Source organism: Corvus cornix, chromosome 4, assembly GCF_000738735.6.
Source record: "Corvus cornix cornix isolate S_Up_H32 chromosome 4, ASM73873v5, whole genome shotgun sequence".
In the NCBI taxonomy this organism is placed as follows: domain Eukaryota; kingdom Metazoa; phylum Chordata; class Aves; order Passeriformes; family Corvidae; genus Corvus; species Corvus cornix.
The window spans coordinates 22,314,730-22,891,445 of record NC_046334.1 but is presented as its reverse complement, the minus strand read 5'-3'; the positions used below and the strand labels follow the sequence as shown (position 1 = coordinate 22,891,445).

Here is a 576,716-nt window from a genome sequence, read left to right as displayed (position 1 = left end):
TTTTCCACTGTATTTTTTTTCCTGCAGTGCATGAGGAAAACAGAAAAATAAGCAAGCATGACTGTACCTTTCTAGGAGAAACTCTACTTGCTTAACAGAGCACAAGGAAATGCATCTTTTGTGGTAAAAAAAAAAAAAAGAAAAAAAGAAAAGGTCCTAAGTAGGTTCAGAGGCATGATTTATAAAACAATAAAAAATCTTTTGGAAATACCTATGCCAGAATTTGGGTAAACATGCTAAAGAACAAAGTAAAAACTACTCTCAGCTATAAAGCATAAATACTTCCTACTATTAATTTTGACAGCTTCATATTTACCAAAGAAGTAAATATGTATGCAATATTGTTTTAAAATGTTTTTTCTCACATGATTATGCAAAGTGTACTAAGGGACTGGAGACTCTCTTGTAAAAGGAGAGGCTGAGACCTGGGACTGTTTAGCCCTAAGAAGAGAAGGTTCAGGGGGATCTTATCCATGTGTACAAATGCCTAACAGGGCCAGAGAGTAAAGGAGCCAGATCCAGACTCTTCTCAGTTATGTCCACATGAAAGGATGAGAGGCACAGATTGAAATGTAGGAAATTTTATTTAAACAAAGGAAAAAAACTTACTTTCTGTAAGGGCATTTGAACACTGGAATGGCTGGTTTTGGACTCTCCATCCTCAGACCTGTTAAATACCTGACTGGACGTGATCCAGAGCAACCTGCATTTGGGCACATTGACCTTTCTCTGAGCAGAAGGATGAAGTAGAAAACAATTCTTCCAAACTCAGTGATTCCAAGACACATTTTATATTACTGTGTATGAATAAGCATTCTAAAAAAGAAATTGTTCTGGAAGAAAAATATAGAATTGACTAGTCTCCGTTTGTCATACTTGCCAGTTAGATGAGTTGCTTGTATTCTTTTTTTATCTCTTGCCTGAAACTGGCCTTGCCCTGCCAGTGATTACCATGACAATGAATTTGACATATCATTTGATTTACTCTGGCAATAAGCATACACAAAATATTGTACTCTCTGCACAATAAACTTTGTCTCTTTTGGCAGTTTTGCATAGCTAAAACATTATGGGCTAAGTTAGCAAAGGACCTTGAACTGTCAGAAAAAAGCGTTGTACTGGAGGACTTAGTTTTCTTCTGGACAAAATCCTCCTGTGAACAAATGGTCTGTTCAACAAAACCATAGCTTCATACATATATGAAAAATATATATATTTCTCCTGCCAAGAAAGATCTGCATCTTATCTAGATTTTGATTGGAAGAAAGGAGTGGTTATCCTGACACAATCTGCTAAACTATGATCAAAGATAGGGATTCATTGACTATCAGGAATAGCATCCTACATATAAAATAAGATGTAAGAATGCTTTTTAAATACCTGAGGTTGACTTTGTGTTCAATGTTTATGCACTCTGGTTTTTATCACTGTTCAGTCTTAATTCAAGAACACATTTGTATTCAGGAAGGCATTTATAAATGTTGAGTAAGTTTGGCCCTAAAGCAGCAGAAAAGTAAGTTATAAGATAGAGTGAATATAAGCTACTAGGCTAGAAGAGGAAAACGTGATATTTAGATTAAAGAAATGCTTCTGTTTGACACAGACTGAGAAAGAATGAAAGCAGACATTCTAGTCATCCTGGACACATAAACCTGATTTAGATTTTCTAGCAGACCTGGATTCTTATGTGTGTATGTGATTGGTAGGAAATCTCACATTCCTTCACACAGCATTTTGCCTGGTACGTCTCTTTTCCGTTGTTTTACAGGTCAATGCGGGACCTCAGTGTCATCTATCAAGAGAAGTACTTATATAAAGTAAATGGTTACAATTCAAGGTAATGTTTAGTAGAAAAGGCTACTTTATCCAAGCAAATGTGACAAGGCCATGACATATCCCCAGCATGTAAATGTTTGTTCTGTTGCATTTTTAGAGTAATGGCTGGTGCAGGTCAGCTAAGACAAACAATTCCTGTTTTCTGCCACTGGAGATATATCTTAAGGTAGAGAATGCTACCACTGAGCAGTATGGCCAAAGCCATGTAATTTTTCTAAGCTGCCCCTCTCTTCCCCACACAGGTCTCAGCATTGGCTGCCCCACCACGCACTGCTGCAGCCTTCATGCCTTCATCACTCTGGACACACACCATGGTGTTCTACTATGAAAAAGCCCTACTCTCGAGAACTCCAGAACCTCACGCTCCTGATCTGGACGAGTTGCCTCAAGTGTTTCAAATTGAGAAAGAGGCCCATCTATGTGGTAGAAGCCTCCGATTGTTCATGACCTTGCAGTGGCTCCCATTCTTGATGCTCCCTCTTATCAGATTAATATTGTCCTGAAGAAGCACATCACCTTTGAAGGATGAAACAGAAGGTGTTGGGGAACAGTCGTCTTCTACACTGTGGCTATCATCACCCATACTGGTGAGCCTTCCAGTGGTGTCAGCCCACAAGGCCAGCTCTGGTAAGAAAAAAGTGCCTTAAAACATGCTTCTGGGAAAGTTCTGGGTTAAAGCAAAACTATAAGGATACCTGCAAGATCTCCTCACAAAGTCATGCCTTTTAAAGACAAATTTAATTCTAAAGCAGTTTAAATTGTAGCAATGGAATTGCATTAAAGATTGATTTATTATAGTTTAAATTCTGGCTGCCAGAGGATGGAAGAGCTACTTTTCACTGAAAAAGCAAGAATTTGCTTTTATATTTTACCTGAATGATGTAATAAGAATGACTTAATAACTACAGATTGAGAAAATGATATATGTTGGCTATGACCCAGGTAGGTTATTCTCTGTTAACTGAATTAAACAATGTGTTAAAATAGATCCCTTTTCAGTTGGTTTTACATTATAGAAGTATACTGAGCATTCTATAAGTGCCCATTCATTACATTTACTGTCAATTGTTTCATGTGAATAATTTACAGCAAATGATCTCCAAAAAATCAATACCAGACTTCTGAATTTACAGAGCTATTGGATATGCAGGAGCAAAGCTTTTATATTAACTAGAAATAGATCTAACTTTTCCCCTGCACCTTAGAAAAGAAACCCCAAAGATAAATCTTTCTGAGTCTAAGTAATTGTAAGTACTTACCAGTTACTTACTAAAATTCAGTGTGCTGTCCTAGCATTGCCATTGGCATTGATGTCCTTAAGAGGATGGTGAGGTCTGGTGCGTAGCTGTTTCCAGGGTCCTTTGTTACATTCTTATGATGTTTCCTAATGGGAACACAGTTAAAAATGTATGAATAAAATGGGGAAATACAATGCTTCTGTTCCTTAGTGATATGCAAAATAATGCCTTAGTGTGCAAATAAGCACTTACGGCCATGGTCTGGAATGCAGGAGAGCTATGTCTTGTAACTGTCTTGCTTATGGGGAGTCACTCAGTAGCACCACAGCAGTTTGTAATTATTTAAAGAAAAAAAGTTGATCATATTACCTCTTTTCTCAATTTTATATGTTTAAACAATACTTTTGAGTAAGTACTCCCTTTTTTCTTCCCTGTGCTTGAAGCATTCCTAGTATTATTAGCCCCAGCTACTGCTGGTGTTACCTCAAAGATTTTGTGCACAAGACCTCTGAAGTCTTCCCTGCTCGATGGTTAGCAAGGCATGAGATTTTTGGTCCATGTCAACTAGCAGTTCTCTGGCCTTGGGTGGGAGCTATAGCACAGGCCAAGGAAGTCCCACAGTAGACATCAGGGATGATCTTGTACCAGGGTTGTCTTTTTCTCTGTCAGACAGAAATCTCCAGCACTAGCTGAGGAGGCCTTGTGTTCTCCCCCCTCCTTCTGGGCATGGCCTGTGGTGTGACACACCCATCAGCTTCATGACACTCTTTTCAGAAACTGCCTGTACTGCCCTTCCATTATATCATATAACTTGAATTGAGCACAGACACATACACACACACAAGTGATTATCATGTCTGAAGAGCACTGCAGAAAATCAGGTACTAGATAGGTGATATGCAGCCAAGTCTCCACAATTTGTCCTCAGAGCTAGAGGCTCCCAGCCACGTGTGGTCTACCAGCTTTTTCTTGTAACATAATTCATGCTTTCATTAGCCTGTTCTGGCACTTGTGTAAAAAAGTTTTTTTTCACCCTTATGCTTAAGGTCTTGCAGAAAATGCTCCCCTGAGGAAGACCTTTCAGTTTAGAGAATGGCATCCAGCTCTTATACAGCACTTACAAGCAAGCCCTTCGACATTGGCGTACCAAAACCAGCATCGTGCTGCTAAGCTCACTTCACTGAATTTACCAAGGGAGGGAGGCCAGGGCATGGAGAAATTTACACACACACCCACACACACACACACACACCCACCCACCCCTTGTTTGTGCTCAGTCACTGCTCAGTTACATGCTTACCAGTGTTGTACCTACCACCCAACTGGTTAATGAGTCACTGCCATTTTGGAATGGGGGGAAAGGGGAAGAGTTCAGTGGAAAACTAAGATTGATATTCAGCCCTTAGATGCAGAGACCATATTATATACTGGTTATGGTAAACAACACCTTAAGTAAGGCCATTCCTTAGTACTTAGAATACCTAGAAAAAGGGGAGAACTGTTCATCTGCTACTTTGAGTCTCTTATGCCAGCCTTAATGATTTGTTTTATAAATATGTATTCATCCACCCGTACACTACTGTTTAAATATATGTTAAAGAAAAGGAAAAAAAATCTCTCAATCTCTCAAAAATGACTCACAACCATAAAGATGAATACCCATTTAATTTGATTAGTGATAGGGACCTTAGCCCCAGCATCCCCTTCCCCCAAGCTCTTTGTTTCTACATTGTGTTTGAAGGCTTTTTGATTTAGAATATAAGTTTCTGCAGAAATTAACTGTAACGTCTTGCGTATTGTAAGAAGAAAAGTGTGGATTTTCTCATCTTTGCTTCTACCTTGAGACAATAACAACATAAACTTCAATTTAGCTAAGGGTCCAGATATCCCACTGCTTAGAAGGCTATTAGATATTTTGTAATATGGAGCCTCCAACATAATTTTGGATGTTTTAAGGGGTAAAATTTGTTCTGCTCACCATTTCAGAAGCTACATCAACATATTATGATAGCTAAGAAGTAGCTGAGTAGCTGCCAGTATTTCTGAAGTCATAATTAAACTGTAACAAGTGATTCAGACACTGCTATACTTAATATTTTGCACTAGCCAACTCTTTTCTTAATCCTTAACTGAAATTTGCTGCCCGGGCAATAGTTCCCAGCTGTGTAACTGATTCCTAGGAATCAGATACAGACAAAAGTAACTCTGTCTTCAAAAAATCACTTTGGCCATTATAAAATACCTAATATATTGATTATATCTTTTATCTCTATCTCTCTATCTAAAATTATATATCTACTTAATTCCTACCAAAAAGTTAAGGAATTAGAAAGAGAAGCTGAGCTCTATCCCTCATAAGGATAGGACAAACATTACACCAACACTAGCACATACAAAGAATTACTTCTACTTCCATAGTTATAACCTTCACAAGCTTTCCTGAGAACTTTAAAAAAAAAGAAAATTAAATATAGGAGAAGTCTTAATCTACTACTTTTACTCTGCCTGTCAGATACTAGGCAGATTAAGAATTTTGTATAGCAACTGCAGTTAAATAGTTTATTTTTTTGTATGTGAATGGGCTCTTTCTTAGAAAAGCAGCTTTTTCTTTCAAGCCAACAGAATGAAGGAACATATTATGCAAGCATGTAATGAAATGACTTTATCATCTAAGGCTATTCATGTTAGAACAAATAAAATATTGCAGTTGTCTTCAGTGGAAACTCAGCTGACCCTTTGCTAGCATAGCATCTATTATGCAGCTCCCAATTATGTTTCTGTAGACTTGATTAGGCTTTTTTTTTCAAATAATAGGGATAAAAACTTAGCTTTCACATGTGAAAATCCTTCATTAATCAACTCTTTTTTTTAATAATTCATTTGCTACTTACATAAGCATTTACAGACTAAAAAGCAATGTTTTGGTTGATGGCATTATTTCACCCTTTGTGGAGGACCATTCCCCTGAGTCATGCAGTATTAATTCTGATATGCGTGAATGCAACAATATAAAAAATGATGTAACAAGAAAAATAATTAGTACTTTATGCCCCATTTGAATTGTTGGGGTGCAAAAATTTAACCAGGGAATGGAAAAAAACTCCCATTAATGAGGCAATTTTTACAAGCAACAGTGAGCCAGAGTCACTGTTCTTCTTTATGTATCAGTTTCCAGTACTAGAAAAGAGAGATTTACCAGTATAAATTAATTAATTAAAATGTCTATAAAGGTATTAGTAATAGAGAAAAATGTATGTATTTAGAGAAGATTTTAAAAAATAGAAGATGTGTGTGTGTAGTAGGACATATAAGAAGATAGATTCTTATAGAAGAACTTGATAGTGAAGATGAGTATCCAGTACAGTATAATAAATGTAATTAATCTATAGCCATAAGAAACTGGAAAGAAACAGTCACAGCAATATTTAAGAAACTTAAAGGCAGCATTTGAAAGCAACTAAATGGCAATAGTCTGTCGAATTATCTTAAAGTGTAAAACAAATGTACTTAAGCAGGGGGTGTGAAAATATTAGAAAGAAGGAAAACAAAACACATATTTGAACTGAATTAGGAGCCAATTATTAACTAAATCAAGATCCATGTTCAGAAAAATGTAATCCTTGCACAACAGAAAAGGAGGTGGTCCTGATGGGAAGATACTGGATGTTTTAGGTGACATGATTACAAATGATCTCAAAAAGAGCTGAATGAGCACAAATGCAGAATCAATAGTCAGATTGACAGATAAATGGTTACTCCCAGGCATGCTAAGAAATGTGGAAAACCAAATCTAAAATGGCAAATTTCCTCTTCCCTCCTCCCTTACATAATATCCTCTACACTACTTTCATCAATTGCACAAATGTTAGCAGATGTGTTAATAAGTGTTAATGGATAAGTGTCAATATTCTCTCACTGGGAACTCAGATCTCTGAAAGGTGGAGGGACACCACCAGCCAGCAGGTTGAGGGAAGTGATTCTGCACCTCTGCTCCACTCTGGTGAACTGCACATGGATTGCTGCCATCTAGTTCTGTCATGCCCAGTGCAGGAAAGACATGGACCAACCTGTTAGAGTGAGTCCAGAGCAGGGCCACAGAAACAATCAGAGGGCTGGAACACTTCTCCCATGAGAAAAGGCTGAGAGAGCTGGAGTTGCTCAACCTGGAGAAGAGAAAGCTCTGGGGTGACATTATAGCAGCCTTCCAGTATTTAAATGGAGCTTATAAGAAAGATGGAGACAGATTTTTTAGCAGGGCCTCCAGCAACAGGACAAGGGGTAATGGTTTTAAACTAACGGAGGGTAGGCTCAGACTAGATATAATGAAAAAATGTTTCACAATGTTGGTAGTGAAGCACTAGCAGAGGTTGCCCAGAGAGGTCATACATGCCTCATCCCTGGAAACCTTCAAAGTCAGGTTAGATGGGGCTCTGAGCAACCTGATCTAGCTGAAGATATCCCTGGTCATTGCAGAGAACTTGTTCTAGATGACCTTTAAAAGTCCCTTCCATCCCAAATCATTCTATGATTTTATGACGGAGTGCCTGGAAAGTGAGTAATAACTTTTATTCCAGTCCAAGAAACTGTTCTTAATATTCTGCCTATCACTGGTATTATATACATGGGAATAATAATTTTAATCGCCAAAATCCTCCTATTATTTTTTTATTGACTACACTGTCTTCTATGTGGGGTTTTTTAGTGGATAATAGTTTAACTTTTTTATTTTGGTGAGATTTTTTTTGGTCATTTTTTACTTAATTTCTTCTCTATATTGTTTCCAAGGACTGGGATACTCTGATAATATCTGAATGGTAACTGTAGCTAATAGTTGTATCTTTAAGCAGAAACCTGAATTAAGCATTGTCTAATTTCAAAGCTATTTATAACTTTTTGTGATCTGCTACGTGTAAGTTTACAGGGGAAAAAATGACATGTTACAGACTGGATCACCTAAAGTTTCCATGCAGTCACATTGTCTCACATTATATTTTATTTGTAAATGAAAGTGGTTTTGCACAATGATTACCTTCTTTGAATAATTTCAGCAAAAGAAAAATAGGCATTGGGTTGATACAACTCCACTGAAGCATGCAATGATTTGAGACATTTGAAGGTTCAACTGGGAGACTGCATTTAAATTCACTTGAATACAGTCCAATGTAGCCTTCAGGCTGATGATTATGGGCAGTATTATATATAGCCCACAGAACACAGTAAATTTGCATCGTTTAACTGCCTACTGAATCCTGACTACATATAATTCAGTCATTACTGAGTTGCAAAAAGACCTGTTTATATTCAAGTATTAGGAGCAATTACACAAAACCTCAACAACCAGGATATTATGTTGACATCCACTTCATTGTGTCACTGCCTTAACACTGCTTTAAATACAGTCTGATTGAACTTCTATTTTACAGTATCAATGACTCTTTCATTTCAGCATGACTTTGTATTGCTGATAAATTTTCATATTATATTGAAGTTACCTTTTTAAAAGCTGGATAAATAGATGCAATCACCTCTACTAGACTGAATGGGGAATGATTGCAATTAGCTTCACATTCCTACTACTCCAAAAACTGTGCATTTCTAAATTCATGGGGGGCTATACTCGACAGGAAGATTGAAGCAACAACTGTTCATGTATGTTCTACCACCTTGTTTATGTTCTCAATAGAAAACAATTGATATATTTGGGCTTTTAGGGAACACAAAGCAGCCAAGAATACATAGGCGGGGAAATGCAAGAAGAGCTCCTTTCTTTCACCTCCTCTGCCCCCCAGTAGCTGGCTAAACCAGTACAGTTATGATCTCAAGTAAGCCAGCACAGCTCAGGTCTATGCTAATACATGACCAAACAGCAAAACCATGAGGCTGAGCTGTATTCCAGAGTAAATTTCTCTTCTGTGGAAAATGCTGCTTTTCAATTAAGAGGCTTTAGTGTTCATTGGAGCAAGAACTAAACCCTGCACATGAATCAACCTTTTGTTTCTTCCCTCTCCTTTCTCTTTGTCCCAGTGACTATTTCATTACTTTCTGCTAGGGTAATTAATTGAATACCTTCAGCTGGAGAAATTCAGAGCAAGAGAGATATGTCCCTGACTATCTGGTAACACTGCAATTAGGGCACTCTGCTGAGATGGAAAATACTTTCATCAAAATGCAATCAGATATGGAAGAGACATTAACTGTGTCCCAGCTGAGCACCCTGTCAGCTCTGCAGCTGTGCTCTATGGCAGGCGTGGACCCTTCTCCATGTTTTGGGGTTTTTTTCCGCAAAGGTTTCAGATTGCTTTGAGCTCGTCTGCAAGGTCCTACCCTGGAGGTCTAATCTCTGAATCCCACTGTCACTGAGATGCATCATAGACAAAGGGCATCTTTACTGTACACATTTCTGTCATCTTGAGCAGCAGAAATGTAGGCACTTTGGAGCTTTGCTGGGTGTTTTGATGCTATAAATTCTGGTGAGTTCATCTGGGGTGTGCCAGTGCATCTTGCTGAGCTAGAGGAGGAGCTGCAGCAGTATTCTCTCTCACAGTATGCTGCAATGTGCTGGGCATCATCCTCCTCCCCATACAGAGCAGAAACTCAATGCTCTCTCTGAGATTCCAAGGTTTACCACACAGCATACCACTGTAGACAGCCATTTCCTATTTCATTTAACAAGTTAACAGCTGTGTGGCCAAGTTCAATGGGTAGTCCTACACTTTGGGTTCCCGTTAGATTTGCCATTACTTACCTGTTTTGGGGAAAACGATTCATTCTGTATCTCAGTAGGACACCAGGCAGAGATGTATATGAGAGATCTGTAATTCAGAAAAAATTATGCTGCCAGAAAATTCGAAACAACTCCTGTTCAGTCTGTATCAAACAGACTTATCAAGTATCTTATTATTTTTTTAAAGGGAAAGAAAGAAAATTTAGGTCAGAAACTATGATACCTAGTCAGAACAATCAGCAGATTCACTGTAAAATGCATATGTGAAAAGCATAAGCAAAGCATGGCCTGGGGAGCAGAAACTGATTAAGCTTGTGTAAGTCTGTTTAATGCACTAGTGACCTGATAGTTTGTAGATCCTCCATTTTCCTTGATGTTTAACACCTCTGTATTTTAAAAAATCTGAAAAAAATACAATAAACCTTTCCAGAAAGGACCAGCTCATAAGATTGCTTTTTCAGTTTCTCCCTTAAGTAATCTTTCCACGTCAGTGTTCTTTCATGCTTGTCAGTACATGACTATCTGAAGGGCTCCTGCAATGCTGAAAGTGACAAACATACATCTCCATAACTAAACCTCATTGCTGGTCAGAATATATCATTCCTTTTCCTGTCAATCATTTTTGTGCCCTACACCTTAGAAAGACTTTGAAAACCACACCTCAGCTCTCTGCACTGAGGGGCTTCCAAGAGGTTTCTTGTGAAATTACATCACTCAAGTGAAACGGGAATGAGCCTATTAACAACTGAGATTATACACCAATAAATTATAATTTTCTATAGATCTTGTTCCAGATATTTTCCTATAGATATTGTCAGCCAGGCTTAGACAGCATCTGGCTACATAATGGAGACCTGTATCAAGATAAGAAGTAAATAAGAAGCAGATTGGTCAGCTGTGAGTTTTTCTAATTTGTCCTTCACACCTGACAAGAGTGCATTTTTCTTGGAGGCTATAAAACCCACCACCAAAAGGAAATCTGTTCAATGTTACCAGAAGCCTGTAATGTCTGCTGAAAGTTTTTATTTCTCTAGTTGTCTTTAACTTCTCTTTGTGTTTTATCTTTCCCATAGACTTACAGAAAGCAGACCAGAACCTTCCATGGGAGAACTTTCTATATTTTTCATTTAATTTAGTCTAATATAATTGGCTTAGAGATGATAATTTTTTTTTTTACTTTACAGAGAAACAATGGCTCCAAACATTTCTGAGCCTAAATTGCCCACAGAATCCTGTCCTGGATAGGTGAGTAATTGCATAATCCTATGTTTCACAAAATATACAATTTTAGACAGTGATGAAGAGCACTAAATACTATTTGAAGATCAAGAAAAGCAAGGCAGAGTTGAAGGCAAAAACACTGTTTTGAACATTTTTCAGATCCTAGGTACCTACCAGACAAGATCACAAGGAAAATTGATCACAAAGAAGATTAACTATTTATATAATTCCTAAATGTCCTTATGTAGGTGTTACATATTTGCATTTGAACTACATTAAATATCTATAAACGCATGCAGCTAAACCTTTTAGGTTTAAAAATTCAATATATTAGAACCCTTTGAAAGATGTAAACCCCAAACTTTGTTAATAGGATAAACAACATGTGTGTAAGCTCATGCTGTTGCATACATTACTGAGCATTTAGATATGACAATATTGAAAAAAAGAATAATTTTTGAAATTTTTTTTCTTTCTGTAAGGTTCTAATAATCATAACATCTTTTGTCTAAGGACTGTATCTCTAAATATGAATATGCCAAGTAGTAATATACACTAGGACTGACAATTTGACTAGTTACTATTAGTGGAGTGGAAAGAGCATTAATACAGTAGTTAATAGCCTTTAAGGAAAAGTACTAGACCATTAATCTCTTCAATAATTCACTCTAATCTACTCTATACTTATCAATAGCTAGGAATAATTGTCCCATGTTAACAGGTCTTACTGAAAGCCATGCCTTTGACTAAGGAAAGCTTTCCTACCAGTTCAATACTTAAACATTGTTTTCAAGCATTTCATTAATATTTTAATTTCCTATATTTTAGAGGTGTTTCAAAAGCAACATGAACACATTTAAATACAAAGTAGTTTCAAGACGGTTTCACAGAACTGACACACACTTAATGCATGAGGTGTCAGTTTGATAAAGAACCTGAAGTGTTTCAAACTGCTGCCTTAACCCTTAGTTAGACCAATTTTATGTGTATTATATTATTCTAGTAAATCTTCTGATAGTCTTTTGTAATACATTTCTTATTCACAGAGAAACCTTGTTTTCTATGATTTTTGTTTTTCAGGAAGAACAATTTATGCTTAAAACAACTAAGGATAATGAAGATGCAAGTTTAAAAAGGGAAAAAATATTTCTGTGAAAGTTGAATTCTTTTACCATCTGCTCTTGAAATGCTTTGAGACTAGAGAAGTTAAGAAGCACTGGCGAAGTCTGTCCTGAAAGTGACTACATCAACACTATGAATAAAACAGTGCTGAAGCAACAGGTAGAAGCAGCTGCAGGCCCTAAAGAAGGAGGTAATGGAAACTTCTGTGGCATTGCACTTGTGTAACTGAACCACAGACCTGATCTATATTTCTGAATAGAAGTAAAAAGTTATTTTTTATCATTAAAAATTTTTATCTCATTAAAAAAGAACAGTACTTCTAATGTGGTATTATAACTCCATGTGTCTCTTGTGAGAGGGAATGGTGACCACACCAGGAACTGGTTAATGATTTCCTTCCTTTAGGACAGCTGCTTAAAGTTGCTAATTACTTTCAGGAAATCCATTTAGGACAGATGTTTCTTGTTAAGAAGCACCAAGCACAATTCTACAACAGAAATTAAACATTAACAGTAGAATCCTTTTTAATACCTGCTCATACTGAAAAAAAAGCAAGTTGACACAAATGTTTTCAGTCAGAAAAATTATTTCCTGTCCATGGCTCTAAAGTACTTTATCAGAAAAGCAGTCTGACAGATGACATACAAGACAAGAAGAAGCCCTACTCCATAATCCAGTCTAGCTTGAAAAAGATGATTCTCTGGGCAAGGAATTGTGTAGTTACACCTGAGATATAGCAGGCCAATTCCTGTCCGGAGCCATACAAAAGGGGCTGGAGACCAGTCCTGCCATCCTTCCACCCAGTGGCCTTTTTCATCTCACATCCCTTAACAGAGAGTTCTTTTGTACAACTGAGGATGTTCTTGCAAACTATTCAAAGGGAAAAAATGTCCCTTTATGTGTAAGTCCTAAATGTGAGGCTCAGAATGAGTCCACATTAGTATATAAAATCCTAGGTATTATTTACAAATCACATGCAATGAAATAGAGTTGGTAATCAGACCATTAAATACTTTGGAATATTTGCAATATTTGTGATTCTTTTGCTGCAGTTGCTTTGGTTTTTTTCCCTGACACTGATAAGATTTGAAAAAAATTCCTTTAGTGTCTGAAAAATACCCCATTTTATGATTCACTTACCGTTTCTGCAGACCTGAAATCCCAAGGGACTCCAAGAAATATTATTTCCATTAACTCAGACACACGGTGGCAAAAGGTAAATTTTTTTATGTTATATTTAAAATGATACTAATATACTAAAAAAACCCCAAAACCCAGGGGAATTACTGTGATGGAGACAGCCCTCTGTAGCTGTGTAGTTTTTTTCCAATTCTTTACTGTCACAGTGTGTGTCATTGCTAGATCTACTGATGTGCATTTGAATACTGCAGGAGAAACACTGTATGTCAGCTCAGTTTCAAAGATTTTCCTAAATAGACACATTCCCTGCCCCCTGCTCTGAGACTACTGGGAACAGTATTAAATTGTATAAAATATAAGTGATCTTGTGTTTTTGTTATAGAAATGTCATCCTAACAAAGAAAGAAAAACAAACAGTCCCATTATTTCAGGTGAAAACTTTGTGCTAGAATACCAGAAAATAGATAAAGTACTGTGCACTTACAACAAAGGGGAAATACAAAACAAACAAAACAATAAAGAAGTGAAATACTAAATAAGGCATACAGAAGACAAATGGAGATGAAAGTAGTTTGGTTGATTCCTGATGTGCTATCCTGAAAACTGAAAGAAATAGGATAATGAAGGGAGACCTGTGTGGTAATCTGAGAGGTAATTTCTTGAAAAGAGGCAAATATCCGAAAGAAGAAATTGCTTAAAAATGCAGCATGAAGCAATTGATACCTTGAAAATAGATGTGTCAATCACTATCTGTCAGAAGAAAACAGGGTTTAAGAATACAATTCCTTGACAGACAATAAGAGAAGAAAACCACAGAGTACACAAGAGAGAGGCTACTTCCAAACTAGAGTATCTGTTTGGGAGATCACAAAATTAGAAAACAGAAATGGAAGGCACCTCAAAATGCTGTCTAAGCCATTTCTCCATCAAAAGATATGATCCACTAAATCAAAATTGTTCCTCAGAGATAGGTTCTTAATCTCCTCTTAAAAGTGTCCAAGAATCCTAAGGTCTGAAAAAGCTGTCTTGGAAAATAAAGAGACAAGAATCCCATGCCATTTACAACACAGTCTGCTTAATAATATTCCAATCAATTACAAAAGCTATTTACCAGAGTTAAGGATTAAATTTGAGAAGGACCAAGGGAAACATACCAATGTGCTTTTCACAATAACTTTTCATAGTCGAATTTATTTTCATTTTTTTTCTTTAAGCCTTTTATGTCAAATAAAATTAAATTGTAAGTACACGTGCTTTTTTCTTAGAAGCAGCACAGCAAAAATAATGTTTCTAATAAAGATATTAAGCAAAGATGTTTTTATTTTTTTTCATATATTTTTACAATTTATTTTTTAAAATATATTTGCATACTGGATTTTCACTCAAAGATGATTATTTTTACTATAAGACCCCTTAAATGCCTCTAGTTTATTTGGGATGTTATTGACTTGCCAGACACTCCTCTTCTATTTTTATAACATTATTTATCATTGTGGAGGTGGTTTTGTTATCAAAAAAGGGGTATTTGTATATCATGATCATTATCTGAAGATTGTATTTCTTTTTGTTTATTTACAGACTGTAAAGATATTTTCTGATACCAAACCTGTATTTTGGTATAAAAATGGCAATTTCACATAATAAGCAAACTAGGTTACTTGAGGTTATACCATATCCCTTGTACTATTTAAATTGTGGGTTCAGCTTGAAAGTGTCCTTCTTTCTGTCCTGTGTTGTGAGATTTACCATCTCACTTTCTAGCACTTCAATTTTTCTTTTGTAAACAAACCTACAAATTTGAAGATACAACAATTTGAGTATTACCCGATGTCATAGGTTAGCAAGCATAGTCCTGGAAGGGATATCCTTGCTAAGGGGTGCTTACAGTTTCCTCTAGGAACTGATAGAACCTATCAGCTGGCCAGTTTGAATATGGACAATTCTCTAAGCCACTTAAAGTTGTGGCCACCTCTGTGATCCACACTTAAGAATAGGCAAACTCCCCCTCCAAGCTCTCTCTCGTTTCCGGCGCTGGGACAGGTGGCTGTGGGGCCCCGTGTGGGGGCCAGCGGGCCCAGCCAGGCCCTGCTTGGGCCAGGCCGGGCCGGGCCACGGCCATCCTGGAGCCATGGACCTGTTCCAGCCATGGAACCCCCCCCACTGCCTTGCCGTGGGCAGCCGGAGCGGCTCGGCTCTCCCCCCTCTCCACTGCGATAAGAAAAATTCAACATTCCAGCTGCAAAGCTGCAAGGCCGAGGTGAGATTAACCCTTTTTATTGCTGTGAAGGGCTGAAAACCTGAGGGAAGAGAGAGAGGAGATGCTTAAAGCTGAAAGTCTGTTGTGAAGCTATGATATATCAGAGTATCCCGTTGTAATTTCATGAAGATATGGGGGGTGGAGTGTTCAACTCGTGAGCAAAAGCACCTGCGCTGAGATAGGCAGATGCTGACGCAGCTGTAATTTCATGAGAAGTTTGGACAGGGAGTGATGGAAGAGATGAGGACTTTTACTCCAAACGGGAAAGGAGAAACCTCAGTTCCTAGAGATGGTCCCAGAGATAGCCCTAATGATGATGACGAAGACCCTTTGCTCCCAGGGAAGGAGAAGGGCCTCTGTTTTTGTTTCTGAACCGCTCAGCCTTAAAATTGTACCCCAAAAACTTCAAGAGTGGACCCTCAAAAGCAGTTGCGGGAAAAGCTGCAAGTTGGCGGAAGGGACTCGCAGGCAGAGAGACTCCTCTTCCTAAATGGACTGAACAATATTTGGAAGTGGGCGGCTGTCTCGTTGTGATAATGTTTTCATAGCATGAGCAAGAAGAGACTTCTCTTTCTAAATGGACTGAACAAGGTTATTATGGAAGTGGTAAACAGACTGAACATCTTAAGGGTTGTCTTTCTACATTGTCAGTGGGAGAAGGGAGGAAGGTGGGGGGAGGAGGAGAGTTCTGAAGGTGGTATAATTTTTTTTTCCTTCTTTTAGGTCTGTTAATAAACTTCTTTATATTCTTTCAAGTTTGGTGCCTGCTTTGCATTTCTCCTAATTCTTATCTCACAGCAGATAAACAGTAATGAGTATTTTAGACCAAACCACTACACTAAATTGGTGTTTCTGCCCAGTTACAAACCCAACCCGCCACACCCGATCAAAGCGCAAGGAAAAAGAGTTACTACTTGTTTTCCACAGAAACTATGTATTTTCCCCATTTAATCAAAATGCCATTTCCCCATCTTCCCTTTAAATTCGTTCTAAGTCTCAAACAAACAATCAAAATGGAGAATTTTTCAAGTCAAAATCTCTCAGATGTCTGACTCAAACACTGAGCTTAAATTTTGTTTCTTATTTCTGATTTCAATCTTACACCCCAGTGTTCCAAAACAAAAACAAAGGACAAAACACATATGGATTACTAGTAGGAAGGTGCCTTGGAGATGCATTTGTTTGCAATTTACTGATGCCACCCTGCTTTATCACTGCAGGAATTTTATAACAGAATATATTCTTGTTAAACAATACTGGGACATTTGGTTGCTTGCCTTTAGAAGTAGGCACCAAGCAGCCAATTCCTTGCCCCCATCTTCAAATCACGAATTTGTGGAGAAATTTAGAACTTTCTTTAATTCAATGGAAGACAGGCTAAGAATGAATGTTTGGGTTTTATATGAGTAAAGAATTTCACAGAATGCAAAAACTAGATTATTGTTTTTTCAAATGAAAAAATCAAGTAATAAAACAATGGAGTCTAAAATAAAGCACAACAGCAAGCAATATATGAGAAAAGGACAGAGATATAATAAATAACAACAGGTGGGGTGACAAACTAGAAGACTAATGAAGAAAACCCAGAAACTGAAAGAAGCAATAGATAACCGGAAATTCACAAATAAATGATTAGGCATTACAGATGAAAAGGTGAGTGTACCTGGGGGAAAGCTGACAAAAAACCCCACACTCATCTGCTGCACACATCTCAAAATCTTTGCTGGAGGAAGGTGTCCTGTTAATTATGAGATCTATAGTTATTAATATAATTGAAATAACAAAGCCTAAAGGAAGAACTGTCCTGCTGATGTGCAGATTGCTTGTTGATGCCTTGCAGTTGTTTCTCCCAACATGTAATGCTTGGGAACAGGCAAAAAAGCAAAGTGCTCCTAACATAGAAGTTCAGCAGAAAACCCTGCACTCCAGCTTTTTTTTTTTTTTAGTTTTCCAATCTCCAGATATTAATGTTACAAAATGCCCCCTTCGTCATTTCACTACTGAGCCAAGTAATAAAGTTTCACCTTTCTGCTGATTGGATCAATGCTACAGATCAAGTCTGGAGAAAGTAGGCTGCATGGAAGGAGAAGGAATCAGTCTCTGTGACATCTGAAGCTTTTTCCCTTGTTCTCCACTGCAATACCAATGTTAGGATGAGAACACTGAAGGCCCTAAGGACAACATGGAGATTACGGGAAGGATAAATCCTCTTCATAGATCCTCTTCCCAAGATATAGAGCAGCCATCTGGACAGCTGCAGTGATAGTCTTTATTCAGAGAGGCTATATGCACCTCAGGCTCTGAATAACCATGAGGGTTTACTGATTGTAGAATATTTTCCGATATTAAATACTGTACTTAGAGTGACATAGCAATTAATAACACAATTGAAAATATGGATTTTTTTGGGCATGGGAAGCCATGGTTTTCAAATCGCTGATTTTGTAATAGCTGACTTGAAAGTCCAGCTGTGACATGCAGCTATTGAGCATTATAGTCATTTGAAAGCTATTTGAATACACTGAACACGAAAAGTGAATACTAATGAGCTATTTTTCTCATCAATACATTTTTCTGTCCTTTATATTGGCAGCCTTCACCAGGACTTCTATGGTATATCTTTCAGAATAATAAATACTGTTTTATTTGCTATGTGTGTCAGAGAGAAAGAGCCCCATAAATAAAAAGATCTTACTTGAAACAGAAGGGTGGTTAAGCATTGTGGTATCTCCTTTGCAGCGTGAAAGATAAAATGATAAATTTTATTGGGGAAATAATTGAATTTGATTAAAGAATCTTCTTCAGTTTCAAAATTATTTACTCTCAATTTTCCAAAACACTGCATTACTGTAGGAACAAAAAAAGAAACTTAACCAAATTGCCTTATGCTTCAGATAACCATAGGAAGCAAAATCCAGTGATGTCTGGAATGATCAAGTCTAACTACATATACACAGGAAGAAAAGAATGTTTCTAGTGGGTATTTTAAGAAGCTTTGGGTGATTGGTGTGATTAGAGGTGATTATTTAAACAACCTTAGACAGCTGTCTGAACATAAGAGCATAGTTACTGACTTCTCCCGGAAATCTTGGCATTGAAAGAGAATAGCCATGGGTGATGAGGCATAACAAAGAAAAGCTTTATCATCTTCCCCCACTCTTCTTCCCTCTCTTGTAAGCAGACTGGTTTCAGTGAATGATCTCTGTTCACACCACTGCGGTGAGGCGTGAATCTAGTGTGCTCTTTGAATAAGAGAAGATGTCGAATGCTCCCCGGCAAAGTGCTGCCTTTACTTTTAAGGTGATGGAAAATGATCAGCAATGAGAGCCCAGAACAACTTCATTTTAGTATTAGCGAAAGAATGAAAAATTGTCATTCTTTACTCAATTGTATGATGTTCCTGTATATTTCTAAGGAAATGAGAAGGAAAACACAGTAGGTAACCATGGAGTTTATGACTGTGTTTGAAATATCAGTGAAAAGTCCTTTATTTCTACAAAAAGCTGTTAAAATGTTACCTCAATGTATTTTTGAATATTTGAAAAAGATGGAAGTAGTTATTCTTAACCATTATTTCAAATTTATTGTTCAGTACATACAATTTTCATCTTATATCTATGGAAATAGAGTGGAATCTTATATAAACTGCCTTCTGCTATCTTTTTGTTTGCTGAAAGAGATACACTTTCAGTTTTTGAGGCTAAATTGGGAAATAAGACCAATGTTTTCCTTCACATATTTAGCCTTATATTTATTTTCACTAGTAATAACGTGTATGTTATACATATGTTCTATTTTCTTTTGGAATCATACTTTAAAATTGAGGTTCCATAATTTAAAAGAATGCAGAAAGTATTTTGGTAGGATTTTCATGGAAAGAGATAAGGGTGGTAATAATAATCAGACTTTTTGTAAGGCATTGGTAATGCAGAAGTATCAATTCTCTTTGTAGAATTCTAAGTTTTCCTCAAATTTGTTTTGAACAGTAGTGAACTTTCATTCTGGACTTTCAAACTTCAAGCTGGACACCTTCCAGAAATGTAGATATCATTGTAGCAACAACATCAGCAACAGAGAATATTGCAAGGAAGAGACAACAGGTGATGGTCTGGGTTACATTCACTGCTAAAAGAACTAGCTCCCACCTTCTTTAGAAGAGACAAAACAAGCACTGTCAAAAGAGGTAGTTATTTACCGGGCTAATAATAACCTCATTCTAGATAAATTTAGTTTATCTCATTTATGAAAATGATTTTTTATTTAATTCGCCTCCCTCAATACTGAGAAATGATTTATCAGAAGAAAGGTATGCAAATGTGCTAGTGTTTCCAGGTAGATTTTGTTTGTGTGGGCTTGTGTTTTGTTTTGGTTTTTATTACAACTATCCTGCTTTGCAGAGATGCATATTGAAAACAGAGAGAAGGAAATATAATGATGAAAAAAGTAGACCACTACCCAAAGCTCAAAGGAAACGCTCTAAACCATGAAAAATTCAAGGGTACCATTTCTCTGAGTTAGTCAAATTGAGACCTGAATAAGTCTTGTATAAATCACAGACAAATAAATGTCTGAACCAAGCTATGGAGTGTTCCACCACAGCCATTCTCATTTTTAAAATGGGGTAAAGTCCCAAAAGCTTGGGTTTCATCCTTACAAGTTTTGAGAGTACTATCTTTTTTTCCAAAGTATTTTTATCTTATGAATTCATTTCATTTTAGATGTATTTTTTTTAAAGTAAGTGCATTTTGCAATATTCAAAAAGGGCAATGATTCACATTGCCAGCAAGATGTTAGGGAGGAACTCAGAGAAAGGAAGGAAAAGAAATCCCAATGTTAGGGGTATGTAGGCAGTGTCTTGCAAGGATGATATGCACTGAATTTACTAGATTTCAGTTAAACCTTTTTTGGATATTATTTCTTTTTTTTCCTTTTTATTCTATTCCCTTTATGATACTTTTAACAGTCGGCAGACATGCATAGCACAGTGCATTGGAATAAGCTTTTAGCCTACCTTCCAAAATACATACTCTCCTGTATTTTTCAGACAGTATGCACCATTTTTAATTTTTGTAAAGTCTAGGAAAACTGTCAGCAGATCCGAATGTGGCTTGGCATTCAATAAATTTAAATCTCGTGAAAATTCAGGCCTGCACTACAGTGAATGCCATTTCTGTATATGGAGAACATTCTTGGCCAGATCCACAGAAAAGATCTAGTTTGTCTAATTTAGCTGCTTCATGCATAGATCATAGGTGGTAGGCTCTGGCACACTCATAAGTATCCAATTGAAGGTCTCCCTGTGTAGTTCAAGACTGGATGGATCTAAAACCATCGTGGCCATATTGGCCAGACATGAGCTCTTTCTTTATACTTGAAAAGCTGTTAACAAAGAGTCCAGCATAGTGTACATTGCCTTTCACTGTAGCATTATTTATCAGAAAGATAATGGAATCCTCTTGCTCATCAGTGTACAGCAAGAGGCCAATGGCCCCCTGGAAAGACCTACTGCCTTCTTTCCTGCATATAGTACTTTATGCTCATCTTTAGCCCTTACTGAATTTTATTTTATTGATTTAAATCTGTTTCTCTGGTCTGTCAAGAACATTGTGAATTCTAATGCTATCCTCCAAAGTGCTTCTGAACATTCACATCAGATTTTATAGTGGAACACTTTATTCCATAATGAAAAGCATTAGTGGAGTTATTGACCACTATCTTGCCCACTACAGACCGCTGCAGAACTCCCCTGATGTAGCCTGAGAGTAAGTTGTGAATCAGGAAAGTCAGTGTCAAAAATTAGTGATTAGTCCTAAAAAATTCAATGGTTATTTGACCATATGTCACCTTGTTTTTCTTTTTAATCAGATTCTGGTCTTTCAAAATTGATTCAGCAATTTTGCTTGTAGTACCTCTTTAATTCAAGTAACTTCACAGAAAATAGTATGTTTAAGTAATTTTTCCATCGGCCATTTATTTCTGGAAATTGCAAATGGATATGTTAACTATTTCACTATTTTTAAGGTTTAGAAGCGACCCAAACTATCAGCACAGCTACCCATTTTCAGACTTGCGTCTTAAGTATGTACTGTATACTTTGTTTAACAACATTAATTTTCATTGGTTTAAGACAGACAGATGAAACTATAACCTACTGAATTTCTTTCATAGAAGCAGCCTTCACTGACACATCTCTAGCCTGTTACTTGGCAACCTTGGCACATTAGGTATTAGCTGCCACTGATGTCACTTTCTCACCTTAGGAAAAAAAAAAGAGAAAAGAAAAGAAGAAGACTGAAGCTTTAAACAGAAAAACCAAATCTGGGGTCTGTCTTTTCAAACCAGTGAAACATTTTCTATTTTGACTGATATTGAGTCAATAAATAGAGAATTATCCAGCAGCAGACCCAACAGAGCTTTATATTTCATATTGCAATTAATGTCCAGTAACAACTTTTACTGTTGTCTTTTTCTGTGCTCTCTTTTTCTGTGGAAGGACAAAAGAAAAAGAGGAATCTCCAAAGGTTGTCTCTATCATATTGGTATGAAGAGTAGACCATACATTCAAATTCAAGTAAGTGTCATAACATCTAGGAGACAGGACTATAAAATTTATGCAATAAGGCTGAATTCTTAATGAGGATAATGATTATCTTGTATATACAGAAGGGCCAGAAAGATGCTGAAAGGTTTTATTCATTGAAATGAGCAAATATAGGGGCGATTGTGTCTTTTATCTTTCCCAAGGATGAATTAGATACCAGTAGTCATTTCAAGTGCAATGTATGTCTTTGTAAAAGGTGTGAGAGTTCAGTCTCACATCAGAGTCTCTAAACCATTAGAGAGAGTAAATCCTCACTATAAATCTAATAATCAGTTGAGGAACATCTGATTGAAGATGACATCTGAAGAGAGACAAATCATCAGCTTTAGGTTAACAAAAAGATTTGCTTATGACAATCAGAAACAAAACAAATTATGGATACCTCTTACTTTTATTTGATAAGAACACTTCACTTTTGTTATAGCGTCCAGTCTCACCACAAAACACTTCCTGTATCCATTTGGTTGAAACTCACAAAATATATATGTCACCTTCTTTTCCTTATCTCTCACTTTTGCTGACTTTGAATAAAACCAGATGAATGAAACTGTGCAGAATGTACACAAGACAGTACCTTTAGTTCGATCTCAATTTTGCTGTTTAAATAGTAGCTAGAATGGTTATAAACTTATATGATGACTCAAATGATATTACCATTTCAAGATACCTAACAATGCCAACACATGCTGAAGCTCCAATTTATGTCATCTATTGCCAGGCAATTTACAGCTTCTTCTGTTCAATCCAAGGACCTCAAAGGTAGGCTTTATTTTCTTTTTCCTTGTACTAGAGTCATTAGGAAACCTGTCATTCAAACTTCAGGAGCTGGACTGCAGGAAAGTATTTAATAATCTAAATCTTCTCGTTTGATTTTCCTTATCAAGCCACTAATGATGCCTTGACTTGATATATCTCTCATGTGCCCAGATGAAGATGGTGGGATAGAGAGACCATGCTGCTTTCCTCACCTCCTCACTGGTTCAGCTGAGTGACCTGCTGTAGCTCAGACAATTCCACTGGCATTTATGGCAGTTTTATAAACCTCCCTGAATCTTATAATTGAATTGTGATGTGGCAATTGTTCCTGAGATGAGATGTACACGAGCAGAAGGTAGTATACTAAAAGGTATAGGAAGCTGATATGATGCAAATTTTCAACTAAGGGTGGTATGGTGTGCAGAAAATAAATTACAGATGTGAGGCTTAGAAGAAATATAATGACAGAAGAAAATGTGAGAACATTGAAACAATCAAAATGAAAGCTTTTATGCACTAAATCAACCCAGCTGGGCTTATAAGAGGATACTGCCATGGAGAGTGAGAACAAGGTTGTGTAATTGGTGCACAGGTCAAAGAAGAAATGAAAACCTGAATACGTGGGAAATGATTAAACAGAAAGATCAAGAGCTAGCACAAGTAGTTTTGACAGCAAGAAGTCAAGTTCAAATGATACAAGAAATTATTTTTTTGTCTATGGCAAACATTTTCAGTCCCTTTACCTGGCTTTGTTATCTGCTGAGCCAAATAAGAAAACTGATTTACTTTTGTCTAACATCCATTGTAACATTGAAAAAGTAGATACAAAATCTACCACTATCAAAGCTTCGGTGAATGAAGAAATGCTTGATACAGTAATGTTGGCAGTGTTGAGGGATGGCCTAATATTGCTTCTGCATGTGATACAGAAGCATAAAGCAACATGGAATGAGTAACTGGCTACTGGAAAAATTGTGAGGTGTCAAGATCAAGGATAGATATCTACAGATTTAGTGAAGGACTGGCTGAACAATATTTGGACCAGAAGACAAGGTGTGCTGTTAAGAAAAAGAAGAGTAATTGTCCTAGATGAATTCAGAGGTCGTCTAACGCCAGCTGTGAAGAATACTGCCAAGAAAATGAATATTGATCTTGTAATTATATCAAGAGGAATGACATCAAAACTCTCTATGTAGCAGTGAACATGCCCTTTAAAGACTGGTTAAAATCGTCATGCTCAGAATGTCTGTTGGCAGGGAACATGCTCCAGTTTCTACAGGAAAAATATGGAGTAGTGAAAAACTACCCTGTCATTTTGAGACCAGCAGATAAATCCAGAACTTGTAGCTAATGTTTTTAAGAAATACTGTATCCTAGATTCCATAGATGGAACACACATTGATATGAGTACAAAGAAGAATCTGAAAATAGGGAAGACTTTTAAAGTGAAGAATAGATTGAATATGGTGAAGAGAATAACAGTAATGTTGGAATGTAAAAACTGAGAATTAATATAACATATGAGGAGAGTACAGATTAAATTCAGGCAAACTGTTAGAGAAAATATTTTAATATTAATTATAGCTTTGAAATAAGAACATTTCTGCGCATAAAATTCTTTTGAGGGTCAGTTTAAACTCCATATGCTCCTCCTTTGTGGTTGGCATGGTACAATTACATTTTGATCGTGCGATAGATTTAGATCTTTCCAACCTCTGTCACTTATATCCACTGTTGTGGAGCATCTGTGGTACTGTGGCTTGTGCTGATATAACACTTTGAACTGAATCATTATAAGGAACTGAGCTATAATCAGAAAGAAGACCAAATGGTTCTGATGTTGAATTTGCAAGCAGCCCTATCATCATAGTTGAGAGAGCCTAGGGGCATAATGGAAAAATGGACATCTTGAATCAAAGGAAAGGAATCAGTGAGCCAGTTTAACCACTAGAGCAGCATTACATATACATGTTGCCACTCAGTACTACTTTTTACTTTTTTTGTTTTTCTTTGTTTTAACTTGTTCTTATCATATTCTTATTGCACTTTCAAGTTACACATTAAAACACTGATTATTTACCTCACCAAATATTTCCACCATATATCTTTCACCAAATGCAACACATTTATTTAGAGATCATTCTCTCCAATTCTGAACTCACTGACCATCATCATTCAACCTAGAATGCAAGAGTGACACTGATGTGTGACTGGAGTTACCCTGCATGAGAACTGACCAGTGGACAGAGATACCAGACACAAAGTAAATGATGGAAAGACTTTAGATAGGTGAAAAAGTGAAATGTGTTACAGAGTATTCCACCCCTCTCATCAGATACCTTGATTAGGATTTTAGTTTTATTTTCAGAACATTAACAGTATTTCAAATCTTTTTCTTTGTCCTAAGAAAAAGCGAGAGTCTGACAGCTTTGCCAACCTCATCCCAGAAATACACAACTGACATCACTAAGCCTCAATAACGAGAATCTGTCAGTTCCTGCAGGTCTGAACCACAGTTTTTGCAGTGGTTCAGTCACATCCTGTTAGCTATAGTTCCACAGACTACCTTCTCAAAACACAGGATAAGCCATTCATTAACCAACCAAGTGTAGGGGTTGTGCCCATAGGGGTGAAGAGCTTTTGATTCATTTTCTTGCAGATAAGAAGTAATGGTCTGGAATGCAAGTTTAATTACAGGTAGGTTAAAGAGCTGCAGGAGCTGATAGGATAGCCTTAGTCTGTATTCTTGTAATGATCAAAGTACTCCATCTGACCACTGGTATTTATGTTTACACAATATTTATACTAATTCCATTGTGAGGGGTTAAAAGTCAATACATTCTAAATTATTTTTAACACTTTTGATTTATGTTATTTTGTGGTCTGAAATTTCTTTTTACAGGAATTGGAAAATGAAAATATTTTACTCTTGTGAATGTTGTTTCCTGAAGAGACCTTAACCAGTTTCAATATGAATCAAAATAATAATTTTTAAATCCCTAGTTTGTCATGAAATTTTCTTTGACTGGATGAATGACAGCTATGATATTCTTTGCACATACCTTTTATTTTAATAAAAGCATTCACAGGAAAATAAAATTAATCCATGTTCTTCCAAAGCACACCATCTGTTGAAGGTTTATACTAACATGATAGAAATAGTTCACTGCAATACCTGGTTTTATTGGTAAGATTTATCTCCCCCCTAAGCAAAATAATTCATGAATGGACTAGGATATGCCTTCTGGCAAAAAATGGTCACAGTAACTGTTTGATCTGAAAAGCTTTAAATTCAGGTTCATGCTCTAGAACTCGATATATTTTAAACTGATTCACGCATATTTTTGAAGTTCAAACTAGACTAGTCATCTTCCTTCCATCTAGTACAATAACTTGCTTGTATGAGAGTCCCTGAGAGGGATAATACTACGTATATTTTTGTTCTCATCTAACCATTTTTAAATCAATTTTTTAAAGTCCTGACTATGACAAGAAAATGAAAACTTTTTTCTCTTATGGATCTGATCCAACTGTAAGGAAAGTATTTTTCAGTTCATATTAAATGGATCAGCTACTATACAGTGCAATTAATGCAACAGTTCCATGAAAGCCACCAGTGAGGGAAGACGAGGGATTCAAGCTTTTGGGACAGATAGGTTTCAGTGTAAAGCTTTATATTTGCTAAAAATCAATTATTACACAGTAATTAGTGTGGCAATTCAAATAACAAACTCTTTAGAAAACTAGTTAACTGAAACACTCACCATGGAAAAGGAGAGGATTTGGATTAGAATAGGGTGATCTGGAGAAAGAGAACGTAGGGAGATAATGAAAAAGATCTTCAGTGGAATAAGATTTTTGTCATGAAGAGGGTGGATTGAGATAAAAATCTTCTCAACTCTGTGAAGATCATACTTGCCAGATTCAGAGAGAGACTCATAAAATTTCTAGTCAATTGGAGCCAGGTTAAAAATAGAAAAAGATGTCTTATTTTTTAACAGATTTTTGCTACAGCATGCTCTGGATTTGGTCTGGAATGCTGCTGAGGGTCTCAGGGAGACTGCAGAGAAGATCGAAAGGATGAACTGTGGGTTGCTAAACAGACCTACCATACTTGAGCTGAGAAATTCTTTCTCATGAAAATAGTTTGATCTTCAGAGGAGATCACAGGGCATGGTTATATAAGTTTTTCCTCTTCCTAGTCTTCCTGTCTAGACATTTACTTTGGTTCACTGCTGGAAAAATAATGTTAGGTTAGATTGACTCTTGGTCTCAGCCAGTGAAACCATTCATATATTCTTAAAGCCTACCAAAACTATTAACTTTGAAGGACTGTGGATCATGTGGATCAAATGCTGCAGTGGCAAAAGAAGTACAGATCCTGCAATCAATGGGCATCCTTAAGTTTGTGCTCAATTATGCACCTAAGTACTTTCATCAAACTCTTCGTGAAAGAGTAGAACTACTCTTAAGCTAGACAGATTTCTGTAAGGATTCTGTAAGTTGTGATGTGATAAGGACTATGAAATGAACCCAGTTTTTCACTGGAATATGAACTATGACTAGGTCTACAAGAAATCAGAACCATCATCTCTTCTGGTATATTTCTCACCATATAATCAGTATGCCCTGGCATATTTGCCAATTATTTCAAGAAACACCTGGTTTCACATTATTTTCTGTTGTACCTGACAATACTTATCATATCACAGCTAAAAATAAGGCCAGAATCTCACTGCTTAAAGAATAAAAGATAATCATAAAAGCAAAGGAGCAGTCTTCTGGGTTATGGAAAGGGCCAGACTTCTACTATGTCTACAGTGAACTGAATGAAAGGACAGAAATTTTGCTTTCCAAAGACTTATCCTTCCTGCCCAGTCCTACCAATTCATGAAAGCACATTTGCAGCTGGGATAATGTACTTAAGCCCCAAGATTAGTTTCATACTTAAAGATGTACTGAAGTGCTTTTCTGGACCTGGGCCAGATGCTCAGCATCTTCCAGGATCAAGTTCATATTTATGAGTGCTTCATAAGTGAAGAAAATCATAAAATTGAATGGTTTTGTTCCCATAAAAAGGGAAGTATAAAGCACTCAATGCAAAGTAACCATGTGTTAAGTACTCATATAACATTTTTTCCTTTGTTAATTAAGCAAAAATTTCATATGGGTGGGGCATTTCCTGGCAGCTGATGTTGAGGCGAGAGTCGTGAGTTTTAATTGCCACTTAAATCTAGGGCATTTCATTGAACAAACAGGTGGAGCATATCCACTTTGAATGTATGCAAACAGCTTGCCTTATCATAGAGAGGAGAATGAGTTTTCTGATTGATTAGTTCCTCTTTATTCCAAGCAGGTTGTGGCCAATTGGAGTAACTGCAGATTTTCTGCATTGAATGTTAAAGCAGTTTGCATAGAAAACTAATTCAAAGAGAACACTTAGAGTTTTAAAATCTGTACTAACGTGAAAGAAAAAACAACTAAGCAAGCATATTCAGTTTATAACTCCTGGAAATGGGAATTATTAATTGAATTATGTGGCTGAAAAGGAAAAGAATCTACTTAAATGTGACAAGTCTCACCAGCTCTGAAAAAGCAGCTATTTCTAGGCTGACACTTTGTAGGATATAAGATTTAGCTAGGAATCAGATATTAAAGTACATTAAACCAGTTACCAAGCTACACTGTGTGATCTGGAAAACAACTCAGTGGTTTATATTTTTGTTTTTAACACAGAGAGAAAGTGAAAATGCATTTGTGAAATGTGTTCAATTTTATTCTAATAATAAGTGGTTAGCGTTTAAAAAAGGTTTCTTTCCTCTGAAGAAGCTGCCAAGACAAAGGTAACTCATATAAACACCTCTCAGAGACAACACATTATTTTATTGTATTTTCAGAGGTTTAGATGAGGTGGTAGTAGATAATAAGTAACTTATTTCCCCTATTTAGATGTGTAATGACAAGGCCGAAGAACACTTCAGAGCTAAGTAGCTGTACAGTGGATTTAAGTCTTCATCCTTTTAGCATTAGTTTATACTTTTGATGTTCAGTAATTCCAGTATAAGTATATTAATATATGAAAGGATGCAATCTGACTCTCAACTGACTGGCTTGGTGTTACACTTTGTGACATTCATTACTTTATTCATGTGAACCAGATCTAAATTTGCAGATTAGCTTACAAACGACTGTGTCTTATTTTCTTATTTTTTATGACTAAGGCAAAACAGATTTCCAAAAATTTTTACTACTGTCTACAATTTCTTTTTCTGCATATTTTTTTCTATATTCTGTATTTCTTCAAGAATAAATTTAGAGCTAAAATGGGAAGATGAAATACCTCTTCGTATTACACTAGAATATTCAAGTGATGCTATTTCTTGAGAGGAAAGCAACATGACCTTCAGGTTATTTTGGGTGGTTAAATCTGCACTGGGTTTATTTTCAAGACAATGTTAATCATAAGAACTGATGTGTGAACCAATGCCTAAACTGCAGAGGAAAGGAAATAATAATTTAGGAGGAGCAAAGGGGTTGTGGTTGAAAGCAGGCCAAAGTGTAATAGAAAACTCAGGTGCTGCAACCCAGAGGGCCAAGGCAAGAGCATAGCTGGAGGTCAGATAGATGGCCAGCTAAATGGGGAATCACAGCAATGAGTAGGCTCCTGGGAGATTAAGTAAAAAGGGAGCAAGGAGATGCAAATGGATTTTGAGTACAAATTAATCCTGGAAGGGCATGAAGCATAGAGTGCAAATGATATGGGAACCAAGTATGAGTGAAGAAAGGGCTATTAAGTCTGTAGATTGCAAAAGGTCCTTGCCAAGACATCAACTTAGAAAGTTTGGTTTAGAATGGGGTTGATTTTTATGTGTGAAAAACAAAAGTCAATAATGGATGCTTTACAGACAGCATCTTTTAAAGGGCTTTTATATGTGTAACATGCACGTGCCAAAAACCAGATGTTGATCTAGTCTATCTATCTCAGGTACCACATAGCAGTCAGCTGTCACTGTGATAGGCCCAGCATAACTCGATACAGCCTGCAAAAGTATTCTGACTTACATTCTCTTAAAACCTAACCACACTTTGTAACTGTAGGCTGGGAAACAGAGTAAAAGAATTACAGCAGTATTTTAGAAAGGTGGTCACAGTGATAGAGTAGAATTACCAGTAGAAAACATATCCTTATTTAGTACTGTGGTTCTGAGATGAGCTTTAAAATTATTTTTCTTCCCTAAAGAGTTGTTCAAATAGTTTTGTAGTATATTTTAATAGGATTTTTTTCTCAGTAAGACCTTTTATCTTCAGAGCCCATATTTGAAGGTGACTATGGCAGTTTTCAGTGAGAACAGATAAAAAGAGACAAAGAGGAACTACTCTTAGGACACAGTGACTAAAGTATTTAAAACAAAAAAAGAAAGAAAGAGATAAGCACATCTGCTTATTAATTTTATGCAGAAAGAAAATTAAAATATTGGAAAAGATTCAATCAGTTGCAAGCTTTGAAATCTATATTTTTCACTTTAAAGCATCTGCACTCATTAAGGTAGTGGTTAATTTTTCATTAAGAAAATAAATATTGAGATCTTTAAAACTATTACTATTGCTACTCCTCGGGGCATAAATCTCTTCTCCAGGAAACTGAATATTTATTCTGTTATTTATTGAATATTAAAGAAGCCATTTAGGCCTTTCCTTTTAAGTCATTAATTTTAGCTTAAAATTGTGAAATTGTAAAACATTACATAGGTTTTTAATCTTGGTGCTCTATGCGGATGCACAACACAAGAAACAATTTGAAATGAGTAAAAATATCTCATGATTAAAACCAGCTGGTACTGAAGGCCAGAACTGGTATTTTAAATCATGGGCTTTATTGAAGCTCACGTATTGGTGTTATGATGATTTTGCTGATATCGTATTTGAAGAATGGTTTCCGCAGAATGAGACTGGGATAAAGATGCTACCATAGTGTAGCAAGGCCATGTGACAAAAACATTTTTTGGTGTCTAAAACTCAGCTATTTAAAAGAACATCACTTCCATAAAGACAAGCTGAATTATGTCATGTCTTCACACTAATGGACTACACCTGATATATGTCCTTCCAAAGCTTAAAAGGAAGTGCTGACAATAATTGGGTAGAAAATTTAACAGTAGGAATATGGGACCGAATAATCCAATTCTGCAAAAAGTATTTCATCTCACAGTAAAAGTTTTATAAATCTTTCTTCCTATAAAAGGCTTAGCCTAAGGTGTTAGCTTATGTTAGCTACCTAAAAATTAAATGTTTAAGAAACTGTTTGTCTAGAACATGGGAGAAAAACATACTGGTGAGAAACATAACACTGCCTGTACAGTTTCCAGTGGGATGAAATGGTCTGGCTAACCAGCTGAGATGATTAGAAATGACTTTTAAAAATTATATTTACAATCAATATTTAACAAGATTTCAAAGTTGATGACTTGATCAAATATTTGTCTCTGGATGTGTTCAAGACCAGGCTGGAGGTAGTGATGAACAACCTGGTCTAGTGAAAGGTGTCCCTGCCCACAGAGGGCAGCTGGAACTAGATGATCTTAAAGGTCACTTCCAACCCAAACCATTCAATGATTCAATCTATTATTTCAAGTCAATCTCACCACTATTTTCACCCTTTGTACTTTAAAGTCTTATCTTTATCACATATTTATAGAGATGCTATAATGAGCCTGAATGAGAAGTGAAGATGGCAGACCTGTACCCAGAAAAGTCTCTGCCTGTTTGCTGGCTCACACAGGTGACTACTTCTTTCACTCAAAGTTGCTCCTGTACCTAAATGATATTGCACTCAGTATTTAAATTCTTAAGTTTAAATGATATTGCCCAGTATTTAAGTTCTTTTCATCAAGATAGCTGCTTTTTTCTGCTATGAACTCTTCTGGCAATGGGCCTTTTATTGTTTTTGAACTTTATTTCATTACTGGCAGCACAGAACTCTTGTAACAGGCAAAATATAAGTCGACTACGACCTTCCTTTAATGCTATAGCTTAAGGCTTTAGTCTCTAGCAGGTTTCAAGCATCTGTCTCTTTCTATGACATTAATATCTAATACTTTCATCCAAAATTTATCCTTCTTTAAAGCTTGCCCTTACAGTTCTCTCTACAAGAGCATTAGGTACTTGCAGGTCTACTTACCTTTTTGTATTTTGGATACTTAGAGTGGCTTATCTCTATTGACTATCTAGGAATTAGCTTGAGACAACATGTTTAACTTTTTGATGGTTAACCTTTCCTAGCCTTTCGTTCTGGAAAGTTCAAGCGCTTTTTTTTTTTTTTTTAATTATTTTTTTTATTTCCTTTCCTGTTTATCTTTCTTTTTCCAATGATCTATGCACTTTTTTCTCTACAAGCTCTTTTTGCTACACTGTTCTAGATAATTGATTGTCTTGAAAGGAATTTAGGAGCTTTATTTCCTGATGCTTTCCTGCCAGATATTTGGCATATGTTACCTTATGCTTTTGCAGCACTGCATTTAACAGCTGTCTAAAGAAATATTACCAAGTGCTAGAAGAGAAAGGGCAATAAGATTTTGGAGAACGTTCTTGTAATGATACTGCCATGCAGTTGGATGGATATTACTTTTAACGATAAAGTATTTTGAGAGGAGTTTTTGTAATTTTTTAAAAACATTCAACTCAAATTTATATATGGAGAACTCTTAAAATAATCTAGGTCTTTCAGTAATGGAGGTCTGCTAGGAGATTAAAATGAAAATATTCGTTAAGGAATAAGATATGGTTACATTTGAACCACACCAATATTAATATATACATATCTAAATGTTGGTTTAATGACCCTTTCATATGCTTGTTTAGTTTTAGCACTATGAATTTTTAGGCAAATAAAGTAATTTTAACCCTATTATTTTTATTATTTTTTATTGTTATAGTTTCAAGCATCTGCTTCTGATTATGCTTATTCTTACTATTACTACAAACATATGCCTCACAAATCATGTTTAAAAAAGACAAAATACCTGTGATATAATTAAAAATCTGTCAAAACAAGAACAAAAGTCATTAAACTTGATATCTCATTTCTGAGGCTCTATAAAACAATTTCCTTTTACTGCTTGGTAATTGTCAGCTCTGTGTTTCTTTTTAGATTAGAATAAAGTGAATATGGAAATTGTGATGCTTATAAATATAGCAAATATTATCTATATTATCAGTAGTCTGCAGCATCACCTCTTTATTGGTAAGGTTGTTGAACTATGATATGTAAAAATGAAAATAAAATCATAATGCAATTAAAAAGCAATTGTTTTCTGTGGAATTTCACCTATTATGTTTTTCCTTGGACTAAATTTTTGGAAGATTTCAGTAAAATTAATTCAGTCATTATAAGGCAAAGAAAGGAAAGCTTTAATTCTGCTAAGAAATTCTAGGAATTTCTCTGAGCATAGAATCATTTTGTTATAAGAAAGATATCAGTTGTTTAATAGGATTTGGTCAGGAATATGTTACGTGTTATAGAAGAAGGGAAATGGTAAGACAGAAGTGAGAATTGCAGCTGAGGTAGAGGATATTCATTCAGCTGGGAGACAGATGTATCCATGAGGAGGGGAAGCATAAAGACTGAGAAGTTCCACAGACACTGACAGTGAATGAAGAACTGTGCCCAAATAAACAATGGCTAAACAGCCTGGGGAAGCCCTGGCATGAGCTGCTTTGCTTATATGTTGCATAAAAAGAGAAAATAGAAAACTGGTTTGATGAGAAATGGAGAGCAAGAAGAAATTATTCTGTCTGAGCAAGGAAGGAGGAGTCCGGCAGAGAAACACTAGTAAGGAAAGGTGATCAAGCAAGAAGGTGAAGGAGGTGAGAGAATTAATGGGGAGTGGGTGAATTGGATATGAAATGATAGCCCAAAGAAATTAATACTGTAATACACATTCATATGAGGTAAGATTATAATAAGTAAGATGTAGAATAGTAATGGGGTTTAGTGGCATTTTTGGCAGTGCACTAAAGCAAAGTAAAATACCACTCATTTGGAAAAAAAAGAACAAACTGTGCTCTGTGCTGGAAGCTTCCACTTCAAATAACAGTAGACTGAGATTAAAATGAGGATGAGGATGGGGTGAAAGTTGGAGTATGATTGACTGCAGGGTATGAAGAGAGTGCTGCATTTGGTCAAAGTATTCATCAGAGCTAGTGTTTTTGAAACATTGCAACTGGAGAATAATAGCCATCAGAAAACATGTAGAAACAATATATTTTTTTAAGACAATCTTTGGTAATACATAGTAAATTAGGGGGTGATCAAGATAGAGAAAAAACCCCCCACAGATAAAACTCCCCCAACAACCTATCTAGAAAATTACAGCTCTCTGTGTAGTTTCTTGAGTTTGATTTTCTATCAAGCATTCTAGTTGCATGATACCATGTCATAGCTCACCAATGAGTTCCAGAACTTCCTAATTTTGAAACAATGCTCTGGAAGCACTTCAAATATTATGTTAAAATGTTTTTATATGAGCAGCATTTAAAGCAGACATATTTCTCTAACACTAATAGTAGCCAGAATTGACTAGGCTTTGTTCTGTTACCTAGGAGGATGTAATCTTCTGATGGAACACTCATAATTCAAAGATTTAGTCCTGTGAACAGCTCTTCTGGGATTTATCTAGTTTAAAGACTGAGGGGTCTACTGCCTCCTACAATTTTTAAAGAGCATAAGATATATAGTTAGAGATCACCTTCCTAACAGTCAGCACCAGTCTAAGCCTGTAATAGAGCTATTCTGAAGCAGCAACTTCAGAAACAGTTGGGTCAGCATGGTTCCTTGGGGAATCATATAGCTTTCTGGATGCCCAAAAGAAAACTTGCCAGTGATACTAGCTGGCAGTGCTTAGCAGAGCTAAGCTGTGAAACAATTCAGCTGTACTCAGCCACAGTAATACAGTAAGACTGCCTGACTTTTTCAATTCTCCTAACTATGTTAGTTTGGTCTCTTGAAACCAGAAATTAATTTTTATATTGAAATAATTTAAATGTAAAGAACTTAACATTAAACATTGAGTTCTCTTAATGTATAGCTTTTTGTTTTGTTGTTTTGGTTTTCTTTCCTGAGGAAGTTGTGATCTATTTTAAGGGTGGAGAAAATAGCTTCAGCAATGCCATTTTCTTGTCTATGTCCACATTTCCTTTTCTTAGTGGTATTTGATTAAAAAAAAAGTGAACAACAAAATCTATCCTTCATCCAGGAACAAAAAACAGCTTCTCCCAATGTTCCAAGTCGTCAGAAAAATTTAGGCTGGGATCCTTCTCAGTAGTTAAAATTTATCTAAATCCCAGAAAATATTTGATCTCATATAGATCTCTAAGACCTTGAATTGACTGAAAATTCAGAAATCTCAGGTCCTAACCTGAAATTCTAAGTTCACGTGCACTTTTGTCTTGATTTGCTTTGAAGTGTTTTTTGCTTATAAATGCAGAAAAATAAGTTTTGCCTTTGACTGTTTAAGCAGAATAGTAAGATAAATCAAAATCAACCTTTTCAGCATTAGGTGAGAAAACAAATAAAATCTGCCTCTTAGCATTAAGCCAGATGAGTGCTACATGCCTGTGGAATCCTGTGAGCAGTCCCTACCTGGATAGGGGACTGTCAGTCCAGGACGAAAGGGGGGACAAACACCTCAAGGGTACATGTGGGGCTTCAGAGAGGGGTTTCTTCATGTCAAAGAAAATTATTAAATAAGACTTACAATTTCATTGTGGGGAGACAAGACACAATAAAAAAACCCCAAAAAGAATATGGTAAAAAGGATTTCAGTATGTCTTCTATATAAACATGCAGCAAAAGCAATAGCACAAGCCTTTATGGGTTTCTATTATATCACAGAATATCTGTTCTCATATTTATATTACACTTTTTAATGATTACTTGTCTTTTGAGAAGGAACCTAGGAACCATAATGGCATTTTAAGTGCTATTCATTTACAAAAGTGAGAAATAAAGACAATTAGGGTAGAGACTTCTCACAGTGCTGCACCTATATTTTCTGTGTAGTCAGGTGCAAAATTAAAGCCATAAAAGTACAGACAATCCCACAGCTGTCTTTTAACTGAATACTATGTTATTTTTGAAAAATTCTCTGTTAACCTCTTCTGATGAATCAAATTGCCTTTTGAGTTTGATTATTTGAAAAAGCCCTGAGTTATTCTGAACCCCTAAATCTTTTAAATACTCTCACTAATCTGAAGAGGATCTAAGAGTGATTAGCCAAAGAAAGACCTCTTTTGGAAGCTCCAAGACTTATTTCTTACTAGCCAAGTGCTAAGCACACCAAAAAAGCAAACTGCAATAGTCAAACTCTGCATTAGTCACCTATGTTATCAGGAACATGACTGGTTTCTATCACAAAGCCACTGATTTGATACCACTAGCGTTCATAATTGCAGAGAATGACCTGACTATATTCCTCAGAAGAGGTTTGGGACTGAAACAAGAGTGATACATACTAGACTCAGATAAGTTTTTCAAGTTATCTGGAAGACCACCAATCTAGAAACTTTCAAAGAAACTTCATAATTTTCAGGAAATCGGGAAGCTACAACTATATACAAATATATTATTATTATTGTTATTGTTATTATTTTTTTTTTTTTTTACAACTATTACTTTAGATATCAAAAGTGCCGAAAGAAAATTATCTGTAATTTCTTGGGCTGTTACAATCACCAAAGTCTCCGGTTGCCAACACAACTTCAGTTCCTACCAGCTGACTTAGCTGTTTGACATATTTGTAGGGAAGGCAGATACAGTATTTGATAAGCCTCAAGAACAGTAAGTTTTAAAAGTCTGTGCTACCAACCTAATTAAAACATTGGTTTAGTGGTTTTGAACAGAAATTACGAGTAGGTCAAGGATTTTAATGAACCCACACTAATGAATAGGTTGTTCAGATTATAGTATTTTCCAAAGAGATACTTAAGAAAGTCAATAAGAAGGCAGCCTTTTAAGATTTCTTTTGGCTAAGAGACTACCGAATCATGCTCCTGACTTGAGATACTTCAGCCCATATTCACTGAAGTTCTCAAGTAAGAGAAAAATCTAAAGCTTTCATAATCTGCACTGGACAGAAAGAGAAATAAATATGGAAGTGCACCAAAATGAGCAAATGGGAGAAATTCATGCCATAATTCCGTCTCTCCTGGGTTCACTTGTAGCTATTTTACTTTTATCTCCTTCCTGAGGTTTTACTGAAAGTGGAATACATTTAGTTTCTTCATTCTAGAAGCAGCAAATATTTACTTCTTTACTTTAAAGTAAAACATCCTAAAAAATATTAAGCAGATTTGGGAGTGATGGTTCAGGATAATCCAGGAGATTATGCAGTTTTGCACAAAAATAACCCCCAAACAATCACAGCAACAGCAACTCCAGCCACCCAGTGTTTCCATTTCCTGAGATCTGCAAGGAACGCTAAGCAACACGTACGATAGATTTGTCAGGTTTCATTTAGACTGGTCACAAAATGAATATTTTTGAACATTATACCATCTTAGTAAAGTATTGCATTTGTTCCACTTTTATAAGGAGCAACTAATTTCCTTTTTTTACAGTTATAACCTGCCAGAGTGATCCTGTAAATCAACACAGGACCTTATGCTAAAGTACAACAAACTTCCTCTTTTGAAAGGCTCGGCACTGAAAACAGATGAATTTATTATCTGAGAGTTAATAAATAAAGACTTCTTTTTAAAAGTGAATGGTTACAGGCACATTGAGCTCCACTGTTGATTTCAATGTCATTGCATTTCTACAGTTGAAATGTTGTAGTCTGCATTCTCAGCTAACACTGCCAGAGAGAAACGGAAGGCAATTTCAGATATGCCCTGTCAAAGCTCCTGTGGGCTTTATTACTCGATGCTGCAGAAGAGACCTTGCACATACATTGGTTTCATTAGTTCTTGCTCAGCCATTGCATGAACTAGTTGTTTTCCTCTCTAGGCAAAAAGACTTGTCTGTTATTCTGATTTAAAGTGGACATCTGCAAATAGAAGAACCTGATCTAGAGGGACGTTATAAAATCATTTCAGTACACAACCTATCAAATTCTTAAGCATTCACATTTCAGCTCATCTCCCCTTTGTGCTGTTTTTCATTTAAGCAGGATAAACAGTTTCTTATGATAGTCAGAGAGAAGATTGTGAAAAAAGAGCCCAAAATTCTTAGTTATGACAGCATGGAGGTTGCACTCTTCCATGTCCACTGTTTTTCATGCTTATCAGTATAAACTCAATGGTTTCTTATTTCCCACCATATGTTTTTTTAGTAAATTATTCTCCTTCCATCCATCCTTAGATTACTAACTCCTTAGGACAGCCAAAAACCTTTGAACTTCTTCTTCTGTATTGTTTAATCTATGAGCTATTGCTGAGACCACTGAAATGTGTTGTAGCAGAACTTTTCAGATGAGTTATTCACAACACATTACACTATGTACTAGATGCAATCTCCTCTACAAAAAGAAAAGAAAAAGATATGCTTTCTTTTAAGAAAGAATTTAGAAATCAGTTTCAAGCTTTCTTATGCATCTTGGGGGTTGGGAACAAGAAAGAGGTATTTGTCTAATATAGTTATTAAATATTTTTATACTGATATATAGCTGATTAAAATCTTGGTGATTATAGCAATTACAATATTGGAGCTAAGCAGGCCAGAAAAATCCTTCTTCTTATCCCGCGGTGGCCTCATTTTATGTTCTGGCATGTGTCTTCGTGAAGTGTCAAAATCTCAGCTTGCTGCATACAGGCTGATGGTAGTTTCTACATCTTCAGTCATGTCAAATGTAGAGAAAAAAGAGGAAACAGTTTGAAAATGTCAGCTAGTCATAAGATTAGAACTACAGCAAGACTTTGCAAAGACAGAAGCTTTTTAAATTTCAGCCCAAATCACAAAATCGCAGTACCACTCTGGAAAAAGTACTGTTACTTTGCCTTATCCATACATATGCATTTTTAAGTGTCAGAAGGGCATCTCTTTGTCAGAGTTGATGTTACTACATTCAAACAGATTCTGTCTCGAGGAACATCACTAAGGATATGTCTAACAGACTGCAACACATTGTAAAGACTTGGAACAAAGGAAAAGCACTGTGATGTGATTACTAATCTCTACTACTGAAATACATTTTTATACACATGTATAATAGCCAAGATCAAGATTGTTGGCTGCGGTTTAGATCACCTCATCATTTAATGACAGAAAGACACCTAAAGAAAGCAGATGACTGAGGTGAAAAGTGAGGTGGCTCCCATTCATTTTAGCTAGATTCATTCCAAAACTGTGATACATTCTTTCGGGGACTTCATAAAAACAGCAGTTACAAGACTGAACTGCAGGATACGGTATTTACATGAAATTTGGCCTTTTTATATTTTACTTGTGAAGGTGCAGAAAATACTGCCTTAATCATTATCTCCTATGGTTTTCTGTTTCTTATTAGTTTATGAATTCTTCCCTATGGATTTCCTAAATATAAAGGTTGAGCAGACAAGTCCCCTGAAAACTACAGGTTTTCCTTGCAGAATGTTTCTTCTTTTCCCACAATACTTTCAAGACTTCATCACTGTGGGAAACCTATAGGTGTGTTAGTTAAGCTTCTGTATGCTTAGTTTTCCTCCTTCTACCCTTTATTCAGCTTCAGCTGCCTAATCTTCAGTGTCTTTTCAAAACACTCCTCTTTACTCTCCCCATTACAAATATCACAGTATCAATATGTTTGATTGATAAAAGTGTACGTGAATCTCTAAGCATGCCATCAGAGTGGCCAGCTTTGGGAATACACATTATGAGTTGCTCTAAGGCCAATAGCCAGTAAAGTCTTCTGAGCATTCTCCATCTCAGATTAGAATCAATTTCTTGACTAAATAAATATGCAGCCAAACTGCAGCTGACAGACAGGAGCAGTAAAATGTGAAAGTGAAGGTCAGCACTCTGGAGAAAATCTTTTACATGGTGATCAGACAGACCCTATCAAGAAATAACCAACTATGACAGATAAGGTGGCCTTAGCAGGCACACTGGCAGCGAGTGATCCCTGTGTTGAAGCCTACACCTTCCAGGAGGAGAAAATCAAAGTGAGGTCTCCGCATCATTTTTCTAATTGAAACAGGCATTGGTAAGGAAGAAGCAAAAAACTTGTCCTTTTTGAAATCTAAAGGACAAACAATGAATGCTTGTTAACTATATAACTTGTTTGGAAAACTGGAACAAAATATCCTGCAATAACGTTTAGCAATAATATAAAAGGATGCAGAAAACAGTCAAATTTGAAAACAGAAAAATGTTAAACTTGAAATAAACCTGGCAGGGATAATGCAATTTAATTTTTCTTCATAGACACCAACAATTAGCATACTGAGAGAGAATATCGAGTCCAATGGTTTATCTACTTTCAAACAAGTTTTCTTTCCACCTTAGAAAAATATTTTCTTTAACAATCTTGATCTTATTTAATTTCATTGGCAATTTTACAAACCTTGTAATACACTCCTTCTGGTGGTATAGGAAAGCCTTCTTCTGAGAGTTTTGCCACAAAGCACTTAGTTTTTCTGACACATTAAGAATCAGGGAGCTCCCAGCTCTTGCTTCTGTGGGAACTAGAATAAAAATTTCATCAAAGTGGAATACGATTTCTCAACAAAGCAACCTGTGAAATCCACCAAAAAAAAAAAAAAAAAAAAATCATAACTTTTTATGATCTCAGGCATTTTTTATTAAAAAACTGCTAGTCAAAGGAATAAATACACATTTGTATTTTTAAACAGTGTAGAGGAACAGACAGTAACATTTCCAGCTACAACAGTTCAATCAAAAAAGCATGTTTAACAGAGCAGTCCATTCCATTTTTATCTCTTCCTTCTGTTCTTAGTTAATTAAGATTTTAGGCTGTATAAAAATTATGGGAAAACTATTTAAAAATCAGTAATATAATTGGATTATATTTATATATAAGCATATATATCAGCAGCAGGTTGTTAGACCCCTAAGGTTTTATTTTAGGAAAACACATTCTACCACGGGAGACAGCCCTCCATGAACCTGTCCAAGATGAAAAGTAAATATTTTTCTGTTAAAAACAATGTAATATAAAGGTTATAATTTCTCATCTTTGTCTTATAAATTCCATTACTTAAACTTCTCTTTCTCACTCTGCTTATTTCTCTTTTCTTTCTGATTTCACTTATATGTGGGTATTCACATTTCTTAATATCTTTAATCTTCTTTTTATATCCTTTTAAAATTTACCTCACTGTTTCTTGCATGACTTTCTAATGATTTTTCAAATTACCAGTCCCTTCAAAGTTCATTAGGTGCATCAGGTTGCTTATTTGAATTCATATTAATGAGTATTTAACAGTTTTGCCACTTCAAACCTTTCTTTTTTAAAATTCATTCTTCTCACGCAGAAGAACTTCAGCTTCCTTGCAAATTATCTGTTTTATAACTACAAAAATTAGGTGGAAAATGATGCTGTGGAATTAAAGTTTTTTAAAGCAAACTTCCATACAAGCAATATGTTAGAATTACAATGTAGGAAAGATTCTACTACTTTGCTTTGGATCTCACGGAGATCGACCGTACCTCATAAATCACAGGAAATTTTTTCATGGTGTTTTTTTTTCATTGTGTTTATTTCCAAATGCAGGTCACAGCTGGTTCAGAAGGAAAGACATGATCTGATCATTTAATCATTCTGTGATAGGGAAGACTAATTACATCCCTCTGGACCGTGCTCCAGTCTCTCTTTCAGAGTTATTATTTATAGAGACAGTATAGACACTAGTCAAACTAAAATGTTTTTCACTAGTCAATAAAAATAAAAATGTTTAGAATAAAACCAGAATTGCCTTTGTTTCTCTTTGACTGTGCCTCATCTGGAGATCTTTTCCTAAAGTTACCCCCCATTGGAATGGATTTTCTCAGAAGCATCTTCTGTTTTCACCCTGAAAGAATTCAAAAAGCTTTCTCTTGCAAACCCTGACATCAGACATTACCATATAAAAACCAGTCTCATTTCCCACCCTCCCCCCCCCCCCCCTAAGATGTTTAACTCTTTTGGCACAATTTTCTGTTTATTCTTCCAAACCCTCCTCAGCTTGTCCACACCTTTGCCTGGTCTTCCAAGCCATCCTAAGCACTTGGCTCTCCTGGCTCTTTGTAAATCATTTAGCTGGAACAGTCTGTATCCTGGCTAATCCTCCTAAGATTCTCATCCAAACACATTAATCATAATAATATAGGAGCTAGTCTTGCTCCTTTCTGTTGCTTTGCTTACCAGAAAGGCTATCAAAGGAGTAAGACCCTTCTCTTCCCAGAATCTTTTGCTAGGAGTAATTTGTTCTGGACATGAGAGATCTTGAATTCTTTATAGTTGCATGTTATAAGTGAAGCATGACTAGTATGCATGCGCTTCTTTCATGCTTTTTCCTAGGCCTAGTTTTTAAGGCTACACAGAGGCTGTTTTGTTTGACAGTGACTGGTCTAAATAGCTTAAAACACACAAACACCAAAATATAATAAATAGGACTTTGTCATTTTGGTCCTCAGCACTGTGGGCCCTTAGAGATGGACAACCATCTCTGAGAAAGCCATTGGCAATGCTTATAGGCTTATCTGTGTTACAGAATTATAGAGGCAGAAAAGGTAGTTAACCTGGACTGGTAATCATAGCAATCAGCACTGACTAGGGTCAGTCTGTAGGAAACATCAGTAAAGGATGTGAGTGAAACACTGTTCTTCACTACAAGGGGGTGAATAATTCTGTGTAGATATGAATTTAATATCTAATGAGTCAAAAAAGGAAAAAATCATCATGGCATCCCTTCTTGTTTCTTTTTAGTTCCCATGACTCAGGCAATCTGGGCTACACACCCCTGCATCTTCTTCAAACTGAGGAACAGGATGGCTTACATCTAAGGAACCTCTTAAGCATGATCCTGCTGTGTGGATTTTCGCTGAAAATGCAAAAACAAAGTTTGACAAGATGCTAAAGTTACAAGATCAAGCTTCTTTTATAGAACTTTGAGTCACTTCCTATAGTGCATGTCAATTATGCTTCAAGAACACTGACAATTCAGATTCTGGATATAGGTAAGCATGGAAATGATCTGCTTCTGTTTTTTAAAGAGAATCACACAACCATATTCTGTTTTTTCAACTAGCTATCTCAAGGCAGGAACATTTCTAGCTGAGTATACAAAGCTCTGCTATTGTTCATAAGGAAGTTTCATTGTATTTCCTCACCTTCATAAACATAGATATTTCACAGTATCTCGTGCACCTGAAAGAGCTTAAGAGGAGGTAGGACCTGGGGTTTCTTCCTTTCCTGAATTTATATCTCTAAATTACTCTCCTCGTGAGCTTTGACTTGGGAAAGACAATATCTAGAACTACATTTGGAAAAACAAATCCATTAACAACTAACAGACAAATCTGCAAAATAAAAGAAAACAATGTCCTAGCACTCCTTCCAAAATATAATTGGAATAAATTAGTCAAATAGTCTTCAGTTTATAGACATTCCATGATCATAAGAAAGGAAGGGGAAAAAAAAGGTAAAATATAATATGATTATGCTATCTGAAGGAAATGATATGCTTAGTTACATTAGTGTGTTATTATGCAAACATTTAGGAAAACATGCTTCTGAAATATAAGAAATAGATGTCATCTATGGTAATGCAGATTTGTTATTTTGCAGCATGGTAAAATTGCTTAACAGATCTGGGCGTGTATAACAGATGTTGCTATGCACTGTCCCTGATTAATGTGATGGGCAAACTCCCTAAGCAAGGCACATATGTGTCATGTCCTGTGGAGGGGAAAGTACCCCTGCAGCTTGCTCCAAATAAGGAAGAAAACAGATTTAAAATTGAATTTGCATTTTTGTTTAGCATTACATGCTTGCCAGAAATGCTAATATTATGAGGTCTTGATATTTATTAGAAAAGTGTACCCAAATATATATTGGAATATATATATATTCCTATATATATATAGGAATCTTCTGATGGTATTGCACTATTCTACTGTATTTTTTATTATATTAAGTGCAACTAATCTTCACATAAACTGTTTTGACATATTCTCACTTTTGAAAGTGAGTTGCAAGTTTCTTCTTCCCTGCATTGCTTACATTATTATTTGTTAGTTAGTGGAATTCATAATGTCTATCAAAATTTTAACCTTCCTAATAATTACATTGATATAAAAAATGTCAGTGAAAATAAATTAAACTAAACTAAAGCCATGTTATTTTTAGGTGGCTGTTCAGGTCCTGTTTTCAGATGGTCATTTATTCTCCATTGAGGAGCTCAGAAGAAGAAACCTGTTATTTAATGTATTTTTTTTTATCTCATATATCATGCAATTAGCAATCAAGACAATACATAAAATCACAGAAAATCATAGAATATCTCAAGCTGGAAGGTATACCCATAAGGACAACAGAGTCCAACTCCTTGATTCTCATAGGACTACCTAAAGAATACGCAATAAGATATCATTATGATCAACACAATTTCAGTAGAATAGGTCATATGAAGTAGTAGAAAAAGAAATTGCATTACACATGAAAAATAAAACAACTAGATCTGCATCAAAATTTCCAGGTTCTCTTTCCTTGTCTAACCACCAGGCGCAGTGAAAAAGACAGTTTGCAACACGCACACTCAATTCCAGCACACAGGTGCAACACACAAGACAGTAATAAACTGATAGCCCTTTATGTACTTTTTACATCCCTTTCTGATTATCTAGAATATTTTCAGAGGATAACCCTAAATATTTCAGATGCAATTCTTCTTCAGAATTTCGGTACTTATTTTCAGTCATAACATCAAATATATTTTCTTTTCCTCTTATGCTTTAGAGTCATCGTAGTAATAAAATCCTTTGAAAGGAACTTCATTTTTAAATTTCTTTATGTGGATAAAGTGAAGGCCTTCTTGGTAGACTGTTTTACTGAATCACAAAGTTTATTATACATATATTCTGTCTGACTTCGGGAACTTTAACAGATTTCTAGATATATACTCTATATCTTTACTGGATCTCTAGAAATTGAAAGGTCTGAGGATTGATGTCTTCAAAGCAATGTGCAAGAGGTTATTAACACAACAGCTTTAAAAAGAATGCTTAGGAATACCTCTGGAAAAGGCATTCCTCATCTGTATTTCCTCATGGTAGCCCCATGCAGCTTAAAGGATGCTCAAGACATCTTAAGAGCTCAATTCCAAGCAACCCACAAGCTATGTTAGGCAATATTTTCGGTCTTTAATTTTTTTTTTTTTTTAATTGAAAAACAAATGGGGGGTTTATGAGATCAATTAAACTTAATTTAGCTATAATTTTGGGGATTGCCATATGGTATCAATAAATAATTTCTCAGTAAGATACTGCTATCCCTTAAAATAAACATATGTCAGTGTATTGGGTTTGCATGGCAAGAGTTTGGTAACAGGGGGGCTGCAGGAGGCTTCTTCTGTGAGAAGCTGCCAGAAGCTTCCTCCATGTGTGATGGAGCCAATGCCAGCTGGTGCCAAATCAGACCCACAGCTGGCTGAGCCTGAACTAATCAGTGATGGTGGATAACAGAGTTATGAAGGGCAAAAAACCACTGCACAACAGCAGCTGGGAGGGAGGAGTGAGAACGTGAAACTGCCCTGCACACACCAAGGTCAGTGCAGAAGGAGCAGCGCAAGGTGCTCCAGGGCTGAGATTCCCCTGCAGTCCATGAGGAAGACCATGCTGAGGCAGGATGTGCCTCTGCAGCCCACGGAGGTCTACCAGGGAGCAGAGATACACCTGCAGCCTGTGGCAGAGCCCCACACTCTGCAGGTGGATGCCCACAGGTCACAGGTGGCTGTGACCCTCAGGGAAGCCAATGCTGGAGTATGCTCTTGACAGGGACCTGTGACCCTGTGGAGAGAGGAGCCTAAGCTGGAGCAGTTTTGCTGGCAGGAGTATTCTCCCTGTGGGGGAATCATACAGGAACAGTCTGTTCCTGAAGGACTGCACCCCATGGAAGGACACACACTGGAGCAGTTTGTGAAGAATTTAGCCTGTGGGAAGAACTCACATTGGAGATGTTCCTAAGAGGACAGTCTCCCGTGGGAGTGACCTACTGGATCAAGGGAGCAGTGTGAGAAGTCCTCCCCCTGAGGAGGAAGGAGCAGCAGAGACAATGTGTGACGAACTGACCACAGCCCCCATTCCCCATCCCCTGTGCTGTTGTGGGGAGGAGCTAGAGAAAATTGGGAGTGAAGTTGGGCCTGGGAAGAAAGCAGAGATAGAGGGAAGGTGTTTTTAAAATTTGAGTTTATTTCTTATTATCCTAGTCTGATTTGATTGGGAATAAATTAAATTGACTTGTCCCCAAGTCAAGGTTGTTTTTTCTGTGATAGTAATCCATGAGTGACCTTTTCCTGTCCTTATCTTGACCCACAAGCCTTTCATTACATTTTCTCTTTCCTGTCCATTTGAGGAGGGGAGTGACAGAGCAGCTTTAGTGGGCGACTGTCACCCAGCCAAGGCCAACCCACTACAGTCAGGTACTCATACTTAAATCCATATCATTCCACCCTGAAATATATCCATACCAATTAACTGCCTTGAGCTGACTGGTGATGGCTTCATCACGTGGATGATTATGGTATCTTATGGATATATATGCCATGAGAAACACAGCTATATTCTGCTATAATATTAGTGAAAATTTTCCCGCCTACCTCACAGAGTCCAGCCTTTCAGACGTCATGAGTATTCCTCATTCCAATGAATATCTTTTGGTCACAGCAGGTGTCCACCGCATCATTAGTCCTTCTGAGTGAAAAGGCTCTCAGAAAAAATGAAAACATTTTGCAGTCACTGCTGCTGTTTTTATATAACTATGAAGCCCGTAAAGAATTTCAGTATACCACAGTACAAGAGTCAGGGTTGAGGTAAAATAATAATACAGAAAAACAATTCCTTTAAATAGCATTTTCATTCTTCAAAACTTTTAGAATCTGGGAAAGGGGATGTTATTTTGCTAGAAATGACAACTGAATAATTTTGTCAGGTTATCCTTTTACTTGGATGTATAATCAAGCTGGAGAAGACTTAACACACTTTGAAGAAAGTTCATTTTAGTTTGGAGCCCTTGTAAGTCATCCCTGGCTGAGAAAATTTGAACAAGTGTTGCCAGAGCTTGTTCTCAGAGCTGGATGTAAAGCAAACACAATTTTGGCTTCAGCTGCAGTATCCATCCCATGAAACAATCAACAACAAGGTGAGAGACTGAATTAGAATTCAAGTCCAATTCCAGAGTCTCTTTCCCTGAGCACCAATCTCCAACTCTTTGATGCTATACATAAGCCTCAGCATAGGCTAGCAGCAGTGAACCTGTTTTGGTAGCTTATGACAAATTGAACAGCTTGGATATGATTTCAGAATGGGAACTTCTTTTTATAAATGTGCCTTACTTCTTTTTCACATCTACTGTGGCAACACAGAGTGAACCTTTGCATATAAAATCACATCATTTCAGTAGACCTACAAATTTTTACACAATCTTTATGCTCAATACTTATTTTACTTTTGGTAACTAACATTGTTATTGATTTCTAGGACTGGAAAGCTATTAGTTGTTTTTTGTTTGTTTTGTGGTCTTTTTATCCCCACAGGTCCACTGGGAACACTGTATTTTACCATCTACATTCTGTTCCATGTACTACTATAGCTTATGGCTTTCTAGAGAGAATTACTTTCTGCACTTAAGGGAAGACATAGGTCAGATGCACTTCAGCAAAACAAGAGGTTAGAAAAAGACATTTTGTTGGGCCAGAAAAGAAAATATTGTAATCAGCACACTGCTGCTGTTGCTCTACCTCTGACATCTGCCAAACTTGCGGCATCCAACTGAAAACTCTGCCTCCTAAAATATTTATTCTCCACACTGACTTTTTTTTCAGTTTGACTATTGAATTTTTTTTATTTATTTTTTGTTTTACCAGAAGTGAGAGAAAAGTAATATTTTGTGATTTAATGTGTAACACATTCTAAGTTACACTTTGAAAATGTAAAGCCAGCTAGACTCAAATCTCCCTTTTTTATGAGCTAGCCCATATCAGTAAACTTTATTCAGAACTGTCCAAACTGTGATCATTAAAAAGCCAGCATCAGAGGCAAGGAGATCAGGAATAGAAGCATGCATATGTACCTACAATGCTACAATACAACTGAGCCACTTCTAATCATCGAATCATAGAATCATAGAATTGTAGAAACATAGAATGGTTTGGTTTGGAAGGGGCCTTAAAGATCATCTAGTTCAAACCCCCCTGCAGTGGACAGGGACACCTTCCACTAGACCATGTTGCTCAGAGTTCCATACAGCCTGGCTTTAAAGACTCCCAGTGATGGGTATCTACTCTGGGCAACCTGTTCCAGTATCTCATCACCCTCAGAGTAAAATCTTTTTTTCTAATAGCTAATCTAAACCTACCCTCTTTCATTTTGAAGCCATTCCCCCTTGTCCTGTCACTACATACTCTTGTAAAAAATCTCTCCCCATCTTTCTTGTAGACTCCCTTCAGGTACTGAAAGGTCACAATCTCTTCCCTACTGATGAGGGGTTGCTCTGTTAGCAGTAGTTACGCTATGCAGAAAGCACTTACAAATGCTGGTTAAGGCATTGCTGTACCTTTTACTACAACTGGAACAGTTCTAAGAAGGAGACATCCCTGCAGCTGCCATAATAAATCATCTATTCAAATGGATGAGCTATCAGGACATGTTAGCTATATTTGCATTTATCAGCATCAAATATCTTTTCATTACGTTATGTTCATAGCACCAATCCTAAATTGCATTTTTCATCTGCTATTATATAGACTTAGCTTTGCATCAACATTTAAAATTCTTATAAGTGGAAGAAGGTACTTAAACTGTCATCACCATAAATAAATCTATCATCCAAAAGAAAGCCTGCAGTAAGGGTGAAGTATGACACTATTTCAAGAAAACTCTTCAAAAGAGCCAACATACAGTCTTATCTGAAGGTTATTCCTGTCTCAAAAAAAACTCACCAACTTGGATGAAACTTTGGAACCTTTCTGGACAAGATAAGTCTTCAAGATAATTTAATCTAAAACCTACTTTTTACTACATGAGCTTTCAAAAGGCTGTCAAAATTTATAGCTCACAGAAACAGGATGTAGCAGGACTTCTATTAACATACCCAGCAGAGGAGCAAGTCGAGTTACCCAAATACCATCACAGGGGCAGACTGAAAAATGCTTTCTGGTTCTCTGTATTTTGATAGGGGAAAAAAAAAAATGCTCTCTATCTCTCTTGGTCATCTTCATCTTTCCTGAGGAAAAAGGTATCTATCAGTGACAACTGATTGCATTTATACTTCCTTGGAGAGAAGGAAGAAGAGAGTTAGTGACACCACTGTCATTCCATCCTAATCTCCAGCTTCATGTTAATCGACCTTTTCTGTGGTACAGTAGTTGCCATGGTAAAGCTTATCTGCTACCGAAGCCCCTTCTCTTTCCATTTCTCCTTTCTTTCCCTTTTCTACAAAATGTCAACAATCTCTGATTTTTGCTTTATCTTTGAAAATGGAAAAATGATCATCAATGAAAAAACTCTCAGTTTTGTTCAAAGCTTTGGGCACATGCAAGATGCTACTACTGCAACTTCTGGAGCCACTCTTGTCTAGTCATGAGATGCAGAACAATATCTCCTGTCACATATGTAATTACTTATGGGTAATTTTTTTTAATGAGTTCTTCTGTTTTCCACAAATAAGAGAAGATTTATATAGTGACATGAAAATTGTCATGCAGAATACCTAGCAGGGAGTCTTAGCAAAGAAATTAACAGTAAGATGAACAATATTCAGACTGATAGAAAAAAACCACATTTCATTTATTTCATTTAACTTAATCTGTGTCTACAACAATGGCTTGAGATACTTTTGATAATTGAAGCTCTCTGTAAGCCATTCCCATCAGTGACTGTCCTCCCAAAATGTGCATGACTAGTTATCTCCAAGCCTTCTTTCAAGCTGTAACCACATTTAAATTATTTAAAGGGAGACATATACTAGAAGAGTAATATCTGTTAAATTGCCAAAAAAGAGAAAGTATATTCTTTCCTTCCCAGCATCTTTGTAGCCCTGCTTTGGACGTTTTATAATAGCTTTATGTCTTTCTTATGTTGTGGTGCCCAAACCTGCACAGAATATTGAAGGTGAGGCCACATCAGCACAGAGCAGAGACGGACAATCACCTCCCTCAACCAGCCAGAAGTGCTGTGCATGAAACACCCTAGAAATGAAACTATTTTTGTAAGGAGGACCTTGTGAAATAAGCTTGAGGTATAAGATGAGAAGGCTGTATTTTATAGAGTGCTGCATTGAATTATATAAATAGATATATTGATTTTTGGTCTGCTTAGGAATTTCTGTTTTGAATATCATTATGTATTGTAGAAGATGAACAAATTCGATGAGGCAGGTGGTAAAAACAACTGTGATATTTTAAAATATTGTCTTCCACCACCCTATCTATAACCTGTTACTCTATTTCCAAATTTTAAGGGGAATGGAGTTAGTATGGACAGATAATAAAAGTGTTCTGAAGTAGCTAGGATAACTTTGCATGACAGCAGGTTTATAAACATTCTTCCAGCTGAGTGGTAGTGCCAAAACCGCCAAATGAGGGGCCAAACTGTGATAGTTAACACCTTTAATTGATTCAAGATATTGTGTGGTAGACCAAATTTTTCTGAGATTAAAAAAAATTTACAGATAAATGAAGATGAAAATGTGATTGTTTAATATTTTGATCAAGAAACACCTTTTTCAGAGTATTTTCTGATTTGTGTGAGAAATTCTCCCCCTTTTAAATCATCTAAGAAGTGTACCCTGACTTTATTCACAAAAGACCTTTTGATATGAAAGGCAGGGAAAGGAAGAAAAGTGCAAATACAAAATATGTTTCATAAACAAAACAGTATGGAATCATATTCATTGTTTATTATTTTTAATTAGAAACCACTGTTCCCAGTTAATTAACTTTTAAAATTTTATTTTTATGAATATGTATCCTTTATAAATCTTTCTCATTTCCTCTATTCTCCCTGCATTCTGGTTTTTTTTGGTTGTTTTATTTTCCCCTTGTCTTACTCATGAAATTTGACACTAAAATTAATTTCAATCACCTAAAATCTCTGCTGTTCCAGGCATTGTAACAGCATGGAGAGAAATACTGTGTTTGAATTAGCATAGGGATAAACTATTAAACCCAGAAAACTACTTAAAATATGCAATAAAGATTTTTCCAAGAAGAAAAGGAAAGTAAGATGAAGGAAAATTCTGTTTCATGCCTTAATGTGTCATTTCAACCAGAAAACTTTAATCACTGATCAAAGTAGCTAATGCTATAACACAGGTGGCACAGGTTGCAAGTAGGTATAATAATTTTACAGCTAAGAAACATTCTTTAAAAAACATAATCTTTGAAACATTATACATAATTCTTTCTTTTCTGTTCTTTTCTCTTTCTCCTATGGTATGTTTCCAACACCTCACTTCATTCTAATCTGCCAGGAAAGCAGAGTTATTCTCATAAGAGTAGGAAAAAGAGACTGGAATAAAAAGCAGACTGAGTAGTGGCATAAGAAAATTAAAAAATCAAATTAAGCATTCCAACACAGAGATACTTGTCATCCCCTTAAGTGTTTCTGTTACTCCTGCAAAAGGGGACTAAATCCTTAGAGGATGGATCTGTTCACTACAAGTTTCTTCCAGTCTGAAGAAATGACCATGAGTGCAGCCTGTTGGAATTTTCCGAAGTCAAAGCTCAAGTCCATACAAGAAGCTAAATCTCCACAATCAATCAGATATTTAGTTATATGTTTTTGAGAATATTAATTTGTCTATTTAATCTATATAATAATTAATATATTAGGAAGTAATATATATATACACTTAATACACATATAAAATAATGAATATATTACTATTCATAGAGAGAGTTTGATTTCAAATGAAGTCAAGCCCAAGTTCACAGGTAATAATAGCATCAATGTGAAACCTGCTGCAGTCTATTACTCTGCTTTTTAGGGTTGAATTCCTTGTTGTTATTATTCCACATACATATCTCTTTTAAGTTAAAAGCCCAAGAAGAAATTTTACAGCTGCTTTTTTTGTATATTTTCATCTTTGAGTTTAAAAGTAATTTTAGAAAGATTCAGGAACATTTCTATAGCAGTTGGCATTATCTCTTGGACTAAAATTTACATTATAATTTCTTTTAAACTGTAATATATACTAAGTATGTTGCTCATTGATTTGTCTGGTATTTTCCAAAGCATCTGTTAATATGTAAAAAAGATAGAACACAACATAGATTCTCTAAAGTACTGATTATGAGAGGTTTCTAAGCTTCTCTGGAAGTCTCATCCACACAGTCATGTTTGATAGTCACTGAGAAGATTTCATACCTCCTAGCCCCTATATATTCTGACTTTTACTGCACCCTAAGATAGTAAATCCTGCAACTTGGCTTTGTGTTATATGAAACAATAATTCCATTTGTTTTAACTTTACTGCTTGTTTCATATATTTTACCATGCAAAATTGCATTGCTATCTTCCTTACTCATTGCAGGATTGACACACTTCTGGGAATAAGACTTAAGTGGGAGAAAAATAAATTAGAGGTTTTAAAACAGGAGCATGAATGGGCTTTTTCTATTTCTATAAATATTTGTATAGTATGTATATATATATAAATATCTGTTATGTATAGTAAAAATTATACTTGAAGCTCAAAGATATTGCTTAATGTTTGTTATCAAGCTCACAGTGCAACCTAGAATTTTTAGATATTATTCTTGTCTATAAGATATTGATTTCTGATAAATATTATTTATGTCAGAGACATTAGGAGAATAACATTGGAATTTCTAGGAGTTGTGGCAAAGATTATCAACATAATATTATTTGGACAGATTTCTATTGTTTTGCTTTTCAACAAGAATAAATATCATGAAGAACAAGCACCCACTGTACTTATACCACGGTAAAAATATCATATACATACAGTTTTTAAGGACTGGCTAGAGTCATTGTTTACCACATTCACCTGAACATGTTAAATTAAAGCTATTTTGAAATAAGGATTCTGGGTTACCATAAGTCTTCAAAGTATTTTTATCCCCAGAGGCAGTACCTGTTAAAGTAACATCTGAAAATATTTAAAGGATGCTAAATAAATTATCATTCAAATGAAAATATTCATTTTCAGCCTACACTGACAATATCCTTAGACTTACACCTTACCCAGCCTTTAAAGACATCTACAATGAAGTTTTATTGATTGTATTTCCAGTGCAGCATATTACGTATGATTTTGGGCTAATATAAAATTATTTATTAAAAACCCCACAGAAATAGTCAGTCTTCTATTTTTGTATATGTACATGTGTGTGTGTAGCAAACCAAAGGATGATGCAAGTATTCATCTGAAGTGTTTTTGCATGAATGAATGAATATATTTGTTGACACACAGAGGTATATTTGTCAATTTCTGTGTAGAAATTTTGATGCCTGTGCATATATTATAATGAACTCATATATTTTTAAAGCATCTGCACAGATTTATAACAAGAAATAGAAATATTTCATTCTAGGGAAGTTCACCACCACAAATATTCTTTTATTACCCTGCATGAAATATTCTTTTGTCACAGGAAATAGTGTATACTTGCAGCTGAAAATGATGTTTCTTTAAAAGGAATATAACTTCACTTTTGCAAGGTACAGAATAGTCTAAATACAGGTGAGAATACCCTAAACATTCCCTCCTTCTCCCTTCAACACCCCTCCCCCCACTAGTCCAAACAAAACAGAAACCTGTCATAAAATAAGCACTCAGTAAAACTAAATAAAATCAAAGTGAAATGTGTGCCAGGGATGAAAGAGCCGGTGTAACAGTAGTTAAAGCATAATATGTTTGAGCCCAGGGATAAAGTGAAGTGCAGATGTGTCATTTCTTGAATAAAAAGAAACTAATAGTCCAGCTATACAACCATAGCTGCAAGGTTTTTAGAAGCAGGTAAAAACACATCAGTTTTTATGTGCCATCCAAGGTCTTATATCATAGTCTCTGACTGATCCTTCCTTTGGATTAGGAATCACTTTTATTCACACGTGCTCTTAAGTATTCCAAATGTTCTTCTAATTGAGAAATGTGATTTTTGAAGCTTCTATGGGCTTTTTTTTTTTACATTTGCTTGTGTTTTTAACTCACACAGGGCCTGAAACCACACACAGTGGTATATTTTACATTCTGTAATGTCCCCTCCTGCTTGAAAACATTCATCCTACTCTTGCATAACTGCCCAGCAAACAATATTTTGCATTCTCTCAAACTGTATTATTACCTTTTCAGAAAGCAATAGGATGAGAGAAACCATCATGTTACTCTAGTGTTACAGGTCTCATATGTGAAAGCTCAGATATGGCCATGCCACAGATTTCCTGAGCTATGTGGAACATGTGGATAGAGACAATATTGTATTTATAGGTTTCCCCAGAGCAACTAGCAGCTATTACAGCCTTAGAGTATGGAGCCTTTCACTGCATTTTACCAGCAGTTAGAATCTCCCACCCCAGACTGCTGAAGATAAGAAAAGCACTACCTTTTCTTAAATGAACCAAGCCAGAAGAAACTTTCATAGAAAATTACCCTCTCACTAAAAGCAGCTTGAATACGCTTACACATTTCTCCTGAGTGAGCACAAAAGATGTGTCAGAGCTTGTGAGAGAGGTAACTGTTCTTTCACTCTTTCCAAACATTCACCATCTTATCTACTTTGACCTCTTCTAGATGAAGACTTCATTAAGTCTAAAGTAATGATCCTCTACTTTGTAATATTTTTTCAAGTTAAGTGTTAATAAAACAGGAAAAAGGACTGCATGTGTATTCAGGTAGAATGCTTTTAGTCTGTGCTTGTACCATTTACATTATCTTATGCTGCTATAATAGGCTGTTAGAAACCATCTCAAATACATGAATTTGAATAAAGAGAGAAAGTCTAGGATGAGAAAGACACTGTTTAGTCATAAAATGGATTCTATATTCTAGACATGTTTTAGGTTTTTTTTTACAGAATGAAAAATTACAGTAGAAATCTCTTAGGCATTGTGTGAGAGAGAACAGCATGTTCTGTGAAGAACCTGACAAGGAAAATTTGCAAGAAGAAAATAATATGTTAAAGTGAAATATTTTTTGTTCTATTCTTTTCAAAGTAATACTTATTTTAAATAATTTTATTCTTGTTGTGACATTAACTATAGAAATGAAAAAAAGTATGTTAATCAGGAAGAGCTGGAAACTCAATTTTAATGCTCATAACAAATGCTATTAGATAAAGCTGAAAATCTCTATGATCCAGCAATAATATTATACAACATTCAAGTATTATATGCATGACTTAAAAAGGCAGAAAACTGTAATTTATCAGAATACTTTCACTATTAAAATGCAAATTATGCATTGACAACATATTTAACAGCTCTTATTTTTCTGTTTAGGAAGGAAATTATTATGTTTCTGCTGTTGCGGGGGAAAATCACTGTCTATGATTTTCCTTAAGAATTGAGCTAAGCAAAACATAGCAGCATAGTAAAACATAGTATCTAATGATAGGCTCACATCGTAATTTGTAAACCAGGTTTGATCTTCATTTTTGAATATATGGTGTTATGAATTTTACATGAAAATTACACAGCCACAAACAGAATATGTAAAGTGAAAAATGTGCCCCTTGGCTGCCGTGTTCCAGACCCTCTTGATGGTTTAGAAAGCAATCACAAAGAGATTCTCCTATTCACCCACCTCGTGTACAATTGCATTCACCTTGTCTGCTACTGGCAATTTATTCCCTTTTGCCTCAAGGGAACTCGAGCACCTTGATTCCTAGATAGACACCAACCTTCATTCAGGGTTAGAAGAAAAAAAAGATGATTTTCTCTTCTTTATTATTCCTTTCTCCTCCCTGACTCCTTTTCTTTTGCTTTGTTATATACAGCTTCTGTAGCACTGAAGTCATCCAACTAAAGAGCATCTTCTGATCTACAAGACATGAAACATATTGCTGAGACATATTTATAATTTCTACATGTTTTAGGAAATTAATCTACAAAAAAACCATACTCTGAAGAGCCACTTATTATCAATGGATTGTATCTTAATATATAATGAAATGCAAGCCTTTTAAATGTTTTTACTTTACCAATAAATTTTATCTGCAACAGTTTTAATATCAACGAGAACTCAATTCAGTTTTTTCTTCCTCTATTTTTTATCTCCTATAACTATACTCTGCCAGTCATTTTACGTGAAGATTGTTCTGTGGAGCAACTGAAATTTTCTGTCTTTCACCATTCAACTCAGCTATTCTGTAGAACCATGAAAAAGGGTGATTTATGCCAAATATTTGCAATTCAGCAAATTTACGTATTAAAAATGCCCTAGGGTATATCACCGTGTCCCACAGCCATAGGGAGGAGGAGGAGAGAAGATCCAGCAGGCAGGAATTGTGCAGCAAGATTGATTCATTTAATTATTTTACAAACTCTTTTATAGACTTTTTTCTTCATAGTCTAATTGGACAAGGATCAGCCACCCCTTGGGGTGATTGGCTAAAATCCTAAAACATCCATTGTCAAAATGTTTTTCTACTGTACCATAAACAAGACTTCTCAAGGTTGCAGGTGTTTGGTTGTTTACATAACTCTGCTACCGCTCTGTGAGAGAGAAAAGTCTCTCACGGACTTAGAAAATAGCAAGAAAACCCTTGCTAGCAGCATTTTTGTATCCACACTTACGTAGGTAACAATCTTTAAGAATACATAAAACAAAAATGAAAAGGAAAACTAAAAGAATGTAGTTTATGAATTTATAGCGAGGTTACTTTTCTCAGTCTAGGTGGTGTTAGATCTTTATCCATCTAGTATTGTTTAGTATTGATTAGTATTGTTTGGTTGAATTGGCTACTGTTTCTTTCATTTTGCTTTGTGGGTTTGGGCTGTTGTGTTCGTGTTTTGACAGTGAAATTACATTCTTGCCTGAGATTTTGAGCTTTACAAAATGCTGGTTTTTTTCTGAGTGCTCCCATCACCCTCAGGTACTGCTATCGACTGCTTCTGTGTAAGGGGTTTAATCTGTAGGAGGAGAAGTGGCAAGAGCACAAAACAAGCAAAGCACTCAACACTGCGAAGGACATGTTGGAAAGGGGATTACCAACATAGTATTTGGTAAAAGACTTACAAAATAGCATGGAGAAGGATACAAATGTAAGAGCAAGCCAAAAGAAATAAAAGTGTACAGTATTAATCCTTCATTAGAAAATCTGCCTAGACATCTCAGATTTAATTGTCTGATAAATGTCCTAGAAATTACTTTCACTAAGGATGAAAATGTCAAGGCTAGTGTATGCAAAAATAACACCACCATAAAATTAGGCTTTCTTTAACGAGAAGCTAAAATTATTTTGAAACATTTAACTAACTACACTTTTTTTAATAACACATAGCCTTCCAGGAATTCAAATCAAGCCTTGTCCAATAAGTAAAAGGTATGCTAGTGTAAATTTAAGGCAATTGAAGACAAATAAAAAAAATCAATAAAAATACATCAAGTATCCATCAAGAAATATACAGAGTTTCAATGCATAGTAGACAACTGTACTTGCTCACTTGACCATCTTTGCTAAAATTTATATGTCTGTGTTCCCAAGTGTATGTCTATCCTTGCCTTAAGGAGAGGATGGCTCCAACAGAGCCCTTTGGAAAAGAAGGCCACTCGTGTCATCAGGGAGTTTCTGAGTGTATTCAGGGCAGGAAATGTTGCTGAGCTGGCAAGCAAGATCCAGCCTGAAGGCTGGAGCTCATGCGGAGGTTAAGAGGCAGAGAGAGGATGAGTCTGGTAGCAAGGACAAAAACACCATGGAAAGAGCTTCTCTGGGACAGAGGGGAAAGGATCACATTTTGCTGCTGGTCAGAAAGTATCAAGCTGGTTGAACTGAAACACAAAAATAAGTTCCAGTCTACAGGGAAAAAATGGGAAGTACATTAAACTGTCCAGTTTTGTTCTCTTTTTTCATTGCTTTGACTTCATTTTGAAAGTCAATACACTTAGACTTCTATTTTAAAATAAAACCTATTTTTGAATCTAAAGTCTTTTGGTCTCTTTGGGGAGTTTCTCCAGGAGGAAGTTTAATCACATCTGTTCTGCAGCAGTGGCCAAAACATTTTCATAGTTAATACGTGCACAGGTACAGAGCAAGGCTACAGCTGCAGTGGTGTGCTCACAAAGGATAAAAAAAAAAAAAATCCTATCCCTTATGAAATAATGAAAATGAAGATAGAGAATATCAAAATGCTTCTGTAGGTGATGTGATGCTCAGGTAAAATGACAATTTCACCTCTAGGAGACAGAGTAAAAATCAACTTACTTCTCACTCTCTTCTATGGTTGCCATCACATTTATGTTATTTCCCAGGTAGCTAAATTATATTTTATTATGCTTTCCTACTCACCATACTGGAAATATCACTGTTAACTCTTTACATTGTGCTGCAAATATATTTTTTGCAAATATCACTCTGACATAAATCCTAGAATATTAATTTTTTTACTGCCTTACTAGTTGATTTACACTTTTTAAATAGATATACTTCCTTAGATTTTTTAGGTCTTTTTTGGTTGTTTTTTAGCTTACTAACCTTTCTTTGGTGTTGTTTGATTTCCATTATTTTCCTTCTTATCCTCTTCTAATAACTTCATTTCACATTCAGTGAAGTTACTAAGCCTGGATCACACCTGTTCCCTGCCTTTGGTTTTTCTACACAGTAAAATTCATTTTTATCCATCCATTTTCTGCTGTATTTTTTCATCCTCTCATTTTCACTAATAAACACAGTACCATTTTTACCTGTGTTTCCTCCCTGTGCACAAACATAAATAATGCAGAATTTGGTTTAACAACAAAGATGTAAACAAAACACATTACAAGAAAGTCACTAGCTGCTGTGTACACCCTTATTCTTCAGTCTGCTGTTATATCTATCACTCAAAATTCCTTCTTTTTCTCTCTTAAAAAATTAGAATATGCATGTGTCAACTGAGCTTCCTGCCACTTCCTGTTAGAGAATTAAGGAAAATCCTATCTACTTTTTCTTTTTGAAGAAGAGTTCTTACTTTTGACTCCTGACCTCTGCGGAGAAAAATTTCCCTGTCTGCTTCTTTATTTCTTTTAAAATTTTCAGGAATATTCTACTGAGAACTCAAAACCAAGTCATCCCCAATTAACTGATATAGCTGCATAATCTTTTGGTATTCAATACTGCACTTTCTCCATGTAAATAAAGAAACTGTCATAATTTTGCTAATTAAAATTTATCACATTAGGACTCTAAGAAATTACCATGGCATAATTCTCCAATTGTGTGGTTTACGGTTTTCCTGTGGCAAGACTATGACCATTTGTTCCTTTCGTAAAGGTGAGATAGGGTTATTATTTCCTTGTTGATGACTTGTGGGAAGAACTTCCAATTGCCACCACCCCACCATTGTTCTGTTAGATGAAGTACAGGGAAATGCTAGGAGAGTACGTTGCCCATTAGCTTTTGAAAGTAAAGACAGGGTACACTACAAAGGAGTAGTAAACTGAGCCAACAAATATGTCTATCCTCTTCATACTTCTAACAGTGTCATGCCTTTCTCTAGTTGAGGCTTCTTCGTCTTTCATTTTTGTTTGTGTATTAAAATGACATCTGGCAATCGAGAGCTTAGTAAGCTCCTGTTTTACACATGCTTGTACTCTTCTCGTTTCACTATCCTTAGAATAATTTATCGCCAATCAAATTTTTGCATTCTTACTCAAATACAGCTTTTTCACTAAATGACTTTCTTCATTGGTATCCTTACTTCCATGTTCAGTTGGGTGTAAATGTATTAGCTCTATTCAATCCAGCTAAATGCTTCATTTCTTGATTGGCTTTTAGGTTTATACCTTAAATAACAATATCAAGTGCAGCTGTATTTACCATGATCTACCTTTCTTTTTTCTTTTGTTTGAGATTAATATTTTATATACCTTCACCATAACATCTCAGGACAGCTTCTGTAGTAAGACTTGAACTGAAACTAAACCAGCTGTAACTTGAAATTCCACAAACTTTCAATTTTTTGTAATAGAGTAGCAGACAAAGAGAGCCTTCATTTTAAGTAACACAACTGAAAATCAGAGGGAGAGAAAGTGTATTTAGCAATCTTTTTAGTAAAGACTGTTCAGAGACACAATAATTACGGAGCAGATAAGAGGTTGCATGTGCTGGGAAACATAAAGGTTCTAAACATAAAAATAAAAAAAATAGCAAAAGCAGAGCTAAATTTCTATAATGTTTTTCCAAAGAGAACAAGAGCTAAATGCTGTGCATGAAGGTGTTAGGTATAAGGTTATACCTTGGCCACACAGACAAAAAATAGCTGCAGGTAAACAAGAGTTGTAAAGATCAATTTTAAATGGTTAATTTAAAAATGTTTTGTGGACTTATTCTGCTCTGACTAATGGACTTGCTAATTAAAATCTACTTTTTATTAACAAATAATGAGAGCACAAATTTAATAGAAATTGGTAGCAGAGAGGTGAGTCTATAAACAGCAACTTGAACAAACTGAGAAAAAAAATCAATTGAACTTAAAAAGAGATTTTAAAGTTGTCAGAAATCTGTCCCAGGGAGAAACCCTACTACTTTTATTTCCATGAAATCTGGCAGTTTTTATAACTGTAGTTTCAATTCAAGATTAAATCTAAGTTTCAATCTAAGATTATTATTTTTCTATATGATCCATTATATAAAAAAACCATTTCTCATGCCATTAAGTTAAAAAAAAATTAAATTCTAAATATGCAGAATTTCCTCTGCAGTTTAAAGCATACTGCTGGGCCCAGTATTGAACCTTGAGGCACATCACTTGTGACAGACTTCTAACTAGACCCTGTGTCACTGATTACAACCCTTTGGGATCTCCTGTTCAGCCAGTTCTCAATTTCAATTTTCCTCCAAATTACTAAAAAACTTTTAAAAACAAGAGTAAATATTTAAAGGGTGTGTGTATACCATAATTACACACATATCATAATTAATACACTTTCATGTCTCTGAAGGCTTAGAGATATTTGGTTGCACTTCTGATCTCCACATTCCTGATTTGTCAGTGTTGTTGTGGTTACCTTGTGGTATCTTCCATAAAAATCAGATCTTGATTTTAATTCTGTGGAAGTGTTTGAGGCATTACTTTTTTCAGTGAAGAATATTCCTGCTTTCTATTCACTTTTTGTTCTTTAAACTACAGAAACAATAAACAATTACAAGATTTTTATAGAAACAGTAAAGACATAGAGCACACCTAAGCTATTTTAACACAAACATTATGACACAAAAGGTATCCTTTATACCTTTTAAAAAAATTTACCAGAGAGCACAAAACACCTCTGGTATTCTTGTAATGACTTTTTTTCTAAAATCTCATCCAGTCCAGCAGTGAAATGATCTAAACTCAGGTCTGTTGAGTGCAAAATGTTTTGGGGATTTTTTTAAAAATACAAATCCAAGAGTATGAAAAATGGGAAGAAGAATTTGAACTGATTGCTTAACAAAAAATGCTGCCTACCTAAGTTCACTGATCCGCTGTTGTCTCCAGGCTCACTTTGAGTCCCATTTAGGTTTGGGGCTCACAGACTGCAGTGATGTCATAGGTGTGTTGTTTCTTTCTTCTCAGTTATAAGGAATGTGTTTGCTTTTACCGAGAAAAAAAAGAAACTTTTTTACAGTATTTGAGTAAAACAACCCATTACAGAGTGAAGAGATCAGAGCTTTTGCTTTGGTGCATGTCACTACATTCTACGTTTTATAGCAAGTGTATACTTCTGAACACTTCTGGTGAATAGTGAATGGAGAGAAGTTGCATATGCTGAGGATATAAAATGCAGAAATAAAATTGTTCTTTTTCTTGTTACAAAAGTCAAAGTTTTAAGAAAATAGCAATCTGATCTAAAGTCATGAGTCAGTGTCCATTCACTCCAGTGATACTCTGCAAATAGAACAGACAAGGATGCCACATAGGAACTACAGTGTCTTGTATAATTTTTGCTGAAATTGTATGCCACTAATTATAGAGGATTCTCTTTCTTGTTTAGTGCAGACTAATTTTCTTATGTTATTTTACTTACAACTATCCCCATCACACTGTTGAAAGTGCCAAATAAAGTAAAGTAAATGACAATATCATAGTCACTGCTGATTTCTAGGAAATCTAAGAAGGCTTAAAATTGCAATGCAAAAGCCTAGAAGCAAAGAATATCTAAAAGCCTGGCTGAACATGTAGCGATACAAATAGAAAAATATATTTACATTAATGACACTCGATCAGACTCTGTATCTGACTTCAAGCCTTCAGGAAAAAGAAAAAGAAAAGGGCATTTGATGCTATTTATGTTGATGTAAATTGACCTGAAAAAAAACGGGTTCTGGGCCAAAAAAAAATTCAAAATGCAAGTTAATTGAAAAATACTTATATAAAAGGATTTGAAACAGAAAATAGCCACGATTAGGAAAACTGCTCTATTATTTTTATGTGCAGATTTGGGGTACTAAGAACTAAGCTCATGAGAGAGAAAAAACACCGAAAACCCTTTCAGGAATGGATTAGTAGTTCAGAAATAGGCCTTTGAAAACTCCAAATCCTGCAGGATGATTAATTATTCTGTAGTTCACTATGAAGTATTTTTAGCTATTTTAACAAAGACAGAAAATACTGCCTTGTCTACTGAGTGCTGCAAGAAAATGAAGACTATGAAATGTTTCTGAAGTACATAATTTCAGAAATGCTTGAAGTAACCAGTCATTTCTTTTACTGTGGTACTTGGATTTCTGGACCACGATGAACCTTTTATATACATTACTCCATGGCATTAGGTGTCTCCCTTCTTGACATTATAAATTCAAAAGAAGCTCATCTTCTCTTTGACTTTAATACCTATGGGTTTATGAAGAGGAATAGGATCATTAGGATGGAGTTTTTAATTTTTGCTCACAGACTACCATGGTTATCATGAAAGGTCTGTTTCACAAATAAAAATTCTTTTTAGCTCTCCCTTAAATTCCAAAAATGTACAGACTCAACCTTTCTACACAGTTCAATCCAAACTTAAAGTCACAGAAAATCCACAGAAAAGAGATTTTTTCAAAAATTATTTTTTTCAAACTCTCAGCCTGAATCTTGGCCTAAGGACCTTATTCCTTTAAAATGGTCTTTTAAAAAATAGATTTTTTTCCAGGAACCAGTATGGAACCAGACACAACTATTTCTGTTAAATTCTAGGGAACCAGTTTACTTATTTATAATAACATAGAATAGTTCAGTTGGAAGGGATCTACAATTATCTAGTCCAAACACGTTCATTTAATTATTTTTAAAATGCAAGTAAACCCATCTTATAAAGAGCACAATAGTTGCCTAATATGAAGAGAATACACCAAAATCAGTGGAATTGAATACTACTTGAATGAAGGCAGGTGTAGAAGTTCACACTGCTTGGCTTGTATCAAAAAGAGGAAAAAATTATGTAATTAAGATAGTTTTCATGTAATGTAAAACTGTCATTAAGTGATCTGATAAAAGCTTGAATATGCATGTAATACCAGGTTATAAATGGCAGAAGTATTTTCCAGGGTTTTGAATATACCATAAGAAATGATAATTAGGAAAACAATCTCATGGAGTACAATAAGCTTAAAATAAATACTTGATTCTAACCTCTAAAAATTATACTCAGAAACAGCTGCTCCAGTGTCTTTAGCAAAAGAAAGATTTTGTGATTACATCACCAGAAAAATGTAATGAACCCTGAAAATATTCTGTGCTAACTTCTCAATATTTATTGCTACTTTTATTTTATAATATCTTACATACCAAGAAACATACTACATTCCCTGTAAAACCCGAATAAACGATCTTTTCACAAGGCCCACTCCATTAGTCATGAATTCCACAATGTTCTAAGAATTGATCCACTATACAGAACTATTATAAATAGCTATTTAACAGAAAGAGGGCACTTAAAGAGACTTTTAATGGAACTGGCAATGAACTTCTTTTGTTGAATAGAAAATCTCTCAGATTTTAATATAAGGTGAATATTATGACAGCAATTGCATATGTGGTATGGCAGCGATCCCATTTACAGTCCTATTATTGCCTTGACAATAAGTCATTGGCTATTCAAAGAGAATTCTAAAAATGACATTAAACCAACATATGAAAGCTATTTTAGAAACTGAAAAAAGGAACACACATACCTCAGCTAAAATAAAAATTAGAAAGCAATGTCTTAGTAAAATAACAAACTGTTACTGAAGGAATTAGCTCTGTTACTGCTTAGTGGAAAGGAAGAGATTAAGAGGTCCATGGTGTGGGAAGACTGAGAAGGTCTTAGGAAAGGACAATAGGCAGAAGTAAAATAGAATAAAGAAAAAAAGAAACGCGATAGTAAAAAATATTTAACCTTGAAACAATCTCTTAAGGAAACCAGAAGAAATCATATAATTTGCAACATTTAATTAATACGCTTCAATGAAAGGAAAAGTACTGTTCTTGCCTCCCTCCCCTCAAACGTAAATTGAAGCAAGCCAATCTTCTTTCCTTTCCTTTCTCTAGCAGTTATTATTTTGCTCTGGTAAAATGTCCCAAGGCCTAGTACTAATATCAGAAACTACTAGACTGGAGAAATAAGATGAAAAAAAAAAAAGAGAGAGAGAATGGTAAATTATAAAAAAATGTTGCTGTTACACATTAGATGTCTATTACATTCATCAGAAATGTTTCAGGCCAGAATAAATTCTTCCAATATTTCAGACATACAAATTTCCTGTATAAAAGTTGTTGGTAATTACCAGAGACTCTGAAAAGAGAGAGAATTCCTGCAATATACTATTATTTTTGAGTGCCTGAAGCACACAGGGCAAAGCACAATGAATACGTGCTGATTACTTAACTACCTTTTTCCTCCATTTGTAAGTAAAATCTCTACTGGCATATTGTAATGCAGCTTATTCACTGAAAATCCACAGAAGTGAGCAAAAGGTGTTTGTTCTCACAAACTCCAAAGGACAAAAAAATACAGATGAAGCAGAACTTAGCTTCTTAAGCCTTTCAAGACGTACCTGCAATTATCACACCACCAAGAAAACTAACTTAGAGCAGCAGGAACAGGGGTATTTAGCAGCAGCATAGAACAAATGTCAAATAGAAAACTTATTATGGATGTTCCCAACTCAGTTGTCATCACCAGCCATTAAAGCACCTGTTTACATAAAAAAGTGATAGCAGGAAAGTGTTTTTAGCTGCCTTAGGGGACACAGCAATGAGAAACAGCAGAACCAACATTATACGGCGTGTCAAGACTGCCTGGTGTACCAGCTTGCGTGGTGTCAAACTGCCACCACACTGTTGTTTGAGAACCATTGCTGCAGAAAAAAATGTTTTACTCCAGTTAAAATTGCTTCTTACCTTTTGTCTTTTATCACTGATTTTCAACTACACTTACTGCTAGTGTTTCAGTAACATCTTTGTTTTAGTTGCACTGCAACCAGTCACAGCATCAGTGAGATAGAACTGCTAATTTCAGACCTCTTACAGTTCATTTGATCTTCCCTATTCTAAGTTACCTTCATTTATGATGAAGAATATTTCAGATAATTTTATTTCTCTTTAATGTTCTTATCTCCCCCAAAATATTCTGGCAGTGTTGCCTGTGCTTGCAGAGATGGCCTCTCTTTACTAAACTTTACGGTGATGAGAGTCCTTCTTGATTTGTGAGGGTGGAGAACACAAAAACTTTGTGACCCTCTGTTACATGATATCATGCCCCACGCAACAGTAATGAAGGAAGCTAGGAAATAATAGAAGAATCTATAAACTTACACTAATACTGGACATTTTTACATGATTTGTTTTGTCACTTGGATTGTTTGTGAGATTTCATTGTAATTGTCTAATTATTCCTATACAGATGTTCTTCTATGTTCCTTCTAATTGCGTCCACTAAAATTCAATTTCCGTTTTGTGATCGATTTCCATTTTGATTTAATATCTTCTTAGTAATTAAAAAAACCCCACAGTTCAGGAAGTACTTATAAAGCTCCATATACAACAATAAGCCCTGAGAAAGATCATCACTGACAGGAGTTAAACTACACTTATTTTAACAGTCACACAGGACTGAGTCTTTTAAGACAGTTCTTTTCAAGTAAAGGGATATGCTGCAGGATTATGTGGTAACCCCTACTGCATTGTAATTTAGACTAAGACAAGGCATAGTAGGAGGTAAAAAAAAAAATTATCAGCCATGAAATTTTAATTTTTCTCAAACAGTAAGACAGAAATCTCTGAAATCAATACCAATTTTTCATGTATCAAATGATATTGTCATATCTGCATAGAGCAAAGAATGAAGAAGGGATTACATGGCCATGTGAAAGAGTTGTTTACAACTGTGCATTTTCATAGGCAACAATATTCGAATGTGCTGAATTTGGAAAATGATGAAATCCAAAAAATTCTGGACTTCTGAGGGATATTAGATATAAACTCTTTGAGATGTACTAGAAATGTTGTTGGTTAAAAGTGAATTGATGCACTGGGCATGGAGGCAGGGAAAAGTATTCAGTAAAGCTTAATATTACAAGATCATATGACAGTACATCTTGTTAGGTCAGCATTTTGTACCTGAGTGCTGCCTGATGCATTTCTGCACTTGAAGATTAGTATCTCAAGGAAATTGGAGTGCTTTCTACTTGTGTCTTGAAATCACTAGTTTGCAAATCCCTTGAAAAAGAAATGTTTACCAAAAAAATAGTGTAAACCACAAGTCTTTGTTTAGCTAAAAGTAACAATGTTATTGTTGTGGGTTAGCAAAGCATAGTCCCAGAAGTGATGTTCTTGCAAAGGGGTTCTTACAGCTCCTCTATGACCTGACAGAACCTGTCAGCTGGCCAGTTTGAATATGGACAATTCTCTAAGCCACTTAAAATTGTGACCGCCTCTGTGATCCACACTTAAGAATAGACAAACCCCGGGCAGAGGTCTGTCTTGTTTCCGGTGCTGGGACAGGTGGCTGCGGGGCCCGTGTGGGGGCCGGGCCACAGCCATCCTGGGGCTGATGGGCCCTGTTCCACCTGCGGCCCCCCCACAGCCCTGCTCTGTGCAGACGGAGTGGCCCGGCTCCCCCTTTCCAGTGCTGTCAAGATTCAGCTGAAAGCTGCCCACCGCTGCCCGGCAAAGATTATGTGACCAACAGTGATAAGCCACATTCCAGCTGCAAGGCCTGGGTGAGATTAACGTTTTTAGTGCTGTGAAGAGCTGAAAACCTGAGGGAGGAGAAAGAGGAGGGCTTAAAGCTGAAATTCTGTTGTAAACCTATGATGTATCAGAGTACCCGTTGTAATTTCATGAAGGCATGGGGGGTGGAGCGTTCAACTCATACTTGTGAGCAAAAGCACCTGCACTGAGATAGGCAGATGCTAACACAGCTGTAATTTCATGAGAAGTTTGGACAGGGAGAGATGGAAGCGATGAGGACTCTTACTCCACATGGAAAGGGGAAGACCTCTGTTCCTAGAGATGCTCCCAAAGTCCTAGAGATGAAAATGAGGAGGACCCTTTGCTCCCAGGGAAGGAGGAGGGCCTCTGTTCTTATAGATGAAATGCTCCCAGAGATGGGTGAAGCGAACTTTTATTTCTGAACGGCTCAACCTTAAAATTGTACTCCAAAAAACTTCAAGAGTGGACCCTCGAAAGCAGTTGTGGGAAAAGCCGCAAGTCGTGGGAAGGGACTCACATGCGAGCAGAGAACCAACCTGGGCGGCTGGCTCGTGATGTTTTCATAGCATGGGCAAGAGAGACTCCTCTTCCTAAATGGACTGAACAAGGTTATTATGGAAGTGGTTAACAGACTGAACATCTTAAGGGTTGTCTTTTTACATTGTTAGTGGGAGAAGGGAGGAAGGTGGGAGGAGGAGGAGAGTTCTGAAGGTGGTATAATTTTTTTTTTTTCTTTTTTCCCCTCTTTTAGGTTTGTTAATAAACTTCTTTATATTCTTTCAAGTTTGGTGCCTGCTTTGCTTTTCTCCTAATTCTTATCTCACAGAAGGTAAACAGTAATGAGTATTTTGGACCAAACCACTACACTAAATTGGTGTTTCCGCCCGGTTACAAACTGAACCCGCTACAGTTATAAACAGGTAAAAAACAGCAAATAAGAATATCAGTGTAATACGAACTATTTCTCATGCCAAAATTTTTGGTAGTAACAGTTACTATAAATTGATACAAAGTATTTTCAAGTCTTATGCTAGCTTTAAAATCTAAATCAATAATATTTTGTTCTCTATTATTTTGCCCCAGTAAGGTTCTATGATAGCCTCAAGAGACTCAAAAATGAATGTGCTCTCTTTCAGGTGATACAACTTGTTAGTCCCTTTCTTCACAAAATTGTTTCCTGTACAAAGTGAATCCCCGAAGATATTTCTAATCTCATTTAATCCTTTCACTGCCTTGATAGCCTGCCCTGCAGTATTTTATCTTTATCACAGTCATGGAAGAAAGTGCTTTGGTTTGCAACTTTTCATGGGAACAAAATTGTACCTCAGACTTGTGGTATAAGACATGACACAGTAATGCGTGAACCATGAATTATTGAAAAAGTAAAGGAATCCTGAAACAGAATCCATTTTCCAAAGGCAAAAGTTCAGTCCAGGTTTGCAGGCTGGATACCCTAAACATCAAAGCCAGCCAAAACATGACCTACAGGGAGATGAGTCAGGATATCTCAGGTCACTTTGTGACAATCAGGATTTGTACTGAGTCCAACTGTAACATGAATGTTTCACTGAGATAACAAAACAGATAGTTGCACCTCCATGCCTTTAAATAACTTTTCCTTTCTTACCTCCACTCTAAATATGATCCAAGCTAATGATACAGTAAGTGGGAAAAAAACAAAAGAAAAATGCCCCCCCCCCCCCTCAAAGTACACAAAACTGCATAATCTTACCCTCACACGCTCCCTGTGGAAAAAAAAAGGAAAAAATCTCCTTGGAGAAAATGATCACAGACCCTACATTTTGAAATATTAAGATTAGTAGGTAAACGTAGAGTTTTTAATATACATATAATATACAGTCAAACCCAGTGGATTTAAAGATACAGGCGGTCCATCCCCTCCAGAGTTGACCTAGAGGATCTGCTCAGTCCCATTTCCAGGCCTCACCAGGAATGAAGCAGAACACTACCCTCTCATGGACACAAGATCTCTGCAGACACAGCTGCTTGCAAAGAGATTAACAGACAGAAGAAGAGTATTGGCACAGGCACTCAAAACAGGGACTGCCTGAGTAATCACCCGGTCCTTTCTCAGGATTCTCTGGGAAAAACCCTTCCCAGATCTCACCAGTTTTTGACTCCCAGGTGCTTGATCTCTCTGGGGTCCTCCTATGACATCTAGAGTCTCCAGCTAGCTAGCTCCAAGCCCCTTGGCATCCCCATTAACCCTGACTTCTCCTGCTTGCCAGATAGTCTGCCTTGAAGTTTGCTACTGGGTAACATGTGCAGAATAGAGACTGCACTGAGACAAAAAGAGGTTAAAAACAGAGGTTGACCAGGAAATGATGGGTGATGATCAGCTGCAGGGTTGGTGAGACAAGCACACTGACCAAGAGCTTGTCGTCCCTTGCTTACACATCCCCAGCCTCTTTTAGGCTCCTTTCTCTCTATTTCTCTGCATTTGTTTCATCCCAGTTCATCCCCATCTCTCCACTCTAAAGCTTTTTTCTTCTCAAATATTTGATGATCATTTCTGTGCAATCCTCAAAACCTTCAAAGCCAGAATGCCCCTCTCCACCCCCTTCCAATCTTCCCCTAATACATCCTGTCCATCTTTTTGCAGTCATCCCCTCAGTTTGTGCAGTGCTCCTCTGTGGAACCACCATAGAAAATTTTGCAACAGGGACAAAACTTTAGTTGTTTGAGATAAAGACTGACTGACCTCTATCAATTTGGCTGCTTTTAGCACTTGATTCAGAGGGAATGAGATTCCCAAGTCATTATTGCTTCTCTGACCACTGGCTGCTCTTTGTGTCTATTTTGAGCAGTAATTAGTCAGATATCCCTTCTTTTGTCAGCCTTTCTCCAGTGAACAGCAGAGTGCAGGCAGCCTAATTTCATGGCTTTCTCTCTTACTAAATTCCTTTATATTTTATATAGTGAGGTTTAAAACCAAACTCCCTCAAACTGCACGATTCATTCAGGCTTTCTATAGGCGACCCAAGTGGTAACAAACAGCAGCAAATTAGTGAAAGAAAGAAATATGTAATTCATGTAAATAGTATTAGGGACTTCAAAGACTAAAAATCTATCCTTTTAAGTAGAAACAATCTGACGCAAATAATGGTAACACTTAGCAAAATAATAGTTATTTAATGAACTCAAAACCAGCAAAACTTTCTTGAGATGGTTGTAATTTTAAATTTGTTATACTAACCAACAAAGTTTGATACAAATACTATGTCACATATATCATATATATATATATATAGCATGCAAACAATCAACATAAAGGGATTTTTCCTCCTTTTTGTAATTTTAAACATCTTTTTTACTGACTTCATGCTTCTGAGCTAGAGATAATGGACTTACTTCAGATTTATTACTCCAGATTTGTGTATTTGTGAATAATACAAAAAATAAATCTGTTGTTAAGTGCTTTAATTTGAATGGAAGATACTAAAGGGATTTATACATTCGATCTAAACCCAGAACAAGATCAGAACAAGAAGGAGAAAGAAAATGGTGCTAAAGTAAAATCAAAGATAGACTCAAGCCTTTTTCCTATAACTTCTTTCTTACTTTTACCTTGAGATGGATTTTTTATATATTCCTTCACCTAACAATAAGAATAACTGCTCTTAATACTTTTAAAGAACAAAGTGAGCAGTCTCTTTCAAAAAAAAAAAAAAGAGAAAAAAGGAACCATCTTACAAATGCCATATAAATTCTAGTTTCTTTTTTCCCCCTAAAATTATAATCTTAAATATTTGCTACATCTGTCTTAAAGAAAAAAAATACAATTCTTTTTTAAACATACTGTAAGCATAATTTTTTTTTTTAGTACAACAATACTTTTCTCAAAATTTTAATACCGATTCATGTACATCAGGCTCATAACTTGAAGTGATTTGGGAGTTTTCCAAGGTGAGCCTTGGAAAAGCTGAATGAGTGTCTATACTTGAAAAGAAGACTTCAACTACTATTAACACTGGCTTCCAGCTCTAAAACGATAGAAAATTTGGGGGTTTAGGTAATGTCTTAAGAATTGAAACTGTCTGTATTATCCTTATGAAGTAACATTATAAGATAGGACCAGGTTGGAAAATACATACCAATTCAAAACATACATGCATATCCATACTGTACTTTAACCTCAGTGTTCCTGTTGGACTTCTATGGAATTCTAATCAGATGGCTACAGGAAAAAAAAATGATGTATTTTTGTGATTATAAAAAGTTACTAATTAGCTTGTGTTTTTCAAAACAAGTATTTCTGACATATTTGGGCTTTGTTTACACTTCTAGTTTGCAGAAGGTCATCTTGAGGTTTTTTTTGCCAGAACACTCTGAAATTGAAAGCTATACAGGATTGGAATTTGTAAGTCAGCAACAAAAAGTGTAACAATTTGTATGGAGGTTACAGTCATGAAACCAGTATGAACTTCTCCTACTGTCTTTCTTTCTAGATCTCAGTTGCTGAGACTAGCACAGAGATGCCATTCAGTGAATGCCAGTTTATCCACGTAAGAAGGACAATATAAATTTAAAAAATTATATATATATATATATATATATGGAAGAAGAGTCAAGAATATGAAAATAAGAGAAAGGTCAGAAAATTCCCAAACAGCTGTATTTTTGAAGGAGATGTGAATATTCCTGGTCAGCATTTGAACTCTTTTAGTAAGGTATTGCTCATTACTGTCAAAATATTTTGAGAATTTATTTTTAAGACTTCCATCAAAAGATGTGGAAATAAAAGAAAACAGTCTCTTTAATTAAGGTATGTGCTTTTCTCCAGTAACTACTTAACAAATGCGTAAAAATTCAGAATGCTAATCCTCAAATTCCATCTCTAAATTTAGATTTGTGTTTATATCTTTTTTCTTAGATGGAACCACAGGTTCTGCCATACTGAAGAGATCTCTCGTGTAGATGCCACACCATGGTTTTGTGAACCCAGCACGGACAGTGCCTTCAGATTCTGTGAAATTCTGGCAGCATTTGTTGGCCTGAGTGTTCAGGACTATTTTCACCCACGGAGCACAGTTTGCTACTTTGGCTTCAATGCTGCTGCCTATGGAAGGTGCTTTAAAGAAGATAAAAGAGAAAGGTTTGCTCAAAGCAAGCCTGCCTTCCCCTCTGCACCACCATGGACCTATTTCAACTCAATTTAAAGGGGTCAGGTATACCTGGAGTAACACAGAACTATTTTCAGTCCCTCAAAAAATCTGCTTTGAAGCTAATCCCAGCTCACACAGGAAGAGGTGGAAGGAAGAGAAACCAGAGGGAAAAAAGGAAATTATCTGGTCTGATTAAAAACTTTGCAAAAGAGTGGTCAAAAAGTATTTCAGGGATACTTGATCAGTGTTGAGTCCTTATTTCAAAATGTTAAGGATTTAAAAAAATGATACAACATAACATTAATGGACAATAAGATGTATACAAATAGTATGAATGTAGGTGTACAAAAGTAAATACTAAGTGTGGCCTTTGGCAGAATATCTTATTCAAATAAACATTTGAAGAAAACTTTTAAGGAGTTCCTCAAAATACGTATCCATCACCACAAATTTTCTCACGTCAAAATTGTGTTGAACGTTTGCAATAACCTTCATATCAGCTATTAGTAGTGGTTATGGATTTTTCATGTGGGGTGTTTCAGCTTCTGCTTTTAAAATCAGATCTCAAGTCAATCAAGTAACAGCTTGCTCACATGTAGGGAACAAAAAGGACACAGAATTAGTGTTATTGCTAATGTACAAAGCTATTACCAGGGAATTCAGAAGGTTCACAAACTTTTTATGCAATGCTATCACCTACGAGATTAGTTTATGCCGCGTGACCTTTTAATACAGTTTTAAAAAATCTGCTCTCAACCTTTAAAAAATTAACCAAATTGTAGAAAATACTTTTAAGACATTCATTAATAAATAAACATGAAAAAAGAGACATTATATTTGCACTGATTTTCTTCTACAGTGCATTTTATTGGCTGTGTTTTAAATGTACAAATTCAAGCCTTGGCTGATTTTTTTCCATTTTGCAATTTGTTGAGGTTTTTCCTCCCATTTCTTTTAAAAAAATCTTCCTTTAAAATGGATACACTTGTCCATTGACAACAAGAAAAGCATAGATGCAGTCCTTTTCTCCTGAAGTATTAAACCAGTCCTATGATCTTATAGAATCTTTTCGCCATCTGCACTTCTACTGTTATGCCTCAGTTCCTGGGGGACATTTGTAAAAAAATAGCTGACTGATCTTCTTCCTTAAGTTTTATTTTAGCTGCAAGAAATCTGGTACACTGCTAATAATGCTAACAGGTAGTCTGTTGCCAGAATGTTACACTTGCATCAGCACTTTGCAAGTTTTCTAGCACTGATCCAAACAAGGAAGAAGAATAAATTTAGTTCAAATCCTGATTATAACATGATTTGTCATACCTTAATGTATCCTTGATCTGAATGCCATGAAATTTTGCCAAACACAACTGTGATGATGACGTTTCAGGGTTTCAAGCTTTCCCCATTCTTTTCCCTTTCTAAAAGTAAATAAATAATTCTACTAAATGCTTTGTTGAACACATAAATGAAGCTTTGGGGTCCTCATAACCATTTAGAGAAGTGAATAATTTTATGTAAAAGAGAAAAACCCCAACCAAAACTATTGAGTGACTTAGATTGTCTCAGCTATGGTGGTAATAATGCCAAGGTTGTGTGTTTGATCCCTGCACAAGACATTCACTTAAGAGTTGGACGGGTCCTTGTGGGTCCCTTCCAACTCAGAGTATTCTGTGACTCTGAGTGTGTTCATTTCAGTGTGGTTTTGAGTCTTATATCTAAATGAGGCATCAAACTCACCTGAAATAGAGAGAATAATAAGAACTTGTTAATGATTATTCCTATTGCAGTAACATCTAGGATATGAAATCAGTGACCAAACTGCACAATTCTAAGCTAACTACACCAATGGCAACAGTGGTATTTGTTCCATTTTAAAATCCAGCTTTCTTGAAGACAACAGGGCTACCTATGTAAGGAAAAACATACCTGTAACATAACCGTCACCATGTATAGTTTCTTTGTCAAGAGAGACACTACTTATACTAATTCTGTCCCTTTCTGTTGTGAGTAATCATTTGACAGACAGATTACATAAATATGAGACAGCAGCAACAATTGGCTTTCCTGGTGTGACAGGATTCATGTTGCACAGACCTAATTACTTCGGACTTGTCAAAGGCAGAGACAACTGTGGACGATAGATAGTGTACGGCTAATGATGCATCTCATGTGAACGAATGGACAGGTTAAGCTACGTGTGCCTGCCAAATTTCTATTCCTTCACACAATTAATACAAGATATTCAGGAAACAGATGGCCAGGCATCTAAAAGTCAAATCAGAATATCTTTTATGGTCTGTAGGGAACAGTTACTGGCAGCAGAATTGAAGGTGATTAGCATGTTGTTGACAGTCTATTCAATCTTCTCTATCATTTATTTAAAAGAAGTAATTATTCTCTGCAAGAGACCTGACTTACCTTCCCATCCTACTAGTACAGCTGTGCCTGAGAGAGGACCAAGTGTTTTCTGTCACACTGAGTTTAGACCTCTCTGAAACACAAGAAGTTACCGTAATGGTGTTTTCAGTCTCAGAATAGAAGTAATGTGTATCCAAGCCATTCTCACCATGCCTGTCAGGAGCTGCGATTGTTTTATCTTGCTCTTCAACTTAATTTTAATGTTTAATGTGGAGAATACCATCATATTCCCTTTACTTATAAGCTAGGTAAGCAAATTCAATGGGAAGTTATCGCAGTTATGGGTTTAGCTACATTTTTTTAGTAACCTTTAACTCGTATCTGTCTTTGCAACTCTCAGATTTTTTTCTGTTCCTTTTCTCATGAAGCCTTCCAGTTTGTTTTTTTTTTGGCAGTAGGGCAAACCATACTGTAGTATAGGGGAGGTGTAGTACTATATGAATATTATATTAGAACTTAACTTTTTTCATGTGATGCTTTTGTGCACCTCATAAAAACCTGCCATTTTCTTTGCTGACTCTCTTTTACTTTGTCACAAAAACAGCCTCTGAAAGATGCTGTTAAGCTCAAGAGAAATTTGGACAGCTGAATAAAGTCTGAATTTTTTTTCCTTGATGTATTTCAATAGAAGACCATTCCCTTGTATGTATGCAGTACATATTTCAGAATGTTCTGGTTTTTTGTGCCACACAAATTTAAAAGGATTAGCCTTGACATACACTCATCTCTTTTGATTGCCCAATATGGGTTCATCAACAAAACAGTTCCCTTGTATATCCAAGCTCTTGGCAAATTCAAGACAGGATGAAAAGCTCAGAGCACAAAAATTTTGTGCCCCATTATGTTCAAGTTTTTTTGTCATTGTATTTTGAGAAAGTATAATCAAATAGCGCAATACGATTCACATAAACAGAATTCCCAGTGGAGGTTCCTCCTACCTTGAACTATAACTGCTTTTTTACTCATAATAAAGACATTATTTTTTAGCATTATTCTATATTATATTATTGCATGATCACACATATATGCCAGTCTGTCCACTACACCTCCTGCTAAAGTGACAATTTTAAAGGAGTTATGATCTTTAGAATAAGATTTTATTCTGATGATTTTTGAGGAAGGGCAAAGTTTTGTATGCTGTTGGACAATAGACAGCTGTAAAGCAATGTCAGAAATATATCCTATACTTCATGGAGAGACAAAAAATGTTTCCATTGACTCTAAGGATTTTGAACATTCGACATTTTTTTTGCTTATTAGTAATAGAGAAGTAGACGAGAATTAGAATTAAGCCTAGTCCTGAAACAGTTCTTACCAGGAACACTACAGAATTTAGTGAATAGGCAGAATTTCTTTCTAGGTGAAGTTTCATCCATATATTTTCCATTAATGAATAATTTTTGAATAATATTAGACCACAGAGAAAATCGCCCTACAATATAAATCTGATTAATATTACCAATGGGAAAATATACATTTAGCTCAATCAATATCATCATTCTATACAAATAACTCAATCTTCTATTTCTAATTTACTCACAGTGACCAATCACACTAATGTAATACATTTCAATCAGGTAACAGCTGAGGAAAATTAAACTAAGTTGCTCATACTAACCAATCTTGTAAAAATCTCATTTTTGTAGTACTGATTTTAGTAACTGTGTCAGTTATCATTATAAAGCAATTTTTAAATATTTATGTGGAATAAAGGTAGGTATGGAATGGATTTTTTTTCTCCTTTGATATCTGCAGTAGAGTGATACAGGACTTAACAGAGATTTTTTAAGATTTTTTTCTTTTTCACTTGAATGTTGCTATCTTCTTGAACACATTGCACAGGAAAGCAATTATAAACCAGAACTAATAATGGTAGGCTAATCTCATATTTCTGGCAAGAAGGGCTAAATGCAGAAACAGAAATTCAGAAAGCTCACAGCCCACAGACATCTCAAGAAAAAATTGTAAATAGTTGGACAGGTTATAGAGTAGTCTGTGGATCTCAATTTGATATCTAGTAGTTACACAAAGGAGTCCCATAGTGTAAATAATAGTTTCTAATCGCATCGAGTTTTGGCATAGATTTTTTATTTCCACAGTTGAAAGAAATGTCTATTCTTAGCTTCTGTTCCCAGCTGACAGTCCTAATAGCTTGATGACAATTTACACTATGATTTTAAAAGGTTTTTTCCAACCTAAACGGTTCTGTGATTCTATTAATGATGTTATTTTTAACTTTATTCTAAAAAATGGTATAACTTTAAGGTCACACATAACCATATGAAATGGACTATTGTATGACTATATGACGTGCTGGAGAACAAAGACATAAGCAGCAAAACTGACAGAAAACTTGTGTATGCTTCTTGGTGTTTTTTTTCTTCCAGTAATTATGAATATTCTGACATTTCCTACCACCGATCATACATTAACAGACAGAAATTTTTACTTTTGATACATGCAAAACTGAAGACAAACACAGCCCCAAATAAGCTTTTGAAAGCAGTTGAAAGATATCCAAGTTAGTAGGATATGTCACACAAATTTGTGTTCCTGAGTTCACTGTTGTCTCAAACATCCAAAAAAACCTCTTCAACAACACCAAGCTGGTGATACCTAGATTCTTTATTTCATAATTTTCTGATGTGAACATATTTTGACCCTTTTCCACTATCATTTCCCTCCTTGTTTCTCATCCCTATTCCCTCCATATTTGATGAGGTATGTGATATATATGCCTAGTTAGATACCTACAGGAATTTTTCATGATTCTATAATCTGCATTAGATTTAGCAGTAGTTCTAGAAAATTTTTATGCTCTAAGAGCAATAGATTTAGATTGGAATAAATTTTTTTTTAAAAAAATTGAATATAACTTAAAACTACAAAGCTTAAGAAGAGCACACAATTCAATTAGGCTTGCTATTGTAGTTTAGTTTCTCATTTTATACAGTGTTGCCTCTGTGACTCCAGACTAATTTCTATCTCAGAATATCTGTAAATTACGGATGACTCACAAAAATGTTTCAAGGTAAGTATTCTTATTGAGACCCACATGCTGATTTTAATGATTGACACTAAGAAAGGTCTCAAATCAGTGTGGCATCCTGCAGAGTTTTTCACAGGTATAGCCATCTTTACTATGCAGATCCTCAAGTGACTTCAAAGTTTCTTATAAGTAAGCCTTCACAAATCTTAGCCCTGCTTGCCAGAATATTCATTTTAATCTCCTTAATCTTTTATTTATCAGTAAAACATATGGAACTCATTTGACACTAAATAGAGAATATATAAAGGCAATAATTCCCATCATTTAAAAAGGTGAGGATGAAACAGGGAGACACAAAATTATTCTGAAAGCATGTACTACATTTTATGCTCAATTTATTTCAATACTGATCCTTAACCTTGCTTTTCCTTCTTTCCATATGCAGGCTTACATAAAAGATTTCTGAGTTTGGACCAAAATAAAATTAATAGCAATGATTTATCTATTTAACAAACATAATGACTATTCAAGAAGCACAAACCTGAAAGAACTACTTTAATCTGTCATCAATGCTACAAAATCCTTTTTTAAAACAATCATAATCTGTTTTTAAATTAGGCAATATATTTCTCCCATTCCTTCTGTTGTGGTAAGAAACTGTCTTCCCTTTTCCAGGCTATCTTAATTAGTGAGTTTACTTCCCTGTGTTCTGGTGTTTATATACTTTTAGGGGTTTTTCACCCAGCTGCTGTTAACTATCATATTTTTAAACTATATTTATAGATCACTCAGATTTTTTTTTATGCTATTTCAGCCAAACTTCTCTATTTTCCTCTCATGAAATATATTTCCCATTCCCCTGTTTATCCTGAAAATAAAGATTTTTCTTCCTTGTACATAACAGTCCAGAGGAGGTCTCATGAGTGTTTTCTGTAAGAACAGTAACTCCATCTTAAAAATGCTTGACTGATGTTTTCTAAGGCTGAATAACCATTTTTAAAAACAGCTTTGCTTTGGTGATTTCAAGTAATCATAGAATGTGTTGGGCTGGGAGGTACCTTTAAGATCATTAAGTCCAACATTCCTGCCTTCATCAAGGATACCTTCCACTAGACCAAGTTGCTCAAAGCCCTATTCAACCTGACCGATTCGTAGCTAGCTTGGACATCCCAAATGTTTTCTTAATTTCTACCTGTATTGTTTCCATTTTATAGCCTAAACCATTGATAGAAGTACTTTTTGATTTTCAATTTAGTGAATTTTATTCTACTTCTAGTAAATAATTCTTACTGCATCTGCATCCTTTTCTGTACTGATTGTCAGCTTCATTGCATCAGCAAACTTCCACTGTGCAGGAGAATACATCAGCAAAAAAGTATTAAACAAGATTTTCCCCACTACTTACCTTTGAGTTTTGCTACCAAACTTCAACAAATTCAACAAGTGTCTCACTAACAGAACTTCCTTAAGCATCTTGCATCTCTGTCTTTCTCTGTATGGTATTATATCAAATATTTTACTGAAATTGGATTAAAATTATTGAATTTCCCTGTCTAGACAATCAATCTGTTGTCTTATCAAAGACAGATACAAGGTTAGTCTGACACAATCTACTTTTGATGAACTGATGCATTATTTTCCAACATTTTTTCATTTACAGTCATGATTTGAATACTTACATTCAGTGTTTGTTCATAAATTGTATGCTACTGAGGATAGACTAATCAGCTTGCAGCTGCATGTTTTTCTTTCCTATAAGCTAGATATTATATTTTCCTGTCATATGCTGCCACTCCAACTCGGCAGATTCATTAGAAATTCCTACTAATAACTGCCAATTTCACAGGCCAGCTGTTTTGAACTTCTGGGAATGAAGAACATGCATCTCATACAATATTCAAGCAGACCATTTTTTTATCACCTTTCTCTAAAACTTTTTTTTTAAATCAAACTGTTTCTTTTTATTCACCCCTTACTCATTGTCTACTACTACTATTACTCAATCAGTAGTACTCTTTTAGAGCCATTATGTCCTCCATTATAATTTATTTCTTTGCTGACTGGAGAATCTACTTCATCAGTGAGAAGCACAAGCTTTAAGCACTCTTACGTAATCTGTTGACTGGAAGAATCCTTTCCTCAGTGTTTAAGTACTGCACTCACACAGACTCTACTGCTGACAGGTGGAGGAAAAAGGATAATTTATTGAACTAACATACACCTCCAGTGTTTTAGAAAGAAACCCCCAAAATCTGAGAACACTTTTTTCAGTCAATAGAATTAATCTCTCTTTCTCTTTTTAAAATGTGGTGTTCTTTAAGCACCTTCACAAACCTTCAATATGGCAGTTTTATTTTTCAAAAAAAGTGTAATCCCTACATACAGGAATTTGATACATTTTGATTTTGTTGTATAGTAATAGATTTCACAGCTTTACTTCTCTAATATAAGGCTGAGTTACAATGAGCATATTTCATCTTCCAGAGCGCAAAAAATTTCTCTCTGGGCAGAGTTTATTTTTTAGTCACATGGTAAAGTGCATCTAGGTTGTGTTACTTTCCTCCACTTCTCCCTTCTTCCCCCATAGCTTTTCACAGTGGGTTGATACACTGAAAATAGATACTTTTACCAGTTTTTAAATTTCAGTCGTTATTAATTTTGTGTAATTCCATTGTAATGGTATCTTATATTTTTATTGCAGGTTAGGATGTGCTTTGGCAATCTCAGGAATGAATACAAATTGTGTGATACAAGAATCTTAAAAAAAAAAAAAGCTTTCTTGTTGTTGTTATTAAAGATCCAATGAAACAAATTTCTTTTGGCAGACCACGCTTACCATTCCAATGTTTTCAATTCCATTTTTACATTAAAAACTAAAGGATATCAGTTTGGATAATTTAACCTTTGTACAATTTCCACTTAAGATTCTAGCTTCATGAACACTAAGAAAAGATTATTTTTAAGCTCCATATTTATTGCCAGCAATTCCTGCTCCTGTAATGTCCGAACATACCTGAACTTCAATACTGCCATAGCTAACACATGTAATCTTGTTTCAACAGACTTTACCTCAATAAATATGTCACAAATGTTTTCTTCTTAAGTTTCAATTACTTTAATTGACTTGGCATTTGACTCTGTTAATCAACATTCATCTTATCTCAGTTGAAGTAATTTAACCTGAGTTCAATTAAATTAATTCTCAGTCTCATTCTTAGAAAATTGCATTCACAATTATACTTTGCACAAGATTATTTAAATTGCCCAGAATGAGAAGTGTGATATTTCAATATCTGTATATGGCCCTAAATCAAAGTTACATCTGATTTCCTTAACAATTTCTTTACAATTGAGATTTTCAACCCAGTTATTCGACCTTCTTGACAATTTTTTCTCTGTTGTTGAATTCCCTTTGTTCTGATTTCCTTAGTAACGACTTAGAAGGAATAAATGCTCACTCTCTTTTCTCTTGGAAAAAGAGGAAGCAACAGGTGAAACCATCAGCCAGAAAGTGCAAAAGAAGCAAAGAGAAGGCAGGTGCCTAAGTTACCTATTCCTTCTATGGAGTGATGTTTGCTACAGGATGTTTTGGATGGCCTGAAAAAATAACTTGACAAATACCTGGAGAAAAGACACATTAGTGACAGTTAAATACAGAAATACTACCTCTGACTGAAAAAGATTCTGAACCTTGAACAGTAGGTATTCCTTGGAAGTATCACTTCACATTTAGACTTTTTATGCTCCCTCCTCTGGATATCTATAATTGGATGGTAAGTGCTTCTAGATATCATTATAGTTCAGTATGACCTAAGTATTCAGAAATTCTGTGTTATAATGACGGGTCTGTTTAATGACAGGCAGAGACAGTCATCACTTGTGCAAGATTACTTAAAGGAACATAATAATTTTTCCCATGAGAAAATTGGTATGAGTTCATAGTGTGACTACCAAATATCCTCAATCAATTATGCAGTCACATCTTTTGCTAAATATCACCTCTGGTGGGTTTTGTTGTGGTTATTTTTGTTTCTTTCCTTTGTTTTTTTGGAGGTATTGGTCCGGGATTTTTGAAGAAATTGATCCAAAAGTATACTGAAGCTGACAGCATATTATTACTAAATGTTCCATACTCTTGGGAAAATATATGAAACTATGACCATGCTGTCTACATTTACATATCTGTGCAAATGTTTCATAGAATTTTTGGCAACAGGACACAGACATGCTTGGTTTAATTTTCTGTCTCTCACTCAATGGAATTTTACTTTCTTTATCATGATACATAATATTAGAATATTTTATACTAGCCTCAGATGACTGCTTTGTGACAATATTTACTGATATATACATATTCACTATGCTCTGTATGTTACGTTATATATAATCATGTAACCTTCTGCTTTAGAGATGTGAAGTTATTTTATATTCAGTTCAATGCTTGCTGTCACAGAAGCAACAGAATATTCATTAGGGTTTCTGTAATTTTAACCCTCTTTTCAACAGAACTCACTAATGTTTGTTCCCCACATATGAAAGCAAACCAAAACCTGTAAAATCTTTTTACAAACAGGAACCTTAGCACAAAAGAAAAGCATAGCTCACATTAGTTATTAAGAAAATATGTAGATTTGCCACTTGCTTTGTTTATTCTCTTATATATCATTCCTGAGGTATTAAAAATAATCTTAAATCTTAAAACAACTTTATAATTTAAAATAAAATAATCTTGTTTTATTAAAATAATCTTAATAACTCATTTCACAGGCCACAGCCCAAGATGAGTAAAACTCCTCGTCCCACTAACTGCTCCATTCAAGAATTTTTCCTCTTAAGATGTGAAATGTTTAAAGGAACATTAAAAACAGTTCAAAAAGCACATTTCACTAAAATCTGTCTGTTAATTGCCTGAGCTGCTTTGATAATCTGGTCTCTGGGTTGTGATGGGTTATTCACAAAGAAAAATTTTAAGCTGGTTTCCTAAGGCTCTTTCTACTAGTAGCAAAATGGGAGACATTCTTTTATAGGGCAAATTGGAGCACACAAATCACCCTCTGGTAAGGGCTTTCCACTTCTTGATGTACAGGGTAAACGTCGGGAGACAAATCTCCTGGGCAGATCTGGAGACCACTAAAATCAGAGGGGTTTGGATATTTGAACATTTTTGAATTAAGCAATTTTCTTTCCATACAGTTTAAGTGAGGTAACATGCTATATTACAACGAACGAATATCACTAAATCATATTAATGTAGCACAAAAGATGTTGAGAACTATCACTTCAAATTTAATACCTCTTTTTAAATTAAGTCTATCATCTTCTGAAGGAAAGTAAGAAGATGTTTTAATAATTCAAGAACTCAGTTATTCAGGGAAGCTTGATCTATTTGACTACTAACGCACTGATGACAAGGGTGTCTATACTTCTCTTTTTCATTTCCTGCTTTTTACCACTGCCTTAAGAAGCCCATACATGACTTAGGTCAAAATGATACTGTGAATTTGAAAATTACTGTTCTGATCACAATTTCTTTCCTACTGTCAGAGATAAGTTTGGTTTCTATGACAATTAACTCACAAAAATGAACAACCAATTTTACCTGGTTAATATTCCTAATTGTTACTGCACGTACAGCCAGAGGTTACTGTTCCAAATCGGGCAGGGCAGGGAGGCGGAATTAAAAAATGTATAGTTGCAAATCCTTAAATGACATATACAGGAGCTCACCTCAGTGAATGCACCACCCTGCTACTAAAGCAACCACCAAATTTCTCAAGAAAAAGTGACCTAAAATTCTATATTTATGGCAGTCATAATTTGGATATATATTTATAAACTGTCCCAAATCAGAAACTCCAGACATAAGAATACTTCTATGACATTATTTTGATTGCTTAGTTCAGAAAACAATGACATTAACTATTCAGACTTCTCCAACGCATTCAATACTATTCTTGTAAATGAATTTAATTTTGTGGAAAATCTGAGAAAATTAATGACTAGGAATGGAATGTCTTTTCTGCCATGTGGAAACAGATTTCTCTCAAGAAAATGTCTCCAACAGATATTAATTGTGACAAATGACATTGGGATAAAAAAAAATAAAGTGAGATGTTTAAATTTGAATTAGTAACTATTGTGGTCTATAAGAAAAATACTGGATATTCATGTTCAGTTCTACTTTTATGTTGTTATCAGATGTCAACATTTTGAAGTGAAAATAATTTTCACAGGATTGAGGTATTTGGCCAACTTCCTATTCACTAAGCATAAATCTGTTAAAAGCCTATCTTGAAGAACAGCCATAAATTTTAGACTGCTTGGAAAATCTCCCCTCTGTTAATTAACAACACTGAAGCTCTTAGCTAGACTTTCCCACAGCAAAGCAGATCTGCCTTTAACATTCAATGGCACCAACTGTGATGCAAAGTAATTTTGGTAGTGTCTTCCACACTTTCACTCGGTGTTGGTATATGGCATTATTGTATGTAAAAGCAAAATATTACACTAAATATACCACGGCTTGTAGGGTAGAGCAAGATTAAAAATTCCTTAGGTTTTCAAGTGAGAAAAAGAACTATTTCAGTTTTAGCTAATGTGGTCCACTACTGCTATAAGTCCGTACATCTAAAATAGAACATATATTAAAAAAGATATTTATGGTCTCTTATCCGTCTATTGAGAATGTTAATTGTCCTTTAAAATTATTCTATTCATTTATTAAAATTAAACATTAATATCACTATTAACATTGGTGCCTTTTCTTTTAATGTGTCCAATATTAGCTCCTGAGGAACAGATTCATGCATCTTTCTCTGGATATAGACACTTCTGTCTGGCAAAGATTGTATTCTGATGTAAAGGACAGGTGATAGTAACATTGCCTCATAAACTTTTGCTTCAAAATCAGCGAAAACAGTAACTAGAGGAAAGATTTCTAAAAGTATTTCCAATATTTTCCTCTTTTTTCCAACATTATTTTTAGTGTGGACATTAAAACTAGTTATTCCACTGTAGTGTGGATCTCAGCAGCAGTGCAAATTATTGACCCTAGTACAAGAATTCAAGAATCATATAACCTAATTTTTAGTCAGTGAATTTCTCAGATGTTCTGTATTACTTTTTCATCCACTGGGGTGCCCAAGACATTTAAAATGAAAATATGAATTGCAATCTTCAGATACATTTATGATCCTGATTTTTTAAGATATTGGTTCATACTGTAGAGGGAGCTGTCTGAAACCAGATTACTCTGTAGAACTCATTCTTCTAATTAGCATGCACCCCAACACTTACAAGCATAAGTTTTATGGCTTTTCATTTATTACAGTATGGACTAAGCCACTTAGCCTAGTTCTCATTTTAACCTGGATCAAACTTGGATTAATGTAGTTCTCTGAAATACTTTCTGTCTTCTCGCTACTTCTGGCAACACACAGGCTACCAAACCTTGTATATACTGAAAATACTGGAGTTTCCTAATGAGTTTAAAAAAACTTCTCAAACCAAACAACAACACTGTCTCCCCTGAAAAAATACCCAAAACAACCACAAAGTCAGACTTATGAGAGGAAAAATAAAGTTACTTAGGAAGAAGCGAGGAAAAACTGATTAAAAAAAGGAATTTTAACCTTTGAATCACTGAGGAGAATTGTGATATGTGACTGTGAATCAGTATATAAAAAAAGGATATGTTAATCAAGGGCCAACCAATTGACTTGGAACTTTCAATGTACTACTTGCAATAATGGACCGAATAAAAGAGTTTCAGAAGAGAATATTAAAACATATCTTTAAATATAAATTAAGGTAATATTTTCATTGACTATTCACGGCTTCAGAAGCCCAGAAGAAATTTTCCCTGTGGTTATTATGACCTCATATACAAACAAATTTATGATAGAAACATTAAAAAAAAGGGCTTAACTATCCAAATTAACAATAGGGGAAATGTGATTTGGAATCAAGTGTAACTAATGAGATATCTTATTTAATTGTTAGTCTTAAAATCTAATTTAAGACTATTTTCTTTATTCTCTGAAATTTATCTGTAATTAGAGCATGAAAAGGAGGGGCTGTGGACTCAGTGATCCTTGTGGGGCCCTTACAACTCAGAATATTCTGTGATTTTGTGATTTTGTGAAAAAATAAGTCAAAATTCCTGCACATGACATATGCTGGCAGGGTATGACATCTTGTTTAATATATATTTAATATATGTTAATATATGTTAGGAAAGCAGAGTTAGCAGTAATGAAGGAACAAGGACAACACAGATGTGGAGAAACTGGATAAGTGTAAATATAAAAAATATGAAGCTATGAAGGAAAAGGAGCCATGTCAGGTGAAGGATGAGGAATAAAGATAGATAAACTACTAGATAAAGTAATAATAATTGTTGAGGCAATTATCTTCAGTAAAATAAGTCTACAGCAAATACAGTGCAGTTATTTGGGGTAAAATAGTCATTAAGGATGTAGGCACGTGAAGCTGCACACCTCTGTATGTACCTAAACAGATACATAAACATACCAAGGAATGAGCAATTCCAATTTGATAGTCTGGTTCCTTTTGAATACTACTGCCACATCTATAAAGGCTCATTCATCACCAAGGAAGATCTGCCTCACTACTCAGACTGCTTCTGCAATGTTCCCTCCAAGGCTATACACAGAGCAGCCCACTGCTGAAGGTTTCAAAGTCTGGGAACTGGACACAAACGCTGAGAAGCCTTCAGAAATACTTACAGAGCTGAAAACAGTGAAACAGTCTGTTCATGGCAGTAGTGTTTGAAGATACACAACATATTTGTTGAATAAACTCAGATTCCTGTATCATTTAAATCCACAGGTTTGACTGCACAGCATGATAGGTTTGCATGCATTCCTTTGGAATCAATACTTTAAAATGCCTGATTTGAAACAATGTCTGAATTCAGTGTGCCACAACAACCTGGAGTGAATATTTGGCCCTAGCAATTCCCTAGGAGCTGCCTGCAGTAAATTGACTGCATGAGTAGGACCAAGCTAGCACACTGATGTAAAGAGTCAGACCCTGCGGCTCAAGACACACTTCATATTTCAAGCTTTACAAAGCCAAAGCAAGCAGAGGAAGGAGTGCTTCTGGAAGTTTCTTATTGCCTCAGAGAAAGTATTATGCTGGTCTCTGTCCTGCTACTGTACCACTTTGTGCCCTTGAGCACAGCTCTTATGTTGGCTCTGTTTTTTATGTCCCACATACCCAATCAGTGCTGGGGCCTGTGTACAGCCAAGGCATTCTCATCCAGTGTGAGTGGCCTCTGCTGCTGCTGCTTCTGAGTGCAAGGGAGTGGAAGCCCTTGCCATGGTCCTCAGCTGTCCCTGTGGACAGAAAGGTTTGAGGCACAAGGCATTTACAGGAACAGCTCTGTCCCTGTCTGAAAAATACTCTCAAAGGTATAATGTATTGCAGCAAAGAACAGGTAATTACTCTCTGAAACACACTGGAGAGGTAATTCTTATCTCTGCATGTATTTCCTCTGCACTTATTTCCTCTGCCTCAACAGAAACACTGTGAAAATAAGAGCTTTTATATGTAAAGAGGTCAGGTCTCAGGCACTGACTGCCCCTAGAGCTATTGCCTTATGTGGAAGACTTTCAACAGCCAGATAGACACACTTAAGAGTCAGAGTTGTTTACTAAGAAGCTAAATCAACATAGTTAATTAAAAAAATAATAATAATAATAAAAATTACAACTGTTGGGGAAGTTTGATTTGAAGACTTTTCTATCATTTAGTGTTTGAGATGTAATTTTTTGCACACCAAAATTGTAACTTTTTGTTATCACCAAAAGAAAGATAAACTTTTTAAAATACTTATCTAAAGAAGCATATATTTCAATATAGATGTTCCACTAATTCAATAGCATTGATTTCAAAAAAAGGACTAAACCCTAAAGGAAAACTTTAAGCCACTTCACTACTTTCAAAACCCAAAAGAAATAAATGCAATATTATGCAAACTTCAAGAACTAAAGAACAATGCCATGACATATCCTATAACATTAACTGTTAATGATGTTATGTAAAAGATACTTACATGAGGTTAAATATCTCCACTATTTCATAATAGGGAATTCTGAGATGGGCTAATGGCTTACTTGAGGCAAAAGGATGTCAATGTCAGAAGCACAATTAAAATTTTTTCACAGGTTTACAGATCCTACTCCTACACTATTAGCTCATGCTTATATCTAAGGTGTCAAGAGCAAAATGACATCCTACTGCCATTCATTAACATAAAAGCCTTCCAAAGTAGTGCAGTTGGTTTGTAATGTCTTCTATGTATCAAAGTGACCTAAATCACACTCTAATGCTCAGTTTCTACAGAGAACTGTTAAACTTACCAAGAATGAAGGCTTAAACCTTTGCTGCTGCTTGACTAAGAATAAAACGTCGTGTAAGGAATTAAATCAAAGATCTATTTATATCCTGAAATAGAAACCATAATTTACCACTTCAAAATATTGTAGGGAGCATACACTAAGACAGCAGAATTCGTCACACAACTGCCAAAGTAACTGAAAAGCACCTTCCCCCAAAATGATGCATATAAAGAACATCCATGCATAACAGCAGGATCTAAACACTAAAGAATAATAATGTTGTAGACTTGGGAAAAAAAAATGCATGCTACAGTCTTGTTTTCTGAAGTGTCAAATATGCGTCTTGGAAAGATATCATGAGCATCTTTCCAATTTTTGAGAAGAAAAAGAAAATGAGTTCTTTAGATACCTGAAGGAATTCAGAAGTCTATACACTTAGTTCTGACACCAGTGCCAAGATGCACCTTGCTGAGCTTCAATTTCATGTCTGTGTCCAGACTGAGAAATGAACCAACGAGCTTTAACTTCTACAGATTACATTTATATGCCGTAAATAAGTAATGCAACATGCTCTTGATTGATTACAATTTGAAAAATTGCAATGTGAAAGTGACACTTTCTTCTACTATAATTTTCTGTGTCTGACGCTTGCCAAGTAAACTGACTACTATGCAAATAATAGAGCATCCTTTGTGTTTGCACTTCTATCTCTAGTGTATAACCCCTTAACAGCTATGCCATTCATAGCAAACAGCATATACAGAGGGGTGCTTATGTTTAAGCATGCACATATCCATGTGAATACATATGTATTTAACACATCTGTTCTCTAGTGATTTATCAGTTTCATAGACTTTTTCTTATGGTTCCAAGAAACACCAGAAAAGAGACATCTTCTGTCATTTCCTCTCAACTATCTTGTTCCTACTTTCTATAAATAAGTAATATGGCATAGTTAGTTTAAAAATTGCAAAAGAAACTAGAAGACATAAAAAAAAGAAAAAGGCAAAAAAGAGAAATAATCAGGATTTTTTCTTAATTTACAAATCTATACATTAATACAATAAATAAAAACTAAAGCCCATATATTTTTGGTATTAAACATTAAGGATAGAAGAGGTTGAAAAAATGCCACATGCTCAGAACATATTACCTATTAGCATACATAATAATAGTGATATGAAAACATTGGAACAAGCATATCTGTTTTGCTGTGTTTTCTCAGCTAAATTAAAAGAGAACATGCTCCATGTGGAAAATCTCATGTGATACAAAAAAATATTTTAAGTGGATCTGAGTGATGGTGAGGTTGGAAATGGAGTGCAGATACACATATAGCTTATTCAAAAGAAAATAACTCTGTTAGTATACTGATGATACATCTGTTTTCTTTGGCAATAATATCTTTCCCCTTCTTCTTTATTCATTGAAAGGAACTGGCTTGCCATCAATTAAAAATAAATAGACCATTTGTTCCTACAGTATCTTAAGTGATATAGAGATTCTAAATCCTTTTCAAATCTCAGATAATGCATATACATTAACTTCCTATAATTAAGAAAAAAAAGGAAAATGAGCTATCAGTGCCCTTAACCCAATTAAATAAATGTCCTTTGTCTGTACCTTGTGTTAATTAGGATTTTGATTCACCTTCACATAAAACAGCTTTAATAGATAAAACCAGTTAAGCAAACTAAGAGATAACAGAAAATGTGTTTTTTCAAAAGAACGCTAACTGTGAAGAGTCCTTGTTATCTCAAGCATTATTTCTTTGGTGCATTCATTTTCTTCTCAGCTCTAATAAAATGAGACAAAGTCATACACTTGTTTTCACTTTTGTCTTTTTTCCTGGTACAGAGTTATAGCAGTCAGGACTGCAGAAAAGCCTGTTTGTGTAACTTAGAGGACCCCTTTGCAATGAAGAGATTTTGCACTCTTAGTACATAATTAATGAGCTGCTCATGTCCAGAGTCAATTAATCATGAAGTTCCTGAATTCTAAGACATTCCTGCAAACTTGAGTCAACTAGGTAACTAAGTTTAGTCAACTACCTATATCTCAAGGATTTTCTCTGTATTTTTTATGCACCTCTTTTCTGGTTTTAAATAATAGTAATAATAATAATAATAATAATAATAATAACAACAACAACAACAATATTTTTTTTTAATACCCACTGGGTTCTGTTTACCAGTTTCAGGAAGGCATGTTAGCTCAAAAATTTACTCTCTGAGTTTGCAGCTGCTAAACGGTATACATATCTAATTAAAATAACTCATAAAATAAATAGATCAAAATTAGCCGTGTCTTCTTGTAATCTTCCCTTGCAGCCTTCTCAAATAAAAGCTCTTTGTTCTGTGACTACTTTTACATCCATGTAGAACTCTGAAGACATGATAATAATGTAAATCTGTTATTATCTAACTAGTTAGTTATTTCTGTTCACTACTGATTGGCCTACACAGCTTTTTGGAAGGATATTCAGACATCCCCATCTCCTCCTATACAGGTAAGAATCTTTCAAATAACTCCATGTCCACATGGTTCAAAAATAGTTAAGAAAGAAACCAATGATACCTTTGCCTTGCCCTCTAATGCTGACACCCTAACAGAATACCTTCAATTATCAGAAATTTAACACTGGAATGATCACATTTGACCTGAATTCTGCATGTCATTTTGAAAAATATTAAACTAATTCTATCATTTTTCCATTAATACATTTCCAGAAAATTAGGACTAAACTGCTGTTCAGTCCAAAACTATAGATCAGTTTCCTTTGCTGCTGAGATGCGAACAGAGGTTATACCCAAACAGCATTTTGAAGGCTGCTACTCAGTAAATTAGTTGCTTCAAATCTTGCGAAAAACAAACCAAAAAAAAAAAAAAAAAAAAAATCCTGAACAACCAGCCAACCAACCAACCCAACCAAGAGATAAGATTAAAAAAAACATAGGAGACCTTTCTCAGCTGAAACTCCTAGCTCAGAAAATTCAAACCTGCTCTTCATAGTCCCCTAACCCACTCTGCTCCCTCAGTCCATTTTGTTAACTCAATATACTAATAGTGAGAGAGGAAATATATCACACAACCTTCCAGCACATGGAAAGCAGTCTCAATAAGCACATTTGAATGTGAAAGAGCAGCAGAAGATGGTTCCCAACCCTTTAATATTTCCTGACTTACAATCTGACTTCTCTGTGCAGAAGGAAATGAAGACTCACACACTTTTTCAGGAATTGGTCAAGATCACTGTGTTCTCTATATTTATTGCTACTTACTGCATTTTATTATACAAAAACTAAATTTCATGACTGTGAAATTAACATTGGAACAGTAGATATCTCAACATAAGTTAATCAAGTGACAAGGAGTGCTCTGGCAAAGAATAGACAAAATTATTTTTGCTCTCCAACCACAAAATAATGTGTCAGAGCAATTTTGCTCTCTTATGAAAGCTTACATATTAGAAACATTTGTAGAATGTTGTTTCCTTTTTTTCTACAATGAAAGAAATACTTGAGCAAAGTAAAATTATGATGCTAAAAAAAAGGAAAATAATTCAAATTACATCTCTTCCTGACATTGCAGTCACTGGGTATATCTTTACTACTACTGCAAAAGAGGAAAAAAACCATCAGCTTTCTGAATTGAGGGCTGTTATCAATCTCCTTGTTAGTTAATAGTCACCAGTTCCCTGAGGTCAAATTTATGAATATTTAATACTAAATAGAAGTGCTAATTGTGTTTGAGAACCACAGAATTGGACAAATATATTCTGCACAGCCATTATAGGAACATAAAACATTATTATAATTGTGGAGTTTTAAGTGCTTGAAGGGAGAAAAAGCATAAAAAGGGCCAATTAATTTTATCCAATGCAGGAAAAATACAAACAAGAATGGTGAGTGATTAGGGGAAAAAGCCCATCTTGTACACAAACTGTTTTCTTTGTATCATGTGCCCAGGAGAAAAGGGCTGCTCTAGGAGAGGAAGAGCTTTCATCATCCAGGCCTGGCAGCCACTTATTCTGGAAATGGTCCACAGCTTTTCTGAACCACCTAGGTGTCCAGCCCTTGTCAATAATGATAAAAAGCCATTGAATCATTGCTTGCCCTCTTTATGCTGATGGGAAAATGCATGAGTGAGACGCTTACAACAGAATGACAACTATTTATAAATACCAAAGCACTGATTTTTGACATCATTGCAGATTTACTTCAAAGTAACTGGAAAAATGTCATTCTGCACATAGTTTAATTTTGTAATTGTGAAAACGATTCATAATTTTCTGCTTTATGCTAGAGAATGATTTCAGAAATGCTTTGGCCTTAAATTGATCATTTTTATTTATGTTGAAATTTCAAAATCAGCTCAGTTAATTATTCTTTATTATCACTTATTTATATTTTGCCCACACAATAATGATGGCAGAATTACTAATAAAATTCTTTTCATGTATTCTGTAATAGTATTATATATATTAATATTTATAAGACAAAAAGCACACAAGCATGTGCATATAATACAAGTCTGTCAAGAACCAAGTCAAATAGTAAGATCGAGTACTGTTGTGATTTAAGATAATTTGGGCGTGACATCAGTGGATATTAACTTTTAGAACTTTTCAGTTGGAAGTTTATTTACTTATGGTATTAAAAATAATTATACTGTCTTCAGTCATGCAGGTTTGCAAACAAAACATTGGCTGCAGTCATCATTGTATTTGAGTGCTTTAGCTGAATTTACGTGACTTCAACTCTGAAGATGTCAGACTGATTTAGAGGAGTTTAGCCATGTTCTGCTCTCAGATAAGCACCCTTCCTTCTGCTAATGGAAATCTATAACTGAATTGCTGTGTGCTCCTACAGCTGAAGAAACTTTGGGATCCCCTATTATAATATGCAACATTTTACATAGATCTGGAAACTTGAGCACCTATGCCATTAACTCAGAAAATGAAAACAGAAACCAGAAACATTCTGACTGCAAGCACACTGAGACAAACACTGCAGCTAACACATTAGTCCATAAAAATGATTGAATTCAGAAACAAGTGATATTTAATACTTTACATTTGAACCTGTTTTTCAAAACTCCTAGTTTCTCACATTAAAACTGTCCTTTTACAATATTTTCTGTAAGTTTAAGCTTTACAGAAAAAAAATACTTTTTTTCATATCTTTAAAGAAAACTATTTCACAAGCTCTACATAAAACATACATTTTTAGTAGCCATATTTGATTAAAAAAGAGAAAATGGATCTATTCCACATAAATTTTCTCAAAAAGGGTTACTTATATTTTTAATTCACTCTCTCTGATTTTAATTGAATACCCACATTCTATTATGTAAATTTATGAAACTTACTCTTAAAAACAAAAATTCACTGAACATGGAGAAAAAATTACTTTTAATATAACGAAGTAGCAGAATGGAACCTCGCTCTAAAATGGACAAAGCAATGAATTAAATCTGGCCCTTATAAGAAATACCATGACAAAATACTGGCCACATAGATTAGAGCACCTTGGACACACTGAAAAGTTGAATAAATAAATAGATAAGTTTGAGGCAGTTAGGCAATGTTATATTTTTCTCATTTATTCCATCTTAGTTGCTGCAAGACAACTTCACCTTTGAATCAGCTGGCAAAGTCATTAATTGCTCATGCAGTCAGCACTCAATGTCTTGCACTGAATTGAAAAAAACAGGTACATGTCATGAAAAATAATAACTCAAAATGGCAAAACCATTTGAAACCACAGTCCATATAAACAAGACCACTGGGCAAATACTAATACCAGCAAGAATAGTTAACTCGATATGTAATTGTAGTGAACATCAGAAAGAAATAAAGGAGTACCTAAATTCTTTGTTCATGATTGATTGGAAATGCCAAGTTATTAAAACAGTAATTCCAGGGCAAATGTAGTTTATTGAGGGGATTACCTTTCTTTTGTACTTTTATTCTTCATCATGAGTGACAAGAGTACCAATGCCATCTCCCCAGGCTTGAATAAGATGAAGACATTAGTCTTTAATCTTTTTTAAAGGTTATCTACAGAGATGAATAAAGCTTTTATGTAGAGATAATCATAACCTGCTATGGCTGTACAGGTGCAATCAACTGTGAAGGGATGCCCCAAAGTGGGGCAAAGCAGCTACAGAGTTTCTCTGAGTTAAATGGTTCTGCTGAAGGAGGCAAACTACATTGTTTTTATATCTTCACTGACTTATGGACAAGTTACTGCTGCTTTTATAAATTGTTTGAAAGCATGTCTCACAACATGGTATTTGGCTATTGCTGTGACTAAATCATCACAAGCTCCTCTTCCAGCGACTTGACCATAACAATACTACTGTAGAAACTAGATCTGCAATAAATGTTCAAACAGATGTCATTAGAGACTATTCTTAATGAATTACTTTAATGCAAATGCATGGTTCCTTCCTTGTTTAGAAAGTGAAGAGGTCACATGGAGATACGTAATAAGATAATCAAACTAAATACCTGTGAAGATTAACACAGAAATCTTGAATTTTAACCTTGAAGAAGAGCACAAAACTCTCAGGTGCTGTTTATGGAGGGAAACTAGAGCACAGTGAGATTGTGCAGAGTAGATTACTGCACTTGAAGTGTTTCATAAACTGCATTTCCCTAGCATAAAACCCAAAGACTGGTTCAAAAGGGACTGCATGGGAGGGAGCAAGCAATGAGCAGTAAATTCTCATGTAGTCCTTGCAACATAATCACAGCAAATCCTTCAACTGTTCCTTTTTGAAAAGTTCCTTAAAACTTACTATGTCTGAAAAAATTCTTCCTAAGTAGAAATGGGTATAGTAGCCCATGACATATATGAAAAGTGTGCTCTAGAAATTTTCAGATTACTCCATGAGACAGAATGTAATTTTCTAAGATGTGCTATAGGATGTTTATCATATCCACAAGGGCTTTTTTTCCCAAGAAATGATTACATTTTAAAAATTATGCTTTCAGCAGCAAGTATGGCAAAAAAAAAGGCCCCATTAGTATAAGTGGGAACTGCATGACTGATTCTCAACACACAGCAGCTTGCTCATGGGAGATGTTGATCTACAACAACCTTTATAACTGTTCAGAAGAGCTCTTCTGTAAAGACACAATATCCACTGAAAAGATATAACTCCTTCTTTCATAGCTGCAAATGCTGCAGAACAGCTGGGACCAATATCACTGGTAAGTTATGCAGAATGTTTAAACTAATATCAAATTAACTCAGAAGTTCCTACACAGGCACCTATGAAAGTAAAATAGAAATTAAAAAAAACTGAAAAAGCAGGTAAAACTAGCAAAGAAAGAAATATTATAGAATTCTAAAAATGAGCTAATATGAAGAAAATGCCCAGGAAATAGAAAATTGAAACAATTTGTTGGCATCTTTATGTGGAAGTACAGTGTGCACTTGTCATGTGGATGCATGAGCTACGCGTACCATAGAGCACTAGACTTGGCACCATTTTACAGGACTACAGAGATACAGCTCTGTTTGGTTCAGCAGTTGCAAATCATCTATTACATAATTTCATAGTTTACTGCCATTTAGAAGAGCCAAAATACCCTGCCACACTGAGAATGTTTTTGAAACAACTTGCAACTTTTTTTTTTGTCTCATTCTATCTACCATGTGCATAGCAGACCCAGATCAGCTTTTTGGGCTTTGTACAGTAACACGATTGTGACTTGTGCCAGTATTATCAAAATATTTGCTTTAATTGACTCTTCTACTGCAGTTTAATTCGTCTTTTGTTATCTTAGGGAATTAGTGATAACTTGAGGTAGAAGAACAGCCATCTACTAAAATATTTCCTATTTATCATGTATGACAGAAGCTGAGAAAATTCTGTGGGGAAAAACGAGGAAGAATTGCTTGTTTAATTGCTGGATCATAACTAGCAAAATCTGAATAGAATATTAGTTTAACATATCAGTACAAACACTTTTAATGGGCCTTGAGGGGAGAAAAAAAGAACACTGGAAAAGCTGTCATTTAATACATAAAGCAGGTATAGAGCTGACAATAAAGCTATTCACATTCAGATAAGGAGTTCACTGCAGTGGTATTTCTGTATTACAGAGATACTGAAGAAGAGACTCAAACCCAGATTTTACTGTTGATGTCCTCTTTTTCAGCCTGATGCTTTATTTTCATCTTCAGTAAGGAAAACGGATGATTTTTAAAGGAAGACTTTTGGGAAGCAGAGGTAAATTTTTTTTTAAATAGCAGCAAATGAGGAAAAACTCCTAAATGCAACTCCCTCCCAACCCAAGCCATTCTATCATTTTATACTTGTTTGCTGCAATTGTTATTGGAAGAAATAGTACAAATGGAGCTGCTGATTTCCTTAAAAGAAAAGAAGTGTTTCTCAGCAGGTGGTGGGAGGATAAAGTGACAGAATTTTATGGTCTATAAACTGTCCTTAAAATAGCCAGAACACCTCTTAAAATTCCTCCTCTTTTAGGAATATCTCAAAAGTGTAAAGATGGGTGAAATGGCTCTCTCATCATCAAGCCTTCCCAGTCATTTGTATTGGAGGAAAGGGCAGATACTGAGGCAGAGCCAAAAAAATAATAACTCTTCTTATTTTTTGGATGAACAGTAAAAGTGATCAAAGTGTCTGGGTTTAATAAAAGAAAAAGTTCAATTGAGAAAAATAATAACCTTCTCCCTGCTCTAATAATTTAAAGCATCTGGGTAACCCTTAAATCTTTCTCCAGTTTGAAAAAGCTGAGTTTAGCATGAGGAATAAGTGTGCTATGGTCCCTCTTTTAACATCAGTTCAAAGCTGCACTTCAATAGAAACTAAACTATAATTTCAAAAATAATAAAAATGCACGTCTTCCTCCTTTCAGTTAGAAAAAATACCAAAATCCTCTTCAGTTGAAAAAAGATGGGACTGTCCTAGAAATGTCTGACTGTATGAATTTCCACATTTGATTTGGAAACATAAATTTGCATAACCTCTCTATCATACACACATAAGTCTGGATTCAAAGGCATAGAGACCAGAAATTACTGTAAAAGAAAGAATTTTAAAAAATTAAAAACATTAGGATTTCAAGTATCAAATTTACTCCCATATGAGCATGACTAAAACTCATTTTCTCAAGCCTGCCCCTTCCTCTCTATTTTACAAGATCCTATGTCATTCACTGAACAGAGTCTTGTTTAAACAAATTAAAATGCTTTTTATTTTTTAAGTAAAAAACTTTTTTTTGACTACAAACTGAAAAAAAAGAAATGAATGGAAGTGTGTTAGAATCCAGCACTATGTAAATGGTGAATTTTACCATTGCAGATTTATTACAGTTAGCTACCTTCTTTGTTACATTTCGCTCCTGGAGCCTGCTAATACGTCAAATGATTTTATCACATCATGTCATACAACATATCGATCTAGTAATACTTCCCTTTAGCTGGCCTAACATTAAATATTAGCCATATTTTAGTTAATATATTGCTTCAATCAGCACTGAAAATCACTTTTACAAGCTTAAAAGGAGCCCAGTGACTTTTCAAAAGTTTTTTTTCCCTATGGATGTTCTGCTTGAGATTATTGCTGTGGCACTGTACAAAAATCACATGAACTGAAAGGTTTTTCCATGCATTGTTCTCCTACCAGTTTTACAGATTTCTCTATTTATCCTGCCAGGGAAAAAGATTTGCCTTAAAATTCTACAGGGAAAGACTAGCATTCAGCTAGCCTACAATTCATCAAATGTTGACTGGTTACAGCGTAGATACTTATATGTTTGTGACAGAAGAAACTTCAGACTTTTAGAAAAATTGAATTATAATATCATTCTTATGTTTTTGACAGAATTACTATGTATGAATATAGTTTCATTATTCAACAGATACTTATACCCTAATAAATGTTACCTGAATTGGTTTAGGTAATAAATGGATATTTCAGCATTAAAAAGGGAAAGCTGTTAAGAGTGCTATAAAAGACGTTGTTGCTAATTACACTTGTGAGACAGACCACTATAGGGAAAAAGTGGATACATCACTTCAAAGAAGTCATCAGTGTAGTTCAATATATTGCACTGAAAATAGGTAGCAATTTGGAGGAAAGTTAAAAATTTTCTGAAAGCTCCACTTCTCACAGTAATTTTAGTCCCTGTCACTTTGTACCCAAAATCACTGCACATACCAAAGTAATGGTATGTTCCTTCCTTATTTTAATCAGTTGGTAACATCAAAATTGTCCTTATGTTTGACATAATGGCCTTGTCATGAAAAAAACATAACTGCTTCTTAGAAAAGGGTCTCAAATCCAGACATATTATCCTCCAAGGGTGCATATTCACCATTAAAGTAACACATTTTTAAGGAAATCTGTATCCCATGTAGCTAACACAGAAACCTAATTTTCCCATAGAAGTAGAAGCACACTGTGCAGATTTTAACAATATTTTTTCCTGAACCCAAACATAAGCACACAGACATAGCAAAACTTTTTTATACTTTTTTTTTGGTGTGTGCGTGTCTGTGTGTGTGTGTGTGTCTGTGTACAGGTGCCCTCTGAAAACATTACAGAAACTGCCACCAAGAGGTCAGTAGCTCTACACCGGCATGTTTGCAGCTCACAGTGCAAGGTGCCAACGCTGACAGGTGGGTTTCTCATCAGTTTGTTACGAGACCGGGCTGTGTGAGCCCAAACCTGAAACTGGCTGTGTCTTGTTGTGATGTGCACTTTAACTGCAAGACAACAGCAAAGGCTTTGACAACGTGGGCATGGCTTGGAAGTGGAGGCCCCAGCACAGTGGTCAGTTATGGGTCATTGAAGAAGGCCATCCTTGAGAGCTGGGGCAGGACTGGTGTTGGTTAAAGAAGCAGTAGCTCAGCAAGGGAAATAACAGTTGAGAAAAAGCAAAAAAGAACTGCCCTGACAAAGTAACATCCCTGAAAACACCTCACCCAGGGACACAGGCCAAGAGCTGCAAACTGCAATGAAACTCAGCTGTCTTTCAAACGGCCACATCTTAGATGTTGGGGGAGAAAAAGCAGATGCCTGATTTGAAAGGAGATTTCTGATCATCTGAGCAGAAGCTCTGAAAACTGACTGCCTTGGTAGTTACAATCAGGAAGGACCATTGTTGTCAGAGCTAATCAAGTATTTCTGTGGTATCATATACTAATTTAGGTCCATTTTCCAAATGCTCCTGTCACAGTGATCTCTAATTCATTCTCCTTTATCTTCTCTTTCTTCTTCTACCTCCCCCTATTCTTCCTCCTCTTCCCCCTCTTCTTCTTCCTCTTCTTCTACTTCTACTTCCTCTTGTTCTTTGGGGAGATGGTGGGGAGCTGAGATATTGCTGAGAAATACCTATCAGAGTATTTTTTTCTTGAATAAGCAATCTTAAGTATAGATCCAATGATACTCAAGAACATTTAGAAAATTGCCAGCACTGAGCATTTTTCTACTATGACCAGATTTACATTATATCCATGATCGCACTGGTGACTTCATTCTGCTACATCCTCCTGGTACTTCTTAAATTATTTTTTTTAGTCCTATTATAAATAATCAAAGATTAGCTCATTTAATGTCTTTTCCAAGTCATTATTGCAAAGAGTGCTTTAAACCAGGGTAGTTCTCCTTGAATATCCAAACATCTCACTACATTATACACTTTACAAAATTGAAGAATTATTCAGGATCTTTGTTTTCCAGGTCTCATCCAGCTTTTGACCTGTGAGAGAACATTATCTCTCCCCTTAAGACTGACCATTTTTATGGCTTCTTGTGAAAGACTACAAAAAATTTTTTAAAAAAATTTAGACAAACACGTCTACATAACTCTTTCACTCACCATTTCACTGACATCCTTAAGGAATTACACTATATTAAATTAGAGGCCCATGTTTTCCCTTTATGGAGGCCAATATAGTTGTAAAATTAGGATCCATTAAGTATTTAATTTTATTTTTAATTGATACTTCAACTAAATTATATACTAAAGATCAGTGAATTCTATGATCTCATTTGCTCCTCTCATAAAGGTAGGTAAAATATTTTCCGTTATAGAAGCTCATTGTAATGAATAGCTGAGTTTGAGAGTTTTTGATTGTTTGCTTGTGTGTTTGTTTTATAGGATTTCACTGAGATTTTTGGTATGTCCTGGGAACCTCTGATGTTTAACTGTTAACAGTTTTTAAACTCGAAATCTAAAAACTCTGGTTTTGATACTTTAATCTGTAGTAGTGTCTCATCTTTAACAAATAAGAAACTGGTATCAATTTTCTCAAAATAAACACGAATACTTAGAGAGGACGCATTTAATAGACATTCATTACCAAGTGGTGCTATTCTCTCTGATTGTGTAAAGACATTGCAATTTGCTGGAGAAAAAACAAAGTGACAGCATTTCCTTTTAATCTTTCCCAATTACTCGACAATAGGTCCTCAATTTCCTCTTACAAGGGTTTGACAGAAATGAAGACAAGCATAGTTGTGGGATTTCTCTTGGAAAACATTGGTAGCATACCTCTGAGGACTGCATGTGTTGTTAGAAAACCTGTAAAAATTGCATGTGTCACTGAATACTTGGATCACTGGGGAAAGAATGGTCAGTATTCAGTATTTTAACTGTGTGAGCAGATTCATTTTCTTAAACTATCTTTAAAAACTATTTTTTTTTTTCTCATGGAACTAGTGAAATTAGTTGGAAAGAGGAAAAGCAACTTTCATATTCCTATTGAAAGCAATTCATGAACCCAATTACTGGAGTGACAGAACATATCTACCTTTCAAAATATTTCTTGTCACATGCTGAATATTTCATAACATCCAGACCACCATATCCATACTTATTTCTAGATGGTCTAGGAATATTATGTCCTGTTAAAATTATATTAATTCCAACAATAATTATGCTACATATCATCAAGAAAAAAAATCATATTTTTCAGACTAGGAAAAGAAGAAAGTTTTAAACATGAAAAATTCTTGTTAAGGATTTGCATTTATCCGATCTAACTTGCAAATCATTTAATAATGAATGAACAATTCGTCACTTCTGCTGTCCTAAGTGTACTGGCACAGCAATCTCACCTATGAGCTTTATAGATTACTTTAATGACTACTGTGGAAATGACAGAGCTGAAAGGCTCTTTTGGAAATGTCATATCTGAAATACATTTAAAAAGCTTTTGCAGCATTGAGGAGCCAGAGATCTAACATCTGACTTTGCTAAAACAAAACACTACCATGAAACAAGTAATTTTGCAGTAAAATGGTGCAGATTATGGCAATGATAACAGCATATTTTAAAATGAAAAAAGTGTCTTTCTCTTTCCTTGGACATGCAGAAAGTGTTGCTAGAAGAGAAAGAGATTTATAAAGGCATTTAAAGTAAACATACACAAATGTGCTTCTTAGAAGAGAAAATGCGTTATTGTGATTTGCATTTCCATGCATTTTAATTTATGAGTATTTTTTACAATTTTAGTGCCTGTAATTAAAAATTATTCTGCTTCTTAAAGCAGGATTTTTGACTAAATAATTTTTTGCTATGTTATAGAGAATTCCTATCAGGTTATTATTAAAATTCCAGTAGACTTAAATTTTTTATAAATCAGAATTTAGAATACTGCAGGAAAAGTAGCACAGCTAAGATGAAGGGAAATCAGATGGAAGCAGATATTTGTAGATTTGTAGGAAAGAATCTGTCAACCCTTGCAGAGCAATGGAAAATCTCCTAACACTTACCAATTAAAAGGAAGTGGTAAAGAAGTTTTAAAGGAAGAGAAGTCTTCTATGTATTAAAGATACATGCACAGAATCTCAGCTCCCATCTCTCTAAAGCCTTTCAGTCATACCTGGAGTGGAATGCAACTCTGTTTTTTGACAGGTGTTCCAGAGTTTCCTCTGCTGCTTTTCAAGATGTCAAAGATTCAGTTTTTAAATCTTCTACTCAAGCTCCTTTGTTTTGGTTCAAATTCCTTTCTTTAACAAGAAAACTGCAGTTGCACCTCAAATATTTTAAAATGCTACTTTCTTCTTAGAATAATTTTTTTTAAGTAACACTAATTTACCCTGTTTTTGCATTTAGTTTTAGTGAAGCAGAGAGACTTCTACATGTCTCTTAACTGCTTAAATGAAATATAGTTCATACTCAGACTATGTTAGGCAATATGGCCATAAAAAATTGTATCATAAGTGAACAAAATAAAAATCACTGAAATGTAACTAAAAGCTACACTTCTTTTCAGATGAGGAGACATTGAGCTCTTCTACAGCTCATTTGGATTGTGTCAGCAGGCAGGAAGGGGAGCCAGTCCATCAAGGGTTCTCTGGAGTTCTTGGGATATGAGGTGAGCTAAACAGCAAGGTTCAAATCCTATTTCTGTTTTGAAATCTTCCCCATCTTCCTGATAATTAAAATGCAAACTTTGGTTTTGTATCAGCTCAAGTTACCACAATAAACTCGAGCAAGAACTTGTGTCAACAGCAGTCTGAGAGATCTGGTTTGCCGGAGAGTTACGAGTGAAAGAACAACCAAGTGCCCTGGCACATGTCCAGAAAAGCACTTACATGAATGTCTCAATCAAAACTCCTGAATCATCTCAACCAAGACCTTTATTTTTTTTTAAAGTTTTCTATTACTTTGTGCAGGTTCATAACACTGGGAAGGGTTTAATTTTAACTAGTATTTATTGTCTCTTTACACTCTGAAAAAACCCAACACCACTAAACAAAAACTAAAAAATTCTCTGTGACCTGATAAATAAACCAGCAAATTACACTGTAAATGTGGATACAAGCATAAAAGAAAAATCATGTAGCTTCACAAGTTTTAAAATGAAAAGGATAAATTAATAAAATTGATTCCATTTTTAAATGCCATTTGCTTTATATACATCTACACTTCTGTTCCTTCAAGGACAGTTCCCTTGACAGTCACTTCAATATTCCCTGGTTAGTCAAATTCATTGTTTACATGACTGTTAAATTTTACTTGCATTTGATTTGTAACCATTTAGTTGTGTACTTATGCTTCAAGTCACTTCATCCACCAATCGTTCCTAGAAATGGTGGCTACAAAGATAAATGTTACATGCTTCTGTTGAAATTACATAGGGTATTTTTAATAACTGCGTAAAGTTCTGAAAGGTAGCAGACCAAGAGTTTTTCACATCTTGAGTCTGCACAAATACAAGAACAGAACCACAACAAAAGCAGTAGCATTCTGTTACCCCTCTGCATTTGTTTATATTGAATACATAGCACTTCAGAGGAAAATCAACAAAAAAAGCAAACTGACAGGACATAAATAGTAATTTGGATGTTATTCAAATGCACATTTTCACTAATTTCTTTATTCATTACTTGAAGAATTTCCTTTCTCCTTAATCTTTCAAACAACTCCTTTAACATGCCAATAAGTCAATTACAGAATAAAAAGTTCATACTACTTTTGTTATTCCATGAGTTTCATAAAATAAAGTACTTGCTAGACTGCCAATCACATAAAGTCCATTCAGCAAGTGGAAACTGATCCAAGCCACAAAAATCAGATGTCTGGCAACAAATGTTTTGGCTTGAGCCTACCTGAGGTTCGAGCAGAATTCAAACCCGTAATGGGTAATGAACCAAAACCACAAGGATTCAAAAGATCACAGAAATGTGCTATCCTGATTCAATGGTCCAAAGTATCTTCAAATGTACCCTTTGGATGAGTTTGGGCAGAGTCTGCCCAAACTATTCTCATCTATATGTAATACATACTGTTACTTAACATCATTTTAAACACTGCTTTTGCCGGGAGTCTATCTGTCTGTCTATCTTCAGAAATTCAGGTTTACATTTTGTGTATGGTCCTCAAGGAACCACTTGTTGGAGCCTGCTTCTCTGGGCTACTGAGTAGGGATCTGGTTGTGCTATCAAATGAAGCAAGCAAAGACAAAGAATTTTCTTGTATGTACTCTCAAACACCACCTCTACTGAGCTAGTTGTAAGAAATAACAGATAAATGACAGATACAACAACTCACAAGTGGGTAGTAATATTTCCTGGGCTTCTTTGAAGTGTATGACAGGCTTTTAAAGGAAATGATTGTCAAAGAGGGAAGGGTATATTCCCTTTCAGCTGAGTAGCAGTTCATAGCACCTCAGTGCCTCTTACTGAAGCATCCATTCAACACCTTCTGGAAATTCTGGGCATGCTGGAGAAGAATGCCATTTAGAATAATAAATATTTGAAGCAATTGTATTAAATACCTTGGCAAAAAAAATGTGTTTCTCTGTTCTTATGGGTAAAAAATATTTGTACTTTTCATTTTAAAGAGCTACTTTCAAAAGTGACTACTTGAAATGCTGAAATATCTCTTTATATGAGTATGACTAAGACATTTCAAACCTATCAGTGTGAGAAAAATTGCTGGATGTCTGTCTACGTCCCAAGTACACTGCCTTTCCAATATATTAAGTGAGAAACACGGCAAAAATAGAGAAGTGTATTGTCTCAGTTTGGCAGAGGGATATTTAGAGCTGCCTGATTTCCAACCCTGTAGCTATAGCTTATGGATTCATTGCCTTTGTCCATTGGCAGGGCTTTTTGCCCCACAGGTTTTGGCTTTGTAATAATTCCTAAAATCCCAAATGAGAAATTTAGATTCATACTTAGAAATACTTCATGCTTGTTTTTTTGCATTAGGTTGGACTCTTGGTTTTTAAAAATGCAGTTACAAATAAATTCAGATAGCAAGTAACAAGTAATGCTCTTCAGGTTTTCATATTGAAGCTGATACTGTTTAAAATCTTCATTAATGGCCTGGATAGCGGAACAAAATCATGTTTGCAGATGACATCAGGCTGGATGGACAGGTTTACACTGGAGAGGTGCTGAATACAAAAAAAGTGCACTGAATACAAAAAGGATCCTTATGAAGTTTAACAAAGGCAAATGAAAAGCCTTGCATCTGTGAAGATTTAAACCCTTACAATTGTACAGGCGGAGAACCACATGGTTAGAAAAGTGGCTTTGTACAGAATAATGTGAAAATTTACAGTAGGTGACAAGTTGAGCTCAATCCATCAACACATCCTTTCAGTGATGAAGACTAATCACATCCTGGATTGCACTACTGTCAACTGCAGGGAAGCAACCACTGGAACTGACTGCCATGGAGCATCAAGACCAATACTCCTGCACGCTGGAGGGTAAGCTAGAGGTGACCTTGGCCCAGACTAGGGTAGGGGCTTCAACACGGGTGCACTTCCACAGGACCAAGCAGGATTGGTGGCAGTAACAAACTCAGACCAGTGATCATCAGGCAAATGTGATGTGACAGTCAGGGCTGTACATCCAACAAAAACATCAGCGTGAGCAGGAAATCAGTTTGGGCCCAGGGATACATGTTTCATAGGTCAGGCAAGAGCTAGGGACACAATCTGAGCTTAAATGAAGCTTCTGGACCAAAAGGCAGAGGATAAATTGGTGCACTGCGACTGGTCAGGATAATTAGAGCTTGTGGATGCACTCAGGGCCTTGACACCCTGAGAGCTGAGTTTTGCAGTAGTAACTGCATCTTTAGAGATTTAATCAGTTCTTTTCTAATGCATTTCTAGTCATGTCTCTATCAGTCTGTCTATTCATATTCTCAGATCAGATTAGAACACGTTTTATGTCATGTAAAGTAATTAATTTTATCGTACTTTTCAGTTATATGCTGCTGCTGTAAAACTTTTATGCCTTTATTTATTCTTGCAATAGCTGATTATAAGTTCATTTCAAAATACTTAGGTGTTCATAAATAAAGCATAATTATCTGTCTATTTGTATTTTATCTAATTTAGCTTGTAGTATGTCAGTAATGAAGTCAATGCCTTACTCAAAAAGCTGCACCATAGTCTGCAGCATGCTAAATGGGAAGAAGTGTAGTAGTTTTGACTCATGACAGAAAATGGAGCATTCTGCTATTAAATTTCAGAAAAGAAAGGGTGCTTTTCTTGATGTGTTAAATATTAACTAATAACTGCTTCTCAACTTTATACCCCTTTTCTTTAAAATGATAATCAACCTGTTACAGTTTTGGAAACTACAGAAAAAAAAATTGATGTCACAAAAATTATGGGTTTTTATGCATGAACTTGAGTGAGGAGTAGACATGAAACAAAGTAACTTAGGACGAATTGGGACAAACCACTCTGCATTAACCAGGGATCAATACTCCATCTGAATAAAATACACAACATATTTCTAACTTTTCAGAATAAAGAAACTTTCTCAGATTCACCAACAAAGGCCTTATTTGAAACAGTCAATCAAGTTTTGGACATACCTGTCCATAATATATTCTACATTTTGTGTACCATAATCCTTGGGGTCTTATTTCAGCCATCAACTTTCTTAATTCCTTTTCCCTCTTCATTAGAGTACTTATCCCACCAGCTCTGCTCAGATTTTTTTTTGCATCTTTGATGTCTTAGTAGTTCCCAAGTATAGATCCAGAAACAAATTTGTACATCACAGTAAGAAATGTGGCACAGCAGCATTAATTTTTAGATGACTTGCTCTCCCATATATAACACAGTCCCCCAAACCCAGTGCCAGTCTGCTAGACTCTGTTTATAAGCAATTAGAAAAAAAAAAAGAAGGAATTAGCAGCTAGCCACCAAAGTTAGCCAATGCAGAAAACCAGGCTCTTATAGAAAAGGCCATCCATTAAAAGGGATGCCTTCTAATACAGTGGTCTAACAGTTACCATCTTAAACATTTAAGATCCAGATAGCATCCATTACTCTGCCCAAATACAATGTGAGCTCTTCAGTTTCTACGGCAGTGAAGGTCCTGGAGCCTGGCATCTCCTCCTCTTCAAGCTGTTCCAACGTTATTGGCCAGCCTAGCAATCTTCAGTATCAACATGAGTCCTAATTTAGCAGGAGGGCACTGTTTCTCTAGTAAATATGCATGAAGTTCAACTATTTCCATGAATATTGTTATATTTCATAATCTTTTGTGTTGGGTCTAGAACCCAATTCTCCCCTGTTTGTCAGATGATTTAATCCATTACCAGCTCAGATATCCTATGAAATAAAAAGCTTTAACAGGCTTAATATCAGTATCTCCACCACACAATATCCTAGTTCTTCAGCATCTGCAACAGTCATTATGCATGAACAAAATCTAGAAGAAAGAAACTAATTTGGCAAGCTGCAGGAGGAGATGTGGGTGAGTAGCTTGAAAGGGGAAATAAAGGGAATTAAGAGGCTAGGGGAATAGGAGAGAGAAAAAGAAAATCCTGGAAGATAATGGCCAGATAATGAACAGGTCACCTCAGAGAAATAGCAGAAAAAAGAAAAAATGCAACAACTATCAGTCAGAAAATATCTAAGACTTTGGGGAAAGAAAACTGACAGTACATGAACAAAATTATTTGTGTGAGAAGGAGCAAAGAAATAAAAAGCTCAGGGATTTCTGTGGAATAGATAGGAGAGACATCTTCACTATTAGGTTTGACATTGTTACTAAACAGCAAGAAAGAAAATTAACATTTCTGTTTGTGAAAGAAAGAGATAAGCTAAAAGAGCTTTTTGGACTTTAGCAGCAGAGCCAAAAAAAAAAGCCAGAAGGTAAGATTTTGTATTGGGCATAAGAAAGAGCAGGTTATGTTGAATGTCTGGGAGGGTGGGGCTGAACTTTCACTGCAGCTCTGCTGGGTCAGAAAAAGCTGCATTGCTCCCAAAGCTGCAGTTCCCATTTCCTTGTAGGCTGTCAGCAAAAAGCAGGCAATAAAGGTTCTGTATTAAACTTCCTACTGTTTTCACAAGAAATCAGACCTACATCAATTAAAGTATGAAAAGGAAAAGAAAGACTATGTCTTAGAAATGTCCTGAGGTCCAGAAAATCCTAATACTCTCCCTGTTGCTTTTGACTTGAAGAACAATTCTGGACAAAATACTTGAAAATGCACAATAAAGAACATTTGTGCAGTGGCAGGAGATTAACTCAATGATCTAATAGGTGTCTTTCCCCTCTAGCTTCCATCATTCTGGTTTAAATTGCTCTTTAAATTTAGAGAGTTAAAATTAAATAAAGACAAGCTGTCTCACCAGTATAAGCCTTTGAAAAATCTATTAAATTCATTCATCTGTGTTACAGCTCTCTCCGTGGGCCAAATTCTTCCTTCACTTGTATTTCTGTAGTGCTCTTGAAATCAGTATGAGAAATCTGAGTATTTATTCCCATTCAGGAGACGTAGCTTGTTTGGTAGCTAACTGTCCTAAGTGTTTTAAACTCCAAAAACATCTGAGGGCTTACTGCTGATCATTCTGTATTTGGGTGCCTAGTAAGATAAAATAATGCTGCTTAAAATTGATTTAAAATCTGTGTGGGCCAAATACTGCTTTCAAATCCAGTGGCATAAAATGACAACAGAATTTACTTTGAGCTGTCACTGATATTTAATGGTAAAAGCCATGAAAGACAAGAGTGACCAAAGTCCCCCTGAAAAAAAACCAGACATAATTACCTCTGTGACGTCTCTCTAATCCCTAAGAATGCTATTAGAGCAATGGCTGGTTTCTTAAATGGCTCTGTCAGCTGATCTCACCCCTGAGTTTCATTTAATGTGTGTCTTTATCACAGAATAAGTAAGGTTGGAAGGGACCTTTGGAGATAAGCTAGTCCAACTGCCCTTCTCAAGCAGGGCCACTTAAAGCCAATTGACCAAAACCAATTTTGTTATATCCCCAAGGAGGAAGACTCCACAACCACCCTGGGCAACTGGTGCCAGTGCTCACAATTTAAAAAAAACAGTGTTTCCTGAAGTTCTGATAGAGCCTCCTGTATTTCCTCCTTGTGCCCATTTTCCCTTGTGTCCTGAAAGTGAGCATAACAGGAGATCCTTGTTCCATCCTCTTTGCATCTTCCATTCAGGTGTTTATATACACTGATGAGATACTACCCTGAGCCTTCTCTCTTCCAGGCTGAACAGTACTAGCTCCCTCAGTCTTTGCCCACAGGAGAGATGCTCCAGGCCCCATAATCATTAGCGCTTTGCTGGATTCTGTCCACTATGTCCATGTCTCACTTGTGCTGAGGAACTGTGAATCGTTCTCATTTATAACCATTCTCCCATCTGTGTTAACAGGCTACATGTGCATGGACAACATGCACACAATAATAGTTTTGTGAGTCTTCTGACAAGTTCAAATGAGTTTAGAAAAGGACTATTTTCTAAATAAATGAGCCTTTGATTCTCTGAGTAGACTAAAAAATAAGCCCTATTATCCCTTTATTTATCTATACAGAATGTTTGACTAGAACTTAAATTTGTTGTTACAAGCTTCCTGGTTTCCTCTATTATTTGTATATTTTTTAAAGATTTGATTGAAAAAAGCTCATGAAATAATCACTTGGAACAAATAAAAGCCTTTTATTCCTTGGCTTGCAACTGCAGTGATGTCAATTATGTCCCAGAGAGGGGCATATTATCAACCATAAAAGTATAAGTGACCTCTGCCTCCCACTTATGAACTAAGCAACAATAAGAATGTTAGACAAAAAAATCTCCTTGGCAGAAGATTAAACCATTTTAGCTAGCAGCATGGTTACTCAGTATGGGGACCATTTCTAGTGCAGGACTTACTGTTGTCAATTTCTAATGCATTCACAATGACTAGAATACATAACAGCAGTCACAGCAAGATTTCTTTGATAATTATTTTAGTGGTAGGGAAATAGAGTTCTTGTGTGGTGAACAAGAAACCATTGCTTTCCCTCAAGAGAGGTACACATCTCAATCCAGCATTTTTCTTAGTCAAATAGTTAATCATAAATACATAAGTGACCTCATTGTACTAAACAATAAGTCTGTAGAAAATTTTATAAAATTAGAAAGGCTCTGGCTAATCATGTGCACCCACAAATCAACCCAAACCACACCATCTTTGTCTTGACCAGCATAAAGAATAACTGATTATATAAAAAATGGTATGATAAGATCCTGGCATCAAATCATGCTCTCTTCTTTAACAGTTAAAGGGACCTGGTATTCCTTCCCTTCTTTCATTCAGGCACTAGGAATTTGTCTGTCAGCATGTGATGATACAAAGCCTGATACTAGAGGAACAGATTAACACACATTTTTGCCTAAGCCCTTAAACATATGGCTTCCCACTAGGGCAAAAAATATACCATGTTTACTTAAAGGTACTGTAACTTCCCCTGTAAAGCTGATTCCTTTTTTACTCTGCTTGGCAGTAAGTCTGCAGCTACAGGTAAGTGGGACACTGCCCTGTCTAACAAGTGGTCTTCCACGTCCCCAAATGTAACCTCTGTGCCTCTTCCAGCCATATTTCACCTCCTATCACAACATTGTGCACTGGGTATGCAGTTAACATTAGCTGCAACATAAGCATATGAAGATTGATTTTGTAATACACAGAACAGGCCACAATATGACTGGATTTGCAAGTGTGTGGAGAGAAAAATGCTAAACATGAACCTTTTAGGCAAACCTATACTCATGATAGGTTTGCAGCACTATACTGCTCTCTGTCTCACAACCAGACACAACTTCTCTGTGGAAACACAAAAGTGTGAGGCAACAATCACTACTTTCAAATTCCACACTCTTCTGTAGGAAAGAAATTTCCATGATGCAAAGGAGTCGTCATATACTACAGAATTGAGTATCATGAACAATCTGTCTGAGTCTGGACCACAGAGGGAAGCCATACGCCTTGGTAGAACTCAACTCCTTTCTTTGAGAATGTTGAGTAATTGGGGAAAAGGGACGATAAGGAACCATTTCAAAGGCAGAAATAAAGAGCAATAAAGATGTACCTATGATTAAATTGCTGGTTCAGTGTTCAGCCTCTAATGGAGTCAAATATTGCCGGATTTTTTTTTTTATTGCTTTACTCATATTGTACTCATTCTGTATCTCAGCCTTGTTTTCACCAACCTCAATAATCATGAAATATTCTGCTATGTCATCGACCTTCTAATAAATGAAATAACCAGAAAAGATGATGTGCACTGAAACACAGTAGACATGAAAAATCTATAGCAAAAGAGTGCTGTTAATCAGGAGTGAGTCTTCAAAAAACAGTACTGCAAAAGGCAGGCATATCAAGATGCTTTTTTTGTCTTACTGCATTAGTAGAATGATGAAAATAGAATTAAAGTGAACCTATTATTATGGTCATTGGTGGTCTGAGACAATATGCTCAACAGCTAATCTCACTGGATTAACAGGCTATTCAAAATATATTTGCTGGTTTTGTATGAGGTTCTCTTCTCAGCATTATCATAGCATAGTTAATTTTCAGTGGGATTTTGAATTTAATGAGGTTCTTTTATAAGGAAGCCTATTAACACTCACACTTGGGAATTAAAAGGGCATCCCAGTCTATGAGCAAATGAACCTTTTTGCGTTTGGAAACTATTAGACAACCTGTGTATGCCTTTTTTTGATCATTGCGCCTACACTACAAGAGGTTCAAAAAGTTTGGTGTTTCTGCAAACAAGAATTGCCACAACCTTATGAGGATTTACCTGCTCACTTTTTCTCCTTTGTTTTATCACAAGGAGTGCTGTTTCATCAGCTGTACTGAGAGACTGTGCCTCCAATTCAGTGCCTTTAGCTTTACCCTTTAAACTGGTGGGATCTCAACAAGAAGAAAAGAAAAAGTACCAGATACGTGAATGGGTGTACATGTTAAAGAACACACATGCATATGATACAAGAGGTTTAAGACAAACTTATTACATAAAACACAATCTTCGTAGGTTATTCATTATCATGATGGTTCTAGCAAGATAAGAATATTTAGCTTCTACATGTTGGAAATCAGAAGTGATAGTCATCACTTTGTAAAATGCCTTCTAAATTTCTTTCTCATGCCTTCATTCACATTCAGCTCTCTGAGCTTGGGAATGACCAGCAAAATCCCCACTGAGGACTACTGTGCAGGTACATGTGTGTATTGAAAACTCTTTAATGCATTTACTGAATTTGTTCTTCAATTAAAAAAAAAAAACCCCTAAACACCAGTATTTTGCTCAGGTTTGTTCAAAAAAAGAAGTCTAAAGCATGAAGCTATTGGATAAATTCTCATCATTGTGTGAAAAAAAAGCCAGTACAGGCAGCATGTTGGGACCTTCTAATCTTTTGCACCCGACAGTTGTGCACTCTGCCACAGCTGCTACATGCCAGTTCGTGTGATCTTGGAGCTGCAGAAACTCTTGCAAAGGGCAACTGGACAAGCACAATGTGCATCCTGCTTGAACACGCTACTCATCTTTTGGTTACGCTGCTACAGAATCAGAGAATTTTAAGGTTGCAGAAGACCTTTAAGATCATCAAGTCCAGCCATCAATCAACCACACCACCACACTGATGATTAAACCGTGTCCTCCAGTGCCATATCCACAAGTTTTTCTTTAAAACTTCCAGGGATGGTGACTCCACCATTTCCCTGGGCAGCCTATTCCATTGCTTTACAACCCTCTCCATGAAAAAATTTTACTAAATGCCTTATCTAAACATCCCCTTGCACAACTTGAGGCCATTTCCTCTTGCCCTGTCACTTGTTAGCTGGGAGGACAGGTTGCCCCCCACCTGGCTACAACCTTCTTTCAGGTAGTTGCAGAGAGTAATAAGGTCTCCCCTGAGCCTTTGTTTCTCCAGGCTAAAAAACCCTAGCTCCCCCATCCATTCCTCATAAGAATTTGAAAAATAATTTCCCAATGGGAAGACAGCTAATGGAACCAAAAGTACAGCTGGAGAAACAAAAGAAGCAGCAAGATCTGGGAATAGAACTGGAGAACAGATTGCCTGTAGTCTACTCATCAGAAAGGGATGCCTGATTTCTCCAGAGTTTGCTGCCTACGGTTCTGACCAGTAGTTCTTAACTGTACACATCAAGGTCCTCCAGGCTCAAGACACAGAATCACAGAATATTCTGAGTTGGAAGGGATGCAGAAGGATCATCAAGTCCAACTCTTAAGTGAATGACCCAGAGAGGGATTGAACACACAACTGTGGTGTTTCAGTGTGGGTGAAACCATGGCCAAAGTCCTTAACAGTGAAATAGATGTTAAATTCAAAGATGTAGCTGGATGTGAGGAGGAAAAATTAGAGATTATGGAGTTTGTTAACTTTCTGAAAAATCCCAAACAATATGAGGATTTGGGAGCAAAAATTCCAAAGATGGCAATTCTGACAGGTCCTCAAGGTACTGGGGAAACACTTCTAGCTAAAGCTACAGCCTGAGAAGCTAATGTACCATTTTATCACAATCAATGGTTCAGAGTTCTTAGAGATATTTGTTGATGTGGGTCCAGCTCAAGTTAGAGACTTATTTGCTCTTGCTTGGAAAAATGCCTTGTGCCTTCTCTTCATCGATGAAATAAATGCAGTAGGAAGGAAGAGAGGAAGGGGCAAATTTGCAGGACAAGTTTGCAGTTCCCAGTAGAAATAGATTGATTTAATGCAACCACAAATTTTGGCAGGGCCAGATATATTTGAACATTCTCTAATGAGGGCAGAACACTTTGACAGGCAGATTTAAAATGAATTCCCAGATATAAAAGGAAGTACATCTATTTTCATAGTTCACCGTACGCCTCTGAAATGAGACATTATTCTAAGTAAATATAACCTAGCAAGAAAATACACATTACCAACACCTGGCTTTTCTGGTGCTGTCACGTAAATGCTGGGATAAGCAATTGTGTTGGCTGCAATTAGAAGTTGAAGAAAATGAAATACAAGGGTTTTAATAATGGTTCGAAATTTCTGGTGAGGGAATACTCTATCATACCCAAAGTAAGAACTTCTCATGCTCTAACTGATCCTTTTCCCTCCTAATAATTTTCTTTTTAGTTAGACTGTATATTTTTGTTTACATATGGCTAATGTTTTGTCTGTGTGTTTAGGGGTTTAAATGAGGGGGTTTTGTTGTTCTGGGAAGTTATGTGCTGCCCTTAAGCTTTCCAAAATCCCTTCAGTAATTTTGGCTAAGAAAACAGTGGTTGCTTTTAGGAATAATACAGCTCCCCTTCTTTCCTCAGATTTTTACTAATCAATACCAATGACTTGTAACAATATCTTGCATAACCTTTGCATACAACCTTAAACAATCATAGAATCACAGAATGGTTATGGTTGGAAGGGACCTTAAAGATCATCTGGTTCCAAACCTCCTAACATGGGCAGGAAACCTTGTCTCATTTAAAAACATCATAGATGTTCAGCAGTCCAGAAAGCATTCATGGGTAAAAAAAAAAGCTGAAAAGATTATATAAACAATTCAAGGAATAAACATAGAAAGGGCAGGACACATAGAGAATGAGAGGAAGGTTGGCATAGGAAAAAAAGGGAAAAAGAAAAATGAGCACTACTGGCGCTGAATATTTTAGGATGGTCTGGAGAAAAATAATCAGGATGTCAGCACACCAGCCACATTTTTCTGCTTTCCAAAGCTCAATTTAGAGTCAAATCCATGATCTCTAAGCTCTTTGTAATATTCTTCCCTATGGACTGCTGTACCCTGTCTCCCTGAGGACAGTTGTTTGGTTTTTTTCCATTATCCATACGACTTTCTCTCCACCTTATTTGGTCTGACAGGTTTCTCTTTTCAGTGATCCAGTTTTGCTTTTCTCTCTTTCCTACCTTTGTGCTTTGACTCTAATAGCTTCTCTTTTTGGTATGTGGAAGTCAGACACACTTTGGCTCTCTAAGAGGACTTGCCATATTAATTTAAGCTTTACCTTGACAAATATGCAAATACCATCTTAATTTTAGGTTTGGACTTAAGTGAGATAAAACACATTTAATGACTTCCTTGAAGCAGGACCTCAATTTCATTACTCTAATCTCATGTTCTTTCAAGGTGTGCACAGAGCGATTAATATATTTATAAGTTATTAATCCTGCTGAAATTTTTATGTACACACAAATGCAATAGTTCTGTAAAATGTGATGAGTTAAAAATTACCAGTCTCTGGCAGAATACCTGTTTGAAAATGACTGTGTGCTATTTCTCTCTCTGTGTGTGCTCACTGTCTAAAAGCAAATTGTTACATTGCATCAGGCACTTACATTTTATGTTCTTTTCAAAAAGAAGCAAAAAGAATCCTGAATTTATTTATGTAGCAAAATATTTACTGAACCTTTCCTTGAACTACCACCACCATCCAATGTTTCCATTAAGAAAAGCAGACCATGGAAGATGAAAGATAATTTTAACAGCAGTTCACATTTTGTGCTACTTCTCTCATTATGCAGTGTATACACATTCCTTAATATGTTTTCAGATGCCTTCTTTCCCATTTCAAGAGTTTTGCTATCAAAATTCATGCATGAACTTATGTAAATAAAATAATGTGGGTACTGGTCCAGAGTCTGGGCATCATTTCATTGGTTTAAATCTAGAACAGCTATTATTTTCAGTAGGACTGTTTGTATTTATACCCAGTGTAAGGGAATTTTGATGATGTGTTTCCTAAGAGGAACAGCTATTTTTATTCTCTTCTGAAATGGAATTTTTGCTTATATCTTTAACAGTAAGGTTGAGCCTCTGTACAAAAAGAAAGCATTAGAATTCTAAATCACTAATGATTTAATCAACACATTAAAATTATAAAATTATAGTCTTTTCTAAATTTGCGTATTAACAACCTTTCTTCCTCCTTTTCAGCAAAACACCTGACTTAAAAGAAACTATCACAGTGCTGTGAATTCAACTCATGTGTAGCATCTTTTCAGGCATAGAATCTACAGACACTCGCAGGAAAAAGCAAATCACAGCCTTTGCATTTTTTCACTAAACTAGTTAACCTATTTACCATGCCCCATTTCTGAGACAAAACACATTTCTGAAGCATGCAACATTTTGTTCACTGTACCACATAGAATGCATTTTGCATACAGAGGTCTTCCTTATTAGCATCTGGTAGGTTAGGTTCTAATCATTAAACAGAAATTCATGCTATATATTAGTACATGTAATGCAAGAAGTTTACTTAATACATCCATTCCCTCTCACTTGCCCCAGCTCTGACCCCTCCAAAGATGGCAAAAGCTACTTCAGGATCCCTTTTTTTAAGAAATTAGGTCAGTAGTCTCTTGAAGGTAAATATTGTGTGTGTGAGTGAATGATAATCATGGGGTTTTTTGTTAATATTTATTAAGTAGAGAAGATAAACTAGTAGCAGTAAATATTTAGAAGACTAACCCTTCTGTTACACCTTAACCTGACTAAGGAATGTAATACTGGGAGGTATTTTCTGCAGTTTGTACACGGTAACTTTCTAGGCTGTTACAATATTCACAAATTGAAACATACGTGTATTTTACCTCCTTTGCATAATGAATAAGCATATTAATTATATAACACAGCATGCATCAAAAATGTTAAAAAACACAAATGAAAACAAAACAAATTGAGTCACAAAAAATCTAACTATATATGTTTATCTTTTTGTAATCCCAGAATAGATCTTTAGGCTTAAGAGGGGAAGAAAGTGCAACACAATGAAACAAAGTTACGATTCCTCTAAACTGCTCTTTCCCCCAGCTTATCCTATCTATGCTGAATATTTTAATGAGGAAAAGTATAAATGTAATTTCTATTATTACATCAATGACTTTTACAGTATCTAGAAGCCAGCATAATACAATTTAGTCAGGCTTTTTATATGCTCAATGCATGAAAATTCTTTATATGAGTTTTCACCAATGAAAAGGGAAAAAACATATGTATAAATCAATTCCAAGATGTAGAGAAAAAATGCTACAATCTTAGAAGAAGTTTTGAATCAAATTAATGAAAAAGCTCCTCATAAAGTCATAAATGCATGTGAAAAGTTCTAAACTATAACCTGTATTTATAAATGTATTGCACATGTGTAAATTAGTGTGATGCACTACGCGTGCAATACATATATAACCCAATATATTTTAAATATAAATCATGTGCATGCAATGTATTCTATTCTGAAAGTAAAACTTAATAAAATGTCAAATCAAACACAGTCCAGTGGAAAAAAAACTTCAAAAAAACATAAATACTGAGGGAAGACTATAAATTTTAGTAATTCCACAGACCCAATTTCACCTTTGAAAACATCAACATCTAAAACAGTGTGAATAATTAAAACAGCAGTGGTAGCAGAAATTTCAATGTCAGATATTTTTCTTTAGTGGACATCACTCAGAATAACTCATAAGCAGGATAGCAAAACACATTTAACAGATCTCTTGTGCAATAATACCAATTTTCACTAGTTTCCAAATGTATTTTACTGTATGATATGTAGTAATACTAGAATGTAACAGATGGTATGGGACTGAATTCAAGGAAACAACCCACTGTAGCATTCTGGCATAGTAATAAAACTCATCAATAGAATCAAATCTGGAGTAGAAAGGAAGTGAGAATTTTTTTACAAACAAAAGATTTCTGCAGAGGAATTATATACTTAACTTCATATGTTCAGTGTATTTCATTTAATGAATAATGTGAAAAGTACATAGTAGGTGTCTTTTCCATCATGTTGGGGCAAAACTTTAAAACTCAGATACTTTTTTACTCTTGATTAAAAATGTGACAATTATGACATTGGCATCTCACAAAGTGTGTGACTAACACTGCAAGACAACATTTGTACCAATTTTCCATATTAATTTCTAAACTCAGATCTCATTATAAAATCTTAGTATACTAAACCCAAAGAACAATACACTGGGAAGAAGTAGTTGACTTTTACACTGTTGTACTGATGGAGGTTAAAAGCACAAAAAAAGCCCCAAGCAAGGAAAAGATTTTTTTGGTGTCTTGGTTTTGTCCATGACTCCCAAAACACACTCTCTATGCATTCTTAAATACGTCTACATCTGATTTTTTTTTTTTTTTAATTTTGAGCCAGAAAATCTGGTATGTTTTGAATGAAAACAATCAAAATATTTTCATTCCTCGAATTTAATAAATTAAACACATAATGATCACATAAAATATCTAGTACTAAATCTTGAGAAAAAAATTATTTTAAATACTCATTAGTTGTAAATACTACACATTCACCTACAGGAGTTTTTCTTGACTCTATTTCCTAGGTTACCTCACTTTTCTGCTAATGATACAGAGCTGACTACTGAAGGATATATTAGAGGAAATTCTCATGAGGGGGAGTTAACAGGAATGTTTCTGAAAATGCACTCTCCAGCTATAATTCTCCCCTTTTTTAAGCAATGCACAAGAAATAGGATTTTTATTCAGGATACAGGGGAAACTTCTGAACTCAGTAGCTTTTTGGGTCAATATATGCAACATTAGAACTTGGAATATTCCCTTCACCGTGGCAACAGTAAATAAGCCATACTGTATGTATATTTCATTGTGACAAAAGCCACCTAGAACAATGGACCTGGTTTGTATGTTTTCGCCATTTCATGACTGAAATAGCTCCATTAGGAATACCAGTGCATTGCCTACAACTTCAAATAGCAATAAATGAAGAAGAAGCTTTTAGTCAAGGTTGTTAACAAAGAAGGCAATTTAGAGAACATATATAGTCTTACAGTTTAGTATTTTGGATTTTTTTGGTTTTGTTGGTTTTTTTTGTTTTTTTGTTTTTTTTTAATATGAAAGGAAATATCAGGAACTTTTGCCATATTATAAAAAGGGTCTGTGGGGAACTTCAATTTTCACTTAAGTTTTTCCATGAAAACTTTTCAAAGCTAGCTACAGGCTTCAATGCCCTTCACCTGACATCTAGGATTGCCAGTCAACTAAGGATTACCTTTACTAAGGGTTTATTAATTTCTGTCAATCCTGGTAGTTTCAATTGAATTTTTCAGTATGTTCTTAAGAACTAAAAAACCTCCAGACCTCACCACTCCAAAACCAGCCACACTAATAACTCCTTTGAGACAGAAACCTTTGTCAATCTCTGTGAAAAAATAACAGGGATAATATCACCTTCTTTCAGAGTCTTAAGAACGTTGTGAACTCTTGCATTAATACTACAAGCATGAAAACTTTGGTATTAAGCAACAGATTAGAACAGGCACAATACAAGGCAATCACTATTGCACACTGATGTCCCTAATGTCTACCAACCTTTATAATTTCACTAACATAAGAAAGTAAAACTATGGAAAATTTCATTTTACTCAATTTTGTACTAGGAAGAGGGAAAAAGTAAACGTTGACAGAAATGGTAGAAATGCAAATATCTGCAGTGATCGTTCTGACAAGAAACACAAACTAGTAAGTAGGAGAAACTCACTCCAAATACAAATCTTCAAAAATACGACCTAAGGGCTTGTTTTCACAGATTTCCTTCCTATGTTAAAAAGAAAAACCCCAAAATCACCAACTGTCATATTGTAAAAAGGTCCCACTTTTTTATGTCTGATGTGGAAATTTTTTATTCTCTAAATACACATGAATTCCATCATTCCAGAAATATTCAAAGAATTAAATGGGAAAATCTGTATAAGATCAGTGACACAAAACTACCAAAAAATTAAGCAATTCCTTAGAAAATGAATGTTCTTCCAATTTCGATGCCCCACAACTCAGATCAACTCCTGAACAGTCTGTTAAGAAATTGTGGCAAGATATTTTTATCTGGTGAGATACCCCTCTGTTTTCTATAAATTCCTGCTTTAGCCATTATGAAGAAACTAATGAAGCACAACAGATTATGGCAGCCCTCTGGAAGATGGGAGACAGAGTTTTAATTTTTTTCCCCGATCTCATTTTTTTTGCATTTACCATTATTTCCTTTATTCCCTTAGAAAAGCCTGAAACGTTCTGTATGTAACCCATAGAAGTTTCTGTTCTACTCAAAGACTGGTTTGTTTCAGTGAAAAATAAAAAAAACCCTCTCAAATTCCACTATATTTATTTGGTTTCTCAAACTTGTAGTGATCAGCATGGCCTGATCTGAATTGTTTTAAAAACCGGGCTGGGTTGTGAAGGTATTGTGTAAAGTGTTATCTGGTGGTACTCAAAAGTGATTCAAGATCACCACAGAGCTCGTGACAGAGGCCCACAAAATGCTACTGATTTGTATTTGAGCTGCTCTTTCTGCTATTTATCTTTTCAATAGAGGGAGACCTGATAGCTTTCTGTTAAGCATGTGCATAGGGAGATGGTTCCCAAATACAGAAGGTTCTTTATCTTTTATTATTTAGGTATTGAGTGATATAAGAAGATTTCAAGTTAAATATTAAGAGCTATAAATTAAGAGACTGCTTTTTAGTATGGATTTTGATGTTTGGGAGTTTTCTACCGGTAAGGTTTCATCTGATAAAAGTCTTCTATTACTATAGATTTAAAATAGCAAATCTGGGTTTTCACCTAGCTGTGAATGTTCAAAAAATAGAATCCCGTTTTCATGTGAAATATTCCATTTGAAAAAAATCCCAAATGCTTGAAAAATAAATGTTGTATCTGATTTTTTTTTTTTTTCTTAAAACCAAGTATAGGAAAGGCAGCAAAATGTTGAATCCAGGCTAGAACTGGCAGCCAGGGATAAAGGCAGATATTGATGACGTAATTTGCGACTGTCCTATGTATACATACAAGTGAACAACATGCAAACTGGCTGTGGTTGTCATTTACTTTTGAAACTTACTCTTTAACACAAACCTGAATGAGTTTCTTAGACACACAGAAGTTTAGATTTAGGGTTCTCAGTAATATGAGTTACCTAACGCATCCACTTTTTCATGCAATTGTAGTCTCCCAGCCAACGAACCCAACACTAGCTACCAGTATAGAATTAAGAATTAAACTGCACCTCTCTCTCTCAAATCTTTTCTCCTAAGTACCTTCCCCATCATTCATTTAATTAAGATCTACAGTGAATATTGTGAATATCAAACTCTTAAAGGTCATTGTGACCTATGAAAAACAAGTGCATTTCTCTAGTGGATGAGTAAACACTGATAAAGTTTAGGCCAGCGACAGTGAAATATCCAAGGAAAGCAATACAAGGCAGTCCCAACAGAGACAGACACTGTCAGCTACGCCCTTATCTGCATTTACTAGTGATTAATTGTTGATCCTGTTTTTTTCCCCTTCACCAGCATCTTTTATAATTCACACTAAATTATACAGGATATGAGACAGACTATTCAAGGCACAAGTTTATTATCAGTTTATTCTGTCTGATTAGCCAAAACTTTCATTGTAATACACAGGGGAATTCATTATGCCTCTACTGGAGTCTAATTCACAGATAAAATGCTCAGAATAATGTCTTCAGCCTGAAATTAAACTGCTTTGCTTTCCCTAAAGAGCTCACTTTTATTTCCAGGTCAGTAACATTAAGGATACCTTCAGCTATAGATAAATACATTATTTTAATTTGGAGAAACATTTTCAAGGTTCCAAAAAAAAAAAAAAAAAGGTAGGCATATTTACAAATATTTACCAATACTTTAGAATAGTAAGAAAACCCCATCTCTCTCAATACCTCCAAAAAGAAAGCCATTTTAGACTAAGTAAAAAATTGTGGAACCGTCATACTGCTTTTAACGTTTTCATCTCTAAAATCTATAAATAGGACAGGAGAAGTCAGGAAAGGATTATACTGACATGATCCACTTTCTAAGAATTAATAGCTTTCCTGCATCCTTAGCTCAGGAAAGGCCTTAAATGAAACACTCTGCTACCATTTCTAGAGGCACCAAATACAATTTCTGCACCAAAATATCTTAAAAGATACCTTCATTGCTAGTAACACCATATTCCAATGAGCAACAATATTAAGAGTTCTTACAGAAAACCATTTAGGAGGGCTGAGAAGTTTGCAAGTATATTTAGAATATTTTCAAATGCTTACTTAACACTAATGAATTCAAGCTATTACTGTTAAGCATCATTTTGAAGCTTTATATATTGAATTCAGCATTTATGATGCACAGCCATACAACACTGCAGAAGATAGAAATTTTTTATTAGAAAATATAAAAATCTAGATTCTATCCACTATGAAGTCCTAGTAATTCATATCTCTGAAGCAGCAACAATATGTAGAAAGCAGCAAAATTAATCAGGAGAGCCAGAGTCTTGTGGAACATTGTCTATTATTTTTAATGAATTCTCTTTACCAGTTCAGAGACTCCAGTGCAATTTTTTTTCTGTGGAGACATAATACATTTTATGATGTAATACTTTCTAGACAATTATGGCTACTCAACTGTTTAGATCAATGAACTACTCCTAAAGAGTCACTTCTTTTCTGCTTCACTAAGGGAAAATAAAATAAATTCCCTTGTGTGTTCTACACATCTTCTTTGATAGGTAAATAATCTCTAATAAGGTAAAACATTTTCTTATTTTGGACAAATATGTAAATTAAGCCTGAGGAGATAAATTTTATAAAACAATAAAATTCATGTGTATTTTTGTTGTTGTTGTTTTGGGGTGGTTTTTGTTGTTGTTGTTGTTGTTTTATCTAGATTTTCTTTAATATTGGAAAATATCAAAATACCAGGAGATATAGGAAAGGCAACCTATTGCTAGCTAGAATTAGAACTAAGTGAAAGGCAAAGTAATTCTAGCCTAGTGTTTAAATATCAACCAGACATCCAAAGGAAAACCATAGCTACGAATATCTAAACCCACCTTTGTGTTTCATACACCTGACTGATGCATGCCTGAGGGACATTTGCTGATTGTCACAGGTTATACATGATTGGTACCTGATGCATGAATAGAAGAGCTACTGCTCCTAATCAAATTTGATTCCTAAACAGAAAAGATGTGCACACACAATAACTGTGGAGTGACCAAAGGTATGCCTTAATTTAGTGTAGCTAAGGCAGCTCTAGAAATTTCCTGACCTTCCAATAAGAGACATTTAGAAGGATCCCTGTAGTAACTGTCAAATGAAATCTTGCATGCAACATGTTTTAAGGTGAAAGATTACTCTTACAAAATATTGTTAAGGAAACACAAACTACAACAGCAAATAACCAAACATATATCTGTACTGCTACATTGAAATAGAAATCATGGGTCAATCGACATTATATTTTTTTTCCAAGAACTATAATGAAAAAATGCTTCATGTCAGTAAAGAAACACATACCTTTGTTGACCCCTTAAAATAAGAGGTTACCTTTGCCATATCTACGATTAATTTACAAACCAAACAGTTACAGATGAGCCTCACACAATGCAATCATAAAGAGAAATTCAATAATTCTGTCTTGAATGAGTTTACTTTGCCTAAAATACTTGATTTCTCAGGAGTCATTAAAATTTCCTCCTGGGGGCTAACTCTGTGTAACACCCTATCACATTAATATCTATGAATAATATCAACATATTCCATTATTATAATAATATTAATACACATTCACCAGTTTCAGTTTAGGAGTTTCACATTACATAGGTTTCTTTTTCTCAGGCCAGAAATTACCTCCGAGCTATTGGGAATAACTGTTGTTCTCCATCCAGTATTGTTGTAAAAGGTCTTTGAGCTCCTTTACAGAAACAAGTGGCTGTTGAATGATAGTCTCCAAGTCACAGAAAAGGGAACATACATCTGCCTAAACCAGTAGCTTAGGAGCCTGGCTGCTGTTTTGAGAGGGAAGTGTAGTAATATATTTAATGGAGGAAAAAACAATTACAGTAGTTTCAAAATACAGCCAGATGAAAGAGGAAGGTTTATTTCCTCAAACACACACTGTTTCAGCCAAACTCAAGTAAAAGGAGTTTAAATACTGAATTTGAGCAATCCAATTATTTCAAATTACACACTTTAAAACAGGTAAGGGCATCCATTTTTTAAAGAAATCTACTGCTCCCTTACAGGTAACAGAGAAAAATATTAGTTGTCACTTCTAGATCAAAGAGGTAAATGGTTTATGTAGCTCTTTCTTCATTCTAGACTCAAATCTTTGCAATTTAGCAAATCTAGATCTCATGATGGGTTTCTGCTGAAATTTTGGCTCAAGATTTTCATATATTGACATAACAGTAATAATATTCTCTTACATCTGTCTGATGTTAGTTGTGATAGTTAACAGACGTTAATTTCTCATTTTTAAATAATGAGAGTAAATAGTTTTGAATCCTAGATATAAGAGGTTTTAGAAACAGTTCCCTTTGAATGACTTTGAAAGTCTGGAGTGTCTGATAACCCAGAATTATAAAATCACTGAGAATGGAAATTCTAGTTTGAAATACACAATGTGTTTCCAAAGTTTGTATTACACTAAGGAGAATTCTTTGCCCTTTAATATGGGAAAAATGACAATTTCTTCCTTTCACTAATGTTCAAGCGCCTCACTGAGAATGTTGTCAAAAGCACCAACAAAACATCATTAGTATGTCTACAAGAAAGAAAGCTGATCAAAAAGTGGAGGAGTACCACACAAGTCCAGGGAGAGACAAGTCCTTGGTTGTCTCTCTCCCCCTTAAAGTTGCTGCCTTCCTGGATCAGAACAGTGACCTTGTCTTGCACCTCTCACACTGCAGGCCAAATCCATTTCTTAGGCTGTGAATAACTGGTGTGGGAAGAAGTCACATATTACACTCAAACTTTCTTTCAAGAAAAAAGTTCCCTTTAAACTGAGGCACTCACCATGAACAATTTTTATTTCAATTAGCCACATCATTAGAAATTATTGTGAAAAACTAATCATGATAATCAAACTTATGTTCATAGTCCTCTTTCAAGGCAGGGTGACTTAATGGTACAATATATTTGGATCTCCAAGGTCTTTTGAGAAAACCATATAAACTCCATCTTTCATGAGGCACTGAATGACCTAAGGACTCAATATGTCACCATGGAAATGATTCAAATCATATAAATACCAAGATACTGGCCTGCCTTCTCCGAGAGCTCTCTCCTGTACAGCCCTGGCCACAGCATGGCTGGAGAATGTGAGCAGTGGGGTGGGGGAAGGAAGCTTGGAGGTGAAAGAGCTCACCATTCTGATTTTTGTTAGTTTGAAGGGGGTAAAAATTTAGTCACTATAAAGTTTAGTCCCCTATATTATGATTCCTCCATAACATTTTATTTTTCTTACCACTCACTGCTTTAAAAGAGGGGGATGATCAGAAGTGTGTACATATATATATATATATATATACACACACACACATTCATATATATAGATGAATGTTTCAGTATATATTATATATATATATATATATATATTTATGCACACATATATTCACACATATATGTATACACACACACCCCCCCTATGTATGTGAGTATAAAATAGTTGTTACTTGCAAAGAGCATTTATCCACAGGCACCTCTAGACATACTAAGCTAGAGGAGGTTTACACTGCATTCAGACAGTATGTACAGAAAGAAATTAGATAAATGGGGATGCCTCATAATGAAGCCTGTTTCGTTGATAAGAGAACAAGATATCTGATTGCTGAAATCAGCTTGCTTCCTGTTGTTGCAGAAATGTGCTGTGTGGAGAGATAGCAACGCAACAGTCATTTCAAAATTGAATTTCAAGATGTAGTCACCATGAAACCAGGAATTGATTTGAAAAGCCTACAAATGCCTCCTTCACCTCCTACTTGGATTTAAACCAGAAACACTTTTAGTACAGAGTTACAGAAGGCGTGTGTAATTTGGCATTTCTAATCTTGACACAAAATTCTATAAATATGCATTTAAAAACATAAAAAAGGAAGCTTATATTTAGGATTTATGTTTATATTTTGTGGCTGGATAGGGACTACACCTGGAAAATCACTAGTTTACTTTTTGGAAAGGTTTTTTGGAAAGGAAGTGTTTTTAATGTTGACATCAAACAATCACCTGCCATTTCACAAATTCATTGAACCCAATGGATGAAAAAATAAGCAAACAAATGAGGTAAATATTTTGCCACTTTCAGCACCAAAATAAGAGAAAATCCACCAAAGTGTCTTGCAACTCTTTAGAATGCATGGTTGCTTAAAATACAGTACAATAGAAGTATATAAAATTATAAGATCTATAGCATTATTTGCAAATATTTGTATAATTTCTTGTTTAACAGGTTAATATGTACTCACAATAAAAGCTTTATAATCATTTTGAAACAATGTGGTATAGTATGCCACATTTTCTAAATATTGCCCTATACAAGCATTATTCTTCATGAAAGAGTGGAAGAAATTGGTCTAAATAAATTTTACTCTACAGTTAAAGCAAATGTACGAGAGCTTTGCAAATAACAAGAGCCAAAGAATAAATTGTTTCCTTTCCTGCAGCATTTGTTTAAAGAGTTTGAGCTCATTTCTCCTTTGACATGTCAAAGAAATCTGTAGACATAACCAGTGGAGATATGAAAGTATGCTAATACATTAAAAATTGACAAATTTTTAATTTGAAAGCAAGGAGGGAGGGAGGAAGGAAGGAAAGAAAGAATGAAAGAGGGAGCAATTTAGGAAATCAGCTACCCAAAAGCAGAATTATGTACACATTGAATCCTTAGGGGAATTTTTGAGTTTGTTGAATTGACAAAGTCATTCTTAAAGAAGGTAGCATTTATTCACAAACGAATGAATTTTTTGCCTCCTGCTGCCCCAGTGAGACTCCTCATATCAATAATTTCAGTTTTATGTTCTCTTAATTAAAAAGCTATCAACAATATTAAGATTGTATTTAAATATTTTTGGCTATACTTGGACATTCTGAGACTTTTTTTGCCTCTATACATCCAGATTTCCAATGCAGTAACATACAGCATTAGTAGTAGTCTCACACTCCAATTATTTTTTTAAATCATCAAGAAGGCAGGATTCATTATTGTTTCTTTAGATCTCTTGGAAGCCTTTGATATACAAGATGTCTGAGAATACAGACATGAGAGACAAAGCTTAACTTACTGCATTCTTATCTTTCCTCTGAGTGAAATGAAGACTAGAATTATGCATCATGTGTTCCTGGTCTCGGTCATATAAAAAAATTGAAGTGTTTTACTTTGCTCCTATTCTGAGGAGCATATAAAAACACAGATACAAATATTCAAGATACAGTAGAAAATTGACATCTTAAGAATATATCTGAGAAAGCATAGCCTTTTTTGTCTATAAATTCACATGCAGATAGTACAATCACTCATGTTGGTAAGACTAGATTCATTCTCTGCTTTCCCTACACAGACTCCCCACACACATAGGCAGACAGAGCTATTTTTTCCCATAAAAATAGTGACGGAGTACCCAAAATCCCTTCAGTCTTTCAGAACTCAAAGCATTAAAACTGGGAATCAACCTTTATATTTTCTCTTTCTCTCAGAGAAGAAGCCCTAGCAAATGGGAAGAATGGCTGGAAAGTGCTTGTTCGCTAACTGAAGGTGATATAAAAGCTATTGTGGAGTACTGGATACAATAGACTCTCATCAGAAGGAATAGCTACACCAGTAGTGAGCAAGGTTTATGCTACGAGCATTGTTAGACCACCAACTGTTTTGCATACACGGCTTCAAGCTACTGTTGAGAAATATGGTTCCTCTGTTCCAGGAATGATTATTTATTGCATTACACATGCAACTTAGAGCTGTCTCTATCCACCTGCACAAACTATTCAATCACTTTCTGCTTCACTGTTCTTCTTATTCAATTATTAGAAACAATTCTGACAGTTTCTCACACCAAGAAATACCTACTTATAAATATTCTTCTGCTGATTTTTGGTTTGAAGAACGTACACGACCACAAAAGGCCTAAAGTGATCTTCCAAAGCATGTATGTTTTTGTATGTCATATTAATTACCGTTAATATTCTGCTATGTAAAGCTGAGCATCCTGGAATTTTTGCTCATTGTGCTATAACAACTCTTTTGAAATAACAAACTCTTGAAATAACCATACTCTAGCATAAGCACAGTCCACAAGAATTAACAGTCCATCACATTTGACTGAACTGAACCCCATCCCATAGTGATTTCTCAGCTTTGAACCTTACAGACAGAACTTTCTATATGTATCAGTATTTTGTTATATGCAATCAGATGGGAGTTACCCTCTCAGCTAGGTCCCTCTCTGTCTCCCAGGTTCCATACATCTTTTCCATTGAATACAATACTAATCTTTGTCATGCCCTTGGCTGTCTTTACATCATCCTTTACACTTCACTTTCAACCCTTTTGGCCTAAGGCAAGTCTCATGGAGAACATTACTTGTTTAATCATTCTTGGCTAAAAAATAGATGACAATAAATATTTTTTTATTTCATCTGGAAGATAAACTCTATCATTCGTACTCCAAAATTAATTATACCAACAGACAAAAAAAAAAGCAAATTTCAAATAAAAATTTGTTGTACTCAATAAATAACTGCCTGAAAAAAACCCCAAAGAATCCTCACTGAATTAAAGATATACAAAGTTGTCATAGGACAACTACTTAATTATTATGACTTAGCCAATTATGCAGCTAGTTGTAGTGACCAGGTTTCTGATTTATTTTTTAGGAATGTCACACTATAAAATATCTTGTGGGTCGGATTTTTTTTCCTGAATTATTTTTCCAGAATGAAATTCTTTTCCTAACAGGTCTGTTTAAGCCTACTTCCGTTTCATAAGATCTGCCATAATTGCATAACTTAAGCAATTAAATAAATGCCAACAAACCAATCAATTAATGCCAGTGTATACAGGATAACAGCAGATTGATTTGTATCAGTAGAATTTATGTCACAGTCCCAAATTTTCATTACAATGAGATAAATGAATGAGAGCTTGGTGCACGTTAGATAGTAAAAGTGTGACAGTGATTCAGCAAGGGACATTAAGAACATTAATGAACAAACATAACAGTCTGAAAATGAAACACTTAAGAATGTAGAACAGTTCTCTGTAAAAGTAAAACCAGGAAACCGTAACAGTTCAAAATAAAGGCATTCCCAAAAGATTCATGTAATGAAACTGAAAGCAGAAACTCTTCAAATAGAGTTGTTAATTTAGAGTAGAACTGAGTCCTGCACAAAGAAACTAGCAAGACTATATTGTTAATTGAAGACACAGCTGTGAATTAGTCTCAAACATTTGATGCTGTCAAATTCCATGGAATATACCTTAAATTGTCTAGTTATGGATAAGAGAGATGCTGCATTCATCTTCTCACAGCTGGAAAAGTTTCTCATAGTGGAAGCCTTTTCTGAACCAAATCAGTTTCATCAGCAGTAGTCACCCATTGTTTGGTTGCTTCTGTTCCCAACATTTCCTTCAATACCAGCAAGCTTGCTTGGCATTGTGTCCCCTATAGAAGATGTAAAGGTGACTGTGTCTGCCTACAGTCTGAGGCCATACTGTGACTGCTGTCTGTAGCAGACATTCATTTCTTTTATGTGCGAAGCCAGATGGCAGACAGGGGATGCCTGATATTTTTAGCACTCTATGCCATGTACGACCAGCTGAAGGATTCCCACATTAAAGAATAATCATAAAAAATTCTGAAAGTGTTTAAAATAGCTAAAATCTTTATAGCTGAAGTGCTGGAGTGCTACAGGTCTAGAATAAACCTTTTTCTTCAAGGCAACCTGTGGAGAAAATTTGTTTGCATACCTCTTTTTAGGTAATCAGAAGTAGAGCCTTTTTGATGCTTCAGTAACCACTGCACTTATTCAGAATTTATGCTGTATGTGATATAACCAGCTCAATTCAATGAATAGTACTAAAGCTAATGGCTTTTCTTAGAAGTAAAAATGAGGGCTATGTTTCCCACTGAACGTCTTAATATAAAATGAATTTTTACTTTATTTAAAAGGAGAAAAAAAAGTGATTCCATAACACAACTTGAGCCACTAAATAAACATTTTATGGAGTTCCTAGTGCTTTCCTTAATTCTCACCTTATTTTTTTAAACTTCATCCTCTTTTTTTTAACTTTTATAAAGCTCAAACATAATCTAACAAAAATAAATTGGTAGAGGTCTAAGATTAATAGTGGTTAAAGGGTAATTAACTTTCTGTAATTAGCCTTGTTGTTAACTAGAAACACTTAAAACAATTGGGGGGGAAAAAAAGCAGCAAATTTTAGAGTAATACCTGATGAAGGCTACCACAAGAGGGAGAAGAGATGGAAATTGATTCTTTCCACCAGTTGCTCCTTCACACCATTTTTTAATTGATTCTTTCCACCAGTTGCTCCTTCATGCCGTTTTTAAACTGGCAGAAGAATCTTGGCCTAGGAGTACTGCCAGTCTAACAGATGGCTATAAGTGCTGCTAGCCAGGAGAAATCAAAATGTGCATCAATTTTGAGGACTGGGATTATGTTCTTATCTAGGGGCTATCAAAGCAAAAGCCTGAGCCAGATTTTCTTCTCAACTATAAAGGTGTAAACGTATACAAATGAAAAACTCAATTTCTTTCTCTACAGTCATAATATCAGAGGATGAAAACTGTTGGTCTTTAATAAATGACCACCAGGAACAAACCCCGTTTTAGATCTATTTAGATCTGAATCTTTAGATGTTGCTTCTCAAGTCTGATTTTGTTTGTCTTACAAGATTGACTGTGCACTTATCTTGACCCTGACTTCTGTGAGTAGATCTACACTGGCATTTAACTTGGAGCCTGATGCTATATTCAGGCTCGAAACTCCTAGGTTTTCCACACAACCTTCACCTCACTTTTCTGTCTCAGTTCTTAAAATGAATAATATACGAAAATAAATGGATTGGCAATAACTCGAGTGTTGCTATGACCCAGCCCACTGAGGGGCTGGGGCAGCGAGTTGCCAATCAATCCCGGACCCTCCCGCGGATCGAGTTTCCCCAAGACACAGACTTGGAAGGTGGGTTGATGGGCAGCTCAGAAGCTTAAGCCGCGTCTCCCCGGGGCTGTGCCCCGGTCCAACCTGCCTCCCCCTGTTAGGGAAAAATCCCGGTTACTTGGTTGTTCCTGGGTTCTCCCATTGGTTCTTTTTGAATTGTACCCTCCCCCTGGCTTGTAACTCATTGGTTGTTTTCCCCTTTCCCCACGGTTTTCAAGCCTCCTATAAAACTGAGGAAAAAGCCTCTCAGAGGATCCCTGTCATTGCCATGTTCTGGTTGCCAGACTTCTGACAATAAACCTGTTGGAAGCCAGACCAGAACAGCCTCTTTCTTCCTTTACCTCCGAGCTAAGTGAGCCAATCCCATCGGCTCCTGCCGTGTTCCCTCTGCAAAGAAGCCAGCGAGCGCGCACAGCCAGCAGCACCATTCCTGATGCCGAAGTTGCTCCTGCGACACACGGAAGTAACACAGCTGGACTCTCTCTGATCGAGGGCACGCCAGAGCTCGTGCAGTGAGCACAGAACTGCGTTACTCAAGCTGTTTCCTACAAGCAATCTGGATACAACTCACTAGTCACTTTGAGTACAGTAAATGGAAGATAAAAAGTCACTACAAACACAGGGTTTGGGTTTTATTTATCTGCTCTGACCAATTTTGGTGTTGGTCTTGTACACTGTATTTAATGTATATTATACCAGTAAGATCAGATTTGGGTTTCTTATTTTCTTTTCCTTTAAAGCCTCTACCAGAGTAACTGACTTAAAGCAACATCTTTTATTTGATATTATAATATTAAAAATTATGTGTCTCACTTGATCTAGTATTTCATTGGTGAGACAGACTTTTCTCCAGCCACAAAACTGAACAAATATTATTTTCTGAATTATTTTTTTCTGTTTCCTGCTGATTTAATGTCCTTTGCTTTCTCTGAGAACACTAGTTATTGATGCTACTTAGACATTGTATCTTAATGGCTTTTAGGTCGTAGCACTCATTGGAGAACACACACGTTTTTCTGTCAGCTATGAAAACTGAGAAAGAATTTTTTTTTATTTCTACAGTACAGAAATCACATTGTTAGAGATAGACCTGAAAACAGGTGTTTTCACCAATGTAAAAAACCCCCTAAACCCCGCACTTCTTAAGATACTCTACATATTTTTTGTACAGACCACTTAGAAAATTATGTCTAGGTAAGATTAGAATTGTTACATGAGAGTCAATTAATCATATAAAACCGGGGCAATATATAGGTCATGATCTCAGGACTTGTTCACCTTCTCAAATCCATGGACAAGAGCAATTTTTCATCTGAAGCAGTTCTTCCAAACACTTTATTTTTGTAATAATTATAGACCTAATGCTTTTTCCGCACCTTTAAATGTCAGGAAAAATAAAAGAATTTAGTAGAATTACTTTCAAATAGCAGTTGCTTGAAATACTCAATTTGCTTTCTTTTTATTTGAAAATGTGTACAACTATTGCCATATAGCTTTAAAAATTCCTGTGATATTATTACTGAATCTTTGCATTATCTTCTAATCAAAACAAAACCAGGGGGAAAATATCCAGTGCATGCAGATGTGAGTTATACCTAGGAAAACTGAGCTAGAGGTCAGATCAAACAACTTAGACACCGGTAAGCAATGTTAGAGAAAGAAAATAATTTGAAAGAAAACCATAACCTATATTTATAGCCTGGACACGAGCATACATCTTCTGCCAACTGCCTCCAGCCTCAGCCCAGCTGATTGTTATAACCCTTACATTGCTCCTGGTGGTTTTGCTAGCTATGGGTCTCATATTAAGTCAAAATGATTTAACTTAGCAAAGACCTGATGCTTGCTTTGTTTAAGCTAGTATTTTCTAGTGTATCAAAGTAAATTAGGAATTCTTTTTGGAGAGGGTCGAAAGCTGGTTAAAGGATGTCACACACTTTGATCTTTGTATTGGTTGTGATCAACACATAATCTGTAAAAGGATACTGGTTTTTGTATGTTAATACAGCTCTTTGTACTTACAGTTTCTTCATTTACATTTAGCTAAGAAACTTGGACTGATGCCTTAGTGTTATTTACTTATGGCTGTACTTCCCCAAAACATATAGAATCCGTTTATATGGGTTATGTTATTTCATGAAGTTTTACCACCCACTAAGTACAGTATTAATTTAAAATGTCTGACACTTTACAATCCTGAGTTAACTGCATCTACTCAGGCTCCAGTTCTGAGTCACAATAACTGAAAATGTTGGTTCCAACATCAAGGTTTCAAAGTAAAACCTGGCTCTGACAGTGAAACTCATTATCCCTTTCTATTGCCCTTGGTGCTCTAAAATATGTTAGCTGCTTCACTTGGGGGAGAGCATCTGAAAAAAAGATGTAGATGTACCTCTGTTACCACCTGAAGGGTGATAACATTTGCCTGCAACTCTGACAGAAGAAATGTGCTGACTCTTGCAGTAGAGAAACTAGTAAACTTTAGTTAAAGGACTTTAAAGAACTAATCCTGCAGAAAATTTTAATCCTAAATTTTGACCACTTTATGTTGAAAAATATACATAAAGCACATTTCTAAGTTCAGAATTCAAAGAAAAATCACAATGAAGTATGTTATTTACTTTTCTCACTGTTTTTGATGGTAATTTAAAGACAATATTTTCAATGAGGGACAAAAAATTAAATTTAATTAGCACCTTAAAATTAACTTATTGCCTCATGAATATTAATGGACTTTCCCCACCAATCTGGAGAAAAGCTGTTTCATTATGATAGCATATTGACAAATCCTTCAATTTTAAATTTAAATCAGCATTTTATACACATACTGTTATTTGTTTATATGAACACAGTAATAAAAATACCACTTTAATTTTAATAGGTGATGTATGTAGACATGTAATCAATATTCTCTTGTTAATCTATATTTCACATGTTAAGCTTGAGGAATTGTTGAAAATTATAGTAGTATTGAAAATTAGGGTAGTGGTCTCACTTTGCATTATGTTTCTAATTATCAAAGATAAATTTATATATGTTTAAACTATGAAAGAAGGACTTTTTTCCCCTCAGTTCACTATTGATATAAAGGGAATCAGGCAGTCAAATAACTAGATAGGATGTCTTCAAATATAACCTCTGGAACATAGAAACAATGAAATGTCAATGCACTTTTGTTTAATTAACATTATTATACTATTGTTATTCTGAAGTATAGAATATATCAGGACATAGTAATTGCTGTTATCTTACCATGAAATTCCTGACAAAGCAGAAGTACATCTATGACTCCCCCGGAGATTTTAATTTAATTAATTCTGTGGTGAAGGGGTTACCATTCATTTTCACTTGAATTTCCAGAGAAGTTTCCATTACTTCTCCTCTCTCCACACCCCACCTCCCACCCCCACATCCTAAAAAGAATTTCGGGCTCGTGAACTATATTTTTTCGTCAATGCTCCACTGTGCTCCACCACAAAGAGTGGTAGACGACCACTCTTTGTGTCTGATTTGGATTCAGAGTCAAAACACGTAAGTCTGGCCAGGATAATTGGTCTACTCTGTGTTCAATGCCAAGGATACTCACTGACTCTTTTAATGGAGAATGGCAAAGCAAAAGCCAACTCAAAACTGTATTACCTGATCATGCCATTTAGTCAAATCAAACATAACGATGGATTAATAAAAATCAAAACCATGTCTCTTGCTTTCGACCACCCCTACTTCTTATTCACTGCCTAAAATAGAAGTAGATATGTTATGACCCCATTAATGTTGTGAACACCAAACACCTCTTTTCACTAATGACGGTTTTTACCTACAAATTAAATTTACCATTCCTTTTGTGGTATTTTAATTCATATGCCCAAATCTACAAACTATTTTGTAAGATGCACGGTTATTCCATTTTGTTGTAGTCTTTACAGAAGATAAACAGACAAAGTTTGCAATGGAATCAGTTTATGAAGTGACATTTATGAAGAGGTCGTAGACGCAGGGTTTTTTTTTAATTTGGACTTTTTCTTTATGTTCACAAGCTTCCAAAAACCAAATATACAAAACAAAAATTGAATGAAAGAATATGGATGTTAAAAAAATATCTGAAAACTATTTCAAGCTGTCACCAGCATTTTAAGTATATTTATAATTCATATGCTATGTGATGATCATACACAACAACCTAATCACAACAGTTGTTGCTTTTTATATCTACCTATATACTTTATTTGTAGGGGTGTTCAGAAGAAAAGGAGCTTATAAAAGTGGATAAGAAGACATTTAACCATGTTATCTTCTTAACAAGTGTTCAGACTGAAAGTGAACATACCCTGGAAATTAAAGATTTCAATAACTGCTGCAGATTTTCCCTGCTTTGTTAATGCAATATTAATGAATGACAGTTCATTCCAATTCTGGTCTACATTACCAATTAAATCCTTATTTTGAAGAGTCTGAAAAAACAATTAATTGTACAAATTAATCTGAAGCATGGTCTACATTGCAGGCTCAAATATATATTGCTTTAAGGTCAATAAATAAGTAACTTATGAATTTCTACTGCTCATACCTGACCTGTCCCTACACTAAAATGCACAATACATTTCCAGTTCGGAAAAGAACAAAAGAAGACAGTCCTTTTTAAGTGGATGCACTGGTCCATTAAACATTATGATTGATTTGCTCTCCTGTACCAGCCCAAGAAAAAGAAAACTTTCCTCTCACACAAACAAACCCTTTATGAAAGCTGTGTTAATATTCACCACTGTATTTCTAAGGATTCCAAAACACTGGGCCTCACAAAACTTTCCCCAGAGGAATGAGGAACAGGACAAAAATAGGGTAAAAAAAAAAAAATTACTTCTATTTTTCCCCAATCCTGTCTTATAGTGAATGTAATTCAAAAGACATTTTTTCAGCCATAGGACAGAAACAAAGGCTGTTGCTGCATTGCATGATGAAACACCATGCATCTAAGCAGATATGACAGATTATCCCTAACAGCAGGCTGATAGCACAGCTGTACTCCACTCCTTCTGGTTGCTTCTGCGACAGTACAAATATTCCTGCACACCATAACACATTATGGGCATGCCAAATGTCCTCTCTGTATAATTCATACTGCAAACGATTTCACTTTTAAAACCAAGATAAATCTAAAACTCCATCCAATCACTTGCTAAAAATACTAACGGAAAGTACCCCAATTAAAGCAAATATTGGTAACTGAACTGAAATTATTTTTCAATTATATTTTTCCTGACAGTTACCTACCATGACTTGGTTGAAAGCAGCCCATGCTTAAAGAATACGTATTTTGACCTAAAGTACTTCTTACATATGAACAAGATGACATATTAGACAACAAAAAAAAAATTACAAAGAAACCTCTAAAACCTCCTTAAATGCTCTGGCTTCCAGACAGTGAGATATTGTGTTTTCTTTTGAATGACAAGGAAAAAAAAAAACCACCCAAATCTTCTGATTTGGAGGTGTGGGGAAGCATCCAAATAAAAGTTATATTGGTTGCTTGAGGTATTTATTTTTCAGTGTAAAGTCTATATTATCTGTAGTGATGTGACATGAATCATCCTCAATTTTTGTATGGAGGAATAATCCCATGCACCAGTACATGCTGGCTTCCCAGACAAGTTGTGCTGTCTCCATCTGTGAGTATAATCAAGACCCAGCTGGACATTATCCTGGACACCCAGCTTAGTTGGACCAGATGATCTCAAGAGGTCCCTTCTAACTGAAATCTGTGATGTCAGATGATGTCAGCATGACAGAATAGCGTGCAGAGTGTAGCATTTAATTTACTTAGCTGTGTCTTAATACGTTTATGTGTCTTGACTGACATTTTTAGAATAAGCCCAACAGCTGAACATTATTTTTTGACACTGTTGCCTTTACTGTGCATTTAAATGAAACCACAGACTTTTCTTAGTTTAAGTTTGTGCAAGGGAAAAATGGCTCAAGCAAAGCTAAATGACAGAAACGTTTTTCTTTTTCAGTGCTTACCAACTCTCAGTGGGCAGAGGAAAAACTCTCACAGTGTCAAAAGTTTGCAGTTCACTTGTTTTCTACTAATTGACATTATGCCACAAGAATCCAACTTGCAGCGTTGAATAATTAAAAATTAGTTGCCTGCTACTTAAAGCTCCCAGTGGGAAACGCACAGACATGTCTGTACAATGTACTGAGAAAGGTCAAGGCTTTGGGCTGCATTCAGTGTTTGGATTGTGTTTCAGTGGCTTAAAACACCAAGAAGCCTTAATAGAGTTAAACTTGCTATTGACATAAATGAGGGTAATTGGGACCTCAAAACAGACATCATCATTTTCCCCTTCCCACAAATGAAATAAGGGTGAGCTGAGAACTAAACTCTGAAGCAGAAATAAAGTCAATCTGTCTTCCTTTCTATAGGAGGACATTTTGGTAAGTATAGAAATGATACTGAGAAACCATCCCTAACGCTCGACTTGCCACTCTTTCTAAATGTCATGAAGCATATGATATCTAAAAGCAGTTTTGATTTATTGATTAGGAACTTAAGGTCATATTATCTCATGGGCTTGTGCAGAAAGAATGAGTTAGAAATACCATTATATACAGGAGCTATTTGTCATAGAAGAAGGTTACCTCTTTTACCATAATCTAAAGGAAAAATGTATCTTTTGAGTTTCCAAATCAGTCTGTGAAAATGACTGAAGGCTGGATGCCTAGCTCCAGAAATAGTCCTTTGAAACCTTCTCTTAGAATGTTAAATTATTTGAAACCTCCTCTCAGATACTTTAAGCATGTTAATTTAGACTACATATATGCAGATTAGTCCCATTCAGGAGTAGTCAGGTGGTCAAGAGATTACTGAAGTACATAAAATCTGTGGGAATTGATATTATACAAATGTGTTAGCATTTTGTTCCAAACAGTTTTAAAAGCAGCTATTTAGAATCACAGACTCTCCTGAGCTGGAAGGGACCCACAAGAATCATCAAAATCCTGTGTCTCCTTACTTTACACATGTGGAAAAGTTGAAAGAATTGTGATCTTTACAGTAAATCAAGAACTTTTAAGAAAGCTAACTTTAAAAAAAAAAGTTTTAATTTTTCCCATGTGCCTGTTACTTCCTCAAAACCATATATTCTCAAGAGAAGTTTTTTGAATATATACATTTCTCACAGAAGTAGTTATACTTTAAGCCCAGAAGGACACCTTTCAAGTCTTTTTCCATTTTATGTCAGGTATTTGATATAACAGATTTTTCTTTGTTTTGAAACAGCTTTTAGGAGTCTTGATTTATTTCCTTCTGGGTTTTAAAACTTCGGTATCCATTTCTATCTTTTGACCTGAACTCATCTTGATGTTAGAAGACAAAAAAAAAGCAGATGAGAACAGATTGTGTACGAATAGTTTTCCTCCAAGTCATGAAAGCAGGTTATGAATTAATTATTATTGCAGCTGAGCAGCAAGTGACTGTGACAGTGTATTTTGACATAATGCAATAATATAATAAGAAAAGGTTGAAATGTTTTTTTCCTCAGAAAGCCAAAATCTAAGTGAGATATATAATGTGTAAGTCATGTGACAAATTTGTGTCATCAGAAGTAGGGCCAGATTCAGGAGTCATATGCAAGCCACATATATAAATGGGTATAAACAAAGAGACAGCTCCTGGGTGGGAATACATCCACTATTAGGATGACTACAGTTTGGAGTCTACATATATACTACATGTCTAATTCCTTCTGTTGCCATAAAAATCAAACACCAGTAAGCATTAGGTGCCAGACTTTAGTTCCAGCCAAAAAATGAGATTCCCATTCATTGCCATATGCCCTATTGAGGGGCTCTACCAAGCCACTACGGTGCTCCAGTAGGTCATTTCATGTATGCAAAGAAACACAGGACAATCATGGTTTCAGAGAATGACCCCCATTGCTGGCTTCAGGATTTTTCTTCAAGTTGTACTTCTAATCCTACATAATGTCTAGGGTAGGTCTGTGTGTTTAGAAAAGCTCAACATTGTCTCATATTACTCCCTCAGAAATCAGTTGAAAAGCCTTGCTCTGACAAAAGGAGATGCAGAGATTTTTACCAGAATAAACCCTGAGTATAACTACAGCAATAGACCTGTGACAGTATTGTTGAATTCAGCATAAATCAACACCTGCTAACTGCCAAGTCTCTTCGTTTGTCCATCTGTGCTGTATGGCTAGATAAATATCCTAAGTCACTCTCAATATTTTAGGCTGGCACAATGATTTATGACAATGAAGATTAAGGGCCGGTAGATGGGGGAAGAGCTAGGAAAAAATGTGCATTGCCTTGGTGTAGATCTCTTGTTGAACTTGAAATGTAAGTACAAAAATAAATATATTATCCTTTCCTTATTTTACAACAATTTTGGGGTTTTTTTAATGCTAAGATTTTGCATCATGCTTGAAGACATTGGATCTAATTGGTTTATTCTTTCTTAGAAGCTCTCAGAGAATGTAATTTTGAAGAGATTGTTACACATATATGTTGTTATATATATATATATATATATGTATGATGTTCTTCAGCTAGAAGTTTTACATATTTCTGGAATTCCTCTCCTTCGGAGAGAGGCCAGTGAAGAGGTGATGTGTGAAACCATTGGTACCTGTTGTGAGAGCTAATATACTGAAATACCTCTATTTTTAGCATAGATTTATTTTCTTGTATGAATACAAGTCTAATGCAATTTACTAGGAATTAGTAATTCTAATCTCAGTTTCTTTCTGCCTCCAGATTTACTGGCTAAAAGGGGACTTGGTGGAAAATAAAAGGAACTCAACACAATCTATGAGCCTAGAGGAAATGCCAGAATACCATCAGTATCTTTATATTTTTTCCTTGCATTTAGTTTGTGCCTGAGCTTCTAGTAATTTCCTCATGGGTGGCATTGATCAATAGACAGAAATGAAAAAACATGAAATTCTATCGCAACATGAGAAAAAATATTTTCACTATGAGGATGGTCAAAGACAAAAACAGGTTTGCCCAGAGAAGTCATGAATTCTTCCCTTTTGGAGATATTCAAAGTCTGACTGGACACATCCAAGACAATCTCATCCTCTGACCCTACTTGAGAGGTGGAAGATGTGGGGTGAACCAGGTGATCTCAAGAAGTCACTTGCAAACCCCAAAAATTCTGTAATTCTGTGAATCTCAGTTGTGTCAGTATGAGGGACTTAGAATCCTCAGAATACATATGCTCATTCATGTTTGAATAAAGACAATTGTACATTTTTCTATGGCACAAAAGGTTGAAGTTTCAATACAAAAAATTCAAACGTTAAGTAGATCTCACATTAGATGAAACAGAAAAATTAAAAAACATTAAAAAAACCCAACCCACAAAAGAACTTAACAAAAAATACAACAACAAGGAACTCTGAACTCCTGAACTCCTACAAACTCCTTGCTTCCTCTGCAATCTTGGCTGCACATCACTTCTGTAAAAATGCCAAGATTTAGGAGATGCAATTTTAGTTTTGCTGATTTGGGTGAGTGGCATTTGAGCTTCCACTGTAGATAGCAGTTTTTAAACAAGCTGTAGTGGTTTGGTCCAAAATACTCATTACTGTTTATCTGCTGTGAGATAAGAATTAGGAGAAATGCAAAACAGGCACCAAACTTGAAAGAATATAAAGAAGTTTATTAACAGACCTAAAAGAAGAAAAAAAAAATTATACCACCTTCAGAACTCTCCTCCTCCCCCCACCTTCCTCCCTTCTCCCACTAACAATGTGAAAAGACAACCCTTAAGATGTTCAGTCTGTTTACCACTTCCATAATAACCTTGTTCAGTCCATTTAGAAAGAGAAGTCTCTTCTTGCTCATGCTATGAAAACATTATCACAACGAGACAGCCGCCCACTTCCAAATATTGTTCAGTCCATTTAGGAAGAGGAGTCTCTCTGCCTGCGTGTGAGTCCTTTCCCCCCGACTTGCAGCTTTTCCCGCAACTGCTTTCGAGGGTCCACTCTTGAAGTTTTTTGGGGTACAATTTTAAGGTTGAGCTGTTCAGAAACAAAAAACAGAGGCCCTTCTCCTTCTCTGGGAGCAAAGGGTCTTCCTCATCTTCATCGTTAGGACTATCTCTGGGAGCATCTCTAGGAACTGAGGTTTTCTCCTTTCCCATTTGGAGCAAAAGTCCTCATCTGGTTCATCTCTAGGGACTGAGGTTTTCTCCTTTCCCGTTTGGAGTAAAAGTCCTCATCTGGTTCATCTCTCCCTGTACAAACTTCTCATGAAATTACAGCTGCGTCAGCATCTGCCTATCTCAGCACAGGTGCTTTTGCTCATGAGTTGAACACTCCACCCCCCATATCTTCATGGAATTACAACAGGATACTCTGATATATCATAGCTTCACAACAGAATTTCAGCTTTAAGCATCTCCTCTCTCTCTTCCCTCAGGTTTTCAGCTCTTCACAGCAATAAAAAGGGTTAATCTCACCTCGGCCTTGCAGCTTTGCAGCTGGAATGTTGAATTTTTCTTATCGCAGTGGAGAGGGGGGAGAGCCGAGCCGCTCCGGCTGCCCACGGCAAGGCAGTGGGGGGGGTTCCATGGCTGGAACAGGTCCATGGCTTCAGGATGGCCGTGGCCCGGCCCGGCCTGGCCCAAGCAGGGCCTGGCCGGGCCCACTGGCCCCCACACGGGGCCTGCAGCCACCTGTCCCAGCGCCGGAAACGAGAGAGAGCTTGGAGGGGGAGTTTGCCTATTCTTAAATGTGGATCACAGAGGTGATCACAACTTTAAGTGGCTTAGAGAATTTTCCATATTCAAACTGGCCAGCTGATAGGTTCTATCAGTTCCTAGAGGAAACTGTAAGCACCCCTTAGCAAGGACGTCCCTTCCGGGACTATGCTTGCTAACCTATGACACAAGCATAAGAAATACTTCCTATGTGTGTATGTCTATAACCTAAAAACAAAGTGTCTCTTCTAAATCAACCCAGGCCAGGTTACTAGTTTTGCATTCTATATAACTCTTGGCAATGAACTTTTCTTATGATGAAAATTTTGTTTTTCTTCTTCTATAGAGAGATCCTGACTTTCTAAACAACAAGTGAAATACCAGAACTCATTTAGGTCTCTTGAAACAATTTTACTGATTTTTATGGAAAAAAAGATGCACTGTAACTGCTTAGGACTAACCATATTTTGGGGACGTAGAACCAGTCTAGCCAGATTTCTCCTTTACCCATTGTTGCTATGACCTAGCCCTCTGCGGGGCTGGGGCAGCGAGATGTTAATCAATCCCAAGCTGCCTTCCTCGGTTTGGGAAAATTTCCTCTTACTCAGTTGTTCATTGGTTCTTTGTTGTATCTGCCACCTCCCAGTTTCCTCTGTTGGTTCTTGTTGAATTGTATCCTCCCCCTGGCTTGTAATTCATTGGTTGTTTTCCCCTTTCCCCGCGGTTTTCAAGCCCCCTATAAAATCGAAGAAAAAGCCTCTCGGTGGGATCCCAGATTAAGATTATTGACATTTTCTAGTTGCCAAACTTCTAACAATAAACCTGTTGGAAGCCAGACCAGAACCGCCTCTCTCTTACTTTGTCGCCGAACTAACGTGAGCCAATACCATCGGCTCCTACCACGTCTCCTCTGCAAAGAAGCCAGCGAGCGCGCACAGCCAGCAGCACCATTCCTGATGCCGAAAGTTGCTTCTGCGACGCACAGAAGTAACACAGCTGGACTCTCTCTGATCGAGGGTATGCCAGAGTTCATGCAGTGAGCACAGAACTAAGTTAGACCATCAATGTTGGGATCCTGCCTACTTTTGAGTATTTAAGATCACAGCAAATTATTTTAAGAATAGGGCTTGTTTGAGCTTTCCTATCCAACGTGGCCTGTTACACAGCATACTAATTAACAGAAAAAAACCCCAAAACCATTTTTTCCTATGTGGAGAGAGGGATTCACCACTGTGATGGACTCCATGTATATTTTTAATAAGAACTGATTAAATTAGCATTCTGTGCTACTTTCAAAATTACAAATAATGTTTTAAAACCAATCTTAACTCTTCATTACAAAAAAAACTTAGAGAAAATGCAATAATGAACCATAAATCATCAGCTAAACTAACATCTAAAAATTAGTTGAGAATATTTGTTGCTGATCGATATTTAACATTGGGGACCAGCATTTTACCTTACATGTACAAAAGCAATTCAGAAATGTCATGGAGGTTTCACAGAGTCTAACAACACAGGGGCCAAATGGAATTAATAACACCTGCAATTAATATTTTCCCATATAAGCTGAGCACGTATTACAGAAACTATTGAAGGTGGAAAGGTTAAAATACTAGATTTACAGCTGCATATCAGGAAACACAGAGGATGTACTTTCAGAAGTAGTTTTCAAATTTTGCCTTAAAGCTGTGATTTTACACAATAACGGTAAGTAATAGAACAAGAGAAGAGTATGGATAGCAGTAAATAGGGAACAGTGTAATGAGGAGTCAGCTCTAAGAGTAAAAACCCTGGAAAGTAAAAGGAATTGATGATAACTCATGTATGATATAAAATTGGGAGACAAATAACACTTCTTCTATCAGTACACAACCCATGAGTAATATATACATACTTTAGACCTAATCCCATCTTCTATATATCCTCCAGCTAAAGTAATAAGTAAAAATGCCAAGAACAAAAGGGGAATGATTTTTCAACACACTGCTGTATATAGTATCTATTTTGTTTTAAAAAAAGAAGAAAAATATTATTTCAACTGAAAAGATGAAAATTAGAAAAAAATACAGGTTTTTAGTCTTCATACAAAGACAGAAACCTGCTGGGCAACAGTAAAAAGGATGTACCTGAGACTTCATGAAATGCATCAGAACCAAAGTAAAATTCAGTAGTAATTACTCCAGTTGGAGATCATGAATAAGATGGTAGTAGTTAAGGCCCAGAAAAACAAATTACACAGATGGAAAGAAAAACCCAAAAAATTAAGCACCTAGGAGTCAGCTCAAAAAAAAGCGACTGAAGCAAGATGAGATGTGACAGATATAGATGCGGGTAAAAGAAACAATGTAATTGAGAGAGATGTGAAAGTAATCCCAATGTGAAACTGAAATTGTACTTGAAAACTGAATTAAAATAATAAAAGGGGTGTAGAAAAGCATTTTCTCTAAGATGCCATTTAAGTAACTAAAACGAAAGCAATGGAAGTTGTATTAAAAATAAGATCAGTAATTTCAGTTTCAAAGAGTAATGGAAATTGGGACTATGAACATTTTTACTCATCTCTGTAGGCTCTTAGGTTTGACCTGTAAATCAGCAGATGGTAGTCTGATTCATCACTAGAAACTGGAGCTAATCAGACATTTTCCACATTTCCTTCAGTTGAACCAGGGGCATTCCTACTCCTCCAGATAGGAATGAAGATCTATCAGGCTAGAGAGAAAACACAGAAATGAATGTGGTTTCAGGCCTTCAGTTAAGGTACCTCCATCATAAGTAAGTGAAAGATACATGTTGTGGTCCCTGCCACAAGCAATGTTTGACCTTTGAAACAAATTGCTTTCTAGCAGATGAACAAGAGATCATAGAGAAGCAATTTAATGGCTACAGCTATTCTACCCTCAAAGCTGCACTGTGTAAAGTTTCCCTGGACTTTTTTTCTACACTGGACTCCAAAGGTCTGAGACAGAAAAGTTAAATGGATAAAAGTTAAACTGCCATGGTTTAATGAAATCCAGGAGCTAATATCCATGCAGTGGACCCTCCTCCTCCCCTCCTCTGCCCCACTGGGATAGGGAGCAGAATCATAAAAAGGCAAAATTTGTGTGTTGTGATAAGAACAGTTTCATAATTGGAATAAGGTAAAATCATGATGATGAGAGCAGGAAAGGGGAGAAGGAAGGGATAACATCCTGTAACAATACAGTTGCTGACCACCCACCGACCAATGCCCATCACATCCCCAAGCAACAACTGGCTGCTCCTGGCCAGCTCCCCCAGTTTATACACTGAGCATGATGTCCTATGGTGTGGAATATCCCTTTGGCCAGTTGGGGTCAGCTGTCCCAGCTATGCTCCCTCACAGGTTCTTGTGCACCTCCTCACTGACAGAGCACGAGACAGTGAAAATTCCTTGACTTAAGGTAAGAACTACTGAGCAACAGCTAGAATATCAGTATGTTATCAACAATAGTCTCATAATATATCCAAAAACCACAGCCTTGTTCCAGTTACTGTGAAAAAAATTAACACTTTCACAGCCAAAACCAAAACAGAAACTATATAAACATGAAGCATTAATTTCATTCTGATGGTCAAAATGATCACAGAACATAGTGATAATAACCATGAATTCCCTTCTCTGTCACTTTTCTGAAAATCGTGAATACCGTTTTGAATAATTTTCTCTTTTATTACATAAGTGGCTTTTATGAGTGGCTCAGCATGTACAAGTCACAAATATAATAAGCATTCTCTATGTCTGATGAACCAAACCCATCGGGAAGTTCACCCACTTTTTAAGACCAGATTGATTTATTAAAGGGGACAAAGAGAAAGAGGATCCCATCTAATCTCTGTACATGTGCATCTTCTTAACCCTCTTGATCAGACCTGGAAAACTAGCCTTGAGTTCATTGGTGTGCCCCTTACAGTGTGACAGTTATTTTTAGCAGTTGCCTCATTGCCATAACACACAGGTCTTGAAAAGCTGTGAGGCTGCTCCAAGAAAAAAACTAATCACTTAGATTTACCAGCAGCTTAGTTATGTTTTGGAATCTAATAGTGAGAAAATAATGATTTAAGGAAAAAAAAAAATCTATTTTCTAATTTGTATCCATTTCCTTATTAGTTCCTTTACCTCCTCACTCCATATATATCTCTTTTTCTCCACCTGAGACATGTTTGGGAAAGGATGATCACTTTGTCCTGTGATCCAGAACACTAAGAACAATACCTAGTTATTGTTCTGTGAACCCATTTTGTAATACTGTAATTCAAAGACACATAATTAAAACAGAAAAACAACAACAAAGAAAGGAACAAACTAACCCCTAAAAAACAAATACACAAAACCTCAACCCACTCCCAACATTAATATTAGTGTGGTGTTCGAAAGCATAGTCCTTGCAGCACCAGAATTAGTCCTAGATTAAGAAAGTATACTATAAAAATTTTTTAGGAATTACTGATATATTCTTCGTTCTCTCTCTAAATTCTTTTAGTTTGTTTTTTTTTCACTCATTCTCATATGATTACATTAATACTATTTTATTTCCAATACTTAAAGTGATTTTCTTCTTCTCTATTCAACCAACCTAGATTCAAGCATGATTTTTTTTCGTGTGTATGTTTCTCTGTACCCTTCCATGCATTACTTCAATCTTTTATTACCTGTACTTTTTGTTTATAACCCTAACAGTTTTCTGAGTGTGAAAACCATTTATTTCATCTTTTGAGAAAAGACTTTTATTCATACATCTTTCAGAATGCAATCATTGCTGTCCTCAGCTGTGGGGAATCTTGCTGACAGTGGACTAACTTTTGACCCAGACATATGCTTCCACTTTGCAACAAGAGTTATTTTAAATGCTATTTCTGCTCTTCTATAAAAGGTCACTTAATCCAAAAGGCTGGATTGAGCAGTTTGTATGTGGCTAAAAGATAAATACAGTTTGAATCACCTGGGAATAAAAGTCTTCTCCTGCAGGTTCTCTAGAGCTGAAAGGCTGAATCCAATTTTGTTTTTACATTGCCATAAGATAAATGTGTTGAATGTCATCTAAGTTAAAGAGAAGTAGTTTGTTTTTTTCCTGTAAAAAACCTGTGCTTTTCTTCTGGCAGCAAGTTATTTTCTTAAGAACTCTCACTTCTGAGAATCAACATGTAATAAAGATTCCTCTGTGTTGATGATATTGCTGTAAGCACATTTGAAAAACAATGCAAATTCTTTTTTTAAGCTTTTTTTTTTACTCTTAATTTAACAAATGGTTCTTGCCTCATAAAAAAAAAAACAGTTTCTGTTTCCATTGCCTTTTCTTTCTCTGCTTTTTACTTATTTCCCCATCCTGGAACAGTGAATTTTCTGCAGCAAGAAAGAACCATTTCCTAATAAAAGAAAAAAAGCTTCCTCTAATTTCAACATACAGAATAAGCAATTTTTGTACAAATAGAGATTTATAATTTGTTCTGTGCTATTTAGCAAGAGCCTTATCCTGTCTAGAAGAGCAAATGCATTTCATAGAGGCAAATTCAACATCTGAGATATTATCAACTGAATTTATGGAAATACTAGCATTTAATAAGCTGATTCATTTAATCATGAGTATTCCACAAACTTGTCCTTTTGTTAAGCATGGTACTATAAATATTTTTTTTTTCCATTAATATAACTTCAATCGTCTCACTTCAAAAATAATTTTGCCATCCCGTTTGCGAGGTATTGGTATACAAAGCAAGTGGGTGGGAGGGTGAAGAATCAAAAGGGTAAAAGTGAGAAAACTTGTGGGTTGAGACCAAGATAGTGTAATAATAATACCTATTGCTGTTACAGAATCTTGTAATGAAAAACGATGTCTTGGGGTGACTTTATGATGTGTATCCCATATCGCTGCCCATGCCCAGAAATTAACTTTGTGCCTTTCTATGCCTCTGAACTGAGCCTGAGAGGGGGAAGGAAAAAACTGAGCAAAACTTTCTCAAAGCAGTTTGCAGCTTGTTCAAGGTCACACAGAGATAGCAGGGTTTTTTTTCCCAGCTGCAGCAGGGGAGCGAGGAAGCACCCGGCTTGCTGCTTTCCAGTCAGCTTTTGGCCAGTTGTTTAAGTTTCTTGCTCTCCGGAGAGAGACTGAGAGTTGAACTTTGTTTTTCCTTACCCGGAATTCCGGATTTTCTCCCTTTTCTACTGGACTGCTTTCAACCTCAGAGCACATCGGGAGGACTTTCCACTGGGCACAGAGGGCCTGGCCCTGGGCCAAGCCCCAGCTCTGAGGAGACCAAAGGGAGGACTCTTAACACTTTTTCCCAGGTTTTTCTCCACAGCGAGAGATGATATTATTTAGCATTATTTAGCATTATTATCCTTTTCCCGTGGTTTGTTAAATAAATAGTTTTATCTCCTTCACTTTCCTTCGAGGAAAATTTATTTTTCCCAAACCTGGTGGGGGAGGGGTGGTTGTGCCTTCTCTCAGAGGATATATTTCTAAATTTGGCCAAACCGGATCAAACGAAAATATCAAAGAGAGAGAAAACAAAACCAAGAAAGATAAGTGATGAAAGTGAAAAAATTCCTCATCACCAAGTAACTCATGTCCAGCCAGCCCATGAGAATGAGTCCTGGGGTGATGTTATGAAGCCGCTTTAGTCCTTAACCATCCGCTCAATGCCCAAGGACTCTGTGCCTTTAAGATGGAACCGGGGGTGGGGCCGGAGCCAGGGACTGGAGGGGGCGGTTGAACGGCTCAGCCCAAGGGCTCCAGGGTCTGGGCAGGGCTCGGGAGGGAGTGCGCCGGGAGCACTGTGCTGCTTTTCTGGGTTTCCTTTGTGTTCTGGCTAGCTGGGAAAAGGTTCTGTTTGCTTTTTTCTTGCTCTTTTTCCCTTGCCTTCCCCGTGCCTCACTGCCTCCCTTCCCTCCTCGCTGGTCCGGGGAGCCTGCGGGTGGCCCCAGTGGGCTGGCGGGATGGCCCCAGTGGGCTGGCGGGATGGCCCCGGCTGGTCCAAGCCCACGTGTCTGTTCCCGCTCCAGGAATTTGTTGTATTTTGAGGGTTTTTTTTTATCCTGCTCTACCCTGTTTTGTTTGTGTTTTGGTTTTTTTTCCTACTTTCTCTTCTTGTGACCCACTTGTCTTGCTGGTGGAGGAAAAGGGGAGGCCCTTTCCTCCTGAAGTTTTGTCTCCAAAACCGAGACAGAGCAGCAATACCCCACTAATCTCTCCCTCATTTTATTGCTGAGCATGGCGCCACAGGTATGGAATATCCCTTTGGTCAGTTGGTTTCAGTGGCCCCAGTTGTGCCCCTGACTCCTTGATGGTGGGGTGCGGTGAGGAACAGAAAAGGCCTTGGACCCATGTGAACACTGCTCAGCAATAACAAAAACATCTCTGTATCACCAACAGTTTCCCCCATAGTAGCTACTGTAAATAAAATAAACTCTATCCCAGCCAAAACTAGCACAATACCATTTTTTTACATAGCCTTAATAAGCCGGGCTTCCACATGGACACACTGAAATTCTTTCTACTATTTGACCAAATTGCACCAAGTAATTTCACTGAAGTAAATAAAAGTCATACTAACCAAATCTGACCCCCAATATTTCCATTATTATCATTCTTTGCCCCTCTTGCTTCTCCACTTCATAGGTGACTGTTCTGAAACCACCATGAGTGAATAAGGATTGTGAGGCTGCATTTTCTTGTGAAGGACCTGACTGGGTCAGGGTCAAGATCAAGAAGCTAGTATGAAAAGCAAAGAACACACAGCATGCCATACCCACTTCAAAGTTTAGTGAATGACTTTTAACTCTTGTTCTCAGACAACACAAAGAAAATTAGGAGACAAAGCTGCATGCTGCAAGTTGCTCCCGGCAATTTAAGTCCCAAGTGTCACACTGAGACCAAATTTCAGTACTGTGGCATGCATATCCTGTCTCATCTCTGCATCATATTAATCCTTTTTTTATACATTTAAAGCTGGTTTTATGCAACCAAGCATGTACTTTCTGGCACCTTATCAAATCTGTTTGCAGGCAAAAGTAATTTAGAATGCTTTTCACTTCACATTAGAAGCTTAAAAGTTTATATCTGAGTTTAAGATCCCCAACATAAATTTTTTTGAGAGCTTGATGACAAATATATTTCCATTCTTTAAGGCTCTCTGTTAAGCAAAAACCTCGGAATTATGTGAAGACAGACAGGTTTCTGTCCAACAGAACTGTTGTCCTGGTTTTGCAATCGGATTGTGCAATTTGATCAAGAATTATCAGCACACGGTGACTTTTTGATATATACATTTATGTGGGTTTTTTCTGTGCCTAAAGATTAAAGGGCGCTCTCTGCTCCTCTGTCACCTGTTAAGCACCTGACAGTTAAGATCAGTTGTTCCACAGCTCATTACCTGTTATTGCGACCTACCTCTGATCTATTACAGATTCAGGGTCTATGATTTTGCAGGGCACCCTACCTACCTACAACAGTCCCTCTTGTAAGGCAAATCAATCATTCACATTCTGCTCATTTATTATCTGCAGCTTCAGCTGACAGAAGCTGCAGCTGCACATCTCTTCTAGGACTCCCATATATTTCTTTCTATACTGCTATCTAAAGACATACTTTTGTCATTCTGAGAGCTGTTTTATGTTTGCAAAACACATTTGTCAAAACACTCAGCACTTAAAAATGCATAGTAAAGGTTCAATATATCAGACATAGCCATTTTGTTTTACAGTTGCAAAACTTGCTTGCACAGACACAGAATTTCCAAGTTTGCAATACCAAAATTAATGCTCAATGTCCAATTATTTAGAATTAAGCCTGAAGCATCTGTTTTTCTCAAACATTTCAATGGCATGGAGTTAGATTGTTTATTTCTTACCCACAGACTTTCCTATCCACAATGCACGTACACAATCTGCATAAACTTCAAGAGGAAGAAATGCAAAAGATCTGTTCCACTAGTAAAACTTAAAATTCCTACCAAACAACAACAGAACCAATGATTGAATCACTTAGGCATTGGGAATACTTCAATCACATTAGACAAAAGTTTTAACTGACTTCTTTGTCTAATGCTTCACAACTAATTCTCCTCTATTTGTGCTTTGCAGCATTTAAAATTTCAAGGAGAAAAACAAACAAACCATCCGTTCTATTTCAGTACACAAGATTCAATAACAGAAGATTTATTTGTACGTTTCCTAGAATTAGATAATCTTTGAAGGTACTGCATGTGTAACAAAAGTTATCTGAGTATAACTTCTACAACATGAAAATATTTTAGCAGCCTACCCAAGTCTCAGTGGAAAAGGTTTTACCCTGCTTACCAAGACAACAATAATTGTCCCCACTACACTAGGGAAACTGTAGAGCACAGAGAGAAATTGGAGGCATGGATGGGCAGCTCTGGGGACTGAGCCATCTACATAAGTTGTCCACAGTGACCAAGGGCACCAAATGCAGAGATGAATGAAACAGCAGCTGTCTCATAGTTGTGTATCTTGGTATAAGAAAATAAACAGTAACCACTCAAGATTTTATTTGAATATGTAGGACTATGTTTGTGCTATTTTAGAGAGAACAAGTATTTAATTGTATAATCTCAGACACTTAACAATATTTTTTTGTTCCCAAGAAGCATTTTGCTTAATATTAAAATAACACACATAAGCGCACAACAGGGCTACTCACAGATATTCAAAACTCCCAAACCTCCCTCCAGCTCCATTCAGAATGGCTGAAAATGATAACAATCATAGCCTGTGTTAAATTCATGAGCATATACTGCAAGCAATTTCTTCTTTTCAGAGTTTTTTTTCCTAACATGATGTTACCAATCCTCTACACTATAGAAGAAGTTCAGAATTATAAGAGCAAATACTAACTCTTGATTCCAGAAATGAGTTAATTTTGTTATAGATGTGATCAGGAAAATGACAAGGATTAGCTACATCCTTTTCTGTGTTTACAGAATGACAGTGGCATAAGAAATCAGACAAGATAAACTTTTCAGATTTCACACTGAGCAGATGGAGCATTCTTTCAACTTAATATTGTTTTCTGATAGAGTCAGTTGTTAGCAAAAGATAAGGAAAATGGAAACTTTAGTCCTGATCTAGCAGAAATAAGTAGATGTCAACAAAATACAATATGTTCCTCTTCAATAACACTGTTTTAAAAGTTGCCTTTGCTAAGATACCTGTTTTGCAAGATCCTCTATAGAGTAGAATGGAGTGGAGTAGAGTAGAGTGGAGTGGAGTAGAATAGACTAGAATATTTCAGTTGGAAGGGAAAACTAAAGCATGTTATTATGGGCATTATCTAACACAACAACATTCAAAGCTTTCCTTTCCTTTTTCTGATTATCCAAAATATGATTCATAGGCATTTGAAATACATATATATGTATTTCTACTCATAGCTAGCATATATTTCCACGAATCACCAAACCATCCCTTTACATACAAAAGCAACCCCTTTCTTCAAAGCTATTCTCTTTGCAACTGTTTCTTAAAGGTGGCTGTCCTCCAACCTCCCTGAAACTGGTAGTGGACCATCTCTAACAATATATTTCTCACAGACCCTAGAGATAGTGTTTGCCTTTACAAAGAAAAGGATATACGAGGTAGTGTTAATGATTCTATTTCATATCTGCTTTGACTGATCTGTACGTAGCTTTAATTTCAAAAGGAGTAACAGGGTGTGAAGTGTTTGCAACTGCAATTAAAACCAGGAAAGACTCAGTGTGCTCATGACTGAGAGAATTAGTGTTTGACTGCTGTAAGATTTTTAGTCTTCCAAAGCATTTGTAAAATCACTCAGGAGTGCTGTTATCCCTTCTTTTTCTTCCTTATTTTTGTTCCTAAATAGCAAGCTGGTATTAATGCTGTCCTTGTTAAGATTAACGTGAAAACAGTCCAAGTTTTTTCCTTAGAGGAGAACAGAATCTGTCCCACACAGTACAGGAAGCATGTCAGGGGAGGGCAAGAAAACAAATTTTTTTTTTTGCGGTATTAGAAACAAAATTATTAGATGACTCTTAACTCATACTGACTTAATATATAACTGATAATAATTTCTGAGTGAAAGATGTGAGTTGTTTTCCTCCATTTCATCATTTCCTCTTTTTTTGCCTTTTTTATTTAATGTATTGATGAGCATTCTCCTCTGTATGTCCTCTATCCCCCAAATACAATTTAGTGCTTCTAAAATCTAAATAGATTTATGGAGACTGACTAAAACCTGGGACAACTTCTACTCAACAAACTTAATGGCTAAAACTCACATAACATTCATACAGACAAACTCCAGTTCTATTGAACTGTTTGTATTTGTGAGTTTTTTGTATATAGACAGTATTTTGAAAGCTTAGTTCTCTTCTGAATGCATAAATTTGTTCACAAGAACTTCGCTTATGAACTGGCTAGAAAATTTCTTATTCTTCCTCTGCAGTAGCCTCTGAGTTTGGGAACTTCATAGCACAGCCTGCACAGCATTTATAAGGTTACTAAAAGAAGCTGTGAAGAGACACACACAAAAGATGCATATTTTTCACTTCAGAGAAGGTGTTTAGCTGTAGATCTATCAAATATGCAGCTGTAAGTTTTGCAAAGATGTGACAAAAAGTGTGAAAGTGTAGGAAAGCTTTATTCCAAGCTCTTGCATAGATCCTAAATAAAGTAGAAACAGGATCAATAACTGGGTTCTCTTGACTGCAGTCAATAAATTTGAAGAGTAAGTTAATTATAAAATATTATTTTCATATTAGACAATCACTGTTTATGAAGCTGACTGCAGTTTAGTGCATAGCTCAAATTTTCTTCCCATTATCCACTTCATCACATAAATCAAGTGAAGCCCTCTCAAAGCTTTCCTAGTATTATCTATACATACATCTTTCAATACTAATTTGATACAACATACTACTTTATGGTAAGCCTTCAGCTGGCTGGAAAATTCAGACTTTGTCAGGAGCCAAAGAGTTCTGAGCTGGCAGAAACATTTTTCCCAACAAGGGCTTTCCAAACACAGGAGCCAAGTTACTTTGACTGACTATTGAATCACAACACTTTTGAAGCTCATCACCAGCATTTCAAACATAAATGAGCACGTAAGTCTGCATCTCCCTTAAGAACAGACCTAAATAACTAGTTGAGTTGCATGGCACAGCATTAAGATGCTGCCTTTAAAAAGGCAGAGTCTTAATACTCCAGGACAGCTGTACTGTGTGAACTAGAGACATCAGAGTTTGCTGCTCACAGCAGGGCTCAGATGCCGCCTGGTTAAGTAAAGTCTTAGCTGCACATTCTGCTACAAATCAACCAAATGCTGCTTCTACTGCAGCAGGCATGTAATCTTGCAAATGAGAATGGGATGCTAGTTTTGGAGCACTGTTTATGAGTCTTTTCGCAATAGATGGAGATCATATATCATTTTCTGCATGTCACTCAGATTCTGTTAAACACATAAATTACTACTTATCCGTAAAACAAAAGAAGGAAATCTATTTTATTATTCCCCTGGAAAATCTAAACAAATTATGCAACATCACACTTCCACCTACTAGAAAGCAATAAATTATGTATGTAGAAAGGGGAAATAAGAGTGGAAGTATCAAAGAAGAACAGAATACATCATAAAAATGCTGTTCACACTACAAGACGTAAGGCTTTATCAGATTTTCTATTCTGATCCATTATGCTCTGGGGATCATCTCAGCCTCAGAGCAATTCTTTTCAGTTGATGTATAACTCTAAAGTGGATATAGTGTGGGTTTGTTTTTTTTTTTTTTTTGTCCATCCTGGTAACCAAAAAGGAAATTATAAATGTCACCGTAGAGGTACCCGTATTGGTGAGATACAATGGGCACTTTTCTCATATAAAATCTTCAGCATGAAAGTGTATTTAAACTAAGGCATAATGGCCAGCATCACCAGATACTTAAGGTTTGGAAAAAAACACTAAGTAGAGACTGGGAATTACTTCAGGATTCTCAGTACAGGATATCAACTACATTCCTGAAAATTTCTGAGTGAGGGAATTAACAGACTAAATTACTTTGTCAGGGAAAGAGGTAGCTACTCACAGCTTTCCCATTACTTTTTGATACCCAACCAACTCAAATTCTTCAGTTAGATGTATCAGGAATATAAGCCTGTGGGATTGGGTGTTTGTATTTTCTGGAAGGGAAAAAAAATAAAGGATGTTGCAAAACACTGGTCAATTCTGCATGTCTTTTTAATTTTTTTTTCCTCTTTTGTCTAAAACTGGTTGAGTTGAACCTAACTTTTCACAGGGTACAAGGAATCTTCATTCTTCAGTTTCTTGAGAGGAAGTTCACACACAGTGCCTGCCTCTATAGCTTTTTGGCTGTTCTGAAATCATTTGTTAATGGACATTCAAAGCTGTTTCTCATTCTTCAGAAACATTCCTAGGCTGCATCAGTCACCACAACAAGGGTGTAACTATCAGTTAAGAATTGTACAGCAGCTTATTGCAGTGGTCGACTACAACTGGACTGTTGCAACAAATGACAGGGTAAAAAGTAGATCTGAGTCATTTGGCTCATGCCTATTGTTGCAGTTGCTTTCATCTGCCTTGACTCATCTGTTTCTTGCACAACAATTTTGAAACTCTTCAAGCTTAATTCTATTTACTATTAATTGTGTTATGAGAAAGCAGCAAAAATACCGCATTCTATTTTCACTCTTGGATAATTTGCTGTAATAGGAAAGCAGAATGCAGGCTGTTAATCATGCTAAAACACCTCTAAACTGAGACAGCTATGGTTAATGCAGGCAATGTAGTTTTCTACCTAATGGTGAGCTACACTTTGCAAGAAAGAAGAATGCAGGAGGTTTCTCAGGGTTCAGCATTTAGGGCAATAAAGTCTGTGAACAGAGGGCATTTTTGACTTGGTTACCTTTATATTTATGTTTGTGAGTTTTTTTTCACAGAACATCCAATCACACTTTTCTATAGATTGCGCATTTTCCTCTATACCATTTCAAAAGCAAATTAACATCAAAAAGTATGATCTATGTATTATTTTCCCTTGATTCAAATAACCTTCAATTTTTAATTTATTTACAGAAATTTCTTAATTGAAGACCATGTTGCCTCATCCAGATTTCCCTATAATTCATCATAAACAAGTTATTAAAGGCATTAAAAAATTAGAATCATAAATGCATACCACCATCTCTTTAAGTTCTTTATTTCTGTAATCTGTGTATGCTACCTTGTTCCATCTACCTAGAGGAAATGATACAATAATAGACACAGTATATGTGCTCTCAGTTTGTCCTTTAAGTTTCTTTAAAAAGAGTGACTGGGTTAAAAGGATTTCCTTGAGGCTTGCTCTGGCTTTAGGAAGGAGCTAAGAGTCCAGGGACGGAAGATTCAGAGGGTACAAAGTGTACTAAGTGAACAGGCAGCCTGCAGGGGAGGGAAAAAAAGAAAAAGAAAGAAAAAACAAGTTACAGCCCGCTGTTAGAACAGGACAGAAGGAACGTTCCTATGGGCTGGTGGTGAGGACTGAGTGTGCTGTAATACAGAGAATCAGGGAACTGGTTGAAATCAAGCCCTGAAACAAGTTGCTCTTCTGCTAGCAAACTGTGGGCACACCATCCTGTATATAATTTCTTACAGTTAATACTGAACACACATGGCAAAGCAATCCTCACAGCATGTGGAAATATCTACAAAGAGAGTGATACCAACTGAATAACTGTTAACTGTCGTGCCAAGTACCTATAATAATTCCCTATGCCATTTACTCCAAACTCATAAATGCAATTGGCTGTGATTTTTTTGTTCTTCATTTCTTTTTAATTTCTTTTGTTTCCTCCCTGTATAGTGAGATTAGCTTGGTTTAGAGCGCAGTGCTAACACTGAGGCTCGTGGTTCAATCCGTGTGTGGGCCATTCGCTTAAGAGCTGGACTTGATGATCCTTGTAGGCCCCTTCCAACTCAGAATATTCTGTGATCTGGAAATAAATTCCTGACTGCCATTATTCTGAAGACAGAGAGGACAGCATATAATTTTTATATATATAAATATAAATATTTAATGGAAAAGGCTATCAGTCTTTCCTTTAATACTTTATTTCTTATCATTAATCAGACCAGAGCCATTAAGAAAAAGAAAAATACCAGAAGTCTTAAGGTGTTATGAACTTCTGTTAATCCTTGCATCCATATAAGATGAACAGAGAGGGTAATGAAAGAAATCATGGAAGAAGAGAACTGCTGATCTCATACTACAAAACATTAATGGCTTAGCTACCAAACTATATTTCTGTTTGTTTTTGCAAGAACAGAAGAAAGTACAAAGAGGATTTCTGGTGAAATATGTCTGAAATGAATTGTGTTTGCACTGGGATAAAAATTCATAGCTTGAAGCACACAAAAAAATAAACTAATATTAAATCTAATATTGGGACAGGCTCCTCTGAGCTGTTTGCTTCTCTGTTGACATATAATAGTGTCATATGTTAGCATAACTCCGGAAGTGATTTTCTCGCAAAGAGATGCTTACAGCTTCCTCTATGACCTAACAGAACCTATCAACTGGCTAGTTTGAATATTGACAATTTTTAAAGCCACTTAAAATTTTGACCGCCTCTGTGGTCCACATTTAAGAATGGACAAATCCCGGGGAAGCTCTCTCGCTTCCAGCCTTGGGACAGGTAACTGGCCTGGGCCCGTGCGGCCCAGCAGGCCCGGGCCAGGCCCTGCTCGGCCGGGGCCAGGCCAGGCCACAGCCATCCTGGAGCTGTGCAGCCCTGTTCCACCCGCAGCCCCCAAACAGTCCTGTTACGTGCAGATGGTGAGCCCCCCACCCCTTTCCAGTGCGGTCAAGATTCAGCTGAAGCTGCCCCGCTGCCTGGCAAAGATCATGTGGCCAACAGCGATAAGCGAATTCCAGCTGCAAGGCCGGGGTGAGATTAACCCTTTTAGTGCTGTAAGTTTCCTCCAGAACAGATGAAGCCTGCAGACATTTAGTAAAGAAAGAAGAGCTGAAAGAAACCTGAGGGAGGAGAAAGAGGAGATGCTTAGAAGCTGAAACTCTGTTGTAAAGCTATGGTGGTGATGGACTATGATATATCAGAGTACCTGTTGTAATTTCATGAAAGCATGGGGGGGTGGAGCGTTCAAACTGTACTTGGGAGCAAAAGCACCTGTGCTGGAAGAAGAAAATGCTGAAGCAGCTGTAATTTGATGAGAAGTTTGAATAGGGAGAGATGGAAGTGATGAGGACTCTTGCTCCAAATCAGAAAGAGAAAGACCTCTGTTCCTAGAGATGCTCCCAAAGATAGTCTTAGATATGAAGATGATGAGGACCCATTTGCTCCCAGGGAAGGGGGAGGGCCTCTATTTCTAGAGATGAAGATGCTCCCAGAGATGCGTGAAGAGAACCTTTGTTGTTGAACAGCTCAACCTTAAAATGGTACCCCAGTAGCTCAAGATTGGACCCTCGAAAACAGTTGTGGGAAAAGCTGCAAGTCATGGGTAGGGACTCTCACATGTGAGCAGAGAACCAACTCGGGCAACTGTCTCGCTGTGACATTGAAGCCATGAGAGAATTTCTTGTGGAGATGTCTCCATAGCATGAGCAAGAGAGACTCCTCTTCCTAAATGGACTGAACAAGGTTATTATGGAAGTGGTAAACTGACTGAAAATCTCAAGGGTTGTCTTTTTACGTTGTCAGTGGGAGAAGGGAGAAAGGTGGGAGGAGGAGAAGAGTTCTGAAGGTGTGGTATGATTTTTTTTCTTTCTTTTAGGTCTGTTAATAAACTTCTTTATATTCTTTTAAGTATTGTACCTGCTTTGCTTTCTCCTAATTCTTATCTCACAGAATGTAAATAAGTAAGTAATGAGTATTTTAGACCAAACCACTACACTAAATTGGTGTTTCTGCCTAGTTACAAACTGAACCCGCTACAAATAGTCTGCTCAGAATTACAACTTACATTTTTGTACTACAAAGATGAACACAACTCCTGAGTTAGGTAAGAAAAAATTATTCCAAAATAATAAAAAAAAAATATTTCTTTTCTTTAAATGCCGTGGTGTTTTGTAGCTTAAACCAACAAATCTTGATTGTCATATTGTAAAAAAAATTTCTATCTTTTTGTGTGTTTGATTGTCATCTAGCCCCCTAAACCTGCACATGGAAAATTTTTTGTTAGAGAGAAAAAATTTTAGTATGTACTTAGTTTCTCTACATTTGCAGAATACACAGCTAAGGATAATTACAGGAGCATCTGAAGGTTAGTTACAAAAAAGCATAATGAAAATCTCCAGAACAATTCAATAACTACTATTTGACATAAATTTATACATGCTCCAATGCACTCAAATCAACGTTTTCATCTTTTACTTAGGTTCAAATTAACTTCTCAAATGTATAAAGTAATAGTGTTTACAGAACACAGAAGAGAAAACCTCCTTCTAAAAGGCATTGAACAGAATTAATACTACTGGCTTAGTCTAAGTAAGATAATCACTTTTGAAAAACTGATTGATAAATAAAAATTTCCTTATGTGCGGTGTCTCAGTTGCTGATTGGCTCATATTTGCACAAGTTCTTTATGGTTGCTTGAGGCAATCAGTCAATGGCAAAGGAAGCTCTACAATTAAAATAAATTATTGTGTTCAGGAGACAAAGGCAGAATATTTTATATGAACACAGAAAGTGAGGGGACATCAATTGGTATAAACAATGATGGGGGAAAAAAATAGTTGCTATTGTTCTTGTAACACATTTTGAAATGCACTTTGCTTTCAGAACCTGGCAAGTCGTGCATTTCTTTTTAAAAAAGGAACTGGCTTAAGAAAAACAGGTTGGTTTAAGAAAGCAGGTTGTCACAGACTTTGGAAGTTTTCATGCTGCTTGATGGCACCAAGGGTTCTAAATAAGTCCATGTCATCACATTGGGACATGTTCTGAAAGCCTTCTTTTTGCTTACCAATAGCCCAGAGAATTAGGCAATATTCAACTTATACTTTATTAATCAATTCTTCTACCTATTTTTACTAGGTAGAGTAGATCTGTTAATGTCTTAATCCAACAAAGTAAAGAAGCCTAGTGGCTTCAGAACATATTGGTCATGAGAAGCAATTATATGTAATGCCCTGCAATCATTATTAGCCAGGTATGACATTTAACGTTTGCTCCTGAAACTGAAGTTGATGTGAGGAGAGGGGAGAGTTATAATGCTATTAGTAACTTGACTTCATGAAACCTGGAAACTCCTCTGATTCCTGCCACTAACACCTACAAGCTGCCATAAGTAAATCCAAGCAATATAGCATAACAAGAACATACAGACACTGGTAAATAAATCCTGTCAAAACGCCATCTACAAACAGCTTCATAAAAATACATAAAATTGTCAATTTTGTATTGCTACTATGGGAGAAAATGTCTGCAGTAAATCTTCTGGATTTGATGACATCTCAGACTTAAGAAACTTAGATTAAATATGCCAAATTTCTTGATTTTTAACACTATCTGATTAATTTTATGTTTTATGCCTCACAGTAATAACATGAATATATGTAGCTGGGAAAGTTTATACATATTCTTAAGGAAAAGTAATTGAATACTTCATCGGAGTTCATAGTCATCTAGTCGTCGTCCATACTTCAATACTTCAATAGGTCTTCTATCTTCTATACTTAGCAGGTATCATGAGACATTGTAAAAAGTTTTAAAATTATTTAAGCCATCTTTGGAGCAAGTTGAATAGAGAGAGTGAGAAAGGTTCACCATATGTTTGTGAGACCTGCTCAGGTCTCTGCTGAGACCTGCCACATTGATTCACTTTTCACTTACATGACATTGTCTGTTGAGAACATCTGTATCCTAATAGGTCAAACACCGTGAATGCACTCATTCTGACACTTAGGAGTAGAGAGCTGCTCTTTTCCCTTGAGCAAGTCATTTATGTGAGAACTGGTGACAGACTAAGCTTAGTTTCCTTGCTTTTAACTCTGTACTAGCAACATGGCCCAAACCTCCTCCACAAATTTCTTTTCCAATGAAAGAACATCAGTAATCTCCCTCTTAACTGTGTAACATCCCCTCTCTCTCCAAGCTTTCCCATGTATACATGTTATCATCATTCATTACAAAGCAGAAAAAATAGGATTGGTTTTACCGCCAGGTACTCCAGCTTTTTTCTCATAAAAACTTCAGCTTCAATTTATTTATTAATCTCAAAAGCCAATTTTGTTTTCTGGAAGAAACACTGAACTTAATTACTTTCCAACAGACCATGTCCTTTGCCATAGACAGTTTCTGTGGAACAAAACCAAAAGAATTTGAAATTCATTGGAACTATGGATTATTATTGCTACTTGCAACTCAAGAGCTTATTGTAGTATCTTTCCTCTCAGTCCATTTTAAGAGAACTTAGAGAAATAAACAAATAAAAATCCCAAACAAACAAGCAAAAAACAACAACAAAAAAACCCCACCAAATTTTGATTCTAAAAATCATGATTTAACAGAATCAAAGTTCCTTTTCTCTTCAGTTCTCTCTCTCCAAATATACATACAAGTTCAACCACCTAGCACCCTTCCACCAACCAGGATATCAAATATTACACTTCATGTGTTCTTTAACAATCCATCCTAATCATACCTCAAGGAGCAGTAATACTTTTGCTGCTTGGAATCACATAAAACATACCTTTGGAGGGGACTCAGGATACTACTCAGTGCAACAGCCTTCTCCAAGTAGGGGCAACCTCACAAGTAGACCAGATTTTTTTGAACATTGTCCAGAGGTGTTTTGAAAACCTCCAGAGAATCTCTGGGCTGCATGTCCAAAAAGGTCAGTCAGGATGTTTTTTCCTTGCGCACCTACCTGCTGATACAGTTTGGGACTGCCACCTTCTGCCCTTTAGTTGTTGTCATCTGAGAAGAGGCTGGCTCTATCTGCTTTACAACCCTCCTTTAGGTGATGGCACACTATGATTAGATTTGCCCTGCTCCCATAGCTTGCCCTTTTCCAGACTAAATTAATCAAGCTCCTCTGGCCTCTCTTTGCATGTCTTGTGGTTCAGCACTCCCAGCCATCTTAGAGGCCTTCCACAGCACCTTCTTCAGCTTATCAACATCTCTTTTGCGCTGGTGAGCCCCAAACCATAGACAGATACCATGTAGCTGTTGTCATTCCCTTGATGAAAGGATCAATATTTTAGAAAGAGAGTGGGAGTGGAATTGCTGACAAATAGATGTGTAGGACCTAAAATTAAACTTCACAGAGGATGATTTACAGAGGGGAAAAAGAAGACAAAATTTAAATCTATTTCATACCTACCTCTTCAATCCTACCTCACCCTTCTCTCAAAATTACAAAAGAAAAGACATCTAGTGGTATAATAATTGCCATGGCACACTAACTGCTATCTTTCACTGGTTAAACAAAACTTGAAAAAGAAACTGCACAGAACAACCAAACAGTATAAATCTAGCAAAATAGCCCCATAAAGCAGTTCAGGAAGATGCTACTTCACCTGAGGAAAAGAAATATAGAACTGGCTTTAGATCAACCCCTTAAAAACATCCTTTAGATAAGCAGTGGATAGGGGAGGCCTTATACTGTGTAGCCAGAGTAAGACCTATAGAGATTCACCTCACCCTGACCACATAAGTTTAGGAAAGGTATCAGAAATAGACTGAGAATCTGAAATTGCTAGAATAGTGACATGAAATGATTCAAGCAAGTTCAACAATAGTTGCTTTCTTTATCTTCTGAATCTTCTCCTCCTTTTTGTCTGCTAGCTGCAATTCCTCTCCTTCACTTCTCACACAGTTATTTTCAGTTTTTGTCTTTTCTTGGTTTTTTTTTTTCCTTTTTTCATGTTTGTAGCCCTATAAATGTTACTTTGCTGAGTTTCAGTCAGCTAAACACAAACTTGCTTTTCCTGAATTTTTTTTTAAACTTCAAACTAGAAGCCTTGAGATTTGATACCAAACAGTGAGCTGAAAATCTCTGATTTCCACATAAAATTTTGTCACTCACAAAAGTGATGTACTTATAGTAAAAGTATGCCTCTCACCAGAGCCATGTGGTGGGCCACTCAGAATGCTCTGCTGTCAAGGTCAAACAGTGAAGTCTGACAATGCTCTTCAATGCCCTCTTCCCCATCTCAACCACTCAGGTATTCCCACTGCTTAGTTATGTGCATATGCCTTAACCTGCTTCATTCTCTTAATTTATTTTTCTGCTTATCATGTAGAATTTAAACATAAGTTAATTTTGGGTCATTCATACTGAAGGCTTAATACCCTCTAAATCTAATTTTATTGAATCTCCAGGCTGTTGCAAACCTCAACTCATAACATTACAGCATAACTCACAACTCCAGATCATTTTTTTCTCCCAAAACTGTGAGGAAAGTACAGTTTGTTTCCAACTTGTAGTCAGTCTGTTGTTTACCTGAGCTGGATTTTGTCTTTTATAAACCTATATTGATATATTTTATATCAAGCAAGCCTTGCCAAACTTTTCCTCCATTTCCCCACCACCAAAACCTCCTGCTGCAAAACACATATAGCTTAATCCAGACCTGACTTGAACAATCTGTTTGTATCTCTATGTTTTACAATTTTTTCAAATTTTTATCATTAACATTCCTAAAGAGGGATTTTTCCTAAACTTTAAAAGTTCCTGACATGGTTAAGTTTTAAACATAACCATGCTAATGGTCTAAATAATAATAATAAAATAGAAAAGTTATATCTTTCTGTCCACATCCAAGAGTTCTATAACACGCTGCTGAGAAAAATCTGTGTATGATATATCTTAATCTTTCCACTTAGCTGCCATGTTACATTAGTAAAACTACTGATGTCTGAGATGTGAGATTATAGAAATTCCTTAAAGCTCTCATAAAAAACTTTAAGTGAAAAATGGAAGCCTCTTTCAATCATTCCTTCCAGCTTTTGTTAACATCATTATGAAATAATAGATACATACCTTGGATATGGACAGCATAATAATGATTTTCTATTGGAGAAACAAAAAACCCAAGTACTACAATAGTACTGCAAATAAGCAGAAACCTGGATGCTTCTACAGATTTTTCAACACAGACCTGTAGAGAATACAAAGACTAACAGGCATTGAGTGCAGCTTAGTAGCTGAATTTCATTTATTCTGCAACTTCCCCGTCCTGTTTTCGGAAGGAGATTGGAAGAGATTGGTGGTTCCCTTTGCATGATTCTTTTTCCCATTTAAGATCTACCATTAGCTCCATCATTGTTTCCAATTTTTATAGCGAAATGTAATCAACAACAAGCACTGAGCCCAAAAGGAGCCAAAAACCTAGCTGGAAGATTCTAAAGTCTTTTATAGAAAAAGGGGATCTCTAAGAAGGACATATGATTTCAATAAAAACCTTACTCTGCCGTATTATGCAATATATCTAGTAATAGTAAGAAGTCCTCTCTAATCTATCTAGTGTAATTAAGCCCTGTTTGGAATTCATTCTCACTTTTCAAAGAGGCACCTGAAGCTATTTTGAAGTCTGAAATTACACAGATTCTGTTCCAATGCGAAGTGTATTTTGTACTTAAGATTGTCAGTGGCAGTCACACCATGCTGCGAGAAGATGAGCAGAATTGCCAGTAGGAAAACTGTTGAAATTCCAGCAATAAATCTTATTCCAGAATATTCACCAATATTCTTTAATGAATATTTTTATATGTTTTTTCTCCTTATACAAAGGAAATACTACTTTAATTCTCCTGACAGCTATTTTACTTTGACAGCGCATTTGTAGAAAAAGCTCTAGGGGTAAATTTGCTTCATTATTATATTTTACTGTTTTACAGCCACACATGGTTTTCTTATTTGGAGTCAGCTAGTAGCCTTTTGCTGTCTAAAGTGTGGGTAAAAACAGATAAGAAAAATATATTTTCCTAGAGAAAGAGAAAAAAAATTAAGCGCTTGTCTCTGACTTTTTAGTTGTCAACAAAATTCTAATAAAAACTAGCTTTTAACTTTTGTCTTACTAATAACGTTGAAAAGTTTTCATTAAGAGGCTTACTTTCTTTTAGCCTGCCACTTTGAAAGAAAGACATAAGTTGAATAATTTACTACTCACTATTTAGCACTGAAAAATACACAGAAAAGATGGTTTAAAATAGAGTTGCTCAGCTGCTTCTCTTCATAGTGAAGTAAATTAAATTAAGTGAAGTTGCTGGTTGGCTCTTGTGTATTTGGAGTCTCTTCATCAATATGAGTCATCTAACACTCAATAGGGTTTATCATAGATAGTACATTGCACAAATGACAGTGTAAGGGAAGTTTATAGTAAGATGTGGAAGGAACATCCTTCTGTTTTCTTTCCACAAGATATGCTGGAAGAGTTTTATGAGACAAAAAATGGTATTTTACAGTCAGACATTTCTCCATCCATTAATAAACCCATAGCCCCTGTGAAAAATAAAAAGAAATTGAAAGCATTTGAAATACATCCAGTGCACTTACAGAGCACTATTTAAAGGAAATGGATCTTGTAATCACAGTAATTCAAAATGGTGACATTTCAGCTTTAGACTTCAAGTTTACTTTTCATTTGAAATTTTCAGGTACTGCAACTGCAACGGGATGTCTTATGGTTAACCTCAGGAGCCCAACAGAAGATTTGCAAACATAATGTGGAGGCCACATGCACTCAGTGAAAATTTGGAAACCTGTGTTAGATATCCAGGAACTCCCAGTAGAAAGTGACAAAAATCATCCAGTCAGTAAGGGCCAGAAGGCACCTAAAGACAATATCCTTAAGCACAGAATTACTGTCTGGTCTAAAGAGGTGACTGTCCTGTTCTGCTCTGCACTGGTGTGGCCTTGCCTTGAGCACTGTGTGCAGTTTTGGGCACTACAATATAAAAAATACACTAAAGCTATTTAAAGAACATCCAAGAGATGGCTATGAACGTAATGAAGGCTCTGGAGGGGAAGCCCTGTGAGGAGCTGCTGAGGTAACTTGGTCTGTATAGTCTGGAGTGGGTAACCTCATCGCAGTCTACAACTTCCTTGTGAGGGGAAGAGGGACTGATCTCTTCTTGCTCATGACCAGTGATAAGACTCGAAGAAAAATCATGAAGTTGTGTCAGGGCAGGTTTAGGTTGGATATTAGAAAAAGGTTCCTCACCCAGAGGATGGCTGGGCACTGGAACAGGCTCCTCAGGGAATTAGCCACAGCACCAAGCCTGAGTTCAAGAAACATTTGGGCGATGCTCCATGGTGTGATTCTGCTCAGTGCCAGGAGTTGGAGTTGATGATCCTATGGGTCCCTTCCAACTCAGCATACTCTATGATTCTAAGTGTGCAACTCCTTACTTATTTAGATGGCTAATGGAGGAAGTACAGAAGATGTCATTTATCTTATCTCAAGCAATTTTATCTGTTGAAGAGGATGAAAGTTTGATAAGAAAGTTTCACAGATATGTAGGCTTGGCAGAAAGATCTCTGAATGTAGAAACTGAGGATGAGATAGAAACGAAAGCAAGTTTTGATACAGAGTAAAAGAACGTTTTGCTGAACCAGTGATCACTGAATAACTGAGAAGGCAAAGGGTGGAGATGAGCTGGAAGGAGATTTTTATGATTAGGACAAAGGTATGTGACTACAAACAAAGACATGTTTTTCACCAAGTAAATAAGTCTCAAGAAGAGCATAAGTAAATAGAAAACATGTTTTTACGAAAAAGAGAGATATGGCAGGCAAACAAGAAATGTCGATGTAGCAAGAGGAAGAGAGGTCTGAGAATTTTCCATTTTAAGCTTAAATTGTAACTTACTTACTCTTGTGATTGGGTAATAATGACTATAATATGATAATGGTAGTAGCTATGATAGGCTATAGGCAAATGTGAAGGTATTGTGTATGGTGCTTATTGGTTATTATGTATTAAGATACTCTGCAAAGAAAAGTATAAAATGCTTTGTAACTTGAACAGAAAGGGGCTTCAGGTATCCCTACAGCTGGAGCTGGCAGCTGTAGGGCTGGCTCTGGATACCCACTCCCTGAAATGCTGTAACTTCACCTATGCAATAAACAGCTTTCAAGAGAGCCGCCTGAAGTCCAGACATCCTTCGTGAAACTTTCTCCTATATTTATCAGAATTATTTCATGTCTCTTATCATTAGGTATCTGCATTCAGGGACACTTTCCTAAAAATTAAGATGACAGGCTCACTCCTTTTTTCCTTCCCAATAAGAAAAAGACTACTAACCCTTGTTAATATTAACAGTGGTTAATATAAGGTTTTGCAAGAACAGAGAGAAATTTGAAAGTACTGTATATTTTACCCTCTGCTATAATACATTTGGTTAAAATATACCAGATCAAATAATTATTAAAATAATTTGGGGAAATTGGATGCTAGTCTAACTGAAAACAGATTTATTGCATAGATTGCTATTTTTCAGAGAAAGAAGAGGTAAGGGAGAGTAGATGAGACTTATTTTTTGAGCAATTTTGAGTTTCTTTTGGTTTCCCCAACTAGACTCACTTGTCTCAGTGGAATGAATGACAACCTATAGAGTTGGATAATAACATGAAAGACCAAAGAGGGTCAAGCTACTTAAGATCACCAAGTGCAAGGTTAAGTAGTGAATCAATCCCAGTTTGTGAGTATCTACAGCAGAACAAAACTTTTATAATGAGTTCTTCAGCACACAAAGACACAACAAGGATCTAAGAGCTGGAAAACAAAGCCAAATTCAAACTAGCAACACAGTGCACATTTTTATGATAAAAAACTAATAATAGAAACACTTCAGCAGGGATTGCAATGGATTCTCTGTCACTGGCATTGCTAACATGATCTGATAGGATAGATTTTTTCATTTCTAAAGACCAATACTGCTGCTTAGGGATACACAGAAGTCCTATTTAGTGTGCCATAGAATACCTAGGATCATATTGTTTCTTCCTTGCTTAATCATGTGTGAGTAATTATATCAGATACCACTAAAATTAACACACATTAAGGGTTTCCACCCACAAAATGAGTTTTTCACTTGAAGTATAAGTGATGGCTTATTTTTCCTTGCCTTAAGAGGACAATGAATTCCTAGAAATCTTGAAATTAGTCAGGTTATGATTTGGAAAGAAGCAGATACCCCTAAAGAACCATGGAAACTCTGTGTATATTTATTTTTATTCTTTCTGTTAAGGGACAATACAGCTCCAATGCTTCCCTAAAGAAATATTCCATGTTACTGTTTACTTGTCACCCACAGCCACTACTGTTGTGTAAAATGGCTACTTCAAACAGCAAAATCTGATTCTGTTTTCATGTATAAATCAGCTTCAAGTGGTGGGCTTCAGGTTGGAATTGCAAAGAGAAGTTCTGTACTACCTAATTATTCTGTGTAAACTAGTAATACACCAATAAAAGGGGCAGATATAGAGCCACAAGTATAAAACCCCCTGCTCACCAAATGTATAGAGTTTATGTATTTACTACTTACTTTTTCTCACTGTATAATTTTTTCCCCTTCATTTATATACCCAAAGTTTCTCTTGGGTGTCAAAATACACTGTTATCTAAGGGAAATCAATGTTTATGAAATACTATGATGCCAAAATCAGGTGCACATCAGCAGCAGCTCATCATACTTTCTTGTGCAGCATCATTCCAACATGATGGCAATGACATCTCAATTCCAACAGACTACATAGACTTCGTTTTTAACCTCTCCAGGGTAATTTTTCTTTAGCTGAGAGCTTTATGTCTTTACATTCTTCCTTGAATCCCAGAACTAGCTACATTTCCTATGAGCATAAATTTGGAAAAAAGTGACTGTAAAAGGTGTTAAACAAATGAAAAGTTTTAATACTGATGATTTTTCTGTCATGTATTCTGTCATCCAGCAGACTTGTTCAGCTAGTAGCTGCACATTGCAAGAACTGCCTTTTAATATGGTTTTAAAATGGTTATTGACTGTACCTCCTAAAGGTCAGAGCTGAAGGTATTCTGCTCTTCACTGCTATTTCCCTCCTTCTCTTTTTGGTTGTCAAAACCAGTCAATGAATACAAGTGCATACACCTTAAAAGAAAGGTTAGCTCAGACTGGATTGTATCATGCTAAATTGCCAGGCATTTGTCTGTCATGTATCATGTTTGGTTCAGATAGATCTAATTATAATTTTTTTTTTCTTTCAGTGGGGGGGAAATTCTTATTGAGTATTAGTTGTGAAAATTGTTTTGTCTTTATTGCATGAAGGTCAAGTAAAATAAAGCTAGGTTTTTGTTTGTTGGTTTATGATTGCTACATTTTATTTAAAGCATTTAATTATTTCCACCCCCCCAAAAATAAAAAAAACCCCAATTCTTCTGGCTAGGAAAATAAACTGTACGGGAAGCAATTTCCATAGGAAATAGAAAAAGGTTAGTTTCTCATCTTAAGACTGGAATGAAGAAAAAAACCCCTCCTTTCTGCATAGCAATATCTCCAAACCATTTGATTTTATTTAAAGCTTGTGATACAGGAGAAGTGAGCCATGTTATATCTAGCCCATGAAAAAAGTTCCATTGAAAGATGAAATTCAGGGTGTATTTTTTTATGTGGGACACTCCATACACATTTGATGGAAGTGCAAAAAATGGAAATCAATGCTGATCTTAGCCCAAGAACATTGGTTGAAGTATAATAGCAGATTGGGAGTGGATAAGAAATGAACTGCAGATCAAGTAAGAAAGATTTCCTGCAGACTGTGCTTGTGCAGAGCTTTACCTTTAGCTCAAGAAACAGACAAGGTTCTTGAGCAGTCAAGGGTTTCTCTTTCAGTCCCACAGAGGATTTTTTTATATAAATTACATTTAATTGCCCATTTATTTTTGTATATCACTAGAAGGAGGTATATATGACAGCCTCTGGTCATACTTATATAGAAAATGTTGAACTACAAATGTTTTATTTCATGAGTTCAGGAAGAGTCAATAATTCATATGTAGTGTAACCACAGGCAAAATTTCCAAGTATTTCTACACATACTAACTGAAATCTATCCACAGCATACTCTAGACTGTATTTATGTGGGAGCTTCATTTCACAATTCCTAGTTATTCTGTCTTTTACTGAATATAATTCCTTTGACCTTTCTGTGGTCCCTACGGTTGTAGTTCCTGAGATTCCGATTACATTTGTTGAGAGCCCGCTTCCTGCAACTCATTCTTAGTAGTTCATTGACTGAAAAAAATGCAATTTAAAAAAAAAACCCAAACCCAACATGTTAGTATTGAGGCTACTTTGAAATTCCATTCTGATTAAGAAATACAGCAAAAATACAGAGGCATCTGAGGAAGGCGTGCTCTAAAACATACAATTTACAACACTGATCCTGCAAGCAAATGCATAATTATGAGCAACCACTGACAAACAGTGTTGTCTTTACCAGCTTTGATTGTTTGGGCTGCAGATGTGGTAAAACTTCTGATTTATATATTTTTTTAATTTCCTGAGAAGTAATTTTACAATGATGCCTAGAGCATGTGAGAGGCTCTTTCCTTAGCTTCATCATAAATCTAAATAAATAAATTATAATAGCAATGGTGCTTTCCTCTCGGATAAAACTCTTACATCGTGCCATAAAAAAGGGGTAAAAAGGTAGAGATAATTCCATTTTTCACAGCATCAATTTAGAATCAATTTAACTTATCTACATAATGAAAATTATATGAGAAAATCGTGCACATTTAGGTGTCAACAAGATATACTCATGCTAAAACATTGTCACCTTCAGTTACTATGATGCTTTTCATTTTTATGCTGTTAAATTCTTTAGTTTTTACAATGATCATTTTCATTAGAAAGATAACCTTAGAAATGTTACATAATAACCTCTGCAAACAAATACAGATTCAAACAATGTAAATGTGCAGACAGAAAATAGCACTAAAAATATGTTTAAAGAAAAATGCCCCCAAAATACATCAGAAATTTATACTGCTCATAATTTCAATTCCTATCTAAGTCTCTAGTAATGTGCTTAACAGTATATATACTGAGAAGACTTGGATTTTAGAATGCCACTGAAATTAAGTACCCCAGACATATACTAGATGAAAGAAGTCATGTCAGACTTCATAATATAAAATAATAGGTACAAGGAGCCATATCTGTACAAGAACATAAGGGTATGGCTCATTATAAAGATGAAAATTATACCGAGAAGAACTGAGGTATTACAGATAAATTGAAATAAAAGGAAAAAGTCATGCGTGTTAAAAACTACCTGGAAGTACAATCCAGAAGTAGCTCTGTTCAGTGCCCATCTATTTTTAAAACTTGAAAAAAATATAAAAGTTCCAATTTTGTACATCTCAATGACCCATATTAAGATGTGGGATTGATGGTTCATGCACATCTCTCACAGACTCTTGATTAGATTTCTCCAAATTTCCATTTCATCGATTTTGAGAGTGACACCTTATGAAAATTTCAGGTATCTGTTGGGGTGACTGTTAAGTGGTGATGACAATACATTGGAATCTTTGAATAAAGATTTGTCAACAACAAAAGAATAAACAAATTAATTTTAAAATCCAGCACAGTAAAGAAATGGTCAAAAAGGATACAAATTGTCATTCACTTTTATATGAGAAAAAATAAAACAGACCTAGCAAGCTAAATGTAAAACTGCAGTAAAGCAAACCGGGTGATACTTCAAGATGAAAATTGAAGAAGGCATAAAATAAAATGTTTTCAAGCACAGAAGAAGTAGGATGACTGTAGAGTCAGTGGGGCCAGCAGATTATCAAAGTACAAAAAAGGCGCACTAGAGAAAGGGAAGACCACTGCAGAAAAGACAAGGGAATCCTTTCATCAGTGTTCACTATGGAGAAGGTCAGGAATGTTCCCTTCTTCACAAGGTATGAGATGGAGAAACTGTTTTTTTTTAGAAAAACATCAATAGAAGAGGTTTTAGTACAAATTAATAAATTGAACAGTAACAGTTGTCAGGACCAGGCAATTTGTTCAAGAGGTTCAAGAGTGAAGGAAGTCTAGTATGAAGTTGCTGAGTTACTGACTGTAGCATATAAACTATTGCTCTAATAAGACTCTGTGTCAAGAGGAATAAAAAACAGAATTGAAGAGATAAACCTCTTGAGAAAGGACTCATGCAAAGACTTAGGGAATACAGAAGAGCAAATTGGATAGCCATCAGGAAAACAAGTAAGAATTACTATTCTAGAATTAATAGATGATAGATAAATGTGAAATATTTGCTAAAGCTCCACATGACTTTTATAGATTTTTGGGAGGACTACTGCCTCTCAGATTACACTGAAGGTGTTAATAAGCATAGATTAAGTAATATAACTAATCTGGATCTTCAAAAAGCTTTTAACAAGTTTCCATTCTCCAATATTTGACCCATGTTGTTCTTTTTTTCATTCCTTTTATTACTTCTGTTTTTATTAAATGCGTTCTTTTTAGGTTAATTATGTCAATGTAATTTCATACTCTATTCTTTTTTTCAGCTGCTGTATTTTTAAGTTACTTAAAAAATGAAAATCAGAAAAAGCTTTGATGCACATTGATGGAAAGCTGTCTAGGCTACGGATCAGCCAATTTGCAGAATTTCTTAAGGTCCTTTCACAATGAAATTCTGATATTGCTCCCTGGGCAATAATAAATGCATCTCCTGGGATAATACACAACTCAATTTTCAACCTAGAGTTTATTCTCTTCAAAATGCAGTTAATACCAAGTTAACAAGAAACACTGTCAATTCTCAGAAGCAAATGTCCTGTTCCATACAGAAAAATGCACTGAAGACAGTCAATTTTTATGAAAGCTGGGCAGAACACTCTTTTAATTATCCTGAAGAAAAATTTTGAAAGAGTAAGATAAAAATGTTTTTTTAAGAAATCCAGAGAAGGAACAGTTTCCAAATATTGCATTTTGATGTACTCCTTCTAATAGCATTTCAAATATTTTTTTTAAGTGAAGAGGTATTAGGAGACATATTTGGAATTAGCCACAGATGGTGGTGGTTGTTTGTTTTTTTAATTACCTTTTTCAGAACTGCAGATCTATAAATCAAATAAGAATATAGTTGAGCTAGACAATGTAGCTGTGATTGCAGTTCAGAGTTTCACCTCAGCTGCAAACTCCGTGTCTCAGTCATGCAAAGGATTACATTCTTTCTCTTTATGAAAAAAGGGACAGGTCCCTGTTATCCCTGTTTCAGTCCTCTGTTATTCAATTAGAGTATTTAAATTAAATTTATGTTTTATGCGAGCAAACCCAATTAAACCCTACAAGGAAGTGTCTCCACAGGTTCATTTACTAGAGCTTTGTTTATGAAGGACAGAAATTTACCCTTTGGAGTGGAATCTACAGCATTCAGCAATATCAGATACAGCACAACACCACCCATTTAATTTTATAAAATATTACCAAATTACATCCTTTTATAAATCCTATTTTTTTTTTCAGCCAAAAAGATGAAAAAGCAACTACAGGGAACACAAGGTTTAATAAATACCAAGAGGAAGCTATCCAGCTTTAGATCAATTTGTTGATATCTTTGTTACTACTTCTCACTGTTTTGCTTTAGTAGTTGCATATTTTATCTGTGCTTAATTCCTTTATTGCCTAGTTAGCATCAAAGATTATCATATAAACCAGAGAAAAGGGAGAACAATATGCCTGTCTCCCCCTGCTCCCACAATAAAAAAAAAGCCTTCAAGCCAGCAAAAAACCCACCATATTTTTCAGTATACAAAGATTGTATCAGCTAGAAAATATCTAAAACCTTATAGTAAATGGACTACCTGGCAATATTTTAATTAAAAATATCCTTACCAAGCACATAGTACTGTTTACAAAAAGGATTATCTTGGCCTCTGCAATGGCAGTTTTGTGTATTTGAGTTATAAACTGACATTAGCACTGGACTACACAGCACAGCCTTTGAAAGCAAAAGTAAACACAATGATTTTTTTTTTTATCATCATTAGTCTGAAAAAATGAAAATGAAGACTGTCCAAAAAAATATTTGCTGTAGCCTAATATATCACAGCAAATAAAGAACAAGTGACTAACCACTTGTCTATAATCAACAAAACAAGAGCCACAAAATGAAAAAAGATAATGTTAAATCTTCAATTTAAATAAAAAAGGTAAGTAATCCACAGTGCCATTTGTAGTGGCATTATAGTGCCAAGGAATTGTAGATGTCTAATAAAATGCTCGAGTTTGTGTAATATACCGTATGTGAAAAGCTCCACCCTTACTATAAATCATCACAGTTTTATTGTTCTAGAAGTTCTAAACGGAATGTATTTATTCTTAATGTCAGTGTGAGAGAATTCCAATAAATACATAAAAAAATTTTGGTGAGAGTTCAAGGTTCTTTTGGTTGGTTGGTTGGTTTTTCTTAACCTCAGCACTGTAGTTCTAACGCCACAGAATTTCAAAAACAGTGTTATTCCTGACAGAATTCTTCCATTAGTTTCCAGCCACAAGTGGGATCGGACAAAATTCAAAGTCACATAAAAAGCAGCAACTCAAAAGGCAAGGAATGAGATGCCTTGTTTTTTTTAGGATACACTAAATATTTTCAAGCCACCCTCCCACTGGTGATGACTTTGTGTTAGTGGCTACCAAGACACGTTGCTTAGATCACCAGATGCTGACAGATTTTGCATTTCTTCTTTTTTTATAAAGAAAGTTTGTCAAGAATTTTCGAAAAACTATTTCTGTTTTGGGGCACTCTCTGTCAAACTAGTTGCAAATTTTGCTATTGCATTCATGCTTTTGGTTAGTTCAAACTTAAAAATCTCCTACCAACATTCAGAAATGCGGCTCTTCACATTAATTTGTATCAGATAACTTACATGCTTAGTCAGTACATGTGCAGAATCCAAAACAGTACACTACTGTTTCTAAACATATTTCAAAATTATGTCATTAGTATTTTGAGAGGTTTTTTGGTCTTTATAATAAGTTATGTTATGCAGGAAAACAGTATTAATAAATAGAAACGGAGAAAGAATGTAGGGAAAAAATGGGCAGAGAAAAGCAGAGATACATTAAAAAAAATCAAGGGAGTAGGCAGAAAATTAATCCATGTAGTTTGAAAAAAAAAAAGGGAACACAATAAATGAAAATTCAGAGATAAAAGAACCCAGGAAATGGGATGACATATTTTTAGCAAGTCCAAATATTATCTGCACTAATGAGCACTAGACAGAAAAAAGTTTAACCATCTTTCTTGAAAATGAGAGAAAACTCAGAGAATGGGACTGCAAGGAAACCAACAGAAAAGTTTAGGAATTAAAGACCATAGCCAGTCTAAGTGTTTTTATACAATGTGCTGCACCCCCTGCAGTCACAAGGAAAAGGGATGTAGTTGTAGTGAGTGAAGGATATGAATAATACTTTATATAATTCCTTAAATGATTCTTTTGTACAATGAAGATTTATTTCTGAAGTCAGTAAAACAGTACTTGTAGCTACATTTATATAAAAGGATGGAGCAAATATTTGTCTGCTCAGCTGTTACTCCTAGGTTGAACCATTTTTGGTGTTGCTACTGAATCTGCCTAATAGGGTGAAATATGCTTGCAAGGAGCATGGACATACCATCACTACTCCATAAGAAGCTACTAAAAAATTACTCAATTTGATTGCTGTTAGGATCTGAGATGACATTGGCTAAGATTAGTCCTTTAGGGTGAAAGGAAATTTTGTAAATTAATTCTGATATAACCACTGAAACTAAATTTCAGGAGCTCTGAGGTAGTACAGAATATCATTCTAATGTCAGTTGTAACTCTAAACGCATGTTTTTCATGAGAAGATGGTCAGAAACCATGCATAACCTCTGTCAACATGGAAAGATTTCTTGATCCACTATCTGCTTTCTAGTTGATTGGCAGCACACAATGCAAAACAGCAAAAAGTAATTCCAACCCATTCATGTCAGAGACTTTAAAAGGAACAATTCCTACCTGTTCCTTTCCACAACACACTCATCAATTTTGATAACTATTATGATCATATACAGTTTTAAATATTCAAATTAATTCTGCTAATTATGTGAAATCATTTAGATATGATCAGTTAGCCTTCCACATGCCCTGTACTTCTCTTTAGACCTGTGGATTACCTTGTAATTATCAGCTCTGCTATTTGCTGCTCCCAGACACTGGAAAAAACCACGGCTCCTGATTATAAAACATGTGCAGTGGATCTTTCCTAAGTGGAATATCTTTCAGGAAAAAATAGCACCTCAGTGCTACTGGTTCCTTTTATTGATTCACTCCACATGATTTCTACAACAGATGAAGGATGTTGCGTCCCCGGATTATACACTTTCCTCTTCCACTAACTTTAACAATAGTTTCTAGCACTGCATGTTTCTTGTTTTTCTCTGGAGAAAACTGCCAAGAGATGGAGATCAATACTTCATGCTTCTCAGTACCCCTCCAGTTTAGTTTTCCACCCTTTTCTACCTCATTGCTAGCCTTTCTTCTCCTTGATCATTTTGCATCTAATGTATAACTTTTGCAGTAGTCAAGACATGCTTCTTTTGTGAGCTACTATGAGAAACAACTGATGGAAAAAGCGCCCTCACAGTACTAACACCAAGACATGCTCAAAGTGACTTCCTTCTTTTAGGTGCTAGTCTTACCAACAAAGAGATACCTCTATCCTCTCTAATGGCCAGTAGTAAGAACTACAACACTAACCCACAGCCCAGTTAGACGTAGGAGGAATGACTTATTTGCAAAGATCTGGAAGCTCTAGGGAAGCCAGAGAACACCACAAGTAGATGAAGCCTGATATCATGCTGCCTAGAAACCAATGTATATTTTGTGGAAGAGGAAGACAATTTGAAAAAACTGTTTCAGATCCAAGAATTTCCAATCCAACATTGTCTCTCACAAAAAAAAAAAAAAAAAAAAAAAGTATTAGCAAACACTAACAACTATAAAATAGAAGTTGTTTACTATATTCTATTTAGTAAATATAAAACTCTAAGAGAATTTTCATAGGCATGTAGACTACAGTTACTTCAGTGTAATTGTTACCTGTAGTAAGTGTTAGCCTAGACATTGTTAATGAATGAAATTCTGTTAGTTTACAGAGTGAAATAATCTCACACACTCATCTGATGCCATGATGATTTTTTGCCTTTTCTTTTATATACCTTTTATACCTTTTTATAACTTCTGCATTCTTAGTATTTTTTGCCTACATTCTTGGACTTTTTTGTCAAGATAGGAGACTAAACAATCTTCATCGTTAGGGATCAGAAAGCCCCAGACACCAAGGTCCTCCCGAGAACACATTTTGTAAACTAAGATAGAACCATCCAGGGGAAAGTTCCTTGGGGAGGGCGGCTCACTCGAGCCTCTCATTGGGAAATCTTTGATAGATATGCTAATTAGTACGACCTATAATGTTATACCTGATCTTTTGGGGGTGGGCATTGTGGTGTGCATTGAGGTGCATTCAACCTGGATGTAGTGCACCTAAGGATCCTTAAAATAAATACCGAGATAAAATCCCTTTTTCCCTTCTAACCGTGTTTGACTCTTGATTTTAAGACCAGGAAAAGGCATCACACCCATATTGGTATGTCTAAGCCAGCATCTCAACCAGGTTCTACTGATCAAGACATGAAGGAATATTATTTATATACTTGATATTACATATTTTTATTCTTATTATTCAATAGAATTTTTTCATTAGGTACAAATTCCCTGTAAAATTTGTTATGTTTTAAACCTAAATGGCTGCATCTCATTAACACCTTGTTTGGCTGCTTATTTCTATCCTAAAGGTCTGCAGTACACTATGTACTTACTACGGTACTGTAACTCTGGTTTAATCCTTCCTGTGTGTTGTGTTGCAATGCAGAGATTTCATTTGTGCTACATTACAAATATGTTTTTGTTTAAACAATGACACTGCCTAATGTTTTTCTTGGTCTTGACTAGGTTTCATGTGATGAGTATAATTTTCTGTTTACATTACCTTTACATGTTCTGTGTCACTGTATTACATTTTCTCTGTAATTATATTAATTAGGAGAAATGTAGATTAAAACATTCAAGGTTTTGTTATCAATTAAGTAATAAGGAGATTAACTTTTCTAAGTGATCTAGAAAGAAAGCTTCTCACTATATATACTATGCTGTTATGCAAAACAGTGCATATAAAATCAGTTTCAGTGACTAAAGCAGCATTTAGAACTTTTTGTTTCTGCAGTTGTTACAGTTTTGAGGCTGCTTCTATCATCATAATAAGCTGCAGTAGGCACATTTTCATAGAGTAAATAAAACTATGGGCAAAGTCTGCACTCTTCAGACTCCATTAAATAGGATTTTTATTCTTGTAATGGACTTTGTGGCCCAAAAGCACACTGAGAAGTTCGAAGTCCAATAGAGAGGCCTTATTAATAAAGACTACAAAAGAGAAACAGTTCACATAAAGGTTTCTGAATTCAGATCAAGTAACTTATAAATTATTACTCGATAGTTACTTGGGTTTGACAGAACTGCCCTCTACTTCACCCTCTCCTAAAACACAAGAGATACTTGATTTCAGAGCAGTGAACAAATAGCATGTGATGACTTCTTTCCCCTACAGTATTCCTGTGTTTCATGCTTGTTTTCTCTATGGAAGAAGCACCAGCAAAACATATCTGCTGTAGTTGTAAACTGGCCTTACTATTTCTTTGTAAAATCTGTAAACAACATAGTTTGTACCAGGAGAAACATGATAAACTGTGTTTATGTTCTAGGATGAAAAATTAATCACAGTGTCTAGAAATCAGATAGCTGCATTAGCACAACCATTGTGCTTGAATAAGCCCTGCTTAGAGCCATGACATAGCACCTAAGAAATGTATTTAATATGCATAGAATAATAGAATTATTATGCTTGGAAAAGGCCTCTAAGATTATCTAGGCCTATTGCTAACCTAGTGCCAGCATGTTCACCACTAAACCATATCCCCAGGTGCCACATCTACATGATTTTTAACACTTCCAAGCACAGTGACTCCAATACTTCCATGAGCAGCCTGTTCCAAAGCCTGACCACAATTTAGAGAAAAAAATTTTCCTAATATCCAACCTAAACCTTCAGTAATACAACTTGAGGCCATTTTCTCTTGACCTGGCACTTGATACCTGGGGGAAGAGACCAACCCCCACCTGGTTGAAACCTCCTTTCAGGCAGTTGTAGAGCACAATAAGGTTGCCCCTGAGCCTCCTTTTCTCCAAGCTAAACACCTGCAGCTCCCCCAGCTGCTCCTCATAAAACCTGCACCCCAGACCCTTCACCAGCCCTGTTGCCCTTCTCTGGACAGAAGAAGGGCTCCAGCACCTCAATGTCCTTCTTGTAGTGAGGGGCCCAGAACTGAACACAGGATTCAAGGCGCAGCCTCACCAGAGCTGAGTACAGGGGGACAGTCACTGCCCTGGTGCTGCTGGCCACACTATTGCTGATACAGGCCAGGATACCATTGGCCTTCTTGGCCACCTGGGCACACGCTGTCTCGTTCAGACAGCTGTCAACCAGCAGCCCCAAGTCCTCCTCCATTGGGCAGCTTCCCAGCCCCTCTGCCTGTAGCACTGCATGGGGTTGTTGTGACCCATCACTTGGCCATATTAAACTTCAGACAATTGCCCTCTGCCCATTGATCCAGCCTGTCCAGGTCCCTCTGTAGAACGTTCCTGCTGTTCAACAGATCCACACTGCCACCCAACCTGGCATCACTTATAAACTAAAGATGCATTTGATCCCCTCATCCAAGTAATCAATAAAGGCATTAAATAGAACTGACCCCAAAACTGTGCCCTGGAGAACACTACCAGTGACCAGCTGCCAACTGGAGGTAACTCCATTCATCACCCCTCCCTCAGCCCAGCCATCCAGCCAGTTTTTTTACCTAAGGAAGAGTATACATGTGTCCAAGCCATAACAGTGTCAAAAGCTTTACTAAAGTCCAGACAGACTACATCCCAGCATCCACAGCCCTTCCCTCATACACTAAGGAGATAACCTTTTCATAGGAGGAGATCAGGTCTGTCAAGTAGGACTTGCCTTTCATAAACCCATGCTTGTTGGGCCTGATCTCCTGGTTGTCCTGCACATGCCACATAACGGCACAGAAAATTATCTGCTCCATGACTTTCCTTTGCCCTGAGGTCAGCTGGCAGGCCTGTAGTTCTCTGAACTCTCCTTCCAACCTTTCTCATAGATGGGCTAACCTCCAGTCAACTGGGACCTCCCCAGTTAACCTAGACTGCTAGTAAGTGATGGGAAGTGACTCAACAAGCACTTCCACTAGCTCCCTCAAAATACTTGATTGGATCCTATTCAGCCCCATGGACACACGTGCCTCCAATTGGTGTAGTGGATCCCTAAACATTTCTCCTTGGATTATGGGGGCTTCCATTCTGCTTTCCATACCTGTCTTAAAGCTCATGTCCTGGATACCCTGAGGAAAACTGGGTACTTACTTTGAAGACTGAGGCAAAGAAGTAATTAAATATCTCAGCCTTTTCCTGAGCATCTGTCGCTATGTTTTCTTGTACATGCAGTGAAGGATGAAGATTCTCCTTGGGTTCCTTTTGTTACTGACATATTTGTTACAAGACAATTTTCTTAACTCTTACAGCAGTAGCCAAATTAAGTTCTAGCTACACTTTGGTCCTTCTAATTTTGTCCCTGCATAACCTCACAGTGTCCTTTTAGTACTCCTGAGTTGCCAGCGCCTTCTTCCAAGGGAGATACACTCTCTTTTTTTCCCCTCCCTGAATTCCAATGAAAGATTTACGTTCAGCCAGGCTGGTCTTCTTCCCTGCTGGCTCACCTTTCGACACACGGGGATACTCTGCTTCCGCACCTCTAATATTTCTTTCATAAAATGTCCAGACTTCTTGGACTCCTTTGCCCTTCAGGAATGCCTCCCCAACAGACTCCCTCAACCAGTCCCTTAAACAGGACAAACCCTACCTTCTGAACATTCAAGGTGTATGTTGCGGTGGCTAAGTCCACTTTACACCCCCCAAGTTACCCTAAAAGTGATCTCTCCCTACAACACTATGCTAGAAAGTTCTCACTTTGTCTAGATTCTGCTGGTCACTGGCCCTCTCCCCCCTCCCATCCCTTTTCCCATTGGCCCCTGTTATGTCACTCAACCTTGCCTCTGCCCCCTAGCCCTCAGACTATTGGTTTTGGATGCTCTGCCCACCTTTGGGAGCTCTTGGGATAAAACTGGCGTGGGCATTCAGTTCTTGGTTCTTCATGCTTCTGTTCCCTTTGGGTGTGTTGCCATTAAACACCTTGGAATTGCATGCAGAGAACCCCTCTCACCTCTTTGTCTCCAGTTCATGCACAGACTGTGGGTGTGAGCGGCTGTTCACGACCACCTGTGAAGGTGAGATCGTGTGCATGTGTAGGTGCTGGCAGAGCGCTGCCTGAGCAGCATGAGGGACCCTGTGGAATATACGTGGCATTGGTTCACTGAAGCCCTCTTCCATAGTAGTAGTTCTACTGACCCCTCTCCCTACTTCAAGAGTTGAAAATTATCATTCTGTGATCATTCTGCCCAAGGCTTTCTCCAGCCACCACATCTCACACCAGTCTTTCTCTGTCCACAAACAGCAGGTCCTGTGGGAAAGCTTCCCTAGTTGGCCTCATCATCAGCTGTGTCAGGAAGGTATATTCCTCACACTCCAAGAACCTTCTTAGACTGATTTCTCTGTGCTGTGTTGTATTTCCAGTTTGCAGGTTGAAGTACCTCATGAGAACAAGAGCTGGCGATTGTGAGACTTCCCCCAGCCACTTATAAAATATTTCATCTGTCTCTTCATCCAGAACAGGATATCTGCTGATTGGCCTTCCCCTGATCCTTAACCATAAGTACCCAGCCCTATCGTCACCATCATTAAGGTCTGGACAATCAAAACACATTCTAACACACAGGTCTACCCGATGCCTCTCCTTCCTTTCCTGTCATTTCTGAAGAACTTACAGGCACCCATTGCAGCACTTCAGTTGTGCAAGTCATGCCAACACATTTCTGTGATGGCAACTAAAAAAAAGAACAGTCTGGAATTCTCTGTAATAAACAAAACTGGATCTCCAAATTCACTAATTTGAATTGTGTTCTGTGCTTTATTCCTCCTGAAGAAATGGATATGTTTCTCAAAATTGCTACCCAATTAACATGTAGAAGGGCCCCTGAATATTTAAAAATCTCAGCCAGAGGATTGACAGTCTCTGATGGAAAGGTCAGTTTTCAATTGAGAGATTTTTTTTTTCCCCATTTCTGTGCAATAGCCCATAATGAATGAGCAAACTGTGTTTCAGGATTGTAGCTCAACTGGAACACAGAAATTAATTGTGCCAATCAGTCAGCAAGTAGCAACCTGTCACAAGTGCCTGCACATATTAACTATGAAATGAGTCAAAAGAATAAATATTCAGCATGAAAACCTTCTGAGAGCATAGCACAGTTATGTCTGCTTCCAGTAAAATTCACAGCACAGCTGTATTTGCTCTGCCAAACAGAGATAGAAGTCCAAAGCCAAAATTGGATTAATTAAGCAAGGGTTGTAGGATCACCACAGGCTGATCCCAGCATAACAAATGAGATGATGCTTCCAGTTCTTCCTGTGTGCTGGCCAAAATAATTGTTCTGTAGCAGGCTGTACTTGGAAAGACAGCTCTGAAGGCCATGCTATTTGGGTAACCTTTTACAATTATGCCACAAATTAATCCACTTGTTAATGTTTGTCATCATGGAAAGACACTTTAAAAATCCTAGATACATTATTGCTGCCCATGACAACCATCTGCAACAATCAGCTCCTTGGAATAAATTTCAAACTAGTGCATTTTGAGCTAAGGCCACACTGAAATTAATGGCTTGGAAAGGTTGTGGATTTTATCCATTTTATTATACATGGTATGTTAACCATGTACATATGGTATTATTCATGCATTAAAATAATTCTAACATAGTAAAATTACTGAGATAAATATTGAATTCTCTGTTTCTGTTGATGGAGAATGGCTCAGCTACCACCCCTGTTGATGTACCATTGCTGCTCAGAGGAAACAAACCTAACAAGAAAAATAGAACCACCAGAAGTGCATACCTAAGACCTGAATATAAAAGATGAAAAGCTTGAAACTATGAGACCCATAAATCCCTCTTTGAAGAGGTGGGGAGATATAGCCCAGAATCCATGAGAGAGAACCCCAGGCAGACAGACTCATTCTAAAAGGGAGCTTCTCAACAATTGCCCAGCAAAACCTCAGGGCTCAGTATTGAAGGGCAATAGACATCCCCAAGTTTAAAAATTTGTCTAAGCCAGATCTCAGTAGCATTGGATGAGACATAACAGGGCAACCAAATGAATTCTTCTTGTAAATATTGATAATTTTGCTACTTATTTTTTCTCTTCATCACCCAGTTTGCCACCTGAGAATTAAGACCACAATCTTTTGATTTGCTGAAATAATTCTGTTTTGATTTTAACCGCAGAACACTTTATGACAGTGATGCCTTTTCCTGGTCTTAAAATCAATACTCAAACACAGTTAGAAGGGAAAAAAGGGATTTTACCTTCGCATTTATTTTAAGGATCCTTAGGTGCACTACGTCCAGGTGGAATGCACCTCAATGCACACTGCAATACACGCCCCCAAAAGATCTGGTATAACATTACAGGTCTTACTAATTAGCATATCTATCAATGATTCCCCAATTAGAGGCTCAAGTGAGCCCCCCTCTCCAAGGAACCTTCCCCTGGATGGTCAGTTTACAAAATGTGTTCTGGAGAGGACCTTGGTGTCTGGGGCTTTCTGACCCTTAACTACAAGGCTTGTAAGATGTTTAGTTTCCTATCTTGACAAACAAGTCCAAGAATTTAGGCTAAAAACCACTAAGAATACAAAAAGCTGTGAAAGGGGTATATGAAAGGGGTATATAAAAGGGGTGTAAAAGAAAAGGCAAAAAATCATCATGGCATCAACAGAAAAGCAACTAGGTGAAGGTAATAAACCTGCAGCACATTTCCCCAGAGTCAATAGAGAGAAATCAAATGGTGTATACCTATCACATGTATGTACACCTTTAAAAGATTTAAAGATCTTATCACTCTTTGAGGAATTGCACCATCCTACTAAATCAAACCAAAATTCAGTATAGGGACTGGAAACATCTCTTATTTTCTGGGGAAGAATTTCCATTAGAACCTATAATAGCACTTGTTCTGTAAGGAACAGGAAAAATAACACCCCCTAAATCTTCATGATAATTTGGGAATTGAAAAAGAGATATTGTTAATTTATAATTAAAAGACACTTGTTTGTGTCTATTAACAGCATTTTAATATAACTACTACCATAATATTTATACATCACTATCTATATGGATATTAAATGAAAAAGAGTAATAGAACTAATGCACTTGGTTTAGAAATTTCTTTCCATTGTCTCTCTTTTGCACCTATTTTTCTTGAGTACTGCTGCTTGTACCTAAACAAGAACCCTGATTAAGTCCTAATTCGGCAAAAGCCTTACAGCTTCTTACTCACTACAGAAAATCATAGAATCATATATTATCCTGAGTTGGAAGGGACCCAAAAAGATCATCAAAGTACAGCTCCTGGCCCTGCACAGGATCAACCCAAAAGTCACAGCATGTGCCTGTGAGCATTTTCAATGCAATAGAAATGCGAATGGAAACGAATCTGTATGCACGTGGTCAGAATGCTAGCTGCACTTCAAGCATCCCTTCCTGGGAACATACGCTTTGTTAAAAGAATCATGCAATACTATAAACAAATAGTCTTTTCATGTTTTCACTCACTGAAAGATTCATGAAGCCTAACAACTTCCATTGGGGCAGTGACTACTACTACAACTGCCAAATGTTTAGCAGGGGAAAGAAAAATCTGGAAAACTTGAGCAGAGTGCTGTGGAGGGCTCTGTAATTTTTAGAACAAAGTATTTTGTGAGAGATGTAGAATCAAGCTTCATCTAACACCAAGAGCTGTCACTGAGATTGAAGGAAAAAAAGGTAAGAAAAAGACGGGGTGGGGAAAAAAGAGAGATTATATGGTTTAATATTAATTAGAAATCAACCAGAAATTCCTTATGTAGAAGTTGCTTGAAGCATTATAATATCCATTAAAAGGCTTGAGTGCAATTTTGGATGAAGTGATCTAAAGAGGTAAGAAATATGATTTATTTATTTTCTTTTATAACTGAAACCAAGGGTCAAACAAGTTTGACTCCAACACCCAGTGTCTGAAGCATTAAAAATGGTTTAATGGAAGATAGGTGCTTAGCATTGTACTACATCAGGTTTTCAAAGTTAACACTGAAATATGCCTCTAATTAACAAGGCTAGTGTAACTGTTCAGGCGTAAGTTTGAAATAATGACAATCTCTGGTATAGAAGAATTCAGATTTAAGCTAAAACTTACTGGGACTCAAGACAGAAGACAAGTCAATTACAAGACTTGTGATATTTCCCCATATACAGTGGAAAATATAAAGGCAAAAAGAATGACCCACAGTCACCAATAAAAGGATAGAAGAACGTTATGTTCTGATTCTGTAACTTCTCCAGTAAAAGAAGACAACTCATCTGAAGTTTGTAGTGCTGTTTGTAAATAGACAAAGCTTTGCACTGCAGATCAAAGACAGTAGCTGCGATGTCTTTGACTCCCTTATTCCACCTATGCTAGTAGACAATGTTCTAGCTAGATTGTGAAGTCAGATATAGTGGAATCACTCTCACAATGCTGGGTTCCAGAAATATCAGGCAAGTGCTTAATTTTAATGTCTATTTATAAATACCTATGATAAGCAAGAATTCCAGTGAACAAGAAATACTTGAAATTTAGTTAACACAGAACTCTGCACTTCTAAGAAGTGTAGAACAAGTGCTGTGACTTTTGAGCACAATTATCACCAAGTGAAAGAGCAGGGAAATGACTCTCCATGGACATGGTTTAATATTTATCAAGATATACTTTAAGAAACTAAACATGTAGGAAGATCGTTTGCACTAGAAACATTTTCCCATGTGGAATTCTTTGGGGAATCAAATGCAGAATTCTGTCTCCCAATAGAGAGTCTGCCTCATTATAGCACCTGAGACTGCTTTGAGTACATCTGCAGTCTAGTGTGACAACTCTAAAGTAAATTTGTACTCACAGAATTACTAACGAGTTGTTACTTGGGTTTTACAGGAGGGCAGATGAGAGGAGAATCAAATTATTCTGATTAAAGCATGAAAAAAATTATTTATGGGCATGATCAACTATCTTTCTGAAGTAGGTACATACCGAAGCTTGTGGGCTAACGTGCTGAAGTGTTTGATGAAGAAAACCATAAATAAAACTCCCATCCCTGAATGCTAAAATGATGTAGTGCTCATGCAGTCATTTTGTAAAGCAACATGAGGATAAACACTAGTGCATAGCCAACATTTCTTTGTAGTAATTACTAGAGACAAGACAGAGATAGATAGTGATTATGATCAAGTAAAAATGTACAACTTGCACAGATTTTGGAAGTGAAAAATCTAGTTCTCACCTTTGGAGCAAAACTATATCAGAAGTTACATTGCAAGCCATTTCATCACAAAACTTAGTTGATCAAAACTCTGCAATAATCTCCACATGCTAAGATGAGGATGATAAGGTGGTCAAGAGTACTAGAAGGTGGTCCAAACAGAACAGACTTTACAGTATAGTTATGCACAAAGAATAAACGATCCACACATTGTATTACAGATGTGTGTCTGACAAAGAACTTGAACATACCCAATAAATCACTGAATAAGATGACTTGCCACAGGCTCTTATAAATAAGTCTTATTCCTGGAAAGAGTACTTGTAAGACAAGTTGGAAGTATTATTTTATTTATGGGATGGGGCCCAAGGCCTGATCTCAGGAGTTTTAAACATGACATCAGGTCCTCAGTCCACACTGTAAAAGGCATATTTCAGAGGTGATATGTAACATATGTAGCAGAGACATAACCTTTCAGAGATGAAGCAAAAAGGGCACCTCAACAAATGAGGCATAACTTCAATCTAGAAGAGTTTGGACAAAGTCTCATCTCCAAGGCTGGCTGAAGAGGAAGGCATAAAATGAGAATAAATAGTATAAAGGTATAAACTAGAAGGGGGACTCCGTATTGAGGAATCTGAATTATCATTTTGTTCATAGTGTGATGTCAGAGCCATTTTCCTTTGTAGGTAACACATCTTTTACTAGAGGGATACAAGAAAACAAATCCCCATACAAAAGATGAAGAGCTAAACTCTTAAAAAGAAACAACAAGAAAGGTGCAGTACAGGTTTAAAAAATCAAAAATATAGAAGTTGGACCAAAGCCTTACTCTCTGTAGGTTTATTTGAATGCTATACAATATCACCATATCTCAACAAAACAAAACCAAACCACACTTCCATGATAAAAAGTCCATCTAGTTTCATAAGGGTTGCATCCCTTTGTATTATTACCCAGCATGCAGCACATAAAATCTTTTGAGAAGAGCCTGGCCTTACTGAAGTCAGTGGGAAATTTGAAATTGCCTTTGGTGGAGCCAGGATGAAAGTCAGCAGTCCTATTGATTTCAGCAATACTCTTAATTGTCTGAGGATATACACAAACACGAATCTTCAAAGGAGCAGGGCTTTGAACAATTCGGTTGTGTGTATTTACCAGTTGAGAAGAGAAAAATGTTTTAAATCTGGCTGCAACAATAGCATGAGTTTCAAATGAAATTAAGTGCACTATTTCATTACATATATGCAGTTTAACTGAAATGAGTGCTCTGGATCAGCAGGTGTCAGTCCCCTGCTGTGAAATAAATTTAGATAGCTGAAGGCAAGAGAAGCATCCTGCAGCAGAGCCCAGCAGCCATGTGTGCTCTAGCTCTGCATTAGGGAGCCTGAGCAGAGAGGGAACCATCTTTCAAGCCAAGATTCTGGTTTCAAGGCCTGCAGTTTTCAGTGTCCTCATTTTTTATTGAATAGAAAAGAGGGGACGTGTCCAGACTGAGAGAAGATCTCAAGGTGTCTAGGCTGCTTGCTCCTAGACATGGTATTTCCTTAAATGCTCAGGTTCTTTCTCGCTTACATGGGACAGCCTAATTCCTTCAACTGCACAGGTTTAGAAGTCAAAGGCACCACGGGGAGGTCCCAGAACCAACACACTGCAAGGCACTCTCCAAAGATGGAAGAACTCTACATAACACTTTGCTTCCACATAAAAGAAAAACCACGAAAACATAGGGGTTCAACTTCTACCTTATCTTAGTTGCAAATTTTCTTTTTGTTCTTGTTTGTGTGTGCATAAAAAAAGAGAGAATATTTTTACATTCAAAATTGCAACCTGTTCTAACATTGCAAAGGTTTTTCTTTGTAAATTTTGTATCTGGTTCACACAAGCAAATTTCATTTCCTGTCAAATCAATTAAAACTAAGAACTAAAAAAGAAACAAACTTTAAAAGTTAGTAACATCTGGGCGGTACAGCTTATGACACATAAGTGCATTCAAAGTACAAAATGTACTCAGATGACTCCCAAATCATAGAAAATGCTCCTTTTTAAAATCTATCCTAAATGACTATTACTATCTAATAAATTGGATCTGTTCCTTTTTTTAAAAAATACATTTTGTCATCACAGGCTGAGACTGTAGAAATGTGTTTTGGGGGGGAGGGTTGTTGATTTTTTTTCTTTTTTTTTCCCCGGATGTTTTGTTTGTATAGTTGCTTTGGCACGTGGTAAGTCAAAGAATTAAATAAAAATGATCCTTCTCACATCTTATTCTGTTTAATCCCCTACCCCAAACCGTGAATCTTGGGCATGACATGCACATCTGCTTTTTCCAGTGCACAAGGAAGACGTAAAATTTCCGTAGTACAAATAACACTTCCTTTTAAGGCTGTATGTTAGCTACAGCAATCTGATTTGCAACCACCACTCTATAACTTGTCTAATCAACTCTCAAATGGATATTAGATCCAATTCACTGACTGGCTCTTTTCCCTTACTATAATTTCTTCTACAGCTGATCTCTTAGTTCCAAAACATTATCCACAGACATAAAGTATATATTAAAAGTCACTAGGCTTTCAATTCTACTAGACAATACCAGAGGCACTGCAACTATTTACCTTTTATGATATTATTTACTTTAACTATATCGTTTTTACGTTATTTGTATTTCACATAAATCCTGTCATCAATAAAATTACAGAAACACATTGTTAACCATTTCTTGAAAATCCATGACAAAATTGAATAGAGTCCATTATTTTTTGTTTATCTCCACCTTAAAATAAAGCTACTTTTATTAAAAAAAAAAGCACCCTTAAAACATATACATTTAAATTACTACATTTTAGAAATTGTCATGTTATTTTTAGCAACAAAGAAAAGAATACTGAAATATTTAAGATATCTGCTACCATTGCCTAGTTTGGTCTGTTAACTTCATATATAAGAATACTTCTATTTAAATAAAAATATAAAATGTAGTCCATGGTGTGCAATCAGGTCGACTTTTTGATACTATGTAAAAAAAAGAAATTATTTAGCCAATATATTCTAATGTTATTTACCATACTTGGATTTCTTTCCTGCCCAAAACTGATAGTAAAATAAGTCAAGCTCACCAGATGGAAAAGTACCAAAGTTGTCAATTTGTAATTATTGCTTGGAAAAACAGATCAATTGAGTCTTTACCATTAAAAGTTTGGTTCTTTAATAAAGATTTTTTGTAATTTTATTAGCACTGTGTTCAATTTGGTTTAAAGGTGTTTGGGTTTTTTTATATAGAGGACATTTGAAGGATTGACTGTACTAAAGGAGAGGAAATTTAACGACAAAAGCATATTTTAAATTAATTTTGCAGAATACTTATGATAAATGAATCTCATCTTTATACTGATTAACACCTGAGACATTATTTGGTTCCTAAGATATATTCAGCTATCCAGGGAACAGAAACTATATTTCATTATTTATATCACTGATCGAAACAACAAGGATTCTGCACATCAGGAGATAAAAACACTGAAGGAGCTCTTTATTAACAAGCTACATATAATATACATGTAATCAGTAAAATTCTGAAAAATAACCCATTCTGGGGGGGGGGGGGTGGGTGGAAAATATGCACAGTATGTCTAATAAATTTTATATTGAATTTTTTTAAATTCTCATTATGATCTACAGGTAAAAAAGCTGGAATGTGCTCCCCTATGTGAACTTACCCTGCCTGGAGCCCTGCCTGGAGTATCCTCCTCATTTTCTTCTTGAACTTTTCTCCTTACTGAAAACTATGGGTAAGGAACAGCAAAGACAACACCTCCCATTCCAACAAGAGCAGAGGACAGGCACAGCCAGGGCCAGGGAATCCTCAGGTTCACTGTATTCCTGCAGATAAACTCCCATACATGCTTTAGAAGAACTGAGTCAAGGCTATCTGCTAGTGGACTGCATCACTGTTAGCCAAGCTATTCAAGTCAAACAAGTTTATGGCAAAGCAACATCAAAAAAAGATGTTCAGGGTCTCCATTTTCAGAGTTTCAGAGTTCATCTTGAGTATTTACTTGATCGGACATAAAGGAAAGCAGTCCAGGATTACCAAAGACACAAAAATCCTAATCTTCCAGGAATCTGAGAGTATAACCAGAATTACATGCTTGCCTTGGATTTATAGTCTTCCTGAGGTAGCCAGTTTTAACAGCTCCTAGAGTCACACAGTGGCTTTCCTCCACAAAGTCAGTGTGTGCTACGTTCTGTGCCAGCCTACTGGTGCCTCAGATATCCAGACTGAGGGCTAAACCAAAACCTGGGGTGTCTTCTCAACTTTGTATGTTCCAGAACAATTTTGCCTTTGTACTTGGATTTCCATACAGTGGAAAACAGTGTAAATAGATAAATAAGAAAGAAATCAACACTATATAGTTTAAAGAAACCCCTATAAATCGTGATTTTTATCTCACTTATAGAGAGAATATGTTCACTAGATAGTGTGTGCACCTTCTACCTAGTAAAGTCAATCATACAGAAAAAAACTAACCTCCAGAATGGGAACTTCTTAATGAAGTATACTCTATATAAATATATATAGTATTTCTCTGCATAAATATACTGATTTTTTTCACAGTAATAATACTGTGGGGGAAAGACAAGAATAAAGACACCTGCTCTTCTGCAGGTCTGAAAAAAATTGAGATGACAGCACAGAGACTGAGTTTATAGCATGTAAGACAAAGTGTTGTAAAATAAGTGAGCTATTCCTATGCAAGCTGGAAGGGGACTGGAAACTGTAATTGCAGTAACATGATGTGTCATGTTGCAGTGGCTATTTTTTCTCTTCATCTAAAGTCACTTGTCTCTGTGATACCTTAAAATGCACACTGCAGTTGTACACATGAAATTAACCTGACAAAACTGTTAAGTTGCACAGCTATAGAAACATACTGGAGGGTGGGGTGGAGAGGGGACAGAGGAGAATGTGTGCACTTATACATAAATTATTGGTCCATATGTTAATGATAGGTACACAGTCATTTTGTATTTTTAAAAATAATTCATGTCATATATTTTTTATATACAGCTAAAAAAAGGGTGCAAAAAACTTACAGGTGCTACCTATCATGTACAAAGAAAAGTATTCACAGATGTCCAAGACTTATGGTGTATTGAAGCAAAATATTTGAGTGTTTAAAATGTTTGTGTTTTCTTTCAGGTGCATCATTGAAAGCATGAAAAATTCAAAATATTAAAATTTTTCAGATGTTAGTACATGCTGGGTTGGCAGTAACTCCAAATACTGTTCTCAGAGCTCATGATTTATTTCAGTAGCCAAAAGGATTTTTAGGAGCTCTTAGAGTACCTAAGATAGGTACAAGCAGGCAGCTTGAGGTACAGAACAGAAAAAGGCTTTTGTATATTAAAAACCAGAGACCTTTACGAAGAAGCCTCATGAGTTTTTACCCTGCAAAGAGTAACTAAATGATCTGGAAAATGAGAAATCTTTGAAAATATTTGTTCCATCCATACCAGGCATTGGAACACAGGCTGAATTTAACAACATCACTTACAATCTTCATTATCACAATCCATAGGAAGCATTCATTATTTAAAAAAAAAAAAAAAAATCATTTCAGCATAATTTCTTGAAAACAAGTGTTAATTTAAAGGTACATTTAGTGAAAAAAAATATATTCTGAGACCACCGTCTTTCTAAATTTAATTACCTCTCCAGGTTTCTCTCTATCTGAAGTGAGGTTATACGCCTGTGTTTCTAAAGGTTTACAAGGGAGATAGCCATTCACTTATCTTTGAAATTCAGTGATAGTTTATACAAATCCTTTCCTGCCTCCTTAAGGGATATTATTTTAAATAGATGTATGTAATCCTAGGATGGTGCTTTTATATTTTACAAGAATCTTTTGCACTAGGCAGTCTCACGTCACTTTTATTTATTAATTAATATAAATCCATTCCTTGAATCTGAGCCACAGTTGAGCAACTATAATTACAGGTAGTCCTATAGAATAATTTTATTTAGCCTTTTATTATCAGTAAAAAAAGACATGGTTTCCATAATGAAACCAAATGACTCCATAATAAAGCATCCATGAAGCTCTTACATGATATTAGGTGTTTCTTAGGGGAAGGTGAGGTTGGTATTGGTTTGGGGGTTTTTTACACCTTAGAGCAAGATTATATACAGAAAACAAAATGATTAATTTTAAGTAATGAGGTATTAATATATTTTTGAACAATTTCATCTATATTTTTAATTTTCCAGACACAAGAGGATTTTTGAAGATGGCTGATTCTATCATATATCATATTGAGATCCAGCATACTAAAAGCTATAATTGTTAGTGAAATCCTCCTCTTCCTAAAATAAAATGAAGTTTTCCATTGACTTTAGTAAAAACACTAAACTATTTTTAACTTTAAAAAAATGAAACTTACTTACTTTTAAGACATTTTGAGGACAGTATTTTGGCCTATATTAAGGATTACATACAGCAAAAACATATACATTTATCTATCCTGGTAAAGCAGATCTTTCTGAATTCTCCTTTTGATTTGTTTTTTTTTTTAATTATATTGCATGAATTCTGATATTTGCAATGCCACCTAGCCAAGGAGTAACTTCTGAGGCCTGGGTTATGCTGCACAGCACTATGCTTAATATTCTCTCACAGCACTCAGCTGCTCTCTGAAATTGGGGTGAGTGGAAGGGTCTCTCACTTCCCTGACTTCTAATTTCTCTGAGCATATGATCTGTTTATCCCTCTCTGACAGAGGGTACATTTTCTCTGCTTTCTTTGTCCTCCAGCTCACTTTTGCAGCACCTTTCTGCTTTGGCTTGTACTAAAGCAGATAGTTTAGCTTGCATAAAGGGAGACCCCTAGAATCCTAATTCTCATAAAAACCATTTTCTCCTGAAAAATTGAAACCTGTATGCTGTGTGACTACTGGCTCCAAAATGTCAGTGCTTATCCAAAAAGCAGATAGAATTGTCATCCTGTTGTCATTAAAGAAGGTCTTAATAAATATATTTTTTGTAGTTCAAAAATAACACTGAAGGGATAATAGGTGAGAGGCTCCCTGCTGGTTGAGGAAGATTGCCAACATTAGAAGTGGGCCAGATGATTTACAGGACAAATGCTACCTAACTTTCTTGGCAGAATAAAGGAGGTGGGAACTACCACTCAGCATTGTCACAGATGAAGTTATTGTGTACTAGTGTACATAGAATGTGATGAATATGGTCAGTACAAGCAGAAAAGATGACACCTGTGGCTCTTCGAGACCAGCAAAGCTCTGTTAGCCTGCAACACTTTCCAGGCAAAGCACAGCTTTTAGAGCTGTGGTGACAGCAGGAACTTTCCCTTGGGAGATGCACAGTTTCAGAGGCATATAGTTTCAAAGTATGAGTAACAAGACTAAGTATTTCATAATCATTTAAAAAACCCATTTTCAAGGCAAAAGCTCACCTTCATGTTGCACTCATTTATGACAGTGTCCAGGTTGATTTCATGATTAACCAGCTGCCTCCTTGCAAGTAGGTAACTTTAAATAGATTTTCAACCTGTGTCATGATGGTCACTAATAAGTTCTTTACTACTGTTACCCCTAGCTGAGCTTTACTGGCAACATCTTATTCCCAGCTCATCAGGAAGACTTCTGGAAAAAGTTGAAACCGTCTTAAATATTGAAATGTAGGACTTTTAAGTCTCAAACTGAACCCTGATTTTCTCTGAGGGGAAGGCTAATTTTCAGACTCAAGGGTATCTTCCCTCTTAAAAAATGCCCAAAATGAAGAAATTAAGTTCAAAATTCTAGTTCAGTGAGAACACAGAAATCAAAGCTGGCTCATGATTAGAGCAATTTATTAGAAAAGTATTGGATTATTCATCCTTTGAAGTCTTGAGCAGCCTTATGGAAATTATGATGCAAAGTGTAATTTACAGAGAGCTGTATGATCCTCTGTTTCTGTTTAAATATTCATAAGACATTTGACGCTACAGGAAAACAGACAATGGTTTCTGATACACAGACGTAGACTCAATAATCCAATAGTATCTTCTGACCTGACATTTTAGAAAAATGTGCTGATATAATATTTTGTGTGGAGTTTGCTTTTGTTGGGGTTGGGTTTTTTGTTTTGTTTCTGGTTTTTTTCCAGAATGAAGACAGAAATTCAAGAAGATAATTATTTTCTGTTGGTTATTATAAGTTGGTTTTGGCTTTACTGTCTTTTTTTTTCTTTCTAAACAAGCCAAACTGATGTTATTGCAAGAAAAGCAGTATATTGAAAATAGAATAATAATTAAAATTATTTATCTGTACCATAGATTGCTAGCTTCTTTGTCACCTCTCCAGAAGTATTTAGCTCTAGCTGGAAAAAAATTCAATTAATTTTACAAAACTAAAAGTGAATTCGGACCAGAACCTGCTATAAATCGCAGCAATGCTATAGTAGTAATTTCTTATCACACAAGTTTCAGAAAACATGAAATGTGAGGAGGTTTTTCCACGCAGGAAAAGATGAACTTTTTCATAAATTTTATATGCATAAAATATGCATACTAAATGCATTACCAAAAAATAAATTAATAAAGTACTTGACCAAAAGCAAGTTAATAAAACCCCAAACCATCCCATACAGTGTACAGGTTGCATTTCTTTGATACACTAACATCAAAGTAAAAAATAAAATCTGTAAGGAAGTAATCCCATACTCTGCTACAGTGACAAAGCAGTCCTAGAACTGGACTAGCAGGTGGGATTCCTGTCTGTGTGCTTGCTCCTATGACTCAAAAGCAGAGCTGAGCACTTAAAGAACACATTTTACACCCGTTCTATTCCTCCAGCATCAGGAAACTGGAGTGGCAGAACGGTGCTTACTATTCCCTCTTTCCCATCCCTCGAAACTTCAGAAGCTGAATCTGTACATGTTTAGTTTGAGGAGTTTGTTTCAGGGGCGGGGAGGGGGTTGGCTTTGTGTTTTTTGTTTAGATGGCATTAATCTGTGTTTAAAACTTGCTCTGATCCTTGTAATGAGATCTCACTTGTTACAATCATTTTTAATATGTACGGGTGAGTAAGAAAGCAAATGGATGATGTGATGCCCTAATGAGAATGTTTGCTGTCATAGAGATTAATAGGGAAAATGGGTTATACCACCAACTGCTGCTGGATTGGATCTGAAATCTTGGCTGTGTGAATAAAATAATAATTACTGATGATGGAGTGTATGACAAAGAGTGTAAATAGATTTTTGGACAGTTTCTAAATAATACAAATCCTAATTACAAAGTACATTAATTATTTTTAGATGAAGCACTAAAACATCAAAATAGCTAAGTAGTATAGTCATTTATGAGATTATACTTTTGTTAGAAAGAAATGGAAAAGCTAAATTAACACTATAAATTGTTGCAGAACTTTATAGAGACAGTAAAATCACTTTGTTGCGTGGCTTTCTTCACAAGATAACATAGGTATTCTAACTTTAATAACCGGTACCAACAACTCTGTGTGCAAAAGAGAAGGGAGGATAGATCCTACTTTTTTCATTTGTAACAGTGCAGGACTTGGCATTCACCCTTTTGTACAGTTATTACACTTATTTGTGCAAAGAGAAACAATAGTCTTTAAGTAGATATCTTTTTTTAGTAAACAAGGAGGCCACAAACAGGAGTACAGAGTGGAACTTTAGGACAACAACCGTAACACAGCTGTAGCAGTGTGTTATGAAAACATTTTGCAGAAGCTTTTTTTAAAGTTTTAATGTCTGGAGCTTGAGACAGAGCCTGAAAGTTTGTAAGTTAAAAAAAAAAAATAAAATCTAGACATTATTTTCTTAGCTATTCCTCAAGTACGGCAAATTTTGCATTTTTCCTTCTCCTGGCTGAATGCAAGCTTGCTACAGCACACAGTAATTACTCAAGAGCAGTATAAACCATGATCATGGGATGAAATGATGGCCTACAGAAGTTGTGCAAGTAGTCACATCAGCCACTTGTCCTAAGGCAGCTGAGAATAAATTCCTGTCTGTTGCAAGTGTGGTCTCTTTTACCCTGTATTTTTCTTAATTACTTTTTTTTAAATTTTATTTTTCCCTGGCTGACACATTGAATTTTAAAACCATATGCCTTTTGAAAAGCCCATAGCAACCTTTTTGTTTTGCTTCTTCCCCACAATACAGTCTTATTATGGAGTTATTTGCACATAAGCATATTGAAATGAACTGCAGGGAGGTTATTTAATTTATTTTTACTATTGCTGGTTGGTTTTTTCCCTGAAAAATCCATGGCACATTCCCTGACATAATAATTAAAGGGACGTTAGGAATAAGTAAGAATGTACTTGTAGAAAAACTAAATTGCCAACTCTGGTTTTATATGTAAGATTAAAGCTCTACAGACAACTGTTATTTTCTAGCAGTAAATTAGACTACTATATACACAGTATGTATAGAAAGTGTGAGGATAATGGCAAAATGAATACTACTCTGTCACATAATGAGGAATAAAATGAGCTCTAAGTTACACAGAGGATCGAATATTACGGTAGCTGGTGAAAGCCACAGGACATTTTGATAAAATATCTAAATATAATTAGACATAGTTCTTTTATTATCAAAAGTGAACTAAGAAACAGGCTCTGAAAGACATAATTTATTTCCAGCTTCAGAGACAATGGAATACCTATTTCTATGGAAACTTGAAAGGATTTTCTGTGACACAGATCAGTGTCCTTTTTCTTAACTGTTTACTCAACTTCTTAACAGCTTTAAATTAATTATTTTACTCATAATTTTGTTCATATGATCATATCATTGATCATAACGTCTGTCTCTTAAGTGTGAAGGGTATTTAAATGATGAAAGAAAATAATTTTATTATAGTAACAAAAGAAAATAAAATTCAAACATCTTCCTTCCAAAAAGAGATACAAAAAGCTTCACAACAAATACTTTGTTATTTGGCATTTGTTTGCCCTTTGTCTTTTTTTTTTTTAAATAAACTAAAGTCTTCTCCTCTTAAAATGAGTTGAATTACAAGAGTGATTGATGCTGTGCTACTAGTTAAAATTTTTCTTCCTTTGAATATGAGTAAAGATTTCTTTTTATATTCTCCAATAGTCATCTGGTTTTGGGGCTTGCTTTTCTTCTTTTTTACTAAAGTTTTGAGCACAGTGAAAAATTAAACATGGGGAATTTATCCCATTGCACATTTTGAAGATTGATGAAATTCAATCCACCTTGAATGACATACTGAATACATGGAATTGTGAAAGTGGGAGCTATGAAGTGAAACAGCAAAGTTATTTGTGATTTATAAGCTCCCAAAGGCTTTACATCAAAACAACGGGAAAGGTTTTCATATGGTCTAGAATGAATTCTGCTTCTTAGCAAACACAAAAAACCCCCTAAGAATGAAAGTTGATTTAAAGGACCTAATCTTCCGGCAGGTGAAAGCACACCCCTATTGCTACTTACTCTAAATGAGACTCTCAGTTTTATTCCTAGCACCAAGCATTTCCTGTCTTCTGAAGGATTTATTACTCTCCAACCTGAGTTTCCAGCAAACAGTTCTCTCCTCAAAAGATGAGATCAATGGCCTCAAACTTTTAAAGGAGTAATCTTCTGTAATTCTGAAATTTTAGGTTATATTATGGAAAGTTACAGTAGGTATAGCCTGTCACGAACTGAGCTATAATTATAACAGGTTTATGCAGCTACTCAGAAAGCTCTTCTGGATGTAAAGCAGAAAAATTCACTTGTGACTCATCTAGCCATCTCTATGCACTTATATATCTCTCTAGCTGTACCTTTCCTTTGTTTCAGCACAGATCCCGTGTATTCACCACGGGTGAAACTGGAACACAAACACAGCAATATCCCATCGCAGTGCAATGGGACAATGACCACACTCACTGGTACAAAGGTATTTACAAAATGAGTGGGGGGAAAGGCTCCTTCACTCTCCCTCCCCTGCTGCGTATCCCACACAGGCCACACCCTGACACACTGCAAGCTCATGGAGCACCCGCCAGCCCACACAACCCAGCTCCTACGGCTGCACTGCCTTCCTAAGAGAGCTTGGGCTCTGCCTTGGGCACCTTGAGGCAGAATCACCCATTCCAGGCCGTTCTTAAACTACAAAAACAGCTAAGGACTTATTCTGGAAGGAAGATAGATAAGCACAACAACAAAATACATCCACATTAGCGCATGGAATAAGGTATGTGCAGATGCATCTGTGCAAATAAACACATTCTTTTCCTACAACTTTTCAGCACTTCTTCTAGCTCCCTTTATTCCTTGTGCTGAGGATGATTTCAATATAATAGGTAAATGGTTGTAACATTTAATCATCTACCCAGAAAGCTTTGGGCTATTTTATTTGAGCTTTGTTTTTTTTTATTTTGGTTGGGTTTTCTTTGTCTTGGTTTTTTTTTTGTTTGTTTGGTTTTTTTTTGGTATTTTTTGTTTGTTTGTTTGGGTGGGGTTTTTTTGTTGTTATTTTGGTTTGGTTTTTTTGAGGGGGAGGCTTCCTGAAAGTGTTCTTTGGGAAGACCATTCACATGGTTCTACTGGAACTTGGGAGAAATCACAGAAAGTTTTTTAACCTGGCATCTGTCTTGTGCATACTCAGTAAAAGCTGATTTGAGAGAGATTTCAGGGAAAGCCTGAGGCTGTGTTACCTCTCCAGGGTGCTGAGAAGCCAAGACTGCTTGGAACATTTGAGCAGAGTCCTGGCACTCAGAAAGGAGGTCATGTCCAACGTTTGAAAGCTGGCAGTATCCAGCTTTCTGTTATGGCATATCCCAGAGGAAATATTATTTGATATAGGTAAAAGATATCTCTATGTCACTACTTTTATTTTTTCTCTGATAAGAATAGTACATATTTTTTTTTCTTTGTTCTGAAGATTTTGGCCAAGTTTTGCGGTATGTCTTAACTAAGAGAACTGAACTATATTTTACAGAAATCTCACTTGCTGAAAACTTAAAACAGCTAATTCAGACACCACAACACCTAGGGCTGTATCATCTGCTCCAGTGTGATGGGCACATTTATTTCATGGTTACTGGGTTTCAATTAGTTATTGGAATCACTGTAATCTATGAAAATAAAAGGTCAAGAGTTTTTTTCTCTCTGTTTCTATAAGCAGGATGGTTACATAGTTTCCTCCTATTCTACTTGAATTACAGGGGTATATAATAGGCAAAGATGACCAAAAAAATTTAGTTTCATGCAAAACCTCACCTTATCTTTTTAAATTTTTTTCCCCTCTTACCCAGAGATGAGAGGCAAATCTGCACATATACATGCAATGCAACAGAATATTCAAAATATATAATTCTGGAATTTTCTCAAATTTTTCTAGAGGAAACCAAACCTTTATCAGGCAAAAAACCTACTTTCTTAATATAGACAAAACAGACAAGTATTCTAAACCAACCCTCCAAATTACCATTAAATAGGTACTTCTTCAATCAAGAATGCTTCAGAAAACTGCATGGCACATAAATAAATGATCCCATTGCTGCTTTCATTAAGAAACATGCCAATGCAATGGTTTAAATAACAGACATATAGAGCCTTTCTGTTAAAATGATGGGAAGGGTGAAGTTTGTTGACTGTTTCAGCCATGCCCGCAGAAGTGTGCAGCTGAAGGCATTTGGGTACAGGTGTTCAGACAGTGGTGGAGTTCCACTACACAGAGGAGTAAAGTCTCAGGGACAGCAGGAGCAGGGTGCAGAGTCACCCATCTGCTCTTAGAGGTTTCATCACTGCCAAGAGGAGAAACACTGGTGGTGTGGAGTCAGACTGATCCACAGTAAGGCAGCACACAGACAAAAAAGCCTGTTGCTGCACACACACCCTCTCTGCTTACTGCTGTGATTCTCATAGGCAGTATGGAAAACCCAATTGCTTTGGGCAGTTCAGCATTAGGGCAGACGCATTTGTTCTCTTTCTCTGCTAAATGGTTATGGCAGGGGCCTTCTACTGTCTGAAAGGAAGTTTTGAACGATTTAGAAAACACAGACATCCATTTTTACAATTTTACTAAATCTGCGTTCATATACTCATTAGGGAAATTCTATACTTATTGGAAGAACCTGGTTTGGACCATTTTTTTTGCTCCTTCAATTTTGTTTAGCTGTCCACAGCTGATATTGTCCCTCTTAAAATTATTTTTCTCAGTGGAAACATGCCTTTCAAGATCAGCAAATTGTGGCATTAATAAATCATCTTGAAAACCAGGATTAAGCATTTCTGAGATTTTGGAAACATAACCGCTTCTATATTGTTGCTGAGTGATTAAAACAGACAACTGATGCAAATTCCTTATAGCGGTGTTTCACAGACTTCTGACATTACTGCAATAACAACTGTTAATTAAATTCACTCAACTAGAATATATTCTAGTAATCACTGACTTAATTTACTGAGAATTTCAAACTTTAAATTATTAAAGATGAAAGGTACAAAAGAGGACCATTTATCACACCTGCTACACTTTTCATGGTATAACTTCTATAGATTTCTTATAAAGAAGTAATTAAATCAACATGTCCACTATGACATGAATATGTTTCTTTTCCAATGTCAGAGCTATTATTCATGCCAAAGATCATCCTACTAACTCTCCTTGGTGTCATAAGTATATGCAGTCATTTGTCAATAGTCTCATCCTCCCCAAGAACATCTTTTATGTGAAGATTTTTGGTTTTTTTTTTTCCTTTTTCTGCTTGTGAAGATGTCACAGTTTCCCATGGATGTGTTACTTCCTTATTCTTCCTATATACGAGAAGTCTTAATATTCAGGATGCTAAGTTCACATTATATTCCACTTGGAGTCAACAGGACCTATAAAGCTCAAATACATCATATTAACTGTCTGTTGCACCATCACCACCAGGGCAGGAAAAAATTGTAAGTATTTACACTGGTCCTGGGTAAAATCTGAAGGAAACTTTTCCCTAGTTTAATGTAGCTGACATCACAATGTCCTGTAGAGTGACATGGCCCCGTAGTGTTAACTGATCACGTCACATCCCCTGCATGTCAGTGACAATTTTCTGAAAAATAGTTGGAAGATGTTGGACTAAGGTTCCCAGAGAAGGAAAAAAAATCTCCATAGTCCCAGTAATGTATCCACAGCAGTCCTGATGAAGCAGGAGACACCTCCAAGCAACTGTCAGCTCCCAGAGGTCTGCCTTGGGAGCAGACACATCACAGCCCAAGGAAAGTAACACAGCCAGTTTTCCCAAACTCTGGTCTATACACTAAGGAAAAAGCACACTGTGGATTGTTAAACATGGCAGTGACATCCACCTGTGGACTATCAACAGGTCAAATTACACAAGCATTTATGTTGATGGCCAGAAGAAAACAGGAGGCTCTGAAAATCTGTTCCAGCTATTAGTCTTTGATTTGCTCAACTATGTAGCTGATCCATGTAGCAGCTAACCTAATGAATTAAAGAATATTATTAGATCAGTTTTGAAGAATAATAGAATTTTTGCATAGTTTATTAATATTACATTGCAATGTTTATCATGGCAAGGAACTACTCTTAAAACCACATTATGGCAGTGTCATCAGGATCAGGAGCTCAAGCAGTACAGCATTGAAATGTGGATAAAATCCAATTTTCTTGGAAACAGTATCTTTTCTATTACCTTTTAAAGCTATTTTAAGCTGTAAAAAATAGTAGGAAAACACTATTGCTTCCTCTTTGCCTACTTCTGAACAGTTATTGTATGGAACAATGTAGATAATGCACATCTAATGAGTATTTCATTCTCTCTGCTTCAGATCAGACAGAGCAGAGTGAGTTTCACTGAGACTGATTAGTGTTCATACAGAATATCATAGAGAGCAAAGGGTAAGCAATTACTTTTCTCTATAAAAATGCAACTACCTTTAGCACATATATTCAGTGGAGAGGGGAAAAATAATCCGGGATATTGCTAACACTTTGTGGCTATGCTTCTGCAGTCATTGTTACAGTTATGCTAATATGAGGATTCAATTCTGCAAATGCATTTTGCTGCTTGTCATGGATTTTATCATATATCAAGAATAAATTACTATAGAAGGAGCCTAGTATAACTAAATTTCAAGTTTTCTGAGAGCTATTGATTGCCTTCTCTCATTAACTGCTATTGAAAACTGTTCAGTAAATTATAACAAAGTAATAAAGGAGATAATTGCTTTAATAATCAGGTTTCTATATTGCTTTTCTGTGGAAATGAATAAAGAATATATTAAATCCTAAAGAATAGAGTAAAGCCTCTAAGTCATCGACAGACCATATTCCTATTTTGTCTAATGATGTCTTATTCCCCTAGCATTTCAGTGAAGCAGTGTGTCCATATGTCACAGGTTCTATTCCATGACAGCAATGCTCTGGGGTTCCAGCAAGTAGCTTCTTGTGGGGGATATCATTGCTGTGACACTCTGCTAATGTATTAGTTCTAAAACCTTTTTGGAGAGATCCCTAGTATGATTTCTTATTGCCAGAATTACTTCGAAATTCAATAATATTTGATGATGGGGGACAGAAAGGAAAGGGGAGGGAAGGGGAAGCAAAAGGTGAAAAAAGGATAAAAAGGACATGGTGTTAACCCTAGTGAAGGTAAACATGGGATTCTATTTACTGGGTCTTCAGAATGACAAGAGTAATTCTAGTTCAGCAGAAATCATTAATAATAGAAGCCCAGGATGCTAACAGAGCTCTCTGAGGGTACAAGCACAACCCAAGGAGATTAGTTACTGGTCATTAAAGGAATATAATCTTCACAGCTGTGTGGAAGTGGATTTACAGGATATAAATGAGAACAAGAACATATCAAACAGATTTGAAATGGTCAGATACAAAGATAATATAAAAGTGGTAACAAGAAAACATGCAAGGAAGTCAGTCCTTAAAAGAATGCGAACCAAGAGACAAAAAAGATAGAATTATTTCAGCATTATTCTCTGAAGTTAAGGATGCAACACCTGACCAGTGCCAATACTTCAACCTCCACATGGAGCCACCTCCTCTTCAGTAAAAGAAGAATGCCCCTTTTTGATTTCCTTCTTCATATATTTTATATATAATTTCTGAAATTGCAGAATTTCAAAGAGCAACCTATGCATCTGTCACATATCTAACACAAGGAGACAGATATCACAGCATCAATTTACAGTAAAGGCAAATGCAACAGCAGACATGTGACAAGACCTGGGATGATGGCAGGGGAAGACATTTGTGGACAATGGTCAACAGGGATTGAAGCATAGTTGTAATGCAGGAAAAAGTGGCTAGGGAGTAAAAGCATTGGGCAACTGAGACAATAAAAATCTTCTGTTGCACTTAAAAAAAACCCCCAAACCAAAAAACACCACAACCACAACAGAGGTACTTGGTTTGAGTACAAAATGTACTTGGTTCTTAGACAAAATGAACAGGCATTAGTCTCAAGTAGCACATTAAAGAATACAATGAAAATGTGATGGTATTCTTCTCCCCCTTGTCTTAAAGCACTTTGACTAATTGCACTTATTAAGTGCATCTATAGTGAAACTGAGTGAAAACAACACATTTTCACTCATTTAAGTGGTTCTCTTTCTTTCTACATCTGGGACCTGGCTGAAAATATAAGAGTTCTGGGGAAGGAAAGAATTTCCTGTAGTCAGTGATGCAGAATCCAAGTTCTGAGTAATGTTACACCAATTCCAATGTTACCCAAACAAATCTTTAAGAAGCAAATATTATATTAATGTACTGTTGAATCAGTAGAATGTGTAAAACTACAAATTTTTACTCTTTTTTTAAAGAAGTGTATTTCTTGTTACACCACACTGCATTTTTGATGATTAGGCATTAACATTTCTTAGGCTCTTCACACAATAACAAAACCCCACCTTACCTACAAGCAAACAACCCCTATATATCAGCTAAACCCCAAGTAGTCTGATTATCTCCTACCTCTAATTTTTCAAATCCATATAAGCGTCAACATATCGTCACAAATTAGGTCTGTATCATCAGATTTCCCTTCTCGATTTTAAGTATTTTCACAAAAAAGATATGGTCTATTTACATATAGATCAGCCAAAACCAATGCTACATATATGCAAACATTATTTTGTATTAGATTCTTAAAATTAATTTTTAATTATTTTGACCCAGTTTTGATGATGAAATTTCTGGGCCATGCTTTTTTTTTTTATCTGATACCATTTCAAAACATTTTCCCATCTTCCTGCTATAAGCAACTTTAGTGTTTCCTAATTTCAGTGCCTTCTGAATTCATGGTTGGCTTAAAAAATACTGTATTTGTTTTGTTCTTCCTTAAAGATATGAAATGCATAAAAAATTTACAGTATCCAAATATGAAGAACTTTTGTTGAAGGAAAAAAGCTTACTTCACTGTTTGCATTCTTTAGCCACCTATTTTTCATTGACTTCTTGTCAAAACTGATAATAAATAACAAAATTAATAAGATACCTATGGACACTGGTGTTATTTCATAATAACAAAACTGACTCCTACGACATGAAAAAGCAACTAATAAAGTGTCTCTTAAAGCAGACAAATATATGCCAAAGGCTAAGCCTAGAATCAGTGTACTAGTAATGTAATAATATGTTGTTCCCATCAGGCTTCGTTACAGTTCCTGGATTTATTTAATTCTATTCATGCCTAGCACAGCTCTCAGAAAGAGCTATTAGAGTATATCATCTAGCTTGTCACAAAAAGAAATACAAGTCATCCATTTCAATCTAAAAGTAAACTGAAAAAAACCCCAAACAACTAAATCACCTTTACCTACTATTTCAATGTGTTCATTCTTTGTGAGTGGCAAAGTTTCTGTGACATCCATAAAATGATGATGCATAGCAAAACTGAGGTCTTGGGAATGACCCTAAGGCCTGTTGAGATATAAGCTGTGGTTTCTGCCCCAAGCGCAAGGTGGAATAATGCAAGTTCAAGAAAATAAAGTGAAGTTTGAAAAGAGGAAACAATTTCTACATTTTAAATATTTAAAATATATGTCTGCATTGCTTTCTTTTCTTTCTAAAGGTCTCAACATGTGAGAACTTTAAAATGCCACAGCTAAGAAGGACATAAATTCAAGCTACTATTTCTTCCATTCATTAGACAGGAGAAGGGAAGGGTCTCAGTGGCTGTTACTATAGGGAGTTCCAATTTCATTGCTTTTTTAGTTTGTTGGGTTTTTTTTCTGTGCAACCTGCCCCCACACCCCTCAAAAGAAAAGAATAATTCTACCCATTGTTTTAGTGCAAAATGCTGTGAAACAAACTTAGGTTAGAACACAATTTTCTTAGAAAAAATGAACAGGCATTAGTCTCAAGTAGCATATTAAAGAATACAATGAAAATATGATGGTATTCTTCTCCCCTTTGTCTTAAAGCATTTTGACTAAGCTGATTAAGTGCATCTATAGTGACACTGAGTGAAAACAACACATGAATATATCCTTTTTTTTTTTAAATAAAAACTAGAGAAAACAGAGCCATGTATAAGATGTTTTCCCCCGTCTAAATTTAAAAAAAAATAAATAAAAAGGTCCTATTGTATATATTTGTTTTCAAACAAGATAGTATTTAAACTACCTTTGTCTATGGCAAATTAATATTCTGGGATACTAGCTGTGACACTTCTGCAAATTAGTTTATAAATGAAAAAAAGATATTAACACTCATTCAATATTGAACATAACACTAATTTAATTTTGTTGATTGCGACTGCCTTCACTCTCAAACCTGGGTACCAGAAAACATAAATTACAAACCCAGAATTTTACTGACTACATAGCATACTGATTGATTTGGTCAGCTTACATTGCAGGTAAGAATTTTAGAAATATGAACAGGCACTTTAGTTACAACAATTTGTTGCAAGATACAACACTAAGCACTGAGAACTCTTTCTAATTTATATGTATAGGAATTCACAACCCAAATTCGCTGATCGTTGCTGTATTTAGATGTTCTTTAGTGTAGTCATTAGAGGAAAAGTGAAGGGTTGAGTTTTTTTTTAATCTACTTACACCCTTCTCATTACTTCCCTATTTTCAAAAAAAAGTACTATTATTAATTTTTCAAAGTGACAAATTTTTAATCATTTGTAGTAAAGTTCTGCATTACATATCAATTTTCAACATGCAAGTCTTTGTAAACCTGTCAGCATATTTTACAATTCATCAGAAGTAATTTATCCTAAATCACTTCAGAAAAATCAAGTATAAGAACACTTAAATGAGAACTATCCACAAATACATTATAATCCTCTTAAATAGTCAGCAGCTTAGTCCTGCAAAATAGTCACTTAGGAGTGATTCAGCTGATTAAAAGATAACTGTACCAGATTGGAGAAGCCTAAACTTCACTTTCAGAGGAAAATTACTGTCACCGATCTCACTCAGATGGGATGGATTGCTTCTGCTTGGACCTCGCTCTCACAAGTGCTTACAGAGGTTTACATGACAAGCCTGATCTAGGTACCCAAATTTCACATGCACAAGCTTAGGTAAAAGGAACCACATCACTAGATTTCATTTATTCCTTTTAATCATAGCACGTTTAAGACAAAAATCTTCAGCTAGATGTCTCATCTTTTATTAATTGCCTCTAGATTCTCTAGGCAAATCATCCAGATCCTCTATAAAATTCTCTTCTCTCAATAAGGTGGAATCAAAGCCTTAAGTAATCTGAAGCTATTTACTCACAGGGCCTTCAGAAATGGAAAATTTCTGGAGTAACCTAATTGGAACTTGCCACTTTTTAATTATACTATATAATTGCCTGTGTTTTCGACTCTGTGACTACAAGCCCCTTAAGCCTTTTTTGAGTTTTACCCTTCCTATTTGAAATCAAAGATCTTTCTCTGTATTTTGTGTTATATATTCACTCAGTTTTGATAGTTAACTGCCATACCATAGCTGCAATGTTTTTTCCTGAATCACACCAGCATGCAAACCCCCAGACCCCAGAAGTACTAAGCAATTTCAGCCATAAGAGGACATCCTGGAGGAGCAGTTCCAGTATCTGCCTGAGAGTGACAACCTCTTTGAAGTATGAGGCCTCAGAAATCTCTCCTGTTTCCTGAATATAGTCCATTTTAGTATTTGAAGTTATTAGTCATGATGTTTTCATTTCTTTCACTTTTTATATTCCCTTTGCCTTGTGCTTTGCAAATAGCAGGTTCCAGTAAAAATAACAGGTGTACAAAAGAGAAGAGTTTTCTGCTGTTGATCATTCTCTAGTTAATTTAAGTTCTGCTCTGGGAAATGCAGAATTTTTGTTTATTATCTGAGTGAAATGAGGAAGAGGAACATCCATGTTACAGCTTGGATTCAACCAAATCCTAGATCTGGTTTCCACAAAATATTTCCAGTATTTCATTTATCTTTTTCTATGTCTCCTTTCACCTACAGTTGAAAAAAACATTTCTGTCTATAGAAGACAAGCTTTACTGGAGTAAAACTGAAACTTTCTCTTGGCCAAAACTGTTCCATCTTTGCCCATCCATTTTCATTTATCTGAGAATGTATTCCACAGGCTGCTTGAGATGTTTTTCTTTCACCTATGTAATAAATTGCGATAATTAGGAACACAGGCTGAATACTCACCCCTTCACTGCCAAGTCAAAATATGCACCAGCTTTGACAAAGCAAGATCAACACACGCAATTGCATGACAACCAACAAATCTATGTGATCAATCAACTTCACTTGCCTGGAACTAGTTAAGTTATATGAACTGCCAGTGGATTTATAAGTAACTTTCTTTCTTGTCTCCTGAACCACCAAATTTTATTTAAACGTAGACTGCATGAGGAAAAGAAATTATGATGCTTCACATATTTGTTAAAATTGGGGCCAAATGTCTTTCAGCTACATTCCTTCACACTTGTGATCTCTAGGCAAAGACAGCTAACAGACTGGTGGATCACCAAAGGGTTTGGATGGAAATTTTAAATTCAGAGGTTTTACTTCACCAACTGTAGCCTGAAGCAATAATGAATCATTTTCAAACAGTGCAGTGAACCAAAGGTAAGTACAAATATCCAAATATCACCAGAAACAATAGCCTGGGGATTTTATCATTGTACTATCATTATGACCATAACTTAGCTTTAATGTTATCTAAAAACGAGTTTAATGACTGAAAAGCACCAGAAAAATCAAACAGAATATACAAACAAACAAAAAAAAAATTGTCCCCTAAAAAAGGCAAATAATAAAAAGAAGAAACTAAACCAAGAAAGTTCAGGTCTTCAGCTGAAATTATGTGATAACCATATGAGACACTGAAACATCTAGCTGAACCAGTGTCTCCAGTTTTAAGACATAAACAGGAAAAGCCTAGGAAAATTCATTCCTTTCATACTAAATATTTACTAGAAAACATTTGGCTTTAATTCATTGTTTCTCCATTTACCTTTATATTTGATTCTGAGACTTCAAGAATCCTTTTTTTTCTAATGAAAGTCCAGAGACAAAAACCTATTATTATTCTGTTGGTAACTCTGCCTTGTGCTGCACCACTGCACTTCAATACTGACCTATAAAAGCAGTCTTGTCTAGAGATAAGAGTAACTGGGTCTGCACCCTCAGTGAAGAAAAACTGATAGTTTTTCCAAAATTTTTATTTATATTATTAACTAAGAAGTTCTCAACTAGGAACTATATTTGCTTTAAATACATGTCCTTTTGCAAAAATTATTAAAAGAAAATGTTTACATTTTCTCTGATTAGGATATTTGGAAAGTAAACAGTATAAGTGGTCAAGCTACACTGTTAACTTGCATTTTCAGTAACATAATGGAATTAATTGTTAGTGATTCAAAGTGAGTTTAAGTTTTTATTCATGGTTTGGAATAATCTTCACAGTGAATTGTGTCACTCCTATCCTCACTTGAGTAAATACTTGTTTTGTTACAATGCCAACTTCAGAAACCAGATTTATATAAAACAAAATGTTCAAGGCAATAAGTGAACAAAGAAAGGCCTGCAGTTCCCATATAAACAAAACTTGGCTTTGAGAACAATATATTGACTGCACTCCTTGCATGGGAAAAAGAGTGATGATTGTTAACTTGAGCAAGGCTAATATTCAACATATAGGTAAACTAATCTTTTGCAAATTCCTTACAGACATAAGATCTAAACCCACTGATCTGACTGTAACAATTAACGAAAGGCCATTACTTCAATTTAAGGAAGAGTGCTCTACAAGAGCCTGCTCCAAATGAAATTAAATTCAAAATTACAGTAATATAAATAAGTGAAAAGAAACATAAACAACAAGGTAATGGAACAAAGTTAATATGAGCAAAATTAGGAAGATTGCAGGAATTAAGTGCTACAGTTATTGTATAGTTTAAGAAGGTGAAATTCTGAACGTTTTAAAATAAAGGAACCACTTGAATGATTGACTGAAAGCAGTTCCTGGTATCTCCTTTTTTCTTCCCTTCCCTGTGTTACACAAAAGGGAACCATCTCCCAAATGATTTACTAAAATTGAACTAACCCTTCCACAGGTGGGAAAACACACTGCTTTACTTTCCAGACTACAGTGCTGCTACAGCACCACTTTGGGTAGTTCCTTATTACGCTCCTCTGTTCCAGATAAGTTTCCTTCTGCCGTTTGTGATTTAAATAGCTGTGAGACAGTGAAATAAAATTACTTAATTTAAATGGCAAAGGTGGGAAGCTGTGATACAACTTATTCTAAGCTGTCTATTATTTTGTCTCACAGTGACTTTCAAAGAGCAAATTAGTAGCCTGTAGTTTTTTCAGTATCTGGTGGTTTACAGCAAATTAATTTTCCCGTGCTTTTCCCATTTTCTTCCTAGATTCCCTTCTGCAGTTGGAAGTCAGATTGATCTCTTAAAATAATTTGTGTACTTTTCTATACTAGCTGATAGATGTCCATATTAAAAAGTGAACTGCATCCTTGACCACAATCGCTCTAATTTTGACATTATTAGAACGGATTATAAACTCCAGTGGTCTAGAACTGGGAGGAGAAGAGCCTTCAAGATATAGTGAGTAGTAGGTAGGGAGCTGCAAATGTGTAGGAAAAGACACATTTGCTTCATTCATAAAGGCTGCAGTGAGAGAGGCTGGTCATCTGGGGGAATGGGGAGGGGAGTCTGTAGCTGCAGTAGCCCCTCTGTGGGCTGATGATGCAGGATAGAGTGCTTAAGTCAGGCTTAGGGAGAAAGCCAAAGTTCCCATAGCTACTGAGTACTTCTGTATTAATGATCTCAGAGACATATAAATTCAGTTACTTGTTCTCACTACTATAGAAAGCACACAGAATTAATTTATAAAGAGCTTTCAACACACTACATGATTATGTTCTTTCTAAATACCAAGTTTTTGCAAAATATTTTAAAAATATTTCAGATTCTTCTACACAACCTTCTTTCCAAGAAAGTATTGATGATGAAATAGAAAGCCTAAGAAAAATTTAAAGCACTTCTATTTACAGCATGACATCCAAAATTCAATATATTTTTATCTTTAAAATTTAAAAAATTAACATATTTAAAGTTGTTTTTCCAGTTTTAAACAATACAATCCCCACAAAACTCACAAGTTAGAGCTATCATCAGTTATTTAGACAAAGAAATAAGTCATACCAACAAATCCCATTACCTTCTATTCTCTTCAGAAAGCAAAATTTGACAAATTAAAAAAAAATTCATGGTCCATAACAATTAAAATCTCTGGTAGCAAAACTTTTTTTTTTAATGAAACACTTAATATTTAATTTCTTTTGGAAAAATGAACTTAATTAACATGACTTTGAAGTTAATAATGAACATTTCACACATCCCAAATGGCAGTTTCATTTATCACTCATGTGTATCTATCTAATTTATCTGAATGGAAATAGTCCATTATGTATAGTAAAAAAGGTAGTGCTCATAAAAAAAAAAAAATGTGCAGAAAGAGTTCTACACTGTACTGGATCCCAAGAGAGCCTATGGCTTTGAATTTTTCATTTTATTTCACTTTCTTACTGGAAAAAGATAAACCTATACTTTCCAGAGATGTCAATCTATTCACACAGGTTCCTCATGAAAAATACTCATTTATTTTGTAACTCATGTCTGAAGAGATGATTGCTGAGGTTGTAAGGTATTGGTATATCAGTGAAGTCTGCTAAAGGATCTGTATCAGAAGATTTGAAGTTGTCACATGCTTTGCTTTATGAAGATCTTTCTAGTTTTGAAAATTTCAGTTTTTGGATCCTTTCATAGCAGTGACATACCAGCTCACATAGTTTGTGGGGGCCCTGTGTCCTTTATACCACCACCAATGCTTTCATCCCAGCTCTTAGCAGGCTGCAAGGCACATCCTGAGGGAGGAAAGCCATTGTTATTACCTGATTTTGCAAAATTATTCTTGAACACTAAGAATTAATTAAAAGTCTGTGCATCAATTCAGTCCAGTTTGAGACAGCTAAACCTCTGAAGAACCTCTGAAGATGCACAAAATTTCTGAATCACTGTGTTAGTACATAAGCCAGAAATGATAAACCCTAGTATCTGGTTCAAGCCTAACCCTGAATTTTGACTTTTTTTTTTTTTTTTTGGTTTGATTTTCTTTTTGATCATTGTAAGGTCTTTGCCAGATAATTTGTTTTTAAGCACTCCTTAGTCAAAGTATGCCTTCTTTATGGAAGAGCTGCCGCAAGAGAAGCCAAGTACCTACTCATTTTTACACTTTGTCTCTTTCTTAAATACTTATTCATGCAAGAGAAAAAAAAATATGCACAGGGTGTCTAAAGGTCATAACCTCAGTTTGAGCCCCATATTGACATTTTGTTTCTTAAGTCTACTCTATGAAATTTAAAGTTTGTTTTTTACCTTGATTTTTCAAGAAATTATGTATAAAGTATTTCACTACAAACACAGTTGTGTTTTTGTAGCCCTATCTGAAGAAGTAATTCAGGATCATACATTAGTGATTACATGAAACATCTACACAATAGGCTGGGAGCAGTATGCAGGAATATTCTCTAGTCCTGTATTGTTCTGAAGGATTGTACTGTTTTATTAATATTGAAGTTATATTGCTAAAATAATATTCTATCATCTTTATTAGGAAATTTATTTCAGTATTTTTCTTGGTTTTAAAGGAAGTATCACAATACAATGACACAGAAAACAAAAAAAGAATACCAATATATTTTCCAATAGATAGTAGTACCAGTAATCATACTGATAAAAAGATATTTGTACACTACTATTCTGGAAATTCATGCATTAAAGCAAGAGATAGTTTTAATTAACTCACTCAGTTTTAATTTAAAAGCTGCAGGAAATTTGGCTAGGTAGGACTGGGAAATGAAAACTGAGAATCACAGAGAAATAAGTTAAGACTTGAATATTCATCCATTTTCTCTGATTTTGAAACTAAAATAATTTCATGGGATACCAAAATTGCTGAAGAGTCCTTTCCAAGAGTAGCTTTGGGCAAGTTAACTCAAAAACATGTTTTATGCTTCTATTATATTATCCACCTGTATTCACTAAAGGTCCATTAACACTTTCCATATTTTATTATTCTCATTTGTCTTCCCCCCAGTCCAGAACAATTAAAGGACAAGTTAACATGGGAAAGATACTCCTAAATTCTACATTTTTCTTCTTATAAAATACTAGGTTTGTAGAAGTTGTCAGCAAACATATGGATACAGTACTTCCACAAAAAATAAACCAAATAAACAAACCAAAACACCCTCCTACCCCCCTTGCCAAAAAAAAAAAAAACCCAAACCAAAACCAAAAAAATCAAACCATCAACCAAACAAAAAACCCATCACCCCAACAACAAAAAAACCCAAAACCAAGTAGCTTTTTTTCATTGAAATTACAAAATTCACCTCTATGGAATTCGTAGTGCTTGAAAGGCCTTGTTAAGATACAGCATACATTTAGATGATACAGTTGTGCTTCATTCATTAAGCAGATAAGAAGAATAGAGCTACATGATGGATTCCATATTGTTAAACTGAGGCAGACAATTTACTTCAATACCACATAACCTTCACTGAAAATAAAAAGATCGTTAAAAATAAGGATATAGCTTCTACTCTCTTCACAAACCATATTTTATTATATTTTATTGGTACTCAGTATTTTTTTCCTACACAAGCAATTGAAAGGTTTACGTCATAAATTTTTATGATTACATGGAGAAGTAGGTAATAGTCCAAGAAGGTAATAATTTTATAAATTGTAGAGAAATGAATGGCAAATAGATTACTTTTGCTTCTGCCTTTTAGATAAACCCTCCAATTACATTAATCATTCTAAAAGACTTTTATTCAAATGCTTATGTTCAGAATTCCTCTTCCATACAGGGCATTCATTGCTCAATGCCAAATCCTGAGGTCTGTTTAGTGCTGTTGGACATTTTCCATTTCTTACCTCTATAATTTTTGGGCAGTTGGTATTAATACAGGGGAACTTAGAAGAAATATCAGAGGAATTCAATCAACAAAGACAAAAGTTCCTGTGATACAGATGATAATATATAGAAACTTACTTGAAGGTACACTCCTAACATTTGGCCATGAAAAGTGTTCCTTGTGAAAGTTTGCTATGTCGTGTGTTCATTTTTGTGGGATTTTCTGGATGAACAAGTTACAAATCTGTTCTGCCGTGATAACTTTCAGACACCCCTTCTGTGACATCCTGCCTGTAGCCATAAACATGCACCACACATTCAAGTAGCCTAAAACAGTATCATGACTGAAAGATCAGCCATGACACGTGCCAACATTTCTTCTGAGATATCTTGACACTACACTTAGCTACCTGATAACAAGTAGAAGCAGATTTTAACATCTCTTTGAAAAAAGTTGTGTCCTCCCTACTTTATACAGTGGTAAGAACTGCTGTGCCCTTTTAGCCATATATGATGCTAACCAAACAACACCATTGTCTGGTGATTTGTACAATAGAAAGATAGGGCAACATTAAGAAAGACAATTGGGCAGCAGTGACTGATAAGGCATAATTATTTTAAGAGGTGAAAAAAGCAGAAAACCACCTTTTTTATTATGTCTTTACAGCTTGATCCAGACATTTATTTATTTTTTTAGTCAAAGGAAATCAGCATTTTTCTTTCATCAATAGACCCATATGCTTACATCAATAAGTATCAGACTTTCTCCAACAGAGAAATATGGAGAAACAAAGTTATTTCTTCTATATATTAGGTTACAAATCCTTACACAGCCTCACTTTACCAGGTCTTTATTCCATTTCCGTTCTTTGTCTTCAGAACACTTCTATACCAAGTTCATCTTTTTGCTATCTAAATTTTATCTGTTTAATCCTCTTTGCTTTCTTATACACCAAAATTTAAAATGTTAGTTTCTCTGTCTCCCTTCTCTTTTCTCCATGCTCAAATGTGTCTTTGAATTCTGCCTACTGATCCTAAGCTACAGTAATTCATCCTAATGCATCGCATGTAAGTTTACCAACAATTATATCTGTATATACATTTGAACAAATGCTTCTCCTCGCTTGCTTTCCTCCATCCCAATCTTTCCTTTTCTGTTCCTGCTTCAGCATTTGTTTCCTTTACTGTCTGCATTATCTCATCATTTACAAAACTGGGAAGTGTCTTTCCTATTCTTCTGTGAGATGGAAATAGCAGAGAGCGAGGATATGTTTGTTTGATTGCAACCAGCTCCATTACAAGTCCATAGTAACACTACTGAGCCTCCTCATGCTTCTTCTACTTCTGCAAGTATTATGAAATAGCAGAAAATCTTCATCAGCTGTCTTTCACCCCATCCCCCCACAAGAGCTGCAAGTAAAATGCCTGTGTGACCTTCCTTTCCAGCTCTCTGTTCTTTCCAGTGCAAGGTCTAGTTTTGAGGGACTACAGCTATGCAGTGTTTTTCATGTTGTCAAACCTAGGCTAAGCTGTGAGAAAATATGTAGACTAAAGCTGTGTAGGAAAAACAAAATTGCTGTAAAAGCTAAGCTCACACATTAAAGAAGAAAACACAAATATGCAAGGCATACAATTCATCCAAGGATGAATAGAGATTGACCCTTCAGCACGTGACCAGTGAAATCTTAGGCAGCAAAGACACTTTTGGTATCACAGGAATGACAAACACTAATGCTTAGGCAGTAGCTAGCTTAGTCTCATCAGCTGTGCACAGTTGCCAAAAACCAAGCGCTTTGTAATCCTGTGCTGTTTAGAAACTGCTTGTATTCTCTGCTTGCACACAGAAAAAAAAGTATATCAAGTGATCTGGACTGTGAAGGATGTCAAGACCAAAACTGACCATTATAATCAATCAAAACCCACATCCCTGATGACCTCTGCTCCCTCACACTTTGCTATGCTCAGCAAAGCTGATATCAGAGAGAGGTTACCGCTGCTATGTAACTTGCAGGAAATTGCTAAAAGACTTTTAGTTAGACTTGGTGTTGAAATTCAAAAATATATCATCTTTCCATCTGAATTTTTGTTTATTTTTTGGACCTTGATTGCACTTCCTGCATCTGGAATATGTTGAAATAGTGTAAAGATTGCCATGGTGCAATCATAGAAAACTCAAGGCTGGAAGAGACCTTTAAGATTATTGAGTCCAACCATTAACACAGCACTTTCAAGTCCACTACTAACTGTGTCCCCAGATGCTCTATCCACATTTTTTTGAACATTTCCAGGGACGGTGATTTCATCACTTCCCTGGACAACCTTTACTGAGGCTTGAAAACCTTTTCAGTGAATAATACTTTCATAATATCCACTCCAAACCTCCCCTGGTGCAACTTGAGGCCCTTTCCTCTTACTCTTGACACCTGGGAGAAGAGTCTGCTCCCCACCTGGCTACACCCTCCTTTCAGGCAGTGGTAGAGAGCAACAAGGTCTCCCCTGAGCTTCCTTTTCTCCAGGCAAAGCTCCTGGCTCCCTCAGCTGCTCCTCACAGGACTTGTGCTCCAAACCGTTCACCAGCTCTGCTGCCCTTCCCTGGACTCTCTCCAGCACCCTTGTCCTTCTTGTAGTGAGGGGCCCAGAACTAAACAGAGGGGTAAAGGTGCAGCCTCACCAGTGCAAAGCACATGGGGACCATCACTGCCCTGGTCCATCCAGCTGCACTATTGCTGATCCAAGCCAGGATGCCATCAGCCTTCTTGGCCACCTGGGCACTCGTTGGCTCATGTTCAGCTGGCTGTTGACCAGCATTCACAGATCCCTTTTTCACCAGCCACCCTTTCCCCATCCTGCAGCACTGCATGGAGTTGTTGTGACCCAAGGGAAGGACCTGGCGCCTGGCCTTTGTTGGGGTCCCTCCCCCCTGCCGTGGGGTCCTGGGAGAGGGGCCCTGGGGGGAGCACGGGGTTTCCCTAGCCCTGGTCAGCCTCGTTCCCCACTGGTTGTTTTGTGTTCCCCTGCCTGGGAAGGACCCTCGGGTCCCATGATTGTTCAGTTCTTGGCCAAGTCACCGACCAGGAGGCTGGAAAAATAAACATCTCTGAAAATATCTACCAAGAATCGGTCCTTATATTCTTTTCCACGGGCCTCGTTGTCTGATATACATGTTGCAAGAATCCCCACGGCAACAGACCGTGTTAAACCTCACACTGCTGGTCTTGGCCCATTGATCCACCCTGTCCAGATCCCTCCGTAGAGCCTTCCTACCCTCCAGCAGATCATAACAGTATCAAAGGTTTTAATAAAGCCCAGGTAGATAATATCCACTGTTTTCCTCTCATCCACTAAGCAGGTGACCTTGCCATAGAAAGAGACTGGGATGGTCAAGCAGGACCTGCCTTTCATAAACCCCTGCTGTCTGAGCCTCATCCTCTGGTTGTTAGGTATGTGCCATGTGATGGCCCTTGTGATGATCTGTTCCATGACCTTCCCTGGTGCAGAGAACAGACTGACAGGCCTCTAGTTCCCCATATCCTCCTTCCAGTCTCCCTTGTAGATGGAAATCACATTTGCTGGCATCCAGCCAGCTGGGTCCTCCCAGGTTAGCCAGGATGGCTGATAGAAAATGAAGTCTCCTTACCTCTCCTTTTGCTTCTGATGTACTTATGGAAAGATGTTTTGTTGTGTTTTATGGCAGTAGCCAGACTAAGTTATAATAGGGCTTTGATTGTTTAATTTTCTCCCTGCATAGCTTCACAGTGTGCTGCTTGTGGTGAGAGATAGGAAACAATGTGGCCCTTCCTGCCACTCAGGCCACTTTTCATACTTTAGTTTGCATAAAACCATTCTCCTGTCAGGGGGTAATATGCAGGTGTTTAAATATGCAAGTGAAATAAAAAATGTGCTGTTCTGATAGAAAACTATTTGCTGAAGAAGAAACAGCAATATCAAACAAGTTCAGAATGGTTTTGACTCACTAGTGATTCAAAGATAGGCTTTCAAAAGGGGTGAAGAAAAGGAAGGATGGTAGGTGTTTTTATATGTCACAATGTGAACTAGATAGCTGAGGGGCATAACAGGTACTTCACTAACCAGGATATATGTAGAAAATGAAGAAGCCTCAGATAATCTAATACAGAAATAGTTTTTAGCTCTGGGAATTTGAGAGAAAAGTCAGCAAGCTGGAGGATTAAAGAACTTAGCTAGTGGACACTAGAATGCTCCAGGCAGAGAAAAAACATTTGCAGTCAATGATTACAGCTATTCTCTTTGTACAGGGCACTTCTTTCATTTTATAAAGCACTGAAATACATGTATGAAGCTCTAGTTGCCATTCTGCCTAACTTATGGTCTGTATGGAATGAGAAAAATTCTGTTCTGTATCCCTCCTGCTGCTGCCCAACCTTGACCATGCAAACCCAATGCAGGAACAGAGAATTTCCTTAATAGCCAGGTATAATTTTATGCTTCTGTACCAAGAAAATATCAACTAAAACCATCTATATTTAATTTGAAACAACTATGAACATGAATAGCTGAAGGGTCAACACAAACACAGAAGATTTGCTTAGATATGGTTTAATAAAAAGAGTTTAAAATGTCTAAGTATTATGTTTCATAAATTTCTGCATCACTGTTTTTCCATTAGAGAAGCAATGTTTTTCCTGCCACTGAGGACTGTATCAAATACACTGATGATTGGTTTTTTTAATCCAGGAAAACTTCCTTCCAAGCACCCTTACTTCTCCCCTCAACTTTGTTTGAAATCCTTTACAAACAAAATCAATTCACAAAGAATCGACATCAAGAGCTGGCAGACCCTCTTATTAACTCCCTATTCATTGCTGTTTAGGGAGCTCATTGAAAGAAGATGGTTTATGATCACTTTAGAGTATACTTCATTCAATTCTTAACATTTGACAGATATTTTTCAGATCAGTCATTGCGTACAGAGATTTACAAGCAGTGTGTCAGAAGATCAGTTTGAATCAGATTTCTCCCTATTATGAAAAAATTTGATTTTTTTCCCCCTAAATTTAATTGTTTAAACCAAATGTTTCAGATTTCTTCTCTTAATATGGGATATTTCAAATGAAACTACTACACTTTCAATTACAAACAAACAAAATTGTAGAAGTTTCCAAATCCAACTTGTCTGAAAATCTATCATAGCACTCCTGCATCTTTTTGAGTTATTCATTCAATCCTGAGAATATTTTTAGTTGAAAAATTTTACCTTAAAGTGTCCTTTTATCTTGCCGTAAGTTTACAGCCAGGATAAAGCAAATACTCCTTATGTCTCAGAATTAGTACTTGCAATATGTGAACCACATATATTCTGTTACTAGGACAGCATTTTAACTCTTAAGGTGACATAGAGTTCATTTTCACTCACTGAAAATGTGAATGTTCAAAGGTTTATCTAATACTCTGTAAATACAATACCTTTACAGAACCCTTCTCCTTACTGCCACCCTGAATGCCTGAGTAAGGCAGGTAAGACCTTTCAGTAACCAGTTATCAGGAGCTACATGCTATGTCATTCAGCTTTGCAAGCTCTAAATATTTTTAAGCATTTAGTATTAGTTTATCTCCATATACCAGCATCTTATACGTAAATAAATTAATAGGCTAAATTAATCTCAATAATAAAATTGTCAACTTTTACTGTTTCTGAGAATTTATGAGGGAAAAAACCCATATTGTTTTGGTATTTAAATTCTTCTTGACGTGTCCCCTAATGACAACCTTCACAATAATCTTGCATTATTCTGAAAAAATGTTAAAATTTTTGAGTATATGCCTTTATAATATTGCTAGCTATTCAGTAACTCTAAGTAATCTCAAATTGCCTAAAATTTTTCAGTAGTCAAGTCCTGTGAAGTCCTATTCTACTTGCAGTTTTTAATATTAATCTCCCAGAAGAAAGGAGCTGTTTAAACTATTGTCAGAATTCAACATTCAGCAGCTTTTTGGTCAATTTGCATCACACCTGGGTCCTCTCCAGCATTCTGTGCAATCTGAGATAGTTTTTTTCTTCACAAGAGCAATGAGATCTAATCACTAACTCTAGCAGAGAGAAGAAAAATCATTTGTCATTTTTGCTTAAAAATTACTTTTTCTTAACCACTTAGGTAGTTTATCCTGTTACATGAATATGCTTAAAAGGCCATTTTCAGAGAAAAAAGATAACTAATTTCATGACAGAAATAAAAACCCCAAAATTAAATGAATTTTAGGAGATAAATTAAAAAGCCACTACTAAAAATGGTTGAAAAATAAATCCAGTTAAAATTAGTAATTCATTAAAAAAAAAAATGCAAAAGTAATTTTTGACACTCAGGATATCAACCTAGGGAACAATAAACATGGTGCTTAGATATTTATTAAACTCCCCCCAAAACATTGAATGCATTGATTTACAAAATTCAAAGGTAATACCTATTAATTAAAGCTTTCCTGTGTGTTAGTAATGCATTTTGGGCATTTTCATGCCACATGAAAGGAGAACAAAACTCCTTTTCTTCTACTCTCTCAAAAGCATTTACCAAAATCTTGGCTAAAGTTTAAATTTAAAGTTTTACAGATTATTTTTCTAGCTGTAATTATACAACAGACTTAAAAGTGCTGAATCTTAACCACTGCAAAATTTTAGCCCTCCATGGATAAATCCTTTTGTGGAGGAATTAATTTCTGTGGTGGTTGGGTTTTGGCTGCTAGAACAGCGTGGAACAGACTAACTAAGGGTCCCTGCATCTTACCTGCTCATTTTTAATCCATTTTTTTTTCTGTTATAATTAAGTGCTGTAAAAATTCCCATGACTGGAATTCTGGTTATCTCCTTGTCCAAGAGTACTACCTTTCATGAGCTGAATCCTGTGCTGCTGTGGCCATCCCAAGGAACAAATAGGATGAAGGTGCACCAGTCATAGCACCAGTAAAGCTTACAGGGAAAGACCAGAACTAACCTGCTCCTGTGGAATCACCAGTTATCCACATCCTTCTCGTGAATCAAGAGAGGAGAGTGAATATCTTATACAAGGTTACTGGGGAAAACGATACCATGATATTGGAGCCATCCTGTGAAGGGGCAAAGAAAATAATTTCCACTGCAAAATGAAAATAAAGGAGATTGTGCCAGTAACTCCAGTGCAAATTAGCAGTGAAATCTCAGCCATTGCTATTGAAATGGCATCAATCTTTACATCATGAAGCAATTCTGCATCTCCCTGCAATGAGTAAGGCCCACTGTCATTGACTATGCAAAGGATTTGCACAATGAATATTCTTCATATATCAATAAATTGCTCATCAGGAAGATGGATGGTTTTTGATTCCCAGCAGTTTCCTGGCATAGCGCAAAAAAAAAAAAAAAAAATTAAACCACTAGAGGTGGAACAGGAAACAACTCCATCAACTCATAGAAATATTAGTTAACATTATTTTCTCTCAGAACTGTGAGCATTGTGTCTGTTTTGTGCCTTCCCTTCTTTTTAAACTATCCTCATATTTTACACCATAAATCAGGGGGTTTTTTTCTTCAAATACCGGATCATACAAGAACCACACAAGCAGTTTTTCTAAAAAAGAATACCACAAAAAATTACAACCACTACCAATAATCCCTCACCACATATACGGAAACCAACACACTTGTTTCCACATTTCCAACTGCCATAGGAAAAACTTCCTCCTCTCAAACAAGTCCCAAGAAAATCGATTATCAGAAGAAAGTTATGGAAGTTCAGTTAACCCTTAAAGATTTGTAATCCACAGTATCAAAATACATCATCGATTGTTGTGGCTTCTTTTTTGCTATTTCAATCACAAATACTGAAATTTGCATGATAATAGGAGAGATCAAAAGGAAGTTATCTACTATGCATTTTTAATGATTTTGAGAAAGGATTTTGATGGCACAGAAGAAGACATTATTAAAACCTCAAAGTTCTTAACAGCAAGATTTGTTATAGGTACTTCTATCTTCCAATCTTTTTTAAATATTTGCAATCATGTCCTTTCTATTGGCACTTTTTATGTAGCTCCATTATGTCACTTCTAAATTATTTCCCTTTTCAAGATTCTAAACATAGAAAGAAAAGACTTCTGTATTTTTTTTTCTTAGAAAAACAAAATCCCTTGCCCTTTAAAATTTCAAATTCAACTCTTCCATTGTCCTTTGATCAAATTCCTTGAAGAACAAGAGAAACCACTTAATTTTTGTTGGTTAAAACTACAGTGCATTTTATTATCAATGCACTAAAGACCCTTTGAATGCATCTGCTAACTTTTACATCACTAAATGCATCATATTGAAAACATAAAACCACACACTACAACCCACAAACAAAGGGAAGCCTTAAAGGGAAGATTAAGCAGTTCCTCTATATGCTTTAATGTCCACGAAATATTGTGTTTATATTATGGTTTGCACAAGAAGAATTCTTCATGCATGGAGCATGTAAACTGACTTTGACAATTAAATATGCAGGAAGGAAGGAAAAAATATTTTACTTGAAACTGAAATGTGCTGTTGCTACAATATAGACCAAAATGTCAGTTTATTTACATACAGTTGAGATGACTGATTTAAGTTCAAACTAATAGTAATCCAAAAATGTTGATTAGATCATGCTGCAACATATAGGTCATAACTCAGTTGCACCATCATCTTGTCGTACTACTTTGAAAAGTCAAAGGGACTTCAAGATGTATGTAATAATGGTAATCAAGAGGAAAGGGGGTTACTGAACCTTTAGTTATCATTTTCTCTTGCAATTCTAACTGAATACCTTATCACTGGTGAATGGAAATACTAATTTCTTTAGCTGAACAAAACAAAGACGCAATATGTATGTCTTTTTGTACAGCTGGCACACCCACAGTTTGGCTGTTAATGTTAGAAAATAATCCATAAACATAAATATTTTATGTGTAAAACCTACCAAGATTTCATTATTAAGCATCATCTCAGTTTTGTGTTGTAAAAGTATATTTTTTGGTCTCATCTGTGGAATATCCTGGGATTACCAAAGGTAATATATGATGGCAATAAAAGTTGCTGCTCATCTCAGATTTTCTGAAGTATTGTATATTTTATGGGGTCAATTTTTAGAAATTTATCATTTCCACGGTGCTTGCAATTTCATGGTATTCGAGTCTTAACACCCAGCTGCACAAAGGAGTTCTACAATCCTGCATTTCTTCCTTTAAAACTGCTGTACTGCAACAGAATCAAGTAGATATAAGCCCGTATTTTTCTATTTGTTATTTAATAGTAGTGATAACCTGTTGAAGCTTCCAGAGGAGTTGTAAATTGTATTTCTATAGCTGGCACATGTTACAGGAACACTGCTTAAGTGCATGTCTCCATTTCTCACCAGAGATATGGGAAGATTTTATTTCAGCATATATTTTCTTTCTGGAAGATACCAAAACAGTCTGCTCTCCTTTTAAGGGAAATTGAAGCTTTACTTCCTTTAGAAATGCATTCTCACTGAATTCAGAACTATGTGCAATGTAATGCTAATATCAGTGTTAATGGCAGAATGCCATTTCTCTTCTCTAGGTGCTTTAAAAAACACCCCCACAGAAGAAAAACTCCCCACCAATGCACACCTGTTTGACATCAGGGGAGATTTCGGAATCAGTTGTTTTGAGCATAGCAGGTTATATCCTTCTGCTTCTTATGGATACATGCAGGACAACATCTTTGCAACCACAAGAAGGTGTTTTGTGCCTGCCCACCCAAAACAACTTCTCTAATGAACATGTCAGTGACAAACAGCATCATTTTTTCCAAGTAACACTTCCTGGTTTGTAGAGAAAAACCCACACAATGCTAGCTTTATTCTTTTTTTTTAATCAGTGCTTTTCACAGCAAGTTGCACAAAGCATGATCATTTCTGGTTTTAAATCTTACTAGAAAAAAACAAGAATTGCATCAAGATGATTCTAACAGGCCTCTTTCATTCTGAAAGAGATTATAGGGATAGACTTGCATTATACATCGCAGGGGGTTAAAGAAGTATTTTAAGACCTCATTTTTATTGAAATATTCACTTGGCTGAATGCACACTAATGGGTTGCTCGTACACACAGAGCACTAACTATGATATTTAATAATGTAGGTCATCATTTCCCTGTCATCCAGTTGCCAACAGCTATTTCTTATTTTATATATCAATGATAATTTTTTTGGAGCAGTAACTGCATGTGTGTGTCCAACCAATGAGACCTGTATTCATAAATAAGACACATATGGTGTCTTATTGTTCCCTCAACAGCAGTGAGGGGAATGCTACAGAACAGAGAACAGCATGAAGATGGGCTGCTCTGAATAGTTGAGGACACTTGGGTAAAAACTTCTAAAATTACTCTTTTTTTTCATATTGCTCATATTTTATGTATCTATATGCTATTATGGTTCTCTTTTAAAATTTAAATAACTTTTTAAAGAAATAATATCAAACAATCAAACACACATGGAAATTACCTCTGTAAAATAGAGACAGTTCCTGTTCTTAAACAGAATTACTACATTTTGCCCTTGCCTGTCCAAAATCCTTCGGTTCCAACTGATTTCATTGTATTTAAAAGTTTCATTCCCCCCTCCCCACAATCACAATTTTGTTTATCAGGTACTGATGGGTAGAGCACTTATAACAAAATTTTAACAACAACTCAAACAGTGCAGTGGCATCAGATAAAATGATGTAGGTGTAAAAAACTGCACACTATCTAAGCAAAATTATTTTTTCACTACATGGACAAGATATAAAGTAATCTGAAAGCTTACAATACTGTGTTTATCCAAAGATGCTGGCTGAGTACAAGTAACAAACAGAGCTTCTAAGACTTAATCCAGATAATAATGAAAGGTGTACAAAATGCGTTAGATAAATCCAGTCTTTTACACTTCAAAAAGGTGATGGACTAGATTAAAATAATAATAATGGTAATAATAAGTCCCTGCTCAGGGTATTTATCAAGATTTGCTAAGGGTGATTGGGATTCTTTTCACTTTGCTATGATATAGGTTAAATGAAACAGTACTTCTCCTTAAATCTCCAAACGTCATTCTAATTTCTGAAACACTCTTAGCCATTACGAGCAGTTCTTCACTTCAGTAGTCTGTTCCTTGAAGCACTGACTAAGGTGGATTTCACAGAAGTCAGCTGAGCCAGGGGTTTACAGTTCACTTGTCTGGCACAGACCTTCAAGAGCAAGTAGCCAACTCCAGAAACACATTCAGCAGTTCAGAAATAAATCATCTATACCTAATATTGTAAAGGTTAGTTTTATTATGGATATTATTGAATATCTTTTTGACTTCCAAAAGCTAACTTGAAGATTTTTACGCACACATGTGTATTAATTTAAAGGTAGCCCACAACTGCATGTTGTGTGTTATCTTCTTCACAATCCTGATCTCTTCAGAAACATAAAACAGTATAAAAATGACTTTGAATTCATATGAGATGTGATGAAAATCAGGGAAATTATCAGCTTTAGCATGGATTGTAATACAATGCATAAAAATGTGGTAAATGTTTCTTTTGTTTTTAACACAAAAAAAAAAAACTTAATAAAACTGTTTCATACCTAGAGACAACAGGTACAGAAACAGAATCATTTAACAGAATCATTGCTTAACTGAGCAATTAAAAATAGAATTGAACTTTTCAATGTATTTTAAATTTCATACAAGCTGTATCACATCTTGCTTATTAGTTTCATATTATGCACATCCAGGCATACTTTCTATGAATACATTAAGATTTCATATTGCTAGAATTTATTCTATTTCTATGACTACTTTGTATACAAATTTTAACAACCTTACCAGCTATTCAGAGATAATCTGGTTTTGTTCTGTAGTTTAAATTTCATATTTATTCTGTCACTAGTAAAAGCAGACACAAACTTAATTTGGCATTACTTTACAGGGCATTTCTTTTAGTTTCTATATATAGTCCCTGTCCCTTTTACCCTATAATGGTTAATGGTGACCTATACTTTCCATTAAACACTGAAAATAACACCTTCATTGTAAAGCTATTTTTAAATAATCATCATTCACAGTTAATTGTTAAGGCATTTTCCTACTCGTTCACTTCTTACTGTGAGATTACATGAGAAAAATCAAGCGAAAAAGATTATTAAACACTATTTTGAGGTAAGAATTTAAGGATTGACCTATGCATGAGATTTTCTTACTAAAGAACTAATCACAGGGTTCTGAAAAGAACTAAAGTCTTCACAGGTTTTTGTGTCTAGGCCAGCAACTGAATACAGGTGGAAAAAAAATCCCATACAGTGAGGTTCAGTTTAAAAAGCAAAAATAAGTAAATAAAAGATTTAGACCCAAATCTTCACCAAATGTGAATCACAGGACCCATCTGAAGAAAGCCCAGCAACACATAGTAAAGAACATGATAATATCTCCATGCTTCATTAATATAAATAAATGTTTTACAATATAAGTTTCTTCTCTTACAGTTATAAAAAAAATCTCACCTAAATTTATTAAACATCTGATAAACAAGCTGATATGGTCATAGGTCAAGTGATAGAAAAATGATGGAAAACACAAAAATAAGCACACACACAAGATTTAGTTGCAAATACAGTCCTCAGAAAACTCATCTTCCTTTTTATTTGTGACTTAAGGCCTTCAGTAGAAAAAAAAAGCCCTTGAAGTCTTTTATGTGATGTTAGGAAGTATTTGATGACTTTCAATTTTCAGGTTACACAGAGACATTTTTTATAGACAACCAGGATTGTCAGGAGACACATTTGGTACAATGTGTTTTTAGTGTTATATCAAGTGACAAGCTATAATCTATAGCTCTAGACTCTCTTATTATTAGTAAATTATTTCCCCCATGAAAACACTGTTTCATGGTGAATTTTATTTTTTTTTTTTTAAACACACTGCTTTCAAAATTAAGTAGAATAAGATATTTACCCAAAAGTTTTCTTGGAAGTTAAAGCCTGACAGTGGACTCAAGTATGTTTTTAACCAAACTAAATTTTGGGGCAACTGAGGCAAGAGGTTAAATAGAGAAACAGGGAAGGCTGCCAGCTGTACTATGAGCCTATGTTTCTAAACCTTTTGGGTCCTTTCTGACAGATTTGTCTATCTAATGTGATTTTTCTCCCTTTCTTTAAATCTACCTTTGTTTCTTCATTCTTTCTCACTTCCATTAGAGTCATCAAGATGTTTGATGGACTAACATTCTTCTTCTTAGTTTGAATTTTTTGTTTGATATTTAATTTTTTTAAATTGTTTCAAAAAGTTTTGGAACACATGTAGTATCATATTTTGGCTTGATGGTCTTTAAAATTTGAATTTTTTTTCTGATACATTTTTTTTCTAATATTTTCAAGTAATACAAGTACTTTCCAGCACTAAAATATAGTATGCTTCAAAATTCAAAGAAACTTCATTTTCTGAATGCATGAGGTGAGAAAATTAAGACATTAAAGGACAAAGTGTCTTACTCGAGTTGTCATACTTGAAATTGATACTTCAGCATCTTTTTAGAAAGCAAAATACAAAATGGTCTTTTAATCAGTTCAGTTACCTCCCTCAGGTTTCTTCAGCCTTTGTTCTCTCTTAACAAAGTGCTTTTCAAATTATAAAAGAAAAGGTAAAGGTTTCCCTCCTCCCAACTTTCCTCCCTATAACTTGCATTTAATTGCTCCTATGATCTTTGTAGCTGAAGTCCTTTGGATACAAGGTGCCTTTTCAAGTGAGGTATTGTTGGTGTTGCCTGAAGCTATTATAATGTAATAATTTTCTTTGACCTCCAAGCATTTTGCAGAATAGAACAGCAGCATTACAACCCCCATGGCACACCATGTAAGTAGCTACACCATAGAACACAGGCAGGAAGTCTCTAAGGAAGACTTATTCCACTGCAGCATGGAAATGTCTTCATGTAGAACATGAAGGGCTTCATCTGAGTATTTTAATTAAGTGCAATGCCAAAACCAAAGTTCTATTAAAATTCTAGTTTTGTTCTTGAATTTCCCCAGGTGGTTAATGTGCTATGATAACGTGTCACAATAGGAGAAAAAACAGGATTCTCAAAGCATCATTGAGCAGAAATACTCAAGAGTGCACACACTACTTATCACATAACTTAAGCAGGACTGTTTAATTGGAAAGTTTATAATGTGTTTTGATCTGCCAAGCATTCTTAGACATTTTAGCGATAAAACTCTTTGGAGATATCCTTAATAGCTTGGTGTTTGCAGCACAGGATGAACAAAGCAGCATTGCTGAATCCATGTTTTTACTGTGAGTATCTCTGTATGATCCCTATAAAAGTTCACAAAGACGCTTCATAGAATGGAAGTCTGTCAAAAACTGAAAGATGATAGAGGTCCAGACTGTTCTTTATCACTGCACATAAGAGAAATCATACCTCACAGAGGGCAAAATGATAAATTAGAGATAAATAAAAGAGATCATGCTTTATGTCAGTATGGAACTACATTTAATGAGCCAAGAAGGCATTTCAAGTCCTATTTGATATAGAGAGACAAAAGCATTCACTCCAGATTTTGCAGCATGTTAACATCACCATAGTTTAAAACAAACAAACAGTCAACACCACAATAGTTTGATCAGGTAGAGTTTCAAATGCATATAAAAATACCATAAAATTAAGTCAGCTGACAGAGAAATTAAAACCTATGTGACCAAAATTCTGGACATGTATAAGTTCAAAAGGGATTGTATCAGGTCTGTATACAAGATTATCAAGGGGTCAAATACTGCCATATCTTACAGACAACTAGTAGTATAATTTTTGAACTGAAGTTAAAAAAAAAAAAAAAAGAAAAATCTTACAAAATTATTGAATTTTAAAAAACTTATTTGCACTTCATACACAACCAAATTAATGTTCTTTTTAAGGTTATCAAATATAAACTAAACTATATTTTTTGCTTGGCAACTAATGCAAATATGAAGAAGAAAAGTCTTGAGTGTTTTCTGCCAAAACATTCCACTCCAACCACTGAAGTACATGACTTCTAGCAGGAGGCAGAAAGGGATGCATGAATCACTTATGGCACTTTTCCAAGAAAAAGTATATTCTAATAGAGGATTCTGTACTAGGAGTAGAAATAATCCTGTTGACAAGAAGAACTCCAGTCCATTTATGTCTCATTTCCCTAGAACAGAAGTATTTGCACTAAGTTTTTCAAGGCGCTGCACAAAGAGCAGATTCCTAAAGCTGCAAACCATACCCTCTATGTTTTTCCTCAAGTTGTTTAAATTGTACCAGTATACCCAGAAGAAGTGTGATCGTGAGTATATTTTTTACCTCATGCAAAGTATATAAAAATAGAACAAATAACTATGCTTCACTTAACTGAATTATTGCTTAAATAAAATCTGAATCCCAGATTTCTTGAGTTCAGCTTTGGCATTTGCTGCTAGACTAGAATTGCTGCCTGAGATCAATGGGTGGTAGAGTAAGTAATAACATATAAGGAAGGCATATTACAAGTTAAAAATCACTAAAATCATTGACAAAGGTACAAGAGTGGAGCTGCAGAAAGCAGTAAAAGGAAATACAGTATTAACAACTTGAAGTTAAGAAAAAATCCCCTAGCCATATTGCTAATATTAAAATATTCAGCCTCAGACTTTCACTTTACCATATTAAAACTGCATTTTCTTCCCAGAGGAGATACTGACCTGCTCTAAGTACAGAACTATGCTGACTCCATAGCAGCATTGCTATACCTCTTCCTAACACCTTTTCTTCCTCAATACTCTCATTTGAATGAAAAGAAGGAAAGTTGGTTAGGCAAGTCTTGTTCTTCTATGAGCTTTGATTTTTAGACCCTTTTTCCACCTCGATGCACTTTCATATCTTTATTCTAAGTGAATAAGCTCTCAGCATGAAAAATTCTTTATTTCTCCACTATTTCTGTAACACAACAGCTAATACATATTTATAGTTTTTTAAGCCAGTTATCTTAACTGAAATCAAGATTTCTGTGTCTTTAATTCATCTCTTGGTTTTAACCAATGTAGAAACTACAGAGATTCATAGTGTACTTTTTATCTCCTTGGATGCAAGATCAGAGATTATTCACAAAAAGTTTAAAAGTTCCTTAGCTCAAGTGACTATGCAGTCACATAAATATTTTAACCAAAGGACCTAAATTGAGTCATATGCTGCTGAGAAGATTATACTTGCATTGTTTTCTTTGTTGCCTCCTCTTTACAGTTCTTTTTTTGTCAACGCCTGCCTTAACCTTATAATTAATCTACTTGGAGATCACGTCAGGTCTTGTATATTCAGAGAAAACAAGTTCTATTGCATGGAGCTAATAAATCAAAGGCAGCACTGACTTGTTCAAAACAGACACTTGTTTTGGATTCTCCTCAACAGTTCTGAAGACCTGACACACCACATATGTACAACTCCAGCCTGACAGGGATGTGGTTTTAAAGCAGTTCTATATGGTGAACATATAGAACTGCTTTTTTATTAAGCAGTTCTAGATGGTGATTTTCTGATGGATTCCTGCTGTTTTACAAGTCCTTCTCTGTCTATCCCTACATCTTTATTTCTCATGGTAATTAAAAAAAATAAAAAGAAGAAAGAAAAAAATATCAATGCAGTAAACCATGGTGTAAGAATAAAAGACTAGATCTATATAAAGACTTGCAAATTCCAACACAGATGTACAAGAGCATCATTCAGCAGTTGCCTAATACTGCAGTTAGCTAAGGCCCTGTGCTCAGGATTCTGCTGTTGAAGTCTGCCCATGCTTTATGGTGTTTGTGGTGTGCCACCAATGAAATCATCAACACCACCAAGTACGTGGCACTTAGAAAGGGATTTTCAACAAGTCAGCCTGCTTGCCAGCTGAATACTTTTTTTATTGGCTCCCAGTATAAAGCAAAATAAAGATTTTTTTTGCTTAGAGAAAAACCACCACAAAACAAAACCCAAAACAAACAGCCCAACTACAGAAGACAGAGCATTGGTAAATGTAGATACTTCACTTCCCTAATGCAGTAGCAAAAAAATACATTTATTTTAAATTTTTAAATTTATTTACAAGTTTCTTCAGGAAATGTAGGGAAAGTAGTATGTTTAAAATTTGTTGGTGGTTCAAGCATTTATTTCCTTTTTGGCTCTGCAAGTGACATTACTGACTCAGCCCTTCTGGCTGTAACAGCAAAATCCACAATCTCCTCCAAAAACACTTTTCCCATTTCTGTGCCTGAAGGGCTTCTTATAGAAGCATGAACTTGGTAGTTTTGTGGGAGAGGAGCTGTAGAATGGTGAGTGAAGGATTTGGCAGAGCTGGGAAGGTGGTGGAATACAGAGGGATCTAATACCCTCCACAGAGCATTAAAGATTTCCAGTCTCCTCAAACACCTCAGAGTCATTTTACAGCTCCTTTCCAACTTCCTCTGACTCATCTCAGAATGATATATATTAGCAACCCCAAAAACACTTCTGCTGCAGAAATTGTTCTCCCTCAAGGTTCCTGAAATGAATAAGTTATTTTCTCTCTATCCTTAGGCCAGTGAGTTTCAGATATGGCTTACATTATTGAAAAGCTTGAAACAGCTCTTCAGGAAAGATGAGTCTTAAATTTCATTTTGCTCTAGTGCCTAGGCATCTTAATGTAGGTTTTTTAGTTGGGGATTACATCCTTGAATACTTTTCTGGATTTCAGTGTCTAAATCCCTTCTTTCAAAAAGTTTTCTTTTCAAAAAAGCTCCCAAGAAAAAAAGAAGTGATACAGGCCTTTCAGCTAATGAGAAGAAAGATAATTAAAGCCAAGATGCTTTTTCATTTTTCTTCTTTACTTAAAAACATTCAAACTACTCAGATAACTCCTCTTACTGTAATGCTTTCATTTCAGGTTGTAAGTGAAGAGCAAGGGAGATCATGACACTATAACCTACTAGCTCAGATACTCACATGGTGCATTAAATAGCAGGAGGTTTGCTAACACTTGAGCTAACACTTGAACTTCACTAACTAACTCTATTTAAAAGTAACAGCCAAAACTTGGTTGTACAATTTTAGCCAAAGCATTGCAACTTTGTCCTAAAGTAAAACCATGTTTGAATTTGCAGTCCCAAAAGACCTGATCAATCATATCCCACCTGTAACATGCATCGCACCTGAGAAAGATCTTTGGTGTGTTTCATAAGCACAAAGTCAATTTTTGGTTCACTTATTTAATAAGATAAAACTTTTTGTATTTACAGTATTGGTGGTTATACCTTTATTTTTAGATGGTCATTTTGGATGGTAAAAGTTCCAAGTCAACAAAAATTTTATTTTCATTGGCCCAAGATAACGTGATAAAGTATCACATTATCTCTCAGTATGAAAAGAAGTGAAAAGGTGCACTTTATTGACAAACACCTTATACGAAATTGTGACTGTTTGGCAGCTTCACCAAGTTTTTCCTTTTATTTGGAAACAAATCCAATTGTTTCCCTGGATTTTCTGAGGTCATTCTGTCTCATGAATGAAATATAAAGGTCAATTTCTTCCACACTGACATTCAAAACAGAATGCGGGGCATTTCACATAAATATACTTTATTCCCTGCTAATCCATAGTATCGTTAAGGTTGGAAAAGACCTCTAAGATTGTCAAGTCCAACTATTAAATGAGCACTGCTACATTCACCACCACACTATGTCTCCAAGTGTCTTACACATTGTTTGAAAAATTACAAGGATGGTGATTCCACCACTTCTCTGGGCAGCCTGTTCCAAGGCCTGATCACACTTTCAGTGAAGAATTTTTTCCTAATATCCAATTCAAACCTCCTCTAATGCAACTTGAGGCTGTGTCCTCTTGCCCTGTCACTTGTGGCCTGGGAGAAGAGACTGACTCCCACCTGGTTATACCCTCCTTTCAAGGCAGTTGTAGAGAGCAATAAGTTCCTTCCCTGAGCCTCCTTTTCTCCAGGCTAAACATCCCCAGCTCCTTCAGCTGCTTCTTATCAGACTTGTGCTCCAGATCTTTCACCAGCTTCAATGCTATAGAACGCATTGTGAGCCTTTCTTCTCAGCTTCCCTAGATCTCTGCCATTCAAAGGAAGACTCACAGGATGAACAATTGCCATTGAGGCTACTGAGAAACTAGCTATGACCACCAAACAGGAGGGAAAAAACGTACACCTCATGTGAGCTTGTTCCTCATTTTGTTTGATGAACTACTGACCAAACAAATATCTGAATAATCCTTATTTGGCATCTGTGTAACTTCCTTTTATACAGCTAGTGGGGATTTTAAGTGTGTTTTCATAATATTCTTCAAAATTTAAAAGCATATTCCCACTTGTACAGAAATCTTAGAGTTTGGCCCACAAAGTGTACCACGTAAACAAACAAACAAAAAATCAACATTTTGAACTGGTGCCTAATACCGAAAGAACAACTCCTTTGTTTCTTTGGTCCCTGCTGTGGTATGGCTCCCTCAGTAGCTGAAGTAGTTCTCTACAGAGTTGAAGGTGAGGATCAAAGCTCCTCTTCAAGGAAGCTCCCAGGTATTTCTTCCCTATGAGGTCAAGCTGCAGCCAGAGCTCACTCAGCTGGATATGTGACTCACTTTCAAAAGCACAAAGGTGATTCCTGTAACATGGTAACTGTGCCAGTACTTAGCCCAGTACCAACCCTTCTCAATTGCTGAGCTACATGCTACCAAAACAGCACTGTTTGATAGTACCCAGGTAGACGTAACAAAAAGTGTCACTGGCAAAAAGTGGCATTAATTTGTAAAACAAATTCCTGTAAGCTTGCCATCTGCAATGGGAAAAGCAGCAGAAGCTAACAGAAGAGGGAGAAAACAAACACAGCACCAGCCACAAAACACATCTAAAAAGAAACATTGCTTAGTGTGAAATTGGGTAAAGTCAGAATGGCTTTTCAAAACTGAAGGAGCACTATTAGGCTTGGGAACTAGCATTTAAATTAGTTAAGTTCACAGATAAGGGATATCTGACCAATACTACAAGGCTTTCAAGAAGATTAATTGCCAAAGCATCTTAAGCTGTGTAGCCATGGGATAAAAGGATGGTCCTGAACAATTTGTTGGAAGATTGGATAAAGTGAATTTTCGTAGTGGAGACATACTGTGATGAGGGTTTCACAAGTGCTGGGTTACATGCTAATCAACACTACAAATACATAAACTACTCATAAAAGAGAAAAAATAATGAAGTGGCACAGGTTGTTTATGAAATTACTCGGTTCAAAATAGTTTTTATGCAACTTACACGATTATAAATTGGCAAATGAAATTTAACATGAAGTGATGCAAGTAACAACAACAAAAAATAATCCCAGCATCTACAGATAGTAAGGACACTGCCTATATCAAAAGAAGGCAAAATTTGGGGCTACAATAGATAATTCTAAGAAAAAAAAAAAGAAAGAAAAAAGCCAACAACAACAAAAAAGACAGTTTAGAGTGTAACAGCATTCAAAATAAACTTGGTAATTATTAGGAAAGCTGTTGTGCTTGACAGAGCACACAGTGAGACTGTTTGGATCCAAATACAACTCTTAAAAAACTCAAAAGCTAAAGAAGTGTAAATTAGGAGCTCAGAAAAATCTATGGTCAAACGTCAGATGTTTCCAGAACATAATAGACACCAGTTGTGTGGAATGATTTCTCAGTAACCACAGTATTAACATCAGCACCAAAAGAAATAGGTTTGTAAAGAAGAAAGTCTCTTTCAACAAACATAGGGCAATAAAAATCTCGCTGTGAGCACTGAAGCTTACACATACCCCCTGAGCTCTACTTACACAAGGGCCAGAAGAAAAACCTGTATGAGGAACATTACCTTCCTTCACAAGATTTTAGAGGATGAATTTTCTGTATTGTACCTGGTACTTGTCATGATTGTGCCTCGAATTGACCTAAGACAGGAGGATTTGCCCTTAAGTAATGGAAAGAGTGTCTCATAAAGGCTTCCCTTCTAAGGTAATGCACAGAAAAGCTTTATTTCTGGTATTAAATTTGTCACATTCCTAAATAGTCTCAAAAATACTTGTAGCTAAGTGTAAAACAAATCTCATGGGTCTGTTCTTTTAAATTTATTTCAAAGTAGGATAGAATTATTTCTATTTTAATGAGGGTTTTTTTGCTAATTTGCTAGTCAAAGTCATTTACCCAGCAGATCTCTCTTGTTGCCCGACTGTGCTTCCTACTTTGATGTTGCAGAAATAGTTAAAAGGAACAGAATGTTTCTTGATCTCCAAAACTACTACATGCATTCAAAAGTAATAGAGCCCCGTGAGCATTTGAAGTGAAACACTTAACTTTAGGCAGATCCTTTAAAATGTAGCACTAGAGTGCTGCAGGCTAAAGGAATGATCACTAATAAGGAGTCTTTGGCACATGGTATCCACCACCTTACACTGAGAAGTGTACTGAGCAGTTTGGAGCACAGCTTGGAGCAAAACTAGAAACTCTTTGGCTTTCTACCACGTATATACTACAGTTTTATTCTCTCTTCTGGTAAAGTAACAAGTTCCGGTGCATAATTGCTGAATAAAAGCCCAAACAAACAATCCTAGAGTATGACCCGCAGTTAGAGCATGAGTCACACATGTATTCACAATATTTAAAAAGTATTGACAACTATAAAGGCTTTTCAAACAGAAAAAAATCTGTAAGACGTTTTGTTGAACAACAAAGGAAGTATGCAGAAAAGGCACAGCTTTGTAGAATAGAGTATTATGCAGTGTGTTAGCTATAAGACAGTTTCTTCTGCCATTCTAGGTACAGTAACCTCTGAAACCATGCTAGGAAAATTTGGGTTACACAGCAGCAACTACAATAAGACCTACAAAATGTGCAAACCTCCAAATTTATTTGATCAGTCACACTTTGTAACTAGTAAAAACGCTTTTCCAAAGCTTATGTTACACTTTGACATCTGACGGGGAGAATTATTTTATATAGCTGCTTATTGAAAATGATGTTTTGGTATGTGTTAGTCATTAAAGAGAATGTTCCATAAAGAATCTCATATCTTCAATACCGACATTTTTCTCAAGTAGAATTTTCTTTATATAAAGGAAGAATACATTTTCATTTCAAGTATACTGGCTTTTGTGGAGGTCTGAAAAATATCTGAATGCATTGCCTTTGTACAGTTGAAAAACCTTCTTGTATTCATGTAGATAAATCTCTTTCATGAACTTATTATCTCAGTAATTGGCAAATTCCCTGGATGGATTACCAAAGCCACCTCGAGGCAGAGGTATGTGCCCATTCCTGATGCTGTCCTGCCCAGCACCAGCAAATCTATCAGTAAGTAAGGAATCAATGAGGTGTAGTAACTGAGACCAGTGACATAAGATGACTAATTAGTATATCTGGCTAAGCTATTCTGTATTTATTTTTCAAGCTCCCAGCTTCATTTTTAAATGTTAAGTTCTTTATGCATGCTTATCTCCAGGACAGGTTAAAACTCTATGAATGTTGTCTCTTTAGCCCATCTGAAGATTAAAGTAGAAGTGAAGTTTTGACTGAAAAAATAAAATAAGTATTACATTTTCTTTCTCATGGAAAGCTGGTCTAAAGTAAGTGCTATTGAGTTCTGGGAAATCTTATTATCAATTATTCTTGAGTCTTTTGTTGTTGCTGTCATCACTGATGGTAAGTTATGGTACGCTTAAAATTTCTGTGAAGAATATGTTTACTGTCATTCATCACTGAGATTTACAGAGATCCCATAACAGCAATTAAATGTGGTTGTTTACTCAATGCTGTCACCAGAAGAGGATCTAGCCTGTAGAGTGGAACTATTCAGGGGCCTGAAAATGTTTTATTTGTCAGTCACATCTAAAACATGAGCCAACAAGCGTCTCTTTTAGGGTCCTCTACACATTTCAAGAAAACCAGAATTCTTGGCCAGTAAAGAGTGTTTGGTTAAAATGCTTGTTTTGTCTGTAAAGCCAAATGAAACACTTCATTAACTCATTCTTAGTAAAAATTCAAAATTTTAAAAGGATGACTGGCTTTCTCTGTAAGCAATTATGTGCTGTTACTTGTAAGCCTCACTTGGTGCCAAAGAGGAGACCCCAGTATAAAAGCCATACCTGTTGCTCATCCCTTGGTCAAACAGAAGTTGCATGATACATAAATCAGTGCTTAAAGTGCAGAAACGTTCATTAAAAGATTTAGACAAAGAAAGGATTAAATAAAAAAAGGAAGCATTTCTTTTGCTCCACAGCTCAAAGCTGTTCCTCACATCAGGGTTTCAGAGAGACGTAGAAAAAACATAAAGCTTTGTATCATAGGAATCCTGTGGTGATATACGCAAAGGAGAATCCAGGTTTTTGCATTCCTAAAGTGAAAATAAACAAGTGGTTTCAAAAAGGAGTAAGATGTTACCATGTCTCCCATAACAGATAATGAAAATCTCTAGTAAGTACAAGATATGATGCCATATCTGAGGGAAAAGCACAAAGCTGTGTCAGAAAGGTTTAGGTTAGATATAAGGAAAGCCTTTCACACAGAGGATGGTTGAGCTCTGGAGTAGGCTCCCCAGGGAAGTGGTCACAGAGCCAAGCCTGAGAGAGTGTAAAAACCATTTGGACAATGCTCTCAGGGGCACGGTGTAACTGTTGGGGTGTCCTGTGCAGGGCCAGGAGTTGGAATCTATGATCCTAGTTGAACCTTTCCAACTCAGGATGCTCTGTGATATTGTCTTCAGTTCACTTCTTTCTTCAATTCCTGACTGTCAGGGCACACCTGAGAGATTTATAAATATCTGTTCAGCAAACTCACTGGAGTGGTGAAGTTAATACCATGAAATAGGGCTAATCAGTAAAAGGAGTACATGCAGAGTGTCATGATATGAGTCTTCTGCAGCACTGCTAAGGAGTGCTTCATGCAGTAGTGCAGATGCATGGGCATTCCATGCCAATACTCAGTGAAACAGCGTATCTACTCTAGCAGACTCAACTAATGAAATAAAGGTTATCACTCCTAAATGGACCAAGAAGTGAGGCATATCCTATAAAAACATTATTTTATAGAAGCAGGTCTATTTAATGCTTTAAAACTACCACTGAAATTGCTGGTATGACCTTCAGTTTCCAATGTGCAGGTATTTTTAGCAATCCATAACTGTCATAGTTGATGAAACTTTCTCCTACCGTACCTAAAAGCTTTGTAAAACTTCCATTATTCCTGACAATTAGTAATAACGGGCAGTTGTTTTAATGGGTGCTTATGTGTGACTGCAATATTAAGAACATGCTCATTGATTTAAAGTACTTTGTTTTAAACAGGAAGTGGTACAGTAATTTTCAAAATTTCAAAGTTGGTTTGCTTTGGTAACATTTATATACTACAAGTAATTTATTCTGCTGCTACAGAATATTTTTAATAAATACAAGATAATTTTAACCAGTACTACTTTCCTAGCTGAAAAATTATTTTCTTTAATGAAATCTGTAAGTTGGAAGAAAACTCATGATGCAAGAATCTGGTGTATATGTATATATACACACACACACATATATATATATATATAATTACAATACAGAGTTAGGAAATTTAATTGCTGTAAGTTCTTCAGTCAAATCTAAGTTGAGCACAATCATGTTTTTAAAAGTGCCTTATTATAACCAAAGGAAAACCTGCAATTTTAATTTACCTAGGTATATCTTTACAAGGTTACAGGAGATATGGTGTTTAATCCCAACATTACCTCTTTCTTCATATATTTTTCAGTGACACTTAAAACTAATTTATAGAAATTACTAAATGGTTCCTTTGTGAATTGGGAAAATGCAAGACAAATATCCTTTGTAAAGCTTTCTGGTTTAAGTGTTGGTATCAAACATCAGGTCACACAGGTATTTGGCAGTTCACTTTTACTGCTCCACAGGGAAAGTGTCACAGCAGAAAGCAGATAAAGAAAAGCCTTATACTACTCAATAGAAGTTATTAATGGATATTTGTACTGGGTTTAGGTGACAAGTTTATGATTGTGGGGACCTGCCAGGGTGCCTTGTGTGACAAGAGAACGAGAGCCACTCCCATGGACAGAACCAGTCCCAGCCATCTTCACTGCTGTTCAAAGCTGAACAACACAGGTGCCCTTGTGACAATGTATTTAAGAAAGGGCAAAAAGTGATGCATGCCAGATGTGAGAAAGGGGAGGGAGAAAAATGTAAGCAAAACAGCCCTGCAGACACAAGGTCAGCGTGGGACTGGGAGGAGGTTCTCCAGGCATGAGAACAGAGATCCACCTGCACCCATGTAGACAGTGTGGAGGTGGTTATCCATCTGCAGCCTGTGGACAGGAACATAGAACAGATATCCACACTGATGCTTGGTGGGGTAGGACGTAAAAGCATCATGAGTGAATTTGGTCCTGAGAAGAAGGGAGGGATGAGGTGAAAGTGATTTTAGTTTTGTCTTTGTTTCTCACTCTCCCATTCTATTTTTAATTGGCAATTAATCTTCCCTAGTCAAGTTTATTTTGCCCATGATGGTAATTAGCAAGTGATTTCCTTGCCTTTATCCTGACCCCTAAGCTCTTTGATCTTATTTTCTGATTCTGCCTTGCTGAGGAGAGGGAGCAAGAGAGCAGCTGGATGGGGGTCTGACAACAAGACAAGGTTAACCCACCACAATTTTGTAGATCTTGGATTAAAATTATTTAGCCACAAAGGACTCAGGAGCAGCCTTCCAGAATCATCTAAAAGTAGAAGTTAATTGTTTTATTAGAGGGCTAATACAATATCATTTCCTGCAGCAGTGACGCAGGACATCAACAAGGTCTTGTGCTATGCATAAGACCTTTAATCAGGCCTGTTGCACCTCTTTATATAAATGCCTTTAGAAATTTATTAAATGACAACCGTTATCAGCATTGTGGAAAACAGCAGCAAGTGAATGTCAGTGACTAGTTCCTGATAGCATTCAGACCCAAATGAAAGTAAACATCATTTTAACCTGCCTGCAATTTCAAGCACTACTAGTGATTTTGGATTCCCAATCTTAGCGTGATTTCTTGAAGACAGGTACTCAGCATTATCTGAAAGTACCATACACCTGACAACATCTTTGATAAAAAAACCACTTTCAGAATTCTCACTCCACATTTTACCTAGAGGCAATTCTCATCACAAATATGTAGTTACTTTAGTTTAAGCAAACAGGAAACAACAGGTTAGAAAAAAGGCTCTGAGAGTACTAACTCCTGAATTTAATAGCTTTTTGTTCAAGAGCACAAAAAGCCCTGCTTTACTGAGCTGTAAGTTAACTTTGCTTGCTTACACTGTTACAGGTCTGAATTGACAGCATGAAAAGTTATCAGTCTTAAGAAACTCAGTTGAATATTGTCAGTGTTTCAAATGAACACTGGAGAAAGAATAAGTGCAAATTAAAAGAAATCATACGAAGCTAAGTGTTATCATGTCAACAGAACATTCTAGAAGTTTTTAAAAAATATCCACATGAAATCAGAATGTAAATGAAACCTGACAACATACACAAATATCCCAAGCTGTATCAGCCTGAGGGAAGAATTCTGATTTCTACAACAATTTGTTCTCATAGTACTATGACATCCAGTGTCTTCAAGATAAAAAAGCAATAAAAAAGTCTATCCTGGCTGTAAGCTCTAAAGTAAAGGATTACTGTGATAAAGTCAAGCAGTTGTCTCTGTAGAGCATTTTAGATTGTCTGCAATAGAAAAAGCTGTGAGTGAGACATAAGTACAGGAAGAGAATCTGTTAGTGTTTGACATTAACTAGTGAAAAGCTCTCTAACTCTTAAACTGGTGATTCTCCTTCCTAGGGTTCTTACCACATTCCTTCAGGCTGAAAGAAGTTGAATAGTCTTTTTGTAACAAGGAGTACATGGTAGGTTCTTCTAAATTTTTAGGAGAATTTCACATAAATGGTGAAACCATAATCATAAAAATGTAAAATTAATAAATATAAAAAACATGATGAACAAGATACTTATGATATAACAGTACAGAACTCCAGGGAAAGAAATATTGCTGTAACTTCCTAGTGACTGAAAAAGAACTGATTCCAGGTGCTGCAATTAAATCGTTGTGAAAGAAATAAGTGGATTACAGCAGAGAATACCAAATTCCCAAGGTTGATTTATACACAATTATTTATATGCCTGAGCAGGTGTCTCGATAGCAACTTCAGCAGTGAATTTTACAATTCACAGGTGTAACATCCCTTTCAGAACTCCAGCAAAGACAGCTGTGTTTGAAAAATTTCAGCCTGCCAATAGTTTCTCATACTCCTACTTTTCCTAAGATGCTGTGTCCCCAAAACTGCTGCAAACTTGTTTCACTCCTTTACTACAAAGAAATGAAAGATTTTGTGCTTAGGCAGACTCATAAGGTTGTTTGATGTATTGCTGTTTTGCAGCTACATATATAGCATAATCAGCAATTCCCTAGAGTACAGGAACAAAGTTAGTGTTTGCAGTGCTCAAACTTTCCTCATTTACAAGCCATGCAAAAGTGAAAAGTTTGGAGTTTGCCACAAAACTTTTGAGTCCATTTTAGATATTCATAAATGCCCATTTCAAAGGTGGCACAGCTTCATGATCAATAATGGATTTCTCTTTATGTCATATCTGTGAAAGACTCTTATCTTGATTTTACAAGGTAAGCCATGGAAAACTAGAACCCTGAAACCAGAGTACACAAATGACTTAAATGTCTATTCCTTAAACACAGGAAGAACTAGTAATTTTTTAAGAGGATTAGTAGGCACCTCAAAACTCCATTGCTGAAAACAGAACAGCCTAAAATATTGCATAATAATGCACGGGTACAAAACTAAGATGGGTTTTTCTCTGTGCTGTTGCTGCTTTATTTTGGCTTTTAGTAAGAAGAGACAGCCTTCTTAAGTCTCAGCATGAAAATCTATCCTTTTATAGATCCTGTAGAGGTGAAAATATATTAAAAATGAAGTTTACATGGCATCTATAAATTCTCCTGAGATACATTGGATATACTCTGATCTGTTAGGTTGGTTTAATTAAAAGATTATGATTTTAGTGAGATATTTGAACAGTTTAAAGGAAATCAAATGAAGAAAAAAGTCTTCACTGTGCCTAATTTTGTTAGCAAACTATGAAATCTACAAGAAAAACTTGTGCTCAATCAAACCTATTAAAAGCCACCAAGACAAAAGTACCAAGGAACATCACTGCATTAATTCTAACCACACTTAGATACAGAAAGTTGGACAGATTTTTTGTTCCACCAATTTTCATGACTTGTCCTCACAATGTCTGTCTGGTCTACATAAGAAAGCTAAATCCTTTTTGCTGTTGGATATGTGGTCTAGCTATCCCAAAGAGTGACAGCACAGGGCTAGCAGGGAACAAAAGCAACTGCTACACTGAAGGTTGTGCTTTCAAGAATGGCATTTTAGTTCTAATGAATCTCTTCCTGACATCCAAGCATATCTGAAGTACTATTGTGGTCTCAGTTTTCTGCTCCTCAGCCAGCAGGGGCTAAAACTGACAGCTCACTTCCCTACATAGGGAGAGAGACTACCTCTTACCTCATGAAACTTAAAAGTGATCCTTCTGGCTGGATAAGAGAGACAGACTCTAATGGGAGAAGCATCAGTTCTTACTCAGCTGAAAGGAAGGCGGTTCTGATGACAAGATTCAAAGGAAGAATAATGAAAATACAGCAGAGTGGAGGATCATTTTTACACTGAATGATACTTATGATCCCCCAGTGGATGTCTCCTTTGCTAAACTTCCAATTTTATTCGTATCTACAACATTATGAGTTTTGTTCATTAAAATAATTCAGTACCATTATACTATGACATTTTAGTATGACATATGCTCAGTAACTGCAATCAGGCTATAATTACTTCACAAATATATTTGAAAAACCTAAAAAGGCTCTTAGGAAATCACATACACTCTCCTTTCCTTAATGGCATTTGTGCAAACCACATATTTCAAAAATATTCTGTATTATAGAAGTGTTTCTGTGCATAGGAAAGATTACCTAACTCCCCAGTGGTTAAGAAGAGTTAAATATGCACTAGCATCCCTGATGTGTTAGTTAGTCATGTAAAATAGAGGCAAGTCAAAAGGAAAAATGTACGGTTCCATAGAGAAAAAATTTTATAAATAGCCCAAGAATGGCATTTGTGATAACTTCTGCAATGCCAGTACATGGCCCTCTTTTCCAACTAAGTCATACTTTAGTACTAAAAATGTGATAGAACTTCAGGTACAGTCCTAAAAACAAAATTTCTGTCAATATTTTAGTTCTTGAAGAACTAGGTAAGACTGAAAAACCAAATGTTTTCATAAACCCTTAGCAAATTTCTGTGAGTGTGTGATGCTCTGCTTAAATATAACAGACTTGAACAACTTGGGGTGGTTTGTCTGTTTTACTGTTGGCTTTCTTGTATTTTGTACTCTTGTATTTTGAGTCTTTATGTTTGGTTTGGGGATCTTTTTCCCCACTATGTCCTTATAGCCTTGAATTTCCATTCCTTTTTTCTATAGTAGATCAGAAGTGATAAGATTTTGCAAATAAATACTGTTATCTCTTCTAATCCATTGATCTAATGAGTTCTTGCAGCATTTCCAGCTAACATTATGGAATAAAGATTTTGGCTACTCAGAAGATTTTTTGTCCTTTATGTTATAATCAGAATTATTATATTATATAATCAGAAAGGGTGTTGTTTCTTTATTTCATTAGTAAATTATTTACTCCGATCAAGAAAAATGCATGACAAAACCTAGCTAAGCAGAATTTGACCCTCTAATCAAAGCGACCAAAGAAATAGTTAGTAATAGTTAAAAGAATTTGGAAATAATAAAATTTTTGTAATACAAGGGTTCTTTAATTAACTGAGATCTCTGTTATTTTTTAGAAGCAATCAACATAAACCTGGATCCAAAGAGCTAAGGGTTTGGAAGAATTCTTTTAATTTGTTTTAAACCACATTTCTTTAACTGCTTAACACATTTCTTTAACACATTTTACATTTCTTTAGTACATTTCTTAACTGTTCAGAAATTACATGGGTGTTTACCTTTGTGCATTAGGTAAGGCCCTAATGTTGGAGCTTCTATTTGCAGAAACAGAACCAATGGCCTCTGGAGTTGTCCATTTCATAATCTCAAAACCAATGAAGATAATAAATATGTTCACAGTATGGGACTGGTTGGTGTACTAAAATGTCCTGTGGGACTCAACTAATAACATTCTTTATGTCAGAGCTGCCAGCAATGATGTGGATTATTTTGAAGGTTTTCATAAACCAATCTTTCACTGTCCTCCAGGGCTGCCTGGAGGACAGAAGTATAGTTTCATGAGAAAATATCAAACTTTTCATCTCACATTAGAACAAATATGATAACTTTGAACTTTTGAGTAAAAGACATAAGAAAAGAAAAAAGTTATAGCCCAGTTTGGGCACCCATTTGTTGTCCTGAGGGTTCAAAAGCACATCCTGGCCAAAAAGGAAAAAGAAAAAAATCAGAACCATATTCTTGTTTCCAAATAAATGCTTTAACAATCTGACTTCACCATGTACATTTGGCCTCCCCAAATAACAATATTTTTTTACAACACAATGCGTTCTGACAAAAGAGATTTACCAAATTAGCATTTTTTTCTGACAGATAAAGGCTTTTGGTGCAGCTGCCTGCTCACTGGTGAGGAAGCACAAGTTCTGTCCTGTTCTGCTGATGATAGTTTGTTGAAATATTCTGTGGCTGTTCTGTGGTTTCAAATTTGAAAAGCAAGAAGACTGGCTCTTACTGTAGGAAACATCCAACGACTGCTATTTTAGCACACAGCATTTACATATTGAATGGCAGCAGCCTCTGTTGTGAGGCAGCAGTAAATGGACACCACACAATCTGACTATGCTACTCTGATGTTCAACATGCTCTTCCTCATGCACACATAAGGAACAAAGACCTCCATGTCATTGCCAAGAACTCTTTTCCTAAGCTGCTTGCATTTAAAATGTAAGTGTAAATAATTATGTTTTCATCATTTTAAAAAAATGCACACAAAGACACATGAACCTTTCAATCTTGCCATCTCCTTTTATGTGGTGATTTGGTCTTTTGTGGGATTTTTTTGTGTGTTTTGATTTTTTTGTCCCCTCTGCTATTGAAATGCCACTGTGAGGTGCAGCAAGGTCAGAATAACATCCACTATTTTCTTGTACTGAATCCTTAGAAGCATTCTAAAACATTTAAACATAACAGTACCATAAAAACAAACAAACAAACAAACAACCTCATGTGTAACAACGATCCATCTATGCCATAATATCAGCTTTATATAACAGTTTAAATGATGGCAAGTCCTATCAGCATTCTTAGCTGGGACAAGATACATTTGGAGATTGTGTCACTCAGAATTAGGTACTTCCATTGCAGCCAGGTTTCTGAACTCCCATCACAGAGTTTAAATTGGCAGAGCTATGAGGCTGACTAGTCACCACTATGGAAAATAGCTCAGCTCATTCTAGGTCATACCAGGTAGATCTGAACTGTGCTTATTTGATATTGCAATGGTAAAAAAAAAACCTAACAAACCACCCTATACACGCTCAGAGAACGGAATATCTGTTATTTGACTTGTTATTCATTTCACTTTTTGCCAGTGAATGCTTTTATCATTTTACTTTGCTCCACTATTGTAATATACAACCTTACCCATGGGAGGATTTATTAAAAAAAGAAATAAAAAGGACACAGAAACTTCAAACCCTTTCCATCTTCTGTTCTGAAAATATCTTAAGTGTATTTTAAGTTATGTAATTTTAAACAAACACAGCCTTATTCAAGACTTGACTATCAGATGTACATGCTTTAAAAATATTTCACATACAAGAATGCAATATGGGATGCTTGGAAACATTACCATGACATTGCCTCAAGTTCTTTCATGAAAAGATTAGGCTGCAATTTACATAAGTAATATTACCATCTGAGGCTCTCTTTTTTTCTTCCATAGGAACTAGAGTACTTTTCTGCAAAGAACATACTCTCTATATATAATGGTCCTGGAATTTACTTGCAATTTGAATTTTTTTCTCCTTGTAATTTGAAAGGCAGCTTTCTGACTATTTTTGGCCTGCTGTGGTAAAGGGGCATATCTTTAAGTGGAATTTAACAGAATTTTCAGAATATATTCTTCTTGGAGTTATGCATTTCATCTGTGAAATTGAAACACTTTCTTTAGAAACAAGAAATACTGCAACCTTCACTCATGAAAGGAAGAATATCAATATTCTGCAAGGAGAGGTCACTCCCAGTACAAAACCCTAAGTGTTTTCAAAGGATATATTTAAATATCTGTCCTATCTAGAGACTTTCAAAAGAAGAAGCACAAGGAAAGGAATTCAGTTCATTTATTCCTTGACCATGGCTATACACAGATGAATCTGAATGGGAAAGTGTGGGAAAAAAAAAAAAAAAAAAAAAAGAAAAAAAAGAGGAAATGGACAGTTTCTTACTTTAAGAATGGACCAAATTCACTAATATGATTATAGTAATTCCACAAATTTGTAGAAACTGGTGGAAAATATATAATCTTGGCACAATTCTTAAGAGGGTGGTTTATCTTTAGATGTTAAGGAGTGTGATTAGCAGCCAAAGAACTACAGAGAATATTTGCATTTATCCAATGTTACATTTGTGATCCTTCAACCCAGTCCATCAGATGTGGAAAACAAACTTCATAATTCCTTCAAAAACTGTTCCAACCCAACATAAAATATTTAACATGTCTTCCTTCATAACTCCATGCACAAAGCCATTTCACCACCTTCTCCACAGACTTCCAGTGTTCAGCCTAAATGTGCTTGTACAGACTATATAACTGCTAGCTTTCCACCACTACCCTAATCTTTACCCTAATCACCACTAACTTTCTGCTTTTGGAACTTAGAAGAATCCACATCCCCCTTCAACTGTTATTATACCAAACTAAGAAAACCAAACAAGTTATTTATTTTTCTCTCAAACAGCAACATAAGCATTCAATTTTATTATTATGCTGGATGTCTTCCTTCAGGGTTCAATTTGGAGTTCAACTCTCAAGTCATACATGAAAGAGATGTCATCACCTTTTACAAAACAGTGTTATGACTGCATTTTTTTCTAATGGAAACATCTTTTCTAACTAGTTACACAGCAAAAGTCCTAATATGTTTGCCAGTAAGCCCCTTTTCTTCACATCAGTGTGTTAATGCAAAAATAACAGTTGTTTTGATTTGATCCAGATTACCTGTCCTCTTGACCACACTATATAACAACTTTATGCATTTCCTCATTCTCATTTTATTTGTCAAGGTTTATATGATTTATTTTGATAGTTACAACTTAACTAATGCAGTTTTGTCCATTCCTTCCTTATTCCTTTATTTATATCCTTTTAAAAGACAGAAACTAACAAAATGTTTTTCCCCCTCCATTTTCCAAAAAATATATTCATAGGCATCGTGCTTATTCTTTCCACTATAAATTTTTAGTATTTTTTATTTAATTGCAGATATTGTAAGAAAACTGCAGAGTTTCAGAGTTTCCTGCAGTTGACCCCCTCTCTGATCCCATGTGCCCCTGCAGAGGTGAACAGGACCATCATCACCTTTGCAGATTTCACTCTCTTGCCTCTTATTTGTGCCTCGAATTTGCCCAGAGCTACAGCTGGACCTTCAGCAGGCCCCCAGCTAGGATGTGCTCACTCAAGGAAAAGTATCCCAGGATCACAAAAAAAAAAAATCTTTCTGGGGAACAGTAGATAGGATATTATGTACAGGTGCATGAATGATAACTGTTGGTTGAAAGGTAACATTTTACATAACATCGTTCCACACCAACATGGCGCTTTTGAGTGGACTACTGCTATACCAAACAGTCTGAGATAACATTGCATATCAAAACAAACAAACAAGCAAAAAGTTAAAATTAGTTTTCTAACAGAAAGAACCTCATCAGAGCTGAGTTTGACTAAGACATACAATCTATCAACAAACTGACATAAACATTTAGAGGACAAGAGAAAAGAAACTTTTTCAGTGCTTTTAGTTTCTCAGATATCTCTTTGGCTATTACAGCCAGATAATTATGTTCTGTTATCCACAAGAAAGCATTCATCTGACTCTACTCCTACACAAAAATAACTTCTAGTACTGCCAAAGCATGAATTTTTTGACAGGTTTGGGTTAGAAACACACCAAATAATTTCACTACTGCTATTTTTCTCTCCATTATAATTTTATTTCTGTCTCCCATTGCTTGAAGAGAGACTGTCAACTACACTCACAGATTCTGTTCTAAAACACCAAGCAGTCAGAGGAGTGACTGCTATATTTTTTAAGAGGTTGCCACACCATTTGAAAGCATTTGGAGGCAGAAATACTTCTAACAACAACCTGTCCATATTTCATCACTGCCAGTTTCCAGTCTAAGCTATGTAAAGCAAGATGAACAATCTAGGAACATCCAGGAGGTGCACAAAGTTTAAGGTATAAGGTTAGTGCAAAAACTGCCTAATCCTATTTCACAATATCTCACCTTGACCATCTTTTCAGCACTAATAGGAGCACCGCATGTCATTAAAGTCAGCAGTCCATATCAAACAGACATAGATGCCATCCATCACTACAGACCTCACTGCACATTTTAAGCACACTTGAAGTTTCTAGTTCTAGCTAAATGATTTGTCTTTCTCTCTAAAGGAAAGACATGAAATTCATCATGCAATTACCTTAACATCCTGCTGCAACAGAGAGGGTCTTTGTAACTCATCTGTAGCCGTATACTTTGTTTCTTGTATAACAACTGATCAGAAAAAGAGCAGTCACTCTGAGTCCTGGGCAGGAAATCTTTCGAGACTTGTAGTATAGCCTTTTCTTGAAGATTAAACAAAATCTGTGGAACAAACTTTTTTCCCTGAAGAGAAAAGAGTCCTCCTTCTTTCTGAAAGTACCTGAATAACTGCAGCTGGGCAGTCACACCTCCAGGAAAAAAAGACATCACAGGTGTGGATAATGAGATTTGGAAAGAAGAGCTTGGAATAGGAACCAGAACTAATAAAAAGGGGGAAAAGAAAGAGCAAGGTGGAGTTTTGGGATAAAAATAATTATTTTTGGTTTTTTCTATATGTTGATTGATGTTTTTGTTGAAAGAATTTCATTGCCACCAATGTTTAAATGAATGCTAATTTAGATTTAATAAACTTTAAGCTTCAAGCAGATCAGTCTCAAAGTTCTGCACAGTTTTCAGTCCCAAAATATCCTTATGTCTTTCCTTTCTTTAAAAGCTATTGGTTTTACCAAGAGAAAAAAACTAAACAAATTAATTTTCAAATCCCTATGCTTTGTGTAATAGAAGCAATGGACATAAATTTAATTCTGCTTGTCAGTAACAAGTGAACTATTTAGACATACAAAGATACTCTATCTGTTAGAAAATGGCTTTAATTAAGCAAAAGGTGGATGTATGAAATAAACCTTGTCTTTTCAGACTCAAACATTCAATGAAAATTCATTGGTTTCTGTAGAACAAATGTTTCTTTGTTCTAGATAGTAGTTGAAAACTCAATAAAGATAAAAGAAATAGGCAAGGATTTCCACATAGCTACAGAAGATTTTAGTCCAAATATTTGCTTTTTCTTAGTTCTGAGTAAATCTAGGGGCTGTTGTCTGGGGCAGTGCCCATTGCAATTGCTCATTTACTGCCTTGCAGCTGCTCCAGTCCATGTTCAGCTGCCAAAAGGAAAGGATCCCCTCACTTGGTGGGCAGCAACCCACACCTGAGAGAAGGATAACAATGCCTGCTCTCAAACTGCAAGTGCAAATATGAGGCTGGACTACAGAGATTTCTGAAGTGCTTTGATAAAATGCTTTTTTGGTAGCATGTCTCCTAAAAAAGTATGAAATCTTGAAAACTGTCTAGGGGGAAAAATATTTTTTAGCTATGCCCTGCTCTAGGAATGTTATCAACAAATTACTCCTAAGGAGCAAAGCACTTGCATTAGCCTTAAAAGAAAATACCCTTAACAACTGGCACTGCTAATCATAATGGTGGGTAGGGGAGTCATTATGTAAATGATCATTTATGAAGCATTTCACTGGCATCCCAACAGGACAATAAAACATTTTATAAATAAAAGGAGTCAGTAAGGTGGAGTAAGAATTTTCTTTAGGGTTTTTTTGGTTGTAAATGACAAAGGTTCTGTTGATATTTTGGTCATATTGAATAAGGCTGATTCATGTTTGAAATAATTTCTGAGATAACCTAAGAAATAGAAAGGTCTTGTGAGAAAGTAGGTCTGATACTCCCCCTCCCTACTGCACTGTTCAAAGACAGTAAGCAATGATTAGCAAATACTTTGCTAAAAAAGCCTAACTTGTTAGTGAAAATTCAAATTTTGAGTATGCTGTAATAAAGTATGACCTTGGTAGCACAAAGATATGACATTCTTATTTTTGATTCCACAGAGTTCATATCTGATATCATAGTTTAGACTATCCACACTAAAGGGAAAAGGCTGAAGTCAGTTTATCTTGTGTTCTAGTAGCTGTAAGAACTCTTACAGACTCATAGCAAAGATTAATCTAATATCATGTACTGCTTTAGTAGAAGACTGCACTCATTGCTAAGAAACAGGGGAAAGTAGAGAAATCTTTTCCATCTTCTGATTAGAATTTAGGGGTTTTCTGAACTAGAGACCTGACCAAAAGCATTATCTTTAACATCTATTGGAAAAAAAGGGATGTCAATTCTCCATGCCATTTCACAAACAGGTCTGAAGTTTTGATCCAGAAGCAGTACATAAACAGATGAATCAGATCAGAAAGGAAAATGGTGCATTTACAACAAAAGGACATCTGATTCTGAAATTGTCTGGTATCAGTTTCATAAAATTAGGTTTAACAATATTTTTAAAGTATTAAGAATTTGCTAGGCAAGTTATACTTTGTGACATTGTTGGATTTTTCTTTAAAGACAATATTCTGGAAAATTGCTGGTGAAACAGAGGTCTCTGAGACAGCTAGAGAAAGAAAGAAGTTAGGATCATAAAGAATAAAATACATGATTGTGAACAAGAAAGATGTTATTACAAATGTCACTCTAAAAAAATATATATATATACATTTACTTTAATCTAAAGGAATAATCTGAGAGACAGGTTTGCAGGATGTCATTACAGCTAGCACCTGCAGCATGTTTCATATCTGAATCCCCTCTTTGACACTCCACAAGTCCTGAAGGGTTTTTAAGAACTTAGGCACCTTCAGCTAAACAGATTACCCACTTGTCACTTGTCCAAATAAAGTTTGAATACTACTGTATTAGTAAGAAGAAAAATCACCTCAAATTTAATTCACCAACAATAGATTAAGAGACCAGTCCTGGTTTCTAATTTCCTCCTGGTGAAGGAAACTTGAAAGTTCATCCATCAGGCAACTTTTCTGCTGTGTAACTGCATTTCTGAAAAAGAGCCTGTCTTGTTTCATTGGGGTTTTTTTGCCTGGTTGGTTTTTTTCACTCCAAAAAGGGTGAATTTTAAGTGATTTTGACTTTGATACCTGGAACAAAAGAGTTGTGAGGCAGATGACTTCAGCTGGATTGAATTCTGGGGCTCTGGCTACATCATTTTAAGTTACAGATTAGTGTGGGGGTTTGCAGAAATTTCTACCTCTATGCAAAAGTGAGGTAAATTTAGAGGACAAAAGTACTTTGCTGTAGTAACAATATAATTTTTTTTCAGGAAAATGGTTGTCTTTCTCATGCGAATCTGTAGTTGCTAATTTTTTGTGTATGGTAGTAAATTACAAAGAATTGAAAATCCAGAATCTCAATTTCATCTTCAACAGCATAAAAAGATCCTGAACAGTCCACCCTTTTTTGCATCCCATCCCTACCCTCTGCCCATCTTTCATTTCAGGGCCAAAAGGTAGGTAGGTATATAGGTAAATAATTATTGCAACGAAAATTCTTGAGAACTACTACACTGTTTCTAGTTGTGGCACAGTGCTGAGACTTTTATGACAGCTCTCCAGCAAAGTGGGGAGAAGGAAAAAGATGACACATCATTCATCATGACTTTGCCCTTATGAAAACTGCATAGACTTTCCTTTTTTAAAAAAATTGATGGAGTTTATATATTGATTTAATTTATTTTCAAATGCTGGGACAGTTAAAGAAATGGAGCCAAAATAAAATAACCCATTTGTATAAGTCTGGGGAATTGATAAAAAACATTGCATTTGCATGAGATTTTTCAAAAAAGATTGTTTAATATCGCTGTCCTTTAAAACCCCGAATGGTATAGTTGGGAAAGATATAAATCAGGTAGATGAACACTGCATCCTTAGTGCTGCCACTTATGCCTCCAACTAATAGAAGATGCAAATGATGCTTATTAAGAGAAGTTAAAGGAGATAGAATTAGCACTACAGATCTAATAGAAAACCTAGTTTTTATTCCAGGGATTTCATAAACGAAAACTAATAAGTGCTTTACAGTCCAAAATGTTCATCCAGTCTTTTCTCCTTTGGTATTGATATGCTATATAACCAATTTTAACTATTCAATAGGAGGAAGTTACTATAGACAGGTCTTGCAGAGTAATTATGTTTTCAGGAATAATGAAAGGATGAAATGTACAGAAATTAGATGAAAGATTAAATAGACCTTTTCAGTTCCAAGAACAGTTGATAATGCCTGTTATGGGTATGTTATACTCAATGAACTGTTATGGCCAAAAATAAAAACCCATAAAGTTTCATACAGAGCCAAGAATTTATTTCTAACCTAATAATAATGTCAACAGTCTAAATACAATAGGCCCAATTAATCTTGCTACAGTAATATTAAGTTATAGTCCAAATTCATGCTGAAAAGCCTTACTATTGATGTCATTAAGATTGTTATTCAACACTTAACGAATAACTACTTTTTTCTTCGGTGTTGTATTCACTGCTAACATCTGTTGCATCACAGGGTCAATTGTACTTATCTCCATCATGCAGAGAAGTGGTGGCAGGCTATCAGCATCCTGAGTTGCTTCCAAATAGGGCTTCAGTTTAGGTGTGTGTACAGCATCCCTTCTGCCTCGCTGCTGGCATTCAGCTGGGACTATCTTTACATGCTTTCTTATCACAGTCTGCACACTGAAGTTTGAAAATTGCACCATAGCCTCCTTCAACTTTATTTGCCATAAGGGGCTACTGCTCTTTAGGCAAAGAGTGAAAAACCTGGTCTGTCAGACCTTTACATTAAAGTTTATTCACAGGGGGCAACTAAAGCTAGGAATTAATCATTAGACCAACAGAGAATTATTAAGAGGAGATAAGAGCAGCTCAGGCCAAGGCAAGTCCAGACAAGTCCTGAGAGCTTCACAATCAGGTCAACACAAAATCTGTAGACTTTTACTAGCCATGGAAAAGGTCATATTTACCGTCTTACTGGCAGGGAAAATATGGCAATAATGGCCAAGTGAAGCTCACTGAAAGAGCAAATTGCTTCAGTAGATTATGCAATGACAGAATTTGACTGCTCAGTCATTCTATTTTGAAAAGAGGAAAATCATTGAACAAGGCTTTGGACACAGCAAAAAAAAATGGAGGGATCAGAACAAGACATTAAAATAGTGAGGTCAGAAAGTTATGTAAAAAATGTATTATGGCAGTTAAAACACTCTGTAGGTGGGGGAAAAAAAAAAAAGTAATATTGGCAAAAAACCCACAAACCCAAACAAAAGCCTACACAAGCTCACACATTTAAAAATTACCATGAGTTGAATGTCTCATGAGTTGAAGCAATTTTTGTGCTTTAAAAGTATTGAGATGAATTTTCTCTGAACATATGGATCACTGCACAAGAAACTTAGGTGTGGGATTTGTTTTGGAAATCGTCGCATCCAAGATGCTGCTCCAAGAGAGCATCTTCAAGTGCGGCAAGCCCTGGAGGTTTCACGCCCATCCACGCGGGAAGGATGGGTGCTGATGCCACACTAGATGGCAGTGCTGTTCACGGAGCAGGCTGCCTTCAAGCCTTCGTGTGGGAACGGCTTCTCCAGGGATACATCTGACTCCTGCTAAGTGATAACTTATCGCTGTGTTGATGGCTAAAACGAAGTAATGCGCATCTGGAAAAAAATAAAAGCACAAAGAAAAAAAGACTGGACTTGATATGATAAATCAGGAATTTCTATGTAGGCTGGATACGAATTTGGAAGCTCAGATACTGTTGAATGCATTTCATGTTTGATATGTCCAATGAAAAAGCAAATTATATTAGAAAATCACATACTGATCACATGCAGAATTGTATGTGAGTTCACAGTGAACAGCAAAAAGTGTTTTAATACTACATACAGACCTAAAGGAATTATTCTAACGCTTAGAAAGTAGAACAACACATTTCTTATCATAGAATGGTTTAGATTAAAAGGAATCTTAAAGATCATCTAGTTCTAACTCCCCTGCCTTGGCCAGGGACAACTTCTACTTGGCCAGGTTTCTCAGAGCTCTATTCAACCTGTCCTTGATATGTTGTTATGAATTCTCATTCTAAGAACATGCTTTTCTATGGAGACATCATATTCCAGGCAAATGGATTGGTGAAGACTGGGGAAAAAGAAAAGGGGAAAACATTATTTCAAGAAACACAAATTGCTCTTCTTAAACAATTTCAGTTGTACATGCATCAGTCATTCAAGCAAACTCTCTTGTGAAATTTGTAGAGTAATGTGAAAAATAAAATGTCAGTTGTGGGAAAAGCCCCTTTGCATATATTTCATTGAAATTCCTTTCAGTGATGACAGTTAGGAAGTTTTAACAAATCTAAAAGCATAAAAGACTGCCACATGAATGTAAAGATGGAAAAAAGTCAAACCAGCATTCAGTTCCTTCAGTAAAACTCTCCAGAGAGCAGAGAAGATGCTAAGACGGAGTCTACCCAGACTTTGACTGACTGCATTGTTGCTGACCTGGCTGCAGCAAATTACCTCATATAACCTCACAGAAGAAAAATGTATTTTATTCCTTAAGACCTAAAACCCCCCAAACATTTTAACAAAGTGCATTTTAGTAAAGTATAAAAGCATAATCCTAGAAACACCAGTTAAAATATAGCCTACCTGTGGAGACAGGTAACCTACATTTGAGTTTGACTTTCCCCATCCTGGAATGTTCTAGTTCTTTCTCTTTGCAAGGCTACCTCAGTTTTTATAGCATTGAAGAGCTTTTAACACTTCACTCATGACAGCATGGGTCAAGAAAGCAGTAATCCCTCACAGAGCTTCCCTGAAAAGCTGAATCCAGCAGAACTCTTGATTAAAGGTTTGTAAAAAAAGCCATGGACAGTGCAATGAGTGGAGTAAAAGAAACAGTCAAGTTTTAACAGTGTACAGTTTCTGTGTGGTGCCTAGAAACCCAACAGCAGTGGTTCAGGACTTTGCATGAAGCTAGAAAGGCAGAGGAGTACAAGTTGAATGTAGGCTAGCCTAAATTCATTGATAAGGAGAGAGCTATAGAGTCCTAGAATACAGTATTTTTTGGTGTTTCCAACAGATATATGGAGATACCAATGTTGTTGTACAACGTATTAATGAAATGTCATGTCAAAATCTCCATTTATTTCTAATCTCTATGTTCAATATAGAAAAGTTCAAAGCTGCTAGAATAATCGTTTAGGTTGGAAAAGGCCTTTGAAATCATTGAGTCCAACTATAAATAGGCTCATGAAGGTCTGTGTTTGTGAGATCTTTCCTTCCCAGAAAAAAATTTCCTTGCTGGTTTCTTCAGGGTATGTTAAGAAGGAATGGTAAAGAGGAAGAAACTGGAAAGATCCTGCTGGTAACATTGTGCCTGAGACTGTGACAAAAGTTGCTGACAAATTCAGAGACAATTTGGCATTGTGTACTGAATAAGCCAGCAGATCCCACTGAGTACTTGCAGGGTTCCGGGATAAAGGTGTTTTCCTCAGAATGTCACATAATGTGTATGCTCAGCATAAAAATGAGATATGGCACACAGCCACATACTGCTCCAATTCAGGTATTAGCAAGAGACAATATTATGGGGAAAAAGAAAATCTTTAAGATTTTATAAAACAAAGGAATGCTAACAGTGAGAACAGTGCCACTATTGTGACTGAGGCTTCCAGTAAGCTGATTAAAGTTTGTTTGTCCCAGACATACTGAATTTTTAACTGGAGTCTGACGCTATAAATGTAACAAACTGAAAAAGTCCCATTATTTCCTGCTTGCAGGGCCTTCTTTGCATGTTTTTCCAGAGTTAAGAGAAAAGCTACCATAGTTACTTTGTGCAGCAGAGGAGCAATTCATAGAAACTCTGGCATTTGCTAATAATCTGCAAGAGTGTGGAAACCAAATGGCAGCGATTTCAGTGAAGTAGCAGAAAGCTCGCTCAGCTTCTTTTCATATTGTCACTCATATTGCTTTAATAGGGAAAACAAACTGAACTAGTTTTCTGGTGTGTCATTGTTTCTCCCAGTACTTTTTCATTCAATGTTTTAAACCTTATGGATCAGAAGTGGTCAGGACTTGCTTGACCTGCCTCGAGGTCAGGCACAGTACCTATGTCTTATAAACAGAAGAAAATATTTGCTTAGTTTATGCTTATAATAGTAACGTGGACTATGTTCATTAGAATTTGTACACATTTTATTTGAAAAGTTAATTTGTGACATGCAAGATATTATGATGCTTTATACACTTATCTTTTCTCACAAAACTTCCATTCATGTGCTGTGAACTCCACTGTATTCCCAATAGTTTTAAGTTTCAGGCCTACGAAACATGTAAAATGCCCAAGTACAAAATTTAGATCCGTAGAAACTGTGCTGACCTGCCTCCATAACTTGGGCCTGTAAATTCTCCTGTGCACGTCAGCTTTCTCCAACATATTTTCTAGTGTCTGCTTCTGGGTATATCAAGGTCTGACTATATTCCCACAATGCTAAGCAATTTGAAGACTTATTTCAGACCCATGTCAGCAGAGAGTAGGCTCTTTCTGTCGCAGAAATAGTGGGGTCTAATGCTGCAGAGGCTTCTTACCCTGTCCTTGATATTGTTCTAACATAAGCAATCTGATCAAATTAATAAAAATCAATCTGCAATATTCAGTATAAATATAAAAGCCTGGAAATTGCCCACTAATTTATTTATTTTGGGGTGAGTAAAACAAGAAAGCCCATTCAGATCAATGACTTCTATCGAGTTCCTTTCTGAGCCATCAACTCTTCCCATGCTGCATCAGAGGATCCAGGGCTTTCATCTGTGGGTGTGAATGCCACTTCCAGCTCCAAAGTTCAGGTTAAGTTCTGTTTCAGTCCAGTCCTCCATCATTTCTGTTTCTTTACAGAAATGCTCAAACTATGTTAAGCACATGTAAACACCAAGACGACAGTTAAGTCTGTGACAAATTTTACCCTTCAGCAATCTAGGACATACAATTGCGTGTTTCAATTCATTTGGAGAAATGCTAGACATCCCCACATTGTGTCTCATTTGGATTAAACCATTGTGTTTCTGCTCTGTAATGACTCTGTAGTGTGTGGCTCTGTGGCACTCCTCTCAAATGACAACAGACTTGCTTCATTCTTCACAAATCTTGGATAGTCAGCACTTTCAGAAACTAAGCTGAAATTAATTTATCCTACTGGAGGACAAGAACAACTTCCCTAAAATCAATTAAATCACACTAAGCAGCAGATGGAACCTAAGCAGAATACTGTACAATATTTGGTAGCAGAAAAAAACCCCCCACCTTCTGTGTGATTCTTAAAGCTAAGTACTGTAATAGCAAAATATATTTTTATTTTCTTGGATTTTTCTGTGTTTTTATGTTTTCTTCTCAGGTCTGTTCAGGATCTGAATTTGCCAGTGAAGTGTGCCAAGGGTGTTTTCCTATTCTAGTTAAATTAAAAAAAAAAATTGCCTTGAAGAACAAGAGAAGACATGACTGGCAATACAACACTATCTGAACACCAGAGTTCTTGAATTTTAACCATGTAGTTCACTTGTATAAACCAATACTTAGAAAAATTCTTCAGAATTACTGAAGCCTAGAATAAAAAGAGGAAAAGAGTTTTCTATTTTCCTGCTATTATATGCCTACGTGTCAGGAAAAAAGAGGTATTTGAAGAATCAAAGAATGATTTGGAATTATATCAATATGAAAAGATTAAAGAAAGAGTGGGAATATAATGATCTCAACTCCCCAAAAGTTTGTCATTCAAATGAAAGCATATTTGGAGAAGCAACAGAGAAATTTAATTCTGTTATTTTCATATTACTAAATTATCACCTGTCTGTGAGGTGTGTAAATCATGATCAATCCCAGTGAATAAAAATCTACAGTCAGTAACTGAATCTCTAAATAAAATAGGGTTTAGTAGATCTCAAAAAAAAGTTTTCTAGTTAAAACTTAAAAACAAACAATAGTAGTATTATGGTATTAACAAAAGCCTTAAAGAACACTCACATTTATTGAACCGAGAATATTCAGTCCTTGGCACATTTAAAATATTTAGGAAACCAGAAAAATACTCTTTGGAACACCAGGTTCTCATGTATGTGTGATGATCACATAAGCCCTTCATTTTTAGGGTAAAACTCATCAGATATTTAGATCTTTTTGAAGAAGGGCTTCATTTATATACAAATATTTCTAGTTTTTCTCCATTATGGCAAGTAATTAACTAGCAGTTCAATCCCTCCTATGAGGCCTCTACCCTTAGAACATCATAGCTTTACTGTGTCTCATAGACATTTATTTACATCAGTAAACAGAATGAGGGCAAGAATGAAAAATGGGAACAAGCAATCATTTCTGCTATCAGCACAAAGGAAGATGACTCAAGTAGCAAGATTTCTGTTACAGAACTACAGGTTATGGATGCCAAAACCAGTATTAAATGTGATAATGAAAAATAATAATGAAAAACTCAAGCAACATTTTAACTTCTCTGAGCAAAGTGCCTCAGCCCAAGACAGCACTGACTGAAATTCTGCTAGACCCTGTATTTTAGAGAGCTGTGGGTAAGGTTTGGTTTGAAATCTGGAAGGCTTGTCTTCACCACTTTCTGAGCCCAAAACCACTTAAGATTCCTGTACTAAACTGAAGCTAATACTTCACCTACTTGGTCCCGGCCACAAAGGGCGCTGAACAACTTCCACTACTCTATCTCCTTGTACCTGTCAGCACAGCTGGCATGTGAAACAGCAGGAGGTAAACATAAGATGAAAGTACTACAGAGCTCCTGGCTTTTGTGTCCTACACAGATTTTGAATGATGTGGTGATATCTCATGGCTTTCCTCCTTGGTACACACAAAATGCTGCTGCTAGGGGGTACAAAAGGCTAGCTCTACAAAAATAAACATTCTCCTACAGAGTAAACAAAAAGATGCAGAAAAATTAGGCAAACACCTCTCTTCAGTGAAGTGAATGAAAGGTGTTCTATTTGGGTTTTAAATAACAGTCAGAGGTTTATCACAAGACTGAGGTCATCCAAAGTAAATAGAGCTTAGCAAAACAGGTAAAGTAAAAGCAATATCTTGTGGAAATGTAATATGATTTGAGATGAAAATGATTAATCATTTCAGCCAAAATTGATCTGAGCATCAAAGACAACTCAAAAGCTCATGCTGATCTAGTGGGAAAGAGGCTCAATCCCATAGTTAAATGTTTCATTTAAGCTTACAAGGTAAAAGAGGATAACATATTAATGCCAGTAGGACCAGGGAAATGACTGCCACTCTGGACTTGGCACTGGTGAGGCCTCAATTTGAATGCGGTACCCAGTTCTTGGCTCCTCACTTCAAGTGAGACTTTAAGGTGCTGGAACATGTCAAGCACTGGAGCTAATGGAGGGTCTAGAGAATAAGTCCTATGAGGAGCAGCTGAGGGAGCTGGGGTTGTTAAATCTGGAAAAACAGGAGGCTCGGGGTAACCTTATCACTCTCTACAACTGCCTGAGGGTGTAGCCAGGTAGGGTTCAACCTCTTCTCCCAGCGACAGGACAAGAGGAAACAGCCTCAAACTGCACCAGGGGAGTTCATTAGGAAGAATTTCTTCACTGCAAGTGGTTAAGCATTGGAATGGGCTGCTCATGGAAGTGGTGGAGTCACCATCCCTGGGAGTGTTCAAGAAACAACTGAACACGGTGCTCAGTGCTATGGTCTTGTTGATGTGGTGGTGTTGTCAAAGATTGGACTTGAAGGTCTTTTCCAACCTTACTGATTCTATTATTCTATGGTTCTAAGATAGCACAAATGCCACCCCAGATGTCCACTTAACTGGAAATACAAAGGACCCAGAAGCCACCGACTGGTGGAGGAAAGGATATGGAGGTCCAGCCTGAACAGCAGTAAACTATGTAGTTCTGTTCTTAAAGTATAGGGAGAAAGTTTATTTGGAAATAGTATCCAACTACAGTTCACAAGTGTATCTCCTTACTTAATCTTTACATAGAGAAAATGGATATTTATCTACAATTTTAATTAAGACACTTAAAAACTAATTTTGCTATAACTTGGAGACTTAGCTCCTCTTCCCTTCTCATTTATGCAATAATTTTTCCTTATTCTGCTGCTTCTACTTGTTCACAGTATTGGCTGCAACATTAATAATGATTTAGCATAGGTCTGCTGAGATGGGGGTGAGAGGGGGGAAAGCAATCTTATTGTGACAGATTCCAGGATACTGGAATTCCACCATACTGGGGTATGGTGGATTGTGGTTTGCTTTTTTTTCTTGAATCTCATACAAGGAGAGTACTGAAAAATTTTACCAGACAAGTACATTTTTTTTCATAGGTATAATGACAATTAAAAGGAAAGCATATACCTAAGTTTTCATTACTAGAGAAAAATATAAAAAGAAGCATTGCACAATGAGAGAACTATTTGTCCATCCTTGTGTAAAGGACACATACCTGGAGAAGATTAAAAATAAGAACATTAACATCATGACTTGTAACAGGAGGCTATTTTTTTTATCTATTAAATTAAAATAAGAACAAGTTTAATATTCATAAGCTAGAAGAAGCAATTTTTCATGCATTAGTTCTAAATAGAAAAAAGCAATTTCAGTATCTTTCAGTCTTTTATCAGTAACTGAATTTGTCATACTTTGTGAAAGACAGCTCACTGAAGACAGTTTAAAATCATTTTTAAAGTAGTGGCACACCAACAGGGCATTTAACCCATTAAGAGGTGACAGGCAGGATAGATTCAAGTGAAATATGTATTTGTAACTCCTGTTAATGAATTTTTATCACTGGTCAATAGATTTTTGACACATAGTCTTGTTAGTACTTTCTCTGAAAATTTCATTCTAGGTTACTATTTAAACAAAACAAACACCTCTGCCACCTTCCCCCCCCCGAAAAAAATCCAACAAAAAAACAATCAAAAACCCCTCAAATCCAAACAAAAACACCCCAATATAAAACCAATATAAAACCCCTCGAACAATCTGGAAGTTGAATTACCTGTGCTAAGGAACCTAAGCATATCTTAGATGATGATCTCTTTAACTCTCAGATTACAGACCTGTCAGAATCTCTTCCTTCCTCAATACAACAAGGAAATAGTTCACCACACTTTGTTGCCTTTACTGTGTTGTGTTATACTCACTGACTGTAAAATAAGTCCTAACATCAGCGTAAGTAAGATTTTGTCCCTTTCTTCCAAATTTAAATATTATGGTGATTCCATGAAGTACTCTAAGTACTGATATTTTTTTTTTTTTTTTTTTAATTCCAGTATTACATAAAATGGATTGACAATGTGTGGAGGTAGGAGTCCAACACTCCCTGACTAGGTTCTTTTAGAGGTTCCACATTGGAGGATTTGAAGTTTAATATCAAATTTACTTGACATAATTGTTGTTTCATGACATTTTGATTTAGTAGAGTATTACAGCAGCACACTGAAATCGTAACAGAAGCATGATGTAGCTATTGCAAAACGCAGTTGAATCACCATGCAAACATAGTTCCATCACCAGTCCCAGTATTCTCATCATCATGGTGCTGGGTGTGTCAAGTCACCAGAAAGATCAACAATGGCTGAAACAGGTCAAGCCCATTACTCTCTTCTAAGTTCATTTTAGTAGCTGGCCAGTTTTCAAAGTGAACATTAGGTTGAGCCACACGTACACTTTCTCTCCCCACGCTGCTCTGGCTAGCTCAGAACAGTCTCCACTAATTATCCCAGGGAAAGCTGTTTATACAACCTGATGACTCACTGGTAGAGATGTGTATCTAAGACAAAGTTTACTTTTCAGTCCCCCTAAAAATGCAGCTTTCTTTACAATAATTGGTCATTCTTGACATTCTTCCCTGAGCTCATTATTTTTGCCCTTCTCCTCTGAGTCTTCCTCCATTGTGGGGACATTGGTCACAGTGAAACACCGTCAGTGTGGTGCAAGTGCAAAGGGCCTCAACTGCTGGGCTCCATCTCACAGCTCTCTAATTAGCGTATGTATGTACAGAATGACTTTTTCCCCTCTCTCACCTCATATGCTTTCTGAATTTGGCTGAAATTAGGATTTTTAGATACAAAGTTAAGACTATGTTTTTCCTCATTTAACAACAGTATTCACAAAAAAATGAATTCATACTTACGGCTTATTACAGCTAAATAATGTTTAAATGTGTCCTTTTTTAATTCCTATGTGTTCTACATTTTAGTTGCTAACCTCAAAACAAAGTTTTCAGTAGGTTTCTTTAGGAACTGCTTAAGATGAAGACCAAAATGCAAAGGACAAACTGATGAGAGATGAACAGGACTTTATATTAAAAGTGTTTCCTTTGAAGACATGACCATAGTTATGACGTGAGTTCTCCTATCTCAAATTGATTAGTAAGTTAACAGATCATTTTATTCCCCTACTGAACTATACTATAAATGCCTAGAACAGTTTGACTAGAAAAGCTGAGACAAGGACACACTTAAATGGCTATGTTCACATTTGGACACAGAATGGTAAGAGATCTTATCTACAATGGTTTTCTCAAGTTCTCCTTCCCTCTGCCACAGCTTTTTTTCAGATACATCAAAAGGAGCACTTACCTCTGCATATTTCATCCTGTGCAAGTTCTACAATCAGCTTGGGATTTCCTGGAATCCAAGAAACGTGTTCTGGATTTCAAATGAGAATATCCTTGGTTTAAAGTGAGATGTTCAGAGCTAAGGATTTCAAGTGACAAAACATATTGTTTTTTGAGTTTTGCTTAGGCCATACTTCAGCCAAACCGTAACACTTGCAGGTTTTACATTAAACCCAATCAAAAACTTAAACAACTAAAATAAATTAAGTCTCCTATTGTTTCCATCCCCAAGTCATAATGATAGAATCACAAGACAACTGAGGTCTGAAGGGCCCTTGGCAGGTCTCTAGTCCTACACTCTGCTAGTCACAGCCAGTTCCACTAAAGGTCAAATGGGCATAATCCAGACAGGTGTAAAAAACACCAAGGATGGAGACTGCATAGTCTCCCTAAGCAACCTGCTCCCATGCTTGACTGTCATTGCAGCTTTTCCTTACATCCAGTCTGAAACTCAATTTATGCTGCTGTGTCTTGTCCTCCTGCTGCACACAGATGTGAAGAATCTAACCCTGCCTCTTTTATAACCTCCCATGGGTACTGGCAGGCTGTTCTTAGGCCTCCCTGAAGACATCACCTCTCTAGGTTGAAAAAGCCCCCTTACATCAGCTTTCCTCATAGAGCTGCTAGCAAAAAATGGGAAAAGGTTCCAGCTCTTCCCCTCATTTAGATTAAAGCTTTCAGTCAGGCCATCTGTATTTGAGAAAGCTGAACTTCAACTGTAAGAGCTACGAAAGCAACCACGGTGATCAAATATTTGTTTAACTTCACTGAAAAAACAATGGTGAGAAGTTGTGACCATTGTTTACATACAGAGTCTGGAATATATTGTCAAAAAAGAAGTAGAATTATTGAAGGCAAATAATAATAATCACATCACTCAACCTGCTGGTCATGTCTCTCTTGATGCAGACCAGGATGCAGTTGGATTTCTGGGTTGCAAGCGCGCACTGCTGAGTCATACTGAGCTTTTCATCCACTAACACTCCCAAGTCTTTCTCCCTAAGGTTTGCTTCAATCCATTCTCCACTCAGCCTGTACTTGTGCTTTAGATGTACTAATAGATGAGCTTTTCTTTGTAGCAGCCAAAGGAAACTTTCCCAGTTACTTAAGAAAAAAAATTCTTTCCAACTGCATATTATTTTGCATATACATAAATACATCTCTTTTCATACATCTGTATAAAACAATAGGTGCTTTCAAATAGTCAGTTTTACTTGCCAGCTCAGTGTGGCTGATTGGACGATTCACCAAAGTCAGGACTGTTTAAAATTTATGGGGTTTATTCTCCTTTTGTCAAGCATTTTCTACATACAGAACATTCACGTGGTATAAATTACAGAACAAAAAATGCATGAGACAGACTACTGTAATTGAGTAACAGACAGTTTACATGATTATCGTTTGTTCACAAAGGAAAAGAGTTCTTAAAAAGGAAAACAGATTCAGTAGCTAGAAATGTAAGCAAATTTTTATCTCAGTTAAATCTACTTACCAGGAGGTTTGCTCAAGCTAAAGAGAGATCTACTGTACCACACAGGGCAGAATGCTCAATGCACACAAGATTACAATGCTAGAAAATTCCAGATTTCTAAGCAATTTTACACAATCTAAATTGCAGTAAAACTTTGTTTAAAAAAAGGTATTTTTTTCTGATTGCCTTCAGTAAATGGAGGTCATTTTAAGAGCTTATAAGCATTCTTTAGCAAAAAACATAATAAAAATAAAAATACTCTCAAACTTCTAAGTCATTGTTCTGAGTCTGGATAGATGTTCACTGCTGGCTTCCTATTGACTTATTATTCTATTTATGGGAATCTTATTTTTCCCATTTACATATTTAACCAGTGTTAGGACATTAAGTAAACAAACTATAAAAAATACAAAGTTTTTGTTGTTTCAGTTTTTTCCTTTTTTTTTTTCTTTTGCATTAATCCAATTGGATGCATGGACTAGAAAACCTGTTGAGCTAACCAAATGTTTTAACAAACAGGAATCAATGGTACAATGAATAAGCAAAAATGTTATCTACTGATTGTAGACTTCAGTTCTTTGCATTTTCTTCATTTTCTTAAAATGGATTTTCTTTATTTTTAATTAACTGTTTCCTCAATGATATAAGTGAAGTTTTGTAATGCCAGGTTTTTAGAATGCGGTATACTCTGAAAGGATGTGCAATATTTCTCTTCACTAGACCTGAAACTCCTTGCTGATGCCACCCTGTGATAGCTGAAAAAATCTATTTTTTTTCTAAAAAAAGGTTAAGCTTCTGCAAGCAGCTTTCTCAACTAAGACACCATAAAAATAAACTCCAAAATGCAGTGATCAGAAAACACTGCAAATATAATTTCTGGGTTTTTTTTTCTTGTCCATGTATGTTGCACAACTTGACACCAGGAATTTGGTAGCAAAACTTTCTTTCCAATGGCAAGCAATCCTGTAGCCACAGTGGGAAAAAAATTTATAATTTCTATGTTTGTCTTTCTTGTGAGACTTTCGCTTCAAGGCACAAAAAGATTTAACAGTGGACTGGACAGGACATAATATTTCAGCTTAAGGAGTCAAAGGTTGTTGTACATCAGCTCTTGCTTTGTGTCTGAAGCAGAACGTAACAAAATTTGAATCATATTTAACTCTTCCATTTACAAATGCAAAGTACCATATTAAATTCCCTGAAACTTTTTTGGTTGGTTTTTTTTTTTCCTTCTTCTTTTACAATAATTTATTATACGTATCATGAATTTCAATATTTAGTTATTTCAGTCAAATAACACAATCTCAGTTGATAATTAATAAGGAGTACCATCATCAAATAGCCATCATTTTAGTCACTTTTATGTGGAAGTTGATTCAAATTGTGTACATGTCAAAGGAATAACAGGTATAGAAGGGCTTAACAATTAAAAATGAAAATTGTGTAAATTTGAAGAATGGTGTAATTTAAGTGCAATGTACTGTAAAACTATTAACTCAGTAAATAAATATCTAACACAGATCCTTATGCTTCTCCGACCCAAATTACTGTGTTGCCTCTCTCAACTTCAGTGATTTCACAATTTAACTTATTGAGCCGTCCATCCAGGATAAACAGAGATTCCTTGGAAGGGGTCATGAGATACTGACCAAAAAGGCCACTGTCTTTTATAAGACGGTTCTTACTGTTCCAAGGCCATTCGTCTGCCTTGACGGGCTCCTTCAGACTCTTCACCATTTTAACCTTGCCAGAGGAGAGCTCCATGAAGAGAACATCAGTTTGTGTGCTGGAGCTGCAGTAGACATTGTACTGATGAGCTTCAGTGAAGGATGGCTGAAAAGCTACATCAGATATGTGCAAATTAGTGTGAATGTCAAATGCATCCTGTATTTCTCCTCTCACTGTGATGGACTGGATCCTCATGAGGCCTTTTGCATCATCAATGCTGAGAAGGTAGTGTCCATCTGGGGAGATATGTGGCACGCCCGTCACATCGCCGTTGTATCCGATCACGGAATCAGTAACGCTATCCACTATGAGCTGCGGTAGGACAGCCCCGGTGGTGTCAGGCTTACAGCAGATAAAAAGATATCCTCCAAGATGTGTATAAGCCAGTGACTGAGGAATGCAATTATAATCCTTTAAACTAATTGTCTTGATGTACGACATTGTTTCTAGATCAATTTTCTGGAGCATGGGATCGTCCTTATGAAGAATATATCCAAACCTGAAAGGAGAAGCACAAAACCAAAGTCAGAGCTACTTGTGTGCATTATATATGAATAGGGAAAGACACCATGAGCTAAGGAGACAAGTTATTATGTGCAGCGGAGTATATATTGCTATATATCTTAGCTTCAGATGTTTCAGATATTAAGCAGTTTATAATATTTAATTTTTAGTGTTCTTGTAAATTAGAGTGCATCCAAAAAAATGCCTAAAACACATTTATCTGATTATTGGGAAAGTTCTTTTTTCCTACTGACATGAGGGAAAAGGTAAACATTACTTTCAGCATATCTATTCACTTCTAACTTTTACAAAAGCCAGGAAGGAGAAAGAGATTAAATATCAATAGATAGTACATCCCACATATTTGAATTCAGTTCATACAGCTCTTCGACTTACTTGGGAACATCATCTTAACCCAGTGCTCATTGTTATTCAGATAATTATCTGAATCTTCCTTATTTTAATTCAATAGAAATGAATATCATAAAAGAATTTAGGTTTATGCCTCCTAATTATCCAAACACCATATTTCTTACAATTTAAATGACCCTTTATGCTCTTCCATACCTCAAGGAACTTTCACTGAACATGAATAATATGGTTAAATTTTTAAATCCTAGAGCTGATTGTTTTTAACCTTTTAAATATAAACTATATGACTATTCTTTAATGTTAATGTATATATTCTGACTGTACAATCAAATATATATAAATATATATATGCAAAAAATGTACTTCTAAATATTATGGAGTCATGTGGAAGTATACTAGCTTTACTTATCTAAGTAGCTTTCACAGCACTTTCCCCAAACAGCTGTTTTCCTTTGGCACATTTCTTGGCATTTTCCTCTGAATCTTTGATCCTAAGAATGAGGCTGTGTAATAATATATATAATCTAAAAAGCCCTTTCACATCCTGTTGATTTAAAGCTCTATGACAGTCAGAATGCTCCAACAATTGAGTTGACAAATAACACAGTATTTTCACACTATACTTGCAACCCCAGTGTATTTATTAGTCAGTGAACCACCAAAGTAATAGGTAAAAAAGGTTTCAGGACATCGTTCAGTCAGTTCCTCAGTATAAGACAGGGTGAATTACATCTGCACTTTCTACTGAATTGATGTAAGAACACTTTTAATTTTAGCCCCACCTTCCAAAATCCTCGCATACTGCTGCAGTATCATAAAAGCACAGAACTAAAGAACTATTTCTGTTGGAAGGGACCTCAGGATTTCATTTGGTCCAAATCCTGCCCAAAGAAGGGCCAGCGTGAATCAGATTGGCCGCGATTACAATTTGAGCTGATTATGAGATCATTTTTGACTTTGATTATTCTGCCACTTATAAATACATGAATTCAGTCATCTTGGTTAGAAAAGTGTGAGTGAGCTTTTACGAAAGTCATGTCTGGAGAACTTGGAATGGATAAATTACCATTACTTTTCTACTCATGAAGTCTGCTGTTTTGTCATAGAAAAGATTAGGATCATCAAGCAGAATTTAATTTTTAGGTTTTTTGGCCACATAACATCTGTTTGTTAATCTTTTTTGGTAGCCATAAAGTCATTGATTTCTGGTTCCATTATTAGTTAGTAAGCATTTTTCAGCTATAAGAAAGAGACTTGTGCTGTACTATGTACAGAATCATCCTGTAATAGAAAAGTTTAAATAGGTAACAACACTGACATTTCCCACGTCTCCATGTTTAATAACCAATTATCTGGGCAGTGGTTACAAAAGGACAATAGAATTGGCTTATTGATTGCCTTTTTACATAACAATGCTCAGCAACAATCAGTGAACTATCCAGGAGTGTTCACAAGAAGATAAAGGGAAAACAAGTAATTTTAAGGTCAGTGTGATGACAGGCACTTAATTTTAATTAACAGTAAATTAATTTTCAGCTATTATAATATTATTTAATCCATTTTAATGAAAGTACATAGTACAGAGAGTTCTTGCTTTAACTACTTTTGATCTCAATTTTTTGCAAACACACAATAACTTTTTGTGTTTGAGATTGGCAAGCTGACCTTGGGATTGAAAACATTATTCTTCTCTTTCAGTATACCAACATATAGTCATGGGAAAAATCAGGAAATCTTTTTTAAAAGTGAAAGAAAGGGCTCTCTCAGAGTTGCTTTTATCTAACATGGGTATTAAACCACTTATATCCAAGTGAAATTTTCCAATATACATAAACATACACCAAATCCATACTGAAAACACAGCAGTCATCATCTACATGATTAAATATATAAATGTTTTTTAAAATTTGGCCTGTTGTTTTCAGAAACTGTATTAAACACAGTAATAAATTGTTTTCTGTAAAAAAATCAGACATTTAACATTTGAAAATATTTGATACCTTTTATTCTATATATGTGTTCATCATACTTCATGGTACCTTTATTTAATTCAGGAAAAAGACTTAAAATCTCACTGTATGATTTGAGTTGCATTATAGTTTCTATCTTGCATGAAAGAAAACACAAGTAATCTTTAAAAAAAAAAAAGGTAACCTTTTTTAAAAAACCCAAATGAATTCTTAACCATTTTCTACCACAAAACAAATCTAAGAATCTTAATAGATATATTTTAAACTGATCAAAACCTAAACCAATTTTTTTTCATTTATCATATATCAACCAGACAAGCAAGAAGAAGAAATCTTTGCGCTGCTTGACAATTTATTTTTTTTTAAAGATTATTCCAGGTCATAAAAATGACCTTTTTCTAAAGTAAAACACAAATGCAAAACAAGATTAGCATCAATTATCTAAATCAGCAAATCTTAGTTGCTGATTTAAATTGTGATTAAAATGAAGGATTTAAATCAATGTGATTCAAAGAAATCTGCCTTGCTTATGATTATTTGATTAAGCAGTATTAATGATCAATTTATGTGATATTTTTTCATTCAAACGTTATCGATTTCAAGAGGAATATATAAGTTACTTATCTTTGCTCCTCAAATAATATTCCCAGAATACGTGTTTTTGAACGACAGGTACACTTAACCTATGTTAACTTTGGTTGCATAAACCCCCTGATTACCAAATCTGAATGTGTTGCCTAAGTTAAAGAAAAGGTCTTGCCTACCTTCCCTGGGGGTAACATCAGCTGAAAACGTGGAAAGACTCATGTTTGAGATCTAGCCTTCCCCACAGAGGACACTGCCACTGGTTTGTACTCCACCTTCTCATTACCTAGTGGTACCTAGGTACACTCTAAACTCTGCCAGTTAAAAGGTTTGTATAAGCATTCCCCAATGCATGCCATTAAGATAAATTTTATTTATTGTGGAATAATTAAGATCCTTTAAATGTTTTTTTGTTGAATAATCTGGTTAGTGTCAATGAAGTATCTTAGGAGCCACAGAAGAATGTGGACATAAACCTTCCCCCTAGCACAGGCATGTTTTTAAAAAAATTATGCTTGTCCACAGCAAGGTTCTCCAGGTCTCCACAGTTAGTCAGCAAACACATTTTATAACAAATCAGCTGATAACATACCATGTCTCAAGTGTTTTAACCTAAATTTCCCAAAGAATTCTTGTACAGCTTTATCTGTCTTTGTAATATTTAGTTCACAGTTCAAAAAGCCACAAGTAAGAAGCTTACAGGATCTTGGACAGATTGCTCCTGCGATGTAAACAGGGGCTTCAGCTTTGGCAATTGAGTTTAACTGAAAACTGTAGAAACTGGCTTCAACATTCTAACCACCTTATCTGATGTTGTATTTATTGCACCTGGGAGATCTACTGTCCCTTGCTCTGGAGCTATTAAAGAACTTGATTTTATATGCTACAGTGGCCAACCATAGGTATTCTGATAATCAGTTATACCAGAATGCCTGTTTACAATGTATCTTACTTTTAAAGTGTGCAAAGAGCAATTTAATACATTTTTTTCAGAGATTGTTTATTTTCAACTTACAACTATTTACAGCTATCCATGCTATTCATTGCATTCTGTTTACTTCTGAATTGGAAACAAAGGTTTGTGAGATATGCTCTCTTTCCTTCCTTAAAGTATTGACTTCTCTAGCCCTGATAAAATATAATTCTATTTTCTCGTAACACTAACACGCAAAAGACTTTTTGCTTTATAAATGTTTTCTAGTTCAAACTTTAAAAAGTCACTACTTTGGACAGAGATGTAAAGTTAGCCTAGAACGTAGTATCTCTGGAGCTGAATACACTAAAAGATCAGTTATGTGAGCAGAATAATACACTGAACTTAAGCAGTAGTTTTTACTTACTGATTTCAAAGCATTGCACAGATAGTACATAGTGTAAAGAAAGCTGAATGACTGGCCTAAGGCTAATAATCCATTGGCATAGTCTGAGTGAAAATACAGGTTATCTAAGGCCCAACATGATTTCTAACTGATCATGCTATAGGCTACCATTGCAACTGAGGTACTAAAGAGATGGATGTGAGAATGTACACACAATAAAAATATATAATTTTGAATAAGAGTATAAAAAATCACTGTCAAAAAAAAAGTTTTTGATTACTAAAAATATACAGAACTTTGGACCTGGCTGGGAGAGAAGCTGCTGAACTTTCACGAAGGATCTACCCTTCCCAAAACCAGAAGTACAGCTGCCAAAACTAATTTATTGGAACTAATAGGATTTTATCAATACTACTGTTTAAACAATTCTTTCTTGGCTGTCATATTGCCTGTAACGTTTCAGTGCTCCAATTAAAATTCAGTCAAGCTGGACAGGGATGTAAATACCCAAACAGCCCAACAATATGGATAAAAACAAGGTGGGGGGGAAATCATTTAAAGCTGCCAGTCGTCTTGAGTGTAAAAGGATTTGGCAAGCTGTGTGTTTGATATGTTTGTCTGCCTGTTTCAGTGAGAGCTGTGTGGTTGGAGTTTTGAGAAGCTGAACAAATCAAGAGAGGTCTGTTCCTGCGCCTGTGAGGTTTGTGAGGCTGATTCTTAGTCTCTGAGAATTGCTAGGCAGAGGTGTAAGGATGGAAAAAGTAATGAAGTTCTGGAGGAATGATACAGAAGGGAAAAGGGGAAGTGAAGAAAATTGATAAGAAAAGCTAAGATTTCCATGTCTGGTATAGTTTAAAAAACCAAACCCAACAGAAAAAACAAATAATGAGAAAATATACTTTTGTTACCTGAAGATGAGAAAGTACTTTCCAAGCCACCGGCAACTGAGGAAGGTGATAAACAGGTTTTTTTTATAGGGACATATATATCTGTCAGGTTAGATAATTTGTTCCTAATAATTTTGAAAGAGTTGACTAGCTCTTAGCATTTTAATAAATCTCAGAATAACAGGAAAATTTGGAAAGTCTAAAAAAAAAAGACTGTTGAAATATTCATAAGACAAAGTCAGGTATTCCAGCTAAGCTGAACAGCTTGATGCATATCCAAGGGAAATAATAAAATAGATGATATGAGAATGAACTACAGAAAATCATGAATATAACACCGTCAACGTGGGTTTATGAAAAAATTAACTTTGTCAGACAAACCTAATTTAATTTTTTTATTAGTAAACTTTCTGAAGGTAACTGAATATCAGAAGGGCATAGCTTTCTTGGAATAAAAACTGATACCTGAAGGAAAAATAATTTATCTGTAATAACATGTAGTTGTCAATGCAGAATCATAATTTTATAGGAAACTTCTTGGTACAAAAGCTGATACTTCGCAAAATTTTCACACATGATTTGGATGTAAATATGTATCCATGACACTAAGGTTGTAGATAATGACAGCAAAATCATTATAATCAGTTGCTCATTCAAGCAAAATGTGTTCAAAGGTAGCCAAGTGTAAAGTTGAGCAGCTTCACAAGTGAATGAGGAATGTAGGACATGAACACAGACCCGTATCCTAAAAACCAGCAGCTATAAAAGATTTAATGATCATAGCAGACATGCAAGTCAATATGAAATCTGAGTCTAATGAGTCAAAACCAAAACCCAAAAGCCTCTGACCCTCTGTGAAGTCCTTGGAGGTATATCCAGAGAGAGGTAAGAATAATACAACAGACTCATATTTGTATTCTGCACTGAGGAGACTAAACTGAGAATTCTTTATGGTTTTTTTGTTCGGTTTTTTTTCCTTTCCATTTCTGCCCTTCTAAAAAGGAATATTAAAAAATTAGGGGCAAGGACAAACCTGAAAATTATTTGTGGAATGGAGACAATGGTTTTATGCAAGAGTCTGAATCCAATATAAAATGACTGCATACTGAAACCAACAACTTTAAATGAGGAATAGGTATTTTTTCCTAACAATAGGGACAATGTACCATTGCAACCAATTACCAGAGATATGATGAATTTTCTGTGGTGGGAATCTCCAGGTAAAGATTATACTACTATCTACTTGGATAAGTAGATGTAGCTTCAGAAGTATCAGATTCATTATCTGAGTCGCTTGATGACTAACTGAAATGTTTAAATTCTAAATTATATACAGAAAGTCAAAGAAGATGTTCTCATGGTCTCTTCTAGCTGATGAATATATGAAACATCATTTTTTTGGCTTTGTTCATATAATCAAAATTGCATAGGTACAGTAGATTTTAATCTTATACTACTCATTCATTTGATGCTGAGATACTAAGAATCATAAAATCATAGAAACCTCAAGGTTGGAAAAGACCTTTAAGATGATACAGTCCAACCATTCCCACAGTACTACCACCGTTACCCCTAAACCACTAAACCACATCACCATATCATCCAGATGCCTCTTAAACACCTCCAGGGATGGTGACTCCATCACCTCCCAGGGCAGCCCATTCCAATGCCTGAAAAGCAGCAGCCAAGTGTTTATACTTCATGAAATAGCGGCGATTTGACACAATGCCTTAGCTCTCACACACACACACACACACAAAAGTAGAATGCAGACGAATCTGCCTTTCTGCAGGACTCAGGTTGTGATCCCACTTTTCCACGCACTGTGTAGAAAAGAGCTGGTTTTTAAAACTTACCTTACACTGTTTCTGATCTTAACTAATTGTGAATTTCACACACTAGTTACTAATACTTTTACAATTACTGATCTTTCATACACACACATATGTTTTGAAAATAAGCATCCTCCTTGACAACATATTGGTCTCCAAATTCAGGAAGCTTATGAATTGCTTGTAATATTACAACCATATAATGATAACGGCTATAATTTCATGTGGTGTGAAGGATGTTCTAAGGCTGAATGGTCATTCTTTTGAGGTTTATGGATCTACATGTAGAAGATCATGGTCAATAGCTTGGAGGAATGGAGTTAGATCACGGAGACCTGCTTCAGAACTGTTACCTGTTTACACACAGCAATGATCAATTGCAAATAAATTTTAGCCCGTTGTCCAATAACCTAATTGCTGTCTTCTAACTAACTGATTAATCTGTCTTCCCTTCTCTACAGTATTATGAACCTTCTCAGCATACCAGTGTCAGATTATTAATTCTGCTTCCATTGCCAGATTTGCCTTCATCTTTCTGATGAGAAGACAAGAACAACTGTAAAAAAAAAATAGTATTTACCAAATTTATCAGAAAAAAGTATTGCAAGTCTCTAAGGTGACAGTTTTGGACTGCACAGGCAAGTAGATTGGGGGATGCAAAAAATGTTGTCCTCCAGTGGTGTCTACAGAACCAGCAAAGCAGGGACATCTCACAAAACTGATTATCAGTGAGATTTTTGTATGAGGTCTTGGAAAACCAAATCAGTAAGTGCATGTGCTGAGCTTTGACTACCTCAAGATATCTTTTTCCATTCCAAGTAAAGGAAAGCTATTAAATCTGAGTAAAGAAGTCTGCATTAGTACTCTATGTTCTATAAAGAGCTGAACCCAACTTACAAAGTAGCCATAATATTGTAACTTTCCAAAGCACTTGGTGACTTAAAAGGATTTAAAAAATACATCCATTCATAATTATGTGATGAAATTGTGTCTGTCACCTCTGTGCAGTTAGCCTGGTTTTTATGATTAAGCTGTTGGAAAACAAGTGATAGTTGAGAATACCTTCACTTTTCCTGAATGTTTTATGTTGATGGAATATGCAGTGAAAAGTTTCCTCTCATATAGCTTAGTATGTAGAAGCCTCCCACTGCTCATTAATTTCTGATAAATATTTATGACAATTTCAACCTTATGTCTCTTCTATGCAGTGAAATCATGCACAGTATCAGACAGCACATAAAGGCATTTGTCACAGCGCATATTGGAATCACATGTAACTTAAACCTGCCAGACATAAGAGCAAATCTTTACATTTCCAGTAATTTTTTGTACAGTCAATGCAAGTGGGAACTGTAGCCTGTGGGCATATCACTCCAATTGGAGTAAACGCTAGAACTGTGAAATCTGTGATTGTTTCTTTCTGCACTTACTCCACATGAACAAACAATAAAGATTTTAATCCCAGATTTTCAAGATTTTTGACCATATGTTGTGGCAAAAATTTAAAAGAAATAGGACTAATTATACTTAGCAACTCTATAGCAGTTTCTGTAAGACCAGTATACTGGTTTGGCTGAGATGGAATTAATTTTTATCATACCATAATTTTTATCATGTATGGTGCTGTGTTTTAAATTTGTGAACAAAAGTGTTGATAGCTCACCAATGTTTTAGTTATTGTTGAGCACTGCTGGCACAGCATCAAGGCCTTCTCTGTTTCTTACTCTGCCTTCCCCATGAGTAGTCTGGATGTTTGCAAGAGGTTGGGAGGTGACACAGCAGGCTACCCCAGGGATATTCCATGACATGTAACATTATGTTCAACAATAAAACTTCTTCCAAAGTAGCTGTTGCTCCTGCTAGGTGGAAGCTCAGCTGCTGGCTGGGGACAGCTCACCACAGGGAGGCATTAGTTTTCCATAATGAGCTTTACAGTACCCAGACAAAGGGGAACTGAGGTAACCAAAATTTACTTGTCCAAACCAACTTAAAAAAGATGGGAAGAGTATCCTATAAGGTGGCAATTGTAAAAAGCATTTAAAAAAAACCAAAACCAAAAAGCAGATTATATAGATGATTGCCTTATTTTTTAAAAATGAGAAAAAACTTGCCCATATATATAAAGTCACATAATTACAGTGACGAAGTTAACAACATTAAAAATTCTGTGTTTGTCTCACAAAATAAATTCAAGACATAATTTTTCAAGTATTTTAAAGCATTTTAAATGTATTTAAAATATGGGATTTTGCTCCAAGTTTTATGGAACTATAAGCCTGTCTGTAACACATACAGAACAAAAAGAACAGTAAACCCAGGAAGTCCATCATTCTTTTCCCAAAATAGGTATCATAATTACCACTATCCTATTTCCTGAAAAACAACCTGAAAACTCTCATTGCCAAGCTCTCATTGTCAAAGTAATCCTTATAGCAAATCAGATTATTGCTCTACCAAAACTACTCCTCTCTCTTGCTCGCATCAGATTATCAAGTGTCTCAGAGTGGAGGAAATCTTTCAACAAATCTTTCTTTGGAATAATGTGCTCACAGAAACTTGGCCATCACTGAGAAACAACTTATGACATGAGGCACTAACATTAAATTTATATTTTAAAAGGTATCAATTTTGGAAATCTTACTGGGCATTATTATTATACATAAATATTGTCTGTTTTTACAAGTATTTTCACATCCTGTGTTTTTTCATACCTAATTTTCACAGTATTTTACCTGCAAAATTTCCATCACCTTAAGTTCCATCATTTGTGTCAGGTAAAAAGGGTAAAAACCAAATTTTCTTTTCCTTACATGCTATACAACTTTCACTTATGAGAAAATAGGAAAGTGCAGAGTATCACACTACAACAGGATTTATATAGCTGCTTCCCTTTCATTGCCCAAAATAAATTATTCAATCACCACCCTTTAAGGTGGGGGGCTTTCAAACCAGAAAAAAACCCCCTCTGTTAATGTAGAAAAATGGTTTATTATGGTTTAGAACAAGTAGTGCTGGTTTTACATAAAATTCCTCTCAAGTTCTTTAACAAGTCTGTTCAGCTTAAGTAGCACTGACTCTTGCTGAGTTCAAGAAGAGTATTTTGCTTTTGAGGAATGAGCAAAACTTTCTTTTCCCCCTCTCAAATACTTCACTGTTCCTGTATATCTGTTATGTCATTGCTATTTCTAGCTATACCAAAAATGCTTTGAAAGTCATTAAACAATTTAAAATGTGTACAGCTTCCTGCTCTGGATTTTGTGGGTTTGTTCCATAACAAGAACCTAGATTTCAATAAATTAATTAGAAAATGTATTGTAGAACTATCATTGGTAGAATGTGCTATGTATAGGTAGTTGTAAATGAACCTGAAAAACAGAAACCTGGCTGAAATTTTTAGTGACTCACCCAGTTCTGTGGGTGTTTCCTGGTTACAGGATGTCACAATTATGTCCATAACTCTCCATCTTCATCACCGCAGTACCTACAGAAGTTTTTTTCTTATTTTTAGTACTGAGAAAAGGCTTAATACGAAACTTATTCCAGAAGGTCAGTACTTACTGCCTGAACTTAGCACTGCCACATTTTAGTATCTCTTTCCATATCTGAAAAGGGTTGACATTATTTACAAACCAAAATACATAGCCATTGCACAAGGAGGTTGTTTATTGTCAAGCCTTTTCTGAATTCAATAGATACAGCCACAGGGCAAACACTCATCTTGTGGGTTGGTGTATTTCAGACTGGCAAGGATTCTGCTACCATTTTGTTATGACTGTGAATAGGTGTGTAGCAAAAGATCCTTAAGTATCCCTCTTGTCTTTGGACCCTTCTTCTGTCATCTAAATCCTACAGGACAGAGGGAGGGATAAGAGGGGAAAAGCCCCACACCAATTCAGTGCTGAAATTGCATGAAATATCACTCTCACATACCTGCCGTTTACTTACTCCCAGTCTGATGAGTTTTAATGGAGGTATGTACTATTTGATATAAAAAGGGCATATTACAAAACATAAACATGCATACATACATATGAGTATGTAGAGCAGGTATAATATGACCTTTCTGTTGAAGTACAGGAAGAAAAGGATGTTTTAGGGCATCCCTCCTTTCACTGTTTTTTTTTTTTTTCTAATATGAGAAGTGGAAAAGTAAAAATAATTTTTGCTCACAGGTTCTGGGCCTCAGTACTAAGGTTCCAAATATTTTCACTGCTCCTTTCTGCAGAATCCTGTATCTTCCAAATTTGCCTATAAAGAGTCCACTGATGCTGTTTGAGATCAAGTGGTAGTATCCTTGAAAGTGATGACCTTTCCTTGTCCTCTCAAGGGATAAGCATGCTCTCTCTCTTCTTAGGATTAAACATAAATATTTTCATTTTCAGCTGATGAACTGGAGAGTTGAATGCCTGTATATCAATATCATATATAATTTAGGACAGCAGTGCTAAATCTCAAGCCACACAGAGTTGAGTTCTGGGTGGTTCTGAAACGGATTTCAAGTAATACGCTTTAAAATTAAAAAAGGTGTAGTTTAGATTAAGCACACATGCAAAATGAGTGCACTGCCACAATGACTCGTTTAATTTTAAATACTGTGTTTTTTATAATCTGTTGTTTTCATCAGTTTATTGATGAAATTGATATATGAACCAGAAAATGAAAAAGTCACAAAAATGATATGTCTTAATTGTATCTCTTCCAGACTACATAAACATATCAAGTTGTTTATATTTATATCCTTACTGCTTTGAAATAAACAAGAAAAAGCCTATTTTTGCAATTCTAATCAAGCACAGCTGTTTTTCTCCTCTTCAATCATATCAGTGGTCAATAAGGAGGTTCAGGAATTGCCACTATAAATGTACAGCTTCGCTACAATTCCTTGGGGCAAAAATAATTCTCTACGGGTGGTGTTCCTTTTCTGTGGACCCCTACACTTCTATGCATAACTATGTATGTCTGAATATGAGCTGAAAATCTAGGCTGCTATTTTTGCCAGCAGAAATCTAGACCATACAGTCAACAGTGTCTGAAGCATTTTTTAAAATAACTAGTACCAGAGGCCTGTAGGGGGTGAGAAAAATTGTTTTTTGAACTCCACTGTGTGTATAGACTAAACCTCCACTAACCATAGCAGAAGACAGACAGCTTACACCCACAGATACACTGTATTTTCACATCTAAATCTAGGTGCCTACAATCTGAAACTAACGCTCACCATAAGCATCCTATCAGCATGAAAACATAATATCCAAATATAGCCTTATAAAACCATGCAAAGATTTGGACAATTGAAGCTTAAATGACTGACACTACATCACGATGTGACTAAGAGCTGCAATTACATTTGAAATGTGATTGTTTCTCCAACCCATTATAATTCAGGTATCATACAGCTGTAGGGGCTGTTAAAGCTGCCCTTTGTGGTCAGAAATTAAAACTACTGATTTGAAGAATAGCTAGCACTGCTGAAAGTGCCTGCATAGAGTGAAGAATGTTATATAAATCTCCATGCAAAACAGCCCTAAAAGCAGAGATGTCCCTCCCAGCATTTTCAGGAATGTCTGAAGATGATTTTCACTGCTCTCAAAGCATAGCTTTAAGAAAAAACCATCGCTTTACTTTCCACAGAAAGCATGCTTTGCCAACCATAAAAATCAACTTCAATGTTTTATCAATTCTAGAGAGTCATCAAACAAAGAGAATCTCTTCAGAGTCTCCCTTTAATTTTTATCTTAGGGTTTTGCTGAGATCTACGAACTGCATGCAAATCTTATATATGAATTTCCAAAAGCAACTTTTTTCAACATAATATCTTAGTGAACTATGTTTTCATGACACTATTAAAGTACTTGATATACTCTGACAGAATTACCACCATGGATACTGCAAAATATCGAGATGGGATCCCCTTCAGACAATGAATTTGCAAAAGATAACTAATATTTTTCAAGAATACTAAATATAATGGAATGTGGCTAGTAAGCATGCTACATCTACTGATTTTAAAAGTTTAAGAAATTTCCCAGTTTTTAAAGAATTATTTTTAAAGAGTTTCTGCAGACAGGAAGTATAAAAGCTGTGCAAGGGAATGGTACACCACCTGTGCTACACAATTTTTCCCATTCTAAAGCACGGGTCCCACATGGATAACACAGGATGAAATTAAAGCCTACTGAGGCACAATTACTTGAATTAGCTAGAGCAGAGTTAGGTCCAAATTGTCTTACCATTATTGTCTCTATAACACTGTGAAATGTATATTAGGTTATTGTGTAAAACATACTAAAGCAAAGGCCATAAGAGAAAAACAAAGCACGAAGGAGAAACTCAATGCAGGACTTAAAGAAAGTTCTGTACCAGAAAGGTGCCAAAGCCATGTGAATTCTGACACTGTCCTTAAATTTGCAAGGTGTCAGTTTTTTTCCACCCTTCAGGCAGAGCAAGTTACTTTGCCTCTGCTATGCACAAAGAATAGCCAAGCAAGATGCAAGTGTGGAGCTGCCAACAGGTGGCAAATTAACAACCTGACTTCCTCTGTGCTATTTTCTTCTTTTAGACAAGCTGTATATATTGCTTACCACTGCAACTGCAGTCAGTATAAAAGAGGAAATATCTAAGCATTGTTTAAAAAGACAAAATAGAGAAAATCTTTGGAAATATCTTCCTAGAAGAAGAAGAAGATGATGATGATGTAAAAACTGATGTCCTCTATCCTTTCTTGTTTTGGCCTACCCCCAGAGATTAGCCTCATGAAGTCTATAGACATTTTTTTATGGTCTGAAATCAATCACTTCAGGAAAATTATGTTCTCAAATTAAAAAGAAAATCTAACAGAAGAGAATTAAATGAACAACAATCAAAATTATCTGTGGAAGCAGCAAACAGCAGTACTTTTGTAAAAAAGAGAAATTTTATAACTCAAATAACTTCATTCAAGAAAAAAAAACCCATACCATTATCTACTTTATCCTGAATAAATAAAAATTTTGTTTAAAGCCACCCAATGTTCTATGCCTTAGACAGCTTTTTTTTTTTTTTTTTTTCCAAAATTTATGCAAAAAATCAAACTGGGAAGATAAAGTTCTATTATTACAAAGTTTGATCAAATCTGCTGACCAAAAGTTTTCTGGGTCTCAAAAGAAAATGCCATTAACTACCCAAAACCAGTGTGTTAGAGGTTCAGGGTCTACACTGATCTTACAAAAAGCTTCTGATCTACCAATATGGCAAACTACTACCATTTAAACAAAATACTGAAATGGAAGTGTGTTATATACCAAACTTTTTTTTCTGTTAAATGAAGTTTTCAACAGTAGCTCTGGAGAAGGAAATATTAATAACTAAGGAAAGGAAAAAGGAAAATTGGTGTAAGAACTTTTTTCTTAGCTGTATAAATCAACAGCCTTTACTGGTACTTGTACTTTTTGCTACCAGTGCAACTAAGAATTTTCTAACATACGACATACAACACTGCAAACATTATTTACTTTTTTAAAATTACTCTTCAGTTTATATCCACACAGATGATTGCAAAGATGACTGCTCACACTGGTATATTTTACTTCAGATGCCTTGCATTCATACAATTCAAATCATCACAAAATTATTTTTTCTTGCTTAAAGAGTTTTTAAAATACATAATTTTCATTGTCACATTCTACTACAATTACTGTAGTATAATGCAGAAAATAAAATATTTACCTCTAGATTAAAAATATCTTTAATTGTGGAAGTGATTCTAGTTTAAAAAACTCAGCACTGCAAGAGCATAACAGCTTTCTTCTCAGGACTTACAAGATTGTTGTTGTCTGGAATAGTTCATTTCTGACAGGTTGCTCAGAAAAGAACTTTCTTTAACTTCTGCAGTTCAGAAATGGTTGTTTGATGATAACAAAAGGCTAAGTGGATTTTTCCCAGTAGGAACTGCTCAGCAGCACAAATGGTGCTTTTCTTTTGGGTACAGAAACAGTTTTTCACCTAAGTTTGCTTTCCTAATTTTGTTCCTGATGCTCTTTACAACATTAGGAACACTTGCTTCCTATTTTTCTTTTGTATCACAAAAGGCACTTTTTTCTCCTTTTTTGGTATTTGCATGTAACAGCATTAAGCACAAAGCATCCTCCTATCTGAGGAAATCTGTAAAATCTTAATAATTCTCTATTTTTTAAGTGTTTATGTGCATGAACACATACATTCACACACACATATCTGTAAAATATTTCTGCCCTCTTCACCACTTCATCTATTTATTGGTTGCAATTATTGTGTATGAAATATTTAAAAGTGACTCATAAAAAAGAGAACTAACATTTGCAGCAGTATCGTGCGGCTGTGATAATGTACCTGGGAAGTAATAACATAGCAGTCCTTAGGAGTGGGAAACAAATGGTAAAGAAAAAAAAAAGAAAATTAAACCCCACAGAACATAAGGCTGTGGGGCCACTCTTATGGAAAATGAGTAATTTTAGAGTAAAATGAGATCATCACTATAATTTCTGTTATAAGGAGAACAGAATCTGATGGCAGGTCTAATTTTCTAAAAATATTGACCCCTTTATTATATTCCTGTTTGGGAAGAAGTTCTGGGTTTTGAAAACTTCAGGTTTCTGTGTTCTTATAGATTTGCACATTGAACATCTCATCTGTACTTCTCAAATTAGAAGAAAAAAATGTCTATCCAATAACAGATAATCTTTGACATTTATAGCATATGTGGGATGGAAGAGGAAAATTAATATACAGACAGCTATAGCTTGATTTCATTAAAATCATTATTATTATTATTACTATTATTATTATGTGGATTAAGGAATAAATTTTTATGATAAAAATAGAAGCCAGCACAGATCTAGTCCATCAGAAGTCATAAGTCATCTGTCAGAAGTCATAAGTTTACTTAATAATACTGATGAAAATAAATACAGGTCTTGACAGATCAATTCAGAAAGGAACTTAATATTCAATTGTAAGTTGTATGAAACCAACATTTTTAGATCTGTGGGAGCAGACAATCTTAGTAATGATAAAATTTCTGATTAGATCCTAAAACGTACTGAAATAGAATAGAAAAGGTTATCTCAAGGGCTAGGGGCAAAAGAGCAAAATCCCAAAAGAGACCTGCAGTCCCACACAAAGGGAAAAACAAGTGCTGAATATCACCTGAGAGACCTGAATGAAAGTGATCTTGTAATAAGTATTTCAAGATTTCAGAGACTGATATTCACAGATTTGTTCTGAAGATTTTATTCTTTTTTGGTATTTCTTTTTATATACTTCATATAAGTGAAGATTGTGTCTCTATTTCCATTCTCAGCAAGGGAGCTCAGTGTAGAGAGGATTAAATTGGATGTCAGAGACTCCACAGTCAATGATGGTCAAAAATACTAAAATGACTGGGTTTTTTCTCTCTTTCTTTTACTCTCTCAGCACATACTGACCATTATTTTGAAAAATAAGGATATCAAGGACTTCAAGACAGCCATGCAAGACAGAAGGGAAGAAATATTTCAGCAAGGGCTTGAAGGAATCCTGACAAGTGCTATGTTCCTAGAATAAAGAGATCTTCTCAAATTAAGCTTTGTGCTCTGAGATTGAATAGGAAAAAATCCATTACTAGACAATAAGCAACAGAGATAGAAAATAATATTATAAAATAGATAGCTTTGTGCATTAGTAAGCTTTCAACTTCTGAGTTTATCCTACATCATATTTAATAAGATTGGCTCTGGATTAAAAAATGAACACCACAAAGTTAATGCTGCTGAGCCGAAGTAAATGACATTTTAAGTGTCATCAACAAAATCTGCGCTCTTATCAGGATAGTTTTCACTTGGGTGAAAAAACCACAAGTGATACAATCTTTCAAGCATTTATTTGTGGGAAAGAATATGCAAGTTGTCTTCTGTAACTCGGCTGGATAAATCAAGTAAGTAAATCAAGCACTTCTTGCAGGAAGAGCTGACTTCTTTTAACATGCTGCACACAAAGCCCAGGACTTCCCACATTATTTGCACAGGGTAGGGATAAATCCTGAATTTTTTGGGTACTAGTGATGCAGGAGTCTATGAACTGTTTGAGGTCTCTCTTGCGGAGCACTTGCAAGATGTGTATTACAACACACTTTTTAATGATTGCAAATTGTTGTCCAATGCTGACAAGAAATAATCCAAGAAATTTTAGGACAAAGGGAAGTACCTTCATTTCTACATTTTTAGAATCCAGGAATATATGAAACTGTTCGTGTTGTACCATAAGGGAACCCACACAGCAAAAACCTACTTTTAGTGTTGGCAGCAAATGCATTTTTCTGTCTCATACTTTCTAGGGAAGGAGAGCTAGCAATTTAATAATTAAAAGAAAAAAATCATTTTTAAAGCAATAAAAGTCAAATAAATGGCTATCTATACAGACATAGTGAACAAAAGACATTCTAAAGATGCTCCTAAATGTCAGTACAAGGTAGGATAGGATTAAGAAAATCTGGTACTTCAGAAAATATGGTAACATCAAGGTGGGTAGATGTAATATGGACTGAATAGTCAAATTTATATATGTCAAAAGAAATAGCACTAGTACAGAATGAATAATGAGGTAGAGATAAGGACTACAAAAGTGATAAATTACATACATCAAAACAGTCTCAATAGATCTTTTTCTTCATTTTAAACATGAAGTTCACATACTCATAGATGGGGATATGTGAATATTCTTAAGAACAAATACTGAACTTTATCACAAATCCTTTCTCCCCTTTTAGTTTCTACTACTGACCCAAATTAAGAAAATATTAGACTGAACAAAAAAAAAAAAAGTTTCAAAAAAACCCCATGATAAAATATTATTTTGTGTATATAGAAGCATTAGAAATGACATTTGAATTAAAAATGTAAAATTACCATGGGAAAAAAGATCGGGCACATCATGGCAAATTGCTGTGCTCTAATCTGTAGATTGTAAGGGAGGTGGGGGTTGGTTCGAGTGGCTCTGTTAAGATGGAAGTTGGATGATTTATTCACCATAGGACATTACATGCTGACAGCTGAGAACCCACAGAAGGAACACAGACAAAAATAGTCTATTTGTGTAGATTTGAAAGTTCCCTTAAAGTCTTTGATTTATATGATTTAAACCCATTTTATATGGTTTGTAACACAACAAATAGGAAATCTTAAACAAAATTAACAAAAATATATTCTAAATATTAAAAAATAGAACTGAACAAATGAAAATTTCCAATCACATTTTTACTAGCTCATTGTCACAGATCTATACTACAGCACTATTCCTGCTGCTATCCTGAAAACAGCCTCCATACAAGGCAGACCCAGAAAAATTTTTAAAAATAATTGTGCTCTGGTTGTTTATTAACAAACATACAAAAAACCAAAAAAGGCTAATTGCATCATTTTAAGACTGACTCCAAGCTAATAAATGAATGTTTATAAATTGGGGCATTTTTTGAAAACCAGTGAGTAATTAAGGCAGCACTAAGATAACTTCTAACCACTAGGTAGAACAAATCATGTGCCATAATTGCAGAGATTAGTTTCCTCTTATAGTTGATTATGTTTTTAAACATTACATTGTGTCATATGTTTCTAAATACTGGCACTGATAGATGCTGAATTTTTAAAAGCAGGTAGGTTCTACAGACAGGTACAACATTTATTTTTAGCAATGGTTTGATCACTTAAGATGGAAGATGATATTTTTCCAAAGGTAAATATTCCTGTAATGACTTCTACACATGCAAAAGAGAAAAACCTTACAGTGTGAAAAAATAAATAAATTACAATTTAGCAAAACCACCTTTTGTTGTATTACAGCTGGCTAGACTTACTTAAGCCAGGTTCTAGGCATTTTCTGAGCTAATAGGGAAGGTCGAATAGAACACAGGGATTCTTTTTTCTTTTTTTTTTAACTGATGCTGTTGTTTTATAGTGCTACAAAGGCTGCTCGCAATCACGTGTTTCGGGCAACATTTGAAGGGAATTTTCATTTCTACATAGTCACATTGAAGTGGAAATGGTTTTTCATATAATCTTTTTTTCTGCTGACAGCTGGAATTTGTTGTTCAAGAACTTTGTAAAGTTTTACTCAAGGTACCTAAGAGGAAAAGATTTAGACCATAACATAAAAAAATTGGTCAGAAGTATTGTATTGTCAGCTGACATGGGAAAAGGCATGTAGAATAACTGATTCCACAAACAAGATAGTTTTCCAGACTGATTCCTCATATATGTGTGTGTGTGTCTATGTGTGCATACATCTATTTTGCAAGTTTAGAAAGTCACACTGAATAAAAATACTAAAAAAGTTTTATATTGGCTACATATAAATGTGCAATTAATTATTATTAAATTTCACAGCACTGAGGTGAAAATGAACTTTAAAATTTAAAATATTGCCTTCCTGAATTCCAAAAGGCCCTGGCTTCAGCAATGTTATTCACACCTCAGAACATCATTTCAGTGATGGCAAATCTTAACTGCATTTGTGGAATGACAGCAATTATCTTCATCTTCATGATCTCCATAGGTGCTTTCCCACAGACACAGATGGGAATCCTTACTGCCTAGCACATTTTAAAGCCTGCAAACCCTGGTCCTTGTCAGTTAGAATACAGGAGTGGACCTGAAAAAGGACACCTGTGTAAATCTGGGCACTTGGTATATCTTGTATTTACCTAAAGGACCGAGAGTTTCTTAAAGATATGTAGTCACTATATTTATGGAATTTTTGAGTGGGAACATGTAAACAGAGGAGCACTGAAGTAGTGAATATAGTTTTGACACACTAAAGAGGACCTGCACATTTCTAAAAAGGCACTTATTTCAATAGCTGTTGCTGTTGCCAATGGTGGTAGTTGGACAAAGTAAGTTTCAATGCTTTAAAACTGTTTGAGCTGAATCTCTCAATCTGTCATTCTTTATATTCCCTCTGGAACAAAGATGCTCTAAAATCCACTATTTAAAGCTAATAAAAAAGGTGCAGCAAAAGACTTTTTGCTGTCTTCTCTCTATCTTTCCCAAAACCCCCTATTTTTCAAAAGCAACATATTTATGGGCCAGAAGTGTCCTTCTTTTGGGGGGAAAATACACAGAGAGGGGAAAGATGGGCAAGGTTTCTATTTAGGATTAGTCTCTCACTAAGACACAAAGTGGGAGGCTGAAGAGTGAACCCCTAACCCTCCTTTGTGTGCTGTGCCACCACGTAGGATTCACTGACAGATTCCACAATCATTATTAGAAATTGCAGAGTACTTTCTAGATCTTTTATAGATCTAGATCTAGATCCCTGGTACTACTGAGCTGTCTCAGATTCCTCAAGCTTTCAAGCTGCTCCCCTATTTTCCCCGTATCATTGTAGGTTTATAGCTTGATGACTAAGAACTGTCTCAAAACTTCTGCTCCCCTAACATGCACTGTGAACAGAATTTGCAAAATATCAGATTGTCCCTTATCTTCGCACTAAATCATACTGTCCATGTGAAAAATTCAACCCCTAAAATAATTCTATCTCTTTTGTTAATGTTTCATCTACAGTTGACTCAGCATTTACCACTGCCATTATTTCACTCAGAAACTACTGAATAGAAAGCTTTCTCTGATTATGTAGGATTTTCGCAGCAAAAATAATATCTTCTGTTTGATTATTTGTATAGAAACACTGAAAATGCTCTCACACTCTGTCAGCTACTTCACACCTCTGTAGGTGCTTAAACTCTGGAATGATGAAATGTGAATTTACCAAATCACCGCCTCACATGGGTTTCATTTAAGAAGGAATGCACTGGCAGCACATTCCAATTAACTCTTGAAGAAAAGCTTAGTTTTTGGATTGTTTTGTGCAAATGAATAAGTGTAATTTTAGGAAGACTGCTTCCCCTGTTACCGTACACAACAGAGGCATAAAAGAGAGAAAAACTCAAACAGAATATGTTAACTCTCTTCATATCCTGAGCCAACTCACCAGTGAGTTGATTGCTCATTCTTCCACTTGTTAGGTCAGGTAACTGTATGACATTTAAAACACTGCTAAAAGATTAAAACATCTAAAAAGTTAGAGTTACTCCATTACAGTGAGTTCATTTAATACCACTTTTGAAACACTTTACAGAGTGTAGTGAAAGACCTTAATTTATTCCAATTATCTTTTGTTCACTTGGATTTATGAACACTGGAGCTCAAATAATCAGCCCTTTTGCTCCTTCGGCTTCCAAGAATATATTTTCATGAGTAGTTGTACAAGTCATCTTTCTGCAACCATCCCACATACTAATTGGAAAAGTCTATTTTTAAGATAAGGAGTGGTATTAGCAGACAATTAAGGACAAGATCATTGGTTGTGCTGAATTGCTTTGGAACAGAAATAGCTCCCTGAATAAAATTTTCTTCTTAGTAAATGTATAAGGACAAATACTGAAAACATATACCCAATTCTTATAAGGTGCTTCTACAAAAGGAAAAAGCTTCAGAAGTAACCAAGGATAAACACCTTCGCATTCGTACTGTTTATTACAGAGTAATAGATCTCCTATTACTACCTACTTTTGTGGCCCTGGTGTTTGGTATTTTTTCAACAGAAGTGGGGGAGGGGGAGACTTTTTTCAAGCTGTGTGTACTGAAAATATGGGCATGAAACTGTGCATGAAAAACAGTGCTTTACATTCATTCATTCTCTTTGTGTAATTCAAAGTATATTGACAGTGAGTGTGCTGCCAATGATAATAGCAGGATGGGCTATTTTTCAAGATAGGCAAGATGAGTATTTAATTTCTTCCCTTTGAAATCTTCAGATTTCCAACAGCAAGACTGAGCAAACTTCTTTCAGTGTTCTTTCAAACAATAATTATCACTGTTTTGTGTCATAGTCTCTTTTTTCTAAGATTAAGATCTGTTGTGCATTACACTACAACTAGCTGGCACAAGCAGCTCGTGAAAACTCATGGGAAACTGACTTCCTCTAAACTCTGACTTTGCTTAGTGAGAAAAAGAAGGAAATTTATTTCCATCATGAAGGAATTCTCAAAGGCATGAGGAAATTCCTTCCTTAGAGGCAGCAGGTGAACTAGTCTTGTGGGGAAAAAAAAAAACAAAACAAACCAGACAGGAAATTCTAGAATTAAGTCACCTATACTTTTAAAGCATTATCATGGGATGCCAACCAGGTCTATCTGCAGCTGAGACTCTCTGTACAACCATGGATTTGCTATCTGGAAACATCAGTGGGGCTGCTCTACACATTATTAGGGAGATAACTAGTATTATTTTCACTATAACTAAGAGATACTTTCTTTTCTTTACAAATACATACATGCACACAGACACATACATATATTTATAAATGCAGATACAAAAGGATTACAGACAAAACATCGTTTGATTCCTGATGGTGTTTGAGTGGAAGGCAATAGTATTACTGGGACATAAAAGAGAGGGAGACACCTTCCTAACATTCCAAAACTATCTGGTGGTGCTGAACCTACCACATTTTTCTCCCCAAAATGATAAATTTTCTTGTCCTCTTCTGTACCCATATCAACTAGCCACCAATTATAAAAGAAAGTTTAAAGATAATAAATTCATCTATTTTTCCTCCATTTCTTTTGGCTCATGCCTACTTAGTTTGGTTAGCTGGTGCTTTGATGGTGCATCACAGTTGTTCAGAGCATGAATGTTACACCTGCTGGTTATCAAACCAAAGGGTTATTTGCCCTGACTCCTGCTGTGTGATAAGTACAATCAAGTATTAACTCAGTCAGTGGTAGGAAAAAGATGGGAAAACATTTTTTTTTCCCTTGGAATGAATTACTGTTTACCTGAGACCAAAATTTATAGTATCTCTTCAAATGTCTGATGTGGAGGAAGTGTGTCCTAAATTATCTCCTGCCCAAAAGAGCATTAAAATGTGTGGAATTTTCTTTTCTAATAGTGGGTAGTCCATTTGGATTTTCATATACAAAAATAACTAACCTAGGTAAATCAAAAGTACAGTCCCATCACTTATTAAGTAAAATTATTTCGCAACAAGTTTTAAGCACATACATACTACCAGCAATTACCATTTTAGCTATTATTAAAAAGAAAAAAAAATAATGACTCACTGTAGCTTTAAATTATTTGCCTTTACTTCTGTTCCTCTGTGTCAACAAGCCAACCTATTGGACAGAATATGCTGCAGATAGTAATATACTGCAGATGGTATCAGATGGTTTGTGCTAGAAATTTAATTAATTCTTTTAAGTGATATGTCTTTTTTTGCTTAGAATCGCCTTTATTCTGACTGTGTGTTTGGTTCTGGAAGCTAATTTGGTAAGCCATGCATACTGTCTTCTGCTCCATCATTCAAAATTTTAGTTTACAGGTGACAAATGCACCTAGCTACAGAAAGCTTTCCTTTTTCTGAAAGGGGCTGGTTTTGCATGGTGAAAGGGAACTGATTTCTGACAAAGAGTAAATAGGGCCCTTGGGCAATTAACTACGCCAGCCAACTTAGCCAGGGGGGTTATTTCCCTTGTAGCTGTTTTTTGCAATTCACAGTCATAAATTGCTCCCCTGGTTGGTATACACTCCCAAGAATAATAAACTCAAGCTTTATGTTTGTTGCCTAACATCCTTAAGAAACACATGCTGAGATTGAGCATTTGTTTTGTTGACTGGTGATATTAAATTTAATAGACTGGGTTTTTCTACATCACTATTAAGTTGATGAATATAGTTAATTTTAAATCTTTCCTGTCACATTGTTCACATAGTGCATTCCTATTTAAACAAAATAATCAAGGTACTTGCAGGCCAAACATTTTATGGAAGACAAATTCTTCAACAACTGATTAACATAAATAGGTCTTGAAGAATACATTAAAAAAATCCCACTTTATTTATCTACATAGCGGTTTTAACATTTTCTTTTTTAGAAAAGACATTCTATATAATTACTAGCATTTCCAGTAAGCTCATGATTTGGTAAAACCAAATTGATTTTGTTCATTAAATCCCCAAATCTATGGTTTTAGCAGTAGCAAAACTACTGCAGGCTTTTTGTCAGATCACAAATTTTCTTTTGGCATTTTGGCAATCTTGGCAATTTTATCTGGCATGTGAATAAAAATAATAAAATAAAAATTACCAGGCCTCAATTGATGTACGTATTAATCGTGTATCTGCAGGCACTTATTTGATTTTATTCTTTCAGTGTTCTTTTTTATTCCTGTGGGTTTTCTTTTATTCTTTCATTCCCTCTTCTCCTCAGTTTCACATAGGACATGGGAAATGACTCAGCCGCTGAAGGTAACTGTGACTCAATGTGCAAAGCAGGAAGCGGCTACTTGACCTATTTGTGTAAAATATCAACTTAAAAAAAAGAGTTGCACAAGACGAGTCCAACACTAGCTTTGGACTGACCCTATTTTTCTTTTCTTAGTCCTGATTCCCCTCCTTGTATGATGTTTATCCCTATCCATGTTTTTATTTTCCTGTTTACTTGAATATTAAAGTACCTGTATGTCAGTTCTGTTTGGGCAGTACCTCTAGTACTTGCTAGTTCATGAAGCAGTAACTTTTGTTCTCACAACACATATGTTTCAAATACAGCAGAAATATTTAATGTTTTCCTAAGGCTGAATGTGAGGACTGCAGATTACTTCAGGGACACAAGAAGACTTTGTCTACTCAGTTCAAGAAATTAGGTAATAATGGTACTTAGAGTCAATTTATTATTTAGCTACATTAATTTATACATTTCCTTTTAAATTGCATATGGCTGATTGCTAACTTAGTTATTAGTTAACAGTTCTGAAGGAAATTTAAAAAATTATCTTTCATCAACAACATCTTTAGGAGAAGCCAAGTGTTTGATACAGAAGACTAGATTCTGCACAGGCACACAGAGCAAATTCTGAAATCAATTGTAAAATCACCCTAAATTGCATATTTTCACATTTAAAAGACTACCACTCACTACAATCAGAAATTATATCCTTGCTAATGGAGATGCCTGTATTTGAGATGTTTGCTTAAATGGAACGATGACAGTTAAGATCATCTAATGAAGGTATTTCTATAGAAACTTGAACTTGGAATATCAGAATAAACAATGGAGTTAATTGTTGGCAGAGCTGTTTTGAGATGAAATGGATCTGTGTCAGCTTGCAAAGAAACTTAGAAGTTCTAAACATACAAACTACTAATACACATTAATGCAATACTCAGATGTAAAAATCCTAGACTACAGGACTCAATCCCTACAGGCAGAAATGTTGCAGAAAATAATATGAAAAGCAAATTATATGTCACATTCTTACTAGTGTATTTTGAGGAAGAAAAATAGATTTTCCTCTAAGAGGTCTTGGGGAGAGCTCTGCTTTATGCCTGTGCTAAGAGTTGTCCTGTTTTCTTCACCCTCCCTTTCCATATGGCTTTTGAAATCCAGCTGATCAAATTGTTCAGTTCTGTCACAGAAGAACCTGTTCTTTGGATAAACACAGAGACAATCCTACATTCACTACATTCAGATAAACTTACCGTATGTGGGTAATGATGAGGGTTGTAGCTGGAATGAAAAAGTCATCCACTCTGTCAAACTGCTTTCCCACTGGCTGAGTGTGGATTGTGTGATGAGAGACACTCCCACTGGCTTGCGTTATCACCTGGATAAAGTGATGATCATTATAAACTGTAGAAGTACTCTTTCAAAATTAAATCTCAATCCAAATGAATCAATACAGTAGTGCCTCTGTATTCCTTCTCTTGTATTGTCTTTCAGTTACCAAGAAAATGAATGCAAATGACAGGGAATAAAGCTGATCAACATTACAGATTTCAGAGAACTATTACATACCTGACCACTTAGTCTTCGTACTCCATCTTTTTTTATCACCCCTGCATCCATATTTATTCATTTGCATTACTAAGACCTTTAACAGTTCTTAGTTTAAACTAAGTTTTTTGTTTATCTTTTTTTTTTTAAACTAGATCTTAGAGTGAGATTAAATTTTTTAAACTCTTCAGCCAGAGTGAAAAGATGAGATGCTATCCACATATCCACTGGAACATATGGCTATGCATATTCCCAATTCTTGTCAGACATGAGGTAATTCAATATAGAACAGACATATTTCAGAAGAACAAGCTGAACTGAGTTTATTTATGCCTTAAATTGTTATGAGCCAGTTTTATTCAAATTCCAAAATCTTGGACCTTCTTTGAAGCAAATGTTTATGGGTGAATAAAAGACAATTCCATATAATAGCCACTATGCTATTCACATATATGCATTAAGAGTGGATTTTTTTCAGACAAGAAAAAAATCTACTATCTATACTAAAAATGAGGGTGAGGATGATCAGTCACTTTAAAATATGGTAAGACTGACTCAGTTATCAGTTCTGGAGAGGAGTGACAGCTAAACTTCCACAAATTACCTTGCATGCTCAAAGTTACTAAGAGCCTGTAGGTGCTAAAAAGGTGATTTCAAATGTTACTAATTTTACTTTTCAAATTTCTCTTATTCTTTTTCTTATATATAAGTATATATTAATATAAGTATATAATAAATGCATAAGAATTTCATTGACTTCTGAAGAAAAGGAAAACAAATTAAAATTAAAATGAATTTTTAAATTATGATATAAGGGTGATCATCATAGTCTCAGGGAATTACTATAAATAAGGAACAGAAATTAATAAAAAAGTAGTAAGGTAAGTAGAGCTTCTTGAAATGTTTCTTTAGGGACTGTCCCTAGGCTTTTTGCTGCTCCAAGGTACGGGAAAAATAAAGATTTTTAATATCTTTCATATATAAAAAAAACAGTACAGACAGAGCTTGACACCTCCAGAGTGTAAATATGACCTTAATGAAAAGGAAACATGTCTAAAGTCTGGTTTATCCTCTTATTAGGGACAAAAATATCATGAACAGCAACAGTTTGCTCTCAAAAGATTGGCAGTGTAGAACATGCTGCTGTTTTCAGCTGCATTCCTTATCCTTCTATCAATTTGCCATTGTCAGTTCTGACTAAGGGTGTAGAAAATAATCATTAACTTCTTTGGTGAAGTCAGTTGTCTGACTTGTTTTCTGGTTACCTAAAATAATTTCTCTGCACTTGTGGGGGTCATGGTAATAATGCTTAAAGGAAAATATGCAACACATTGCAATTACTCAAACTACACAAAGGTTCAACTTGTCTAGATTTCCTTACATATAATCATTGTGATCACCTCACCTGCAAAGTTGGTGAATTCTTTTCCATGTTTCCCCAGCTCAGCACCCAGACTTGATCATGTGATTTATCATAGTGTAGTTTCACTGGAACAGGATCTGTACTTACTGCCTGAAACGTAATAAAAATAGAAACCCTTTCTGTCACATTTTCAAAGGAAACATTAGTATATATGCTTGAATGAAAATGATGAGTAGATATGCATTTCCAAATACTTTCAGACTGTATTTAAGAATTATGTTGACAATTGTTGAAACAGCCCTCTGATTAATTCAGAGTTACCGAATTGCTGAAAATGTGTTTTTTATTCATTATGTACTCTAACACTTGGCATCAAAACTACATTCTATTGGAGCTATTAAGAAGTTGAAAACAAAGGTTTTAAATCAAGTAAAAAACTACTTGTCTTCCTTCCCTGCCATCACTCTCACTTTACATGTATTGGTTGAAAAACTACACCATTTACTGAAAAATGGTTAAAAAGGGAAGAATATTCTCAAGCCACACACTGGAATTAATATGTTACTGCATACAAACAACATGATGTTGCTGCACCCAAAGCTTCCTACCTGTTAAAATGTGTATATTTTGTTGAAGTAGGAAGAATTGTTTTCATATGTTTTCCAATTACAGTTGCTACTTTTCATAGACCTGTGATGAGAACCAAAGTGTTTTCCCTACAACTTTGAGCACTCTCTTGAGATCACGAACCTTTTAGACAGTTTTTGGTATGAGAACTGAAGGCTCCAGAGGTATGAAATGGGAGGACAGTGTATTTGATTAAGACGTGTTCTGCACAGGCTGAACAATTGGAGGGATTACTTTTTTATTTTCATCATTAAAGAAGAAAAAATAGGCGGAAATTGTTTTTTAGTCTTACCATTATGGAACTGTAAAGCACAGCTTGTTTATCAGTGTGTCAAGGAGAGTACCAGCTGGCTAATTAAGTGAACCTAATTTAAACTAATGATGTAGATCCTCCAGATAATGCACTAATGGCTGGCTGAGACTGCTGATGATACTTAACTGTACTCCTGAGGTGTTGCAAGCGACCACTTCATCTAAGCAGAATTTGTTTTTCCTTTTGAAAATGGAAAATGAAGCCAGGTTGCTCACCAGCTCATTTAAAATCAGAAATTACCCCTGGAAAAAGGTCATTTGTGTTTGATAACTTTTTTTTGCTACATGTTAGAAAACAAGTTGCTTAAAATAATACTTGCACTGTTGTATAGCTAATTTGTCAAGGCATGTCAAATTTCCTTTTGGCTTCCCCAGACAAAGGTCTGACCCATACATGTTCTGCCAGAGGACTGCCAGCTGTCTGCAGAGTTGGGGTCATGGCACAGCCAGGAGGAGCAGAAGGAATTGCCTGCAGGGTCAGGCACAGGCAGTACAGCTCCCTAGAGGGAAGCCAGCAGCAAAAAAGAGTCAAGCATCTCGGAAGCAGACTTGCACAGCTGTTTCCAGCTGACCAGGCTGATCTGCCAGCAGCACACTGAGGACTGAACAATGATGACTCCGTTTACTTCAGCCTCTAAGCCATCCCACTCAGTGGTATGCTGCTATGCAAAACTGCACTATTCTTGCTTTCAAGAATTTACAAATGAAAGCAAATGCTTCTCTTGACTTTAGAAAGAGAATTATAAGCCAAAAAGTCTCTCTCTATATATATCTCTAAAGATACAACATTCATGTTTCCAATACATTTCAATTTAGTCTGCTGTAGAATCCTCTAAAGTGCTTATTTTGATAAATATACCTGTCATAAAAATAAATCATCCTCAAATCTAGTTGTCACATATGTGCACACCTTTTACATTAACTTTCATAGTAGAAAGGAAAAACATGTATAATAGTACTTCAGAGAAAACATGGTAATAAGCAAAACCAAATAAACATTATTTTTACACAGAAAACAGCATAACTACATGACTTAAAGCCTTTTCAAATAAATTTTTAATCTTCTTTAGGGTTTTTGCATAGTGACAGAAGTTTCATTAGAGTGCTCTCACTTTCAAAATACGAAGTTTTCTCCACATTTGTTCCCACTAGCCTATGTGCATTTTTGCAAGGTAGGTTCTTCTTTAAGATGTAGACTAGAAAAAGGTACATGCACATGAACATGTATGGAAATAATATTCTCTGTATTAATATGATTTTTAGAAAACAGGCAGTCTAACAAGAAAAATGTTCTCAATTCTGAGTAGCTTAGTTTCTATTTTCCAAAAATGAATTAATTTTTTTTTTTTCTGGGCTAGGCAGTACTCTAAGTAATGAAAATAGACTGATCTGACTGGAAAATTAAATTCCCTTCTGTTTGTACAAGTGTTTTTTAAGTGCGTATCATATGAGCAGAGGAACATTTAATGGTTAGAAAGTTCTTTCTGCTTGCAAAAAATATAGCAAATAAATGCTTATTTTTAAAAGAAGACAGAGACATGCTTGTTATAAGAAATGCTAAACAAAGTATCTCTTGACTTGTCACTAAATTTCTAATTAGCCTTACTTCAATTCTAAAACCCATCTGTGAATCAACAGCGGTTTTACTTTTTACAGTTTTATATTAAGTGTAAAAAGATTGTATAGCTTTTGTGCTTTCATTATTTATTTGTTCTGTTTGTGACTACTGTTACTTTTTTGTTTTGTTTTGTTATTAAGTCTATCTGAATAATGGCATGGGTAAGCTGGACAGACAGCAAGGCCCCTTGAACTTTTCCCATGTATTTGGCTAACCATATCCTAGGAAATAATATTCAGATCAGTAACGAATAGTAAAAATTCTACTTAGGTGTTCAAAAGTGACGTTAACGCATTTGGTTTAATTTATTTATCTGATTTAACTGTTATTCCTTAGTTATGTTGTCTTACCAAATATCTTTGTGAAGTACTGTGAAATGGAAAGATAATAAATTATGAATACTGAAACACCTACAACCATCAAAACCAAGACTTTCATTCCTGCAAAAGTTTTCCACAGCTGGGGTAAATTTAAATCTATACTTTCCTAAATTCATAATCTGGATATTATTAAATTAGTGGAAAACAATGCTATTCTACCCCTCAAAATTAAATTCCTTTGAAAGTGATTTTTTTTCCCTCTGGAAGAACATGAAATCTTCTGGAATATCCTGGTTTTAGCTCAATATACTTGCTAAGTAGCACAGACTTAGTGCATAAAGCTCTTTGCTACACTTAGGCATTCTCTGTCTGGTTTTCAGCTCATTACAGAAAATTGAATATTTTAATGATAGAACAATCTAACTCCATTAAAAAACTGCACAATTGCTCTACATATTTCTGGGAAAGGGCTGCACTTTTAATTAGTGGTTAATTTACTGAATTTTACTTTTAATTAACATGTATCTTTGCAGTAAGTATCTCTACACATTTTGTAACAGTAAAGTGATGTATATTTATACATATTTAAAACAATAACTAATGTAACTGAAGACAAATTAGAAGATCCTACCAATGAACCTATTTCATAAAACCTAAATTAAAACCTGTTTTTAGTGAGCTCAAGAGGAATCATGTGCTTTTGACACTGAAGTCTAAATGCTAATAAAGGCAATTACATTGATATTTCATCCCTCCTGTGTAGAAAAGGAAGCTGACACCTGAATGTCAGTCAGAGACCATGGAAAACATTGCCAGACATTCCAGTCTTTCAAATTTGTGGATTGTGTTGAGACGATGGGTTTTTAGTCTGTCTTCCTGAAGTAATATATCAAACCAGTTGTAAAAAAAGTATTGTTTTCAGAAAGAAAAAAATCATTACCCACTAAGTTTATCTCTATTTTAATATGCAAAGGCCAATCTAACAAAAAAAAAACCCCCATGAAACCCTTTTTATTATTAACTTCTTGAATAAAACATTTTGTAAGTCCCTAGCATTTGGAGAGTTCAAGTTTTGAGGAAGCCATGTCTGAGTAAGCTGACACACAATACAGAAAGGAGATGTTTCAAGTAAGCAAAGGTATTAAAATTATTTGTGAATTTAATGCAATTTTATAATTGCAATTTTGCTATTTACTTTTAAATTTCATATGCATACACATAATACATGTGTATACTTACATTGTGGAATAGTTTGAGTTGGAAGGCACCTTTAAAAGTCATCTAGTCCAAACCCTCTGTACTGAGCACGGACATCTTCAACTAGGTCAGGCTGGTCAGAGCTCCATCTAACCTGACTTTGAAGGTTTCCAGGGATGGGGCTTCTACCACTTCTCTGGGCTACCTCTGAGACTGTTTCACAAACCTCATTGTAAAAAATGTCTTCCTTATATCTAGTCTGCATCTACCATCTGTTATTTAATACCATTACCCCTTGTCCTATTGCTACTGTCCCTATTAATAAATCTGTCTCCAAATTTCTTAGGAGTCCCCTTAAAGTATTGAAAGGACACAATACTGTCTCCCTGTAGCCTAACATATAATCTATGCATTAAAGATTTTCATTCACCAGTGAAAAAAGCAAAAGGCATCAAGAAAAGCTCTATTTAAGTGGGTTTTTATTAACAATTTAGTTAGTTTCTAATTTTAAAAAACCCACGTTTTATTTAGCTAAAGAACACCTGTTTCCTATGCATAGGATGGTATTATAAGCACTGTGCTATTATAAGCACATTGGGTTTGCATGACAAGCTTTGGTAGCTGGGGAGCGATACAGGTGGCTCCTGTGAGAAGCTGTGAGACGCTTCCTCCATGTCTCCAAAGCCAATGCCAGCTGGTTCCAACACAGACCCGCTCCTGGCCAATATCTAGTCAGTCCGTGGTGGGGTAGAACCTCTGGGATAACATAACTGAGTAGCAAAAAAGTGTTCTTGTGGAGAAGTGCTGGCAACTAGATGAGAGAGGAGTGAGAATATGCAAGAGGAACAGCTCTGCAGATGCCCAGGTCAGTGGAGAAGGAGGGGCAGTAGGTGCTCCAGGTGACCCAACAGAGATTCCCTTGCAGCCTGGGGTGAGGACCACGGCGAAGCAACTGTGCCTCTGCTGCACATGGAGTCCGTGGTGGAGCAGAGATCCACCGTGGAGGATCCCACACTGGTGTGGGTGAATGACTGAAGGAGGCTCTGAATCCATGGGAAGCCCATGATGGAGCAGGCTCCCGGGAGGACCTGTGAACTTGTGGAGAGAGGCAGCCAAGCTGAAACAGGTTTATTGGCAGGACTTGTGACCCCACAGGGGACCCAACCGGGAGCAATCTGTTCCTGAAGGACTGTGCCCCACGGACAGGGACCCACACTGGAGCAATTCATGAAGAACTGAAGCTCATGGGAAAGACACTGGAGAAGTTCATGGAGGACTGTCTCTCATGGGAATGGCCCCACGAAGGAGAAAGGGAAAAGACTATTCTCTTTGAGGAAGAAGCAGCAGCAGAAATACCATGTGAGAACTGATGAGCTGACCTCCTCCCATTTCTCATCTCTCTCACTGCCGGTGGGGAAAGAGGCAGAGATTTAGGAATAAAATTAAGACCAGGAAGGAGGGAAGGCTGGGGGACAGGACAGGTTTTTTTAGGATTTGTTTTACTCCTCATTATCCTTTTTAGATTTTGGTAAGGAAAAGCGTTGAAGTTATTATTAAAGTAAAATCTGTTTTGCCTGTGATGATAATTGGTGAGTGATCTTTTCCTGCCCTTATCTCAACCCACAAGCCTCTTCTTTCCCCTGTCCAGCTGGGGAGAGGAGCGATAAGAGTGGCTTTTGGGGGGTATCTGGCCTCCAGTCAGGGTCAACACACCACACCTAGTTTTGCACACTCTATGACTGCATCAATCTCTGTAGCATAGCATTAATTTCTCTCTTTTACTCAATGAATTATTTTCACTAAGCAGAGTATCTCCAGCTCTCAAGAAAGAGGAATAGAGAAGAAGTTTGAATTCATAGTCTCCAGTCTTGGATAAGGATGGTGTTTATTTTTACTGTTTCAGTAATTTCACTGTCTAAAAGTGTACAGATTAATAGTCCTCCACCTTCTGTAACCAAACCTGACCTTTCTGTCAAAGCTGATAGACACCTTCTTGTGATAAGACTCTATTTTAGCCAATCCTCATTTTCAAATGAAAGGGACCTAAAGCCAGAAACTTCCTAAAGAAATAATTTTCTCAACCACTTGAATGCTATTCTCAACCACTAAGAGCTATTTTCCATGTTATCTCCCTCCCAATTATCTATTGAGAACAGTCACTAAACAAAAACTGCTGTTGTATGTTGAAAGTAAGTGAGCGTTTTTCAAAATAATGTGTTTACTCTCAAGATAATTGCATTTCTGTTTCTGAAACATGAAGGAAAGTCTTAATTTTTTTTGTCTAAATTAAATAGTAACTTTAAAAATGAGAAAGAAATACCTGTACAACTTTCTGAGACTGCACATCAACAATGAGAACTCTGTCAAGTGTGGGCTGAGTTACGTATATAAACTTGTCTTTTACATTAACAGCAGTAGCCCATACACACCGCTGAACAGGATCACCACCTGCTTTGGGACAAACTTCATCCTATAATTCAACAGAAACAGGGAATGTGTAAGAATCAAAACAGTCAACAATGTAATAGAAAGACAAATTATACTCCTTTTCTTCTTTTTTAACTGTAAAATAAAACCTCAGAAAACGTAGGGAAGGAAAAAGGACACTTGACACTAGGATATAAGCTCAGTTAGTCAAACTGCATCTTGTAAGCACCACAACTCACAAGCACTGTAAAATAATCCATACACCAAATTTGGGGATGTTTTCTAGAAGTTCAAGAAGTTAGTACGGTTGACCTGAGAAAAAAAAAAAAATTGAAACAACCATACATGTAGAAATAAAGTGAGCAAGGGGCAGGAGACCTTAAAACCAGAAAACCAAATCTGACACACAATGCCTTGTTGCTGCAGTAGCTGGCAGCTCCCACCTGAGCAGCATCACTGTGCCCTGCAAAGGGAGGCAGCGCAGGCATGGCTTTGCACCCTGCAGCTGAGAACACAGCAGTGCCTAACTGGGGAGGTGATAATGTACAAATGAAGACAAAGAGGTGGTGGTGCAGTGCAAACTGTCACACAGCACAGGGGCAAAGCAGCAGTTAGAGAGATCAGCTGTTCTGGTCACTTGGAGAACTGATAGGTTAAAGATCAAGATGTTTGGCTACTTCTGCCATGAAACATTCTCATGGCCTATCTTACTACTGTTAAACCCAACAAATACTAAATGTCTTCTTATTACCATTCCTTCCCTCTCTGCCCTTCCATTCCTGCAAAAGGATGAATTTGAAAAAAACCCAAACCTCTGTTCAGTGAATTGATATTTAGTAATACATATAACTGTACACTCAGTCAATACAGTTAACTGTAGTTTACATGCTCACTCTTTCTGATTTGTAGAAATATATGGCCAATCATCATGTATTTATCTACCTATTTGTGAATATTTTCTCCCAGAAAAGCTTGGTTTTATAAAAAATAAAATTTACTTGGTGAAACATGTTACTCTATTTGGAAATTCCACTTATGAAATAGCATGATTTCTTTCCTATAATGGATACTATAATTATTTTAAAAGAGGGTCCTGAAAAATACTCTGCTTGGAGAAGTACAGCATGTATCAAGCTTGTTTGTTTTCCTGACCTTTTCTTCTTTTGACTCTTATTTTATATTCCTTGCATCACAAGGGACAATTTCACCAAATCATAAGTATTATTTCTTTTTGCCACTTATCTGCTGCTTATTCCTAATTTAGAATGCTCTGCCTGATACATCATAACTGGTCGCTGTGAAAATAATTATGATATGTCAGCAGATAATGACTCAATGTAGAATGAGCAGCAAGAGATGATGAGATCTTAAACAAGAATTCTGTTTCTAAGCATCCAGCTCCTTTTAAAAGGCACAGGAAACATTATGTGACAGAACACCATGTCTGGCACTAAGCAATGCTCTTCAAGACGATGATGCATTTCAACACTTATTTTTCTGTATCATCAACATTCTTTGCCTGCTGTGCCTCTACATTTTTGAAAATACACTCAATCTTTATGTGTCAAAAGAAGAAATAAATCAATTTCCAGCTTTAAAAGAGGGAGTTTCTTTGCAGAAGATTGAAAGCCACTGCTTTCTTTTACACGGCTCCTAAACCTCAACAAAAGGAAGTTATTTCAGGAATCATATTGATAAGGAAAGGTTACGAAACTCAGGTACCATGTGATAGCACATCATCAGGAACTTCAGGAGAACTTAGAAATAAGTAACAAGTAAGATTTAGTTTGTGCTGATAAAAAGCCATGAAGATCAAAGGGAGAAGTTAAAAATCTAGTTTTTAGGGAATGACAGGCATGGGACAAAAGGGACTTTCATTCTTAAAAGCAGCTAAATGCTTTTTACTGTTGCATAAAGTCAACATATGCAAGTATGTCTCTAATATGATGAGCAATCACCATATCAGTGCTCTATTGTCATTTGCCTTCTGGATAATTGCCACTTCAACTGGAAGTTTTTTTCACTGATCTCATTATTTTTTATATTTAATCTAAATATACCTTGTCTTAGCTCCATACTTTATCTGAACACATAAACTACATCTAGATTGTTCTACACAATCCTCTTTATTCCTCAGAGAGAGCACCTTCTTCAAACAACGAATCTGCAAATGTTTGTAACCAATCTATACAGAGACATTATTTTCAGTCGTCTCTCAGGGACTCACATTAACTTACATGAGTTTCTGGGACTGAATTCTACAAGGACATATTCAATATATTGTTCAAAAATAAGGCTGCCTTCTGCTGAAGGAATCTGGGTTTCTCTTGCATGGCATCATATAGATTAGTGTAAATGATTACTCTGATACCACCTCCCCTTGTGGGATGTATAGCAGAACAGCAAAGTACTCTAACTTAAGCACTTATATCTAGAGATGAGCTACCTCCTTATACATTTTCCTGAATCTGAGTCTAAAATACTTACTGAAGTGTATTTTTAAAGATTTTTTCCATTTTAAGACCAATACATAGTCATATATATGCAACCACGCATATACATATCTACAAATAGAAATGTACTTTAAAGGTTCTAAAATATTTTTCATGTTGTCTTAAATTTATATAATCTAATGCCAATTCTCACCTTGCCCAAAAAGAAGGAAAACATAAAATAAAAGCAATAACCTGTTTTTCCAAAGAAGCAGTAAACATTATGCATCAAAATTCTCATGACCAAAACTGATTTTTTTCCAGTATAAACTGATTTATGTGGTTGTTTCTCTAGTTATTGAAATCTGCATTTATCTGAAGCTGTTTCAACAGAAATGGAATCTTGCTGTTGAAAATTTAACATTTATCTGATTAGACAGTTTGGACTTCTTTTACACTACAGGCAGTTATACTGAGGCTCCATATTAATTTCCCCAGTGGTTGAGTAATAGGTTAAAATAATTTCTCCTTAAAATATAAGCATAAACCCACCATTTTCTTCTTCTAATTAAAATGGGAGCAATTTATTTTTTCCTAATTTATTCTTAAAAAAAAATAAAAAGCTAACATCTGATAAAACATTAATTTACTTCATTGTTGTATTCCCCCCAGACTTTTTAATCAAAAAGTGACTTGCCCTGTAACAAGTCAGCAGATGGAGGGAAATAAATCCTTAGAGAAAGTTTTTCAACATAGTCTGGGGCAAGAAAATCTCAAGAGGAAACATGTACTTGCAGATTTATATGTGCAAATTCTAGGTTTATTAACTTACACTTACTGCAAGTGTCCTCAGTTTTAAGAGGATGTGAGTCAAAGTCTTTAGGCAGTATAATGAAATGCCTAGCCATGCTATGGCTGCCTAAGAGTGAGATGATACCAACAGGTTAAAACAGTACAAGTTTTAAGACATGAATTTATGTATCACATCTTCTATATTAAGTTATTGTTTTCTTGACATTCTTTAGTAAAAATCAGACCGTGGAATTTTTTTATACTTTTTTTTTTACAAACAAGGCTTAGCAATTACTACACTTTCTGTGCTGAAAGAGTGTAAACAAAAGCAGTTTCTGCAGACTACAAAGTATGTTTCAATGTAATTTCCTGTGGAGACTTTGGTCTGCCATGTAGTCACATTAATTATTTTGAAATTGAGTATTTTGCTCAGACCTCCAGCATACATTCAAATGTGAGATGGCATATTTCACTGAAATTTTTCCATTATGTGCTACTTCTTGTAATAAACAGAAAATCAGTTTTATGTTGAAGCCAAAAGGATTTTTTCATTAGTCTCAAAAAGGCATCTGTTTCAATTGCTTTTTTCCCAGTCTCTGGAAATAATTATTCTAACTGGGATTCACTGTGAAAGGAAAATAAAAACACTTTTGCATAAGAATTATGCAAAATAATTCTTATGCATAAGAATCTTTGGATAATATTAATTTACAGAGGATACACAGAGGTTGAATGTCAGTGAGGAAAATGTCCCAAGCACTTCAGAATGATGAGACATTTAACAGGTGAAAGACTCTACTTGAACCATGGTTAAGAATCTATTTGACAACAGGTTAAACAAACAGCTGTCAAAGCTGGTCTAACTAAGCAATAACTTACATCGGAAAACAGAAATCAGTTTATTTCTGTCCCTATGCATCTAGAATTGTCACTATCAGACATATAAATTTCTACTTGCACTTGAAATTAAGAAGATTCAAGTGATTTAGGAGATTCTCGGAAGGAGAAGAAGAAGGTCTTTACAATTTCTGTCACCCATGATGATCCAGTAAAGCACTAAATCTTTTGCTGCACTTCAAACACAATGAGCCATGTTAGATACACACGAAAGTGCTTTGCTGTATTTACACTCAGTGGGATAAGAGGTAATTAAATATTTAGATAAGGGTTCTCAAGTATATAGCTAGTGAGAAAATATATTTACCTTTAGCAAAATGAGCATACCTAACTATGTACGTGTGTAAGTACTGCAGCGTTGTTCACAATACGATGCAATGCTATGTAGAAACACCTGAGCTCATTCTTTTACAGAAGCTCAGTTCAGATTTGTGGACAAACAGGAAACCTGTGGAGGAACACTGGAGTGCCATGGGTAATATCCAGACATTTTCTATAATCTAAACAGCACTGCTGAATTTGGAAATGTTCCTATGCTTTAGCAACTCTTTGGCAATAAACGGCCCTCCTGTGGTTTTACTTGAACAGCTGATTCAGAAAAGTGTAAAGAAATAGGAGAGGTTTAAGCAAGCCTGTATTTCCTTTAATGTTAATATGTTAATAGTTAAGTCATGGAGATGCTCTAATGTGAAAGGCTATGTAACACTACCTCAATATATGCTTGGTACACTTACCAACATCTCTGATTAGTAAAAGTATATGACAGAGCCAAAGAGAATTACTAACCAGCAATTTATGACATGAACTCTTACTACTAAGCAATCACATCCTGAACTTGATAAAAATCTGATCCTGGAACAGAACTGGGTTATTTTATTATTTTCATTTAGAGGAAAGAGACTTCCCAAAGAGGCTTGAGGAATATATGATATTCTTCAAAGGAGGAAACAGTTGTCTAAAGCTTCATAGTCAATTAACTTTTTCAAGGATATACTACTGTTGTTATAGTAATATACAGTATATGCAGGGAGTTTTATTAAGTTTTTTTTTCATTCTGCTTCTAGGAGGAAAGTGCTTTTTAAGGAGTTTTTTCAAAATATTTACTGAAAACTATTCCTCAGTTTATTTGTTTTTATGCAGTGAAAAACAATGTCACTCTGAGTAGAAAAACATTAATATTTTAGAAATGCTTTCCAGATATTTCTAATTTCTCTTGCAAGAATAAATGTTTATTAACCACCCTATGTGAGGTAAGATATTTTCACTGTTCAGAGAAATAAGCAGAAATATCTTGAACTTAATGGGCAAAACGACATGAATGTAGGTAAAAATCTTAGTTTCTATTTTATTAACCACACCTCTCTCCATAGCTCCACACCTACATAGCTCAAGAAGGACAAGTCTATCCCCAGTTTAAAATTAAAATTATCGAGTAGCCTGATTTCCTGGTCTTTCCTTTTTTTTTTCTTTTTTTTTTTTCTTCCCCCCTAAGAGGATATAGTTATTATGCTACTCCAGGTTTGAAAGGTTCAAACAGGAAACAAATCTGACTTATTCATCCTGATTATTGCCACATTTAAATAAAAATACTCTTAAAATCTAGGCTGCACTTTAGACCAATAAAATTTTAACAGACTTCTTAAATAATCAGCTTTTTAATTAAACAGCCAAAAAAAAGTTTTTTGCCTTATTTTTGGCTGTGTCAACCTAATTTCACTTAAGCAGCACAAATCAAGGTATGATTAGCTGTTCAAAGCATAATTATTCACACTAAAATCTTGTTGCTGAGTACAGCAGCCTTTGACATCAATAATGATAACTGAAGAGGCAAATTCCATTGAGACAGCTCTAGCTCTGCTGTCATTGAGGCATTAGAGAAAAAAAAAAACCAAAATGTACAGCTCAATGCTTAGTATGTATTTCAAGGTCACTCATTCAAATCCAAATGAGAAAAAGTTACTATTTTTGAAAGGTGATAGATCATATAGAGTAAGTCTTAATGCAGTGACTAGTACCAAGTGTTCCTGTGGGAACATGCATCATGTCAGCTAGCAATCTGATTAGCAGTAAAGGGAAAACATCACAAGAATAAATGGAAGTGGAGAATACACTAGTGTTTTTATGCATCCTACTCAGGGAAACTACATCATAAATTCTCAGAATTTGGAGAAATCAGCTATAAATATGTTAACAGTAAAGTTACTGAAACTACTTATATGAATTTTAAGTTGGAACAAAAGCATCAATCATCTCTACTAACTTCAGTGGAAGCTTTGAGAGTGTTTACCAGCACAGGGATTTGCCTCACGATAGTTGAGAGTTTAATATAGACAAACATCCAGTGGATAAAAAGAAACCATTAAAACCATCCCATCCCCCCAACAAAAATCCTGTATTTACTATAGAGAGAATCAATCCCTGATTCACTAAGATGAACTTAACTGTGGGTCTGAGGTGGGGAGCTGGTGGGGATTAAACAAAAAAACCCAACAACAAATTCAGAAATACAGAGCTGTTAAAGAACTGGGAAAGGAGAAAGACAGCCAAAGAAAGAAAAGGGTTGCAAAAGTATTCAGGCAATATTCAATTGAAATAGAGACTGAAAGTATGAATTTAATAGAGGAAAATACAAGAAATTTTGAGATCACCATTATAAGCTTTTTATTAATTCAGAAGACATGGCTGAATTTATGAAGCAGAAAACACTAAACTAGTAATAATAAATTCTTATGTAAATAAAATTATAATTGAGAAAACACTACAAATAGATTTTTAAAAACAACTTGCCTGAAAACCGAGGAGTTTTTCACTAGGCTTAATATGCCTCTGAAATTCACATTCCACTGGTTGTATTACTTTGATGCCATCTTCATAAAAAACATAAAACATGTTCCCAATTCCCAGACCTTAGGGACAAAAACACATTGAAATGTATAAAATTAAATAATGACAAAGAAAATCCTTGTCTTGAACTAAAAACCTAATCACAGTTCGGTATGAGATCAATTTGTTAATGTGTATAGCAGTGATACAGCTAAACCTATGGGATCTTTTGTTGTAAAACTAAAACAAAACTGTTACATTATTCAGGATTTCACATAATTTTCTCCATTGGCAAGTCTTTATGAATACAGATCTAGAAATACACAGTTTGACAGCTGCAGCAATAAAAGTGATCTTGTGACATCATCTACACTGAAATCAAATTAATATAAATTCTCTATGTATTCCTTTTTTTTTTTTTTTTCTTTTGCTCAGGGTTGGAAGACTTAACATAATTTCTGTATAACATTGAAAGAGAAGACCAGAGTCTTTGTTATAAACCCTTACTTGATATTTCAGTCAGAAAAGGAAATATTCTCTATTTTATTTTATTACAAAGACAGAGTTGGGCAGATCTTCATTCCAATGTTGAAGGGCCACAGGTGTTTACAGAACTATTCAATCCTTCTTCCACAACGTTGCTGAATGAAAGGCATGATGCTAAGTTTTGTGGAGAAGGTGGGACCCAGACGTGTAGCATGAAGCCTCACAATATCTGTGATCAAGGTTATGACCAACAGAAATGGACAGTCTCATTAGTTTTGCATGTGCCAACTAAGACAACAGTTGTTGATTTGCTATGTGGATGCTGTAAAGGGTGATCAGTTTATATTCATAAAATTCTTTGAAGAAAATCATAGTACTCATGAAATTATAACTATAACCATTCAGACAACTAAACTGTTGGCTACAATTTATCCTGGGCACAGGACCTAAGCTTCCACTTGACATAACAATGTGTGGTATAGGAACTCAGAGGAGTGAAACCCAGGAAAAAGAAATTTGAATCTGAAATTCTGCTTATGCTAACTTCTGAAGGAAAACAAAGTTTAACAGAGAGAGAACAGGTCTTAATAGAAAACAGAATAATGAGAAAATCAAGAGGGGGTAGGGAAAATGCATGTTTGTGTATGCATGTATTTATGTACACACATGAATAAAAGTTTCCAGTCCCTGTTAGGATTCACATAGCCAATACAGTTGCTCAAAACGTAGTAATATGCAGAAGATGTTCAGCCTACACCCAAACACACAAGGTAAATTATCTTTGAGAAATCTTGCAGAATCATTTCCCATTTCTGGCCAAATTTTCCCAGAAAGAAAGGAGGGGCAGTCTCCAAGCAGGGTTTTCCTCACTTTATACCAAATTTAACTTTTAATAGGTTACCAAAAAGTGGGAGAGAAATTTGTCTATGCTGCATTTGGTGTAATATAGAAGCAGGCTTAGGTTCATGGAAAACTCCCCAGTCATGTCTATTCAGAGCACAGGGCATACTCAGGGCAAAATGCCCACTCTGGGCATTGGCACTTCGGTATGCCTTGGCAGATAAACCACACAGGCTGTATAAGACAGTAAGTTAAGGCCTCTCTTTAGAAAATGCCTGATATTGTATCGTGTAAGAACAGCTGGAATTTGCAGATAAGCCTGACTGATGTTAGGCTGCCTGTACCAGTGAACACAGTATAGAGAACTCTAGCTGAGCAAGTGGCATATTGTGTCTTGGGGATGAATATGTGAACCTGGCTGGGGACAAAACAGGGTTTTCCCTTCTCCCTCCTCTCATTGGCTGAAGTATATTAGAGTTATTAGCAGGATAAGCAATACCAGAACGTGAGGAAGTAACTCAGCTGATAGCCCCAGCTGACCCAGACATTTGATAAACAGGTTCCTAAACTTCCACCTCAGGTGTCAATACTCCAAAGCAAGATTTCCAATGTACAGATAATATTTATGCCTAACAAACAGCCCAAAGTTTTAAAGCTTTATTTCCAAAGTCTGGATAATAATGTTCTACAAAACTGTTCTACAAAATCAGTGACAGACACACCGTATGAAATGTCCTTCTTCCATTTCAATACCAAGTTAAGGAAGCCAGTTTATATAACAAAACTTTACCTGTGGATCCAATTAGTTAAGTCCTGTTTCCAACTTATTATGACCCAATACTCTTGAGCCAGTGGCTACAGATACCTATCCAAGTATCTAATCTGCATAAATATCTAATCACCTAGGCAAGCCACTTTCTCAGAACTACAGGAGCTATTCCTTTAAAGACTTAATTTTGCAATCCTCCCCCCACTAAACACAATCCTGCACATTTTTAATGCAGTGTCAGAAGCAATAGACAAATAGATTTGCTTTATTTAGACTAAATTGATACTTAAAACTGGCTAACACTGATTTTTTTTTTTTTAAATGGTGGTGGTTGGGGTTCTTTTGCAAACATATGAATATATTTACATTTATTTATCTACTGTATTATTACTGTAATACACATGTACCTTCAAAATCCTTTCAGATTTTCTCATGCAAGTGGTTGTGATAAAATATTTGTGCACTTGATACAGAAATATCTGTAGGCACTAAGGCCTATGTATGGTTTCATGATCTTGATTGTCCTACTAATCACCCATGCCTCCGCTCCTATCTGTTAATACTTTGATAACAGAAAATGGCAGAGTATGCATGGCCCAGAGAAGTCAGCAGTGATGTTTATTGGCACCTTCAGGGTATTGTTCTCCTGTAAAATATTTCCAGTGTTGTAATTAGTAACAGCATTTCTTGGAAACACAAGGATTGGCCAATGAGAAATGCAGGAGAGATTGAGAAAATCTGCTCTAGGAGACACAAAATCTGCTACTATAAATTGCTTTCTGTTTAGCTTCACATTAGTCACAGAGAAACTTGAATGTCTTTACCATAAGCCCTCTGGTACGCTCTTATTTTTAATTGGTCTTTTTTGTCATAGAATTTAAGTTTTCCTAGGTGCATTCTAACCACTGAAGGCAACAAACTGTCTTGAAAAGACAATCATCTAAAAAAATCAAGGTGATACTAATCATGTTTTCAGTTTTATTTGAGATAAAATATAATTGATACTTTCTCAACAAGAGGTGAGAACACCATACTTTTGAGAATTTGCTGCAATCATGTTGCATATCAGTTTAATAATTTACGGTGGAATGGTATGAAGCCCTAAACACATCATTTGCACTCTGCAAGGCCAATAGAGCAGGAGGCTCACAGCTGAGCTCCACCACAATTAGGGAGATGATTTTTTGTACCAGCTGAGCAACTGGCAAAATGAATAAAAAAATAAAACTAGTTCATATTTATAAATACACTGGGAAAGCCAAGGGTTACTATGTACAGGCAAATGAAATATCAGATTTCTGAATTTTTAAATTAATTTAAAACCAATTTTTAAAAAGTCTACGGAAATACCATTTCTAACATGAATTCACAGCAAAGCCTGATCCACTTATTATATTATTCTCTTGTATTATCAATCTTCCAATGGAAATAATTGAAACAATTTCTTACTCCTGAAATATATTAATTCCTAAATTGCAACTTTAGATGAAGAATACATGAGTTAGAACAACAAAATGGGAATGCATGACAACACTTAGATTATGGTATTTTTCTGGAATATGAGATAATTTTGAGATTATGTTGTATATATTTGAAAACTAATACCTATCTTTTGCTTGTAAAATAAAATTTCCGTGACTTTTATAATACCTGATTTTGTCTTTATTTATATTTATCCTTCAGTTCATTACAAACATCCATTCCCTGTCCCAACATTTATTTACAAACCTTTCCTGAGTATAAGAATAAGATGCTTGGTTTCATTAAGCAACAACAGGTATCTCAATTTTAAACTGCTTAACACTACAATGTTGTCAAATAAGAGAGATTCATACAAGAAAATCAGTCTCAACAGCATACAGGCTGACTGGCTGGAAGTTTTATCATGGCAACAAAAGTTAAATGTCTACATTTTAAATCTGAGCTTCTTGTATATCTTTGAGCAATTGTCTGAAAATTGTGAACAGCTTATTTCCTTCTCTCTCCCAAAAAAGAAAAGGAGTTTGCGAAAGTATCAGCCTTTAAGGCATTCATTACCCCTGTAATTTTTCTTTAAATGAAATTCCTCAGTGTTGCAAGGGAGTAGGTAATTACTGTAACTGTAGAGTATGATCAAACATAGACACACACACAAAAGTAACAACAGATGAGCATTTCATCATAATACAGAAAATATGAACAAAAGTAATCGCCATTAGTACCTTGCTCTCGCCACAATATGTTTGCAACTGCAGCATGTAAGAGAAAGAAAGAACAGAAAATACAAATGAACAAGATAAAACAAGAAATGATACATTAATTCTGAAATAATTATGCTGCTTTAACATCTGATCCACTAAAATACTCCTACAGGTAAATCAATGGAAACTGTGAACTAAGGATAGTTCTCTACATCACATGACAAAATTGTGTTTAGCCAGAGCAGTTATTCGGGATAGGGTAAACCCCATCACTCCCACTAAATTCCCCCAAGCTAACTCCATTAACCAGTATCAATACTGTGTTTCATAATCTATTACAAAAAGCATGTGCAGTTTTCATGCATATAAATGATGCATATTAATGACAGGTGATGCAATTTTCATAATTTCCTTTAAACCCTGGACTTTGAAGATATTGAGTTCAGGACACTTATGAGAGAGATATGCAAAATCAAAACAAGATATTGTTCTGTATGGCTGTAGAGCAACCGTGCTACCAAAATTGTCATGTTGCATAATGTTTGCCATTATCTTTGGAAGACCAAGACTGGAAGTATAGGTTGGCATGGTAACCAACTAAATGTTTACATTGTTTTTTCTGTGAAAACATAGATTTTATTTGGCCATCTTGTTTACAATTGGATTTTAGACCTTTGAGAACAATTAAAATTATATTAGCCTAATATTGCTCCTTCTGTCTGCAGAGGGAAAAAAACAAATAAAGAAAATACAATTTTGCAAATTGTAAATATTTAGAAGTCAGCATGCAACAGAATAAAATTTTTAAAACACCATCACTGAAAACCAAAGCTTATTGCAAAGTAATGATCTTAAGAATTAAAAAAAAACGAAAACAGCTTAAAGGAAAGGAATACAACACAGAAAACACATATGTCACACACACACACATAATGAAATTGGGACATTCATTGAAACACAGTGTTGCAAAAGATAAAAACATTAGTATGCTTAAAAAAAAAAAGTTTAGAAAAAGCAATGAAACACATATTATTAAAAATTATTTTGGTACACAGAAGTTCCTCAGTTGCTGACAGCTGAAAGTTGGGAGTGAAAAAGGAACTATCACTCCAGAAAAGGCCTGGATACTATGATTTTCCCAAATATCATTTCTACTTCAAGAGGTAGGAGATGGCAAAAACAGCCCTGGGACATGATGCAGGCCTTTGGGTCTGGTACTTCAGTCAGTTTTGGATTCAGCCCCCTGTCTAGGTATCTAACCTGGACTTCATCATGACATGGTTGTCTTTGAGGGCATCCAAAAGATTTCTAAGGACATCCTAAACAATATCTCCTACATCCACCCTGCCAGTCACCTCACTGCAGAGGGCTGTCAGGCCCACCAGGAATTTTTTCCTCCGTAAATCCATGCTGACTGCTCCTAAACACCTTCTAGTTCTGGGAATGGTTTCCAGGATGAAATGCTCCATCTCCATTCCAGAAATCAAGGTGAGGCCGATGCACCTATCGTGTCTTGGATTCTCCCTCTTGCCCCTGAAGAGCAGTGCTGGCTTTCTTACAGTCTGCAGGAACCTCCTCGATCACCATGATCCTTCACAGATCATCCAGAGTGGCCTCCCAATGCCATGGGCTAGTTTGCCCAGTGCTTGTGGGTGCATGCTATCCAGGCCCTTCCATCTGTGAAAGTCCACTTCGTGTAAATGGTCTCAATCAGATCCTATACACCATGGATATGGCTTCCTTGCCAGAGGATGATTTCCTTCCCAAACTTTCCCAGCGGTGTCACACTCCTAGGAACAGTTTTGCCAGGAAAGACCAACGTGAAGAAACCTTAAGTACAACTTGTCCCCTTCCATATCCTTTGCCACAAGGTCCTCACCCATTCAGTAGGCCCACATTTGCCCTTAGCCTTCTCTTTCTGGCTGATGTTTCTGTACAAGCCCATCTTTTGCCCTTTATGCCATTCACCAGACTCAGCTCCAGTTGGGTTCTGGAACTTCTAAGTTTATCCCTACATGCCCAAACAGTGGCTCCAGATGCAGATCACAATTCTGTATGTTTGCTATGTTATCTCACACAGCCTTTCTTATGCAATAAAGAAAATTGATTTCCCCAGGGCAACCTGGAGGATCTCCTTTAAAATTAGTTTTCTCTTCACATTGTGAGGAAATAACCATGTAATACATGGCACTTGAGGTCCCATAAATTCAGCCATAATGTTCTAAAGTTTATCATTGTTTTTCTAGGGGTGACATAGAAAAGAAAATAAAAAGTAATTACAATTATGCAGCTGCATGGAATTGCACAGGATCAAACAAAATGATTTAAGATGCTAAGTACAGAACACATTAATTTGGGTTAATGTAAAATGATATGTATGATTCTGAGCTTTGCTCAACAAAATGGGCAGGATAATAAGTGTTTTAAAAGCCTCACATATTAATTTTAAAATTAGCATATCAGCTGGAAGAAAATTGAGACATAATTTAAGAATGCAATATAAAATCATAAACAACAGCCACCATCTCTCCTAACAGATCAAGAAACCTCACTTAGTTTTTTAATCAGACCTATAACTTATGTTCAGGAAAGATGTCAACTCTTGAGACAAAGAGTTCAATGATGGAACAACTACAAGTATGAAGTATGCTAAGGAAGATTGTTTACCTTCCTTTTTGGTTAAGCAAAAATTAACATTTTCAGCCACACTTTATACTAAATTCTCAAACATTTGCAAACTTCATGATGTAAGAATACATAATTATTGATAGATCTCAGCAAAATTTTCTGGTTTCAAGATGGAATATCATCATCTCTCTTGCCCTGATTCCATATAGCTACTAAATAGTATCAGGAAAAGTACTGTGAGCCTTACAGAAGAAATCATATTCCAGAAGTTTGTGACCTTGAGTAGGCTAGGTCTGCGACACGGGGCCTTGTACTTAAGGCTTGGGAAGCCTGCATGTCACATGAGTACCTGCTGCAAGGATATGTGTTGGAATGCCCATAAAAGCCTGTGCTGCACACTCACGGGTCTTATGACAAATGTAACATTGCAACCAGCCATAAGATATATGGGTTTCTTTGTTACACCAGATGAAACCACTGCAGCATGGGAGGGAGGGGGAACCTCTCCATGGACAGGATCTGCACAGCTTGCTATGGGAAAATCCATCCACAATTAATCCCATGCTGCATAAATCCTCAATGCCCAGCATGTGAAGGGTTGCAAGATTTACTCAGTATCTATATTCCTCTTTTTATTAGATCTTATTAAAGCAGCTATTTTATTACACCATTTGTTGCTGGGCCTTTTATATTGTCATCAAAAAGAAGTCTGCATTGTTTGTCTCTCTCCCTCCTCCCCCAGCAGCACAAAACAAGGGAGAATCCAAGTTTTCTTGAAAGTGGTTTTCTTTTTTTCTTTTCTTTTCTTTTTTTTTAAGAATACTTACAGCTCCATAAAAATCACTCTTCATGGTCCTTACATAGCTATTCTATGGTTTTGTGTACAGCCCCAGCCTTTGATTAGGAGCAGCTAACATTACCTCTGAATGCCTGCTCTTCATCTTTGTTATATATTGTCTGTGTTGGTTGAACGGTAATAGGTTGCACATATTTCACTAAACTTTGTCCTTAGTAATTAATGAAATTCTGCAACAGACTAATAGCAGGGTAATTTCTTACCCACTTCAGATGGAAACAGCAACTGCAAAGAGCCACGGTATTTCTAGCACTAAATGAATGAGGGTACTACAATATCACTTTCCAAATAAATTCTGTATCCTCTTTCTTATTGTATTGGTAATAAATGTCATTACATTCACTTTTCTGACTCAAAAAACAATTTCAAAGATTTCAACTATGTCAACTAGTGTTCTTCCTCCCTACTTTTCTTTTCTTAAAACATTCAATGCATTTTGGAAATAAAGTGTGTGTGTGTGTGTGTGTAAAATTGACATTGAGTGAGTCTGAAGACTAAATTTAGCTCTTCTACTTCCTTTTGGCATTATAATTAGCTGTTCAAATTTTCAGTAGTCAGCATACAATACTATATATCCAGACCTACTCAAATAAAATGGATATCAATTAAAACCTTAATATCTGAAAAATTTCTTTGTTTGCTGCACTAAGAGAACAATGCCGTTTAAGACGGCTTTAAAAATAGGGGAAACCAGAAAAAAGACATCTGCATTATATAATATTCCAAATTTAAAAATTGCAGGGGAAAACGTGAATAATGATTGTTCATGAATATAGAACCACTGTTGTTAATTCCAAGTTTCATCTCATCAAAACACAAGCTTTGTACTCAATATTTTGTAAATATTTTATCTGAATTTCTATCAGAACTTAACAGCTGATAAAAAAAATCAATGGTTTCATGTCAGCTGATTGCTCTAAGCTTTGCACTGTCAGATAGGAAACCACTGTCCCTTTCAGTGCCTTCAATTCCATGATGGCAGGAGGTCACAAGTAGATGTAATAGAAAATGAAGTAAGGCATATGACAAAAATGTGTAGTTCAATATTATTTTTCAGAATTGTCCTATTATAATCTACTGCACCTTCAATTGCATAAAAAAAGTAATTTCAAGATGTTTAAAGGGATGCTGTCTCCTTACTTCACTGACAGCCACCACCTGTCAACTGTTTAGATTAATCCTATACGGATGATAGAGTCTTACTTACTCTCTTTTCTCACATCTCTAATGCATACACACCCTTATGTTACAGGGTAAATCTATATCATAATTACTATTTTTTTGCTGAACCACATAAGTTTTCAATTATTATTTGTATATTAAAAATAATTGTGTTAAAAGTGAAGATGAGGTTGACATGAATTACTTTTTGCTCAGCTTCCACAATCCAGCCGAATGAAAAAAGTTATGCACATAACTGCTTTTAATTTCATTCTTTCTATAAGAAATTCAGATTTTTTTGATTTATATACAAATGCAAATATATAAAAACTAATTTATTTGTGAAGCCAACACTTTTTTTAAAGTTTCTATTGCTTGCTTCAAGTATTTTTAAAATAATTGCCATTAAAATTTCTTTCAAAATTCCAATCTGTTCTTATGTGACATGCACTTTAATTTCATTTCAGGTTAGCTAATACAATAACCAAAGATCTGGTTTATGTATATTAGACTATTATTTATCAGTTAAAAGTCAACAGTTGACTTTTTAATTTTGTTCAAATACGAACATGTTAGCTTATTTTTCTACATTTTGTATAATTCTTTATAATTAATCATGTATAAGTTCTTTCCCATAGCACATTAACTCAATCCAGTCTACACTAGCAGGAAGAAAAAATGGTTCATGAGCTGAATTACTTGGTAGTTTGAAATAAAGTCTTTGCCTACGATGCTGTCAACAAGTATAAACTTGTTTAGCTCTGCCATAAAATAAAATGCCAGCATAAATTATCTCAGGAAATTAGGTAAATAGGTACCATTCAGTATCAGATGTGACAGGAAGATTCTATTAAAATTGCATAAAGCCTTTCAGAGAGAATTTAGGCCATAAATCACCGTCAAAAGGCTTTTAGTCTTATTCCAGTTCCAGACAGTGGAGATGTCTTGTTGCCTATGATGGCCATAAACCTGTCAAGTCAGTAGCATTCAGATCACATAATCTTGTTAGGTGATAGGACTATGACATTACCTAAAAAAGGCCCAGTTAGAAACAGAGCTACTTAATGGCATGGAACAGTTATATGATTTTTTTAAAATGTATTCCTAAGATACAGTGCATGAGGCAGAGAACATTTGTTCTGCTTTTTGTGACTAGGGGAAAGAATCTAAAGGATAAATTATCTTGCCTATGCTGATGTCATAGTGGGCGAATTCAGTAACACAAAAGCGTATGGTTGATAACCAAAATGAAACCTACTAAATATTAAAAGACAATCAAGTACTCTCAAATTGGTCTTGAAAACGTCTTAATAGCTTTACTTGATAACTATCTATCATGCCAGTTGTCTCCCCAAGGTACATAGATATGTCTCAATAAAATTTAAGAGAAACACCAAAGAAGTCATATTAATCAAGGGCAAACTGAACTGTGCTTTTTAACACAATTTTTTGGAAATAATTAAGAGAAATAATAATATTTTAAAAAATAAAAAGTAACAAACCCACAGACCAATTTCATTTTAAAGGAAACAGCATGAGCTTTTATGATCAATGGTGCTAATATGGTAGAATCAGAAAAGAAACTAAAGCACAACTGATGGACCTATCAAAGTCATCAAGAAACAAAACAAAAAAAATACAGATTTTTAGAGTTACTTTACTTCCAAATTATTTTACTAGTAGCTAAGATAAAAATTTTATTTGAAAATTACCCTTGAAAATACTCACTTGTCTTTGATGATGAATATTTTTTATTTTCCTGCTTTTTACACTGCCTGATTTTCTTTAGAAAAAAAATATCTGTATGCAGTGTAATCTGATGTTCCATATGTGTATCAGATTACATCAATATATTCCACTCCATTATTTCTCTTAAATATTCCACTATTAGTGTAAGTCTTCCTTGTTATCTTTTTCCTAAGTTAACAAAATGGTTTATTTGGTATATTTAGCTATGTATTATATTCCATATTCAATTAATGTTACTTTGACTAAAAACTGAAATTGGACCAAATCCATTGGTTTTACTACTACCACAATGGAACCTCATTAAATAAATAAATCCCACAAATGGAAGTTGTAATTTCTTCCTCCTCTATTTGTGATTATTATTGTACTGTGTATCAATAAAAAAACGGCCGTAACATGTTGCCCACTCCACGGTCTCATAAATTTATTGTCAAGATGCACTGCCAAAATATCTTTGTTCTACATTTAAATTCTTCAGCTTCCAAACAGTGTTTCAACAACAGCAAGATGATGACTTTGGTTTGCCCTATGGCTTCTAGGAGTTGGGCTGATCCAATCTGTTTGTGATTATCAAATGTAGTCATCAGCAGAAATCTACAGTGGAGTTGTACGCTTGTGTGTACATGCTTTAAATGATGGTAAATCCAGTAGTATGGGGTAGAAAGCTATCCATTAATAAAGGGTTTGAGAGTCCCTTAAAATGTATCTGCACGTACTACAAGGTAGAAAATGAAAGCCATCTTTTATCAGTTGCTGCAGGGATGCTGGGCAGTAGAATATAGAACCTGTTTACAAAAAGAGAGAAATTGGAATCCTTAAGAAAAGAAGTAGTCTTAGTTATGATGAAATCCCATTTTTCAGCTAACAGAAGGAGTTCCAGCAGTCTGACATTCCTTTATACCATTGAAGCAGCAGAAACCCTGGAAATCATCACAGATTGCTACTAAAGGTAGAAGAAAAGCCTTGTCATATCAGAGCTATTCAAGTTTTAAATTGTACTGCTATGAACTAGTTTGGTTTTTTAATGTTCTGTTGACAATATATAGCTATAAATATTTTTGCGCTGTATTTTTACAGGGGCAGGATAATAATTGAAAACAGAGCCTGACTGAATGTCTTCTACCTTACAAAGGAAAAAAAAGGAGGGTAAATTATGTGTAATCAAGACAAATATTTAAAATATCCAGATACAAACACAGTGCATAGAAATACTTGCTAAAAGTTGTTTCAGATGTTTAGTCTGGTGCTACTGGTTTTGAAAAAAAATCAGAATACATCATAAAGTTTAGGAGTGCCATAAAGTACCACTATATTTGCTCCTAGTAGTTGCCCACTTCCTGAAACTTAATAACTCAAGCAGCTGTGGGCTAGTTAAACTGGGGCATATAAAAGAAAGACAACACTTGCATAGAATTAAATTCAGTAAGAGATCAAAAAAACAAGAAGACAATTATAAGTCAGCTAATATGTTCTAACAGAGACCACGTCTTAACAGACAAACTTGGTTATATTTTTTGATGTAAATAGAAGTTTAGTCATGTAAAAATTTGTATAGTTGTAACCCATAATTTTTCTAAACATCCAATTTGTTAACACAGAATATTCTGATTAAATATTAGAGTTATTTAATAATGGTAAAGTATATGTTAATTGAATTAAAAACTGCCAAAATAATTAATCTGAGAAGGTAGTTAAATCATTAGTAAAATGTGAAGAAGAACGTTCTGGAGCATGTCCAGAGCAACAGGTTGAGAATTGTGTCATAACAACTTTCATCAGTGATCTGTAAGCAAATACAAAATAATTTCCTAAGGAGTATGTGAATTACTTGTAATGATAAATAACAGTTCTAAGAAAATGTTTGAAAGACTTTGTCAAGTTCATCTCTAAAAGAATTAAATTTTGTTATATCCAAATGGAAATGTAGATGTATTGGAAAACAAAGAACAGACTACGACTACCTGAGACATGTGAGACGGAACAGGACTTGGAAAGTGAGGTCTGATAGCATATGGGAGATAAACAGATAAACAAGCTTCCACTGCTGATATTAGTAGAGAATAGTGACAAAGGATCCATAGATATGGAAGAAAAAATTACCAAATACGTATTTCTCTTTCCAGAACATTAAAGAAACAAATAATACATCTGCTTCTGCAAAGAGCAGTTCCCATTTTAAAAAAAAACCCCAAACTGTACCAAACCAATTAGAATTCTCAAAACAAAAAGACTGAGTACTGTGGTAATTGTCTTATTATGAGGGACCTATATATTATGTGTGTGAGAATTTGCAATCAATATTCATAGAACAACAATTCTTAAGAGGTCAATTTATTGGGGGGAAGAAAAAGAGAGAGACTCAAAGGAGGCAACTGAAGGAAAAACTGACTTCAAAATGGAAACTAAGCATTATTCTGTCTTAGCAAAATTGATTAATAAGTAAAGCAAAATATATCAAGAGAAAAGAGGGATTTTTTGACTCTGCATGTCTGACTCAGGTATATGCATGTCTGTAAGGATACACTTCAGGCAAACAAAGCATTAGATCTGTATTCAGGCAGAACAGACTGCAATTTAATGTCTTGTGAAATGTAGAAGATAGAGTTAGATAAAACGGTTCCATCACGCTTGAGTCTATGAATCCATGCAATACCTGTTCTGAAAAATGAAAATATGTTGGAAGGAAACTAAAACCAGACTTTAAACTGCTATTTGTATTTACAAATGTGATTACACCAAAGGCTCCTTCCAACACAGCTGAGCTCTCTCAGGTATTATTAGAGGATCATGTCAGTAGGGGAGACTCTTGAGTCTTCAATGAGATTTAGACCAGGTCATTAATCCCCAGAATGTTTTTACCAGTCACCGCAGGGGTTATTCAGCTATCACCCAGACCAGCTATCTCATTCTCAATGGCTTTAACTGCAAGCTTGAGGGAAAATGGAATTCACAGCAAAAAAAGAATTTCCAGTCTCTAGAGAATAAAAACAGCACAGTTCTCACATTCAAAAGTGTTTTAGATACTACTGCTGTTGTCAACATCAGAGGAATTAAACAGGATCTGATAAAAGAGAACAGTAGACATTTATCACCAGTACTTATAAGAAATATTTATATAGGTAATACCAACTAAAATTTTCCATTATAACTTCACAAATCTACCAAAAAGGATCCATGTGCTGGTATATAGTTGTTAAATAAATAAATAAATAAAATTTCAGCTACAGAATGAGTTAATCGGTAAAAGGCATGTCTAACACTAAAGTATTTTAAAGAAAATAATTTCATTTCTCTCACCTAAGACAATGTTAAAATGAAAACATATTTTCAGAAGTCTTACTTTTAGTGTACATTGGAAAAGGCTGATGTGCTAAGAAGAGGCCAAACTATACTTGAGACTGTCATCCACTATTCAAAATTTTACCTATGTGAGACAGAACAATGGTTTTGTGTTCAGTGCTGGCATTTACTGAACAGATCTGGATGACAAGGCATTTTCAGAGTATTCTTCATTCAATTCCATCTAGATTACCATCCTGATGATGAACCATTATCATCAAAATTATATTGACTTTTCTTGAGAACTGGATGTCAAATATCTGAAACTGGAAACTTTAAAATAAACAAGACCCTAGCACCCTCAATTCATACTTTGCATTGTATAACTTTATTTTTCCTACTAGCATCACATTTCCCACAATTCAGTATAGCTTTGCCATTCACTTCTTTTCTCTTTATAATACAGACAGGTGTATTACATGAATCTGCAAAAATCCTGTGAATTATAAAAACCTAGCAGTCTGATAGCATTTTTAGACAGGTGATGGAAAGGTTTGCTTATTATTTAACCATCTACTTGTCCATAATGACACTGATTTTAATTTAGTCAGAGGTACCAGAAAATATAATATTTTCTCTTAGGAGCTGTTTAAATTACCCATTTGCAAAGAAATGAACTAGCCTTTCCCTTTCTGCCACAGATATTATTTTTTTCTCAAAGCACTGAAATGGGTTTTTCCATAAATTTGGGATGTATTGAAAGTGAGATTCCACAGAAAAATAATAAAAATTTAGTTTATTGTGCAAAATAACATTAAATCACAAAAGTTTACACATGCACATAAACAATGGGTCAGATAAGTACAAAAGTGGACGCTTAATTTGACTATTAAACTTTCTAGGAAATAAAATGCATGCACTGGTAACGGAATCATGTTCTGTATTTTTTATGTGGCTTTTGAAATTACTGTCATGCTCAAGGCACTACAATTGTACTTTATATTTTAGAACTCAACTGTAAAGTTCTCATTAAACTCTCAATAGCAAATCAGCTCAATGTTCAGAAATGCTTTTATTTTGCTTTGATTTTTATCTTATGTGACATCACAAAGGAGAAAAGCCCAGATTAACTGACAAGCTAGTGAGAATTTGACCTTCTTTTATTCACAACACTAACCTATGATTTCCAAAAGGGAGCTCTCTAGTAAGGAACAAAAAAAAAAAAAAGTAAATATGTCTGCTTTATTCTCCTAAAGGAGGATAAAAGGAAAATAATTCATAAAAATGTCATTAGTGACAGAAATAGTTTATATCAGATCATACGGAAACACATTTACATTCACCAGAACTATCTTTAGGATGTAACTTGTTACCTAATCAGCAGACCTGAAATTAAAGTAGCTGTGCTTAATATGTGTGGGTGGGGTAAAAAAAAAAGACCCAAATCCTATCCAAGTGGTTTTACCTATGTAATTTTATTCCCTAATAATCCCTAATTTCATGCATGAACAAGAATTTTGGGAAAAATATAAAAACAAGTGGAGAAGAGTTAATAATGAGGCCCTTCTACTTCAAGTATCAGATCTCTGATGCTAGCAACTCCTCACTGCAATAGAATTTTTTTAAAAACAGCAGCAGTTTTTTAAACTGCATCTATAAAAATTTGCACCTGTTAAGATAATTTGTTCATGTCAACAGTGCTATTTTTATTGGTAGGTACTGTAGTCTTCTCTCATGTACCGAAATGGGTGGCTGAGCAAATTGGACTTGAAAATGTAAATATCTGCTACACCTAAATTTGAATGTTACAACTATGCATCTGTGGGTTATACAAGTATTTACACATGGACCAATGCTTAGGCAACCATGTTCAAACACCAAGGAACATAATGGTAAAACGCTTGCCTTCAACATACAACATTGAACTTGCATAGTAAATTACTTTTATAGGAAGGAAGATGACTATATCTTTTGGATGAATTGTATTAGAAATAATTTGGTTTATATTCTGTCTTCCTTCATTTACATCTTTCATGACACCAATGGTCATTCTAAAAACTTATTGCTAGTAGATACTAAGGCATTTGTAACAAGCTGTGTTCATTGCATGGCATGGGATTTTACAAATCCTGCTAAGGTAGCAGACCTAAAATTATTACACCACATTACAAGTCCTGAAAAAAGTGTTTTGCATTGTTGTGGATATCCCTATCATATTCACAGCAGATCAGGTCTTCAGAAGATAAAATTACTTAACTAAAACACTTTGAAACTGTATGGTTGGCTACAAATATTTTGTTGCTAAGGCCAAAGTTTTAACCAAACATACACAAACTAGAGTTCACCAGGCTCTTGAAATTTGGCAAAATTCACAACATTTTTTGTACAATGCAAAAGGCAAATGGAAGTGGTAAAGCTATTTCACATTACCAGATTACCAGAAACACTGCATGATCAAACAACTTACTTATCCTTAGGTGCCCTCCCAGAAACGTCTGAACAATAATTTTCATGACACTTAAAAAACCCCCACGTTAAGTCTTTTTAAAAGACAATTAATTAGTGTTACTAAAATCAACTAAGCAAAGATATCAACATTTAGGTTATAAAACTTTCCTGCATGGAAGATTTCCTCTGAAACATTTAAAGCATAGTAAACCTATATGTAACAGAACTCAACGTCCTGCAGCTTGGAAGTGTCAGGCAGACTTGCAGCTCTACTAATTCTGTCTCTGGTATCCTGCCGAGTACTTGGCACTGTTGAATAAGCTTCTAAATAAACAGGAATGTCTTAAGTTAATGCAATCACACTCACTAGTAAGACAACCATCATTTTACTAGATGTATTTATAATAAATATATAGTATTCATTACAGTAACAGATTAAAAAAAAAAAACACACAAACAAAAAAAAAAAAAAAAAAAACAACCAACCAAACCAATCAAACAAAAAATGGGTGAAGTATAAACTCAGGAATGGATTTTTCTAAGCAAAGTGAGGCAAGAGGAAAGAAATACCAAGTTAGACAAATAATAGGTAAACAGGGTTAATAAAGCCCACCACCATTTAACAGAGGATAAAGCAAGCTACGTGTTAGAAGTGATAGTGATTTCTTTGGCACATTCAACTCCCAGCATAGCAAGTGAATGTGTTCATTGTTGCTCTGCAATCCTGAAGAACCACAGTCATCCAGGCACAAGACAGCATGGGCAGGCTGGAACTGATCCGGGCCTGCTGGACACTTCAGTAGGTCCGATCAAGTCTTATGATCACTTTCATGTCATGAGGGCCAATTTTGACTCTTGGTATATCTCAATAACACACAGGAAAAAAAGGTCTTTTTCTCACACCCCCATAAACCACTGGAAAACACACTAATAGTCACCATATATAGATATCCAGTTCCCTTTTCCCTTCACATTCCCTTCATATGCAACACATCTATGATGAGGAAACTATCAAAAATTTACCAGCAATGTAAAAAATACGTTGATTCACAGAATGAATCAGGGATTTCATTTTACTTCTTAATATAGTGCAGATCGTGCACTCTGCCTTCAGTGACTCTTGGATACCATTAATTGAACTTTATTTTTTTAAATCACCTATCTGCACAAACCCAATTTATTTAATGTTTCATAGTTTTAATACTGATTAAATGTTTGAATGTGGTCGGCATGCATTTTTGTAACTCTCACAATACTTACGAGTCTTTCGAGCAGAATCTTCCACAAAGAGAGAAGAAATATCTTCATCCACCCCTGCTTCATTCTTTGCAATGCAAGTGTAAGCTCCTGTATCTTCATAGCGCACATTGCTAATGTGAACCTCACTACCATTTGCTGAAAGGAGAGGGAAAAAAAAAATCAACGTGCAGACAATGCTAGGGCTTTCAGATTATAAATGCAGAAGGGTTTCTCTGCTTATACTAATTAAACCATTTTCATTCTTGACTTCGTAACTTGGAGGCATGCCAAATTAATCCAAAGGTATTCAACTGGCTAGTGAATTACATGCACTATTTCGTCTCACAGATACCCAGAGTGCCTCAGCTGATTTTGCACTTCAGAGCCAAATACCAATCTAAGGTTTTATATATGTTTAAATGACTATAGTTTTTTTTAATCAGGTAAATATTGGGTTTTTATTATGTTGTATTTGGTCACTTAACACCATAATTTCCTTTACACAAAATAATCCATGGAAAATAACAGGCCAAACTTTCAATGTAAATAAAAATTTTAATAAAATTATTTGTTATTTCTAACCAGAGTCACCTAGTTACTTTTGGGTTTGTGTGACTGTAGTGTAACAACAGGAAAAAAAAGGTGCATTGAAATTTTTCACCTACATCAATGTAGAAGCTTATGGAAACCTCAGGAATTGTATCAGCTTGTGCAGGAATGACGACAAACAGTCCAGGTTTCACGGGCAAAGATCTTTTAAATATTGTGATGTCAGTAATGGTGTGAACAATGATTCATTGAATTTTAAGTATAGTAAACTTGTTCAGCTGTAGGAACTATACAAAAACCAGCTTTGTAGGTATTCTAAAGTACAGACTAGAAGGGGCACTGTCTTACGGTGTAGCACACTTTTAGCTTGAAGCTAGTGCACAGATAGTTTAACTCAGAAAAATCTCAGGGAAAATGTAATGAGATCCTCAAAATTGTATTTCAAATAATTAAATGCTAGAAAATTGAATTAAACATATTTTGCTTAGGGAAGAACCCTTTTAATTTATTTATCATAAATATATGGAACAGAGAGAAAGGGAAAAAAATTCCCTCAAATCCCTAAAGGTAAAATTAAGAGAATGCTGCTATGGAAGAGGAGTTCATCCCTTTCTACTCATAGTGGAAAGTGTTTCTGCAAGGCAATTGTTCACAAATATCCAGGGGAGCTGTCCATGAAAGAACAGAGGACTATGACATCTGCAGGTAAAGTAACTCTTCAGAGAAGCACTTGCCATGTCTGTCCCACTGCTTCTTACAGTGGGAGTGCTGTACTATCCTAATTAACATCCTGGTTTTGTTGATGAGTGAAAGTTTTGAAGGGAACACTAGTAGCAGGAGATTTTGTTTTCCTATGGCTGATCAAAAATCACCAGAAAGACTGAAGAAGCATGAAGATTTTATGCTGGACAGGTCCACTGATTTTGCTGAGCCCTGAAGATTCATACAAATGAACTGTTGATTAAAGGTAAGACTTTCTTTTAGTTTTTGATAGGGCTTTTTGGGGTTTTGGGGGTTTTTGTAGGTTTTTGGGGTTTGAGGGGTTTGGGGTTTTTTGGGGAGGGAGATAGGGTTTGTGTGTGTGTATGCAAAGTCTTTGCACTCCCATGGAGGTCTGCTGATACCCTTCAGAAAACAGCACATCCATTTCAGGTATTTCTTCTCCAGTCCTTTCTACCATCAGGTCCCCAAATCTCATTAAGATTCTTATCACTTCTGACTGGGATCAGGTCTAGGACTGTCTGCTCCACTGAGATACTGCACATTTTCAAACAGAGAAGAGCACATTGGAATTTTCTGGTAATCCTGCCAGTAAATACAATCATTATTCTAACAAAGAGAAGGCAGAGAAGATATGTGTCTTGGGGAGTAACTGAAAGATATCACATCTTTTGAAATGTTTTAGCTTCGATTTCAAGCCTTAGTTAAAACTGTGGAAAAAGGGCAGCTAGTATGGAAACAATGCATGGATAAAACACTAGCAATGTGTAGAAAACAATAAATACACCCCTTTACCTTGAAGAGTTAGCTGTTTGGACAACTTTGGAGTGATATCAATTCCATTCTTCAGCCAACCAAGCTGTGGGTTGGGAATACCTTCAGCGTGGCACCGAAGGCTAGCTGTCACACCTGGCTCCCTTGCCTGGCTCTCTGGATAGACTCGGATAACTGGTGGAACTGAATACAGAAAACAATTATAACTTAGTGAAGAACATCATCTTCATTTTAAGAAAAATAATTACAAGCAATTCAGAAGACCCCTGCAGCTATATATAACAACACGCAGATGTGGTATTAGTCAGATATTCAGTGACATTCAATGCAGAATTCTGTCTCAGAAAATACATGAAGCAGAAAAAATATTCTGTGAGAAAAACCTCTTTTCACTGCCTGCGGTATCAAAGAAAAATGCCTCAATTCTAGTTCAATAGTTTGTGGTTGAGTAATAAGACTTTTATTTTTCCTTAGATTCCTTTATAAAATATGAAAAATGTACAATTAGTAAGTCATGATATGTTGTACAAAGATTGTAACTGTCCTGTTCCACAAACTGTAACAATTCATCTCTACCTTTTCCCTCTTTCCAAAACACCTATCAACAATCCATTCTACCTGCATAAAACCTGTTCAGGTTTATACTTTTCTATACCTGTTCAGAGAGGACCTTCTGTACCCATGATACCACTTCCCTTCTTTATCACATGGACACATCACTAGCTTATGTTCAACCTGACTTCCCTCTGAAGTCCTTTTCTGCCAAGATGCTTTCCACTAGGCGGTCCCCAGCATATACCAGTGCACAGGAGTTGCTCCTCCCTGGGCGCAGGACTCTAGCACTTCTTGTTGAACTTCTTAAATTCCTGCTGGTTCATTTCTCCATCCTGTCAAACTCCCTATGAATAGCAGCAAGATTCTGTAGTCTATGAGCCATTCCTCCCAGTTTGGTGCTATCTACAAAACTGTTGAAGGTAGAACTCTGCCCCATCATTCAGATCATTAAGATGTTAAACAAGACAGGTAGCCTTCTGGACAAAATGCCCACACAGTTGGATAACTGTGTTACATAATGGGTGAACAACTGGGTCATTGGTCAGGAACAAAGAGTTACAGTGAATGGGGCAATATCTGGCAGGGATCCAGTCCCTAGTGGGGTTCCACAGGGCTCCATCCTCAGCCTAGTTCTCTTCAACATCTTATTAACGAGTTGGATGCAGGACTTGAAGGAATACTAAGCAACTTTGCTGACAACACCAAATTGGGAGAAGCTGTTGACTCCCTCGAGCGCAGAGAGGTCCTGCAGAAAGATGGGCAATCACCAACTGCATGAAGTTTAACAAGGGAACATGGCAGATTCTGCACCAGGGATGGGGCAACCCTGGTTGTGTGTATAAACTGGGGAATGAGGTGCTGGAGAGCAGCACTGTAGAAAGGGACCTAGAGGTCCTGGTCGATACCAGCAGTGCCCTGGCAGCCAGGAGGGCCAAGCGTGTCCTAGGGTGCATCCCACACTACTCTGCACTGGGGAGGCCCCACCTTGAGCACTGAGTGAAGTTTTGGGGACCACAATACACAAAAGACACTGAGTGGTTAGAGAATGTCCAAAGCAGGGCCACAAGGATTGTGAAGGGTTTTCAGGTGAAGCCATATGAGAAGTGGCTGTGGGCACTTGGTCTATTCAGCCTGGAGGAGACTGAGGGGAGACCTCATTGCAGACTACAGCTTCCTTGTGAAGGCAAGGGGAGGGGCAGACACTGATCTCTTTGTGGTGATCAGTGCCAGGACCTGAAGGAGTGGCATGAAACTGTGTCAGGGGAGGTTTAAGTTGGATATCAGGAAAAAGTTCTTCACCCAGAGGGTGTCTGGGCACTGGAACAGGCTCCCAGGAAAGTGGTCACTGCACCAAGCATGATGGAGCTCATTAAGTGTTTGGACAATGCTCTCAGGCACATGGTGTGACTGTTGGGCTGGTCCTGTGTAGGACCCGAAGTTGGACTCAATGATCCTGATGGGTCCCTTCCAACTCAGCAGATTCTGTGAACCTATGTATAAGACTAGTCTTATGAGCTTTTTTATTAATAAAATATAAGAATTGTTGACATCAATTTTCCAAGGTTTGAAAACTTGCTGCAGTATATGCTTGCCAATTAAAAACCTTCTACATACCACACATCAGTAGTGTCAGTGACATCACAGTGGACATATTCCTATTGGTAATCAATAGCTAAGCAACATTTAAAAATCCTGCTATGTAAACTTTTTAGATGAATAACTATTTATCTTAGCCTTAATTTTTTTATAGAGAGAACTTGCTCGAGGTTGTTTCTAACAATTAAAAAATATTAACTTTAATAGGATTAAAGAAGTCTACTTTCTATTCGCCAAAGTTTTGTTTAATGCAGCTGTAAAAATGTGGAATACTTAGGCTGTGTCACAAAACACAGCTGGTTAGAGGATGAAGTATCAGTTGATAATGAAAGAAGATAACAAGATCAAAAATTAACTGTGTCTATTTTGGCCTGAGATTAAATATTTTCAAATCCTATTCAACTATTTAAAAGGAATGTCTCAGCATGCTGTCCCATTAGATCACAGAAATGCCTTACATTTCTACATTACAAGAAATACACAAACGTACTTTATCTCAGAGAGGATGCAAGAATCAGTAGGTTTCAGGGATATTTTAAACCCAGTTAGAAGATGGTCTCTTCAACATAACCCCAATATGCAAATTGAAAAAATGTAATATAATAACATAGGAGAAGGTTAAAAATTAGATAATACAGCTTTTAGTTTATTAAGACTACCAGCTGAGAGGAAGAGCTTATAAAAATCAGAGATTTAAGGTTTATATTGATTTTCTGAAAAGGACTTTGCTTTCATGGAAGTGGCTCTTTATTTTCCTCTAAAGCCTGATATTCCCACTCCTATTTCCTCTCCATTTCTTCCCTGTTCTATCTGCTCTTGCATAGCATCTCTGAGATCCGTACTGAGACCTTGCCTTCCCCACTGTGTTCTTCAGACTGAGCCCCACTTGACTGCACATTCAGTGATCTCAACATTTTTTGGCACCTCAGCTCCCAGTCTTGCCCTGCCTCACTTCCTAAAATCCAATTTTCATGTCTGCCTGTTCAGCATTTCTTGACACAAGGTCCTTTAGGTAGCCTCCCACATGTTGTAGATTTCCCACTGCAGCAAAGCCAAATGGCTAATTCTTCCACTTTGTCTCTGGAAAAGCAAGGACCTCCACTTCCTTAGAGACAGGATTGCCATCACTGAACACTCCTCAAGCATCTCAGCAACAGAAACAACTTTTAGGACCAATAGCAAGGCATTGCAATTAATTGTGTTCTGACTACATATGCAAGGATATTGCTTGTCTCTTTTTGTGTCAGTGAAATATTCTCATTGCATATAAAACCTTATAGGTATTTAACTATCACACCTTGACAGACTTCTACTGAGCACGTGAAGAGAATTTTTTTTAACAGTCCAATTTCAAAGAATTTTCATTGACTAGAAAAAGGAATTAATCAGTTTTATTTGGGCAAAAGGCATGCAATATTTTGGACGCAATATTATTGTTAAGAAAGTTCTAGAAAATACTGTAAGTGAAATCAAATTCTTCCTAAACCAACAAATAAAATCTCACCCTGCATGACAAAATGTTATTGTCACTAAATTAACTACTTAAGGGTTGTTAGAAGAAGTGAAAGCGAAGAGAGGACCTGCTCAAATGAAAACATGTCTGAGTTTTCTTTTACTACCCCTTATTTCTATAGTAGATTGCTTTAGCACTGTTTTCCCAGGCACAGAGGTTCTTGCATGACAGTAGGGCTTATTTCTTGCCCAATCTTTCCTCTATTTGCTGCCATTTTCCTCTTTTCTCAGCAACTCTCTGTCTGGTAGGTTATCTATACAACTAGTAATGTTTTCAACCCTCCTTTTGCATGATAATTTTTATTTCATGTTACCCTGAAGCCTATTTGTAATATTCTACTAAGAAAGAACTGTGCAACTGAGGCATGCAGACAGCTGAAATACAAATGCAGTTACGGGCTCAGTCTATAAAGTTAACTTGATGTGACAAGTTCAATGTGAAGTCTTTGGGGTTCATTTGAATCACCTTTTTTTTTTTATTTTGTTTTGGGTATTTGTTGTTGTTGTGGTTTGGGGTATTTTTTTTCTGTAACTGACCATAAATATCACCAGAAATGAAATTTTAAGTACACAATTAATTGTTCTCACTGACTTTCAAAGAGATATGCTCTAGCATCTTAACCTAAAGAAGCTTACTTTACAAGGGAGACATCATTACATAGGTTAAAAAGGGAGGGGAGACACTGCATGTTTGTATTTAGCAGAGTAATGTGTAACACATAATTGAGTGAATTCTGTATCCCTTATCTTTCAATCCAACAAGCAATGTGAGACTGTTGGTTCCAAATATGGTGGATACGTAACTATTCAATACCTCTAACATTTGTTATAAAACCTTCTGAGTATTACTTCAGTCGGATCTGATGGGGGAAGGGGAGGGAGAAAACAGTCTATTCAAGCTGTCTTGAATCCAGGGAGAACGTATGCGTTTAAAAAAGAAACAGGTGGTATCTATAGCGAACTAATTTCTTCTAATGATGTATAGAACAACTCTTCTGTTAAACTGAGATGCTTTGGAAAAACAAAGCTAGCAAACAATTCTTCAGACACTATACATTCCCAACTTATATCTGGCCAAGGGACTGGATTCTCCTTTATTTACCTTAAGGTATAAAAACTACTGATCTTATTTAAGCATCACTGATATATTAGAAGAAAAATAAAGGTCAAACTGAGAGACTCAGATTCATTTAGTCATAAAGTCTGAGTCATATAATCTCAAATTTATATGCACTGAAAGTTTTAAGTATTATGTAAATACTAATAATTAAGATTTTTATGAAAGAGTTACTCCTTCCTGATCACATTTCTTTTGTAGTTTATATGAAGTGTTAAATATCAACTTATAGTATTGCTTACAATATTTACTTTACCATTTTATTTGTCCAAGAGTAGACTGATTTTTTCACTATAAAACAAGTTTTTTACAGTGCTCATTAAGTGTATTTTTAAGACTCCAATGGAAGCTCATTATTTTTTACTACTGTACTAGATAATTCAAAACTAAAAAAAACCTTAGATTTTAATCGTAAGTCAGATTTATATATATAAAAATTGCATACTAGCCAAAAATATATGAATTTTTTTCTAAAAATATATAGCTGTACATAAATGGAAACCAAGAGAGAACTTAAAATTTAATTACATTGTTTTCATTGAACCTTCATATTAGATCTTTGTGATCAACGTAGTCTCATTATCCCATTAACCTTTTGACTGACTCTCCAGTTAATACAAGTATCATTATACTAATTAGTCGTTATCATAGCTCCAAATACTGACCATCATGCCTGTGCTTAAGAAGATTATTCCTTAGAAGTACAGGTCTAAACTGTGGAAGAGCTGTTCATCTGACCTTTAATCTCAATGGATTTAACTCCATTTATCCACAACATGCACAGAAAATAATCCTACTGCTCAAAAGGCCTCCTTTTCCTGTTTCTTGCTCCCCAAAACAGCAACATCCAAAGTCATTTAGGAAGGTATCATTCCAGTGCCAGCTTTTGGAATAGCAGCAATCTGAGGTTTACAGGGGTTTCCAGATGAAAAAACCCAATTTCTTGGCAGACACTTTATCACCAGAAAAAATCTACATTTGTCTTCCTTCACGTCTCTCAAATTATATTTCTTGATTTTCTAGTCTTGCAGAAAACCTTCTAAAACTTAAGTGGAGTTTTGCCTCATTATGTGCTGAACTGAGCCAAACATGAAGAATCCTAGTATTTTAACTCTTGCTATGCACCTCTGGAGGATTATTTACACATTGGGATCGGTAAGGAATGTGTTGATAAGAATATAATTTTGTTGATAATTTAGGGTAAACCAGACCATATAAAACAGCGGAGAATGTTGTCCAAGAACCTACTAATGTGTTCAGCTTGCCAACAACTCTGCTATGTATGCAGGAATTAAAATATGAACAAACTTCACTTCAGTCTTCTCACTGGTTTAGCCAGTACTTGCTACCTGGCTTTTCAAATGACAGAAAATAATCCCAGAAGAAAAAATTGGAGGAAAAGATGTTGATGCCATGTATTAGCTCAGGGACAACATTCTATCTACAATGTGTTGTGGGTCAGGAGGGGAAGAAGTTGGGGAAAAAAAGCTGAGATATATGGATAGATAAATCTTAAAAGCCAGCTTCCTGGAGAAATGTAACAGCAGAGACAACATGTTTATAAAACTGCAAACAAGCACTAAATGTCAAAGTAATTTAAAATGTGAAGATATTAACAAGAGAAAAGGGGAAAAAGTCTATTAAAAGAAGAATGAATCATATTAAAAGCCAAAATAATCTTGGAAGCTGTATTTCATATGTATATAAATATAAGAACAACAGAAAAAATTTCAGCATTCTTGAATGAGATGTCAAAAAAAAGTCAGCCTAATAAGGGTTTATGCAAGTGATTAATAACTAACAAAACAAAGAATGATTGTAATAGCAGTGGCCAGGAAACTAGGGCTAGAGTATGCCTCAGGAGAGAAATAGGGTCTCTTAATGAAAAGCAAATTTGGAGAAGATTGGGGTCAAACATGATTCTGGATAGGATTAATTAACAACATGGAATGACAAACACTGGTAGTTTACTGCAGAAAGGGAGTCTTAAGAGTCAAAGATAAATATGAATTGAAATACCATGAAAGTACTCAAAGAAAAAAAAAAAGACATTAAATCTCAGTGGTGATAAAGCATACCCTTCATCACTGGAAAAGAACTGCTTAAAATAATTTAGGAAATAAATTGCATATAGGAAAAACAGCTAGGACAGGGTACACCAGCTCTAGAGAAGGTAAAGGCCTGTCTTCAGGGCACGACTAACAAAACAGTTAAGTTTTGTCCAAGTACAGAATTCAATGAAGTGTTACCTGGAACTTGAACAGATGCAGGAAAATATAAAAATCAAGACTTCAAATCCAGGTGCCTCAAGTTAATCTACTAAAATCATGGTTAGATTTCAATATCATAAATGTGAATTTAGAAGCCTGCATCAATTACAGAACCTTCTGGGAAGTGCATTCTATTAATCTTATATTCAACAAAACATTCTTAACTTTAGAAACTTACACACTTATTTTTCCCAATGTGTTCTCCAGGTCACAAAATTAGTACCCAAAACTACTTTATCTGTGTATACACGCATATATAAACCACTTATTGTTCTGCATAACATCACAGGTGCAAAGCAAGTCCTCTGGACTATCTTTAAACCTTTTAATAGTTATTATTGATATGGAAGCAATAAATTAAAATTATTGTGTTCCATTATTTTTAAGGTTACTTGAAGGAGAACAATGAAGAAAAAATTATATATCTTTTTCTATTAAGCTGTAACACAGTACAAAAAAAAGTAAAACAGCAACAACAGATGTGCTTAACAAAATCCAAGTTTCTTATGGACTTGATAATTGGAACATTTTTCCTTACCAGTCACCTGGAGAATATGAGTTTGATAGAGCTTATCATACCCATCAGCAAAGCAGGTGTAATTTCCCATATGAGTTGTGGTAACCTTAGTGATGTACAAGGACCCATCATCTCCAAAATCCTACCAGGAAAGATTAAAAACAAGGTTATCATAATTCAGCCCACATCTCTACAGTAATTATGCTCGTCATCTTGGCAACAAAGCTGTGATACAAGTATCAGACATCACAAATATTAAATCAGAATATCTGACAGTAATCTGAAATTCAAATATTATACTTGTGAATGGTGGAGTTGTTTATACTTGCTACCTATATTGTGACTGTAAAAGAAAACACAACTTTTATATTAACAACTAGTTAAACTCTGCAGAAGCAATATGTTTATTTAGCTATGACAGTTATTTGCAGAAGAAAAGCTGTTGAGGATTGGATCCGACCAGAGGGAAAAAATAAATCTCTGCAAAAATTAACAAGTTAAATGACATCCTGTGGAAGTGTTGTCATCTTCTGTAATGAACAGACAGACCAAAAAAAAAAACACCTCATTTTTCTTCAATTCTTCTCATTAGATTCAGGGATACATTGCAGAAGCACTACTGCTGTAAACTAATTTCAGTGATCTGGGATTCCTGAAAGCAAATGTTTGTGGTCAAGACTGAGGCAAAGCAGGCTTTTAGTACATCATCGTCTTCTACGTCTTTTGGCACTGGGTTCCACGCCAGCTCAGCAAAAGGCCCATATTTTCCCCTCTTTCTGTTGCTGCTGATACAGTCCTGAAACTCTGTAGATCTTCGTGACTCTCACCAGATCCAATTCTGGGATGACTTTTTCTTTCCTTATCTGGACATTCAAATACAGTCTCCATGTTCTTCCTGGGTCACCTGTTGCTCCTTACACCTTCTTCCTTTTATTTGAATTCTCTCAAGAGCTCATTGTTCATTAATACAGACTTCGGGCTGCTTTTGATTTACTGTTCATTGCAAAAGCCTGTTCTTGAGCATAGAGGAGGTCATCCTTGAAAATCAACCATCTCTCTCAGACCCCTTTTTCTTCCAGCAAGATCTTCTATGGGATTCTTCCAAGCACATCCTTGAATAGGCCGAAGTCTTCTCTCCTGAAATCCATGGTTGTGTTGCTTTTTGCCCTGCTGTCTTCTCTTAGGCTCCTCAACTCTGCCATCTCATAGTCACCACAGCCAATGTTGTCCTCACCTTTGTATCTCCAACCAGTTCTTCCTTATCAAGTTTCTTCACAAACTTTGTAACCTCTTCTATAAATTCCTCAATTCCTATTGAAGACTTTATCAAAAGCTTCCAAAAACAAAAGCTTCAGCTACAATACCTCGTTCAGGAAGTCCATAAATTGCACAGTAAAAGAAATTTGATGGAAAATATTACTATGTGCTGCCTTATTCTTACATTCTATCCTTTGGATGTTATCAATGACAAAATACTGGGCTACATTAACTTCTGGTTCATTGTGACTGTACTTGCACTCCTCCATGATCTTACCTATGGCTTTTCCAATTTATTGAGGTTTATTTTTTTTCAGTTCTCAGTTTCCAGTTTTTGTTCTTACCCAGAGAACATAATCTCATATTTCATTCAAGATTACTTTCACTATAACATCTTGAGTCTTTTTGTAGACTGAAATTTAAACATGAAAACCGAAGCATCTATGAAATTTCCTTTAATTTCTCAGTTTTCTTTCTTTAAACATACTCAAAATATTATTCAAAAAGCATATGTCTCTATGTATTTCTTTCTTTTTTTCATCCAAAGATGTTTGGGCAACTAAATTTCACATTTGCACAACTCTGTGCTTACAATGATTCTGCCAGTTGTTCATTGGAAGAAGAAGACAACCCACCTAAAAATTAACCTACCTGGTAATCCTGTCAATAACTTGTCTTTCTTAAGATAACTATAGGTTTCTATATTAGCACTTTGGTTACACAGAAAATATTTCTACCAAATCTTCAATATACCATTGCATGTTACCACTGCAAAGATCAAAAAAGGGACCCTCTTTAAGACTTTTTATGCGAACCAATACCATTGGATTTCCCTTCAGAATAACCCACACAACTAACTTCAAAAAACTTCCCTATTGGATGTTCTGATCTTTATCTCTTTCTAAAATATATGACACAGAAGATCAATTTACTTTTCCCCTCTTACTAGCTGAACACATGTTTTCAAGGTGTTCCTCTTTAACAACATTTTTAGTGGAAGATGAAAGAACAGTGATTCAAAAGAGCCACACTACAGGTACTTACATTTTATCTGGAAAATGGATATTGTTATTGCTGTCTAAAACTTTTTGCCTAATCTCTGCCATATGTATTTGTGAACAAAATAGGGCATAGGATGGAGTGTATAAAAATTCAGCTGCTACAATGCAGTCTGGAGGCTGGTTTACTTTACCATTCCTTATGCTAAATTATTAGATATTGCTTTGAAGCACACTTACCTGTTACAGCCTTTTAACTAGCTCATTGCAGGATATGATATCTTTAGGTACCATAGCTATTTTTTAAGTAAACAGGTGTCTGTGTTATGGTTTCTCCCTTCTTTTTCATAGAAACAATGGATGAAACATCCCTCTGAATATTTTACATTAGTATCTCAATAGAATTCACACATGATGACACTCAAGAGAGTTAGAATTTTATGGATAGCGTTTTTTGTTGGTAGTGGTGAGTTTTGTCTGGTTGGTTGGTTTGGTTTTTTTGCAACTACAAAATAAATGTCCCTAGCTTATTGTTATACCGAGTTCAATGTTTGTTTTGTTAATTAAAGCAAACTACTCAATACAAAGTGAACTTAATGTGGTAAGCAGCATTTGAAAATGGATGGTGAAGTGCAAAGAGAGCTATTTGACATTGCATGTTGACAAGCATTTAGTGCCTTATTGACTAACTCACAAACTAAGTAATTAAAAAAAACCTGTATCTATACTGACACACAAATATCTTTGACACAGAGCCTTCAAACATCAACAGCAAAAAACACAGAAAAGTGGTTTTTTACCTTTTGGAAAATATATTTGATGACAGTAAAAAAATTGCTACAAGCTCAATTTTTGTTCTTCTACTGTTCAAATAGAAATGGCAAGGTACTTTTAAAATTACATTGAGAAACCCTAATTATTTTTGTCATACTTAAAAAGATAGAATTGAACAATTATCTTAACAATGATTCCACTGCAATTCTGTTCTCCTGAAGAACTTGACATTTTACAAATCATGATATATGTTATGAGTCATGAGTAAAATAACATGAAAAGAAAACTTTAATTTGATAATGAATCTTTGCTTTGGTTTCTTACTGCTTATAAAACAGAAACTAAAGGTGATTTTTGGTTCTGAATCAGCAATTATTTCCTTGGAGTTTGTAACTTGCTTTCATATGCTAACACTTTCCATATAAGAGAATTTATGACCATTTGCCAGTACTTCTTCATTAAAAGCTATAGAAAGACTGTTCCAGCTTCCTCCCCACAGGAGAACATACAATGAAATAGACTGCTTGAATTTGTTCATCATCACAGAAGCTAGAAGTGGTTTTGGTTTTGCTTGTGGCGTTTTGTTTTTGGTATTTTTTCCCAGCATTTGTTGCCAATATACCGCTCTCTTAAATAACTTTTTGGGGTTTTGTGCTTTGCATAAATAATAATAATTTAAAAAATCCAATTAAAAAAAGAACATAGGCTAGGTGAACTGAAGATGTGAATTCTTACTTACATTATCCTCAAATAGAAAAAAAAAATAGTTTATTGTGTCCTTAATAAATGGAATTAGCAAACATCAAATATTTTTAATTCATAGCTTTTCATATTACCTTTATTTCTATTTGCAGTCTTTAACCAATCTACAACAAAGGGAAAAAAATATATTGTTTGGTCTCTTTTTTACTGATGGTTAGCAGAGTTATCATAGTTCAATTATAATGATAACAAACTCTGGGTGGGGGAATTTCCCTTCTTTTTAAAGGAAAATCTTGATTTTCTAATGGGAAAAGTCAAAAACCACCACATCATCTGTCTCTGAGCTGATCAGGTAGAAAATTTGAACCTAAGAATTAAAAATTTTATTGGTTTCCTAAAGGAAAGCTGGATCAACAATTGCAACCAAACAGATATATCCAGAACAGCAGTTGTTTGCTTGTAAAACACAGCCAAGATACATACCCCCCCTTATTTCCTGTACATCCCTCCAAGCTTTCTGCATTTTATTTCAGTCAACTCATGGAAGTACCAGTAATACTAATGTCCCATTCTTGCTCATATTTTACATACCTTTCAGTATCTCTAACTTCCTTTATTACAAAGACACAGAGAGTAGATAACCTTTTGAGGGTTAACTGAAAACATTTTTTAAAATAATCATTTATGTACAGTTGGTTTGCCAGATAAACTCAGCTCAGGTTTTTCATGCTAATGTCAATGTTACAACTCCTATTTGCCAAGTAATCAGTTTCTCTGTTCACATTGGCAAAGCAATGCAACTCTGCAGTTTGCTATGGACTGTCAGAAAGAAATTATATTCCACAAAGAAATCTGAAAATAATTGCACTTGGCAGAAATCCAAGATGGTTTTTGAAGTTTGCCTTCTAGATTAAGAAGGAAAACAAAACCTACATTTCATAAGGACAAATTTTGCATGCCTTCTCTCAGTCTCATATTTTAAAGCTGCAATAGGAATAAATCATGATCTAGCTTAAGTCCACTGGCTGAAGAATCATCCTGACAGAAAATTGCAAATCATGCCAAAGCTTAAAGAAGAAAAGCATGCAGTCTAACATAAGCACTAGTATAGTATATGCAGTAGAAAGCGACAGGATCTTAAAAGAAACTCCGCTCTGAAGAATGTAATACCAGACACCAATTCGTGACTATTAATGCAGGCCAGTTTTAGTCAAAGGAAATTAATCCTCCTAAGCTTCTTTTACAGTCATTTGAGAAAGCTCGGGGTAGCAAAATCCTTTCATGGGACCCTTCAGTGGATCTGTCATTGCTCACTGTTTTAGCTGCCACCCACCTCTCTCTGCTGACCATGAAAACAAACTTCCTAGCCACAATTAGACATTCTAAGCATTCCATTGGTTCCTCTTTTCCTGACACTGGAGAGAACAGAAAGAAAAAAGCAAATAATGACTGAACTTTACAGGCTGTGTTTCATTACTGCAAATAGCTTTACTAGCCTTACTCTGCTGATGACTGGGTAAAGCGGTGATCATTTGGTGAGTAATTCAGAACATCTAACTAAATCTCCAATGCTGAGAAAGTCTTCATGCATCCTAAGCCTGTATTACAAATGGTCAATGCAGAGGTCAGCCACTACTCTTGCTTCCTAAAATAAGACTTTGTAATGCATGAGCCCAGGCTGTTAGCTGAATTGAGCAGGATTTGGCTGTATGCAGCAAATCTGAAAAAAAGGTTATTTCTCTGGCTATAAATGAACATACTAATACTGTACCTGTTCCGATAATTAATTAGATAGGTATGATTTTCCCTTTATTCTCTGGGATACAGTAAGGGCTGCAATTTCACTTCATGAGGAAACAGTAACAGCTAATAAATGGTAATATCCATTATTCTACAGAAAACACGCAACTGATTTGTACTTTTCAAAAAATGTCTGTTGATTAAAAATTAATTTTGCTATTTTGAAATCTAATAATGTTCAAGCCTCCTAAGAACCTGAAGAGGGATGACAGAGAAAAGTGACATAAAATGCCTCAGTGCTAGATAACCACTGAGAATAATGACTTCATTTGATACGTAGATGTGTAAAGAGAATTTGGATTTTTTTTCTTGTTTATGGCAGACACTAGACATAAGTGAGAGCTTTTCCAAAGTACTAGAGCTCTTGAGGCTAGCCATAAAACATCACTAACCTTTTACTTCCTCAAAAACTCTGTAATTTTATGCTATCTTGCTATGAATCTGCTATAAGGACTGCAAATTTATTTAGACATTAAAAATCTCCAACTGAGTAGATGCAGTATATTTTAAATGGAAAATTCAGCATGTTCTGATACAGCTGTCTTTTTTATTGCTTCATATTACATAGAGATCTTCAGAATGACTCATATACCATTTAACTTTTACTCCTTTTTAACAAAACAAATTGTTATATAATCAGATTTAATCAGATAAATCTATTTGACATTAATTTCTCATATATTTTTCAAGTTCACCTCATAACCAATGAGATGAATAATAATTACCCAATTACCACAGTTTATTATCATTCCCCCAAACGGTTCTTTTTTTCTTTTTTTTTTAATCAGCTTTAATTGTAGATGTATTTATTATTACACTCCAAGCTAGCTCTGCAAAGAGAAACTAGCTTTGCACTATGCAGTTTACTTGGATCATATTCCAAAGGTGTCTAACTCTTAAGAGGCCCAGAGAAGCAGAAGTACTGATGTCATTTACCCTTCAAATTTAGAGTTAAGTTTAGAGTTAAATTTGTGGAATAAGCTTTTAGCAAGAGCATCCCCATTTGCACCTTCCTTCTTTAAAGACATTTTATTTGTAGAAAGAGTGCAAAGAAGTCACTGAATACTTCCTAAATTTTTCTGATTCTAAAAATATCACACTATATAATTACACTGTGCTAAGATTTAATATGTTATCAAATATTTAGATTACAAACCATTAAGGTCTAAATTTATAAAGTTTATTAAAGTTTTTGATCTTCCTATTGCATAAGACACTGGATTTCAGTTTTAGTCTCATGAGTCCAAACCCCTTTTCTTATGTTGAAAAAAAATCATATATTTTGTTCCTGAACTGCAGTCATCTTAAACTAAAAGAACTCATTTTATTTCATACAAACAAATTTCTCCAGACGTTTCTTTACAAACTCAAGAGAATCTACAAAAAAATACTAAAGAAAACAAACAACCCTTAAATTTTTGTATTACTCAAATTTTCATTCAATTATCATCTAGTCCATCCCATGTATTTATGAACTATCCAGGAGTGAGACAGACAAGTAGGAAGAGTGCCTTCAAGGTTTATGCACTCTACAAAAGCCTTGTGGGATAAACTTTGGTTTGTCACAAACTCCTTAATGTACATGTGATAAACCAATAAACAGACTCAAAAATACCTTTTCAAACAACTTTCAAAGATCTTGCAGATAAAACTACCTAAACCAAAAAAGATAGACATTGGTTGGGAATCCCCTAATATGTGGCAGCTGAAGAGGATATATGGGGGAGAAAAAAAAAAACCAAAAACCAAAAACCTAGTACCTTAAAATGATTACAAAATCAGAATGATTCACTTTAGCTCATTCTTAGCACACAAGGGGGGAAAAAAAGCATATTATAACTCTAATAGTTTTCTTCAAGTTGATCTCTCATTTTAAACACAGCATTAATGTGTGAAGTGAAGACAACAGTAGAAAGAAAACAGGGCCAGTCACACATTACTTGGATTATAAATACTATGCCACTTGTGCCAGTTTGTTATCAAGTACGTCATATAACAAATGGGCACATATATACTTAGAAAGATTTTGAATGTAATTCCCATATGAAACATTTTTTTCAACTACACACGTGATTACATACAACAAAGTGAGTGACATCCATTCTCTATCCATCTTTTGCTCTTTTCTTATAAAATCAAAATATTGGCAGTTTGAATGCCAGCACAGCAGCTTCACCTAAGGGTTTAGCCAAGATTGACACACTCAATACTTCTGAAATATTTTTCTTAGAGCCTTTTAAATAAACAGCAAATTCCAGTCAACTCGAACTAAGCACTCAGTATGAGCTGGAGTACTACAAATAGATGCTGAATTTATGCTAATAAAATACTGAAAGCTGAGACAATTTACGTTTAATAACAATCTTAGTTATCTAAGCATCACACACACACTGCCTTTGCTAGAACCACTAATAGAACAATCCATGTCCATCAGTCTAATTCTTTATCACAAGAAATCTTTACTAGGCATGATTGATTCCTTCATATCAATGAAAGAAAAGACACTTCAAGGTCATTGGCAGCAACCTTTTACTGTAACCACAGAAACTAATTATGCAGGAAAAATTCTTTGGGTTTTGTTTTGGAGGTAGGGTTTTTGTTTGTTTTGTTTTCCCTCTCTACAGAAATGAATTGTGATACTTTTTAGTATCGCCTTTGTATTGTTTGGTTCTGGTTTCTGGTCAGGTTAACTGTAGGCCATTGGAAGAACATCCTGGTATAAAACAAGAAAAATTACAGTGTTCAAAAAGTTTTCAGTAAAAAACCAAAAATTTTCAGCATATGGTGGCACTGACAAACATATTTTCTAGAGCTGTACCAAGTATGACTTCTGTCCTTTTGCTGATATGAAGCCAAGATGTTATGGTAAGCCCACAGGTATCACATATTTTGATGGCTGTTCACAGACAAAGACAATAGCATAATGCTGAATAACAAAATCTCATTACTTTCTACACATTATTGCCAATAAGATATTTCTGTTTCTTCTTTCTGTTACATCTCCTTCTGTTACATATCTTTCTGTTACATCTCGGCTGTGTTTGAGTCACAAAATGAGGTTGGAAATTCGCCATTTCAAAAGGGATTGTGAATAGTCATTATAAATATTTTCTGGATGCTATTAACAAATAAATCTTGCTGATATTTAGATGCTTTGTTCTTATTAAATGCTTATATTTGTTATATATAGAAAGTTTACTATATTCTGCTACTTGCAGGTAAACTGTGTGTATTTAAAAGCAAAGTGCCTAATTGAGGTACATGTGTTTCCTGTGTTACAATAGTTCTAAAAAAAAATTGAACACAGTACTGTCAATTGCACAACTAAAAATAAGACCATAAACTCCAGTTAAATTAAATGCTTATATAAAAATGTATATGCAAATGAGAGTATCACACTGAGTCATGACCATATTCCTATGCTCTCTTTAAATTGAGCAACAGGTTCTCTCTTCTGTGAGACATCCACTACTTCAATTTTACCACTGCTCTGCCAATCACAGTAAGAAGTTCTCTTCTGTTGCAATACTAGCTAACTCTTTATTAACACACCTCAAATTTCTACAAGATGTACCGAAATAATTTTCCTTCTCAGTACACCATTGTTGTTAATATTTGTCTCCTGAAATTAATTTTTGCTTTTCTAAGTACCGCTTTCTGTAATGGGCCCAAAATTATTTTAGAAGTGCACATCCTTTACAAAACATGAAGCTATATACACTATATTTTCTTTTTTTCACCCTTGTTCTTTGCTTTTATTTTCAACCATGGGACAGCACTGTCCATTGGAAAGATTCTATGTTACTGTCACCATATGAAACTCTATTACTGAAATACCATAATATGATCTTTTTCTTATATACAGTGCAGCCTTACTTTGGAAGACTGAAATGTACAGTTGTTCTTTTTCTCTAGCTAACCCTTGATTTCTATTATATTTTACTCCAGTCATTAGCTGTTGCCAACTGATCATAGAATCCATGTCAGAAATAAGGTTTCTATTAATACAGAGGGGTGGGAGAAAAGGCAGCTTTTCCTTCTCTGTCTTCCTTTTGAAACATTAATTGTTCAATAATCACAGGTTAAACTTCAAAGACTTTTTCACGAATGAATTTCTTGTCTGATGTTAATACTAATGTATATAATGTGAAAAATGTGAAGGCAAAACAGGATTTCAGTCGTCTTTCATTAACTATAAGTTACAATAGTAGGAACTGCACAGAATTCATAACACTTCCCAAATTGCTACACAAAATTTTAAATATCTTGTAGACAAAAGTCATATGGTATTGATATTTTACTGTGCCAGAGTATGGCAATTCCACTTGATTTCTCATTAACACAAACAGGTCTGTAAAGACAGACTCTTGCCTGGAAGGAGCACAAATTCTACAAAGGAAGGCATGGCTTCCTCCCAGTTAAGTAACAGAACAATTGAAATAAAATGCTTAAAAACTGTTGCTATTAAAATTCTTAAGAGTAAATGGACGCAAAAGTTTGCTTTTAAACCAAACAAGGTAAGTACTTCAGATGAGAGTGATAAGAAAGTTTCCTTTTATTAAGGTACTCAGAAATTTATTTTCTATGTAAAAAAAAAAATTCTTTTTCCTCTTCAAGATTTCAATTAAGTATCTATATGCAAATACTTATGATTTGAAAACATTAATATATTTTCCTTAGAAAGTTCTAGATGGAAAATGTTCATCAGCAAAACCAAAACATATTTAGTAGGTACTTTAAAGTAACTGTCAATCACTTCTATCTCACTTTACCCATGAAAGTATAATAAAGAATGCAGATTCAGTGATTCTCTGTAAACTCACCTGAATTTTCCTTACTCAAGGACAATTTTTTACGCCAAACCCAATTAGGTATTATTTAGAAGCGCTGTTTCAGCTTCCCTACTTCTGTTTGTAGTTTTAAGCCAGGCATACATGAAAGGAGAATCAGATGGACATCACTGATGGATCTGTTTCCCAAATCATACTAAATTAGGAAATCCTTTAGTTTATTTTTTCTCTCCTTTTGAACAGAATAATGAAAACACTCTGCCATGGATACAAAGGCTCTTGTATATACCCAAACAGAAAAAGTTCTGAAACTTTTCAAAAGGAAGCTCTAGATTATAAAGAATGCTATGTATGAATAGTATAAAAATGAAAAAGAAAGGAAGGAAGAATATACATGAAGGTGATAAAATTAACAGGTGAAAGAGAAATCAGTCTGAGCTAAAGTAAAATTAATTAAATTTAGATACGAATGGTATCAGGTATATGAGTAGACAGATCACTGACAAGTTTGATTCAGAGAAATCTTAGATATCATAATTTGAAAATCATAGCAGATATATCCTTTTCTGTTGTTATCCAGTCAGAGTTCACAGAGTGATCAGATTTGGTCTAGATAAACAATTTGCTTCATGTTCACTTTTGCAAGTAGTGGTACCAATTATTTTTCAGATGGGTAGCAATTTTCTTTCTGAGTCAGTACTGAGCAAATACCTTTGTACACTTCTGTAGTATTCTTTTTTTTTAAATTATTATTAGTTTTGAGAATATATAAATGCCAGTTGAGCCAAGTTCCCAATAGATAATTATGCCCTATGTATCCTAATTTTTCCTCCTGGGCTGCTTGTGATGGCAGAAGAAAGGGTTTCTCTTTTTTTTTTTTTTTTTTTTTTATTTAAGCAATTGTGCCTCTCTGTTCAATGAAACAGACTCCTGGATATCAAAGCACTTTTACTGCTGGTGATATGGCCCTCCTATTTAATGTACTACAGCAATGATTGGAAAGTCAGGACTGTGAGCCATAGGAGGCCATTATTAACAAAGCATCTTTCTCATGATCTTAAGAAGGAGTGACCTTTACTGCTAGCTCTAGCATAGTCTGGGTTGCTCTTTCAAGACTTCTTTTCTAAAATAATAACCTGAAAAGCTTAGTCTTTATGTGTATTATAAAACCCTTTCTCATAATTCTTCTGAAAGCTGTGAAAAGCATGAAGTCTACAAGAGTAACAAAACTACTGCAAAATGACCTGGACAAGTAAGGAGAAATAAATATGTAACTAGTAATAAAATTATTCAGAAATGATCCTGTTTTTCACCCAGTTGATGGAATATATATAGCAAAAGAAGTGAGAGGAGTAAGTTTATAACCGTACATAAAAATCAAACTGCAATTTTTTGATGAGCTAATCGGAAATTAATAGCACAAACTGAATTTGCTAGCAACAGCAATACTGAATGCAGACATAACCTGCATTTCTAGATACATATACAGAAAAGTGTGGGATATGCCCAGCCACTGAAAAGAGGAGAGAAAACAGTGAATTTGAACTGAAAAGAAGAGGTTGAGGAAGAAAGATATTATGGGAGTGAAAAAAGATGCTTAAGAAGTTTTAGAAGTCATCTTATGACACAAAATATAAACCAGCTTTCCACTAATTTTAAAATACAGGGAAGATGGGCAAGAGTGAAAAAAATGTGTGATAAAAGTTCTGGTGCCTGAAAAAAAAGGAGTAGGAGTTACTCCTAAATTCAAGCTCCAAATGTACTTGATAGACATCTGTATGTGCAGCTATCCTGCACCACCTGGATTAGCTTTGGGATGTTCCTAACTGAGCACGCTGGTCTAAGGTGCAGAACAGTACTCCCATCCATTTGCCCAAATTTCATCTTTCATTATTAATTATCGAGAAGGCCATGGCAGAAACTAAATTCTCCTGAAAAAAAGATGAGAACTGAACAGTAATAGATGTGATTATTATACAGTGGGGAAAAAATATAGCTTTGGAACTTTAAAATATTGTTTACACCTTCTATAGTTATGACACAACAACAATGGGCCTTGCAAAATATTACGTGGCAGGTATGCATGCCCTCAAGTAACTGAGCCAGGTATCTGTTCAGAGAGCTGAACTCACAAGACCAACAAGACCAAAAATGGCTTTACAAAATCAGTTGGCATTAGATATGCTATTATTAAAGGAACAAGGGAACTGCGGAATCTTAATCCATTCACAATGCAACATTATCAGTTGAAGAAGCCTGAGCCAAAATGAAACAAATCACTGATCAAATATCAGAGCTCTTCCAATCACTCCAAACCTAAGGTTGGTGCCGTGGTTGAAGTCCATATTCTAAACCTTGTGACTCATGGGGCGGAGGCAATGTCTGTAATGATGATTGGGTTGATGATTGCAACTGCAGTTACATTTGTAATGGTTGGGATAACTTGTACACTGTATAATTGCTTGTGTCATTTTTCTGCTGCTTCTGTCTTTTCTCCTCTGACTTTTCTACAAACACATCGCCCCGCTGGACAACCTGTGAAATGAGAAAAAGGTCCCAGGAAGACACTGTTTGAGCCACAGGGTGATGTAAGAGACTTAAAGACCACAATTGCCTCAAACATTGTCAAGGCCACAGAAGTGACTTGCCATAAGATAAGTCACCACAGTGTGAACTTGAGATAAGGACAGAAGACATGAATTTGCAACAGGAAGGCATTTATTCCAGGCCTAGAGGAGTTGAAGCGTGGTTAACACATCCTGGTTAATGTATCCAGACAAAAATTCCCACTGTGGCAAACTGTGAGAAAGGAAACAACTCCTTATACACACGCTACCCCAAGTTATGGGAATATTTGTGACCACCCATGGATACCCACAACTTGGACTGCATAAAAGTGGTACCTCCAGAAGGACTACCGAGAAGACCAGGGTGAAGAAAGACCAATTGGATGCCTCTGGATCCACAGTGTGGTGACTATTTTCTGCTTGATCTCTCTCTCCTTCTCTGCCCCCCCGCTCCTTCCTATTTCTTTCTATCTCTGTACCTCACATTTACTGTTAAATAAAATCCGTAGTACTGACTTCAGCATATGGTCTCATTTGACTTTAATTCAGGCAGAGGCATCTCTCAACTGGATCATAACAAGTGGAATAGAAAAAAAAAAACAAAACAAAAATGGTATTCAACTCATGAAATAGAAAAGATAATAATACATCCTACTTAAAAAAATAACTGTGTAACAGATAAAGGGCAATTCAATATAGATAAAAATAGAAACATGCTGACTTTGATGAGTCACTGTTAATCAAATCCAACCACCTCATCAGAAAAATCAGTAGAAAATATCTGAGAGAGATGTAACGCGTTTAAGAGGTGTCATAAGCATAACATAAAAGGAAAACGTGCAACTAGGCTTTCAAAGTGAACCTCATATATATAACTTCATATATATATCCTGGTTGTAACACACAGAATACCACATCGAAGATCACACACTGAAATTGCTGCACTGAAATTTACTGGTAAAAACTCAAAATAAACTGATCAGGATCCAGATTTTGTACAAACTGCCAGCTTTTTGCCTATGGTACTACAATTGAACAGTTTAATTTGTTCATTGTTGGACTATGAGTTACTGACTTCCAAAAAGGAAGAGGTTAGGAGCATCACCTCTGAAAGGAAGTAAGCTCTGGTGCTCCCTTCATGTCATAGGACCTCTACACTTTCCCTCACACAAGCAATAAGATGGCCCCTTGGCAAAACTTCAGGGAGGAGAAAAACCTCCTCAGGAATGAAACAAGAGCATGCAGAGCTTGCTGCAGCAAATCAGAAAGTGAGTGCATTGACTGCAAGCAGGCATTCCCTCTTTTAGGACATTTGAGAAAAAAGAAATAGGTTTACATGAATGTTCAATATCTTTTTGTCATGGTTTGAGTATCTTTTTGTCATGGTTTAGGTATGGTATTCCCTAATTTAATGTTCTTAGTGAAACATGCCAAACCATGTGGAGTTCAATCACGCTGCCTCCCCCTGCGGCAGCCTGGAGAGGAGAACTGGAGAAATTCTCAAGAGGGAAAGATCATGGGTTGAGGTAAGAACAATTTACTGGAAATAGCAATGGAGTAAGACAACAAACAGTAACAGCAACAATTCTAATGAGAGATTATACAAGAAGAAAAGAAGTGAATGATTCATACTTGATTGCTCACCTGCACCCACAGAAACCCCCCAAAACACCTGACTTCTCCCTTTGTGACTCAACTCAGTGGGAAAGGGAGCCCTTCCCCCATTTCTGAAAAACGACATGAGGCGGTATAGAATGCCCTCAGAGTCCCAGACATGCTCCCTTCCTGGCTACTGCAAAAATTTACCATGTCTGGCCAGAGCCAGGACACTACTCTCTTTTGACTATTAATTTTCTCTTTCTTTAAATTTAAGTCCCCTAGTTTATATCCTAACTATTTTTTTTTTTTTTTTTTTTTAAATTTCTAAGAGTTGTTTTATCTGATTTGGGGAGCAGATAAAAAAGATTGAAGAATATTTCCCTGACATTCATGGTTCACCTGGGACTCTGTTGGAAGCAAAAACACACAAGCACACAGACACAAATTTTTCTCAGACAGGGCATTAATATTTCTAACCATCATATTAAAGTCATAACTGTGTTGTACTAAGAACAATTCAACAATGCATAAAGAGAAGCTTGTATGTGGGTCCATACTATCCCATGGGAGAAAACAATGTTGAAAGGAATAATTCATGAGGTTCTCCTGACATTTTTCTTAAGAATAATAAAAGGAACAAAGGATGAGAAGCTGGAAGAAAAAGAAGAGGTCAGATGTCTGGAGTCCTTTCTAGGAAAGGTGCTTAGTGTTTTGGACAATCTGGAAACCTTTCTGTCAACAGTTGCTAATCAGAACTCTACAGAATGGAAGCTATCACATTCTTCAGAAAATGTTAGCTTTTAGTGGCATTCTCCTTTACAGTGTTTTGGGTTGTGTTTTTTCTTTCTGGACGAAGGGCAAATATGTCAAGAAGAAAACGCCAGCTGTCACCAAAAAGTGACAGTTTTAATGTGCAAATTAATTCTACCAAGATAAAGAAATGAGAAGTTTTGAAAAAAAAGATAACCTATACATAACTTCAAAACCCCCAAAATGGAAATATTACATGCTTTCCATGAAGGCAGCCTAAAGAAAGATATTATGAGCTTTTACCAAGAGGAAGAAGTTGAATGACACTATTTTGAAAAGTTATTGTTAAACTTTGCATGTGGACAAATCTCAGTAGATCTTCAAAAAATGTAAGAAAAGGGGCCGAGATCTTATAAGTGTGATTGCTCCCATGTACAGGAAAGAACCTGAAGGCAAAGCTGGAATAAAATATCAGAAAAACAATAAAGTAAAATAAGTTATGAAGACTTTAAAAAGTGAATGAATTAACACTAAAAAAGTAATACGTGTTGCATTTGGGAAATACATCTGCTATTTTTCATACATGGGAATTATTATCTCTAATGAATAGTAGGTTAGATAAAAACAAGAGGAAAGTGGAAAGGCAAATATTAAATTTAAGATGCAGGAAAACAGCAAGCAAAAAAAAAACCTTTCTATATGTGTACTGAAATATCAGCAAAATGCCCTGTGATATCAGTTCTGTAGTGAGTCACAGCATAATTATATTACAATTTAAGTAAAATTTGCAGAGGCATATAATTTTTCATAATTTCACTCGGATGCTAATTATCCCTGCCTCCCATCAGTTTCAGTAAGAGAAGGACTAGTAGCAAGATGCCCTACTTCCACAAATAGTAGTTATTAGTACCATAAGAAGAGTTGAGTAGTACTAAGGACTTATAAAATTATCAACTGGATATTACCAGTAATATTATTAACACACGCTTTGTAGAACATTTTTAAATGCACCACTTAAACACAAATTTCTATTTTCATGCTTTGAAAGTATTTCTTAATATTTCTTTAAAATGTCTTAGAGCATACAAGACATTAGTCATTATCAAGACTCATTTTTAGCCACTCCACAGCTGACAGCTTTAGAGATATATCTTGTACACTTTCAGTAGAGGAGTAGAGTATTTAAAAAACAAAAATAACATAAATTGAACTATCAATTTCGGTTTAGACCTGGATTCCTTTCCTTCTTGTTGCATTTTTCCATTTGACAAAACATTAGGACATTATATTGTTCTGAATTTTCCCCTCCTCAAAGCAAATAGCTTAATTCATATTGAGACCTGGATAGTTGCAAAAGCTGAATTTCTAATTATGAGCACTTGCTATGATTTACAAAATCCCATTGTCACTACTGCTTTGTCTGACTGGTTTCCTATACATGTGCTGACTTCCAGTTATGTTGATCTTTGATGCATTTTACTGAAAAAAACCCATAACCCTATCTTCCCAGGCCAGTGTTGGCCTTGTTATTTTCAGAAAATGTACTGCCCTTTACACAATATTATTAGTCTTGAGATGCACAGATGTGGTTCTTGTATAACTGAGTAAATTAAGAATTCCCAGAGTTAGGCAAACATCACTGTAGTTTAAATATAGCCATAGTAAAACCTGGAGTACCTGTCTCTGGGGACATCTTATATTATACAAGGAGTATAAAATCTAGAAATAAATTGAGAGAGATCAAATCTGTGAAAACAGTGAAACATAAAATAAATTTTGAAGAAAAGAAGGTCTGGGGAAGGATCTAACTCAGTGTCTTTCTGTCCATTCTTTTGTTGTTTCTTTTTTAAATCCAGACACCATTAATTATTTCTTCCTCTCTGTTTTACTTTATCTGCAAAGACAGATTAATATTCCACATATATATATATTTGAGCTCTATTAATTTTAGTGCCTCACTCTGTGGATATTGAATCTGACCTCTTTCTGTATCTGAATCGCAATTAAACTGTTAATATTAAGGGACTAAACTGTAATATAATTTTTGCTTAAAAAGAATTCCAAACATTCCTGATTGTTTACAATTTTCTTAAGCTAACATACAAATGATGAATATGGTCATCCTCAGAATTATGCACTCCTGTCACTGGAAGCTTTTACTCCTTTAAAAAGTCTTACTGTACCTGTACACAAAACGAAGGCACCAACATAACCCTAGCATTCAGGTAACATTTTGCAGACCTTTTTTTTAATGTTTGTGGGTTGTTAACCCAATACACTATCACACATTCCTCCTCTCCTATTAAATATAAATTAATCTGGCCAATTCTAGCGATTTCAACATTTCTTTGAATGTCTGATCACCACTGTGATCTCACTTCAAAGTGGGCATCTCACAAGTTTTCAAAATTCAACACTCAACTCTCTTCTAGCTGTGGTAAGTATTTCGGAAATGTGCTCTGGCTAACAGCCATGCTCCCATCCAGCTGCTCTCTCACTCACTCCTTCTCCACTCCCCACAGTAGGACAGGGGCAGAAAATAAGAGAAACGTGAATGAGAAAGCTCATGGGTTCAGACAAACACTGGGACATTGCTTAGTGAGTACCATGGTGGGCAAGAACAGCCTTGATCTTGGGAAATTTAGAAATTTAGAGAATTGCCTCCCTCGACCTGCTGGCCACTCCTCTTTTGGTGCAGCCCAGGATGCAGTTGCCCTTCTAGACTGCAAGCACACACTGTTGGTTCATGTCCAGCTCTCACCCATGAGAGTCTTTCTTATCTGCTCTCAATGACTTCTCCCAGTCCGTACTTGTATCTGGGATTGCCCTGACCCAGGTGCAGCACCTTGCACTTGGACTCATTGAACCTCATGAGGTTCCTCTGGGTCCACTTATCAGATTTGTCCAGGTCCCCCTGGATGGCATCCCATCTTTCTGATGTGTCAAATGCACCACTCAGCTGTATGTCACGTGCAAACTTGCTGAAGGTGCACACGATCACACTGTCTGTGTCACTGATAGAGATGTTGAAGAGCACCACTCCCAAGACAGATCCCTGAGAGGCACCTCTTGTTCACTGGCCTCCACTTAGACACAATAACACAGAGTTGTTGACCATAACCTCTGGCTCCATCCATCCATCCATCCATCCATCCATTTCCAATTTGGAGAGAAGGATGTTGCATGGTACCAAACTGAAGGCCCTGCAGAAGTCTGGATAGGTAATATCTGTTGATCTTTCCTTGTCAACAACTGTCATCATAGAAGGTCACCAGACTGGTCAGGCAATTGGTCAAGTCCTTCAAGATAAACCTGCCCCAATGTGGATGTTTTGGATAACTGCTTCACCAAGGAGTACCTTCTGCTTCTCCAGCCTTAGACTTACCTCTGCTGCTTCTTGCTTTTTTGTTCTCTAATCTCTCTCTCTCTCTCCCTGGGCTTTTATGCCCTTTTTTGAATTTTCTTTCAGAGATGCCACGAGTGTGTCTGAGTAGCTGCCCTGCCGATGGTCCCTTGGGACTGGCTGCATACAGCACAGGACACCCCCTGTCCTTTTCCCTGAGAGCCACACCTGTGGCCCCTGCTGCCAATTCCTGGGCACCTGCACCAAGCACAAGAACTTTCTCTGCTTGGTTTTTGTTGTTTTGGTTTTTGTTTGGCTTTTTTTATACCCAAAACGTATGTATCAAGCTTAGAAAACACTTGCTCTTTTATGTCTGCAAAAAAAGCCAACTGAACCCTTCAGTCTGAAGCTGAGCTGTTAGCTTCATCATTTCCATTCATCATTTCCCTTTTATTTCTGCACGTACAGATGCATCTTCCTGTTTCTATCTAGGGCTCATGCCAGCTATTACACTTAGAATTGATTAGTAAGAACTCCAAATAATGGTTTGGAACATCATGAATATTTACAGAAAGGTAACAAATATTGCAGACAGGATCTTGTGAACATGGGCAAGACACTTTTCAGTGTCAGTCATATGATTAATATCAAACTAACAAAAGCAATTGTTATTGAACAGAGAACTTTTCAGATGATGTTGGGTTTATCCTAAGCCTCTCAAGAGACTTAAAGCCACCACGCAAGCAAGATGAGCTTTCAAGCTTTGAAACTGTCCTTTATCTTACAAAGCACCACTGTGAGGAAGCTCAGTTTACTAACAGAACTAACAAAACCAGAAATCAAAGAGAGATTATGTGTGGCAACAATTTCCACCTTAAAAATAAAACATTCATAAAAAAAAGAAATAAAAATAGACAAACTAGGTATTTGATTGTGGCAATATTCCACACACACAACAGTGCAGGTGATTTCAGACTCACTTGGGCTAGACACACAACACAACTCCCGATGTAACAATTCGTCCACATTTAGAACTTTGCTAACATAAAATGGCCAAAACAAAGAAAGCATACCCAGAAGCATACAAAATACAAATGAAAGCCTATTTTTAGTTATGCCAGAAGATGTAATTCTAATTATCTTTTTCTATTTTCCTCTGTATTTTTAGGTCATAGCACTGTTAGGTGGCAAAAACTTGCCTTCCTGACAAAAATATTTATAAATTATACCAATATTCTGTGTTTCATTCTTCGAGAGGTACCAGATAACTGCTGAATATTTGGAGGAATGGGCAAAACAAATGATTTTATTATGAAATACTTATTTTGGAAAAATATATATTTCTATTGAACTATTATAAAAGAAGATTATTATTATGATGTTTGTACATGAAAATATTCATGTCCCAGATTTCTCTTTTCTTTTAAATATTTGAAGACTGTGCAATCCTGAATGTCTAATGCTGAGTCTATTTTGGGCTGCAATCTAGTCCTCATGTGCTTCTTTTGCTATATTTATTTTTTAAATGATTGGTCTGTGAAACATATTTTCTCTATATTTAACAGGGGTTCAAATACACAGCAAATAAAAACAGATGGAGTTTGCTGCATATCATTTCCATTTCTTTTCTTTGAAACAGCAGAAGTATGTTGCTTGTTATGCATCACTTTTCTATTATTTATGAGAGGTTTTGATAAAAAGCTGTTAAAAAGAACTTTCTGTTACTTACACTGATATCTTCCAAATCCAAGCTGTTCAGAATGACATTGTTCCTCTTCCAGATGATGGGAGGTCTCAGGGTTCCCTGGATGGCACAACTTAAGACAGCACTCTGTCCCACTGTTGCTGCAGTGGTGCTTATTTTTTGATCTTCAGGCAGACTCAGCTGAATTACATCTGCAAAAAACATATTGTTTGTAAGATCAATTAGCAGGCAGTTTCATGAACCTAATCAGCATGAACTTTTTGTATACTGGTAATTCAAGCATTTTAGCTGGAATAAAAGTAAAAAGAACTTCCAAAAACCCCAGTAAGTTCAGAGTATCACATATAAAGGTCAGTGTGACATTCCAATTAAATTGACTGACAAGCATCAGCCTGTAAGAAGCAGCATTTAACACGAAAGTGAATTCCAGAGGCACACCTGACTGTGTATCCAAAATCAGACACCGGAAGTTATCTGACAGTTAAGGTAGGTGCAGTGGACAAGTCAGAACTTTTATTCTATTTTTTTTCAGGCTAACTAACTGTTCATCATTAGTCAATCTTTAAAAAAAATCTTACAAAATTTAGACATATGTGATAGGAGTCCAGACCTTGAATCTTTCTCTGTTCATATATGTATTAAAAAGCTCCAGTATTAACAGAAGGCTAATTCACTTCTATGTCCAGAACTCATTTGGACACTTGCATAGAAAAGAGTGATACACATCAAACTGACAACATTGCATACTCTTCCCTCTTGTGTAATTGCTTCAAGTTACAGACTGATCAGCTGAGAGTTAGCTTTTCACCTGGGGTGGGCCTAACTAAATATAACCTATTAAAATTCTATACTTGTAAGGATTTTGTCATATTAGACAAAAGAACTATATAGGAACTGAAGATCATCCAAATAACAATTTTTCCACTCAGCTGCTAAAGCATGAAAAATCTCCACGTTTTTTATCTTTCATTCTTCAAGTAAAGTACAAAAGGCATCCTGTGTCTATTCTCCTTTAATTATGAAAATACTGTCAAATAAGAGACACATTAACTCTTTCATTATAGGAAAGAAGGAATCTGTAACAAAGTTAAGATCTTCTATAGGTTCCTTTTAGCCTCATAAAAGCAATACTTTGTAATTAACACTTCCCCCCCTCCTCCTTCCACCCTTCCCAGCATTAGAAAAGCATGTTAGCATCCTCAGGAAAGTAAGCATAGCTTTTCAATAATTAAATTAAATCCTTTAAAAATATGATTAAGAATAATAATTTTACACTTAGTTCTAAAGAGAGGCCCCCTGATTCTTTCCTCTTTCAGAAAAAGTGCACTCTATGACTCAAAATGTAAGTGATAGTGCCCACCAGATGGGCCCAAATGAGACCAACCTTTTTTAACTAGATTCAATACCTGACACAATGCCTTATATGAAGGAAATGTACTAATGACCCTTCTGCTGTTTACTGCACTTTTAAAAATCTACTGCACTCTCAGAAGCACTTCATGTTCCATGCTACAGGAGATGGTTCTTCAGTGACACTACCTTGCAGACTTACTGAGATGTAACTGCTACTGAATGATTCAAAACTTCTGGTAGCCAACAAATAGTACGCATATTTTGCTTCTTTACTCAAGAGAAGATCTCAAAAGTGAGATAAATATTCTGATATTTCATTTATAAATTTATATTTCCTGTATTTTTCAAAGTCACTATTCAATTTAGGAAAGGCATGAAGGAGGGATCATGAAATCAGCTGGTGTAGGGCTGTCTATGAAAACTGCTAACCTTCACATGGTAAACTGACACAGGCAATTTAAATTCTACAAGATTTCATAGTCTTTTTTCACTTAACTTCAGTATTACTATGGATGCTTACATAAACAAGGGCAGTCACTCTTACAGATGTTTATAACTTTTAATTAGAGGATGACACTAGAAAATAGAGCCTCTATCAAATATAAAACTTTATATTTCCTAAATGAGCAAAATATTCTGAAACCAAAATGAGAGACTATCATTTTGTTGACACCAAGAGTTCAAATGTTTTTTTTTCAAACTGCCTTGCTTTGAATAGTAATGATAACCTTATCATAAAAAATAATTAAGATAATGTTAATAACAACAACAATAATAATAATATAGGATGATAATACTAGTTTTGCCAGAGAAACTCCCAAAGAATTTCTGAAAAAATTCTGAATTATTTTTGATATGCCATTTGCAATTTTTATCTCATGACTATATTGTAACAAAAGGGCCAAATGCAGAATTTTAAAATATGAAGAAACAGTTGTACTACCTGGAACTAGTCAACTCAGTGATGTTACACATATCTTAGCAGTTATGAAAAAAAACCTATTGTAATAAATGCTAGAATCGCTGCTTTCCTGCAAAATACTGAATATTTATGCAAAAACCGTCATATATTATAAAACTATATATATTTATGTTATTATTTAATAGGAAAAAAGGTATGTAATTACATTATAGCTTATTTTCTTGAGAGAAAACTATAGCATATATTTTCTTCTTATTGGGGGAAAAAACGTTACCACCCAACCCAAAAAGCACTAAGCTTACAGGGCAGTACCTGGTGCAGAATCTTTGGCAGGTAACTCCCTGAAAATTCCTGTCCATTAACTGTCTGCAACCACAGTGAAAGAGGCAAACACTGCTGGGGGTGGAAGGGTGTGGTGTGTACAAAAAGCTGTCAGGTGCAGAAAGCAGAACTGGTGTCACAGTTCAGGCACTATGACATTCTTTCGGAAATACTGGCTAGGAATTAAATGATGCATTTAGCATCTCTTATTTTCTCCTTGAAAGAAATAAACCTGGTTCTGAGAGCAAATAATTTTTAGACAGATACTGATGTCACATCATTAAGAGATATTCCTGACCAGGATGACTCCTAGCTTTCCCTCCATGTTGCATTTGTAGATCAATAATAATTGTTTGAAGTTTAGTCACACACGTTTTGTTCATTTAACGTTAAATGAAAAAGCAGAGTAAAGGTTTAGAAAATTTGGAAGTGAAATTAATTCTGTTTACTGACACCATCACCAAGCAAAAAAGCAAATGTGGGTATTGTTGGTTACAGAGCAGTAATATTTTAAGTAGCCAGTAGACACTACCTTTTACAGCTTGCTATTTTTAGAAGCGTGGATCCTCTACTATGGTGTACCATATTAATGAGTTTGTTTGTAACTCCTCCAGATGCAGTATCAATCTGACACGCATCCCTGGTTCTTAATTATAAAAGTTACTGGATACACGCTTTCAGATAAAGGAGAGAAATGCAAACAAAAAAAAAAAAAAATCTAAACCATAACAACCCAAATGTTTAAATAAAAGCTAGAAGCATAGTTAAGAGATGAAGACAACAGACAATGTAAAAATATCTGGTTGGAAATAAAATAAAGCTATTATAAAATAGGACAAAAGGAGTGAAAGCAGAGTAAATATTAACTATTGGGAAGACATTTTAGAACTTTAACATTGACCAGGAAAAAGGAACTCTTACTGAAGAGGTTCAAAAATATCAAAGATTTTAAACAACAAAGCAAAACCAAAACCAACCAACCAACCAACCAATAAACCCCAAACAAGTAAACCAAATCAAAACGAATCATTTAAATGTAAGATATTCCTGCACTGGTTGAGGAATGTGTGTTAGATGGTTGAAAGGGTTTGATAAAGTCCCCATCTGCTGAAGCCATTCTGCAAACTTCCCTACCCTTCATCCTGCTTTATGGTTTTGAGCCAAGTTCTTCTGGCTCTTCCCAACTTGTTTTTGTTACTGAAGTTACTACTGTATTTGATCCAGCTTGAATTTATCCCTCTTGAAAACATGTGAAAGAAAACTGTACACAATATTTAGGATTAATTAAGTGGAATATATCAACTAATCCATATCTTTTTCTGAAAGACTTTGGTCAAAATGTCTGTAGAATGCAATTGCCATTTTCACGCAGATCTCATCTGGTTTCTCAGAGTTGCCCTGTAAATGACAAGTCACACAATCTTCTTCTACTCTGCTCTTTCCAGTAGATTACTTCTCAGTAAATATACTAAAGTATAATTTCTTACCATTAACCAAGTATAAGAACTTGTACTTTGTAACATTAATTTTCATATCACTTTTACTGTGCCAGGCTTTAAGGTTATCCAATTCCAATCTTTAAATAAGTTTGCTTCCCAGGTGGTCTTTGGAGAGCTTCAATAACTCCTTCTCAAAGTGGTATTTTCCTGTTTCACTGAACCCATATCATCTCCCTTTCATCCAGGTCCTTGTTCATTTTATCACTACTAACTTCCAGGATTTTAGTTGACTAAACAGATTCTAATGTGTAAACATCCCAAGTGCTTTACTGAAAATTATGAAAGCACTTTTTTTTTCATTGCTTCTCTTTAGTTATCTAGAATCTATTCTATAGACCTACTTTTGCTTGTCCTTCAGGTAAAATTAGATCAAATTACGAATAGTTCTTCTATTACAATTTTCTAAGTACTTTCTAATATAAATATCTTTCTGATATCTTTCAAAATATCTTCAGAACTTACTGAAATCCAATGCAACATGACATCACTCCAACTGAACCAAGAAATACTGCAAATGATGATCAATTAGATTAGAATGTAAGCACTTGAATTTTCTCAGTTTGACCAAAATGTAGTAAGTAAATTGAGAAAGGCAGGAAAAAGGAGTTTTCAAAGTTGACATGTTGCAAAACTATTACAACAGCAATACAGATAAACAAATAATGGAACCCTATTTTAGCATGTTTTTTTCAAGAGTCATACATCTTAGGTTGCCATTCTTAGTATGAGTTAAGCTTTATCAATATTCTTCCAAGTCAACAGATAAAATTATATCATTGTACTTTTAAAGCAGGTAGGGCTCTGCTAGGAAAAAAAAAGATAGTGACAGCTGTACAGTGCTTTGACCAACAATTCTGTTTTCTTAATCCTAACTACATTGGGTTGATGTGCATAATGTGGAACAGTTTGATGCTCTAAATTTAGCACATTTAGGAGGAGAGTTGTTATACTTGGATTTGAGCTTTCTGAAGAAGTTAAAGAATAAATAGTAAAAGCAGGGCTATTTCAGTTCTTTTCCTATACATGAAAAAAATCCAATCTCCAACTCCTTTGATGGCACAAAATAGCCTGTAGGGGACTGTACACAATCATAAAATTCATTTGTGGTCTTAGAATACCAAATCAGGCTACTGATTTGGAAGAGAAGAGAAGCACTGAAGTACATGAAATTTAGTGAGGCTAAGTAAGTTCCTTACTGCCTCTTAAGGATGCGTAAAGAAAAACCACAATATCACTCTGAATAAAAGGTTTTAAAAGCTAAAAAGTATGAGATGTTGTATTTGTAGTCTGTGTATCACTTTATAATTGATTATCTTGTTAAAGTGAGGAAGGGAGGAAGTTCTTACTCAACTGGAGACTGCCTTGGTTAATTTAATTCCATTAACAAATGTGCAATTTGAACCTTCTCATTTGCTTCCATAAGTTCTGTGTATTTATTCAAAGCAGCCACAAAACTCTTCTGAGTCTAAACTAATGAACATTATGCCAAATGATACCCGCTTTTTAAAATTAAGACAACATCAAGGCTGTATTTATTTTGTTTGCCTATTTCAAACCTAATTTAGATTAAAACAACTTTTAAAACCAAGCAAAAAGCCTTTTGTCCATGAACTCTGTACTTAATGTATAACATTACTGGGTGGCTTGAATTAGCTGAAAGGCAGCTAGGTAATGTGCCTTTTACTCTTCTGGCATTGCTCCCACTTTCCTTAAATTGACACAACAAAAGCTTTTTCATCAGTGTCATTTTGCTGTTCTTTTACAGCAATTTTAAAATCAGCACACATCACCATTAGCATGACTAATTTTGTCATTATCTGCTGTATATTCTGCTTTGAACTTGTTGTAAACATATTATTCACATATTTAGTAAAATGTTTCAGTATGAAAAGTAACAGAACATGGTTCATGAGTGTCTGTTGCTAGGATCTTATGCCAGCAAATAAGTCTTTCTGTTCCCAAAATCCATTTAAAAGCACACATACTAACAAGCTGGGAAAAAAAAAAAAAAAAAAAAAAAGAAAAAGCATAAATAACTTTTGTATGATTCCTTAATGTTTTAGCTGCCAAGCTTGGATTAAAATTCAGGCAATATTGTTGTTACAAAAAATCTGAAAGCTCTTAACATTATAATTATCACTTATTTTGTCTTTTCTGACAAGAGACTTGAAAAACATTTTTTATTGAAAATATAATACTGTAATAGCTCCTGTTTATAGGAAGTCCTGTAGAAACCAATTACATCAGAAAACTATCAGAAAACATGAAAGAAAACACAGTAATTTCTGCATTTTTTTATAGTACTAGTCAATGAAAAGAATAGAGAGTGATTCATTGGTCGTCCTAGGAAACCTTTATTTTATGGGAGAACTTAAAGCTTTTCTGAAAGACAAATGTGAAGCTAACACCCCAAGGTTTCTGTTCCTCTCACAAGAATAGAGTATATTTTATTCAAATACCTAGAAACATTAAGAGTGCTTCATGTTTTAACAGTACAAAGGATAAAGTAGAATATATCAGCTGACCTCTTGCTTCAGTGAATTTAGCATCAAATTCTTTTATTACTGAAACAGCTTTCATCTTTGAGTTTTTAGGACCAAAAATTACTAAAGAAGCAAATACCTTTAAAGAAAATTCTTACAAATAATTTGAAATAAATAAAATTACTAAATAAACTATAGATGATTATATTTATGAAAATTTTATAGATGTATGTACTTATAAAGTGCTTGCCACTGAAGCAAAGTCTATGTTATTTAATGGTTCTTTGAAGTAACAAGAACAACTGTAGACTGTGACTGTAAGAAGTAGCTGAAGGACTTTTGGATTAATAGGCTGCAAGTACATTTGTCAGGAGAGAAACAGTGGAGTGATGATAAGCAGTTTTATCAACTCTGTCCCCTCCAGTAGAGAAAAATTCAAATCAATGATTAGAAATTCTTTGGAAAGCATCTGAAATCAAGCAAAACCCGAAATAATTTTGCTCCATGATTTGTAGACTATAGAATACTATATGCAGCTCTGTGTCCTCTGTAAGGTAGGTAAAAGCTCAGAGGAAAGACAAGAGTGATCAAGGTACGGAGCAGTTTAAATATATATTAAAAAAACCAGATAGGCATGAATTTTTATTAAAAAAAACCCTAATGATGCAGAGATCTTTGACAGAAGCCAATAAATTCATGGATATCATGGAAATGCTGGGAAAGCATTTCCACGACAGCACAATAGTTTATTGTTTCTTCTAACACCAGAAAGCCATCAAAAAAACTGAGGGGCCAGGTTCAAAATGAAGGACAGCAGTTTGAAGTGATATATCTGAAAAAAATCTTTTCCAAAGGTTACTGTAGATTCCAGAAGCTTACATGTGCAGATTACAGAAACACTTGGGACAAATTATAATGATACTATCCTTACACTTCTCCAGACATCAACTCAAGTTCATGGTTGAAAGAAAGCATTGGAATGGCTGGACCTGGGACCAATACAGTTGGTTTTACTGTGTTAAGGCATATTTCTTAATTTTACATGGAAATCACCCAGGAAATGGGTGCTCAAAGCTTCTTTAACTGTTATTTCATTTAGTAAATAAAGGGAACATAATTTAAGGTATTTTAACATTTTGAATGAAACAAGTAAATCAACTGCAATGCACTTGAATTAATAATCATTGTATATTACCTCTTGAAAATAACTTTGCCCCTCTGATATTTTTAACTGATTTTTACAGGATTTCCTCTGAATGTCTTCGCTCACATATTACATATGTTTTAATTTTTAAAAAAATATTATTCATGGCAACTATCATTAAAATCAACAATTATCACTTTTTGTTTATTTCAAATTCACAAACTGATTAAGCTAAAAAAAAAAGTCCAAGCTCATTATACATGTGTTTTAAATTTAATTCTTACTTTAATTAAATGAATTTCACTTCCTTTGTCCATTGACTCAAACACCTCCTCAAGACCCTGTGTTTCACACAAACGTGCACTAAATCTATATGCATTAGTTTTTGCCTTATATTCCTGTATCTGTACTACAGGAATACTGAGCATGTTTTGAAAAGTATCACTACTACATTTGTTTAGGATATTTACAACAGTGCAGATAAAGGGTTCACCCTACAGACTATGTTGTTTTGAGAACCCTGGGAAGTTGCATTCAATTGTTCTGAAAACTTTTCCAGCCCAAGGGAAGACCCAGGCCAAGAAAGGTAACTCCTGATCTATACAGCTTCAAAGTCTTCTGTTGCAAGGGAAATCAGTAATCTACTCCCATAATGTCGACAGCCTGTTTCTCACAGGCGATTTATTAGGCATAAGCAAAACAATCCAAAATTTGCATATCCTGACTGAAAGACTAGTTCTTTCTCCTCATGAAATGCTTCTATGCATTTAAGTCTCTTGAAGAGACAGTAAACGAAGTGGCAAATAATAAGGCTCTCTCCCTCCTGTCTCTAGTGTCATCTCAGCAGACTGAAACTGCCTGCCCAACCTTAACATATCCTCTCAGTATGTTCTGAAACTGATTTCATGCACCATTCAGTGAATCCTAAGGGAAATTTCAAAGTTATTTTGATGGGTTAAAATTTGATTTGATGCATGTTACTGGAATTGCTGATCTGAAAGTAGTCAGCTATGGTATCCTAGGTTTATGTGTATATATAAACTTGCAACTTTTATAGATTCAATATTCCAAGTTAGACAACAATATATTTCTAGCCTATGAAGTTGCTGCAATAGTTAATTATAAATTGTGTTTAGAAAAGAATCTCAGAGTAAATGTAAATATTTTTCAGATAACCTATTCCCATTTTTAGACTTAGATCCCATTTTAAAGGCTACACTTAAGATTAGTAAGATATAGTTAAAACACTTGTACATAAAAAATATTTCCAAAATAACAGAAACCACAACAGCCCAGAAAATATGATAAGTTCTCTCAAATAAAATGATACATTACTGTTTAAGAAAATATGCCAAATTACCTATTCCAATTATACCTGTCCTTATATGTGATATCACACCCACAGCAATGACCATTTGTATGGACACATATGAATAATGACTGTGCATCAATAGCATCTCAACGTTTTCTGATACATTTTCTTAAGCACAATTGTTCTTGCAGCAATAGTTACTTTTTAAAAATCTATGAAAAATGTTCTTTTTGTTTCTTTTATTTTAAGATAAGAGGAGAGCATATGCTAAAAATGACCTGTGCAAAAATAAAGCAATCTAGTGGATCACAGAGCAGTATTAGCATGGGTACTTCAAATGAGATACATTAGAATTTAAAAAAAACCTCACAGACTTGCAACAAATTTTATCATTTAGTGTTCAACACTTTACACTTATGTGTAACTTATATCCATTGTAAATTCAACAGAGAGTATGTGCCTTTGTTCAGAACATGGAGAATAAGACGACTCTCCACAACTACACTGACATTGTCACTAAAAAATACTGTCTTTACTTGAGTTTTAGATGTTTTCTTTTAAAACAGAAAAATAATTCTCGCTGTACGTGTGTGTTTTTAATAAGAACTGTTGCAGAATTGGACTGTGTCAATTTTTAAGAATAAGAGCAGAAAGCATATCAGGTATTTATGCAACGTTGGTGGGATGTTAAATTTTGTCTCGGCACTCTTTTATGGCATCTCAGTGCTTAATTTTCCAAAGTTAGTATTTTTAGATGCACAAAGCTGAACTTCAAGTCTTCCAAAAACCACTGTGCTGAGTCTTTGCAACAGTGGTGATAAAGGTCTTTAAGGTGTACAAAAGAGGAAAAAATTGCAGAAGAGAGGGGGGAAAGGCACGTAAGAAAGATAGTTATTGAAAAAATTTTGGAGGTTATTTAGGTTGAATGAAATTTTCTATTTCATTATTAACATGACCTATCCTGTTTCTTCTTGAGAAGGAGCATCGTTCATTTTTGCCAAATGTAATGCACCATTTCCAAAACACCTCTCTAGTTTTGCTGATAACATCATGTTAACACCAGCTTATGCATACCACCAAGTTTCTGAAAAGCTTCAATTTCATACTTCTGTGCTTGCTGTCAGCTTCTGTGCATTTCACCAACTCCTCTGGGACATATTTCTGGGCATTAGAAATTACCTACACCAAAAATACATATTTTAAAATATATTTGAAAAATTTCTATTGTAGATTCTGGAAATGCTGAGTATTATAGCAACTGATCAGATAAGACAAGGTAAAGAAAGATATGACTGCTTTCTACAGTCACTGTAAATGTATTCATTAAATTTTAAAGCCCTAAGATGGGTATGCCTTTCATCTTGCATCACAGGCATATATGTGATTGCACCGATATCACTGTCTTCAAAATATGATTATATTTAGTTAGTAAGGGAGAAAATATTGAAGAAAAAGTCTTTATTTTCCTTGTTTTCTTACTTATGTTTCTTCAATTAAGTATCAGTGTGAGTTTATTTCAAAAAATTATTTATAACATTGCATTTATTCATTTGAGGTTTGGGTTATTTATAAATTTAGTAGCTTGCTTTTCAGTTTTGGAATGACATAGACAGAAACAAGTACTACAAAGAGATTATTTGGCTGAAGAGAACACTGAATGTTCCTCTGATGTACCAGAATCTGTAATGAGTGGCAACAAAAACTTCACAGAATAGTGAGGAAGAAACATCATGAGGCCGGATTAAGCTACAGATTTCCAAAATTGGGATGTACTTGCAGCTGTGAGCAGCCTGAGCAAGGCTTCTAAATAGCTCAACTAAAGTGGACTTCATCAAGGTGGATAAAACTCTTTAAACCAGGATACTTTTCCCCATGGAAATGCTTAAAAAGTACTTATCATTTCATGCCATCTGTTCCTCTCATAAGACAAAATTATTACTTTTCAATAATAGCTTCAAAAACATCTCTCTTCAGGTAAAAAAAGAAAGAATATATGAAAATGACACTTCATAGAAAGAAAACCATGAGGTTGACACCCAATGACTTCAGTGTTTATCTGCAAATCAATAAGCACACATTTATATGTGTACACAACCTCACAAGAGATTGTTATAGTCAAAATCAGTATTTTGGCAGCTCCTATGATTTACTTCCATTTAAAAACTGTTAATAAATCTTTGCTTTTTCTTCTAGATGCTTTTCCAGCTACACAGAATCTCAGATGCATTCAGTATAGTCTTTGCTTTTTTCTTTCCCTCCCTCCACCCTTTCATTTCATGTCTTCTTATTCTCATCTTTTATTTCTCCCCAGTCCTACTTCCCCTTTTGTTTCTCTACCTTACTGCTCATGTCCACTGATCCTGTAAGTTCTTCTTGTCCCGTCTCAAATACATTCAGATACAGTATTTATGCAATAGCTCTAGAGACTGAAGTAAGCATCAGCTGGGTTTCATTACATCTGGAACTGATTACTTGGCTTCATCACTGGGTAAGGTGAGGGGAGGAGGGTTCATGGCTACCTTGTGGCTTGGCAGCACAACTTAGTGCACCAACCCATTAGAGTTTGCAGGTATGCACCCTTACCACTTCCTGCCTGAATTCTGGGAAAGATGTGTCTGTTCCCAAATGCACATCATCTCCTGTATGGCAAGGTGGGAGACACAAACATGTTTGTCATGTTCTAGTAAGTATGCTAGTCTGGACAACAGGGAGATCATGATAGTGAGCAAGTTATTTTTCATCCAACAATTTATCTCAGACATTTTGTTCAGATTTAGATCATAATCCAAACAGCAATACACCCTTTACAAGATACTACCAGAGTATAACTTGCTGTCAGAATAGGAGTGTATACAATTAAATACAGAAATATTAACCAGATTGTCTTCTATTCCTACTGACTTTTCAGTTTGTTCCAAGAAAAGGAAAAATCCGTTTTCAAAACACTGATCACAAATGTAGATTTTAGCCAATATAAACTGATACTAGAAACTATTCAGACCTTTCCACTGGTGTATCAAATACTTAACAATATTTGTGATTATGTCTCCTCCATGTATATCCTGTAGAAGTCATCTGCTATGGACCCAGCCACCATGGGTCACCGTGTCTTTTAAACCTCTATAAAGCAAAGATGCTACAAACCACTTCTTACATCGCTCTTTTTAGATTTTCCTGTATAGATTTTTGACAAGACCTGGAACAGTATTCAGCTGTCTACAGTGTCAAGTCCTGTCATCTCTGGAACACTTCCTCAGCTGAAATAGGAGCTTTCCCACCATCCCATCCAAGACTGTGCAGTTTCACAGTTTATCTTCTCAGTCATGCACAGAACATGCCGATGCATATGCAGATGTGTAGATTTAAACTTTAAAATAAAGTTTGTTTCACAAAGTTTTAGAAAATCAAACTTAGTCTCACTTCCCCCCTACTCCGTATCACTCTTTTCTTGACAATCCCTCAGAATCTGGACTTATGGTGGTGAGCCATCTCATCAGGCTTCACATATGGGAAGATACATCTTCTAGAATATAAAAATTCCTACTGAATGTCTGCTGATAAATGCCTGACGTGGAAAAATGCTTCTTGTTGGTAACACTTTTCATGAAGAATGGTTGAAGACAAATGACAAAAGGAAAGCGGGTGTGTTGGAATATGGTACACACACAAGGCTGGGACACAAACACAGTAAGACACATAACACATAGATTAAAGTTGCTGTCTAAGCTCCAAATGTAGTCTGAATTAGAACATCAAGCAGAATCCAGACCTCTAGAAGAAGAATCCATGATCTATTGCAGTAACACAGCTTTATAATAAAGCCACCCTAATCAGATAAAAAAAAATCTGTCAGAACACAAGTATCCTGCAACTGATAAACGGTCAACAGCAAATGCACAAGGAAGAAAGCACCTGGCAAGCATATAGTGATAATACTGTTTTAGCACCCACCGACACAGTATTGCCAGGCCAGAGGCAGTTTATGGTGGTGACACTAGCATAATGACTCAGAAGAGTTAATTATCCTGCAAGAAAAGGAATATAGACTAGCATTAGCTTGCTTGTTAGCTAAAGAATTCCACTGCTTTAATCTGAGGAATCCCTTAGTTTGGAATGGGGGGGGGAGTATTTTTTCATGAGGAACAAGGAAAATAAAGTCCTGTCATCATGTTTTCACACTAAGGTGACGTTAAAGAAGAAAAAAAAAACCCCAAAAAACCCCAACCAACCAACAAAAGAAAAATCCCAAATCAAATCACCAAAATGACTACCTTTTTTCTTATAAGGAAAAAGATTTTAAAAAATGTAAATCTCAGATAATACGACTCCTAAACTAAGAACTCTGGAGTTGTTCAAATCTATGAAAATAATATTGAATATTATGCTTTAAATCTGAAAAATGTATACTTTTTTTTTATTGACAGAGATTAAAACTGCTGTCAGAGGAAAATAATAGTAGTAATTATGATGACCACACATTTAATCCAAAGATACAAGCACAAAGTTAAAGGATGAAGCTTTGGTACATGTCTATCTTCTCACACATATAGAAAGTTTACTTATGAACAACTTAATTATAAAATGTAAGTGAAATAAAGACAGGGTTTTCCAGGGTGAAATAGGAAATTAATAACCCCTTGGAAGTTCTATACAAAATTTAGACAATTGAATCAGAATTTGTATTAAATCAAAAAATGGAAAGCTTTTCTACAATGTATTTCATTTCAGTGATCTTGATTTCCACAGACACTCCACCCCCTGCAAACTATAACATATGTTTTATTATGGATTCCAAGTTCTACACCCAGTCGAAGTGTCAGTTTCTTTGCTTCCCTCAAGTTGATTCCACTCACTTCCCTGGGCTTACACGAAAATATGCAGCTTGTTTCAGCTATTCCACAACTCCCATCTAACTGTTGGTTGTCTACTAAGAAGTTCACCTGAGCTTGTATATGTCCCTGAAGTCCTCTTTTTCCCACCTTCACTGGACATCACCATTTTCATTAGTTTTCTCATCTTTCTGAGCGGGAGATTTTCCCTAGGTCCCCTGTTACTCATCTGGAAGACAGAAGACCAGATATTCTCCACAAACCATATCAGCAGAGAAAGTTAAACTAAAATTCTGCCAAAAATTCAGCCACTACAAAATCAGCTTGTCTATCCTTAATCTCACTTTTGATCTAATTCTGGGATGGATGAGGAAAACAATTTATGGACAAAAGACCTGGTTTTGAAGACAATTTTTAATAACAGACTATATTCATTTTCTACTTTGGGTACTTTCAACAGCTTTTAATTTTCAGGAGCGTACAAAGCTCCAGCTGTTGTGAAAGCTGCTGATTAGGGAGCATAAACTACTGACAGGAGACTTTCTTTTCTTAACCTTCACAAATGTCTCTGTCCTAACTTTGCCCTTACTATATTCTATTCTTACTATGTTCTATATGAATGAGATATAATTGAATTTCATGAAGTAAATATAGTTATAGGTAAACAATAATAGGGTTAAAAGGTGATGTTGAAAAAAGCCAAGAATGAAACACTCCCACCTTCAGGACTAATTCAACTCTAAAAGATACCTCACACTGACATTTTATTATCAACTATATTCATTGACTTAACCACTGATAGCACTTTTCTTTAAAACATCTGTAAAACCTTAAGATAGATACAAATAATAAACCGTGATGACTGACTACTTTCAAACAAAGACATTTTAGTTTGAAGAATGCACAAAAGGTTTATAATACCAATAAACATAAGGAAGGATTATACACTACATTTTCTAAATCCTCACAGGAAATGTGATGAGAAATAAGGCTAATTGTGATTCATTATAAGACCCATTCCAAATATTTGGCACATCACTAGCACAAGGCTCACCCAGTACTGGAAATTAGAAATGACAAAAAAGGAATGTCATAAAGTTGAAAATAATATTTTTCATTAAAACAGTGGCACACATAAGTATTCATGAATGGTGTTATATGATAAAAGTACATGGTAATTTTTTGAACTCTGAATAAATCCATTCAAATTATGCACCCTGTGATGATGGCAAATTCAAATACAGAGACTGGTAAAGAACGAATGATAATTTTCTAAAATAATTTTTAAAATACAATGTTAACAAATTTGCAAGCTGTAAAGACAGATACACAATGTTAAACATCAGAGGACTTCCCAGAGAAGTGAAAAAGCTGTATTTATTCAGCTTTGTGTGGGGAACACTTAGCAGACTATACACATGAATTTAAGCCTGAACTGGTTTCTATTATGAAATGATGAGCAATATGGTTAACAGAACAGTAGAGAACATCATTTACTCTAACCAGGCTTTGATTCAGTCACCAGGACACTGCTGAACCCCAGGTAGGGAGGTGTGGATAGCATGAGTGAACTGCAAGTATCTTACCCTGCCTTCAGGCTCAAAGGGTCAGCATTTCACAGACTAAAGGTCAGCTTACTACAAGTGGTTTCAATACTGTTTAACATTTTCGTTAAGGACTTGGATGACAAGACAGAACGGACCCTCAGAAATCTTGCAGCTGTCACCAAATTCACAGGATCAAGAAGCAGACTTCTACAAGATTGCCCTTCAGAGGGAACTTTATAAACAGAAGGAATGGGCTGACAAACTGTGAAATTCTACCAAGACAAATGTAAAGTCTTGCACTTGGGACACAGTAAGTCCATGTAAAAATACAGGGATTCACCTGGCTAGAAATCAGCTTTGCAGACAAGGGTTCAGGTAGACCCCAACTGGAACATGAATAAAGGAGCTTGGCCAAATGCCTGCAAGAATTCCCCTCTAACACGTTTTGTGATTCAATGATCCCAGCTACGAAGTAGTCTGTGAAAAATCTGAATTACTAATGCCAGTGGTTAGGGTTGCAAAAGACAAAGGTGATCCAGTCCATGCAGCCCAGATGGATTTCTGAAAAGCTCTTAACAGTATCCCTCAAGTGTTCATCAAGAGCTTTGAAGGGAGAGCTACATGTTTTACAAACTCTGCCAGCATGACTTCATGTCTCAGTGTGAGTCTAGGGAGCAGTAATACTGACATCAGATAGTAGATGCATGGCAAGTGAGCCAAAAAGAGGTTAAACTGTTCGTGTTCAACAGGCCTAGCTTCCCAATGTGATACTGTTCTTTATCTAGATACCATTTCATTTGTTCAAAGTACAGCTTCAGTTTACTCCCGTTTCATCTAAGACTACCCAGAACCTCTGGGGTTGCATCCTTTTCCTGAACATGAGGAATATGCAATCCTGTCCAGCTGAACAATAAATCTAAATTGAATAAACTACTAGTCTGATGCATTGCACTACTTAGGAGCTTTGACTCAAAAGCAAAGACAATTTTTCCACTTAAAAACACACATTTGTTTACCATTAGTTTTCTCTTTTTTCTTATTGTAATTATCTGTCTTGTTCACTAAACCACCTTTCAGCACCAATAATAAAAGACACAGAAGTTTTAACAGACAAAAGCTATTTTTGCACTATACTTATGATTCATTCTCCATTCTCTTCATCAAATGAAACAGAACACCAAGGCATATGTGCGAAGATGATTAAAATTTCATAATGCAGTAACAAAAAGTCAAGTAAAGTTGAGCCAAACTTCTTTTAATATCTTAATTGAATGACTTGAATTATAAATTATATTAAAAAGAGGAGATCAAGAAAAATACTACCATCTAGCACTAGTGAAAGCCCAGCTACATGGGCTTAAATCTCCAGAGTATATGAATCTTTGAACTGATTAAGAAACTGGAGACCTAAGAGCTGCCACAGCCTCTTGTCTTTCTATAAGCAATATTAACTATTTCTGCCAGGGACTCCCCAGTTATTTGGTGTCAGCCAAGAGAAATGACCAAGGATCGTGTCTTTCAGATTCAGGTTCTGAGGGAGCAGTTGTCAATTATAAACTCTTCTGCATCTTTTTGTTTAGCAAATTTCTTTCACTCTATCCATCACTGTATCAAACTGCTTCCTTGTGTATTTTGTCTCTTCAGCAACTCTTGCTACCAGTGCTATCATCATTTACCTACTTTCTAGTTGCTGTCAGTGAAATCAATTGAAATTAAAGGTGTCTCACCAAGTAACACATGACCTCATAAAAATTTACTAGTCAAGTGCTCAAAGTGGGTCCACTGTGGAGTATTAAAGATATCCAAAATGTCTTGTTTAGTTAGAAGAAGTGACCTTTCCGGCTGGAGATTGCTGTGGATTAGGTCATGTAAACTATGTGTTGAACTCAACTTTTTTTCATCTAAAGTAGTTAAAGCTAACTCAGCTATTTTTAATTAACTTGCAGTATAAATATTCAGTGCTTGACTTATACATTATCCAAAACGCAATGAGTTTTTGCAGTTCCTTTCTTCTGTGGGATCTATTAAATCATAGGGAAGCAGAGGACATAATACCTCAAATATTATTAAATGTTCCCTCTCTGTGAGCCAGAAAAATTTGCTTCAAAGACAAAAATTCCATCATTGTAGAAGTATGGTATATTCCAAAGCACCAATATTTCTTCTGACCTGAGAGAATGTTTCCTATTCTGTTTTTCAGTTCAACAACTGAATAGCTAAAATGAATCTCAAAACATCTGCAAATTTAAAGCACCCTTTTGCAATGAACCCATAATGATGAACAAATTAAAAAATCCTAACACTATATTATGCAAAAAATATAGGCACAGAACAAAAATTTGTTACGAGCTATACTTTTACTTTATATTGCAATATATATATATATGGCAATAACTTAATAAAAATGGTATTTGGGTAAGAACAGCTAGTAATGTGCATTAGGAATAAAACATAATTAAAAAGACATCTAGCCCATTACTCCTTAAAATGTTTTTTTTTTCTCTTGAAAAGAAATTTCACAGGAAATGAAGTTGGGTGTTAAACACAGCTTTCTTATCCAGAGAACACAGAAGTGTTAATTCACTGAAGTAACAGTGATAATTGGTTTTGACCTTATTTATTGTAGAATATGTTGCTGAATTAGTCTAAACAAAACCAGGAGTTTATGCAAAAATCAATTTCTGTATGCTTGTTGTATTTGCACATGACTAGTTCAAGTAAAACCATTTTATCTAAATGCTAGGAGTTAGCATAAATATTTTCAAGTAATTTTACTAGTATAGATCCAAATTTAATGCTCCTGTTTATTGCAAATACAGATGATGAACACCAATACTGCACACTTGCTGTTGCCTAAAATGAAACATTTAAAATGCTTCAATCTATGAAGTATTTCTGGAGCTAATCAATAATGAAATGGGAATTTTAAGAGGAGAGTTGGCAGCCCTGGTAATTCACAGTTTTACGCATGAAGCTCTCAGTTTGTAAATGTAATAATTTGCCAATTTTATTTATTGTGTACCTTCATTTCACTTTCAAATTTCAAGGCTTTTTTTCCAGAATGGTAATAGAATTTCTAAACATCTAAGATCACTGGACCTGTCCTGAATTTTATATAATAACCCAATTTTGTAAAAACCATCTCCTCATCCAGTTCTGTCAGGAGAACGAGAGGACAGTATTCTAAAATAGTAATTCAGGATTAAATTAGCTGAACTGCGAATGCGGTTAAAAAGCCTAAAGCATAGCAGAACTACCATATTTCTGCATAAAAAGAAGGGGTCCATGCAACTGTTCTTCAATAGTTCCCTGAAATCCTCAGACTAGAGTTATGAATCAGGTCCTCACAGGAATCTTTAACATAGAAATAAGCAGAAATGAAAGCAGCTTTAGTATGAAAGAGATTCTGAAAAATCCATCAACTGGCTGAAGTGCGTATTCACATTTAGAGGGGAAAAAGAAAGCAAGAAGAACTCAAGGCAGGCTCTGTTACCTGACTGTACAGAGGCTTCTAATCTTTGCTATTCACTGAGGAGAGTTTTACTTCTCTTATGAACGGGGGGTGTTTGTGCAAAGGATCAAGACTTCACGTTGAGCTCAGTGACATATTCTGAGAACAAGGACTGTGGATACTCTGCTCTCAGCTTTGCATATCTGGTATGTTTCCCCAAGACTAAAGCAGGCAATGGGCTATGCATCTAAGAAGACCAGCACAAAGGTTAAAGGACAACCTAAAGACAGATTAGATTAAGCTGTGACTCTTATCACTTCAGTCCTGTAAAATATAGTCCTACTCACAGTATTTTCTACCCTTTCACAGACACCAGATCTTGGAATCTGTTGGCAGCTCTCTTTGAAGAAAAGTTACCAGCAGAGTTGCACCTGGACCTCCACTGAAATTCATATTGTTCAACATCATCCACGAGAAGTGGAAAGAATATAAAGTGATAAATTTTTCTGGGATAGGATTTCTGGAGAATAGCTAATCAGGTAGTTTAGGTAGCAAACATAAAAGCTGATTTGCTTAAAGACCTTACTTATTATATTGGCATACCATGCCAAATTCAATATACTTAATTCAGTATTGGAAGTATTGCATGAAGGAAAAAATGCCAAACCTTGTTTACAGAATGACAGGCTCTCAACTAGTTAGCATTGCTCAGGTATGAAACCTTTATAGTATACTTTGCAGTTTTAGGAAAACATCTACTCAGTCCTGACAATATGACAATAAAAGGAATTATTAGGTTAAGACTGGTACTCAGAAAAAAATTCCTATGGCACTGTATAAATCCATGTTACATGAGGAACTTGACTGTTTGCTTTCTGTCCCTCCCTCTGTAAAAAAAAACTTACAGTAAAACTTGAAAAAGAACAGAGAAACACAAAAAGAATGACCAAAGATGTGGGAGGTGTTCCATATAAGCAGCTATTAAACGACATGGGGATTTCAGAATGGAAAAGAGATGACTACAAAGGTATGTCAGGAACATAAGAAAAAAATGCAACACAACTGTTTCAGAGAAAAGAAATATGGAACAACTGTTCATGGTTTCTTATCATACAAAACTTAATAAACTAAACAGGAGGTGTGCAAAATGAAGAAAAAAAAGATAGCACTTGTATCCAGGACACATTATATTGTGTCTCTGAAACAGAATACTGTAGATGCTAATTCCACATGGGTCCCAAAAGTAATCAAACCTATGAGTGAGGCATCCATCAAGAGCTATTAAAGAGAGGCAGTCTCTGAGAAAAAAAATCACTAAAGAGGAGAAAATATTTTAGAAGAAACTTATATGCTTTTGCTTCTTCAGCAATCTTCCCTAAGCACTCTTAGAACAAACATACTGCACTAGATGTACATTTGTTCTAACCCAGAAAAGTTAACATGTATATGTTGTTACTCAAAGTAGACATTAACTCGACAATTCATGAGCAAGAACACAACATTAATCTTTGTTTAGCATCAAATATTTCTTAAACGGCCTACTCAGCAAGTTTTAAAACACTATTAAAATTCCCTCCAACAAATACATCTCTACCACATGTCTTGGTTGGGAAGAATTATAATCATAATGCAAAACAAATTTTTTAAATATGACATTTTCTCCAAACATTTATTCATGCCAGAGTGGCAAACAGATTTCTTGTTGGATCCCTACCATCTTAGGCAATCACATTCCCAATTCTTATACTAAATAACTACATAAAGAAGGCTTATGTGGTTTTGCTCTCCTCTAGATTTTCACTATTTTGCATCTTTTTTTAAATCTCTTTTGACACAATATTGCACTATGTAAACCTCTGCTTCACAGCCTTTGTATGACACCTTCTTTTTTACTACAGTCAAAATTGCATTTCCATATAAATCACTTGCTAACCTACTTAAGATAAGATTTGACACTTTGCTAGCATGATCTGTTTTGAAAACCAGTTTGAGAATCTACTGACAATTTAATTCTGTATATAACACAGGCACAGGGATATTTCGTTAACCTGTTTCCTCATGTTCTTTGGTAGAAAATGTTCAGGTTTTCTTATTGGAGACTGGGGAGAAGACTGGGGTTTTCTATGTGTTTGGATTTTTTTAATATCCAACCACATCTATAATACATTTGGAAAATTGCACAGATGGTTTTAGGCTATTGATAGTATCACAGAATCATTTAGGTTGAAAAAGATCTAAAAAATCATTATGCCAAATTTTAACCCAGCACTGATGAGTCCACACTAAACCATGTCCCTAAGTGTCCCATCTACACATCTCAGATAATACTCATCCAACTAAATGAGGGCTGCAGTCACCAGAGGGAGTGGAGTCAGACAATTTCATCTATTTCATGATAGACAATTCCATCAAATATATGCAATCCATACCCACATAAATATTCCTACTGAATTCAGCTCACATGTAACTCTTTAATGAATACATAAACAATTATTATATGCAATTATGAGATGTTTATTTCTGAAGATTTAGAAAGCCAGGAGTGATGAGAAGCAATTAGTCTCACAGTTTACAATATCACAGACCACTAAAATAGCTTTAACTGCAGTACTTGATATTCTTTCTGCCCTAACCACACAGTTGTCAATATTTATACCAAGTTTTAGCAGCTTAAATTCTGGCATGACACACTCAACTCTATACACATACGAGTATTTTTAGCAGCGACAGTATATTAGAAGCTACTTAAAAACACTGAGAGATCTGTGCTATACAAACCAGGCAACTGCTTGATAACAAGAGACTAAGACTTACTGAAATAAAATTTAAAACCCAAATCAAACAAAATAAAAAAAAGATTTTTTCATGTATATCTTCAACATATCAAGTACTTCTATCACTACAGGATTAAATAGATCCTAATTCCCTGAGTTAAAATAACAACATGTAAATTATATTTTCCTTCATTCAATATATAACTTCAGAAAATGAAGTTAAATACTAGTCAGAAACAACAATTTATCATGCTGGAATCCTTTTATCCAAGCACTTTGTGAATGTGCTAAAACAATCAGCATTTTCTAATAAATGTACTAGCAACTGTTACAAAGTAGACCAATAAGATTAATAGATGAGCTAAAGAACAATATTCTACCTTAAAAAAGAAACCCTTAACATATTTTTTGAAGTGAATGGATTTTCAAATGCTTTTGGGATGATGAGATCAATTTATTTTCATTAAACTGTAATAATTTCACAATTTTAATATTGAAAATTAATTTATCCATATTTTCTTTGACATATTGAATAAAATATTTCCTTCACTGTATACTTCAGTTAGCCAAAAATACATATCTACTAGGACAGTTTTAAACTGTAAAAACATACAACACAAAAAACCCCTCACACTATGGAATAACTATATTAAAGAAAAAAAAATATACCAAACTCAAAAGCTATGGTGAAATGCTACAATAAGTCTTTTAACTGTCCTATTATTTTGAGAAATTAAGTTAGGAATGAAATTTCCTGAAGTAAGAAAACTTTCTGGAACCTGATCCACCATGAACAATGAAGGGAACTAAAAGGTTTCTTCTTCAATGTATTTCTTTGCATTGCAGGTATTTTTGAGACAATTTCTTCTTACTGTATGTTATTTGAGGGCATTCAACAAAAAAATTTCCCAGTCCAATGTAATGCACTTCTCTTTAAGGTCTAGTGAGAAAAGCTCACAAGTTTTGCAAAATTGGAATTACTATTTTCCTATTTACTCCATTTACAGAATTTTCAAAGTACTTTCATAAAACCTATTACATAACTGTGTCTTTGGATTTTCTTTTTACAGTGAAAATGTCGAATATTCTAAAGAAATCCATATGTCTCAGAGATTACTACAAACCTTCTACATTCCTCTGACTAATGATTTTTTAATTTTTATTTACCCAAATGTGAGAATAAAACCAAAGCAGGCAGAGTAAAGGAGTGACTAAAAAACCCAAACCAGACCTTTCTAAAAAACCCCAAATCACTACCAATAAGACCAAACAAAAACCAAAATAAAAAACCCCAAACAATAAACCAACAAGGAAAAAACCCAAACCCAAAAAAGTTCTGAATAAAATTACTTAGTAGCACTTTTCTAAAGTGAACATTACTGCTTGATATTTAAAAATCACCAGTAGGCAAAAAAAGCAAAACAATGAATAGATTAATCAAATGGATTTCTTACTAAATAATACTTTAAGAGCTATTAATATTCATGATAGTTCCAGATGAGCAATTCTGTCTTGAAGTAGAAATACTTAATGCTCTTGCTTGTGGAGTAGCTGGTGATTGTCTCCTTTAATGGCCAGTCATTACTCCTTATGTTCTGATAGCACCTTTCTTCTCTCCACCTCACCCCCAATATGAAGAAAGACAGCTTCCTTTAAAATAGTTGATAAAGGAAACTAGTTATAAATTACTATTTTAAATTCCCTTGAAATTTCCTTAAAATATCTACATAAAAGCTTTTGTGGATGTTGGGACATCAGTCATAGTCTAAACTTAAAAGTATACTGCTCTGCAGAGATAAAAATATTCTCATAAATCACAATGTAAAAAAAAATATTAGCAACAATTCTATAACTCACCACAGATAACTGATTCCTGAGAAACAGGATCAATTACTGAGGTACTTTGCTAACCACAGTCAGATATGTGTAATTGTTTGGTGTTTACTTTTTCCTCACCATTCTGTGTCACTCTCCAGAATGAGCTCACAGAAAGACATACAAGACTTCAGTCTCCAGCATTTCGAGCCAGTAGCAAATGCCATGCAAGTCAATCTCTACCAATCCTCTTGTCTGAAACAAAGCTACTGTAACTAAGGTGTTTTGTTCCAGTCCTCTTCCTCTGCAATCCTCTGTTTCACAGTGCTATCTCTGGTAACTTACATCACCAAAGCAGGCAAAAGCTTTCAGGTAAATGCACTGATAGGATTAGAGATCAGCAGAGCTGAAGGTTCATAAACTAAATCTCCTAGTTTCTTCAGTATATTATGACACCTGAAGACACTGTGAAATATTTGTTTTATCTACTCACACAAACCTAGGATGGCCTTAAATTTGTTACCTGATTCCCCAAAAACATGAAAAAAAATCAGTTGGCATCAACTCGAATTGACTTAGTGGCATGTGAGAAATTTCAGGTACACTACTTCAATCCATGAAACCTTAGATATTTCCTTGTTTCTAATGATCAGTTTAAAGTCCTGCCCACTCAATAGAAGAGGGTACATTTTCTTCCAGCGGAGATTCTCTAGACTGAAAATACATATAGCACAGGTAAGAATTTGAGAGATAGATTAGGTTGAGCAAAAAAAATTACCATGAACTCCAATAGCTCCTGCTCAATGTGATGTTAACTGGTGTTTCTAGAGGTTAGTGGAGAAATATAACACCCTCTGGAACAATCTAATACGCTCAAGTTGTTGCTGAAAAGGAATTAATGGTAGCAGGAGACAGAATACTACCTCTTCCTCCCTCAGAAATGTTTCCTCCACTATTTGTTAACATGTTTTATTATTGAAACTCATCACGGTTATAAATCTCTGACTCAGATTACACACTAAATACAGTATTTGGGACCTCATTTGAATTAATTGGAAATATAAAATCTGTAAGTATTTTTTGAGTTACACTTTGTGGACTTCAAGATAACTTAAGGAATCCAGTGGGAATTCTCATTTATTTCATTTAGTAATTCAATATATGCCTTTTTAAAATTTAGATACTGTTGTAGGGTTGTTTGGTTTTGGTTTTTTGTTTTATTGGTTTTTTTAAAATTCTGGTCTATTTTGCTTCAGAAACAAAGATTCATATTTCAAAAAAAGAATTTCTGAATGTGCACCTGTAATTATTACATTTGACAACTTAAAATAGAAGTAGAGCTATTATAATGAAAGCAGTGATGCTTTAGAATATTTTTCAGAACTGAGAGAATGCAATAACTAAGAATGTGTGTTCAAAATGAAGCATTAAGAATTTACAGGAACTTCTGGCTCCTTCTTTTCCACATGATTCAAGACACAACAAAGCACTGATTTTGACAGTCATATTAGTCACTGGCCTCAAAGTTTCTCCTAACAGGTGAGCCCAAAGCAAGTTCCATAATTTTGGACCAGATCAAAACCTTCCGTAACATCTGCAGTTAACTGGAGGCACGTAAATCACTTCACACAAATACTTCAGCAACAAGGAGTGCTTGAAATCCAAATTTGATATCTGTGACCTGAATGCAATTTCAAAACTGAAGATACTTTTAAATACATACAGTATTAGCATGTACGGTAGCAACATACAAGATCCCAGGTACCAGCTGCACAACAGATTAGGTATCGTTAAGAGTGCCGAGTGATACCCGAAAGCACAAGTAGTTCCAGTGAAACTACAGAGCATCATTAATAGAAGAATAACAATTAGGTCATATTTTGTTTTGTCTAGATAACTCACACTTTCTTGTGTGTCTAAGGGTAATGTTTATAGTCAAGTCCTCACTGTCCACAGTCCTTCTGTGGCCCCTTTTTTTGAGTGTAAGACAACATCAAGAATAGTCCTACACTAAGCAACAGAAATCAATTCTGAAAGACATTGCTATTTTTTTCCCTTCATTTTATGCAGGAGGTCAATTGTTACATAGAACAGTTAGTTCAATTATGTACAATAAATTTGGGGTTTATATTAATTGTATTCAATCAGTTTTATGCAGAAATGTCTAAATTAGTGTCATTATTTCTACAGAAATTACAAAGAGAAGTGCCTATGTATACATCGGCTGAGTGATCAAACAGAATAATTTATTACTATTTATTTTCTTGTGGTATGCCTTGAGATATTACAACCCACCATGAAGGCCACCTCAAGCACCTGCTTTGAAATGTTATTTTGTATTGGAGGAAAGCAAATAAGATAATTTATTTTAGAAAAGAACATTAGAAGAAAAACAAAAAGAGACAATGTTTACAGCTAACACAAAATTTTCTTGATGCTATAGGAGACATTAACCAAAGAAAGAAAGCAGTTGAAAAATAAAGGAAGCATATTGGTTGAGATTTAGTTTATAGAACACATAAAATGAACAAGAAACTGTATTCCACACTCTTTTTAGCTTTTGTTTGGCTCCTTCATCTTAGGATTTTGCCTGCCTTTTCAGAAAAAGAAAAACATATCCTTCCTTGTCTAAAAAAATATTTGCTGATAAAAAATCCTTTAGCTTGGGACTGGCTGAAGAAGGAATGCAAAGAAAAGCAAAACAAAACACTAAGATGGAACTGGACCACTTTTAGGATATAATTTTACATGACATGGCCAAAGCAGTGGAGGACCGAATCAGCTGATACCTTCAGTCTCAAGCTCTAAAAATCTAGCTAGAGCTAAACTTTCTGCTTTATCTGCTTGTGTTAGAGGAAGCTATTTTTCAGGTTCCTCTCTGCACACACTATCGATCTAGTTAAATTGTTATGGAATACAGCAGACAAATAACTAGGAGACAAATGCTATAGCACCAAAAATTACTCCTCATGATATGAGTGCAAACAGCCTATTTCCAAAAAACCACAGTGGTCTTACCAATAGGTAAAACCTTATAGAGGCCAGCAAGCATGTTTCATCCACTTGCAACACTCTGTGAATCTTGGCAGAAATACTCAAGGTTGAGAGCACCCTTTCAGATATTTTCTTTCTTTGTTACTGCCTAAGCATCTGACCTTCTGAAGGGGGAAAGGGACTTTTTTTCTTCCACTGCATATAGTTATTTACATTTAGCTGTCCAGTTTATTGTGAATCCATTCTGTCAGATAAAATGAGACTGTTGAAAGTAAATCACAAAATACAAGTAAGCATTTATATGTATGTATGTAGAGATACAGAATTATGTGCATATTAATACCTTTAAAACAGCCTATGCTTCATCTTTGCCCTTAAGGTGCTTCCTTTTCTACAGCTGGAGTTAAAATTAGAATTGCTGGTATTTGTGAGGAAAACTTCTAAGTATGCCAACGAAAAAAATCCTACCTGCAAATGCTAATGAAACAAGACTGATAATTAATCCCAAAGATAGGCATTCATATGTAAATAAAATGCAATAGTGTAAGTCTTTGAAGAGAAACTTCTTCAATGGAGTAGTTTGTTCAACAACATAGTGAAGATTATTTTTAATCCTATCTGTGTTCAAAATCTTACCTAAGTGTTTTTAAGTACTACTTGAAATCAAAGCTGGAAAAGTGCACACCAGTAGTATGCTTGATTATCACTACCCCCTTTTTAGGCCAAGGCTGAGGACACAAATTTCCCTTATGCCTTTTCTTACACCTTCTCCAGCCTTCTCATTATTTTTTCAAAAGTTCTTTTGTGCTTAATAGAGAATGCTGATGGACAGTTGCCTTTAGAAAATGAGATCTCTTTAATGTTCATCAAATTCAAATACGACCTAAAGGATAATTTGTTAACTACTGTACATTCTATATTTTAGCAGTACAAACTGGCTTGAAAAGAACCCTTGTGGTACTGCTGTGTATAAAAACTATGGTGCTGTGACCCTGTGACCCCTATTGCCCTTGCCCAACGTCTACCACCTTGTCTTAGCATTTCTGTGCTCATATGATTCTGATTCCTGTTACAAAAATAAAAAAAGAAAAAAATACACAAACAACTCTTTAAATTGTGTGGAAGCTTTGAATAGGATCAATTTCTCCTTCACTGCAAAGCCAAATTTTCTTCACTGCCATTCTGAGTGAATAAAAGTTGGCAACACATATTCCAGCAGTTGCACAAACTTCAAGGAGAACTTGACATTTCTCAAATCCACCCCTTCACTACAATTAGGGATAGAGGCAATTCCACTGGGAATAGCAGGGATTAAATAGAGATTAAGTTCCATATGTACATTAAAATGGTAAATACAAAGGAATGAAAAACCCATGAAAAACACACTGTCAAGTTCAATTGATGGGATCGTGCAAGAGGTCAGAAATTCTAGAAGCACTTTTTAAATTTAAATTAAAGGTTATGTCTTTTAAGTGTTTCTAAACAACAAATAACACTAAAATATTTTAGAAGACAATCCCCTGTAAATACCATTACTCAGTTATAATCTTTCACTCACTATATAGTAATGAAAATAATTTGAAAAAAAACTTTCCTGTTTTGTTTTCTATTTGTTCTACATGTTTGAAAGTGTCTGAGCTGGTGAAAAATAATCTCATTCATATTGTAAAATGGGATCATTTCAAACATATTATTATATAACATAACATATAATCATAATGGAACATAAAAATAATAAGAATATTAAAATTAATTAATCATGAATATATAATAAAATAGAATGTAAATTTGAAAATATTTACGTTTTTAAAAGAAATTCCTGGCAAAAAACCAGGTTTATTTATATTTGGAATAAGTATTTGCAACCTCCCTATGTCACTTTATTAAAGAAAATGAAAACGTTTAATTATTTTGTAGGTGGATGCTTAATTCAGGAAATTTTTTTTTGTGGAATAGTGTGTGGAAGATGTGTTGTGAGTGCTTCTTGTGTACATTTCCATACATGGATCTTGTTCCCTGTCTATATTAATTGCCTGTATCCTGGTAAATCCAGACTTGGCATTATGAGTACCAGCTCACAAGCTTTGCTGTAGGCGAACAACACGGGCCTCGGGAGAGGGGCTGACACATTTGCTTTACCTTGGGCTGGCGTGGCTTGCATGAAGAGCTTGGTTTCAGCTTTGTGCCATCTTGTTTAGCCATATGAACAGTAGTCAAGGGACCAGCTGCCTCATTCAATTTGTTTTGGTTTCCCTTAGCTTAGTATACTTTTATAGCATTACATAATTTTTGTTAATGCTAGTGAGGTAGGTCAAACTGACTGAATTCAAATTCTCTTGAGACAAAATGAAATGGAACTACCATTAGTCGTCAAATTTATTTCAAGAGTATTTATTCTACCTTCATTACAGAAGGTTATGTTATGACACATTTCTTTGACTTTCTGGACACACAACATACAATGCAGTAGCAGCTGTTTTTAGGTTTGATTTTTCATTATGTAATGAATACATATAAATTTTATTAACAACACAGAAAAATGAATCTTACTCTAGAAATCATCTTCCAAGATAGCCTTATAGTTTTAAACAGGGTCTTCTCCACTATTCTATTGCAACAAGGAAACCTAAATGATTCTTAATCTTGCATAATCTAATGTTTTCATTACCATTCATATTAAGGCAATGCTTAACATACCATATGGAAATTATTTTCATTATTCAAAAGTCCATTAAAAATATATAATGAAAAGCTATTCTTACGTCTGGAGTTTTACAACTATACAAAATAGTCCCTCAGAGACACATCAAAATCTTATTTGGAAGAATTATGTTATACTTCCATAAATACAATGTTTGCAAAAAGCATGCTAGTGCTTTAAACATGTCTTTAACCTTCTTGGATTGCTATATATGTTAAAGGCTTCAATAGCAATTTCTCCATCTGTGCACATGATCAAGATCTAGAAGTACAACATCTAGCCATATAATCGTAGCTAATGTGTGTATTTCTACAGATGCTATATAATTCCATACATTTTTGTAAGCCAAATTTGTATCACAACCTATAAAAAAGAAATTAAGGTATTTCCTAGTGTTTTGTTGCTGCAGATCCATTAATTTATCTCACCATCACAATGCCCTAGTATCTCCCATTTTCTTCCCCCACCTCATTTCTTGGCTCTGCTCACACTTCTTTTGCATGAGTTATGGTCTGACCCTTCACTTAATCAATTCAGGTCACACAATAGGATTGGGGTGGGATGTGGAAGGTGAATATTTTTCTGCTGACTTAGTAAGTGACTCAGAAGAGAGACTGTGACTGTTAGCACACTGTAAGAAAGGCAGTCAGATAACTTCAGGTAGCAGGATCAAGTTATTTTTAGGAGCAGTACGTAATTCGTTCAGCTAAGCTGCATCACAAAATCCCACTTTCTGAAAGACTTTCAGAGAAAGAAAAATCTAATTCAATGGTCAAAACTAAGAAACTTTCAGGTAGTCTGTCTTGATTATTCATTTCAAGTTTATTCTTCTTGCTTTCCATGCAGCTATTTTTTTTTTTTCTAATATCAATTCATTACTTTTTAGTTTAAAACTTAAGGCAGTTTTTTATCCTTTTTTCATTTGATATCACCTAAAGTGGCTGAGTGCTCATCTGCCCAAAGATAAAGTACAAGCAGACTAAAGGAACAGGCTGTAATTACTCAAAATGAAGATACATTAATGGACTAGTCAATGTATAATAAGTAATTATAAAAAGAATTTAGGACAAACTTGATCTCGTGTACTGCCACGTTACTCAGTTTGGAGCAACAGCTTTTAAACCAGTGTCAGATTTCAAGATTCAATCGTAAATTTGAGGTAGATAAGAGTGAAAAATCATCAGTTCTTATCTGGATATAACAAAATATATGGATATTACATTTAACATACTGTATAAAAGCTCTTAACACCTTTCTTCCATCTGCTAACCCAGTGGTTTGATCAAGATATTTGTTTGTACTGTGCACATTTGTCCTGAGACCCCTTTGGCATCCAGAGAACAAATACCTTGCAAAACTACACCACAAATCCTTATCTCCTTCTGAGTCCTGTGAAGCTGTAAGGCACCCAATAAAAGTGGTACATTTGTTGCTGGGTTTGTCAAGAATGCTCTTGTCAGCACTCATACGTAAAGGGTGTGGGGACGTATTTCGGTTCCACTGAGTATGTCTTGACCACACTACTTTCCACTAGTGCACCACACAGACTTTACAATGCATGTTGGCATCAAGAAAGGTTATCCATGAATTCTCCATTACCAAAATCCTTCATAAATCTAGAAGCTACTAGGTATCATTGATTTCTGCTAAAAAGTTTTCTGCTATGTCATGACTATTAAATTGCACGAATCTAAATAAAGCATCCAGATGTTTCAATACTCAGAAATCAAACCCCGCCATTTAGGAAAACAAAGCAAGAAAGAGAAAACAAGGCAGAAAGAAAAGACTAATCTTGGTACTTACGAAAAGCTCTGTAGAACTCTTCTAGAGCTAGGTGCTTGTCACCATTATAATCATCATATTTCAGCAAATCAAACACAGAGCAGTCAGACGGTTCCTTGCCAAGCTCATCCCGTTTTATCACCTGACAAGAAAATTATAACCATGAAATTACATTTGAACTCTTTGAGTTCTCTGGTATAATTAATTGTTTCTAATAATCATTTAATAGATCATTTTAAGGTTGCTGTGGGGCAATGAACTGCAACTGTGTAAAGTCAGGGATTTCCAGTTACTTTGTAATTATTTATTAGAATTTTAAAAGTTAATACCTTTAGGACAGACTCTCTGAAATTACACAAAAGTTTTTAGAATATACAGACTATCCATATAATGGAGATAGACTGAAGCACTATAAAGACACCGGGAATTTTAAAGCTGATTTTACTTTATAAGTACAGGAATGGTGATTAAGAAACATTCAAATATACCTAAAATAGTAATTTCCAGAGTACAAATGGCATAATATCTTTTTCCTCTAATTCCTAACCACAGAAACCAAATGCAGACACTTTCAAAAATAACTAATATAAACTCTTACTACCCTACTAATTGTATCAACTTCTTATAGGCTTTTCACAAGCCTATTACCTTAACAAAGACCTGTTACATAAGTAGCTGACCTGAAAAGGCTCCTGTTTCTCAATGGGGACAAATAGAATTTGTGAACAGATCATAATTAATAGCTATTCTATTTTTAACTCCAATGAACTTATCCCAGAGCAATGTTCTTTAATAAATGCACCATTATTTTTTTTTAAATCTGCGTATGTTGTAAGAGATCCCCTTACATTCCAGCCGGGGAATTTTTAAGATGCTGAGAGTGATTCAGAATTGTTATATTGCATGGGGCCATGTATTAGAAGTACTATCACATAACTGAAAGAGCCAAAACTGATGTAACTTTTCATAATACTGCGCAGTTTACAGTTTTGTATCAGGCACAGAAGAAAGGACTATAACTATAGTTAATTCCCAGGTAAAATAATTACTCTTCCAACCCTTTATCAGTCTCCCATGAAAATTGAAAAGCCATTATATTTTTATTAATGGAGGATATCTTCTGAAAAACAAGGGATACAGGGGCTTTTGTGTTTCAGTTGCTCTGCAAAGGAATTCATTCAGTTACTATTCATGTAAACACAAAATACCTAAAAGAATAATAGGGAATAACAGGAGCATTAGAGGAAAAAGAAAAGACACATTTTATGCTACCAGAAGTCATCTCCTACATAATAATATAAAAGCATTATAAAAGATAATCACCTTGTTAGTACATTAGAGAGTATGAAAACCATTTACAAAGATAAGAAAAATCACTACAAAACCACCTTTTGCTATTATCAATTAAAAATACATACTGTGTTACCTGAATATTACTGCTAGCTACTTCCTATCCTTTAAAAGCCTTTTTATTGAGCTCACATTAAAGTGAATTAAGAAAAAATGAAATTGTGTAGATCTTGCAGCTGGTACATTAAGGACAAAAATGCAGTCTGGGAAAAATTAGTAACTCTAAACCCATTACAGTTTAGAAGTACTAAATATGTAATGGTGTGCACTGGAAACTTTAGCAATCACTGAAATTTCAAGGCCTTGGACATTTAGTAAGAGAAGCATTGTTCCTCTCATTGTTTCAATGTTTTAAATGCTTGCTTTCACTATCTTCAATTGTACAAATAAAGATGAAACTTTACACTTAGGTGTAAGTCAAAGGTTGAAGAAAACCTTTTTAAATCCCCACAAACACTTGCCTTTATAGTACCAGCTTTTAAATATCAAATTAGTGTTCTCAGCTTCCATTCTTTGAACTAAAATCTGTTATCTGTTAAAAACTGACCAATTGAAAAGCAGCATATTTTAAAAAAGAAGAATCATAATTAAAAAAAATATTAGAATTATTGTGCTATTTCCAATAATGATACTATAGACAGGTACATTTCATCATCCTGGCAATTTTTAAATTTTTTTCCTCAGTAGATCTATCATTTTGATTACAGATATAAGATTCAATGTTTATTTTTGTATATACATCTTTATGCAGATGATATACTTCGGAGTTCTTTGGAAAATACACTCGCTGTTGATAAACCCTCCAAACGCATCTGTGAGGACAGATTTTAGAAGGTACAGACGTGATTTATATGGTGATTAATCTTAATTATCTGTGATTTGCTACTAGAAGAGCTGTTCCAACCTGAATTCTCTTGTGCAGGATCAAGCCATGTCCCAGCTTTCCAATGGGATCTGTGGATCAGATCAACTCTGTGATCAGAAGCAAAATTCACCTTTATGGAAATTTTGGGTTGTTGGTTGGCTTTTCCTTTCGAAGGGGTGGGGTTTTATCACGAGATATCACTCAGAGCTAGGTACAACTCAGGTGGAGGTGGTTTGGATTTTGAAAAATTACTGTAGCAGCTTGAAGTGCAGATCTACTGTGATATGAAGTTACAAGCTAAATGAGATTCCAAGAAAGCCAATATGACAGCCTGACAAATTAAGGTTGCCCACTTCTTTATGGAAGTTTTTTGCAAGACATTAATTTACTTAAAAGCCTAGGATAAATAGAATAAAATTCCATGCATACGATACACCACCATGTAATCACACTTGTGTTTCACAGATGATCCAACAATGTGCCTTAAATTTTAAATTCTATTAATCTCTGTCCATGGAGAAGACTAAAATTCAAGGAAAGTATTTCTTAAGCCAATTCCTTAAACCCAGACTGTCTACTCCTTGATTAAACTAAACAGACAGCGTTGTTCAGGAGGCAGAAGAAAAACTGGGAAAATTTTCAGCAAGTCACATGCTAGAAACAAAATACTATAAAGGTTAAAGCCTGATTAAGATTGTCTGCACAATTTTATGGTTGTGCCATACAAATCAAACACAGATTATTTGATTTCAAACCTTTAAGATGAAAATTCATACCAGAGAATGTTAGCAAATATTTATGCCCATAATTTTTAGTTTGAATTTGCATAAAGACAGTGAAGCATTTACTTTCCATATTATAAACTGGTAAAAGGCAAAATATACAGAAAACTGTTCATGGTTCATTGTGAAACCCTGTAAATGCTGAAAACTTAAAAACTTATCTATATTTTCAAGTTAAATATGTCTTTTCCAAATAATGAAACTTATCCATCGCAATTTAATACTCTTTGAAACACAGAGGAAGGACTTGCATTTTTTGGAAAAAAATTACATTTCTAAAAGATATAGCACACAATTATCTATTGCCTATGAAACACCATACTATTACCCCAGTTCAAATCCTCTCAGAAATTTAGTCAGTACAACTCCAAACTTTAGAACACTGGGAAACGTAATCTGATTAAAAATTACAAACTGCACATCAGAATAGATTGTGTCATTCATTTTAATCTGATTTCTGATAGTCAAAATGAAAAATCTGCAGATGTTATGAAACTAGATCACAAATAACATAACACATCTTTTGTTAGTCCACCTTACCTGAAGTATTATCAGTCAGTGTTTTTTTGTTTGCTTGTGATTAATGGTCTTTATATACCACCCCAAGGAAACTGCTATATAAATACAACTACAAACAAAACCTTCCTTTAAATCAAATATGGTCATTCAGTCAGTGTGTGTTCATCTTCCCTAAAAACAAGTACCTCATCACCGCAGTGCCACTCAGGGCTTGATAAAACACCAAGTACATCAAACACCAAAAACTGTGAGAACTGTGCTTCAAATTAATTGTGACTGCACAAGGGGGGGTTCAATTACTTGTTCCACCATCTTCCACAGCAGTATAACCTTTTATAAATTAAAAGAATTGATTATCATGAAACTAAATTGATAATAAAGGTTGGTAAATTGTTCCTTGCTTTAACTTCCCTTAATCTAGTTAAATCAATATTCTTATAATTTACCAGCAAGTTCTGCAGGGCAGCAACACCATCCTCTTACTTGATGTCTACAGTAGCGTGGTATCTTTGATATATGTAGAGTGAGTAAAGATACTGGACTTCTGCATCACAGAATGACGCAGAAACCCCTGAGGAAATGGGTATCTGCACTGCTAAACCCACACGAAGTGGCCTACAGAGGCATGTACTCAATTGCATTCAAATGCATTATCTCAATACTACCCCAAACCAATCAAGTTACATAGCTCAGACATGAGATCTCTTTCTGCAAACTACTCCAATGAAAGGCACATTTCCCTGTCTTTCCAATTCTGCACTTAGCAGAGGGAAGACCTAATCTGACTCAGAAGATATAAGTGTGTCCTTAGGTGTCTGCAAATATAATGCTAGAGATGCCTAGCTCACAGTGTAGGACCAGAATAGGTATTAGGGCCACAGAGATAGGCTGGGTAAAATTCTGCATCTCAGAACTAAACCCAGAACCACCAGCACTCTGAGCCTGTGGCTCTGGACTTGACCAAGATAAAACAAGATAAATGAGTGCAAACAAAATCCTGCACCATTATACTTTGTGTCCACTTCCAGATAGCATCAGTCATTGAACCTTCTCAAGAAATGAAGCTTACTCCTGCTTCCTTCACAGCATGCAAGAATATAACTGGAAATGCTTATACCTGATAAAACCAAAGGCAACTAAGGAAGATCAAGATGTTACAGTTTGCATGATGATCACAGTGTTTGTAAGCTTTATCTAACTCCTAATTCCTAAAAGAGTCTTAATTCCCACCAATTTTAAAATTTCATGTAGGGTTCTTATTTTTATTTTGAACCTAGAATTGAGTATAGCACATTTAGTTTTTCCTAGAATAGTGATAGTAAAAATAGATAATGCAACCTAAATAACATGTCCCTAATTAATAGCAGAAAATAAATAGAACTACAAATCAACATGGAAAATATTCTTCTGCTTATGTAACATGTAGGGAAAACCAAAGTTGATTAAAAACACAGAGACCCATTATTCCTTCTCTGAGCTCCAAGTCCTCCAAATAACTCTTAATAACAGCACTGATTAGATGCAAAATCAGAAGTCATGAAGGTAAAAATTTAAATGCCAAGGTCCAACCAAGTATTTTGATCAGTTTGATCAGAAACCAAGTCTGACATGCAATTTATGTAAGTTGTATCTCTGCAAACAAGTCCCATGAAGTATTGGCTGGCATAAAGTGCCACAGTATTGTCATTAATAAAGAAATACAACCAAAATAACTGTGGAGTATTTTCTTTTTGCTGATATAAGGATGAGTTTTTATAGAAAAGTAATGTATTTTCATTTGTCATATGTTAACCTGGTAAATAAAGGAAATCTATTCAGGTATTTGAAATTATGGATACTAGTTTATAAATAAGGATGTTAACTTCTTTCTTTGACTGTAAAACCTGATCATTGAAAGGAGGGAAAGGAAGAGGAAAACTTTTTATTATTACTATTATTATTGTTATTGTTATATATTCAACTTGCTTTCAGGCTATGTCACTTCCCTTTTCTGTAAAATTTTGCTTTCTGAGTTCACTAGTGTAAGAAATAAATAGAAAAAAAGCATCTCGAAGTCTAATCAAGTGTAGATTATTTCACTTCACATACTTCTTCCTTCAAAAAGGAACTTGAATTTCATTGTTGAGCAAGATGAAACATTTTTAGAGCTTATGCATCTTTCACTGACGGCTACCAGAACAGGTTTACTGTTTATAAAATGGCAGTTCCACCATAGCAGAACGACTGCATTCATAACTGGAAAAACACATGTTACTCCCATGCCTACCCATAACACTTCTGCTCTTTTTCCTCTTCTATATAGAAAAACAATATGGAGTAATCAAGCAGTCTACAGTGATAGAAACACTGGTATTTCATTTACAAATTTTTATTAAATTCGAATTTGGTTTTGTGTAAGATAAAATAGATTAAAAAAAGAGTCTGTTAACAACTGAATATTCATAGCTAACCAGAAGATTCAATTATCTTCCATTAGGTTGGATTCTTTTAAAATGTTTCAAAGTGCTTTAAAAACAAATCAAACCCTTCAAGGAACCACCTCATCTTACCAGAAACCTTGCAGATATGTTGATCAGAGATGATGAAGATGATGAGAATCCCGCCTATTTCACGGTTTGCAATTTTGGAAAGATAGATACCCTCTCTGGTTAGTACCTACTTCTCAAACCAGAGTGGTCTAAAGTGTTAAATTTGTAAGTTCTTTCAAAATCATTTGCCAATATAGGATTTGGAAACTAAAATATTAAATGAATCAGACTCAGCGATTAAAGCAGTCAAGGAGGAGAAGAATTTACATCAGAAAAAAATGTCCATTTAGCCTGCATGGAGCTACATAATCCCACTGTTTTCCTATCACATTCACACAGTGTATGGGAGTTAAAATTCTTTTTAGCTGCAATTCTGCGTTGGACTACCCAGCCATGAAAAATATTATATCCAGTGTTGCCGCCTGTTCTGAGCTTCCCCTCCCCCTCCCCAAGACACTCGCCTCTGCCATGTGCTCTGAACCCCTTTGTTCCAAGCGCGGGCAAAGCCAAATGTAACTCAAACTCTTTAGCAGTGTCTGACTGGCCGCTCACCCCGGGTCCGCCCCCAGTCCTCCCCTTTCCCCTTCTCCCAATAAAAGAAAGGACCAGGGCAGGGCCCGTTCTCTCTGGCTTTGCATCCCTTCTGCGAACATCTCTTGTCTGTTTCTTTTGAAAGCTTCTAACTGCGGGAAATTGAGCGAGCAGAGGGCTGTATTTCTCCCTCTTTGCTTCTGCTGGTGGTATGTGCTTTGCAGCTGATACAGGTACCGATTTTAGAGCTCCTGAAATGCTGGATTGCCCGTGCTACCTCTCTGGGTTGCTCGAGGCTTTCGAAGGCATTGAACTACAAGCGCTAGCCGGTAAAAACCTGAAAAGATACCTCCTCAACCCAGGTGCTAGAATTGTTGAAACGGCAGAAAAAAATAGTCTGCCAATTTTTAATTTATTGCTATCAGATTTGAAGTATTGAAACTACCAAAACAACAAAAAAACCCCCAAACAGACAAACCTTTCTTACTATTTGAAATAGGGTTTTTTTAAATAAAAACAATATTTTTGCTTTTTTGGGGAGAGGAATATTTGTTTCTCTTGCATCAAGATGCAAATTCACCTTATGACTTTTGATCCAAAATACATCAATAAAATTGGAGTGTTGCTGTCACCATTTCCAATCTTCAACTGATTCATTTCAATTTTACATTAGGTAGGATGACTATATAGACACCTATGAGATAATAAATGCAATCCAAGGGCCTGATTGCACAGCAAGATTGATGATATGTAAAATTTAAGATGCACTATAAACTGAACTTCAATATATTCACATGAACTTAAATTAACTCCAGGAGTCCTTGTTTTATGCAGAAAGTATGTTGCTTTTCATATCTCCTTAATATGATTGCATTTAAAATGCAGACAGGAGCTGTTATTTATGACAACTCTGCAGATTTCAAAATTTGTACTCTGAGCACAACTGAGAAAAATTCTCCTAATCCTGAGAACGTTTTCAGGAGTACAGTAATGTCTCCCTGGGGATTGTTGACCCTGGCTGGATACCACGTGGCCACCAAAGCTGCTCTGTTACTCCTCAGCTGGCTAGGAAAGCAAAAATACAATGAAAAGTTTATGGGCCAAGATAAAGTCAGGGAGAGATCACTCACCAATTACTATCATGGGCAAAACAGACTCACCTTGGGGACAAATTAACTGAATCCATTACCAATCAGACAAGAGAAAGATAAATGACAAATAAAACCTAGTATCAGCAACACCTTTCCTCCAAGGGGCTTAACCTCACTGACCACATTCTCTACACTCTCCCTCCCCAGCAGAGCAGAGGGACAGGGAATAGGGGCTGCAGTCAGTTCATCACATGTTCTCTTTTCTACTCCCTCCTCCTCAGAGGGAGAACTCATCTCACTCTTCCCCTCCTACAGGAGAGAGTCCTCCATGAACTGCTCCAACATGAGTCCTTCCCCTGGGGTGCAGTTCTTCATGAACAGCTCCAGCCTCAATCCCTTCCAAAGGGTGCAGTCCTTCAGGAACAGACTGCTCCAGCACGGGTCCCTCTTGTCAAAACATACAATGACAAAGCAAAAAACACTAGCAATGAATTTACTGCACCTTAATCTGTAGGTTGAAAAATCTGATGTTTCTGCAATGAACTTTAGCAAAACCAAACAGCACATGTTTGGGAATTAAGGCTGACTTGTTTCCATACTTGTGAAAAAGCACTACTTTACAGCTGCCATTATAAATTCCTCTTTACAGAAAAAAAAAATCATGGGGAAAAGTACGTATATAAAGTTTGAAAACACAATAATTGAAGAATTTTTTTTATTATTTTAAAACTATGTTTGACACACACAGAAGAAGGAAAAGCAAACATGTAGCAACTGAATAGAGAAGAATTAAATATAGTTTGCAAATCTATATATGTGATTCCTATCTATGCTATGTATTCATATAGTATATTCATATATAACGCGTTCATATATTCATATATATTCATATATATATATTCATATATATATATTCATATATATATTCATATATAACACAGGCACCAAAGTCCTTTGAAAGTTGAAGTTCTGAAAGACTCTAAAAAGCAGAAGGAAAAACCAATCTTATAAAAATAAAGAAAAATAGTTTTAAATCCATCTTTTGAAATACTGCACTAGTTGTTGGCCTGATACCTGTATTTGCAATCACCCTCAGGTCCTTGAAATTGTGACTAGAATTTTAAAAGTTAGCTGTATGGAAATAACTCCAACCTACCTCTTAATACTGCCATGCAACTTAAAACATAGGATAATGATCAACACACACATCTAAAAAATCCTACTTTTCTTGAACATTTAATTGGCTGCCTAGTAGTAGACTCATTAATATAGTTCAGCCATGATTAGGTTTCTGAAACACAGACCTCTAGTAAATCAAAGTACATTTGCCCCATCAACATTCTTTAATAGAATCAGTCATTTTAGGTAGATTAAAGCTGGTGCTGTTATGCCTACCAGAGTAGCAATTACTGGTTTAGATCTGTAATTAGTTAAAATTTGCTATTTAGAGACTACCGTGAACTCTCTTTGCAGGATTTCTTCTGTACTTCTCTAGCCCTAACTAAGATAAAGCAATAATACTTCTTTAGTATTACAGAAGTGATTGACCTCATTATTTTAATTTTTTTCAACTTCTACAATACATCTATACAGTTGGACTGGATGACAATATGCAGTGGATAATAAAACAAATCATGTAGAGTGTTATAACACACTGCAGTACACTTCAAAGCATTATATTCAAATTACTAAATAATCACTACAGAATTTCTGAATAACTCAGCCATTCAAAAATTCTCAAATGAAGTTTTACACCTCAGAGACTCACATTTTCTAAAGTATCCTAAGACATGATATTCCATGTTTGTATGTCCTGACAAAGACATCTGAATAGTCACGGTGCTAACAGAAACAAAAACTAAATCTTACCTGAGATAACTCATTCGTGTCCACAAGTCCATTGTTGTCTGAATCAAAATAATTGAACATTTGATCTACAAGAAGTTTCTTTAATGCCATTTTCTCACCAAGAGATTTATCTTTTGATTGTTCAATGTATCTCTGCTTTTGTAGATCCAGTAACACATTTTTCACTTCAGTGTATTCAGTAGGTTTGCATTTATCCCCTGAAAATAAAATACACAAAACAAGATTATTTTGCATTTGATTTCCTATTAAAAGTTTAAATGTAAACAAAACAAAATCAAAAACTAAAAAAGCAAAGAGTATTAACTTCTTATAACACTACAAACAGGGTTCTTTTAAGAAGTAAGAAATTAATTCTGTAGTGGTTTGATCCATAACATTTCCTTGTCTGGTCTTCAAATTAAGACAAAAATAAATTATTTCAGTTTTAGATACTTTTTTAGACAATGTTCTCTGCTTATAGATACTAAGCGAACTTTTATCAATTTCCAAGCATGTCATTTTTTTATTTATCATTCTGGAAAGGTGCATCTGAAGATTTATTACAGTGTTACCTCTGGTAAAGCTTTTCATATAAATGTAGGAATGTAATGTATGCAAAAACCCCTGCAAATATGCCAGAAAAAGATATAGTATATCTTTCATAATAATATTTGACTTCAAAAAGCAGAAATTAGTCTTCAGTGCTCATAATCTATCTCTACTTTTCATTTATTGGACATAGCAAGCTTATTTAAACAAGAAAAGGTGGGATTGCCAAAGGAAGAGAAAAGATATCTTTGACAAAATCTGGTTTACTCTTTTCATTATCAAGTCTTCTATAAAATGGAAAATGTTACAGAAATTTCCTGCATACAGTGGTTACAGTCAGTACTTATTTTAAACCAAAGCACAAAATAATGTATGCCTGCTGTTCTCTTATGTCAGTTGCTGCATATTTTAAATTGGATAGAGAAACAGTTTAAAAGGGTTTGTTTGGGTTTTTTATTAAGATAACCTTAGGATTTCAAAAGGGTTTTTTATAAGATGAGATATGGAAATGTGTACCAGCATAATACAATGTATTTCATGCAGACAGATATTTACAGTTAGCCAATACATAACTTCAAGTAGTGAATTCAAGGACAGAGCAATATACAGATTAGCAAAGAAAGTTATTTTGCAACCTTCATTTTAGTCACTATTCTGAAGATACAATGATGTATGAGAAACAACTATTTACCCCATGGAAACTGCATAGGCAGTTTTGTTTTGAAAGTGGATCTTTTAAGAAACATCTAATTTACAGGTATGGGACTGGAATTTATTACTTTGGTATATTTAAGGGGATATGCATCATTATGGCGACACTATGAACACCTTTATAGCCATTTAAAAAGGCAGAAAGAGAAAACGTTCCTAAATGCTTCTCACTATCCTAGAAAGACTCTGATCTAGAAAAGACTGATTTATGATAGAAGTTAAATCATGGAAGAAGATAAAATGTTTTTTTGGAATCAAAACTACTCTAGACTTTTTTGTTTTGGTTTTTCTAAAAGCCACCAACTGTTATGTAGCTATTTAAGTAATAGAAATAGACAAACCCAAGCTGTATTTAACTGACAGCCTAAGCTATGCATAGTATTTGCATATTTGTCCTCATCTGCCAGGGGAATGAAGATTGAGGCCATACAATTTGTAAGAGTTGAGTTCTGCGTGACTGCTTTTCAGGGGTCTAATGCAGAAATACTGAGTAGGGAAACATGTTTATTCCTCAGGCATTCTGAAGCTGCAGTGAGCAAACCTTGCCATCTGAATGGATGTAGGCTCCAGGTGGTGGGGAGGGAAAAGAGCACTTAACTTGAACATACTCTGATTCATTTGGGTGAACTCCAAGAGACTGGGACAGAAAACAAGTATCATCTTTGTCTCCCCTAGACAACTTCTCTGGTTGTGGTGTCCTCGAAAAGACAGTCTGGCTTCACTCTGCTGCAGGTGATGGCTAACACCATTTTACCTACACTCTTGGCAGGGCTGGGGTGGTGAGGAAGACAAGACAAATCCTATTAGATAGGGTACTGCTCAGAGCTAGCTACACATTAGATTTTAGCTCCTGTAAACCATCAGTCTCATTCTGCAGTTTTAAAACTGCGAAGAGCTATTCTTTAGAGACAGACAACACAGCAAAAGAGTTATATCTGTTAAACCATGGATTTGACACAGTAGCATTCACAAGTCGCTTCGTGTCTGACTTCAAAAAAGACATAGAAAATTAACAAAAAAGTCACACTGACAATACTTTTTCCTTGAAACACAGGACAATGTTTCTCACTTTAAGGATTGATCAAGAATTGAAAAGAGATTCTACAAATCTCTACAAAGGCAATAATGATGCTAATGCTCATTTGAATATTGAAGATATTTAATAATAAATTCTGGAAAACTTTTGCAAAAAATTGCACAAATATTTCCATGAGTAATTTTACAAAACATGTAAATTTAGAGGAAAAACAATTAAATTTATGTATCACATGATCATGAAAAGTGTTGCAATAATAAGTGGTGTTTTCTAGTTTTAACTCAAAATAGAGCTTATGGAAACCTTTGTAAAGGAAGTTCGATCGCAGTCCAGGAAAGACATTTTAATGCACTTTAGACATTAACTTTACATCTAAAGTTTAAGGAAAAATGAAGTAATGTATTCTCTCACAACATCTGTTCAGAGAGAGAAGAAAGAATTCAGACAGCATATTTACCACAACATTTCTTTTCTTGTACACTTCTCATTGCATAGCACAAACTTCTGTAGCTAGTATAATAGCCATATAAGAGCACTTACATATTGCATGTTTATAAACTATTTATACATTTTTCCACAAGAGAAAAATTTCTGTATCATTTTTTAATATAAAATACAAGCGCTGTCTAATACAAAATAACCTGAGAGGCTGCTACTGCCACGTACATTTGGGTACTTCCTGTAGGAAAACTTCATTCACAAATTAAACAAAGCAATCTGTTAGAACTACTATATTATTTATATTTTGTTCTAACACCAACCTTCTAAATATTACTATGAACTTTAACAATGTATTTTAAGCCAGTGAGTGATGAACCCTCAATTTATGATCTTAGCTAATTACAGTTGTGGTAAACCAGGTTTCCACAGCTATACTACATTAAAACGTTTTCATTTTAAACATAATTGAAAGTAGTCTTTACACCAACATCTGGAATTTAAGGACAAACATGATGGATGGATGTTACTGACAGATAAGGCAATCACAGGGAAACAATTAGACACTCCTAGTGAACACAGGGCACAACTTCATTAACAAATTGCCCTCTTATCTCATTTTCATGACTGCCTTTTACTCCATTATTTGAGGAAATGTGAAGCTGATGTTTAAATTACAAGAATGAGGCTCTGTTTATAGGAGACCTCCCCCAGGCTGGAGTAGCAGCACAGAGGAAAACGCAGTTGCTTTATTTATGTTCTAATTTAGTAAGCATTACTTGTGAAATAGTTGTCTCAATGACACACAAATGGTAAATGGGGATTAAGTATGTCAACCTTTACAGCGAGGAAAAGCAATTTATGTTTAACAAAATTGAGAAAGACAAACTACTGGGAATATACTACAATTATATTACTTCCAGAAAGGCCTACTAAATTCTATATAATTAGCTACATACATGAAAGGATAACATACACATACATAATTTACTACCTTAATTCAGTTTTCTAATACTTTTTCATTTCATTTTTGAACTAGAATCCATACAAAAATAAATAGCTACTTTCTGAAAAATTCCTAGAAAGTAATAATAGAACAAGAAAACAGAAAATCTGCTTTTCTGTTTGTTTCATTCATGGAAAGGACCAGTTCTGCTACACAACAATTTTTGTCAAAAAAATGAACAAAAACAAACCCCAAACCAAAAACCTAAATAAAAAACTCCACTACAATTCATTTCACAAGTTTCCTGAAATTGTCTGTGCAATCACAGAAGGTGTGCAAAAACCTGAAAGTGACAAAAAACCCACACTGGAATCTTAAGTGCAGTCCTCCAGTCCCATATCTTGCAATTTCTGAAGTAGTGATATTCCTAGGGTTTACTTCGTTCAAACTCAAAAATGGTAGAAAAATGGAAACATTTGCTGTTTCCTTCCATTCAGTGCAACAGTTTTATAGCTGTACCTCTGTTACCTAGGAAACAGCTGAAAGTTAGATTTTGCGTGCTATTGTCCTTCTAGACTGTATTGAATAGATGGTATCTGCCTATAACAGAAAAAGAAGTTCTGTTTGACAATTAGTCCTCCTTAATTTGCAAGAGAAAAAATTATCACAAAATTAACTAATTATTTATTAAAAGATGGCAAAGGAATATACATATTCTTAACACCTGCAGAAAAATATTAAAGAATCAGCTGAAATAATAGTTTAGGGAACACTTTTTATATCCAAAGTCAGGTATCAGATTCTTTAATTTTGTGGGTTTTAGAAAAACACAAAGAAAATAATGCACATATTTTAAAAACACAATAAGAAAACCATTTGATTTCTGTTCTCAGTTCTTTCACCACACTTATGGTTAATACTTTAATCTTTCCTTGCCTGAGCCTCCCCATTTAGCAGGAACAACCCTTATGCCAGAGAGCTAACATTCATGGCATGTCTATCCCTATAAAAGTCATCAGCTGCTGAGATACAGTTTGATTCTGAGCTATTTTTGATTTTGCACTGAGTTTTATCTCTGTATCTACTGATAGATTTTTATCTATTTCTACATAGCACAAATAGTTTCCACATTTTTCCTTTAAAATTAAGATAACTTTGGATCTATCTGACATGGCAACTAGTTTTCAGTGAAGCATATCTCATAGGAACAGATTTAAATAATCCAAAACTGATATATACATAAATCAGATTTTTGGAAATGGAATAGACCTGATAAGCAGCAAGCTTATTTTTAACCTTCTACACTCTGAACATATTCAGAATAATCTAATTAGCCAAAACAATTCACCGCAAAATTACAAATTACATTGCACGGAGCAAACATGAGAAATTAATCCAAGATTATATATATATATATCTATACATACACACATATAGAAACTAATGCAGATATGCACACACATGTATTCATGTGCACGTACACATGCACATATACCCCCCCTGTACACAGGATGAAGTCAGTAGAGATATGATCTGATATCAATTCAATTTCAAACAAAACATAAGAGGCAACTTGAAGGTCTTCCTCCATTCAGCTATTTTTCAATATCTGTCTACAGATATAGCATGAAAGTTGGAATCTTACTTGTAGCCCTAGTAAATAAAGGCATATTTTAGGCTACTAAAATTGCTTAGGCTTATCTGAAAGAAACTTCAAGTTCAGATATTGTTTCACAGTATCTTATTTTTCAATATAAAACCCATATCTTCCAAATCTAGAGGTGAAAATTTTGACCCTTATTCTTTGGTCTCCTCACTGAAGCTCTGGAACCAGAAGAGAAACAATCTCACCTGAACATAGAACTGAATTTTTGACCTATGGTCCAGAGTTTGAGGTGGGTGGAGAGGAAAGATTTACACTCAAAAGCAAATAAACAGGGATTAACATCAAAGCTATCAAAAGGTTTTCCCTGCTGTAGCTATGTTTTAAATAAAAGGTGAGAATTTTCTACCTTTTTTTTAAAAACATGAAATTTCAGAGCTGCAAATTTTGACCCAACAGCTGCTCACCTTTAGACATTCAGAGTGACTCAAAAAAAAAAAAAAAAAAAGGAAAAAAAAGAAAAAAGAGGAAAAGACATTTTGAATCTGCGTTTGGCTTTTTTTGGGGGGGAGGGGAGTAATTTACACAGCACTCAGCAGATGTGCTGCTTTATGTCTTATTGTGTAGCATATGTACTTTCTAATGACATAATTATCTAAATCTAAATTTAGTATTACCATCAAAGTCAAGATACTCAGGTGTTAAGGACTTCAGTTTCTCAATTCTGTTGTGTTAATAGGTCTAAGCAGCTACAAAAATTGTTTAGAATATTCAACAGTGCCATTTTTATGTGATATACACATAAAAATACCTCCCACACAAAAAAGCACCCAATTATCCAGAGACAGGCACAAAAATACAAAATTTTAAAGTTATATCTGTCACTGTCCTTGGAAAATACTTCTAAATGATTACCATAGCTGGAATATAAAATAGAAAAGAATCTAGATTTCCAAAGCCTTAGTTGCACCCTGTAAATAAGGAATATTGCTGTCCTTTCCTCAGATATCAACAGTTAAAATGTTCTTAAACATTCTGACTTTTCAAAACTAAAAATCGTAAGACAGAAGTAATGATTTCATTTAATTACAAATACTGGCACAATTCTGGTGTCCAGTCTTATCTGGAGACACACATAAACAGCTTTTCTGTGCCTAAGCAATCAGTAAATATTTCAGATAAACTATTCAGATTTTCCATAGAGAAATGCTATTTAGGTTAAGTAACAGTACAAGCTGTAATAAATTTGCATTAAGAAAATGGAAAAACAGGCAATTAGGTAAAATAGGTAATAAAGATAGGTAAAAAATAGGTAATACTATTTCAACTCTTTTTTTCTTTTTTTTTTTAGAACTGGTTAGAAACATTATATGAAGTGACAAATATTAACTTAAAAAGTAACTACAAAATGAAGAAAAGTACGGAAATCAGCATTTGGGGTAGTGGTGTGTGTTGGTCTTCTGGCTGTTAATGTGGAGTAGTAGTTACATCACAGATCTCCTGACAGAAGCAAATAGGTCATATAAACTTCCACCTTCAAGGTGACATCCGAAAGCTATAGCAGGTTGACAATAATGAGCAAAACATCATTTTCCACAGCTGAGAAAACAGTGAATGTGGGGGTTGTGTGGACTGCATTGTTAGCACCACAAACACTGTAAGCACTGCTAGTCTGTGATTGAAAAATGCAGGACTCTTCTACAGGATTGACCCTGTCTTGAAACAACAGAAACCCACACAGCTTTCGTACAGTGATATCACTTCGCAGAATTTCTCATTTCTTGTATGCTTGCTTTGAGGTATTATACCACGGCAAAGAAGAGATGAAAATGGGTGCATTTAACAAATGAAGGGATATGAGTTTTTTTTCTTGTATCCAGTTGAAGCTTTTGGATCAGTTTTTCTATTTGTTTCATACATCTTAAAAAAATTAACCTCCCATTTCATCAGTAAACATTAATAAGAAAATCTGAGTTTTCTTGTCATTTTTAAAAGAAATTTGAGAGAGAAAAAGAGAAAAGCAGTGTGTCCCAAAGGAAGGCATCATTAAAAATGAAGGTTGAAACAGAAGTTTAATGCAGCATTTTATTTTCCCCTCTAGTGGAGTTAATGCAACCATTGCTGTTAGTCTTCCTCCCACAGGGCTTAAAAAATTTTTGACTTGAACTGTCTAAAGTGATACTATGAAAGTTGTGAAATGCTATAGGCCTACATTTAGAAAAAAAGAAAAAAAGAAAAAGCATTCCAAATCCAGCAAGAAAACACTTATGGGATATAAGCTTTGTCAGAAAATCTATGCAGAATTCCACTTCTGCTTCTTGGGAAGCATGTGTCAGAGGGCTCTCTCTTACTAAAAATAAAGAAAGAAGCAAAAAGTTACTGAAAGAGATGAAATGTTAAGTCACAATCTTCCTTTCCCAAAAATTTCCCAGAGATGTGGAGTATTAAAGGGTTTATGAAGGTGAGGCGTGAAGACTGGGCCTAACTAAAACAGTACTAAAATGTTGGGGGGAAAAAAAGAAAAGACAGTTCTGTTGCTCTGTTTCTGTTTCTTCTCCACCATCACCTATGCCCACTTCTTCCTTTGTTTCACCTTTATCACAGATGGGTTTTGGTGCTAATTGCAGAAGTTGTTACAATTCAGTCTTGTGCTATAGGATAAAGAGACTTAGTTTTATGTGTGTGTATATATATGGAACCAAAAGTTAACAATAACTTGGCATCACACACACTTGTATCTGAGTTTCTCCTCATACTCGTACTTGAAGTTAGAGTCGTTTAAATCAATGCAAGAGAAAAGCTAGGCCTACAAACCCTGACTTTCCTTTAGAGATACAGTGTGAACCTCGCAAAGTTCTCAGATTAGGCACAGAGTTTGACCAGTCATCCTTAAACAGTATTTTGATCATTTTTTTCTTTCACAGTCACAGAAAAGGCTACCTAGAGAAAACAGATCAATATTTGAATTGAATATTCTTGAACTATAAATACATGCTTTAGAAGAGACATTTCTCATCTATAGTTTGATGTAGAAAGGCATTAGGAAGAATTAGACTCCAGCTTTTCACCAATTGCAATGAAATTAATAGCTTTGTTTGCTTACAGCTGAAGCTTTGTTTCTAAGTGTTTTGTCCAGCACTTAATCTTCAGCAGAAAACTTCCTTGTTCACATAATTTAAGGATTTAAAAAGAAGTTTTATTCTATTTGGTTTCATATTAATTCTGTGTTTCTAGATACAATCCTTCACATACTTCAAAAAGGGTTGTAAAGCATTGGAACAGACTACCCAGGGGAGTGATGGAGTCACCATTCCTGGAAGTGTTCAAAAATTCATGTGGATATGACACCGAACAACATGGTTGAATGGTCAACACAATGCTGGTGCTGGGTTAATAGCTGACCTTGATGATCTTAAAGCTCTTTTCAAATCTCATCAATGACATGATTCAAATCAAAGCAATCTGAAGGTAATAAGAATCATTATTTTCCTACCATTTTAAGATCTTTTTTAGATTTTAAGATGTTTTTCATGTGATCACTTTGCATGATTAGAATAAAATTAAGGGGATTGATTGTCTGGGCTTTTTTTTTAAATTTGTGCTAATTCTAATTTCAAGTTATTATAATATTTTTGCTTTCTCTCTGTGACTGATGGATAGTGTTTTATTAGTAATTATTATTAATTAATGCTGCCTTCCAAACCTAAAGTTGACTGTGTCCTAGCCATAACTCAAAAGAAGTGTTACATGTACCACAATGTCTTTAGAAGAGATGTACTCTTCTAAATGAAGAGGGCCACGTCTGTCATTACAATTAACCTGCCAAAACAAAGTTATATACAGACCAGCTCTTGCATCTGAACTGAACACATCTAAATATTTTATTTCAGCATTAACTTCATTTTTCTTATGGATTCTGATATCTGGCATTGCATACTCCGAACAGAGGCAACTTTCAAAGTAAGCATGTAATGAAATTAGAGTTTAAATAGTTTTAATGATTCTACAATTGTATGTCTTTCCCTTGAATAGTACTTTTTGTTTTGTTTTCACCATTTTTAAGAAGCAAAAGTCTCTTTAGAATAAAATACAGATATACTAAAAAAATCAAGGTATGTTCTTAACTAAAGGATAACAGCTGACTTGAAAGAGCATTTGTGGATAAAACACCATATAACAAATATTATCACAATTTTTAGATGTTAAAAACACTTTGCAGATCTGTATTGTTTCACGTCAATAAAGAGGGGAAAGCTTTTATGAATTCTTTATTACTCTCACAATCAAATAAAATATATCTCATTTATGTTTGTGTTGCCCAGCTAACGATTTTTCTTGAGAAGATATCAGGGATCACTGAGCCTGATGGTGAGATTGTGGAAGCTTATCTTTGTACTATGTAACACATATATCACTTCCTGAACAGGTATAGTTACTCTATTTTATATAAAGTCTCTGAAATAGGTGGTCTGGTTTACGTATATAAACATGACAGTGATCACAACATCTAACACTTAAAAATATGGACTTTCAACCTGTCAACTAGTATGTGCCACAGAGCAATTTTGGGTACATCTATCCCCTCACAATAGACTATGTAAACTGACAGTTTTCATTCTATATGTCTCCTCTTCACAGATAAATGAAGGGAGGTAGTGTAAGATTTCAAAATATGTAATCTGCAAAATGGGTACAATTCTTGTCTATTTGTAGAAGAGTTACACCCACATCTGCTATTTGTATTTTCCTCCTTTCAAACTTTGACTTTAAAGTAAATAAGCTTCCAGTCTCTAAAAACAAATACTGAATGAAAAAAGGACATTATAGCTTGTCTTTTGGGGTATTTCTCTTTAGGGGGATTCTCATCTGCCACCATACTAAAAAGCTCTGCCCCACCATATATTTTGTAAAGTTTCTGCACAGCCTTGAAGCCATGCATGTTCAGCTGGTTTATGGAGAAGGAGTCATGTTCTCCTGTCCAGAAGTTTTACCTCACCAGAGAGCAAATTCCAAGAGTACAGCAAGAGCAGAGAATCTTTCAGTGACTGATTTAAACTAACATCTGCATACTAAAAAAACCCTTAACTGTGAAACAAAATTATGTATGTTTCTTAAGAAAAAGTGTGAATTTTTACCACTAGCACTTAATATATCTGTAGATCTCTTAAATAATAACCTAGGGAAAAGGGCCAAGTTTTCCTTGAAACTATTGAAGAAATCATTATACTCAAATTCTTCCTTAATATAATGAAAAAACCAATTTTCAAAATACCTTACCTTATCATATATTTTTTTAGAATAAAATCAGTTCCAGTTTCAAATGTAATATTTGAGTTACCCCTGCTGAAGGAAAGTAGCAGCAGTGCTGGTTAACAGAATTACAACAGGAAAGTAATGCAAGACGAGGCGAGGACAACAATATCTATTGTGAAAAAACATTTGTTTCAATATTCAAATTGCTAAACAACAGGTGCAAAAGTCAAACAAATTAACAAATAGGAGTAGATACATTAAACATTAAACGAGAATAAAAAGGAACCCCCTGACATGTGATACTGCTATTACAGTTCCAGCGAAAATATGTTGGGAAATTATGTCAGAAACAGGGCATGTATATAAATATGTATACTTATGTGTACTAACACTAATAAAGCAACAGCCAAGCTCACATGCAAATAAGATAGAAGACAAGTTTTTGTTCAAAGCATTTAATCTTTGGAAAGGGGTCAACTACCCTGTTAAGAACGGGAAAATCGTATCTGCATAATACTGCTCAAGATAACCTTGCAGAACAAGTTTATCTGCTGTAATATTCTCGGTGTTTCAGAAAAACAGGAACACAGTGGGAACACTACAATAAAGTACTGGCTGTTGTATAGAAATAATTGGAGCTATAAACAAGTATCCTCAGTTCTTTTTTTTGTACTAAATAGAAATTAAATTCACAAACCCATTTAAGAAACTCTAGAAACAAACTTATATATAAATTTCATCTTAGTTGGTTGCTTGAAATAGCAGGCACAGATTTGATTTAGATAAAAGTCCCTCCATTTTAGTTTCTTATATCGAACAACACCACGGTAAAGAAATTATTGTTTTGAAAAAAGATATTCCCTTTTCATACATGAGAGAAAATGCACAAATACAATTGTATTACTGCTACCAGATTACTTAGTGGATTTGGTCAAACTCTACTGTATTTTTGTAAACTCATTCTAGTCGAAAAGTAATGTACAAGAAATTAATAGAAAACTTATGTACTGTGTAAAAACGTATTTTATATGCACTGAAAAATGGTGACAAAATCTCTAGTGATCAGTGTGACTGAAATCTGAATACTAGTACCAGGCTTTTCTCATTGTAAGTAATTAGGCACACAAAGCAAATGTTCAAAAATCCCTGCCTAGAAATAAAAAGCATGTATTAATTACTATTATTCTTGAAGTCTTCTAATTCTTGTATCCATAGGCATACAAAACTGATTTAAACACTGAGATCTTTAGACAAAGCAGTACACTGGAAAGAAGATTGGACTGTGACATGTACCCCACTGTGTGAATGGATGACACTTTAAAGGATTTGTAAATTTACTCAGGTTTAACCTAAATTTACCTCTAGACCTTGACTGAAAAGGGAGGAACGGGAAAAAAAAAAGGTGAAAAGAGCTTCATATTACCCTGAGATTATTTTCAAGTTAGGTAGTTTTCAGAGCTTCCTACCAGTGACAAGTAACCTGAATTTAGTCTGTTATCTAACTTGGAGATTGAATTCTATCATTTACAACCAAGGGGGACCACAACATTCACATAACAGAGACAAGGAAGGTTATTGCTGCTGTTATTATTATATTATTATTATTATAAATATTAATAATATTATTAATACTACTAGTGCTACTACTACTATTATTATTACTCCTGTTCTGAGAAAAGAATGGGGTTAAATAGTAAGAGTAATTTTTTTTACAAGACATTCCAGGAGCCCCGAAAAAGCAATATATTGCAGGCTTTACAGAAAGACTTACTCTGCAAATAACCTTGAGAATGAAACTCAATCTTTATTTCTCTTCTTTTTCTACATGCCCTATCTAGTAAAGGGGAAGTGGTGAGAATGGACATAAAATTGTCTTTTAGAAATTAAAAAATAACCCTTATATTGGATAAATCTGAAGATGTTAGAAGACATTGGTACTATAGCTGTCTTGCTTTTTTTAGAGTTGTAAATATAGATTTCTTTGAATCTGGGTTAAGAGGGGCTGTTCCTGGATTCTGTTTTGTTTTAAAGGAAAACATGAATACAAAAAAGTCTCACTTCAGACTTCTCAGAAATTATTAATCCATTAGATGTATTGGCAGGAAATAAAATGAACAGCATTTAGATACAGATTATCACTTTTATAAATGGATAAACTTATTTTGCCTTCCAACTTTGCCCATTCAGTTGTCAGGAGAGATAGTCGAGATCCTCTCACAAATATTGAAAATACATTTTTGAAGTCTCAAACAGACAGTAAATGTTAAGAAAATTTAATTACCAGAATTCTCCTAGATGCAAAGTGAACCTGTGCATTTAGCTTTTGTGAATGCTAAGAGTTAAGAAATATTTTTGGCCTTGCAATAAATGAGACAATATACCAGCCTGTGAATTGCAACATGGACACTTGTGCATATACTACACATAACATAATACTGGACTGGAATACATAGGAAAAGGCTGGGAAGCAAGGGTACATGACATGCAGTTCTTTAAGAGGGCCCTTTTTGTTAAATTAATCATTCTTTAAAACCCTAAAGAACAGTCACTATGTCAATTCAAAACTTAAGTGACTTCAAGAAATGCCCTGACCAATTAAAATTACTTTGAGTCCTACCTGGGAATAAAAAACTTTGCTAAAAGCTGTTAAACATAGCTAATTCAGCAAGGACACACTGCTGTGTGAGAGCAAACAGAAACTGCAAGAAACCATGATAACTATCTCCAAGAAAGGGGTTATCTAGTTACATCTGTAGGTCAGCTGAAGTGTGTTGTAAAACTCCAAAGCAGCTTCATCCTTTCTGACTTGTAAGAGGTTTAAAAAAATCTTTTATTCTCCAAAAATCCACCAAGACAAACGATCAGGAATTTGGGGACTTCATCTGAGATCAAATACCTGATGTATAGCCAGCTTCACAGCATCACAAGTCCTTCTGAAAAAAGTATCAGTAATTTGAGAAGACACAATAATGAAGGTGGAAGTTCATTACTTAATATGAACCTCTCACACCAAATACACCGCTTACATTTATTCCGAGGAGATGGGAATGTGAAGAGGCTTCTTCTGGAAGGACCTTTCCAGAGGAAAGTTTAAGAATAATCTAAATCACTTTTTTTCACTCCCCTTGAAGAATGCTTTTTATTTGGATAGAGTATGTATCAAGAGACAAGAGGAGCGTACCCAAACTCCAAACTACTCTAAGAAACAGAAATGAACTCATTAAGAAGACAACATTTTACCTTAATGGCTTTAATTCTCTTGTTCAGTAAATCAGTTTGTGCCAGCAAAGTGAATTACACCCTATTCTCAGAGTCTTCACTCCTGAAAATCAAGCTGATCTGACCTTAAAGAAGGTGGGGACAGCCTTCCTATGCCTGAATGAGTGCCCAGGCTTCAGAGGTATCCCTGAGGCATCTTGGCACACTCAGTCTCAGATCCCTGAACAGGTGCCAGAGGGCAACAAGAATTTGAAGAAGTGGAACTGGAAAAGATTTAAATGTGAAACACTAAACACTGACACTAAAACACTGCGAAAAGTGAGATCACCTCACTATGTCATGTTCTTAGCAGGCAGTGGGGGACAATCATGGCATGGCACTGACACTTCTGCTTCTAGAGGCTTCTTACCCATTTCTTGGCTCAGATAAACCCCCTTGGTTTTCACAGGGGGAGCTTCTAAATACAAGGCATGAGCTCAGGTGCACTTCAGGTACTGAGAGCAGAGATTCTGGCTATAAACTGAGAAATCAATCTATATCTTAACTGGGTATAATCTTCTACCATTACACTGTTCTAAGGGACTAAGAAAAAGGCAGATAAAAATAGCCTTAGCAGAATAAATATGAAAGTCCACATGTGCCAGGTTTGTTATTAACAGTAGACCAAGCAATTCCTGACCTGTGAAGGTCACAAGCAGGTTAGCAAGTTTATTATTGCATTTTTTCCTCAGGAGAAAGAGAGACCAAAAACATAAAAAGAAAATCATCATGATAAGGACAAATATTTTAAAAAGTAAGTAGGTCTGATTAAAAAAAAAAACAACAACCACTAAACTTTTTTTTAATTAATATTTTAAATCAGGACAGAAAGACAAAATTAAAGATGTGGGTGGACACACCAACTTTACCCATGTATGAGCACAGAACATCCTCAACAGATCCTGCTAAAGCCAAAGCACATACCAGTAGCAAACATTTCTGATATATACCATTTCAACATATACACTAAAAATAAGTATATACTGCAATTCATGCTGAACAAAACACTATCACTGCTATGCTGTCACTTTGCTACAAATCTCCTTGCAAAGGGTCAAATATAGGAATCTAGATTGAAATCTGAACATAAATTAACTTTATGTCGCATATCTCAGCAAAAGAGTTGAGGAACACTCAGAAACTCTTCTCAGCAGAAAATTTTCCCAGTTTAGTATGCACAAGTGGGTATATATTTAGTTATTTGGGTGTTCTTTTATCTCATCATCAAGACATGCTGCCATGGTATGACCTTCCAGAGCACAGTCTATAGTAAATATTTTCCTTCAAAGCTATTTCTCATCATACAATACTGATGGGGACTTTTTTTTGGCAAAGGTAGTCCTCTAAGTAGAATTTCACCAGACACATGTCATACAACCATTTCTTGGTGTGCATTAGATATTGTCAGATATGAAAAAAATATTTTGTCAGAACAGAAACATTTGGTCAGCAACAAGAATGGGCTGTTTAAACAGCAGCTCTCAAAACAGATGTGGTTGCTATTATTGTCCTTTTGCCATCTGACACTAAAATCAGGTCCAATTTATTTAGATTATTATTTGTTCAATGCTAAAAATGTCATGCTCAGCAAATATAAATGCTATCTGTTCAGAAGAACTTCTATTCTAAAGGCAATTTCACAGAATATAATCACACACCTCTTTCCCTTACCCCTTTCTATTTCTCTACCACTAAATTTTCCTTGATGGTTTCTGACTTGTTAAATGAGTTGGTTTACTCACTACAGTAGAATTAACTATGTTAAAAGCAAAAGAGACCTTGCACTCTTGTATTGGGACTGAATTTCTGACTATCAGAATACTTAATTCCTCAATTACTCAATGAATTAATATGCAAGGTTTATCTAAGAAGCACACACTGAACATTCCCACACGTTACTGCAGTTCCTCTAGATTATCTTCCCCCACCCCACCTCTAAAGCAAAGAGTGATAAAATTCTCAGTGTGCTTTCCCTGTGGATATAATGTTTCTATCAAACAGATGGGTGGATTTCTTCAATCTTTCCAACAAGAATTAATGGAAATTAAAAAAGGATTTATTGACTAGTGGCAGATGGCTGAAGGATTTTGCTTAGGTACAACTCATGTAAATCACAAAAAAACCAAATTCAACCTCTTGCTGTGGACAAGAGGTTACTTCTGCATTAAATTAGGAGCATTGTGCTCACTGTTGAAAGGAAGTAAACACTTCCCTTTTTACAGCTGAACATTGCTTAATCCAAAAGTCATGTGCTTGGGAACACTATGCCAAGGAAATACAAAATTTGCTTTCTATTTCACAGGGTCACAGAATGGGTAAGGTTGGAAGGGACCACAGTAGGTCACATCTGGTCCAACCTCCCTGCTCAAGCAGTGTCATCCCAGAGCACATGGCACAGGAGTGCATCCACTTGGTTCTTGAATATCTCCAGTGAGGGAGACTCCACAACCTCTCTGGGCAACCTGTTCCAGTGCTCGGTCACCTGCAGAGTAAAAACGTTCTTCTTCATATTCAGGTGGATCTTCCTGGGCATCAGTTTCTGCCCATTGCCTCTTGTCCTATTGCTCAGCACCACCGAGCAGAGCCTGGCTCCACCCTCTGCCACCCTCCCATCAGACACCGACAGACACTGATGAGGTCCCCTCTCAGTTGTCTCTTTTCATGGCTGAACAGGCCCAGCTCCCTCAGCCTTTCCTCATAAGAGAGATGCTCCTGTCCCTTCATCATCTTTGTCGCCCTTCGCTGGACCCAATCCATGTCTCTCTTGTCCTGAGGAGCCCAGACCTGGACACAGCATTCCAGATGTGCCTCACCAGAGCTGAGCAGAGGGGCAGGATCACCTCCCTTGACCTTCTGGAATGCTCTTCCTAATGTGCCCCAGGACACCATTGGCCTCTTGGCCACAAGGACACACTGCTGGCTCATGGACAGCTTGGTGTCCACCAGGATCCCCAGGTCCTTCTCCACAGAGCTGCTTTTCCATGCCTGTGTAAAATCTAACAGCTCTGGGTCTAAAAACACTAGGATTGAAATTTTAGAACACAGTTTGATTTTTACGTATTCATAGTAATTTATTACTATGCAGAAAATTGATCTCTTACTTGATAAAAATTGTATTTGCAAAGAAAATATTATCTTTGCAAACATAAAGAATATTTATAAACCCAAAATCAATTTAAGTAGATTCTATAAAATATTTTAATAATTACTACATTTTTTTCTCATTCACTAAGGTCTTGATAACCTAATATAATATTAAGTTACAAGCTCTGAAGCCTCAGAAATTATACATAAAAACCACAATAATTTATTTATAGTCCCCATTAAATGTTTATGTTTCTTGAGCTAAAAAAAAGAAACTCTTCTATTTTATGTTGTTGTAATTACAGAAACTAATCAGAGAGCTAATCTTTGTTTCTGGTGAAAAAATAAAACAATTAAAAATATCTTCTGTCAAGACATAATAGTATTTAACCTATATCTGCATTTTAATATAATTTCTATTTTAATATTTTTCTTATGATCAATTTAATTTTTAAAAGCACACTGGAAACAGGATAAGATGATGGTTTGGGGCACTAGTTTACTGCTTGCTTTTTTTTCCTCCAGAACAATAACCTAGATATTTGTGTGATCTATTTGAAATCTCTTCTCTTACTAATAAACCCTCTATGCAAACAGTTAAAATTATAATTACTAGGATATTTCAGCTCTATCTAGATGTAATATTAGTTGCAATTCCAAAATGTTAATGGATTTTCATGTTATAGGCTTTATGTGCAGCTAGCCTTTGTCAGCCTTGAGAGAAATTGCAAAACCAACCTTAAGTGACCTCTAAGAATCGTTACCTCATCATACAACATAATTTCTGGTAAATTTCCAAAACTAGCAACACTGTTCCCAAGTTTTATCTGTTCCTAGAAGTATTAATGTAGATATTATTAACATACATATATTACCAAACCTACCCAAGCCTACTCAGAAATTTTAAAAAGAGTTCCCGCATTGCATGATTTGCTGGTAGATCAGTGTGTTCTGAAGAACAGCATGCAGTTTAGAAAGTAGTCAACCCTGACTACAAGCCCAGTGTGTACTCAGAAAGAGTTCTCTTTAGTAATGCAGCACAGGTACTTGAAGAGCTTGAATGGCTATATGTACAGGTAAACTGAAGGACATGACCCACCAGGCATTTATTAAAACCAGCTTTCCTACAGTTCAGTCATTGTTAATATTGCTGCTCTCTTGAAAACAGGAGCAATTTTGCTTTACATATTTACTCTACAAATCCAACTGGAATGCAATAACCTCATGAAAAGGCAATTAAATTGAGAAAAAAATACAACCCTACTTTTCACTTATCACATTAAAATATTGTAACACAAACATACACACACACACACACAGAGAATTTATAGCTTTGGCAGAAAACACAAACTTCTACAAACTTAGCCAACCAAACAAAGCACCAGTCTACGGAACTACTTTCAATTCTTAATGGCTCCATGGGTAAAAGACAATTAGTGAAGTCAGTAATTTGTCACATATGCTTGCTGCTGATAGATTACAAAGCTGTCTTCCATGTCCTGTTCTTAGCCCACAGTGAGAGCTATATTCTTAGAAAATTTATGCAGAATTGGTTTGTGAAAAATGCAGCTAGAAAATTAAGAATTAAATCTCACTAACATGATGCAAAGATACGTGTTCCCAAGTCTAATTGAATTTCCACACATTTAAAGTACAAATAATTTAACTCAAAAATTTAGCTTTCCTGCTATCTTTTAGGTATAGCTAAGAACAAGACTGTACCTTTTATTTTGTATTTACTATAGGCTTGAATGATTTAAAAATTAAGAAAGGGGAAAGCGAAGCAGTTGAAATATTTAATGCTTAATTGGACTTAATGAACTTTAAATGAGTTTTTAAAGAAGTGTATGTGGGATGGTAGCCTGAATTCTGCTCCATACTAAAAATACATTTTCATAGAATATTCATACTGAATGCAACCAACTTATCCTTTGAAAGGTGTGTTGGCATGCTAATGATTTTTCACTGTAACAATCTAAATAGATCACTTTTCTCACTTGAATATTTGCATTTTAAAAAGTCAAGTCCTTCTGAAATTTACGGTTATAAAATGTGACAACTACTTGTACTAAATTGTGATTAGTCCAAATAAGACAAAACATAACATGTAGCTTCCATCCATAAGGTAGAGTTCTTCTGAAAGTGCCAAATGTAAGATGCAATATCACTTTATTTTTTTCAAGGTATAGCAAAAGATATAAGTACAATCCAACTTGATTTAATTTATACAGAAACCTTGATTAAATCCAAAAATCACACTTCTTTCAATAGAGCAAGCCTGCATATTAACTATTTGGAACAGATTAGTTTATGAGCAAGTCATTAACCATGAAGTTTGAAAAGAGAAGCATAGGATAATGATACAAAGGAACAAAAATATACAATATTAAAATACTTATATTTTTAATATCAACCAGTGACATGAGTTTTTTGAAACCATTCTTTCAACCGATTTGATGCTAGCAAAACCAAGCATCAATTAGCTAAAGTTCTTTAGAACTCCCAATTAAACTTAATTGAAATAATAAATTGAAAAAAAATTTCAAGACCAAGAACTGTTTTCATTGAATCTCTGCTAAGAACTACAGGGTGTAGCTTTATCAAGAAAAAAATATGACAGTATTTATGCGAAAAAGTAGTTTATCTTGCATGGAGTCCTCAGTAAAAACACTCAAGAAATATTTCTACATGCACAGCAATATCCTTTGAACTTTCCTAAGCATTTCCAAACCTCCTGAAAACATATTTTCATTTTTTTTCCATTCTCTTCTCATCTGTCTTATGCTTTGTATTCTTCCTTTTATTCTAAGTAACATATTCCTCCTCCTCTCAATCTTTATATTAGAATTAAATGGTGTCCACAGTATGTCTTAAAGAACACTCTGCATTGCATATGCAATTTCCTCATAAATCAATTCTTTGGCTTGAAATTCAGGATGAGAGAAGATGGATTAGTTCAGAAATTCACATGGATGGAAAAGTTAATGTAGATTCTGGTATTTCAGCTGCTTGAAGGAGACACATGCACATGCTGTTGTAGGAAGGGACAACACTGCCTTGGTCTGTTTTGTCTGCCTCTCCCACACTGGTAATTAAAGTCTTTTGTCCTTGTACTGACACCAACTTTGCTAAAAGATTCCTGACTGCTTGCCATGCTTTTTTAAGATTGCCACTTCTCTTTCAAATAACTAAGTGTAGGTTTTGGTGGGTGTTTGGAAGGTCAGCCTTCCATGGTGCTCCACATAAAATAGATAAGCAGCTTTGTACTCCAGAAATGCTGCAAATACTATATACGTAGACCGCTTAAAGTTTTCACCCAGGTTAATTAAGAAATGTAATGTAAGTTAGAGGTAATTTCTTAATGTAAATTAAGAAAAGTACACTCAAGAAAAACTGTCATCCTCATGAAGATAAAGAATATTAAGTACACCAATTATCTGAACATCATCCTCAAATTCCTTGACTGGATTATGTAATTATTAAAATGAGAGTTGCAGTTGTTTTCCTGGTATCTCAGACAATAATAAGGTTAAGTGCTCTAATGTTTTTTTTTCTGTCTTATTTGTTACTGGATACCTATAGAACTTTTGCACTGTACAGAAGACCACTCAAAAGCAGAAACACCAAACAAGATAACATGGAATCAAAACCTCCTAAAACTCTTCCTTCCCAGGTTCATTTCTAAGGGAGATGAGCTCTCTCCTTTTAAAGCTTTTCCAAGCACTGGCATTATTTGATTTCAAGTATCACAGTAATCTTTGCAGCTCAGGAAACTGGGCTCTGAATAATCTACCATTTTAAATTCTTTTGGATTTAATTTTGTACTCCAAAAGATGGGAGGTACCAATGTTGATTCACATAAAATTCTCATCACTAAAAAAACTGATGGGTTTAATCTATCTAGATTACTAGCTACACAAAAATAAGAACAGTGAAAGATCTCTGTTAATTCATTCAGACCAATGTGCCCAGCCTACAATTTTGTCTTGAGACAAACTGGCTCTCTGTCAATCCCTGGTGCCTCCTTCTTCCTCTTGTCCAATCTACTCTGCCATGGGTCTTTCAGAGGCTACATGGAAGTAGTTTCACACCTGCTTCACAGCAAAATTCCTCAAGCATAATTCTGGAGTGAAAATGCTGGAACTAGGCAGAACAAGTGGAGAAGACTTAGTTACTGGAACTCTATTTATGGAGCAATATATGTCAGACAGACACAAAATGTAGCTTGATTTTTGACAATCACACGCTCTGAAGAAGTTCATGCTTTAATAATTTTCTATTGATTTTATAAAGATAAATGGAACAATTAGAGAAAAGGGGAGAGACTTTGATTCAACAACAAAATCTTGACCAAATAATCACAATTTCTACCCCTTTCTCCCCAAAAAAATCCTTTTAAAATTGCAAAACCCACTGTAATGGAAAACTTATAATAAGATATTACTCTTGGGATTATGGGAAGAAAGACTGACAGTTAGGATAAAAATATATTTTTGGAAAAATATGAGGTAGTAATTCACCAAGCATTTAGAATTTGCCAAACAAGGTATCCTCAGAGACAACTAAGTCATAATAGAGCATTCAAAAGGCTTCCAGAAGAATGTTGTAAGGCAACTGAGCAGAATTCAGTGTCAGAAAACACAGTGAGCTGCTCAGGAAAATGTCACAAGCCCGGATGACACAAAAACAGGAAAAAAACTTTTATTTACTAAGAGGAAAGGACAACACTCAAGTAAAATACAAGCAAGCCACCAACCACTCATTAAGTTGCTATTCTACAGCCTGTAAACTAAACTTAAGAGGGAAAATCAGTACAGTTCTGAAAGCACCAACAGTACTGGGAAGTACACTGCAGAGGAGCAGTTGTGCAAGAGCCTCAAACAACACAAAGATAAGATGACTGCTACCAGAGAAAAACAAAAGGTGCATATGAACGTCATTGTGACATAGCAGTAAGAAATTCTTAACTCATAGTCTTTTTCTTTTTGCTAACTTGATTTTATGACTGATCACATAGCTTTATTTCCAAAAAATGTCAGGACAATCCTGGCTCCCAGAGGCTATTTCCAGCTGTATATCCAGTTGGCTCCAGTATACCAATTTAATACTTCATAACCTGCTGAAATGGATAAGAAATCAATCTCACCTGTACTTAACATTGTAAAACTACAAAATGGTAGCAGTGAAACACAGATTGTCACCTGCTGACATTTTATTAAAAAAAACAAACCCAAAAAACCAAACAAAACCAACCAACCGCACAACAACCAAAAAAAGCCAAAAAAACCAACCCCTGAATAGGTATGTTTGCACTGCTAGAGACTAATGTTAATGTCACTGTGGATCTGTAGAGAGATTAAAAACAACAGATACGGAAACAGGGGGAAAAAACAACCTAGGTGTGATTTTGAGTTCAGGAACTGCCATTTCTCTCTGAAAATTGTATCAATTGTTTGAGAGAGATGCATGTTGCAAACATATAGGAAGCAGCTTTCCAGAGAGGTTAAAACATTTTTCTCTGAAACCAAATAAAATATTTTTTGGTATGTTTTATTTCATTAGGTCCAGATGCACTGTGCCATTGTGAACGCTCAGCAAAATTTATGAATGAATTGTACCCTGCCAATAGCAGTGCTGGTAACTCAGCAAGATCTTTGCATATCACTTTGGCATATGAAAAGACCAACTCAGTTTATCCAATATTCTCAATATTCAATTCATTTTTTATGAATTACTTCATATTCTGTATTGTGCTACTTTAAATGCCTATGATGAGTGTCTTCAAAGGCTTTAGCATGAAACAGAACAACTGAAACTCTCTGCAGGATCAGCAATAGGAAAAAGGACACAAAATTCCTAACTTTCTTCTACTTATAATATGGAAAATTTTAAGCTTTTAAAATGAACTAACAGTTGGAAAAATATCTCTTAGGAAGAAAAAAAAACCCATATGCTTAGCACATGCAAATTGCTCAGGTATCTGCATGGCTTGTTAATTATACTCTGAGGCCTCTCAGCACTGGCAGTATTTGTGTCCTCTTTTGCAATCTTCTCTTATGCCAGAAGTGATCTGTATAGCTTTGGGGTACAGGCTGTGCTCAGGAGTCCTAAAGTGCCTGGTAGTTTCATTGCTCCCGAGGAGGGCAGAGCCATGGACTGAGATAGTCTCCTTCAATTTAGACTAATCCAATGAATGGCTTTGCTGGTTAAAACCTAGACCTTGAATTTCAATTTGTATTCAAGCTGTGAGCTGGTATTTCAAGCACAGTCCAACAGAGGAGGGGCAATAGTGCTGACTATTGTCATTAACCAGGCTACTCAATTCTAAACATGCTGAACCATTTCTCAGAATTGAGAACTTTATTTCCATGTACAATTATCAGTAACGGAGTTGTAACCATTGCTCAACTTTTCGGCCTTATGTTACAAGGTATCTCATCTTTCAGGTAGTCTTTTTTTTTTTCTTTCTTTTTTAACTTTAAGATGACATGACTACATTGTTCAGTAGTGTCACTGAGGATTCCAGAAATGCCCTGAACTGCTAGAAACTCAAGGATGGGAAATGTTTGATGAATAGAGACCTTAGACATATAGGCAGTTCTACTAAATGCTTTTTGGGTTTTTTTTAAATCTCTCCCAGAGCTTTGACTTTTGTTTCATTGTTCAGCTTTAATTCCCCGCTTGCCCTCCAAAACCCACGTCCTTTTAACCACTGAGACTGCAGTTTTAAGGGACTTATGGATTCAACTGTATTCAGTAAATAGATAACATTCAGGTTACATGAGGAAAAAAGCGGCATTACCGAGACATTTTGAACATTCAAGTTGAATATTTGTTAGGCAACTTAGTGCGAATATTTGTTAGGATGTAGCAAACAGCAACTCATAAAACTACAAATAATAGAAGAAGCAAGACTTAAAAAGCCAGAGCAGTGCTTTTTGTCTGTTATTCCAAATTAGGTTCATCTGTTCACACAGCAAGGCAACACAGTCCCAAAGAATAAAATACTAGAAATTCAAATGAGAAATATCTTACGAAGAACGCAGTGTAAACTTACTTAACTTCCTCTATTTTTCCTGTTTTGAGAAGTTACAAAGTTGAAAACAGATTAAAAAAATAGACAATACAGTTACACGTTCCCAGCAAAAGATGTCTCTAACACATCAAAGCAGCAAACTACTGTAGTAGCAGGGGGACCTAACAGCAGGACTGTTACAACAAGAAACACCTTATTATATAATCAACATCTGTGCTTCCTAAATGGCAAAGTAAATGAACATAATGGCTAGTGCCCTGTATTCACATTTTGCCACCTGCATATGCATGGCAATATATTGAGCAATCAAATCAAATAGCACCAAAAAAAAATAAAAAAATAAAAAGAATCCCTGATCTGTCTCTCCACTTCCCTTTAACATCCATCTGAAATGTGTTTATATGCAGCAAAACAACATACCAAAGTTCTACAGATAACCCAAACAATCAACACTATTAGCTGTAGAAAGATCAGGACATAATCAGCAATGTGACTTCATAATTTGGCAAGATGAAATAAAAATATTGGAGTAGGTCCTACTTGCTTGTCTATATTCAGTAATTTTATAAATATAATTACATCATAATTCTAGAAATCTCAGTTAAGCAGTTATTAAAAGCTTACACATCTGGAACTTCTTAAGAATAGAGGTAGTAAAAAATCCTTCATCTATTATCATGCAAGCCTCAAAACCCTCAAATAACATTCTAGGGCCACACCTGTTGACCTGTGTTCTATACCTATCAGTACTTTAAAGCCTGCTAGTATTATCTGAGAAAAAACAATTAAGAAAATGAGAGGATTAAAAATTGTTTCTAGTTATCATAAATAGCTAATGCTTCTATATGAAGAACTTCACACCCTTTTGCTGAGGGCAGAGAAACATCTTCCTAGGGGAATGGCAGTCTGTAAGATTTAAGACTAGGATTTCAGTTAAGGACAAATCCAGCAAATGCACAATCCTTTTTCCAAGAGATCTGCTTCTTTCTAAGATAGGAATCCTATGGGCAGTTGAGGTTGCATAAATCTTACTCTTAAAAGAACATTTTCATTTCATTCCATGACAGATCAGCACTTTGTAAATAGTTGTCTGCATTTTATGTGAACCAGTATGATTCAAACTCATGTTGCATCAGCAATCCTAGAGAATGGAGGAGTTGCAATGACTCAGTGATACTGCTGAATTCCTAGAGTGAAACACTAACCCACACTGCTCCTTAATGGGACAAACAAGCCAAACAAGCCTGTTATTAAAATTACTTGAAGTCATTAAAGTGCAAAAGAAAAGCACTGTTTTGCATATATGAACATTCCCTAGTGCTTAATATCTAATTAGTAAAATTTAACCTAAAAAAAATATTTAGAATGTAATTATGGCTTTTTAAAACTCATGGATGAATTAGTTTTATTTGGGTTTTTCAAATTAGTTTTAGTCTTTACCCAGTTTTAAAATTTTCAGAGCATTATGGATAATACCTAAATTATAAAATTACAGCAGTCATACAGACAGAGCAGCCATTTTACTTTCCTGACCTTAAGAAATGTAATATGAGAGCACTTTATTACATCAGGCAGAAGGATCCAAGAGTGTTCTTCCCAGAGAAATTCAAATGTGGCTGCTCCTTTTAATTGCTGTCAGGATTCCAAAAGTCTAAGACAATGAGAGTCCAAAGGAGATTAAGTATGTGCTCTATATTAGTTCCATAAATGCTGACACCACACCCAAGGAAGTGAAATGGCTATATAGCAACTGTCTGTTTCCCTCTACAAACAATTTTGAACAAAGTTTTGCTGGAATAAAATTACTATCAAAAACAAAGTAGCTATGCAGCATAGAAATTTTAGGGTCCTCCATATTTTGCAAACCCAAATATTTGCAGCACTGAGAAAAGAATCATTTTATGCACATTAGAAAACACTTAACAGTCCTGACTGTGGGCAGGACTTGCTGGCCATGTAAGAATCCATAGACATACGTGCATTACTACCTTCTCATTGCTTAGAGTAGATTAGTTTTCAATCAAATTGAGATAGGCAAAATAGTGGAAACGGTAGAGCTAGAGGCAATTAGCCCAGCTGGAAGTGCATAGTGAGGAGCCTTTGATGTGAAGCAACATGCAAGGTGAATATTTATTTCCAAACAGAGTACAGTGCAAACTAGAAAACATCAGAAATAATTGGCTGATTTTTTATAACTGAGTTCAAACTCAGTTATATTTTATTGCATATAAAATATGCATATAACATTAGTGTTTATTTTTGTCCACCTAGTTATACATGTATGCTTTTCCATGTTATTAAAAATATGTTCATTTATAAATTAATTTTAAATTTCTCTGCTCAGAATAACTTCCTTTTAAATATTAGAAGGAGACTGAGATGAGAATGAAGGGAAATCTATAGGGAAGTTTCAAAACCATTTTTTCTACACATGCTCTGACTGAATTTATAATGAAGATGGCTACAACTGAGAAAATTAAGAATTCCTGCGGTTGGAATTTTGCAGAAAATGAATGACAGTGGGAAAAGGTCTTTGTTTCCTATCCACATCAATGTCTTACCTAACTCTAGTGTACAACTTACTGGCAAATCTTTTCTGTAAAGCAAAGCATGTGCTGGTTCAAAAAAAAACAAAAACAAACTTTATTTCAATTAATTTTAACATGTATCATTCTTTGCCTCAGATGGTTTAGGCACAAGGTGCTTGCTCTTAATTACTCAAGATTCTGTCCTTTATACTCTGAGCCATTTTGAATAAGTGGCAGGTTTTTCTTTTCAATTTTCCTTTTTCTCTCAGCATTTCCAAAAAAGTAGCTAAAATCTAAACCTTCAAAATATTTCACTGAAACCCTAAGCAAAACAAGAGCCTGTATAACATGTATATTATAATAGGTTACATAAGATAACATCATTTGTATGTGGAAGTTTAAGCCTATAGCTTTTTGTGTGCATTTAATTATCAAGTTTTTATTAAATATCTATCTATATATGTTTATTATATATATATCTGTGTGTGTGTATAGGTTGTGATTTTTTTGATATTTAAAAAATCACTACAAATCTTATAATTTATCTTAATGATCTATAACTGTGTGCAAATACATAAGACATTTGAAAGCAAAATTATTAAGCAGTGTTGTTGAATTTTCCCAAGGAAATACTACTGATTAGCAACTGGCTTTAGTGCTCACAGTAATATAGGGGGAAACATTCAAATCTGAAGATAGATTTGAAGTAAAAATGGGATGGGCTTACAGACTGCAGCTACATGTTTAATGTATTATTTTATTTATTACACAAAGTATTTAAGCTTACATTTCTAAGAGGTATTCCCATAATATTTGAAACACTTTTTAATGTCAAATGTAATGGGAAACTGCAAGTGTCTCCAAGACAAACAACCACTTTATCTTTGATCTTCATGTTCTCTCTCGTTTTAAGACAGCATATACAGGCATGCAATATTTCCTGTCAGCCTTTGAAGGAATACACAACAGCTGTTGATATAAAATTATACATGCTTCTTAAATTTTATTTTATGCACACATATGTTTTAGAGTGCTCTCTAATCAATTCTTTCAGAAGTACCATCAGGATTAGCATTGAAACAAACCAAAATATAAATGGATTCTTACATCTCAGAAACAAATGTGGCCCTAGAACTCACAACAATACTTTAAATCTCTTATCTCTTTAATCTGGCATAGTGGTTTACTAAACATAGTTGGAATATAAAAGCCTTTCTGCAGTCAATATCCTGGTGCATTAGCAGGTGTGCTGTAAGAACACAGTTTTGAATTTCATCACCTCTGATCATTAACTTATCATGCAGTGGAAGGATATTTCAAACTGACTGTAGTGCCAACACAGTGTAAAGATCTTAGGAAAAATCACTCAAGCAAGAACCAATAACAGATTTTGTTTACAATGAGGGACTGAGGAAAAATCATTAACACACTACAGTGTTTTAAAAGACAGATGGCAGAACAGTAGACCTAAATTTAGCCACACAACTATAATCATATAGTACATGGAGAAGAAAAGCACGCTTTGAAAACCTCAGTATAGTTAATAGAGTTCCTTTTGCTGGCTGTATCTACATTATCAAAAGCACAGAGTTGGCCATTGACTTGGAGATGAGTGATAATTTTCTAAGACGACCTTGCTTCTGTATTTATCTTTTTTAACTGAAATTTTTGTTTATAGAATTTATACTAAGCCATCCCAAAGCTGTCAGACTGCACTTCAGGATGTGCACTAAACAAAGGAAATTACATGACATGCACCTTTTTGTGCCAGCATCGTTGTCAAAAGAGGCATGAAGTGGAATGACATATTTCATTAGCATTTCTCTTTCATAGCAAGTATATCTGCTGCTGTAGATATTTATATCTTGCTAGAGAAAGCACTGTTCAAGACAAGTGCCAGGTACTGGAGCAGAACATAGTCATGTTTCCTTAGGTCTGGACAGAGTTCAATTTATAGTCTTGAACAGGCTTCCAAACAGAACTACTTCCTGCATAGCTAAGACTTCCACATCATTCTTTTTAAATTACCTTTTTGCTTGAGGGAGACCTAGTAGTCATGCTTTCTATCTGAAATAATCAGGTAGCCTGTTACAGATTAAGACTATGCAATATAGTGAAGCAAAACTCAAGTTTCCCCTTCATAATCATATTCCCAAATGTGACATTTAAACGTTAAAGCAAACCATGCCAAAAGTTAATTATTTGGGCAGAAGGGTGCCATCCTTCCTGTCTAGATAAGAGAATATTCTTTGTCCTCAAATAGGAATACCCCTGAAGAATCTTGAATAACTCTATTCATAGCTATACAATTGTATAGTTCCATCCACCAAAGTAGCTTCTCAGTGACTTGTAAAAAAAAAAAATCCCTTTGATCTTTAATTTAATATCTTTTGGTTTTAATCTGAGCCAAGTTGAACAAAGGCACAGAATAAAGATGTATGTTACCTGCACATTTCAACAAGTAGCTCTTGCCATTCCAGCTTCTGATTGTATACACAGGTTGTATACAACGTAAATTTGTAATGTAAAACAATTACAAATCTTAAACAGAATATATAATACTGTTTCTATTGACCAATGAATTAAAAACATTTGCATGACCAATAGGTTATGGAAGGAATTTAAACTGGATGGCTTTTATGGATTCCGATGGACAAAAATGCAGTCTTGACATTAGATTAATACTAACAGCTGTTACTAATAAATTCTGACATGGCTTATAGATATTTTAAAACAAATTAAGCAATTCATCCTGAATAGACAATGAGCTCTAATACTGGTTTAGCTTTGGTGGAGACAGAGAGGGAAGTTCTCTGACTCATTAAAGAACCTTGATAGAGATGTTTCCAGCTACTCAACGAATAATCAGATGTCCAAGTACTGGACTGCGAATGACATTTGATGGCTACTCTCATGGCCTCTGGTTATGCTCCTCACACACACACAGATTTTGCTAACCCTGTAATCTCACCCATTTGCAGTGCTGGGATGTAAAAGAAAATAGCGTCTGGGCCAAGCAGGGCTAGAGATGCTGCAGTGCTGTACTGCAGTGTCATCTCTCACACTCATCACCTCATGTTTGACACCACCAGTGACCACCCCCACACACAACCTGCTCAAAAGCTTCAGTGCACAGTGCCATGAAGCAGTGAAAAGGCTGCCATTGTGTGCAGCAGCTGCTCATTTACTGCTTAACTGTGCCTGGTATTTAAAGCAGTCTTGATAATAGGCTCAATCCCAACAATGCCACCGTTCCTTCCTACTCCCATAATGTCAGGCATGGCATCTAACAATGGGAGACAGTGTACACCTCGAGTCTAAAGGCCCAGTTTGATTCAGCTAGCAAGAAAAGGAAAGTTTTTGGTACAGTTTTGTAATTTTTTGTCACTGTTTTACTTTAGGGACAAAAGCCTTCATGCAGTATTAAAGTCACATGCTCAGGGTTTATATTTTGCACAGCACTTCCCAGCAAAGTAAACGGCATAAATCTAATTTAACAGCATTTCTTATGGCTCACAGTGCCTTCTTTAAACAAGCTTTCCTCCAGAGTTTACAAAACCCATGTATTAAAGCCAGAAAAATAAATTATGGGGCTTTGTGACCTCCCTATCTGGCAACAACAATAAGTGGCATTAAGGCAGAGCTCTGCACATTTCTAGGGAACGTGTAATTTTCCACTGAAAAGGATTCTCCTACTGTCATTTACCAAAGGCTACATGAACAGGCTATTATCATAAGGTATAGAAGAGAGTTTTGTGTGGTTGATTTGGGTTTTTTTTTTTAAACCAATTCAAAAAAGCAAGGTTCTTTATCAAAAAAATTTGTAACTAACCTCAATATGGAATCAAAGGCAGTAAGAGTGGGTGATAGCCTGGATAAAGCAAACATATAATGAGATGAAGATGATGATGACCTACATGACCCCATTCATAAGCAAAATACCTGCTCTGAAACTGGACAAAGGAAAATCTGACAAGTTTCCAACTTGTGTTTGTGGTTAAACCACAATCAAAGCTTATTATTATAAACAACTTACGATTTTTTTTTTTTTTTTGCACAGTTTTACTCTTACATGTTCTCTAAAACAGCCAGTATTGGTGCTTTCAAAATGGTAAGAATAAAAGTCACATGACAAGAGTTATTGTAACATCAAATAACACAGCAATAACTGAAAGATTTTTTTTAAAGCAACCCTATACTCCTAGCAGACAAGATCTAGGAATAACACTTTGATCTTCAGCTTGATGCAGCAGCAGATAGATCAAGAATTATTCTTATTGTAAAAAGGTTATAGGTTATGAGCTGTCAGCAGAAGATAATTCACAATAATAAAAGAATTAGAGAAAGCAGTGTACTAAGTCTACCTACTCTGTTACAATCCCTAAGAGATGAAAGAACAGAATTTATGTTTTTACCCCTTGAGTGTTTCACTGGCTAAGAAAAGCTAGCAAATTCAATGCAAGTCTCTTTGGATATTTTTTTTTTTTTTTTCAGAAAACACAGTTAGACAGGGTAAATGAGTACTACTAATTTTAATGATCTTCCTCACTGGGACACATTTTTTTAAAGTTCCATCCTCTTGAAGAGACCTTTATATAGCACTCTTCCTCAATGGATTTTATAACACTTCACAGAGGAAACAAGATATAATTTTCCTTCAATTTATAGTAAGGAAAACCAACTGAAAACCCCAATATAGGTATCAAGAGAGATTCTCAAGGCCGGAATCACCTAAGAATTTTCAAACAAGGTTCTGATGCTGATGACTAACTCCCACGACCCTAAGGGCTTGCAAGAACTGGCTTGCTTTTTCTGAGTATCCATGGAGACTAATGGGAGAGTCCCTACCTTTCTCAGTAGCTCCTGGGACTAGGGCTTCCCAGAATCTATTAATTTCCACTTTTATCCCAGCTCTATTCACAAACATGGTAAACAAAGATAGAAACAAAAGCCAGGTTTCAGAAGAGGAAGAATGGTGATCTGTGCACTAGCAAGCCTGAAAAGATAGGCTAATTAATGTCCAGACACTGATTTGGCCACCATCATCTAAGAGAGAACAAATGAGACTTTTGGCAGGTTCCACTTTATGATCTCAAACCCGAGTTGACAGGATTTTAAGGAGAAACATTTTTGAACAAAAAGCTTGAAGAGCAGATCACTGAGATCAAAATCAGACCACAAGCAGTGCAAACCATCAAGGTAAAGTCTGGAAAAGTCTTGACTGAGAACTTATATTTCTATTTGATACTTCAATTGAACTTAAATCTAATCATCAGTATTTACTGAAAGTGAAGCTTTTATGCTGCTAACATATCTATCTTTTAATACTATATGAAGCTGAATGCCAAAAATATAAACGCAGCATTATGGGGAGAAAAGTAAAAGAAAAGAGGTTAGGTGTCCATAAACCTTTCTTTTATGCCTCATTTCTCTAACACAAATGGACTCCATTTCCACTTAAAGAATCCCTTTGATTTACTGAGTATTAATAGCTGCATTTCATTCCTGAAATACAATGTGATTAGTAATTATGTTCAGAGACAGATAATGTACTCACATCACTCACGCTTTCACAATGTCTGGAAATCACTACTGCACTACTGAAAAACAGGTTTGGAATGTGCTACATACTTAACAAAGAGAGTCACTCACAGAAGGTCAAGATCTTTCAGAAAGTTTTCGAAGCCCTGGCTTAGTATTGGCTTATTCTGTCAGTTCTCTACCAGGTTTCAGAAAAAAACCTTGGGGGAAACTTTATGCATTTTCAGGAAGGCATTTCTGATCATATTAGATCCTTACATACTCTCCTGTTCCTCTACTGATGAGAAATTTAGTAGTATTTTTCATATACAGCTTTATGTAGCTAGACTCTTGTTTGCCCTCTATCGTTTCTCCAGCACCTCATACAGAAGCTCTTTGCATGGTTTTCTTAAAAGTGTGAGTTTTTTGGGTTTTTTTTTTACAGTAATATTATAAAGTAACTATGTCACAGATGTACAAGAATGAACCTGAAAATGGTAAAGGTGCAATTTCATGAACTACTTATGTCAACCCAAGTCTAAACTGCTGCAAAAAGCGATATTTCTCTGTTCCTTGTGCCCAGTCAATGTGTTTCCTCCTACTGTGTGTCAGCATTAGATTTCTGATACCTTAGATACAAATTAAAAACACAATCTATCTTTAAATGTTTGAATTTTTAACTCTCAAACTGAATTTTATTTTAATTTATAAAATTTCTGTCAGTGTTGACCTGACTTGGCTAGAATTTCCCACAGGTTCCTGCAACTATACTTGATTATTACTGATGAGTATGTGAACTTCTATCATGAAAACAATCTCTTACCTATCTCAGAAATCAGCATAAGAGAGCTTTCTAGGTTTAAGATCCCAGTCTGCAGGCTATTGGTACAGGGTATTTGTACCAGGATAACAGCTTCTTGGGACTAGACCCTTTAGCTTTTCTTGGTCCGATCTCCTTCAAGTGAGGACTTAGCCATTTCACTTGCTCTGAAACAACAAAAAAAACCCCAACCCAAAACCAAAACAAACCAACCAAAAAAAACCCAAAACAAAACAAAAAAACGAACCCCAAACCAAAAAACCAACCAAAAAAAATCCAAAACCTACAAAACACCAAACCAAAAAACCAAACCAAAACCTACACAGACTAAAACCTCAATAAATCCTTCTTTAGCTTTTTATCCTTTAATCTGCCAACTTCCCGTTCTCCATTCTCCAAAAGTTTTAAACTGATTTTCCAGGAGAGGACATTTTCTTTTATGTATACTTAGCATAAAGTTAGCTGTCAAATCTGAATGTTCTTGTTCTTGAGCTTCTGCTATGCAAACAGTGAGATGCTTGTTAAGGGCTTGGTTCCACAGCTCCACAGTTTGAGCACTTGTGATATGGGACACAATTAACTAGGCATCACAGTTTATCCATACACTGATTTCTCACAATAAGCACACATAAACTGCTATCATTTATCACAATGTCAAAATCGCAATGGAGATGTAGATACTTTGGGGCACGGCTCCTGTAAAAGAAAAATCTGTACAGCTCCACTGACTTTAGTGGACCTACAGCACTTATATTGTTAAAGAATGGGATCCAGTGTAATTTGAAACTCCAACACAGACACAGTAAAATTTAATGTAGCTTGGAAAGGATCTATTCTAGAAACAGCTTGTAAGCATCAGATAATTACTCTCTTCAGATAGTTACAAGGGTGGATTAATTTTACATCTTGCTCATTTCCATTTAGTAGGATGCAGATGAATCAATGCTACAAGAGGAAAAAATGCAGGAATGTTTATCAAAATGTGTAAACGTGTTTACAGTCTTTTGCAGTATGTTCATTCAATCTCATATTTACTTAATTACAGATAATCTTGAGTAATAATGAAGAAAGATTCTCAAAGAATCCCTGCCTATTGAACTACAAAATTAAGAAAAAATTTCCAAAAAGCCTCATTCTTTTGTAGGGACTATCTCTCTAAGGGTCGATGATGATCTCATGAGGGTATCTATCCTTTCTTTTTTCCCCTCAGTTATATAAATAGGTTTATTTTTAGAAGATCTTTTAGAGCTGCATGGCTTTGAGTGGTCAAAAAACGTAAGAAATATTGCACAGAGAGAAGAGATACAAGGTGAAATTGCCTTTAGTGTCTAGAACCCTGAATTATAGTTTTATTCCATGAAAACCGTGGTATAAATTATTTATCCTGCTGCTTAGAAAGATTCCATGGTAGAAATATTTTGTATTCTCCAGTTTCCACCCTTCTGAAAGAGTTTCTACATCTAGTCATGTCATTTATATCCAGAATACATAAAAGGAGATAGCTCTTTCTACAGGACTGAAGCAACTCTTTCTAGTTCTAAGCTCTTCTCCCTTGTAAAGGGCTCCTTACTCAAGAGAAAGGGTAAATGTTCCTGTACCCTCAAGAGAAAGAGTAAGGGTTCCTTACTGAGAGAAAATGTAAAGTAAATCAAGAGCCTTAGACAGGAATTGTTTTCCCCTCTATCAAATCTATTAAACAAGTGCAGTACCTTGAAAATGGAAATTGCTATACAAGAGCTAAATAGTATTGCCATTACTTCATTTCCAAGGGACAGCTGCTATTAAGGTCATTCTCTGTAGAATTATTAATTTAGCATTTTCCATTATATGGCCTGCTTTACACTATTCTAACCATGCCAAAATTTAAGCACTTGGACTGCAATATTGTTTGTCATTTTTGTCCTTTTAAAAACTTAACAATGACCATTTTATGCTTTGTATGTTAAAATATGCAAAATCCACTGGATTTAAAGGTTTTTTACAGCTTTCCTATTATTTCTGGAGCATTTTTGTTACCATAAATACAAAGAATATCTCCAGCACACTTGCTTGAAACCTGACTGGGAATGGAGGGCTTTTGCAACTACAAAGATACCTTTTCCTGTCAATAATTCCTCCAGAGTTACTCAGTGTAAAAATCAAAAAAATTAATATATTCAATATATATTTTATTGACTCTGGCAGCTAAATAACAAGATTTCCACTTCAACAGGCATGCCTCACAACCAGGGAGACTATAGACCGCAAAGAGATTAATCCCTCCCTATTTCAAATTGCTTTTTCTGAAGAACAAAGGACATTACGGGAAGAGATCTATAATTGATCTTTGCATTGCAGCACTGTTATTTCAGTATTTTTCTTGTCCAGACATAATAAAGCAAAAAGTGTCCTACTGGTGAGACGAAATGGAAAGGAGCTGTAATGGAAATAAGAGAACAATGGCAGCTTTGATAAGCAGAGAATTATAAGAGGAATAGACTGGAATTGGTACGCCCAGGTGAGGTACACCTACATGGGTAGGGACTGATTGTATGATAGAGGATGGGCCAGAAAGACATAAAATTTGAAGAGTCACTGGAGTCTACAATCAGATATTGAGCTGCTATTTTTTCTTTGACATTCTAGGAAAAAAATGATGAAACTTACGGACAAATATGTGCTTTATTCCTCCTAAGTGAGGGGCTATATTGCATTGTTACTTCTGCTCTGAGCATGCAGGAGAAATGTCCTTCATGCACCTGAGAAATCCAGCCCAGCTACTGAGGAGTAACATGGTAACACATATTAACTGGTTCTAGTTTATTTCTTAAAAAGAAATAAAAATTTTTAAATATTAAAGACTTAGAAAAACTATTAATGATGTCATCAAGTTTAAGTGTAAGCTAATATTATCTAGTTTGGATTTAATTTGACTTCAGTGGACATAACCAATCAAATATTGTATTAAAGGAACAAGTGCTAATGCACACCATGAAGTCTGTAACGCATACAGTGCTCAGGGAAAAAAATGCTCAGGCTCAAACAAATAGTTAGCACTTCTGCCTCAGTATAATATATTAAAGAGTTTTACATGTTCTGATAAAAATCAAAATATTGTACTTGGAAGGTATTTTATAGGGTATGTTCCTTTCCTGAGCTGGGTTTTCCCTACAGTATTGCCTTCTTTCCACCTATCCTCACGAAAGGTCTAAGAATTAGCGGTGAAGGGGCATATGGAAGGAGAGGGGAGAGCTCATTATTCTCACAGGAAATTGTCCATGTAGAGATTTCTAGACTAGACTGCCCACTTACCTGTAACTAAACATCTTATACCTTGGAAAGTCTTATGTATGTATCTTCAATGATGAAAAATTAAGTTATATTCTGAATAAATGACTACTTAGGGCTTTGAATACTATATTCTGCATATTATGAGAGAGGACATACCACATTGGTTAGAGAGGAAGAGTCTTCATGGTTTCTTTTCCTAGAACTGGTGTAAAGATGTGTTTGTTCACTTTACAAAATTAGATCTAAAAAATTATATTCAGTCATTTGTATCAAACCCAGACTATTAGTCTGCATTAATTATATGAGAAAGTAGTATTAGAAAGCAATATCAAATGTTAATTTTAAAACAGAGGGGGGGAAAAACTGTGCAAATCCACAGGGAAGAAAATAGTCATTAAATTTTGAAATACGATTTCTGACTGAATTTCCTTGTTATTCAGAGGAGCACTGTTGCTACAGAGAAAAGGTAAACAAAGCCATCCAACGCATGAAAACTTTTCCTATTTCAGGGAGTGATTTAGCACAGCTACAAAGTTAATTCATACATACTAGAATTCATAAGGGAAGAAAATGTTAATAATCCACACTCAACAGAGTTTTAAGACATGGTGTTTATTGAACGGTGAAAGGCCCCATCTAGGATGATATACAGAATTTTACTAGGCCTAGTACTCAGCATCCTCAGTAATAACCTAGAAGATTCAATAAGTAATAAGCTGAAGAAATACATAAATCACACCAGAGATCAAGCAATATCAATGAGATAATGATTTTCAAAACACAACCTGAAGATAATGAAATTCCATTACACTGGGAAAAATAACTTAGAAAAGTTCTTGAAGAGAAAGAAGAAGTTTTCAGAGAAACACAAAATCAGGGGAGTTAAGAGAGAAACAATATATTTTACTGACGTGAATTGGTTGCAACAAAGCCTTTGCTGCATTAGGCTGTGTATATCAAGAGATACATACAACAGCGTTTCAGCACTTGGTATCCTGCACTTCCACAGCTGCTTCTGCAACAACATACTCAGTTCTGGGCATATCACCAGAAAAGTACTGTCAAATTAGAAAAGATTTGAAGAACAGTATAGAATTTTAACACCTGAGGGAATTTTATGTTACAAGACTTAGGTGAACAATAATGAACTATGCTCTTTAGCAAGGACCAAAAAATACAAATACAACAGTAAGGTTAAATAATATTGTTGAAGAGGATTTAATTGCCTTATGAAACAAACAAAAAAAACCCAACCCAACATTAAAGTTAAAAAAAATGAAACACTTAACTAAATGGGACAATAGTCTCTTGGTGCAATTATCTCTATGGGACACTGAGAAAAGCTTATCTGGAAAATTTAAAACTAGGATACTTAAACCAAGAAGCACCCAGGTCAGGGACAAGATTAGGATATAGCAGGAAATAATGATGTTCCTGAGAAAAGGAAACCAGAGCAAAAAGCAAAGAGAGTTCATGAATATCAGAAACTCCTAAACAAAATTATCAAGTGAAGCATTGAGAAATGGTATCTCAGGACTTCTACTGTTTAGTAGTTTATGTCTGTAGCACCTATTTATACAAAATATGTTTTTCAATAGTAGGTGTAAATTTTAGGGTATTCTGACTGGAAATTCTACTATCAGTAATAGCAAATACTTATTGTAAGTGTAGACAAGAACAGAACTAGAAAAAATAATCCAAATCAAAATCAAAGCCTAGCTTTCTTACAAACTAAGTCCACTTTATTCAGAAAGTAATTAGCTTATCCAGACTCAAATGTACATATACAAAAGACATACTTTGTATACAAAGGAGAGCTGACTTAAACAAGAACTTGCCATGAAACAAAACAAAACAAAACTCTGCTGCAGAATGAAATAAGCAAAAAGTCATTCTCATACACTCACACTTCAAGGGCCTCTCAGGCATGAAAGATGAGAATGTTAAAAAGGTTAATTTCAGCTCTCAGGTATGCCTGACTAAAGGCAGATTGCAATAAGAAATTGCTTTAATTATGGCAAGCCACCTAACTGTATCCCTAAAGTTTTTAGCTCTAATAATAATAGTTAAGGAATTTTGAGAGATTCTATGATAACCACCACATTCATATCAAAACACATTTGGGACCACATTTTGCCCTTAGTTACACCATTTCAAATCAGTATTAAACTTGCCAAATTGATGTAGATTCTGTTTACAAAAGCCTTTAGACTCACAAAGCATTCAGAAATGGAGTGCAGCTTTAATAACTAAAACAGTAGGGAATATTTCTTACAATCGAGACATTCATAGATGTAGTAGAAAAAAAGATTAAAAATTGAAACTTTCTTTAGATAAATTATTCCTTCTCAGATGCCACATCTCCAGGAAGATTCTTCAGCTATGAGAATTGAGAGTATTATGAAAAATCTACCTTTCTCTTCAGTTGAACTTCTGTAGCTTAAAACAGTACCTGGAATAAGGATTAGGACTTGATCCTCCCACATTAGTGCTCCAACTAGCAACCTAGAGACTATTTCTGACCCATACACAGGCACAATAGCTTTGTAGAGTCTTTCAACAAGAATAGGTCAACCCTCAAACTTTAAAAATTTTGTAAGCTACGATTCCTGAGGTAGTCTACCCCCCAAATGAAGCAGAAGGGGCACCCAATTCTTGTTTCCCACCACATGATGAATGCAAGAGGGACATCGACACCTCCATTTCAATGAACTTTACAGCTGCTTCAACAGAGCTCTGAATACATCTAGCAAAAGCAATCCCTGTAGGTGAAATACACAGAAAAACAACATCCTAACTCTATGCCAGACAGATTCCAAGCAATTTAACTCAGGATATTTGTGACAGTCACATACTTTGGCAGCAACAAGCTCTTGGATCCTCATCTAAAGAAATGCGCATACTTATTTTTTGCATTAAAACGTTGAACTAGGATTCTAGTGGGACAGTGAAATCAATCAATCAATCAAACAAACAAACAAAGAACTCAGTTCTTACCCTCTAATGGATTGGAGTAGAGTTGACTGGGATTGGAGGAAATGTGTGGCTACAGTCAGGGTTACTATGCAAGTGTCTGTTTCTTGTTGGTCTACCTACATCACATATCTTGAGTATTTTTTGATTGTTGTGCCTTATCAGCACCTTTTCTTCTACCATTACTTGTTTAAATGAATCTTTCCAACACATTTCATCTGCTACCACAATAGATTTTAATCTTATACTACTTCCTGTTGTTGCTTAAATATAATTTTCCACAATTATTTATGGAAATCTATCTATTCAAACATCAGAACCAAAATCCTATACGACAACATTTCTCTACTAGGAAAGAGAACTAGGACATTTACCTTGAAAATGACAAACATATGTTGCCCAAGTCCCATAGAGTTTCATATGCTGAAGCTAATTACAATACTGTATTAATAATAATTTTAAAAAATAAAGGAGAACAGCAACAGTAAGACAAGTAAAATAGATTTCAATTGGCTATATTCTGAGAGGACCATTTCCCAGTGTATCTTAGAAAAATTTTTAAGGCAAGATTTGGCATAAAAAGGTATTTCAGTAGCTTGAAAATCCCAGAATGACACATAGTGATGCAGGGTATAGCCATGCCATGAATCATCTGTCTCACTCAAAGAATGGAATTGAAAATAAATTTTCTAAGCAGTAGATTTAAAACCCAAAAGGAATACCTTTCCATATATGGCACAATTCAATTTAAAAATTCCTTCTTACAGAATGTTTCATAAAACAAAAGCATAAATTGGATTAGCTTCAGAACAGGCCAGCTGGGAGCTCCGAGTCCTTAAATTCCTAGTTACCAGAATCTGGGAAGACATACTTGTGAGAATTGCTATATCCATCTTCTATTTCTTGCTTCTTTTCTCAGAAGTATTCACTATTACCAAACTATGCAAATGTATAATCTGACTTAATTGATCTTACCATATTACATGCAGTGCCAAGAATAAAATGCATACCGTAAGTTGGTGAGGTACGTGCTATAGCACCCACACACTGAGCAAAGAGCTAAGCCATGGAACAATATTAAAAAAACTGAAGATACATTCGAAAGTGTGCACTTTTCCAGATTCATTAACTATAGGTTTGTGTTCCTCAGCACTGAAGGTTCACTGCTACTTTAGATTATGTTCCGATTTGAAAATAATTGAAGATGATATTAAGTCAAATGAAAAAGAAAAAAACTACCCAGGCATGAAAATTAACTGAAAAAGAGCAAACTACAGATAAATATTTCTAAACAAAGTATATTTTTCATTGATGCATCGTGTAAAACTAAAGCAATATGCAAGGGAAATGAAGAAGAAATTATCATTAAGGAAAAAAAAAGTTAAGACAGCCAAGGAGACTCACTGCATAAGTGCATAGAGGAATAAAACCAATCTCTCCCCTCCCCCAGTACACAGTTTTACTTTGAAAAATAGCACTAATATTTAATGCTCAAAAAAAAGAGAAGAGGAGCTGTAAAATCACAACAATTGTGTAGATTGCTTGGAATGTCAAAAAACACAGTTATGAATGTATGTGTGGGAGAGAAATTAAAATGTGATTAAAAAACTTAAGTTTTCAGTTGGTACCCTTAAAATTCAGTGTAAAATGATTATTAGTAAATTAATACATTTCACAGCTGGATAGCTACACAGATATATACTAAGAAAGTATCAGAAGCATAGGTAGCTTTGAGAGGGATGGCTTTATGGCAAGACAAAATATTAAATATATCAGCCAAAGTAAGCCATAATTATTTCTATATTTGCTAGGTACTAGCTATGCAAGATTTGGAACTTGAAACTGTTGAAGCAAAATAACATTCTACCATTTGTTATTTTTAGTCTGAGGACAGGTATGCATAAAATAACTCTAAATAAAATGAAATAGATTAGTTTATAGCAAATTATGGTCTTGATAATTCCCAAGAGGTTTTTCTGTTGTTTAAGCTTTAAAAATAAAATTAACTATTAAATTCAGTGTCAATAAGCATTTTATTGATCACAAGACAGGAGTGAAACAAGGTTCCATCATGCCAATTCTAAAGAAGTTCTTTGTTCCAATGAATTTACTATTTCACTACCTTCAACATGTACCTACATGTTGCTAGAAATAAAAAATACCTTGTAATGAAGTTTTTATATAGTCAATCTTCCTGCTAGTCAATGTTTTTTGATGAAAACTCTAGTCAAAATGAACTGGAAAAAATCCAAACCATACACAAGTTAATGGTAGGGTAACTTCATTGTACATATAACAAGGCTATTATACCAAAATATTGCTTTTCTTGCAAGAATTTTCTGAGTCAGTATCAATTTAAAAGTTAATAAATAATTTTTTTCTACATCCTCACACAAACCTTTGCCACCAAAGCCATAGTCTCTGCCCAGAAAACACACAGTAATTTCAAACCAGTTTCTCCCAACAGTGGCGATTGCATTTAAGTTACAAAGATGAAATTTCATCTCTGTAAACCAATGATGTAAGGTAAGGACGTAGAATACATTAAGTACTTAGGAAGTGATGCCAACTGACATTGAAACAAGTGATGTGATACACAGTATTACTTTTGCCTCCTTATGACTTCCTTCCTCCCCTCTGTGATGAAATTTACCTGCCATAACAAACCAACGAGGAAACGCTCCATGACTTCAGCTGAGTCAGCTTTCTGTGACTCCTACTGCGAGCCAGGAGACAGAGCCAAGAGACTGTTAAATCCCACTGCAGTCATGGGTCCGTTAGGGGAGAGATTCGGATACATTTTGGGGAACCCAAAAATCTCTCAGTGATATTTACATGTCTGCCAACAGCAAAACTATCATCTGCTGTTTAAAACTGCAAACATCACATTTAGGACACTTTAAATAAGGAATTTACATGCTGAACTGTGTTTATCCTACTGAAATGAATATGTGTGTATTGACCAAAAAAAAAGAATATGAACTTGTCTTACAGTCAGTTGTTACTTTTTAACTCAAAGCAATTAATTAAAAAAAAAAAAAATCCAACTACTAAATCCCTACACTCCTAACTTCCATAGATTTAATCACATATTTGTAATTTTCAAATTTTAAGGTATAGAATATTTGAAATATAATTAGAAAAAAAGTATGAAATAATTAGAATTTTTAAACCTAGAATGTGGAGCGGAGTAACCAACACCATGGTATTTTACAGAGCCTTTTATTATTAAAGGAACATCAACTGGATCACTCTCCAGTCGTACACACATTTCCTTGTACAGATATTTTAATAGATTTATACCCATGCAAGGGAAAAAAAACAAAACAAAACAAACCTAGACATGAGAAGTTTTTCACTGAGGAAGTGGATCTATCAGAATTATTAATGCTGTATCTATTTTAGCTATCACATTGAAAAAAAATACTTGAAAGTTTATGGTAAGTATTTATAGAAATGATAGAGAAGGACCGTTTATAGAGCCAGATAGTGACGAGTAAATGGGCAGTTATTTTAAACTGTGATGACATGCTTAGATTAGATGTTAGGAAGAAATTCTTCACTATGAGTGTGGTGAAGCACTGAACAGGCTGTGCAAAGAGGTTGTGGATGGCCCACCCCTGCATGTACAGACAGACTGAGAGGCTGGAGAGCAGCACTGCAGGAGGGACCTAGTGGTGCCAGCAACAGCAAGTTGAATGTGCATCAGCAGTGCCCTGGCAGCCAGGAGGGCCAAGCGTGTCCTGGGGGGCATCAGGCACAGCATCGCCAGCCGGGCAGGGGAGGGGATTGTCCCACTCTGCTCTGCACTCATCCTGAATCCTGTGTGCAGTTTTAGGCACCACAATATAAAAAAGTCATTAGACTATTAGAGAATGTGCAAAGAAGGACAACAAGGATGGTGAAGGGTCTGGAGGTGAAGCCGTATGAGGAGTGTCTGAGGTCACTTGCTCTGTTCAGCCTGGTGAAGAGGAGACTGAGGGGAGACCTCATTGAAGTTACAACTTCCTCGTGAAGGCAAGAGGAGGAGCAGGGACTGATCTCTTCTGTGTGGTGACCAGTGAGAGGAAATGTAGGAATGGCCTGAAGTTGTGTCAGAGGAGGTTTAGGTTAAATACTAGGAAAAAGTTTTTCACCCAAAGGGTGGTTGGGCACTGGAACAGGCTCCCCAGGACCTGGTCACAGCACCAAGACTGATGTTGTTCAAGAAATGTCTGGACAACATTCTCAGGCACATGGTGTGATTCCTGGAGCTGTCCTGTGCAGGGCCAGGAGTTGGACTTTGATTTACACTGTGGATCCTTTCCAACTCAGCACATTCTGTGATTCTGTGTTTAGGGCCGGGTTGGATGGGACCCTGAGCAACCTGGTCTTGTGAATGGCACCCTTCCCATGGCAAGGAGGGTGGAACCAGTTCATCTTAAGGTCTCTTCCAATCCAAAACATTCTATAATTCTATACTGCTGTGAGTAGTGGCACAGATACCTACTCCTTTGTTCTCTATTGTAATTAAATTCCAGCAGGAACTTACTAACAAAATAGGTATCTGTGCAAACTTTCCGTCTCTGGACTTCAGCACAGTCTGTTCAGAGTAAATATTTGGAGATTATCTTGTGCCAAATTTAACTTCCACTAAGCACGCAACGGTGCTAGTTAACCAATAGGTTCAGACAAAACTGAGTGAATTTTTGAAAAGGAAGAAAAAATAGAGTAGGTACACAAAATTCCAAGCTTTCTTTCTAAAGCATAAAAATGACAGATAATACTTGTAACAATGTGTTTGAAACAGTAAGCTAGGCTGTATTGTTAAGCAGAAACACAGAATTAAATCTTCCACAATGCTATTCCTACTGCTATCTGCAACCACTTTTTATAACCATTCTTTGTGACATCATCACAAAAACCGTGCATACTCATTTTTCAAGCTTCTTTAGTATTATTAAGTCTGCTGTGATGAAAAAATATATTCCACATGGAAACATTGTCAAGGTAATATTCCTCAGGTCACAAACCACTAAGCAAGCAAAATTCAAGCATCTGATCATCAGTTCAAGTACCTTCAAATTTATGAAATGAAACTTCAGCCAACTTATGGATATTTGCAGCTCACAAACAATATAAAAATTATGAGAATCCTTAACTTGAACTACAAAAAGTAACCTTTTCACCTTGCATAATGTACCACAAAATATGAAATAGATTTTGGCAAAATACACTTTGCATATCTTGTACTTATTAGTCAAATATTTGTCATAAATTTGTCTAGTTCCTGAAAACAAGTCTAACAATAATTTTCCATGCATAAAATTATAATTCTTACACAAAAGGTCAGCCTAGTATTTTTTATGTTTGAACATTAGTAGCTTCCATATAAAAATTATTCCACAAATGTGACCACACCTACTTCTCCCTTGTCTAATTACAGTGAAAAGGATAAAAAAATTGCATTCCATTTTCAAAGCCTGTTTTGCTATCCAATATCAAACTAGCACTGCACAAAAGCAGATTATACTTTCAGAAATTCTTCATGTTAAATGTGGTAGGAACACAAGGGAGTTTTATCTAATTAATTTATTGAAAGAATCACTAGCACATAAATTACAAATTCCAGCTAAAGGATTATGGTAGTGTACAGAGAGTGACTGGCTATTCAATTAAAGATCTCATGTAGTTTTCCTGCAATTGCTTTTCCTCTTGGATTTTATATTCATTCATCTGCCAAGGGACATCTTGAATACCTCCATCATTACTGCTCTCATTTATTTAGTCAAAACAGCATTGTTCCTTCTTTTTGAAAGATGACATGAAGGATTCAGAGCTCAGAAATGGATCTTTCAAAGATTTGTTTTAAATATAGAACAACTCTGGATATCAATCACAAGGTATAGTGTAAGACAACATTTTTCTTGAGATTCTAAAATCCCTTTCCCTACTGTGTTTATAGAATGAACTGTACTGCAGGCTGCAATCAGCAAATCTGAAATTATTTGCTTTATAACATCTTACTTTCCTATCTTTCTGGGTTTAAACCTTATGCTTTTTTTCTTCCTTCATATTGATTTACAGAGATATATTATTTTACAACTACTTGCATCAGAATTGCCTAAGTCACAGGTTCATCAATTCCTCCTAACAGAACTCCGATTATATTTCTTAAGGGATTTTCCCTCTCATCCATTACTGACACCCATTCTCAGACTTATTTTCAGTCTCTTTTCCCCCTGCTGGACATTGTTCTCAGTATGGCTAGAGAGGTATTAATCCTTTCTTCTCAGAACATGTGAGTACTCTACTGTGCTGAGTACCTGTCTCATAAAAAAATGTTCGTAATTCAGGATTTTTATCAATCATCTACTAGTTCACTGTTAGAATTCCACATTATGCACAGCAAAACGGATTTGTCATACACACTTGTTCAGACCATTTCAGATATTTAATTTGATTTATTACGATGCATTTAAACATGGCATTTGTAAGCCCACTCTGGAAAAGTGCACATCAGTAAAAACAGACACTCGACAGCCTCATGTTCACTTTACAGAGGTGGTTGGTAGCTGCCATCTGGTTAAGCAACTATAGGAAGACTATCCTCAGCAGTGGCGTTTGTAGTGTATAGAGTGTGCTCCACAGAGGGACAGAACAAAAGCAGACCTGCTAAGTGGCACAAAGACATTACACCTGTCTGTCATCAGAAGTGCCCAAGGTCACGCTGGATGGAGCTCTGAGTAACCCAGTCTAGTGGGTAGCATCCCTGGCCCTGGCAGAAGGGTTGGAACTAGATGACCTTTAAGGTCCCTTCCAACCCAAAACATTCTGTGATTCTATGAAAAAAGGGCGAAAAGGACAGGAAGAGAGAAGGAGAGTGAGTACACACACACACCCCCAACAACTTTGTCTTTTGTTGGCCATGCTACATGCCTCTTCTACTGACTTCTACTAATACAGCTCCACCAGATAAGTACAATTTCCATTATTCTCTACATTAGCAAATAAAGTAGAACAGAAACATAGTAGTGATGTTACTTCAGGCAGACCATTGAACATGGTTCACATTCCCAGCAGAAGAAATAGAGTTGAAAGAAATATTATGCCCTCATAAAAATTGCATGAGTTATTATGCACTGGCAAATGTAAATTATTTTGTTTCCACGACACAGCACCAGTTTTCTACAGAGCTTATCTCTTGCCTGCCCCTTGGTACACAATGTCCAGCTCAATCCTACAGATTCACGCACTGATGATATGAGGTAAAGTTAACTCAGCCATTTAAACTGGTCTGTGGTTTTAGTTGTCTAACACTATGTTGAGTTGCTCAAGTACCTACTGAAGTCAGCTGAAAGACTGACATCTCATATTAGGCCTTAAATTAGAATGCCACAACACCCTGTTGTTGTTATAAAGTAGCAGTGTATGTGTATCTATATATTATATGTACATTCTATATTCTCTCTATATATACAGAAACCTTCTGCCACTTTAGCCACAGGTATTCTATTACTTTTATGTACCAGATAATTTACCAGGAATGTAACTTTTTTTCCTTTTTTTTAATATCAGCTGAATTTAAATTAAAACATTTTTGGATTTGCAATCACAAGAAAATTATTGTGCATTTCCAAGGTACAGTAAGTCAGCAAATGGCCTACAGATATGTATACAAATTTATGAATTAGCCCATAAAAGCTATGTGTGGAAGACTGTTCAAAGACATTGTTTTTAAATTGTGACTTAAGAAAATAATTGTATATTTATTAGACTGTCTGAATTGCTACTACTTTCATAATGGTATGAGATGTATTTGAGAGTTGATATTGGATGTCAGTGGAGGAAATTGAAAATAGTTCAGTTGATAAGATTCTACCTTTAACAAAATGGTGCTATTGCCTGCAAATGCAGTTAAAACGCTATTAAATGCCTGTACTTTGAAATGTATCCCAAAGCTATTTGATGTCTCTTTCTGCATCTTATTAGCAGTCAAGAAAATTCACATCACCAAAACATTTAAAAATGCTGCCCAGAGCAGACCCATTTTTATTATCAGCAGAGAGGATTATCAAGTAATCAAGGAACTTCTTTCCACAGGCAAGTCTGAACTGGTCATTTAGTGCTCATACTGATGAAAATACTCCCTGTAGAGATTCGAAACAGAGATGAAAACTCAATCTCAGCAGCACAGTGAAAACCCATCAATGTTCCTTTAAATAAATCCTTCCTTTGGAAAGTTATTTTTTTAACAAACAGGTATTTGCTAAGAGGAAGGTATAACATAGCAACTTCTCCACACGGAGATGGCAAGAAAAAGTGGAAAGTAAGAGCAGATGCAGAAGGAATGAGACAATTTTCATTCTTCCCGTAAGAACCTCAAGAACTTCTAAGACTTTTCATCGTCTCTTCTCAGTCATGTATAAACTACAATCTTCTTATCCTCTTTGACTACTTGAAACATTTTTTTTTCTACTCCACCCAAGCTTTTTACTGTTTAATTTTTTTTTTTTTTTTTCCCCATAGCTAAAACTCATGTCTTTGGCGGTTTGGGGTTGTTTTTTTCTTGTTTGTTTTAAATTTCATGGAAGTTCCCTATAAGGACTCATGATTTCCTCATGGCGTTTGGATCTCATCTCCCTAGCAGGTCCAAAGGACTGTGATAGCATACATCCATTGATCACTGGCTAATTACTACCAATTTCTTCTGGTTACATAGTTGTCACTCTACACTTTAAAAAGATTACGCACAATTAGCAATTATAAATCATCCTTCTCTGAAGACACAATTTCACAGCCAATGTGTCTTTGTAAACATATTAGTTAGTATTAGTTCATAAACATAAATTTAATATTATTTATTGGTTTGCATATACACACCTATATACAATTTATATATATAATATATATTAAAATATATAATTTGTGGGTTAAATTACCTCAAAACCAATGAATTTTCTTCAGCAGTTTTATACACCAACTCAAAGGAGCTGGCTAGATAACCCAGGCTTCAGCAACTACTGCACTATAAGAAGTGAAATAGAATGAAACCTTAGAATTTACACAACAAAATGAGTCCACTGTGTCCTGATTTTGGCTGGGACTGAGTTAATTTTCTAAACCTTCCTGTGGTGTTTAGCTGCCTGCAGGTAAAACCACAAGGATCGAAATCTAAGATCCTTCTGTGATCGAAATCACAATTCCTTCTACAGACAGTGAGATTTGATGGAGACGAGAAAGAAAAATTCAACCTTAAAAAAACATTGACCAAGGACACTTCAAGAAAGACCAGGCAGATCCTGAATACTTAATAACAGAACACTGAAAGGTGTGACAGCAATTTGTCTCAACTGTCACACCTGTCATGTAAGAGAGGAAAAAAACTCAGTGATGCAGTTTTCAAAATGCAAAACAAAGAAGAACAAAATTGCCACTCAGTGAATATCTCTTCTGTATCTTATTACCTAAAATACAAAGGAAGATGGAGGTTTCACGTAACAGGTGTGTATCCTCTTCAGGAGAGAAAATAAATCCCTCCGAGTCATTCATGCAGAAAAATTCTCCAAGTTAGGACTGTCTCACAGGGAGCAAAATCCACAAAATACACCTACCCAAAAAAAAGACCAAACCAGTAGACTGAGACATAGAAAGTCAACAGGCAATGGAACTCCACCAGAAATCTCTGCCCCTGTGTTCTATCACAAACTAGTATTAGCCCTACCTGAGCCTCCACACTGTGCTGAACATCACTATTCCTCCATTACCAATAAGCACATGAATGTAAAGATTCACTTCTCTGGCAATTGTAAGAGAGTCTATATTTCAGAGGCCCGAGCCATTACTCTCAGAGCCATATTCTAGGAGTATTTTAAGTGTGCACACAGTAAAAGTTTAATGTTAGGAATGTGCTAATTTGAATTTCAAAACATAGTGATTTGTTGAAATAAGCAGACCAAATTGTGTATAGCCCCATCTCAGCATTCAGAAATACTTTTGCAGTATTCAGAATGAGTTGTGCTTTCAATGATCTATGAAAGTCAGTTGGTTGAGGTACATTTCATCAAGTTAAGAGAACCTTCCTACTTTGCTGAAGTTAGGAAAGCAATAAGTGAGAAATGCAGAAAAAATAATGAGATACTTGTACAGACTTTTACTTGCACACAGATAACTTTCTATTTTTCCAACACCTCAGATCAAAAGAGATCTTTGTAGCGTTTCTGAGCACCACTGATCTCCTAAGCTTGAGTGACTAGAGACAACAAGGCCAGCCAGTTCACAGACTGGAGTAGCCAACATTTGTATGGCAAGGAAAATGGTGAAATGCCTGTAGGATCAATTTTTAACAATTTACTGTGACAGGAATTCCAGCCTGACAGCTTATTTTCTTTGTTGACTGTTCTTTTCTTGTGGGTTTTGTTTTATTGATTGGTTTTGAAGTTTTTTTTTTTAAGGACTGACTCTACTCTTATTTCCATTTTAGTATCTCAGCTTCTTAGTCTTTCAGCAATTTCAAGATTTTATTTCTGACAAAAGGAGAAGTAAAAATTGTTGCAAATAACTTGGAATATAAAAAACAGTAATAATTTTTTTAAAGATCACACACATGACAACACTCTGAGTGACCAATCAACACACTGGTGTACAGCAAAGCAAAAAGTAAAGAAGTTTAACTTAGAAGAGAAAATCCAAGTAATTCCTCCTATTCTCTCGTCACCAAAACTTGTTTTTCAAAGTTCATTAAAAGAACTCTATCTTGATTGGTCAAAATTGTGATTGTACTATATCACCTGCAAAATAACTCTTTTGGTTTAGTGAAAGAGATGGATCTCTCAACTCTGCGTGCTTAGCTTTTATAGAGACCTTTTTTTTGTGAAAAAGATTTTCTCTCTTTTTTTTATGACTGCCTCATAAATAAAAATTGTAAACAAATTTAAACTGATGTAATTTCTGGGAAGTTACTTGGCCTTATTCTACATGTTGTGCGGACTGATCATCCTGGCTTTGTACTCTTGCATCTACTCTATACAATGAAAAACTTTGTCCATCTGTTTTCTGCCACTCTTACAATTAAAAAAAAAAATAGGTGTCATTTAAAATAATTTTTTAAAGTAACAATGGAAGAATTTTCCAACAATATTCCTGTTACTTTTTACTTCCACAAGTAATTTCTGTAACATTTCCATTCAACTTCTTGCAAAGTGAACCTCCTCTTTTCCACCAGTCCAATAAACAAATACAAATGATTACCATATTAAAATGAAGTTATCTCACCTTCACTTGTAATCTTATGTACACTCACTCTCTTTTACAAGAGACAGAGAATTAAGATCCTTTATTGTTTGATTTACCCTGTGTCTTTGAAATAATAGTACCTTATTCAATCTTTTGCACTGAAAACTCAACTCCTTAAATTATGCAATATAAAAGAGTATTTAAATACTGCAAATACCAAAGCTTGATCAGGTGAACTCTGCATGAATGTTTTGTGTTATCATGTGATTCTCATGTGCCACCATTCACTTCTCATGTCAAAAATTTCTGTATTTCAAGCAAGATCCAGAAGGTTTTTTAAAAAATTTTATACAGGAAAATATAATTACTACATGTAGACTGGAAATGTATCTACAATGCATCCTAGTGTTGCAGCCTTTTGATTGTCTAAACAATAGCATTGTTCAGGAAAACAACTCTTTTTAGCCTACATACCCAGATTTTCTCTTCCAGAAGCAAGTGTGGCCCCATCCACACATAGACTGGCCCCATCCACACATAATTCACAGTATGAATTTGTCCTGGGTTGCAGTGTATTCTATTACCATCCCCATCAGCTGTTGAAATCAGGTGGGGCAGTGTTTCTTTGCCTCCTCCCCCCAGACTATCTTTCTGTCAATTGCCCATCATTGTCCTGCCGCATGACTCGTAGATAACTCCCTCTGGACTATCTTCTGTTAATGAGCCTAATCAACACTTGGCCTCATGACTCATTACCCCATTGTGAGATGCTCCACCCAGAGGGAGGAACCAAGCATCCCATCATGGATACAATCTGAGACTCTGAACACCAGAGGGAACCCTTCCACTGGATTTCCAGAGGACAGGAGCTACACAGCCACCACTGGACCTTCTGAGGAAGAGCAGACCCTTTTTTCTACAGGATCACTGCTTCAGAGGACTGCAACCACCATTCTACCAGACTGCTACCACCACCCTGCCTAACAGGGACTCAGGCTGTATCTTGACTGTCAGTTTGAACCGGTGTTTTCTTTTAGTTTTTTTTCCTTTTCTTTAATTTCCCCATTAAATTGTTATTCTGACTTGGTGCCTCCCACTGGTTTGTTTTCAAACTAGTACAGAATTAGAAATATTATGACGCACACCCAGATCCCATGAGGCTTAAAAGTGTCTTCATTGCCACCATCACCACTAATACTTGCATAGTGAGTAAAACAAACAAAGAAATGAAGCAATGATTTTCTTTTTTTCTCAACACTATTTTTGGAGTGAAGTGGGAGATTTTTTAACTGATGTCAAAGTAATTAATATATGAATGTATAGTTTGGTTATACAAAGAGAATACCAAGACAACTCTAATGGCTATACATATTGTACTTAGACTTACGTTCATTTATCTGTGAACTACAAAAATGAATAAAGGTTGTAAGAATTTATAACTGGCTACTTCATTTGTACTCCTGGGTCCCCCATCAACTGCTAACTCATGACTTAACCTATTAATGTCTTTCTATCATTGGTGTATCTGATCTTCCTGCTGCCTATAGCCACAGGACTATACCTTAATTCAAGTCCACTGAGGGCAAAAGATTAATGAAAATGTCTCTATTTATTTCCAGAGTCCAATATAAGCAGTACTAAGACCAAAAAAACCCCACAAAACAAACAAACAAAACAAGCCCCCCCCAAAACCTCAAAATAAACAGCCAACCAAAAAAAAATTTTAAAAAAAAACCAGACACACAAAAAAAAAAAAACAAAAACAAAAGATACCAACCAAACAAGAAAACCCAAACCATCACAACAAGGACATGTAATGTCATAGGAGTCTCTTCTGATCTCTCCTTTTCTTTGTTTTTTTTTCAACTACCTATTCTCTACAAATACTGGACATAAGCAAAGCAAGTCTAACTCTACTTTTTTAAAAGCACCAACATTCTCAGAATACTTCTAAACTTTTTAATATTTTAAAGGAGTCATACAAGAAAATCTTTAAAACCTTAGTTAAACTGTGAGGTAAATTTCCAAAACATACACAGTAGGTAAACCCTACCCAATATAAGTGAGGATCTGCCACCAGCTGTGGTGTTTGCCAAATCAACTGGATTTATGTTTCAGGTGATCATTTCAGATCAACATTCAAGTTTACATCACACTAGTGGTAAAAACAGTGTGTTTTTTCAATAGTTTTTTCAGGTTTGAGGAAGGGGTTTTCTTTGTTTTTTTATTTGTTTTTTATGGTTTATTTATTTCAAACCTCTAACTCAGTATTTTCTGCCTTGGGCTCCCTTTTACATCTTCCATGCTTGCAATATAAGAAATATTCATCAACTGATTGATTTCAATGAACCTAATCTTCATTAGACTCAGTAGGGAGGACTGAATTAGATCCTGAGATCACTGAAGGATAGTGTCAGAGAAACTCCCATATAAACTAGAAGGTTTTCCCTGCCCCACAGTAATCCTTAGCACTTCGGGATTTTTTGTAAACAAAAATCTGAAACACATAAGTTTTAATTTCCTTTAAAAATATTTAATTATAAAATACTGTAAAAATGAAAGAAAGCATTAAAATTCTTATATTGTACATGTCATTTGTGTTCACTCAACTATCTCATTTATACGGATTTCATGTACTCAGTATTATTAGGGTCTTTTAAATCTTTTACCAGGTTTTTTTTTCCTACAAGATTTATCACAAAAGTATGTTTTTCCAACTACCATAGCTAAAATGTCTGCTCTAAAACTTCATCATACAGTAAAGAAGATAGATATATTCCCAGTGCGGCCATTCACCATCTGCTTAAGCAAATACACTTCAAGATGCTTCTACAATTGTGATAAAGTGACAGCAGATCTAAGAGCACACAGAGCTCATATTCTAAAGTGATGATTGTACAACTATAGTTTGCATCATAAGGGACCAATAAAAATCTTTATGTTCTGTTTGAATGGCAAGGACTTGTATAAAAGAGAAGACAGAATAGGAAAATAACGAAGAACTGATCCATTCAGCAGTTGTCTTAAATTTAGAAGCACTAATGAAACGTCTTGACCATAATTAGTACTTAACACCACAAGGATATTTTTCCCTCTTTCCGATTTTTTTTTTACTGATATACGAGGCTTTCCATTTTATTAGATCCCAGGAGTGTTTTTTTCTCATTTTCCAGGTGGGATTAAGAGTATGGAGTGCTCATCATTAACAACACTTCTGCTACTCTCCATGCATTTAGATTTTTATTCTTCTAATTATCAAAGTGATGACCAGGAAATGCTAATTCACAGCCTCCTCCTCGCACAGTGAAATATCCTGACAAACAGGCTGAATACCAAGTGAAAACCTGCAGTTTTATTAGTCAATAGTGCTTTGTCTATTCTGTACAACAAACATTATTAGACAGATATCAAATCTGTATTAAAACACTGCTAATAGCAAAACTTCAGTGCACTGCCTGTTTACCAGGAGTCTTAGTAATAACTCTATAGAGAATACAGCTAAGAATTCTACTGCTTTAAGGCCAACATCAGCAGTTTTCTTTGGCATAAATACTTTTTCTTGTAGAAATTCAGCAGACTTGGTCTCTAAATGGTGAGAAGAAAAAAGAATCTCCACCATCTGTTCCAGCCCTGAGGGAAACAAACTTTCCTGGCAGTATATAGTTCAGGATTTAATTGCACCCAAAGCCAATACAAATACATGCAAAAATATAAAACACCGCTCTTAGTGAGTGGAAGTTTTGTGTTATTCTACTTCAGCTTATTTCTTAGGGCTATAGTTTAACTTATTTTTGCTGTAATGTTTTCCTTTATTTCTGTTGTTTGCTTTCAACAATTTTAAATTAAATCCACATAATCATTCCAGATAAAGAGAAAACCAAAGGATCTAATTAGATTTCATTGCCCAGTTTATCAAATTGTATTTACTCTCTGCATGAGTATCAGGAAAAGCACATTTGCTAAGGTCTAGGAGAAAGACTAGCTTCTTCATGAAAATAAAAACTTCAAATAATATAAATTTTATAAATTTCATAGAAATTATTATAGATAACCAGTAACAAAGCTCTGGTTGCAATGACAGCAAAAGGGAGAAGTTCGGAGTCAAACAAGGAGAAAAATAAATTAGAATGAGGTAAAAATTTACTTTGATTTTCTGAAATTAATCTTTTAAAATCAGTTTCAGCTGGAGGATTCTTTGGGCCATTCTACATATATTTAACTATGAGCCACATTTGTTTTATCTCAGGATAAAGTCTGATAAAATACTCTACTTTTATTGAAGTTTATTTCAAAAGGAGTATTGTATAATCGACAATTCCATAATAAAAATGCTGGAATTGAATCACTAATTACAGGTCTCTGTCAAACTTTAAATTATTATCTTTTGCTTGCAATGTTTTCTGTTACAGAAGTAACAGTATAAGCTCTGGTTACAGTAGTATAAATACTTTATTTTTTTAAAATAAGGTATACAAAAACTACCAAGTCCTGACAATAAATATAATATATTCAATGTTCATCAAAATCATGCTACTTCATTTATTTTATTTACCTGTCTATGACACAATTAACAGAGTATACTGCCCAAGTCTTCTTCTGTAGAAAGTGCTTGTGGCTACTTATTTTCTAGTTGCCTCTAATACTTGTTCATACCATAACTTTAAAAACATAATAATAACATGAGAGCTGCTATCTCAAGCATGGTGGCAGGAAGTTTTCTTTGTATCACAGTGTGTTCTAGTCACAGGATGAGAAAAATGAAAGGAAAAAATTGGAAATCATTTCAGTAGTGATCTACTAAGAAACATAATTTGGAAGCATCTGACTCTTGCATCTCATTAGTTCTTTTCTGCACTTTCTATCAGACTCCAAGAAAGTTGAAAAAACCCCAATATTTACAGACATTGACAGAATTTGCCTAAACTAGCTGCTGTCAACTGAGTAGATTAAGTTTAAGTTTCTTTGAATCAGTTTCATTTCTCAGGTTCTACTAAGGTGCTACACAATAAAACCAAGCAAATAAAGGCAAAGCTAGATTTCTAGTTTAGCTGACTGTAAACCCCATCTACCATCCTATGTTAAAAGAGAGTAAATGGCAGACCACAAGAGAAAACCTTTTAACTGACAGGTTTTTATCCCCTGTTTTATACCCCATCCACTATTATCTACTAGAGCCAGAAATGGAAATTAAAAATCATTTTTGCATGCCTACTTCTCTCCAAATTACTCAGATTCTGTAAAAGAAGCTATGGCTTTTTTTAAGTTGGTATACCGTACACTAGCCAACTTGAATTACAAATAGCATGCCAGTGCCTTGTATATGTATCCAGTTGCTAATGATTTTTAAAGGCCAACAATATGTTCCATCAGAAAAATTTCCCACAAGACCTAATGATAATTCTGACGTTATTTAATTAAAACTTTTTAAACTTTGCATTAGGCCAACCAATGTTCAGTAGTTTAAGATCTTGTGCTTACTCTAAACTTAAAAATTATGTATTCCACTTAAATGTCTTCCTGAATACAAGGCTTCTTTTATTTACTATAAATTTATGATAAAACAGTTTAAATTTAGTTTTACTGTGTAATAATTTTCACTGTCCCATGCCACCAATTTGATATAAAAAAGAATTCTCTAATTATTTTAATAGTTTTTTAACTGGCACCAAGAAGTTTTAGGTTTGAAGTACAAGGAGCCATAGTGCCACTACATTATGGAGTAGTTACCTTTCTTTTTCCAGTTTTAAACACATTTTCTATTCTCAATACTAGGCGATACTAATATATATTTTAGAACATCATAAAAGAAGCTGTGTGGTGGTTTTTTTGCCTTTTCCTAAACTTTTTTATAAGGGCTATTTGAGCTCAGAAATTGAGACATGATTTGAACCATACCTGTACAATCCTTGTATTGCTAGAAATGCATCAACACTTTTGTGACAGTACTGAAAAAGCAGGAGAGCAAAGAATATCTATCCTGTGAGTGGCACTGCCCTATCTGCAGGCCCAAGGTACCAGGTTAGAAAGAAGGGCACTAGTAGGACTCTAATGCTACCTGTCCACTGATAACTCTTTGCCAGAACTCTGCTTCTGTTTCTTTTCCTCTAACCTCTCCAATTCCTCCTCAACAGTACCAGAAACTACTGGCTGAATTTCAGCACCATGCCCTACATTCTGTTTCTTTAAAATCAGGCCGAAGGTGTATAAGAAGTAAGGATGTTTTTTCAGAGATGCTTATCCACAGAATGGTTGAGGTTGAAGAAAGAAATCACCTGGTGCTGCTCCCTTGCTCAAGAAGGGCCACCTAGAACTGCTTGCCCAGGACCACATCCAATCAGGTTTTTAGTATCTCCAAGGAAGAAGACTTTACAATGTTGGCTGTCTGATTCAGTGACTTGAGAGAGACTTAAGAATGCAGCTTTCAGGTTAATAGAGCTTCTTTGAACAGATTCAACATCATTACTGGAAAAATTAAAGGTTTTAAAATTTTCTACCAGTGAAAATCTGTGATGTCCACAGATCCATTTCTTTGTGTGGTTTCAAACAGCAGCGATGACCTTACAAGAAATTTTAAACTTCATTAAGTTTGTACAGAGATTAGCTAGTGAACACAGATTCTTCATCACTATATGAATGTAGAATACATAATAGGTTAGAGCTGATTAAAAGATTTATCCCAGCACTGAAGGAATTGATATACAAAGACTGGGACTGCTCCAGACACTGAAAATAAGGGATGTCTTTGCAGTATATCTTCAGCCAGTCAAAAAAGCCAAACCTATATTCATAACTTGTTTCAAGATTGTCATTGCCCCATCCAACATTTTAGAGGTATGAATTCAATGCAAAGGAGGAAGGAGAGAGTAGAGTTTGAGACTTAAGTTGCAAAGAGATACAGTATCACTGACAGCAGTGAAGCAGGGTATATTGAACAGTGTTTTTAAATTAAGCTTGTTATATGCATGTTCTCATAAATATCTTGAATTTAGCCTCACTCTGCAGATCCAGTAGCAGATATTACATATGTTGGCCTTGCGCGCCAGTTAGTTTAAGCATTTTAAGACAACACTGGGGAATTTAAGAGAGATATTTGAGAAAATCTTGCACAGATGTTGGAGGAAAAAACACCAGTTTTCCAAATCCCACGAGCAAGGCAACTCAAGAAAATGAACTGTGTGGGGACAGCAGAGTAGGGGAACAGTGCTAAAATTTCATATGGTTTCAATGGGTATTAAAAAGAACCAGTTTTCTATTGGTTAGAGCATCTCTTTCCAACAAAATGCTGAAAGAAGTAGCACACCTGCCATTAGCAGTTATTTTTACCACTCTGTGAATGTGCAATTACTAATGTTATCTCTGCATGAATTCAGGATTTAATATTAATTTTTTAAGTGTTGCACTAAAGTGAAGATATCTAGATCATAGGCTGAATTAGTAATCTAAGTCTAATAATTCCTATGTGCTATCAAATGTGTTTTAAGATCAAGCAGAATCCTCAAGTTCTGAAAGATTTTTTCGTATTTCTTTTCACAACACAGCTTGTGTTGAACATACTTCTGGAGTGATAGTTGAAGCTTGACACTTTATTGGCAGCAACCTTAAGGGTGATGTTATACACAGAAATTCAGGCTTTCAGGAAGAGTGTAATAATGATGTTGTTGAGAACTTCTACAGAGAAGCCAACTGATAGCCAAAGTAAAAAAGCAAGTGCATCTTAGTGCAAAATTTCTTTTGCAATGAAAATATTGGATTGATATTCAGATTAACATACCCTAAAATTTCTTTTGAAAGACTGGCTAATGAGTAAACTTAAATAATGTGTTTAAGATTTATATAAAAGATGAGATGAAATATTTATTGAAGTGAAACTGGTAAGATGACAGAGATTATATGCTTGCTTTTGAAGTATATGAACATCAAATAAGATTAAATAAATGTCAGTGCTTCTAAATGAATGTGCCAATATTTTAAGTACCAGTCTAAGATCACCTAGGGCACAAATCAAACATATACAAAAATTTTAAAATTACAATCTTTGAACTAATCCTGTGGAAGTCACTGTAGAGGCTAGAAAGGAATTCTAGATCTTTTCTGTGGGATAGTATTTAGTTCACTTCAACTCATTTCCCCCAGCCCTCTTTAAAAGGAAAAGCCTGTAGGCTTTCCACACTATAGTATTTACAGTCTACTGCTGAAATCCTGTGTTGCTTTAACTCACAGGATCTGCTGTATGTCAAACACCAAAGCTTGCTTTGAATTTCTTCCTGCTTTCTTATTTCATAATTTTTCTGTCTTTTCTTGCAATACAAGGCAGCCTATTCATATCCCCTCTTAGCTTGCCCTGATGATTTTGTAAGAGGCCTTCATATCCTTTTTAAGCCATTTACTACTTTTGGTCATTCCTGCTACTGTCTTCTGAACTTTTTCGAGTTTTCTCATACTTTGAATTTGTCCATAGTCCGCTCTTATCCTCTGCCCTGAACAGCTTAGTATTGGGAGCAAGATTTCCAACCTAAGTTTCTACTTTGTCTTTCAGGAACAGTCAGGGGAAAAGCAAATGTTGCAACAGTCTTTAGATATCTAGATATTTTAGTAATAGTAGTAAGAAATCTGAAGATCACAGACTTTTTAACACAGGAAAATATTCACCAAATGATAAATGAGACAAAAATAGAAAGAGATTAAAATAATGTTAATATCACAAGGATGTCACAGAAGCTACTTAAAAGTAAAAAGCTTACATATGAAGTAAACTTTATTCCAGAAATAGTCTATAAAATTCAAAGTATATAGGAGTATTTGCTATATTCCTGAAGATTCAAAGCAAGAAGCTCAGGGTGCATAGAAAACACAAGATGAATTTGTCATGGACAAGTTTTTAAACTCTTACTTAGATTTACTGGCCTGGGTTTAGGAGAACAGAGTAAAAGAAGTGAACACAAAAAAATTGTAACTGAACCTTATCTGATGTCCTGAGAATGCCATTCATGACCCAGTACATTGTCCCACATGAGTCCAGCTGAACTTTAGAGAAGCTGAAGAATAATGTTTCCAGCCTTCTACATTCTGCACAAAGCCATTAATTTCACAGTGCCACTTCACAGTATAAAGATAAGGGTGGAAACACCAAGTAAAATAATTCTAGGCCATTCGAATCACCATCCTCGAATGCTTGTTAAAGGTACGGCTAGCAAGAGCCAGGGGTTAGTCAATAGTGTCAAACACACAGAGTCAGATGCTTGTATTGCTTTTCTTACACCCAGCTGAAGCTGCTTGGAAACACAAAGTGCCTGGCTTGAGAACATTCCGGACACTGGAAGCAGAGAGCGTGCAGAGGCCACCTAGCTTCTGCATGCTCCCGTGCTCATGCTCTGCACAAACTACTTACCCAGCAAATAAAAGCAGTACCAAAACATATCACACTTCCCAGCTCATATGGTCAATATCAGATCTAATGAATAATCTAAGCTTCAAACTTTGAATTTTGTCATTAACCTTTCCTTTAGTTCATCATTTATGTTCCCTCTTCTTCCCCCTCACTGAACACACCATCCTGACACTTGACCATCTCTATGAATACCATTCTTAGAAAGTTCCTTGGATCACAAAGCATTTTCTAAAGAGTTCTCTTGCTTTATTAGTATAACCATAAATATTTTACATTTTTTAGATAGTTCAGGCTCGAGAGCTCCTCTGAAAGTGATTGGAAAATTTTCAATCTCTAACATGCAGTTACAGGACACTGGACTTTACCTGAGGGAAACAAAGGACTCTACAGGTAGACAAAATACTTCTAATTTAAATTCAAAGAAAAGGGGATTAAAGTAATTAGCTTCTCTGTAGAATTCATTTTGCTTTTATATGAGAAGAAATTGATACAGTTTATTGATTAACTCTCAGGGTCACAGTTGGCATCTAAACATCTAACCAAGCCAGTAGGAAAAATCGTTCCGTTTCTGATGCATCATGACATGCTAATAAGTAACTGAGGGAATAATTATAGAAGGAGTGGAGGAAAAGTAATTTCTAATTTAGTATGGCCATTATCTTGAGCCATGTCAAAAATGTATCATTTGCATAACAGTCTCAATCATCAAGGAAAGACTTTCAACTTCAATTACTGTTTTGCACGTATTCCACACGTATTTTGGAAAAAGGGGCGATTTAATTTGGTGTGAAGAAATAAAGATAGCAAGTGAAAAGGAATAAAAAAAATGAAAAAAGGAAGTAGTCCAATGAATCTCGAAATAAATAAGCTACAATAAGAAGCAGGTAATGGACCAGAATTTGAAGTTTTAGTTTAAAAAAACATCATGTCAGCAGAATACAGCTTTAACACAGATTTCACTACCTCAAAATGTATTTATAAAATGTTTCAGAAATGGCTCTCTCTGAAGGACTTGATGCTTTTTGTCTGTGTTCTATGCACAGCTTAGCTAAGACACACATTTCTCAGTGATTTTAATGGAGTTTCAACATATAAGCCAAAGATGTCTCTCATTTAGCAAGGCAATCCTTAAACTCCACTTATCATGTAAGTGTTTAAAAGGGCAATTTTCAAACCATTAAGTAGATCTCACGATGTTTGAGATCAACTATAAATCATTTGGTTACAAGATGTATTATTCAAATAATTACAGCTACCTAGCTACTATTGTAATGTCAATTAGGTAATAGAACATTAGCTTTTAAAATTTTATTCTCCTGACACAGAACACTAGTGTTTTCTAGTAAGCTTACTCATTTAAATAAGGTGTATTTCTTGGCTTCTCTCATCTTGAGCCCCATACCCAACCTAAAACCTAACATTTCTGCATCAAGAAATATTTCACCCCAAAGAGGGGAGACCAGAGAACCCAGCATGAGGATTTGAAACACAAGTACCCCAAAGCATGACCAGTCAGAGATAAAATACACCAAAAAAAAAAAAAAAAAAGCTAAGTACACAGTAGTTTGATCTGAAAATCAATGATTACCAATAAACCAGAAATTAAAAATACTTAACTGCTGTCTTAATATAGTCATTGTTGACAGTCACTACCCTATCATGTAACAGCATCTTGCAGGACCTCCTTCCCCTCACACTCTGCCCCAGTTTGGACTAGCCTCTTCTAAAGAGGTTTGTGAAAGCCTGAAGAAAGTGCTCAGAATATTTATTTTCTGATCTTTTTTGAATTTTTCTGCTCTCAGAAGCAGGTCCTTGAAATGAGATTTGTGCTAGAGGATGTCAGTTAAACTAATGAGGACACGTGGCAGTGCCCTTCTGACACCATCAATAGTGATGGGGTTCACCTTCTCTATCCAGGAGTAGCACCCTTGAGGGTTTTTTCCCATTAGCTTTTTACTATTTTTGACCTGTAACTGGCAGAACCTTCAGCTTTACTGAAGGCGATCTACTAGTGGTTAGCTTAGAAATGTTTTCTAAAAGAAAGAAGTCACATAAAAATAGCTTGACATCTTCTGCCTTCTTTACCACATAGATACAGTAGATGTTGGAAGACAGTTAACAGTCAAGAAAGGCAAAAATGCTTTAACAGCACTGTGCTCAACTACAGCAATGAAGGAGCTGGAGTTAAGATAGAAGAAAGTCAGATTGATAAGGCCCAAATATATGAAATAATATAAAAAAGAATAACTGTCCCTGTCTCATTTGTTTAACACCACTGAAGTCAACATAAGATGAGAAAGAAGAGAGAAAATGAAATAATTTACAATATTTCTAGACATGTAGTTATGGCCCAAATTAGAGAACTTGAGTATCTTGATAAATAACAATTTTCAGAAGGCATCTAAGACAAAGTCCCTCGGATACCCTAGTCCTTTACTGAAGACTGTAATTGACTACAGGAGAAACCTAATTTTTTAAATTTTTAATCCAGCATCTAAATTAGGTGTATGAAGTTGAACATCATTCAGATACTCCATTGTCCACAGCAATAAGTGTGAAAGAAACATGGTGAATTCAAACCATAAAGATGAGCTAACAAAACTTAATACAACCTTTGGATGATATTTCTACCTGAAGTACTGTCTCATTTCTCATTTCCATAAATAAATCTCTCTTTGTCTAAGGGGAGAAAATGTAGCAGCTCTGTAATTTTTCCCACACATGCTCTGAAATTACTTGTGTTGCATACACCACACTAAAGAATTGAAATTAGCCCTGTAAATTTAAACATTTTGTGGTTTTTTACAGTCATTTCTTCTATCAGAGTACTGCATCATCCAAGTTCTTTTAAAGAGATTGTGATTGTTAAGATGGCAGCATTCATGTTTTGTTGTTATTGCACAAACCATTCCCTACAAGCCCTATCTGTCATAGTCCTAGAATCCCATTTTAATCTTACACTACCTCAGAACACATGCTACTTACTTAAAGCCTACATATTGTGATGATATATCAATTTCAAACAGCATCCACAGTTAGTTTTGAACAAAGTTAAACTTTCACTATTACTTATATGTGTAGTTGCTGTTAGATTTCCACACCTCCAGTTTAACCTATGGATAGCTGTACCTTAGCATTTTTTGATGAAGTTGCTGAGCTTAACATGTTTTTATGAGACACTAGATAGACTAATAAAAAAGGGCCTTATTAAAAAATTTCCCCTCCCATCAAAGCCATCCATCTTTTTTAACCAGGGAAAACACACTCAAAATCTGTCAAAGTACTCACAAATATTCTTATTCAAGGTCTGCATTGGCAGAGTTCCAGAAACCTGCAAGGTATGCTCAAATTATAGAAAAAAAGAGCATGTTGCAATTGTCCACACTGCCAGCATACAATGCTCAGCATAAGCTGTATGTCTCAGAATTCAGGCTGGCACCTCTTAGCATTCAGAAGATTAAAAAGTAACTAATCGTGCATGCTTTGATGAGTACACAAGGAAACTCTTCATTATCCAAATTCAAAGCAAGAAAGACCCATGTAGCCATGAACAAGCTGCTGATCTATCAACTTCAACACCAAATATGAGCACAGGTCTGCAACCTTCCAAAACCCCTCTGAAATCCTAAATTCCGTTTTTCCTGTAACAAAGATTAATATCCTTCAGGCTTTGGGATCTAAGTACATTCAGATGAACAAGGTCAACAACCACATTTGTAAGGCAAGCTGCCATAGATTAGTTTCTAAGAGACAACTGGTTTATTCAGGTTAAAAAGGGGCGATTGCCCAGAGCATTGAGTATAAACAACAGGAAAAAAAATCCATAAGGTATCTCTGGAGTGCAATACTTACTGTGTTAACTGTTCAAGTCATTTACTCACTGTACACTCAGTGCAGACTCTATAGAGATTTAATTTAACAGCTTGAAAACACATACCCGACAGCAAATATTCCAGATATTTTTCAGCCATGCTTACCTTTAAAGAAACAATCTTCGTTGTGTACAATGGTGATCTTTTGCTTTTTCAGACAGGCAGCCCTGTGCACTTCACAGTGGTTTTCATAGAATTCTCCATCAGACCCACACACAGGTTTGTAATGTGGCTTGCAGTGCTCCATGCACAGACACTCGGCTTGGCCAGTCTTTCCATTCACAACGCAGTGTCTGCCCAGACCACAGTACTTGTTTTCACATGATCCAAAATGGCCATCCTGACCAAGATACCCTTAGAAAAAGAAAAAAAAAAGTTTCGATTTAATAATTACAATTTGCTTAATTGCATGCAAGATACAAAAAGGATTGATTTGTGTAAATGAAGTGAGACTGTCTTTTGTTCCATCCTTGATTAATATTAAACATAGGTCAACCTGATGTTACACAAATTTTGTCTCTTTATCATGACTTTTATACTTTTAATCATTGTCACAGGCTAACTGTAATTAAGAGCAAGATCTAGCAACAAGAGTTACTCTTCATTAAAAAATTAATAGTAAATAATTACTTTTTAAAGTATATTGAAGTTTGTTGCCTTAAGATTGCTATACTATTGCATGTAAGAATAATGCATTCTCTAGAATTTAGATCATAGGATGTCTCAAATTGGAAGGGACACATAAGGACCGAATCTAACTCTGTACTCCTTGCAGGACTACCTAAAACTAAACCATGCAATTAATAGAATCTTCCAGAAGCTTCAAGAACAGGCAGATAAAATAGACATTCACACATTGAGACTGATACATGAGAACAACTAGAGCAGAATAAGGCCTCTTAATCAATATGGAGAATTTTTTAAAAATCCAACAAAACCTCTGTGGTGGCACTACAAGGACATTTCAGGAAACAGAGCATGAAGAGCAGGACTGATATCAAACAAATGGTGGCTAGAAGGAGACCCATGAACTTCTAGTGGTATTTCAATGACACAAATGTGATCTGGATAGCGAACAGAGCTTTAAGAGTACTGCAGTAGAAATAGAGGCATTTGTGCTGGCCACAACTTGCAATTCCGTCTGCTCCTAAAACATGGAAATGGATTGTCTACATCAGGCTACCAAAGCCACCTGTCTGCTTTCTATCTGTGCTGCTGCCACCATGTAAGATAAGTACTGTTGTCAGTAGCAGATCTCTTGGTGAAAGGGGAAGTTCAGTGCACAGTAATATTTCCTTATTATATCCTCAGTTTCCGTTTTGACTGCCATAGAATAACTACAGCTTCTTGGCAAGAGAAAGGGTATCATGTGAAAATGAAAGCAGAATTGTCAATTGCAATTATCAATTAAGCAGGTGTCCTGAAAACATAATTGTGTCATAAAATATGTATAAAAAGACTAAAATGTCTCCAAATGTGGGAGAACTGCCCTTCACAGTTACTTCATTTTATTCTCTCGCTCCACACTCCTAATGTCCAGAACAAATACCTAGTATTCTAATTATTTGCAATACTCTCCTTATCCTCGCACGCTAGCTGAATTCATCCTTGGCTAACCCATATAAAAATAGCATGAAGAAGCAAATCACAATGCATAATTTGGTAGTAATTTGGTCATACTAGATTCATTTTCCATAGTGAAGCACTAACATGTCAATACCATAGCTTGACGCACATTTCTTCAAGCACTGAGAATTTACGTTCTTCACTTCAGTGGCAGAAATAAAATCTCACCACTTTTTCTTCTGAAGACTGTGGGTCTATTAGACAACCATGCCTTGATTTCTTGCTTTCTTACACAGCACAAATTTTCTAGACAAATATACTACAGAAAGCACACAACCATGAAATTTGGCTCTAATGACATGCTTTCACTATATTACTTGATAACAATTTCAGCACAAAGTTAAGAGGACTACATATTCACCTCAGGTGTTGTATGGCTGATATAACTACACTCCAGTGATTTTTATACACATGTACAGACCAGACTGATGGTGGGTTTAACTGTTCACACACCAAAATTACTTGAAATAGGAAAACCCAATTCAACATTAAAAATTTCCCACAGGTTTTTGAAAGTATTTCTCCTTGTGGCAATGTATCACCACTATACATGAACAACAGTCATTAGCTGACAGAAATTAATGCAAACCAAATTTCCCTATGTCCTTATACTAAAGCTAATCTCAAATAAAGCTTTGCAATGTCCAAGAGTGCTTTACAGCACAGGTCACGTATTCATGTTACAGAATCTAAGAACTTCTTTGAAGTGATGAAACTTTTACAGTTTGAGGACAAAGTGCATAAACCATTATTATTTCTGCTTTCTGAATTGAAGATAAAGATCTCAGATCTCCATCTGACAACTGCTCTGAATTATTGAGAGGTGTGTGGTGACTCAAAAATGTACTGTGCTGTACGTTATGAATACAGAACTCATTTAAGACTTCTCTTGGGACTTCATCTTAGTACTATAATTGAATCTGATGCCTGAATGCAAAACACCTTCTTTCAGATAAGGGAGAATATTTTACATAATATATATAGATATTTATAATATTGGTATATGTCAACATATACCAATTTTGTACAGCAATAAGCAAGCAACTTTTCTGCCCTAATGAAAAACTGTATTTATTTTGAAATGTTTTGTTGTAACCATACAGGAACCAATAGGGAGAGCCTGAGGGAGTGGCCAAGGCTAAGGGCAGGGGGGAGCAGGAAGGGGAACATGGCATCATGAAAGCAGTGGGTTAACAGGCTACCACATCGTTTTATGTATGTCTTCATTTTATACCATTAACTATTCCGAAACAATACATAAATTTGCATACATCACTGCATATGCAACTCCTTCAACTGAAGTCTGTGGTAAAATTCCCACTGACCTCAAGAGAAGCAAGATTCTTTCTCCAGATACAATTTGAAGCCTTCAGTTAGCATTAAGTTATAGTCTTAAGTTTCAGCATGTTTACCAAGCACTGTTCTGTACTGAAAAGGAGCAGCTATGTAGTGTTTCCAGTAGTTTATAGTACATATTCAAGAAAAAACAGTTAAAAGAGTACTCTGAAACAGTCCACCAAACAGTGGTTACCAGATTACCAGATCACTCAAAACAAATAAATAAATAAAATCCATGCAATTCCAAAACAGGTGACAAAATGCTCACAAACACAAATTTGAACTAAACATGCACCCCATTATGAAAATGTAAACAAATCAATCAAACTAAAGAGCTACGGAGAGATACCAAGAAATGGGTTTAGATATAAGTTAAAAAAACAAATGAACAACCAAAATACAGCTTAAGTAAAACCAGTTTCTGCTGCTTTTCACTGCTCCAGTCCAAATTGCAAAAATCACTGTATTTGGCAAATCCTTCATTTCCTTTTTTGTTTCCAAAAAAGGTACTTCCATAATTTTAATCTTGGAATAGAACAGCCACTAAGCTACAGGAATCTTGCCATTAACAAAAGAGAAACCATATTTTAAACCAATATGGGCTATGACATGCAACCCATTCAGGAACGCCTGACTGTTTCAGTCACCACCAGGAAACTGAGACCATTACTTTTCCTTCCTGGATTTATTATTATTGGAGGTTTACTTTTGATACCTTGATAACGGATGAGGTTTTTTCAGTTTGTTGGGGTTTTTTTAGGGGTTTTTGGTTGGGTTTCTTGAATGCCAGTGTAGAGAAGTCTCCTGGGATAAAACTGCTTAGGGTGCAGCACCCATGCAGGAGACCATCACCATCACAAACACCGAGTTTTTCAGAAGGCTGTTATTTTATCTAAGCACTTAGGTTTAGAAAGTAAGTTAGTCCAAGATTAAGTTAATTTCCCATATTTAGATATAATTCAGTAACTTAGCTGAGAAGGTAAGCAGCATTGCATATTCAATATTAAGAAAGCCAGGAAGTCAGGATGACAAATAATCTAGCCATGAATGCTAATACTTTACCAGGAATTGTTATTACTTATGTGATTATAGGCACATCTACATTTTTCAAATGCCACAACACAAAAATAGGGAAGCGTGTACCCATATGAGCTATGTACTCTGAATTTTCAGCCAAAAAAGTGTAATATTTACACATTCTGAGAGGATCTACAGTACTACAGGAAACAAAATGTACTTTGTTCCATCTGATAGTAAGTAAGGAAACATTCAAATTATCATAGCCTTAAGTTAAAAAAAAAAAAAAAAAAAAATCACACTTTAAGAACTATCACTAAAAATTTATTACACCCAAAACAGCCAAAGCAGTCACATAGATTTTTCAGATTCTCTGGAAACTGAAAACTCTAAACAGATACCAAATGGAAGAGCAAACAAAAAATAAGAGTTTTTTATTTCTAGAAAGTAGAGAAATGAAATTGTTTTAACTTTTAAGAAAAAAAAAGAACAAATACAGTTTCAAGTTGGCAGTTGGGACTCCTCACACAGGTTTCCTATTTAAAGGCTAGTTCAACAGCATCCATAGCTGAGAAAGTTGTAGGTCACGCTTTGATTCGTTTACAGCTGGGAATTAAGCTGATGTTTTAGCATGCAAAAGACTCACAGAAATATATACTTTATCCTTTTATCTAATCAGTTTAGAGAAATGTTGCACAAGGAAACTTTGGAAATTCATGAGAGTATGAATCACCATGTTCTACAGTTGGCCCTGGGCTGGAACACACATACACACACCGAGAGGCTTTCTGTATGCTGAGCAGCCTCTCACAAACTCAGACTGGTTTCTTATTTCCCTAACAAAATAATTGGCATTCATGGCTTCTACCCTAACTTGCTGCATTACACACATGTCACGTAAAACGAAGTGGCAGCTATTTTTCAAGACAATGCACCAATACTTTGTGTATTGGTAATTTCCAGGGTCAAAAGTCCTGTGTCCAATTCCCTGCTCTTCTATTTAAAACCATTCTTTAAATGACAATTCCAGCTCTACAGCTGTATCTTTGCTTAATACAGTATCCATGAAAGGCCTAACCAAGACTGTAATCCTTATTTTAGTAAGTGGTCAGTGTAGTCTCAGGTTTTAGCAGCAAACAAAATTGATCACCATCTACCATTAACACTCATAGGGCATTAACACTGAGCATGACCCCAGTATGAACTCTGAGCATCTGCTCATAAATATTAAAACTCTAGACTTTTTATATTTTTGAACTGTAGTGTTTTAGCAACAGTTCTTTAACAAATTTTTATTTCACTAGCAAGACCAGATTGTAATTACATTGGCTGAGGGTGACACTAAATCTGCTCTACTCATTATCCAGAACTCTTGGTGTACAAAATTGTTCAGAAATTTAGATTTTTTTTTTTGTACTTTGGTTAGGAATATTTTGGGCCAGAGGACAAAATTTAAAGAAAAGAGTGGATTATTTGAGAGCAAATAAAAAAATTATTCAAAATTTGCCAATATGATGATTATGGGAATCAATTTCCACCACGTAACAGCCCATATCTTAACAAACTAAAGACAACTAGTGGTTCAAAGAGGGAGGGTGGAAAACAAGGACAAACAAAAGCTCCACAGCCATGCAGGGGCAGGATGAGGATCTGCAGCTGCAGCCCATTGCCCTCAGCAACAGACCCTTGCAGCTCACAGCCCCCAGCCCTGCTCCCACCTGCAGGAGTGAAAGAAAATCACACACAGGGCTCATCATTCTCTTGCTGTGGCATGGGTTCCTTTCAGCAGCAGCCAAGTAAGCTGGACTGCTTTATACAATAGTTTATTCTGGCTGTGTGTACAATTAATTTTTGGCTGGGTCTTGTACTATCCTCTCCTCCCTTCTTTGCTGCCTGCTCCCTGTGCCCTCAGACACACACTCACCCCCCTTTCCTCCCCTCCCTCCCTCCTTCCCTGTAGAGGCACTGGAAGTACTGTCAAGATTCACACCTCCATAGAACTTGATGAAGACCTTCTGGTGGGCTCAGTATTTATCAGTGAGGACCAACAGAAACTGACACAGGCATTATGACTGCACAACCTTTTATCAACCTTTTATCAAGCCTAAATACACTCAGGAGAATAAGGGTCTGTATTCAAACAAAGTGACTTTCTTATTGCCCTATAAAGGCAAGCTGGAACAAATTAGGGGAAAGTGACACACTTTTAAATGCAGTAATATGCAAAACTACAGTGAGAAAAAGAAGAACAAAATACTACCAAGTAATACCAAGGAGATCTGTAAATGCTGAATACCCAGCTATTAACCTAAAATATTGAAACCCCCCAAAAAAGTGCATCTGTCAGCCAGAAGCAGTCAGGTTAGCATCTATGTCCACATTAATCTGCTTCTCTTCCCAGTGCTTAGCAGCCATCTTCAGCAAAATCCACACAATTTAGTTTCCTCAGGAAAGAGAAAAATCGTATCATACCTCCTTTCCTTGAATGAAATTGAAGATCAGGAAAAAAAACACCACATAAGAAAATGAGTAGAAATTACAATACAACCAGAACTACACAAACACCTGTTTTGCTTATTAGGCAGAAACTTTTCCCCCTTTCCAGAGCCTTCACCTGCTCCTCTCTTGCCCTTGTAGCAACCCCTTTATAGGCTTGCTCCACTCCAGGTGCCCACATCAGGGGGCTCAGCAGCTGCCTGGCCCTTGCCTCCTGCAAATACAAAGGCTTTCTGTGGCTTCCTGCCTCTGTAAAATTTCTTGTTCACTCACAGGGCTATTAAACACCTGCTTTGATATCAGAGGCAATGCCTGTGACAACTCTGCTGCAGAGCCTTTCCTCCAGTGAGGTGCCCTGTTCAGATTTCTGCCTGTGCCAAATTCAATTTCACCACCCAAGTGGTGCTGGGCAGTGCTCTGGCCCAGGGCCCACACAGCAAGTTCTTGTGTGCCACCTCGTAGCCCAGGGCCCTGCCAGTTCCCTCAGGTGACATTACCATCCTAGCAAGGATGGTTCTCACGCTCATGGGAACCAAGAAGAGGTTGCCCAATTCTCCTTCACTGCTAGGAGGTGATTCTTGGGCACAATACTAAGTCTTGTAAAAATCTCTGTCATTAATCACCCTCCTTACATTTGACCAGTGACCATTAAGTTTATAAAATGGTCTGTGGGCTCCAGACATGCTACTTGCCTTACACAGGGGGAATGGAACATGCACACAAGGTCTGACACAAACAGCTGAATAGATTTGGATTAAGAGCACTACTGGCTCTAAGTGTAAATATAGACTGATGTCCTTTGAGCAGTTTCAAGCCAGCAATTCATTACTTTCAATTAAATCCTTAGCTCTGATTAGCATTAACTGTGTCTTTCTCACATATTATCTTTATCTTTTGAAAACTGTTTATAATTCATTTAGCATCAAACCAGTGGCAAAAAGAGTTTCTTTAACACAAAGCAGGAAACAAATTGCACGTTTGCCTTATCACAGATACATGGACCTTTATTCAAATGGTTGATTGCCTTTCAATTGCAGCCCAGCAGGCAATCCTCTATTCTGCCAAACACATCACCCAATGTCACCAAGAGCAGGAAATGTGCATCATAGCGACAGCAGTTTTGAAAAGGTCATAGTCTGAACAACCTTTCACACATTTTAGTGCTTATTTGAAATAAGGCTTTCTGACTATCACAAAGGCCTAGTTTAGTTCTCAGTCAGACAAAACAACCTAAGCATTGGTTTTGTTATTCAAAAGCCAAACTGATTCGTTTTAGCAACAATGATCAAAACAATCAAAAGTTTCAGTTGAGTTATTGACTGATTTTTGTTTTACTTAGTTAAAATTAGGAAGGCTGGATTTGGGTTCAAGAACCAAGGTTTAACTGCTGTGTCACACAATAACAATATTAACTGTTCCTCTTTGGCAACTTTTTCACATGAAGGGCAGATTTGTCCCATTTTGAGCTAATACTATAGTAAAAAGCTATTCTTTCCTTGATAGGTATATGTGTCTTTCCCTGTGATTAAATATGCTTCTATATGAACCAACATTATAAAAAGAAAATTTAACCCAACCCCTGATCAAGTAGCTGTCATGAAACAGGTCAGTCAATTATCCATAGTACAAAACTAGCATACCACAATCCAGAGTTTATTCAGTTCCTGTGTTAGACATTGAAACAACACTGTTTTGTTGGAGTTTTTAACTTCAAAGCCCTCCTTGCAGATAAAAGCTGTGATGTCTTTCTGCTACCTTCCCCAGGGACCTGTACTAGAAAAAGTAGCACATACATTGAGCAGCATTTAAACCATATGGTTAAAGTGCAGCACCATTACTGCTCAGGGAAAGCTAAAAAAGAAATGTCAAGTATTTTCAGTTTTACTGATGTGAAACATGTGCTCTCAGTAAATTTCACATTGTCCATTTTTTTCCAGTTGTTCCTAAGGAACTGTGCTGGGCTGACCCTGGACAGTAGGTAACTGCCCACCCAGTCGCTTGCTCACTGTCACAGGAATTCAGAAGGAATTCAATACAGAATTCATTCCCTCATTTCCACTGGCAAGCAGATGCCCAGCCCATCTTCTGGGAAACAGCAGAAGTAACAGGGCCACGTCTTAACCACCAATATTCCCCCCCAGCCTGCCATCCTCCTTTTGCCCAGCTGGTACCGTGAGCAGAATGTTCTACGGAATGGGAAACCCCTTTGGCCAGTTTGGGCCAGCTCCACCAGCCATGGCTTTTCCCAACTTCTTGCTTTCAGAGGGGCAGAGTGGAAATAGAAAAGACCTCTATGGAAAGAATGTTCAGTGGTATCTAAAACTCAGCACTGTCTTGGTCACCAATGAGAGTATTATGTGGGCTGCTTTCATGCCAGAATGACCCACTACAGGAATACTGTGGGAGCTTTGACAGATTTTCAGGCATTAAAAATCCAGCAAAGGGCATGTGGGGGTGTGTGTTATAATCCAAACTGTTAATCAGTGGCACTTTTTAGAAAAAAATATACCTTTAAAAGAATACCATGATAGTTTTGTTATATGGAATTTCTCATTCAATTTCTTTTACACAACCAGTAAGATACTAATAATTTCCATGACCTTTACATGTGTGGAAAATAAACACATGAAATTTAATGGTGTAAAAATTACTAAGGTGAGATATGATCTTTACAAGCCCTTCAGAAAGAACAGCAAAACACTGCACACTTGTATATATGACGACAGCTCTCAGAGCCACTTAGCTAACAAACTTTGACACTAATGGCCCATGTGTGGATTTCGGAAAGGAAAAAAAAAACCCACCAACAGACCAAAAAAACCCCAAAACCCCCCAAACCCCCAACAAAACAACGTACAAAAAGTAAATATTTTAGAGGAAGTTTTTTAAAAAGTGTTTCTATAAAGAATATACATATAAATGGTGAAACAATACTATTTCCCTCTGATTTTGCTGGAAGAAAACAATCTTAATTATGCTTGAACTTTCATTACTTAATTCTGCCATTTTAAGTAAGCTAGAAGTTATGCAGAGTCCCACGCACTGAGTATACACCTCATCTTTTTTTTTATTTTTTCAGAGCAGGACTGATCTTACCTGCTCCATATATTCAGCAAAGTTGTCAGTTTTTTTCTAAAGATGTTAGAATTAACCCAAAATATCTACAAATACCAAAAAATCACACTGAAAGCTAGGCAGTATTAAAACAAAAAGGCAAAATGCTTTTCCAGACCTCTCTTAGGAGATGATATTTCTCTATGGAAAGAAAAAAAATACATGGAAAAGCGAAATACCAAAACTTATTTTTACATCTATGGACGTCTATTGAAAATACCTGACAAACCAGAGATGTGCACTCAAATAAATATAAAAGTGATTACTTTCACAGAAAATAATGCCCAAGTGAGATGACTCAGTCAAGCAAAGTGACTACTGAAAAATTTTTCTGTGCTTAGACTAAAGATATTTTCTGTGAAATATAATTCCTAGGGGAAAAAAAGAAAAAAAACAGAGTTTTCTTGCTAAACCACAGTAACACAGTTTCCATTTTATATCCAGTAGTCTTCATAGAAATAGTTTGCTGTAGAATTGATTATTCTCTTTTAATAAATATGTAAAAGCAAACTAAAGTCAAACTACAAACAGTCCTATCTCCTACTTCAAGGAAAATCAATCTTACAAGAAAACCATCTATTTCTTTACGAATGAGAAAGCATTTAGCTTTTAATGGAAAGGAAAAATCTAGCCAGATATTTCAACTGTCATGTTTTTTGTTTTAGTTGATATAACTTCTGTCTAGAGACAAATTGCCCTTCTAAACTTGGAAAAAAAATACTACTTTTTTTCTTAGATAATATTAGAATTTGATAAAACCCACCAGCATTCTACATAAGAATTAATCTAGAGCTTTAGTAGTAGATAATCCTTAAGCATTTAAGAAATACAAGCTATAGAACTAATTGTACAAAAGCATAAAAGGTAATTTTAAATTACTATTCAATAGAGTGCTGTCTACAAGAACATTTATAGTGATGTGTAACTTCCACACACCTGGTTCAGCTGTTGCATTTCTTCCCACCAGAAAATGGCAGGAAGTTAAACTGAAACTTATGATCACCACAGCTGCCAAATCCCTGTCTGTTGTTTCAGTGGTTTAGCTACTGAAGTGCAGAAATGTTTCAAACAAATGAAAATGAAAATCCTGTTCTGATATTTGTTGTATATGCAGTTTCTAAAAGAAAAATTAACTTTCATGCCCCTTAATAAAGCTAAATATTTTGTTAACACATCATACTTTCATAGGTAATTTCAAGAAATTTATGAAATGAGATACACAGATGTAAAAAAGATGTAAAAAAAATGCTTTTAATAGCTAGAGAAATAAACTTTGCTATGAGAATGATTTTTTTGAGCTACTATTTTTTAAAATTCATTTAACTGAATTAAAAGTCATTTCAGGTCACCAAACCCCGTTTATGCTTGGCAGCCCTAAATTATTAATTGAAGCAGAAACAAATATTTCATCACAAATCCTTTTAAAGTAGCAATGCCATTGTAACTAAATTTTTACAATTGATTTTCTCCTAAACAGTTTAGTTGAATGACTGAAATTATAATCCACAATATATTTTCCTCTATGCTTAAAGGCTGCCTTTACAGCATTTTGAAAACTATCAAACAAACCTATATGAGATCTGCGTGAAATGACTCATTAGTTGAAAGTTCCTGGAATGACCCAGATAACTGGCTTTGTTTTCCATAAAACAGTTCTATCTCGACACTATACATTTATCCTTATGCGCAAGCATGACTGAATTATAACTGTATGATTTTTCTTTTCAAAGCTACATTGTAAGGTAACATTCCTAGAGTGCCTACATTCATTTTAAGTCATGGCAGAACTTATTTCACCATCTTAATTTCATTTTGTATGTAGATGAAGTAGCACAGTACTACAGTCTAGGAAAAAAGAAAGTACAAATAGGAATAGGAATGACTTTTAAAGCTGTTTAATCCATAAATTGCCATAGCTGTTTCTGAAGAATTTGGACATTAGTGTACTTCCAGTCATACTGGTTAATACAAACTTCTTGTTGAGTTTTTAAACCTATTCTTTATTTCATACAGAATTTAACCTGCATCACTTCTTGAAAATTCAACTAAAACTAAAAGACATTTTAATAGTATTGCTACCCATGTATTTGTAAACGAATTCCACTGAATTCTGTTAGCACTGCAATTTCTAGAAAACAGCAAAATGATGGATAATGTATTTGTAAAGCTTTCTGGAGCTCCCATCGCTTTTTTGAAAAGGAGGTGGAAAGCCCATTATCTTGAAAGAATGCTACGTATTTCCTTTATAGTTATTTTTAATTTTCCTCCTGAATCTAACAGACAGTTTAAACAATATTCATCAATATATATGGCCTATTTTTTTATCAACATAACTTAATTGGAGTGATTTTTTTTCTGGGTATGTATGCCTGACAACGTTCAGGTACTGAACTTCTATCTTCCTCTCTCTTCCTCATCCCCACAAGAATGATGTACCTTTCCTTCCCACATTTCTCTTCTTGAAGAACTTTTTTGAATAGACCAAAGTCTTGACAGTAAAATTCCATCCACAGGAACACCACGAGAGCACCACAAATTAACTCAGCAAGAAAAAAAAAAAGTTCTGTGGATTTTGTATCAAGTCAAGTTGAGCTGATTTTTTCCAAATGAGGCACACTTTCCTGTGACTTGATACCTGTGTGCTATGATAAAAGAGACACTGAAGATTTCCAAGGCAGTGATGCCAGCTGAAACAGACAAAAATGTGCAAATAATTTAGCAAAGTGTTAAGTGCACCATCTGAAGTTGTGTCAGTACCATGGAATTCCTGCAGCTAACACAGAAAGCATTCCAAGTGCTAATGACTAAACTCTTCATACTTTCAAAGTCGGAGTTATATTTGGTTTGTTTCAGTTCCTTTTTTTCTCCTCTAAGTGGACTATTTGCCATTTTATTTGGGCATTTGCTTAACTTGAGCACTGTAAAAATGAGAAGTCATGATGTAGGGTTTTTTGTATTTCTATAATTTCTGCTTAGTGAAATCAAGGAAATATCATTTTACGGTACAGACATTAACAAATAGCTCATGAGTGATCTTAGGCCTCCACTGATACGAAAGTAGTGTGACTTAACTGTTCTTTGAATTAATGCATGGTGAACAGCAGAGTTTTTAACCAGTACAGAGAGCAAGGTAAGTTCATACTGAACAAATGTATAACAAAACACCGCTGTTCCCTCCGCGGCCAGGACCACATCACAAATAGTCCCTCCGGCGGATCCCTCCGCGGCCAGGACCGCATCACCGCGGGTCCCCTCTGGCAGATCCCTCTGTTATCAATGGTATTGTGATGTTGGCTTTTCGCATGTTACATCATTGTTATGGATTTACTGTGATGTTGGTTTTTTTATGTTCCTTAATGTTAGAAAAGCTTTGCCTGGGTTCTGTAATGTAATGCTGTAGAATGTCTGTAGTTTGGGTGGTGAGTTTGGGAAGGATGGGGGGGGTCTTCACATTCCTGGAAAATCTTATCAGAAGAAAAGAACCCGAAAGCAGACGGAATGGAGCCAAGGAAAAAGATAAGACTGATAAGATGATACTCAGCAACTCCAAAGAATTAATGAATTATGCATGATGGTGATGAATACGAAATAAGTGATGTACTTTTACAGACGATCTTTTGGATGTAAAAGTGTGCCTTTGGATCTCTGCCGAAGCACCTGGCCGACCGTAACACCCTTGTTGCTGTTGTCTCCTAATTGTCCCTTTTATTAAACTTTCCTTAAAATTTTACAAAGAGCGAACCTCGTTTTTTACAACAGAGAAAATTCTCTCTTTCTGAGATTCACAATTTACAAGCACCTACATCTTTATGCTTAGTCAATCACAGCTTGCCTAATGTGAAAAGATTTGGCAGGTAGCTTTATTATTCTGAATTCATTTCTTTTCCCTCTCTGGTAGCACAATAATGAAATCCATTATTATGTGATTCTGGACGTTGTGACAGAAAGTCATGCTTCTATCGGAGTCCACCTAAGCCAACCTGTCTGACTTACACTCTTACAAGCAATGCATGATTGGATGAACTTTGAAATACGTTTTGTATTCCTGCTATGTGAGAAATGAATAGCTTGTAAACATCACAGATATAACAATTCTATGGAGATGAGAAACAGACTACCACAACTCTAAAAATTAAAAAGTGATGTGTAATAAAGTAGGATGCTTATGGATTTGTTTGAAAGAAGACTAGCTTCAACATGAGCTGATGATCTGGAGATGTGTCAAATAGTCTGTTCATAGAGAAGAGGAAACATTCAAGCTTAATAAAAATTACTATTTCTCTGTACAAAACTCCATTTTAAAACTGCCCATTTATATGTTTAAGTTGCAATCAGATTCAATTTCTTTTTTAAGTAGAATATTTCTGAGGGATCAAAAGGAAAACTGCAAAACAACCTTCAGATCACATTAATGTGAACAGTTATCATGGACAAACCACAAATCACTGATCATTAAATAGTTCTTGAGAATAAAGGCAATTTTAAATTTAGGGAACACAAAGATCGAGAATAAAGGCAATTTTAAATTTAGGGAACACAAAGATCCCTTCAAGAACCCGTGAGCAGATTTTTCACGGCGATCTTTGTTTCTATGAAAGGGGCACAAATTTGGGAGGAGGTGTCAGTGCTCATCAGTTCCAGTTCAAGAAGAAAAGTCAGTCAGTTGCCAAAATTGTCCCCAAAAAATCTCTTGTGTGAGACACCAGGACTGTGCAAAAGGAGGGTGCATCTACCACTACACATATTCCTACAGCAGAGCTGGTTCATTTTCTTTTCACAAATATCGATTAAATTTTGATCAAAAGGTCATCCTAATTAAACCATCATTCCGAAAACAAAATATTAGAATAAATTGATACAAATGGACTCGTGGGTATATCAAAGGTACCTCAAATAAATCTAGTACTTCTGCCACTACACAGAAGATCTAAAATCTTTTCATATTTTCAGTTATTGAGTCCAGAATTCCAACACTTTGTGCTTGGATATAAAATACTCCTATATCTGTGCAATGTAACAAAACTAGAACAAAAAGTTAAGTGATATTTTAGTGTTAAAAAAACCCCAAGCCCCCAATTATATCTACATTCTTCTTGTGCACATTAGGGCCTTCTCCTCATTATGAAGTCAACCTTTTTTGAACTACTTGACATAGTCTCATATGTTCTTCTTTAAACCCAAAGGGAGGAAACACCATATTTCACGAACTTTTATTAGTTTGTATACTCATCAGGCAAATCCAGTCTCTGAATAATAGTGGGTTTTATGTTGCCTGCAAGTGAGCAACGTGCCAAAGCTACTAATATCTAAAGATTAAAACCAAAGTAAAATAGTTGTAAGTTATCTATAAGGTATTGCTAAGGGCCTAGAATGGTTTTTTACGGTGTTCCCCCATACATGGTATGCCCATCCTGAGAATAATTCCATGCATAAGAGGTAAACTTTAGAGTAATTGCTAATAAAATTAGCAACTGCTCAGTATGAAAAAAGAGTATAAGAAACTGATCTAAAATGAGAAGTAACTGAAAAGGTGAGGAAGAATATAGTGTGTTATTTAAAAAGGCCCAAGCATGTCTTTAATAGTAAAGGTAAATATTTCATTAGGAAAAGTTAACCTGTCACATAAAGAATATTCTGCTGTACTACAGTTGTCCTCATGCTGTGTTTGCTAGGATTCCTATGAATCTGGTCTATGTAATATATGACAAGTGATTCCACAAAATCAAAATTGAACTTGTTATGAAGACATATATTGCACTTAGCAACACGAAGGAATAACCGAACTCTGTCCAAAAATCAACTCTTTCTTCTTGTAGGCATTCTGATAAACAACATTACAAAAATCATTATGTTGTTTTATGTTTTTGTCAAGTATTTTATAAAATCAAAGGAAATGAACTAAAATATTAAGGAATAAAGAATCCTGGTGAACAGATAAGAATAAATACACTTTTCTGCTAGAGAGAACTTACCCTTCAGATTTTCAAATCCCACTGCAAGTTTTCCTGCATGTGGTAAAACCACAAAATACAGCAAAAGTCATCTCAGTTGCTTTCTTTAACATTCAGTACACTTCAGGGTCACAGAAGAATTTAAAATGCACTAGTAAGCATTTTGATGCTAAGGATACTGAGAGAATAACGATCATATGGAATGAAGCTGACTGGAAACACTGTTCTAGCAAGAATCAGATAATGTAACATAGATTTTTATTAGAAAATATAAATTTGTTGGAAAAAATTCTCCATGGGAAGATATTAACTTGAAAAAAATTGACCAGGTAAAGTAGTTGAGACTCCAACAGACAGTAGCCTGATTTTTGCTGAGGGTACAGGATCCTAAAACAGCTCACATTTAAAATACTTGAAGGCAATAAAATTTACTGAGGGTAAAAAGCCCCTTGGCTCTGAACAAATTGCAATTCTGAGAAGTCTCAATTCGCTGTCACTATAAAATTTTGATTCACTTCTGAAACAGAAGAGCACCGTCAACTTCAGTCAAAAATTTGTCCAAGCTTGAGTATACTTTTGATTTTCCCCATATTGGGAAAGTCTTTGCCATATGTCTCTGATATAGTGCAGTACTGTACTGGAAAACAAAATAGTTCCCTTCACAGCCTGCTTTTCATCAATACTACTCACAGTAATGGTACTCAGTAGTATAAAGCTTCTTAACCCAGCTAGAGTTAAGATTTAACCGAATAAAAATCTGACAACACATAACAGAGTACAGAAGTCTTATAATCTGTTCAGAGAGCTCCTCTCTTCCATCCTCATGAAGTGAAATGAGTATCCTTTCTGGTGTAATTTCAGAAAAGCAAAATGATGAATACTACTCATTCTGCACTAATACTCATGCACATCTCTCTTCTCTTCTGTCATTTGCAACACTTTAGAACAGAATTTTGTCTCGTTACTCCTAAAGTACAGAACCTAGAACTTCTTTCTTTTCAATTTTTTCCATTTCTACTACTCCAGTTTTAAATAATCGTATCTTCTGAATGCCTCCTGCTATTTCTTCTGACATAAAAGTTTTCAGAAAGTGCAAAATGTTCTCACTCACCCAAAGATAATGTTCATATTTATTTGCTGAATTCTAGTAAAGCTAAGAAGGAATTATAATAGTTTTTGTTCCCCAGAGAATACCATATGACTGGAGCTGTTTGTACACAGCAATGCTCCTATAAACAACATACTAACACCACAGAATAATAGTGATGCTTCATAAACAATGAAGTGTTATTACAAATGCATCATTTGCAAACATATACAGGATGGCTTTCTATAAAATTTATTTAATATAGCCAAGCTCCATTTAATATAAGCCAGTCAGAAGGCAAATTTAAGCCACGTTAATGTGAACTTATTTCTCTAAACTCTAGGCACACTCCTGGTCACTGCAGTGAAACAAAGCAATTCACACCACTTTGTGCATCAACAGAAAACCATCCATGCAGGGTCACCCACTGTTCCAAGGAAGAGGTGGAAGCCTAAGGGGAAAGACCGGCATATTACCCCCTGTTGGCTAATGACTAATTTGAATCAGGTCTTCAAAGCCCACAAGATTCAGTCCTGAGATAGTTGAACAAAAATGAGTGTTAAGGTCCATATATCGACTTGCATAAGGGTTAAGATTCAATGTCTCAGACACTTTCCTGTTAAAATCCTGAGCACTCTTTACACCACATCTGAGGTGTTCTCCGTGGAAGACACACAGTCTTCCCTCTGCAGAAAAATGTTTATTATACACTTTGCTTTCTTCCATCTCTTTTATGAACTTACATAATTTTCTTTTGAGGAAATGACAATCATTTGGCTATATCTCATAAGAATTAAAAATAAAGGCTATAGATGGCTCTTTGAGCCATCAGCCTCATGGAACTTGTTTTCTCACAGATTTCTATCTTCTGTCTCTCAGCTTTGCCTTTACTTTTTACTTTTCTTTGCTCCAAAATGTTCTCATTCTTTGCAGTAAATCCATGTCTCCTAGAACATGCTACCAGGAAATAGTAGGAGTACATGGGGAACAGCCCAAACAGACAAACCAACTGACATTCCGGCACGTATACAGAGGTTAGCCTGACATTACTTATGTGCAGCACATATTGAAAACATCTTCTTTTCTCTCTGGGAGATACTAATTAAGTAGTTAATTTTGCAAAGTTGTTGACTAGGACAAACATGGCAGAATGTATTTCTAAAACTACAATTTCTGTTTCCAAATTGACTCAACCTGATCAATATACTTAAAAAATTATTATGAGGGGACTGACAGGAGAAAAAAAAAAGGAAAAGGTGACTCAGATGACTCTATAAGCTTCCTTTTCTAAAGAACCCAGACTATAAAAGAAAAAAAGAAAAATATAAATTAATAAAATGGTAGCTAATAAATAATTAACTATATACTGACTAGGAAGTACTTAATTTACCTTTGGACAGAGCTGATAATTAAGGTAAGAAAACAACTTATATGAAGTACAATAACCATCAGGAGATTTATTAAAGAGCATTTCAAAATAATTTTAATGTTACCTAAAATTCATCAAGCAGTTAAACTCCTTCTGCTAGGTCTATAAGACAATCTTGTAAGAACACACATTCCTGATGCTATTAAAAAGTTTCACTGTAGGCAGTCAGCATCTTATAAATGCAAGATGAGTACACTTCGATGTTGTCACTGGATTTTTTTGCCTATTTAACTGTGAGCTGCATTCACTAATGCATACATTTTCTTGTCATTTTTCTTAACATTAATCACCTGAAACATCTTTTAAATAGCCCTAAATTCCCTATTAAAAAGAAATTCTTAAATTTTATAGACATTTGTACACTTGCTCACTTCAAGTGTGAGAAGGTCAGAGCTACAAAAACACAATCCTTTTAAATATGCAATCCTCTTAAAATTAGTATCTATCTGTAACCTGTATTTAAATAACAAATGACTTCTGTGTCAATGTTCATGTTATAAATGTTAATATGGCAGTAGAAGAACATGAAGGGTTCATGTTCTAAACACTGACATCAAACTTTTGAAGCCTGAAATTGCAGATAGGTTAAATTTGCTGAAATCTGTACTAAAAGCCATGTGCTAGCCTGAAATCTCCTTCATCCAACCTTCAGATTCCTCAGCACACCAACATAAAACACTCCCAATCTTTGTACTTTCTCCTCAGGGCTAGAAGTATCCATTTTTCTCTGTGGTCCTATCATAAACAGGCTTAGGGGTGTATCTCTGCTCTATAATCACAGTGAGATTAAGACCCTGCTTACATAAAGACACAGAAGGAAATCCTGTGTTCAGGGTAAATGACAGAATGCAGAAAGGTTACAGCTAAAACATTGTTTCAGTAAGGTAAAAAAATGCCAGTTTTTCCTCCCTTCATTCTTAATTTTCTTTTTTTTCAGAGCCTAGAAAATTTGGTTGCAGACAAACTTTTCAGACTGCTGCCTATAGTTGTGACACCCATGAGTACGCTGAATGCTTCAAGTGAATCACCATCAACATCACAGTAGCCATGTTACTGAGAAGTATAAGCTCCTTTTGTTCCTAATAACGAGGATATATTTTTGCTGCATGGTACCTTGGAATGACTACTGCTACACAAAGGCTCAGTGGATTTTGGAAATGAGAATGTTTCCTTTGTTAGGTTGCAATTTCTCATTTAAGATGCCCTAACTAGGAATACTGAGCTCATGCTTGTGTTGAAAACTCGCCTAAAGGAATTCCCAGTATGTATTAAGGATGCTCCAGCTCTCAAGTTTCAGGGACTTTAAAATAATACCAGGTTTTTTCTGCAGTAAGGAGATAATGTGAAAATTGGGTTATTTTCTTCTTTTGTGGTATTATCTCATTTAGTTTTAAGCATATGTACTTTTCATGATACAGTCTATTTGCATTTTCACTATGTTTCACTAAGGAAAGAAAAAAAAAAAATTATTAAAAAAACCAGCACTGACACTCAAGGCATATGCCTCTTAAATAATTTTGTGTTCTATGGACAGTGTAGCTAGACGGGGGATGGAAGGAAAATGACTGCTAGCATAGCAGATAAAGCATAAATTCCTATTAACTAGAAAATGTGGCATAGAAAGTTCATTTCCTATTTTGGTGGATAATGTGACCAGCTCCCAGAAAAAAACAAACAAAAAAAGGAATTAGTACCATATAAAGACACATTAACTACTGAAATGAAGGTTGTTCTTATTTGCACAATATCCAATCCAATTTTAGCTATAAGAAATTATATAAAATGAGACTTGGAAAGAAAAGCACTGCTCTCAAATCTTCAATTTTTCCCACTGTTTTTCATACTACTAAAACTTCTAATACCCATAGTCATAGATATGCTTCAGAAACCAGGTTGTCTAAGGTATGAGGTCTGGCGACTTTTTATGCCTTTCTCCCTTTGTCTCTAAACCTTGGAGACTAGGTGAATGAAACTGGTGTTGTTCTGGTTTTACTTGTTTATGGTTTGTTTTTTTTTTTTAAACTGTCTAAAAATACACTCAAGGTGTACAGATAGTGTTGACCAGAGTTAAGCCAACATATGTGAGCATACCCCTCACTATGCTAATATGCTCTGCATTCACTAAACCAACCTATGCTATATGTACTGAAAATAATTGTTTTTCAGTTCTTATAGCTGTCTCCCTAAAGTCAAGAACATAATGATAAATTGCTGGAAATATAGTAATATTTACAACCCCTGAGACAGAATGGAAATATTCAGAATACAAGTTTCTTATTATTAGACTCTTGGCACTGCTTCGTGTCAATGTTGTTACTGTATCTCCGAGAATGCCTTTGATTTTCTGAGTCTTTCCTCCCCTGTCTGTGTCCTCCATTGCAGTTGGCAGTTGTATTGGTTTTGGGGGTTTTTTTTGGTGTATATAAATGTACTTCATACACAAAACTAAACTCTGAAAGAGAGAGGCTGATACAGACTGTTGTTGCCTGATTGTTAACAGAGAAATTCACATCAGAATTTGACCTGTGAACAGCCTGAGTTCTGTTGTCTTCCAGGAGAATTCCAATTTTAACTTTAGATGGTTTGGGGACACATAAAAATTGCCTGTCTTCTCTATCATATAGTGCCACATTCCAGAAAAACAGAAATATTGAAATAGATTCCTGCTACAGAAATGAAAAATAAACAAATGTGAGATTCATTTCTTCAAGTTGAAGGCTGTTTGTCATTTAGGCAACCTCAATATGAATGCAATCATCTTCCTGCCTATTGGCATAAATCTAGTTCTTCTTTTGCACATTCACCTGTAGATTGAACACTAGATTCAATGAGAATGTAATACCTTAAGCATATAGTCTTGATTACCTAAGTTTTTTAACATCTGTTGTTCATGTTCCTAAATTTCCAATACTTCATTTTTTTCTCCTCTCAAGCAGAAACTAGTGATCCCCAGGCAAAATTATAAATAATGTCACCAAATAATGTAACTTTTACTATTCACAGGCATCTAAAGCTGTAATGTAAATGTTTAACAATAGCACAGGCATTTTCTATTTTAATTAGACATTTCAGCCATGTTCAGCTGAGTCGAGTAAGACAATTTTAAGTAACTAGGTTTTTTTTTTTTATTTCTGAATAATAAGTATGAGACCACACCAGCTTTAGACTCTATGTGGGTTCATTCATGCTAGTTTGATTTCTTAATGATTAATTTCTATCTAGTATACTATTTTTGTTCTGTGTATTTTAGCATTGTCTGCTCCAAATAAGGAAATATAAAATAGAATTGCCAGCCAGTTGAGTTGCCCTAGATAAACGATCGAAAATCCCTGAAGGGATTAGTGATTTGCAAATGTTTTAATGGTTTCCTCTGAGACAAAAGTCTGGACTCCTTTAATGCAAGCAAGGATTACACATGTAATCTCATACTGGGGCTAGATCTCCAGTTCAAAAATTCTGCTACCAAACCAGCAAAAAACCAGTACCAGTTAGGTACAGAAGAATATGACTTGTGACTTACCTTGTGGGTATAACTCAGTAGGGTGCTTTTGTATATTCTATATATAAGGAAATACCATGAGAAAAAAAGTACAGAAGTCCTCAGATTAAAGCTCTGGAGGACATTAAATATGTGCACTCAAGGTCTGTACAACCATACAATTTTTTCAGAGATATAAGATTTCTCTATGAAATTCTGGTTTGATGTGCTTCATGTAAAGTATGTATGGTCATTTAGTGCCAAAAATAAAGACACTTTATATAGAAAAGAAATACAAATGTATCAAAAAGGTAAAAGTGCTACTGATTCTAGCTCATAGGTTCATCCAGAAGATTTTTTATGTCATTTTGATTAAGTTGCAAACCATTGTGGCAATAAACTGACTTTTGAGGTTCTAAAAGTATATATGAAATGTGAACAACAGAAGTACAGAACACATTTTTGCTACCCTGTATAATTTATGCCAAATATCTTCAGTGTGATATTACTATACTGGAAAAGCTCAGTCAAAATTCCATCTTGAAAGTCACAACTAAAGCACACAAAACACGTTATTTTAAACACAACTACTATAAAAGAGAAAGTCAAGCATTTTGATATCCCTTTAAGACATTTGTATGTATATTTGCCTGCCAAACACATGGCTCTCTGTACCAAGCAATTAGCCAATACATTTTTATCCTTGAAGAAATACCAGTGACTATTCAGACTACCTTTTAAGCAAAAAGTTAGACAAAACTGTTACTCCACTGAAGGCCAAAAAATATACTTTGATTTTCCTAATACCTAGTTTGTAACATACATATTTCTGGGTTTAGAAGTGAGCAGGTGAAACGTATTCTGCTAAACCTTGTACTTGTATAGCTGAAGGGAAGAAGCAGATCAAATCCAAATGTATTGCATATTTTCTGTTATCTGAATAATGTAAAGCCTACAAACTGGTTATCAATTTTTCAGATAACATAAAATAGAATGGTTTATTTTTTCATTATATGAATTTCATTATTTAGTAGAAGAAAATGACTGCTCCATTATTCATCATTTGCTGCTTATTTATTTAGTATAGGGGTAGCCAAACATTTTCGACCGAACAGCCAAAAAATCAGTTTGATATTGTTCAAGATGACATTCTTTCTAGCTCCAGAAAAACATGTCAAAATTTAAAAGGTGAACAAAAAAAGAACAAGACATATCCTGTTCTCCTGCTCTCAGGACAACAAAACAGAATCAATCAAACAGAAACCCACATGGAAACAATAATCATGAAACTATGAAACAATTAGTAGTGAGAAAATAGTAATGAGAAGAATGCACCAAAACGAAGGCATTTCTGTGTGCCTTGTAAAAGAGTGGAAAAATTCTACGTATCTAAAATATTTCTGATTTCCCATTGCAAAACTGGCTTTCAGTTTCTGTTTTACACATGACATGACAAAGTTTCAGAAATCAATCCATAAGCTCTGGCATTGAAATGAATACAATGTGTATTTTAAGCTCTTGATCGTGCATCTCTGTGGAAAGACTAACAGACTAAAGGCTCTAACAAATTCAATTCATGCAATACGGACTTCAGTTCCTGCTTCTGAAAGGCCTACCTTATCCCACAGAGTTCTTGGGAACAAAAGAAATGCTAATAACTGATGGTATACAGATACTGCAAATGAAGGTTATTTTCAGTAGCTGGTTGTATTGCAATATGCTCCATAACTGAGAGAACCAAATATTAACATGGCATGAGTACTCCCTCAAATTAGAGGATGCACATCCTATAGACGGCTTTAAACTTAATGTTATTCTTGCAGCTTGTGCTGTTGTACACTGTGGCTGATAAACTGCTACTGTTTATTTTTATTTAGAAAATAACAACATATTTAGCCCCTATGTTCTCCTGCACACTGAGTGATAGAAAAGCTTTCCTCTCTATTTGTTAAGTAGAAAACCGTGCATTTCACAAAGTAGCGTTACCACAATCTGCCCTGCAATTAAAGTCAGCTTCTAACTTGAGATGGTGCACCATCTCAAGTTAGAAAACATTCAGGGCAGAATAAACAGTTAGGTGCCTGTTAGCTTTCTTTGTATGCATAATGTAATTCACCCACTCAATGTAAAGCTCACTAGAGCTCACAAGCCCTGAGTCCAAGACCAAGGAAAAATTAAGACACAAATAACTAAGTTGGTTCTAAGGTAGACCTGGCCACTTCTTCTGGCACCACTCTCAAAATAAGCCAGAAAAGCTGGATAGCAGTGAACCAACTTAGTTAATTGTGTAATCCATCTGCTGTTGGAAGATGACAGGATGTTTTTGGTCCCCGTTTTTGCGCTAAGCACAACCCAGCTCTTCTACCTCAATTTAATCAATGAATGTAGAATTTTTCTGTACAAAAGAAAGAGCATTTTCATAAACTGAATAACTGAAAACAGACACAAATTTCTAAATTACTGATCTCTGCTCAATATTTCTCAAAGCATAAGGAGCAATTTTGTAAATTTATTGCTAAGATACTTTCAAGGCACTCTGAAAAGGATTTTTTTCTGCATTTTAAATCTTTCAGAATTAAGTGTTCTAAGTCTCTGTCTGCCGTCAAAATCAAGCACACCTACAGAATCCCACTGAAGTCAAACAAATTCAATATATTCAACAAGAATCTACCAGTAGAGAATGTTTTTGACTCAATGGCTTGAAAAAGGTGATTGCACGCTACTTAAGAAAATCCTCATATTAAAATCAGGGGTTTTTTGTTAAATTCAATCAATTAACTTTTAGACCATTTAAAAATCATTAATCTATTTTGCACTACTGTTTGCAGGCAAACCAATGTTTCTCAGCAGCCAGTGTGATTCAAAAGTTCTTTAAAAAGTGATACGCAAACATAACATGAACTAAAATGGCTTCTCTGTGTACACTTAACATTTCATGAGTTAAAGCATTTTTTGGCATTTTTCTTCAAGTTGTCCTTCCAGTGCCCTATCTCAAATTAAAGAACAAAAAATTCTAAGCCTGTTTAATTTAGAATAGCAATGAATTAATCCTAATAATGAAATAACTTCATACAACGTTGTCTTTGAATCATTAGAGGATTTGCAGATAGTATCTTGTGAATGCAAACAAGATAATCTTACAAGCACAGATACCAAATAACCCTTTTTCCAAACACTGGCGGGCATGCATATTCAACAAAATGCAAATATTGACTTTTCTGATAGCAACTAGATCAGATTGCTAAGGTGTCTGATGAGACACTGCAATCCCAGTGTGGGAAACAGCACTGACCTTCATGCTCTGCATGGCAAGCCTGTAGCTTGCTTGCATTTATGATTCCCCTAAACTCTGAGTGTTTGCCACAACTGCAAGAATAAAGTAGACATGTGGAAAAGGGCAATCTCAGTCAGTACAGAAGAGCTTGAAAGAAAGTAAACAGGTTTCATGTCTCATAATACCTCTCCAGAGAGACAAGGAAAGGAAGAAATGTCATTTGCAATTGACTGCTTATGAAGATAAATGGGCACATAAAGAGACTTTTTTTTCCTTAACAAGCAAGGAAAGAGGATAACAGGTCACACACCTTGCACATTCAGCAATCAGTATGTCCAGCAAGTGTGTGGGAATACAGACCTATGAAAAATGCTAATACTTTAAAGAGCATTCATCCAGAAGGAGAGCATGCAATCACACAGAGAGTCATGTGACATGCTTTACCAAAAACCTCCTCAAACATGCTATAGAAACCCAAATTTAAAAGAAGAAATATCTATAATACTGTATATTTCAGCTTGTATGTTTTAATCTTGAACTACATTACACTTCCAAATTTTGCCTAATCCAACACTTCAATTTGAAGTGGAAATAAAGAAATGAATGGGAAAAAGCTCAGCATTTCCTGCTACTTTTATTACACTTGCTGTAGACGACATGATACCTTAAAATGGTTGTTTGAAATATGTATTTAAAGGCTATTAAAGACTCACAAGAAGTCATTTTTTTCCTAGATTCTCATTTCTGTTCTGAGATTCTCCTTCTACTCATTTTTTTGCTGTATGTCTGTCCCAACATTTTATCTGTATGCCTGTGAACATATAGACATATTTCTTTAAGTTTACTAATATATGTTTACACAGGAGTATGTTGAACCACCTTAGAAGGACTACATTTAAGCAATATAAATACATTCTCTTTAGCTTTCATCATTCTCTATTACTTCTGCGAATGTTATTTCATTAATGATACTCCTAACTATGTATGGCTTTTATTTTTGAGATGTTGGTTACAATTATAAAGAGTAATAAGATTTTTCAATGTTTCTGGGGGAAGAAGGTCAGATTACTGCTATTTAGACCAGAGTGAAACCTACATATATGATCCTTTGAGCATAGAAATTATGATTATGAAACCAGAATATTTTTACTGGGTTTTCTTCCTCCATTTGTAATGCATTTTTAGTGGGCAATTATCCTTAAAGCTACAAAATCACAGCTTTTACATTTTATGAGGAAGAATCAATGTGTGCTTATTAGAAACTTGGTGGCACTTATAGTACAAATGGGATTTTTGTATGCCTTTCTATTGGCTAAAACTCTCTAATCTTTCCTTCCTTCTGAGAGCCTTCATTTAATCAGCTCTATGCAGGACTTTAAAAAGCTAAGAAAAATGCTTGTTTTAATATCCTTGGATATATTTATTTCTGAGATAATGAAATGTTTTCTTAAATTTCCATTAAAGCAATGCTGCCATGGATTTTATGGTCTTTTAAAAGAATGAAAACATCAAGATTTGACTGATTATTTCTAGTGGTCCAGCATTCACAATTATATTTGTGGGTTTTGTGAAAAATTTAAATAGAGAGTAACCTGAACCTTATTATTGAGAATTTTTGTTTTGAGATCCTGACAGCACAGCAATCTAAGCCTGTGCTTTGGTTAAGTCTAGACAGGACACCAAATGCTATAGAAACAAAAATTTATAGCCTGGGCACCATACGTGCAAATAAATTCTATATGCTACGAAGTCCAGCGTGCATGAAGAGAATAAAGAATCCCACTCTATCACTTTGCTATTGAATACAAAGACACTTGCTTCTAGAATGGGATTTAGATGTGTAACCATTCGTGTCAAATCTCTTAGATTATTTAAACAACAATCAGCCAGTACTTTATCAGCCATGGATTTACCTTTTAACCAACCCCTGTGCAAGAAAATTCTGGTAAGTGTATGAACAAAAATCTATCCCACTGTATTTCTTTCCCAGGCTGGAAACTCTGATCAAACAGCTTTTTGATCAATACCTGTTGCCTGAGCAGCCAAAGGCCTCCACTTATGTTGTTATTCAGGGCCACACAGAATTACAGTTTGTTACTGTCATTGCAATGATACCATATGGATATCCTTTCCACAGCTCAGCAGAACAAAATCTGGCAAACGTTATTGTCAACTGCTACAATTTTGAAAGACAAACTTTTTCTGACAGTTATCTGTCCATCATATAAATTTAAAAATCTTTAAGTATCAGTCAAAATTTACCCTATTATGATTTCAGATAATATTTTAAAAATTAGAAAAATATTTGAATCCCTGTTAATTAATAAAATACAATTCTTTCTTGAAGATTGATCAGGCCCTCCAAGGTCATGGAAGCATAGGTCAATTTACAAATATATGCCTGTAAAGACATGATCCCAACTGAATGTTAGCTGTTTTCACTCAGACTGTCTCGTAAAGTTCACTCCTTTTCAGAACCTGAAACTGAAAACTGTGTGCCCTATGACTATGAGGAAAGCTAGAAATTACTTCAAATACTTAATCTCTAAAAACCTTTGAAAGTTCAAGGGCATATCCTACCGTTGCATATTCAAGGGAGGTTGCATTTTAAGCCTTACATATATTCTCCCCTGAGAACACAGATTACTTTCTGCCATGCCAAATATTGAAAGATATGAATGGCTGGTATGCAAAAGGGAGTCAGAGCTTATACAAAACAGGACACAGGTGGGAAAGAACATGGAAAAAGAAGGCTTGAGAAAAAATGATCCAGGCCACGGCTGCACAAATAAAGTTATCTTTACAAAGGAATGTGAATGCAAAAAACCAGAGTTTTATCATAACCCATAAATTGAAACATTTTACCTTGCCCTATAAACAGAACACCTTAGATTAGTCTTCCAGATAAGAGAAGTCTTGCTTCAATTTAAAGGAGATGCTGAGTGACTCCTTGTACCATCCCTTTCAGGCAATTTCCTGAGATTTTTCTTTCAATAATGCATCACTTTGCATGAACTCAAATAAATTTGTGTACAGGTAAAGCACCAAATCTCCTCCTTAGCTTCACAGAACCAGGGAAATTCCTCCTGAAACAGGTTTAATTCAATTTTTACTTTGTTATTTGCACGCAATCACACATAGCATTTTTAATATCATATTAATTCATGCAAAGAGGAAGAAACTGCACACAGAGAAATGTCTTGCTGCGTGCAAGGAGTACTGCCTCTTGTTTAAAATAATTATAATCTACCTAACTTTTCATTTTGGGAGTTTCATGCTTTTTTCAAGCATTTGTATCAACGTGCTTTTAAGCATTCCGTTCTGCTAAGAAAAACAAGTTGTGTTCTCGAGTTTTACTTAAAAATACTGTCTGAACACTAGAGTAACCCTTCTCTGTATTTGCTTATGATTAAATTAAATTCTATCTAAAACATGAACATTCTGAAATAGATATGGTATGTCAGGTGAGATTTAAGAAGTGTCATATGTAACACTTTTTAGTATTTCATCACCTCTGCTAGGAAAACCTTCTTGATACATTATGAACAGCTGAGGGATTTATGACATTTTGTTTACTCAAGTTATCGTAAAGTTGATAAACTTTTTTTATTATTTTCCTTTGTGGTTTCTTGATTAGAGGAAAAAAATTATTCCAGTTTCTTGATTTATGCTGTGATATTTAATCTTATTTTCAACACAAACCTAAAAAATCATTCAATTTCTTTAGTCGTGTATTTAGATCTAAATCTTAGTAACTCTACTGACAACTTCCTGCCAAATCAGAAGTCTCCTTTTTTTTTCACAGAATACTGTTATGTGTATTTAAATAAAAGAAAAAAAAAACCCACCATTTTTAATAATAGCAAATTAATTTTTACATTTCAGCAAACATTCAAAAAGCTACTTTGAAAAATGACCAGAAATTTTATTATTAGGAAGAAAGAGTAGAAAGCTGTATTCATTTGCTAAAGATGTACACAACTGCATAATCAAAAAATTTTGTATGTATTTTGTATGGTTTTGTACTAATCACTTGAATAGGTACAATATAAATACAATTTTTAATGTTACTCTCTTGAATTAAATTTTGAGCCATAATATATCTATCCATTGTTTTAATGGAAATAATATCTTTAATTTAACTAGTGCACTTCCTTTTAGTTCTCATTTGTGTCATGTAGGAATATATAGAGATAGGTCTATTTTTAATATTTGATGCAGTTTAATTTACAGCTCATTCAGCTAAGGATTTAGTTTTCAGGTCTTGGGGAGCTACTTTAAGGATTAAAAAAGAAATTCATAAAAGAAATCTCATTTTTATAGATGTGAATTAAAAAGGAGAAAGACATTTGAGTGACTGCAACCCCTGGTTTGGATCCCTTCAGAAAAAGGTATAATAATTACCCACATTTAAACTGCTAGTTAAAATGGATGCATTCATTCCTTGCAAAGTTTCCTTAGAAACATTAGACTCTTAAGCATAATCTAAACAGACAGCTGGGTCCACCCTTTATGATAATGTGCCACACAGCTTTATTAATCTGACCTTTGGAAACAAATGAGAAATTTTATACTGCCCCACCATAATTGTTAGTGGCAGGCATTTTAGAAGTCTTTAATTTGCACTTCACTGTAACATCTCCTTTCAGTTATGATGTAAACATTAACAGGATCTGACACTGTTAATCATGTTCTGGTGTCTAAGGCAAGTGGCAAAAGAGTGTGCTTGGAGCAAACCAGAACACGACCTTAATGACAGTGAAACACATCAACCCCTGCTTTTCAAAGACAAAGGAAAAAACTGAATACTGTAATTGCCTCAGCCAGCATCTGAACGATATACAGCGCTGCAATAATTGGGGATGGGAGCTGAGGTGGAAATTTTGTTCAACAGACTCATTTTTCAAGTTTATATAAGTTCTGATTATCCTTTAAGTTGCTTGCAAGAGTTATTTGATAGGAGAAAATGCCTTTTTAATGTATAATCAATAGTATTCTGAAGAATATTATATGAATGCCAAAAGTAATTCTGTTTTAGATGGCATGAGTATAGAAATTTCTTCCAGGTGACACAAACGTGTCAGGTCTTTTTCTGCATAAGTGTTCTTAAAAGTTTGTGTAAACAGCACAGAAAACCCACATGCAAGTTATGCTGATAGCTATCAGTGTTATAAATATACAATAAAAACCAGTGGCCTCATACCTGAATGAAAAAGATACCTATTTACAGGTATTTATTTAAAAAAAAAAAAACTAAATAGAATTTATATACCAGATCTCTTGCTTCTGAATGTTATGTATGCCTCCTCAACTTCAATTTTTCTTTCATTACAACCCTTTCTCAACTTTAAATGCTTCTTTTCAAATAGTCTAATTGAACGATTGCCTATATTGGATTTTAAGTTCATATCTAAAAAAATATTGTAGAGCTTTTAAAGGTCTCTGTGGATTTTTAAAATGATCTCTATGCATATCTTTTTCAGTGATATAAATATCATAGCCTTCTTTCTGTTCAGTAATGAGGCATCACAAGAGACTATTTTATATAAACATATTGAGATAATACTGAGATCTACTGATAAAGCAAGGGTTATGCTACAGGCAAATAAAACCCAATAACAGAAGTTGCCTTCCCAAAAATTCCAATATAGACTTTTTAGCTGTTACACTGTATACTTATTTACAAATAAAATGCAAGTTTTTTGTTTAGTAGCATTAGGAGAGTTTCTGACATGCACTTTGCTTTTTGAAAATCTATTCTAAAAGGAAAACTTCAAGTTGTTAAGATAGGAAGATTATCTTGCTTCAACAGTCTGTCACACAAAACATGAGCTGCACTTTCTATCATTCTCATTAGTTTATTCTTGGTCATAATAATTGCCTGCTACATCACAGGTAGTGTGAAATAGCCTGCTCCACCTGGCTATCATATGTCAGATTTAACAAAGTTATCTGTGGTGCTGATACAAATCATATTTTGCTCTTCATTCTGAGAATGAATGTTCTGCAAAGGAGTAGGGTACACAGAAGAGGCAGATAATATTTTAAACCAGCTAAACTTCACAGGAAACGACCCGTTTTACATTTAGATTTCTATTGTTAGTGTAATCAAAGAAATATTCACTACATGTGAGAAACATGGCATGCACAGCCTACAGACACTTCACTAATGTATCTATATCTGTATATATCTATATTAAAGGATCCAAGTATACTTTTTCTGTGAATTTAGTGCAAATCATCAGTGCTCAAGAGCTAACTCAAATTACTTCATAAAGCCATCCGTGGTTTGTGTACCTCTTTTAAGATGAAAGAGGTAAACCAAAGCCATTTCTGAAAATACACATTGTCTAAAGCACAAAGAAGAATCTTAATATATAAAATTACAAAGCTTTTAGCATTAATTTTTAACTTTAAAACCTCAACATTATTAAGAAAAGAATAGACTAACTTAAAGTCAATTCATATGCATTAACTCTTCTCAGCCTACTCCTGAAACAACACAAGACATTACCTGAAACATTTTCATTAAAATGTTCAAGTTAAACAGTAACTACTCTTACATGGAAGCTTTAAAACAAAATTTATGTGGGAAAAAAAAAAATCAAACTGCACTGCTATTCAAAGTCTTTTGTGGGTCTTGCATCATTAAAATTCAGACTACCAATACATTTAAATGTAAATAACCAAAATTGCTACATTCATCCTCTGAGTGACTTCTTTAAAGCTAGTAAAGTCTTAATAGGAATGCATATGTATTTCAGTCAGTATTCAGCACTCCACTCCCTTGCCAGTGTTGAATCTCTTCTCTGCTGTATTTGTTCCTATTAAGTGTTTGTGCACTACAGAGAACAACTTCATGAATGCCGTGGAACTTACCCTCTCTTGTCAAGTTCACAGTATCTACTTTGAAATAGGTTTAGTAATTTAACAGAATGCAACCTAAATTTTAGGAGGACAAGGATGATTTTTTTTTTAAAAAACAAGATAGGGCTACCCATCTCTTTTGTTAGCTCAACTGTGCTACTACATGCAGAAATAACCATTGCATTTCCTGTTAGAATAGATATATCATTTTCGAGAAGAGTTCTTGCCTAGAATTTTGACACAGACCATCTTTTTCCCTTCCAAGTTTCTGAATGTCATGAATATTACATATGAGAAACGAACCAAACTCAGATGTACATTTCCCTGCTGTAAAGAAAATCCAAAGAAGAAATAAATTCTTTGTATGTATAATTCCTAAAGCTGCTATCAAGTCAAACACATCTCACATGAATTTCATCCTTTTATGAATGCAACAGAGCACAGTCGTAGAATATTTTTTGCTTTCATATTTTCTCCACTATCATTATATATACATTATTATATAATGTATATAAGATCATATATATATATACATTATCATATAATATATATTATAATTATATGCAGTAAATATCAGTAGTTATCTCCGTAGTCACTATTAGATTAGATGTGCATCCCCTCACGCAGTTTTAAATACTGGCAGAAATAATGGATGTGCATTTAAGAAAAAACAAAGATGCATCTGACTATTCCAATTGATTTTTTTGAATATACACTGGAAGCTGTGAATTTTTCTGTAATTTAGAAAAAATTTTTAGTCTCATTCTGACTCTTTTGGTTTTTAGTTACTATCTTTTTAGCATATATATTTTCTCATAGCAAAAATGGACTTGGAAACTTCGCAGCCAAGCAATATAAAGTTGGAAATAACTCCTCTGTGAAAATGCATACATAATTTGTAATAAAACACTCAAGAAATTCTATGTGATGCTGTCTTCCCCTGACACTAACATACTAAAACTGCAGACAATTTTTCACCGGTATGAAATGTAGGTCTAGAATTTAGACTAAGGTAAATGCTGCAATTCTGAAAAATATTTGCACCATGCTGTATTCACTTTTTATTACTTTAGCATTTTTAATTAATTTCTTGACTAAGATAAAGTATGTTTACCTCAAGACAACAACTGGTGAGGCAAACATGTTTGTGCAGTTTACACTGTTTATGTCCATGGCATTACACTGGTAGCAGGTCTGACAAGGTTACTATACAAATACTGTGCTGTATTGACAGATAGATATGAAAGCTGGAATTCTGCACTGTCAAATAATGCTTTGTTTAAAAAAAATAAGAAAACATTTTCATAAAACTGTACATACAGGAGAGACCTTGCTCTTAATGTATACTTTCTATGTCTGAGTAATCCCACTGTTATCAAAATATTACCTAGAACTAATATCTGACACTGACTCACACACTTTACTTTCACAAAATGAGCTTCAGGCCTGTTGAAAAATAAACTGTAAGATTAACTGTTACACTAAAATTATTTTCACACATGAAGAAATTTGTTTCTTTTAAATGCATTTCATAATCTGACTCTGAATTGATTCAAATTTAGCGTTGTAATTTCTACAAGTGTTAATCATGCTAAAGCCATTCCAATATAATAATACATAGAGAACACCCCAAAACATTCAGTTAATAACACTATGTCTGTAGTTATTTTGTGAGAAAGGGAAAGGAGAATTATTCAGGTGTAAAACAGAACACCATTTCTTATGGCAATTCTTAAGTAACAAAAGAGATTTTAGTTTCAGTTGACTAGGCCTTGGAGGAGAATGGAACAGGATAAAGGAGATAGTATTTGGCATGCTTAATTCAAAAATCCTCATGCCAACTCTTCAAAGTTTATTCAGTCAGGTAAGTTGGAGCATAATGACAAAGAAAAGAACTTCAGAACAAACCCTGTAGGTCAAATTATTTAGCAGTTGCATTTCAATGAAAACAATGATCTTGGACAAACATTTACCAGTGTGTTTGCTGCTACACACAGTCTCTAAAATACTACATTTTTTTCTGAAATGTACTGATCCAGTAGAGAAGCTACAGCAGTAGTCAGTTCAGTCCAAGAGGATTGCAGTTCAGATTCTAACCATACACAATTAATACAAGTCTGTTGAAAGAGGAATTAAGAATCATTTGCTTGAGTAGACAAAAAGAATCACTGGATTCATTACAGAATGTAAGGAACTGTATTTTTTGCCACAGTTAATGGTTTTAACATGACAAAGGATGCTGATATCATGTATTCTGCATCAGAACATGCATAGTTTTATCCTTTATCAAAAGTAATAACAGCCAGACATATTGCAGGATGGATCTAACAGTTTGTTCACCCTCTGGCATTTGAGAATATCTCCAGGTACAATTTCATTTTTACAAGTTGTAATTCAAATAAGGCCTTACTGATTTTTCCCCTTAAATTCTTTCCATTTTGAACCTTTTCAAGCTTTTTTTCAGTTTCTGTCTTACATTCATCAGTGCACAGGAAAAGATCACACCAGTCTGGGATCCCAAAAAAGGCCACAAGGGTTGTGCAGGTATGCTAACTTTTTAAGGATTAAAGAGTAAGTAAGATACACAAGTGATGCCTATATGATTTCCTCTCTAATTTTGGTAGCTAAAGATTATAAAAGGAACAGATGTTTGTTAATGATATCAGAAGAGTCTCGCAGTATGTTCATTATCATAGAGAATTATGTTTTTGAAACTCGTCCGTGAGCCAACAATGGTTTTACATTCAGATTATTAAGGTAAGCAAAAAATGAGAAGTATTGAGTACAACTAGAAACTCAAGCTGTAATTAAAATTATGTCATTCAAAATTCTCTAAACGGTTTAATTTTGAGTATTAGTGGTGTTCAAAGCTCAGATCAGTAGTAGCTAGCAAGCATTTTAAAAGCATCCTATACAGTTGGTACCTAAGTGCACTTCACTAAAATAAAAACCCCTTCAAGTTAATAAAATTAAAATTATTTGCATGCACATTTTGAAGACGCTATTGCAAGTGCCTATTTTCCAAATCAAAGCTGGAGCACCTTTTCTGTCTTTCAAAAGGTGTTCTTTAAGTTGCTAAACTAATAGGCAAAGTTACACAACTAGTGTACACCATCGTATCATTGTTCAACATCAACACAACAACCACCTTACTCTCAGCCTAAATTCAGATTTTTTTTTTCTCTGATTTTCCTGGGAATTTTTAGAAACATATTACACATTGCTTCTCTATACTAAAATGGATTACAAATTCTCAAAAAAGAAAATTATTGTACTGTAATTCAAACTGGGACTGAGCTTAGGAACTGATAGGAAATGCTAGCAGTTAATTGAAATATTTTTGTGGCTCGTTATTTCCTGTATGCCAGTGTTTTTTCTGAGAAAAGGAATTGAGATGCCTTTCAAGTCTGGCAAATAGTTGATATGTTTCACTAGACAACCTTCTGGTACTTCAGAAGTAAAAGTTATTCAGAATAATATTGTCAGAAATTATTTCTACTTTAAAGTTTATAATGATCTTTATTAAAAGCACATGAATGTCTCCTAAGTCAAGCATAAGCTGGGAAGAAAATTCTTCCCATTGCTTAAAGTAAGACAATTTCTGATGTTTCCAATTCATCACAAAAAATATCTATTTTATTTTCCACTATAGGTTTGGAATAAAACATTTTTTTGTCTGAAGGAGTTAATACTGGAAAAGAAAGGTAAGGAAGGTCAAATGGGACTTCAAGCCAGCAATTAAAAGTTAGCAAGGCTTAGTTCGTGATCGCCTTGTTATTCCTTTTATATTACAGAAGTGTTATGAAGCTAATTTCATTTGTATTTTGCCCTGTGATAATCATTTTAACACACAAAAGATTCTCAGAAGCATAAGGAAGTTTGCCGACATATACTAAAATTGTAAAATGTTAACATAGTGTTTTACATAAAAGCAGTGCTGCTTTTCTCAAACAGTGTACAAAAAGATCTGTTATCTGTTAAGTAAAACAAGAAAAAGCATATCACAGATCAGAAAGAGATGGGATTGGTGTCAGAACAGGGTGTGTTTGAGTATTGGCTTCTATTCTGGTGTGATTGACTTAGAGGCTGAAAGCAGAAGTAACAGATGGGAAAAACAAGCAGGTCAGAAATGTGTCAGGGAGAAAAAAAACCACTACAGAACAATAAAAACATCCTTACTAAAATAAAAATAGGAATCTGATGTATTTTATAGCAATTTTAAATAAATTGGGTAAAATGAAAAATTACTAGGTATTTATAATATAATTAAAGATACAGAATGGTCCTTCTTACTAATATATTGATCCTGCTGAAGTCAAAAAGCATTTGACTTGAATTCTGCTGTAATATCCTCCCCTCTTAAAAAATCCAATCTAATGAAATTATTAACAAAAATTAGATATTGAACTAGTGACATTAACTGAAGTTATGAGGCACAACAGAGACTCCAGCATTTCACTTGGTAAGGATGAGCTGTAATTGTCCTCTGAATTAAGAGGACAACACTGCTTCTGAAAGTGTCAGAACCGTTAAGAAATCACAGAAATTATTTTCTCCTTCTACCATATGTAGTGGTTGAAATATGCAGAGTGTAAGGAATATTGCTAGAAACTCGTCCTGAGAATTTCAGGAAAATTTACCTATCTCACAAGAACATATGCAGAGCACAAAACATTTAGATATTGCATGTGAACTGCAGTTGCTCACTGACAAAACAAAAATGCTTATGCTGAAACATTAACTTAGTCTTGTTTCATCTGAACCAACCAGTATTTTAAGTAGAAAAAGTTTTAAGATTTTAAATAAAAATATCTTTCTGAAACTTTGCAATTACATGGAAAAAGAACACATGAAAACAAATAAATTTAAAGAATATGAAAACATATTGAACCCCACAAAAATCCCAATCATAAATCCACATCAAAATAGCATTATGCAATAAAGTATATCTGCAGATACATATATGTTCCAAAGACTACTCTTGAGTATGATTAGTCTTCCAGACCACCAAAATCTTCCAAGTTGAACTGTCAGTTTAGGCAAACATATCTTGCAAGAAGTTTAGTAGGTTAAAAATTTCCTCAAGTGATGTTACAGATACAATCACAAAAAATTTTGTGCAGCTGAGCACCAATTTCACTGTATCATATGAGAAAACAGGGATCTCCCTTCAAGTAGAGTTTAATGGGTTCCTTTGGTTGTAGCTGCAGGCACTATTTTATAATCCTTGGAAAATTATTTCCGTGCTTAGTTAACTAAACTAACAGCTAATGAATAAGATGGGCACTCCCATCCAGGTCATTCCTTTGTTCCTACTTTTACTTGTTGGTCACATACATACCATAATGACCACCTGGCAACAGCATGGGGTGGGGTGTGCAAAAAAGACTGTCAAACATCATATATAACGGACATAAATCATAAAAATCCACAAAGAATGGCCCATTTCAGAGTCCTTCAGTATTCACACATCATTTATTCCTGTAATCTAATCTGAGTTTTCACAGTCTTTTTTGTAATTTGTATTAAGTCAGGAAAGGTTTTTGGACAATACATCATGAATGCACTTACTACATGTAGAGAAGATTCAACTTTATATTGTATTAACTCAGAAAAGAAAATTATAAATCACAAATTGGTTGAAAATGAAGGAGATTTTTTGGTTCAATTATCTTTCCCATGCACACTCCTCAAATGAAGGACCATAGGACATTCAGGTGATGTTAATTATCATATCATCATAAACGATGTAATTGTCCTGACACGGCTTCAATCAACCATCAGGTTTAGTCTGCCTTTAGATGCTTGTGTTTGGCCTCAGTGTGAGAGAAAGAAAGAAAATTGAGATGAATGAGTACTATGATACATAAATAACTGGATTAAGAACAGCTAACTCAGGTGATATGATTACACATTGCTTCATAAGGCAATAAAAAAGATATAGGTTGGTTTGTAGCTTCATTCCCTTGTCTCTTTGCAACATAGAGCTGCTGCTCTTTCTCCTACCCTCCCCTTGTTTTCCTTTTAAAGTATCTCATATCCTATCTCTTTAAACAACTGAAATATCAAGAGAACAATCCTTGCTACTATTGGCAATTCTGCTTTTCATTGCTTGTTTAGCCATTTTTAACCAAGAGATTTGGATGTTCTGTCTCTTAACAGAGAGTTTTGGAAGTCTTAATTTTCTTGACACAAGGCTGTTTCTTTAACCTGGATATTCTATTTCACATAGTGCTTAGCCACTGGCACAAAGGTGCAGTGAAAATATAGATTGTAGGCAAAAAACACCCCCAGCAGTCATTTTGCAAGGCAGCCTATTAAGGAGATGATTCACTTGTGCACAAATTGGAATCACATCCAGTTTCAGATTTACTGAATGGAAAGGGAGAAGCTAAATTGATGGTACTGATGTTTTATGAAAGCATGATACCCAGCCATAGTCAAGGACACAAACTTAGTGAGAAGCTATCTCCCATCCGGAGTGCAGCAATCAGTGTTGTTCATCTCAGAGTTCCAAAACCAGTACCTAATACATTTACTTTCTAAATTTCAACCCCTTTCCTGGATATATTTTTATCATTTCAAATACCAAAATACTCAGTAGACAATCCATCTGGATAGTTTTTACCAATAATGAATGTTGCATTTGTGATAATTATACGAATGCCCACATTTTGAAAATAATTGGCACTTACCTTTATTTCTTGTGCTTTCATGATGCTTTTCCTGCTGCAATTAAGAGCAGAAAAATGTATTAATTGCAGAATTAGTTATCCCAAAAATCATAAAATCATAGACATACAAGATCCAAGTAAGACAGTCTAGTTCCTCCTCCATCCTGCTCCAACATAAAATCAACTGCACTTTGCCTGATGCCTCAAGAGTCCTGTATAACCCATTTTTAAACTCCCCTAGCGTTTTTCACCTTTTTTTTTCTCCAACCATGACTGTGATTAAGTGCTGGAACACGTTATCCAAGGGGGCCACGCAGTCTCTGTCACTTGACCTCTGTCTTGGGAGATGCTCATAATTCAGCTGCACAAGTCCCTGTAAAATTGAGACTTGTCCCCTGATACAATTTTGAAGCATGTAAATTTACTCAAGGTAGTAATCTGTCCCCAAAATTTCAAACTTTGATTTTATGATATTTGCTCAAAAGGATGCTCTTTATTTTGGGTACTGCAATTCTTCAAATATTTGCTGCTATATAAGTTTATGCTAGTAAAAATAGCACTAGGAGTAGGCTAAATGCAAAACACTTCTAAATTTTGTCCCATTACAAGAAAGAATTTTCTCTCATAATTTTAACAAGAAGAGGAAATTATGTAAGTTTTTTTCTTTCATTGCAATTTCTAATGGGCATTTTTAAGCATTTTAGCTTTTGATAACTAAGAGGGTGTACTGGTTACCCTTCAGTAGTTATTGTACTGTTTTATTTTACCTATATACACTAAGGATTTGTTATTATTGTGCTCATAACAGGTTCATTTAGTCTCTAAAGCATCCAGACTGTACACAGGAATCTGTAAAAAGTTAATGCTTCAGCAGCAATTAATACATCTTTTAACAGTATATCTGTTAATATTTTCTAATTCACAGGGACATAGAAATGTCTAGTTACCATTAACTTAAGCACAAGGCCATCTAATCCTCAAACAACTAAAACATATTGTTTCAACTTTTTCTAATTTTCTGAAATAATAAATAATATAGGTACTGATGCAATATTTTTGTTCTTCCCTGCAACCCAATTTTACAAATCTAAGTCAATGACTCTTTTCTTGGCTTTTTTTTCAAACAAGTAATTATGTCAAAACTTCTATGTATCTGGGAAGCATGTTTTCAAGTTTCTCCATGACTACATTAGAAACACTAATAAGAAATTAAAAAAAAAATACAAAATAAAATCCATTATCAGTAAAATGTGATGTACTTGATTGTAAGGCATTTTCTCATACATTTCTAGTATTTCCTAAACACAGTGAATGGTATTTCCTGAAATACTGGATATGGTATGATGTGCTGAATTTACCAGTATCAATTTTCACGCCATTCTGATTTTCATGCTATACTAAAATTAAAGCAATAGTTTTAGTATTGGTTAATTTCTTTCACGTTTCATTTGACACTACAGTCAGCATTTGGTTTAGAGGATCTGTCTAGGTATTTCTTCTAGTCTTCTAGAGGAGAATTTGCTTTTAATTTTCATTTTATGTATCTTTAGAAGTCATGGAGTGATACTTAGCCTTTAATAGGCCAGTGTAAACACAGAAGAATCTTGTTAATGATAAGCAATCTGTGCTTATTAAAATATCAACCAACCACCAAGATTTAGAGTTGTGTTAGCATTCAGATAGCACAATTTACAGGCTCCATGGACACTGTTTCATTCCACAAAACTCACTAGTCTTTTTTCCCTTCTTTAGTTTCAAATCAGAATAATGGAAATTTTTACCAATAAAGCTGCAATAGATTCTGAAGACTTAATCCAAGAATTGATTACTAGATCAGAGTAGACTTGCAGGAAAGCATTATTAAAAATCAAATACTGGTATCAAAGGAGAAAATAAACACTAATTAGGATGAGAAATACTTATTAGGAAGAAGAGAGTGCAAAAAGTTTGGCAAACTTCAGAGTAGAAACAAAATGATTCAGATAAAATTTTAAAATTTAAAAAAAACATGTTGGGGTTTTTTTAATGGAATGTGTTAAGATTTCAAGGAAAGGAGGCATTAACGGAAAATGTCTTTTCAGACCTCATCTCTTCTAATATCTTTATTTTCTTTAATTTCAGCTGAAGATTTTTGAGCAAATTTTCATGACTTAGTTTTCCTCAAAATACTCAAATTTTAATTTTAAGCTGCCATTCAAACTAGACAGAAAAAACTTTCTTAGCAGATCATAGAACAACCTCGGTGTGATATTCCTTGGGCCAAGCAAGATGCTTGCTAGCAGTGAAGAGCATCCACATAAAAAGAAAAGTCTCTATGCCTCAAGTTATTTCAAAATTAACCAGTGATTAGACAGGGTGTAGCATCTCTGAACTCAGAAATTAGCTTTCTGCCTAGAGAAACCTTGCTAGATTTGACTTTTCAACAGAAATAACAGAGTTAAAAAATGCAGACAAATTTATACTGAGGCTGAATTAAATACAGATTCCTCCTTAATACTGAAAGATAAATTATGTGAAATATTTGCTGTAGAAAATCACTAAGAAGCAATGAATTATGCTAGTGAGACAGTGTTACAAGCACCTATAACTTAGGAAAATTAATTTCAGATGCTCAGGGAAATAGGAACTGCTCATCCTGCTGGGAAACAGACAAAAAAATAAACAAAAATTTCATGGTCCTGGAATGTGAGAGTGGTAAATGAACTTTTGAAACTTTAGGTAAACAAATGTTCGTAGTGACATTTATTTCCACCTGCATTTGTGTAGTTTGCTAGGCTGTTAGTGCTAGTTGGACTGAAAATAACAAAATTCTACCCATATAATATTAGAAAGTGTGTAAAAGTGCAAGCATTGTGGTAGTAAGTAAAATGTACTTCTGTATGAACACTTGTGTGGAGGACATCAGAAACACACTATTGCACATATTTCTGTTGTTTTTCTCCTGTAATTGCATTATGATACATAAACAGAATATTTTCACCTAACATGTTAACAATCCAAGAAATTATATGCAAATAAATAAATAAACAAATAAATCTATACCTATATATAAATAAAACTGGAATGATTACATGAACTGCACTACTATATTGGTACCTACTGATATCAGCCATCTGTAAGCAGAACCAACATGAACCAAACATTTTGTATTCCAGGATATTTTTATCAGCTTCAATATAGCAAAACACTTTTGAATTTAGCACTTTCCAAACGAATTAATCAGACAGGTTGCATGGCATTTTATGGGCTTATGTTGCATTACAGTGTATCGGCCTGGTGAAATGGATCGATGCAGAACATATTAAAACTCTAAAGAAACCTTTCCTGTATGCCCAAAAGGCTGAATTTAAAGTAAACTTTCCAAAGTACACTCCATGGAAGTGGAGACAATGATTTTCTGTTATGTTTGTGAACTAAAAAAAGATCACAGATGGTTTACCATACAAATCATTATTGTTACAAATCATACGTTATAAACTATTTGCAATATAAATTAAATGAAGCTCTGCAAAGAAACTCATTTAAATACACAGAAATGCTTTTCTAAGGTATGAAAGGTCCTTTTCTAGTGCTATTTTCTTTTTTGTCTTAATACATAAACACTATCAACATCTCTTAAAACTTCCCAGCATTTTGACATCATCATTAGTCAGAAATGCCATGTTTGCTAAATGAGGCTGGCATACTATCAAGTCTTATTTAGAAGGGCTTCATATTAGCAATAAGGGGTGTAGAGAAGGACAGTGAAAATGACTCCTAAATTGCAGTGATTCCCAAGAAGGTACAAAGCTATTTATAGGAAAGACCAGAGCTGATCTGTAAAAGTAATTGACATTCTAGGACTAAGACAATACATCAACTATTTAAGAAACAGTAAAGCCTATTTCTTAGCTCCATTTAAATATGTATCTTGTGAATTTTCCCTTTTTGAAAGAAAATTAGTGTTTGTAAACCTTGGAAGTTGCACACAGAAACATTCTGACTTCCACTTAATTCTGTGTTCTTTAAAAGAGAAACTACATGACTGTATTGCATCTAGAACCTCACTTATCATTGTGCCTGAATCATCTGCTGAGGATCTGGGTATGTGTCTGCCAGAGTGGGCTACTGATAAAGAAGATGAGCCCTATTTTGTCTTTGGAAAACTCAGACAAAACGTCCTTTGCTATGCTGGTTCTATTTTAAAAGTAGCTGCCGAATTAATCAAATTCCTAGAATAAACAAAGTACTAATTAGTGTAAAACATATGGTAGATTGTCCTTGACATGTGGCAAAAATTTAAATAATTTAATAAACATAAACCATTAATTACAGAAGCTGATGAAAAAGCGAGTGCAGTTATTTGCTTTTTTTACATTTTTTAATGAAAAGTTATCATTAGTCATATAATAGAATATAGTGAAAATGCAGAAAATCAGTTTTGTGTTCATTATCTTTAAGGCTAATTCTGCATTGGGGTACTATATTGGAAATAATAATAGTAATTATTATTATTATTATTATTATAATGGAATAATTGTTATTAAAGAAAATATTTCATTAAGAGAGGAAACAAAATAGTTATTGTTAAAACTTGTACAAGCTATAGTAGCTGAATTAACAATATATTCACTTAAATTAATACAGCAACTTTAATTACAAGAAATGTGAATTACAAATGTACAGAAACTTTTTATTCATGGGTGAAATAGCAGCATGGTTACAGCCAGGGAGTACAAGCACACATACTGCACAAAGCAATCTGGTATACTATTCTCAGACCCAATTTGATCAATGACATTAGGCTGAAGATTTGTGTTTCAAAGAAGTTTTACAGAATCAAACTTCAGCAGAGTCTTAGCAACTGCAGTACAATTGCAATTTAAACTAAAAATGCATGCAAAGCAGAAGCAATGACATTTACATTTGTAAAGCTATTCTGTTAAGCAGCAGTAAGCAATGCCTTGCTTCCTATCGTAAGGAAGAAAGAATGTGCAAAAAGTGAACCATTTTCCTCTTGCTCTTGTCAGAACACTATTTACTGCAGAAAGCTTTTTAGTTCAGTGTTTGCAACAGGATTCCTGAACTGGTATTCTGCATACACAGCCCAGTCTTCTTAGAGATTGCCACCATTTATAGCAGCAAATTCTGAGAAAATAATATGCCACAGGTTATTCTTGTATTGATTAAGGCATCACATGAATATAAGATTGTGTGAAGGAAACAAGATGTGAAGCAAGGTTGCTAGGCAAAAATAAGGTAATATATTAAGCTGTTGAAGTTTTCAGAATTAATGGCATTCCCAGGAATATTGCTAAATATTAGTCTTAATATTACAGTATTACAATATTACAGGCCTGGGGAGAAAAAATGATGAAGTCTTGAATTCGTGAATCTGTATGAAAGCAACCCAACAGTATTTGGGGAGCCTGGATACAAGAGTGAAATATTTGTCATAAAAACCAAAACTGCGGTGATGCAATGTTTTTATTGTATTTTGTATGTTCTTTGTACCCTAAGGGCTCATCCCTATCTTCCCCACTTCCACTCCCGGTTGATCTGTGCCAGATCCAAGCCGCTCCCCCAGTGCTCCCAAAAATGGTTATCCCCTCCCCTTGGTCTGGCTCCTTCCCTATCAATCACCCAAACCCCTCCCGGAGTTCTGGACTGTTCTGCGCCTATCACCAAAGCCCTCCCTAATTACCCTTATATGGTCCCCGTCAATTCCCCCGAGACCCTGCCCCCTCGGATACCTCCCCTCTTGGAAATCCCCTAAACCTCGATGCCCCATTGGGGCATGTGACCCCTTTCCCTCCACCTCTCGAGACTATTGGTCCGCGTGAATGTCTATCCCTGTCCATATCCCTCCCCCAAAGACCCCTATTGGCCCCCTGTCAGGCCATCCCCGTTGTAACACCTCTCTTTATAGGTTGTTGCACAGATCCGATGTGTCCTTGTGCTCCTTGGACTCCGTTTGGGCAGTAAATCTGAAACTGTATCCAAAGGCAAGCCTCCCCGTAACTTTTTATCTTTGCCTTCGTCAAGGGCTGCTGACTGCTACAGTGCCTGGAGCCTTTGCTCCCCTGGGTAGAGCAGAGGCTTCAGAGGAGCAGCCTTAAAGCTCCATGCCTCCAGCTGCTGCCCATTCCTGCCGCACACCGCTGGAACCAGCCTGGGCAGTGGACAGCAGCGGTCACTGCGACACAAAACCAAACCAACCACAGAGATGGGAAGGGTGAACTGTGAAATACGCCGATTTGGTTCTTGCTTTGCTGATTTAGATCCCTGAGGAACATGAAAATCAATCACGGTAGACCCAGGAAGCTGAGTTTGAAGCAGTTGTTCTCTGTGTGCAGATTACAATCCCTTGAAAGCAAAGGGGAAGCACAGCAGAAATAAAGATCTGAAAAAGTTCAACATCATCTTGTCTATGTCTACATGCTCTGAAGGAAAACTATCTCTAGACCAGGCTTCAACAAAGTGTGTGATTTCTAGGGACGAAAAGTGGACAGAAGAAGTTCTACACAAAGATCCACAGGTTTTTTTCAATTCAGGCCTGTCTGATATACAAGTAAATAACCTAGATGTTTGCAAAGGCATGTATTATTCTTAAAGGCAGCCTTTGTGCTCAAGGTGAAACAGTTCTAGGCTAAAGTTACTGTCTAAATTCCAGTGTTCTTCAGTTACTGAATTTAAGCAGATTCCTGCTAGCAACACAGTAACACTGTTTATACCTCATGTATGCACCATATATTGCATTCTACAAAACAACATTTCTTTTTTAAAATAGGCAGAGTCAGTCAGATTAGTACCTTTTCAAAGCAACACTTCCTTCTGGCAGGATTGTTCATGATTCACATAGACACATTTCCAAAGCAATGCTGCCTAGTGTAAAAAGACCTGCTTGCATCAGGCTGCAGATAGCTCCCAAGACAAATAAGCACCCTATAGGACCTCTAATCCCTGATTACTCTTGCAGTTGGAAGGTAGCTGAGAAGTAGTTTTGGGGTTTATATTTAAATTCAAGGATTCTTATTTCACTAAATCATTGGGGTTTAACAGTACTATAAATTTGTTGTTGTTATTTTTTGTTTGTTGGGGTTTTTTTGTTTGTTTCCAGTGTAAGAGCTTGTCCAAGAGGAACCCTAATGATTCTACAGGCCAAATGAAACTGTAGTGAACTATGGGGAATTATAAGGAAGTACATGAATAATGACTTAACAAAAGTAATTACTATTTGTGCATATTTTGCATTAAACTTCATATGCTCAGACACTCAGTGCAGTATTACTTTCCCATGCACAGACAGCATAAGATGTATTTTCTTCAAGACTACCAAGAAAGAAATGCAATTACACAGGACAGTTGGTGAGGTGCTACAGATGAATTTACTTATTTGATGTAGCTCAGAAGCTAATCATATTCAGTGTAAATATACATTTATTTTGCAATTATCTGAGAACACTCTAGATGTGAATAGGCAAAGAAGGGGGAAGAGATCTCCAAGAAGCAACACTTTAGCATACTGAATTATCACTGGAAATTGTAGGATACAGTATTTAATGGGTATTCTATTATCTTCCCCCTTACATCAGTACCTAAAGCTCCAGGTACCCTCACAATAACTGAACAGTAGTATATTTCCTGACAATATACTGCTAGTTAAAAAAAAGGCAAGCCAGTACAGAGGGATCTTAGCCACAGAATTCCAAATGACATTAATGGCAGTAATTTGCCTACAATCCCTCTTCGTTTTTCTTTTTAAATTTCAGAGGTGGTTTTAAGTGTAATTTTCTAAAACCACATAAAGTATTTTGCTTTTTATTATTCAGTCTGTCTGAGGCTCACTCAGATCTTATTTTTCCTCTTAGCAGATTTTTGTACAGATAGATGAAAATCTGCAGGAAGAATGACAATTAGAGGGTATAGACATGAGAGCATAAACATCAATTACCTTCTTATAATCCAGGAATGCAAGTAGTATTTAGTCTGCACTAAGACATAATTACGGGTAAAATTGTAGTCTTTCTACAAGTATTGATTAAAACCAGTATGCTGAGGCATTGCTAGGAATAACAGGTTCTTTCTACCATTCATTTTATAAGGGCAGATAAAGTAGTGTAGCAAAGCAAAAGGAAAGTTCAGGATATGAATATTAATCAATTGCACCTGCCCTTTTGAAAAGTGTTAAACTCTGTATTTGAGGAACACATTCATTTAAACCAGAGATCTGATGAAAGGTTATATCGTGTTACCCACCGTGTGACATTTAGGAAACTAGAAAGTAAAATTAGGATTGTATTTTCCTCTACTGAATCTTAGAAAATTCAGGATTAACTCAGTATTTGATTGGTGAATTTCAATTTATTTTTCAAAATGAATTATGAAGTGCAGCTATATACTCTGCAGATACACTAACAATTGGTTACAGTTTTCCTACTGTGTAGTAGGCAATGCACTGTAAAGTTTTGAGTTACTTTCTCTTGGCATTCATGCTGGAAACAATTAGCTTGAAAAAAAGAGTTCACAGAGAGCTGAAATAACAATCCAGTAAATAGCTGAAGTTCTAATCTAATTGATAATACTGGAGTTTTAATTATAGTAGTTCCTTTTATATATATATATGAAGACATCTATTTTTCTTCCCTGCCTTAGACTGATACAAGCAAACACCAATAAAATAGAGTTTGTTAGGAATAGTAAACTACAAATAATGTCTTGCAAATATTTCCTTGTACCAAACCAATCACTTTGATTGTGTTCCATCTAATGATGGAGTAGGTCCCAAGAAGCAGTCACTGGCAAAACAAGACAGATGTATCCAAATGGTAAGCTCTGTACTTTGCTAATAATAATCCATCAAAAATTTTTTTTGAAAATATGAAGATATAGAAAATATTTGAAGATTCAGTAAATTCTTTGAAAGGTATGTTTCACTATGCCCCACTTAGAGGAGGAATGAAGGAATAATGAAATAAATAGGTGACCTTTATATGGAAAGTCAGACTGACCAATGCAATGGTTTCTCAGACCTTTATAAAAATGCCACAAACTATGTGTTGCAGTGGGATTAGTCTTTTACAGTTTTGGGGATCATCTGCTTGCAATACAGTAGTTACTGTTAATTTCAGAATTGTAGCATCAAATTATGTAATACCAAATAATGACACATATACCAACAAGTTGAATACATTCCATTAAGATGATGTAATATTAGTGCTTTGTTACTTGCATTGATGTACGACAATAATCCACAGGTAATAATAATAGAAAGCAATGGCATTTAGTGAAATGAAATAGTGAAATGAAATAGTGAAATGAAAATTCCACTGATGCCTCAAGAGAGTGATAGGCCTTACTTGTCCCCAGAAAATAGACTTAAGTTATAAGCTGCTTGTTAGAGTTACATAACCAAAGTTATAAGCAATACAATAAACAAATGACTAATAATTTTTCTTAGGTTTGTTTTCATTGGAAGAAGGGGCCTAGAATAAGCTTGTTAGATTTCTCTTACTTCAAATAATATTTTGTTAGAATGCATTGGGCAGGGGGATTCAATTTCATGAAGTTGTTTGATAGAATTGACAATGAACATTAAGCAGATGCTATTAACATTATGCAATGTTACAGAAATATTTATAGCTATTAAATTCACTTCACATGAACATACTGTTCATACACTGCATTGTTTATACATTGTATTAATTTATATAAATAGTATAAATGCAGTTGAGTGTAGTTAACCAAGCACATTAAATGGAAACTTTCAGGTTTTTTCCAATTTTTTAAAAGATACGGCAAATGAAACAAAAATCTCTTACTCATCTCTTGCATCTCATGAGACCCCACCTCAAGTTCTGTGTTCAGCTCCGGGATCCCCAGCATACGTACATGGAGCTGCTGGAGTGAGTTCGGGAGAGGCCCACAAAGATGCTCAGAGGACTGACGCACCTCTCCCATGAAGTCAGGCTGAGACTTGGGGTTCTTCAGCCCACAGAAAAATCTTTCAGATACCTTCAAGGCCAAACCATTCTATGATTCTGTGAGCAATTTTAATGAAGTCAAATAGCAACATTTTTGTATTAGTAAAGTTTGGGAGAGCTTTGTTTTGAATGTTATGTTTTAGGCATAAAGCTTCTGTGTTCTTAACACTATGGTTATTTAACCATAGCTGTACCAATGCATAACAATAAGAACAAAGATGTAACTAGACATCTTTTAATTAGGCTGTCATTAAGCTCTCCATTTTCTTTGTGTCAGGCCCAAGCACAGAAACCAAAACCTTTAATGCTTTCAATGGGTATTCTATCCTTTAGCCTCATCTTTTGAAAGGAGACTGGGGTTTTTTGTTGTTTTAACTAATGCTGTTGTTTGGGTTTTCTTCATAATGGAAAATAAATCTGAAACTGAAAGACATCACATTCCCTTAGCTCATGGTTGAAGGGATTTGAGAATTCTGATGGGTGTAGTGTTCTTGCCTGGTATGATTTACCATGGAATCAGTTATCAGGAACAAATACAGTGCCCTGAGCTGGACTACGTATATGATCCCACCAGCAATTATAAAAAAGAAAAAAATAACATGTCATAACAACTACTGTAATCTAGCAGTCACCTTACCCAGAACTGAAGGCATTTTAAGGTAAAAATAGCCTATTTCAGTAAGTTCACAAGGTAAGAGGACTTTCTTACTGTTATTTTGATCTATAAACAATGGAGATGAAGTCACAGAGTTTTCCAGTTACAAAATTCTCAAAAGGAAAGGCTGCTGAAGAAAGCCAAATTGAATACACCTAAACCTAATATACGTAAACACAGATCAATGCTTCTTACCATGGCTCCTTGCAAAGATTTCAAATGAAAAAATTTAAACTGTTCACAAAAAAAAATGCTAAAAAATTTCTTAGATATTGAGATAGCAAATATTTGTACTGCAAGATAACAAAAGTCATGTTCACATGAAGTACAGATGGGTTGTTCAACCTGACATCTTGGTAACACAAAATCAGAACAGTGGCTGCTGTAAAAGAAAAAAATAAAAAGGTACAGTAGTATATCATTAAATACTACTTTATCTAAAAAATACCAGATTTGTGCTCCCACTGCATATCACACACCCAGTAAAATTATCACAGTTCAAAATGACAACTGAAAACATAGTTAGAAAAAAGTAAGCAATGGAGAAGAGTTAAAACTAGTGATGTATTTTCCCACTACTAAAAGGAGACAATTTATTCTGAACTTGTTTTTCTACCACACAAAGTATAGGAATAAAAGTATTAAAGATGTTTTAAAATATGGATATTGAAAAGAAACATGGATGCAAGACCTAACATTTAGCCAACCTAATTGATGCCAATTTAAGAGGAATCTAACAGTGCACAAATATTTTGATTTGATTGTATAATAAAGCCCAGTGTAACAAAGAGTTTTCTTTCTTTCTTTCTTTCTTTTATTGCTGTATACCAATGCTACATTCCCTCAGTTGGGAATACATCACCCTATAGATGCACAGTATACTAATGTTTAAAACTGTAATGGCTTGACACTGGCTGGATGGCAGCACCCACCAAAGCTGCTCTATCACTCCCCTCCACAAGTGGACAGTGGGGAGAAAATATAATGAAAGGTTCATGAGTTAAGGACTGGGAGAGGTCACTCACCAAATACTGGTACAGGTATAACAGAATTAGAGATATTAACTGAATTTACTTCTAAGAAAATCAGAGCAGTATAATGAGAAGTAAAATAAGACCTTAAAAACACCTTCCCCCACTCTTCCCTCCTTCCCGAGTTCTACCTCTTCCACTGCAGCAGCACAGGGAGATGGGGAATGAGGGTTTTGGCCAGTCCATCACACATTGTTCCTGCCATTGCTCACAGAGAGGAGCCCTTCCCCTGCTCTAGTATGGGGTCCCTCCCCTGGGAGACAGTCCTTCAGTGAAGTTCTCCAACCTGAATCCATCCCTTCTGCAACAGTTCTCCTCATAATGCTGCTGTTGTAACATGGGTCACTCTTCCACAGGGTGCAGTCCGTCAGGCACTGCCTGCTCCAACGTGGGTTCCCCATGGGGTCACAAGTCCCACCAGGAAACCTATTCCAGCATGGGCTCCTCTCTCCATGGGCCTGCAGGTCCCTGCCAGCCTCCTTTCAGGCATCCACCTGATTGGGTGTGGGTCTCCTTCATGGGCTGCAGGTGGATCTCTGCATCCTCATGGTCCTCCATGGGGTCACAGCTGCTTCACCATGGTCTGCACCACAGGCTGAAGGAGAATCGCTGCTAGGGCACCGGGAACACCTCCTCCCTCTCCTTCTGATCAGACACTGGTGTCTGCAGAGCTGTTCCTCTCACATATTCTCTCCCCACTGTTCACTTAATCCAGTTATATCTGCACAATAACTTTTCTTCCTTCTTGAATATGTTATCACAGGGGTTACCGCCATTTCTGATTGGCTCAGCCTTGGCCAGCAGTGGGTCTGTCCTGGACCCGGCTGGCACTGGCTGGGATCATGAAGGAAGCCTCTGGCAGCTTCTCACAGAAGCCATCCCTGCAGCCCCGCTGCTATGAAGACCAGGTCAAGCTAACCCAACACAAAAGCAAATGCTTAAACTACATAATTATTTTCATTTAAAACCAGAATTTAAATAGCTAATTAGAATCAGAGGTGAAAAATAAACCATAAGCTAAGCTGATCATTATTTAGTTAAAAATTAAAAAAAAAAAAGTCTGGGGTACAGCCCAGTTTGTCTACATACCAAGAAAACTATTATACACCATGTTTATTATTTAATATAAGTTTAATATAAGTTTTATTTTGATTTTTACTTATTACTTCTCACATTATAAGCATTTTCTATGCTATAGGATGTTACTTTCATTTTAACAAACCAAGATAATAAAGGTTAATATAGATAATAAAAGTCTACATCTTCTAGGTAATAAATATAGGTATTAAATCCATGAGGAAAATGCCTGAGAAAAAGAAGCAATGGAAAAGAATAAAATAAAGCATTTCTCTGATAGGAAAAAAAAATAAAGAGATGGAATTAAATTACAAAGTAGTCTTGAGGACCTGAAGAGCAAGAGGCAACAAGGAAGCCATGGAAAAGAGCCAGATCTCATAAACACACAGTTCAAGTACCTGGCCTCTTTCATGATCTTAGAAATACAAACTGCACAAATTTAAACAGGAGCAAATCACCTCAAGTAATATATCAAACAAATCTCTCCTGGCTTTGTTTTGCTATTACTGCAATTGCAATTTGTGAGGACAATTTGCTATCATAATAGAATATGAAAAAACACGCTTATCAAGAATCTGAAATGATAGCTGATATACATTGGGTTTGCACTGAATCCCAAACACCAGAAAGGTAAAAAACCATTTCTTATCTATTCCCAGGATAACTGGAAATCCTCTTCCTAGGATTCAACCTGAGAAGGCCAAGCTGACTACTGAAGAAGGTAATTACATTGCCTCCCTATACCACCATGTTATGTTTTATCCTTTGTTGTCAACCCAGAAAGGGAAATTAAAAAAACAATGTTAATCAAAAGGTAGATCATACATGTGAATTTCATCATCCCTCAAAATATTCGGTTGAGATTAATCTTTTCCACAGTGATGATGTTCAGTAACAGGAACAAAAAAGATAGGCACATCAAGAGGTTCAGCCCAATAGTTAAGATGCACCTTTGCTCCCTGACTGGCCCTCTTGATCTGACTACAAGTTTATACAAGTTTATAGACAGGCATTGCTGATAAGTATCAGCAGGCATCTTGAAAGCAGGGATCAGCCTTGCCTTAATTCCAGACTTTGATACTCCACCCTCCAGTTACTGACTAGCTGGAAGAAGGATTATAGAAGAAATTTTACAGGGAGAATTTAGAAGCAACTTTGGTAAAATGTAAAAAATGCTTTGAGCATGTAGTGAGACACAGCAAAAATAAAATGTTTAATTGATATTAGCTTGTTAATGCACAATGATTGTAATGGGATTTAAAGAAAAAATTACCCATGTCTTTTTAATGCTACTGCCCACAGGAAAAATCAGATTAGAATGCAGAATTCCCTCCCTCTCCTGAGAAAAGGAAAATAAAATTAAACAAACAAACAAACAAAAAACCAAAGACTTCTTGACTACACTTACAGATTAAAAAACTAAAACTGAGTCTTGCTACTTCTAATCCTGGAATTTGCATAGGACATAGATACTGTGCTCACAGAACCTCAGAAGGAAGAAAATTCTCATGTTGCTTTAGAGCTGAGAGAAGCACTGATGTGACCAGGAAAAGTTCTGTTCTTACTCCTCAGAATTCACTGCTCATCTTCAATAGATTTTTTCCTTTCTCTCTCCCTAGGACAGAGGATTTTAGAGGATCCCATTTTATGACTTCTCAGATCCTGCAAGCAAACAGATTTTCCAGATAGACATGGTGAACTATAAATCTCAGGTTGTCTAGAGACCAGACAACACAGGGAAAGCCCAGGCTAGTTTTGAATCCTGGAATACTACTTTCTATGCATTTCTTTCTTGGCCATGACACTCTAAATGACAATAAAATCATTGAGCACTCAGCCTGTTTATATTTTACAGGCGTTTCAGTGCTGTTAGTTGAGGGAGAACATTTTATAAGTTTTGGGCAAAAACCTAAAAGTAATACATGGGGTTTTTTCTGTGCTTTGTGCTTATGTATTCAAATTTGCTTTTAATAACCTGGGACAGAAACTTAGGTTTTTCTCTTGCTTTAATTCAGACAAACTCTGATTAAACACTTCCAAACTCGATCTAATGTTAATGTAACCTAAACCCCTCTAAACTGACCTAGTCCTGAGCCCTAATTTAATGTGAATCAGGGTTGAACTGATGAATTTAGCAGCAAACAGCAACAGTAAGAAGGGAAGGAGAGAAGAAAAAGGGACAGAGGCAGGTTTTTTACAGGAAGTTAAAAGCAGTATTTTAGTCTGGAGAAACATCACAGACAACAGTGAGGGCTGCACATCTGAGTCACTTCCCCTTAGCCCTTTGGTAAAACAAGACAAAACCAGGACAAGGCTGGAAAGAAGTTTGAATCAACAGATCAGTAGAAGCCAGTGAAAGTTGGCACATCCCCTTTGCTGTAACCTCTGTGCACTCCCGCTCAGCTGGACAACAGAAGCTCTTTTCTGACGGAGCATCCTGCACGGGCCCAGACACAGGCCAAGGCTAAGGCTGAGGCTCAGGCTGAACTCTGACTTCCCGGGATTCTCCCCTCTCTCTGTTCCCAGGTTCCCCCGAGCCCAGCCCTGCCTATGCTGTCGGGGCAGTGGTTGCTCTCAGTGAGGGCTTAGCCCTGAATTTTGGGAACATGATTGTCCTAACCTCGAAAGTTCAAAATTGGGCCTAAGTAAAAGGAGTCCAGGGGACAAGGACTAAATTACACCTTCACCAACTGTCCCTTTAGACTAAAACTGAACTGCTCCCCACCCGTGATGAGATCATTAACAACGAGGCACTGTCACCAGTATTATTCCCTGCTAAACCATGTGAATCACCTGGCTTGCCAAGGTGGGTTGTGTGTGCATGTGTTAGATACGCAGAGTTGGCATGCCCTGGAGTATACATATGGATGTACAGGCTATATTCCATATTTCTTAGCGTCTGACAGAGAATCGGCAGCCAACAGTTGCCATTCTGTTGGCTGCCACCTGCCTGTTTATACCTGGAATCTCAGAGCATACAGTCTTTCACTGAAGACATTGCATAAACATTGGTCTCTGTCAAAGGCATACAAATTACAAGAAGAAAATTCATTAGGATGCTAAAAATACTTCCTAGCAATATCAGGTGGGAACCTAGGTATTAACAAATTGCTCACAATACTTCAGCAGCAATGCAAGAAGACTCCCAAATGGAAAGTACCTTACAAACTCTTCCAGTGTTATGACAAATGAAGAACCAAGGATTACCTGGCTTAACAAGAAATTCACATGCTGTTCAGACACAGCCTGGTACTTTTCAGCATAACCACATAAATGTAAGCCGTGGCAGTTAAACAAGGGTAGGGGACTGGAAACAAAACTTTGAGGAGTGCTTTGTAATATTCTTTCTCAGTTCTGGTTCAAGAGAACTCATCTCTTCCTGGTTTTGAATAGTTCATATATAAACAATGTAGTCAAATATTTGATCTTCATTGCCATTAAAATGGCCATGATAATGAGCATTTCTATAATTATGTATTATAATGAAATACAGAATCAAAGAATGTTAGGACGTTTGGAAGTCACCTTGTTATATCTTCCTGCTCAAGCATGGTCACCTGCAACAGGTTGTCCCAGACCACGTGCAGACAGTTTTTAAATGTCTGCAAAGATGAAGACTTAACAAGCACTCTGGGCAATCTGTTCCAGTGCTGAGTCACCCTCAAAGTAAAATAATGCTTCCTTATGCATAATTTTTTTCCCTATTTGTAAAGTTTTTTTCCATACCAATGCTATTCTTATGCTTTCAGATAATCATATATATAGATTAAATTCCTACTTGTAATTTCTATGCATGAGAAGCTGAAATCGTTTATAATCCCTTTTAAAACAACAAAAGCTTTATGATATGAATGCCTGTTTTCACCACAAACACAATCATTATTTCAAGAGAGTACCTAAGTACCAACAGGATTGTTTTTCCCTGCATGTTGACATTTAAGGTTGCTCTTGGTGGACTATTGTTCAAGTTAGATAAATTCCCCTTTATGAGAGCAACAGTGATTAATATATATCTATTTTTTAATCTTTGCACACATAAACTTGCATACATATTGCCTAATCAAAGGAAATGTAACTGCATATATTCATTATCATCTGTTTGTAGTAAGTATTCTATTGGCATAACTTAATCTAAGCACTCGATTTATTAAGTGTTTGATTGAAGCAGAAAGTTTCTTTTACCAGATTTATATTTTGAGTATCCATATCCATGCCAAAGCTGGTTTTAAAAATTGACTTTAGAAAAGTTTTACATTCCTAGCTTTTTTATACAAACATATATCCCTAATACCAAAAGCTGAACGATACTAAAACTTTTTTTTATCTAGACATATTGCCTAGGAAAAAACCCACCATATTTTTCAATATATTGTTTTATATCTAGTTTTAATTACTTTTATCTTGTTTGCATATGTCTGTGTGATTCCCCCAATATTAAACTTGAAAAGTTTATGACAGCCTATTCCAAGAATTATATGAGAGTTATCAGTACTTTAAAAGTATAATTAAGACAACATAAACACCAACATATGAATAGTTCCACATACATTCATTAAGATCAGAGAACATCTAACCTCAGAAAATAATACTAATCATACCCCATATTCTGTCCTTCATTGTTCTTACAGTCTTCATGGTTTTGTGTTGGGGTTTTTTTGCACACGTGATTTCTCTCTCACATGATTCATTCCATGGTTTCATTACTAGTTTCTCTCTTCCTTCTAGATTTCAAAGAACCTTTCTTGTGCTATTTTATTTTATTTTGCTTACAGCTGTCAAATGGAAATAAAGTGATGAGACAAAGTTTTGATAATACTCAGCATAAAAAACCTGTGTGCTGATAGAGTTATGTATTTCTTTGACTGTAGCCTGATTCAGTCTTTATTCTGATTGAGAACATTCCATAGAGGATGCATAATTGTATAATTTTAAGATTTTATTTTCCATCTGTTAAGAAACTTCTTGTATTTAATCTACATAGCATACAAAATATTTGCTAATAGGCAATTTTACTTGTTTGAGAACTCACACTGTCAATTCCTCCTTATATGACGAGATATTGGGTCTTTTTTTTTAAACTGAGGACCAAAAAGAAGTATCTTTCATACTTTATAAAAAAGTATTGAGAAATAAAACTAGCAGTATCTTGAAACATTAATAGAAACTAACATTTAGAGTTTCTGGCTATAATTCAGACCTTTTACTTGTAGCACAAAAATTTAGAAGGGTGAAAAGAATTTTTTTTTTCATCTCTGCTTGACTGTAGGTCTTAAGGCACTTCAGATGTTGCTCCCATGACTATCATGCCAAGAAAAAATAAAGTTGATCAGACCTATGCTAACTTTAGACAGCCCATGGAAATATTACAGCCCTCTTCCTTGTTTTACAGAACCACCACAGAAGCTTCCCTTTCAGCAACCAGAAGAAGAGCAGGACTTGTTAGCTGAGAACTGTTTCAGGAGTCCTGGATTCATGACAAAGGAGCAGCAGGTGGGTATAATTTGAATGACATGTAGTCGTTGAATATGGGAACCACGTAACTCAGAAAACATCTGCACTATGCCATGGTCCAAAACTCCTAAATTCAGCAAGCACTGGGAACATCTACCTCTTGCAAACAAGTTAACTTCAGCACCATTCTTCTTTGATGGGCAGTTTCCCTGTTCGTTGCAGACTGAAATTCACTGAGGACTGGGACAAGTCATTGCCTTAAGCAGATGCTGACAGTTGCTTTAAGAGACAGCCTCTCCTGGCTCTCCCTCTGAGTTTCTGTTGATATAACTAATCTCTAGTTTTTGAAGCTGTTGGGGTTTTTTTTGTTTTTTTTTTTTTCTCTGTTAAAGGAATTTTCCCCCTATACATGTTGCTAGGGGAACAAATGGCCGAGTATTTAGATAAACAAATGACCTGGCTGCTCTTTTTGTTTCACCTGGGGGTGTGGGCAGTCGGTCTCGGCATCGCACCTGCCCTGCTCACCGGGAGCCGCCAGCGCCCCTGCCGGCTGCGAGCGGAACTGCACCCGAGGGGAAAGGGCCCGACAGCCGAGAAGGCTGGGACTGGGTTTGTGATTGTTTGCTGTTACTGCCATAGTTATTGTTGTTTGTTTGACTGGTTATACACATATAGATATATAATAGTAAAGAACTGTTATTCCTATTTCCCACATCTTTGCCTAAAAGCCCTTGATTTCAAAATCATAATAACTCGGAGGGAACGGGGTTGCATCTGCCATTCCAAGGGAGGCTCCTGCCTTCCTTAGCAGACACCTGTCTTTCAAACCAAGACAGAAGCTAAAACAGATCTTACGTCATTCTCTTTGAAAAAGTTAATTTCTGAACATTACTCTAATAAACACAAAAAAGACAAGGCTGGAGTATAATTTATCCCTGGACCTTGGAAGAAAAGCAAGAAGTATTAGAGAATAATCCATACCTTGTGCCGTAATCTTATTAGGGGCTGATAGGGCCTGAAGCTGTATCCTTCCTTGACTGGCCACCCATCTGCTCCCAGCAAAATGCATCCAAGAAGTAAAACAGCAGACCACCACATAAACATCTTTACAGGTCTGTTTCTGTCAAAAAAAAAAAGTGCAAGTTCAGAGACGCAATATTACTTTGGCATAAATCATATAATAAAGGTTTACAATACTGATAATCCATTTGTGGACTTGAATAAATATAGTAGATATAGGACAATCTGTCTGGCACAACAGCAAAGAGGAAAAATGGTGGTAGTATCTGGGACAGCAGTATCAATTTGGTTGTGCTGAACAGAACATTTTCTTATCACTGTTCAATATTCATATGAGGGAGTCACTGAGGAAACAACCAGGAAAAGTCAAAGAAAGACAGAACGTTAGAGAAAAGCAGTGGAGAAAAATGACATACATTCTCTCAGCTGAATGAAAAAAATTATCATTGATCACATGTTCATCAAATTTTCCTTTAAATATAGTCTCTCATGATGCACTATTCACAACCTAAAAGCTTATAATAATCATACTCAGATTTATAGATACATATGGCATGAGAGTTCCCTTATGTGGTTCCTAATGGATGTACACATGTACATTTCATAAGCGGTTTCAGAACTTATTAGAGATATGCAATATTTATTATTGATATTCAGCATTTGTGTTGAAACCATCATGTTAAAGAGACAACACAGCAAACTGATCTTCATTACTTCAAGGCACTCCCAAGTCAGTCTGCTTAGTCTACATTATTTAGTCCTGCCATATGGGACAGAGATGAACCACTTTCACACATGAGTGGGTTTTTATTCCCCTTTCTACTTTGCTTTTAGTTCGCTTACCCTGCCAATGTAGAAACCTCTGATAAGATATACAGGAGTAAGTACAAAACATCATAAGTGTGCCCTAGGAGCCAGATTGTGCATCGAATCTTCGAGTCTTGCCTGACATTTTCTTTTCTATGGGAAATCATCTGAGCATAAAATGTGAACAAATTGGGGATCACTTATTATCCTCTATCATTTACAGTCATGCTCCTGGCAATACTGTTAAACAAACTGTGGATTTGATTCCTATCATTCTTCACATATCAGTAGTCCTCACAGTCACCTGAAGGCAGAGACTGAATAGAATTAATTCCTGTAGAGATTTTAAAAGTAATAAATGGACTACTCTTACCTCTATTCACAGGCTCAGTAACAGGATCCTACTTAAGTCTGGTACCCTTCTTTGCGGACTACTCTACCGAACTTGGCAAAACCACATAAAGGTCTGTTTCATTCTCATTCCATCTGATTTTTCCCAGCCTGCCTTGCCTTCACACTTGTAATTCAAACAAAAGATCGACATTAATACACCGTATTACTTTGACATCACTTACCTTTTGTTCCACCAAACCTAATCTCATTCTGGGTCCCCCTATTAATCAAACTTCACATTTCTTCTCATTTATCATTGCTTATTCTAAAAGTTTCCACTTCAATTACCTTTCTTTGGCACTCCAGCTTTTCTAATATACACAGTAGAAGTATCTCTCTTAGGAGAGCTTGCACAGAATACATTAAGCAGAGAATTATTTGAAACACAGAAAACAAGCTCTATTACAGAGAGATATTTTACATAAATAACTTTAGGCTTGTTCTTTTACACCTGTTCAGTAACAGGATATTACAGTGCTGATAGGAAATGACACAGTGGAATTTTCTTCTTGGGTTCCCCTCGTACTTCCACCAAAACAGAATGGCTAATCAGATGGACCTTTGCTATGGGATTATTGCAACTAATCTAGCTCACTGACTGGAAACAGCAAAAAAAGACTATTTCAGAACTGTGAGAATTCAAGTACATTAAGGTATGGCATTTTCCTTCACTGATTCTGTATTAGTTCTCAGTATCACTGTTACTGGAAAAATAAGTCCATTGAAGAAAAAAAAAACCTAACAAAAGAAATATGAAAAATCAGAATCTTGATTTTTTTGATCTCAAAGAAAACATCCCTTTATTTGTGTTTTGTTGAATTTTTTTTTTAAATATACTTAATTGTTGACTTTCAAGGTCAGAATCAGATTAGTTTAGCACCTGTGGATGCTAAGGCTAGCTATGCACTGTTGAACCTTTGTCCCCTTTGTGCACTTGTGGAGTATCTCTCTGTACAACGAAAATTTGGTTGGAAAACAGTCATTTCACAGAAGGTTGTAAGAGCAACCACATTGTACCACCCTCCCACAAACTGAATATATTTTAGCCTCATGTGGTGTGAAAGAATAGAGTCCTTATAGTTTTGAAAATTCTTTGACCTTGAAAGGCTTATTCTTTGTACTTTTACAGAAGAAGAGAAAATTACTGCATGCTCAGTTTCTGACTTCATTGCCTGATACTTGGATGAAAACTTACAGCACAAATTTAAAAAGTAAGCTTTTTGGACAGATGCCACCTAAAATCTCAAAAGTATGCAGGGTGTATGCAGTTATTATTTGCCTTTTTAGAATTTAAAATATCCACTTTTTTTTTTTGAGGGGCATACATTTTCTATGGAATGTATTGGATATCTTAAATAATTATTTATTTTTAAATTACTACCAAAACCCACAGTTCTCCTTAACACAGTACTATTATGAAGTCTCTATTTTATGGAAAATTATGATCTGTCCTAAAGACTTACATTGTTAAAGAGTTGAACTAAGAGCAGGAATAAAAATGACTTTTCAAAGCTTCATTACAACTCCAGATTTTGGTGCTGCACGTAGCTGAACAGAAAGAAATAAGGTATCAAGACTATATATTCATGTTACCTAAAATTGCTTCTTTCTTATTTCTACTTGAAGATGCAGCACAAATTACAAGCAAAGAAGTTTTTTACTTTTCTTTAATAGTGTATTATCAAGAAATCAGAAATTGTGTTTTGAAAGAATTCTTATACCATGCATCCTGGGCAAAATAACATATTTCTGAACTCAAATTTGCATTAATGATCTAGACCCTGTTTACTCATTAATTACAATCTGGCAGAACTTGATTTTTCAGTGTTTAGATAGCTTTCTTCAGTATTTTTAACTTCATTAACTACATATTTGTAAAGCAATTGCTTATAGGTTTTTACTATATGTCTACTTCTATTTTTACTGAAGACTGTTGCTTCTTTATACTCATATAACCATGTCTGGAAATCTGATGAGTTTACTCTCTTTAAGCAGACACCAAACTGTATCTCTGTGTTTTCTTCCTCTGCACATTTCTCATTTATAGTATAGCTTATAGGTTAAAATGCAAAGAAAAATTTAAAAATTTAAAAACATTCCAGTACATATTTTAATGTATATATATATGATTTCTCTGCCAGTAAACACTGAACTGAAATTCTTAAAATACTACTAGCAATAATTCCATATCTTCTATACTATTAATGCAAACAGTTAATTTACAGCTACTTATTGCATGTAAATAATTAGGGGGTGGGGCTATCCCCCCTCCCCCCCCCACCTTCACTGCACAGAAATAATTAAGGTGCTGGGTTTCATTCCTCAATGTGCATTAATTCTCTTTTAACAATGAGCTTAATGCACTCTTTTAGCATTAAACTGATCTATGTTGTAGGAGTCTCATGTATTGACTGTCATCCTTAGATTTTCCTCATGAGCTGAGGAATAGAGTGAAGGATGTTGAACAGATAATGGTTGTTCCTTATTTCTCACTGTACAGTAATTTCTTCAGTATCAAATTTAGATTTTCCTTTCTGATTCTCAGAAAGCTCTGTCATTTCACTTTTTAGCCCATTTCCAGAGCATTCATGAACCTGATGTACTCTGCAGTTTTCTCACTATTGACTTCTTTCCATTTCAGTTACTTCTGAAATTTTTTTATAAATTATTATCCGTAAGAGGATTATTTTATTCTCTGTCAAGTTTGTACCTTAAAACTCTTGGGTGAGGAGCACTGCTAGGAGAGCTATAGCTTCTGAACTGACAGAAGGAATACCTTAGCATATCTCACCTGCCTCATTTAGGTAAGGGAATTGGGACCCTCAAATATTTTTGATTTTTTTTTTTTAAGCAAAGAAAACTACATGAAAAGTTCACAGAGTTTCCACCATCACCCTGATGATCAGCTAGTCACCCTTGAGTTAGAGACAATTTCTTTTAATTCTTGAGGACATGTAATGCAAACCTATTATCTCGCTTTTCTCTCCTGCTAGCGCTTTTCACACTTGCAAGTCCAATATTTTGTGGAAAACAAATTAAATCCCAGTTCTGACGCCTTGCTTATGAATATCTAATAATGATTAATATATTCTACAATACCATAGTGACTGCTTCCTCTCAAAGTTATGATGATTTCTAAATCTTCTCAGAAGTTCATTGGTAATATTTGTTCTTTGCCTGACTCCTTCTTGTTGGACTAGGAAAGAGGTTGCTACTGTGAGAGTTTAGCAAATATATAATAAACACTATTTTACCTGTTCCCATGCTGTAATCTTCACTGAGAAGATTGAAACGATATCATCTTTTACACAACCAGTTCCAAATATGATAATGTGTATTCACAGTGTATTTAAAAAAATAAAAAACTAATTAATGTAACCTGGCTTAGCCAGAGTTTATATGAAGAGTTAAAACATATACCCAGTTACAAGAATGCCCTAATTTAAATTATTAAATTATTAACTTTCCCATTTTCAAACCTCTTTTTGTTCCAGAATTCCTCAGCTATTATGCTCTGTTCTGTGTTGATTAATGGTGACTAGCCAGAATATTTGGTATTAAGAAGAGAGATATAATTCATTTGAAAATAAAAGTATTCCACCCCAATAAACTGATCTGATCAACTTAATGCCCCTACAAAGTATAATAAATGAAATTTTAAATACTGGCTCAATCACTGCATTCCTCCTGCCTTTAAAAGAAAAGATACATCAGATATTAACCTGGCATTATTTAAAAGGTCAGCTTCAACATATCAAGGAGGAGTACAGTATGCTCTTAGGAAATGTCAGTCTCTGTCTTTTACATATTATTAATCTGAAAATAAAAATAAGAATAAAATTAATTGTCTATTTTGTGGGGATCAGAAAAAGACCATAAGCCATGTCACCATATTCAGTGTTATTAATAGGTTTATAATACAGCCAGAGTAATAAATATAAACCATGCTTCATTGCCTGTGACTTTGAGGATTTCATTGCATATAATGATGGACACAAAATACCAGCCATGAAAGAATACACTGCTACCATTTCTTAAGATGCTTTTATCTACCCTTATGGTTTCATGGCAGAAAGGTAGACACAAACAAAGTATTTTCTTGTGTAGAGACTAATATATTGCATTAACTTTGAATGAATAGCAGAAGTTTTAGCTATAAACATGTCTTTTCCCATTAGCCTGCCTCTACTCTACCCTAGTGCCCCACATCTTCACACAGAGCCTGCCTTAAAAAAACTTATGATAGTTATCTTTACACCAAAAACGGGGTGCTTACAAAGAAATCACAGTATGAGATTTTCTTAAGAATGCAGCCGTAATCCATATCTAGTAGCAATGTTTCTCCTTGTCAAAGTGCAACGTGGAAAGCAGATCACGGGGTCATGGGGGCAGCTCTCACCCCCACGACTTGCTGACAGCTTTTGAGCACTGCACACTTCATGCTGTCACCTTCCAGTTCTCCTCCAGAAGTGGCAGCCACACTCTGAACCAGAGTTGTTAGGTCGCCTTAACTATGTACAGAAGGCTTGGGGCTTGCAACAGTGAAGTTCAGCACTGCCACGGCAGCCAACAGCTCGTACATCTGCGTACCAATCTGTTCTGTCTCTCAGCTGAGACTTTATGTGGCCGCAGCCACTCACTGTGCAGGCACATGCTCTTCATCCTTCACCCACCAAAAGAGGCTGGCAAGTCATTTTGGAACAGACAGCAATGCTACTGACAGCTCATGTGCTGGAACACACAGGTTGAGTAATATTTTTTTTAAAAATCTCACAAAAAGCCCTCGCCACCCCAGATGTATCCTGCCTTCTGCCAGCTCCTGCCCATCTCTCTCTCACTCCCTTCCTGATTTAAACTGCAAAACCATCACACTGCGCAAGCAGAGAGTGGAGCGCAGGCCCTCGAACTCCTGGTCCTGTACTACTGCACTTGGTCTGTGTGCAGACACTACAAACGTGGCACCTCCAGGCACCTCCAGACACTACCTCCAGGCACCACCGTGGTGAGCAGCCAGCACCAGGACCAGCTTTCCCTGCCTTTCACTGTTACTCTCTGCCCTCATGCCACTTGCACTGCCAGGTGCTGGTGGGTAAGAGCAGAAGCCCAGGCAGCCCATACCCCCTCTGTCGGGGGATGCAAGCAAGATCCATTTGCCCAGGGCTTTTCTAGAAGGGCTCCTTTGGAATCAGCGCTAAAGATTTACAGCGGCTCATGTGAACCTGTACACAAGTGGCCTGAGCATGCCAGGGGCATTTCTGAAAGATCAAAACACCTGAAATGCAGACGCAGCAGAGACGCTTATCTTTGCTGCTAACTTCATGCTCTAATTTGATCTTACCATTTTCATTTATTATTTATTTATACAAAGGATGACACCCAGATGTCTTAGTGTTAGTAACCCAGTTAATGAATAATAATTATATTATTTCATATAATTTCAATGAATTATAATGAAACGAGACATTGCAATTTTAAACCTTTCTTATAAGTTCTTCACATGGTCTCAGAACCATTAGTATTTCAGAAAGAAGAAGAAAATGAGGGTCGTATAGTTCACATATCTCAGAAGAGCTCTTTTTAATGGATTTGAGGTGTGTGTATTGATCTATTTTTTTCCCAAGACTTCAGTATCAACCTCAGGGTGGTTTTAGCATCATTGATATATGCAAGTGCTAGTTTGTGGAGGTTACACTGTTAGCAAGGTGGTCTCTTTCTTCCCTCATTAAGCAAACTTGTCACAGCTGGTTCCTCAATATCCTAGAGGATTAATGTTTACCCATCATGGAAGTATCTGAACCAATGGGAGTTCAACCACTTTATGTTATGAAACCAGAAACAGAAAACCTGCCAGTTTAGAACTCGGGTGAATAGCTTGGTACTGTTAATATTTTACAAAATTTGTAAATTGACACATAGTATACCACTGGGTCACTGTGTACTTTGCACAGGCTAGAAAAGACAAACATTTTGGTTTTCAAGTTTTTAAAGTTTTTCTTCTAAAATAAAATACTACTAACACTAAATGTAAGAAGAAACAACAGCTGTTGGCACTTCCATCGTAAACCATTAAGAGTACATTTGAGAAAAGACATTATCCTAGAGAAAGCAAAATGGCTGCTTAAGATACAACTTTTTTTTTAAACAGGTAATCTGCTAAATTAAAGACTAAAATTTTCCATATTTGCTGTGATACACTAATCTATCACCCTTACTTCTCTCCTTTGTTCAAGAAAAGATTGAGGTTTGGTAGAACAGTAGATACCAACAAAACTACTGAAACCTTTGTGTTATTGAACTCCTTGGATGAATGCTAAACCATGATATGTCTGTCACTAATTCAAACAGGCATGATAATTTAGAGAATTACTTTCTATTAAGTATTCTGGTTAATGTTATAATTTTATCCCTTCACACCTATGAAACTCTCTGCATTGAAGTGCTGTAGCCAACAGAGATGGATCCCATCTTTTTTACCCAGTGAAAGAGATTCTTCAGTAATTCAGGTGGTTTAAAGTCAACCCACCTGGAGATTTTTCCTCAAGATCACCATGCGAATGGAAAAGACTGGAATAGACAGGTTTGAGGGTTTTGCCTATAACTGGATTTGAAGTAACAAAAGAATTATAAAGGACTAAAGAAGGAAACTAAGTCACAAACCACAAAAAGGTAAAGAGAGAAGGTAGTTAGGGATGGGGGAAGCAACATTTCAGCAGTCTTCATAGGACAGGAAGGTAACTAGAGCGCATATCAGCGAGAGATGTGACACTGGAAAGCCTACGACATGCAAGAAACCATGAGCTCCTCAAACGCAGCAGGACATGGATGCACTCTGGTGTGATGGAGTCTACACAACAGTACTGACAGGAAATATGAAATTATCAAACTGCAGAAAATAAAGATGCATGTGGATTTTTGTACAACTGGATCGAAGCACAGCTCAATCCATAACCAAAAGGACTGATGAATGTTGCAGCTGTTTAAATAAACACGGACTATCTGTAGCTGAGGGCAGTTTGTCCTTATCAGGATTGAACCAAAAATACATTTGCCCTCCAGTACTCTCCCCCAGTGCCCACATTAATACAATTAACTATAGATGAAATCCCGACCTAATTGACAACATGAAAATAACTCTAAAATCCACATTTAATATGTTTGATCCAGAATTTCACCCTATTTATACAATTTAGTTACAATGAACATTCACAAGAATGGAAACAAAACTTTAAAATAACTCTGTTAGCTAAAATGAAAGAAATTCAAAGTTTCTTGTGATTGTCTTTAGAAAAAAATCTATTCCCATTTATATAGGTTCACAGAAATATGCAAATAGGGTAAAGTGTTCTGTACCTGAATAGCCAAAATAGTTAAGGTATTTTTCTTTTTCATTTTAACTGCTGTGGAGTTTTTTGCCTCTCTCCTTTCCTACTTTGTGGTGACTCGACTCTCTTTCTTCATTACTCTCACAAAGGCCAGCTTTCTTCATGAGCCTCAATTCAGCACAATCAGAAAGAAATACAGAAAATTGCACTTGTTTAGTCAGTCATAAAGCTGGCATACGTTCTTAGTGCCATGTGCTTGGATGTTAAAGTCCAAGTCTGTAAAAGAAGGATTTTCTTACCTTATGTAAAAATAAATTAATAGACTGAGAGAAATAGGAAGGAAACACATAAAGTTCTGAGATTCTATAGAACAAAAAACCTCACCCTATCACACCTCATGAAAAATAAAAATTGACTCTGACAGCTGACTTGGTCATTTGCATTCTACTATTTATATTATTAGTGCATCATTACAGTACACAGTAATTTTCCTAGAAAAACTGCATCCTTCTTTAAATTTTGTGAAGATATTTCTAATAAAATAGTGCATTTCTCATATGCTTACAGTCCCATCCAATAGGATCCAAACCTACATTTCCTGCTATGTTTTAACTGTCTTGTACTATTTTACTGAGTTTTATTGCTTATGGTTTTATACCACTCTAATATAACTACTAGGAAGAAGTAGTTCCAAATGCATGCTGGAAAGCTGACAGTATACCAGAAAAACCTACCATTTCCTGATTAGGTTGTAGCTAAAAAGGATTGTAAAATAAGATTTTTTCAATAATTCATTAGCTAAAAATATTGTTACTTCTAAAAACTGAAACGGAGATAATACAAAGCAAGGAGCAGCCAGTATGTGGTGATGAAATGGTAGTATGTGAAAGGAATGTATTTTGTCTCTCCTCAACCACCCTTGTATAACAGATTGAAAACAATTTTTTTTTTTGGTCGCTGACGTAAAAAACCAAAAAAATTTTACATATTTTATTTGGTTCTGCTTTTTGGGGTTTTGAGGAGGATTTTTTGCACTGTTTGGTTATTTTTGGAAAGGCAAAAAGGTAAATAGCTTCAGTTTTATTTATACAATAGAAACACAGGAAATAGTTAATGTAGAATTGACTAGAATGAAGATTTGCCCATCAGTGTGCCAGGAAACACTAGAAAGAGTCTCTCAACAAAAAAAAAACCCTATATTTCACCAAGAAATTCATGCTCAGATGCCATCACCAGACACTCCATATCACATCTAGTATGAACTCTGTGCATAGGCAAGAACATCCCATCTCTTCTCATGTGAAGGTGTCACTGTGAAGCTACAGCCTGAAGAGTGACCACACCATCTCCCTGAAATATAAGTTTGTGCTCCCTTTTTCATCCCACCTTGATGCTATTCTCAATTTTTGATTCAACCGCATCCACCCTGGGATTGTCTAGGACACCTTTGTGAAGTGCAATGCTCATGAAGACGAGCCGGGAGATACTGCTGAACATCCCATCCCAACTGCTCTGTCACAAACGCTGGTCACGTGGCAAATGTCCAAGTGGCCCTTTATTGATGAATCCCTTACTGTCACATGAATTATCCTCAGTGCTGACTCAGGTAAGCATCCCTATGGTGTTAGTGCTGAAAGCTTCTCTTGCCTCTGTATTTTAAACTTCTGGGAATGCCTGCCCCTCAGCAATTTCAAATATTTCTTGTTAACCAGATGAGATTTTCTGCAAGCCACAAAACACAGAAATTCATCAAGGCAGAGAAAGAGGGCTTCGAAAGTTATTTTGAAAGTTTTTATCTGGTTCAGCAACATGCAATGGAATCTGAAGACTGTTTACTGTCTTGCAGTTCTTACATGACTATTAAGCAGTGGAAAAAGCCTCAGTGAAGGCTGTCCAAATTACTTTAATTAATCACTTCAACATTAATCACTTTAATACAATCATTCTTGCATTCTGAAAATCTCTGGTTTTGAAAAAACAGGATTACCCTGCCTACAGATAGAGGGAAGAATCCACCTTTCTTTTGTCATCTTCAATGTCTTAAAGTTGCATAAATGAGGCAATCTGACGTTCAGTGAAGAGAGGTGATGATAACTTCCATCCTCCAGAGTAAGACATGGATCATCTCAAATCACAGCTGATAGCAAACCCAGGTCAAACCCTCTCTCTTTGCCTCCTCCAAAAATACGGAGTATGATCTGTAGCACTAGAAAGTTCCAGCAGGAAGAAAAAGAGAGTGCCAAAGAAGGATAAAGGCAATAAATGTCAGGGAACCAAACTGATGCATCGGGTTCACTGTTCATCTTCTTGGCATAGTGCAGGAGATGAGGGAAAAGGGGATGCTGCTAAGAAGGAAGAGAGGATATTCCATGTAGCAGTGCACACTGCTCATATTCCCTAATTCCTCACTTAATAAGAGTGCCAACACTCACTGACACTGCAGCCGGTGGCTGCAACTTCTAAGTTGAACACTTGGAAACAAAACAAGAGTAGAGCCATTGCTGCTCTCTCTCAAAGTCAACTGTTTTGGGCAGCCTCCTATGCTTAAAGCCAGCCTCGCCAACAACCCAAGATCCAATTTGTAAGGTTCTGCTAAGTACTCCCTATTCGTGGTCCTTAATACTACCAGAGACTCAGAGTTCCTTACAGTTCTGAATGAACCATATAATACACAATGCATACTGAGGAAAAAAAGGAGAGTAGGTGCCATTAAAAAGTATCAAAAAGTACCCCTTATTTCCAAAGTCACTTGACCTCTTTGAACATCACCCACGAAAGATAGCCTGGATTCAGCTCTATGTTTTGCCCCACTTTTGGCTACTCTAAAAGCCCAAGGGAGATCTGTATCTGGAAAGGGAATATTTAAAAACTACTCCGGAAGAACCATTTACAAAGCTGGGAAAGACAGCTTTTTGGGTTTGGTTTTTTGGTTTGTTGGGTTTTTGGGTTTTTTTGTTTTGTTTTTTTAACCATAATGGGATATCAGAAGCATGCCTGGGAGGATAAATGCAGGGGTTGTTTGTTTTACATCAGTCTCTTTCTAGACCAGTATTCCTGTAAGTCTATCCTCACCCACTTGAGATACTACTATAGGGATAAACTATCCCACTAGAAGCCCTAAGAGAAAGGTTTAAAGCTATGTCTTGGGATGCACAGGGGAGAGAGTAGTTACCTGCAGTTCAGTGCCTGAAGTCTGTTCAAGTTTTATCCCAGACGATTACTGTTACAGTCTACGTCTACAGTAACACACTGGTTCAATCAAATCAGTTTTACATCATTTTGATGGAAGTGATCTTGTTCCATCAGAGCTTAAACTGATCTTTGGTTGTGATATTCCAACTGATAGGTGGAGAGCAGTGCAGGAAAAGGGTTAATTTCTAGCCAGACCAGCTCCCTAATCCTTCTCACCACTCATATCAACACCACTGGCCAATAGATGGAAAGACTGATCAACAGGTGTAACAGGATGTGAGGGATAGCAGTGACCCCCAACACAGTTCAATTAATATTATTAGTTTATTTAGCTACAGACTGAAATTGCACTCTGATTATGACTTTACTTGCTCAGTTACGTCAAAGTGAACACAATAAACTCTAAATCAACTTATTTAAAATATAACTGAAAGGCTGTTTGAGCAAGCTTAGTATCTCTCTTACATTGTTGTGACAATAAACATGACCCAGAATCCCACAGCAAAGTGGAAGACTTTTTTGCTATTGGGACTCTCAATTATCTATTATTTTATCTACTGTAAACACATATTCTAGCAGCATTCTAGTGTTTAGGGTGGTTTTTGGTCATAACAGCCCTTCATGAACATTCAGAAATTTAGGACTCTTCTTTAGTAATACTGACTTTTACCATTAATATTCTTCTGTTGTTAGATTTCCTCACTGGCTCTAATTTTATAATATTTCCCACAGATGGCGAGGAATAACACGCATGCAAGGATAAAAAGGAGGATGCAAATTTCAAAACAATGCCATAATCTTCATTACAGAAGTGTTTGTCTAGTAATTAAGTGTGGAGCTGCACATATGGTGTCTGATTTATCCTCGTATTTTCACTGATGCAAACCTGCTATGATAATATTAATGTAAATGTAACCATACCACTTTTCAGTCAGTCTGGGAGCACAGAAATGCTATTTTTTTCTTCTCTTTTTCCACTAGTAATTACTTTTTTTTCCACTAGAAACTGAAAGAAAGAAAGAAAAGTAGCTACAAAGTCACGAGTTTAGCTATTGCAGACTTTTCTTTTTCCCCTTTGTGTATTTAAGGGAAATAGCTACTTCCCTTAAATACACAAAGAATTTCATTCTCTTTTGGTGGATCAGGAGTTACATTCTTCTGGTTCACAATTATTTCGTCAATGTTTTCACTCCCAACAGATGCTATGGTAGCCAGCAAACAAGAAGCATTTCTCTAGAGAAATATGTCCAAGGCTTCTGCCCTCTGCCTAAATATCTTACACTAAAATTTAATTCCTGCTGAAGATAAAAATGACACTGTCTCTTAACATGGAGCAACAGAAAAAAATATTTCTCAGTTCACAAACTCCTTCCTTGAAAGAATACTTAAGAGCGCACTCTAAAGCTTTTGTTAATTTGTATGTACAATTACTAGGTTTTTTATTTCACTTACCGCTCACTTTCCACTCTGTTTTTTAAGCCCAGATCTGCCAAATTCTGACCCTTCATTTGTGAGCAGTTATGTGTCTTCTTCTGAGTGTAGATGTAGAACAAGCCAAAAGGAGTAGCAGGATTCAGCTCCTGTTCATAGTGTTCAGCTCCTAGAAAGCATAACCTTCTATTTTCTGTACTCCAATTCTTGCTAGTCTTGAGAGACTAGGTAAACTCAGAAATGTCCTAAATTAGAAATTTACGAGCAGCACTTCTTAAAAGATACTTTTTCATATTAAAACACTCAAAGATGACATTTCCACATAGTGCTAATACCAGCTTTCTCCCCCACTCCCCATGGCTTTCTCTGAAGTATAATTAAATTTTAAAAATATTTACTATGGAAAAGTCTTTCTCTGGATTGTTTCTCCTCCACTTGCACTTATTAACAACCTTCAGAATAATTTTTTGGCTAGATGTACCCTTTCCAATCAGGAAATTTCCACTCTGAAGCTTCACTTTTAGGCCTCATCTTTGTAAATTAGTTGAACTTTCACACACATTGCATACTCATTTTAAGGCAGTGTGACTCTTTTCAGTAGCACTTTCCTATTTCATTCTGCCTCAGTTTAAGTTCCTCACGGAGGTGTTTTAACTTGTGAAATCTTACAGTTGACATTTTGTATTCCACGCAAAGGCTACATGATGAACAGTTACAAATTGTTATAAATAATGAAATACACTATCTTTAACACAAAAAACCTGGCTTTCTGAGACCTAAAGGCCTTTTGTGAAATAAATTACTCTAAAAAATAGAGAAAGTAAACCCAAAGTAAAAGATAACAGAGGAAAAACAATTTGCAGCAAATGGTATTCCTTCTTGACATCCCAAATTTGCTGTGGCTTGTAAATCTGTTGACTTTACCAATGGTAACCGCAGAATTCCAGTTCTAGAGAGAAATGGTGAATTGATGCTTAAAAATCCCTCAAATTACCAAAGTGCGTTTCATGGTCGATGAATACAAATCAATATGCCACAGAAACCTTCTGCTGCATGCTGGGATAAGAAAGGTCATGTTGAAAATACAAATTATCATCTGAGATGTTAAGGATCTCAGATGTATGGGAAGTTTAAAATAAGTCTTGACTTTGAATACTAAAAAAACCCCCAACCATTACTAATGATTTTTGCAATGCTTATACGTAACTTTGCAACTCTTTTCATAGCTCTTTTTGGAAGAGCTCAAACTGAACACAATCACAGAATCATTAATCAATGGAATATACCTCTAGGATCACCAACCATTAGCCCAGCAGTGCTGTGTTCACCACTAAACACTGTCCCCAAGTGACACATCCACATATTCCTTGACCACTTCCAGGGATGGTGGACCACTTCCCTAGGCAGCCTGTTCCAATGCCTGACCACCCTTTTAGTGAAGGCATTTTTCTTACTGGGAAATATTTAATACCCAATACTTAACACTTAAATAACACAAATTTTATAGTTCAGAATTTGCATCCATGCATACAATTCCCCCTTCGATGTCTTCATTAGAAAAAATAACAAAGGTACAAAACTTATTTTTTTAACCATGTAAAGCTTCATGATCAGCTCTTTAGGTTTTCTTTTACCATTTACTCATGATAACTCCAGAAACATGCCCAGCTTATAAAAAATATAAGACTAACTCACTAAAATTGGACCTTTGTCTCTCAAAAGGCAAGCAGAGAATGATAAAAATGAAATTATTAGCCATAATACTTCACACTGTTCATCGAGGAGACAGATGCAGCTCATAAATTAATAAATGCACTCTAAATCATTAGAGTCAGCAAATTATATCACAAACTTTCATTTCAATCTCTTTATTAATGTGAGAGCTGTTCTATCTGAGAAACCATGAGAACGGGGGGGGGCTATATTATTATACAGATTTCTGAGACTTTGGAAGTATAAATCAAATTTTCAGTATAGATTTATTAATGACTTATGTGTATATCATGTATTTTTACAAAGATAAGCATAGCAGCCCTTTTAAAAGTTTACTTATGAATGGAAAAGATTACTGAGAGCCTAGAGCAGTAGATGAATGTGACTATCACACAGAAAAGGTATAAAGGACGCAAATATATTAAAATATTAGATCTTTTTGGTCCTTTGGGGACACCAGTTTTAAGATCTGATGCTTGAAGCACTCTACTAATATTTCAAATGCAACCTCCAAGGTGCAGAAAACCTCCCCCCACCCTGCTGACTGCACCAAGAACATACAAATATAGACTGTTCAAATATTTCTGTGAAAAGAATTCTCCAACCATAAAATAAGAGAATCAGCCTCTTAAGACAGTAGACTAAAATGCAACTATAGCTAAGCAACACAGTTTAAATTCACTAGAAAAAGTGTCTTCAGTTCAAAAAATAATTTACATTATACAAAAGTTAAATCTCAGAAGTGATGTTAAATGTAGTTTTTTCTTTCAGTGTCCCAAGAAAAGAACTAAATCAGCCCATGCATCTATGTCTAGGAAAATTTCTACAGAATATTACTGTTTATCAAAATCAGCCTCAAGCAAATACAAAAACATCTAAAAGAGAAATATATTTTTTGTGTTGAAATACTACCATAGCACTAATTATGGCTGGGTTTCTGAATTACATGAGCATATAAAGGCAGCATAAATGAAAGATAGAAACATAACATATAGGTTAGAAGACAAACAATTTTAATAAATAATATTTTAACTCTCCACTATACTAGCTAAGATTCATTCACCTTAAAAGGCATAGGAAAAAAATGAAAAATATAATCAGCCTTCAACCTATAATAACCTGGTGCTGTGTCTTATATTTTAAATAAGAATTTTCTCTCTGTCAAAGTGCTTGATAATATGGAAGAGCAGCACTGTGATGAACTGTATTTCAACTTAAAAATCAGCCCTCAAGATTAAAAACATCAATTTCTCACTGAAGCTGAGGTTATGGCTAACCTTGGCTGTTGCAAGGAGAGGGAGGATCCGTGCAACTTAATTCCACTTGACAAGGACAAACCCAAAGTACTGTCACAAGGGACTTCTCTTCTTTCTCTGTGACCCTTCCACTGCAAAAACTGATGATGAGCTGAACTTATGTTTCCATCTTGAAACAGGGCAGAGAGAAAAGAAGGGCTGTCAAAATAAGATGCTACTTTTAAAAAAAACCCTAAATTTAATTTAAATTTAATTTAAATGATTTATCTAAACTAGAGAGACATAGAGTTGATGCATGGACTACTCAGTCAATAAGGAATTGGCTGGATGGTCAGACCCTCAGTGCTCTGGTCAATGGCCCAATATCCAAGTGGAGACCAGTGACAAGTGGCGTTCCTCAGGGGCTGGTACTGGGACTGGTGCTACTTAACAGCTCCATCAGTGACATGGACAGTGTGACTGAGTGCATCATCAGCAAGTTGGCCAATGACTCCAAGCTGCATGGTTTAGTCAACACGCTAGAGAGAAAGGATGCCATCCAGAGGGACCTGGACAGGCTTGCGAGGTGGGACTGCGCAAAACTCTTGAAGTTCAACAAGGCCAAGTGCAAGGTCCTGCACTTGGGTCGTGGCAGTCCCAAGTACAAATAAAGGTTGGGTGGAGAACAGGTTGAGAGCATCCCTGGCAAGAAGGACTTGGGGGTGCTGGCTGACAAGAAGTTCAACATGACTCAGCAATGTGCACTTGCAGTGCAGAAAGACAAATCCTGGGCAGCAGCAAAGGAATTGTGGACAGAAGGTCAAGGGCAATGATCCTCCTCCTCCACTCCATTCTTGTGAGACACCACCTGGAGTACTGTATCCATCTCTGAGAGCCCCAACATAAGGATGTGCCCCTGTTGGAACAAGTCTGGAGGAGGGCCACCAAGATGACCAGAGGGCTGGAGCACCTCTCCTATGAAGCACCGCTCAAGGCTCAGAGAGTTGGGGTTGTTCAGGTTGGAGAAGAGAAAGTTCCAGGGAGACCACATTGAGGCCTTCCACTACATAAAGGGGCCTTCCACAGAAGATGAAGAGGTACTTTTTACAAGGCCATGTAGTGATAGGATGAGGAAGAATAACTTTAAACTGAGAGTAGTTTTAGATTATATATTAGGAGGAAATTCTTCACTATGAGGGTGTTGACACACCAGAGCAGCTTGCCCAGAGAAGCTGTGGATGCTCCAAGCCCTGGAAGTGTTCAAGACCAAACTGGATGGACTTTGAGCAACCTGGTCTATTGGAAGGTGTCCTTTCCCATGGCAGGGGGTTGGAACAAGATGATCTCTAAGGTCCCTTCCAATCCAAAGCATTCTTTCCTTGATAATATCAGATTTTGCACTCCTATGAATACTGCAGAGATAACTGAGCAAATGTTTGGAAATGTCTTTCAGAGAATTTTCTGAGGATTCACCTCTCAGACCTGAGGAGTATCTGTAAAACACCGAGAAAACCTGCCTTTAACAAAGGTACCTGGTCTCAGGTTTCTTTCAGCTATCAAATCTCTCATAAAAGGTGAATAGTTACCAAGATGTGGTACAAATGTCTTATAAAAGCTTCTACTTTTTGTTGGTATAAGGCTCAAAACAGACCCTTAGGAGGGAAAAATTAGACACTGCTACAAATGATGATGCAGAAGGAACAAAAACCTCTCCAAAATGTGACAAAATAATTCTCTTTCTCTTAAAATATAAATGCAAAAGCATTTTCAAAATTAACAAGGTGCATATCTTCTTTTACTTATGTACAATAAGTTATTTTCTGCTCTATGAATAAAAAGTTGGACTCCTGCAACTCTGAATGACCAGTTCACAAATACCTGTGTTTAATTCATGTGCATTTAGCTTTCCATTGCGCTACAGTTTGTTCTCAGAAAGCAGGCATTAGTCTTTTCTCAGTATACACTAAATGTGTTTGAACCTTGCATGTTTCTTGTTATCACTGGAAGGCCATGATTGTTACCAAATACAATCCTCAATTGTATAAATAATTGTAACATTAGTACACTATATTCACTCTGTAACAGAGTCAAAGGTTGCATTTATCTTTTTGACTGCTTTTGCATATGAATCAAGATTTCCATTGATGTACCAGAATGATTTGAAAGTGCTTTGGTTTTGCTTCCTGAGCAATCATTTATGAAAAAAATTAATAAAACTCATAAACAACACATATTATCAGTTATAGTGGTGTTTTAAGCAAAGTTTATGAAAGAAAATACATTAAAAAAATAGAGCTTGAAATGTTGAACTTTGAAACAAGTCATAATCTGCAAGCTCTTTGAAAACAAAGTTTATTTCTACTATCCATCATGTAAGAATTTTCTACCTGCTTTTGTTTTATTGCTCATTGATTTGTTTAAACATGTATGATTTACGTATTGTTTAGGAAGACAAAGTTCTGTTATAATAATAAAAATACGTACAGTTCAGAGTTACAATGCAGAAAGCCTCTTAAAATATTTTATTTCCTAATGGAAGCAAAAGTATGTAAAGTAATAATCTAGAAGTTCCAATCATTTACTAAAAGAGCATTTTTAGTAATAAATAAGTTTTTATCTCATTAAAGTTATGAGCTGCTTTCAGATTATTTTATTTCTTTTTGTAGGTATTAGGAAATTCCTTATGAAGGAACTAAAAATACTTTCAGAAAGTTTTTAATATGCTGATATGAAAATGATAGTGGCTTTTACCACAAGACTGCCTATTCAGTAGTAAAAATATTTCAGATTACAATAAGCCTCACTTGGAATAAAATGAGAAGAAAGCTCTCTCTGTCAGGAAAAGAAAGAAATATTTTAAATATCCTTCATCTTCCATCTAACATTTCCAAGTACTTTATCGCACAAAAAAGTCTTTCTGAAATCTGCTCTGAAAAGCACTGCTGGACACCAACCTCAGTTAATTCAAATGCAAATAAACTGTGAACTTCAACCTACTTCAAGCAATCAGTGCAAGCATTGCCAACTCTCCCCTCATTTAACTCTTTAGAACTTCTTATTTTCTTAAGATTTGCACGACTCAGCAATGGAGCCAAGTAATTCACCACTAATTTTACATAATGAATGCTATAAAGAGTGATTAATTGAACAGACTTACTATGATCATTTCTAGGATACTAAGTGCAAATACCTGCATAAATATTACTATCAAATAAAGCTAAAAATAGATGAGAAATACATATTTCCCAAGTCATTCCCATCCCCTCTTGGCAAGGAATCATGCCTGGCTAAACCACAGCAACCTCTCTTGGCCAGTATACTTAGCCAATACAAACAGAAGTAACAATGGCATAGAGGAAATGAGAGATACCGGCAATTAGGGAGCTTTTCTGAAGTTCTTCTGCCACAGTAACTGTGCAGAAATTCCTTGATCTGCACTGACCCATCCAAATAAAGACACATCTGTTAATAAATGCAACTGCTAGAAAGGAACACAACCTACCTGGACACAAGTCTTTGTATCTAGAGATTACTCAACCCAAAACCTAAAAAACCAACTTGTAAAATAGCAAGGAAGAGAATAAAGCTGTGGGTTTGATTTCTCTTGAATATTTTTCCTGGGCAGTAGTAACCCTTGATATTGGAGGTGTTAGAGGGAGTTTCATATGGCACTATTTTCAAAGGGGCCAGACAACCACGACTCTTGGTCAACCCACAGCTTTCTCAATGTCTCTTTACTACAGAGAAAATATTTGACTTACTGCTCTTCCAATAATATAAATTTAATTTAAATTTAATTTAAATTATTTATCTAAACTAGAGAGACATGGAGTTGATGCATGGACTACTCAGTCGATGAGGATTTGGCTGGATGGTCAGACCCTCAGTGCTGTGGTCAATGGCTCAATATCCAAGTGGAGACCAGTGACAAGTGGCATTCTGTCTACCAAGAGGAAGGGAAAAGCATGCTGTATTAAATATGTATAATATCATATGCAAACAAGTTTCCAGTCTTTTCATTTGCTGATAGCTATTCCCTATGCTTCAGAAGGTAAAAAAAAAAAAAAAAGAAGCTTGAACTAAAAACCAGGATTAAACAGATTTACAAACAAACTTGCTAATCTATTTACTTTAAAATTATATACCATAACAGACCAAGCTACACTGAATAGTTAACAAATCTGGTCCTGCTTCTGCTTAGAAAAACTCTAGAACAAAGTCAAGAGTGCCACTGGATTCACTGCTTCCCCTTGAGCCAGCCACTCTTGCAATATTTAATGTCCACAATTATCCAATAGCATTTGCCAGCCCAGAGCAAAATAATCAGAATTGACTTCCTAAACTTCATTTGACCTCTTACCTTTGAGATATGAAAGCCAAGTTCAGATCTGTTAAATGGCAGAACTATTCCTATTGGAGCTCCATCTTCAGATTTGAAACTAATAAAACTGAGCAGAGCCTTGTTTTTAATATTATTTTACAGTCTTGAGAAGAGTTACAGAAAATTTGTATTTTCTGAAATGTTATATAAAGTCACACAGTTTGGGACAGCATGCATTCTTCTAAGAAAAATAGAAGTTTGGTATTTTTAAAAGACAATTTATGTGATTGTAACAGTTCTTCTAAGACTGAATATTGCTTTTTAAACAAACACTGAGAATTACCGGATAAACTCACACACAAATAAAATCAGAATGAAAAACTGACATGATTAGGTAGATCTAGAACACACCTAGATCTGAGCAACCACAATATTTGGGCTTTTACTGATTACCATTTGCTGTCAAAAGCCTTAAACCAGCAAATAAACAAGTGATCCACTGGAAAAAGTAAGCTTTGGACCCCTGACAAGGTTGTGCATTTGTTGATATTTTCAATAGTCATGTGTGCCCTCACATGAAGACCTTTGTGTGTTGGTTAGCTTAAGAAGAGTCTATAAAGTACCTCTTTAAACTCAAATTTTCCGTGAATCCTGTTTTTGTAACAAAACTCCTCCCTGATTTTGCATTAGTTCTGCAGTCAGCTGTTTGGTCAAGTCATTAACAACTTCTGCGTGATGTTGATAAAGGACTTGGAACTGCATATTATAAAAAATCATATCCTTATAAGTTTGTACGTATGCTTGAACAAGATTTACTACTGCAGACAGACTTCTTCTAGTTAGAACCAATGACCAAAATGGCTATGGACCACACTTAATGGATACATATATTTAGAGCACCATTTTGTTGAAAAATAGCAGTGCCATTTTACCTCCTCCAGAATGTATGTATCATTTCAAATACCCATTTTTCAAACATGATTTATCAAATAAAGCAGCCTAATACAAACTAAGGCAAACCATTACACAGAAAATACAATCAGATATAAGATTTAAATTTAAAAGCACAGAATTAATGTCTTAATATCATAGTTTATCATCCGGCTGATGCTGGTAAAATGACTGATCTCAGAAAGGTCAATCACTTTTAATCATGTAATAACAGACATAGTCCTGTTAGCTGGAAAAAGACTATGTGTAGGAATAAAGACCACTCAAGTGAACAGTGATTTGCAGATTCAGGTCGTGTATAAACATTAGAAGTTTGGATATAAAATTAGTGGGTTGGGGTTGTTCTGTTGTGGGCCTTTCTTTCTCTCAGTTATTGTAGTGCCTGCACCATCTGGTTCAAACTAACTTTTTCAAAATAATTTCATAATGTCTACTTCAAAAAGTAAACAGCTTGAATCTCCATACCTTAAAAGCCATCATTAAAAATTATATCAAAATATTTCAAAGCAAATCAATATTCACGTCAATGACAGATGATAAGAGCTGTCTTAGCTGATGGATAGACTGTCAATGAAGGCTTGCAACCAGTGCAAGTGGTGTGTAATAAACTTTCATTCCCTGCTGTTGAGAGAGGAAGAAGACAGCTGTTTTATGACTGGAGAGAGGGGAAGGGAGACAGAACAATAAAACATATTTCCTAATTCTACCCAAATGTAATGAAAGTCCTGGCATGCTAAACTACTTTCTCCTCATTTTGCTAGCTTTCCACTTCACCCATCAGTAGCTCTGTGCTGCTGCCTGATGGTTATCTTTATACTCTAGCTGATACAAACATTCAGCAAAAAGAATCCACCTTAACATTAAGGAAATGATGCAGGAGCAAAAAAATGCTGTAATGCTATGAAGCAGCCTCCTTTGATCAGCTTCATCTCATCAACAGAAGTTACTTTATGCACACAGCTAACACAACAGCTAGCACTTGTGAAGGACAACTGTGTAGAGAAACACTTGTGCTTTAGGTCCCAGTTCCTAAGAAAATTCCTCACAACCAAAAGTGTATGAAGTGCTACCTAATCCTAAAAAACACAAGATGGGAACCTCATTTACCTGCTTATTCTGTTCAGTTATCTCAGTAGCACTGGCTAGCAGCAGCAGTAGCCTATTCCCTCTGGAATCAGCCTTAATCTCAGACAGAATCCCCTGCATGGGACTCAGCTCCGCATGTGCAGAAATCCCTGCGTAGCGCTGAGCTCTGCATGTGCACAACTCTGACAACTCACAGAAACAGCAGCAAACTCCTCTGTGAAGCAGAGTTCCTTACCAAGCTCACGAAACATTAAACACTGCTGAAAGAAAAAGACATTACATCTGCCCACACTCCTCAGTTCTATTCAATTACTGACAACAGCAGTCCTATAAATGCAACATCATATGGTATTATTAAATCCAAGATTCGCATTTACGCCTAGTTGCATCCTGGAAGCAGGCCTGACGTTCGGCCAACATTAAAGGAAAAAAATCCACAACTTTCACAGACACACACCCCCCGCACATTGACGTTGGAGGCAGAAGTAGTGATGATCCCTTTCATAAAGGTGCTGTTTCACAAGTTGACAGCGTTACAGCGCAGAATTTTTTGTCAAGTAACAGGGTATCACTGTCCTTCTGTTACACACGTATACAGGCACGCACAAGAACACAGAGCAACATGGGGCTACGCTTTTAAATCCTCTTTAATTCCTACTTTACTCTCTACTTCCCGGAATGACCTCGCATATCCTGTCTTCCCCCAGATAGAATCAACCAGAGCTTCTCTAGCCCCCCCAAATCGGTTTTTATACAAGGAAGGTTCTGTAATGTGCTTGGAGATCTTTCTATAATATTCAAGATTTAAAAAAAAACCCATTTTCAATCATTTAAAAATTACTCTGAGAGTCAGCTTTCAATAAAAATAAACCTCGAACTTTTCATTCAGATTCATCTTTTGTTTATGGAGCCCTTTTCACTGAAAGCTGCAACCCTTTTCCAAGCCTTGCCCCTACACTGACCTAAGAGCTACCAAGCTTCCAAGTTTGCTCTGCCTTTAATTGCCAGCTCCTCCATCCGATCCAGCACCCTGCTACCATTTACGTGAAAAATATATGTGTGCGTGTGTGTATATACATATATTGGTATGGCTGCTTACCTTGTCCGAGAGTCACTAAAATCCACAAAGGGAAAAAAACCAAAAACCCCAGCTCGACGGGTCCTCGCGCAAATGGCAAAGAGAGGAACACTTCTTCCTTTAACAAAGCCAAAAGCGGCTCCGCCGCGACCCGGCGAGCAAGAGAGCGAGCGACTCGTCCGGAGCAAACTCGGCGCAGTTCCCGTGACGGCGCTTCCGGCGGGAGCAGGCGCGGGGAGCGGTTCCGCGGCCGCGGAGGCGGCGCGGGCGCCTTCAGCACCCGGCGCGGCGCGGACAGCAGCGGCCGCGCTCCCGCCCAGCCCGACTGCCGCCCGCCGCCGCCCGCCGCTCGCACCGCCCCCGCGCCGCCCCCAGCGCCGGGCGGGCTCCCAAACTTGCGCCCGACCACCGCCTCCGTTTTCTGGCTTATTGCGGTTTTCTACGGGCCGGGGGATAGAACGTCTCGTGTCGCCTCAGCCCTCGGCGCCGAGGCGTTCCGTGCCCACGTAGGGGGCTGTTTTCCCGGCAGAGGTCACCGAATCCCTCCTTCGGCTTCCCCTCCGCAGGGCCGTGGCCCCGCTCCCTTTTCCCCGCGGTGCGCACAGAGACGGCCCCGGGCGGCGGCACCCAGCGCCCGGGCAGATGGCAGCGCGGGCGCCGGCAGTGAGAAGCGCAACTGCTGAGAAACAGCGAGTAACTCCCCCCTGAAGCACGGAGGGGTGTTGTGTTGTGCCGGCGTGTTTCAAGCAGGGGGGATGTTACGCAGAATTCATAGGGTTTAACATATCAACGGGCTATCTGAAAGTTCAGGTATGCTGGAGGCTTTGCACACCTGTATCGGTAATCCCTAGCGTCCACACCAAATTCAGGCTCTTGAGTGCCAAGGTAGAGGTCCCTGGTAACCCTTGCCAGAAACAGGGACATGTGACTGGGAGTCTTATTTAGTTACACAAAACAAAAGGGGAAGAGAAAAATCACCTTGAGATAGGACCATTAATTACATGCTCCATTTATAAGCAGGAGAAGAGGTACCTTTGGATGAACAGGAACAATCAAAACAAAAAATCCAACTGGAAGGTAATCGCCTAAAAACTTAGAAATATATTTATGTGAAGTCAAGCAGAGAAACAGTATTTTGAAGTCTCACTTGAATCTGCTTTATTGCGAGATAACAGGTTTAGTTATCCGATTTATTATGTTTAAATTAATTTACTATCCATTCCACCACTTTTAAAGAATAGCTCCTTCATCTTCGATGTGAAATCATTATGAAAATTAAGTATCTACTCCTCATGCCATTATAGGTTACCTGTTTTGGGCCTTTTGAGAAAATACATTACAGATTAAAGTATTAAACTGTCTTTAAATCACCCATGGCTAGGGTAAAGCCAGACAGAGGTCAGCTGCTCTGACGTACATCAGCTTTCTAGGTTAATTACACTTGTGTCTACATGTGGAATAAACACACAGTGAGAAACAAAACTAGGCAAATACCATACCTAAAACCTGAACTAGTTAACATAGGAAATAATAGAGCAGGATAGGTTGGATTGCATTAGCTTATTACTGTTTTGTGAGGGAGTTCTTACTGGACTGATAATTAGGTCATGGCACTGCAAGAAGAAACATGATTAACTTTGACACACGGAGTGTGGAATGTAAAGCCAAATAAACTAGACTTTCATTGACCCAACCCTTTCTAATTGCCAGTTATCATGAAGGCAGCTTGTCTGGCATGTGGGTTGCATTTCTGAAACCCTATTATTTCACTTCTCCCCTCATTTTTCTCTTAAAACCTCTCAGTTTTTTGCAAAGTTCAGACAATATAATTGCACTACTTAAGGAAAATTTTTGCAATACAAAATTGACACTCAGTCTACTAGCACAGCTGCACCAGAAACTCTCCTGGGACAGAGGTAAATCCCAAACTGACCTATTCAAAACTAAGGCCAAATTGCAATGTTGTGAGGGTGAATAGGGACCTTGCTCATCCATTCTCCTTTGCCATTTTGAAAGTACATGAAACAATCAATCAACAATTATGTAGATGTTTTATATAACCCAAATATTGAAGTAGTCAGGAAATTGGTCAAATGATGCAAGGTCTGACATACCATAACTTACTGCTTGACTTTGCAAATTAGTACGCAATGAATCCCCAAAACAGCACATGGAAGACCCTCAAAACTTGAAAATCTCTGTACCTTGTGAGGACTTGCACTCCTAAATTTCAGTGTAAATAATGATACAATCATGGAATACATTAAGGTATCTTGGCATTCTTGCAATTTTGGGTGTGTTTATCTGATCATGCGTATCTTTATTCTTTTTAAACTCACTGAGGTATTCAATTTAAAAGCTCATAGTTAATTTAAATTACTTTAATGTATTTTTAGCACATACATTTTTCTAACTTTTCCTCTAATTTAGATCTGTATCAGCTGTAGACCACATTTAGAAAATAAATTTTGTTTATTCACATCCTGACATCTTTCTGTCTTCTGCTTAATGAATATTATTTGTGAGATCCATTTTTTACATTGTTGGCTCTATTTTTAGACACACACACAAAAAAAACCCATGTGAATGAATTTTTTTTTTTTTTATTATTGTTATTATTTTGGGACCCATACATTATATCATCAGTTTCTGCAGTTCAAACATTTTCATCCACAGAGTAACTGGGATATTACTTTATTGGATGTAATGCAGACCAATATATATTATTGTAATGAAGAACATATTCTGTGCCTAGCAATTAATTGCTACTCCAGAGAGACTGTTGCTGCTTAGTAGTATATTTCTGGTTTCCATAACCTTAATTTGGATACTTTATGATCGTATCTGGCAGCTCCCACATAGTGTGCCAGACAATTTTCAGTTTGGTATACTCCTGAGACCCATGTGCTTGACAATCAGTTATGCTTGGTTTTTATTTTTTCTACCCCAATTACTATATTTGAAGCATTTGCCATTGGGCAGAGGAGAACACATGCAGTAAGTACTGGCATTTTCTTGTAAAGAGGAGAAACACACAGGAACTTCAAAGCTGGTTTATGTTTGTTTAGACTATAGATATAACTAATAAAGATTCTCTACTTTGTATTTATGAGATGCTGCTTAATATAACACCCAATACAGCAGGAAACTTTATGCAAGACAAAGAGAAGACCGAAGTCTCTGTAAGTTAAAGGGAAGTTAATGCAAATAATAGATGATTCAAGTTGTTTTAGCAACCTATTCAGTATTTGTCCATGCCATGGTTTAACTCCAGTTAGCAGTCAAAAACCAGGACATTCCAGAGCATTTGCTCTTACGCTTTACAACCTAGCCATAACTCACCGAAGTTAGAACAACAGTCACTTTCTTTGACTAATTTGTATCTCCTTTTCTACTGAAAAATTGTAGAGAAGGGGTTATATTCCTTGTAAACAGCATTGCACACAAAATGAATGCAGAATTAGAGAGCAAGCATCGTTTTTCGGAAGTGACTATTTTTCTTCTCTTCGCTTTTCTACCACTAGTACTTCTAATACAATCAATTTAATTTTTTTTTTTTTTTAATTTGTGCTTTGGATTTTGTGTTAATAATCAAGAAGGGACAAAAATAGGACATTTCAAAAACTTGCCGTGTTACTTACTCTTTAGATTATTCCAGTGACTTCTGTGTGGCTTGGTACTCCTCACCACCTGCAAGTTCAATAACAAAATTTTATTTTTCTGTGATCTATCTTTAAACATTGGAACTGAAAAGCATTCCCATTAATAGTTACCAAAACATTCAGGATATTAATACCTGATACTACTAAACGTTAATTAATTTGTCTCAAAGTAGCCCAACAATTACAATGTAGTAAATAAGACGAAAAACCAAAAAACATAATTATTTTTGTCTTTGAATGAAGAATATGCAACACATTAAACACAACTATATTTGTAGCTTAATATCAAACGTAGTTTCAGGCAGAATAAATTCTAGCAATACTGAAATCTTATTTCAAAATACACAGTCCAAAGTACTGTCCTTTGTAGGATTTAATTTCCACTTCTTAACAAATTATTCCTCTTTTATTTGAAGACAACAGCTGCCCCTTCAGTGCAGCTGTTACAAGTGAAGATCATTGATTAGCCTGAAGTCAATGACAGCAAAGGAACTCTCAGGATGCTCTGATATGAGATAGCATGAATAAATCTCTCTCTCTCCTGCACACACACAGCATGAAGTTTGGACACATACATCTTTCCCTCATTTTCCACTGGTCTAATTCACTCAGTGTCTGTTCAGTGTTTTAATGAAAGATGATAGTGCATCCACTATAAACTCTGTTCTGAACAAAAAGGACGAGGAATGCATTGAGGCCTGGACCGGTGCTTTTATAACAGCAGGGCATTGGGAGCACCGGAATGACAGACACTGGCAAATGGCATAGAAGAAAATGAGCTTACTCGTGGCTTGGAGAAAGGTTGTGCCAACCATCTGTCACACGAGATCTCCCAAATGACAGCAAGGATCATAAAGCCACATTAAGGTTTTCCCCATATCTCCTCAAAGCCAGTTCTCACAAAGGGACCCAAATAAAAGGAATATGCATTATTGTTCACACACAAGAAACCTACCTTTGAAATTCATCAAGATAATTCAAATGCATACCACAAAATAACAGATGTAAACTCAGAGTGTGGGGGGGAGAAGCCTAGGCCCCGAGTTTAGATCTGTAGATTTTTTCATTATTTCTAATAAAAAAATGCTATAAATTCATGTCAGTGTGTAGCAGCATTACAGTGATAGTGATTCTGACAAGATGACGTTGTCCCCATTCTCATCTTGTGAAAATAAAGCAACAACTTTTTAAACAGTGAGAAGATAATACACTATGGAATTAATACCCACATTAAAAATTATTACTGGAAAAGTATTAGGCAATGAGGATAAATATTTGATTTCGTATCATCTAGCTTTTTTCAACTTCATTTGGGATCTAATAATTTCATTATTCATTATAGTTGAAATCTGAAAGCATAATACCACTCGATAGTAGATAGTACAGATTCTATTAAAAAAAAACAACAACAAAAACCAAAAACTCCACACAAAGAGAAAGCTGCAGATACTCAATTCCCGTGCCTAGTTGTAACATTTAAAAGAGATCTCTTAGGGCACCTACTGGAGAATTTTAGCATTGCATGCCAAAGAAAGCCTGTAAAAAGAATCTTTGTACAAGATTTAAACAAGAACAGTAATTCAACCTTTTTTTTTCTTCTCTGAGCAGTCCTCATTCTATTGACTGTAGCACTTAAAGCAAATAACCAAATGAGAAAACGTCACAGCTGACAGTATTCACTGGTGGAAGGGAAAGACCTAATACTCTACATTTCAGAATTTGGCAGCTCTTGACTCTTTAAATGTTATTAAGTTAAATACATCATGCTGTGTTTATATAGAAAAAATATTTTACATTAAAAATTTTACTAAAACCATAATAAGAAATTTAATTCGTAGGAATTACATATTGACAAGCATGTCAAAGTCTTTGGATTAGGATAGTTTACTCTTCAAGTTAGTTTTTTCGAACTATTTAGATATTTTGATTTTTGATTTTTTTCCCTATGAAGTTCTGTGGTAGTAATCCTGACATCTGTAAATATTTACCATCTTGTTTACATTTGCTGTTTGATTTATTTCTGTCCACTAACACAGAATATTCTCTATTTTATAGCTCATTTCCTGAAAGTCCCACACAGGTGATTTCTGGAGACATATGGTGTGTAGTTTTGAGTTTATCTAGCCTGTGACAGAAAACAGTTGTTTAACTTATTTTACAGAAAAGATAGCTTTGGAAATTTTATCAATAAAGCAGCAAGCACCTCATATCAGCCTCATAAAGCTGAATTTATTTTTAAGCAAAAGTTCTGTAAGGGCCTTTCTTAATTCAACATTTTTTTGTGTTTTCCAAGAGTCAGTGACCTGTAACAGTCACTTACAAACTCTAGGGAGAACTGTCTGATACCCTGTTAAAAAACACCAGCACCAAACCCAGAACAATAACACACCTAACCTGCTGCTGAGGCACACTGGCAAGTTGTTAATATCCACTACCACTGCAGTTTAGGTAACCTATTCCAAACCAATAAAAATCCCCTTGAGCAAGGGATAAGTATCGTCCTTGTGTTCATTTTATGCATTACAATAGGAGCTACACTTCAGACAAATTTTTGAAAAGACATGCAGACTTCTGTGCCAGTGCTCAAATTCAAACACCCTGTGCAGTCTGTAAGCATCCATGAATTGTCTGATCATTACAGCACTGGAGAATAATTCCTCATGCAATCTGAGAGTTCCTGCATTTGCCCTAAATCTCTGTGGCAGAGATGAAGCACAATTACTTGGCTTTGAGTGGGTTTTCCTAGGGAATAAGCCAATAAAAATAATAATTGCATGTCTGGAACAAAAGTCTAAATTAATGTACAGTGTTGTGTAGCCTAATTCACTCCTAGTCATGTAGCTCATCCTCATCCCAAGTTGTACTGAGAATATAAAGGAACCAGTTCTTCAAAGAATGCACTTACTGACTTTGAAGTGAGTAGGTCTGTGAACTCTGGTATCTGTACAGGCTAAGAGACATTTCCTACAGTTCTGGAGAACAAGAGCAGAATATAATAAGATATGTAGACACATCTTACCCTGTCTCTCCTTGAGAGCGATCAGCTTGTCCCAGAAGAGCATAAGGAATATTAAATGGCGCAAGTATTCTGGCTTATTGTGTTTGTGACTTTGATACAGCAGAATTTCTCACTTCTTTAGGAGATAAATTTCCTCAAAGGTTCATGCCCATATTACAACAACTACATATGGTAAAGAATGCAGTGAACTTTTCAGCTGGGAGACAATGTCATTATTCTACATATCAGTTAGTTCGCAGTTCTACTCAGCCAGAATCCTTCTTTGTCTTTCCAGACAACATTCTAACAGTCTGAATAAGAACAAAAAAAAAAATAAAGCTAAGCAGTTCAAGAAAAATGGAAGTATCATCCTCTGGCAACTAATTTCTAACCATTTTGCCACTGCTTCTGCACAGAGGAATGATGTGATGTAAAAGGGGCAGTATGACAGCTTCAAGTTGGCAAATCCTAATGCAGAAAAAGGATATATTCATACTCCTTACTAATAAAGTAGTTCCTGGGACAAAATTAAAGCTGTAGTCTTGTATTCTGCACACATTTTATTAATTTTATTTCATTTTCCTTTCTTTTTCATAGGTCACTCTATAAACTCTGACATTCACAGGAAACCAACTTACTCCTGCCAGTAATACAGTGTTAAATATTAACAAGCACACATTTCTTAAATAATATGAGGGATATGAAATGGTTACCTGAAACTCTTCAGTTTTTATACCTCTCAATGAACCCAATTTGGGAATCAACCAGATCTACTTCAAAACTTATCTAATTTAAAGTGACAGACCTTTAACTACATATGATGTACTATCCAATTATATGTAGAAAAATCTATTTTCACCATTACAGTACCATTTGAAAATCTGAGATTTGATTTGCCAAAAAAATCAGATTTTCTCCAAGTACTTTACTCAAGAAGGAAAAAAAAAAAAGAAGACAGTGCATTACAGCTTGTTAAATATTCAGTTAAAAGATGTCCTTTCTTGTAGTTTATCCTACCCTTCATGTAATTTCTATTGAAGTCAGAAATAGGCCATGTAGGTTCTTGTTCATCATTTTTGTGGATTTACAGAAATTTGAAAAGGATTACCCAGTCACACATGAATATAATAAAATTTGGAAGAAAAAGCTAGGAAAAATAAGATCTTATTTTGGTTTTAAAAACAGTTACAAAGTTGTTGAAATTCATTATAAGAGAAATTTTTGTGTTTATTCCTAACACATGTGATTACTTTACTACTATTCACAAATACAGATCACATTACTTCTGTATACTTCCACAAGAAAAGAAAACACTGATGCCCTCTTTTTGCTTCAATGGGAAAAATACTGAGAGGCTAAGCTGTTTAAGCAGTTACAAAAGAAATCTGGGGCACTGCTGGGAACAGAAGTTTCCTATTTCTTATTCATTCTTAATCACATGATAATCCTGCCTTATCAATCAACATGTCAATTTAAAAGCAGTGATTACAAGTCATCAATAGTGATGATCCAATATTTCAGTACAACTGAAAAAGACACACAACTGAACTTTAAAGAGAGTTCAGAAAAATCACAGTAGCATGCATTTTAGCATAAATGCTACTGCTTGCCTGATATAATCCAATACCATTGATTCGGGAAAAATACTTATAGTCACTGTAAAAATGCCTGCTGTGCTGGCTTTGCTTAGCGTGTGCTACAGAATATACACACTCTGAGTTATTTCACTAAAAACCTCCAGAGATACAGACAGTACAGTTACACTGTCAACATTTGGAAGCAGGATCAGATACATATCACACTTTTATGTTTGCTTCTCTGCTAAATCAGTTACTTGTTTTCAGTCAGGAAGCCAACATTATTCTGAAGTTTCAGAATTCAGAGATTTACACAGTTCATAGAGTACATTATAAAAGTGTATTAAGTACTACTCACAAGTATAGATATTTAAGGTATCAAATGGCATTCATGTAAATGTACATTAGAAAGCTTTAATAAAAGGCTACTAAGTTGCTAAATAAATCATAAGGTTTGAAATGCAGGTGGAATATGCATACTCGACTTGCACTTATCTGTAAGCATATATATTCCAGCACAATTTCTGTCCACACACACCACAAGTGGTTTTCTCCAGCAGCTCAGGGAACAGATATGGTTGAGACAATGTCTACTTGCAAAACAGCAAAAGCTATTTTCTTCAGGCACATGTAATTGCTAATCACTTATTATGAGGTGTTTGTTCTTAGTGATTTACTGAGAACCAAAGAGGCAGAAGTCAAGTTTCAAGGCAGAAACCAGGTGAATAAAGCCAGAAAGCCTGTCCTTAGTCCACCTGCAATCATGCATGACATAAATTTTGCCTTCTGCAACTAGTAACATACTTCAAATGGGAGCCATTTTACTCACCAGGTATTGGTGTCTTTCACAGTTTTGAGGGGTGATAGAGAAAAAACTAGAGTTGTGGTCTAGACAGAGAGGTGTGGATTACGTAAAGTGACCTACAACCAGTATGGAACTGGCAACTTTAAAACATGGGCAGAAGACCAGGGTTTGAAGGACAGACAGTTATATTTTCAGTAAAGGGTATTTCCTGAGAGAAACATCACTGGAACAACCAAAGAGGTTAAATGGCAGGACAAGATCACAGACAAAAAGATTCTCTGAACAGCTGAGTACAGGAAGTAGAGATAACAAGAGACGAAAGAGTTGAGGAATAGAAAGAAGCAGGTGAGATTGAGCAAGAGAGGACAGAATTAAATTCCTGGAATAAGTGAAATGGCTAGAGATGGAGAATGGATAAGAAAACTAGGTACATAGGATACTGAGAAAAGGGAAAAGAAATATAATGAGATCACCTCATGATTCACCTGCTACTTTTTTTTAATGGAAAGCACTCCACAAGATTTTGTTCAAAATGAAAGACTCAAAGAAGAAACTCAGAGAGATGAATCGTTAATTGTTTCCTTCAAAAAATAGAAACTGTAAACAAAAACTGTCACTCTGAATTGCAGAATTAAGAAGGCTCAGTTCAGTATCTGCTTGAAAATAACCATTTGCAAGTCATGTTAGAATGTCTATAACAGAAAAGTATAAACCCAATGTAAATTGGTAATCTTGATAATCATCTATTAAAAACTGTCTACAGATGAAAATATATTCAACTAATAGATTCCCAGATAAATTTGAATAATGAATGTATTTCAGAAGCAGAGACTTAGCAAATACAGAAATGACAAAATTAAGGAGATATCCATGCAATATGTTTGCTCAGTTTTTAGATAGTACTCCCAAAACGCAGGTGATAAAAGAAATCAAAAGGACAATGCATTTGCACTCTGTATAAGATTTACTAATGCAGCTCATGGTGAAATTAGCAACAATATGACTGGATAGCAAATAATTACCCAAAGCTCTTCAAAATAAAATCATGTTGCACTCAAACGTTTTATAGGTGCCAAGCAGTACAAAGGCCTATTAGGAGAATTGCTTAGACCAGCCATAAAAGCGTAGTAAAATTACATTCTCTTCTTTAAAACTGCTGCTGACATAGGACCATATTTTAGTCTAAGTGTCTGTGGATGCAAAACAGAACTAGTAAGAGTGAAGTTTTAAGTAGTCGTAACTAGTAAGAGTGAGGCTAACCCTATCATGCAGCATAGAAATAACTCAGTAGGCAATTTAACACTAAATCAAGTGTAAGTGTCACAGAATCACAAAATTTTTAGAGTGGAAGGGACTTCTGGAGATCATCTAGTCCAACCCCCCTGCCTAGACAGGGCTATAGTAGCAAAGCAGACTAAGATAATGTACAACCTACTGGCAGTGCAGCTTTAGTGCAAATATTCTTTGAAAAACAGTTTTGAAATAAAATATAGTTTAACACCTGTGGATATTATGCTCTCACTCTTTTCTGATTTGTGGTACAGTTATATTCAGGGCAGTAGCTTCACTCTAAAACTAAATATGCAGAAACAAAGCCAAGTTCATCATGCTGTGAATATTCTAAAGCACTCCAACAACATTGTAAGAAGAGAAAGAGTTAAGCAAACAGTTCAGAAAAATGAAACTGGTACAATAGATCTATTTTCAAACATTAAGAGCACTGCTACAGAAAGTGCCTTGATTTGCTGCCTGTGGATCTATTCAACGAAGACTGCAGCTGGTCCAGTGGAGCTATTTGACTATGTATGAAGCAGTGTGTGACTACACATGAAACAGAGTGATGGCTGCAAAATTAAGTCATAACTGGGAAAGGATGGAAAAGTGCATTGTCATATAGACAAAGAAGGAAAATAATATGGATTATATAGACATATTTTGATGCATGGATTTTATTTCTATCCAATCCTGTGGAATATTTACCAAGTACGGTTTCATAAGAATAATCCTTCATGTTAGGATTATCATGTTAGGATGCAGAAGTGTCATTTCAAATCTATAAACAATGACTCTTCAGTAAATCTCACCTCAATGTATGGCCAGCCTGCTTAAAATTCTATCTAAGCTTTCAGATCTTTCTTCAAATCCCTCATTCATTACCCATCTGAAACATATAATTGATTGTAATTAAACCCAAAATAAGGTCACTATACAACTTGCCCCAGCTCTTTATACATACATAGATTCAACAGATCTTAACATACTAATGACCAATCTGCAGTTTACTGTGCACAGGTCAGTTCATAAAGCCTGTTTCAGAGAGACAAATTTTTGTGTGGTATTAGCAAAACTATCACAAGACACCCTTCAGTTTATATTGATTCGTTCCATGTGTTTCCTTTGAAGGAATTAAGTAAAATTTGGACTGATCCAAGCTGTTACTGACTTTTCCAACTGATTCCATCTTGCAGCTCTTAGAACTGTTGTCTGTTTTAGAATTCAACTATATCTGCAGATATTCCATCAACCAAACATTTCTCCTTTTATGAGTAGTCATTTTTTTTCCTGATCCAGCCTTTCAAATCTACTACAAAGGAGAATTCCAGTGATTTTAAATGTAGGGAAATTTTTTTTATTTAGCATATGATTGAGACTATTCTTATGTTTTTTCCTTCAATTAACTGTAAAGCAACAAGACTATTATTTTGATATACTCCCTTAGAGTCTAATTGAAGATTTAGATACCTAATTTTAAGGATCAAGACTTGAGGAATAATCATCCCTGTTCTACTTGAGTTCTTCCAGCAGTGTGTGTTTTGATTAGATAAACATAAAATAATTAGAAAACCCTTAATGTGAATGTTTGCTTGTCTTTTGGCACACCTTATCATAGTCTATTCTGTCATCCCCCATACAGCTCAAAATGTTATGCTGGCATTAACAGCTGTGCTTTTTGTTTGCATTATCTTTTGTGCCTTTTTCATCAAACATGAAACTCTTTGGTGTGCTACATCATATCTGGCACAGGCAGTGTTCTGAAGAGGAAATGTAGAAGTGTAGAAGTGTAATCTGTGTTACTGCAAAAATTAACAAGTGGAACGATCTGTAGAACATTAAACATTCACTCTACATTGCTTTCCTCCTTTCCTTGAAACTTTACATGACTCAGAAGTGAACAGCATACATAAAAGTATCTCATGGAGATCTATGGACTACACTGCACAATGCAGATCAGAATTTTTAGAAAAGTGTGCTCCTGAGAGATGTGGGCATTTCAAATATCATACTTCATCCCAACTAAGATGAACAACTGAAGTTGTTTGCTTTCTAGAATTTGACATATACTTAAAATGAAGCATCTACACACATATTCTTTCCTTACAGAGGATGATTAACTCTTCTGATTTTGCGGACTGTGGTTGTACTGTGCTATAGAAACCACTATTGACTTTAATGGTCTCTTGGTAATAATAATTAAATTATTAAAATTTGAATAAACTCACAAATAAGGAAAGAATCACATTTTCATAATCCTGAAAAACAAATCATTGATATAATCTTTAATTGCATAGTCTTTTTTTTACTTTATTTATACTTTTACTTCATTATAGCCATGTAAATTTTTTTTTCCTCAATTCAATATACACCTCGAAATTATACTTTTAATGCTTTCACATTCTTAATTTCCAAGTTCTTGACCCCTTTTATTATACAAATTCACCAGGTATTATTCCTTTAGGCTTCATCAATATCACTAAGGTTTGCCCACATTTTCTTCTAGGAAACAAGTTTACGTGAATTCTCCTGTACCACCTAATCCAAAGGATGTTGAATGTTTTTTGGTGGAACATAGGTATGTGCAGTATTTGAGGAAGAGTTCCTGATTTCTTGAAAACAATCAGAGGATTTCTCTTATGTTCAGTAAATCAGACTGATGATACTGTGTCCAAATAGACAATTATTCATCCTACAAGAATTCAACTTGAATATTACCAAACTACTAAACCCCAAGAGTCTGATTATCCATAACTAAAGTTCTTGCTATATACTTCAAATTGTTTGGGTTCATTAATTTTGTGTGGAGTTTTAGTCAAAGTATACCCAACAATAAAAACTGTAAGCATAAAGATTTGCTTCATAATCAGTGTCAAAAACTGTCAGAGAGAGATGCAAGGCAGCATTCAAACCTACAGTGACTGTGATTTTGGTTAAAATGCTGATAATAACATCCTCTATTTTGGTAAGGATAGTTTAGCACGTTGTTCTATTTTTCATGCAAAGATATACAGTAAATTTTATGGAGGTTTAAACCTGAATTGAGAACAAAGTACCTGTGGAAACTCTTCCACAAAGTTTTACAGAAATGTATGTGGAAACTATTCTGTGCCCCATCCCCCTCATATTCTCCAAGAATAGCTGATGTTTAGGAAGAGTCAGTGGCTTAACACAAAGACTGTGAAGTGTGTCTAGCAGTTATCAAAAGAGCAGCCAAAGGTATAAATATGAATGTTATTATTTAAAACATATTTTATGTTTCAAACATAAACATGTTTTAGGAGAAAAAAAAATACATTCTATGGTAGCATTAGCTTCTATATCCTGCTACAGAAACTGTAAGAATTACAAGTTTTCACTAAATTCTAGCTTTATCTATTCAGAGTTGTGCACTTTTTTTTTGTTTTCTAGTCGTTTGCTTTCTGGTTAAGGTAGCTGAGGTACTGTTGTGATGACCTAAGGTCTGTTTGTTACTGTGTTAGTGTATTAGCTGGAGACCATATTAAAAGAAAAGTGTCTCTTTCGTTTCTTACCTTAGTCCCTGTTGTAGCAACGCTGAGAAAAACAAAGGTCTTAGAAAGGGAGCAGAAGAATCAGAGCATTGAGGAGGTCACTACAACAAGTTCCATAAGTAGAATAAGTAATAATACTTCCAAACATGTAATCTGTTGAACATGTCCATCTTGCTCTTGTGAGAACACAGTGCTTTGCAACCTCCAGCTTGCCTGTGATGCCACAAATCCACAGTGAAAACCCAGCTTCCAGGAACAGGCAGCCTGAGTCTTTGATTATCAGTTCTTACTTATGAAATATGAACCTTCTCTGGTGTCAAATTGATTTAAGAGTGATACTTTTTGTATCCTTCTGGTTTTTAGTGCAACTACCTGGGGAACTAATTTGAGAAAGAAGCAGAACAGTTTAATTTTGTATGAGAACTCTTTCAATCTGAAGATTATGCAATTTGCACTAAATTTGTTAATGTTTAAATGACCGTAGAGCAAAGTAATTTTAGAGTTAATACATGGAAACGTTCATTGGCTAAGACTGTTATACAAGACCAGGTTTGCAATCTCCCAGCTTCCTTAATGCCATTCATTCTCCTGATGCTGTTCAAAGTATTTGATGTCTCATACTAGTGAAGTCATTAAATCAACAAGAAAGTTGAAAAATTCTTTTTCCGTATTTCAGCTTGGGAGAATCCAGAATTGCGCTTTAACACTGGTTTTACATGAATGCTTACCAGTAGCTGCTTTGAGTGCCTCTGTCAACCTCCCCCTCTCTGTAAGCTCTTTTCAGCAAAATAGTTACGTGTCTCTTATTTTTATCCCATATTTTTTAACTCTCTTCAATCTTATTAAATCCTCTGCAAGAGAATATAATGGCCAGATGATTCAGTGGTTCCCATCTGTACAGGAAAATCTCTGGTAGCATCAGTGAGGATTTTTATGTAAAATCCTCTCATCTGGGCAACATTATTGTGGAGTCTATCTGGGAGATTTTACGAAATCATAATTCTTTCAAATTCAGAGGAAAAATAAACACCACTCATTCAAGAGGGTAGAATTTTACCCATTCTGAGGCTTGCCCTGCCTTTCTTGTGAAATAAGGACCTTCTAATTGAAAAGGTATATTAATTTGGAGTGGCATTTTTTAAGTGGAAAATCATCTCTTTTTTTCCCCCATTTTCTAGTCCTACATCTCTAGAGAAGTACAATAAGTTTAGATTCTATGTATTTGTACCAAAAGGGCTTATTCAAAGAGTTTTCTGTCTTTCTCTTACTTCTGTTATCCTTCTGAAGCATGCGCTTGATAAGCCTTGGTATGCTGAGATTGCTCCTCCATTTCCCTTTCTTTTGTTGGCTTTATTTTAAGACTGTTGACCAGAAAACAACACATCTGCTACAGAATGCTCATACTTTTCAACCCTTTGCTATTCATCAGATCAAAATTTACCACTTCAGAGCATCATGTTTTCTCTTTTCTTCACGACTTCTAGATCTCCAAGGACCCATCTTTGTTTTTCTTCTATTTGCTTCCTGTGGTATTATTTGTGCTCACAAATGATACCTGCTGTAATTAGACTAGTGTGTTCCAGCCTTCAGGCAGCTTTGAGTAAATATGAGAACCGTGCTACTTGGATACCTGAAAATGAGTGCTGCTTCTTTCATTTGGTCTTTTGCATTACCTGGGGTCTGGAAAATGGAAAAATAAACATTGATTTACTGCTATCAGTCCCCTGCCCCTTCAACACAGTAAACCTAGACACTGTAAACTTGAATTACAGCACATTTTTACCAAGATTTTAACTTGATGGCCCCCACATGATCTGTGATATTCTCTATGGGATTGGAGGATGCAGCTTTGGGACATGAGGCCCAACAGTAAACACCCCTTTATCCAGCTGTGTTTCCCTCTGCTCAACCCAAACACTCACATTCTGTAGCCTTCTCCTGCAGTCTCCTCCTCTCAAAACAACAGTATTCAAATATAAATAGGTAGAGATATACTGGTTTCAAATTTTTCACCATTTCAGATTTTATTTCTCCTCTAATGTTTGTCGGTGGGTTTTTTCCTGAGCCATGGATTGTTGCTGAAGTAGATACTCTTAAAATAATATTATGACAGAGAAAAAAAAAAAAAAGGAAAAAAATTCTTACTGGGAGAAAATTAGAAAACAGCCACATTTCAGCTGGGGAGATAAAACAGTAAATTGAAGTCCTACCTAAAAAGAAAGAATATGTAATTGATTATATGCCACAAAGAGAGAAAATACCAGTATAGATACTGAGAGCAGAAGGATGCAACATTAAATTTGGCAGAAGAGCACAGCTTCACTGGCAAATACTTACAAATGTTTATTAAATATAGGAATAAACTGAGTTCATTCAGCAAAGAAAACAGGCAAAGAGGCACAGTTATACCTGGCAGCTACTTACTTAAGTGACACATTGAAACTGATGGAGGATTAAAATGCAAGATTTAAACTGGGGGGAAGTGAGCTATAACCACTCTGCTTGGGTTTTTTCCACAAACTAGGAGATACTACACTAATCTCTTACAATATCAGACAGTTAAAATAATGTTTATTTAGTGTCATAACCAGTTCCTATCTCTCCTTGATTGGTAGTGACTTCTTAAGCTATTTTTAATACCAAGTCACTGATTAAGTCAAATCTTGTTAAATTAGTTAGCTAATTTTACACGCTTATCTAGACCATCAATGTCTATACCAATGCTACTTTCATATCCACAACTGCAGTGTAAATGTGATGAGTGCATCTAATTACTAGCAATGCCAGCTCTAAAGGCTGAAAGTCTTCTCCGTGACAGGGAAACATCCACAGCCCTCAGCTTGCCATCTTACATGCCCATGAACACAGTGACAACAGCCACACTGTCATACAGCTATTCTTGTACCTTTAGTATTGTTTTACTGTATCACAAGAGCAAGAGAGTACCACATTCCACTGGAAATGGAATATCACAAAATAACACAGAGATGGCAAAAGCCAGCTGGGTTTTCCCAGCCAACCATGTCTATTTGTTTTGTAATGAATTTTACAACACTTAAAAATTTCTTATCAATACTTGAGCTTTGGAGTCCTGCAAGACTTTTGGTAATTAAGACAGACACAAAATAAAAAACACAGATTTCCATGGTTCAGAGAAGTTCTGATTCAGAGCTTCTCATGTGCACATCAATATCTGTAGCTCAGGCTGCCATTCCATTACCACACAACCACTTTAACAAATTCCTGAGCACTTTACTTTGCCTTATGCACATCTTACTCCTTGTCATTGTATTTTTCTTCATAACTCCATACATAATAATAATGAATGGCACTAGCAATGACTTGATAGGAGAGCTGGCTGTCACAGCAAATAACCATTGCCTTAATGAAAGACAATACTCGAGTGTCTTAGAGCCTTTGAACTAATTTCCTTGCTTACTAGTACATTTTAGTTTGTGATTTTTTTAACAAGACAATATATTTTATATTTTTCCAAGCTCATCAGTTTTTATCAAGAGACTAAAGATAATTTGCATCAATGCCTACTACATTACTCTTGGTCCTGTAAAATTTCCCGGTGTTTTTCCTTTGAGTTGAACAACAACATTTAACTGAGCAATGTGTAGATAATGATATATAAAGCCAATCGAGGGTAAACTCTGCTCATTTATTCTATCGCTAACTAAAGAAACCAAAAGGTTAACCATGCTTTTATTTGTAAGAAAAAGTCAAGGGTTTGGCTCAGCACTGTTCCTCATTTGCTTACTACTATCCTTTTTGCATATGGGTGAGAGGGTCAGAGCACTGGACCATGAAAAGGAAGCTCTAGAAGACAAGAGAGATGAAGAAAATGAAAACTAAAAATGAAAATGAAAACTAAAAGAGGTGCTAGTGTCCTGTTTCACAGCAGCAGCCTTATCCTGACTGTCCAACCAATATCAGCTTTAGTGATATTTTTGTAATTGCTTTCAAAATGTATTTTTCAAACAATTTTCTTCCGAGAAGCTTGACACAATTGAGAAGACAGTTTAGTAAGGCCAGTGCCTGCTTAGTTTCCTACAATCCAGAATAACACTCCAGTTTCATCTTGGTATCCTTTCTCCTTCCTTTTAACATCGACGTGTGGTCATGCCATCCTGTACACTAAGAATATATAATTAAAAATTCAAACAACCAAAACCAGTCCCACACTCAGTGAGAGGACAGAAGATATTTTAAAATTATCATTTAAATATTTATTGTGAAAAAATTATTATTTAAATAACAGGTCACAAAATACAAAGAATGTCATGAGTCAGTACTGTACTGATCAATTCAAATACTGTCTTTCACTTGACTTTGTCTGAAATATTTTTCACTTTCACCTGAGTCAGTTCAACAAAGAGAAACTGATCTTTATGAAATTAAAGTGTAACTCTACCTTACAATGAAAAATAGAAGTGATTTGTTCATAGATTTACATATAAAAAAATGATAATGGAAAGTGTGTACTTTGCTATAAATACTTCCACTGGCACTACTTCTGTACACAGATGCCCAGATTTTTATGCATATATATACATTCATATGTATGTACATGCAAATGCATTTTATTAGTCAGAGTGGTAAATGTGTGTTTATTCTCCACTCTAAGTATGAAGGTTCACTGTTGCAAAGATGTGGGACATTACATTTTATTCAAAATATTTTGCAGTGTCATTCATAAAGAAATAAACAATTGTATTTCAAAAGTAAAAAAATTTAAAATTCAAAAGGCAGAAAATTGACTCAAAAATAATCAGTTATTCATAATAAAAGCATTTTAAAAAGTAAGTTTAGTATTTTGATTTATGTTTGGGGTTTTTTTAATAACACTTCAGAGGGATTTCTGTTGCAGGGTAATTTTATTTTTTTTTTAAGTTACTAATTTTCACTTGGTAAATCTGATATTCCTTAGATCACTACTCATTTGTGCACATGCCCAATGGTTTCTAATCAAATATAGCAAACCACATCAATTTTGCTTTGCTTTCAAAAGTGATGGATGACTTATCTCTGTTCAAGAATGTGAAAATCTACAAGTTTTCCTTGAAAGGACCTTAGATGAAAGGCCACGTTACTTTTATTTTTCATGTAGTACATAACCCCCAGGCAGCGATAAATTTCCCATCTTTTCATTCTCGCACAGATGTGATAGCTCAGCAAGTATCTACATAATTTCTTAATTACTGTTTCCAACTTTGGATCTCTTAAGTTTCCTTTATTATCACTTGAAAATTCAACAGCTACCCTATATTTTTGGGGTTTTTTGCTACATTAAAAAGGCTCATACTTTAGTTAAAATCATACTCAGTATGAGTAAAGGAAGACTTTAGTAAAGCCAGACTGTGAACTACATTACTGGAAGTAAAATACAAATAAAAAGATCATCAAAAACAAGTTAAGTATCTATGGTTTCTTATTAGAACAAAAATAGCTTTGCAAAACATTTAGGGCTTCTTGTTCCCTTCAAGTGATCAAATACATGTTTATAAAATATTTTCAAGTTTCATATTTTTCTAACCAATTTATAAACTTTGCACTAACCTCAAAAGCAATACTAGGTAGAAGATTAAGAGCAAGTAGAAAAATAAATGCTTTTATGCTAAATAAAAAACTGCAGGCAGAAAATTTTGTAGGATACTTTGAAGGAACTGGTGAGAAGAATTTGAGGAGTCATATATATGGAATGTAAATATAAACATAAATACAGGAAAGAGAGACAAAGGCCTGAAGAAAATATCAGCAGATTTTATTCTTGTAGCAGAAGTTTCTGGAACAAAGCAGGAAACTGTAGCTCCTGGGTGAAAATGAGTTTCATTCTGCACACTAAACCCCAGGCAGTAGCACACACAGGCTCACACGAAGGCTGCACAATCACCTGTTTTCAAGGAAGATGAATTCAGACTACAATTGAAACAAAGAAATGAACCCTCGGTTGGAGAGTAGGGAGGTGCAGTGGTTAAAGGAGAGGATCTTGGTTTATTCACCTTTGCAAAAAACAGAGTAACTGGGAATGTAACACAAGTTCATAAAAAGAGCCTTATGAGAAAAACGAGGCTAACAAAATTTTATTTCTGTGTTAAAGCAAAGATAATACTGGCATAGACAATAAATAGCATATACTTGTCTATAGATTCAGGTCAAAGAAAGAATCCCAAGAGTGACACTGAATGTATATTTAGACAAAAGCCTCCTGACCCCTACTTTGAAATGTTATTTGGCTGCCCTATGAAAGGAATAACAAGGATGTCTTTCCTTATTTTCTAGTGAAGGAACTAGCTTCTTTTTCTCCTGTGTTCATATTCCCTGATGTTCTGTGCCAGTGTTTAGGAAATTTAAATAAAAACAAGTAAATTTATCTTTTAAGAACCTTGTAACATTTCTTTGAGAACAATGAAATACAATGTTTAATGCTACTTTTGCTTCATGGGCTGTAACCCTTAAATTAGTAAGTATTTCAGCCTTCAAAATCTGTGCGAAAAACACTGGTATAGGAAGAAGAAATTCCCCTCTTTTAGGCCACATGAGAAAGTGAAATTCTGCAATACTTAAATATATTCTATAACTTAAAGCCACCTATTTTTTACCTTTTCCCTTATTTTTACTTAATCTGTTTCTGCCATTGAAAAGTGGCATCAGAATAGTAACTAGACAGACTGCATTCAAGCAGGTCTCTCAAAGGAACAGGTTGGGGACTGACCACTGCCATACCCTGTCAGACCTCTTAAAGTGGATATAAGAAAGCAGGGTCTGAGGTCAGAAGTTCAGGGAATATTTAATTGCTGCCTCTGACTGCCTAACAAGGATGTAGAGAGAAGACAGACTTGGTCTCTTCTGGAAGCGCTCAGTGGAAGGAGAGGCAACAAGTAGAAATTGCAGGAGACGCTCCAGCTACTTGCAAGCAAACTATCCTCGCAGTAAGAGCTGTCAAACATTGGAATGGTTTGCCCAGAGGGTTTGGGCACTCATCTTTGGAGATAAAAAACCCATGAAAATTATCAAAATGTAGAAAATACAACATATGTACTTTGAGCTTATGACTTTCTGATTGTTTAAAGATCACACTGTAAACATATTAACAATTTAACTTACTAGTTAAGTGAAAGTATTATTGAAAACAAGTAAGACAATCTTATCCATAAACTCCAAACAAGCAGATAACCCAAAATAGGTGTGTGGGCTAGTTTTACAGAGACTTAGAAGTCCAAATGTGTGGCAGGTATAAGAACCAATGTGCTGGACCCTCAGGATAGTGTTGTGTCTTCATACAAGAAGAAGTAACAGTTAATGGACATGCTGTCCATCAACTTTTTTTCTTATCTTCTTTGAAAAAAAACCACCAAGAAAATAAATACTTTAATATTCATAGAGTATTTTGTAAATATTGAAACATGTGCAAGTTGTTTTTTCCCAAACCTTAGCTATTGCTATTAGGCATGCCAACAGAAAAATGATGTGAAAGGATATTTTTGCAATAAACAGGACCTTCTTGACATAGCTGTCTGAAAGTCTAACAATTTATTCTGACTAGAAATGTGCATAGTTCAGATGGTGCCAATATTTGCACTGACTACAAATAATGTACTCTTTCTTCATGCCATTACAATGAGATGTAAATTCTTTATTAAAAGATACACATGCCTAGCAGCAGCATTGTTCATTTGTCCCTTCAGAAGTGAATGAGCATACTCTGTGTGTAGCTCTGTGGCCCTGTGAATACAGTCCTGTCATCAACAGTAGGAGGTCACTGACTTCCTATTGGGCTTGCAAGGCTCCAGGACTAAAGTTTACCAGTTTGCCTGCTTTGCTTTGAACTTGTCTTCACCTGCCTCCAGCCTTCCTTTTACTTTGTTTGGCTCTAACAGGGATGTGTTAACAGAGAGATGGGCATGTTTGGTTTACATGTCCTTATCTTGGTGAGGAACACACATAGTTTTAATACATGTAGTAGCAGCAAGTAGTTATTCTGTGTAGAGTGGGGGCTTTATGGCTTTAATAGAATAACATGTTGTAGAGAAATAGAGGCCTGGAACGACAGCAAAGGCTTCTAGAAGTGGCAGTGCCAAATGCAGGATAGAAGTGTATTTGTTGAGCAGGGGCATGGGCTGGCAATGGAAACTCCTCGGTTTACAAGCTACTCACTAATGGTCACATGAAGAAACAATTATCCAATTTCAGACAAAACTATGCAGTTTACATCTAACATATGTAAATTGCATCACAGAGCACACTTGCAGAACAGTGAAGAAACTAAGTGGAAAGATATCCTAGCAACATATAAAAATACCTAAAATTTTATATGTTCTAGCCCAAGGAAGAAGAAAATGTCATGATAAAACTTCTTGAAGCAAAAGGATGCTGGCAACTTCCTGTATTTTTCTACCTTGTTCCTTCTCACTACTCCTTGCAACAGTGAAATATTAAGGATTATTATGAGGAGTGCTTAACTGTATGATTATCTAAATTTGCTATGACTTAATCCTGTACTAGCATTTGCATTATTACTGTTTCTCTTTCTGTAATAATTAAATATGAACTGCTAAAGATGATTCTTAGATTAATCTTTAAGATGTCAATTAAGAAAAATAACAAATTCTGACTTTCCTTAAAAGGTATTTTCCTGTTATGTGTGTAACAAGATGCTAAGGATAACATTTTTTTTATCTTTGCTAAGAGTCATGACAACAATGATATCATGGACAACAGTTGAATGATGCCTAGAACACAATTTAATTACTATTTAAATATTAATCTAGATATTAATCAAAATAATGGGAGTTAGAAAGCAGTCTCTCTATTGTATTTAAGCAAAAATGACCCTGCATATTTTGACATGCATATTTTAGCACTTCAGTTCTAGGTGAAAGTTGCCACCCCCTACCCAGTTCTCATTGGTTTTCTTTTGTTTCTCAATACTCTAGAATACAGTTTTATGACAAGAAAATAAGCCATTTTTTTCTTCTTTCATGCAAACCCATAAAAATCCCAAGATTATTACTTTTTCTGGAAATCAGACTTAAATTTGCAGCCATCTATACCCATAAAATTGTCTGAAAACAGAAATATACTTTATGGTTAAATTTATATTTAAAGCAAAAATATCAAATAATTCCCCTCCACACCCCACACCATCCCTGCTCCCATCCCCTGAGAATAATTGATGACTACCTCATGGGATTGTTAACTAAATATAAGCAAAAAAACCTCCTAGAAAGATGTTTTCTTTTTATTGTATGCACTAAGAAAAATTCTGATTGCCTTGGATTATGGCTTTCAATTACTACATATTTTACTGATCCTGCACGTGGCATTTTTTTAACATAGTCTACACTACACAAAAGAAGTCAGTTGCCTGTCTCAAATAACTCAATTCCTCTCACTCTAGTGAGTTCCTTCTTAACTGAATTTGGCTATGCACTAATTAGCACAGAATGAAATATGTATGCACCCAACAGGGAGTGCTGCAGACTTTGCCTGTAAAATTTAACAGCCCACCGTGAGCATACTCAGAGTTTTGGAAGATTTCATTTTGTCTTCAATATGCAGAAACTTATGCTTTCTATCAGAAAATTGCAAAGTGCTATCATGCTACACATTTTCTGGAAGACTCTTTTACAGCATCCCCAGAGGGGACTGAATAAAGAGTATTTTAATGTAGATTGAGCTCATTAAAGTATTTCTTCCCTAAAGTCCTGTTTCAACCCGGTTTCCAGAATAGATGAGAGAAAGTTGAGGGAAGACTTTTGCCCCCATATAGAACTTTTAGAAATGTCAGATGACTACTAATTTATTCTTGAATGCTAATTGTGATATTGTGTGACTAGGAAGGAGTCAGTGGGATTTGGAGATACTGTGGTCACAGCAGGTACATTGTACCTGAGAATCTCTGAGGTAAAAATGTTGCGTTATTTTGATTAGGGTTTTTTTTTGTTAAGGTGTAACTTGACATCTTGGAACTCCTTACTCTAAAAATACCCTATTTGTGTCATTACTGTTTCTGTATGAAATATATGAAAATACTAATAAATTAGTACACATAATGGATCTTTCTCATAGTTTCAGATCGAGATTTAAAGTGACTTTCATGATCCTAGTTACAAATTTCTGATGTTCAGTGACTGCATGAGCAACATTTGCTGAACTTTGGACTATGCACAAATATTCTCATATACAGAAACATGAGGCTATTCCTGTGAGTTAAGGCTCAAATACAGCAAAGCATTTGTTGCGCTCTTTGGCTTAAAACAAGACTTCAATCCCAGAGAGTTCAAAAAGGCTTAATTACAATTTCATGTATCTATTCTGACAGGTGCAAAGCTCCAAGCTAGAAGCATTTAATGAAGACCCTAGCATAAGCTCAGAGAGCACAGGGATGGTTTCAGACAGTAGCAATTTCAGATAAATAACTTAGACATGTTCCACTGGCCTAGTTAGTGGGGTTGATTCTACAGGTACACTGAAAGCTGCTGATACCTGGGCTGACTCTACACCAGGATGCAATCTGAGAGAAGCAGACAAAGCAGGGAGCAGGAATAATCCAGCTGCAGCTCTGTGCAGATCATTTCCAAGATGATAAATTGTTCTGTACAGAGCAATTCTTCATGAAGCTGGTATACAGAATGGACCCAAGAGGCTTCACTACACAAAACTGCATGTAGTCAAATTAAACAGCTGCAAGCAAAACATTACTCTATATACAAAAATTATAATAATAAATATTATTCTGAGCCCTAATACACTTTGAATAAGATCACATTAGATATAACAGCAACTGGAAGAGGACAAGAAATCTTTAGTTTTAAAAGCAAGGTATCTACTAATAAAACATAGAAAGCACTGTTTATTTTATGGTTTACCTTGCATCTGAACACTTGATACCACTTGTATACTGTAATGTAAATAATAATATTTGGCCTGGCAAATATCACTGTTGACATTTTCTCTGGGGAAAAAAAACCAAACACACACACTCCAAAATCCCCAAACAAAACAAAACAATCATCCTCCAGCAAATTGCAGTATATGTTTAGTTTGTATTTGGAATTATTTTATGCAAAAATATGGGATATAAATAAGGCTTCCTTAATTGCTTACGAATCATTTTTCTACACAATTTAATCATATTCTTTCTGCTGTATTCACTGAAAACAATATTAAGCTGAAATAGATATTGAAGTTTATCTGAAAGCACACCATAAAAATAATATATAAAATATGAATAGATAGCTTTACATATCACTGAAAGATCACTGATCACTGAAAACTCCCAAACCCTTATAACTGCATAGCTAAAACTGTTGGCTTCATTTGTTGCCTCTTATTAAACGTGACACGTATGTCCCACAACGGAAGGCACAAACTCCATTAAAATGTTTGATCTAAGGTAACAACAGGGATAAGTTGAAATACTGCAATAAATAAAACACACGTATTCCTGCGTAACTGCAGAACATTTTAATCTTATTTTTGCTTTCTCTCTATCTAAAGAAAATTGTCTCAACTAAGGGCTAAGTGATTTTACTCTTCAAAATGAGGAATAGAAATGTCTTAGAAAAAGTAACGAAAACCAAGTTGTATAACACAGAGAAATTTAAACTGTTAGAGTTAACAGAAATGAAGGAACACAGAAAAATCTGGTTTACTTCATTGAGGCTTAGTGGGGAAAAAACATATTTCCCCTGAATGGATGGACTGTAGTATTAATAGCTAAAAAACAAAGGGGGGGGCTCTGTCTTTATGAATAGAAGGCTATAGATCTGAAATACTGAGGAAAATTATAGCTCCCCTCTCTTTTCCTCAGCTGTCCCCAAGGTGCCAGGTAAGTGCAAGATCCTTACTCCTGAGCATAACACACACCCTGGTGCTGGGCCAGGGGCAGCCTGGAAAGAGGTCAAGGACCCAGCAGCCAGCCAAGCAGCATCCAAGAGAAAAGGGGTGAGATGCAAAACAACATGACAAAGGGACAAGTCAGAATTTGCAACCTACTATGCAATAGCATCTGATGAGGACTATAAAATCAATTTCATGAACCACATAAGCACTATCCTTAGATGTGGAGCCACTGCTTGTTAGAGACCTTTGTTTCCCACCCCAACCTCATTCAGGTAGATTCTCTCTTATACACTAACGTGCTTTTTGGTTTTTTTTTTTAATACATCCAGGGATAGAGATTCCACGGCCTCTCTTAACAATGTAACCAGTCTTGCTTAATGATGTAAAACTTGCTTTAGACCAGAGTAACTAAAAGTTAAGCATCCATCCAACCATGTAAAAAGATCCCTACATTAGCCCATAATTTACAGGCTGTTTACATTACACCTCATTAGGAAATTGCTTTCTGGTCAAAGTCTTTAATCCCCTACTACTTATAATGCTTTGTCCAGCTAGACTTTTTATGCAAGTTCCATGAAATGGTTGTTCAAGGAAATCTTTCTCAAAGAATGCTTCCGGTAATAAAACCTCAAACTGTGTTTGAGAGAGTGGAAAAGATTATTTTGTTGTTATTGCTGAGATTATAACTTTTATGTCCGGTATCAAGCTCATTAAAATACTTCTTGAAGTCAGCAGTACTTGAATATTTTAAATGAGCATTACTTTCATCTTGGATATCTCCTTTCTCAGCTGCTGAGATTTTAATTTTAGGTTCATGGAAAAGTTAGACAGTGACAGCATTCCCTTCCTTTCCTCCATACTCCAGTCACTCTTCTTCTGGTGATAATTGCTCAATACTTCCTTTTTGGCTACAGTAATTGAAGTAATTGCCCTGTCACCACAAGAAGAGAACTTTGCAGAACATCAGCACCACCACTCCCAGAAGGCATGAGAGAAAGTTTATGTCAGAACAAGAAGGATAATTCCCTATTATTTTTGTACTATACAGGTAATTTTTTCATTGCCTTAATATCTTTTAAGGTACCAAAGATATCAGTCTTTATGGTACTCTCTCCTATAGGAAGAATTATTTTTTTGCAGGCAGTGTGACTCAGTCACAAAAAGAATATAATATACATAAAATAAAAAATGCTCAAGAATCTTTTGAATTACCCTAGAGAACAATTTACATTTCAGTTTTAGCATTATCATTTTAAACTAGAAACAATTCTGTAATTTTTCATTAAATAAAACTGAAAGTTTTTTAGCAATACCACACATACTTTTTTTTCTCCTCATGAAAGAAAGACTTTTTACCTTTAAATTTCTGTTGAAATTGCACTCTCTGCTAAGATTAGCTCAGTTGGTTAGAGCATGGCACTAATAATGCCATGATTGTGGGTTTAATCCCCATATCACTTAAGATTTGCACTCAATGATCCTTGTGGGGAAAAAAAAAATCTTAGTCTGAGACAAGCAAAAAGCCCAGAACTTTATAATCATACTAAAACACACAACTCAATCTTTTAAAACTCGCCAAGCAACAGAAATCAATGTTTATTCCCACTGTCTAGAAAATCAGATTATTTGTATGGGTTCCACATATATATGGATTTGAAAATCCCCATATATATGGATTTGAAAATCCCCACCAAATAAAAAAACTAAAGGACTGATTAAATTTCTGCTACAAACAATTACAAAAAAACCCCCAAACCCTCTTATCTACTTAGCTTATTATTCTGCTAGAATGATTCCAAATATAAAAAAAAAAAAAAATGGGCAATTTCAAAATAAGAACTTTGAAATAAGAGTTTCCTTCAGAAATACGGCCATGATGTGCGTTATACCATTACTAGAAATTGCTAATTACAGCCAGCGTTCTAGCTCATGGCACTTGGGAAACAAATACATGTGACCATAGCTGGTGACTGCATCCAAAATTTCCAGCCACTGCTGTGTTCATGGGGCTGCCCTTACTCCTGGGAATGAGGCACATCCAGTATTGCCTTGAAAGGGCTCTGCTTCCCTCAGACCAAGGACTCGGATGTCCAAACATGCTCCTACTCTTGACAGAGTGGTCCGGGAAACAACCTTGGCTTCCACCCACCTCTCCCTCAGACTCCCCCTCCTTGCTTGGGAAGGCACTGGATGAGGCACCCAGGCTGCAGTGAAGACATGCCAGATCTTTAACATAAAATGATGCCTGTGCATTGACTTGCATAACTTCCTAATAACTCAGAGATGAACATGGAACATATAAAACAGAGCTGCTCTACAGCAATTTTGCAATTACAGCTTTACAGCTTCTTATCCCAGCAATATTTACAATATGCACTCACACCTTCAAACAACAGTTCCTTTACCATCTAGGATTAGCAATATGCTGACAATGTCCTGACAGGCACAAAATGTTATCAACTAAATTTAAAAAAAAATGGATCAAGCTAGAGTGGGTTTGGTTTTGTGTCTGGGGTTATTTTTTGGTATTTTCTTTCTTTTTTAACAAGCTAGTAACCTGATTAACTTTTAAAATTGCTATTATGCCAGCCTGTGGTTAAAATATTGTGCTGAACCAGAGTATCTCCATTGATATCCATCTCTCAATTATGTGAATTTGTTCAAAAGAGGAAGAGTGGAAGGGGTACCAAGAGGGTACATACACTGAAAGGAATGCAGAAATCTGATCAGTCCTCTGTACTTCAGACAGCAAAAAGATCACAGTAATAAAATATGGACAGTATTTAATAAATCAAACAATGCAGCCCATTCTGACTCTAAATCGTTAATATTAATCACTTGCATTACTCAAATATCGATTTTGGTAGAATGAGAAGGGTTGGTGACTTCATCCCCCTTCCTCAAAATTTATATTGTTTGCTGTATTCAGCATTCATTTTCCCTTCTCCTCTTCTGTTCTGTGGGCTTGCCAACACTACTTTACAAATATCAAATTAAATTACAAATTAGAGAGCAGAGCAAGAGGCGATTAAATATGGTAAAAAGTATTATTGTGCTGCTTCAACAGTTTCAGCAGAGGTTAAAATCAAGCAAAAGAGGAAAAATCTAAAGATGGTCATTATAATTGCATAAGCACACATCAGGAGATCTTAAAACTATTGTCCTCTATAACCCTACTAAGTATAGTCCTTTTACATTTATCAATACATTTCCCAGGTTTCAGTGTTGCAAATAGAATGACTTCTCAAAATATTAGGAAATTATTTTTCTAAACTGGTAATGTTTGTTTAAGTATGGGTACTTCTCTGCAATCCCACTCTGGAGTAGCATTGCTGTCTCTGGAAAAAGTTACCCAGTTACCTAGAATCTTGTGCAACGTGTTCTAGGACAACCCTGCTCAAGCAGAGAGATTGGACCCGATGACCCACTGTGGTCTCTTCCAAACTGACTGATTCTGTGATCTGGGGTTTCATACAAGTGAAACTTTCAACTTTTTCTGTACTTTGTTACTGCAGTTACTAACGTAACCATTTGGAGCACGACACATCCCCTCTCCCCTTCGTAAGTGAACAGGAAAATCCTGTTCTTGAGGTTGGGAAAGAAGTATAAAATTCACAGCAGCAGCATGACAGCAGATGCATACTTAGGGCATTGAAATGTCACACAGCACCACAGCAGTGCTGCAGGGTAGGCAAGAGCCCGTGAGCAAACAGCACAGGACAGTTCTCATGCCCTTGTAGGCAAAACCACAGAGGTCTGTTGTTACTTCTTCCAGATACTGTGGTGACAGATACTGTGGCTTTAAATGAATGATTTATTGCCAAGGTAATTATGACAATCCTTAGACTAGGGAAAATTTGAAATTTAAATAGCATTTTCTTTTTCATCTTTTTTATGAGTGTGTAAATATTGTTTCATATAGTAAGTATATAAAAACAATGCAACTATTTGTCAGATCTTTAGATTTTATTTCAGCAAACATTTCCATGATTTATTCAGACTGTACACAATTATACTCTCTCTGCAATTTTTTATATTAATCTGGAACAAATATAGCTAAAAAGACATGTTAAAAATAAGACACAAATCACTGATTAACTGAGGTTCTTGTAATAATAGCACATTTGAAGCTCGTTCTCTGAATGCTGTATGCCAGTATATCCACTGTGCTCAGATCAATGACTCAGGTTTCACAGACTATTAGGCTGACAGAGGCCAAGCAGAACTCGCTGTGTGAGGTGATTCCACAACACTGGCCCCAATGCATTTTGGGCAAAATCAGGATATGACTGAAAAGTGATTCAATAACCTACTCAGCAAATCAGTCCGTGACTCAGGCACTTGAAATAATGCAATGTGCACAGAAGCAAAAAAAAAAAAAAAAATTAAATGCAGATCCTTTTTCACTTCATTATTCCCTGGTCAAATTGCACTGGCAGCCTTAGTAAGGCACAGGTTGCTAGTTTTAGTGTTTGACTGATCATGCACAAACTTTTTTTGTGATTTGGGACAGAAAAAGTAAAATAATAAAAGTGAACAATGAAAAATATGGAAGCATTTAAAAATGTTATTTTGTTGCTTTGGATTTGGAACAATAATTCTCATCTAGCATCACAGCTACTAGCTAGGACACTAAACCAAAACAAATACCTGTCATTACCCAGTAGCCAAGACCCCCTAAAATACGAATGCATAAAGGGTGCAAAATTTTATACTCAATTCAGAAATTTAATCTCCTTATGAAACTGTTTTTAAGTTCTGGTCCTGAGATTATTCTCAGCCATTCACCTCAACTATGCTGTTAGAAGCAAGACATGTAGAATCATACAGTTCAATTTCTGTGACATATATGCCCTTGTAAAAATTATAAATAAATGAGACAGCTTAGCTAATGAGAAATCTTGTGGAAGTAACTTCAAGTTCAAACTCTTGTTTGGAAAATTTAATACACAGGTAGACATATGACAGCTCCTTCTTCCTTTACTTATATTGGATTTCCAAAAACAATAACCTCTTAAAATGTTCATGTAATTAGACCATGCAGAAATCAGCCAATTTTAGTCTTTTAGATACAGATAACTGTTAGTTTGAGTTAGGTGTTAGCAAAGACAAATATTGTGTTATATATAAACAGAAAAACACTGCACACATCATTTATCTAAGTCCTTGTAAGGATACTATAAAAATAATAGTGTGATAGGAATTATTTGTCAGATTCAACTGTTTGCAAGACAGTGAAGAAGAAGGTGTTCACTAAAAGAAGGAGCAAAAGAATAGTAATTCTAAGGTATTTGTGAAAGATATTCATAAGAATGAGGTAGTTAAACAGATGACATCAGCTTGCTTCTTCCTAGTCTCAAGACTGTGGTATTTTGACATTTAAGCTAAAGAGAGTCGGTATTTAAAAAAGGCCTCTTCATTGTAACAAATACTACTATATTTTGTGTTAATTAGAGTTACATATTAGGATTATCATGCTCATGAACAGTGCATGAAAGTTTAATTAAAAGACCACTAAATTATTCATTTTTAATGAAACTGCCAGGAATTCTGCGGAGAAGTTCAACAACATTTATCATATCATTACACTAATTAACTTCTTTCTAGATAGTGAATAAAAGCTTGTAAGAATCCATAGAAATTCCTTAAAGGTTGATGTATCTTCAGATATATAAGAAAAAACACACTTCAATATGTTCCCAGATCTTAGAAAAAATAAACTTTAAAAACATATTCATGAAAGCAATACAATGAACAAGACTTGTACTGTTCAACGGGAAATGGGTCAGATGTGGAAAAGTAAGGAAGAGTACTTTTAGAAGAGTACACAGAAGAAAACCAGTATGTAAAAAGATACTAACAGCAGGAGGTACAGATGAACTAGAGAGAGCCATTTAAAAGGATAAATAATAATTGAAAGGTAAATAACTGATCGAAAAAAAAAAGGCATACAGGTAATAGAATAGGAAGGATACAAGCTCTTGGCCTTCACCCTTAGAAATAAACTAAGCAGAGTGAAAACTTCATCTTTCTAACAACTTCTATTGCAGACAGTGACTAGCATCCTAAAGGTGATGGAAGTAGTCAGAAAAACATAGTAGTAGTTCAAATAAGATTTGAATTTCTTTCTGTGATAGGCCTTGTCCAGGTTTCAGCTAGGATAAAGTTAATTTTTTCCCACTAGCTGTTACAGTGCTGTATTTTGGATTCAGAATGAGAACAGTGTTGATAATACACTGATGTTTTGGGGTTTTATTAAGTCCATTTATCCTAAGTCAAATACTGCTTTTTTCCTTGTCTCATGTTCAGCCAGTGAGGAGGTACGCAAAAAAAAACAAGCTGGCAGGGAGCACAGCTGGGACAGGTGACCCAAACTGACCAAAGGGATATTCCACACCACAGAACATCGTGCCTGGTATATAAAGTCAGGGAGTTACCTGGAAGTGGGAGCTGATTTAGGTTTGATGGTAAGAAATTGCATTGTGCAGCACTTGTTGGGGTTTTTTCCTTATTATTGTCATTATTATTATAATTTACCATTATTACGGTATTCTTACTTTCTTTTCAATTGTTAAAATGTTCTTATCTCAACCTACAAGTTTTACTGTGATTCTCCTCCCCATTCAACCGGATTGGGGAGTGGGGAGATGGGGGCTGCCTTAGCAGCTGTGTGGTGTTTCATCTTCAGCTGGGCTTAAGACATGACAGGCCTATTAAAGCATTAGCAGGATTTATTCCTTCTTGGCCCTCAGTAAATCTAAACTCTGAGAAGATAAGAAACAGTTTTGAAACAGAGTTATAGCACTTCTGATCTCCTCAGTAAGCCCTGTGGAAGTACTGTACTCCTGCACAAGTGCTTCCCCTAGAGAAGCTCTCCTGTGCATGGCCAGAATAGCATTTGAAAGAAAACTGAAAACCACTCACCTCCAATCTCCCATTAGTACAATTCAAGGCAAATAAGGAATAGACAAAATCACAAGAGAAACTAATGGAGGAAGAGCGGACCTCGCTCATATTTTTCCTACATGTACTTGTAGGATAGCAACCTGTTGAGATGGTGAATAACCATACCATTCTTTATTTAACTCTAAGTGTGAAGCCTATATCATAGAATTGTGAAGATTAGAGATGCTTAAATAAACCAAAAATCCCCCAAGATTCTCAGCATTGCTGAGACATAACAGAGACAAATTTAACTTCCACAGAACAGAGCTGGTATTTTACAATCCACTCCAGCAAAGCACATATCTTGTGCTGAGCCATGGTTAAATCAAAATCACCCATGTTAACACACAACTGCTCTCCAACTTACATTCTTTCAAGAGGCCTACTTTATCTTAGTGTAAAATTCTACAAAGACTTTATCTGTCCCTAGGTTTCCCATTAACCTTAAATGCTGTAGGGTGGGAGCATTCTCTTGAAGCACCACACCACATTCAGAATTGATGCTGTTTCCTAGACACAAGGTGCTCACCACTGTCAAACACAAGGCACCTGATTCAGGAAAAATTTTGGTCAGGCCCCATATAGTTATTCTCATTTGAAAATACTCTGTGATTCCTGCTCAAACACAAAACCTAAATGGTCATGGCAGAAACGTTGTTTCATTTCCAGTACAAAGACTAGCCAAACATTGTGTTAGATAAAAAAAGGAGTTAACCATCTCTGTCTAGAAACCTCTTTCTCAGAGGAATAGGGCCAGATCTGTTAGTCCAGCAAAGGTCCATGCCCCCAGTTCCAACTTGCAGCAAGAGTAAGCACCTGTTCGCAGTAGCCACACGCACACAGAGCACGTATGTACGTGTACAGAGTTTCAGAGTTTGCAACACAGGACAATAACACACCTTTGTATGTGGGAAGCAGCACCTTAGCATATCTTACACCTTAGCATATCTTTAGGTTTACACATCCAAGGTAATCTTTTTTGTCCACTGAAGCAGGATCAAGAAACCTTCATGCCTTTTTCCAACATCTCCATGCATTATGTTAACAAATATAGATTTTATTTGTAAGAATTAATAAATAAAATTAAGGGGTTTTCCCCCCCAGTCTTTTTCATGAGGCAGATTAACATTCTATTTAATCTACCCGCCTCCATCTCTGAAAGTTCTCTTCCAACAAGTCAGTGGGATCCTAAGTTCTGAACTGAACAATTTATCCTAAAACATTCATAAAATATGCCAGAGTATGCTGCGTTTTACCACCTCAGTTACAAATGTGTATTTGTCACATTCAAGTCTCTGCAAGCAGGGATGTTCATCTCTATTTCTGCAACTCTTAGCAAACGGCTTTATCACTCTCTACAAATAAATAAAAGCAACAGTTTTTACAGAAGATATTAACCCAGCTCTGAGCTGCTAAAAAATCTCGTTTGATATTCCCTGTTTTGGAGGGAGTGGTAGGGTGGCATGAGAGTCTTAAGCCTATCCCTTATTAGTGACGTCAGTAGAGCTAAATCCTTTATTTTCTACTTTAGAAACACCACAAGTGATCATGTTTGCCCCTCCCATTACCATGGTTTTTGATTTCTGACTGTTCATTCTTGCTGTCAATGAAGACATAGAAAGCAATTTAGAAAATTGCAGTGCATGGATGCATAGACCATCTTTAGATGAAAAATTAATTCAAATAAAAGACAGCAGTCATGATTTTGCCTAAATGCTACCACTTCTGAATTTCTGTCACTACTTTCCCACAATCTGCTTTGTTTCAAAGCCAAAACAACTGTCATTATAGGGAATGAGCTGTGCACAGATAAAATCCTGTTGCCAAGAATGTGGGCTTTTGAAAACACTCACTAAATGTGTGGCTGTTGTATGTGATTGCCTGGAATGTTAGAGCAGCTTCATATCTGCAATCACCGAGCCTGACATAAACACTTCTTAAGCTAATAGTTATTCAAATGTTTTTTTAATTCTCAAGCTTGTCTAGGAGCTAATACAGTTCTTAAGACAGTATGAAATAAGAAAAGCTGAGAGGACAGATGAGCATTAACTTATAGGCAAGGGAGAACAGAAAAAGAATAATATTAAGATCAGGCCACAACAAAAGCTTAAGTTGGAAGACACATGAACCTATAGCCATAAATCAAACTCCAATTTGAATATAAATGCATTAAGGGGGTTGGCATAAAAATATCTGAAAACATTACCCTAAATTGTTTCCATTTTTTGCTGTCATCTGATAAACATTTGGAATTTCAGACATGTAATAGAAAGAATAATAACTCCTCCACAGAACTTTAGTAAGAGATAGAGTCATGCCCCACCCCCTGACCTCCATAAATAGCAGAAACCTGAAAAACCTTGGAAATTATAAAAGGCATTCTTTTGTCGTCTGAAGTCTCCCCTTGCATTTTTTTTCTCCCTTAAGTTTGGACAGTAGTTAATTTTGTCAAAAGTAATAGCACTTTAATTGGCATGTTATACTCCTAGTGAAAAGTCTCTTAAGAGCATAAAATACGAAATTAACTAACAGTATGTAAGTTTATATGACAAATCAAGTGTTTAAAGAAAGAGGCAGCTTATTATCAGGAAAAAAACCCCAAACAATAGAAAAGCATGCAAAATTTTAAAACCTAGAACTTAAAATTTTCATACTCATCTACTGTTGGTAAGAAAAGAAAAAAACATAGATAGAAAATCACAAAAAAATCTTATGTGATTAACAAAACAATATTAAAAAGCCAAAAGTATTTCATCACATGTTACTCCAGAACTGGGAAAACTTCTTGCAACATCAGCAATACCTTTGAAGTTTTTCTTTACCGTTCTTTGAATTCTCCAAGTGTGTACTTTAAATTTTCCTGCATGTCTTCCTTATCAATACATCTTTACGCGTTTAAACTGTCTTTGTCTAATTACAGAAAGCAGAAAAGTATTTCAAAGCTTACATTAGTTTCTCAAACTGTGTAGCTGAAACTTTGAGAGGATTTCATTCATTAATAAATAAAACCTCAGCACTTACTGATGACTTCCCAAGTTGCAAGCCTACATGCACGTACTGGTGCTCAACAAAACAGCAATATTTGACTTGGTACTCACAAATTGTACAGCTGTAAGAAGCTCAAGGAGAGCACTGTTAAAATCCTGTGGGTCCTTTGGAAAAACATCAAGGATTTAACAAAGCAGGGGCATATTGTGCCCTGGGAGAAGAAACTTGCTTTCTTGATTGGGTGAAGGCAATGGGGAAGGGCAGCAGCAGGTGCCTCTAACACTAATTAGCAAGTTCTGAGCTCACCAGGGACTGCTCCAGCAGTTCACTACTCAGTGTTAACTCTCTGGCTACAGCAGCCTGGGCAGCCACATCCATGCCCTCCAGAAGAGAGCCCCGTGTTCGTACAGCCCACGGGCTGCTGCTGCAGGGCCTCCTGCCACCCTACCTGAATGCCCCCCATGCACACACCTCAGCGCCAGCACACAGGGGGCTGGCAGAACATGTAGTCCCAGAGTGACAAAGAAGCTCATCGTGCTGCCTACTCATGTTTTTCCTCCCTGCAGGCCTCCAAAAATACGTCTTCAAACTGCCTCATGTATTTAAATGCAGAAATGAAATCAGAAGTTCAAGGACAACTGAATAAAATTGCCACACATTGGCCTACCATGTATGATGCCTTCCCCAGATTTTTAAGACAAATGAAACTATGAAAACAATTTATTACTCATGTTGCAAAACAACTTCTTAACAACTAGTCCTGAAAGCATTATATATATATTTATAGATATGTGTATCTCCTAATGGCATCTAGTGTCTCTTTGTAGAGTCAATTACTCAATCAATGACTCTAGGACAGAAATACGTGGGAAATATGTGCAAACAGGCTGTGCTAATAAAATGCTTTTTACATTATCAGGACATTACAGCTTGACCATTGAAGAAAATAAAATGTGTCCTTAATAGGAGACCCCAGCAGTACAGGCACACAATGATCACAAAATTTTAAGGATCTCCAGCTGTTCCTGGAGGGATGCAACCTTGGTAGCAGGGAAGAAAATACTTTCGGGGTAACAGATAAAAAAGGGAATTTATCCACACAACGACAAAACATCCCGCAGATTGTCAGACTCAGACACATTTTCAGACCAATGAAGAAAAAATAAGTAAACAAACTGTGATAGAAAATGCATAAACATAAAAACACAGCTGCACCCAAGAATGAGGAGAAAGAAA

General features: G+C 35.6%; 1 protein-coding gene across 2 annotated transcripts; it reads right to left on the bottom strand.

Moving 5' to 3' along the window:
• Positions 1 to 264,284: 264,284 nt before the first annotated feature.
• On the bottom strand, positions 264,285 to 540,150 carry FSTL5 (follistatin like 5). 2 transcript variants are annotated; one of them, XM_020584125.2, is made up of 16 exons: positions 539,890 to 540,150; positions 516,301 to 516,439; positions 497,165 to 497,198; positions 458,898 to 459,146; positions 395,315 to 395,511; positions 385,801 to 385,921; positions 354,877 to 355,043; positions 334,589 to 334,709; positions 327,022 to 327,183; positions 324,979 to 325,113; positions 311,619 to 311,645; positions 307,287 to 307,405; positions 300,272 to 300,421; positions 293,920 to 294,027; positions 292,220 to 292,344; positions 264,285 to 266,722 (listed from the first exon to the last, which is right to left on the bottom strand). In XM_020584125.2, the coding sequence occupies exons 2-16, from the start codon at positions 516,421 to 516,423 to the stop codon at positions 266,020 to 266,022; spliced, it is 2,541 nt and encodes an 846-aa protein (XP_020439714.2). In that variant the 5' UTR covers positions 516,424 to 516,439; positions 539,890 to 540,150; the 3' UTR covers positions 264,285 to 266,019. The 2 variants fall into 2 exon arrangements, with proteins under 2 accessions (XP_020439714.2, XP_020439713.2); XM_020584124.2 differs by lacking the exon at positions 311,619 to 311,645.
• Positions 540,151 to 576,716: the final 36,566 nt, after the last annotated feature.

Bases quoted from the DNA above. Each gene is read 5' to 3' on its own strand.
- FSTL5 (XM_020584125.2), bottom strand. From the start codon at position 516,423: ATGTTTATGTGGTGGTCTGCTGTTTTACTTCTTGGATGCATTTTGCTG. The intron at 355,044-385,800 runs GTAAGTACCAAG...TGTTTTTTGCAG, and splicing joins AGAGTTCTACAGAGCTTTTC to ATGTAATTCAGCTGAGTCTG. The intron at 266,723-292,219 runs GTAAGTTTATCT...TTCTCCTTTCAG, and splicing joins CTCATCATTACCCACATACG to GTTTGGATATATTCTTCATA.